The following is a 576,716-nucleotide window of genomic DNA, read 5'->3' as shown; positions in this document are numbered from 1 at the left end:
TGACCTAAAGCAGGCCATGTGCACAGCACCTATCCTCAAGAGTCCAGACTTCTCCAAACCATTCATTGTCCAAACAGATGCTTCTGAGTTGGGTGTGGGAGCTGTTCTATCTCAACTGAATTTTGATGGTCAAGACCAGCCCATTGCTTTTATAAGCAGAAGGCTGACCCCCAGAGAGAAGAATTGGTCAGCTATTGAGAGGGAGGCCTTTGCTGTGGTTTGGGCCCTCAAGAAGCTGAGGCCATACTTGTTTGGCACTCACTTCAAGATTCAGACCGACCATAAGCCCCTCTTATGGCTAAATCAGATGAAGGGTGAAAACCCCAAACTGCTTAGGTGGTCCATTTCCCTACAGGGGATGGACTTTACAGTGGAACATAGACCTGGTACTGATCATGGCAATGCCGATGGGCTCTCCAGATATTTCCACTTAGAACAAGAAGACTCACCTGGTCAAGGTTAGCTTATTGTCCCAAAGTTTGGGGGGGGGGTCATGTAGGATAGTAGGGTCTGCACTCCTATGATCACCCAGATTTTTTGCTTTTGTTTCACTGGTTTACGACTTTCTCTGGCTGTGGGCCTGCCAATCAGACCCACAGCCTGGCTGTTCTCTCTCTAAATTACAGCGTGTACCCTAGGTGCATTTACCAATTGGTACTGAGCCACCTTATCAGACCCTGTAACTCAGGGCATAGGTGTACCCAGGGCCTACTAGGGGCTGAAGCATGTATTATGCCACCCCTGGCTTGCCTCCTAAATTTGACACAACTGGCTGCATGACAGCTGGGGCAAAGTCGTGTAATCACCCTTTGCTGTAGATATAGTATACCTATATCTAACCCTAAAAATGGACACACAGATTCCTATCAGTCACTCCTATGGCAGGCCTTGACAATCCTGAAGGCAGAGTGCTTGGAATCGTGTGAAATGGTGCTCTGGCATGAGCTGAGCCCATTTGCAGCTGGCGGAACCAAGTCCTAATAGCTGTTCCATGATAACGCATACCATATACTCTCAAGTGCATTATAATCCTCGCGGTTAAATGCTATCTTTGGTATTGCTTTATCAAAACATGTCGAGTAAGGTGTCATACGAATTGGAATACTAACCCCTCGCCAATTCTGGCGACGGGGTTAGCATTCCACCCTTCTAGAGGGACACGACATGTATGTAACTGTGAACCCCGGTTAAAGTTAAACGAAGCCTCAGCTCCACAAAATGGATGCTGCCACCACAGACACGAGTCTGACCTCCTGCTGCTGGGAGTCCTTCCAGCGAGGAGAGCTTGGACAAAGGGTTTCCTGTCCGGGGCGGTGCTAGCACCATCCCAGACAGGGTTTTGTGTATCCTGGGTAGGCAGGGCTTTACAAGAAGGTGACTGCTGAGTGGCACCCCGGTGCTCACTACGCATAGGCCGGTCAGAACCAGTTCCAGGGGCACACCAGCCCCTGGCCTGGGGAAAGTCCGGCATGGGAGAGGGGTGTAACCACCCCCCTCCTAGTCCCACCCATAGGCAGGACCTAGTCACCGGGTCAGCCCCTTTTCTTAGTATAAAGATAGGAGCGGGCCCCCTGTTCAGATTAGATCATCTTTGGAATCAAGACACGACTTTCTGCGAAAGGACATCAAGATTTCTTCTTCAAGATTCTCCCTTGTGACTAAGGAGTAGTCACCCTGCATCCGCAGGCACCATCAAAGAACACTGCGGTCTGCTGCAAGTCCTTCCTCAGGAATCCGACGACACAGCTCGACGAGACCCGGCTTCCCTGGCACCTCTGACCTCTACTCACCTCTACAGCCAAGCTGAGAACCGTGAGTGCGACGAGACCTCGAGGGACCGGCTATCGCCAAGACTGCACGACTTCTTTACAGCAAGCCCGCCGAGCGACCCTCTAGTGAGTGCTTTGGGGTCCGAGAAGCCCCGACCCTGAGCAGCTCCAGCACTGAAGATCAGCCTCCCAGCATCTCCACGATCTGCGTGGGGCCCTTCTGCTTTTTGCTGCTCACCGCGTTGTTTGGCTACTAGCCCGCTGGCTTGTGGCCTTCTTAACGACGCCCGACGACATCACTGCTGCTGGTCTGGTTGCTCCAGACTGGCCCTTGCTCCCTTCCAAGAGAGGAGCACCCCGGACCCTCCTGGTCCACTCCAGACGCCATTTTAGGTCCACCGCGTGGGCTTGAATTAGCCAAGGCTTTGTTGCCCAATCCTGGGACCAGCGACGCCGACAGCTTCATCCATCGTGGGACAGCTCGCTCCTCCATCCTGGTCGCCGACAACGCCTCCTGGTTTGTGAGATCTGCAGAGCACAGCGTCGCCCACTCACCTAGTCGAGGTGACTACCATCTGGTGCCCTCCTGGTGCCTCCTGAAATCTGGCTAGTAGTCACGAACTTGGTCCCCTCTGCTTTCAGGTATCATCTGTCTTCAAGATCCAGGCTTGGATCACTTCGAACTCTCTTCACTGGTCGCCTGCCAGCATCTTTCTTCCAGGCTCCTGGTCCGTCTACGAGGATTCCCGACGTCTTTTGAGACCTATGCAGCTGCAGCCCCTGGGCTAGGTAACTTCGGCATTTCGGTGCCCCAGCATAGCCTCACTATCCAAGGGTCAGAATCCACTTTCGTTTTCCTCCTACCAGGTCGGGTTCGCCCGAGAACACTAACTTTGCCTTTACTAGCTACCATAGACTTTGTCCCGCATCACGCGTGAGAGTGCACACTCTGCACCCGAGTCCCCTGGGTCTCCTAGAAGTAATCTAACGATTCTATAGTCAAGTCCTAGCGATTCCAAAGCCTATTAGTACTGTACTTACCTGCTAGTAATTTCGCATTCCACTTTCAGAGTATATGGTTTTCCGTGCCCCTTGGGCATTTGTATATACTGTGCTAACTTAAGTATTTTCGTAAGAGTTTTGTGTTGTGCTTAGTACCCTGTCCTCATAAAGAGTACAGGGCTGTTGTGATTTTAATAAATACACTGTTTATTTTCATAACACTTGTGTGGTGTCCTTTCACTTGGTGTTCAAGGGGTATATGTGTGGTATAACAGCTGGCTTAACACGCCCTCTCGAGTCTTTAGCCTTAGACTGCTCGTATCCACGCTACTAGGATAGCTGGTCTATAAGGTTGACTTACAACCAATCATCAATAAGGGTTGCTGGACTGATACATAGTGTTCACTAGAATAGTGACCACTGCATATCAGGCCACCTTTTCACAGGCAACACCCCAGAGCATGAGCACTTCCTCCATAGAGTGGCACAATGATAACCCAGAAAGCACGAGTCCTCCAAAATTCAGTATGTCAGAATTTTCAGCGGGGAGAGAAGAGCTGATTAAACACCCCCGGAATGGCTAATCTCCATAGTCTCTCCCCTTGCCTCTGCTCATTCCTTCCTTAAGCCCAGCATCTGCCTTGGTTCACTGAGGAGAGTAGTAAATGAAACTAGTGCCTTTAGCTTGTCTCCTCCCTTTGAAGAGCATTCTTTACTACCCCTCCCCTTGGCTCGGGCGTTCCTATGCCCAGCAACCTTTCCTTCGCCAAGAGGCTTCCCAACCCCAGGGGTCATCTATCACCTCTTCAAAGCAGCCAAGCTCAATCACTTATCTCTGACCAATCAGGGCAGAGCACTACAGGGCTGGATTTTGCCTTACAGACAAGAGAGTTTCATAAGTTCTTGTCTCTACATTTTAGAAGAAATTCAACTATACCGTATTCTGCATTTATAATTACCATTCTACTGAGTCCTTTAATCCAAGTTTTATGGCTTTTCTTTTTCCATTTATTAACTAATAACCTTTTCTAATGTTCACCTGTGGGCCGGGATCTGCAATGGAAAAATGAACTGGACAATTTCTCCAATATCAGAGCCTATAGAACAATTTTTATAAGAACCCTGCTTAAACCTACAGGACCGCTGAAACACCCAGGAAAGGCTTTAGGGCTTCTGAATATATCAAAATATTGCAGATCCTCACTCCACAGAGCTCCTAGCACAAAAGTCGATTTTGGGAAGCACTTTACTACAATGTGGGGAGTGAAATGTGCTATTTCACAAATCCAAGGTCATATAAAAACCTTTTTTATAAGGATTATCCTTATAAGTACCTGATTCCCCCTCCCCCGCCCGGGACACCTAGGGGAGACCCTAGGGGTACCTACCATACCCAAACATTTTAGTTTATCTATTTTTAAGTGCAACAACCACCAAAGTCAAGTTTGGGCACAATTTGCATTTTAAAAGCAGTTCTGCAACTGACCTCGGGCTCCAGCAGTGCACACATGCACGTGCAGAATAGGCTGCTGGCCTCTAAACTGCCATGCCCTATTATACACTAGGGGCTTCAAGGTAGCTTCAATCCCCATGCCCTATTATGTACTAGGGCCTTATAGGGGAGGTCATGCCTATCACAGGGGTACCCTAACCTATAGGGTACCCTAGTCTATGTAGGTTTTTTACCTGTATTCTACTGTGTCTGATTCACCGTAGCACTGGCCCTGGGCCTGGTTAGGCAGAGGCCAGGGTCAGTCAGAGTCAGTTACCACCAGTACCAGTCCACAAAAGGTGGGGTGCCCAGGGCACAGGATGACTTTGCAACCCTTATAAAAAGCATCTGATGGAATATGCAGTTCAAGAGCCTGAGACAGAGTTAACCTGAGCATGACAGGTATGGTATGTGTAATGGTAGACGTACACCATGCATGTTTGTTGAACGTTTGGACTCTTGTAATAACAGTGTCTGTTCCCCGCAGATCACAGTATCCTGAGATCCTTGGCTGATGAGTGCACTCCAGTAAAGAGTCACCTGTGGGCACAACCTGTCGAGTCCAGAATCCAGTGGAGCAGAACCAAAGCCCAAGAAGTAATCGGCATTTCTTTCTCTTTCGACTCCAACCTCGCTTCCCCTTGGGGAAATAATGGGGGAAGTGTCCGTGCCATTGCTACCGGGGTTAGTCTTCTGGGGATTCAGAGATTATTGTCACCCCAACGGAACCACCTGGAGTTCAGGTGAGTGGCTCGCAAAAGAAGTCAAAGCCACGAAAACTCGTGTTCCTTTTGGGCGAGGACGTAATCCTCGCACAGGGCTTAGCGGGGGGCACCTCAGAGCCTGACCAGTTGACTACAGTTGTAAAGAACTTGCAATTGGAAATGAAAAGGCTTAGAGAAGAGAATTCAGACCTAAAAGAGGAATGGAATATGTGCTACAATCGGTTCTGTTGGGTTAAATCATTGCTTTTACAGCTGCATCAATAATAGTGATTTTGATTGGTTCAATCCAGGTGTGTTTCCTTCCTTTCTGTACATATATTGATGCACCCCCTCCCGCCAATTACGATCCTCCAACCAAGCCCTTGCCACTGTACCTCGCATCAACAAAACAACCATGGGAGGTAGATCCTTCTCCTACCTGGCAGCTAAAACCTGGAACTCACTTCCCACTCACCTTCGCCTTACTCAGAACCACCTAGCATTCAGAAAGCAACTTAAAACGTGGATATTTGACAAGTAATTCCCCACCCCTCTTCAAGCGCATTGAGACCCTCTGGGTATGTAACGCGCTATATAAATTTATTGACTTGACTTGACTTGACAACTGTAAAGCAATCATTTAAATCGACAGAACCGAATGTAGCACATATTCCAGACGCCCAGGTTCTGAGGGACACTGGGTCACCCCATTATACTTGATGTCTAAAAGGTGAATGAGCATGAAGCAAATCAGGTTTTACTCAGTGGACGGAGACAACATAGAGAGCAGCTCGTCTTATCCTAAGTCCACCGAAGTTCAGAGGAATTTACGATGACTCTCTCAGCATCACGTTCCGATCAGGGCCTACATGTAACCATCAAGACCCCAGTCTTGGGCCACTGGCCACCTGAGCGTTTCAATGGTGACAGTGTAAGGTTTGCTGTGTTTATGAGCCAATGCCAACTGCGCTTTCCATGCAAGCCAGAGGTTTTCACTTCAGACGCAGCCAGGGTTGCTTTTGTTATTTAATACTTGGGGAAGGGGGGCAGCTAATTGGTCTATTCCTTTGATTGAGACAAATGACCCCATCCTGTATAACTTTGCAGCTTTTAAGACTGCCATGACCTGGCTCTTTGCAAAATGTGTTTTTGTCCAGTCTAGTGACAATGAGTTGCTCAATCTCCATCAGGGCTCAAAAGATCTACTGACGTACATTACCACCTTTCATCGCCTTATTGCAGAAATGAATTGGCCAGAGGAGAAGCGTACTTCTCTATTCTACAGAGGGTTATAAGGTGGTTCCCAAGCTTTGACTCCTGAGGACCCCATTGAGTCACAACTAGAAGCCGGGGACCCCCAAGCAATTTGTATGATTTAAATCTCAAACATTAAAACTGTAATTCGAAGAAAATAAAACACACACATGTGCACATCAAACAAAGACTAGACGTGAATTACTACAGATTTTAGTATTTTTATATTAAAAATATTTGCAAAAATTGAAAAATCCAAACGAGAAGGTTGGTGCTGTATATCGTGACTACCTTTTCATTGTTTGGTTTTAATTCACAGCCCGAGGCTCCTGCTCAGGCTGGACTGGAAACCTAAAGCTGCTCTGGCAAATGTTGTCACACCTGCCCCCGTACAGTGAAACCAAGTGCAGTGAGTGAGCCTGACCACCAGAAAAGGGGCTTTGGGAGCTCTCCCCCAAGAACATTTGGAGGAAAATGGGGCATTTTACAACACATTTGTCATTATACAGTAAATTGTATTAGCTTTTAAAGCATAGTAAACAATGACCCTACTATGCACCAGGATACAACAATCTTTTTTCAATGATTGACAATCTTCAATGGTTCCCTCACTACTACCCTCCAACAGTGCCTCTCATCTCTCCATAGCCCCACTGTTACATGTATTTAATTTGTTTTATAGCACCTCTCATACCACTGTAGGGTGTCAGCGCACTTCACATCACACACATGGAGAGAGAATGAATCATATGGGTGTGAATCAATTGAATAGAAAATGTCACATAAGGCAAAGGGGACTACAAGGTGTAGGATTCCCATGTCATCCATACTGGTGGGCATTTTCTAAGAGTGCTTGGTCTAGAGAAGCACACACTCAAGATTCAGAACATAACATGGGGGTTAGCGATGACTTTAATAATAAGGATTTATTTCTACCCAACCAAACCTTTTTAGCAGCATCGGAATAATGAAAGACTGGGATTAAGCGTAACTCACTAACCTGGACCATGCAGTTTGCAAGCAGCTCTTTGATGGCAGTTCATAGCTCACTCTGCTAGACTACGATTGGAACTTGTGAACTGCACAATAACAAAAGAATCTCTGTGGCAAAAGCAGGAACCCACTGAGCTATGCACAAAACAAAATACAGGTTTTTAAAAAATGCGAGGTAGACATTCTTTACAGCAGGCATATTAACCAGCAGCGCTTCCTAAGATGAGTCAAAGCTGCCACTCGACAAAACCTCCATCTCTCTACAGCAGGTACATTAATCATCAGAGTTATCTTGACACTTTTATTACTGCCCCAAAACTGCTATTTATACAAGGAACTTTGCAGTGCTTTTAAAACTGCTGCCTGCGGACCCCCTAGGAATGTGTCCCAGACCCCTGGGGGTTCGCGTACCCCAGTTTGGGAACCAATGACCTAAAGGACTCATTATCACATATAGTGGGTTTACCAGAAGACAGGTCAGAGTTCATGGACTTGTCTGTCAAATCGGACCATAGGCTTGGGGGACGCAGGAGTGAATGACACAAGAGTAGTAGTTCTAAAGACTGTGAAAAGGGAAATGGAAACCTTGAGTCCAGACTCAGGCAAATTGACAACCTTTGTCAGCAGAAGAAAAGGATAGCTGGCATAAAGCCAATTTATGCCTTTATTGTGGCATGGCTAGACATTTAGCTCAGGATCGCACAGTTAAACACAAAAATAAAAAGATCATGGCTAGTATTGATAGTTCAGACAAGGTACAGGAACCTGAAGCTCTTGGCAAGTAAGGAGATTACCTTTCCAAGAGTATCTGACTAATATTGTTAATCACGTCCCATGACACAGGACTATTAGACTGACAGTCACACTATCACCACGAAAGAGAAAGATACTTCTCGTGCTAATTGACTCAGGGGCGACGGGGAACCTTTTTGATTTATCTCTAGTGGAGACGCTAGGTGTCCCACGGGTGGCTAAGGATAAACCAGAGCCAGTCTGAGTCGTTGACTGCTCTCCACTATCCTCGGGCTCATACGATTCAAAACTACTCCGCTCACCAAAGTTTGTGACAACTGGCATACTGAGCAAGTGACCTTTGACTTAATTGATGCCCCAACTTTCTGAGTCATTCTGGGCATACCATGGTTGGAATAGCATAACTCAAAAATCCATTGAGTCCTGAGAACTACAACCTTAGACTCTCCAGTGTGCATGACAACCTGTTATCAGACGTCTCAACATCCAGTTGCACCATTACACTGTGCAGTTACACAAGGCAGTTACCTGATGTTCTGCCTAAGGAGAATCATGACTTCCAGGACATCTTTGACCTAGTAAAAGCAACCCAATTGCCCCCACATCAGGCCTTTGACTGTCTGCCTCATTGACGTCATCCCTGGAGCAACACTCCCTTAAAGCAGGTGAGTAGCGCGCTTCACAATTGCCTGATTGATTGATTGATTATACGCTCTTCAAGGCCTGACACAGGACTAATGAAGCTACTGAGTCAAACTCCTGGAACAGGGTTTAAAACAACACTCCACCTCGCTCATATCCTCACCTCTCTTCTTCGACCTAAAGAAGAATGGGGAATTACCGGCCTACATTGACTACAGGACAGTCAATAAGGCTACCATTACGAAACTGTACCCTTTACCTCTGATTCCTGTTCTCTTAGACCAGGTTTGAGATTTCACCATCTAACCAAGTTAGGCTTAGACGGTGCCGATCACCTTATGCACATAAAGGAAGGAAGGAAGGAGATGAGTGGAAAACAGCTATTAGAACTGAGGGGTAAATTTACAAGCCCCTTGTGCCACCCATGCATCACTTTTCGTGATGCACCAGCGGCGCATTTCGCTGCCCCATATTTACAAGACCAGGAAAAGCCAACCTGCGTGACTTTTCCTGTCCTTGTAAATATGGCCCCTTTACATGCAGCACTTTGCGTGAAAGGGGCATTCCGTGGGGGCTGCTGTGGGTGTTCCCATGCAACACCAATGGAACCTGACACATTTCCAGATTTATGGGGAATCTTAATCCTGGAAATGCCTCAGTATCCTACGCCACCCTAAGGGTGGTGTAGCGAGGCACAACGAGGAGAAATGTTTTTATTTCTCCTCATTGTTTTCCTCTTTTAATGCGTGCTGCATTATACAGCACGTATTGAAAGAGGAAAATGCCTGTAGTGATTGTTTTTGTGCAGGAAGGGAACCTTTCCTGCACAAAAACTATCTCCCCTTGACTCAGGCATCCTTGCATAGATATAAGGAGCGCCCCTCTGTGGATCAAGTGAAGTGAGCAGATACTAGGAGCGCCCCTCGGTGAATCATGTGAACCACGCAGATCTGTGGAGCGCCCCTCTGTGGACCATTTGAAGTGCGCAGATACGAGGTGTGTCCCCCTGTGGATCATGTAAAGCACGCAGATACAAGGAGTGCCCCTCTGTGGATCATGTGACGCGTGCAGATCTGTGGAGCGCCCCTCTGTGGACCATTTGAAGTGCGCAGATACGAGGTACGCCTCCCTGTGGATCATGTAAAGCGCGCAGATACAAGGACCACCCATCTGTGGATCATGTGACGCGTGCAGATATGAGGAGCGCCCCTCTGAGGATCATGTGAAGTACGCAGATATGAGGAGCGCTCCTTTGTGGATCATGTGAAGTGCAGAGACACGAGGCGCGCCCTTCTGTGGATCATGTGAAGCACGCAGATTTGAGGAGCGCCCCTCTGTGGATCATGTGAAGCATGCAGATGTGAGTGCGCCCCTCTGTAGATCATGTGAAGCACGCAGATATGAGGAGCGCCCCTCTATGGATCATGTGAAGCGTGCAGGGATGAGGAGCGCCCCTTTGTAGATCATGTGAAGCATGCAGATGTGAGTAGCGCCCCTCTGCAGATCATGTGAAATGTGCAGATACGAGGAGCGCCCCTCTGTGGATCATGTGAAGCTCGCAGATACGAGGAGAGCCCCAACGTAGATCATGTGAAGGGTGCAGGTATGAGGAGCGCCCCTCTCTAGATCATGTGAAACGTACAGATATGAGGAGCGCTCCCCTGTGGATGATGTGATGGGTGCAGATATGAGGATTGCCCCTCTGTGGATCATGTGAAGCGCGCAGATGTGATGAGCATCCCATGTGGATCATGTGAAATACAGAGATATGAGGAGGGCTCCCCTGTGGATGATGTGATGGGTGCAGATATGAGGAGTGCCCCTCTGTGGATCATGTGAAGCATGCAGATATGAGGAGCGCCCCTCTTTGGATCATGTGAAGCGTGCAGATAGGAGGAGCGCGACCGTCTGTTGATCATGTGAAGCATGCAGATACGAGGAGCACCCCTCTGTGGATCATGTGATGGGTTCATATACGAGGACTGCCCCTCTGTGGATCATGTGAAGCATGCAGATGTGAGGAGCGCCCCTCTGTGGATCATGTGAAGCTCACCGATACGAGGAGGGACCAGGAACGAATCAGGGGCGATGTTACAGAGAGCTCCTAGTTGTGTTAGCGATGGGCCGCAGTCCCTTGTCTGGCCCTTCTGTAATACGGATGGTGCTGGTCTAAAATCTGATTAAATGTGAGCTGATGCAAACCACAGGTAGGGTCCCCCCCTGAAATGAGAGTGTCCCTCAGCTTTACATCTGCATCGTATTACTGCAGCAGGCACAGAGCCAAGAAGCTGCCAGGAGATGCACCGATTATGGACCACATGAGGTGATACACTGTTGTAAACGAATCTAAGCCCCTAGTGTAATTTTCCCGATTCATGCCCTTATATAGGTATACTTTATCATATCTTTATATAGGCATAGAAATCCCTACCCTATTTGGCCTAAGCCATACAGCCCAAATACGGCATGGCTACTTCCACTAGGCTCCGAGAATTAACGACGATTTCTTGGAAAAACCTGCCTTCAACAGCTAGGAACTTCCCCCTGCTTGAATATTAAGTTTTTCAAGAACTCCTGGGGTTTTCCAAGAATTTAGCCTTTGAATGACGATATTAAGTCCAAACATGCGTCAAACTCGGCACCTTCAAAGTAAAAATATGCCCAGGTTTGCCCAGTTAAACACACGTTGGTTTGGAGCAGATCGACTATCTACTTGCCCGACGCCCTGCAGCAGCAAGTGCAGAAGGAAGCCGACCCTCCAACTGACACACTGAAAGAGGTGATGTATTTTCTCTTGCCGAGAAATCCAGCTCCAGTGTTTCCGGCTTACCCTTGCGGGTATGTAGGAAATTGAGTCCTGAGAGAGAGATACAAGACCTTCTTCATTCTAAAACCAAGGTACGAGGCTGATGAGACCTCTTAGAGAATTCTTGGAATAGATTCCTGGCAGAGAACTACTAAACTTAGGCTACTCCTCACTTACTTCTTCCCTCATACTAGACTCAGGTTAGGTACACCTGGGTAGGCGTATTTTAGAAGCACCAGTTGAGTACTTTTATTCATTATTTATCACTGTATGTATTTTATACATTTTATGCACTTTTATGGCTTAGAAACCATATCATGCTTTTACAGTACTACTTTATAATACTGTTTGTATTATATGCATTGTACCTTATAACCAGTATTACAATTGTAGCAGTTCATTTCCAATGCTTGAGAAAGAAGACTGTTCAATAAATACTTTATTGAAAACGTCCGTCTCTCTATTTCTCTGCATCTCTGGTGAAACGAAGCATGCACGATTAACTGAGTAAAATAGTTATCTATTGTTTCCGCGACTCTAGAGATTTGATTTCTTATTCTTGGGAAACAAAGTAGTCATGTTTATGGGGTTGTCAGAAACAAATCCCTTCTTTTGAATTCGAGAAAGTTTCTAGTGACCTCTGAGCTAGCTGGCACTCACTATTAAGTTTAATATATTCGGTAGAGACCTAGTCGACTTTAGTTCTATGTCTAAACTACAGTATATATTATTCCAATGCGCAGAGCCTATTGGGAATATAGGAACTACACTGCAGGGCGCCCAACGTTTGGTAAGGCAATAATTTACCGCTAGATACTAGAGTAACTCGGTCGTGCTTTTCACACAGACCCCTTTTTCCCGTAAAATACTCCAATAGACGTCTGGAGTGGGTAAAAGGTTAATATCCGCCAGAACTGAGTATGACGAAAATCCTATGTATTAGTTTTTGGTTTATTCAACGTTGAAGGATACAGTGTTCCAAAATATGTGTACCTAATGTTTGTTTCCTTGAAACCTGTTCTGCAAACTGTTCAGTCAGTAAAATAATAATGTTTGACGACGAGGTAGCTGCACCAGCAGCTCAAGCTTTCTTTGATGACACAAACCTCCTACAAAATGTCCCGGAAGCTGTAATCATCCCGGCAAATGTAAGGAAAACCATAACTATAAAACTTATAGAAAATGGGGTATCAGCAAGAGGTGGTAAAGTAATCTTTGTTATAGAGGCAAATGAATATCGGCAGACAGAGGTATTCTATTCATGGATTTTGTTTCCTGCAGCAAATGCAGTAACACCAGAGTTCCACTACTACAAGTTAGAGGAACCTCCAGCGGAATACGTTCCTTTCGAGGACGTTGAAATGCCATTAACTTACCAAGAGCATCAGCTCTGGTTTAAAGGCGCCCTACAACATCGAAATCACATTACCAGGCTCGGTCCACTAGGTAGACCAGGAGCTACATGGCCGGTACTAGCGAGCTATACACCACATCCTGACATTAACGGAATGACAGGTCCAGAACTGTTAGCTCAGCTGAAACAGTTCATTAAAATGAGGTAATATGATTTTTTATGGTCAATTGTGTCCCCTAACGTAGACCCCAACGGCTCCATGTACGTGCTTCAAGTACATGTATGTTCCCTCCACAACCAGCTATGAAGACGCAAATACATTTGCGTCCAACGTTAACATGTCCTCTTTCAGATCCACCATGAATGGATCGAATATTCAGTTCCTAAGTATGCCGTGCCACCGTCTTTACATGGTGCACTTTCACGTTTTCCTGGCTCTGGCGAGCTAGGCCCCGATTTCTGCCATCGAGCCCTTTCTGCCTTCTGCCTCTGAAAGCTGCAGCCTGGATCTGCATCCATGACCCTTGCCTTACTCCCTGTGCGGCAAGCGGTGCCCGGCTCGGCCTGCTTGCCTGCCAAAACTGTATTTTGCCTTCAAGTTATCTGCTCCGCTCCTCGAAAATACATTCCTGTCTAGTGATTTAGGAAAACATCTCCCCAGCTGCAGAGCAAAGGGCCCGGCCTTTCTGTCTCTGTGCAAGTAATTCATTGCTCCCGTTACCATGGTAGGCCCATGGCCCCCTCGCATTACACGTAGACACGTAGTCACATATGCACGCACTAGCAGTCAGTATAGAATAGCCTCTGCCCGAAGAGACCTTTCCTTCTAGATAATACAGTTCCTCAAACACAAGATATTAGATATGATTTGGGTTTAGGTTGTTCTGACACGCCAGACTTCTGTCTCCGCGTATAGTGCTAAAATGTCAAGTCCCCTTCACCCTCCAGTTCCACGTCAATCACACGTCATGCTGCTGCGCGCGCATCTCTGCCATATATTTCTGCTGACACTGCAGGATTCCTTTATGGATCCACCCACCTGTGACACTCTCATGTGACGTTGTCTAGCACACAACTCCGTGTACACCCTCGTACACGCCTTCTGTTACGTACATGTGTTCTTATCTCCTTTCTCTCAGCTGTTACGCCTTCTGTATCCATCACCATTGTATGCATTTACTATATATATTGTACTCTGTTAATAAAGCATTGTCTATCCCTTCCGGAACCTTCGTGGTGATGGAACATGATACCTGGTTCGAACCAATTCCATTTTATAGAATAAAACCCTTATAAACTCAGATGCCACGGACTCTGCCTCTCATTTTTGATTGAGTTATTCTTATTGAACTTTACCGCATAGAAATTCCGCATAGGTAAACTTTATTTACCACATAATTTGGCGCCCGAACAGAGACCCCTACCCCACCTTACGCGCCGGCGGTGCGTTGCAGGCCTAGCCCCCTGCCACAGCCGTGACGGACAACTACGCGTACCCGCAGGATTTCCTGTATCTCCCTCAGGCCAACGGAGGTGACTGAGGCTGCGATCGACACCCAGACGAGGCGGTGAGGAGTGCGGAGGATCCCGACCAGAGCCCAGCCGAGAGAGCAAGGTCCGAGGTGTTCAGAGGCCCACCAGTTCCGAAGTTCCGAAGTACCTACGTCACGAGTCGAGTCGAGTCCGGTCCAGTCCAGTGTCGAGTTTCCGAGGCCTTCCGTTCCGTGCTTCCCGGTGAGTACCGTTGCTGGGGACGCATCTAGACGGGTGCATTAATTTGTGTCCGGTCAAGACGGGTTTGGGTACACAGACCCGGTCTGCACTGTTTAGCAGTGTATCTGTACTGTTTAGCAGTATATCAAGTATCCAGTTATCAAGTTATTATCTGTTTCCGAAATGTTTTAATGTGTTTTAATGTCGTGGTATGAGTGATTGTTTGATTTTCGTTCCTGTGTTTATTGTATTAATTGCATCCAAGTCCGAGCAAGTATTAAGTATCAAGTATCAAGGTTCAGAATGCCGCTGTTTTCCAAACTGAGACAGATAGGAACTAGAAAAGGGATACTCGAGGAAGCTGTTCCCATCCCACCCAGGGACACTCCCGGTTATTTTATGTACCACAAGCACGGCTTAGACGCTGTATTATATCTCGACTTGTGGGTGGATTACACTAAGGATTTAGCAGAGAATCAGAGATGGCCCGTCACAGGGACATGGGATGCCGAGTGCATCATGAGAGTAGAGGAAGCATTATGGAAAAAGAAAGCCAGACAGTCACAGAAAGATGCCATTGAACAGACGGACAGAGAAAGCACTCAGAAAAGCAGAGAAAAGTAGAGAGGATTCTGAAAAAGCCAAAGAAAAGGAACTACTAGAAGAAGGAGAACGAGTTAGAATGGAACAACACGATAGACGGAGTAATGCCATTATGACAGGATTGTATCCAGTCCTGGCCGAGGGCCTGCCCAAGGCGACCCCGGAAACACCGAAAAATCTGCCCCCTCCATTGGTTCCGACTAAATTACGTCACAAGACCGCAGCAGATATTTTCCTTTCTTCCTATTTAGACGACGTAGCTCCCGAATATACCAATGTTCCGCCTGTACCTATACCACCCGCCGATCGTCTCCCAGGTCCGCAAGCGCAGACCCCCCCTGCGCCACTTCCTGCACCCCCTATTAATCTGCTTAATCCTTTTGGGCCTGACACGGCCCTACAGACAGGTGATGCTCAAGCCTCCGCCTCAGGAGGTGCATCAGGAGGTTACCATACCCCGCCACCAGTACAGCGATTAACTATTAGAGAACTAGCAATGCAACGTACCCCGAGAGCAGTCCCAATTGAAAAGCTTAAAGAGTATCTTACAGACTGTAGATATGATCCAGTACCAGGCAAGGACGGTTGCATGATATTAGCCTCAATACGTATAAGACGTGCTGCAAACTTTTTAGTTCTATTTCCAGGAATGAAAAATTATCTAGACAGGATATATTGTTTTGTTCAGACTGGGGAAGGTCAGGAATGTATTCACGAGGCCATGGCACATCAGAAAGTAGACATCCAAAGTATGATTTTAAGATTCCTCATAAACTGTTTCATAAGAGAACGAGACCGGCCTGGTGTAAATAAAGACGAGATGGAGGTACTAACTAGATGGGGTCAGAATATTGCAGACGGAAAACATGATAAACAGAAATGTATAGAGGCCATTTACAGAAAAATCCGTAAAGAAATAATAGTATTTCATGAAAGAGAGAATGCTGAAAATGAAGCAGACAGTGACAAGCCTAAATCCTCAGAGGAGGATGAGCTAGAAGAAGACATAGGTACGGTAGCATATGTTGGAAAGGGTAGACCCTTTAATAAAACGTTACATCCAGAAAGCAATAGACTTTTTCACTCTGCTATGTCAAATCCGAAGACTCCTGAACATCTATTTCAGGCTACCGATAGAATACTTCAAGAACGAATGGGGTACCATGTACTCAATTCCATGGATGAACAAGAATTAGCCAGGTCAGCAGTACAATGGGCTGACAATTCTGATAAATATAATGATGACGCATTAGCACAAACGTTTTTGAATCTTTCCCCAGACGAACAGCGACTAGCTGGTATGTACATGATACAACACCTCCTTATATTGTATAAGAGCCAACATTCTGATCCAGGTCCCCTACCTGATGTACTAGTAGAGTTACTCATGAATAAATGGAAAGGCCTGGGTACCGATTTAATTAAAGTAATTTTAGAACATCGACACAGATATAGTGCTTTCCTGAATCCACAGTTTGTTTCAGCTCCAACTCCAGAAAGAAAAATGTTTTACATAGACAGACAAAATCCCTTGCGAGAAGTACATCCAGTCAGGAATAATGATAACACCCTTACACGTGTGTATGTATACACGCCCATAACTAAAATGGAATTATTGGAAATGAAGAAATTAGTGCCCAGTCATGATAAAGACCCTGCAGGTTTTCACCGTGAAATAAAAGACATGTTACTAATGGGAGATTACACCTATCCCGACATTATGAAAATATTGAAAGTGTTATTGCCTGCCGGTATTTACGAGAAACTCAAAGAAAAAAAATGGGAGGTGGGAGACACAAAGATAGATTGGGCTGCATTAGAAACTGAAGAAGCGACCCGAACCCCAGGGTTGGGTCTTGGGGACAAAACTAAAGCATTACCAGGATTGTTAGTACAGGTCTTGCCACGATTATTAGCCACTAAAAAGGAGGACTGGGATGCAATCTCAGCCTGCAAACAGAAACCCGATGAAGACACTAGTGATTTTTATTCCCGATTTGAGAAATGTTTTATTATTAACAGTGGCCTGAAAGCAAGTAGCGAGTCATACCCACACCTTTTTGTATCTAAATTAGTCGAGAATTCTCTGCCCCAAGTTAAGAATCGTGTACTGAAAGTCGAGAGCACGTGGCAAGCAAACACGCCTTCACAAATGTTACAGATGTTACAGTACCACCAGAACAGAATTAGGGAAGAACATGATCACGAACAAAGACGTATGAAAGACACGAAAATGAAAATGCTCGTTGCTCAGTCAGTTCCAGCTGACGGTCAGAAAAAGGGCATGACACCGTCCAATAATTCAGCAGCTCCTGTTAAAGGGACATGCAACTATTGTAAACAGCCAGGTCACTATGTAAACGATTGTGCAGTCTTGAAACACAATATATCTACAGGTAAAACTAAGGAAAGACCACGTCAGCCTAGACAAGACCAGGTCCAACAACACGTCCCACAGAATGTACAGCCTATGCATGCTCCACAACAGACAGTACAGACCGTAGCGGTACCACAGCCACAACCGATTGCCGCAACACAACATGCAACACAGCAGATGTACCAGTATGCACAAACTGATTATCCCGATTACCAGCGATACTCATGAAACAGCCTAGAGAGGGAGGTTGGCTTGCCTCTTATTGAGGTCCCTGTAGATCAAGAAGGTCCTTATGTACATAGTCAAGTATTAGGAAAAGATAGAAAGTTTTTGATTGACACAGGGGCAAGCAGAACAACAATCAGTCACGATGAGGTTCCAGGGGCACCCCTCTCAGGCTCACAGAATGTTTCCCTTGGTTTTTCAGGAAAGCCTATTGTAAATGAAGTATCGAAACCAGTTCCCATTTTAGTTGGTCCGTTGTCTCGCACTACAGATTTATTGCTCACGAAATCATGTCCAGAAAACTTATTAGGTATCAAGACACTGAAAGCTCTAGGAGCTGTAATTTGTTGTTCTCCGGAAGGAGTAAGATTGGTTTTGCGTGACTTTAAGGGTCACTATGTGTTGAGAGATATTGATCCCAGATTACAGAATGTTCCTGCACATTTATGGGCACAAGGCCCCACTGATGTAGGTTGTATGCACATTACACCATATCGAGTTACACTGAAACAAGGTGTTGTTTTACCACGCATCCGACAATACAAGTTACCCCCAGATGCTGTAGTGGCTTTACTGAAAATAATTGACGAGCTCATTGCACAAGGAGTGGTTGTAGAAACCGACTCGAATTTATGTAATTCCCCTATCATTCCGATTCTTAAACGTACTGATCCGAATGCTCCCCCAGTTTATCGATTAGTTATCGATTTACGAGAATTGAATAAATGCATTGTACCACAGTACCCTGTGGTTCCAGACATCTCTTCCTTATTGACAGCTATTGATTCAGAGGCAACGTTCTTTACTGTAATTGATCTGAAGAACGCCTTCTTTAGTGTTCCAATTGATCCGGAAAGCCAATATCTTTTCGGATTCTGTTTAAATGGCCGAAGCTTCAAATTTGCACGCGCACCTCAAAGATTCACAGAAAGCCCCAGCATCTACAACCAAGCATTGAAAAGACAACTTGACAGTATTCACATGCCTGACAACACTGCCCTACTTCAGTATGTCGATGATCTATTGATCACCGCCCGTAGTGAACCAGACTGTGAACAAGCTTCACTGACAGTTTTACATTTCCTGGCTGACAAGGGACACAAGGTGTCTCCTTCGAAGCTACAATTCTGTGTTCAGCAAGTGGTGTACCTTGGGCACTTGCTGTCCAAAGGGGGGAGACAGCTAACACCTGACCGTATCCAGTTAATTGTAAACATGTCACAACCCAAGACACAAAAGGAGGTACGGGCCTTTATAGGCCTCACTTCTTACTGTAGACAATGGATCCCTCAGTATGCATTTCTAGCCAAGCCACTCATACAGTTGACAACACAGGAGGCAGCGACATCGACTGTCCTCCCTTGGACTCAGGAACATACACATGCTTTTGACGATCTGAAGAAAGCCTTATGTCAAGCACCTGTTTTAGCGACACCATGTTACAGTAAGCCTTTTACACTTTTTGTCACAGAACGCGAAGGTACTGCATTGTCAGTACTCACCCAGGATCAAGCAGGTTCACATAAACCGTGTGCTTATTTCTCTAGTACATTAGATCCAGTAGCCCAGGCTCTGCCTGCCTGCTTGAAATCTGTGGCAGCAACAGCTCTAGCAATCAGACAAAGTGATTCCATAGTGTTAGGACACCAATTAATAGTACAAGTTCCACATTCCGTGGAAGTCCTTTTAAACCGAACACAGACTCAGCACTTGACTATAGCACGACTGACAGGTTATGAATTGACATTGTTTCAGCCACACATAGAAATCAGACGTTGCAATACATTGAACCCAGCTACACTTTTGCCACTAAGTGAGACAGACCCTTTGGCACATGATTGTGTTGAAGTCATTACCATTACGACGAAACCCCGACAAGACTTGACAGACACTGCATTACAAGATCCGGACCTGACACTTTATGTGGATGGTTCATGTATGAGAACAAGTACAGGAGAGTTAGTAGCCGCATATGCAGTCACGACAGAAACTGAAGTCATAGAAACACATCGTATTGACACCCTGTCAGCTCAAGCAGCAGAGCTCATCGCTCTGACTCAAGCCTGTATACGAGCAAAGAATAAGAAAGTTAACATATACACAGATTCCCGTTATGCATTCGGGGTCGTACACGACTTCGGTGTACTCTGGCGAGAGAGAGGTTTCTTGACCTCCCACGGAGCCAAGATCCAACACGGTCCCCTCATTCAAGCTCTGTTAGATGCAATACATTTGCCTACAGCGATATCCATCATGAAGTGCAAGGCACATACGAAAGTCACAGATACCATTTCCCAGGGTAACGACCTGGCAGACCGAACAGCCAAACATACAGCTCAGACTCAGGCTCACGTAACCGACCTGACAAAGACAGTAGTCCCGACACCGACACATTGCATGACAGTTAGGGATCCCGCCCTAGATGTAATTGACATACAGACACATGCTACATCAGACGAAATAAAGAAATGGATTGAACTAGGAGGGATCCAGACAGAACAGGGATGGATGACGAAGGGGAAAGCCACATGGTTTCTCCCCGACTCTATGGTTCAAGTTATCATTAATACAGTACATAGTCCTGCACATTTAGGAGAAAAAGCCATGTTAGACAGTATTCAAAACCTTTGGTTCAATAAGCATTTACGCGCAGCAGCAAAACAAAAAGTGCGTACTTGCATGATCTGTTGTCAGTTCAATCCAGGTAAAGGCATTCCCGTAGAGCAAGGTGGATTTCATCCTCCCGATCACCCTTTTGAAGTCCTCCAGATGGATTATATCCAGATGGAACGTTGCCGAGGATTCAAATATGTCCTCGTAGTTGTATGTGCACTTTCCCGTTGGACAGAAGCATATCCAGTCCCAGATTACACTGCTCCGACCACTGCCAAGCAGCTGGTACGTGAATTTTTCCCCAGGTATGGTTTGCCCCGTATCGTATACTCAGATAATGGTCAGCCATTCTCGTCCGAGCTCATGAAGCAGGTATCACTCCTGCTAGGTTATCAGTGGAAGTTCCACTGTGTCCGACATCCCGAGGCAGCAGGTCTCGTGGAACGTCACAATCAGACCCTGAAAATTCGCCTTGCCAAGATATGTAGAGAGAAAGGCGTTGACTGGATAGTAGCTTTACCAGTTGCACTCTTTTACATGAGAATGATAGCACATTCAAGAACAGGGCTATCCCCGTATGAGGTGGTCTTTGGTAGGCCACCGAATATGTGGGGGACGCCTCTGCCTCGTAAAATAACAGATGTTGACTGTAATATGCTGACAGATTACCTTGCCTCCTTGATGTCTGCACTACAATCATGTCGTTCACAGGTAGCTGCAGCCTTTCCCGACAACACCGAGGTGAAGCCACACGAGGTCGTCCCTGGAGAATACGTTTTTATCCGGAATTTCGACAGGAGGAGTCCGCTGGAGCCCCGTTGGTAGGCGCCGAAGCTTGTGTTATTAACAACAAGGACAGCAGTGAAAGTGGAGGGGCGCAAGGGCTGGCTCCACTCGAGTCACGTGAAAAGACACTATGGACTATAGCCAAAACCAGACTCCCAGCCTTGCTCCCTTCCAGAGACTGATACTAAACTCCCCCTGGTAGAGAAAACTTCTTCTCAAGAATTTCGTATGAAGTTGAGGTCTAGCAAGTCAGACAGTTTAATTGTTTAAGTCCTCCCCTAGGTGAAGCGGTTAGACAGGTTCCTGACATGTACAAGTTAGACCCCAATAGAGAGAGAGATAGACAGAAACAGATCAAGAAACATGAATATTGTAAATCTCTCCGTAGTCACTGCATTGTGACATTATTGATTATGTTTTTCCTGAGTCTTATGATTATTGCTGCAAGCATATTGCTACACATGTACTTTCCTATTTTTACACGTGCACATTCTTCTTCAAATAACACTGCCGAGCACACTTTCAGTGAATTGCCCCCGCACGAGTTATCTTACCGACTTGCGCTGCGCAACAATACATTCATCAGTATGTTACATCATTCCCATCAGACCAGCAATGCTACCAATTGTTGGATATGTGGCCGACTCCCTCCCTATCAGAAATACAAGGGAGTTCTGCCCCTCTTTCCGTACCCGTTCACACATAATGGTTCCTGTGGTGCATGGTTTAGTTTAATAAATTCTTTAGATTCTGATTCCGTAGTTTACCAGGGCAATTGGGTATGGGGAAATCTGAATACAGTTTTGCATAAAGTATGTTTCCCTGACAAGGAGGGTCTTCCACAAAGGACAGGGACTGATCTAGAAAACGAAGTATATGGATTAGGTAATTTTACACTTAACCTCATGATTCTGAATGTCCAGTCCGAAGCCGAACCAGTCTTGCCCGCTATGTCAGTATTACCAGTCAAAGGTGAATTATGTGTCAGAAAGAATGGTTCAGTACACCTAGGTCATAGTAGATGTAGTACTGTGATCGAATTCAGTGATAAAGGCAAGTCTACATTCAAAGCTTCCCGTCATTCCTATTTCATTTGTGGTCATACAGCATATATACGCTTACCTCTAGATTGGGATGGTACTTGTTACATTGCATTCCTTCTGCCACCTGTTTTCCTAGCCCCTCCTGATTATCATAGGGACTCCCATCTAGTACACAATAGACCCCAGAGAGATCTCCCGATTGTCGACTATACTGAAACGGCATGGGAGCAGCATACAGACTTCAATAAAGGTTTCTTTCCCTATTTAGGTGCTGTCTTTAATAGTAAACTGATACGTAAATTAACAAGAACCCTCGAAGCAATAGTGAATGAAACTACTTCCGCCCTAGGCAACTGTTATGGCAGAGTTTTTGGCTCTATTTAGCAGTGATATAGACCTTAGTCTTGCTCACATCTAGTATAGGTATTCTTAGCCTGTGTTGGCCCTTTTAAGCCCTTTCTTCCAGACCTAGAAGAGGATAGCTGCTTAATATGATGATAGATCCTTTATTCTTGACTTTAACCTGTCTATTGCCTATTGGCTTTGACATATTTGACACATTGGTATGGTTTATGTAGGTATTCTGGCAGAGCTAAGGGGCATTTCATCCCTTTCAGGCCTACAGGCCTAGAGCTAGAGGGACTCCATCTTGATGGAGCTGAGAGGCTTTTCAGGGTAAAGGTAATGTTTATAGTTAAGGCTGTTGTGTGCTAGAGGAAAATCCAGTTAGGACTGCTTCTTATCCGAGAAATGTGTTTTTCTCTTGGGCCCAGACGTAACAAGCAGATGGCCACTGCGGTTGCGTGGAAGCCTGGGAGCTGGCACAGGAATTCGGTAGGAGGCAGCCCTCTGGTGGAAATTTCCATGAGGGGAGAGGAATCCATATTAGTGAGCTACAGGAGAGGAGGAGTGTTCAGTTCAGTTTGGAGTTCAGTTCAGCGTGGTGTTCATTCCAGCTTGTGTTCAGTTCAGCCTGGAGCTCAGAACAGCTTGGAGCTCAGAACAGCTGGGAGCTCAGTTCAGCTTGGAGCTCAGAACAGCTTGGAGAGAGAGAGAGAGAATATCTGCTGGAGCTGCAGAATAGAGTGCAGTTCTTGAATGGAGAAAGAAGGCAGACGATTGCTGAAGATGAGGAGAGAGAGAGCAGTGCAGAGGGCATCAAAGAAGGCTGTCAGCTGGAGCAACTGAACCAGAGGCGTGGTGATGTGGTGAAGGAGGGAGAGACAGAGAGAGCCCTAATCCCACCAGAGGCAGAGAGAACCCTGATCCCACCAGAGGCAGAGAGAGAGAAATCTTCCTTCTAATAGGTGAGGTAGTCTGAATTAGTTACACTTACACTTACACTTTAACCTTGTTCTTATTCCCTAGGCTATTGTATGTCTAATCTTTTCCCTTTCAGCGGTGTGTTCCTGTTACCCCGCAGATAAATTGTATGTCTAATTCTTTTCTTTCAGCGGTGTGTTAAAGTTACTGCTAGTTATAGAGACCCCATAGTTTTGTATATGTATACTTTATTATTGTTACAATAAACATCCCCATTAATAGTGTGCATGAGTTTTTTTATGATAAAGCTAACCTGGCTTCTAGCCAGTTGCCCTTGAGCCACTGATGGATCAGAAGGGAGTAGGAGCGCTTAAATCAAGAAATAACTCAATCACATAGTGTGTATATCTTTGTCCCCATACAGTGAGGGTAATCTTCTGTCCTGGTAGGTATTACTGTTTGAACAGATGCTACCCCTGATCAGGTAAGTAATAGTGAGGGAGAGAGGAGACCTGCAACTAAGGGACCACGGTAATACACCCTCCCATAATCCTGTAAACAGCGTCTTCTGTTCCAAAGCATAGGTAACCTTTTTCTCCTAGTCAGATGTTATAGCCAGAACAGATGCTGCCCCTGATCCGGTAAGTCTGAATGAATAGAGAGAACAGGGAGCCCTTGAGCTAGGGAATTGTTGACACTAAGTAATTCGGCTATCCCATAATATTATTGTAGTAGCAGACCCTTAGTGAAGAGACATATATCTGGAGGTGTTCATAGGAATGTGGTCGTCGTTGATATACGGCGTTAGTGAGAGCGCTGGGGTGGATGACCAGCGTGGATACCCACAGGATTGTGGCTTGCGTAAGTGAGAGCGTCAGGGGGGATACTGGCGTTTAGGTTTGCCGGATTGCGAACCGTTTGGAAATAAGGGAGAGCACTGGGGCTGCAGACCCACGTGTGTAGACGCACCGGATTGTGTGTCATGTCTGCCCTAGGGTAGATCAGTCTGGGTCTGAATGGCCGCGAGACTAACTGATGTATGAGTGAGGAGTAGGGTATGGATATCCCTAGTAATCAGTGAGTATTCTTAGTATCCCTATAGATTTAGTGGTGTTTTTAATAATATGAGCTTGTATATTGCGAGTTCCCCATCCTCAGGTAGGTACCCAGGTGCCTGGATAGATGGTCCTGAGGAGGGATGTGATTACGTTCTGGCTGGGTTGGAGGGGCCCCTAGGGGCTGATCCCATCTAATCAGAAAATCCAGCCATAACATCTGGCGTCTACGAACAGTTTACGAAACCTGTGTGATCTGGCCATGTGCTTAGAGAGTTTCCCATGTGTTGTGAGGGAGTGCCCTGAACGCCGGTTCCATCTGGCGTAATGTTGCAGTTTTTGTAGCCTGTGTGACCTATGGGCTTGAACAGTTGCAGCGTGAGGAGATTGCATTACATCATGACATTTGGTTTATTCAGGGTGGAAGGAATGGTTTTCATCTTGGTGTTTAAACTGTCAGGGTTGAAGGATGGCATTACATGAGGGAGCCAGTTACATCTTTGTGATGGCCCAATTGTATAAATGTGTGTAAAAAATGCTTTTAAATTGCCCATTAAATTGCTTGCTGCATCTGCTTATGCTGTGCAATGTGAAATGTGTTCATTGTAATATGATCTGTGGAGTTCTTTGCATATAGCTCCTTGTAAATATGGCTTATGAATAGCGCCATATTAATGTGGCTTGTGCGGTGCATGTTCTCATGTTGATCTGCTGTGTTCCTTGTGCATTGCGCCTTGGATATATTGTTTGTGAAAAGCTTGTCTTGTAAATATGGCTTGTGAATAGCGCCATGTTAATGTGGCTTGTGAGGTGCATGTTCTTATGTTGACCTGCTGTGTTCTTTGTGAATTGCGCCTTGGATATATTGTTTGTGAAGAGTTTGTCTTGTAAATATGGCTTGTGAATAGCGCCATGTGGTAATGGCTTGGACAGGGCATGTTATCATTACGTTAGGCAGGAGAGAGCTGGATCTCTCTCGGGTGCTTGGGGATAACGTTTTGAAAATGTGTGTACGTGTTATCTGTATACGTGAAGAGATGTGCTCATGACTTTCCCATGTATCCATGGACATTGGGGAATGATTGTGCTTGAGCTGCCAAAGGGTTAATATCTTGAATTGAGATGGCAGTCTGTATTTTTAAACATGCTGTTTTACCTTGCATGGTTATCTGAACTGACTATAAAAGTCAGTGTATTATTTTAATGATTGATGGTTTTGATTTTGACTTTTATTGATTCCTTGGTCTGCCTACGTGCTTTGTCAGCTTCTTGACGGAAAGGTAACATCTTGTGCTTTGCAAAGGGTTCTGTTCATTTCACATTCTTTTTGAAATGAGTCTTCGAATTTGTGTGGTTTTGCCTTGGAACTGATGATTTCATGTGTCTGGCTCGTAGGGGTCGCTAGGTTATAAATCAACCAGTCCGATTGAGATAAGGGTTTGCACGGAGAGAGCTGTGTTCTTTTAAATACGCTTCTTAATATGCATCCACTGACGTGTGGAGAATTATTTTTGAATGCATGATTTAAAATGAGTGAAATGTTAAAAAGATGGCCCAGTTAGAGTGCACGCTACGGAGCTGTTTTCATTAATTATTTCTTTGAGGGTTTTCCATCTAGAAAGGAATGTGTTGGCCGATGCTTTGTAGTGATCACAGGTTGAGAATAATCAATCTTGCCCGACAGTGCATGGTAACATGTGCTTTTAATTAGTGAAAGGCAACCGTGTGCTTTTGAAAAAAAAAATGTGTGTGTTCTTATTATTATTTTCCCAAATGCAAATTGAACCTTTTTTTTTTTGTGTGACTGTATGCAGCAAAACCGGCATTGGTAAGTTAACCAACTCAGTTAGAAAATAATTGGCTGTTTATTAATATATGAATGTGGCCCTTTTATTAGGTTGGATTAAATAGCTTGCATGTTTAATTACACTGTAATGCAAAATTACATGATGCCCCTGGTTGAACAAAATCTGCATTTTTATGTTGTTTTAAAATTATTTCTCTTTCAACAGCTGACAATGGTCCATGATAATTCGTTTTTTTTTTTAAATGCAGACTGTATAATCTTGTGTGCAGAACTGAGTTGCCCCTTACTAAATCAATGCCCATATTTTAATGTCTTGCCTTTAGCTGAATTAGTTAGACAAAAGTCTTTTTAGAAAGTGGAGCTTTTAAGTAGCAGTACATTGTAACAGAATTGTTTTTTTTTTAAATGCTAGCTTTCGTTAGTTAGAGCAATCAGGCCTGGGAACAAGCTTACAAGGAATTTGTTTGTCGACCTTGGCAGACCAGCTGGTTTGTGAAGACGGGTTTTTTTTTCCTCTGCAGGCTTCGACTGCAGCCTGTCCTGTTTTGATTGGCTATAATCCAATTTTGTTCCGCGGACGGCATGTTTATGTAAGGGTGGGGTGAACTCGCTCTTCCTAGCTGTCAGCGCGGGCAGCTTCATTGCCTGCCGATAAGGGATTCTTGCACACTCTTGGCCCTTGGAGTTAGTTAGATACAGTAGGCTTAGGCGGCCTTCTCTGATCAGGGAATTGGAGGCTTGCAGCGCCCTGCTCCTGCTGTGAGATCATCATTTGGCAGTGATTCAAATTACTTCATACTGTAGCCTGGCTCCTGCTCTGAAGGGAGGGGCTGTCTCAGACAGGATTAGGGTATGTTAGGCCCTTCTAAATTTACTTAAAAATTAGATTTTGAATGTTTTTAATTAATTAGGATATTTTCTTTTCAATAATGAAAGGCACCCGGGGTGCTTTTTAAATGGAAAATTTTGTCATGCAAGATTAATGATACTTGTTTTCTTGTCCTAGGATTGCTGGGTTGTGGTGTTGGTGCGTGGGTCGCCCCCCCCCCCCCACTTCCTTTATTATTTTAGTTTTTTACTTTCATGTTTTTATGTTAGTTTATTATTTTTGGAGGATGAATCCAGACCAGACCAGACCGGAAGGGTGGTGGATGGCCGCATCGGAGGAAGTGTCCGGATACCGAAGATGCCGGGTGGTGACCTACACTGATGTCCCAAAATTGACATTGGACTCTTTTTTTTTTTTGATGAAAAATATACCAAGCAAAAGGATTTTCTTACATGATTCCTTGGCCTGCATTGTTCCCATGTTTTTCTTTGCAATTGCTATGAGCAGGCCCCACTTTAAAAAAAAAAAAAAACACAAACATGTTTTATTTGTGACAGAATCACAAAAGGATTTGGTTATGTAATTCCTTGGCCTGCATTATTCCCATGTTTTTTCTTTGCAATCACTATGAGCAGGCCCCACTTTTTAAAAAAAACAACAAACATGTCACCTATTATAGTTTTCCTGTTTTCTTCAAAACAGTTTTTGCCAATGAAGGACTTCTTTTTTTGAATGGTGGTGCACACATGTGTTCCACAGTGTGAAGAAACTAAGTGATATATATATACACCAGCTATATTGTAGAAATGGGGTTGTCTTTTACTGTTATTACATTTTCACCTTGATTGATCAAAGGGTGGTTACCCTAGACTTTGGATTGTCCTGGGAGGTGTGTCTTTTAGTATGATTATGTATTGATGTTTGCCCAGACCTTGAGAACAATTTGTCATGTTTCCTTCTCAGATTTCACTAAAATGTTTCCTTAAATTGACCATAGTAGGTAGGCCTTATTTAGGCCCATTGTTGTTTTTATTACACATTTAAGTCCCTACACCAATAGATTTCATGTGTCATCATTAGCTTAAGTTGACCATAGTAGGTAGGCCTCATTTAGGCCCATTGTTATTTTCATCCCACAAACAAGCCCCTACACCACTAAATTTCATGAGCCATCATTAGCTTAAGTTGACCATAGTAGGTAGGCCTCATTTAGGCCCTTTGTTGTTTTTTCATTACAAGTTGAAACACATCTAGTTCTTAAGTTGTCCGAAGTAGGTAGGCCCCATTTAGGCCCCTTGCTGTTTTCATTCAACACATACGTCCCTACATCACTAGATTTCACCAGTTATCACTAGAAGTTGAGGCACATTTAGTTTGAGGATGCTTTGGTTAGTTTCTGTTGTTATCAGCATTCAAGTCAAGGGTGCTTTGATTTGTTTTCAGTTGGTTGTTAGGTTTGTATTCCCTACAATTGAGTTTCAGGTGGAATTTCCTTAAGTTGTCATTCTTTTTAGAGAGTTTTTTAGTTTTTGATTTGTTGATAGATTGTGTTGATGTTTGTTTATATGGATGTTGTTGTTTATTGATGTTCGCAAGATAAGGATCTAAGGGTGGAATGTTATGGCAGAGTTTTTGGCTCTATTTAGCAGTGATATAGACCTTAGTCTTGCTCACATCTAGTATAGGTATTCTTAGCCTGTGTTGGCCCTTTTAAGCCCTTTCTTCCAGACCTAGAAGAGGATAGCTGCTTAATATGATGATAGATCCTTTATTCTTGACTTTAACCTGTCTATTGCCTATTGGCTTTGACATATTTGACACATTGGTATGGTTTATGTAGGTATTCTGGCAGAGCTAAGGGGCATTTCATCCCTTTCAGGCCTACAGGCCTAGAGCTAGAGGGACTCCATCTTGATGGAGCTGAGAGGCTTTTCAGGGTAAAGGTAATGTTTATAGTTAAGGCTGTTGTGTGCTAGAGGAAAATCCAGTTAGGACTGCTTCTTATCCGAGAAATGTGTTTTTCTCTTGGGCCCAGACGTAACAAGCAGATGGCCACTGCAGTTGCGTGGAAGCCTGGGAGCTGGCACAGGAATTCAGTAGGAGGCAGCCCTCTGGTGGAAATTTCCATGAGGGGAGAGGAATCCATATTAGTGAGCTACAGGAGAGCAGGAGTGGTCAGTTCAGTTTGGAGTTCAGTTCAGCGTGGTGTTCATTCCAGCTTGTGTTCAGTTCAGCCTGGAGCTCAGAACAGCTTGGAGCTCTGAACAGCTGGGAGCTCAGTTCAGCTTGGAGCTCAGAACAGCTTGGAGAGAGAGAGAGAGAATATCTGCTGGAGCTGCAGAATAGAGTGCAGTTCTTGAATGGAGAAAGAAGGCAGACGATTGCTGAAGATGAAGAGAGAGAGAGCAGTGCAGAGGGCATCAAAGAAGGCTGTCAGCTGGAGCAACTGAACCAGAGGCGTGGTGATGTGGTGAAGGAGGGAGAGACAGAGAGAGCCCTAATCCCACCAGAGGCAGAGAGAGAGAAATCTTCCTTCTAATAGGTGAGGTAGTCTGAATTAGTTACACTTACACTTACACTTTAACCTTGTTCTTATTCCCTAGGCTATTGTATGTCTAATCTTTTCCCTTTCAGCGGTGTGTTCCTGTTACCCCGCAGATAAATTGTATGTCTAATTCTTTTCTTTCAGCGGTGTGTTAAAGTTACTGCTAGTTATAGAGACCCCATAGTTTTGTATATGTATACTTTATTATTGTTACAATAAACATCCCCATTAATAGTGTGCATGAGTTTTTTTATGATAAAGCTAACCTGGCTTCTAGCCAGTTGCCGTTGAGCCACTGATGGATCAGAAGGGAGTAGGAGCGCTTAAATCAAGAAATAACTCAATCACATAGTGTGTATATCTTTGTCCCCATACAGTGAGGGTAATCTTCTGTCCTGGTAGGTATTACTGTTTGAACAGATGCTACCCCTGATCAGGTAAGTAATAGTGAGGGAGAGAGGAGACCTGCAACTAAGGGACCACGGTAATACACCCTCCCATAATCCTGTAAACAGCGTCTTCTGTTCCAAAGCATAGGTAACCTTTTTCTCCTAGTCAGATGTTATAGCCAGAACAGATGCTGCCCCTGATCCGGTAAGTCTGAATGAATAGAGAGAACAGGGAGCCCTTGAGCTAGGGAATTGTTGACACTAAGTAATTCGGCTATCCCATAATATTATTGTAGTAGCAGACCCTTAGTGAAGAGACATATATCTGGAGGTGTTCATAGGAATGTGGTCGTCGTTGATATACGGCGTTAGTGAGAGCGCTGGGGTGGATGACCAGCGTGGATACCCACAGGATTGTGGCTTGCGTAAGTGAGAGCGTCAGGGGGGATACTGGCGTTTAGGTTTGCCGGATTGCGAACCGTTTGGAAATAAGGGAGAGCACTGGGGCTGCAGACCCACGTGTGTAGACGCACCGGATTGTGTGTCATGTCTGCCCTAGGGTAGATCAGTCTGGGTCTGAGTGGCCGCGAGACTAACTGATGCATGAGTGAGGTGTAGGGTATGGATATCCCTAGTAATCAGTGAGTATTCTTAGTATCCCTATAGATTTAGTGGTGTTTTTAATAATATGAGCTTGTATATTGCGAGTTCCCCATCCTCAGGTAGGTACCCAGGTGCCTGGATAGATGGTCCTGAGGAGGGATGTGATTACGTTCTGGCTGGGTTGGAGGGGCCCCTAGGGGCTGATCCCATCTAATCAGAAAATCCAGCCATAACAGCAACTTAACAGAGGAGCAGTCTGCTATGCGGATTGTTGTTCTTCAAAATCGTCTTGTTCTTGACGTCATCCTGGCCGATAGGGGCGGAGCTTGTAGAGTCATCGGATCGAGTTGCTGTGTTTTCATTCCAGAAAACGCACCATCAGTATATAGAGCCATAACCCGTCTCCACAAGATTGCAAGTCAGATACACCAGAATCCAGGCACCTGGACTTGGTCCGGTTGGTTCTGGAGCGTGTTATCAGCCTGGGGATGGAAAGTCCTATCCTTCCTCTGAATAGCCCTTCTCATAGTGTTCAGCTGTTGCCTATGTTTACAGTGTGGGCCGGCGATTTGCGGCTTGTGCGCCACATCATGTATTCCCCATTCAAGTTCACGTTCTAAATCCCGCCAGAAAAAGGAAGAGCAAATGATGTTATATGAACAAATTGATGGACTAATGAAGATCGATATATCATGAAGGGTCCGTAGGGGACAAGGAGGGAATGAGGTAATATGAATTTTTATGGTCAATTGTGTCCCCTAACGTAGACCCCAACGGCTCCATGTACGTGCTTCAAGTACATGTATGTTCCCTCCACAACCAGCTATGAAGACGCAAATACATTTGCGTCCAACGTTAACATGTCCTCTTTCAGATCCACCATGAATGGATCGAATATTCAGTTCCTAAGTATGCCGTGCCACCGTCTTTACATGGTGCACTTTCACGTTTTCCTGGCTCTGGCGAGCTAGGCCCCGATTTCTGCCATCGAGCCCTTTCTGCCTTCTGCCTCTGAAAGCTGCAGCCTGGATCTGCATCCATGACCCTTGCCTTACTCCCTGTGCGGCGAGCGGTGCCCGGCTCGGCCTGCTTGCCTGCCAAAACTGTATTTTGCCTTCAAGTTATCTGCTCCGCTCCTCGAAAATACATTCCTGTCTAGTGATTTAGGAAAACATCTCCCCAGCTGCAGAGCAAAGGGCCCGGCCTTTCTGTCTCTGTGCAAGTAATTCATTGCTCCCGTTACCATGGTAGGCCCATGGCCCCCTCGCATTACACGTAGACACGTAGTCACATATGCACGCACTAGCAGTCAGTATAGAATAGCCTCTGCCCGAAGAGACCTTTCCTTCTAGATAATACAGTTCCTCAAACACAAGATATTAGATATGATTTGGGTTTAGGTTGTTCTGACACGCCAGACTTCTGTCTCCGCGTACAGTGCTAAAATGTCAAGTCCCCTTCTACCCTCCAGTTCCACGTCAATCACACGTCATGCTGCTGCGCGCGCATCTCTGCCATATATTTCTGCTGACACTGCAGGATTCCTTTATGGATCCACCCACCTGTGACACTCTCATGTGACGTTGTCTAGCACACACCTCCGTGTACACCCTCGTACACACCTTCTGTTACGTACATGTGTTCTTATCTCCTTTCTCTCAGCTGTTACGCCTTCTGTATCCATCACCATTGTATGCATTTACTATATATATTGTACTCTGTTAATAAAGCATTGTCTATCCCTTCCTGAACCTTCGTGGTGATGGAACATGATACCTGGTTCGAACCAATTCCATTTTATGGAATAAAACCCTTATAAACTCAGATGCCACGGACTCTGCCTCTCATTTTTGATTGAGTTATTCTTATTGAACTTTACCGCATAGAAATTCCGCATAGGTAAACTTTATTTACCACAAAAATACACAGACAATTGGTTCAATATGTCATGCAGACTTTAACAGTCCAACCAGCTATAAAAATTCCACAGCACACCCCGTATCAGGGGAACACAAATAAAATAACAACACAGACTATCCAATCAGTCATTGGTAAATTACCCGCAAAGTGGGAACATATTTCGTTCTGGTTATCTCAAAATATTACTCAGATAGAGGCAGTATTCCCTGATAGTACACCTCAGTACAAAAACAGAATTCTGACAATCTGTTTACCAATGGGGATAGCACCACATGTGGAGGACTGTGACACTTGGGTTACAGTCTTTGCTTCAATCTACACAAAAACATATGGTGTACCGTCTATGGCGGTAATACCAGACGTTCTGAGGCAGATTCAAAATGAATACTGTCCAGAACTGGCCTTAAATCTAGGTATGAAATTACTGAAAGATTTCAAACATGTTTCAGCTATATTATTAGCTAACATTAAGGGTGAAGCAGCATCCGTGGCAATCCGCCAAAAGTTAAAAGAAACCGATATAACAGATCAACCATATGAGCTTGCTAGAATTTTTAAAAAATCTTATGAAGAATTAGGAATATAAAGTTTGGGTGGGAAACCAGTAAAACCTGAATTAACAGAAAATCCTGAAAAGGTGTTTATTAAAAACAATCTCACTACTCCTAAAAAGAAATGGGAAAAGACTAAACAGACTCTTCCTAGAGAAAAACATTCTCAGTCCTGGGGTAGGTCTCCCCAACGGGAGCCCTCTGAAAAAAGGTATAACCTTAGGAATAGGGATAATTTGAAAAATCCTGACAACTATCAAGATAATGATACACGCCCCTCTCGATCTTTTCAGACTTCCTCACAGAAATCGGAAAGAAGAGCACAGTCAGAACACAAGGAGGAACGCGTCAAGTCCAAAGACAAAGAACCCGTTCACCAAAATAAAAAAGCTCAATTTCCCAAAAAGAAGGTAGCAAGCATAAAAATCAGAAATGCCGAGGATCTTGAGGACACAACTCAAGAACGGGGAGTGGGCTCAAACAATGCTTGACAGTGCAGCATAAGTCACCATAGTTTGCAGGATCCTGAAGGATCATCTGGAGACAGTGGACTTCAATGAATGCATTTAGGTTGAAACTGCTGATACCAGGGTTAGTGTACCCCACAAGTTAAATGAAGTAACACTCCGGATGGAGGGGACATAACTAGAAAAATAAGAGCACTCTTTTGGGAAAAGCTCTCTAAGGGCTATGACATACTTCTAGCTGAACAAGACTGGCCACCTGAATTTGTTAGGGAGTGCCCACATGGCGAAGAGATAATTATGCCAGCCTTCTCAAATCAGATTACAATTCATAAAAAATACACTTATCCCGGAAAATGGGCAGTAGCTCAGGCTCCAGCATTATATAAAAATCATGTGGGATGGGATGAGGATTCTCCTCACCACAAAATCCAGTTAAAAAATCAACCTACTGCACAGTATCCAGTTAAGCAAGAAGCTAAAAAATAAGTCAGGGAGATTTTAAATCAACTTGAATATCAAGGGGCGATTGAAACATGCACCTCGTCAATGAACAATCTTTTGTTTCCTGTCTCCAAACCAGACAATTCATAACGTCGGGTATTGGATTACAGACACTTAAACTCTTGTTGCAAAACTTTTGCAGTACAAAATGATAGCTTGAAAATTGAGAAATCTAAATGCAAAGCGCTTGAACGCAAATGGCGAAAAAACTACGCCCCTGATGCCAAAATAAACTATCATGAAGCCAGGAACCTTTACCACACGGCCTGCGCTAAAGCACGAGCCACTTTCGCTTCAAAAACCATCATGGAAGCCACTAATATGCCAAAAACTCTTTTTAACAAAGTGAAAGAATTGGCTGGCGCTCACACTATAGCTGAAGCACCCCCATTAAACACTCAACAATGCCAGGCTTTAGCATGCTTTTTTACAGAAAAAATTGATAAAATTATCCTAGACATTAATGCCAATAACAAAGAACCATCCTCTTACTCTGACTCAGAACTGACTCCCTCATGTGCCAATACATTGGAATCCTGGCCTGCCTTTTCAGTAGACCAACTGAAATTGATTCTCAAGACCATTAAATCCGGCTCTCCTAGAGACCCTATTCCAGTCAAAATCATTAAGCAACTGGATGACAGTGCCTTGAAAATCATTGTAAACCTTCTGAACTCCTCTCTTGACCTTGCCACTGTCCCAGCCCTATGGTAACATGCCATGGTTACGCCTCTTTTAAAAAAACCCACAGCAAATCCGGATATCCTTGCTAACTACAGGCCTATATCCCTGCTTCCTGCCTTCTCCAAATGTATGGAGCGACATGTGCACTCAGCTCTATCAAATTTTGCAGAAGAAAATTCACTTCTACACCCCTCTCAGTCAGGTTTTAGGGCAGGCTTCTCCACAGAAACCGCCCTGCTTGGAGTTACTGAACAGATTCGAAAGCTTCTTGATCAAGGTCAGACGGTCGCGCTCGTGCTGTTAGATCTGAGCGCGGCCTTCGACACCATTTCCCATGAAACTCTCATCAAGGAACTGCATAAAAATGGTGTACGCGGAAAGGCCCTTGATTGGATCCGTTCTTTCCTGACGGAACGAACCTTCCAAATTACTTCTTCAAGAGCCTCTTCGGATACCCTGCGAGCACCCCATGGAGTGCCTCAGGGATCTATTCTGAGCCCGCTATTCTTTAATTTATATCTCAGACCCCTGGCCGACCTTGCTGAAAAATCTGGTCTCACCCTGATGACTTACGCTGACGACTCCCAAATCATCTTTTCCCTATCCGAATCCTGTCCAAACTCCCCCTCTCTACTCAAAGCAGGACTCCAAAACATCCTGAATTGGATGACGAGAAACCAGCTAAAACTCAACGGGGAAAAGACAGAGATCTTGGTCATGGGAAAGCATCAAGAACTGTGGAATCCTCTTCATTGGCCTGATCAGATGGGCGCCTTTCCTACCTGGTGACCCATGTTCGAAACCTGGGTTTTATTCTGGACAACTCCTTGTCCATGAATCAACAGGCCAGTAAAGTTACTGGTCTATGCCTCACCATAGTTAAATGGTTGAGGAAAATCCTCTGGATGCTGCCTCTTGCCACACAAAAGACCGTAGTCAACGCCCTTATAACATCTCAGCTTGACTACGGCAATATTCTGTACCTAGGCGCTAACAAAGCAGTAGTCGGCCGACTACAATTGGTCCAGAATGCAGCAATCCGCCTACTGTGCAATATTCCAAAAAATATTGGAGTCTCAAGTCATCGCCGGGAACTTCATTGGCTCAGGGTTGAAAACAGAATCCGCTTTAAGGCCCTGAACTACATGTTCAGAATTAAAGCAGGCACTGCACCTAAATACCTCCTAGCTCTAGCCCACCCTTACACTCCCAAGCGTAACCTTCGGTCGCAATCAGCGGCCAATTTTTGTGTGCCGAGATTCAAACTGGCAAGAGTAGGTGGCAGATCTTTTGCACACCTGGGACCTTCCCTCTGGAACACCCTCCCTCCCTTTATCCGAAAGGAGGAAAATTACGCCAGGTTTAGAAGGCATGTCAAGACCTGGCTATTTGATCAATAACTCTCAAATAGGCTCCTTCCTTTTCCTGTCTTTCTACAAGCTGAATCTAGGTGCCGGGAAACCCTTTTTGGGTAGCTGTTGCGCCCTACAAGTTGAATAAATAAATAAATAAATAAATGCACATAGTGCAGCACTGATGAATAACATTGTGCGCAAAAATATAAAACCACATTAGATATTTCAAATGGGTTTTTCTGGCAAAACATTGCACCCGAAAGCAGGCATCTGACCGCTTTCTCAATTATGGGGACACAGCGACAATTTTGCCGTCTCCCCCAAGGATTCAAGAATAGTCCAGGGTTATTTTCAGCCAGGGTAACAGAGTTACTACAAACGTATGATGATGAGGCATTATCTTATGTTGATGACATCTGTCTTACAGATGACGACTTGGACAGACACTTGGAAAGAGTGAACACCATAATACTTGGGTTCGCCTCTGAAGGGTATAAATTCAATTTTAAGAAATCACGAATTGCCCACCTCAATGTCCTATTTCTAGGATACGAGTTATCAAGAGAAGGCAAGAGCCTGGCAGCAAACTTTCTAGAAAATTATGCGCTGCTCCAAACTCCAAGAATGCTGAAAAACGTACAGTCCATTCTAGGTTTCCTGAATTTTGGAAGAACTTACGTTCTAAATTACGCAGAAAGGGTTAAACCTCTCTACGAACTAATCAAACCTGATTTCAAACCAACTAATAGGACTCAAGCACACACAGAAATACTGCATTCAGTCCAAACAGACATGTTAACAAAAACACAGTTACACACAAGCGAAAACGTTTGCAATCTTGTGATCTGAATCATCCCAGGGAGATGCGGATTCACGTACCTGACCTTTAATGAGGGAGAAACTGTACCAATTGCATACAAATCACACTTGTACACACAAGCTGAAATGAAGTTCACTACTACTGAGAAAATTCTGACAGCGGTTCAAACTGCAGTAGCAAAAGAGAGCTCTCGCGCAGGGTAGATGCATAATGATCGTTACACCTGTACCTGCCTTAGAGGCAGTGAAAAAAGCAAGCATCCCAAATGCTAAAGCTTTACATCCGAGATGGATACAATGGGTTAACTCTCCTGCTGCCATAGACATTGAATATGTTTTTGACCCCAGCTTGAAAAGACAAGATTTCCTACAATACGAACAAAAATGTCCTCTGCCGACCAAAGTTCTGCCTCTTGAACATTACGGATGTATAATATATACAGACGGATCAGCGCAGCCCGCAATTGGGGGTAAACAAGCCTATAGTGCTGCGTGCGCGATTGTTAAAGGTCGCTGGCGCGAAGGCAAATTCAGACCTATGGTCACAAAAACTCAATCTCTAGGAGACTGTACAGCTCAGCGAGCTGAACTACAGGCTTTCAAGATGGCGCTTGAAAATACTGATCGCCAATTCCCCACACTCATAGTGTGTGATTCGTATTTCTGCGTTGAATCTTACAACAACAATTTGAAGAACTGGGTTAAAAACGGGTTCAAAATTCAAAAGGTGGCACAATTAAGCATAAAAAGCTTTGGGAACTGATAGTTTTTTTGCAGAAAGAACTACAAAAGACTCACGTGATTCATACACTGAGTCATCAGCGTGATGGCGTTCACGTTGCAGGGAATTCATTCGCTGGTGAATCCGCGAAGGCAGCTGTGCAAACGGCTTCCGTAGCTACAATCGCTCGCGCAAAAAGAGTTATAGATGGTGAAACGCTATTAGTAGTAAAAACCCCAATTGATGGAAATCATGCAGCATTACCTCTAAACTATCCACTCACTTATACATACATAATTGATTCAAACTCCGTTCCTTTTGCTCGAATCCCTGGAGTGAGGGACAGAGTAATTCCAAACAGTAAGCGGAGAGCTTACTTGGTTCAATAAGCACACATGGGAGAGGGTCCGACACATCAAGGGATCTTGAAATCTCTTATAGAGTTAGATGAGATGTACTGGTGGCCATGAATGAGCATCCAAGTTTATGAATTTGGAATGAATTGTGATACCTGTTACAGATATCATAGCTTTGACAACCACCATATACCTGAATACAGTGTAGCCAGCCCAGTTCAAATACCACTGTTAGACAGCATTCGGCTATCTACATGCAGACGTCCCTACAGACAGATGCAGTCCCACAACTACTAGGACAAGATTTATTTGGTTATGGCCCCAGCGCTCGGCTGACACCAGAACTGTTATAAAGGATTTGCGAGTCTTTATCGGCACATACGCAATCGGCACGCTACATTCTGACCAGGGTCCTGCGTTTAGCTCTCGAGCTTACAAGGAGGCTATGGTTAGCTTGGGCGTTGTATTGCGGTATTCTAGTCCCTTCCATCCTGAGGGTAATGCGGTAGTGGAAAGAAAAAACCGTGACATAAAGCAATCCATAACAGCGAACGTATTAGGTTTGGGTGATGGGTGGGTCAAACATTTAATAAGTGTCCAACGTAGTCTTAACAATCTGCCAAGAAATTCTCTGGGGGGAATCACTCCTTATGAATTACTGTTTGGTACTAGAATGATAATCAAAGACCTCGATTGTCAAACTTCAGTGGTGGAAAAAAAACCTTTGAGGTCAAAGATCGTTTGGCTGTTTTACAGGACTTAAATGAAACAAGAAGAAGTCTGAGTAACACAACACAAAAGCCAACAGCCACTGAAGAAAAACCACCTGTCCCAGCAAGACCTGTCTGGATTCCAAAGATTGGGGATCTAGTCAGGGAAAAGAATAGCGGTAAAAAAGGAATTTGAGCCTTCTTACAGAAAAGCAGTACCTGTCTTAGCAATCCAAGGAACAAGATCAGTAGGACTACCGCCCCTTGCTGGCAAAAAGGAGAACCAAGTTGTGTCCATCAATCTGGTCAACCCACAACAGTAGTAGGCCCAGTCGACTCCCAAGTTGTAGCAGAAGACCAAATCTTGCTACTATCCAAGAGGCTCAGACTGAAAGACTTATCACGTTTGATAAACCTGCAGTAAAAAAGGAAGGACTATGTAACAAAGCCATGGAGCTCGTGCCTCTTGAGACCCAAATAACAGTTTGTCAAGAAACACCTGTCTACAATAATGTAGCTTCTGACTATACCAATATGACAAAGGAAGAAGCAATTCGAAAGATTAATAACAATCCTGATGTAATTCCAACAATTGACAGAACTGCCTCTGGCTATTTTATCAACTTTGATACATTCTCTGCGGATCCCAGTGAACCCGAAGAAAGGCCAGCAAAGACAACTCTCAAAGAAAAAACAACAGAACTCTTTCGTCAACTTTAGAAAATATATCTGGTTTCACCATGGATTGAATTTTGGATTGGTTTAGGTGTATTTTTTCACCTGCTCTGCCGGATATTAGTTTTAAGCTTGGGGCAAATGATAGATGGAAAATACAGTACAAAGGACACAGCAAGTCAGAAAATCAACTTGGTCCTAAAACCTCACAAGTCATCCCATCGTTAAAAGAGAGACCTGTCATCAGTAAACATCACAGCCGTTCCTATTCCTGGTGGTATAGCATGGGACAGAACTGATTATGACATCTATGGCCCGGTGGAGCAGCTGAAGATTCTACACCAGTTCAAGGTTTCTTTAAGTGACTTTCTATCACCCAGCACATTTTCTGATGATTGGGACTTTGAGACTGTTAATAATATGATCTCTGATTTAGAAATGTCTGCAAAATTTACTGAACATGACTATTTAAAAGGGTCATCAGATTATGAACAAATGTATTGTTTTAATCACTATGCTCACCACTATTTGCACACATCTGCACGTCCTAGGAATGTTTTTACATATAATCAATGGGAACATTGCCCCATGCCACCAAAAGGCAGCTCAAAAACATTTCATGAAAAGTTTCCATACTTCTCAGGGTTTAATGTTACAAATCCAGAAACGCTTTATTTCAAAAATGTAAATAAGACAGGAATGAAAACAATTTTGACCAACACTAAACAAATTTATTCTGCAAACTTTTATGCTCAGCTGTCTTCATTAGGTTTCGACTTTTGGAAAGACAACATTGAGACAAAAACTGTCTGGGGCACGAAAGACTGGCAGATGCAATTATTATCAACAAACTGCCCAGTACATTTTGCAGAAATGTTAAGTCAAATCTTAAACATGTCTGATACCAGTGGCATAGCTAATGTATTTAAGACGATTTTTTCGGAACTGTTAACACCATTCGAAGCAGTCCTTTGTGCACTCTGTGTTCGGTGGCCTGCCTCTCATCTTGGGACTCGTAGCAGGAATTCTATTTCTATTCCTTCTGCTCCGATATGGCAAGTCCAGCAACCAACATGGAAGGGGCCCTCCATCCCATGAGGTATCGTGAGAGGATTTCACAGATTCTTGGCTTGGTTCGTTTGAGAGATCTGAACACAACCTGGTTTCTATCGTTCAGACCAATCTGGCAAGATTGCATCTTACCTGTTCTAGGATGCCTGCTTTGCGGAGAGGAATGCGTGTTGGACATCTGTTTTACACTTCCATCAGTCTTGCCATCGGATGTCGATGTCTTGCTAGGTCCTGTAACGGCTCATGCATCGTGTAGTCCCCAACGGCTACCAATCCTGATGACGGCATTCATTGAGTCAAGTCAAGTCAAGTCATAAAATTTGTATAGCGCACTACATACCCAGAGGGTTTCAAGGCGCTTAGGAAGGGGAGGAGGATTATTTGTCAAATATCCACGTTTTAAGTTGCTTTCTGAACGCTAGGTGATTCTGGGTGAGGCGAAGGTAAGCGGGGAGTGAGTTCCATGTTTTGGCAGCCAGGTAAGAAAAGGATCTGCCTCCCATGGTGGTTTCGTTGATGCGAGGTACAGTGGCGAAGGCTTGGCTGGAAGAGCGAAGTTGGCGGGAGGGGGTGTAGAAGGACATTCGAGAATTAAGGCAATCTGGTCCGATGTCGTAGAGTGATTTGTGTGCGTGGGTAAGCAGTCGGAAAGTGATCCTCTTATTGACGGGTAGCCAGTGGAGGTCTTTAAGGTGACCAGAGATGTGTTCATTGCGTGGGATGTCTAATATGAGCCTGGCTGAGGCGTTTTGGATTTGTTGTAGTTTCTTCTGGAGTTTAGCGGTGGTACCTGCGTAGAGGGTGTTTCCGTAGTCCAGTCTGCTCGTGACTAGAGCGTGGGTGACTGTTTTCCTTGTTTCGGAGGGGATCCAGCGAAATGTTTTTCTGAGCATGCGAAGAATGTTGAAGCAGGAAGAGGATACGGCGCTGACTTGTCTGTTCATTGAGAGTGAAGAATCCAGGATGATGCCAAGGTTCCGTGCGTGGTCTGTCGGGATGGGTGCTTTTCCGAGGGCTTCCGGCCACCAGGAGTCGTCCCATGCAGAGGGGGAAGTACCTAAGATGAGGACTTCTGTTTTATCTGAGTTCAGTTTCAGACGGCTTTGTTTCATCCATTCGGCGACTTCTTTCATTCCTTCGTGTAGGTTAGTTTTGGCGGTGCTGGGGTCCTTGGTGAGAGAAAGGATCAGTTGAGTGTCATCCGCGTAAGAGATGATGTTGAGGTTGTGTTGGCGGGCGATGGCCGCGAGGGGGCTCATATATACGTTGAAGAGGGTGGGACTGAGTGAGGATCCTTGAGGTACGCCGCAGATGATTTCAGAGGCCTCGGACTTGAATGGTGGGAGGCGGACTCTCTGGGTTCTTCCGGTGAGGAACGAGGTGATCCATTCCAGTGCTTTTCCTTGGATTCCGATGTTTCTGAGGCGTTGTAAAAGGGTGCTGTGGCAGACTGTGTCGAAGGCTGCAGAGAGGTCGAGGAGGATGAGGGCGACTGTGTCTCCATTGTCCAGTAGAGTTCGAATGTCGTCTGTTGCTGCGATGAGGGCGGTCTCAGTGCTGTGTTTGGCTCGGAAGCCAGATTGTGAGGGGTCGAGTGATTTGTTGGCTTCGAGGAAGGCGGCGAGCTGGTTGTTGACGGCTTTCTCGATGACTTTGGCCGGGAATGGAAGAAGCGAGATGGGGCGGTAGTTTTTGAGTTCGGTGGGGTCCGCTGTGGGTTTTTTCAGAAGGGCGGTGAGTTCAGCGTGTTTCCAGTCTTCTGGGAAGGTAGCGGAGTTGAAGGAGCAGTTGATGACGTCTCGGAGGTGCGGAGCTATGACGGAATCTGCTTTGTTGAAGATGTGGTGAGGGCATGGGTCTGTGGGGGATCCAGAGTGGATGGAATTCATCAGGCGGATGGTGTCCTCGGTGGAGATTGGGTTCCAGGCGTTAAGGGTATTTACGGGGGGTAGATGGTCAGCAGATGGTAGGGTGGGTTGGCTTCCGGGTTGGTTGTCAAAGCTGTTGTGGATGTCAGCAATCTTGTTGTGGAAAAAAGAGGCTAGGGAGTCGCAGAGGGTTTGAGAGGGGGTGATGTCGTTGGAGTTGGCCGAGGGGTTGGAAAATTCCTTGACGATGTTGAAAAGTTCCTTGCTGTTGTGGGCGTTGTTGTCAAGTCGATCCTTGAATGTTGTTTTCTTGGCTTTTCGGATCAGTTGGTGGTGAGTACGGGTGGCGCTTTTGAAGGCGTCCTTGTTGCTGGTGGATGGGTCTTTTTTCCAGGCCTTTTCAAGGGAGCGGCACAGCTTCTTGGACTTCTTGAGATCATCGTTGAACCATGAGGCCTCACCAGTAAGTCTAACTGAGGGTGAGATACGAGAACCAACAGACACACAGGTACTATCTGATTTGAACACTGCTAATGTGGCACCTGGCGCTGACGGCAATGCTTCTCATTTGTGCACATTTGATCTGCTTGATCAAGTGGTTCCTCTTTCACCTACTGTGGTAGACAGTTTCTTTGCCAGCCTTGATGATCTGATGTTTTCTTCTGACACCGAGAATAACTTTTGATTCATGCACACAGCGTTCCATGAACTCGTAATTCAGCCTTCAATTTTTGAAAACAAAGACTGCTAACTTTGGAACTCTATTTTTTCACAACCAATTGAATTTTTCTCTCCAAAAACATTTGAACTTTTTGGCACAGACTAATCTGCTTAAAGTAGAACTATTCTTATAGAACAAGAAATTATTTTCCTTTTTGAACACTGCTGAGAGAAAATATTTGGCCTTGTGCTCATATAACCATTGACATGATATGTTATGTTATGAAATGGTCTCGACCTTTCTTTCTGTATTTAAGAGCTATTTTCATAAATGTAAATTCATGATTCATTCAGTTTGCATATTTAGATGCCATACTATATGCTTAGAATGTCATCCCTTCCTTACAATGTGTACTGTAGAAATGCTCAATATTTTTCTTATGTACAACCATTTCGAAGTACATTTTTTTGGGGATTTTGGATTTTGGGGTGGGATTGTAAACACTAGCTTTAGATAAGTTCAGTGCTTATTAGGTTAGCTTAATTGAACTTAAGATCGTGGAGTGGGTGTTGTAAACGAATCTAGGCCCGAGTGTAATTTTCCCGATTCATGCCCTTATATAGGTATACTTTATCATATCCTTATATAGGCATAGAAATCCCTACCCTATTTGGCCTAAGCCATACAGTCCAAATACGGCATGGTTACTTCCAGTAGGTTCCGAGAATTAACAACGATTTCTTTGAAACACCTGCCTTCAGCAGCTAGGAACTTCCCCCTGCTTGAATATTAAGTTCTCCAAGAACTCCTGGCGTTTTCCAAGAATTTAGCATTTGAGTGACGATATTAAGTCTAAACATGCGGTGGTTTGGGGTAGATCGACTATCAACTTGCCTGACGCCCTGCAGCAGCAAGTGCCGAAGGAAGCTGACCCTCCAACTGACGCACTGAGAGAGATGCTGTCTTTTCTCTTGCCGAGAAATCCAGCTCCTGTGTTTCCGGCTTACCCTTGCGGGTATCTGTGAAATCGAGTCCTGAGAGAGAGATACAAGACCTCCTTCATTCTAAAACCAAGGTACGGAGCTGATTAGACCTCTTAGAGAATTCTTGGAATAGATTCCTGGCAGAGAACTACTAAACTTAAGTTACTCCGCACTTACTTCTTCCCTCGTACTAGACTCAGCTTAGGTACACCGGGGTAGATGTATTTTAGAATACCAGCTCAGAGGTCACTAGAAACGTTTTCGAATAAACAAGAAGGGATTCGTTTCTGACAACCGCATAAACATGACAACTTTGTTTCCGCTAAATAAAACTGATCTTCAGAGACGTGGAAACAATAGATAGATATTTCACTCAGTCATTCATGCATGCCTCATTTCACCAGAGGTGCCGAGGAAATAGATAGATGGGCGTTTTCAATGAAAGGATTTATTGAACAGTCTTCTTTCTCAGGCATAAGAAATGAACCGCTACAATCGTAAAACTGGTTGCAAAATATAATGCATACAGTAGAGAGAGTAGAATAAAATAATACTGTAAGAGCATTGTATGGTTCCTAAACCATAAATAAATACATATATCAAATCAAATCAAATCAAATAAGCTTTATTCGATTTATCAAAAAATCATAAAAGCGTGCAAGTACAATTTATACAGAAAATTAAGAACAGTTTTCACATGAACAAAGTTACAAAAATAGATAAAACATTTCTCCAAAATTTAAAATCTACAGCAGTCATTTGGATGAAGGGCCTCGTGTTACACTGATCAGTCACTATTGACATGTGTTACTTAACTCATTGAGTTTCTAAATTTCATCACTGACATTAAAAAGCGAGAAACAGCAAAGATAACATCCACATCTTCTAAAAGCAATAATTTCGAATATGCAGGTTTACATGTTCTTATCCCCCAGCGTTTAAGTAAGGGTAGAAGGAATAGTTTCCTCGGGCTGGTATACAGATTACAGAAGAACATGATATGAATGTTACTTTGTGTTGAATGGTCATCGCATGGACATATTAATTTCAATGAGGCCCAGTCATTCTGTTTCGGCAAAGTGACCATGCGGAAGAAAATCCCTAGGCGCAGCCTAGTCAAAAGCATGCGAGGGTAGGGTGCTATTTCAATCCCGAGGTAAAATTGTAGGCCTTCAGTAGGGGTAATTTGCTGATAGCTCAGGATTGTGCCTTTAAGTTTCTCTATATCCCATCTTGCACTTTCTAGGTGTGTAATTAATAGTTTTTTAAGGGCCGGCCTAGTCAAGGTTTGTAGAGTCTCTGGTTCATCGTAAAATTCAGAGTATCCAATGTTAGAAAACATCGTTTGTACATATCGCAGCCACTTGACTTTTGCTGCACCATCCAAAGCCATGCAGTCTTTAATGAGGTTTCTATTCAATTTGCACTCCTCTGTAGTCCAGATCTTATGCCAAAGCAAACAGGGTGATATTTTTATGATGTCACTAAGGTATTTAACGCCGGTCTCAATGTGAGTCATGAAAGTCGACGTGGTTTTGGACACACCTAGTAAGTAACAAATGAAAATGTTCTCGCAAGTTTGTAATGAGGACACATTCTCGAAACCCCAAAGACCTGCGCCATATGTGGCCGTGGCTATACACTTTGCCCGGTAGATCTGTAACATTTCTCGAATGGGTTTACCCCCAATTTTGCCTGCAAAGGTTCATAGAGCACCTATGGCACGGCTGAAGGCGAGTTTCCTTGCTGACACTGCATGTTTCCACCTTCCCCACCTATCAAACACAATGCCCAAGTAGCAAAATGTGTTTGTAATGGCAATCTTTTGCTGGTCCAGATATATTGAGCATGGGGGTCTGTTGTTCTTTTGGGAGCAGGACATAGAGAAAGTTTTAGAAATATTCACCTTCAAGTTTCTTTTACCCATATAGGATGAAAATTAATTTACTGCTCTCTGCAAGCCTACTTTTGTCCAAGACATGATTGCCGCGTCATCGGCATATAAAAGAATGGGTACAGGCCTACCATTGACAGCCGGGTAATCGCTTGACAGAGTTATTAAACTCTCAGCGATAGAATTTATGTAAAATGTGAAGAGCAAGGGCGCAAGTATGCAGCCTTGCCTCACCCCTCTGTTTATGGCGAATTTTTGTGAACATTGCCCCTGGGTCCCAAATCTTACTCTAGCCCCTGCATCTCTGTATAGTTCTTTAATAAATGTGAGAATAGTTGAGTCCACCCCAATGTCTTCCAATGTCGACCAGAGCAGCGCGTGGTCCACGCAATCGAATGCGGAGCTGAGGTCGACAAAGGTAACAAATAGGTCCCCTTTTTTGGCCTGCGTGTATTTAGAGACTAATAGGGACAAGTTTAGACATTGCTCCAGTGTCCCTAGTCCCTTTCGGAACCCATATTGGAACTCCGAAATAACCTTTTTCTCTTCTTCCCAGTGTTGTATCCTCTTAAGGACATTCCTTCCTGCAACTTTCATGAGTCCGTCCAATAGCGATATTGGACGGTAACAAGCAGGATCGTCCCTGTTCCCTTTTTTAAATATGGGGACTACAATCGCGTCCGACCAGGTGGTAATGAAACCGCATTTATTTCCCATATTCAATACATTGGTTAACAAAGGAACCCAGAAATCCGGTTCTGATTTATAGACATCCACTGGGGTGTGGTCAGGGCCGGGGGCTTTGCCTAACGGACTTTCCCTAAGGGCATCTTCCACTTCTAGGGTGGTAAATACCAGTTCAATCGGGTAAGGGGGTGCTGGAGAGACAGTTATCTGGTTATCCTGAATTATACTATCTGTAGGTGAAGTCACCCTGCATGGGTTCGGGGCATTACCCTGGGTATTGTTAGAATTAAGATTACCATAGTGTTCTACCCAGAGCTCGCCCGTTATGGCTACTTCTACAGAATTATCTCTATCTTTTAAATTATAAACAGATCTTATGACTTTCCAGAAGGCATTACTGTCCTTATTCCTGGCGGCTTCCTCCAGAGCTTCCCAGGCCTCCTTCTTCAGTGTCGCCCTCCGCTGTTTGATTGCCAGCTTATAATCTTGTCTCGCCTGACGAATTTGAACCCTATCTTTTGGGTCAGCGGACAAAGCTTTCTTTAAGTTTTTCAGTGTGGATGTACATCTAGAGTCAAACCACCCACGAGTATGCCTCCCATTGTCCTTGCAGTTCCTAGTCAGTGCATTTTTTATGTGACGCTGAATGTTAGAAAATGCAGCCATGATGCTCTTTGGGTCAATATCTTCCTCTAAGCAGGCAAGAATGTCCGTGGAGCAAGAGGATAGGAAGTTTTGAAAGAAGGATGTTGGGTTCATTTTCTCCCATTTAATTACATACCCGTTAGTCTTAGTTAGGGTAACCTCATATGGGTATAAAACCCTACTAGGTTCCTTTACTTTGCCCTCCATAAGTTTTACCCCGAAGGTGATGGGATAATGATCGCTCATAGGGTCATCCCCAATTTCCCAGAAGGTTATAAAGTCAGGATGAGTGGGTGATATCAAGGCAAAATCAATTATGGATTTACAACCTCTTCCATTATACGTTGGGGCAAAGGGAACCGGGGGGAGCATGCCTGGTTGATAAAAGTGAGGTCAAAGGTGAATATAACGTTGTTAAGAAGAGACCCCATGTTGGTGTGGGAGAAGTGCAGAGGACCGTCCTCCCCGAGATCTGACAGGCCGCACAAACCTAGCTCAGAAGACGGACAGATGGTACAATTGAAGTCACCCACCCACAGCATTATGTGATCCCCCGTACCTTGATCTCTCAGTTTATGGATATGATGGATCATAATGTTCAAATTTGATTCCAGTTCACTAATTGGCAAGTTATTATAAAAATTTACAAGAATCACCTTTTGCGAAGTGCCCCATTTAAGTAGTATAATTTGGAAATACTGATTGGATTGGAAATTGCAAACTTTTACATCCCCTACATTCGAGATGTATATGCACAAGCCCCCCTTGTTGCGACCCTGGGCTGATGGGACAGCAGGAGAATGAAAGGTTCGGTAGCCCAACATGTGGGCTTCCTCTATAAGCCAGGTTTCTTGAAGACACAGGATGCCATACTTCTGCACAATCTCCAACCAAGGTTTGTGGGTGATCTTACTACCGAGGCCTGCTACAATCCAGGAAAGGAGAGAGTGCATTGGGTTTCTAATTTCCTGTGGATGATGCCCTTCATTCCCCGTTGTGCCTTTCAGATCTTGCGAGTGTGCAAGCTCTGCCTGTCGTGTAACCTGTGCAGTAAGAGCGTGCTGTTCAGGGGGGTTTAAGTCTATCCCAATGTGACTTGGAACTTGGGGTATAGGCATTAATTTTTCACTCGAAACAGTCTCCATTGGGGGATTATGGGCATTGGTAGGGATTGAAGCAACACTAATTCCCAGTCAATCCACCTGATCCAGACACTCAAACCTGTTTGTAGTGGGCGCTCCTTCCCACCAGTTATTAATGGGTTGCCAGCCATCCCCATGTCCTTTCCATCTGCGATTGTGGGCTATTGACCAAGCCCCAGATGGCTCAACAGTCTGTTTTGGAAGATAGAAAAAAGTGAGGGGTCTGGTGACGATAGATTGGTCAGTATCACATGAATCCCATATAGTGATATGTTGGGCTGTGTGGGGGTCTGCGAATGAAACCACTATGCAGTCTCCAGGGATGGATTTATGGGTACGACCCACCCATGGCACTCTCCTAACCATTAGAACCCTACTCCTAACAGTATTAGGAAGCTGCCTATTGACGTTAAGCCAGTGAATCACCTTATTCTTTAGGGACCACTGGGTCTCCATAGAATGCGGGTCAAGTGGTGGTACACCAGCCAGTATAACGACATAGGGCCCGGCGTCAGGAGGGAGATCAATATAGCCCCCCCGAAAGTTCTGGCGACCATGGTACTGGTTGGTTATGCGCGCAGTAGTGGCGATATTATTCTTATTGGGCTTGTGGGCAGCCTTAGGGATAGGTTTGGGTAAGGTCAGGTTCTCGGGGCCTTTTGTCACTGGTATTGGGAGTTTTGGTATGAGGGGAACGGGAACATTTGGCTTAGACCGGGGTTTGGGTATTGGAGTCGGTTTTGGTGGGGGTAGGAGCAAGACCGGGGGCAACATTTCAGGGGCAGGGGAACTAACGTTAGTTTCTGGAGCCGGATGGATACCATCATCACCATCCTGGGGAGTACCCTCAGCGATACGAGGATAACTTGCTTCCAGTTGTTTTAGGCTAAGAGTGCCCAGAGAGACTAAGGTCTTATCCTTCTCGAGAAGATTATTCTCGATACGTGAAAGTCTGAGTTCCAGAGGTGACAGTAACTGTTTTAATGTGACCCAGACTGTCTTAAGAAAATCTTCGTGGTCACCCCCCTTGTCTCTATCCCTCCCTGGCTCACTTTGCCCTCCCTCTTTGAGTTTTTGCCGTATGTGGGGAAAGGCCCTGAAATAGGGTCAAGGACCACGTTATGGTTGCTGTGTTCCCTGTCCCCCCCTATTAGGTGGTTATCCAAGTTTGGCACTTGTATGGTCTCCCCCGTAGTGGGTAGTGTTCGCCTATTGTTAAAAAACTGCAACCTTGCAATTTTTGCTTTTTTGCGGGCGTAGGCAGATCTTGCGTTACTTTTCTTTTTTAGAGTTGGGCCATCTTTATTTTTATTTTTTACTACAGGGGGAGGGGGGTCAGGACTGTCCGGCAAAATAATGGCAGTTCCAGGTCCAATGGGCACGATTCCCTTGAAAGTTTTAGGGGGCACAGTAGTTAAGGTGGATATAGGCTCTAATGGAAGGGAAAGAGATGGGGGAACATGGTGAACATCGGCATGAATTATCAGTGGAGGAGGGCAAGAAGCGTGTTGTGGAGATGCAGCAGATGCGATTTTCCCTAGAGAAGATTTTTTAGAATGGGCAAAGGTCTGAGAAAGCCTACGTGCAGCGTCAAGCTCAACTGACACCCTCTTCTGCATTTTGGTAATTTCAGCGTCAATTGCCAGGTTAGTCTTCACAAGGAAATCATCCAATGTCCCGCTGGGCTTACTCAGCCCCATTGCAGTTTTACTGCGACTGCCCCGTGTACTCATGATATATTTGAATTACAGTTCCAACAATGTGCTTACTGGTAGCAATGGGCAGGCCAGGTAACACGAACCAAGGGGGGTGGGCCAGGCCAGTCCTCTTTGTCCTCGAACGGCCTCAAACGGCCCGCTCTTAGCCCGGTCTTCGCCCGCTTCTTCGTCCGCGCGCGTCCCGCGTTCGCGTTCGGGGCGGAGTTGAAATAGAGGAGGGAGGAGGGGGCGGGAAGAGGAACCAGGTGCGCGCGGTGGACGGCGCAAGCACTTCTGGACCTCGCAGTCCCGCTCCCTAGGCAGGTAACGTTTGTGGCTCTCCCCCAGCAGTGAGACAGCGATGGTGACCGAGCCGGTGTGCTCCCAGGTCACTGAAAGGGCTCCAGAGGGTGCTCCGCAATGTAAAGTGCCCCAGATGCTGCTATAACAAAGTCCACACTATGCCTCAGGTCATGAGCGGCACCCGCGCCAGCGGGGGCCGTGAGCAGTCTTTGTAGCCTGCAGGAAGGTCGGAGGGAGGAGGAGGCGGGAAGAGGAACCAGGTGCGCGCGGTGGACGGCGCAAGCACTTCTGGACCTCGCAGTCCCGCTCCCTAGGCAGGTAACGTTTGTGGCTCTCCCCCAGCAGTGAGACAGCGATGGTGACCGAGCCGGTGAGCTCCCAGGTCACTGAAAGGGCTCCAGAGGGTGCTCCGCAATGTAAAGTGCCCCAGATGCTGCTATAACAAAGTCCACACTATGCCTCAGGTCATGAGCGGCACCCGCGCCAGCGGGGGCCGTGAGCAGTCTTTGTAGCCTGCAGGAAGGTCGGAGGGAGGAGGGGGCGGGAAGAGGAACCAGGTGCGTGCGGTGGACGGCGCAAGCACTTCTGGACCTCGCAGTCCCGCTCCCTAGGCAGGTAACGTTTGTGGCTCTCCCCCAGCAGTGAGACAGCGATGGTGACCGAGCCGGTGTGCTCCCAGGTCACTGAAAGGGCTCCAGAGGGTGCTCCGCAATGTAAAGTGCCCCAGATGCTGCTATAACAAAGTCCACACTATGCCTCAGGTCATGAGCGGCTCCCGCGCCAGCGGGGGCCGCGAGCAGTCTTTGTAGCCTGCAGGAAGGTCGGAGGGAGGAGGGGGCGGGAAGAGGAACCAGGTGCGCGCGGTGGACGGCGCAAGCACTTCTGGACCTCGCAGTCCCGCTCCCTAGGCAGGTAACGTTTGTGGCTCTCCCCCAGCAGTGAGACAGCGATGGTGACCGAGCCGGTGTGCTCCCAGGTCACTGAAAGGGCTCCAGAGGGTGCTCCGCAATGTAAAGTGCCCCAGATGCTGCTATAACAAAGTCCACACTATGCCTCAGGTCATGGGCAGCACCCGCGCCAGCGGGGGCCGTGAGCAGTCTTTGTAGCCTGCAGGAAGGTCGGAGGGAGGAGGGGGCGGGAAGAGGAACCAGGTGCGCGCGGTGGACGGCGCAAGCACTTCTGGACCTCGCAGTCCCGCTCCCTAGGCAGGTAACGTTTGTGGCTCTCCCCCAGCAGTGAGACAGCGATGGGGACCGAGCCGGTGTGCTCCCAGGTCACTGAAAGGGCTCCAGAGGGTGCTCCGCAATGTAAAGTGCCCCAGATGCTGCTATAACAAAGTCCACACTATGCCTCAGGTCATGAGCGGCTCCCGCGCCAGCGGGGGCCGCGAGCAGTCTTTGTAGCCTGCAGGAAGGTCAGAGGGAGGAGGGGGCGGGAAGAGGAACCAGGTCCGCGCGGTGGACGGCGCAAGCACTTCTGGACCTCGCAGTCCCGCTCCCTAGGCAGGTAACGTTTGTGGCTCTCCCCCAGCAGTGAGACAGCGATGGTGACCGAGCCGGTGTGCTCCCAGGTCACTGAAAGGGCTCCAGAGGGTGCTCCGAAATGTAAAGTGCCCCTGATGCTGCTATAACAAAGTCCACACTATGCCTCAGGTCACGAGCGGCTCCCGCGCCAGCGGGGGCCGCGAGCAGTCTTTGTAGCCTGCAGGAAGGTCGGGGGGAGGAGGGGGCGGGAAGAGGAACCAGGTGCACGCGGTGGACGGTGCAAGCACTTCTGGACCTCGCAGTCCCGCTCCTTAGGCAGGTAACGTTTGTGGCTCTCCCCCAGCAGTGAGACAGCGATGGTGACCGAGCCGGTGTGCTCCCAGGTCACTGAAAGGGCTCCAGAGGGTGCTCCGCAATGTAAAGTGCCCCAGATGCTGCTATAACAAAGTCCACACTATGCCTCAGGTCATGAGCGGCACCCGCGCCAGCGGGGGCCGCGAGCAGTCTTTGTAGCCTGCAGGAAGGTCGGAGGGAGGAGGGGGCGGGAAGAGGAACCAGGTGCGCGCGGTGGACGGCGCAAGCACTTCTGGACCTCGCAGTCCCGCTCCCTAGGCAGGTAACGTTTGTGGCTCTCCCCCAGCAGTGAGACAGCGATGGTGACCGAGCCGGTGTGCTCCCAGGTCACTGAAAGGGCTCCAGAGGGTGCTCCGCAATGTAAAGTGCCCCAGATGCTGCTATAACAAAGTCCACACTATGCCTCAGGTCATGAGCGGCACCCGCGCCAGCGGGGGCCGCGAGCAGTCTTTGTAGCCTGCAGGAAGGTCGGAGGGAGGAGGGGGCGGGAAGAGGAACCAGGTGCGCGCGGTGGACGGCGCAAGCACTTCTGGACCTCGCAGTCCCGCTCCCTAGGCAGGTAACGTTTGTGGCTCTCCCCCAGCAGTGAGACAGCGATGGTGACCGAGCCGGTGTGCTCCCAGGTCACTGAAAGGGCTCCAGAGGGTGCTCCGCAATGTAAAGTGCCCCAGATGCTGCTATAACAAAGTCCACACTATGCCTCAGGTCATGAGCGGCACCCGCGCCAGCGGGGGCCGTGAGCAGTCTTTGTAGCCTGCAGGAAGGTCGGAGGGAGGAGGGGGCGGGAAGAGGAACCAGGTGCGTGCGGTGGACGGCGCAAGCACTTCTGGACCTCGCAGTCCCGCTCCCTAGGCAGGTAACGTTTGTGGCTCTCCCCCAGCAGTGAGACAGCGATGGTGACCGAGCCGGTGTGCTCCCAGGTCACTGAAAGGGCTCCAGAGGGTGCTCCGCAATGTAAAGTGCCCCAGATGCTGCTATAACAAAGTCCACACTATGCCTCAGGTCATGAGCGGCTCCCGCGCCAGCGGGGGCCGCGAGCAGTCTTTGTAGCCTGCAGGAAGGTCGGAGGGAGGAGGGGGCGGGAAGAGGAACCAGGTGCGCGCGGTGGACGGCGCAAGCACTTCTGGACCTCGCAGTCCCGCTCCCTAGGCAGGTAACGTTTGTGGCTCTCCCCCAGCAGTGAGACAGCGATGGTGACCGAGCCGGTGTGCTCCCAGGTCACTGAAAGGGCTCCAGAGGGTGCTCCGCAATGTAAAGTGCCCCAGATGCTGCTATAACAAAGTCCACACTATGCCTCAGGTCATGAGCAGCACCCGCGCCAGCGGGGGCCGTGAGCAGTCTTTGTAGCCTGCAGGAAGGTCGGAGGGAGGAGGGGGCGGGAAGAGGAACCAGGTGCGCGCGGTGGACGGCGCAAGCACTTCTGGACCTCGCAGTCCCGCTCCCTAGGCAGGTAACGTTTGTGGCTCTCCCCCAGCAGTGAGACAGCGATGGGGACCGAGCCGGTGTGCTCCCAGGTCACTGAAAGGGCTCCAGAGGGTGCTCCGCAATGTAAAGTGCCCCAGATGCTGCTATAACAAAGTCCACACTATGCCTCAGGTCACGAGCGGCTCCCGCGCCAGCGGGGGCCGCGAGCAGTCTTTGTAGCCTGCAGGAAGGTCAGAGGGAGGAGGGGGCGGGAAGAGGAACCAGGTCCGCGCGGTGGACGGCGCAAGCACTTCTGGACCTCGCAGTCCCGCTCCCTAGGCAGGTAACGTTTGTGGCTCTCCCCCAGCAGTGAGACAGCGATGGTGACCGAGCCGGTGTGCTCCCAGGTCACTGAAAGGGCTCCAGAGGGTGCTCCGCAATGTAAAGTGCCCCTGATGCTGCTATAACAAAGTCCACACTATGCCTCAGGTCACGAGCGGCTCCCGCGCCAGCGGGGGCCGCGAGCAGTCTTTGTAGCCTGCAGGAAGGTCGGAGGGAGGAGGGGGCGGGAAGAGGAACCAGGTGCGCGCGGTGGACGGCGCAAGCACTTCTGGACCTCGCAGTCCCGCTCCCTAGGCAGGTAACGTTTGTGGCTCTCCCCCAGCAGTGAGACAGCGATGGTGACCGAGCCGGTGTGCTCCCAGGTCACTGAAAGGGCTCCAGAGGGTGCTCCGCAATGTAAAGTGCCCCAGATGGTGCTATAACAAAGTCCACACTATGCCTCAGGTCATGAGCGGCACCTGCGCCAGCGGGGGCCGGGAGCAGTCTTTGTAGCCTGCAGGAAGGTCGGAGGGAGGAGGGGGCGGGAAGAGGAACCAGGTGCGCGCGGTGGACGGCGCAAGCACTTCTGGACCTCGCAGTCCCGCTCCCTAGGCAGGTAACGTTTGTGGCTCTCCCCCAGCAGTGAGACAGCGATGGTGACCGAGCCGGTGTGCTCCCAGGTCACTGAAAGGGCTCCAGAGGGTGCTCCGCAATGTAAAGTGCCCCAGATGCTGCTATAACAAAGTCCACACTATGCCTCAGGTCATGAGCGGCACCCCATATATCAATAACAGCGGCTAAAAGTACTCAACTGGTGCTTCTAAAATACGCCTACCCCGATGTTCCTAACCTAAGCTTAGTTCAAGTGAAGGAGTAAGAGAGGTGTACCATAAATCTAGTATTCTTTTGCCAAGAATCTATCCAAGATTTCTCTTAGGGTCTAATCAGCTCCGTACGTTGGTTAGAAGAAGAAGGTCAGGCTCAGGACTTGATTTCCCAACAACCCGCAAGGGTAGCTTAGAAACACTGGAGCTGGATTTTTCAGCAAGAGAAAAGGCAGCGTCTTTCTCAGTGCATCTGCTGGAGGGTCGGCTTCCTTCTGCACTTGCTGTAGCAGGTTGCGTATGGCAAGTAGATAGTCGAACGGCTCCAAAATACCGTGTGTTTCCTAAGGCAAGTGTAGGTATATTTATACCTTGAAATTGTCAAGTTTGACGTAAAGGTGGAATAACTATGTCATCAAAAAATTGTAAAAAGAATTTGTAAATTGATACTTGAATAGCGCACTACTCACCCGCAAGGGTCTCAAGGCGCTTGTACGAATACCGCTGTGGAACCCATCCTGGCTTTCCCTGTGAGGCGTCCACTCCTGGGCACCCCCAAAGTGGAGGCCAGGCATGCTTAGCGTTGTGGGGGCCATTGTGGAGATTAAGCAAGCTATTGCCCAGAGTTGCAGAGTGGGACTCCATGATTGGAATAGGCACGAGGCGAGAATTATCAGGTCCGTGGAATTTTGAGCCCAAGACCTGCCGAGGCGGGGAATTGAACCCTGGTCCCGGGCTTTACCTCTGCATAAGGGTCTGCCGCTCTAACAATTGAGCCACACTTCTTAGTTCTTTGAAAATTCCATGAGTTCTTGGACAAGTCAATTCTCGAGCAAGGGGTAGTCCCTAGCTGCTGAAGCCGAGTTTTCCAAGAAATCGTTGTAGATTTTTGAAACTAGTGGAAGTATCCCTGCCGTATTTGGACTGCATGAGCTAAGGCCAAATATGATTATGATTTCTATGACTATATAAGAGCATGAATCTGGAAAATTACAATAGGGTCCCAAAATCGTACACAACACCCACTCCACGTTATCATGTTCATCTAAGATCAAGCACTAAAACATATATTCTAGAGCATGTGTTTACAATACCACCCAAAAATACATATAAAATGCATTTGAAATGGTTGCACACTAAAAAATGCGCATTCGCATAGTACGCATTGAAAAGAAAATGATGTCATTGTAAGCATATAATATAATATGGGAAATGCTAACCGAATGAATCACAAAATTACATTTATGAAATGGCTCTTAGTTACAGAAAAAATAAATTAGAGACCATTCCATAGCAGAGTATATACACTGTTTTGGTTTGTAGTTAAGGTCAATATTGTTTCAAGGAAGTATTCAAAGAATTCTTGTTCTCTAAGAATAGTTCTACTTTAAGCAGATTACTATGTGCCAATAATTAAAAAAAAACAGTTTTGGAAAAAGTCAATTTGAATCATTGCAAAATAGAGTTCCAAACTTAGAAGATTTGTTTTGAAAAAGCGAAGGTCGAATTCAGAGTTCATAGAATGCTGTGTGCTAATTTCAAAAGTCATTCTCGGTGTCAGGAGAAAACATTAATTCGTCTAGGCTGGCAAAGAAATCATCTACCACAGTAGATGAAAGTTGAACCACTTCATTAAGAAGATCAATTGTACACAGATGTGAAACATTGCCGTCAGTGTCAGCCGCGTTAGCAATGTTCATAGCAGATGGTACCTGTGTGCCTGTTGGTCCGCATATCTCACATCGAGCTGGATTTGCCGGTGAGATCTCATTGAATGCTGTCATCAGGATTGGTAGCCAATGGGGGGCAAGACAGCACATGAGCCATTACAGGACCCAGTAATGCGTCAACGTCCGTTGGCATTGCCAATGGTAGTGTTAGACAGATATCTAACGCGCATTCCTCTCCACAAAGCTCACATCGTAGAACAGGTAAGATGCAATCTTTCCAGATTGTTCTGAACGAAAGGAACCATGTGGTATTCAGATCTCTTAAACGAGCCAAGCCAAGGATCTGTGTTATGGGTTCACGATACTGCATCGCCAGAAGAGCATTTTCCATGGTAATCTGGTTATTGTTGGTGACTGGACTTGCCATATCGGAGCAGAAGGAACAAAAATAGTATCCCTGCTACGAGTCCCAATATGAGAGGCAAGCCGCCAAACACAGAGTGCACAAAGTTAGGAAAAACGCCCAGGACTGCTTCAAAGGGTGCTAACAGTCCCGAAAAAATAGTCTTAAATACATGTACTATACCACTGGTATCAGACATGTTTAAGATACGACCTAACATTTCTGCGAAATGTACTTGACAATTTGTTGATAATAGGGCATGTAACTCTGCAGATCATACGTCTCTTTGGACGAGGTCAGTGGTACAGTTTTTTGTAAAAGAATGGCTTTCATTCTGCCTAAAGTATCAATTCGTATAGAAAAGATGTTCAGTGAAGGCCATAGCGGCGACTCCCCGTCTGTCTTACTTTTTAGAAACAATACTTGCATACAACAAGTGACCCTGGCTGACACACTAAGGAGATAGGCTATTCCTGGCATCATTCCACAACAGCTGTGATCATTCAACATTATGTAGCTACCATTGGAAAGCTGCCTAGAAACTAGATCTATCACTGCTGTCGGGGAACCCTGGAGGTGGCAAGAAAGGTTATTTGAAGAACTCTTGCAGGCACCGTGTAAATTAATACCTTGACACAAAAGTGTGCCGCTTAGTGGCTTAGTGAGTTTTTACAATTTTTACCACTAAGAAATACCTCCTTTCCCCCACTCCAACATTTGTGTGTTTATGATAAATTTTGAACAGAATTTTGGGAGAGACCCCTTGAAACCAGGGGAATAGGGTACTGTTCCACAGTATGATCAACGTTTTCCCTTGGCTGAGTTAAATGAGAACTGAAGCCCAAATACTAGTCTTGGACACAAGCAAATAGAAGTACAAACATAAACATAAACAACTTTCTTGTATAAAACTATATAGTATTTTATTTACAACAATTATTAATTCAGGGCCACATACACAGAATTTAAAAATAGAGTTTTAATAAGTTAAGGCGGGTGTCTCTCACCTCAATTGTTGTTGTCCTGTGCGTGGTTCTTGCGTTACACTCCGCTAACCCCTCGCTGTATAATGAAGTTCCAGCTCCCACGTTGTGGTCTAGTGGTAGCTGTTAGCGGATCTTGGGATGGGGTGGTTTAAAAACAGGCGCCGTGTTCATTCACCGAATTCAACCAAATTCAACTGGCGTTCCTAGAGCCCGGCTGTTCTTTTAGTTCCACCCGTCCGTGTTACATCCGTCCTTCTCGCAGCCTTCCGAAAAGGTCCGCTAACAGCTACCACTAGACCACAACGTGGGAGCTGGAACTTCATTATACAGCGAGGGGTTAGCGGAGTGTAACGCAAGAACCACGCACAGGACAACAACAATTGAGGTGAGAGACATCCGCCTTAACTTATTAGACTACATGTTTGTCAACCATCATCGGGGGAGATACAATTGCCAGACCAGGCAAAAGACTGAGTGAAGAATATGAGCAAAACTTTGCAAATCAAGATGGCCAACGCAGTGAACTATAAAATAATCATGTTCTAAGGATTTCTGTACAAAGGCAACCATCCAGTGCCAACATAGGAGAGGACAATATATAGAGGTCTTGACAAAGATGGCACACATCTAACGAGTCCATCGAAATGCGTCAACGCATACTTGTGCACAATTAAATAACCAAACTCGCCCCAAGAACAACAAAAACAAGTCGAGTCTGGGTTTGAGTTAAATGCGGGTATTATTGTGCAATATTGAATGACAAATTGTGAATGTCTGTGTTTGTTTCTCTTCTCTCCCCCATTTCTCATTTCTGTATTAATTTGAGTAGGTCTTCCTTTAATGAAAAATTGTTTTATTAATGCTGTTTATATATGTTTTGTGCATGAATTTTAGTACAATTATGTGGTGATGTTTTTATGAGTTATGTGAAGAGTTCTTTCAAAACTCTATTTTTAAATTCTGTGTACGTGGCCCTGAATTAATAATTGTTTTAAATAAAATACTATATAGTTTTATACAAGAAAGTTGTTTATGCTTATGTTTGTACTTCTATTTGCTTGAGTCCAAGACTAGTATTTGGGCTTCAGTTCTCATTTAACTCAGCCAAGGGAAAACGTTGATCATACTGTGTATGATAAATCCCAGGTCCACTTAATGTATTCTTTACCCAACCTTTCATACAGGCCTGCTGGTATGTGTATTAAGCAATACTGAAACTGGAAAATCGTCACTGGTATCGAAATGGTGCCATGTATTATCCATTCAACGGCTGGTTTCTCAGAAACGGTCAATGGTAATCTCTCAAGTTTTTCTATGCGCAGCACCGTATAGTCTGCTCCCCTTTGTGCCAAAGAGATTTGTTTATCTGTAAGGTTAAACTCAGTGAACAATGACGTTCTGTTGATTAGATGCCAAGGCACATATCCAGAACGAAGGTTTTGTAACGTCCAGCCTTGCATCATTACGGAACGTAATTGAGACTGGCCGTGTTGTAACATTAGCAAGTCTTGTTCCATTATGACTATGGCAGATGATACAATGCTGTCCAAAGAATAAATTCTGGATGACAGAGTTGTTAAACCATTGTCAACTACAGAGAGAGCTTTCTCTAGATTAATATGATCAATCTCTTGTATTCGTTCAGCTGTTTCCATTTGAGTGACTTTCCATGCTTCATTATAAGCAGCGTATATACCGGCGTATATGAAACGTTTATGATGTGGCCTATGAGCTCCACGTAAGTCAAGTCAAGTTAAGTTTAAATTTGTATAGCGCGCTACTCACCCAGAGGGTTTCAAGGCGCTCGAGGGAGGGGGGAGCTTTACTTATCAAATATCCAAGTTTTTAGTTGTTTTCTGAAGGAGAGGTGGTTCTGTGTGAGGTGGAGGTGGGTGGGGAGGGAATTCCAGGTCTTGGCTGCTAAGTAGGAGAAGGATCTTCCTCCCATGGTGGATCTTTGGTTGCGTGGAATTGCGGCGAGGGCTTGATTGGACGATCGAAGTTGGCGGGTGGGGGTGTAGAAGGACAGGCGCGTGTTGAGGTATTCGGGTCCTAGGTCGTAGAGGGCTTTGTGTGCATGGGTGAGGAGGCGGAACGTTATTCTCTTGTTGACGGGGAGCCAGTGGAGGTCTTTCAGGTGACCGGAAATGTGAGCTTGGCGGGGGATGTTTAGGATGAGTGTGGCTGAGGCGTTTTGGATGCGTTGGAGTTTTTTCTGTAGTTTGGCTGTGGTTCCGGCGTAAAGGGTGTTTCCTAGTCTAGTCGGCTTGTGACCAGTGCATGGGTGACCGTCTTTCTTGTTTCGGTAGGGATCCAACGGAAGATTTTGTTGAGCATACGTAGGATGTTGAAGCATGATGATGAGACGGCGTTGACTTGTCTGGTCATCGAGAGGGAGGAGTCCAGGATGAAGCCCAGGTTGCGTGCGTGGCCCGTTGGTATGGGTGCGGTTCCCAGGGCCGGTGGCCACCATGAGTCGTCCCAGGCAGAGGGGGATGATCCTAAGATGAGGACTTCTGTTTTGTCCGAGTTTAGTTTTAAACGGCTGTTCTTCATCCACTCGGCTACTTCTTTCATCCCTTCGTGTAGGTTGGTTTTGGCGGTGTTTGGGTCTTTGGTGAGGGATAGGATCAGCTGAGTGTCATCTGCGTAGGAGATAATGTTGAGGTTGTGTTGGCGCGCAATGGATGCGAGGGGACTCATGTATATGTTGAAGAGGGTGGGACTGAGTGAAGATCCTAGGGCTACGCCGCAGATGACTTCGGTGGCCTCTGATCTAAAAGGGGGGAGGCGGTCTCTCTGGGTTCTTCCGGCGAGGAACGAGATTATCCAGTCCAATGCTTTTCCTTGTATTCCGACGTTGCTGAGGCGTTGTATAAGGGTGTTATGACAGACTGTGTCGAAGGCTGCGGAGAGGTCGAGTAGGATGAGGGCAGCAGTTTCTCCGTTGTCCAGTAGAGTTCGAATGTTGTCTGTTGCTGCGATGAGGGCGGTCTCGGTGCTATGTTTGGCTCGGAAGCCAGACTGTGAAGGGTCGAGGGATTTGTTGGATTCGAGGAAGGCGGCGAGTTGACTGTTGATGGCTTTCTCAATGACTTTGGCAGGGAATGGGAGGAGCGAAATGGGACGATAGTTCTTAAGTTCAGTGGGGTCTGCTGTAGGATTTTTCAAGAGGGCGCTGAGTTCGAGTGTTTCCAGCTTTCCGGGAAGGTGGCGGAGTTGAGGGAGCAGTTGATGACGTCTCAGAGATGGGGTGCAATAATGGAGTCTGCTTTGTTGAAAATGTGGTGGGGACATGGGTCGGCTGGCGATCCTGTGTGAATGGTGTTCATCAGGCGGATGGTGTCTTCTGTGGTGATTGGGTTCCAGGCGTAAAGGCTGTTGGAGGGGGTTTTAGTTCGGAGGTAGGTGGGGTGGGCTGGTCTCCAAAGCTGTTATGTATGTCAGCGATTTTGTTGTGGAAGAACAAGGCTAGAGAGTCGCAGAGGTCTTGGGATGGAGTGATGTCGGTGCAGGCGCTGGGGTTGGTAAACTCTTTGACGATGTTGAATAGTTCTTTGCTGTTGTGGGCGTTGTTGTCGAGTCGATCCTTGAATGCTGATTTCTTGGTGGATCGGATCAGTTGGTGGTGTTTGCGGGTGGCGTTCTTGAAGGTGGTCAGGTTGTCAGTGGTTGGGTTTTTATTCCAGGCATTCTCGAGGGTGCGACAGATCTTCTTGGATTTCTTAAGGTCATCATTAAACCAGGGGGCTTTTTTGCTGCCTTGCTTGATTTGATGGTTTTTCAAGGGTGCTAATTCATCAGCGCTGTGGGTGATCCATTGTGTGAAGTTGGTGGCTGCTTGGTTTGGGTCCGATGATTTTGCAGGAGGGTTTGGTGAAGCGATGTGAAGAGCTGGTCGGTGGTAATTTTATTCCAGTTTCTCCGCGGAATTGGTTGTGGGTCGTAGTCTTTTTGTAGTTGAAGTGAACGCAGCTGTGGTCCGTCTAATGGAGAGCTGTGGTGTGATTAAAGGAGAAGTGCTTGCTGCAGGTGAAGATTGGGTCGAGCGTGTGCCCGGCAAAGTGGGTGGGGGTGTCAACAAGTTGTTTGAGTCCGAGATTGGCGAGGTTGTCCAGAAGGGTGGTGGTGTTGCTGTCGTTGTTCTTTTCCAAGTGGAAGTTGGGGTCTCCCAGTAGGATGTAGTCCTCGGAGGGGAGGGCGTGAGGGCTGATGAAATCAGTGATGTCTTCGCTGAATTGTGTGCGGGGTCCGGGTGGTCTATAGATGATGGTGCCTCTGAAGTAAATATAAGCGTTGTTTTATTTCTGGAAGTGTAGATTTCTGTAGCCACTCAAGGCATAGTTTTCCTACACTGTAAGTTGTTATTATCCCTGGAGGTTGTCTCTGGACATATCTTGGGTCTGGCCTAGTTACTGTAAACCCTTGTGTCCTGTTCAGGAATCTATCTTCACAGTTATTCGTGTCTGTCGGCCAGATTAACCATTTTTTCCATTCAAGTTTAGTTCTGTTTTGTTGTAAAATATAATTTACGTCTACCTCCTCATCTGTAGTTCTATTAGTATCAGGTGTGGGCTGAGGTATGGACGGTTTGTTTAAATCTTTAATCCTAGCCAGGCCAAGACAAGATGTCTGTTGAACAGTCTCATTTAACCCCTTCGATGCTGATGACGAGCTCAGCTCGTCATCAGCCACGGGTGGCGTGTGCTGATGACGAGCTGAGCTCGTCATGTAACATTGCTTTTTTAATGGTGCAGCACAGCACAAAAATCACCGCAGCAGCGATGCGGTTAAGAACAACATTTGTTCCCGGATGATGCAGGCTCTGAATAATGCTTCCAAACCTTGTACCTGCCAGTCTCTTTGTAGCCCAAACAGTTTTTGTCTCAATGTTGTCTTTCTAAAAGTTAAAGCCTAATGTGGACAACTGAGCATAAAAGGCCGCGGAATAGATCTCTTTAGTATTAGTCAACATACATTTCATGCCTGTCTTATTAACATTTCTAAAGTAAAATGTTTCTGGATCTGTGGTATTGAAACCTGGCAAGTATGGAAATTTTCTGTAGAATGTTTTAGAGCTACCCTTTGGTGGCGTTGGACAATGTTCCCATTGATTATAAGTTAAAACATTTCTAGGATTTGCAGATTTGTGCAAATAATGGTGACCAAAATGATTAAAACAATACATTTGTTCATAATCTGATGAACCTTCTAAGTAATCATGATTTGTAAATTTTGCTGACATTTCTAAGTCTGCCATCATGTTATTAACAGTCTCAAAGTCCCAACCATCAGAAAATGTGCTGGGTGAAACAAAATCACTCAAGGAAACCTTAAATTGGTGTAGAATCTTCAGCAGCTCGACCGGACCATAAATGTCATAATCAGTTCTGTCCCAGGCTATTCTACCAAGTAGAGGAACGTCTGTGATGTTCACTGATGACAGATCTCGTTGTTCACGATGAGATCATTTGTGTGACTTCAGAAGCAAGTTGATGTTCTTACTTGCTGCATCCTTTTTACTATATTTTCCAACCGTCAGCTGTTCCAAACTTAAAACAAAAATGAGCCATAGTAGGAGAAAAAGTACACCTAACACCATCCAAAATTCAACCTATGGTGAAACTAGATATATATTTGCAAGCTGGTGACAGAGTTCCGTTACTTGTTCCTTGAAAGTTTTATTTGCTGGCATTGTTTCGGGCTCACTGGGATCCTCAGAAAAGTCATTAAAGTTGATGAAATAGCCAGACGCAGTTCTATCAATTGTTGGTATTGCATCTGTATTACTTGAAATCGCTGGAGCTGCTTGGTCCCTTGACATGCTAGTATAGTCAGATGTTACATCATTGTAGACGGGAGTGTCTTGACGAACTGTTATTTGGGTTTCAAGAGGCACAAGTTCCATTGCTTTTTTACATAGTCCTTCATTTCTCACTGCAGATTCTTCAAAGGTGATGAGTCTCTCAGTTTGTACCTCTTGGATTGCAGCCAGATTTGGTCTTCTGCTACATCTTTGTAGTCCACTGGGCCCACTACTTATTATCGGCCACATGATGTAGTTTTACCAGGTCGATTGATACTGACCGGTTCTCTTTCCTTCCAGCAAGGGGCGGCAGTAGCACTGTTCTTGACCTGAGGACTGCTGGTACAGATACTGGTTTTCTGTAAGAAGGCCCAAATTCCTTCTTGTCCGCCATCCCCAATCTTTGAAATCCAGACAGGCCTTGCTGGGACAGGTGGTTTTTGTTCAGTGGTCGTTGGCTTCTGTATTGTGTTGCTTAGACTTCGTCTTGTTTCATTTAAGTCCTGCAAAACAGCCAATTGGTCTTTGATATCAATGGGTTTTTGTTCCACCACTGAAGTTTGACGATCAAGATCCTGGACAAGCATTCTAGTACCAAAAAGGATTTCATATGGAGTGATTCCACCCAGAGAATTTCTTGGCAGGTTATTAAGGCTACGTTGGACACTTATTAGATGTTTGGTGCACCTGTCACCCGAACTTAATACCCTAGCTGTTATAGATTGCTTTATGTCACGTTTTTTTCTTTCCACAACCGAATTTCCCTCAGGATGGAATGGACTCGAAAATCGCAATGCAACGCCCAAATTGGCCATTGCCTCCTTATAAGCTTTTGAGCTAAATGCAGGACCCTGGTCAGAATGTAGCGTGCTGATTGCGTATGTGCCGATAAAGACTCGCAAATCTTTTATAACAGTTTGGGCGTCAGCCAAAGCGCTGAGGCCACATCCAAATGAATCTGTTCTAGTAGTAATGGGACAGCATTTGTCTTTAGCAACGTCTGCGTGTAGACAGTCTAATGCTGTCTAATAATACTATCTGCACAGGGCAGGCTACACTGTAGTCTGGCATCTGGCGGCTTTCTCTGCTGCGATCTCTGTTGCAGTCAGGGAAATTAATAGCAAATTTGTGAATGTGGGCATTCATACCTGGCCACCAGTATGTCTCTTTTAATTCTAGTATAGATTTAGAGATCCCTTGATGTATCAGACCCTCTCCCATATGTGCTTCTTCTATCAAAGCACCTCTCCGCCTCCTGTTTGGAATTACCTTATCCCCCACTCGCGGGATTTGAGCAAAAGGAACGGAGTTGGCATCAATTATGTATGTATACTCGAGTGGATAATTTAGAGGTAACACAGCTCCGCTGCCTTTGCTTGTGGTATTGACAGCTAGCATTGTTTTGCTGTGTATTTGTGTTGTTGAACGAGTGATTGCAGCTACAGAAGCCGTTTGCCCAGCTGCCTTCGCGGCCTCATTAGCCAATGAATTCCCTGCAACATGAACGCCATCACGCTGATGACTCAGTGTATGTATCACATGAGTCTTTTGTAGTTCTTTCTGTAATAGAACTACTTGCTCCCAAAGCACTTTATGCTTGATTGTGCCAACTTTTGCGTCTTTGAAACTGTTATGAACCCAGTTCTGCAAATATTCATTGTAAGACTGGACGCAGTAATATGAATCGCACACTATTAGTGCGGGGAATTCGCGATCTGTATTTTCAAGCGCCAAGCTGTACAGTCCCCGAGGGATTGAGTTTTTGTGACCATGGGTCGGAATTTAGCATCGCGCCAGCGACCTTTAACAATCGCGCAAGCACTATAAGCTTGTTTGCCCCCAATTGCGGGCTGTGCTGATCCGTCTGTATAGATTACACATCCGTAATATTCAAGAGGCAGAATCTCGGTGGGCATAGGACATTCTTGTTCGTATTGGAGACATTTTTGAGTTTTCAAGTATGGATCAAAAACGTATTCAACGTCTGTTGCAGCAAGAGAGTTTACCCATTGTATCCCTGTTGGATGTAAAGCTTTTGTATTCGGAATGCTTGCTTTTATCACTACCGCTAAGGCAGGTACAGGCGTAACGACCATTATGCGTTTTACCTGTGCCAGGGCTCTCTTTTTTGCTACTGCAGTTTGAACCGCTGTCAGAATTTTTTCTGTTGAATTGAATTTCATTTCAGCTTGTGTGTACAAGTGTGATTTATACGCAATTGGTACCTTTTCACCTTCATTAAAGGTTAGGTATGTCCCCTGGGATGATTCGGATTACAAGGTTGCGTATATTGTCGCATGTTTGTAAATGTTTTGTTGCTAACATGTCTGTTTGCAATGAACGCAAAATTTCTGTGTGTTTTTGTGTCCAATTAGTTTGTTTGAAATCAGGTTTGGTTAATTCGTAGAGAGCTTTTACTCTTTCTGCGTAATTTAGAATGTAAGTTCTTCCGAAATTCAGGAAACCTAGAATTGACTGTAAGTTTTTCAGCGTTTTTGGAGGTTGGAGCAGCGCACACTTTTCTAAAAAGTTGGCCGCCAGGCTTTTTTTGTTCCTTCACTTGAAAGTTTGTATCCTAAGAATAGGAACTTGAGCTGGGCAATTCTTGATTTCCTTAAATTAAACTTGTACCCTTCAGAGGCGAAACCAAGTATTATGGTGTTCACACTGTTCAAGTGTCTGTCCAAATAACCATCTGTAAGATAGATGTCATTGACATAAGATAATGCCTCATCATCATACATTTGTAGTAACTCTGTTACTCTGGCTGAAAATAACCCTGAACTATTCTTGAATCCCTGGGGGAGACGGCAAAATTGACTCTGTGTCCCCATTATTGAGAAAGCGGTCAAATACCTGCTTTCTGGTGCGATATTTTGACAGAAGAAACCGTTTCAACTATCTAATATTGTTTTATATTTTTTCCGCACAATGTTATTCATCAGTTCTGCACTGGGTGCATTTTGTACTGCAAATGTTTTGCAGCAGGAATTTAAATGTCTGGTTTGGAGACAGGAAACAAAGGATTGTTCATTGACGAGGTGCATGTTTCAATCACCCCCTGGTATTCAAGTTGAACTAAGATCTCCCTGACTTGTTTTTTTGCTTCCTGCTTTACTGGATACTGCCTCTGAGCAGTAGGTTGATTTTTTAACTGTATTTTATGGCGAGGAGAGTCCTCATACCATCCCACATGATTTTTATATAATGCTGGAGCCTGGGCCACATCCCATTTTCTGGCATAGATGATTTTTTTATGAATAGGAATATGATTGGAGAAGGCTGGCATAATCATTTCTTCGCCATGTGGGCACTCCCTGACAAATTCTGGTGGCCAGTCTTGTTCAGCCAGAAGGATGTCATAACCCTTCAATAGTTTTTCCCAAAAGAGTGCTTTTATTTTTCTCATTATGTCCCCCTCTATCTGGAGTGTTACTTCGTATAACTTATGGGGTACACTAACCCTGGTGTCGGCAGTTTCAACCTGAATGCATTAATTCAGATCCACTGTCTCAAGATGATCTTTCAGGATCCTGCGAGCTATGGTGACCTCTGCTGCGCTTTCCAGCATTGTGTCGGCCCACTCCCTGTCCTTGAGTTGTGTCCTCAAGATCCTCAGCGTGTCTTATTTTAATACTTGCTACCTTCTTTTTGGAGAATTGAGTTTTCTTCTTTTTTGGAACGTGCTGATCGTCTTTGGACTTCATGCATTCTTCTTTATGTTCTGATCGTCATCTACTTTCGGATTTCTGCGAGGAAGTCTGAAAGGTACGAGAGGAACGTGTATCAGTATCTTGATATCTGTCAGGTTTTTTCAAGTTATCCCTATTTCTGAGGTTATATCTCTTTTAAGAGTGCTCCTTTTGAAGAGACCTACCTCTGGATTGAGAACGTTTCTCTTTAGGAAGTGACTGTGTCCTATTTTCCCATTTCTTTTTAGGAGTAGTTAGATTATTTTTGATTAAAACTTTTTCAGGATTTTTTGTTAGTTCGGGCTTTACAGGTTTCCCTCCCAAACTATCTCTTCCTAGTTCTGCAAAGGATTTCTCAATAATTCTGGCAAGTTCATATGGTTGCTCAGTAATATCAAGTTCTTTTAATTTTTGGCGGATTGCCATTGATGCTGCTTCACCTTTAATCTTAGCTAATAATATAGCAGAGACCTGTTTGAAATCTTTCAGTAATTTCATACCATGATTCAAGGCAGGTTCTGGTCCGTATTCATTTTGAATCTGTCTTAGGACGTCTGTTATTACCGCCATAGATGGAACACCATGTGTTTTTGTGTAGATTGAAGCAAAGACTATACCCCAAGTGTCACAGTCCTCCACGTGTGGTGCGATCCCCATTGGTAAATAGATTGTTAGAATACTGTGTTACTCATGAGGTGTACTATCAGGAAATACTGCCTCTCTCTGAGTAATTTCTTGAGCTAACCAGAATGGAATTTGTTCCCTTTTAGCGGGCAAATTACTAATGACTGATTGTATAGTCTGTGGTGTGATTTTGTTTGTGTTCCCCTGATAAGGGGTGTGCTGTGGAATTCTTATTGCAGGTTGGACTGTTAGAGTCCGCATGACATATTGTACCAATGGTCTATGTATTTTATTAATTGTTTTAGCTGAGCTAACAGTTCTGGACCTGTTATTCTTTCAATGTCAGGATGTGGTGTATAGCTGGCTAGTACCAGCCATGTAGCTCCTGGTCTACCTAGTGGACCGAGCCTGGTAATGTGATTTTGATGTTGTAGGGCGCCTTTAAACCAGAGCTGATGCTCTTGGAAAGTTAGAGTAATTTCAACGTCCTCGAAAGGAACGTATTCCGCTGGATGTTCCTCTATTTTATAGAAGTGGAACACATGTGTTGTTGGATTTGCTTGTGGAAAAGTAATCCATGAATAGAATACCTCTGTTTGCCGATATTCATGTGCCTCTATAACAAATATGACTCTACCACCTCTTGGTATCGTCAAGGAGTTCTCCAACCCCAGCTCCGGCAACAACGACATCACCCCTTCACAAGATCTCTGCGACTCCCTCGCCTCGTTCTTCCACCGCAAGATTGCCGGCATCCACAACAGCTTCGGCACACCATCCTCGCACCCAACCGCCGAACCAACGCACCCCACCGCCACCCTCCGCTCCTGGACCGCAGTGACCACCGAAGACACAGCCCGCACAATGAACACCATCCACTCCGGATCCTCGACTGACCCCTGCCCCCACCACGTCTTCAACAAGGCCCACTCCACCATTGCACCCCAACTCCGAGATGTCATCAACACCTCCTTCGACACCGCCACCTTCCCGGAGAGCTGGAACCATGCAGAGCTCAGCGCCCTATTGAAGAAACCAACAGCGGACCCCACCGACCTCAAAAACTTCTGCCCCATCTTGCTCCTCCCTTTTCCTGCCAAAGTCATCGAGAAGATCGCCAACAGACAGCTGGCTGCGAATGGATCCCTCGACCCCTCGCAGTCTGGTTTCAGAGCCAACCACAGCACCGAGACCGCCCTCATCGCAGCCACCAACGACATCCGAGCCCTTCTCGACAGCGGGGAAACAGCGGCACTCATCCTCCTGGACCTCTCCGCCGCGTTCGACACTGTCTGCCACCGCACCCTAATCCAACGCCTCAGCAACACCGGCATACAAGAGAAGGCACTGAAGTGGATCATCTCGTTCCTCGCTGGGAGAACACAGAGAGTCCGCCTCCCCCCGTTTCGTTCCGAGGCCACCGAAGTCATCTGCGACGTCCCGCAAGGATCTTCACTCGGCCCCACCCTCTTCAACGTCTACATGAGACCTCTCGCAGCCATCGCAGGCCAACACAACCTCAACATCATCTCCTACGCCGACGACACCCAGCTGATCTTCTCCCTCACCAGAGACCCCGACACCGCCAAAACCAGCCTCCACGAAGGGATGAAAGACGTCGCCGAATGGATGAAGAACAGCTGCTTGTAACTGAACTCAGACAAGACGGAAGTCCTCATCCTTGGACCATCACCCTCCGCCTGGGACGACTCCTGGTGGCCCCCAGCCCTGGGCACCGCCCCAAAGCCGACAGACCACGCACGCAACCTGGGCTTCATCCTGGACTCCTCCCTCTTGATGACCTGACAAGTCAACGCCGTCTCCTCTTCATGCTTTCACACCCTCCGCATGCTCCGCAAGATCTTCCTATGGATCCCGATCGAAACCAGGAAGACGGTCACCCAGGCCCTCGTCACCAGCCGGCTGGACTACAGAAACACGCTCTACGCCGGAACCACAGCCAAGCTACAGAAAAGACTACAACGCATCCAGAACGCCTCCGCCCGACTCATCCTGGACATCCCCCGACGCAGCCACATCTCCGGCCACCTGAGGAACTTACACTGGCTCCCCGTCAACAAGAGGATCACGTTCAGGCTCCTCACCAACGCACACAAGTCTCTCCACGACCTGGGCCCCAAGTACCTCAACGACCGCCTGACCTTCCACACGCCCACCTGCCAGCTATGATCCGCCAGTCTCGCCCTCGCCGCCGTACCATGCATCCGAAGAGCCACCGCCGGAAGCAAATCCTTCTCCTACCTGGCTGCCAAGACATGGAATTCCCTCCCCATCCACCTTTGGCTGACCCAGGACCACCTCGCCTTCAGGAGACAACACAAGACCTGGCTGTTCGAGCAGTAGCGGCCCCCTCCCCCCAAGCGCCTTGAGACCCTTCCGGGTGAGTAGCGCGCTATACAAGTGTTATGATTGATTGAGTGATTGATTGGTGATAGGCCATTTTCTATAAGCTTTATAGCTATGGTTTTCCTTATGTTTTCCAGGATGATTATAGCATCATAGTCGTCTTCATTAAACCCTGTGGTGTCAAAATCTGGTTGGTTTGCATTTACTGCAGCTCCACCGGTTGCATTATTGTCACCATTAACCGACATTGTTTAATGAAAGTTGCAGAGCAAGTCTCAAGGAAACACAGGTAAGGTGCACAATATTTTGGAACACTGTATCCTTGCACGTTGAACAAAACCAAAAACTAATACATAGGATTTTTCGTCCTTCTTAGTTATGGTGGATATTTTATCCTTTTACCCACTCCAGACGTCTATTAGAGTATTTTTACGGGAAAAAGGGGTCTCTGTGAAAAGCACAACTGAGTTACTCTAGTATCTAGCATTAAATTAGTGCCTTACCAAATGTTGGGCGCCATGTAGTGTAGTTCCTATATTCCCAATAGGCTCTGCACATTGAATAATATATCCCATAGATAGACCTTTGACCCTGTCTTCAGGCAGGTCGCCCCCCCAACCGCCACACTGTCCTCCTGTATTGCCGCTCCCGCCTGTGAGATCATCTTGCTCCTGCCGCTGATTGCCGCCTCGTGAGTCCCCCTGCCCCTGCTCTTGTCCCTCGCTCACCTGTTGCCTGTGGTTTTGCTTTTTGTATCTTCCACCCCCTTTGCCTTCTGTGCCCCCGCATTGCCTCGCTGCATTTTGTTTTTGGTGTACTTTTCTCCCTTTTGATTTCTGTGCCCCCCTCCCCCTGTATTGCCTCAGTGTCTTCTGCCCGTGTCCCTCTGTTCCTCCTCTCCCGCTGCTGCGTCCCTGCAGCCCCGACCCCGCTGCTCACATTCGCCGCCCCGCTCCCGCCTCCCAGCTGCTCCTCCCTCCCACAGCCCTTTATATGGAGGCCTTGCATCGGCCGTGCAGTGGACGCGCGCAGCGGGCAAGCCCGTCTGCGCCCGTCCGTGCCTGGACTGCGCCCAGCGCCAGTTTTCCTGACCCCCGCCGGAACCTGGGAACTCGACTGAGTTACGACTCCTCTGCCCTCAATGCACTTAACACCGGTCGGCAACCCGCCTGCTACAGAGCGACCCCGAAGCGAACCCAGGGACCTTTCACCTGTCAAGCCTGCAAATTCACTTGCCTCCGAACTTGCAGACCACCCACCGGACTCAACATCAACAACAACCACCTCAAGTGCATCCTCCTTAACACAATCTCTGTCCACGAGCACGCCGTCGAACTCTGGGACCTCCTTGACACAACAGCACCAGACATCGCCTTCCTCACAGAGACATGGATGAACGCTTCCTCGGCCCCCGACATCACCATAGCCATCCCAGAAGGCCACAAGATCACCCAGAAGGACCGCATCAACCAAACCAGAGGAGGAATCGCCATCATCTACAGGGACACCATCAACATCAACATCACGACCAACGCCTAAGACACACTCTCCACTGCGGAACACCTACACTTCCAGATCAACACCGACCCCAAGACCACCCTCAGAGGAACACTCATCTACAGACCCCCGGGTCCGCACACACAATTCAGCGAAACCATCGCCGACTTTATCAGCCCACTCGCCCTGGCCTCACCTGAATACATCCTCCTAGGGGACCTGAACTTCCACCTGGAGAACAACATCGACAACAACACCACCATCCTGCTCGAAAACCTTGCCACCCTCGGACTCAAACAACTGGTGAACACCCCCACCCACCTCGCGGGTCACACGCTCAACCCCATCTTCTCCGCCAGCAACCATGTCTCCTTCAGCCACTCCACCGGACTACACTGGACCGACCACAGATGCCTCCACTTCACCTTCAAAAAGAATACATCACACCACCACCCGCAACAAATCCCCCGTAGATGCTGGATCAAAATCACCACAGACAAGCTTCTCTCATCACTAAGCCAGAACCAGCCAGCCGACACCGCTGACACCAACGACGCAGCCCACAACCTCGCACAGTGGATCACCAACTGCGCCAACGACCTCGCTCCACTGAAGAACCCCCCACGCAAGACCAGCAACAGGAAAACCCTTATGGTTCACAGACACCCTCAAAGACAAAAGAAATCCTGCCGAACCCTCGAAAAAACCTGGTGCCACAAACGGACAACAGAAAACCTGACAGCCCTCAAGAACGCAACTCGCGAACACCACCAGCTGATCCGCACCACCAAAAGAGCATCCTTCAAAGAGCGGCTAGATAACAACACCCACAACAGCAAAGAACTCTTCAGCATCGTCAAAGAGCTCTCCAACCCCAGCGCCTGCAACAACATCACCCCATCGCAAGAACACCTGCAACTCCCTCGCTACATTCTTCCACCGCAAGATCGCAGATATACACAACAGCTTCGGACCCCAGACTCTGCCTCCAGCCACCGAAGCATCGACCCCCACCACCCTCAGCACCTGGACCCCCATCAGCACGGAAGACACCACCCACGTCATGAACACCATCCACTCTGAGTCCCCTTCCGACCCTTGCCCCCATCATATCTTCAACAAAGCCAACATCCTCATTGCACCCCTCCTCCGGAACATCATAAACAACTCCTTCACATCAGCCACCTTCCCTGAGTGCTGGAAGCACGCAGAAATCAACGCCCTTCTGAAGAAACCCACAGATGACCCCAAAGAATTCAAGAACTTCCGCCCCATCTCTCTCCTTCCCTTCCCGGCTACAGTCATCGAGAAGACCATCAATAAACAGCTGACAGCTTTCATCGAGGCAAACAACTCGCTCAACCCGTCCCAGTCCGGATTTCGAGCCAACCACAGCCCCGAGACCGCTCTCATCGCAGCCACCGACGACATCAGGACCCTGATGGACAACGGAGAAACAACCGCCCTCATCCTCCTAGACCTCTCGGCAGCCTTTGACACCGTCTGCCACTGCACCCTAACAACCCGCCTCCACAACACTGGGATCCAAGGAAAGGCCCTGGACTGGATAACCTCGTTCCTCTCCGACAGAACCCAGAGAGTCCGCCTCCCTCCCTTCCGATCAGCGGCCACCGAGATAATCTGCGGAGTACCCCAAGGCTCCTCGCTCAGCCCTACCCTCTTCAATATCTACATGAGCCCCCTCGCCGCCATCGTACGCAAACACAACATCAACATCATCTCCTACCCCGATGACACCCAACTGATACTCTCCCTCACCAAAGACCCAGACACCGCCAAAACCAACCTACATAAAGGAATGAAAGACGTCGCAGAATGGATGAAGATCTGTCGCCTGAAGCTGAACTCAGACAAAATGGAGGTCCTCATCCTCGGACAATCCACATCCGCCTAGGATGACTCCTGGTGGCCCAAAGCACTGGGCTCAGAGCCAACACCCACGAACCACGCACGCAACCTGGGATTCATCCTGGACTCCTCCCTCACGATGACCAAACAAGTCAACGCCGTCTCGTCGTCTTGCTTCAACACCCTGCGCATGCTCCGAAAAATCTTCTGATGGATCCCCACCGAAACCAGAAAAACCGTCACCCAGGCCCTCGTCACGAGCCGACTGGACTACGGAAACGCCCTATATGCAGGAACTACAGCCGAACTTCAGACACAAATTCAAAGCATACGGGAAGCCTCCTCACGACTCATCCTCGCCATCCCTCGCCACAGCCACATATCCGCCCACCTGAAAAACCTGCACTGGCTCCCCGTCTGCAAGAGGATCACATTCAGGCTCCTCACCCATGCACACAAAGTGCTACACGACAAGGGCCCTGAATACCTCAATAACCGCCTCTCGTTCTACAACCCCGCCCGCCAGCTCCACTCCGCCAGGATTTCCCTCCCCGCGCACCTACGACTGACCCAGGACCATCTCACCTTCAGAAAACACCTCAAGACCTGGCTCTTCGAGCAGCAGTGACACCCCCCCTCCCTTCAGCGCCTTGAGACCCTCACAGGCCAGTAGCTCGCTCTATAAATGTATTGATTGATTGATTGATAGATGTGACATAGGACTGGTGTCTACTAGGTCTCTATTGAATATATTAGACTTAATTGTGAGTGCCAGCTAGCTCAAAAAGGTCACTAGAAACATTCTAGAATAAACAAGAAGGGATTAGTTTCTGACAACTGCATAAACATGACAACTTTGTTTCCCGAAGATAATACTGATATTCAGAGTCGTGGAAACAATAGATAGATATTTCACTCAGTCATTCGTGCATGCTTCGTTTCACCAGAGGTGCCAAGAAAATAGATAGACAGGCGTTTTCAATAAAAGGATTTAATGAACAGTCTTCTTTGTCAGGCATAAGAAATGAACTGCTACAATCGTTAAACTAGTTGCAAAATATAATGCATACAGTATAAAGAGTAGAATAAAGTAATACTGTAAGAGCATTGTATGGTTCCTAAACCATAAATAAATACATACATAAATAACAGAGGCTAAAAGTACTCAACTGGTGCTTCTAAAATACGCCTACCCTGATGTACCTAACCTAAGCTTAGTACGAGGGAATGAGTAAGGGAGGTGTAACATAAATCTAGTATTCTTTTGCCAAGAATCTATCCAAGATTTCTCTTAGGGTCTAATCAGCTCCGTACGTTGGTTAGAAGAAGACGGTCAGGCTCAGGACTCGATTTCCCAACAACCCGCAAGGGTAGCTTGGAAACACTGGAGCTGGATTTCTCAGCAAGAGAAAAGGCAGCGTCTTTCTCAGTGCGTCGGCTGGAGGGTCGGCTTCCTTTAGCACTTGCTGTAGCAGGTTGCGTCGGGCAAGTAGATAGTCAAACTGCTCCAAACCACCGTGTGTTTGCTAAGGCAAGTGTGGGTATATTTATACCTTTAAGTTGCTGAGTTTGAGGTAAAGGTGGGCATAATAACGTCATCAAAGAGGCTTAGTTCTTTGAAAACTCCATGAATTCTTGGACAGGTCAGTTCTCGAGCAAGGAGAAGTCCCTAGCTGCCCTGGTCAGCCTCTCACCAATGCACTGAGCTTCAAGCACTGGTCAGCCTTTCATTAATGCACTGAGCTTGAAACACTGGTCAGCCTCTCATTAATACACTGAGCTTCAAGCACTGGTCAGCCTTTCACTACTTGCACTGAGCTTCAAACCCTGGTCAGCCTTTCACTATTGCACTGAGCTTCAAGCCCTGGTCAGCCTTTTACTAATGCACTGAGCTTCAAGCAGTGGTCAGCCTCTCATTAATGCACCGAGCTCCAAGCACTGGTGAGCCTCTCACTATTGCACTGAGCTTCAAGCACTGTTCAGCCTTTCACTAATGCACTGAGCTTCAAACACTGGTCAGCCTTTCACTAATGCACTGAGCTTCGAGCACTGGTTAGCCTCTCACTAATACACTGAGCTTCAAGCACTGTTCAGCCTTTCACTAATGCACTAAGCTTCGAGCACTGGTCAGCCTTTCACTAACGCACTGAGCTTCAAGCACTGGTCAGCCTTTCACTAATGCACTGAGCTTCAAACCCTGGTCAGCCTTTCACTAATGCACTGAGCTTCAAGCCCTGGTCAGCCTTTCACTAATGCACTGAGCTTCAAACCCTAGTCAGCCTTTCACAAATGCACTGAGCTTCAAGCACTGGTCAGCCTTTTACTAATGCACTGGGCTTCAAACCTGGTCAGCCTCTCACTAATGCACTGAGTTTCAATCACTGGTCAGGCTTTCAATAATGCACTGAGCTTCAATCACTGGTGAGGCTTTCACTAATGCACTGAGCTTCAAGCACTGGTCAGGCTTTCACTAATGCACTGAGCTTCAAGCACTGGTCAGCCTCTCACTAATGAACTCAGCTTCAAACCTGGTTAGCCTCTCACTAATGCACTGAGCTTCAATCACTGGTCAAGCTTTCATTAATGCACTGAGCTTCAATCACTGGTCAGGCTTTCACTAATGCAATGAGCTTCAAGCACTGGTCAGCCTCTCACTAATGCACTGAGCTTCAAGCACTGGTCAGCCTCTCACTAATGCACTGAGCTTCAAGCAGTGGTCAGCCTTTCACTAATGCACTGAGCTTCAAGCACTGGACAGCCTTTCATTAATGCACTGAGCTTCAATCACTGGTCAGGCTTTCACTAATGCACTGAGCTTCAAACACTGGTAAGCCTCCCACTAATGCACTGAGCCTCAAGCACTGGTCAGCCTTTCACTAACCCACTGAGCTTCAAACCCTGATGAGCCTTTCACTAATGCACTGAGCTTAAAGCACTGTTCAGCCTTTCACCAATTCACTGAGCTTCGAACCCAGGTGAGCCTCTCACTAATACACTGGCCGTCAAACCTGGTCAGCCTCTCACTAATGCACTGAGCTTCAAGCCCTGATCAGCCTTTCACTAATGCACTGAGCTTCAAGCAGAGGTCAGCCCTTCACTAATGCACTGAGCTTCAAGCACTGGTCAGTCTCTCACTAATGCACTGATCTTCAAGCACTGGTCAGCCTCTCGCTAATGCACTGAGCTTCAAAGACTGGTCAGCCTCTCACTAATGCACTGAGCTTCAAAGACTGGTCAGCCTCTCACTAATGCACTGAGCTTCAGGCACTGGTCAGCCTCTCACTAATGCACTGAGCTTCAAGCCCTGGTCAGCCTCTCACTAATGCACTGAGCTTCAAGCACTGGTGAGCCTCTCACTAATGCACTGAGCTTCAAGCACTGGTCAGCCTCTCACTAATGCACTGAGCTTCAAGCAGTGTCAGCCTTTCACTAATGCACTGAGCTTCAAGCACTGGTCAGCATCTCACTAATGCTCTGAGCTTCAAGCACTGGTCAGCCTCTCACATATGCACTGAGCTTCACGCACTGGTCAGCCTCTCACTAATGCACTGAGCTTCAAACCCAGGTGAGCCTCTCACTAATACACTGGCCTTCAAACACTGGTCAGCCTCTCACTAATGCACTGAGCTTCAAACACTGGTCAGCCTCTCACTAATGCACTGAGCTTCACGCACTGGTCAGCCTCTCACTAATGCACTGAACTTCAAGCACTGGCCAGCCTTTCACTAATGCACTGAGCTTCAAGCACTGGTCAGCCTCTCACTAATGCACTGAGCTTTAAGCACTGGTCAGCATCTCACCAATGCACTGAGCTTCAAGCACTGGTCAGCCTTTCACTAATGCACTGAGCTTCAAAGACTGGTCATCCTCTCACTAATGCACTGAGCTTCAAACCCTGGTCAGCCTCTCACTAATGCACTGTGCTTCAAAGACTGTTCAGCCTTTCACTAATGCACTGCGCTTCAAGCACTGGTCAGCCTCTCACAAAATGCACTGAGCTTCAAACCCTGGCCAGCCTCTCACTAATGCACTGAGCTTCAAACACTGGTCAGCCTCTAACTAATGCACTGAGCTTCAAGCACTGGTCAGCCTTTCACTAATGCACTGAGCTTCAAACACTGGTCAGCCTCTCACTAATGCACTGAGCTTCAAACACTGGTCAGCCTCACACTAATGCACTGAGCTTCAAGCAGGGGTCACCCTCTCACTAATGCACTGTGCTTCAAGCACTGGTCAGCCTTTCACTAATGCACTGAGCTTCAATCACTGCTTAGCCTATCACTAATGCACTGAGCTTCAAGCCCTGGTCAGTCTTTCACTAATGCACTGAGCTTCAAGCACTGGTCAGCCTTTCATTAATGCACTGAGCTTCAATCACTGGTTAGGCTTTCAATAATGCACTGAGCTTCAAACACTGGTAAGCCTCCCACTAATGCACTGAGCCTCAAGTAAGTATGTGCGGAAAATCCGTTCCGCTCGCGGATTTTGTGGATTTTTGGTAAATTCGCAATCCGCGAGATTTGCGAATTTCCCTCAAAATCCGCAAATCCGCGAGCAGCGGATTTTATGGCTTGCTCGCACTGTTCGCGTGAGTTCGCGGCTTCCCAGTTCAACTTCGCGCCCCGCGAATAAGCGCTAAATTGCAGAAATACGATCTTAGCAAAACTGAAACTACTTACCAGGTTGAAAAGTTCAAGCTCATCATTAGTAGCCATTTCCTGTAGTGCTTCCTGAGGGGCCCCTCCAGAGTTCAGTTGCCTACTTGCAACTATTATGTGACCCTGCTCTGACCCTCAGAATAGTTACACATATGCCACAAAGGTCCTGAATTACAGCTAAGGGAGACAAGCAGGAGCCAGGCTGGAAGTTCAAATCCAGTGACACATTAATCAGCCCCTAATTCATTATTGTCAGTTGGGGCAGGGCAGGTGTTGTAACTAATTTTGCAACAATGAAAGCACTTAGCAAGTGCAAAAGATCACTAATCAGGAAGCACTAAGGAAGCAGGTGCCAGCTAAAAAAATATTCTGTGACACATTAATCCGCCCCAAATTAATTCAGGTCACTTGAGGCAGGGAAGGTGTGCTTTGCTTTGCCACAATAATGTACTCTGGACAACCAGAGGGTGCTGTGATGAAACAGAGGGTGGCATGGGTGGGCCAGAGGGTGGCATGAGTAGTCAGAGAGTGGCAGTGGTGACAGAGGGTGGCAGTGATGAAGAAGAGTGTCCCAAACAGGCTGGACACGTAGAAACAACAAGTTCGCAAAACTTGCGACCCGACAGGTAAGTTCGCGTTTGCGAAATTGTACAAAACCCTCGCGAACTTGCAGAAACCCGCGCAAACACACAAAAAAAATCCGCAAATTCGCGAGAATTCGCGGATTTTGCGGATTGCGAGTTTGCAAATCCGCAAAATTCGCGAACGCGAGATTCGCAAAATTCGCCCATGCTTAGCCTCAAGCACTGGTCAGCCTTTCACTAACGCACTGAGCTTCAAACCCTGATGAGCCTTTCACTAATGCACTGAGCTTAAAGCACTGTTCAGCCTTTCACCAATTCACTGAGCTTCAAACCCAGGTGAGCCTCTCACTAATACACTGAGCTTCAAGCTCTGATCAGCCTTTCACTAATGCACTGAGCTTCAAGCAGAGGTCAGCCCTTCACTAATGCACTGAGCTTCAAGCACTGGTCAGTCTCTCACTAATGCACTGATCTTCAAGCACTGGTCAGCCTCTCACTAATGCACTGAGCTTCAAAGACTGGTCAGCCTCTCACTAATGGACTGAGCTTCAAAGACTGGTCAGCCTCTCACTAATGCACTGAGCTTCAGGCACTGGTCAGCCTCTCACTAATGCACTGAGCTTCAGGCACTGGTCAGCCTCTCACTAATGCACTGAGCTTCAAGCACTGGTGAGCCTCTCACTAATGCACTGAGCTTCAAGCACTGGTCAGCCTCTCACTAATGCACTGAGCTTCAAGCAGTGTCAGCCTTTCACTAATGCACTGAGCTTCAAGCACTGGTCAGCATCTCACTAATGCTCTGAGCTTCAAGCACAGGTCAGCCTCTCACAAATGCACTGAGCTTCAAGCACTGGTCAGCCTTTCACTAATGCACTGAGCTTCAGGCACTGGTCAGCCTCTCACTAATGCACTGAACTTCAAGCACTGGTCAGCCTCTCACTAATGCACTGAGCTTCACGCACTGGTCAGCCTCTCACTAATGCACGGAACTTCAAGCACTGGCCAGCCTTTCACTAATGCACTGAGCTTCAAGCACTGGTCAGCCTCTCACTAATGCACTGAGCTTTAAGCACTGGTCAACATCTCACCAATGCACTGAGCTTCAAGCACTGGTCAGCCTTTCACTAATGCACTGAGCTTCAAAGACTGGTCATCCTCTCACTAATGCACTGAGCCTCAAACCCTGGTCAGCCTCTCACTAATGCACTGTGCTTCAAAGACTGGTCAGCCTTTCACTAATGCACTGCGCTTCAAGCACTGGTCAGCCTCTCACAAAATGCACTGAGCTTCAAACCCTGGCCAGCCTCTCACTAATGCACTGAGCTTCAAACACTGGTCAGCCTCTCACTAATGCACTGAGCTTCAGGCACTGGTCAGCCTCTCACTAATGCACTGAACGTCAAGCAATGGTCAGCCTTTCACTAATGCACTGAGCTTCAAGCACTGGTCAGCCTCCCACTAATGCACTGAGCTTTAAGTACTGGTCAGCCTCTCACTAATGCACTGAGCTTCAAGCACTGGTCAGCCTTTCACTAATGCACTGAGCTTCAAACACTGGTCAGCCTTTCACTAATGCACTGAGCTTCAAGCACTGCTTAGCCTATCACTAATGCACTGAGCTTCAAGCCTTGGTCAGTCTTTCACTAATGCACTGAGCTTCAAGCACTGGTCAGCCTTTCACTAATGCACTAAGCTTCGAAGACTGGTCAGCCTCTCACTAATGCACTGAGCTTCAAACACTGGTCAGTCTTTCACTAATGCACTGAGCTTCAAGCACTGGTCAGCCTCTCACCAATGCACTAAGCTTCAAGCACTGGTCAGCCTTCACTAATGCACCGAGCTTCAAGCACTGGTCAGCCTTTCACTAATGCACTGAGCTTCAGGCACTGGTCAGCCTCTCACTAATGCACTGAGCTTCAGGCACTGGTCAGCCTTTCACTAATGCACTGAGCTCAAGCACTGCCCAGCCTCTCACTAATGCACTGAGCTTGAAAGACTGGTCAGCCTTTCACTAATGCACTGAGCTTCAAGCAGTGGTCAGCCTTTTACTAATGCACAGAGCTTAAAGCAGTGGCCAGCCTTTCACTAATGCACTGAGCTTCAAGCACTGGTCAGCCTCTCACTAAAGCACTGAGCTTCAAGCCCTGGTCAGCCTTTCACTAATGCACTGAGCTTCAAGCACGGGTCAGCCTCTCATTAATGCACTGAGCTTCAAAGACTGGTCAGCCTCTCACTAATGCAAGGAGCTTCAAGCAGTGGTCAGCCTTTCACTTATGCACTGAGCTTCAAACTCTGGTCAGCCTCTCACTAATGCACTGAGCTTCAAAGACTGGTGAGCCTCTCACTAATGCACTGAGCTTCAAAGACTGGTGAGCCTCTCACTAATGCACTGAGCTTCAAGCACTGGTCAGCCTCTCACTAATGCACTGAGCTTCAAAGACCGGTGAGCCTCTCACTAACGCACTGAGCTTCAATCACTGGTCAGCCTCTAACTAATGCACTGAGCTTCAAGCACGGGTCAGCCTCTCACTAATTCACTGAGCTTCAAAGACTGGTCAGCCTTTCACGAATGCACTGAGCTTCAAAGACTGGTCAGCCTTTCACTAATGCACTGAGCTTCAAGCACGGGTCAGCCTCTCACTAATTCACTGAGCTTCAAAGACTGGTCAGCCTTTCACGAATGCACTGAGCTTCAAAGACTGGTCAGCCTTTCACTAATGCACTGAGCTTCAAGCACCGGTCAGCCTCTCACTAATGCACAGAGCTTCAAGCACTGGTCACCCTTTCACTAATGCACCAAGCTTCAAGCAGTGGTCAGCCTCTCACTAATGCACTGAGCTTCAAAGACTGGTCAGCCTCTCACTAATGCACTGAGCTTCAAGCACTGGTCAGCCTCTCACTAATGCACTAAGCTTCAAACCCTTGTCAGCCTCTCACTAATGCACTGAGCTTCAAACCCTTGCGAGCCTCTCACTAATGCACTGAGCTTCAAACCCTTGCGAGCCTCTCACTAATGCACTGCTCCCAGTTCAGACATGAGTTTGCCGCTGCAGAGAGAACTGAACATTTATTTGGAAACAACGCACAATCCCAGTCAGTGCAGTGTGCACCAGTGGCACACATCAGACATGTATGTTAATATGTTAAATAGTCATGTGTTTCAGGTGTGTGGGAAAGGGGTGTTTCACATAATCTCAAGTCAGAAGGTTAACAGTAACACAAGGAACCATCCTGTGGGGTAGGGGTGGCACGGCATACTTAGGAACTGAATTATTGATCCATTCATGGCGGATCTGAAAGAGGACATGTTAACGTTGGACGCAAATGTATTTGCGTCTTCATAGCTGGCACAGGAGGGAAGTTACATGCACTTTAACTCGTACATGGAGACGTTGGGGTCTACGATAGGGAACATAACTTGACCATAAAATTTATATTTCCTCACCGGGAAGCGCAGAAAACGGAAGGCCTCAGAAACTGGACTGGACTGGACTGAACCCTGGACTGGACTGGACTCGCGACGTAGATACTTCGGAACTTCGGAACTGGTGGGCCTCAAGACACCTCGGACCTTGCACTCTCGGCTGGACTCGGGTTGGGATCCTCCGCACTCCTCACCGCCTCGTCTGGGTGTCGATCGCAGTCTCAGTCACCTCCGTTGGCCTGAGGGAGATACAGGAAATCCTGCGGATGCGCATGAGTGTCCGTCCGGCTGTGGCAGGGGACTAGGCCTGCAACGCACCGCCGGCGCGTAAGGTGGGGGAGGGTCCCATCTGGGGTGCCAATTTATGTGGTAAATAAAATTACCTGGTACTTAATTTCTATGCAGTAAAGTTCAATAAAATAGCTTAATCGAAATAAGAGACACAGAGTCCGTGGCATCTGAGTTTTAAGGGGTTTTATTCCATAAAATGGAATTGTATGGTCCGGACCAGGATATCATGTTATAAATTGGCACCCCAGATGGGACCCTCCCCCACCTTACGCGCCGGCGGTGCGTTGCAGGCCTAGTCCCCTGCCACAGCCGGACGGACACTCATGCGCATCCGCAGGATTTCCTGTATCTCCCTCAGGCCAACGGAGGTGACTGAGACTGCGATCGACACCCAGACGAGGCGGTGAGGAGTGCGGAGGATCCCAACCCGAGTCCAGCCGAGAGTGCAAGGTCCGAGGTGTCTTGAGGCCCACCAGTTCCGAAGTTCCGAAGTATCTACGTCGCGAGTCCAGTCCAGTCCAGGGTTCAGTCCAGTCCAGTCCAGTTTCTGAGGCATTGCTCTGTCCCTTCCTGAACCCCAGTGGTGAAAGGAACATGATATCCTGGTCCGGACCATACAATTCCATTTTATGGAATAAAACCCCTTAAAACTCAGATGCCACGGACTCTGTGTCTCTTATTTCGATTAAGCTATTTTATTGAACTTTACTGCATAGAAATTAAGTACCAGGTAATTTTATTTACCACATAAATTGGCACCCCAGATGGGACCCTCCCCCACCTTACGCGCCGGCGGTGCGTTGCAGGCCTAGTCCCCTGCCACAGCCGGACGGATGTCGATCGCAGTCTCAGTCACCTCCGTTGGCCTGAGGGAGATACAGGAAATCCTGCGGATGCGCATGAGTGTCCGTCCGGCTGTGGCAGGGGACTAGGCCTGCAACGCACCGCCGGCGCGTAAGGTGGGGGAGGGTCCCATCTGGGGTGCCAATTTATGTGGTAAATAAAATTACCTGGTACTTAATTTCTATGCAGTAAAGTTCAATAAAATAGCTTAATCGAAATAAGAGACACAGAGTCCGTGGCATCTGAGTTTTAAGGGGTTTTATTCCATAAAATGGAATTGTATGGTCCGGACCAGGATATCATGTTATAAATTGGCACCCCAGATGGGACCCTCCCCCACCTTACGCGCCGGCGGTGCGTTGCAGGCCTAGTCCCCTGCCACAGCCGGACGGACACTCATGCGCATCCGCAGGATTTCCTGTATCTCCCTCAGGCCAACGGAGGTGACTGAGACTGCGATCGACACCCAGACGAGGCGGTGAGGAGTGCGGAGGATCCCAACCCGAGTCCAGCCGAGAGTGCAAGGTCCGAGGTGTCTTGAGGCCCACCAGTTCCGAAGTTCCGAAGTATCTACGTCGCGAGTCCAGTCCAGTCCAGGGTTCAGTCCAGTCCAGTCCAGTTTCTGAGGCATTGCTCTGTCCCTTCCTGAACCCCAGTGGTGAAAGGAACATGATATCCTGGTCCGGACCATACAATTCCATTTTATGGAATAAAACCCCTTAAAACTCAGATGCCACGGACTCTGTGTCTCTTATTTCGATTAAGCTATTTTATTGAACTTTACTGCATAGAAATTAAGTACCAGGTAATTTTATTTACCACATAAATTGGCACCCCAGATGGGACCCTCCCCCACCTTACGCGCCGGCGGTGCGTTGCAGGCCTAGTCCCCTGCCACAGCCGGACGGACACTCATGCGCATCCGCAGGATTTCCTGTATCTCCCTCAGGCCAACGGAGGTGACTGAGACTGCGATCGACACCCAGACGAGGCGGTGAGGAGTGCGGAGGATCCCAACCCGAGTCCAGCCGAGAGTGCAAGGTCCGAGGTGTCTTGAGGCCCACCAGTTCCGAAGTTCCGAAGTATCTACGTCGCGAGTCCAGTCCAGTCCAGGGTTCAGTCCAGTCCAGTCCAGTTTCTGAGGCCTTCCGTTTTCTGTGCTTCCCGGTGAGGAAATATAAATTTTATGGTCAAGTTATGTTCCCTATCGTAGACCCCAACGTCTCCATGTACGAGTTAAAGTGCATGTAACTTCCCTCCTGTGCCAGCTATGAAGACGCAAATACATTTGCGTCCAACGTTAACATGTCCTCTTTCAGATCCGCCATGAATGGATCAATAATTCAGTTCCTAAGTATGCCGTGCCACCGTCTTTACATGGTGCACTTTCATGTTTTCATGGCTCTGGCGAAGGCCTGCCATCGAGCCTTTTCCTGATTTCTGCCATCAAGCTCATTTCTGTTTTCTGCCTCTGAAAACGGCAGCCCCCACCTGCATCTCTGAACTCTGCCTTCCTTCCTGCCAAGCAGCGCGGGGCCTGGCTCAGTCCGGCCTGCCTGCCAAGATGGTATTTTGCCTTTATGTTATCAGTTCTGCTCCGTGAATCCACATTCCTAGCTAACGAGTAGGATAAACATATCCTGCCTGCAATAGATACAGTCCAGTCTTTCCGTCTCCATGCAAGTGTATTACTGTACCAATTTCCATAGAAAACTCCAGTTACTTAAAGAAATATATGCATCTCCTAGCCTTAGTGACAAGTAACCTCTGTCCCGATAGCCTTTAGTTTCCAGCAACATGTACTCCAAACACAAGATACCAGATATGATTTAGGAACAAGTTGATCTGACCCACCAGACTTCTGTCTCTCCCCTCTAAGGCTAAATGTCAAGTCCCCTGCACCCTCCTGTTTACGTTAGTCACACGTCATGCTGCTGCGCACGCATCCTTGCTACAGATTCCTGCTGACACTGCAAGATTTCATTATGTATCCACCCACTTGTGACACTTTATGTGACGTTTCTAGTACCCACCCCCGTGTACGCCCTAGTGCACGCCTTCTGATTACGTATTGCTACGCACATGTTTCCTATCTCGCTTCTCTCAGCTGTTACGCCTTCTGCATGAATGAACTATAAATATTGTACCTTGTTAATAAAGCATTGCTCTGTCCCTTCCTGAACCCCAGTGGTGAAAGGAACATGATATCCTGGTCCGGACCATACAATTCCATTTTATGGAATAAAACCCCTTAAAACTCAGATGCCACGGACTCTGTGTCTCTTATTTCGATTAAGCTATTTTATTGAACTTTACTGCATAGAAATTAAGTACCAGGTAATTTTATTTACCACATAAATTGGCACCCCAGATGGGACCCTCCCCCACCTTACGCGCCGGCGGTGCGTTGCAGGCCTAGTCCCCTGCCACAGCCGGACGGACACTCATGCGCATCCGCAGGATTTCCTGTATCTCCCTCAGGCCAACGGAGGTGACTGAGACTGCGATCGACACCCAGACGAGGCGGTGAGGAGTGCGGAGGATCCCAACCCGAGTCCAGCCGAGAGTGCAAGGTCCGAGGTGTCTTGAGGCCCACCAGTTCCGAAGTTCCGAAGTATCTACGTCGCGAGTCCAGTCCAGTCCAGGGTTCAGTCCAGTCCAGTCCAGTTTCTGAGGCCTTCCGTTTTCTGTGCTTCCCGGTGAGTACCGTTGCTGGGGGAGTATCTAGACGGGTGTGTTACTATGCATCCGGTAAAGATGGGTTTGGGTACACAGATCCAGTCTGCACTGTTTAGCAGTGTATCTGTACTGTTTAGCAGTGCATCAAGAATTCCAGTCTGCACTGTTTTAGCAGTGTATCTGCACTGTTTAGCAGTGTATCTGTACTGTTTAGCAGTATATCAAGAAGTTTTTTAGTGAGTATTTTCGTTATAGAAATCAAGTATAGTCAATATATGTATAGGATTTTTGTGATTAATGTCGTGGTATGAGTGACTGTTTGATATATGTTACTGTGTTCTTTTATGTAATAATTGTGTTCAAAATTCAAGTAAAAGTCTAGTCAAAAATATTACGATGCCACTGTTCAGTAAATTAAGACAGATAGGAACTAGAAAAGGAATTCTAGAAGAAGCAGTGCCTGTTCCTCCTAGGGACACTCCAGGGCACTTTATGTACCACAAACATGGCTTAGATGCCATACTGTACTTAGACTTGTGGGTGGACTACACCAAGGAGTTAGAAGAGAAATATAGATGGCCTGTTTCAGGAACATGGGATGCCGAGTGCATCATGAGAGTAGAAGAAGCTCTATGGAAAAAGAAATCAAGACCCTCACAGAAAGATGCCATTGAGTTATGGCGCAAAGAGTCACATAGGAGAACAGAGAAAGAAATTCATCAAACAGAGAGAACTAGACAAGGTCAAGGCAGAACAGGCTGATAGAGAAAAATGCCGTTGTTACTGGTCCTCTCAGAAGAACTAGCTAAAGTGACCCCCTCAGAAACACCCCGTAAGTCGCGAATGGCACCTGTACCTTTAGAGTATGTAGAAAGAAGCAATTCCCCACTGTATATACGATCCAGAACCAGGAAAGGGCTCAATGCTCGTGATTTCACTAAGACTAGGAAGATTTGTGTAGTTTCTTGTAAATAGCTCCTTGTAAATATGGCTTGTGAGGAGCATATTCTCATTTAGACTTGTTGTGTTCCTTGTGCAATTTCGCCTTGTAAATATGCCTTGTGAAGAGCATGTCATTTTTGGACTTGTTGACTTTCTTGTAAATATGGCTTGTGAATAGCGCCATGTGGATATGGCTTGTACAGAGCATGTTATCATTGCGTTAGTCAGGAGAGAGCTGGATCTCTTTCAAGTGCTTGGAGAAAATGTTTTGAATAAGGGTTAATTTCTTGGATTGAGAAGGCAGTATTTGTTTTGACAAGGTGTTAAGGAATTATAGCGTTTTTTGGTGTTTGCGGGGGGGGGGGGCGTGTTTTTGAGCGGAAATTCGTACCCGTTCCAGTGGAGGGATTTGGTTGCTTTTTGGTGAGGATTTAGGGAATAGCTTGAACTACTGTGATGCAAAGTTTGAAAAGGATCCGAGCTGTGGAAGTGGTGGAAAAAGCATGTTTTGTGCGGGGGTGCGATTTGCCATGTTATCCAATGGGCGTATTCAGTTTGCAGATTGAATGGTAAAATGTTGCATGGAGGGTAAGGGAGTGTTTTTGTGAAGGGTTTTGTCTTGGAATACTTGATTTAATGTGTTTAGCTCAGAAGACGGTAAAGTTGTAAATAGACCAGTCGAATTGAGATAAGGGTTTTGCACAGAGGGTGCTTAGATGTTTTCAGGGTTTACAGGATAATATAAATCAGACCCTTCATAGAATGCGTTTTTATTAGTGTAAATGAACAGTGTGTTTTTTAAATAGGAATGTTTCTACAGAATATTTTTTTTTCCCAATGTCTCCCCTACATTAGTTTAATTTGCATTTAGTTTTAAGACTGACCTATGTACTTTGACAGGCTGCTTCAATTGATGTGTGCAGAGAACAGTCCCCACTAAAATTAGAAAACATGGCCTTTTGAAAAAGTATGAATCTGGCCCTCCTAATAGGTAGAATAGAAAAGTTTGCACACTTACTTATGAAAATATTGGTTATGCAATGCAGAATTAAGGAGTTCGACATGTTATTTTCAAAAAAAAAAAAGAGAGTAAAATATGGTGTGTTTCCATGCCATGAATGTTTTGTTTCCCTTGCAGCTAGTAGCAGTACAGAATTATTTTTAAAATGCTAGCATGTCACTCAGTTACAGAAAAATATATGTCTTTATTAATTTACTTTTTAACACGTTTTAAAGGTTTGCTTCAGTTAAAGTTAGAAAAGCTCTGGCCTGGGAAGAGATATGTTATGACGTACAAGGAATGTGTTTTTAACCTTGAGACAGTCCGTCCCCTGGTTCCCAGTAAATGATGTTTATATAAAGGGAGGGCTACTCCCTCTTGAAGCAAGCAGTGCCTGTCTTGTTGGCCATCCTCCAATTCTTTTCCGCGGACAATTATTGGCTGTTCTCCAGCTGAGCCAGGCAGCATTTTTTCTCTATGTTTATATAAGGGAGGGGTCAAGTTGCTCTCCCTCACAGTCAGTACTAAAAGCTTCATTGACTCCAGATAAGAGCATGCTTGCAAATGAATAGTTTTTCCCTCAGCAGGAAGCTTTGCTCCTGCGATGAGATCAACATTTGGCAGTCATTCAATTTTAGATCGCAATGAAGCTCGGCTTCTACTTGATAATGCTTGGATCAGATTCAAGCTCTGAGCGCGAACATAATTCTAGAGGGAGGGGCTGTTTCTCAAAGGAGTATCGAGGCTCCAGCCTTCTGTCTATGACAAGTTTAGTTTGGGTTTATTCAAATACATTACCCAAGATCTAGAGTAGGATTTATTGTAAATTTGCAGAGGTTTTGGAAAGAGGTTCCCCAATATAAAATAGTGCTTTTGAATTGAGAAGTCATTTTTATTTATTTATTTATGTTAACATAATTATTTTTGCTGGATTTATGACAGTGATCCCTAGCATTTACAGTCAGACACTACAGACAGCTAGACGGTGTTTACATGCCTACCAACATAAACGTCATTCTAATTACAGCAGGATCAGAACCAGACTGTGACATTGCATCTCTGACAGTCTTGCACTTTCTGTGTAAAGCAAGTGGTGTACAACACTTGGTTTCCAAGGAGGGTATACAGCTAACACGGTAGACAGCTAACACAAGAATCATACAGCTCATTACTAGCCTGTCACAGCCCAGAACACAGAAGGAGGTACAAGCTTTTATAGGCCTCACTTCTTATTGCAGACAATGGATCCGTCAGTATGCATTTCTAGCTAAGCCACTTATACAGTTGACAACACAGGAGGCAGCGTCATCGACTGTCCTCCCTTGGACTCAGGAACATACACAGGCTTTTGACGAATTAAGGAAAGCTTTATGTCAAGGACCAGTTTTAGCGACACCATGTTACAGCAAACCTTTTACACTTTTTGTCACAGAACGTGAGGGAACTGCATTATCAGTCCTCACTCAAGACCAAGCAGGGTCACACAAACCGTGTGCCTATTTTTCCAGCACTTGACTATAGCACGACTGACAGGTTATGAATTGACATTATTCCAGCCACACATAGAAATCAGACGCTGTAACACATTGAATCCAGCTACACTTTTGCCATTAAATATGACAGACCCTTTGGCACATGATTGTGTCGAAGTCATTACCATCACGACAAAACCCAGACAAGACTTGACAGACACCGCATTACCAGATCCAGACCTGACACTTTATGTGGATGGTTCATGTATGAGAACAAGTACAGGAGAGTTAGTGGCTGCATATGCAGTAACAACAGAAACTGATGTCATAGAAACACATCATATTGACACCCTGTCAGCCCAAGCGGCAGAGCTCATTGCTCTGACCCAAGCCTGTATTCTAGCCAAGAACAAGAAAGTTAACATATACACAGATTCCCGTTATGCATTCGGAGTTGTACACGACTTCGGAGTCCTCTGGCAAGAACAAGGTTTTTTAACTTCACATGGTGCCAAGATCCAGCACGGTCCCCTTATTCAAGCTCTGTTAGAAGCAATACATTTGCCTACAGCAATAGCCATCATGAAGTGTAAAGCACATATTAAAGTCACTGACAACATTTCCCAGGGCAACGACCTGGCAGACCGAACAGCCAAGCTTACAGCACAGACTCACACACCTGACTTGACAAAGACAATAGTCCCGACGCCAACTCATTGCATGACAGTTAAGGATCCTGCCCTAGATGTAATTGACATACAGACACATGCTACACCAGACGAAATCAAGAAATGGACTGAACTAGGAGGGATCCAGACAGAACAGGGATGGATGACGAAGGGAAAAGCCACATGGTTTCTCCCCGACTCTATGGTTCAAGTTATCATTAACACAGCACATAGTCCTGCACATTTAGGAGAAAAACCCATGATAGACAGTATTCAAAACCTTTGGTTCAATAAACATTTACGAGCAGCAGCAAAACAGAAAGTGCGTACTTGCATGATCTGTTGTCAGTTCAACCCAGGTAAAGGCATTCCCGTAGAGCAAGGTGGATTTCATCCTCCTGACCATCATTTTGAAGTCCTCCAGATGGATTATATCCAAATGGACAGATGTAAATGTTATAAGTATGTTTTAGTAGTGTGTGCACTAACCAGACGGACAGAAGCGTACCCAGTCCCAGATTATACTACAGCAAGCCTTGTAGAAAGCCATAATCAGACACTTAAAACGAAATTAGGGGTACGCCTATGCCTAAAATAAAATATCTGATGTTGACAATAACATGCTGACAGATTACCTAGCTTCCTTGATATCTGCACTACTCTCTCTTCATTCACAGGTTGCCACCGCCTTCCCTGACAACACCCAAGTCCAGGAGCCTGCCATAGTCCCTGGAGATGTTATCTATGAGCGGAACTTTTGACCGATCAAGCCCCCTTAAGCCGCATTGGAGGACGCCGAAGCCTGTGCTACACACCACAAGGACTGCTATCCGGCTCGAAGGACGAAAAGGAAATTCTATGGACAATTTGGAACTTTCTCTTTGCCCAAATCTTTGATAACACCCAAAAGACTGCCTTGAAACTAGTGACTCAAAACCCCCTTTTCGAGAAAAACTCTGCATCAGGAGTATTAATCCAAATTACGGTCTAGCAAGTCAGACAGTTTAATTGTTTAAGTCCTCCCCTAGGTGAATCGGTTAAACCTGATTCTGACATGTACCCGTTAGACCCCAATAGAGAGAGAGATAGAAAGAAAGAGTTCAAGAAACGTACATACTGCAAATCACTGCGTAGTCACTGTATAGTGACATTGTTAATAATGTTTTTCCTAAGTCTTCTGATAATAGTTGCAAGTGTACTTCTCCCTATATATTACCCTATTTTCAAGCGTGAACAATCTGCTTACAATGTTTCTGCTGAACACACTTTTAGCGAGTTACCTCCACATGAACTCTCATACAGACTTGCGCTGCGCAACAACACTTTCATTAGTATGCTTCATCATTCCCATCAGACTAATAATGCTACAAACTGCTGGATATGTGGCCGACTCCCTCCCTACCTGAATTACAAGGGAGCTCTGCCCCTCTTTCCGTACCCGTTCACTCACAATGGCTCCTGTGGTGCATGGTTTAAAATAATTAACTCCTTAGATCCTGACATTGCTGTTTTCGATGGGGGCTGGGTTTGGGGAAACCTGAACTTGGTCCTGCTCGACGTCTGTTATCCTGATAAAGAGGGACTACCCACTAGAATAGGAACCGGTAATTACACAATTAACCTCATGATTCTCAGTGTTGAATCCAAAGTAGAACTAGTCCTGCCCTTTATGTCAGTATTACCAGTTAAGGGTGAATTATGTGTCAGAAAGAATGGTTCAGTACACCTAGGACATAGTGAATGTACTACTGTGATCGAATTCAGTGATAAGGGCAAGTCTACCTTTAAAGCTTCACGTCATTCCTACTTCATTTGTGGTCATACTGCATATATACGCTTGCCTCTAGATTGGGATGGCACCTGTTACATTGCATTCCTTCTGCCACCTGTTTTTCTAGCCCCACCTGATTATCATAGGAACTCCCACCTAGTATATACTAGACACAAGAGAGAACTCCTGATTATACTGAAACGGCATGGGAGCAATATACAGATTTCAATAAAGGTTTCTTTCCTTACTTAGGTACTGTCTCGAATAGTAAACTGATACGTAGATTGACCAGAACTCTTGAAGCTGTAGTGAATGAAACTACCTCTGCCCTAGGTAACGTAACAGAGGAACAGTCTGCTATGAGACTCGTAGTTCTTCAAAATTGTTTTGTCCTTGACGTCATCCTGGCCGATAGGGGCGGGGCTTGTGCCGTCATCCACTCGAGCTGTTGCGTTTTCATTCCAGACAACGCACCATCGGTTTACAAAGCCATCACTAGGCTTCACGAAATAGTTCATCTGATACATCAGAATCCAGGCTCCTGGACATGGTCCGGTTGGTTCTGAAATGTAATGTCTGCATGGGGATGGAAAGTACTGTCATTTCTAGGTATCATATTGCTCATAGTATTCAGTAGTTGCCTATGTTTACAATGTGGGCCATCGATTTGCGGCTTGTGCGCCACATCATGTATTCCCCATTCAAGTTCAAGTTCAAATTCCCGTCAGAAAAAGGAAGAGCAAATGATGTTATATGAACAAATAGATGGATTAATGAACATTGATATATCATGAAGGGTCCCGTAGGGAACAAGGAGGGAATGAGGAAATATAAATTTTATGGTCAAGTTATGTTCCCTATCGTAGACCCCAACGTCTCCATGTACGAGTTAAAGTGCATGTAACTTCCCTCCTGTGCCAGCTATGAAGACGCAAATACATTTGCGTCCAACGTTAACATGTCCTCTTTCAGATCCGCCATGAATGGATCAATAATTCAGTTCCTAAGTATGCCGTGCCACCGTCTTTACATGGTGCACTTTCATGTTTTCATGGCTCTGGCGAAGGCCTGCCATCGAGCCTTTTCCTGATTTCTGCCATCAAGCTCATTTCTGTTTTCTGCCTCTGAAAACGGCAGCCCCCACCTGCATCTCTGAACTCTGCCTTCCTTCCTGCCAAGCAGCGCGGGGCCTGGCTCAGTCCGGCCTGCCTGCCAAGATGGTATTTTGCCTTTATGTTATCAGTTCTGCTCCGTGAATCCACATTCCTAGCTAACGAGTAGGATAAACATATCCTGCCTGCAATAGATACAGTCCAGTCTTTCCGTCTCCATGCAAGTGTATTACTGTACCAATTTCCATAGAAAACTCCAGTTACTTAAAGAAATATATGCATCTCCTAGCCTTAGTGACAAGTAACCTCTGTCCCGATAGCCTTTAGTTTCCAGCAACATGTACTCCAAACACAAGATACCAGATATGATTTAGGAACAAGTTGATCTGACCCACCAGACTTCTGTCTCTCCCCTCTAAGGCTAAATGTCAAGTCCCCTGCACCCTCCTGTTTACGTTAGTCACACGTCATGCTGCTGCGCACGCATCCTTGCTACAGATTCCTGCTGACACTGCAAGATTTCATTATGTATCCACCCACTTGTGACACTTTATGTGACGTTTCTAGTACCCACCCCCGTGTACGCCCTAGTGCACGCCTTCTGATTACGTATTGCTACGCACATGTTTCCTATCTCGCTTCTCTCAGCTGTTACGCCTTCTGCATGAATGAACTATAAATATTGTACCTTGTTAATAAAGCATTGCTCTGTCCCTTCCTGAACCCCAGTGGTGAAAGGAACATGATATCCTGGTCCGGACCATACAATTCCATTTTATGGAATAAAACCCCTTAAAACTCAGATGCCACGGACTCTGTGTCTCTTATTTCGATTAAGCTATTTTATTGAACTTTACTGCATAGAAATTAAGTACCAGGTAATTTTATTTACCACAGTGGGGGTGACCACGCTTCCAAAGTTTGCACTGTTGAGCATTGGATGACTGACCGGTGCTCACCCTTTAGGTTTTAAACAACAGACAAAGATGACAATCTATGGAGTCCTTAAATGATTGAATCTAGCCAGAGTCCAGAGGGTGAGAGAGTGAGAGGCAATGCAGATGTGGGAGAGTCCATGAAAGAGAGTGAGGGGCTGCGAGTACAAAAGAGAGAGAGAGCAACTGAGTGATTGTTAGACTGAGTGTGACAGATCAAAGCAAAACAGAAAAAGACTGACTTCTAGAGTCCATCAGAAGCTTTTCGAATGGGCCCCTCTTTCGATCTCAAGCCAACACAACTCAGCCAGCGAACCTGCCTCGGATCTGGATAAAAACAGTCCATCAGAAGCTACTGCAAACATTACAGTGGAGAGGACAATATGAATCATGCAAAATTAACACTTTAAATGAATATGTATGAAGTGCAAACAACAGGCATATTATCAAGCTGCAGCGATAATTATCGCTGGACGCGCTTAGCGTGAATTTTTTTATCGCTGGCTATCGCTGGAAATTATTGCCATGCTAGCTCTGTATTAACAACGCATGTAAGTAAGTTTATTTTATTTGTTGATTAATTAAAATCATTACAAACAGCAGGAAACAAATTCAGTTTACAAACTAGTTAAGACAGACCGATAGAAAAAAATACAAAACCAGCACATTATTACATCCGAGATGAGTTCGACAGTAACACATATACATAATTGGCTCAAGTTGGAGTAAATTAGTTTTTTATTAGGCAATTTGACAGCAAAAGGAATAAAGTGCAATGTGCAATCTTGATCAACATAAGCAGCAAAGATTTATGATAAAACCATTTTAGATTAAAAATAAGCATAATACACTGCCCACCGGCCAAATTTGGAGAACTTTGTATGAAAGTAACATATACGAGTGGGACAGGTACCTCGACTTGTACTTACAAAAGCAAATACTGTTACTATTAGTCTGAGGATTAAATTAAAGTGCCAAGTGCTAGCAATCGATATTATCCATAAAGAAGATATAATCCAGGAAACATTAAAATAAGGTGGAACAATAGTAAAAATGATGCTTAAAACGTGCTTTAAAATAGCCCAGCTGTCCCTAAAAATGTTTAAAAATATTATGTCATTCGCCTTTTAGTTAACTTTCATATCAGAGATGTCTTCCTGACATAATTTTGTTTCAGCTATAATGATAAACTTAACAAACTGATGAATTAAAGTAGCTGTAATACCTCTTAAACATACAATAATTGCAGTTCTGTGAGTTCTTACTCCCAATTCCCAAAAAATCGGCTTTAAAATCATCTTTTGTTCTGCAAGCAGTTTTGGACTCAAAGTTCATATATACTGTTAGGTTTCTTCATTCTTGCCACATTATCTACAGACATTAGATTGCCACTTTTTTCCAATGTTGTGGTTACATCCTTGGTTGGGTATCTCCCAAACCTTAACAACATAAATTTGTTCTTAATTAGAGGTTTTAAATGAAATGCGGTACAAAAGGGGCTGGTGATGGATGGAGCATCTGAATCAATCAAACACTCACACCCAGTCAAAAGAAATGGGTTTAATCCGTTACCGTTCTTGAGCCCACTCTGCCACCCCAGTTCAGACATGGCTATATGCAAATCAGTCTGACCCTGTGCCTCATGGGAACAGTCCAGCCCGAACTGCCAAGCCATGTCTTCCCTGGACCGGAAACAAGCTTCCGAGGACCGGTTTCTGTCATTCCAGCCGTCTTCAACACGTCTTGCTTGAATCTAGTGGCAAAGTGAGCAAGGGACTCACGTCTGAGCATACCCTGCCACACTTATGGCGGCCAAAAGCGGTACAAAAGGGGGTGGTGATGGACGGAGCATCTGAATCAATCAAACACTCACACCCAGTCAAAATATCTGGGTTTAATCCATCACCGTTCTTAAGCCCACTCTGCCACCCCAGTTCAGACATGGCTATATGCAAATCAGTCTGACCCTGTGCCTCATGGGAACAGTCCAGCCCGAACTGCCAAGCCATGTCTTCCCTGGACCGGAAACAAGCTTCCGAGGACCGGTTTCTCGCATTCCAGCTGTCTTCAACACGTCTTGCTTGAATCTAGTGGCAAAGTGAGCAAGGGACTCACGTCTGAGCATACCCTGCCACACTTATGGCGGCCAAAAGCGGTACAAAAGGGGGTGGTGATGGACGGAGCATCTGAATCAATCAAACACTCACACCCAGTCAAATGAAATACCACAAAAAGTTGGAGATACAGTTTAATAAAAGAATTAGCAATTGACCAAAGATGTTTTTTACCCTTAGTTCATCTTTGTCCATATACAAAACAAAAGGGCTGCTGATTGATTAATTGCTTTTTTGTAAACCATTTTACTCCTTGTTTCATCCACTAATTTCGGGCATTCAAAGGTGTGTAAACAATCACCTAGATAGGATTGCCAGCTTTTCGAATGGGCCCCTCTTTCGATCTCAAGCCAACACAACTCAGCCAGCGAACCTGCCTCGGATCTGGATAAAAACAGTCTATCAGAAGCTACTGCAAACATTACAATGGAGAGGACAATATGAATCATGCAAAATTAACACTTTAAATGAATATGTATGAAGTGAAAACAGCGGGCATATTATCAAGCTGTAGCGATAATTATCGCTGGATGCGCTTAGCGTGAAATTTTTTATCGCCGGCTATCGCTGGAAATTATTGCCATGCTAGCGCTGAATTAACAACGCATAGCACAATGGCAATAATTATTCGAGCGATAGCGGTGTTTTCCATGGAACATTGCTGGTTTTCCTGCGATGTTCCATGGAAAATGGCGATAACCTTGCTGATACGACCCTGTGGTCATATCAGCATAATCCACCCCAATGTAATGTATAGGTAAGTCAGCATCAGTTAGTTTTTGGCGTAAACCACGGTTTTCGCCCAAAACTAACATCTGCTAAAATGCCTGGGCCTCCTTGTAAATATCGCAATGTGCGCATCAGCGATGATTTACTGCCCAGTGACGCCCACTTTGCATCCCATTAGAGATCCAAAGCGAGGCGTCGGGAAAACGGGTGCTAACATGCGCTAATGCATCTTAGCACCCACTTGTAAATAGGGCAATAGTTTTATCTCCACTTTTTTGGCTTTTGAAGCCAAAAAAGCAGAGATGAGGCCCTTGTTGATACGACCCGACATGATTTATAAAAGCTGGAAAAACACCCGAACCAGGAGCGGAAAATATACACACTTCAGCCCTGATTCAGATCTTGGCGGACAGATTACTCCGTCACAACGGGGACTGATAACCCTACCGCCAAAATCTAAACCCAGAATAACCTATGGGATGTATACGTTGGCGAATGGATATCCGTCACCTTCATGATGGAGTCACCCGTCCACCAAGATCTAAGCTAAAGAAATCTGCATCAGAGATAAGAGCCCCAAATGAGATCCAAGTTCTTCAGACATCTCAGGCCAGTGCTCCCAGAGACATGTGAGACAGCTGCATTCATCACAGGTGAACAAGACCCCCTCAATTCAAGCACTCATCCTGTGGTGGCCATGGAGGCAGCAGCCAGCATGGGCTTGCCTCAAGGGCATCCCCCTCACTGAGGAGGCGGGGGAAGAGATTGCTTCTCTCCATCAGCTGCGAAGACCCTTCAGGTCTTTGCAATATGTAGTGGCCAACGAGTTTCAAAAAGAAATAAATAACTGGCCTCCTAACTGGGCACAACATTTGGTAGGTGTGATGGGCGATACACACCCAACCGAGGGCATATCCTTTGGGACATCAAACTCTCCCTGGTGGTGGGGCCTCTGGAGGGAGTCCTGGAGGGGTCTCTGGAGGGGGCTCTGGAGGGGTCTCTGGAGGAGTCTCTAGAGGGGGGCTCTGGTGGGGGCTCTGGAGGGGGCTCCTGAGGGGGCTCTGGGAAGGCTCTGGAGGAGGTCTGGGGGAGCTCTGGAGGGGGCTCTAGAGGGGGCTCTGGGGACTCTGGTGGGGGCTCTAGAGGGGGCTCCATAAAGGGCTCTGGAAGGGGCTCTGGAGGGGGCTCTGGGGGTGCTCTGGAGGGGGCTCTGGAGGGGGTTCTGGAGGGGGCTCTGGAGAGGGCTCTGGTGGGGGCTCTGGAGGGGGCTCTAGAGGGGGCTATGGCGGGGGCTCTGGAGGGGGCTCTGGAGGGGGCTCTTGTGGGGGCTCTGTAAGGGGCTCTGGAGGGGTCTCTGGAGGGGTCTCTGGGAGGCTCTGTTCGGGCTCTGGTGGGCTCTGGCTGGTGCTCAGGAAGGGGCTCTAGAGGGGGGCCCTGGAAGGGGCTCTGGAGGGGGCTCTGGTGGGGGCTCTGGAGGGGGTTCTAGAGAGGGCTCTGGAGGGGGCTCTGGGGGGGCACTGGGGCTCTGGGGGGGCTCTGGCTGGGGCTCTGGGGGGGCTCTAGAGGTGTCTCTGGGGGGTCTGGGGGCTCTTGTGGGGGCTCTGGAGGGGGCTCTTGGGGGGCTCTGGAGGGGGATCTTGTGGGGGCTATGGATGGAGCTCTGGGGGGCTCTGGAGGAGGCTCTAGAGGGGGCTCTGGAAGGGGCTCTAGAGGGGGGCTCTGGAAGGGGCTCTGGAGGGGGTTCTGGGGGGTCTGAGGGGGCTCTGGAGGGGGCTCTAGAGGGGGCTCTGGAAGGGGCTCTAGAGGGGGGCTCTGGAAGGGGCTCTGGAGGGGGTTCTGGGGGGTCTGAGGGGGCTCTGGAGGGGGCTCTAGAGGGGGCTCTGGAGAGGGCTCTGGTGGGGGCTTTGGAGGGGGTTCTAGAGGGGGCTCTGGAAGGGGCTCTGGAGGGGGCTCCGGGGGGGGGCTCTGGAGGGGGCTCTGAAAGGGCCTCTGGAGGGGGCTCTGGAGCGGGCTCTGGGGGGTTCTGGGGGGGCTTTAGAGGGGGCTCTAGAGGGGTATCTGTAAGGGGCTCTGGAGGGAGCTCTGGTGGGGGCTCTGGAGGGGGCTCTAGAGGGGGCTCTGGAGGGGGCACTGGGAGGGCTCTGGGGGGTTCTGGAGGGGGCTCTTGGGGGCTCTTGTGGGGGATCTGGAAGGGGCTCTGGAGGGGGTCTGGAGGGGGCTCTTGTGGGGGCTATGGAAGGGGATCTGGGGGTTCTAGAGCGGGCTCTGGGGGGCTCTAGTGGGGGGCTCTGGAAGGGGCTCTGGCAGGGGGCTCTAGGGTGGGTCGGGGGGGCTCTAGAGGGGTCTCTGGGGGCTCTGGAGGGGTCTCTGGAGGTGGGTCTGGGGGGCTCTGGAGGGGTCTCTGGTGGGGGCTCTTGAGGGGGCTCTGGAAGGGGCTTTGGAGGGGGTTCTGGAGGGGGCTCTGGGGGGCTCTGGAGGGTGCTCTGGGGGGCTCTAGAGGGGTGCTCTGGAGGGGGCTCTGGGGGAGGCTCTGGAGGGGCCTCTTGAAGGGGCTCTGGAGGGGGCTCTAGAGGGGGCTCTGGGGGGCTCTGGAGGGGGCTCTGGGGGGGCTCTGGAGGGGGCTCTGGTGGGGGCTCTGGAGGGGGCTCTGAAAGTGTCTCTGGAGCGGGCTCTGGGGGGGTCTGGGGTGGCTTTAGAGGGGGCTCATGAGGGGGGCTCTGGAAGGGGCTCTGGAGGGAGCTCTGGTGGGGGCTCTGGAGGGGGCTCTAAAGGGGGCTCTGGAGGGGGCACTGGAAGGGCTCTGGGTGGCTCTGACTGGGGCTCTGGAGGGGTCTCTGGAGGGGGCTCTGTAGGGGGCTCTGGAAGGGCCTCTGGAGGGGGCTCCGGGGGGGGCTCTAAAGGGGGCTCTGGAGGGGGCTCTGGGGGGCTCTTGTGGGGGCTCTGGAGGGGGCTCTGGAGGGGGATCTGGAGGGGGCTCTAGAGGGGGCTCTGGAAGGGGCTCTGGAGGGGGTCTGGAGGGGGCTCTTGTGGGGGCTATGGAAGGGGATCTGGGGTTCTGGAGGGGGCTCTGGGGGACACTGGAGGGGGCTCTAGTGGGGGGCTCTGGAAGGGGCTCTGGCAGGGGCTCTGGAGGGGGCTCTAGGGGGGCTCTGGGGGGCTCTGGAGGGTCTCTGGATGGGGCTCTGGAGGGGTCTCTGGGGGTCTCTGGGGGGGCTCTGGAGGGGGGTCTGTTGGGGGCTCTTGAGGGGGTTCTGGAAGGGGCTCTGGGTGGGGTTCTGGAGGGGGCTCGGTGGGCTCTGGAGGGGGCTCTAGAGGGGCTCTGGGGGTACTCTGGAGAAGGCTCTGGGGGAGGCTCTGGAGGGGGCTCTGGAGGGGGGCTCTGGAAGGGGCTCCGGGGGGGCTCTGGAGGTGGCTCTGGGGGGCTCTTGCGGGGGCTCTAGAGGGAGGCTCTGGAAAGGGCGCTGGAGGGGGCTCTGGTGGGGGCTCAGGAGGGGACTCTAGAGGGGGCTCTGGAGGGGCTCTGTGGGGGCTCTGGGGGGCTCTGGCTGGAGCTCTGGCTGGGGCTCTGGAGGGGGCTCTGGAGGGGGCTCTGGAGGGCTGCTACTGTCAGGATAAGCAGCGAGTTTCAGGTCAACAGGAGATGAAGCCAACCTCTAAATTATAGGGCCAAATGTTCCGCAGCCTATGAATGCCGCAGGTCACGGGAACGTCTGTTTCAAGTAAGGTCTTCTATCTGGCTCTGAACATCAAAGCTGCAGTACAAAGTAGGTGATGGTTAGCCCATGTTACTATTGAAAACTCAATGCTCACTTGAGAATTTGGTTGATGGGCATGAAATATGTTTCCAGATGTTTCTATGTTGTCATGATTACAAGGTTATTGATAACTATATACATAGGTATACAATACATCTTTGTTTTTTCTCCCTAGATGTATGTGATAGAATCTGGATGCACCGCAAACACATCTGACGCTGCAGAGATGCTTCTCTTGGGATTTCAGCAGAGTCCCCAAATGACATTTGTCCTGTTCCTGATGCTTTTGTTCCTCTACACTCTGACCATAGCTGGGAACAACCTGGTGGTATTTATTGTGAGAGCGGACGCGTGCCTTCACGTGCCCATGTACTTCTTCCTGGGAAACTTGGCGCTGTTGGAACTCTGCTACTCCACCACCATTGTGCCCAACATGTTGAAGGGATTACTCACAGGGGACAACACCATTTCTTTCGCCGGCTGCATGGCCCAGATGTATGTTTACGGGTGGCTGGTGGACTTCGAATGCGTCCTGCTGACACTGATGGCTTATGACCGCTATCTGGCCATATGCCATCCCTTGCATTACTCCACGCGTATGACCCGCCCCATTTGCCTTCTAATGATTATAACATCTTGGGTGGCAAGCGCTATTCCTTCTTGTATCAACGTATATTTAATGTGTATGGTTAAGTTTTATGGGAGGAATGTTCTTGACCATTTTTTCTGTGATATTTATCCCCTGGTAAGTGTAGCCTGTTCAGACACCTCCATGGTTACCACCAACGTTATTATCTTGAGCACCATCCTCTTACTAACCACGTTCCTGTCAATCATCATATCCTACATTTACATCATCCGCGCCATCCTGCGAATCCCTTCAAGCTCTGGGCGACACAAGACCTTCATCACCTGCAGCTCTCACCTCACCGTGGTTTGCATCTACTTCGGGACACTGATAATAATATATATGTTTCCAACAGAAGGCAAAGCGCATGATGTAAACAAAGGATTAGCCATGCTGTACACCATGGCGACCCCGCTACTCAACCCCCTCATTTACACATTCAGGAACAAGGATATCAGGGAGGCCTTCAGAAAACTTTCTGATAAAATGTGTAGTTAAAATGAACTCTGTAGCAACATCTTAACAAACATGCTTCCCAATGTATCGCGATGCATGAATTTCTAGGGCTTTGTAAACGATGCCACCTGCACATGGTTGACTTTTCCTGGTCCTGATAAAAAGTGTCCCATCAATGCTTCCACATGTTGCTCCTCAAAATTATGCTCCATAAACCCAGCAACCACTGTGACAGTCACAATGTTAAATTTCCACCAATGTTTTATCTTACTTAAACAGGAAAATTCTGATATATCTTCTCTCAAAAAAGAATTTCCTGGATAAAAAAATGTGAAATGCTTAATGGGCGTCTAAAAGCAGGCTCCATGCAAGGGTAGTGTCACTCCTCAATCTTCCAAATGCAAATGTCTTCACTTGCTGCATAGAGCCTCAATGAACCTCGCATTCCTCTGTCAGAGTCACTGGCGGTGCAAGAGTCCAGCTTGTAGTGTTTCAAGGTAGGAGCTTTCCCTGTCCTACTTCGGATATTCCTCAATGCTCCTCACTCCAGTCAAAATGTGTCCCCGAGCCTCCTCCTTGGAGTTATGGACTTTTTGGTTCCGTCCAGAGGTGTCAGGGTACAACACCCAAAGACCCCGGAGTTCCACCTGCCTTGGTGCATAAATGAACAGAAACACGGGCTTCTCGATGGTGGCGTCAAAGACCAAAGGTTTATTACTGCAGGGACACAGAAGTCATAGATACTACACACGGGCAGTAACCAGGAGCCTGTTCGATTTGTACAAAGAGGGCTGCTCCTTATATACTGTTTTTTATGCTAGGGGCAAATTCTTTACATGTAATACATTCCCAAAACCTTTGTGTCTAAAACAATAAATATTTGGCGTTACACAGGAACCGTCGATAATATCTGAGGCCAAACATTGCGAAGAGAGGGGTTCCCACTAGTTTGTCACAATTCCCTGTCAATATTGCATTCAGGACCCGGACCGCCTCATCGTAAAGTTCGTTACCTCCCCCTAATAAAGATTCAGAAAGAAAGAAACAGAGCCAGGTGTGGAAGATAGAAAAGTGGGATAAGGGATGTTTGTGGGTTGTAAATGGGCAAGGCTACCGGCTTCGGCCGCCTAATCATGATCAGGTACAATGGACACGAAGACCAGTTTGGCAGGGCTGGCCTCGGGCAGAGGAGGCAGCCTTTGTCGAGTCATGCAGCCACAGCGTGATCTGGTTTAAGGTGTACGTGTCATGTAAAAGGTGAATCTCTGGCTAAGGCTACGTGTCCTTAATCAAAGTGGAGTGATCAGAGGCTATTGCATATGTGAGGGCAAGGAAACACAAAATGGCGGCCATGATCTAAGATGGATGCCGTGGGTAGATCAGAAATATGTCAATGGAAGGAGTGCTCTTGCTCGTAGCGTAGCGAAAACACCAGGATATACTAAATGGATCATTTGCGGTTCGCTGATACCAATATTATGTATTTCCGACAAACTTGAAAACACGGGTTCAAATTGTCACGGAACCGTCACGGAACCTCAGACCCTCCTTTTGCCCTTACATAGGCAATTACTCAGTCTATGTCAGAATCTAGTTCTATGCTCATCAGGTCAGTGACATGCTGTTGTATCATCATCCTTTCTCGTGTTTTTTCTCCAAACGCAGGTGGTTTTCTGAGACAAGTCGCAGCACAAAGACTACACAGAGCAGGACCACACTGGATAATCAGACAACATGAGAATAGGAATACTAGGATGACACCAATGACCATTAGAACCTTCCATCCCCACGCTGAGATCAGAGTCCAAAACCACTCCATGAAGGACCAGTTTCCCTTGTCTACATGTATGGAGTCTGAAATCTTGTGCAACTTAGAGATCGCCTTATAGACTGTTGGAGCATTATTAGGAATAAAGACACAGCAGCTCGATTGGATCATTCTGCATACCCCACCTCGATCTGCAAGTATAACGTCTAGAACCATACGGTTCTGCAACGTCATGAGCCTATCCGCCTGAAGCTCAGCTGTTAGATTGCTAAGGGCACCAGCAGTTTCGGTAATAGTAGATTCAACTACCCGTGTTAGCTGACGTATGTTTCTACTATTGGCCATAGGCCCCCAGAATGGAAGGAAGCCTTTGAAGAAGTCTCCAGCTTCCTGACCAGCGGTATCTTCCTTGCTGAAGACACCTCTCGCTACTCTTGTTCTGTGGTAATCAGGTGAAGCAGTGTATGTCGGAGGCAATAGTCGAGCAATATAACATGATCCTGAGAAATCGGCAGGCAACCATGTATAAGCTCTGTCTCGACAAATGAAATAGGTACCCCTAGCAGTGAGAAAGGCAGGGGAAGAGTTAGCCGGAAACACATAAGTCTCTACGCACTCACTCCTCCCTAGCTGAGCTCTTGGATTTCTCCCATTACCTTGCAAACAGACCTGACCTCGGTGAGGTACGACCTAGATTGGAGTTGAGCTTTTACGCTTGCTTTCTCCTAAACTAAGGCGATACTCTGAAGTATTCCAACTTAAATATACTCGCAATTCGTCTCTAGGGTAAGATGGAGTATTATTGACGTCCTTGACCATGTCAATAATTCCCTGGACTAAGGCTTTGTTGGCAGAGTTATATTTAGTGGAACGCGGTGGACGTGGAGGATAGGTTTCAAGGGCATAAGCAAAGATGGTTTGGAAGGCCTGAAATGATCCATTATAGCTGTAAGGCAAAACCAGATATGGAATACCTTTATCCATAGTGTGAGGTATCAAGCCACACACCCAGCAGTCTGTAGTGTTAACTACCAGTTGGTGTTGGTGCAAGAGCTGTACAAAAGTGTTGTTGGTAAATTCTGAGCGTCGGGCTTGCTCATGTTCTGGAAACGAGTGAAAAGAGTGTATAGAAGAAACAGTAGAAATAGCAGGATCAAGGGGAGGTACTGTAGAAACTGGCACAAAAATCAAATTTATGCTAAAGACGATTCCACCCACCAATGTTGCTAAAACAATCAAAAATGTAATGGCACATTGCATCAGAAAACATTTGCTATGAAGAATTCTGTAAAGTCTGTTTCTGCGAACATAAATCAAATTTTCTCGTTGCAGCGCAGGAAGCTCCATCTTCTACAATCCGCTCGCGACCACTGATGATGTGTACGTAGATGAAAATGCCTCTATCAGCCCTGGGAGTTCCCAGAACCAACAGAAAGATCGACCTTGTGTCAGACCCCTGCAAATTCAAACTAGGCACACAGCCACGACCCTACGGCTACCCAGACGGCAAGGCAATTTTAAAAACAATAAACAATAGCAAACTTCCTGGCTGAAGGCAAAAGTTCAATATATAAAAATCACAATATGCAGTTGCCTGCTTTATTTGTCCATTTTATGGCTTCTAAGGTTGTATCTCTGCTTCGCTGGTACTGTCTGATCGGAAAATAGTGTATCACTAGCAGCTGTTGCAGAGTTTAAGTTCGCAGATAGCAAAGTTTCTTCTGATGCTGGAGACAAATGTTCAATGTTCAAAGGAGTTTTTTCAGGAGGAGAGTCAGGTTTCAAAGTGTCAGTAATCAATTCGGCATCGCTGAAAGAGATGAACTTCGGTGTGATTTCAGATTCGGAGGCACCAATTCCCTTTTTCACCCAGTTGTCGTAAGGGAGCGGCAACGGAACACGCTTTACGTGAGAAGCGTGAATCCAGTGTTTACGGCCAGCGACACGTACGGCTGTCCTCGTTGCCAGTAAGATCTGATAAGGCCCCACAAATCTTGGTTGAAGGTTCTTCGTCCTCGCGAAGTTCTTTATTACAATGAAGTCACCCGGTTTCAGCTGGTGCCCTGGACTCTCCGGAGGTTTTGGCAAGGCATCGAAAACCTGTTGATGAATAAGACTCAATTTAGCAGTCAAGTTGTAAAGGTAGTCTATCAACATAGGATATTCAATGGAGCAAAATTGCTTAGGCCTTGGCACACCCCAGATATTTGCCGGGCGGCCAAACACAATCTCGTATGGACTAAGCCCTATTCTAGAATGTACTGTTGCTCTCGTTGATAACAGGGCCAAAGGAAGTGCGTCTGGCCAGGCTAAACCTGTGGATGCTTGTATTTTGGCTATTTTTAGCTTGAGGGTGCCATTGTAACCCTCGACTAAACCAGCAGACTGGGGATGGTTTGCACTGTGAAATTTCTGTTTCAATCCTAAACCGGCACACACACTCTGCATAACTTTCCCTATAAACTCACTTCCGTTATCTGACCATACAATCCGTGGCATTCCATATCTAGGGAAAAATTCCTTGAGAAGAATTTTGGCAGTCGATAGGGCAGTGTTGTCCTTTAGTGGGTATGCTTCTATCCACCTGGAAAAAGCACAAACTACCACCAGGACGTACTTTAAATTGTTGCAGCGTTCCATGTGAATGAAATCTAACTGAATTACTTCAAAGGGACAGGAAGGAGGAGCGAAGTGACCAGCAGGAGTTGGAGTTCTCTTGCCAGGATTATGCATCAAGCACACCATACAATTTTTCACCACTCTTTCTGCACACTTACTGATTCCCTCATTCTTCCAGACCGGAGCCAACATCTTACATATCCCTTTAGAACTTATATGCGCTACTCCATGCGCCATCGTCACTACCGCAAGCACATACGCATCGGGCAACATCCAACGCTGCTGTTCTGTCAAATCAATCCAACATCCATTCGAGTCCAACTTGCCCGTACTTTCTCTCCATACACGTTTCTCTTCCTCAGTCGCTTCTTTCTGAATCTCTTTCACACTTTCCATAGTGTCCTCACACATTCCAGACTCAGCAATCCATCTTGCAGACGTAGCAACATACATTCTACTCATCGTGTCTCTAGCTGTCTGTTTAGCAATTTCATCAGCAAAAGCATTCCCACGACCAACATCATCTGTGATTGCTTTATGAGCACTGCACTTCACAATCGCAACTTCAGTCGGTAAGGTTAGAGATTCCAACAAGTCGTTAACTAGCTGACCATGCTGGATCTTAGTCCCATGGGACGTAATGAAACCTCTTTCTCTCCACAACCGGCCAAAACTATGGGCCACGCCAAATGCGTACTGACTATCTGTAAACACATTCACTCTCTTTCCCTCGGCTAAAACACACGCTCTTGTTAGGGCTATTAATTCTGCAGCTTGGGCAGAATTCTGACTCACTCTTGCAGTCTCCACAATCGTCTTCAAAGTTGTTACCGCGTAAGCAGCAGTCACATCACCATTCTCCAATTTAAAACATGACCCGTCCACATACAGCGTACCATCTGGGTCGGATAGGGGAGTATCCTTCAAATCGATGCGTCCTTTTGTCTCTTCCTCCGTTTTGAAATAGCAGTCATGTGGCTCGGAATCACTCGACTCTTGATCAGTCGGCAACAATGTTGCTGGATTCAATACATTGCATCTCTTGATCTGAATATGACTCGCTAGTAATGTCAGCTCGTAACCAGACAATCTCGCACTAGTAAGGTGTTGTGTCTTCGTTCGGTTCATGAGTGTATCCACTGCATGAGGAACCATGACCACTAGCATATTGTTCATCACCAAACCAGCAGATTGTCGAATGGAAGCTGCAGCTGCCGCTGTAGCTCTCAAACAACTAGGTAACGCTCTGGCTACCGGATCTAATGTTGATGAAAAATACGCACAAGGGCGTTGTTTATCACCAAACTTCTGTGTCAGAACACTCAACGCGCAACCTTCTCTTTCGTGAACGTAGAGCGTGAATGGCTTACTGTAATCAGGTGTACCTAATACAGGAGCTGAACACAATGCTTTTCGTAATTCAGTAAAACTCTCTTGACATTCATCAGACCATGGCACCGGACTCGGAACATTTTTCCCAGTCAAAGCTACCAATGGTTTCGCTAAAAGAGAAAAATTTAGAATCCACTGCCTACAGTAAGAGGTAATACCTAGGAAGGCACGTACTTCTCTCTGTGTGCGTGGAACACTCATTTGCGTAATTGCTTTTATTCTTTCTGGGGTCAACTTCCTTCCCTCCTTTGACAAGAGATGACCTAGGTAGGTCACTTCTTGGCAGCAGTATTGCATTTTCGAAGGAGACACCTTGTGATTCAAATTAGACAAATGATGCAATAGGGAAATTGTAGCTGCTTTGCAAGTTTCCTTGTCATCGGCAGCCACTAAAAGATCGTCTACGTACTGTACTAGGGCAGAACCTGGAGGAAGGACAAAAGAATCTAACTGACTTTTTAATGCTTGACTATAGATGGATGGACTTTCACAATAGCCTTGTGGAGCGCGTTTAAATCTGAAACTGCGACCTCCTAGACAGAAGCCGAAAATATCCCTACTTTCTTCGGCTATCGGAATGCTGAAAAAGGCATTCTTTAGGTCAATAACTGAGAACCATGTGGCTGTGGCAGGAATCAATGTTAACAAGGCAGTAATGTCTGGCACTACAGGAAACTGCGGGATTACAATCTTATTAACTTCTCTAAGGTCTATGACAAACCTATATACTGGAGGTTTTGTAGGGTCAGTTCGTTTCAGAATCGGTAATACAGGACTGTTACAGACATTTCCTCTAGTTTCTTCAACCACACCCTTCTTAATCAAATCTTGCACAATCAATAAAAGTGCACGCTCACCTTCACTCGATATTTTATATTGGGGAATTCTTGGAAATTTCACATTCGCTTTCAAAGTTACTACATACGGTGGAATTTCTAGGAGACCTACATCATTAGGACCAGTCGCCCAAAGAGAATCAGGGAGTGAACGTAGCTCCGGCGGGAGTGTGTCCATTGACAAATACATCGGAGAAGTGATATTTTTACCCAACGTAAGCTGTACTCCTTCCGGAGAACAGTACAATGTCGCATATAGTCTTTTTAACAAATCTAAACCAAGCAGGTTTTCATTACAACCTGTCGTCAAAATCAGGGGTGCTTTCAATTGGCACGGTCCAACAGAAATAGACAAAGGACCAGATATCGGGTTGTAAACAGGGGCGCCTGAAAAACCTACGGAAACATTTGTTGAGCCAGACAAAGGTGCGCCAGGGAGTTTCGCATGAATGATAGAACTTTTTGCGGCACCAGTATCCAACAGAAACGGTTCGACTACACCTGATGTTGCTACTGTGACATAAGGCCCACTCTGATCCACTGGAACTGATACTACTCCCTCTCTCTGTCCATGGCTGTCCTAGTACCCATTTTGTTGATAACCCTCATCTACTTCATTATAGTCCTCAACAAGATATTGTTGAGATCTATTTTGCTGAGCAGATTGTCCATTTCGTTGATCAAAGTGATTGGAGGGACGATCATTTGTTTGTGGAGGCATAGCACCTCGCCCTCGACCTCTAGAATTCTGCACAAAACCACCACGACCTCTCTGAGCTGCTGCTGCATTATTTTGCGCTAAGATCGGACATTCATTTTTATAGTGACCCTCTTTCTTACAGTACGCACACTGATTCCACTGATATTGAGGTCTTGATGAACCATAATCTGTCCTTTGGTATGAGTTTTGCTGCGTATTAGTTTGATTCGCGCGAGGCGGATACGCCTGCTGCAAAAGAACTTTAGTTTTTAAATCTTTCGTTTTCTTCTCTGATTTTTCCTTTTCCTCTTTATCCCTATTTTCGTAGTACTGTGCAGTTGCAAGTATTTGCGCTGTCGTAGATACAGCCCACGCACTTTCTGAGTCTTTTAATTTATTGCATAATTCAGGTAACAAATTATGCACAAATTTATCGACAAACAATCTCTGTCCTCCTTCTGTACTCATGTCCTGACCACTATGATCCACAAAAGTCTCTTCGAACCTCGTGAAGAAGTCAGAGACACTTTCGTCTTTCTTCTGTCTGCATGCTGACAACTTGTCCCAATTTACACGTAGTGCTGGCATCAGAGTCTTCATTAGATCAATTATTCTACCTGGCAGATTAGCAATTAAAGGTTCGGGTTTCGCACCACCTATTTGTTGACCATCTGCTGCAGTGATAGCTGCCCAATCACCACCTAAAGCAGCTTGATGATCCTCTCTACGAATTTTAGCCCACACTGGTTGCGGAACTACGTTACCAAACAACATATCGATGTCGGCTAGGTTCATTATACAAGCCTCAACTGTCTGTGTTAATTCCTTGTAATATCCGGCTGGATTCTTACGTGGATCTGGCAAGGCCTGTTTCACCGCTAACACTTCTGCTCGCTTCCATGGAATGTGTATCCACACTCGTTGGAACTGTGCTGGAGCAGCTGCAATTCCTGCATTATCATCACGTTGTATTGCTTCGCGCCAAATTGGAGGAACCTCCCTCATAGGATATTGGCGACTTAGCTTCATTTTAACTTTTTCTAAATCTCTCGGTGAACGAAGAGATGGATCATTCCTAAAACTTAAAATGAGTTCCATCGCTTCCTTTATTTTCTCACCCACTATCATTCCAGCAGCAAACTCCTTTTGAACCCTAATTAAATCTTCCAAATCTGATTCAACATCGTCTTCTTCTATCTCTTCACGTAACAACGAGCACATCTCATCAAAGACGTACCGTTGTGTTGGTTCCCCCCACTGCATAAATGTGTCTAGCACATCTCTCGTAGTATATCTTCTACCCTTCGAAATCCATCTGAGAGCCGTGGAATCTAAAACTCCCCGTTCCTCAGCACTTGGAAGCTGACTCCGTCTCTGTACAGAGTCAGGAGTAGGAGTCTTAATCAAAGTTTTATATATAGGAGACAGCATATTAGTAACAGAATCAGTGATTCTTCGACGAACAGAAAGCGGAGTTAGTACACTCGCAGACGTAGAGAACGCCGTAGAGGTAGGAATAGATAACGGAACAGTAGGAGTATCGAGAAAAATAGTTTGAGGAACAGTGGGTACAGAAGTAGGTATAGAGGCTGGCAGTGTAGGAAGAGGAGGAGCTGTAGGAACATTTACATTCACCACAGGAAGTACAGGAACTTGATTCTGAGGGACAGGAGCAGGAGCACCAGATTGTCCAGCAACCGGCAATTGAACATTCGGGACGAGTGGAGCCGCAGCACCTTGTGCATACGGTGGTGGTGACCGTAACAGATAAGATAACAGAGGATCGTTTTCGGAATCCTCCAATATCTTAGCCATTTTCGATGGCAAGGCAGGATAGCACTTGTCAATCGCTAGATTATGTTCTCTAATGGCTACATCTATAGCCTTCTCACACTCGTTAGCCTGCAACTGTTTAGTCGCTTGCTCTAGAGTTAACTCTTCTTGTTCTTTCTGTTCTTTCTTCAACCTTCTCATTTCTCTCTGTTTGGATTCTTTTCGCCAATAACGGAAAGAATCAAACATTGCCGGCCGGGCTTTCTTCTTAAACAATTTCGCTTCCAAGTTGTCGAGAATCTCGGGTTCAAAACTACCATGCAGTGGCCAACTAAGGACACCATCCTTCTTACAATAACGGACCCATATCTCATTATAAGATATAGGACCCACGCCATACTTGCAATATAAATCATATAGGGGAGTCCCAATCGGAGGAACCAGACAAGAGTCCTCCAATCGTGAGTCACTGTTGCAACTAAAACAAGACAACATTTTCCGACTTACCATTTTCAGTCCGGAACACAAAACAAACAAACACGGAACAAATATGTGCACTCGAACCAAGAACTTAGGCCTACCAAAACGAACTGATGTATCGATACCCAAACTAAACCAAATAGATTATCGTGACTAGAACAACCAATGATAATCTAACAAAACCAAACCAAACCAAGAACCGATCAAGGATTTTTAACAATCCTCACAAAAGTAACCAGCTAGCTATCACTAAATACTTAACTGAGTCACTGAAGACGTCACCAAGGAGAAACCCGTCACGTTTCGCCGTACTAAGGACTGCACCTCTTCGGGTCCAAGACAGGGCGACGGTCAAGGCAACGGCCCACTGCAGCCGTCCTGAACGGGAAACCCTCGTGGAAGAGAACTTCGGGCCACTTTTGCGATATGCCGGGATCGATGAAGTGGGGCGCCTCCCTCAGGAATCTTCACACGAAGCTTCTCGAACTCTTCAGGCTTTTGGACCGGTACCGAATGACGTCGCCCCACGTGGGGCGCCAATTGGAGTTCTGGACTTTTTGGTTCCGTCCAGAGGTGTCAGGGTACAACACCCAAAGACCCCGGAGTTCCACCTGCCTTGGTGCATAAATGAACAGAAACACGGGCTTCTCGATGGTGGCGTCAAAGACCAAAGGTTTATTACTGCAGGGACACAGAAGTCATAGATACTACACACGGGCAGTAACCAGGAGCCTGTTCGATTTGTACAAAGAGGGCTGCTCCTTATATACTGTTTTTTATGCTAGGGGCAAATTCTTTACATGTAATACATTCCCAAAACCTTTGTGTCTAAAACAATAAATATTTGGCGTTACACAGGAACCGTCGATAATATCTGAGGCCAAACATTGCGAAGAGAGGGGTTCCCACTAGTTTGTCACAATTCTCTGTCAATATTGCATTCAGGACCCGGACCGCCTCATCGTAAAGTTCGTTACCTCCCCCTAATAAAGATTCAGAAAGAAAGAAACAGAGCCAGGTGTGGAAGATAGAAAAGTGGGATAAGGGATGTTTGTGGGTTGTAAATGGGCAAGGCTACCGGCTTCGGCCGCCTAATCATGATCAGGTACAATGGACACGAAGACCAGTTTGGCAGGGCTGGCCTCGGGCAGAGGAGGCAGCCTTTGTCGAGTCATGCAGCCACAGCGTGATCTGGTTTAAGGTGTACGTGTCATGTAAAAGGTGAATCTCTGGCTAAGGCTACGTGTCCTTAATCAAAGTGGAGTGATCAGAGGCTATTGCATATGTGAGGGCAAGGAAACACAAAATGGCGGCCATGATCTAAGATGGATGCCGTGGGTAGATCAGAAATATGTCAATGGAAGGAGTGCTCTTGCTCGTAGCGTAGCGAAAACACCAGGATATACTAAATGGATCATTTGCGGTTCGCTGATACCAATATTATGTATTTCCGACAAACTTGAAAACACGGGTTCAAATTGTCACGGAACCGTCACGGAACCTCATCCTTTGTTCTATAAGATCCGACAGTTCTTTACCAAACTTCAAGCGTTATCCTGTCAAACCCAGGAATGATCCATCTTTTTGTCTAACACTACCAATGTGATTATATGTCTCAAAATGTAAATCTCCCCCACTAACGTGACAGGGGGTTTGGATTCCATTAAAGACTCGAAGGCGAAGATTATGACTGAACTTCTTTACTTATAGCTCTAGCAGCAAAGTGAAACATAACATAACATGGAAGAAAATTATAAGCAAAGGTGTGAAGGAGGTCAGCTGTCTAGATCAGCTGTGACCTCATGTGTGATCCACCAATCAGTGAACAGTCTCTGGTATAATCATCCCTGCTGAGCAGCAACTCTCCTCTTCTTTGCCATAATCGCAGAGCAATCCATGCCTCGACTGGTAACATAAACGATAAACTTGAAACAATCCAAAGCAGAAAGATATCCATTCAAAAAGGGCACTGTTAGAGGGGGAAAGGTCTCTTGGGGGACAGGGGTAAGTACTCCTGGCCACCCTTGGACCTTCCTCGTCGTGGAACGTTACCGAGCACTAGAGTCAGGCCTCCGTGAAAGGAGGATTACACATTTATGGTCATGCACACAGAGACACCAGCCCACTGCAAAGGGACACCACACCAAGGGAGGTACAAGTAACAAGTTCTTTATATAAGGTTTTGCATCAGATCAGTAACGTATACATTGGGGTTAGGTGTTAGCTTCCTGTCTTCGAGGGTTGATGTTCGTGGGTGGGATGCTGTTCCCCCTTGAGTTACTTACAGTCGACTGTAGTCCGTCTTTTCTCCCAGCTATCAATCCTCGAGCTATGGGGTAAGGATGGTGGATTCACAGTGGGGGGCGGGGGAGATCTCACGCGTAAGGCTCACAATCTTCGAGCTGCGCGTGCGTGGGTCTCTCCTGGGGGCAATTGTCAAGGTCTCCACTGTTCCCTGACTGAAGAGGGGGTTCCGCTGGTCCGCCGCAGGTTTATCACCTGCCAGATCTCTGTAGTGCGCAGAGCCACGTCTTCCGTCTGGGGGCACTCCCAGAGTGCGGTGACCTCTCTGCGGTGTTCAGTCCGAAGCACACAGTCAGGCTGCGGTGCGTACCTTGGAGCGCGACTGCCCTCAAGCACTCTCAGGGAAGATGCGTTCAGTGATGGGAAGGATGCGTACAGCAGTAAGTACGCTTCGTACCCTGGAGCCAGACGTCCCTCAAGCACTCTCAGGGAAGATGCGCATGGCTGTGAATACGCTGCGTACCCTGGAGCGCGACTTCCCTCAAGCGCTCCCAGGGATGCGGCGTTCAGTGATGGGAAGGATGCGTACAGCAGTGGGTACGCTTCGTACCTTGGAGCGCGACTGCCCTCAAGCACTCTCAGGGAAGATGCGCATGGCTGTGAATACGCTGCGTACCCTGGAGTGCGACTGCCCTCAAGCACCCCCAGGGAAGATGCGTTCAGTGATGGGAAGGATGCGTACAGCAGTGGGTACGCTTCGTACCCTGGAACGTGACGTCCCTCGAGCGCTCCCAGGGAAGATGCGATCAGCAATGGCAAGGATGCTTACGACTGTCAGCACAGCCTGAAGCTCGAGCCGCGACCACGTCTGCAGGGCTTGAGTCTGGGGTGCCAGGGGTGATCCTCACGGTGACCAGGGCATCCTAGAGAGCCGCGATTCAATCTGCAGGGCTCCTAGGTCTCTTGTTGGTGGGCACGGCGTTCCTTATCTCCGATGGCCGCGACCATGTCAGCAGGGCCTTTCTTCTCCGATCCAACTAACTTTCCCGCTTCTCCGGCTGTCCTCATCTCCGCTTGCTCCTCCCTTCTCAAGTTTCCACCCCCTCCAGATGGCTCCGTGGGGTCCGGGGGCCGAGTGCTGGGCCTCTGGCCATTTGGCAGTTCTCCTTTGAAGTCCGAAGGTGGGGGGGGGGGGGGTTCTCTGCTGCTCGGCCGGGATCGGCCCGTCCTGGCGGGAGGTGTTATCGAAACTCCGCCCCATCCTGCTGGTCAAAGGCTCTCTTCTCAGGCTGGCCAGGGGGTTAAGGGGCTCTGGTTTCTTTGTGGTTGGTGCTCTGGGGGGCAGGGCGCTGGCTGGCCTCACTTCCTATCGGCGGCCCTGGGCCCTAAGCTTTCTGTTCTTGGGGAGAAGGGTGGGTGTTGTACTGGGGTGGCTAACGCTATTGGGGGACATAGGACAGGATGACGCTGGTGGGGGGCCCCGCTGAGGTGTATGCAGGGCCATGCCGAGGAGGTCAGGTCTAACAGGCACCATCTATGACCATGAGAGATCCGCCAACTGCATCAAAGCTGGAAGATAAAAGTATTGATAACTATTCGAGAGGCTAGGGTGGAATCATCTTCGCCTCCATGTCTTTAATAGAATCCAAACCTCCTGTCATATTAGTAAGTAAAGTTTATTGCACAGTTAATTAAAACTCACAATTTCAAATACATTGTTCAAAAGAAAGGGTGGTTACTAACAAGACTAAAACAATAAATATCAAAATTTAAAATGTTTCAGTGGTTCAACTTCTTCTGCAGTCTGACCAAAAGTTCGAAAGATACCCCAGAACATGTTTCCGGCTATTGGGCAGTTGCTTCTTTTTGTGCCTCCTTGATTCTCTTTGCCACTGCATCAAGACATTTTGTGGTTCTGCAGTTTAGTTGGATCTCGCTTGGGTTGAAGCACAGTTTAACTGCCTGACGGCATGACCTGACCCCCTCCTGGTTCCATTTTGCACGTAATAGTGTTCTCCTTATGTCCATTAAACTGGGACAAATGCATATTATGTGGGTTATGTCTTCAGGTCCTGCCCCACAAAGACGGCAGTTTAGATCTTTATGGTTCCTTTCCCATGGCGCCAGATGGGGGAGGATCGGTAGTACGCCTAGTCGGAATTTTAAGAATTTTTCCTTTGTCTTCTGCTTGAAGCCTTGGTCTAAGTATGCTTTTGGTTTGAGGGTTTTATAGTCATTTAGTACTATCCAGCCGTGGGCTCTTTTCGCCAGGGTTACTTTATCTTCAAGTAGCGATACTATTTTCGTTGTTTTAGTTACTTGCTTTTTAAAGCTTTTATGATCTACTGAGCTATTCCAGAGGCCAGTCAGTTCTAGGCTTTCTAGCGATTGCATCAGGTACTCTCTAGCATGTGATCGTTCACGTCTTTGCAGTTCAATCCAGAGGTGTGTGTTTAGGGTGCCTGGCTCTCCGTTTCTGATCTTGTGCCAGCATTTTATGAAGCTGCCCCTTCTTTCCACCGTTTGCTTTTGTATCCCAAATTCCAGACGAATTTGTGCTGGTGATACGTATCTAGGAAGCTGAAAAATTGACCTGTAGGTTTTGCCGATCACATTGTCTAGTGTCTGTGCATCCTTTCCTAGGGTTGATTCACTCCCTTATGTTAGTCTTGGTTGGAGACGAGCTCTCAGTACTTGTAGAAAGGGATCGAGCGTATGGTCTGGCAGTATCTTTTTGAGGGGTTTCATTGCCAGGTAGCTCATGGTTCCTTTTTGGTAAAGTGTCTCCAGTTGGGGTTTGAATGACCCTCTGCTGTCCACCAGCACACCCAGGTACTTATAGCACGTCGCTTGGTCCAGTTTGTTACCATTCAAGAACCAGCTGTTCTTCCTGGTCTTATTATTGTTCACTGCCATGGTTCTTGTTTTTTTCAGGTTGATGGTTAGGCCGTTACGATGTGAAAATGAGCTGGTGGTGTTTATGAGATGTTGAAGGCCTGTTGGAGTGCGGCTTATTAGAACAAGGTCGTCGGCGTAAAGGAGGTTGGTCAGCGTGATATCACCCAACCGGGGCGCGTGCGAGTTGGTTTTGTCCAATTCCTCTGGGAGGTCTGCCAGGTAAAGGTTGAATAAGGTGGGGGCTAAGATGCACCCTTGTTTCAGGCCATTATAGGTGTTAATTTGCCTTGAGAGGTGCGTCCCTTTGCCCAGCTTGATCCGGACCCAGGTGTTGGTGTGGAGTAGGATAAGTTGTTTCAACAGCAGTTCTGGAATCCCCCATTTTTTAAGCTTTTGCCATAGTTTTCCCCGGTCCACATGGTCAAACGCTGAACTGTAGTCGATGAAACATAGGAACAGTGGGGTTTTTCCTAGTTTTGCAGCGTCTGTTAATAACGATAGAGCCATGATATTGGTGGTTGTTCCCTGCCCTCTACAGAATCCTGTTTGGGTGGAGGGAATTATGTGCTCTGTCTCTGCCCACTGTGTCAATTCTTCTAGTATTATGCCAGCATAGTACTTTGCCTCTATGTCTAAGAGGGCTATCAGCCGATAGTTGCCTGGGTTGCTCCTGTCTCCTTGCTTGTAAATTGGACTTATTATAGAGCCTTTCCAGGATTCCGGGCATGCTTCTAGTTCCAATATGCTTGTAAAAAGTGGAACTAGTGTGTTGCTCCAGAACTCGATATCGTGCTTAAATATTGACGGTGGAATCCCGTTAGGACCCGGGGCTCCCTCCATTTTCCCCTTCTTTATTTGAGTTTTTATCCGATTTGCGGTTATTTTGATGTCATATTCGGTGTTGAATATTGGGGTGCTGTTATCCTTCTCTTCGTTGACTAATGCTCTTTTGCCTTCTACTACGTTGCAGAGCCCTTTTTCTGCTTTTGTTACTGATCCGTCCTCTTTGCTATTGTCTCTTTTATTTGCTGACGAGCCTGTGGCTGTGTCTTCGTTTGGTTTGTTGAAATGATTGTGCAGGTAGTCTGCCCAGGCTGGCTCTGCTATGTATGAGCTTATCCCTTGGTGCCCTGGGTGTTGCAAGCTATAAATTGTTTTCCAAAAGTTGGCGCTGTTCTTTAGTTTGGAATCATGTTTTATTTTTGCCCATAGTTCGTCGTTCGCCTTCCTTTTGTTTTCCCAAATTGCTTTTTTTAAGCTTGTTTTTAGACCATGAAGGATGTGTTGTAGTGGTTCTTTTACAGGCTGTATTCGCAGTTGTTTCAGGGTGTGCTTTATGTCCCTTTTAAGGCTTTTTATCTCCGGTGTGGGTGTCTTTCTTAGTGGGTTCTTCGTGGGTTTGCCTTTTAATGTCCTTGATTTGGTTGCGTATTTTGTCCCAAGGGCCTTGGTGAACCCTTCCCAGGCCTCTATTTCGTTTACGGCCATATGGCCTTGCTGTAATGTCTCCTGCACATCGGTGAACAGAGCTTCGATATTATTTTGTTTAAGTCTGATGCATTTGAAGTCTGTTGTGTACTCATTGCCTATAGTTACACAGGGTTCGTTGGGGTTCTCACTGGAGGTTTTTAAGACAATTTCTTGCGGCAGATGGTCTCTTTGATCACTGGCGCCTAGTTGGAACGATCGGATGCTATTGAAGAAAGAGAGGGTTACGAATGTATAGTCTAGGTAGGTGGAGGTTGTGGAGGTGTGGTAGGTCGATGCTGGGGGGGTATCTTCTTTAAATCGGCCATTCAATGCCCTCAGGTTTAGTTGCTCTAAGTCTTTTAATAATCGCTTTGAGCACTTTGTTTGTTTGGTCGCTTGCACTTGTGATTGGGGTGGGATTCCCCAGGCTCTATTGAGTTCTTGTGCGAGTTCCTCGTCCTCTGTGCTCCCAAATAGTCATATTAGTAGGGGAGATTTAAATTTGATTACAAGACCGGAGACTCAATTATGACAAGTTTGAAGCTGTGTAATAACATACGAAGAAACATGATCAATTGGTTTATAATAGTATGTTCCCAAAGTTTGCTCTCTCGACCAATCTGCTGCTTTAATGATCTCTTCCAGACGCTGCTGAAATAAAGGCTTTAGAGGCCACAGCTTCTCTGACTGAATGGGCGCCGAACGAGGTAATGCCTATGCCCGACTCGAGCATAATCCCTCTAACCCACCTGGCCAAAGTAGAGGAGACACAGGGGCATCAGGTGTCTTGAAAGATATCAGCAGTTGGGATACTGCTGAAGGCCGAGTGGGACGGGTATGGCCAGACGTGGGTCCCGTGATCTCCATGCCAGTGGAGTCAAGCTATCTTGGCTGATGAGGATCACAGCAAAGGGCGAAAAGCAGCAGTTTGGGATTCATAACAACAAAGGCAAGAGACCACACATAAATTCTCACATTCATGGAAAGCCGGGTAGAAATTGAGGATGAATTTGCTTTGTACGTCTAGGTATATAAAATGTTACCTCCTGTGGAGAAAATGATTTATTATCCACATCAAGTGCTTTAACATCAGAAACTCTTCTAAATGATAACAAACACAAGAGCATTGCTCATTTTTTAGTCAAATTTACAAAGAAATGAATTCATTAGGACACCCAGAAAGAAAGAGATCAAGTACTACCTTTATATCCCAGAGAGATGAATATTTCGGTTTTGGGGGAATTCTGATTCTGATTGATTTTAGAGCTCTAAATACTTAAAAATGTTGACCTACCTGTTCTCCTTTCACAAGGACGTGTCCTGCAGAAATAGCTGAGCGGTAATAATTGATTGTCCTTTAGGCTTTTCCAGCCACAAAAAGGGTAACAAGGAAATTGACAATGTCTAGAGGAGATGCAGATATGGGATTCATCTCTCTCTGAAAACACCAGGTAACCCAGGAAGCCCAGGCGCGTTTATAAGTGGATTGAGTGGAAGGAGCCAGGAATCATCGATAACTGACAATGCGTCCCGAGACCTGCCAGGCTGACCTGACGTCTTCCAGGTCATCAGATGCAATTGTCCTTTGATGATAAAATCGTAGAATGACATTGAGTGTTCAAGAGTAAAGTGGGAAACAAGGGAATTATTCCTGGAAAGTCCACTGAGAGTTCTAGAAGCTGAGGGACCCACACTTGTGATTGCCAGAAGGGAGTTACTATTATTGTTGTGGCCTAGTCCCTTTTGACATGGAGAGTTCGATGAATCATTGAAAAAGGAGGAAAGGTGTATGCTTGGAGAGAGTGCCAGGGTTGGAGAAAAGCAGCCGCCGCTTCTGCTGCTGGATCTGGTCTCCAGCTGAAGAATCGAGGAAGCTCGTGGTTGAGGCAGGAGGGAAATAGATCAACTTGTTGGGGCTCCAAAGTTGGCGAATTTTATAGAAAACCTGAGGATGAAGGGACTAATCACTGCCTGCTGGGAATCTGGAACCCCAATCTGAACTGAAATGTAAAGTCCTGGAATTAATTCTGCTTTGAGGGAAAGTTAGTTGTTTGCCCTATTTTCTGACCCATTCCTACTTTTTGTTGGTGTATTTTTTTCTCTTGCCATGTGCTAAGTTTGAAGATAAATAAGTGAAGGCCCAGTTAAAGTACTCCAGTGATGTTCTATGGCCAGAATAAATGAACTCTTCGGCAAACATTAAAACCCAGGGCAGAAGAAATTGTGCTTCCAGCAAACATAAAAACTGAAGGCCTGACTAAAAGGAACACTTCTTTTTAACATTTAACCTAAGTTCTGAAGCATTGTTTAAGAACTAATTAAAGACAGAAAAGCAGTCATCCTACTCCAGAAACCCCAGTTCAAGGCCCACTCCAGTCTCTTAACAGTGAGTTAATAGGAAGAAAGAGAAACCCAAATATTATGTAAATTAGGAATATAGAAATAAATACTTACCTTATCTTTCTTACTTTAAGGAATAGCAGGTTCAAGTGCAGATTGTACCTGAGAACGAAAAGAAAAGAGATTTGAGTGAAGACTTCTCATACAACCTAGCAAACAATACATGAGAAGTAGAAGAGAACTAAGCTTCAGTAAACATTCTGGTAAGATAAGTTATTATAAATCTTAGAAAAAACAGTAAGTTAAAAGGCACAGTAAATAAAGGTTTTTTAAATGTTACTATTGCAGTCCTGTAAGAAGAAGAAGAAGACGTAGCTGAACAGGCAGAATATTGGAGCAGAATCTTCTCTGTCCCAAAACCCTTTCCCCCCTTAGAACTTACCTGCAATGGAATACTAGAAGACCTAGCAGGGTTGGTTCTGAGAAGGGTATTGGGATCTAGCGTCATTCTGCACCTGTGTGGTTCAGACAGCAATAAGTATGTAGACCCTGACAGTTCTCATAGCTTAGTAGTTGCTATAGAACACTTGTGTGTCAGTTGCTGTTGGTTCCTTGTGGATTTGACGTTTCTGCCTGTAAATCTTATCTTCAGTAAACAAGAATCTGTGAACCTTGCCAGATAACTTCCTGAACGTTTTTACACTGGCGACGATCTGGGGGAACAGAGAAGAACCCAGATACTTCTACTCTCAAGAAACGTCCTAACACGGCCGATTACCAAACCAACAGATTCTCTACACATCTGGCCGACTTTAAAACTTTAAGGTACTTTTCATTTAAAGAAAGTTATTTCTTTAAAGAGACTTTTACTATTTTTTTATAAACTCTCCAGTCTACAGTTACCTCCTCGCTGCCGCTCCGTCTCGCGGCTAGCATTTGCTGGAGTCGTCATCGCTATCACGTTTCATAGACAACGGTGCAGCGTCATCTTCCTATCTGAAGGATAAAACTCGACTTCTTTCTCAGTTACCGGCATTAGACCTAATTATATAGTTGTTAGCATGATGTACCTATATATTTTCCGATATATGTCATATACGTGTATTGCTTTATATGCTTTCTATGTAAACACGAGTATTTTAGTGTGTCAGTACATTAGGCCTAGGGTCCGTGCAGACCCCATTTTCCCTGTTCTGTGTTGAGCTAAACTCACGTGTTCCTTTTTCTACAGACAGGACCCTTTTCTTCTGAGTTATAGAGTAGCAGCTGAAGGTGGACTGTCTCTCCCTCTGTCTGTAGGCCCAAGGTTACATCTGGGTTTGAATGTGATAAAGCACATTTCTGAAGGCGCCGTGCATATACTCCCGTGTGCTGGGGCCAGGGAAGTCAACCTCTTTGACCTTACTATAATGAATAGAGTTATTCTGAGCCAATTCTGTGTGCCTATTATGGTCTTTCCTTTAGGCCACTCAAAGCCTCCTGTAGTTTTCCATTTAGGGTGATTGCATGTGTATTCTAAAAGTATATATGATCTGTCTTGACTGTAAGCCAGCAGTCTTCTCTGAGTACCTCGAGGGATGAGGTTCGGGAGAGGCTCCTCTATATAGAGCATTCTGTTTATTAAACGGTTGAACTTTCTTCACTGCCAACTGAGTGAATATTTATTTGATTAATATATTAGACGAGCTGGGGTAAGTACAGCTCTATAGGTGATTTATTTTGTAATACGTCAGTTGGCGACTCTGGTGGAATTCTGTGTTGGGGTCGTCCTCCCGTAACCGGGGAACAGAGGACAACGAAAAAGGGTGTCCTCGGTCAAGGGGGTGGACTGACCGGAGATTTGGAGTTACTCTGCTCTTGCGATCTAGGAGCTTCTGCTGCTAGTGGCCCCTTGCCGGAGTCCTATGGGTGTAACCCAGGAAGCTGACCGTGTTGGTCGGCGGAAGTTGGTAGTGGAGAAATCGCAATCATACCTGAGCGCGCCAGGTGAGTGAATCGTCTTGTTTTTGGTTCGATCAGTATTTGTCGAAACAGCTGTTTTTTTGCATTTGGTGGTCTGTGGACCACGGAGAACTTTCGGAGGTCTGACGGGGCAGAGTTGTGGCTGCGCATGTGGATGCTCCCTGGACTTGTTTGGTGAAAAATTGAGATTTTGACAGGACGCCTTAGTGTGTCCTGCGTGATTCGCACTCGGCCGGGCTGCTCTCGGAAACTCCTGTAGTCTCACCTGGGTCGCCCCTGGACGTATCTGGAGCAACTCTAAGGTAGCGGGCTTAGTCAGAATAGTCCAAAGGGTGAACCAGGGGGGCTGCAGGATAGTCCGTAGGTTGGTCTGTGGTTAAATCCTGTGCGGCGATCTCTTGGTAGTCTTTGGACTGCCTGACTTTGGTATCTGTTGGTCTGGAAATTGGATTGATTGAAGTTCTCCACGAACGGGAGTCGACGGGCTCCTTTCTTTTGGTTTTGAAAAGACATGTCAATTTGAAAATATTTCGTTGTTTGTTTTTCGTTTGTATTGCCTTGTATTGTCTTGTTTGTACCTTTGAATGAATTGGACCGAAAGTGTGAACATGGCCATGTTTGAGTGATGAGTTTTCTTGAATGAAATTTGATGGTGAGTGAGTACGACAAAAATGCTGTGTTTCAGTAAATTGTGCTTTGGATGTGGCTGCCGAAAAGGCACGCGATTGGATGAAAGTCAGCCTGCACCTCCGGAGGGAAGTCCGAGTCATGATATGTATTGTAAGCATAGTATCACACCCCTTTTGTTTAATACATTGTGGCATAAGTATACCAAAGATAATGTGGAATTACAATGGCCCCTAACAGGGTCTTTCGATGAGAAAAAGATACAGTTTTTGCAGGATCGATTGCTTTCTAAACGTAGCCGTCGGGCAATGTTCGACACCCTAAACCTGTGGCAGAAGGAAGCAAAGCCTAGATGCATTAGGGAAGAGAAATTATGTAAGGCCAAAGCAGGACAAACAATTACGCAGAAAGCTATTGCATACAATAAAAGTCAGACCGAACAGAATATTGAGTGCGCCAACAGGCAGTTTAGGCTACAAGTAGATAAAAGTTATGTTACTCGGAAACAACCGGAGGATGAAGTGGAAGATTTACTTGACACTAGGCCCCCTCCTCCGTATGCCCCTCAGCGCGTGTATCCTGCTGTCCCTTTAATTTCAGATGCAGTTCCGTTGGCCCGAGCTTCTGCGGTAACCCTTCCCTCCGCCCCTACGGGAACTTCTTTTGTTCCATCTACCTCAGCGGGGGAAACGGCTACTCTGATTCCTGATGTATTATCCCCACCTATCAGGTCCTCTCCCTCATCTTATCCCCTCCAACTCCAGTTCTAACTTCCAAATCTGCAAGTACAACGCCTGCTTTGACAGACTTTACTCCTGTCCGAGCTCCAGGGGATCTTGGCGCCCGAAAACTATATATACACGGGCATCAGTGGGGTATGGAGAGAAAGAAATGGTTGCGAATCAGGCGTCCCAGTGGATGTGGAATTCTATATACAGTTATTGATATATGGAGTACTATGAGAGACTATGAGCCTGTGATGCAGCAATATGCATTAGAACATATGTCTAATCGACTTATTTTCCAGTGGGAACAATGTTTCCCGGCTGGACAAGCCCCTCAGGTGATATATGATATTTTAGATCGTTCTCATAAGTTTGAACTAAGCCCGAAGGATGTGTATAGGAATTTTGAGACTTTAGTGAAATATCGAGGGCGAATGTTTTTGAAATGTCCAAATCGGCATTCCCAGCATCCAATGCGGGAAGTACATCCCATTTGCCATCCTGAAATACCTGAACTACGAAATGACCAGAATGTGGTTACAAGAGCTCGTGTGGAAGTACGATTCCAGGAAGAGTGGGTCTATACCCCATGGAAAAGAAGTGAGGCTCTTTCCTTAAAATCACAGCTTCCCGACCCTTGAAAAAATCCTACGGCTTATTATAAAGTGCTGACGGAGGCTGCTTCTTTAGCTGTCATGACCCTAGACGATATAGAATTATTTTTTGGACTTCTGGTACCAATAGATGTATGGCGTCAAGTGCATGACCAGGATCATGCTGCCGAGTTGGGAGGGACTTGGGAACAGTTCAAGGATTGGGACAAGGACCGAAAACCGGGTGATAAACCCCCAGTTGAAATAACAGATCTGCCGGCTAAAATAATTACTTACATGCATTCTCTGATTCCGCCTCGGAAAGTAGATTGGGATAAGTTGACGGCATGTAAGCAGAAAAAGAAAGAGAGTGTTTCAGATATTTTTACTAGATTCGAAGGCGTGTTTATCGACTTCAGTGGTCAGGATCTATCAACAGAAGGCGGCATTCGATTGTTTGTCAATCGGTTTCTGACTAACTTATTGCCTGAGGTCTCTGCCCGATTGCAGGCTGCCGAAAGCACTTGGACTACCTCTACGCCGTCGGTCATACTGAGCATGGCTCAGTATTACGAGCATAGGGAGAATGAGAGTAAGGATAAAATAGAGAAGAAAGCTAAAGATCTAAAAACGAGAGTACTGATGCAGCAAGTCGTTAGAGGACGAGATGGAGAGAGAGGCGGTAGAGGATTCACCCCAAGGGGGATGGGAAATGGACGAGGCGGAGGTCCGGCTGTTACTTTAGGAATAAACCAAGGCGCTTATTGTAAACAGGAAGGACATTGGCGGACTCAGTGTCCAATGTTATTGGCTCAGAATGGGGCTGTAAAAGGGAGGGGAAGAGGTTGAGGTGGAACAGATCGGAGCGACATGAGACGGGAAGAAGTGGCCCGTGGTAACTCTGAGAAACATTGTTTCAACAACCAAAAAGGTGGGCAATATTACAATGAAGACTGTATGTTTGGGGGAACAGATGGGTATACCTATGCATAGGACAGCCATGGACAGAGTGGGGACCAAGTGTCTGTACCCGTCAATCAGCAAGGACCTTATGTGAAGGGGCATTTGATGGGAACTTCTGGGGACCTCTTGATTGATACGGGTGCGATGAATAGTTCCATTGCTCATTCGCTGGTCCCAGGGGCTGCTCTGTCAGGGCGAAATAATGTTTCAGTATGATTCTCTGGAGTCCCGGTGGTGAGCCCCATTTCGAAACCTATCCCGTTTACCATAGGTCCAATGACAGTGGACTCTCCGTTTCTGCTAACCTCGCAGTGCGGGGAGAATGTATTAGGACTGGACCTGTTGAAAAGATTGAATGCTAACATTAATTGTTCTCCTGATGATGTATATTTAACAATAAACTCTCCTGACAGACAGAGTCGACAGTGTTTTGCTAAAAATGAACCACTCCCTCCGGAGTTGGCCGCTGTTCCTTCCACGTTATGGGCAACTGGGGATGCGGATGTTGGTCTTTTGAATATTCCACCTGTTTCCATTACCTTGAAACCATATGCAAAGTTGCCCCGGATACCACACTATAAAATATCACCGGCTGGTGAACAAGCTTCACTTTCTATTATACAAGATTTGATTGACAAAGGTGTAGTAGAGGAAACTGCTGCCAATGTTTGTAATAGCCCCATTTTACCGATTTAAAAAAAGGCTCCAGCTGCAAATGATTCTGAAGATATCGATAAGTATCGTTTTGTGATTGACCTGCGGGAGGTCAACAAGATTGTAGTGTCCCAGTACCCTGTTGTGTCAGATATTACTACTATACACACAATGATTCCTCCAACTGCTAAATATTTCTCAGTTATTGATTTAAAGAATGCTTTCTTCAGCATTCCTATTCATCCAGATAGTCGAAAAATTATCGGCTTCTCATTATCTGGTCGCAGCTTCAGATTTTGCCGCACCCCTCAAGGATATACAGAGAGTCCCAGTATATATAGTCAAGTTCTTAACCCCTTCGCTGCTGATGACGAGCTCAGCTCGTCATCAGCCACGGTGGTCGTGTGCGGATGACGAGCTGAGCTCGTCATGTAACGCAGCTTTTTAAAAATTGCCACACACAGCAGGAAAAGCCGCCGCAGCGATGCGGTTAAAGCTGTATTAGATAAATTGACCTTGCCCCCAGGAAATGTACTCCTTCTATATGTTGATGACCTATTAGTGGCTTCTGACACTGAGGAAGGTTGCAAGGCAGTCACCGTAAAACTGTTGTGCAATTTGGCAGCTAACGGCAATAAAGTATCCCTCTCCAAAATCCAATATTGTCGACAGGAAGGGACATATCTTGGTCATCTACTGTCGAAAGCGGGGAGGAGATTAACCCCTGAGCGTGTTACTACCATTTCTAACATGTCTGTACCTCGTACTCAACGTGATGTTCGTGCTTTTCTTGGCATAACCTCTTACTGTCGCCAATGGATTCCTAATTTCTCTCTTCTGGCCAAACCTCTGCTGCATTTAACCACTAAAGATGTGCATGAACCTCTCTCTTGGACTGATGAATGTCAGCAAGATTTAAATTCTTTGAAATCTGCGCTTTGTTCTGCACCCATCTTGGGTACTCCTGACTACCGAAAGCCTTTTGTGCTCTATGTATATGAAGTGGACGGTTGTTCGCTGTCTTAGTTAACACAAGGATTTGGAGGTAAGCAGAGACCTTGTGCTTATTTTTCAGCAGTATTGGATAATGTCGCACGAGCACTTCCCAGCTGTCTGAGGGCCACGGCTGCGGTAGCGGTGGCCATCCAACAATCGGAAGGGCTGGTTCTAAATTCTGACCTCACAGTGATGGTACCCCACGCTGTGGATGTGTTATTGAATAAGACGAAGACCCAGCACCTTACGAGTGCACGTCTTACTGGATACAAATTGACTTTGTTTGCTCCCCATATTACAATTAAACGATGTGCTACTCTGAACCCTGCCACGTTACTACCCCTCCCTTCTGACGAAGAAAATAATGATGTGCATAATTGCATATTTCGGACTGAAGAAGAGACGAAGGGACGGGTGGACCTCACAGACATTCCTCTATCTGACCCCCAAGGGGAATTGTATGTGGATGGCTCTTGTTTCAAGTTAGCAGATGGCACCACAACAACTGCATATGCCATTACAACCCTTCGCACAGTAGTTGAGACTTCTCGAGTGTCCTATCAATCAGCACAGGCTGCTGAGTTACTGGCACTATTACGGGCCTGTGAATTGAGTCAAGGATTAAGGGTGAACATTTACACAGACAGCCAATACGCATTTGGTATGGTCCATAGTTTTGGGCTGCTGTGGGCCTTACTTCCCATGGGCAACGAATACAACATGGCCCGTTGATCTCGCGATTGCTGACCGCCTTAACATTACCTAAGATGGTAGCAGTGGTGAAGTGTAGCGCTCATAAAGCGGTGGTAGATGAAGTTGGTGAGGGCAACGCCTTTGCTGATCAAATAGCCAAAGAAACAGCACAGTCTAAAATGACACCGATGTTTGTGACTACAACTGCTAGTTGGGTGGCGGACTCAGAAATGTTTGATAACACTATGGAAAGTGTCCGGGAAATACAGAAAGAAGCTGCCCCTGCTGAGTTGGCCTACTGGGAGAAGGAAGTGGGAAGGTTGGATGAGAATAACTGTTGGGTTTATTTGACTGACAAGCAAAGATGGTTATTACCCAATGCATTAGTGAATGCTGTAGTGACTATGGGCCATGGCCCGGCGTACATTGGTGCATAGGGGATCTGTGCATTATTGGATCCTGTTTGGAATAACCCGAATATAGCAAAGACAGCTGCACATTTGGTCCGATATTGCATGATCTGTTTACAGCATAATCCAGGAGGCAGGGAACCTGTTCTTAGCGGGAATTTTGCACCACCTACACTCCCTTTTGAAGTTCTTCAGATGGATTACATACATATGGAGCGTGTTAATAATTTTAAGTATGTTTTGGTTGTGGTATGTGCTTTGAGTAAATGAGTGGAAGCCTATCCGACCAAGGAAAACACTGCTCTGGCCACAGCAAAAGCTCTAATTAAGGAGTTTTTTCCCCGCTTTGGATTGCCTCGGGTGATCTGGACCGATAACGGGGGTATTTTAACGCAGAACTCGTAAAACATGTCTGTAATCGGCTGCAGATTAAGAAGAAATTCCATGCAGCTCGAAATCCAAAATCTGCAGGGTTAGTGGAAAAGTACAATCGAATACTAAAACTGAAAATGGCTAAAATCCAGGAAACAACGAAATTAAAGTGGCCTGACACTTTGCCCTTAGCTCTGATGTCAGTAAGAGTTACTCCTCATTCCCGATCAGGACTGTCACCTTAAGAGGTTGTCTTTGGACGACCCGCAATTGTCTGGGGGAGTGCCAAGACATAGGTCATTTAGAGACATTGATTATCCTATGTTGACAGATTATTTGTATGCATTGACTAAAAATCTTCGTTCCATTCATCAGCAGGTATCAGCAGTATTGCAGCCTCTGCTGGAGGGTCCGGGACATCACTTGGAACCTGGCCAGTGGGTACTGGTCAAGAATTATCAGCGAGACTCCAGCCTGGCTCCCAGATGGTCTAAGCCACACCAAGTTCTCCTGGCCGCACGTACAGCGGTAAAGGTGGATGGTAAGAGGCATTGGATACATGTCTCCCACGTGAAAATGATACCGCTGCCACTTCCTGGTGATTAGCAGGCCCCAGAAGGAATCTTGACCCTGGAGAGTGAGCGAGCCACTTGCTTTGTTCCTTTCTCTGATGCCCAGGAAGTTGAAGAAGGGCTAGAAAGAGGAGTTCCAGAAGTCGACGGGGTATTGCTAACTGCCTCGGCAATTGCCCAGAGATCTGTTGTTTCTGCAAGTGGTCAACAAGCTCTTGGTATTCCAAAGGTGGCAGATGCATCTTCTCCTGTTTTGTTTGATGATCAGGAAACACCTGGCCATGTTCGCTACAACCTGCGGCCCAGAAAACGACACAGTACCCCAGATGAAGCTGGTAGGAGATAGGGAAAGACTTGAGTAACAGGGTCTGTTAGAACCCGCTCTGGGGTACTGAGCGAGACACTGGACTGAACTAGTTGAGAGCTGAGAACATTGGTATTGCTCTGTTCAGAAAGAAAGACTCAGAAGCAGTTAAGCGGCCCAGGTTGTATTTATCCTTCAAGGGTTGTGTATGGGCATAACCCCAACGAGAGGATCTGTTTGGATTGCTTTGAGATGAACGATAGGAGCCTGCCTGTGAGGCTCTAGACAGACACAGGAAAGAAGCACCCTCTGGCAGGTTGGACTGCATTGCCCGAGTTTAGTTTTGGACTTTTAGCAAGCATGTATCCCTTTGCCTGATTTGTCCCTGAAGAAGAACGACCTTTTGTACCCCGTCATTACCCTGCTTATATATCAGTTTTCTCTAGTTGGACCACTCGTGTAAAAATTGCTTTTGTGATTACTATTATGATTTTGTTTATAACAATGATGAGTGTTTTTATATATTTGGAATTTCTTCACCCAATGCATACTGCATTATGAACTACTCCCTCACCTCCAGAACATATGTTTTTCACTTTGGCCCCTCACAAGGAACGACATCGTCAAACCTATGCTAAGAATGTATTTGTTGAAATGCTTCATCAAACTCATAGTGCAACCAATACTACGAATTGTTGGGTATGTGGTCTCTTACCATCAGTAATGCATAAGCATGATTTATTCATATCATTGCCTTTATCTTAATTAGGGAGATGTGAGGCCTGGTTCAAGTTATTGTCTGCCATGTACATGCATTATACCGTAGACCCCAAACGATATTCTGAAAAAGATTATGCCATGATTTTAGCATATATAGATGTACATCAAGGTTTTGACCCAGAAGGTGGGGAGGGAGACGGAGCACTAGACCCTAATGCTTGTATGAATTGGTATACTACTTATGAGAATGTTACTTGGCTCCAGAATGAAATTCTGGATTTTGTTGAGTTTAACCATACCCAGTATTTTCAGCAATTTATTGAAAGAAATGTTACTGATGATAGAACATTGCCTATACCTATTTTGAATAGCACCTCTGCGTTTTGTGTGCTGGGAGCAGGACATGTCCTGGTAGGAGAAAGTAGGTGTAATTACACTTAGTGTCTGAAAATATTTAGTAGTCCCCCACTTTTATGTCCCCCTAATGTATATTTTGTGTGCGCAGAAAATGTGTATACGTGGCTCCCACGTGGATGGTCAAGACGATGTTATTTGTCATTTCTGTCCCCCCGTATATATTGCTCCCGCTAATTATCATAAAGATCATCGTTTAGATGATCCAAGTCAGTCGATTATCAGAAATAGGAGACAAATAGATACTTCTGATGTAGATCAAACAGATACTCCCCTGCAACTGTTCTCTGATATTGCAAAGGGAATATTTCCTATATGGGGCCCAATCCTAACGAGTAGAGAAGTACGACAGTTGTCTAGAGTAGTTGAGCGAGTCATTAATATTACTAGGGATATCTTCACTAACATGACAGTGGAGCTTCAGGCGACGAGACTTGTCTCGCTTCCAAATCGGATGGTATTAGATGTTATCTTGGCTGATCGAGGAGGAGCCTGTCGCGTGATTGGCAGCTCCTGCTATGTGTATATTCCTGATTCGGCCCCCACTGTCCATTTGGCCATCCAGAAATTGCATTGTTTGGCTTCAGAAATTCACGCAGAAACGGCACCTGGTCTCTCTCTGGGTGGTTCTGGGGATTGCTGTCCACCTGTGGTTGGAAGCTATTAATCATTCTTCTAGGGATAATTGGGGTTATATTTATGTGTTGTCTTTGCATACACTGTGGGCCAGCTTGCTGTTCCTATTGTGCCACTAGACTCTCATCTGCAATAGTTCCTTCTCATTCCGCGATAAATAAACAGATGGTTCAGCAAGACATAAACGACCTAATGAAGATTGATGAAGGTATGTTTAGGGATTAAGTTACAGTTAGTTAGCTACATCATGCTACCAGGGTGTCTTTGAAGGATAAAACTCGACTTCTTTCTCAGTTACCGGCATTAGACATAATTATATAGTTGTCAGCATGATGTACCTATATATTTTCCGATATATGTCATATACATGTATTATTTTATATGCTTTCTATGTAAACACAAGTATTTTAGTGTGTCAGTACATTAGGCCTAGGGTCCGTGCAGACGCCATTTTGTTGGCCCTGTTCTGTGTTGAGCCAAAGTCATGTGTTCCTTTCTCTACAGACACGACCCTTTTCTCTCTGAGTTATAGAGTAGCAGCTGAAGGTGGACTGTCTCTCCCTCTGTCTGTAGGCCCAAGGTTACATCTGGGTTTGAATGCGATAAAGCACATTCCTGAAGGCGCCGTGCCTATACTCCCGTGTGCTGGGGCGAGGGGAGTCAACCTCTTTGACCTTACTATAATGAATAGAGTTATTCTGAGCCAAATTCTGTGTGCCTAATATGGTCTTTCCTTGAGGCCACTAGAAGCCTCCTGTAGTTTTCCATTTAAGGTGATTGCATGTGTATTCGAAACGTATATATGATCTGTCTTAACTGTAAGCCAGCAGTCTTCTCTGAGCACCTCGAGGGATGAGGTTCGGGAGAGGCTCCTCTATATAGAGCATTATGTTTATTAAACGGTTGAACTTTCTTCACTGCCAACTGACTGATTATTTATTCGATTAATATATTAGACGAGCTGGGGTAAGTACAGCTCTATAGTTGATTTATTTTGTAATACGTCATATCAGCCCCGCTGCGCTCATCACGTTTCCTTGGCAACCTTTGACGCTTCCTGGAAACAGCGTGTCATCTTCGCTGTGAGCTGCTGTGCTCATCACGTTGCCTCTGTTCTTCACCTTGGCAACTTTCGACGCTTTTTAATGAACAGCATGTCACCTTTGCCTTAGCGCCGCTGCGCTTATTGCGTTGCAGATATCTTTCCCTTGGCAACCTACTTTCCTCCATGCTTACCAGCACGACTGCTCTCAGATGAAAGCGATTTGATTACTCTGTTCATGTCCCTCTACCAAAGACTGCCGACGCTCAAAAGAGACTCGCACAAGCACCTCTGAAGAGTACCTTCTTTGCTGATGGGCACAGCAATATTTACAGTGAAACAGTGAATTTCAAAATACATCTGGTTAAAATAAATTACATGATATATAGCTATTTTAAAAGTGTTCAACAATTCGTTTTCTAACAGTGATAGTCACTCCATTAATTGCACAAATGTTCAATTTGCTCATCTTTCATAGTGATTAGCTTACTACAAATGAAAGTGCCTCCACTACATTACTACGGAGACTTTACTTGTTTTCTTCAAGTTAAATCTTCAATTTATTTCTACGGTGATAGGCACACCTATTTCCACTGCAAGTGCCTTCACTACTTTATTATAGACGATTTGCTTGTTTGTTCAACTCACTTTCTGCGGTGATAGGCACACCATTTATGAAATTACTGAGAACTTAATTAACCTTCAACAAAGACAGGCACTTTATCAACAGTGATAGGTACATATTTTCATCATTTCTAAGTTCTCATTTCATCGCTACTTAGATCGATAAGTTTTAGTCAACAATACAATGCAAAACGTTACTCCTCCTCCATTTTTTCTCTCTAATCCAGGTGAACCATCCATTTGCTGGTCTAAGTGGAATTTCTTTTCTTAATTACCGAAGAGTATGTGGAGTTTCATTAAGTGCCAAGAGAAAGTCTGCTTTGCTCCTACACTGTTAGGACTCTGAGGGACAAGATGTGTATGAACACTTACCTGATCTGAGTGATGGTGAGTCAGATTACCTGAATGAGTTTGAGATATGCTTAAGGAAACTGGATAAACATTACCTTCCTAAAGTGAGCACCATTTTAGAGAGATATCACTTTGGGAAGCGTATACAAAAGTCTTTAGGAATCGGTTGAAGTGTATGTTAAACATTTACGAAAAGTAGCTTCAACATGTAAATTTGAGGGTTCTCATGACGAAGGTATTCACGATCAGTTTATGTTGGGTTGCAACATAGAGAAGGTTAAGGATGAATTGTGGCAGAAACATTAACCTAAATTAGATGAGGTTATCTTATCACCTCCTTTAGGAAAAATTTAAAAACTTTCCTGTTCAATAAATAAGTAACCTCTCCTGGACTCAGCCCTATGGGCAACACCTGTTAGTTTTTCAGCGCTAGGACGCCTCCGGGCAGCTATTTTGCGCTTTATAAAACCCATTTTCATTTCATTCATTCATTCAATTGCAAAACGCATTGAAAACTCTCTTGCCTGTGTTAAGGTTATAAAGGAAGAGAATGGATCTACTGAAGAAAAAGTACAAAGTGTTACGAAGTCAAAACCTGTTAAACAATCTGAACCTCTGTCTCTTAATAGTAAGAAGAGTTTTATTGGGAATGCTTTCGCTGCAACATGGTCCATTAGCTAATGATAAGTCATGTCCTGCCGTAACTTCAAAATGCCATAATTGTGGGAAGGTAGGTCATGTCGCAAAAGCTTGTAGAGCTCAGAAATATGAAAGAAATAAGGGTGTGAAAGAAGTTTGTATACAAAATGAAACCAATTCAGTTTCTGATTAACTACACTGTCGTGAGATTTTAGTTCAAGTTGGTCAGCACAGGAGTAAGAGTTCTGTTGACAACATTCAAGTGAATGGTCACTATATTAAGATACTCTTTGATTCAGGAGAAAAGATTACTTTAGTCCCAAAACGTTTTTATGACAAAACTTTGTTTGAGAAAGTGAAGGTTTATAAACCTGATATTAAACCACTTGCATATGGTGGGCAACCCAAAAAATATTTGGTTACTTTTTGGGGGATATATAATACAAAGGGAGGCTTACTGCTGAAAAGATCTATATCTCTAAGAGAGGGGGAAGTATTGTGAGCTGGATTCATCGGCTGATCGTGGATTCATCAGGCTGATCCTGGATTCATCAGGCTGATTCTGGATTCATCGGGCTGATCCTGGATTCATCAGGCTGATCCTGGATCCTGGATTCATCAGGCTGATTCTGGATTCATCAGGCTGATCCTGGATCCTGGATTCATTAGGCTGATCCTGGATTCATTAGGCTGATCCTGGATTCATCAGGATGATCCTGGATTCATCAGGCTGATCTTGGATTCATCAGGCTGAACTTGGATTAATCAGGATGATCCTGGATTCATCGGGCTGATCCTGGATTCGTCAGGCTGATCCTGGATCCTGGATTCATCAGGCTGATCCTGGATTAATCAGGATGATCCTGGATTCATCGGGCTGATCCTGGATTCGTCAGGCTGATCCTGGATCCTGGATTCATCAGGCTGATCCTGGATTCATCAGGATGATCCTGGATTCATTAGGCTGATCTTGGATTCATCAGGCTGATCCTGGATTCATCAGGCTGATTCTGGATTCATGGGGCTGATCCTGGAATCATCAGGCTGATCTTGGATTCATCAGGCTGATCCTGGATTCATTAGGCTGATCCTGGATTTATCAGGATGATCCTGGATTCATCGGGCTGATTCTGGATTCATCAGGATGAATCTGGATCCTGGATTCATCAGGCTGATTCTGGATTCATCAGGCTGATCCTGGATTCATCAGGCTGATCCTGGATTTGTCAGTCTGATTCTGGATTCATCAGGCTGATCCTGGATTCACCAGGCTGATTCTGGATTCATCAGGCTGATCCTGGATCCATTAGGCTGATCCTGGATTCATCAGGATGATCCTGGATTCATTAGGCTGATCTTGGATTCATCAGGCTGATCTTGGATTCATCAGGCTGAACTTGGATTAATCAGGATGATCCTGGATTCATCGGGCTGATCCTGGATTCGTCAGGCTGATCCTGGATCCTGGATTCATCAGGCTGATCCTGGATTAATCAGGATGATCCTGGATTCATCGGGCTGATCCTGGATTCGTCAGGCTGATCCTGGATCCTGGATTCATCAGGCTGATCCTGGAATCATCAGGGTGATCCTGGATTCATTAGGCTGATCTTGGATTCATCAGGCTGATCCTGGATTCATCAGGCTGATTCTGGATTCATGGGGCTGATCCTGGATTCATCAGGCTGATCTTGGATTCATCAGGCTGATCCTGGATCCTGGATTCACCAGTAAGCATGGACAAATTTTTTGAATCTGGCGTTCGCGAATTTGCGTATTTGCCACCTCGCAATCCGCAAAATCTGCGAATTCTCGCGAATTTGCGGATTTTTTTTGTGTTCGCAAGGGTTTCTGCCAGTTCGCGAGGGTTTTGTACCAGTTCACAATTGCGAACTTACTTATGGGCTCGCAACGGTCGCGACTTTGTTGTTTCTACGTCTGGTTCATCATCACAGGTTCACAGTACCCTCTGTTTCACCACTGCCACCCTTTGATTCACCCATGCCACCCTCTGGTGCATCACTGCCACCCTCTGATTCATCACTGTAGATTATGGGGGGGGAAAGCAAGCACACTTGCCCTGCTTCAACTGACATGAATTAATTTGGGGTTGATTAATGTGTCACTGAATTTAAACTTCCTGTCTGGCACCTGCTTCCTTATCTGTAATTTGCTTTCTGTTGCAGTGCAATTTTTTTTCCAGGACCTTTGTGGCCTACTTGTAGCTATTCTATGAGCCTGCTGTGAGGGTCAGAGCAGGGTCATAGAATAGTTGCAAGTAGGCAACTGAACTCTGGAGGGGCCCCTCAGGAAGCACTACAGGGAATGGTTACTAATGATGAGTGAACTTTTGCACCTGCTGAGTGCTTTCAGTTTGCAAAACTCGTTTTTCTTCAGAACAGCAACTGTAATGCCCCAAACAAACTTACTTGTGAAAGTTGATTTCTAATCCAAAAGTGATCCAAAGAAAGTCAAAAAGGCCTCAAATCCAAAAAAGTGCAGGCAAATGTCAACCTGAGGAGTTATTCTGATAAAAATCATCATTTTCAGAAGGTTTATGCTGCTTGCTGGTGGATTTCTTGTGCAGAATTGCAAATTTTGTAATTTCGCGAGTTCGAGATTGTTGCTGCCCGCCGCATCTACATGTTCGCAATTGCGAACTCTCGCGATGCGTCGCCAAACTCCAGCGGGATCCCGCAGCAAGATCCAAAATGGCGCAGCACTCGCAAAATATTGAGAAAAACAACTCGGCAAACGCTGAATGACGGTAAGTGAACGCTGCACGCCGCAATATTGTATCACCAAGCAAAAAAATCCGCTGCGTGCGAATTTGTGGATTTTCGGTAAATTCGCGACAGTTCGCGGATTGCGAATTTACCGAAAATCCGCAAAATCCGCAAGCGGTACGGATTTTCCGCCCATGCTTATTCACCAGCTGATCCTGGATTCATCAGGATGATCCTGGATTCATCAGGCTGATTCTGGATTCATCAGGCTGATCCTGGATCCTGGATTCATCAGGATGATCCTGGATTCATTAGGCTGATCTTGGATTCATCAGGCTGATCTTGGATTCATCAGGCTGATCTTGGATTCATCAGGCTGATCCTGGATTTATCAGGCTGATCCCGGATTCATCAGGCTGTTCCTGGATTCTACCCTCTGGACCTTCCTCTGCTCAACCCTCTGGACCCTCCTCAGCTCCACCCTCTGGGCCCTCCACCTGGACCTTCCTCCGATCCACCCTCTGGATCCTCCACTGCTCCACCCTCTGGACCCTTCACAGCTCCCCCACCTGGACCTTCCTCCACTGCTCCACCCTCTGGGCCCTCCACTGCTCCACCCTCTGGAACTTCCACTGCTCCCCCACCAGGACCTTCCTCCTCTGCTCGACCCTCTGGGCCCTCCACTGCTCCCCCCTCTGGACCCTCCACTGCTCCACCCTCTGGACCCTCCACTGCTCCACGCTCTGGACCTTCCTCTGCTCCACCCTTTGGACCTTCCTCCGCTCCACCCTCTGAACCCTCCACTGCTCTCCCACCTGGACCTTCCTCCGCTCCACCCTCAGGACCCTACACTGCTCCACCCTCAGGACCCTCCACTGCTCCACCATCTGGACCCTCCTCTGCTCCCCCACCTGGACCCACCACTGCTTGTCGACCTGGACCTTCCTCTGATCCACCCTCTGGACCCTCCACTGCTCCAACCTCTGGACCTTCCTTTGCTCCAACCTCTGGACCCTCCACTGCTCCCCCACCTGGACCCTCTACTGCTCCACCCTCTGGACCCTCCACTACTCCACCCTCTGGACCCTCCACTGCTCCCCCAGCTGGACCTTCCTCAGCTCCTCCCTCTGGACCCTCCACTGCTCCACCCTCTGGACCTTCCTCCGCTCCACCCTCTGGACCCTCCACTGCTCCCCCACCTGGACCTCCCTCCACTCCACCCTCTGGACCCTCCACCGCTCAACCCTCTGGACTCTCCTACGCTCCACCCTCTGGGCCCTACACTGCTCCTCCACCTGGACCCTCCACTGCTCCACCCTCGGGACCCTCCACTGCTCCCCACCTGGACCTTCCTCCGATCCACCCTCTGGACCCTCCACTGATTCCCCCACCTGGACCTTCCTCCGCTCCCCCCTCTGGGCCCTCCACTGTTCCCCTCTCAGGACCCTCCACAGCTCCACCCTCTGGACCCTCCTCTGCTCCACCCTCGGACCCTCCTCCGCTCCACCCTCTGGACCCTCCTCCACTCTACCCTCTGACCCTCCTCTGCTCCACCCTCTGGACCCTCCTCCGCTCCACCCTCTGGACCCTCCACTGCTCCACACACTGGACCCTCCTCAGCTCCACCCTCTGGATCCTCCACTGCTCCACCCTCTGGACCCTCCACTGCTCCACTCTCTGGACCCTCCACTGCTCCACCGTCTGGACCCTCCACCACTCCACCCTCTGGATCCTCCACTGCTCCACCCTCTGGACCCTCCACTGCTTCACCCTCTAGACCCTCCACCGCTCCACCCTCTGGACCCTCCACTGCTCCACCCTCTGGACCCTCCACCACTCCACCCTCTGGACCCTCCTCAGCTCCCCCGCCTGGACCCTCCACTGCTCCACCCTATGGACCCTCCACTGCTCCACCCACTGGACCCTCGACTACTCCCCCACCTGGACCTTCCTCAGCTCCACCCTCTGGACCCTCCACTGCTCCACCCTCTGGACCCTCCTCCGCTCCACCCTCTGGACCCTTCACTGCTCCCCCACCTGGACCCGTCACTGCTCCACCCTTAGGACACTCCACTGCTCCCTCACCTGGATCCCCCACTCCACCCTCTGGACCCTCCACTGCTCCACCCACTGGACCCTCCACAGCTCTTGCCTCTGACCCTCCACTGCTCCCCCACTTGGACCTTCCTCCGCTCCACATTCTGTCCCTCCACTGCTCCACCCTCTGGACCCTCCACTGCTCCACCATCTGGACCCTCCTCTGTTCCACCCTATGGACCCTCCACTGCTCCACCCACTGGACCCTCCTCAGCTCCACCTGATGGATCCTCCACTGCTCCACCCTCTGGACCCTCCACCACTTCACCCTCTGGACCCTCCACTACTCCACCCTCTGGATGCTCCACCCCCTGGACCCTCCACTGCTCCGCCTTCTGGACCCTCCACTGCTCCACCCTTTGGACTCTCCTCAGTTCCATCCTCTGGACCCTCCACTGCTCCACCCTCTGGACCCTCCACTGCTCCACCCTCTGGACCCTCCATTGCTCCATCTTCTGGACCCTTCCTCCCTCTGGACCCTGCACTGCTCCACCCTCTGGACCCTGCACTGCTCCACCCTCTGGACCCTCCACTGCTCCACCCTCTGGACCCTCCTCAGCTCCCCCACCTGGACCATCCACAGCTCCACCCTCTGGACTCTCCTCAGTTCCATCCTCTGGACCCTCCACTGCTCCACCCTCTGGACCCTCCACTGCTCCCCCACCTGGACCTTCCTCAGCTCCCCCCTCTGGACCCTCCACTGCTCCACCCTCTGGACCTTCCTCCACTCCACCCTCTGGACCCTCCACTGCTCCCTCATCTGGACCTCCCTCCGCTCCACCCTCTGGACCCTCCATCGCTCAACCCTCTGGACCCTCCTCCACTCCACCCTCTGGGCCTTCCACTGCTCCTCCGCCTGGACCCGCCACTGCTCCACCATCTGGACCCTCCTCTGTTCCACCCTATGGACCCTCCACTGCTCCACCCACTGGACCCTCCTCAGCTCCACCTGATGGATCCTCCACTGCTCCACCCTCTGGACCCTCCACCGCTTCACCCTCTGGACCCTCCACTACTCCACCCTCTGGATGCTCCACCCCCTGGACCCTCCACTGCTCCGCCTTCTGGACCCTCCACTGCTCCACCCTTTGGACTCTCCTCAGTTCCATCCTCTGGACCCTCCACTGCTCCACCCTCTGGACCCTCCACTGCTCCACCCTCTGGACCCTCCACTGCTCCACCCTCTGGAACCTCCACTGCTCCACCCTCTGGACCCTCCACTGCTTCACCCTCTAGACCCTCCACCGCTCCACCCTCTGGACCCTCCACTGCTCCACCCTCTGGACCCTCCACCGCTTCACCCTCTGGACCCTCCACTACTCCACCCTCTGGATGCTCCACCCCCTGGACCCTCCACTGCTCCGCCTTCTGGACCCTCCACTGCTCCACCCTTTGGACTCTCCTCAGTTCCATCCTCTGGACCCTCCACTGCTCCACCCTCTGGACCCTCCACTGCTCCACCCTCTGGACCCTCCACTGCTCCACCCTCTGGACCCTCCTCAGCTCCCCCACCTGGACCCTCCACAGCTCCACCCTCTGGACCCGCTGCTCCACCCTCAGACATTGTCCTACCTCAACTTTTGACCAAGGTTGAAGAACTTGAAGAGGGCCCGCAGGACCTGAGCCTCAAGCTGGCAGGGTTAATTTGCAGCTGGGTACCCTATGAAGGACGGCAGCGTCCTTACAGGAAACTCTCCAAAAAATGGAGGTTGTAGGCCCCCCCACCATGATTTCCAACGGTTGTATTTTAAGTGCTCATTTAACAAATATCTAGTTTAATAGTAGTTTTACAAAGCTGTGAGTATTAGTGTAGTAATATCTGTTATCCGTTAGTGTAGTTTTAGTGCGTACTATTAGTTGTAGGATGAGTCGTTAAGTTATAAGTAAGGGGTGGGAGGGATCTTTAGAAATTGTTTAATGTATTTTAGGTCAAACTTTTTTTAAACTAAAATGATATCTTTGTTTTGTAAACTAGGTTTGTTAGCCTGTGTTTAGATATAGTGTACGTGTGTCTGACGTTCCATTGTTGCAGAAGGGGGTGTGGTTGTGATGCATGTGTAAGGAAGTATGAGGATTAATTATTTAGTAGAAGGTGCCCGGAACCAGAAATTCCGGAGCATGAGCGTCTTCGTGAAGCTATGCCACAAATTCCGCGCATCTGAGCCAGGATCAGTAAACAACACGTGCTGGAAAGAAATCAAAATCCAGATGGACCAAGACACTCCGGATTCATGGGGAGCAAATCCATAGTAGAACTTGAAATACAAACAATACGGGACAGCCAGTGGGTAGATTGGTAAATAAAGCATCAAAGAAGAAGTCTTTTCTGGAAGACAAAATAACAACTTCGAATCGCAGACATGGGTGGACCGCGATTAATTCTTACTCATCAATAAAGCCTCAAGCATACTTATTAACACACTTCAGTACCGAGCTAAAAAAGAGCTTCACAAAATACCGCTTGGGCATGCATGATTCGAAAGATCTGCAACCGCCATGGCAAAGTAATCCTCGAGATGCACACTGCGACTATGCGATTTCCGCAACGAAACATTGACACATCTGCTGTGTGCTTGCCCAGCAGTCAAAGACATAGGAGGGGCCTTTTAAAACCAATTTTTAACGAATTGAATATACGCACTTGCAGGCAAGCAGTAATAAGTTGGCTGGAAGGATCCTCGATCATCTTGGTTTGCGGGGGTGTCAAATTTTTTGTAAAAGTAAGGAACCTTTTAAGGCAAGCGGACCTACAGGCCACGAAAATAGCATAATGCAGGACGGCAGGCGCACAGTATATATGACCAAGATATACTCAACGGTATGACGGAACAACATAGAAAAATGGTCCAGTTGGGAACTTAAAATGGACATCCTTATCACGAACAGGAACTACATGAAAGTTATCCTGGACCTTTCCTTTTTAGATTACTTTTACGGGCATTATAATGTTATGCAGATTTAAAATGTTGTTAAACATGAAATTGAGTATTTAATGGACGTTTAAGTACAATACTTTCCCTTTATCCATTTTTTTAAATATTGTAACGATTTTAAATAATCATATACAATAACATTTCTGACTTTGACTTTGACTTTGTATAAGGTGTTAGGATGTTACTGTAGTTGATTTAGTTTAGTGTAGAGTATGAGTTCGCATTTTAGGTATTTATAGTGTCACTGGTGTTCAGAATAGCGTTTGTTTTAAATAAAGCATCGTTTGTTTTCCTCAAAGTTACGACTTGCTGTAGGTGTCGTGAGTGGGGACACCTGCTTAGGGTGGGTCTTACACATGACTGTCAATGTGGATCATATGTCTACCAATAGATTGATGGTACAAGGAGTCAAATAGGGTCATTGCCGAGCAGCACAGTATCTGAGACCTGAGAACACACCCTGTAGACCACAAGGATGCACCATTCCTGAGTTTATTTGACCTTTGACATTTATGGTCCACTATTCTGCAATAGTCTGTGTGACAGGCCTGGTCCAATGTTGTTATTGTGGGTGTGTGCATGCTACATCCATGCCCTCTTACACATTTCCAAATTTACAAAGTGCCTTAAACATGGTAATGCGTCCGATTACACTTCTCTCCAGGAAACGTGTAACACAGAGTAAGGCATTCTGGGGTGTCTATTGGTACTCGCTCTATCATATTTTCAAATGTCTGCTGCATGATGAGTTATGCCATGTCAGCAAAGTTATGTATCAGTGGCTCATTCTTAGCCCATTGTGCCGCTGCAGCGTCTCCTTCGATATGTGGCAAAATGTCCTTCCAGCGCCACAAAAGTACAGGTAGAGCCTCATCCGTGGGGACCCTGTTGAGCAGTGTAGCATGTGTGTGCAGGCACACTGGTGGGACGGACGTATACACTTCACAAACGCGCAAAGTGCTATGACAGCAATATTGCTCACATTATGATGTGCCTTTGATATCAGCCACCTGGACATCATACACACATATCCATGCCATGGGGGTGTTAAAGATTGTGCATTCCCTCAGGAATGCCACCCGGGGGTCCAAGATTCCAATCAGATTTGCTTTTACCATTTACACACTCTTACCAATTTTGGACCTGGCTGTCATACCAGCAAGGGACATCATGTGCTATCTTTGCCATTGCGATTGCTGCCGTCCACACTGTACTACTCACTCATTTAATGTGGACAGCAGCGCTATGCATGCTGAACAAGAAACCAAGGAGCAAGGTATGACGGCAGGCCAAAAACCAAGAGGCACTTACAGTGAGGATGAGGATGTCACAGTCCAGGCTAAATAGATGTCGAGGATGTCCTGGCACAGAGGAGGTTAAATAAAGGTCATGGGACACATAGGTGAGTAAGTGTAGGAGAGTAGGGTCTGCTTTCTATGGTCACACCCACTTTTTTCTGTGATTTACTGGCTTTTCGACTTTAGTGTGGCTCTGGGCCTGCTAATCAGACCCACAGCCCAGCTGTTCTCTCTCTAAATTGATACCATGTACTTTAGGTACATACCTGATTGGGTATTGGGTCACCTCTGTGAGCCCCTGTATAGTGTACCATAGGTACCCAGGGCATAGGTGCATCCAAGGCCTACCAGGGGCTGCAGCAGGTATTATGCCACCCCTGGCTGGCCATCCAAACTGACACCACAGGCTGAACACTCAGCTTGGGCAAGGTGGTGTAATCACCCCTTGCTTAGATATAGTATACCTATATCTAGCCTTATATATAGACACATATATACCTAGAAGTCACTCCTATGGCAGGCCTTGACAATCCTGAAGGCAGAGTTCTTGGTTTTATGTGAGAGGGTACCCTAGCATGAGCTGAGCCTGTCTGCAGCTTTTGGAACCATCTCCTTATAGCTGTTCTATGATATAGCCATACCATATACTCTTAAATACATTATAATCCTCGCGGTTAATGCTAACTTTGGTTTGGCTTTATCAAAACATGTCGTGTAAGGTGTCAAACACTTTGGAATACTACCCCCTGCCAGTCCTGGTGGCGGGGGTAGCATTCCACCCTTCTAGAGGGAGAAGACATGTAGTTACTGCTTTACCCGGTTAAAGATAAACAGAGCCTCAGCATCACAAAATGGATGCTGCTGCCACAGACACGAGCCTGACCTCCTGCAGCTGGGGGAAACTCCAGCAAGGGAGGCTTGGACAATAGGTTTCCTGTCGAGGGAGGTGCTAGCACCTCCCCAGGCAGCCTGTAGTGTATTGGGGTTGGGTGGGTTGAATGGAAAGATGCTTTTCCAGACACTGCTTGGGGCACACAAGGTGCTCCATGCATAGCCCGGTTCAAACCAGTTGCTGGGGCACTCCAGCCCCGCTCTGGTGCGAAACTGGACAAAGGGAAAGGGGTGTAACCACCCCCTTCTCAGGGTCCACCCACAGGAGGGACCTAGCAGTTAATCCAGCCCCTAAAATCAGTATAAAGAAAGGAGATGTGTCTAGAGACTTTAGATTAATCCTGGAAGAAACTTTGATACGAACTCTTGGACCTTCGACATTCTAGAAGACTGAAGACATCTCCCTTGTGGTCAAGGAGTGACCACCCTGTGCAAACAGGCACCACCAGTAACTTGCCAGTCTGCTTTTTTTACGCTCCCGACGGATCCCAAAGACTCAGCGACTCAGGAACTTTACTCTCAGACTACTCTGACTCCGACCCGCATCCACAGCAAAGCTGATACCCGTGGTGGACATGAGAGATGTGGGACTGGACACCCTGGACATCCTTCATTTTGCTAACAGTGCAACTACCTAGGCACACTCACAATTGTGCATAGGTCTCAAAAAAGGTTTCAAAAGCCCCAGACCTGAGCGCCATTTGCACCAAAGCTCAGTCCTCCACACTCCACGAGTGCTGCATGGGGCCTGCTCCTGCATTTCAGCTCAATGCATCCTCCCGGTTGTTAGCCCACTGGCTAGTGAGCCCCCTGAAGACTTTTGTTTGAATTTACACCACTGGCCTGGTTGCTCCAGGCTTGCTCCAGCTTCCCTCCAAAGGAAAAGCTCCCCAGACCTTGCTGGTCTGACTCGAAGCCAATCTTCCCTTCCTGCGTGGATTGCAGTTACCAAGGCTTGTTGGGTCCAGTCAGGATACCAACACAGCAGTCAACTAGATCGTTTGTGGGACAGCTCGAATCCAGCTCCTGGTTGTCGTCGACGCCGCCTGGTCCTCGTGGCTGCAGAGACAAGCTTCACCTCTTCATCTGAATCAATCGCCTGGTTCCTTCCTGGTTCCTTCCTGGTCACTGGCTAGTGACCCAGACTCTGTCCCCCCTGCTTTCAGGTTCTTCTTATCTCCGATCCACCCTTGGATCCACCCAGATACTTTTCCTCTGGTCGACTCTGGTCGACTGCAGCACTTCTTTGCCGATCTCCATAGAAAACATTGACGAAACCAGACACGAAAAGACACCTATGCACCCGCCTTCCCTGGGTGAGGTAACTCGAGTACTCCAGAGCTTCTGTGGATGTTGACTCTCAAAGTGTCCTAGTTTAAAGGGGTTTTACCGTAGTCCATCCGGAAGTGTCCTTAATCAGTAACTTTGTAACTTCTTCGTTCTCCATTATAAGTCAATGGTAACTCGCGACTGAGTGACTGCACGTGTCTCCCATGGGTCTCCTACTTCCTAACCTTTGGTTGTCTAGTGTAGCCCCAGCGATTCCCTAGGCCCTAGGCCTATTCACTATTCCTGAAGTGGTTCTTATACCACTTACTTAGTATATGGTTTGTGAGGCCCCTAGGGAAGAACTGTATTTGTGCAACTTATAGTATGCTTAATAAGTAACTTGTGATGTACTTCGATCTCTGACCTCATAAAGAGTTCAGAGCGGTTGTGTTAGTAATAAATACATCTATATTTGATATATACCTGCTGTGGTGTCCTTTCATTTGGTACTCAAGGGATTATAATTGGTAAAACAGCTCGCTTTACATGCTCTCTGAAGTCTTAGCCTGAGGACTGCTGGTCCATGCTACCACTAGGATAGCTTGTCTATAAGGTTGACTTTACAACCACCATCAATAAGGGTCGATTAGACTGGTGCAAGGTGCCCACTAGAATAGTGGACATCATATGTCAGGCTAACTTCTCACAGTAAGTGCGGATAAAGGAGCAATTGCCATCATACTTGTACATCACAGAGACCGGCCGCAGATATGTGAGAGGCAAACCAGCGATATTGAGAATAGGGACTGTGGCATTTTCGGGGTACACGAGCAATACAATAAGCACAGGACATTGTCGATTGTGGGTCATGTGGCAATGGCCAATGTTAATGGGAACTTTTCCTAACTAGTGGAGTAGTATCAACATCTTCTTCCTCTGATGTGTGTGTTGGCTCAACTGATAGTGTTTTCAAGGGTGTTTTCAAGGGTCCCGTAGACAAAGGAGGCATGTACACATCAGGACGGAAGATGTGGAAGGCAGGTTTCCAGAAGCATTTCCCTGAGCCAACCGGTAAGGCAGCAATGCACTGAGTAGGAACTGCTGGTGTGGCGAGCACTGCATCCACATCGCGTTGGTAGGCAGCGGAGGCGGTGAGGTGTGTATCCTGTTTCGCACCAAGACTTCAAAAATGTTATGGATGTCCCCCTGCCTGTTGGCAACCTCAATGGTGGCACTTGTGCTGGGCGTTTGCTCGTGCCTCTGCTGCATGACAACGGATATGTCATCCAGGGCCCTAAAGAAGCCACGGGGTGGAGAGTTGTGCCTCTTCCATGCTCTGCACTGCCACAATGTGAGCTTAGACAACGGAGGTCTCCCTCTAGGGTGGCTGGCATGCTCTCCATCCCTTTCCGCACCTCCTGTACCAACTGACTCTGCACTTCAACAACACGTTGTCCAAATACATTTAGCGAGTCCTGTGACTGTGGAGGTTCAGATGTTGTGGAGGTGGTGTATGATGGGTTCCAGACCCCGCAATGCAGCTCTACCTTCTTGTGATGGGTGAGGGTGTTCGAATAGATTGGAACAGCTCCCGGCGGAGGTATTGGTACAGGCGTGATACGCTGTCACCCTCCACCAAGACAGGTGGCTGCTCAGGACTATGTGTTGCTTTCTCTGAAATGTGACACAATGTAGATTGATGCTCATGTTTGACATCTGTTCTCAAGAATCTACTTTATTTAACTTGCTGTCATCAATGTGTAACCAAGATGTGGGTCAACAGAGCAAAGTTCATGCAACACATCATCAGATGTGAATTTCGTATGATGATTGCAACATATCCAAGTAGAGTTTGAAAAGTGTTTCCTTTACCATGGCACATGCACAGACAGGCCAGCACTCGAGCAGCGCATGCACTCGTGCAGTGTACAGTACACATAGAGGATACACAAGAAGAAATATAGATATTTGTCCTCGTTGCGCCTCCCTTACGCCGCCCCTGGTGAGGCGTACTTTTTTTGCACTGCCTCAGAGTTACAAATTCTCATTCATCTGAGGCATTGTCAAAAGAGACATGTATGCTGCCGGAAACACCCCCAGCAACACCCATGGAATGCCCCTTTCACGCAGTTTCCTGCATGAAAGAAACACTTATTTTCCATGGAAAACCACACAACGTGACTTACATGCCCTTACTAATATGCCAGTGGCAGTATGTCATACAAGTGACGTCCTTGCTGCACAATAGTGCAGATACGGCATCCTAACTGTGCCCATCTATGTTTGTTGCAGTGGGTTGTGGGGTTTGTAGTTCTAATGGGTTCTGTAATGTATACACCTACATGTAGCCTCCAGCTCCTCCTGGTGTGCTGGGCTCCCTCCCCCGGCCTGCATCGCTGCCGCCCGCTCCTCCAGGGCCTCCAGCTCCTCCTGGTGTGCTGGGCTCCCTCCCCCGGCCTGCATCGCTGCCGCCCGCTCCTCCAGGGCCTCCAGCTCCTCCTGGTGTGCTGGGCTCCCTCCCCCGGCCTGCATCGCTGCCGCCCGCTCCTCCAGGGCCTCCAGCTCCTCCGGGTGGGCTGGGCTCCCTCCTCCGGCCTGCGTCGCTGCTGCCCGCTCCTGCAGGGCCTCCAGCTCCTCCTGGTGTGCTGGGCTCCCTCCTCCGGGCTGCATCGCGGCTGCCTTCTCCTCCAGGGCATCCAGCTCCTCCTGGTGTGCTGGGCTCCCTCCTCCATCCTGCATCGCTGCTGCCCGCTCCTCCCGCTCCTCCAGCTCCTCCTGGTGTGCTGGGCTCCCTCCTCCGGGTTGCATCGCTACCGCCCGCTCCTCCAGGGCCTCCAGCTCCTCCTGGTGTGCTGGGCTCCCTCCTCTGGGCTGCATTGCTCCCGCACGCTCATCCAGCTCCTCCTGGTGTGCTGGCCTCCCTCCTCCGGCTTGCATCGCCGCTGCCCGCTCCTCCAGGGCCTCCAGCTCCTCCTGGTGTGCCGGGCATCGCCGCCACCCGTTCCTCCAGGGCATCCAGCTCCTGCTGGTGTGCTGGGCTCCCTTCTCCGTCCTGCATCGCTGCTGCCCACTCCTCCAGGGCCTCCAGCTCCTCCTGGTGTGCTGGGCTCCCTCCTCCGGCTTGCATCGCTGCCGCCCGCTCCTCCAGGGCATCCAGCTCCTCCTGGTGTGCTGGGCTCCCTCCTCTGGGCTGCGTCGCTGCTGCCCGTTCCTCCAGGGCCTCCAGCTCCTCCTGGTGTGCTGGGCTCCCTCGCCCGGCCTGCATCGCTGCTGCCCTCTCCTCCAGGGCCTCCAGCTCCTCCTGGTGTGCCGGCCTCCCTCCTCCAGCCTGCATCGCCTCTGCCCTCTCCTCCAGCTCATCCAGCTCCTCCTGGTGTGCTGGGCTCCCTCCTCCGGCCTGCGTCGCTGCTGCCCGCTCCTCCAGGGCATCCAGCTCCTCCTGGTGTGCTGGGCTCCCTCCGGTCTGCATCGCTGCCACCCGCTCCTCCAGGGCATCCAGCTCCTCTTGGTGTGCCGGGCTCCCTCCTCCACCCTGCATCGCTGCTGCCCGCTCCTCCAGCTCCTGCTGGTGTGCTGGGCTACCTCCTCTGGGCTGAATCGCTGCTGCCCGCTCCTCCAGGGCCTCCAGCTCCTCCTGGTGTGCTGGGCTCCCTCCCCCGGCCTGCATCGCTGCCGCCCGCTCCTCCAGGGCCTCCAGCTCCTCCTGGTGTGCTGGGCTCCCTCCTCTGGGCTGCGTCGCTGCTGCCCGTTCCTCCAGGGCCTCCAGCTCCTCCTGGTGTGCTGGGCTCCCTCCCCCGGCCTGCATCGCTGCTGCCTGCTCCTCCAGCTCCTCCTGGTGTGCTGGGCTCCCTCCTCCGGCCTGCGTCGCTGCTGCCCGCTCCTCCAGGGCATCCAGCTCCTCCTGGTGTGCCGGGCTCCCTCCTCCATCCTGCATCGCTGCTGCCCGCTCCTCCAGCTCCTGCTGGTGTGCTGGGCTACCTCCTCTGGGCTGCATCGCTGCTGCCCGCTCCTCCAGGGCCTCCAGCTCCTCCTGGTGTGCTGGGCTCCCTCGCCCGGCCTGCATTGCTGCTGCCCGCTCCTCCAGGGCCTCCAGCTCCTCCTGGTGTGCTGGGCTCCCTCCCCCGGCCTGCATCGCTGCTGCCCACTCCTCCAGGGCATCCAGCTCCTCCTGGTGTGCCGGGCTCCCTCGCCCGGCCTGCATCGCCGCAACCCGTTTCTCCAGGGCCTCCAGCTCCTCCTGGTGTGCTGGGCTCCCTCCTCCGGCCTGCATCGCTGCTGCCTTCTCCTCCAGGGCATCCAGCTCCTCCTGGTGTGCTGGGCTCCCTCGCCCGGCCTGCATCGCAGCTGCCCGCTCCTCCAGGGCCTCCAGCTCCTCCTGGTGTGCTGGGCTCCCTCCTCTGTCCTGCATCGCTGCCTGCTCCTCCAAGGCCTCCAGCTCCTCCTGGTGTGCAGTGCTCCCGCCTCCGGGCTGCATCTCTGCCGCCCGCTCCTCCAGGGCCTCCAGCTCCTCCTGGTGTGCTGGGCTCCCTCCTCCAGGCTGCATCGCTGCTGCCCGCTCCTCCAGGGCCTCCAGCTCCTCCTGGTGTGCTGGTCTCCCTCCTCCGGGCTGCGTCGCTGCTGCCCGCTCCTCCAGGGCCTCCAGCTCCTCCAGGTGTGCTGGGCTCCCTCCTCCGGGCTGCATCGCTGTCACCCGTTCCTCCAGGGCCTCCAGCTCCTCCTGGTGTGCTGGGCTCCCTCCTCCGGCCTGCATCGCTGCCGTCCGCTCATCCAGCTCCTCCTGGTGTGCTGGCCTCCCTCCTCCGGCTTGCATCGCCGCTACCCGCTCCTCCAGGGCCTCCAGCTCCTCCTGGTGTGCCGGGCTCCCTCGCCCGGCCTGCATTGCTGCTGCCCACTCCTCCAGGGCCTCCAGCTCCTCCTGGTGTGCTGGGCTCCCTCCTCCGGGCTGCGTCGCTGCTGCCCGCTCCTCCATCGCCTCCAGCTCCTCCTGGTGTGCTGGTCTCCCTCGCCCGGCCTGCATCGCTGCTGCCTGTTCCTCCAGGGCCTCCAGCTCCTCCTGGTGTGCTGGGCTCCCTCCTCCGGGCTGCATCGCTGTCACCCGTTCCTCCAGGGCCTCCAGCTCCTTCTGGTGTGCTGGTCTCCCTCCTCCGGGCTGCGTCGCTGCTGCCCGCTCCTCCAGGGCCTCCAGCTCCTGCTGGTGTGCTGGGCTCCCTCGTCCGGGCTGCATCGCTGCTGCCCGTTCCTCCAGGGCCTCCAGCTCCTCCTGGTGTGCTGGGCTCCCTCCTCCGGCCTGTGTTGCTGCCGCCCGCGCCTCCAGGGCCTCCAGCTCCTCCTGGTGTGCTGGTCTCCCTCCTCCGGGCTGCGTCGCTGCTGCCCGCTCCTCCAGGGCCTCCAGCTCCTCCTGGTGTGCTGGGCTCCCTCCCCCGGCCTGCATCGCTGCCGCCCGCTCCTCCAGGGCCTCCAGCTCCTCCTGGTGTGCTGGGCTCCCTCCTCCGGCCTGCATCGCCTCCGCCCGCTCCTCCAGGGCCTCCAGCTCCTCCTGGTGTGCAGGGCAACCCTCCTCCGGCCTACATCACTGCCGCCCGCTCCTCCAGGGCCTCCAGCTCCTCCTGGTGTGCTGGGCTCCCTCCTCCGGCCTGCATTGCTGCCGCCCGCTCCTTCAGGGCATCCAGCTCCTCCTGGTGTGCTGGGCTCCCTCCTCCAGCCTGCATTGCTGCCGCCCGCTCCTTCAGGGCATCCAGCTCCTCCTGGTGTGCTGGGCTCCCTCCTCCGGCCTGCGTTGCTGCCTTCAGATTTTGCCCCATTTTCTCTTTTGTCCTGCGCTTGATGCCATGCCAGTGTTTCTTCAAATCTGTCACTGTCCTCTTCGATTGAGCCACACAGTTGACCTCATCCATATGGACTGCCAGATGGCATCTTTTTTGGATAACGGCAACTTAGAGGTGACAAACAGCTGACGTTGGTGGTCTCTGACCTCATTGATTAGTATTTCATTCTCCTCCGCACTGAAATTTACTTTCCTCTTCCTCTTTCCCTGTGTTTCGGCCTGGACATCCTGACTGGCATGTGGGCGGTTGTCTTGACTGCTGGTGTCTCCTTCATGCTCCTTGGAACCTTTTTGTTTGCCTCCAAAATTGATTTTTGAGCTAGATGCGAGTTTTTCTTTGCCTATTTCCAAATTCTGACGCAACGAAAAAGTGGTGCAAGTCAGTTTTGTCTTGCACCGGAATACGCAATTCTGACTTGCGACACTTTTTCAGCAGTTGCGTCAGTTTTTGTTACGTCAAGACAGCAGCGTCAGCGTACATTTTTTAAAGTTTACTAGTCCCTTGCGACGTGGTGTGCCAAACCATAAATGTGATGCATCCATGCCGCAAAAAAGTGACGCATTGTATGGTAACTAATTGTGACGCGTCCCTGCGCCAGCGTAGAAACACGTCACTTTTCATAAATGAGGCCCTGTGGTTTTTGTGGAAGAACATAACTTCTGCCCAATCAAAACAAGAACTCCTGCCTACCAACAGATGGGCAGAGCCAAAGCCCCTGTCCTATTACGGCTTATAAAAGGTATCTTTTAAATTATTCAGAAGATGATATCTGGCTACAGCTGTGCCGTCTAGCCAGACCTAAACATCACAGAGGCCTCTGATTTCTAGAAAGTTATGGACTCTCTCCCATCACCTCTCCCCCTCCCCCCTCTCGCTCTGCCTCCATTCACCCGCTGGCCTCCTCCTCCCGTTCTCCCGTTGGGTCAGCGGGACAGTCATGCTCCGGTTCCCATGGTCACAGAAGTCCAAAACATTATGTACAGAAAGCGTACCCTTCCAGTACAAAACCTATGCTAGACATCAGCACACAGGGCTTGAACAATGGCGCAAAGATGGGTGCGTGGCGCTAGGCACGCGGATCTGCCCCAGACCTAAGGAGAAAAGAGGACAGCGCCATATGCAGATCTGGTGCGTTTCTACTCTCTCCGTCTCACGCAGCGCAGCAACTGTGAGTAACATCTTTGTAAATCTGGGACAGGTGTCGTTAAAGACTAGGATCCGCGAGCAAAGGGAGAGGCCATGTAATCGAGTACATTGGGAGTGTCTGCTCTGTATACATTGCTTTGCTCAAAGCTGTCGTACTGGTATCTCTGCTTTGCAGGTTGGCGCCTCCCTTCCAGGAAATATTCCAGGAGAGTGATTACTGGGTGGGTGACCCCTGTCTATTGGAATGGGCTGCCTGAGGTCAATTTAGTAACGATTAATCTCTAACAAAAGAATATTGGTCGTTGTTTCTTTCACACAATGGGGGTGAATTATTAACATTTTGCACCGACTTTGCATCATAAAAGAGATGCAAACTAACTCAGATTTTTTTTTTTTTTTTGGTGTAAGACATTTATTGTGAACAAATGAGGTAGAAGGTTCACACTGCGTCACGCCAACAACCCGGAGGCAGGCCGCTATCAGATGTAGAATGCACAAGGTACAAGAATACAGACTAGGGGCCGTCAGCTGGCCGGATCCAACCGTTCTAGGCAGACATTGAACACAATAACATCTTGATCATATGCAGTGCAACTTCAGCGAGTAAACGGTCTTACTTTTCTCACAGTGCGTTTGACATTTAGAGGCATCAGAAAACAATCAAGCTGCCTCTGGGCAGGCAGTGGTCAACAACCAGCTGCAGCGGCATGCATGTCCCACCAACAAACAAAGACCAAAAAAAACAACAGTCAAAGGTGCAAGTACGTGTTAATAGAGCCATACAACATCTCAGCTAACAATGAGGCCTCATGGTCCTGCGCTGAATTGCCTCGAAGAAGGGCCAGCCACAGCTAGGGCGGGTATGTGGCAATATCCATGGTGTGCACATATAGGTCATGGGGGCGGGGGGGGGGGAAGGGGTGGGAGGGTCAGAAGTGAGGTCACCAGAGGACTAGTGGGAGAGGGGGGTCAGTGACGCATCCGGGGGTAGAGGGGATCACAAGCACAGAGTGTGTGCCAGTGCAGAGTCGGTCAACGCCAGCGCGTGTCCATGGGACAGCAATCTCTCAACCACGCAGAGTGCATATCAACCCATATCATCTGAAACACTCGCAGCAGGTGACGTACCCGGGGTGTCCGAGCTCGCGCGTTCCCTAGTCCACTGAAGAAACGGTTCCCATATATCAGTAGGTCTGGAAGCGGAGGGCATAGTCTCCCAGTAGTGCGTCAGTTGTGAATGACCGTACGTCACATCCCTGATCCAGCCCTGGAATGAAGGGAGAGCCGACCTGCCCCAGTGTAATGCGATTTGTCTTTTGGCATACAAAAGAAGTAATGCATGCAGTTTCCTGTCGCAGGGGTCAGTGTCCTTAACGTATCCTAGCAGGCCCAGTAGCGGGGCCGGCGCGTCGGTTCTATGTATGATTTGATTGATGGCAGTGAAAATCTCCGACCAGTATGCACCCAGTTTGGGGCAACTCCAAGCCACATGTATAAAGGACGCACCCTCCCCTCCACATTTCCAGCAAGAGGTGTCCGCACGGACGCCCATCCGGTGTAAAAGTGTCGGCGTCCGATATTATCGGTGCAGGAATTTGAAGTGGATTAGCCGCAGCCGATAGTTCGGAGAAAGTGCCGTGAGCTGTTTACAGCAGTACTCCCATGTGTCGTCCGACAGCTGGTCTTCCAGGTCCTCAGCCCAAGCTTTCCTGGCTGTAGCCACCGTCAGTGGCGCCTGTTCCTGTATGCAATTATACAGTCTAGATACCAGCTTTTTGGGGGAAGGTCGCGAGAGCAGGTTTTGGAGGGCGGACAGCGTGCACGGTTCCTCCGGGAATCGTGGGCCTAGCTTCTTGCATGATTCCCTAAGGGAATGGTACAGGAGCATATCTGCAAAAGAGTCGGGCTGGTCATCCCCACTGGCGGCCATCTCAAAGAAAGTGCCGTCAGGATATAGGTCAGCAAAGGTGAGAAGTCGGTTTCCACGGATCGTGAGAACGTCCCCTCTGGCTGTCAGACAAGGTAACATAGGGTTACCCCTCAAGGGGATGGCCGGCGCGTAAAGTAAGGAGAGCCCGGCCTGTTTCTGAAGCTCGCGCCAGGCCCAGCGGACCATTTCCACTGTGTCCACCTCTCGCGACGGGCAAGTAACTTTCCCGTATAGTGCCACTCGTAATGGCAAGGGGGCGACCACAGCTAGTTCCACCGCCGCATGCGGCTGGAAGGGAGTGGGATAGGCCCAGAAATGTAGGAACTGTGCCTGTGCACAAAGAGAGTATAGCTTCAAGTCAGGGGCACCCAGGCCCCCCTGTCGGAGCGGAAGTGTGAGCAGATCCCAGGAGACTCTGGCCTGTCCACCGGCCCACACCAACTTTAGCAGCAGCGATCGGATGCGAGCGTGGAAGTGTGTCGTCATCGGCAGTGGTATGTTTACAAACAAATATAAAAACTTGGGGAGGACCACCATTTTTGCCAGTGCAATCCTAGCAACTAGGGACAGAGGTAATTTGTTCCAGACCTCAATCTTTCCTTCAAGCCAGTCCACCGCTCTCCCGAAATTTAGCGACCACAGCTCTTGTACATCCCGGCTGATCCAGACACCCAGATATTTGACCGCTTCCGACTCCCACTTGAGGGGGTAGTCCGGAGCAGGGCGAACAGTGCACTCCGTAAGGGGGAAGGCCACCGACTTTGACCAGTTGATGGACACCCCCGCCAGTCCCTCAAACCTCACAAATTCTCGGAGTAGCGGACTCATGTTGTCTTTGGGATTGATGACGTACAAAGTGACATCATCCGCGTATAGCGAAATTAGCAGGCTCCTAGCGCTAAAACTAATGCCCCTGGCAGTATGATGTTGCCGTATTCGAGCCGCAAGCGGCTCCATCGCGATCGCAAAAAGGAGCGGGGACAGAGGACATCCCTGCCTGGTACCCCTTGAGACAGTAAATGGCTTGGACACGAGCCCGTTAACACTCACCCTGGCTCTAGGTTCCGTATACAGGAGCCTGATCAGGGTAATGAAATTCTGGCTGAAGCCCATCCGCCTTAGAACACTAAAAAGGTAAGGCCATTCTAAGGAGTCGAAGGCTTTGGTGGCGTCTAGAAACACCACCGCTGCCTGTACTGATGGGTGCAAGTAGTGAAGGACAGAAAAAATAGTTCTGAGATTATGTGATGTCGCACGGCCAGGGATGAATCCCGATTGGTCAGGGAGCGCAATCATAGGCAGCATTGGTTGTAGTCTATCTGCAATCACCTTCGCGTAGATTTTAGCATCCACGTTTATAAGTGAAAGGGGTCTGTACGAGTCCAGTTGTTGTTCATCCTTGTCCGGTTTAAGTAGCGTGATAATCAGGGCTTCACGCATGGAGTCCGGAAGGGAATTTAATTCAAGAGCCTCGACAAACACGGAGTGCAGTCTCCGCGCCAGTTCATCGACATAAGTTTTATAGAAGGATGTAGTTAGGCCATCAGGGCCAGGGGCTTTGTTGGCCGGCATACTTTTAATCACCTGAGCGATATCTTGTACTGTGACGGTGAGGTCCATGTATTGTCTGTGATTGTTGTTAAACCATATGAGGGCAATCGAGTCAAGAAAATCACGCAGTGATGTGGGTGTCGTGGGTTGTTTTGAGGTGTAGAGGGTGGCATAAAAATCCGCGAACGCACCTAGCACGGCCTCTTGGCCTCTCACTAGGGTGCCGGAACTATCATATATGGTGTGGATATAGTTGGATTGTGAGCGAGGAGCTATAAGTCTGGCAAGGGTTCTGCTCGGTCTGTCTCCCTCTCCGTACCTGCGCGCCTCGGCCTGCTTCCCTAGGAATCGCACCTCCCGCTCCGCTTCCTGATTGAAGGCTAATAACTTTGTCTTCAGCTTACCAGCAATTTCTAACGACGGGTCAGAACTAAAGGCGAAATCAAGGTCTCTCAGTTCCCCCTCTAGTTTAGCCAACGTGTCTCTGATGGTGCGTAGGACCCCTGCTTTCCGTGCTATACATTGGCCTCTGATCACAGCTTTAAAGGCATCCCATACAACGGCCTCAGAGGAGACAGACCCAACATTCTCAGTGAAGTATTTAACAATGTCTTCCCTAATCTCCTCTACAAATACCGGGTCTGTGAGCGCGTGTGGTGGGAGGCGCCATTGGAACGCCCTGTTCACAGTGTCGGGGGGGCGCAGCTCTAACATACACGGAGCATGGTCCGACAGAGATCTAGCCAAGATATCAACATTCGTCACCCATGTCGCAACCTCAGGAGACACCAGCCAGAAGTCCAATCTGGACCAAGCGGCTTTATGACAAGTATAGCAGGTCCCCGCTTTGACCCCTGGATACCTGGCCCTCCAAACATCAGATAGCATACCCTCACTCATGACATCCAATATCGCCTGGCGCGCTCTAGCATGCTGTGGTCTGCTCACCCCACTTCGATCCACGTCATCATTCAGTACAGTGTTGAAATCACCCCCCATCACTATCGTCTGGCAGTCCAGCAACGCAATCTCCGCCCAAACACTCCTGAAAAAGCCGGGATCGTCTACATTGGGGCCATAGACTGCAGCCAGAACAACGGGTCGCCCCTGCAAAGAGCCATGCAGCAAGACATGCCTCCCTTCTGCATCTCGCACTTGAGAGTGCTCACGCCAATCCAACCCTCTGCGAATGAGTATGGCTACACCTCTCGCATAGTTGGAGTAAATAGAAGAGTAAACGTGCGCCCATCGGGAATTTTTCAAACGGGGTGAAGGGGTGACATGAAGATGTGTTTCTTGCAAAAAGCAAATGTCTACATTATGCCTAGATAATATACCATGCATCAAGCGGGCTTTCTTGAAATCCCCAAGGCCCCTAATATTCCAAGTCCAGAGCTTAATACCCCCCATTTAAAACGTCTGAAAGTGTCGAAGCCCTCCCCCGCGCCCCCATCCCCAACAGCTGGAAAGCCTTCGAGGCGTCATGGCTACAAGCAAAGGTCGCAAACAGATAAGCATGTATAGCAGTACAGTGCACCAGTTCAAAACTGAAACTCGCAACTTGCGAAACTCCCCCCACCACCCCCCTCCCTCAGCAACCCCCCAATCAGGTCGTGACATACCCCTAAAGCAGGCACGCAGCGCGTGAAAAAACCCCAACATCAATAACAAAGGGAGGCACCCCATGAGGCGTGGCGTGCTCAGCAAACACCCCCGTATGTACGGGGTGGCTACAGTCAAACTTTAAAGTTCCTGGGCACTAGCAGTACCCCCGTCCCGAGGTTCACAAAGTCAATAAGCAATCAAAGTCTCAAATAAAGCACAGATGCAGCAGCTACAGGTTGGCGCTCAAAAGCGTCCCAGTGACTTACCCGCAATGGGTCAGTCCGGAAGTACCATACCCGTGTCCAAGGCCGACTCGGGTTTCCCACCGTGAGTCAACAAGACAAATTTGCAGCTGTACCAGGTGGAAGCCGTAGGCGCCTCAGTCATTGTCACTGAGGTGGTCCGACGTTTCCTCAAGTCGTGGCGATTTCCTTCTGGCCCCAGCACAGATGTGTTTAGCAAACTTGAGTGCAGACTTGGCGTCCGTGAAGAAGTGAGAGGTGTTTTCGTGTTGAACCTTCAATTTCGCCGGGTAAAGGAGGGAATAGGGCACACCAGCTTGTAGCAGAATCCTCTTCGCTGGTAGGAATTCCTTGCGGGCAGCCTGCACAAGTGGGGTGAAGTCCGGGTAAAAGGAGATATGGTTACCCTGGTGCGTGACCTTACCCTTTTCTCTCGCCAAACGTAGGATGATGTCTCTATCCTGGTAGTTGAGCAATTTAGCCAGGATGGGTCGCGGAGGGGCGCCTGGCGGAGGCTTTTTCCCAAGGGATCTGTGCGCCCTTTCCACTGTGAAAACCGGGGACAGATCCGGGTCGAACAGTTCATGCAGGAGGTCCGATGTAGGAGAGTAGGGTCTGCAATCCTATGATCACCCAGATTTTTTGCTTTTGTTTCACTGGTTTACGACTTTCTCTGGCTGTGGGCCTGCTAATCAGACCCACAGCCTGGCTGTTCTCTTTCTAAATTACGACATGTACCCTAGGTGCATTTACCAATTGGTACTGGGCCACCTTATCAGACCCTGTAACTCAGGGCATAGGTGTACCCAGGGCCGCCAGGGGCTGCAGCATGTATTATGCCACCCCTGGCTGGCCTCCTAAATCTGACACAACTGGCTGCGTGACAGCTGGGGCGAAGTCGTGTAAACACACTTTGCTTTAGATATAGTAGCCCTATATCTAACCATACAATGGACACTCGAGTTCCTATCAGTCACTCCTATGGCAGGCCTTGACAATCCTGAAGGCAGAGTGCATGGGCTCGTGTGAACTAAGCTCTGGCCCGAGCCGAGCCCGGTTGCAGCTTGCGGAATCAAGACCCAATGGCTGTTCCATGATAACGCGTACCATATCGGTAACTTCGGTGTCGCGTTATCAAGACATGTCGAGTAAGGTGTCATACGAATCGGGATGCTGCCCTCTCACCAACTCTGGCGACGAGGTTAGCATTCCGCCCTTCTAGAGGGACACGACATGTACGTAACTGTGAACCCCGGTTAAAGTTAACTAAAGCCTCAGCTCCACAAAATGGATGTTACCACCACAGACACGAGTCTGACCTCCTGCTGCTGGGAGTCCTTCCAGCGAGGAGAGCTTGGACAAAGGGTTTCCTGTCGAGGGCGGTGTTCGCACCGTCCCAGACAGGGTTTGTGTATTCTGGGTAGGTAGGGCTTTTGCGAGAAGGTGACTGCGGAGTGGCACCCCGGTGCTCACTACGCATCTGCCGGTTAGAACCAGTTCCAGGGGCGACAGCCCTGGCCTGGGGAAAGTCCGGCAGGGGAGAGGGGTGTAACTACCCCCCTTCCTGGTCCCACCCTTAGGGCAGGACCTAGTCATGTACCCACCCCTTTCTTTAGGATAAAGGCCGGAGCGGGGACCCTTCCAAATTAGATCATCTTTGATTCAAGAACTACTTTCTACGAAAGGACATTCAAGACTCTTCTCAAGATTTCTCCCTTGTGACTAAGGAGTAGTCACCCTGCATCAGCGGGCACCATCTAAGAACTCTGCGGTTTGCTGTAAGTCCTTCCTCAAGGAATCCGACGGCCCAGCTCGACGAGAACCGGCTTCCCTGGCACCTCTGACCTCTACCCACGTCATCAGCTCAGCTGTGATCTGTGGGTGCGACGAGACCTCGAGGGACCGGCCATCATCAAAACCTGCACGCTTTCTTAACCAGCACGACCATCGAGGTAACTCTCTGGTGAGTGCTCTGGGGTCCGAGAAGCCCCGACCCTGAGCCGCTCCAGCACCGAAGTGCAGTCTCCCAGCATCTCCACGATCTGCGTGGGGCCCTTCTGCTCGCTGCTCAGCACGTTGTCTGGTCACTAGCCGCTGGCTTGTGCCCTTCTGTGACGACATCCGGAAATCAACACTGCTGGTCTGGTTGCTCCAGACTGGCCCTTGCTTCCATCTTTTCGAGAAGCACCCCGGACCCTCCTGGTCCACTCAAGACGCCATCTTAGGCCCACCACGTGGCCCTGAGATTTGCCAAGGCTTGTTGCCCCATCCTGAGCCCAGCGACGCCGACAGCATCATCCTTCGTGGGACAGCTCGCACCTCCACCGTGGTCGCCGACAACGCCTCCTGGTCCGTGAGACTGCAGAGCCTAGCGTCGCCCACTCACCTGGTCGAGGTGACGGCCAACCGGTGCCTTCCTGGTACCCTCTGACTACTGGCTAGTAGTACGAACTTGGTCCCCTCTGCTTTCAGGTATCATCAATCTCTGATCCAGGCTTGGATCTCTACGAACTATTCATCACTGGTCGCCGGCCAGCAACTCCTTTTCTTCCGGCTCCTGGCTCGTCAGCGAAGACCCCGACGCCTGTAAGACTTGTGCAGCCGCAGCCCTCGTGGCTAGGTAACTCGGCATTTCGGTGCCTGCATAGCCTCCTTACTCTAGGGTCCTGAGTCCCTCGCTTCCGACTTGCCTTATCGGGTCCACCCGAGACCTTAAACTTTCCGTGTCCTCGGACACTTGTTTTAATTGTGCACTTGAAGTATTTGCTAAAGAGATTTGGTTTGTGCTTAGTACCCTGTCCTCATAAAGAGTACAGGGCTGTTGTGATTCTTAATAAATATACTGTTTATTTTCATAACACTTGTGTGGTGTCCTTTCACTGGGTGTTCAAGGGGTACATGTGTGGTAAACAGCTGGCTTAACGCGCCCTCTCGAGTCTTTAGCCTTAGACTGCTCGTATCCACGCTACTAGGATAGCTGGTCTATAGGTTGACTTACAACCAAACACCATAAGGGTCGTTGGAACGATACATAGCGGTCGCTAGAATAGCGAACGTTGCATATCGGGCCAACTTCTCACATTGGTGAGCAGCGGTTGGGATTTGAGCTTGCTGTTGTTTTACCACACGTATCCTAAGAATATCTTGTTGAAAGATCACACAAGTACTGTTAGTACATATAACTAAAGCTTAGAATACTCTGAGTTCTACTGAACCAGCTGTTGTAGCTCCTCAAGGCTTAGCACACCTTGGCTGCAACTCTTAGCAAGGGAACAGTAGGTAAACACGTAGTGTAGGTAGGTGCATCACTTACACCACACTAGAAGCAGTATGTCGGACAAAGGAGGAAACTCTGAGTCTCCCCTTGTGTCAGTCGTCCCTCCACAGGTCATCTCCTCAAGATATACTGCGCTTAACTTCCATGAGTTACGACAAGTATGTACCTCTAGGAAGATTAAGCAAGGGGCTAACCCCACCACCTCCTTTCTGATTGGTCTCCTAGAGACTTATGATGCCAGAAAGGCTGAGAAGCTTCTTAGCCATTCTAATCCAGAAGGAGACATGCCTCCCCTCGAGGGAACCAGAGACGATCCTGACCTCATCCACCTCGCAACTGAGAACGAAGATGTGGAGGATGATGAGGATGAGGATCCCTCTGGGGATGAGGCAGAAAAGGGACAGGTAGAAGTCGTTAGACTAAGCAGGTCCAACTTAAGCAAACATGATAGTGGTACTGGGGCGCCCCCAGCGCTACTGTCAGGTCCGCTTAACATTGGGAATGGACGAGCCCGATCTCTGTCAAGAGACTCTGGCAGATCCCTTCAAACCAATGGCTCTCGCAACTCGTCTCAAAGAGGGATGACGTCCCCTCAGAGGAGAGTGTACGAAGCTAAGGAAAGGGCAGCTAATCTGAGGATCGAAAGGGAAGAACTTGCCCTGGCCAAAGAAAGGCTTGCCTTTGCTAGAGAGCAACAGTTAAGTGGGGTAGTCCCCACTGGTGGCAGCAATGTACCTAGCAATAGGGAAAAGAGTTTCAATACGAAACACCTTGGTAAGATAGTGCCCCCCTTTAAACAAGGGGATGACATCCACAAATGGATAACTGCTTTGGAGAGGGCCTGCACTGTGCAGGGTGTTCCCCAGAGTCAGTGGGCAGCTATCTTGTGGCTCTCCTTTGAAGGAAAAGGAAGAGACAAGCTCCTCACCACAAGGGTGGAGGACGCTAACGATTACCAAGTCTTGAAAAATACACTCGTTGAAGGGTTCGGCCTAACCACTGAACAGTACAGGGTGCTGTTCAGGGATACCCAGAAAACGCAGTCTCAAGATTGGTCTGACTTTGTCGATTGTGCCACTAAGGCTTTTGAGGGCTGGTTGCTGGGCAGTAAGGTTACTGATTACAAAGGATTGTATAATTTGATGATGAGAGAACAAATTTTAAACAATTGTCAGAACCAGTTGTTGCATCAGCATCTTGTCGACTCGGATCTGACCTCTCCCCAAGAATTGGGAAAGAAGGCAGACAGATGGGTTCGTACGAGAGTTAAACAGAACCAGGGCCAGAATCAAGGTGGTCAGAAGAAAGCAGACCAGAAGGGTAAAGATTCTAAGGGGGAACAAAATGACCAGAAGTCTTCGACAGGTCCCCAACAACCCAAAGAGGGTGGGGGTCAGGCTCCCCAAAAGAAGAAAGAAGGCCAATCCAAAAGATGGTGCCAGTACTGTAAAAGTAAATCTCACTGGTTTAGTGAGTGCACCAAGAAAGGAGGAGGGCAGACTCCTGCCACTGCAGCCCCTAAGGCACCTGTGCCCCCTAGTACAGTCAGCAGTGGTAGTGCGCCTCCCAAGGGTTTAGTAGGGTTAACCCTGGGTTCTGAGGGGCGTGACAACTTAGTTGGCACACTCACTCAGGCTGTCCTTGTCAGTACAGGGGACGCGGACGTGTCCCCTGACATAAGTCCCAATACCTTGGGCAAATACAGACAGACGCCTTTCATAAATGGAAAGATGGCTCAGGCCTATAGGGACACTTGTGCCAGCGTCACCATGGTGACGCCTAACTTCGTGGACCCTGGACAGATCATGCCAGGTACAGAATTCCTGGTGACCAATGCAAGCAATGTCACTACCAATCACAGTATGGCAATTGTAGCTTTCTCCTGGGGAGGGGTAACTGGCCAAAAGAAGGTTGTAGTTAGTCCAGACCTCCCAGTGGATTGTTTGTTGGGCAATGATTTGGAGTCATCACAATGGTCAGAAGTGGAGCACCGGACTCACATGGAAATGTTAGGTTTGCCAGCACATGTGTTCGCTGTGACCAGGTCACAGGTCAGGAAATGCCCCACTGAACAGGTGCTGGATCCTGGAACAATGGACCAGACACCTCCCAAGAAAAAGAGCAGTAGGGTTAAGGCTGCGCCTTCCCCCTTGCCCCAGGTCGTGGATCAAGTCTCAGAGGAGGCTGACCTACAGGAATTGAGGGAAACTGAGCCTAGGGAGTTCGAACTTGATCAAGTTGAATTCTTGGGTTCAGGGGGACCCTCAAGGGAAGACCTGGGGAAGGACCAGTTAGACTGCCCTTCTCTTGAACCCCTCAGACAGCAGGCTGCTGCTGAGGCTGCTGGGAACGCCACAGGTACCCACAAGGTATACTGGGAAGATGGACTCCTGTACACTGAGTCAAGAGACCCCAAGCCTGGCATGACCAGGAGGCTGGTTGTACCCTTGTCTCAGCGTGGTTTCCTACATACCTTGGCCCACGAGATTCCCTTAGCAGGTCACTTAGGCCAGACGAAAACGTGGGACAGGCTTGTCTCACACTTTCACTGGCCTCATATGAACGAAGATACCAAGGAGTTTTGCCGCTCCTGTGTCACTTGCCAAGCCAGTGGTAAGTCAGGTGGCACGACAAAGGCCCCCCTTATACCAATGCCTGTGGTGGGGGTGCCCTTTGAACGGGTGGGGATCGACATCGTCGGTCCCATGGAACCACCTACAGCATCAGGGCACAAGTTTATACTGGTGGTAGTGGATCATGCCACCAGGTATCCTGAAGCTATTCCCCTTAGGACCACTACAGCACCTGTTGTGGCAAGAGCCCTAGTTGGAGTATTCTCCAGAGTGGGCTTCCCTAAGGAGGTCGTCTCCGACAGAGGTGCAAACTTTATGTCGAGCTATTTAACTGCTATGTGGAAGGAATGTGGTGTCAACTACAAGTTCACTACACCCTATCACCCACAATGCAATGGGCTTGTTGAGAGATTCAACAGGACCCTAAAAGGGATGATTCATGGACTACCAGAAAATCTTCGGCGTAGATGGGACGTCCTGATCCCCTGCCTCTTGTTCGCCTACAGAGAAGTCCCACAGAAGGGGGTTGGCTACAGCCCTTTTGAACTTTTGTACGGACATCCTGTAAGGGGACCCCTGTGTTTGGTGAAGTAAGGATGGGAGAGACCTCTCAAAAAGCCTGCAGCCAACATAGTGGACTATGTGCTTGGCCTCCGCTCGCGGATGGCTGAATACATGGAGAAGGCATCTGAAAACCTTAAGGCCAGTCAAGAACTCCAAAAAGCTTGGCATGACCAAAAGGCTGTCTTGACTGTTTACCAGCCCGGACAGAAGGTGTGGGTGTTGGAGCCAGTGGCCCCAGCAGCACTCAAGGACAAATGGTCCGGGCCCCACACCATCCTGGAGAAAAAGGGAGAGGTCACCTACCTGGTCGACCTGGGAACTCCCCGGAGCCCCCACAGGGTGCTTCATGTCAACAGGCTCAAGGCATATGTCGACAGGAAGGACATGAGTTTGCTCATGGCCCTAGATGAGGGACAGGAAGAAGAGAGTGACCCTCTCCCCGACCTGCTCACTCAGAATCCTGACGATGGATCGGTAGATGGTGTTGTCTTTTGTGGCAGCCTCTCCGAACATCAACAGAACGACTGTAAACAGGTTCTTCAGGCGTTCAGACATATGTTTTCTCTAACACCCAGTCAGACCGATTGGTGCACCCATGAGGTTGACACTGGTGACAGCTTGCCCGTTAAGAGTAAAATCTACCGGCAGCCTGATCACGTTAGAGACTGCATCAAGAGTGAAGTGCAGAAAATGTTGGAGCTGGGAGTCATTGAACCCTCGGATAGCCCGTGGGCTAGTCCCGTAGTTCTAGTGCCGAAACCTCACACCCAGGGTGGTAAGAGAGAGATGAGGTTTTGCGTAGACTACAGGGGTCTCAATGCAGTCACTAAGACTGACGCCCACCCAATACCAAGGGCAGACGAGCTTATCGATAGATTGGCTTCGGCCAACTACTTAAGTACGTTTGACCTGACAGCTGGGTATTGGCAAATCAGGTTAGCTGAGGACGCCAAGCCTAAAACCGCATTTTCAACCCCTGGTGGGCATTATCAGTTCGTGGTGATGCCCTTTGGTCTGAAAAATGCACCTGCCACCTTCCAACGGTTGGTGAATCAAGTCCTTACTGGGCTGGATGACTTCTGTGCGGCGTATCTTGACGATATTGCTGTCTTTAGCTCCACCTGGGAGGATCACCTGGTCCACCTGCGGAAAGTGTTAGAGGCTCTGCAAGCGGCAGGCCTCACTATCAAGGCCACCAAGTGCCAGATAGGGCAGACACAGGTTGTATACCTGGGCCACCTTGTAGGTGGAGGCCAGGTTCAGCCACTGGAGAGCAAGATACAGTCAATCAGGGACTGGGCTCCTCCAACCACCCAGACTCAGGTTCGAGCTTTCTTGGGCCTGACTGGTTACTATAGGAAGTTTGTCAGGAACTATGGTTCAATTGTGACACCATTAAATGAACTGACAAGTAAGAAAATGCCAAAAAAGGTTCAGTGGACAGCGAGCTGTCAAAAAGCATTCGATGACCTAAAGCAGGCCATGTGCACGGCGCCTATCCTCAAGAGTCCGGACTACTCCAAACCATTCATTGTCCAAACAGATGCTTCTGAGTTGGGTGTGGGAGCTGTTCTTTCTCAACTGAATTTTGATGGTCAAGACCAGCCCATTGCTTTTATAAGCAGAAGGCTGACCCCTAGAGAGAAGAATTGGTCAGCTATTGAGAGGGAGGCCTTTGCTGTGGTTTGGGCCCTGAAGAAGCTGAGGCCATACTTGTTTGGCACTCACTTCAAGATTCAGACCGACCATAAGCCCCTCTTGTGGCTAAATCAGATGAAGGGTGAAAACCCCAAACTGCTTAGGTGGTCCATTTCCCTACAGGGGATGGACTTTACAGTGGAACATAGACCTGGTACTGATCATGGCAATGCCGATGGGCTCTCCAGATATTTCCACTTAGAACAAGAAGACTCACCTGGTCAAGGTTAGCTTATTGTTCCGACGTTTGGGGGGGGGTCATGTAGGAGAGTAGGGTCTGCAATCCTATGATCACCCAGATTTTTTGCTTTTGTTTCACTGGTTTACGACTTTCTCTGGCTGTGGGCCTGCTAATCAGACCCACAGCCTGGCTGTTCTCTTTCTAAATTACGACATGTACCCTAGGTGCATTTACCAATTGGTACTGGGCCACCTTATCAGACCCTGTAACTCAGGGCATAGGTGTACCCAGGGCCGCCAGGGGCTGCAGCATGTATTATGCCACCCCTGGCTGGCCTCCTAAATCTGACACAACTGGCTGCGTGACAGCTGGGGCGAAGTCGTGTAAACACACTTTGCTTTAGATATAGTAGCCCTATATCTAACCATACAATGGACACTCGAGTTCCTATCAGTCACTCCTATGGCAGGCCTTGACAATCCTGAAGGCAGAGTGCATGGGCTCGTGTGAACTAAGCTCTGGCCCGAGCCGAGCCCGGTTGCAGCTTGCGGAATCAAGACCCAATGGCTGTTCCATGATAACGCGTACCATATCGGTAACTTCGGTGTCGCGTTATCAAGACATGTCGAGTAAGGTGTCATACGAATCGGGATGCTGCCCTCTCACCAACTCTGGCGACGAGGTTAGCATTCCGCCCTTCTAGAGGGACACGACATGTACGTAACTGTGAACCCCGGTTAAAGTTAACTAAAGCCTCAGCTCCACAAAATGGATGCTGCCACCACAGACACGAGTCTGACCTCCTGCTGCTGGGAGTCCTTCCAGCGAGGAGAGCTTGGACAAAGGGTTTCCTGTCGAGGGCGGTGTTCGCACCGTCCCAGACAGGGTTTGTGTATTCTGGGTAGGTAGGGCTTTTGCGAGAAGGTGACTGCGGAGTGGCACCCCGGTGCTCACTACGCATCTGCCGGTTAGAACCAGTTCCAGGGGCGACAGCCCTGGCCTGGGGAAAGTCCGGCAGGGGAGAGGGGTGTAACTACCCCCCTTCCTGGTCCCACCCTTAGGGCAGGACCTAGTCATGTACCCACCCCTTTCTTTAGGATAAAGGCCGGAGCGGGGACCCTTCCAAATTAGATCATCTTTGATTCAAGAACTACTTTCTACGAAAGGACATTCAAGACTCTTCTCAAGATTTCTCCCTTGTGACTAAGGAGTAGTCACCCTGCATCAGCGGGCACCATCTAAGAACTCTGCGGTTTGCTGTAAGTCCTTCCTCAAGGAATCCGACGGCCCAGCTCGACGAGAACCGGCTTCCCTGGCACCTCTGACCTCTACCCACGTCATCAGCTCAGCTGTGATCTGTGGGTGCGACGAGACCTCGAGGGACCGGCCATCATCAAAACCTGCACGCTTTCTTAACCAGCACGACCATCGAGGTAACTCTCTGGTGAGTGCTCTGGGGTCCGAGAAGCCCCGACCCTGAGCCGCTCCAGCACCGAAGTGCAGTCTCCCAGCATCTCCACGATCTGCGTGGGGCCCTTCTGCTCGCTGCTCAGCACGTTGTCTGGTCACTAGCCGCTGGCTTGTGCCCTTCTGTGACGACATCCGGAAATCAACACTGCTGGTCTGGTTGCTCCAGACTGGCCCTTGCTTCCATCTTTTCGAGAAGCACCCCGGACCCTCCTGGTCCACTCAAGACGCCATCTTAGGCCCACCACGTGGCCCTGAGATTTGCCAAGGCTTGTTGCCCCATCCTGGGCCCAGCGACGCCGACAGCATCATCCTTCGTGGGACAGCTCGCACCTCCACCGTGGTCGCCGACAACGCCTCCTGGTCCGTGAGACTGCAGAGCCTAGCGTCGCCCACTCACCTGGTCGAGGTGACGGCCAACCGGTGCCTTCCTGGTACCCTCTGACTACTGGCTAGTAGTACGAACTTGGTCCCCTCTGCTTTCAGGTATCATCAATCTCTGATCCAGGCTTGGATCTCTACGAACTATTCATCACTGGTCGCCGGCCAGCAACTCCTTTTCTTCCGGCTCCTGGCTCGTCAGCGAAGACCCCGACGCCTGTAAGACTTGTGCAGCCGCAGCCCTCGTGGCTAGGTAACTCGGCATTTCGGTGCCTGCATAGCCTCCTTACTCTAGGGTCCTGAGTCCCTCGCTTCCGACTTGCCTTATCGGGTCCACCCGAGACCTTAAACTTTCCGTGTCCTCGGACACTTGTTTTAATTGTGCACTTGAAGTATTTGCTAAAGAGATTTGGTTTGTGCTTAGTACCCTGTCCTCATAAGGAGTACAGGGCTGTTGTGATTCTTAATAAATATACTGTTTATTTTCATAACACTTGTGTGGTGTCCTTTCACTGGGTGTTCAAGGGGTACATGTGTGGTAAACAGCTGGCTTAACGCGCCCTCTCGAGTCTTTAGCCTTAGACTGCTCGTATCCACGCTACTAGGATAGCTGGTCTATAGGTTGACTTACAACCAAACACCATAAGGGTCGTTGGAACGATACATAGCGGTCGCTAGAATAGCGAACGTTGCATATCGGGCCAACTTCTCACATCCGACACAAACGATTCCATCTTTCCTATGTTTGTCGTCTCCGGGATGCCTGTAATGCGGATGTTGGATCTCCTGGAACGTGCTTCCAAGTCGTCCGACTTGGCACGCAGATTATCAATTTCCCGCTCCAGCGACGTGATATGTTGCTTGGCCTGCTGTTGGAACTCGCAACATTCTGTTTGTCTATTTTCAAGGCAATCCAGTCTCGTCTCGTGGGTGTCCACCTTAGTTTTCACAGATTCAAGTTGTGAGGCCATATTATCAAGCTTGGCGTCGATGCTCTTTAGGCTGGATCTGACCTCCATAATGAGGGCCCCAAAGTCAATGTCCGGGGTAGCTCCTTGTGATGACGATGCGCCACTGTCCGACTCCGACGTCGGGTTCTTCGGGGGTTTCCTGTTGTCGAAGCTTATCTTTGTCTGCTTGGCATCATTCTTCCCCATGTCTGCAGACGGATGAATTTCACTGGTTGCGCAAAGGGGCAGCGCCCACCCAGTGTCGCGGTCAGGGAGTGCGCAGGCCACGTGTAGCAGGCCAAGTGGCGCCAGGTGTGCCAGGTGTATCTGTGGGATGGCAGTGCCTAGTCCAGCCGTGCGCGCGGTGAGCGCAGTTTCCCAGTGGCACCCCTTAACCACAGTGTACCATGCGGGCGGCGTCGGGTCCCAAAATGGCGGGCACTCGCACCGCAATGGTTAGTCCACGTCGCAGGCAGGAAATCAGCAGCATCCGAGATTGCGGGGATTGGGGCCGCAAAGCGTCCAATTAATTGAGCGGAGGTCCGCTCCGCGCGGTAGGTGATGGACGGTAAGCTCAGGTGAGGCGGCGAGGCTGGCGAAACACCAAGTCTCCAATTGAATGGCAGAGGGCAGGTCCCGGTGCGGTGGCGAAGCGGGTGGAACGCCAAGCAGCTCTCTGTCCCGCCGCTGCAGCGCCTCTCACCCCTCCGGACCCCGAAGCAAAGTAGCCAGTGCCTGCGCGTCCCTCACCTCAGCTCCCCAGGCTTCCCGCAACTCAGCGATCCCCAGGATGGGCGTCGGAGCTCCTTGTGACGTCTCAGGCCGCCTCGCCAAGCCTCGTCGGCCCCCGCAGCCCCTCACCTGGTCAGTCCCTCCACGGCTGCACTCGCGGCTTCTCGGGTCGAGTGGTGCGGCAGCACCCAGGCAGGTGATGTTCCCACGCAGAGACCGCCAAACCAGAAGAGGCCTCCGCAGCCACGGCCCACAGTGCCGCGCGACGCCCAGGAAGAGGCACTTCCGGCGAGGGACCGGGCGGGCGCACGGGTCGGTGTATTTGCCGGTCTCCGCCGCTCCGGAGGGGCGCCGCCTCCGCGCCCCGGAGTCAGGTCGAAGGATCCCCTGGGTGTGCTAAATCGAACCCGGGAAGAACAGGGGTCCGCAGGCACCAGGGACAGGATAACTGCAGGATTAATTAGAGTAGCCGGCGGAGCTCACTCAAAGAGCGGCCATCTCGCTGCTTGGCTAGCCACGCCCCCAACTCAGATTTTTTAAAATTATTTACTTTCCAGCGCAAAACTTGTTTAACACTGGAAATTACCTAAAAGTAATGCAAAGCTGCGCAAAGCGCGTATTTGCATTATTTCGCATCAAGAGGGTGTTACATGGGCGTTCCCATGCAACTGCCCACAATGTTTAATGCAAAAACCTATCTAATAAAAATGTGAGACAGGGTTTTGAGTAAAAAAATAACGCCTTTTGAAACCAGGCGTTAAAAGGAGAAATGTTATTATTTCTCCTTTCTTTTCCAACTTTGCAGGGGCGCTGCGCAGCGCAGCACACAGACAAAGTAAGAAACGTTTTAAATGTTATTCAGGTATAGTATTTTGTACTGGAAGGGAACCCTTTCAGTACCAGACCTATACTAGACTCCTGCACAGACCCTGGCACTATGGCGGTAAGGTGTGTGCATGGTGCACAGCGGCAAAGGTTTGCGTATGCGATGGCTGTCATTTACCCAGCTATTATGTTCTTTTACTTGATCATAGGGAGTGTGGACACAAGCCCAACCGGCCTTTGTGTTTCCCAGATGCTGGAAAGACCCACAAGGCAACAGAACCAGCGCCACAAACAGAAATGGACATTTCTCCTCAGGCCTAAGAGTGATACGGTCTGCTGCCGACGCTGCTGTGCACATGCGCAGAGGCGCGTTTGGAGTGCCTGCTCAGTACACCTAACATCCCATGCGCAGACCACCAGGTCTGCATGATCCCACTGGGGCAAGAGCGGCCATTCCGCAGAGAATCTCCAAAATCAGGTGTAGAGAAAACAGACATTCCAGGGGTTCATGGGGCAGAGGGGGCCCTCAAGGCCTGCACGAATCACAGCTACACTTGTACCGGTACGCAAGGAACGCATCACGCCTGTTTATTTGCAACTTGTTAAGGGTCAGATATATGACATGGTTAGTGTCACTCTTGCACCTCGCAATGTGGTGGAAGAGCGACGCAAACCTTCAATCAGATTCGTGAAGCCACAAAGACACTTTGCGCGACTTTGAGCGGCTCAAAAAATCTGGAGAAAGGCAACGAAGCGCAAATTGCTGCGTTGCGTTACTCTGCCCTAAGTAGGCGTTCCTAGGGATCTTGCGTGTCAAGGGCGTTGTGTGGGTGTTCCTACAAAATGCCCATGGTTCACAAGACCTTGTAAATGCGCCAAATGCGCCAAAAAGATACACCTCCCCAGGAGAGTCGTAACGAGGAGAAACATCTTTAGTTCTCCTTGTTCCTTCCTCTTTCTATGTGCCGCATGCTGCATGGTGCAAGGGCGCCTGCGTTGGCGCTAGGCTGCCAAAAGGCCACCATCCCAGGGGGAAAAGTGATGAGTGCTCCGTGAGCCTTATATACATCTCGTTCCTGCCTCTTCCCAGTGACGCAGTGTAGCGCAGCACGCTGATTTCTGGGGGACTTATTTATGAAGGCCTTGCGTCAGTTTTGCGCTGCCGGTGCGTCACTTTGTGTGACGCACCAGTGGTGTAAAAAATGCGCCTCGTTGCGCCATATTTAAAAAGTGACGCACGGGGGGCGTGGCCAACTGCCGAGCATGGCGGCAGCTTGAAGCGGGAGCTCCGTCAGGCAAACCGGCCTCGCTGAATATCCGCACTTCCATCCGCTTCATCGCCCGCCCGAAGGGGCTGCATCGGCTCAGGAACCCGAGCGGCATTGATTGCTGCAACCCCGGTGAAAAACGGCCGCCGGGAACGGCTCCTTTCGGGAACGCCGTAACGGGGCCTGCGCCAGCCTGACAACACCGACCTCGAGTGGACGGCGGACCCGGGCGGAAGTTTGCCCTCCCCGGCCCGGGCGCCCTGACACCAGCCGGCGGCTGCTCCGCATCAACACTAAGGTCACGCAGTCGCACTGCCCCACCAGCGCCCACACCTGAATGTACCGAGGGGTCCGGAGGTGCCGGAGATAGCGACGAGCACCCCAAGGTGAGGTGGGAAAACACAGCGGAGGCCACCCAGCACCAGGGACTGCGCCATACTTTGTGAACCCAAGTACCAGTGACGCCGATTGCGCACCAAGGTGAGGGGGACTACACTGAGACCTGACCGCCTCCCTACACGGCCACCGGTCCGGGATACACCCTGGCTCCGCGGGCGGGCTCATAGGGCCACCGGCGACCTGACGCAGAGGCGGCGTGGAGCGGGGCTATTCGCAGCACGACCGGCCCGGCGTGGGCGCCTGCCAGGTGCAGACGGTCCCACACGGTAGCCACTGTACCGGTGAACGAAGGGGGTTGGAAGCACTATAAAGAGGGGGATCCTCAGGAACGTCGTCGCGCTGGGTGGCGCCACACTGCACGAACCCTTCACACACAGCCCCGCTGTAAACCTCACAAACGCCCTCCGAAGAGCGGCGACCTGCCTATCACCTGCCTATCACCTCGGGCCCTGGGTGGACCTAGGGAACCCCTTAAACTCAACGGGACATAGCTTTGTCAGCCGGACACCCGCAGGCCTTGTGAAACCCAAAAGACGACAGTGTACCCAGACGCGGAGCACACATACCTCCGCCAGCAGCGCGACATCATGGCCGGAAAGGGTACACGGAGCACGACGACACAGGCGAAGCTCGACAAATTCGCATACGGCCAAAACGGACATTCCCAGAGTGGCGGCCGTCACTCCACTGGTACTCCTCCGGAAACGGGAGGCAAACCGAAAGTGACCCTTGAAGACGTAATGAAGACCCTCAATGAAGTCCGGACAACGGTGGGCTCCATCTCCTCTGAAGTCACGCTACTTCGAGCTGACTTTCACAAAATGGCGGAAAGGGTCTCGCAAGTGGAAGTAGTCGCGAAGTCTCTTGTCGAAGACACCTCAGACCTGCAGGTGGCCATGGAGCGCATGGAAAGGGTCACTAAACAGCTGCAGGAAAAACTCGACGATCAGGAAGGGCGCTCCAGACGGAACAACGTCCGCATCCTAGGCCTGCCGGAGTCGGAGGGTAAAGCTGCGATGGACTTATACGTTGAGGATCTGATCAAAACCCAGCTGAAACCTAAAGGCCTATCTCACTTCTTTTCTGTTGAAAGGGCGCACCGAGTCCCTGGTGGTGCAGCCAAACCGGGCGCCACCCCACGGCCAGTGCTGGCCAGGCTCTTCAATTTTAGGGACAGAGACGCAATCCTACAAGCGGCGCGGAACTCCCTGCCAGTGAAAATCCAAAACTCAACGCTGGCCTTCTTTCCAGACTACACGGCGGAGGTAGCCAGGCGCAGAAAATCTTTCATGGACGTTAAAAAAGCACTGCGGGACAGAGGCCTGCCATACTCCATGCTTTTCCCGCCAAATTGCGCATAGTAGCCGAAGGAAAGACGTGGTTCTTCGATACGCCGGAGGTGGCTCAAGAGTGGCTTGATGGATGGAGGCAGGTGGGACAGCCACAGCGCCAGCACAGAGACCGACAGCACCATCGCAACGGGGGACAGTCGACGCACTCATCAGGTGCACCCGCGAATGAAGGGGGTGCGACGGCAATAGATTCGGATCTTGAAAGAGACCCACTTGACTCTGGACAACCAGTCAGGGGCTAATCAGAGTGTTCTGCATTGGGGGCAACATGTTTGTGAACACTTGGGACCTTGATGCTGCTGGAGCCGAGTAGGGCGGGCATCGGCCGGTGCCTGTAGGGGTATCACCAACCCCACGAGCAAGTAAGATGGACGGGGATGGGATTAAGCACTCTGCCAAGTTGGGGATGCGGGCGGGTTCTCGTCCGTGGTGCAGGGGAGCAGGGAGGGGGAGGGGGGGGGGGAAAGTTGTATTGTTTTGGTTGATAATGTTCTCAGTCATCGCCGCTTCCATACGGATCATGGTCCCACTGCAGGCCATACACTCCTGGTTCTCTATCACAGATCTTCACACAAGCGCTATGCTCCGCCTTCACGCCTCAGTCACACTAGTCATACCTCCACATGGCCCGACGACATAGCAACGCACCCGCTGTAGGCGACACGCACCTAACAGCGGTACCCCCTTTAAAATTGCTCACCTGGAATGTTAGGGGCCTGGGGGACAAAATTAAGAGGGGGTTGGTTCTCCAAACTATTAAACGTCACGGGCCAGACTTGGTGATGTTGCAAGAAACGCACCTGGCCGGGTCCACCTGCAAAGCTCTTGACAGGCGCGGATATACCATGGCGGCGCATGCAGAGTTCACCACGGGGTCCAGGGGCACGGGGATACTTCTCAAGAAAAACTCCTCCTTTATGATTGACAGCCACAAAACAGACGACCAGGGCAGATTTGCGGCGCTGCACGGCCAATGGGAAGGGAAACCCCTCAACGTGGTGTCAGTATACATTCCCCCGGCGCTACACTCCACGGCACTGCCTGCACTGGGTCAATTTCTCATAGACCTCCCGGAGGGTGACATGATTATTGGCGGGGACTTTAACGCCATAACAGACCCGCTGCTAGACACCTTTCCCTTACGAGACCGGCAGCGAGGGGCCGCCGTGCTTCCTGGTTTCCTGTCCGCATTGGGCCTCACGGATGTTTGGCGTCATATGAACCCAACGACTAAACAGTACACGCACTATTCATCTGCACATTACAGTCTTTCGCGCATTGACTATCTTTTCTTCTTGGGGGTAGGGCTGGGTTCCGTGGACAAACTTGAGATCCTACCTAGGGGTATATCTGACCACTCCCCAGTGTCCCTCCACATCACATCCAAGGAGCAAAAACGTGCCAGGCTATACCCAATATACCCCAACTACTTACAGATCCCAGGTGTCCGGAGGAAGCTTAAACTGGCCTCATCGCACTACTTTACAGAAAATACAGGGACGGTCTCCTCACCCTCAATACATTGGGAGGCGTACAAAGCGGTCCTGCGCGGCGCAGCAATAGCGACTATCACAGGGCACAAGCGAGACTCCAGAAAAGAACTCGCTCAATTAGAACTGGCTCTCCACAACGCGAATGTCACCCACATGTCCGATCCCACCCCTGACACCGCGCATGCGCTCCATCTCCAACAGCAACAACACTTGGCCCACCTCACAACGGTGACCAAGGGACACTTGGCGAGCACTGCCAGCAGGATATACGATGTGGGGGACAAAGCCGGAAAAATGCTAGCGTGGTTGGACAGACGGGGTGGTAGCAACAGAGGCATTCAGAGGCTATACAATCAAGAGGGCCAGCTGCTGACACACCCTGAACAAATCGTACACACTTTAGCACGCCACTATCAGGAAATCTACACACCGATTAGGGCGGTCACAGAGCAGGAGGCATTAGCATCACTCGATCAAATCACTGTCCCCACACTTTCCCAGGAAGCACAACTGGAACTGGACACTGACCTAACCGAAACTGAAATCCAATTAGCAATACAGTCTTTGCAATCTGGCAAGGCACTTGGTCCGAATGGGATACCCATAGAGTGGTACAAAGTGGCAGCCCCCCTATTGAGCAAACCCTTACTGGATATGTATAAAGAAAGTCTTGTTAAGGCCGCACTCCCTCTGGATCTGCGCACGGCCACCGTAGTGGCTATCCCCAAACCCGACAAGCCACAGACACTATGCTCCTCGTACCGACCTATCTCCCTGCTCAATGTTGAAGCAAAGATACTTGCGAAACTCCTGGCTAGCCGCCTGACGGCGCACTTGCACACCCTGATACACCCAGACCAATCGGGCTTCATGCCGCATAGGAGCACAGCACTGAATTTGCGGAGGGTGCATGGGGTCCTGGCGAGAGCACATCTCCTTTCCAAACAGGCAGTCATCCTATCCCTGGACGCCAAAATGGCGTTTGATCTTGTGGAGTGGGAGTACTTATTTGCAGTCCTGGCCCGTATGGGCTTCGGACCGAAATACATGGCATGGGTCCGGTTGCTGTACAAGTCGCCAATGGCACAGGTGGTCGCGAATGGTCACATCTCACAGCCCTTTCCATTAGGTCGCGGAACGAGACAAGGGTGCCCGCTATCGCCCCTACTTTTTGCGCTGGTGCTTGAGCCGCTGGCCATCCTACTTAGGGCAACACCACTGTTTCGGGGACTCACGTGGGAGGACGGGTGGGAAGACAAAGTGTCACTATATGCAGATGACATGCTGATCTATATGACCGACCCCAACGAAGGTATACCTGCCCTGCTGACCCTATGCAACGAGCATGGGAAGGCATCTGGCTACACCCTTAACTGGTCCAAATCTATCATCTTCGTACTCAAGGGCCCGGAACCAACACTGCGAGATGACTGCCCCCTACAATTGGCGTCAGGCTCATTTAAGTACCTGGGCATTATTATCACCACTAATGCGACAGACTTTTATAACGCAAATCTGGTGCCGCCTCTGGCAAGTCTCCGTGCAGACGTTAAATACTGGGCCACCCTGCCATTAACCCTCCTTGGAAGAGCAGCACTATACAAAATGATGGCTCTCCCTAGATTTCTTTACGTGTTGGAGAATACTCCTTATGTGGTGGCCCCACGCTACTTCCAACAGGTCACTGCACTTGTATCTGCACTACTATGGAACAATGGCCCAGCTCGTATAGCTCACGATAAATTAGTTAAAAGCTGGTACGAGGGAGGGATTGCACTACCCAACCTTAAATTGTATTACTGGGCCTCCCAGCTTAAGATAATAAATCAATGGATCCACGTCCCGCGGGGGGACCCCGCATACCAAGCGGACTGGTCACAGTTGGGAACGGACGGCATGCTCGCGGTGCTATACAATCGCGCAAGGGCCCGTAAACTGATCGGTCCGACACTGCACACGGTGTCCCTGTGGCATGCAGCGCAGTCCCGACTTGGATGGCAGGGGAAAATTACGAATATGACGCCATTGTGGGACACGAAATCGCTAGGGAACTTAAGAGCCAGTAAGGGTTTCGCACAATGGGACCAAATAGGAATTTCGGTTGTAGGAGACCTTTGGGATAAGGGCTCAGTGGTCGCATTCTCACAATTGCGGCAACAGTATGATATGGGGCCCACTGAAACCTACAGGTATGTGCAAATCCGACACGCCCTACTGCACGCAATCCCTCCCGACACAGTACTCCCGGAATCCTCTCCACTGGAGGACAGGTTGCTAACTGACTTTATGGAACAGAAGGCAACCTCCCTTACATACAAAAAACTAGTTAATAACCTGCCGGATCCCACACAGAAGCTCCGAGAGCGATGGGCCGGGGAGCTCGGGGATATGGACGACACGGAATGGAATGAGGCGTTGGCCTCACCGAGCTAGGTTTAGGCTGGTACAACTCAAGATCCTACACCGCACCTACTATACCAGAACACTTTTGCACAGGATACAGAAGACACCACACCCTTTCTGTCTCAGGGGCTGCGGGGAGGAGGGGTCCCTGCTTCACACACTATGGGACTGCCCATTGCTTCAAGAGGTATGGAAACAGATTATGCGAACAGTCTCCCAGGCCCTTGAAATATCGCTCCTGCCTGAGCCCCGCAAATGTCTGTTAAACATTTGGGATCCTACTGATTTGAACAAGTATGAACAGTTGTGGGCCACATTAGCTATGACAGTGGCAAAAAGGGACATAGCACAAAAATGGGGTGCTCCGGACTTGCCGACAGTGTCGGGCTGGGTTAGAAATATGGACCTCCTCATGGTGAAGGAACGGGCAGTATATATGTTGCGGGCCTGTCCACGTAAATGGAATAAAGTATGGACACCTTGGAATAAATATAGGGGGGAACCATGTGACCCGTTGCCGGAGGATGAAGAGCTGGAGTCAGAGGAGGAGGATGATTAGAGGGGCGGAATGATGTGAGGATCTCTGATTTGTGTGGGGGTGGAGGGAGCAGCAACTGTGAACTATGAACCAATGTATGAGCTTTATGCAGTGGAGGACACCATTATATGAAAGAGCACAATTGTATGCAGTGGTGATGACATTAGTTACGTTCTTATGTAGAAATCATTTTCCTTCCATACGCAGAAGTCACTGAAAACTAACTGCAGTTTATAATAGGTGGACAAAATACGAACTGGAACAGACTATGGAATGTTGAACTATATGCTTCTATAAGGAATTCTATGTAACTCTTTCCGTTTTGTACATTGTGAACATTAACCTTGTACGCCGTTCTATCCTGTCGCTTAACCATCTACACAGCCATAATGAAACAATATGTACCGGATACAAACAATGAAAATGTTGAAAATAACTTCTGCGCCAATTTGTCAATAAAGTTTTTCAAAAAAAAAAAAGTGACGCACCACTCCCACCACCACCACATCCACCACCACATCCACCACAACCACCACCACATCCACCACAACCACCACCCCATCCACCACCACCACATCCACCATCACCTCCACATCCACCATGACATCCACCGCCACATCCACCACCACATTCACCACATCCACCACCATCACATACACCACTGCCACATCCACCACCACCACCACCACATCCACCACCACTTCCACCACCACCGCATCCACCACCGGATCCACCACCACCACCACCACCACCACTACATCCACCACCACATCCACCACAACCACCACCCCATCCACCACAACCACCACCCCATCCACCACCACCACCACCACCGCATCCACCACCACATCCACCGCATCCACCACCACCGCATCCACCACCACATCCACCATCACCACCACATCCACCACCACCACCACATCCACCATCACCTCCACCACCACCTCCACATCCACCATGACATCCACCACCACCACATCCACCACCACCGCATCCACCACATCCACATCCACCACTTCCACCGCATCCACCAACACATCCACCACCACATCCACCACCACCGCATCCACCACATCCACATCCACCACTTCCACCACATCCACCAACACATCCACCACCTCATCCACCACCTCATCCTCCACCTCATCCACCACCTCATCCACCACCTCATCCACCACCGCATCCACCACCACCACATCCACCAATACCACATCCACCATACCCACCACCATCACTTCCACCACCACATCCACCACCACTTTCACCACATCCACAACCACCACCACCACATCCACCACCACTTTCACCACCACTTTCACCACATCCACAACCACCACCACATCACCACATCCACCACATCCACCACCACCACATCCACCACATCACCACCACACCCACCACATCCACCACCACATCCACCCCCACATCCACCATCACCACCACCACCACATCCACCACCACATCCACCACCACCATATCCCCCAGATCCACCACCACCACATGTATATGTGTGTGGCTCTGTGTGTGTTTAGGTGCAAATGCAATGTTCTTGGATTTTCGTCACAATAATCTTCACAAAAGTTATTTACAAATGTTTAAGCTATTTCCATTATAAATTACAATAACTTTTATTTAAGTATTAAATATTTACAAAATTAAAAGCCATTGTTATTTGTAATATCAAGACATATAAGTCACGTAAATACAACACACATTGCATTACAAATGCTATAGGTGTCACATTTGCAAAAGTTAAAACTATTGACATTGTAACTGACAAAGCTATTAATTTTGCTACTTTCAAAACCAACACATAAATAGAAAAAGTGTCATTTACAATACTAATAGCTCAAACTTTTCTAATGCGAGACCTATTGCATTTCCAATGCTTGTTTTACTCTGACAGTGACTGACGCCTGATAGCCAGGCCTCAGTACCAGTGCTCTCCGCCTAAAACTGTTATGTGTATATTGGCAACCCCAGTGCTCTCTAACAAAGCTTCAGATATTGCAGAATGGCCGCCTTCGAAAAAGATGACAAAATCCACATCTGTCTTAGCTGCCCTGATGGCGCTACATTTGATTCCAAATAAAACAAGCATTGGTAATGCATCGGTGTCGCTGATGTAATAAGCTGTTATCAATCACCATCTGGGGACAAATGGATGAAGAAAGGAGCTCCCTGACAAGCATCACAGGAGTGGCGAGGGTGTGGCACAGTGACCAGAGCTGCTGATTCAAGTCCTGTGGATCCAGGTTAGAGTCTCGGCTGCACAACATCCTGTAATTCTAGGCAAATCATGTAATCTTACAGAGTGATAAGCTGCACTGTGTAAATCTTCTGTAAGAGGAAAAAATAGAAAGAGGCAAAACTTTATATAAAAATATTTCCTAGTTCCACCAAAGCGGATTTTAACAGTATTTTGGCTACGGGAAACTGATAAGAAAAGCAGAGGAGTAACAAGCATTGGTAAATGCAGGAAAAAATGCTACAGCCAAAAGAAATGGAGGAAAAGTGTGTGGCAAGCACAGGAACCAATAAAAAGCCAGGAAAGAGAGGGGGAGGGATGTGACCCCCTTTAAAATTGGTATTCTAAACAATATAATTCACAAGCACAGAACAGGCGCTGCGCAGGCGAAACTTAAAAAGGGTGGTTTTAAGGCTATGTTCTTTGCACATAAAGCCCTTCATGGGGAAGTACCTGACTATTTGAGAAGCCTGCTGCATTTGGCAGTTTCCAAATCAGTCAGAGTGTCACAAATCAAGAAAGCTTCTTGAAGCAGTAGAAGCTTTGTTCACCTAACTTTTCAACTCAGGAACCCAGGGGCACATGTACAAGACTGCAGCTAACTAGCATTAGGGGTAGTTTTCCTAACGCAGCCTATCGCCGAAAACTATCGCCCTGTTAATGATGTATTTACAATCTGTCGCTACACGGCAATAGTTTCAGGTAGCTGCGGTGAAAACTGCCGGTAATACCAGCATGAAGGCGATATAAATTCTGACGTTAGCGGCCGAAAATTTACGAAAGGCCCATTAGCGGCAAAAAAACATTTTGCCTCTAGAGGCACAAATAGCCTATTAGTCCACCTCCAATGAAAAATAGGAAATAAAACCAATGGAATGCAGAATGGAGCAGCCAGGGCCAAGTGCAGCACAGATTAACAACCCCCCCAAGCCCCTCAACAGCCAGGATGACCAGCCAGGGTCCCAGGGGAAGAGGAACTTCAGGGCTACAATCATGAAAAGAGGCCTCCCTGGGCCTGCGTCTGGGACCTGGAGTGGGATGCGGAGGTGATGTGGAGTCGATGAGCTGTGGTGATAGACATTGAGGAGTCGGCAATCAGCCTTACCTAGTGGTGAAGTCTGCCAGGTCACTTGGAGACACGTTGCTGACCTGTGTGAGAAGACCGCCTTGCGCCCCTTGGAGTTGTGAACGTTAGAGGCGCTCCTGCGTACCAATGTAGGGAGGTCTGCATCGCATACTACGATCCACCACTATACTGGTGTGCACGGAGGAGATTACCATTGGTGGGTGGGGCCTCTCTGCATCACACGCCGGATGATGTAGCACTGGCCAGACGCTGTGGATGGTGAGGCCCCTGAGCTTCGCCGAACTTGTGTGGCGGGAGCACTGCAACTTCACACCTAAGAGGGCCCTGTTGCATCACTTCCATCGGGAGGTTTCCCAGCGGACTTGGAGGCGACTGCTGTACCCAGGCTTGTGAAATCCCACCTGGCTGAGGCTCCTGCTGGCTGGGTCACAGATTTGGAGAGAGTGCAGTGGATTGCGCCACAGTGTCAATGTCCAGGTGAGGAGAAGGTGGGATGCGTAGCGGAAGAGGCCCGGGGGTCAAGTCGCCCAGGCCGATGCACCTCCAGTGGTGGCTCCTCCACTGTGGTGGAAGAGCGTCATCCCACTGCTTTCAAGCAGTGCAAGAAGAGGAAAAATAATAACATGATGATAACTTTCTGATGTACTCATGCTATGTTTCCTCTGCATGCGGGAGGGTGGGTGGAGCTGCTCTACTCATGGAGCAGGGCAGGGGCAGGTGGAATGCCCACTCAAGTGTGCAATGACTGTTTGGTCGGCCCTCTCATGCTGCCCAAAGCAGTCATGCACACTTTCCCTTTCGCAATGCAGGCTGCATTACATTACAGCCTGCATGGAGAACAGGCCCACCCCGCCAGCCCCTGGATGGACGCCTTGTCACGGCGCTAAAGAACAATCACAACGTCGCATTACAGCGTTGTGATTGGCTTAGGTGATGGAGCCTGGCTGCCTGCTTCCTGTTCCTGGAAGCAGACTCGGGAGAGCAGGAGCACAGAAGACGCGGGACCCGGCCTCAAGGTAAGAATTATTTAAAAAAATATTTACAAACCCCGCTCACCGCCCGCGTCCCCGCCCCTTCCATTGTCCTTTCCTGTGTTTCCCGCATCCAAGCTGTCCAGTCCCCCTGCAACACTACTCAATGGTGGCCACTCTGAGGCCATGCACAGCGGGCGTACCACTGGTGTGTCAAAGGCAAGCCTGTCTGTGTCAGTCCGCCCTTGGGCCGTGCCCAGCACCAAGGACCCTTCCTCTCGTACACTCCATCGCAATGACATCAGCACCCTTCTCGCCATCAACCCTGGATGCCACACCGCCTGCCATCTAGAAACATTGTAGAATTCTCTTGAACCTTGCGCCTGTCAAAACTACAAACACACCTTCTGCCACATCAGCACACTAGTGTCTCCTGCCGACCAACAGCGTACAGAACCGGCTCAACAGCATCCTCTTCAAAGAGTGGTCCCTGCACAAACATGCAACTGTAATCAGGGACCTCCTCGACGCCACCTCTTTAGACATCGCCTTCTTCACGGAAACCTGGACCAACCTCTGCTCCGAATTGGACATCACCATTGCCATCCCTGACAGCTACAAAATCACCCTCAAAGACCACCCCGAACACACAGGAGGGGGCATTGTCATCATCTACAAAAGCACACTCCGACTGACCACATACTCTACTGACCCAACGGTGACCATGGAACACCTCCACTTCCAGATCCGGACCAACCCCAATTACATCCTCTGCAGCACCCTCGTCTACAGGCCCCCGGGCCATGGACCCCCATTCACCGATGCCATTGTAGACCTCATTGCACCCCAGGCTCTCCCATCCACTGACTACGTCCTACTCGGAGACCTTAAGTTCCACCTGTACAACCCCAGTGACCGGAACACCAACCCCCTACTGGAGAACCTTGCCAACATTGGGCTCAAGCAGCTAGTCACCGCATCAACCCACATAGCCAGACACACGCTCGAGCACGCCTTCTTCACCCGCGGGAACTTCAACAACAGCCATACCACCGAACTCTCCTGTACCGACCATCATTGTATACATCACGTCTTCACCATGCCCACAGTACACCACCGCCATCATCACTCACCTCGCAGCTGGATCAAGGCCACCGAAGAACTTCTCGTCAACTCTCTCAGCACCACCCCTCCACCAACACTTGCAGACGCCAACACCACAGCGCGCAACCTCCACCGATGGATCTCCAACTGCGCCAACACCCTGGCACCCCTCAAGAAAAGACCAGGCAAACAACACTCCAAGAAGGCAAACTGGTTCACTCCCACCCCCCACTAGTCCAGCCCCACCTGCAGACGTCTCGAGAAGAGATGGAACCACAACATCAATCAACTACTCAACACAGTCACCACGGCGCAAGAGTGCCTGCATTGGCGTATGGCAGCCATTGTACATCAAGGTAGGGGAAAAAGACAGGGGGGTTTATTCATGAGCCCCTTCTGACAGTTTCACCCCGCCAGTGCGTCATTTTCTTGACGCACTTGCAGCGTGATGCTTGCACCACATTGCTCCGTATTTGCAAAATGACGCATCTAGGTATGTGTGTGACCTTATGAAGCCCTGTTCCACATTATACCTGTATCAGGTATGATGTAACCAGGGTGTGCATTCCCACTCGACAAGGCCTCATAGGAGTGGCGCAGTGAAAACCATCAGATTTCACTGCGACAATTCTAGGATGCCACTGCGTCAGTACCTTACCTCTGCCTCATGACAGGCGTAAGGGGGATGCAGTCCCACAGGGATAGGCTGGCCCCATGCATTGCTGGAGTTGTGTAATGCTTGTGACACAACTGCAGCAATGTGTGACTTTAGAGCTGACAGATACGTCAGGTTTCCTGACGTATCTGTCATTAAATGCGACATGGAGCGCTGTACAGTAAATACAGCGCATCCATGGTGTCGCAAGAAGGGTGTAGTGAAAAGTGTTGCAACACTGTCTTGTCACAGCGATACAAAACTTTTCATGAATGGGACCCAGGAATGTGCCCTAACTTATTGATGTTGCGCTGTCCTGCCCTGTAGTTTTGTCTCAGGGCAGCGCAGCAACATTGCTTGCAGCGCAGTCCAGCACCAAAACCTGCTGAAATGAGGCCCCAAGGGTTATCTCCATTTTTAAGACCAGCTATTTTCTGGTCTTAAAAAACTGCCTCTAACTGCAGTTAGAGGCTGTTTCATGGTTTTACACCATACAAGGAAGTCCTTGTAAATATCATGAAGTGGGGTTAACGGCAGTTTGTGCACTGGACGCCTTCCTTGCATCTCATTTTCGTTAACTCCTGCGAACAGAAGTGGCAATCTTAAAAATGCACGATTTCCCCAGAAAACTGCTGCTAACTGAGGTTAGCGGCAACTTGTACATAAGGCGAAAAATTGACGCTATGGCGACATTAAGTGCTTGTACATAAGCCCCTTAGATTCATTTAGTTCTACAACAATGTGGGCAATCTACGCTTAGCAAAGTTGGCTAAAACAAAGGGCCTCATTTACAAGTTTAAAAAATATATATATGTTTATTGAAATTTTTTCTGATTGCAAGACAATAACAGTGGGTATCAGTAGAATATGTAAACATGTTCACGTAGACGGCAGCAGCGTAGTCGATCAGCAGCAAAGGAGAGTCAAACAACGTTATTATGCAGCAGAGCATTATTGTGGGCCCCATCTTCCCCTTCCAACCACATACCCAACCGTATAGAATCATTGTGAATCAGAGAGTGAGAGTCCATAGTGCGCAAGCCAAGGCTTCCATACTTCCCAAAACCTTTTAGGGCAGCCCCGTGCTTTATAGGTTGTCGTCTCCCCTAGCATATACATGTCCATGCACTTCCTCCACTCAACAAGAGGTGGACTCGCCGCGGCCCCCCACACCCTAGCTATGTCTCGTTTCGCGACCACCAACCCTAGCTGCAGCAAGACCAACTTAGGTTTAGGGAGGTCAATGTCCGTGGATATTACCAGCCAAACAAACGAGGGCTGAGTGGAATCGTCTCCCCCAGGACACTCCCCATCCCCTCATCAGAGTTGTCCAGTAGCTTTGAATCTTAGAACATTCCCACACTGTATGATCAAACGTACCCTCTGACCCTAGGCAACGCAAACAGTTGGATGTTTCTGCCCTTCTTATGCGGTGCAGTCGCATTCTATCATAGTACGTCCCATGGAAGTATTTGCATTGAATCAGCCTGAGGCGCCATCGGATGTCTACTTCTCGAGGATGCATCAATGCCATTTCCCAATCCAGATCGTCCACCCCCCCCAGCTGTGATTCCCATTTCATCCGCAGTTTCTGCAGTGTATCTGGCTTACTGTTTATTATTGTTCTATACGTCCAAGAGACCGATTTTTCCGCTATTTCCCCCATCAAGAGTCGTCCCTCTAAAGGTGCGTATTCAGGGATGTCATCAGTGTCTAGGCCTTGCGCCCCCCAGGCGTGGGTCAACTGTATGTACTTGTAGTGTTGGGTTGTGTTCATTCATATCCCGTCTGAAGATCTGTAAAAGTGACTAACCCTTTGCGGTATAGTATGTCTTTAAGGTGTGAAATGCCCAACAGGTCCCATTTTCTGAAACCTTGCAACTTCCTAATTTCTGGTAGGCGGTTACCCACCCATAGAGGGGTCTCCCTAGTGACCCGGCCGCTCCATTTCATCTGTCTTTCCGCCCTTTTCCATGCTGCCAGAATGATCCAGGTTGCTATGAGGAATTGTGTAACCCCTCTCCGCCCATATATATATAAAGTGCGTATATGGGTGTTTAACAGAGCATATGTGGGTTGATCTCTCTCTCTATATGTTCCCATTCATTCACAACTATTCAATGGGCTGCCCAATAATACGCCCGAAGATCCGGCAGGGAGATGCTGCCATTATATTGATTATGTTGTAATGTCGCCAATGCTATTCTTGGCCGCCTTCCATCCCAGAGGAATGTCCGTAGTGCATCATCAATTCTATTGAACACCTCAACTTGTATTAACTGATAAGTGTTTTGTAACACGTAAAGAAATTTGGGGAGCACTATCATTTTGTACAGGGCTGCCATGCCCAGTAGGGTCAGTGGCAGGGACTTCCATCTCTCCACAACCTCGCAAGAATCCCAAAGCGCCCTATAAAGATTGTGATCCAGCTCTAATTTCGCATTCGTCGTTACATAAATACCTAGATATTTTATGCCATCTCGGGTCATCTGGAGCTGGCTTGGGCCTATGGTGCAACCATCGCTCTCATCCGACGGATATCAATAGGATTTCCACCAGTTAATCTTATAACCCGCGTGTGCGCTGTATGCTTCATGACTCTGCATAATGCTAGGGAGTTTTCTTACCGGGTTTGTCACATACATTAACATATCATCCGCATACAAGGATATGCGTTCGTCGAGCCCTGTCGTCCGCTCCGTTCGACATTTACAAGTTTTTGACACAGGGCAGAGCAGCGTGTCCCTTTGCTGCGCTGCGCTGTGTCAAAAGAAAGCATCAGGAATGCGCCCTGTCTATGGGATGCAGGGCGTTGCTGGCGTTTGTGCTGCCTTGTGTCAACGCAGGTACCCGTGCACCATCGTGAGGAAAAGCTTGTTTTTGTGCAGGGCGGGGCCCCTTCCTGCACCAAAACAATCAATGGAGGGGTTTTCCTCCATCTATGTGTGCTAATGAATGCAGCAAACTAGGAAAGAGGAAAAAAGATGTAGCTTTTTGACGCATTCCCAGGTCACAAGTCCTTGTAAATCTATCTGGAAATGCAGCCAAATCCATGGGAAAACCCACTCAACGCCCATGGAACGCCTCTTTGATGCAGAGTAAGGCAATGCAGCGACTTGCGCTCCTTCACCCTACTCCATATCTGAGAGGCATGAAAAGCCACGTAAAATAGCTTTGCGTGCCCTTGAAGACATCGGTCTGCACTCTGTGCTGCCGGTGTGTCAAAAACAGTAATGCTGCATTGGGCTTGTAAATAGGCCCCGTCCATCATCTCCTTGTGTTTGCTTTGTTCTCCCTAGGTTGGCAGGGTATGCCTAGACGTGGGTCCCTTGCTCACTTTGCCACTGGATTCAAGCAAGCCGGACTGAAGACGGCTGGAATGCCAGAAACCGGTCCTCGGAAGCTTGTTTCCGGTCCAGGGAAGACATGGCTTGGCAGTTCGGGCTGGACTGTTCCCATGAGGCACAGGGTCAGACTGATTTGCATATGGCCATGTTAAACTGGGGTGGTGGAGTGGGCTAAAGAACGGTGATGGATTAAACCCAGATCAGTTGACTGGGGGTGAGTGTCTGAAAAGTTTCCGCGCTCCGGCCATCATCTCTTTGCGTTGGATTTATTTATTCATTCCATTTATAGTGCACACTGTCACCATTTAGGTTTTCTGTCGCTAGGCCTAAATCTAGAAAAAAAGCAAGCTGCGATTGCCAGGGCAAGCTCGGGGATAATAGATTAAGCGGGAGAGAGCCGGGTCTTCGAGGGTTTCCGTAAGTGCGATGAGTGAGAGTGAGATCTCAGGGCAGCTGGTAAATCATTCCATAACTGAGCCGCTCTAAACATGGAGACCCCCTCCCCCCCGTCTTGTCTTTTAGGGTCTTTCAATGGAGATCAGTGAGTGGAAGGCATCTCTTTGGGGCACATCTGGGGCTCCAGCAGGCTTTGAGGCTGAGGAGGCTGTGAGGCTGAGGAGGCTGTGGAACTGTGGAGGCTGTGGAGGCTGAGGAGGCTGAGGAGGCTGTGGAGGCTGTGGATGCTGTGAGGCTGTGGAGGCTGTGATGCTGTGGAGGCAGAGGAGGCTGAGGAGGCTGAGGAGGCTGTGGAGGCTGTGGAGGCAGTGAGGCTGTGGAGGCTGTGATGCTGTGGAGGCTGAGGAGGCTGGGGAGGCTGTGGAGGCTGTGGAGGCTGTAAAGGCTGAGGAGGCTGTGGAGGCTGTGAGGCTGTGGAGGCTCTGAGGCTGTGGAGGCTGTGAGGCTGTGAGACTGTGGAGGCTGTGGAGGCGTTGAGGCTGTGAGGCTGTGGAGGCTGTGGAGGCTGTGAGGCTGTGGAGGCTGTGGAGGCTGAGGAGGCTGTGGAACTGTGGAGGCTGTGGAGGCTGAGGAGGCTGAGGAGGCTGTGGAGGCTGTGGAGGCTGTGAGGCTGTGGAGGCTGTGATGCTGTGGAGGCTGAGGAGGCTGGGGAGGCTGTGGAGGCTGTGGAGGCTGTGAAGGCTGAGGAGGCTGTGGAGGCTGTGAGGCTGTGGAGGCTCTGAGGCTGTGGAGGCTGTGAGGCTGTGAGACTGTGGAGGCTGTGGAGGCGTTGAGGCTGTGAGGCTGTGGAGGCTGTGGAGGGTGTGAGGCTGTGGAGGCTGTGGAGGCTGTGAGGCTGAGGAGGCTGTGGGGCTGTGGAGGCTTTGGAGGCTTAGGAGGCTGTGAGACTGAGGAGGCTGTGAGGCTGTGGAGGCTGTGAGGCTGTGGATGCTCTGAGGCTGAGGAGGCTGCGGAGGCTGAGGAGGCTGTGAGACTGAGGAGGCTGTGAGGCTGTGGAGGCTCTGAGGCTGAGGAGGCTGTGGAGGCTCTGAGGCTGAGGAGGCTGTGGAGGCTCTGAGGCTGAGGAGGCTGTGGAGGCTGAGGAGGCTCTGAGGCTGAGGAGGCTGAGGAGGCTCTGAGGCTGAGGAGGCTGTGAGGTTGTGAAGGCTGTGGAGGCTGTGAGGCTGAGGAGGCTGTGAGGCTGTCGAGGCTGTGGAGGCTGTGAGGCTTTGGAGGCTGTGAGGCTGCAGAGGCTGTGGAGGCTGTGAGGCTGTGGAAGCTGTGGAGGCTGTGGAGGCTGTGAGGCTGTGGAGGCTGTGGAGGCCGTGAGGCTGTGGAGGCTGTGGAGGCTGTGAGGCTGTGGAGGCTGTGGAGGCTGTGGGGCTGTAAAAGCTGTGGAGGCTGTGGAGGCTGTGAGGCTGTGAGGCTGTGGAGGCTGTGGAGGCTTTGGAGGCTGTGGAGGCTGTGAGGCTTTGGAGGCTGTGGAGGCTGTGAGGCTGTGGAGGCCGTGGAGGCTGTGGAGGCCGTGGAGGCTGTGAGGCTGTGGAGGCTGTGAGGCTGTGGAGGCTGGGGAGGCTGTGAGGATGTGGAGGCTGTGAGGCTGTGGAGGCTGTGGAGGCCGTGGAGGCTGTGAGGCTGAGGAGGATGTGAGGCTGTGGAGGCTGGGGAGGCTGTGAGGCTGTGGAGGCTGTGGAGGCCGTGGAGGCTGTGAGGCGTCCCGACCAGCCTGCCTGCTGCTTTAATTGACTGGGTCCGTTCTGCGCATCAGCATAGCTGACATGTTTCTCTTTGGGCGTTCATGAGTTTAATGAGTGGCCTCATAAAGATATTACAGGCACGTGGGTACTTCGCGGAACAGACAAGTTCACTCTAAACCAGTCCAGGAAGAGATATTGCTGTGTGTGTTAATGACAGAAACGGCCTATATCTGCCCACGATATCTAAGTGCGGCGGTTTCAGGGCGTCTTAGGGTGTCTTTAGCTAGTGACGTGTCTCCGGCTTCGTGAAAGCAGGGACCAGGGCCCCCGGTCCAAGGCTCACAGAGGGATGGGGAGGGCACTGCCAGGCCGAGCGGCGAGCGGCTGACACCACAGGCCGTGAGGGATTCACAGCTCGCACGGATTGTGGGATTCGCCCTTCTTGGCTTCAACTTCCAGGCGAAGCAACAGAAGCCGCCTCTGATGCCCGGATGGAAGCACCTCTCAGGCCTCCCCTTCGATAAACCTTTGCCTCGTCCAGAGCCGCGCTACCTCCGCACTTCAAGGGCTGACAGGTATTTACAGGGGTTGTTTTGTTCGGGCTCAGCGTAGAGTGTCTCCTTCTTGCATCTGTAGACATAAGAATGCATTCAACTTCGAGGCCCTCGTTGCCTGCTGTCTGACGCTGTCTGACGCCTGCTCAGGGATGTGGGGGCCTTAAATACCCTCCCCCCCCACACCCCCCTCCCCGCAGGCAGATACCCACCTGCTCCACTGCAAAGGGCTGTTTCAACACCATCTGGGAATCTGAACTGAATCTTTGTGGGGGTGGTTGCTAAAGCTGACGATGGACAGAGTGCGCTGTACACAGCACTGAAACAATGCATACATTACAGGAAGGGACGTAAACAATGCATACAATACAGGAAGGGACTGAAACAATGCATACATTACAGGAAGGGACGTAAACAATGCATACATCACAGGAGGGGACGTAAACAATGCATACAATACAGGAAAGGACGTAAACAATGCATACATTACAGGAAGGGATGTAAACAATGCATACAATACAGGAAGGGACTGAAACAATGCATACATTACAGGAGGGGACTGAAACAATGCATACAATACAGGAAAGGACTGAAACAATGCATACATTACAGGAAGGGACGTAAACAATGCATACATTACAGGAAGGGACGTAAACAATGCATACATTACAGGAAGGGATGTAAACAATGCATACAATACAGGAAGGGACTGAAACAATGCATACATTACAGGAGGGGACGTAAACAATGCATACAATACAGGAAGGGACTGAAACAATGCATACATTACAGGAAGGGACGTAAACAATGCATACATTACAGGAAGGGATGTAAACAATGCATACAATACAGGAAGGGACTGAAACAATGCATACATTACAGGAAGGACGTAAACAATGCATACAATACAGGAAAGGACTGAAACAATGCATACATTACAGGAAGGGACGTAAACAATGCATACATTACAGGAAGGGATGTAAACAATGCATACAATACAGGAAGGGACTGAAACAATGCATACATTACAGGAAGGGACGTAAACAATGCATACAATACAGGAAAGGACTGAAACAATGCATACATTACAGGAAGGGACTGAAACAATGCATACATTACAGGAGGGGACTGAAACAATGCATACATTACAGATAGGGACTGAAACAATGCATACATTACAGATAGGGACTGAAACAATGCATACATTACAGGAGGGGACTGAAACAATGCATACATTACAGGAGGAGACTGAAACAATGCATACATTACAGATAGGGACTGAAACAATGCATACATTACAGGAGGGGACTGAAACAATGCATACATTACAGGAGGGGACTGAAACAATGCATACATTACAGGTGGGGACTGAAACAATGCATACATTACAGATGGAGACTGAAACATTGCATACATTACAGGAGGGGACTGAAACAATGCATACATTACAGATGGAGACTGAAACAATGCATACATTACAGATGGAGACTGAAACAATGCATACATTACAGATAGGGACTGAAACAATGCATACATTACAGGAGGGGACTGAAACAATGCATACATTACAGGAGGGGACTGAAACAATGCATACATTACAGGAAGGGACGTAAACAATGCATACATTACAGGCGGAGACTGAAACATCATTGCATACATTACAGGAAAGGACTGAAACAATGCATACATTACAGGAGGGGACTGAAACAATGCATACATTAGAGATAGGGACTGAAACAATGCATACATTACAGGAGGGGACTGAAACAATGCATACATTACAGGAGGGGACTGAACCAATGCATACATTACAGGAGGGGACTGAAACAATGCATACATTACAGATAGGGACTGAAACAATGCATACATTACAGGAGGGGACTGAAACAATGCATACATTACAGATAGGGACTGAAACAATGCATACATTACAGGAGGGGACTGAAACAATGCATACATTACAGGAGGGGACTGAAACAATGCATACATTACAGGAGGGGACTGAAACAATGCATACATTACAGATAGGGACTGAAACAATGCATACATTACAGGAGGGGACTGAAACAATGCATACATTACAGGAGGGGACTGAAACAATGCATACATTACAGGAAGGGACGTAAACAATGCATACATTACAGGAGGGGACTGAAACATCATTGCATACATTACAGGAAGGGACTGAAACAATGCATACATTACAGGAGGGGACTGAAACAATGCATACATTACAGGAAGGGACGTGAACAATGCATACATTACAGGCGGGGACTGAAACATCATTGCATACATTACAGGAAGGGACTGAAACAATGTATACATTACAGATGGGGACGTAAACAATGCAAACATTACAGATGGAGACTGAAACATTGCATACATTACAGGAAGGGACTGAAACAATGCATACATTACAGGAGGGGACTGAAACAATGCATACATTACAGGAGGAGACTGAAACAATGCATACATTACAGGAAGGGACGTAAACAATGCATACATTACAGGGGGGGGCCTGAAACATCATTGCATACATTACAGGAAGGGACTGAAACAATGCATACATTACAGGAGGGGACTGAAACAATGCATACATTACAGATGGGGACTGAAACAATGCATACATTACAGGAGGGGACTGAAACAATGCATACATTACAGGAGGGGAATGAAACAATGAATACATTACAGATGGGGACTGAAACAATGCAAACATTACAGATGGAGACTGAAACAATGCATACATTACAGATAGGGACTGAAACAATGCATACATTACAGATGGAGACTGAAACAATGCATACATTATAGATAGAGACTGAAACAATGCATACATTACAGATGGGGACGTAAACAATGCAAACATTACAGATGGGGACTGAAACAATTCATACATTACAGATGGGGACGTAAACAATGCAAACATTACAGATGGGGACTGAAACAATGCAAACATTACAGATGGGGACTGAAACAATGCATACATTACAGGAGGGGACTGAAACAATGCATACATTACAGATGGAGACTGAAACAATGCATACATTACAGATGGAGACTGAAACATTGCATACATTACAGGAAGGGACTGAAACAATGCATACATTACAGGAGGGGACTGAAACAATGCATACATTACAGGAGGGGACTGAAACAATGCATACATTACAGATAGGGGCTGACACAATGCATACATTACAGGAGGGGACTGAAACAATGCATACATTACCGGAAGGGACGTAAACAATGCATACATTACAGGCGGGGACTGAAACATTATTGCATACATTCCAGGAAGAGACTGAAACAATGCATACATTACAGGAGGGGACTGAAACAATGCATACATTACAGATGGGGACTGAAACAATGCATACATTACAGGAGGGGACTGAAACAATGCATACATTACAGGAGGGGACTGAAACAATGAATACATTACAGATGGGGACTGAAACAATGCAAACATTACAGATGGAGACTGAAACAATGCATACATTACAGATGGGGGCGTAAACAATGCAAACATTACAGATGGGGACTGAAACAATTCATACATTACAGGAGGGGACTGAAACAATGCATACATTACAGATGGAGACTGAAACAATGCATACATTACAGATGGGGACTGAAACAATGCATACATTACAGGAGGGACTGAAACAATGCAAACATTACAGGAGGGGACGTAAACAATGCATACATTACAGATGAGGACTGAAACAATGCATACATTACAGATGGGACTGAAACAATGCATACATTACAGATGGGGACGTAAACAATGCAAACATTACAGATGGAGACTGAAACAATGCAAACATTACAGATGGGGACTGAAACAATGCATACATTACAGATGGAGACTGAACCAATGCATACATTACAGATGGAGACTGAAACAATGCATACATTACAGGAGGGACTGAAACAATGCAAACATTACAGGAGGGGACGTAAACAATGCATACATTACAGATGAGGACTGAAACAATGCATACATTACAGATGGGACTGAAACAATGCATACATTACAGATGAGGACTGAAACAATGCAAACATTACAGATGGGGACGTAAACAATGCATACATTACAGATGGAGACTGAAACAATGCAAACATTACAGATGGGGACTGAAACAATGCATACATTACAGATGGGGACATAAACAATGCAAACATTACAGATGGAGACTGAAACAATGCAAACATTACAGATGGGGACTGAAACAATGCATACATTACAGATGGGGACTGAAACAATGCATACATTACAGGAGGGGACTGAAACAATGCAAACATTACAGATGGGGACTGAAACAATGCAAACATTACAGATGGGGACTGAAACAATGCATACATTACAGATGGGGACGTAAACAATGCAAACATTACAGATGGAGACTGAAACAATGCAAACATTACAGATGGGGACGTAAACTATGAATACATTACAGATGGAGACTGAAACAATGCATACATTACAGGCGGGGACTTAAACAATGCATACATTACAGACGGGGACTGAAACAATGCATACATTACAGATGGAGACTGAAACAATGCATACATTACAGATGGGACTGAAACAATGCATACATTACAGATGGGGACTGAAACAATGCATACATTACAGGAGGGAACTGAAACAATGCAAACATTACAGGAGGGGATTGAAACAATGCAAACATTACAGATGGGGACTGAAACAATGCATACATTACAGATGGGGACTGAAACAATGCATACATTACAGATGGAACTGAAACAATGCATACATTACAGAAGGGGACTGAAACAATGCATACATTACAGATAGGGAATGAAACAATGCATACATTACAGATGGGGACTGAAACAATGCATACATTACAGGAGGGGATTGAAACAATGCAAACATTACAGGAGGGGACGTAAACAATGCATACATTACAGATGGGGACTGAAACAATGCATACATTACAGGAGGGGATTGAAACAATGCAAACATTACAGGAGGGGACGTAAACAATGCAAACATTACAGGAGGGGGTTGAAACAATGCAAACATTACAGGAGGGGACTGAAACAATGCAAACATTACAGGAGGGGACTGAAACAATGCATACATTACAGGAGGGGACTGAAACAATGCATACATTACAGAAGGGGACTGAAACAATGCATACATTACAGATAGGGAATGAAACAATGCATACATTACAGGCGGGGACTGAAACAATGCATACATTACAGGCGGGGACTGAAGCAATGTATACAGTCTGAAACAATGCATACATTACAGGCGGGGACTGAAACAATGCATACATTACAGGCGGGGACTGAAACAATGCATACAGTCTGAAACAATGCATACATTACAGGCGGGGACTGAAACAATGCATACATTACAGATGGGGACTGAAGCATGGTTTTAGGTCGAGCATTCGAGACGGCTTGTATATACTTTAGTATATACTTATATGTGTATGTACTTTGTGGACTCTGGAGATCAGCTCTAGGACTTGTCTGCTTTCACTTAGGGACTTTTTTTGTTTGTTTACCTGCCTCTATTGAACTTTCTTGATCGAACACGACCAGTAGAGGTCAGTAAAATGCCAGAATCACTTTAGCATTTTCTAGATTCCAGTCCATAGAAATGTCTTCCACGAGCACCCGTAGACAATATTTTTTTCAAATCTTGTATTTTCAGTGATATGACCACCGAAGGCCCTGATTTTATTTTAAAAACAGAGGTTTGGACCATACCATTTCCCGCTGTAAGGCAATATTTCTCTCCATGTGTTCCCATACCTGGCGTGACACGCAGTTTGATGCTTACTTTCCCTCCATGTTAAAGAACAGTAGATGGTTCAGCCCCCAGGCTAATGTGCTGCACAGCTAAATACATATAAGGTCCCAAAGGCGAGACCGATTGCATTGAAAATGCTTGTTTTTATAGATACCAAGGGATGACAGCATGCCAACTTTTAAGGTCGAGCACCAGTGCGCATGCGCTGTCTGCAAGACCTGCTGTCATCTCTCTAATATAGAGTGTAAACCCACCTTCTGCTTTAATTGGGTCACTCTTGCATCACTTGCATATTCTGGCTCCTCATTGGTGGCGCTCCGGACCCTCACTTCTGTTTTCTTTAGGTGAGGAGCACCAGCCAACTACAGTTACCTTACGCTGTAGTTGTTCATGAGGTTCTTTGGGGACTAGGGGGCATATGTACAATCCCCTATCACCACCATGTCACTTTTACCCACGTTGTGGTTGCGATAGGGGCTGCGCCTTATGTACAAAACAGCATTAAGCCACTTAACGTGGCTTAGCACTGCCTTGTACATAAGGCCCCCTTTCACTTTGTGATTAGCATAAAAGGGGTGGGGCAGTGGGTGTTGCGGTGGGCGTTCCACCGCAACACCCATTCATTTTGACGCTGCCCCTATGTGCAAGAATGGCGCACATAGGAGGCAGCGCCAAAAATAAGACCAGGAAAAAACTGGTCCTGAGTTGGCGAAATGAGGAGATATGCATTATTTCTCCTCATTTTTGCTTTTTCCATACTCTTGCTGGCCTCAAGCTTGCGGTTACGCGTGGATGCACGCGCACAGCCGCCATCTGCTCGTCATGGCTCATTAACTCTCTTGTCATGCACAACCCCCCCCCCCCTCTTCCTCATTAAGCATGAGATCACTTTCACTTTTGCGACCGCGTCACTTTCACGGCCAATGCTTGTTTATACGTGCTGCTTGAAGGATTTCTTTTAGCCGTTTAACCAATGGTTAAGTGATATGCATTTATAAGAACAGATTTACTGGAGTTAATTATTTTATTGTACCTTGTAAACCTGCCTGCGCCCAGAGTCCTAATGTACATGTTATGCAAATACATCTTGCTCAAATCGGCACCGCTGCGACACTCCATTTTGTAACTGTTGGTATGCTCTTGCAATCTTCTTAGAGGCTTTGATTCAACCAGGACTGTTTCGATCACTGTATTGCACAACAGCATAATATACTGGAGTGTGTTGTGTTTCTAACCTACTCGGCAGAGAATACCCGCGGCTGACTCAAGCCATCATTTAAAAACCTAGAACTTTGTTGACACGTTCTCAATTACATGATCAGAGGCGCACAGTAACGCGCATTCCTCGCATCGCTCGCGGGCCTCCAGAGCGCGTCTCGCGGCCGCGGGTCTTGTTTTTCAAGCTACCTGTAAACTCTTGATAGTCCCTGCAGTTTTGCTGGCATTGTTCTTCTTTGCCTGCCATCCCTATTTATTCAACACTGTTTTAAATTCAATATTAGTAGAATTACTGAACTCACAATTTTAGTGAGAGTAAAGTATTTCAGTTCTGGTTTGTTGAGCAGATGAAACTTTCGGCACCCCTCTGGCATTTGGTTCCGTGGCCTTCGGTACGGTGCCCCACCAATTACTTCTTGCCCGCCTCTCAAATATTGGCATCGCTAGCTCCGCCTGGGACTGGATGAAATCCTTTTTGGAAGAGCGAACCCAGCAGGTTAGGATGCCTCCTTTTTCATCGACTGGCAAGAATATGTCCACTGGAGTCCCTCAGGGCTCTACTTTGAGCCCTCTGCTCTTTAATATCTATTTGACTCCTCTGATTTTTCTGGCGGAGAAACTGGGTGCAAAAATAATCGCATATACTGGTGACACCCAGCTCCTATTTACCTGGAAGGACTCCGACCCGTCGACAGAAATTGCCCAGAATGGTCTCTCGTCAGTGTCTAAGTGGTTGGCCCATGCCCAACTGAAATGCAACGAGGACAAGTCCGAGGTCCTTCTATATGGTCAGTTTCCACCCACCTTCAGAGAAACTCTATGGCCTCCAGACTTCCCTCGGCCTACTTCAGAGGGTGCTCCAGCAAAGAACTTGGGGGTCTGGTTTTGTGAGGACCTGCGGTTTGGGGTGCAAATTAAGAAACTCACTGGAGTTTGCTTTGGCACCCTCAAGTCATTAAGAAGGTTCTTCCCCTTGCTTCCAAGGCCGGCCAACGAAAAGGTTGTTCGTGCTCCCATTCTCTCCTGTATCGATTATGCCATTGCTCTGTATATGGGTATTCCTGGATATTTACAAAAAAACTACTGACCATGCAGAATGCCGCGGCTAGACTTCTGTTCAACATCTCTGCAAGATCTAGCGTAAAACAGCATTTTCGCGATTTGCATTGGCTGCCTGTGGCTCAGAGAGCGCAATTTAAAACTCTTACTCTGGCACATAGAGCCCTACACGTCAATTAAGTTTGGAGGTGTCTTTGAAGGAGGCGAGCTTTGAGGTCAGTTTCGAAGGCCTGGGAGGAGGTGGTGGTCCGGAGCTGAGGCGGAAGTGACTTCCATATTCTCACTGCGTTGCCTGAAAAGGATTGGGCCATTGTTCTTTCCTTCTTGAAAGTGGGAGGTTCAAGCAGTAGATTTTCCGCATTTCGTGATGGTCTAGAGCTTTCGGAGAGTTTCAGTTTATTCGCCAGGTAGCGAGGAGAGGAGGAGTGCAAGGCTTTGTGGGTGATACAAGCGGTCTTGTAGATAGCTCTAGCCTCGATGGGAAGCCAGCGGAGGGTGGATAACATCGGTGTGATGTGGTCGCTTCTTTTGGCCCCATAAAAGCTGCTGAATGGAGAACAGACTTAAGGGGGGACAGGTGGGATTTGGGGAGGCCAGTAAGAAGAGAATTGCAGTAGTCCAGTCTGGAGAGAACCAGCGATTGGACCAGGGTTTTGAGGTCTTGCTCAGGGAAGAAGCGACGAATCCCCCAAAGAAGGCGCAGTTGGTATCGAGCAGGCTTTGCAATGGAATTGATATGGGAGAGTAGATTGAGTTTTGTGTCGAGTATGACACCAAGGGATTTTGCGCTGTCGACAATGATGGGTTTATTGTTAAGTAGATTCGACTGATCCATCCATGATTGAACCGGGGGAGGAGAAAGTGAGGAGGAGAGGAGGAGGAGTTCAGTTTTGGAGGGATTGAGAATCAGTTGATGAGTTGACATCCAGTTTTGAATGGAGTCGAGAGTAGAGCTTAGGAAGGAGAGATTGTGAGTGAAGGCAACCTTGAGGAAGATTTGAGTGTCGTCTGCGTAGAGATGATAGTTGACCCCAGATTTACTTACTTTCCCAATGGTTCTAAATAGATATTGAACAAAGTGGGTGCAAGGATTGAACATTGAGGGATTCCTTGACCTACCGCCAATGAAGACGAAAGACTGTTCTCTATTTTGATCATTTGGAATCTATCAGAGAGGAAGGAAGCAAACCATTTAAGCACAGTGGCTTTCATGCCCATTCTCTGTTGAAGAGTGTTGAGGAGGGTGTTGTGATTGACAGTGTCAAAGGCTGCAGAAAGGTCAAGGAGAATAAGAAGACAAGACCCCCCCCCCCCCCGGAATGGAGTATCCGCAGCGTGTCATCAATCACTTGCAGCAGGGCTGTTTCAGTGCTGCAGTTTTGAATGAAGCCGGACTGGATCCATGAACTTCTCCAGGGCTTGGGTAAGGAAAGCAGTCCACCAATATAACAATTCTTAACGGGGGAAAAGGGGGTGTGTTTGGGTGAATAGCGCTTGTGTTTTCAGATGATCCTCGTTAATTGCTTGCAAACTAACAAGGATCGGCTCAAAACACAAGCGCTGATCCTCGCCCCTCCCTTCTAGCCCCTCTCTCCTGGTTTACTTTATTTTGTAACTGTCACTCCTCACACTATAAAGTTTTCAATGTGCAGTACATTTGCGCGGGAACCAGAAATAAAGTTGCGTCTAGTATTTTCGTACTCACTACTTTAATTCCATCGCATTAATGCGATCGAGGAAAACATGTTGCATCTTTGGCGCTATTGCTTGGTTAGAGACAGACATTTACCGCAGAGCTGCGGCGATTTTTACCGCAAATAAACCTTGGTATTACCAAGGTTTATCGCAAATGCGATAAAAATCGGCCGCAATGCATGAATATCGCTGAAAAGTCTGCGATATTCATGCATTACCGAGCTAATGCTCTTAGCCATGTTATCCACCTCCCATTGGATAACATGGCTAAGAACTGCTCAGGGCAGGTGTTAGCTTTTGGAGATATTCGCGCTTAGCGCGAATATCTCCAAAAGTTGGTAATAGGAGATAGCGATGTTAGCGACTGTTTCCAGTCGCTAACATCTTGGCACGCCCACTTTGCATGTCATTAGTGATAAATATCACTGACATGCAAAGTGGGGCCCAAGATTTATTTTATTTTATTTATTTTATTTTGAAAGTTTTATATAGCGCGAACAAGATCTTTGCAGATATCAGAGCGCTTTACACGGCTGGGAATGCCAGCAAGAGAGTGGGGTTACACATAAGTAGAACAGCACATCAATAATACAAATATAACAGTTAAATGTGTGCATAGATAGTCAGTAGCGTCAATAATACAGGTGAGATACATAGTCATAAAGTTCGAACAAAGTAATACAGGTCGGAGTAGGGTCTGTCCAAATCCACGTTAATAGGTCAAGTGTATTTGGCCATAAAAATAGCTTTTACTTCTTTCTTAAAGAGTGTGCAGGAGGAGATGAGCCTGGTTTCAGGAGGGAGTGAGTTCCAGATCCTGGGTGCCATTCCTGAGAAAGAGCGTTTATAGGTTTTTACCTTCCGGAATCTTCGAGGTTTTAGCAGAAGATTGTCTGTGCCTCTAGTGTTTCTAGAGCCGCCAGAGATTGACAGCTTCTGAGTGAGGTATCTGGGGGAGCTCCGATGTAGAGCCTTGTGTGTCATGCAGGCGATTTTCAGATGTATTCTGGCTTCAAAAGGCAGCCAGTCCTGTGTTTTCAGATCAGGGGTGATGTGCGAGTGTTTTTTTGATCCAGTGATGAGTCTGGCTGCAGCGTCTAGAGAGGCTCTTAGGGGTGCAATGCTGGTTAACGGGAGACCGCAGAGGGCGGTGCTGCCGTATTCAATTCGCGGGATTACTAGAGCTTGAACTGCAGTTTGGAAGTCTTTGGCTGGTAGGAAGGGTTTAAGTTTCCTCAGTGTATTGATTTGGAAGTTCGCTCCCTTAGTAGCCTTGCTGATATGATGCTGCATGTTAAGGTTGGAGTCGAGGGTTATGCCTAAAGATTTCGCTGAGTCCACTATGATGGATTGGACATTGAGTGCAGTTAACTGTTTAAGCCAGGTTTGCATGATGGGGATCTTCGCGGGAGGTGTGATCAGCAGGAATTCTGTTTTCAGAGCATTGAGTTTGAGATGATTATCAGCAGGCCAGGATTGGGTGCTTCTGATCGTAGAGTTCAGTTGTAAAATGTCGTTGGGGGATTGTAATTTGAGATATAGTTGGGTGTCACCTGCGTACATGTGAAAAAGTACATTGGATGCTTGAAGCAAGGTGGTGAGAGGTTCCATAACTAGGTTGAACAGGGTTGGTGATAGGGAGGATCCTTGGGGGACGCCTAACGACACAGGTATTGGAGAGGACATCAGGTTGTTACTCTTGAATTTCTGCGACCTGTTGTGTAAAAAGGAGGTGCACTACTTGAGAACAGTCCCAGAAAGACCCATTCTTGTGCTCAAAAGATCGAGTAACTTCTCATATTTGACAGTGTCGAATGCCGAAGAGAGATCAAGCAGGATGAGGAGGCAGGTATCACCTTGATCTAGGATTTGAAGGGCGTCGTCAATTATGTGAGTCATAGCAGTTTCAGTGCTGTGTCCTGCTCGGAAGCCTGATTGATGCGGGTTGAGGAGATCAAACAGGTCGATATGTTTAGTCAGTTGTAGTTGAGCGCATTTTTCCAATAATTTGGCGAGAGTGGGAATATTGGTAATGGGACGGTAGTTGTTTAGGTCGGATGGGTCGGCAGTAGGTTTCTTTAGCAAAGGTGTGACTTGTCCAACTTTGAGGGAGTCAGGGATGGTTCCTTCTTGGAGCGAGCTGTTGATGATTTTAGTCCAGAGAGGAAGGAGCAGTGGGATGAAATCTTTGACAGCGTTAGCAGGGAGGGGATCCGTGAGGTGATTGGAAGGTTTCAAGGTGTTGAGCAGTTTGCCTATTTCTTCTTCGGAGTAGGTTTCAAAGGTTGACCATGTTGCATTGTTTTTAGGTTCGGTGGGTGTTATGCAGTTGAGTGTGTTGTGGAGTCTTGCGTCAGCGCGGAGATCATTCTTTATGTTGTCAGTTTTTTGAGTAAAGAAAGTGGCGAAGTCTTCACAGGAGGGTGCTTCGTGCATGGTACTGAGAGGTTGGGGTTGTTCCTTGGCTTGTGTTCTGATTAACTCAAACAGTTTTCTAGGGCGATTTTTTGCTTGGTCGAGCTGGAGACTGAAGAAGTTTGCTTTTGAGCGCTTTATTTTCCTGAAGTAGGCGTTTCTCTTTTTCTTCAGGGTTTTCAGGTGTAGTGCAGAGGGAGCTGTCCTCCAGGTGCGCTCGCCAATCTCATGGCTCGTCTATCTTCATTGAGACTCCCGTTGTACCATGGGTTGGAGATTTTAGCGGAGATCCTTTTTAGCTGCATGGGAGCAGCCTCATTAATTATTGAGGTCACGGCGCTAAAATAGTGGTCAGTCAGGGATTGGACATCTGTAACGCCCGTAGGGGGGAGTAGTTTGGTCGCGACTGTTCGGGGGTAAGGATAGTGGATTGAGTTTTTTCAGGTCTCTTTTCCAGACTTTAGGTCTGGTGGGTTGAACCGAATTGAGTTTGACTTTTTCATTGATGTGAAATGTAACAATATGATGGTCTGACCAGTCACAGGGATGAATAGTCTCAAGTTGAGTAGCGCCCTCTTTGGCGATGATAAGGTCGAGGATAGAGCCTTTCTCGTGGGTCGGGCTGTTGCATAATTGTGTGAGGTCCAGGGCGCTGAGGAAGCTTTTAAGACTATTTACCACCACATCGTTAAGATCGTTCCAATGGAGGTTGAAGTCACCCAGGTATATTTGGGTGATCTGTCGACCTGCGTTGGTTGAAATCAGGTCCATCAAGATGATCGCTATCTCCTTCTAGCTGTCGCTAACTGGTGTTAGCGACAGCTAGGTAATAGGGAGATAATTTTATCTCCGCTTTCTTGGCTTTTAAAGCAAAAAAAGCGGAGATAAACCCCCTTGATAATATGCCCCAAGCTTCCTCTGTGAGTTGCACTCATTCTCACGTTTGGTAAAAATGCAAAGTCCGCTGGGTGTCCACAATAAGTACGTCCTGGTGGACAGCCAAAGATATGTTCAGATAAGGACACAGTTGGTTTACTCATGAGGTCCAATCAACACTGAAATGAGTGGTCCTGTAGATATATCCTGCCTGAAGAAGACTCCAGGGTCACCAGAGAGGGCATATCTGGGGTCCTTTTCTATCGTAGACACAGCAGTAGAACGCCTTTCGCTACCCCTGGATTGCACCAGTGATCGGGGTGTCTTGTAATGCCATTCAGGCACACCATGCGGACTCCCGCCACCATTTACTAGAAACAACTTGACGCCATTGACAAGACTGCCCTGTTAACTGCAAAGAAAGTGAGTATTTTAAACACCAGTGCATAATTCCAGGCACATTACAAATACTGGCATACAGGTGTGATTAAACCCCTTTCTAATGATCTCTCTGCAGTAGGCAACGAGCAACCACCACACTTCCGCCATGGTGCCTCTCAGTAAAGAGCACTGCAGACATTACCACACTCAGAAGGGAGCCCTTTGTATGTTTCTTTGGAGATAACATCTATACACATTTAAATAAGGGTGACAAACTACGCGTCTCATCTATGTCTCTCAGTGAGGCCTTGCGAACAAAAATATTAGCAGTATTTCAAGTTATAGAGATATTTTTAGGTGTGTGTGCTAAATAACTACCTAACATCAGCATATTCTCAGACTCAAGAAGCTGATACTGCAAGCAAAACTTATTATGAGTCAAGAGTGACAGAAATACAAATAAAAGCACCAAACCAATAGAACGCAACATGGTGTGAGTGAAAGAAGACATATTTACAAGAATTTTAAGTGCTGAGCCTCCTTCGTGTACATACAGATTAAAAATAACAAATCTAAAAAAAATCTGGAGTGTAAAAAAAACTGGAAATGCCCAACTCTGGTAGAAAGGCAAAAAAAACAGTCATGGCTTGGCCCCATAACCAGCCACTTGACGTAACACAGTCTAAAAGCCACTCACTGCTTCCCCACGAATGTCTACAAATCCTGAAACACGTACAATATTATTAACGAAAATCCACGTTTAAATGTCTTGAAACCTCATGGGAATGTAGAAAAATGTGATAATCCCTGCACCATGTAGCGATGGCTGGAAATCCTTGTGTCTGGCGAGCAGTATTCAATCTTTTGATGTAAACCTATAAAAGTACACAAACCAACTGACTGAAACAATGGCTGAAAAGCAATGTGGCCTATTTATTTCAGGCATGAACGATTTTACAGAAACTATACAATAACCATCACAATTGTAATATTGGTACTTAATATGTGTTCACGATGTGGTGAAGGCTACTGTGTGTGGGGTCAGGCATAAGCCCCTTGCTCCCATTATGCAAAGAAAGGAGTTAGCATAGTAAATTATCTAATCACACCATATCAGAACCCTGCTGACAGATGTGAAAAATGTTTTTAATTTTTGCTCATGATTCATCGCTCTCTATCGACACAGGACACTTTTGCCGTCATCAACCTCTGCCGGAAGGATCTTGCAAGAGAGCCTAAATTCCACTAATTCCTCCACCTGTGTATTTTCCCCTTTTCGTTCAGAGTATTTTTTCTTTCCCTCTCTCTGGCTCCCCTCTCCTTCCCATTTCTTTATTGTTTCAACCCCCTATCTTGTCTTTTCCCTTGTCTCTACTCCACGCTATCTACTTTACCCGTCGATCCTTTCCCTAGCCGCCTTTCTCTCATCCTCTTATAACCCTCTCCCCTCCCGTGTTTAGGTCAAGCATACAGCGCATGCGCTGTCTGTAAGACCTTCTGTAATCAGCAAAACCACTTAAATCCCACCCATGGCTCACCATAGGCCCACTCCCCCATTGCTCTCCTTTACTGCTTCCTTACTGGTTCACTCAGCCAATTGCTCACTTCCGTTAAAGGTTGAGGAGCACCGGCCAAGTACAATTTTCTTCCGCTCACTTCTTTATCTGTTGTTTTTAAGAACTCTTTTCTTTAAATAGAGACTATTTTGTTAAATGTTGTGTTGATCTTGCCCCGACCCGCTTATGTTTGCTGTGCCTTTAAATCTGGGCTGCGGTGATCCGTGATGATTCTATTACAGGACCGAAGGCTTCAGATTATGCTTTCTCTTTCTTTACTGGAAATCAACAGCAGCAAAGAATTGAAAATTCTTGGCGCGAATGCTAGCAAATGCTTTATTCTTCAGCTTATGTTTCTGTGCCTAAAAATCTGGGCTGCGGTGATCGGCGATGATTCTTCGTCCTGGTGTATTTACTGCGCTCTCCCCCCTGCATGCCTGCAGGGGTACTTGATCTCCCCGTGGCAGCCCGTGAGGGCAACAGTCGGCCACTGGCCCAGCCGGTAGGAATTTACTTGTGTTGTGTTCGTAGTGGTCTGAAAACTCGTCTGTGTCAGTTTCTTTCAGCCGGTCTGCCGGTCTCAAGCCCCTCCTCCCCTAAAGTGGAGACAGTTTGTCAGATTACAGCGCTGCAGCAAGAATAAAGGGCCCTTTTCGATGCAAATGAGCTTTCTTCCATAGGTTTCTATAGTTTACGAATCGTGCTTTGTGCAAAAGGTAACCTGTATAGCAAGTTCGTAAAGTGCTTTTGCAAGCAATTTTTAGGTCTCGCCTAGCAATGCAGCACGAATGCGCTGCCATCGCTTTGCGAGCCATGCAGTATTCACCATAGTGTGGAAGCTTTGTGGAAGCTCCGCCCACTCTCCGGCCCATATTCTTGATTGGCTAAGGTTCTAAATGCTGTCTTCCGATTGGTTTTGAACTTGTTAGTCCCTTCCCATAACAGCCATGTCAGTCATTTGTGTCCTTCCACAGCTATTGGCCCTTTCACAGCACAGACTACTTTCTTTCCACTACTTTCCTCCCGTGCCCTCCTCCTGCAGTTCAATGCCTTCTCACCGCCGCCCCCCTCGTGCCTCGTCGCCCACAAGCATTGCTATTTGCAATGCAATAGGTCTCGCGTAAATGCGAGTTATTGCATTACCAATGCTTGTTTATTTTGATGATTAGAGTGCGCGCCGTTGTCCCTCATTTATGTCTCTGGCCCCTCTCTTTTGTTGCTATTACCGAGAGGTTCCCCGGCCTGCAGGGCATGGACTCTGCTCCTGCACCACTCGGAATGCCAGATGAATCTCAGAGGGCATCGTCTACAGGTGACAGCTCTTTAACGGAGGACACCCTGCGAGAAGTACCGCTGAAGCCTGGAGCCTGCCAGTGCTTTGCGCATGTTTGCGATCGTACCCAGCCCCGTGAATGCCTACCCAACCGGCTTGAGTGAGGTGCGTGGCACTATGTGAAACACGGTATTCTTGTCTGTTTCAGCATCCGATAAATTGCAAATTTTCATGCTCTTTTGTTGTCTCATAAAAGGTACTGTGGCCTGCAGCAGTCATCCCAAATGTAATGCTGGGCTCAGCGGGGAGCAGCCTATGGGGCTGCATGACAAGGGCAGCACGCGCTTCACGTGCCCCTGCTAAAGACGCTCTCTTAGGCGTGCGCCATCACGGAGGGCAGGCGAGCGAGGCCTGCTCGGCAGAGACTCCCCAGAAATAAATGTGCTACCAACAATGCTTTATGAGCGAAGGGAAAAAATGCGCCTCGGGGCAGATACAAGGGTACTGTGCACGTTTCCATATGTCAGTGTGCTCCCCAGCTAAGCATGGCTGCACCTGACTACCGAGAAAAACCATAATGATGGATTGTGGAATTAATCGTAGCCCCCGGGAACTTCTCTGCATAACATTACTTTCTGTTGTTTTTTGGTTCACCGTACCTCTACAGACCTTGACAAATCCAATGCACATCAGTTTTCACGCTGTTCTAGAAGGGAAAGCTCTCTGATACCCTCTTTGGGTAAAGTTTGCTCAATATAAATCCTTATATATAAAAGACCAGCCTCAACCCCAGGCGCGTCGTTCATCTTATGGAAATAGCAGTGACACAAGACATTTCCCTCAAGCTAACAAGACACACCTAAAACCCCTCCTATTGGGAGGTACTCACCTGTTCACTATCCAATCAACGGATAGAACATCCTCAAACCTGTGTCATCCTGACATCTGTCCACCTACAGGATCTGAGTGACGTTTTGTTTACAGTGCAGTAACAGTGGTGTGTGTGCCCTGTAGGTCTCAGATCCCAATACCAACAGCTTCACTTTGACTTTCATCTTTTTGAGGTTTGTGCAATGTTTGCAAAAGCTATTAACGTGGTCCTTATTGCTCCTATTATGAACACCTTTTAGAATGGCTTCAAAAACTACTAATTATTATAAGTCACTACAACAAATGTCTGCGCCCTCTGATAAATTATTTATTAACTATTAGACATTTGCACTCGCTGTAATCAGAAAATAGGTTGTTTCAAGTTTTAAAGGTTATTTGATTTTGTTTGATTAATTAAAATCTTACAAAAATAGCTAAAATATCAAGCAAAACTTTAAAATTGTAAACCAATCCATCATTCCAATTTGTATCCAAAGACTTGATTATATATCATACATGCTAAGTTATAAAACAATTGATCATTTAGCTTTTTTTTTTTAAGACTTGATTATATTTTATACATGGTGGGTCACTCCATACATCACTCAAGTAAAAGCCTGCAATTTAATTTCCACTGCTCGTAAGAATTTCACAAAAGCTGAATTCCTTGGTAAGACTTCAGGGTTTAAACATGCGATCAGTGCTTGCCTACAAGTCCTTACACCGCGTGTATTAAACAGTCTCTTCAGAGTAGTTTTTCTTTCGCTTTCCAGATCCGGGCAAAGACACAGTAAATGCATAATATTTTCTTGCCCTAATTTACAACGCCTCCATAGGTTTTCTTCTTCTGGTCTCTTCCATGGTGGTAAGTGACTATGGGCCCGATGTAGGTAGGGCGTTACCGATCGGTAACGGCCGAAAATACCAATTTTTGGCCCTTACCGATCGGTAAACAGCCATCGAGATGTAGGGAACCAAAAACAGAAAGAATCGGATAGAAAACCGATTCGGAATGAGTACCGAATGGGAAAGAATCCGATACGTACATACCGAAAATCGGATATGTAACGAATCGGAAAAACACCGAATCGGATGCAAAGACCGAATCGGTCCATGTACCGAATCGTTAGTGACACCGAATCGGAAAATCACCGAATCGGTCCAATTACCAATTCGTTAGTGACACCAAATCGGAAAATCACCGATTCGGTCCAATTACCGATTCGTTAGTGACACCGAATCGGAAAATCACCGATTCGGTCCAATTACCGATTCGTTAGTGACACCGAATCGGAAAATCACCGATTCGGTCCATTTACCGAATCGGTACAAATACCGATTCGGACATGAGCCAAATCGGAAAACATGCCGATTCGTATGAATCTCCGATCGGGAAATTCCCCGATTCCGACAGTTGGGGAGATGTAGGGAGGCACAGAAACACCGAAATCGGCTCAAAATCGGTAGAATTCACTCGGTATTTACCATGGATTGCAATCAGGTGGTAACCAACTCCAACCCATATAAACAGTCCCAAAATGCATTGCAACTTGCAGGATGGCAGCTTTCTATGTCATTGCGAGGCGGCTACGGCTACAGCAGGAAGGACAGAGGGAATGGCTAAGAAATGAACAGGTCTACAGACAGAGGATAACCCTGTTCATGCTCACTGAGGCTGAGATCCTACAGAGATACAGGCTGGACTCTGACACCATACTTGAGCTCATCAGGGACCTTAAGCCATTCTTGGACCACCACACCCCAAGGGCACACGCCATCCCTGCGCACGTCCAGGTGCTATGCAGCCTACACCTGCTAGCGTCTGGCAGCTATCAAAGTGGAGTAGCAGCAGCAGGAGGGGTGAGCCAGAGCAGCCTGTCAAGGTTCTTCCACATATTCCTTGACGCCATGATAGACAGGATGGACCAATACATCTCTTTCCCTGCAACCCACGCAGAACTGCTACAAACTAAAGCTGACTTCTACCAGATGGCACAATTTCCCCAAATCATCGGTTGCATAGATGGCACGCACATTCCGATTTGCCCACCAGCGGACACCGAATACATATACCGCAATCGGAAATCTACACACACCATCAACGTGCAGGTGATCTGCAATGCCAAGTGCACCATCACAGACCTGGTAGCAAAATTTCCAGGGAGTACCCATGACTCCTATATATTCCAACAGAGCGGCATATATGCACGGCTGATGGCTGGCGAATTTGGAGAAGGATACCTCCTAGGTGAGACACATCATCAGACCCCCATAACACATAGTAGGTAGGTGGAATACATGTATGCATGTGTCTAATGTGACCCCTTTCTCTTCCAGGCGACAATGCATATGCCCTCCGCTCATTCATACTCACCCCCTACCTCAACCCCTCCACATCCAGCCAAAGGAGGTATAACCGGGCCCACATACGCACAAGGAATGTTGTTGAACGGACCTTTGGCATCTGGAAAAGTAGATTCAGATGCCTGCACAAGAGTGGAGGTGCAAGGCAGTATACCCCCATCACCTGCTGCAAGATCATAGCTGTATGTGCAATGTTACACAACCTTGCGGTCAAGAAGGGCACTGAGGTGGAGTTGTCTGACTACGAGGACTATGACGACGACGAAGCTGTGCCACTGACACAGCCAGCTGGGGTGTGTACGCCAAGTGATGGCAGATACAGACGTGAGGAGATCACTGAGAACTATTTCTGACTGAGTACAGATGCAAAGACAGCTAAATGTTGCTTGCAAAAAACAAATTTTAATAGTGTTGCACCACAGTTACAGCACTGATGTGCATCAAAAAATGGAGTATGTAAAATCAAATAAAGTCCAGGGTTCTGGTTGCCTCATCCGCCCTTGCCAGGCTATTTTTTTGCCCGCTTGCCAGACCCACTGGGGTGTCCCTCAGCCCCCTCTGAATGCCCAGCAGCATCAGCGGATCGCCTGGTGCTCCTCCGTGGCTCAGACGCAGCGCTGGCCGGGCTGCTGCGGCTGCTGCTGTCTCCAGCATCACCCAGGTCCAGGGCAGGATTGGAGGCGGTGTTTGAAATTATCATGGCCTCCATAGCCGTGGTGCTCCTGGCCATCCCCCTAGTGAGCTCAGCCGTATGCTGACTAAGGACAGATTCCTGGTTGGAGCTGCGATGGCACAGTTGTGCCGTCGCCGCTGCAAGGCGGGCCATGGCCCGGTTCAGCACCCGGGCATCCCGCCTGCGCACCAGCTCATGCTCCTCCTGTCTGGCAGATGAGTGGGTGATAGCAGTGGTCAGCCTGCCTAACCCTGCTGCCACCTCCTTGTTGGTTTCCACAACAGCCTGGAATCCCTTCACCAACTCTCCCATCTGCATGTTGTGCTGCAGGAGCTGGCGTTGGCAGGCCATGGTGGATCTTGCCTGTTGCCTCTGGATTTTAACCATCTGTCCCTCCAGGCCCAGGAACACACTGCCCTCCCGTGCTGGTGCAGCAGTGGTGGTGATGGCACGGCGTCGGGCACTGCTGCTTCCGGCCTGCTGAGTGGGCTGGGGTGCTACTGGTGGGGGTGTGAAGCTGGCCGGTCCCTGAGCCCCTGCTCCCAGGACAGGTTGAACAGGTGGCAAGGCCACGGTTGTGGCAGGAGCTGGTGTAGGCGGAATGGTGTGCCTTGTAGGGGAGTTTTCTGGGGAGAATTGCAAGGGGGGTGTGCTGGGCAGTACTGGGGAGTGCACTGCATGGAAGTCAATGACCAGGACTCCCTCCATACCTAGCCCTGGGGTGTCTCCTTCCTCATCCTCCTCCTGGCCAGCCTGGCTGGTGCTCGGCCCTGCGACTGCAGTGTTGGACGGTGCTGCTCCCTCTGCTGTCACTGTTGTTCCGCCTGATGGGGCCCCTAGGTACAAAGAAGCATTTGTAAACTGAGTGCCGATGTATTACAGTCAGTACAATTATGGCATTCCACATGTCCTTGCATCTCCTTACACTGTGTCACACTGTTTCCTGTCTTGTGATTCTGCACTGACATATTTGGCTAACTTCTGCTGACTACATGTACCATGATGCTTGTCTCTTGTATGTTGGTGACAGTACAGTGCTGGGGTTTGCCTATGCATTGTGTCTAATGGGGAGGTGTCTGGTAGGGTGTGTCATGATGCGCATGCTTCTTACCTGTAGCTGTAGCTCTCGCAGAGCTGTCCAGGGTCCCGATTCCAACGACACTCTCCCTCTCAATGGTGCTGGAGACCAGTTCCTCCAGCTCGGTGAGGGGTGGCGCCGGGTTCGTGCCTCCTCCAGTGTGTCCAGCCTGCCTCTGGAACTCACCCATCTTCCTTTTAGTGAGGCTGCGGATGTCATAAAACCTCTTTTTCAGTTCTTCTATGGACCTGGGGGTGACACCCGCAGCATTCACCTTCTGGGCGATGTCGGCCCAGATTCTCCTCTTGGTGCTGTCTGGCACGTTGAGGGACAGCTTGCCAAACAGCTGGTGGTGCACCCTCACCACCTCCTCGACCAGCACCTGAAGTTCGGTGGTGGTGAACTTGGGCTTCCTCTTCTGGGAGGACTTCTGGCTTTCAGACTGCTCTGCCATGTTCTCCAGTTCAGTTGGCAACCTCCTTCTCCCACTGCTGCTAACTGTGAGTGTTGGGCTCAGGCAGGCTTTCCAGAAACTTCTTAATTAGCTGCACCTGCCAGGGTTGCCACTCCCTGTTTGGGTGGGGGAGGGGGAGCCACCTCATTGGCTGAATCGCCTATTGCCGAATCGGCTTTTACCGATTCGGTAATATCCGAATCGGTAAAATCCGATTCGGTATTATCCGAATCGGTAAAAGCCGATTCGGTTCATTCAATGCATTCCTATGGGCTTTTTCGCCATGGGTGTGTTTTCATGGCTACGAATCTATGATTGCCGAATCGGATTTTACCGAATCGGCTTTTACCGAATCGGTATTCGCCGAATCGGGAATATCCGATTCGGTGGTAGCCGATTCGGTGATTTCCGATTCGTTGTTGGCCGATTCGGTACTTTCCGATTCGGACCGAGCAGAATCGGAACGTACCGAATCTCATTACCGATGCCGACCGATTCGGTATTCATTCGTTTTTTTTTCCCTACATCTCGTTTTCCGATTTCAGAATACCGATTCGGCCCGCCTCGGTATTTTGAAATCGGAAAATCGCGTTTACCTACATCGGGCCCATAGTCCTGGCAAACAACCAAATCTAGCTTTGATAAAAATCTGTTTATTTTTCTTTGTCCACGATGTTTTAACATATTTTTGTACTTTTTTTACCTTGAATCCGTTTACGATTGGCCATGCGTGATTTCTTTTTACTAATATATCTTTCTCCTTTATCAAGGATAGGTGGTTGGTAAGCTTGTTTATCGTTTTTTTAAGCTTTCCTGTGTGATAGTAGTATTCCAAATTGATGTTAAACCAAATTCTTCTATCGATTTATTTAAATAGGAGCAAACATATAAATTTCTGTTATTTTTTACTTCGTGCCACAATAAACAAGACATTTGATTATCCTGATCATTTTTTATTCTGTTCCAAGCTTTCAGTAATTGTCCTTTCCTTGCATATAGTTGCTTATTTAGCCCGAATTCGATCCGGACCTGAGCTTGTGAGGCATTCTTTGGCAGAGAAAATAAAATTCTGTATACTTTAGCGACAGCAATGTTAATGATCTCAGCATCTTTTCCATTGATTGCCTCACTACCATATGTTAAGGTAGGGAGTAGTTTTGCAGCAATTATTTTTAGGAGAGGGTGATAAGAGACAGGTCTCCTATGGTTTTCTGAATGGTTCTAAATGCAGCAACAAGGGTATTTGCTTTCCTTGTAATGTATTGTTTTTGTGGCAGGAAGTTTCCATTATCATTAAAAATGACGCCAAGGTATTTGTAAATAGCAACTTGTTCCAATTCTTTGTCTTCCAAAAACCATTTATGCTTAAATTTGAGTCGCACATGCTTTGTAATAACCATTACCTTGGTTTTAGCTTCGTTTATTACCAACCCATTTGCTTTTGAATACTTAAAAATGCCATCAAATAATCGTTGCATTCCAATTTTGGTATGACTTAGGAGTATGACATCATCAGCATATAACAAATTGGATATCTGTTTGCATGCTAACCTTGGAGGGTGTGCATTGATTTTGTTCAACATAGTATATAGATCAGCTAAAAATAAATTAAAAAGTAAGGGGGCCAAAATGCACCCTTGTTTAAGACCACTTGTTGTCGGAATTTCATTAGTTAGTAAGCTTCCATCACCAATCCTTACCCGAACCCAGGTTTCAGAGTGCAGAAGCCTGATCATTTTTAGCAAATTATCCGGAATTCCTTGGTTTTTTAATTTAGCCCACAGAAGGTCTCTGTCAACACAATCAAAAGCAGATTTAAAATCTACGAAACAAAGATATAAGGGTTGTTTTCCTAATATTGCCTTTTCAATTACTACTGATAATATTAGTATATTTGTGGATGTTCCAAGGCCTTTGATAAAGCCTGTTTGATTTGGGGGCAATACCTGGTTCTCCTTTGCCCAATCAGTCAAAAGCACCAATAAAATCCCGGCAAACAATTTTGCATCCGTGTCTTGTAAGCAATTAGCCAATAATTTTCTGGCATTTGCCAATTTTCTTTCTTATAGATTGGGGTTATTAGCAATCCTTTCCATGATTTTGGAGTCAATCCACTCCGGACCACCTCACGAAAGACATTGGTCAAGTAAGTTGACCAAAATTCTGGTGCTTCCTTGTATAGTGCAAACGAAATACCGTTGGGACCAGGGGCCCCATCCTTCTGTTTCTTAATCCACTTGGCCACCGGTGAGTTGGTTATATGAATTTCGCAGTCGCCTTCCGGGTCATCTGTTATACTATTTTCCTGATTCGTACATTGCTTATTTGCGGAGGTTTCTGTATTTAAATCTTTTAAAAGAAACGTCACCCATTCTTCTTCAGTTAAAACAGACCCTACAGGCTGTTTGTTTGGTCTTGCTTGACTGTTAATCAATTTCCAGAACTTCTGTGAGTTTGTTAAAGAACTTGCATGGAAGATTTTTGTCCACAGATCTTGCCTGGCTTTATTTTTTTTCATTCCATATTAATATCCTCAGATTGTAGTTTGTGTTTTTTAATAGTACCTGTGGTTCCTCATTAAACTGAAACTTAATTAACTGTTTCCTAAGTCTATTTCGGGTACATCTGAGTTTTCTTACAGTATATGGGAGGTAGATGTTAGTTTCGCTTGTTTCCCTCTGGGACGTTTTTTTCTTTCTACGCACGATGTTTGTTCATTGTACCTCACTATCTTCTCTGTGAATTTTTCCCATTGGTCTGTTACTGCTCTCATCCATGTTTCTTTAAAACATTCTTCAACTAAACTTTTCGCTTTTGCCATAGTCTCCTCAGCCTTATGGGATTTCCATATAAGTTTCCTGTAATTGATAGTGCAGGTCTGGCCTTGCATTGTTTGATACTTTTGAGATTTTGTACAGGATAACTTTATCTCGATAGTGTGTTGACGATGATCGCTGTCCGGGACTTTATTCAGACGGTAGCTTTTCACTTTGTTGAAAGTACACAGCGATGTCAAGTGTGTAGTCAATACATGAATTACCGTTACATGAATGGAATGAGCAAGCGGGTGGGCTGTCCGTTGAGACTCTACCATTTATTATTCTGAGTCCCAGAGCTTCCATGTCCATCCCAAGATTTCTCCTCGTTCTAGTTTGTTTATTAGTTGTTCTCGGTTCCATTATTGGTTCCGGGATTTTCCATTGTTGATTTTGTGATTGAACAAAGTTGTCCCACATGAAGAATATTAACAAGTTTATATTAAAATCCCCTGTTACAATGTAATCCGCTAAGGGCTCTTCCAAGATTTGCTCCAGTAGGAAATTATTAAGAGCGATGCGCATTTCTTTCTTGGAGGTCTGTTTTGGAGGTACACATATGTTGACTAAGATTAGACTTTTGTATGACCTGTTTTTGCAGGCTTTATATCGTAGCTTTACCGCAAGCAGATTTGGGTTATTCATCTGAATTTGGTCATGTTTTACTTCTAGATCAATCCGTACAAATATTGCTAAACCACCACAGGGACGACCAAATTTACGATATTTGATTGCAGGCTCAAAGTATCCCTTGTTGTGTTTTAACATAAATGGTTCCATTGCCCATGTTTCCTGCAGTAGTACTATTTGGTTGTTATTTGATAGTCCTTGTATTTATGCATCAATTATTTTTTTACAAATACCATTTATATTCCATGACCAAATGTTTATAATCGAAGTGACCATGCTCTGTACCTGTTGGACTGCCTGTGATGAGGTTTGTCAATGCTCCTTACTACCGTGAAAAGCTGTCGTAATCCATTTTTCATTCACTCCATTTATGTTTTCTCTCTTCAATATATTAAACCATTTTCTTCCTTCCGGATTTACTTTGCCCAGGGGATTTTTTAATATGGAAAAACAGGATTATTTTTTTCAAGTTATAATTGTTTTGATGGACTTTCTCTAATTAATAATTGTGTTGGATAGACCTTAGGTAGCGGTGGGCTGATTAGTATCCCCCAACTATGGAAGGTTCCGTACTCTTTCAAGATTAAGTCTGCTATAGACCCGGTGGCTACTGTTACCAATGTTAATGGAAGTCTTCCTTCGGGATCTGGCTGAAAACCTACACATTCAATATCCTCAGATGATATCTTCTCAAGTGATGGTATAGTTTTCGGTAGTCGGAAGATAATTCCTCTATTTGGGATATCATGTGTTCCTCTTGATTCATAGAGAGGTTTAAAGATAATTTGAGCAGGATTGTTTTTTAGAAGCCTTGTTTGACTTTTTTATGTCCTCTGTTGTTCCGTTTTCCTTGTAGGTGGTCCACTTCTTTCAATTACTAGAGTATTTTGAGTTTTTTTATACATCGATTTGTCTGTCATTTCTTTTATATTCCAAGTATTAGTCATTGTTCTATCAACCCCCGGTTCATTTCTCACAGGAATATCTTTTTTTTGGTTTGTATTCATAGCAAGACTAGGTGATTTTTTTGATCTTGCCTTGTTTGACAGCGGGTTTGTGATTTTGCAAGGCCTTCTGATTATGCACTGTTGTTCTGAATTCCGGTATATTCCATGGCGTCATTTCTTTTGTTATACTTTTAGTTGGTTCACTTTGGATTTCGCAAGAAGTGAGATCTTTTATAACACAACCGTTTACGCTGGTTTTGCATTTTGCTTCTTCTTCATGTACCCTCTGTAATTCAACTCCGGAAGCAGACAGTGTTTGTTTGACTTTTTCAGCTACTGTACTTATATTTAATCTTACCAATTTTTGATCGCTTCGAGGGTTCATTGGTTTACAAAAATATCATAATACTTTTATTTTCCTTCCCTTGATACTTTGGTGTCTGAGGATTTCATCCCAGTAGCATTGCTATCTATTGATTTTTTCCTTAGGTGTCCTCCTACTTCTATTGAGTGTGGCTTTAAATCCATTTGGGTGTCTAATGTTGTTCCTCTTTCTTTTTTAGGTGTGTCCAATTTAATATCAATTTTTGACGAACTTTCCTTTTTTGCCTTATTTCTTGCTTTACGTAGCTTTTTTCTCTGTCTTTTTGTTATTTCAAAGGCTACTGAGTCGTCGTCATTTAAGCCTTGTGGAGAATCCAGCAATAATGTATTACCCTTTATGTTAAATCTGTCTTGGTTTAAATTCGGTTGCATTGCCATACTTGATATACTAGCATCCTTGGTATTAATTTTTTTCAGTTGCTCCGCTTTATCTAATAATGTAAGGTTGTTCATATTGGGATAATGACCGTCCTCCTTGTAGTGATCCTTTTTTCTTGTGCAAACAATATCTTTAACGTCCTCCAAGATTGTATTCACAACCTCTGGAATGGTTACTAGTTTGCTAAATATTGGAGCACATGTGCACTCAACGTAACTTGGCGCAACTTCTCTTTGTGCTTTTATTATGAGATTATTCAGCTCCACCAATGTATTCTCCATCACGGCAACTGCATTGGCCGTAACTCCAAGTATGTCTATTTTAATATCCATTTTATTTGATTGCGCTGTTAGCGCTTCAAGGGTCAATACTGATGTTTGGTAGAATATGTCCCATATGGTTCCTGAATCCTGATTTTCTGGTATTTTCGTTTTTTGTCCATATATATTTCTTTACAACTTGAGGTGATATTGATTTCATCTTGACTGCTTTCTTTATGTGTAGATTCAGGTAAGTATTTTAACGTTAAAACACTGGATTTTCCTTTTTTTTCCTAATATCTACTTCAACTTCTATTGGAAGCGGAACTCCTCCGTTGTATGTATTCTTGATGTTATGAATTTGGTCACAATCCTTTGCTATTACGACCGTCCTTGTCTTATCCAACTCTCTACATTTCATTTCTTGTGAGATTATTTGATTCAGAGGATTTACTAGCTGTAGTAAATCTGTTTCCTCTGTATGTACATTGCTTTGTCCTTCACGATCTGTCCCTTCCTGGTATTTAGTTTCGTCGAATCCCCAATCTACTTCAACTTCATCGAGTAAAATGGAGTTCTCTTTCGACTCATTTGTTAGCTTCATTGGGGTCAGTAGAGTTTTCGATTCTGGTTCAAGTTGCATTGACATGAGTACTGTTGTAGGATCTTTCATCAAATCAAATTTATGGGGAATTTTTGTGGATTTTTCAAACATCCTAGCTATTGGAGAGATTAGAGTCTGATTCACCCCCTTAATTTGAGCTTTAGATCTAGACTTTTTTAGCACTTTAGGTGCTTGATTTGTTTGAGCACATTTTTTTGGTGTACCCACAGTCCTCTCTTTTCCTGAGCGCATTTCTAGTGGCTACCTTGCTCAAACTAGTGAGGAGTACAGATTTTCGTGTATGGCACGGTATGCACAATGGTATGGAGGAGGCCTGTCCACCGGCATGTATACACAATGCGGAAAAGATTCACTGAATAGATTACAACTATAGTGTTATACAAACTGTTTCCCTTATTGTGAGGGTTTGATTTCAAGACTCATTAAGGTTAGGCTAATTGTTTTGATGGAATGAAGTGGCCTTCTACGCCTCCTTAGACTGTCTTTCTCAGCTGTAGTCAGAATAGTCAGAATAGTGCAGGCAAGGAAAGACAGCGGAGGCCTTAGCTTTCTTTTTAGGTTTCGACCTGGCGAAAAGCTGCGCAAGCAGCGATTTGCGCACGTGAAATCTTTTGTTTTGCAGTATGGGGGACTTGAATCCGCCCCTTCTTCCATTGGCTAGCTCCATAAATGGAGGCTAGCCATTGGAAGACAGAGGCGTCCGTCTTTCAGCAAGGCGATTGGTGGGCATTCCCGGCAATTTTTTCTCATCCCACCCCTTTCCCTACGTCATGCGGCGGTGGGCGGTGTTTTTTTGATTAGCCATGTTTTTGTCATTTGGTTGCCTGTGGTCTCCGTGTTATGTCGTGCTTGGCTCGTGGCTGTCGTCTCCGTCTTCAACAACCTATGTTTTATTGTAAAGCGCGCTAGCACCTGACGGTAATAGCCATGATGTATAGAAATGCACACATGAGAATCTTTACAGTAAAGGCTTCTTTAGAAATGCAGTGAAATGAGATTAAGTTGTGTTGCGCAGCACCTGTTTCAGGACAGTAGTTGTTAAATTCTCATTACAGTGCCTCCTGAGCAGAGGGAATCCTTCCTAGTAAGCGCGCTATAGATGAACTGTCAGGCGCAGTTTGTCGCTGTCCTGAAGACGCCGGGGCCCTTTAAGCACTGGGAATCCTGGCGGTAGGCGGGCCCTGACACAGTGACCTCACCCTGTCTCTTTAAATGGGGTTTAAAGGCCCGCTCAGATGTTTGCAGTGTGTGAGCGAGGCACTCTGGGAGGGCGTGTGTGGGGTGGAAGGGAGGGAGGGGGAGGAAGGGCTGAGTCATGAGGAGGAGTGCTGAGAACAAGAAGACTTGATAAGGGCCTGCCGGGGCTGGAGAGGGCGATCTCACAGGCAGACGAGAGCGCGAACGACAACACAGCACAGACACTTCACGCTATAAAACCACCGGCAGGGGAGGGAGAAAGCGTAGAGGAGACGGGAGGGACCGGGAGGCAGCCAGGGTGTGAGAGCCGTGACACAACGACCTGCAGGGAAGAGAGGAAACCGACAGAGCGGTGCGGCTGGAATAGTAAGAGACGGGCGGGGTGGGAACCAGACGAGAGGGAGGCGGAGGCGGGCCAGAGTGGGAGGAGGAGGAGGAGGAACAGACACAAGAGGAAGCTGAGCTCAGAACTTTGTCCTCAAAGCCAGCCCCGTAGGAGGTGCGAGTCCGCGGACCCCGGTAGAGCCAGCACCGGACCAGGCACAGCTCAGTGCAGAGGACACGGGCAGTGAGTGGAGCCATTACGTAGGCTGCCGCCCGTGATGCGAGCAGGAGGTAGTTGAATTTAGATTATTGGCTGCTGCCTCACCTGCAATGAGTTCGCACTGCAATGAATCCCTTGACCGACACCGAACCAATGCATCGGGCGGCAGGCAAGACAGTGACTGAACATGGTCTGGACTCACTGCAGTGGCTGTCATGGTGGTTCATTCGCAGTTCACCTGCCCAGAACACCGCCGGGCACCCTTACTGTGCAGCTAGCTGAGCCGGCCCAAGCAAGCCTGATGGCCGGCGGAGATAAGGCACAGAGATAGAGGCAAGCCAGGAAGCTGGGTTGTACGAAATAATAATTGCAGCTGCACTCGCTGGTCGCTGCTGCAAAAAAGTAAGTGTGCCTAGCCTTGGAATGAGGGGCTTCATTCAGTTGCTGACGGGCTAATGCTTAACTTAAGTGTCCCATATAATGTGCTTGCACGCACAAACAACTTGAGACAATGCATGCAGCACCTAGTGTGCTGCAGCTACTAACAGACACCATAGCCGACCTCTCCGGCGGTGCAGGAGTCAGTCGTCACCTTTGTTCTCTTCTGTCCGCTGACCCTGTGGGTTGGAGGGGAAACCCCATCTGCGGTGATCCCGTATTTTCTCACCTAACATCCTTTGTCTTCTGTGTCAGTCAGTAGATTGTTTTTCACACTGTACTGTAGATGCCCCGGCTTCAATGAGGCCGGATACAACTTTACAATGTGGTAACGAGGGGCGGTCAGCGTCACTCCACTGACCTTCATTAGCTCGGTGGGTTACTGGAGGGGCGCGCTGTGCGGGGTAGGGGGGTGCATGACAAGCTGCCGCCTGCTGTCTGACATATGGTTAAGAGACGCGCATGTGCGCACTGCTCCAGAGTGTGTGCGTGTGTGACTGCTCCAGTGTGTGCGTGCATGTGACTGCTCCAGAGTGTGTGTGTGTGACTGCTCCTGGGTGTGTGTGTGTGACTGTTCCAGGGTGTGTGTGTATGTGACTGCTCCAGAGTGTGTGTGTGTGTGTTTGACTGCTCCAGAGTGTATGTGTGTGTATGTGACTGCTCCAGTGTGTGTGTGTATGTGACTGCTCCAGTGTGTGTGTGTGTAGCTGCTCCAGTGTGTGTGTGTGTGTGTGTGACTGCTCCAGTGTGTGTGTGTATGTGACTGCTCCAGTGGGTGTGTGTATGTGACTGCTCTGGTTGTGTGTGTGTGTGGGGCTCTGTGTGTGTGTGTGTGGCTCTGGGTGTGGCTGGCACTGGGTGTGTGTGGCTGGCTCTGGGTGTGTGGGGCTGGCTCTGGGTGTGTATGGCTCTGGGTCTGTGTCTGTGGTAGTAATTGCTGTGTGCTGAGCTCGTCCGTAGGGTACAATAGTTCTCACATTTGCGAGAGATTAAGCTATTGGCAATGTAAATGACAATGCCATTTATTTATCTGTTTTCAAAACCAACACATAAATAGAAATTTTGTCATTTACAATGCCAATAGCTCTAACTTCTCCAAAGGCGAAACCGTTGCATTGTAAAGGCTTGTTTCTCTTTTTTGGGAAAAAAAGAAACCCTCCTCCTGCCTCACCCGGGCCCCAACACAACCTGCTGCGCCTTACCGCAGGCTGCCTGGGCCGGCGTTGGCACAGGAATCCACAGGAGCGCCCAGGCGCCCTCAGGCAGCACCAGCAGCAGCCTGGCTGATCACCTGCTCCTCGCCTGCTCCTTCCTCCTCGCAGTCCTCTAATCCTGTACTGCTAGCTAGTGTTCCAGCGTTAAGGGCGACCACACAGGCAGCTGCACACTCGAGACCCACACTGCTCCAAGCCCACTGCTCGCCTCGCAGCAGGACCGCAGCACCAGCAACCCGGACCAAATCCACAATCGGAGCAGGCAGAGGCGAAGGCGGCAGGAGGCGCGAGATGCAAGGCTGCAGACGGTGGCTCCAGGCGGCAGCACCAGGCTCCCAAGACCGAGCAGAACCACAAGACTACAAGAGGCACACCAGAATGCCCGAAGACCCAACAGCCAAGCCACGGACCGCGAAACAGCAGTGGCGGTGGTGGCGGCAACAGCAGCGGAATCCCTGGTGTCTGCGACTGTTCAAACAGAGTTAGGTTGTGCATACGCAAGGCCTGGTTATCCTGCCTCTAAAGTTTTGGGAAACCTGTATGTTTCTGCCTCTTCTCCATCCTTCCAACCCTTCTACACCTTTTCTCTTGGGGAGGGTGAGTGTGTCTCAACACCAGTGTGCTGTGAATGAGAGCTAGGTAAGGCTCAGACCAGGGTACATCAGGTTGCACAAGAGCACACTGGCCATCTGCAGCTTCCACACCCGGGTGTCTGTATTGAAATTGGCAGCAAACCCAACCGGAGGCACAGCACTGAGGGTGACACCTGGCCGGCTCCACGGGAGTGCGTGGGTGGTCACTGGTCGTTGTCAAAATAGTTTATTGGGCACGATGACGTTGACATGTCGAAGAGGAATGATATACAGCATGGCAGAAGTGGTGCACAGCATACAGTGGATGCAGTGTTTGATTAGGTCGAGCATTTGAGGCCTCTTGTATATACTCTAGTATATACTTATATGTGCATGTACTTTGTAGGCTCTGGAGATTACCCGTAGGACTTGTCTGCTTCCGCTTAGGGACTTTTTTCTGTTCAACTACCTCTATAGAACTTTGTTGATAGAAAACGACCAGCAGAGGTCAGTAAAAAATCCAGAATCACTTGAGAAATCTCTAGATTCCAGTCCATAGATATTGTCTTTTACGAGCACCCGTAGACAATATTTTTTTAAATCTTGTATTTTCAGTGATATGACCACCGAAGGCCCTGATTTTATACTAAAAACAGAGCTTTGGACTACACCATTTTAACGCTGAAAGGCAATGTTTCTCTCCGTGTGTTCCCATACCAGGCGTGTCACGCAGTTTGGTGCTTCCTTTCCCTCCATGTTAAAGAACAGTAGATGTTTCAGCACCCAGGCTAAATACATATAAGGTCCCAAAGGCGAGACCGATTGCATTGCAAATGCTTGTTTTTTTAACTTATCTATTGGGGCTGCTTACTGAGGGACGCTGCGGTTTACACCCCTGCACACTGGACACTTTCAATGCTGCATAAATGATTGCACTTTTGCCTGCTCAAATCACAAGGAAGAACGGCACATTATGTTCTATGAAGAAAATGGAGGCTTTAATGTTTCAATGCAGGAAGCCTTACCGTGTGTAGAAAGCAAGTGATTCCTTTTAAAAGCACATTTTTATGCTAGAAAAACAAAACGTTGTTGTATTACTAATCTGAATTCACTGGAGCAAGAATATAACTGTTTAGTATACCAACTCTACCCCCTCCATGAAGCCATTCCTAAAACCCCCCTTGCATACATGATTGACAATCTTCCAAAGAGTTTAGCGCTCATGTGCAATCTTCATTGGCGATTTAACTGGGAGTGAAAGAAGTCAAGAGCAGTGCGTTATATACAACGCATGTTTCCCCACCAGATATACCCCGAGAAGTCTCACAGTATACTGCACAAATGTCAAAATATTCAAAACGCCGAAGCTGGATTGATTACACGCCTGCATTCAAAGGAGCCCTGGGCGCGGGTGGTTCCTGTACTGCCCTTGAAGGAACTTTGCATTGTCCATAGAGCCATATGGGGGAACGGTCTGCGGTTCCTGTAGGCTATAGTTCAATGGTGCTCCAAGAACAGAAGGCTCCTCTCAAGTCTGGCACCTTGTATATCCCTCAAGTGTATGAGAAACAACGGCTGGTGGTTCAGCCTTCTCGAAGCAGCTGGCAAAGCCCTGGAGCGCTTCACCAGCCAGGTTCAGAAGCGCCCAGTACCACCTGAAGCCCAGGAAGGAAGGAAGGGAAAGAACTGGTTCTTCCTGAATCAAGGAGGCAAAAGCAATCTAAAGCCAAGATATCACAAAGCTGAACAAAATATGAAGCCAAAGCAGAGGACAGCAGTCAAGAGAGCTCAGGCGGCGTGGCATAGGTGCCGGACAAGTGGGCATCATTCCAAGCTCCTGCGAGTGCTGCATCCCATGACCTTACAATCCCGATGCAGCCTTACAATCCCGATACAGCCTTAAATCCCAATGCAGCCTTGAAATCCTGATGCAGCCTTAAACCCCGATACAGCCTTAAAACCCTGATGCAGCCTTAAAACCCTGATACAGCCTTGAAATCCCGATGCAGCCTTAAAACCTCGATGCAGCCTTAAAACCCCGATACAGCCTTAAAACATTGATACAGCCTTAAAACCCGATGCAGCCTTAAAATCTTAATGCAGCCTTAAAATCCTGGTACAGCCTAAAATTCCCGATACAGCCTTAAAATCCTGATTTAGCCTTAAAATCCCGATACAGCCTTAAAATCCCGATACAGCCTTAAAACCTCGATGCAGCCTTAAAACCCAGATACAACCTTAAAACCCTGATGCAGCCTTGAAATCCAGATGCAGCCTTGAAATCCAGATGTAGCCTTGAAATCCCGATGCAGCCTTGAAATCCTGATGCAGCCTTGAAATCCCGATGCAGCCTTGAAATCCCGATGCAGCCTTGAAATCCCGATGCAGCCTTAAAAACCCGATGCAACCTTAAAATCCCGATGCAGCCTTAAAATCCTGATACAGCCTAAAAATCCCGATGCAGCCTTAAAATCCTGATACAGCCTAAAAAACCCGATGCAACCTTAAAATCACGATGCAGCCTTAAAATCCAGATGCAGCCTTAAAATCCCGATGCAGCCTTGAAATCCCGATGTAGCCTTAAAATCCCGATGCAGGCTTGAAATCCCGATGCAGCCTTAAAATCCTGATGCAGCCTTGAAATCCCGATGCAGCCTTGAAATCCCAATGCAGCCTTAAAACCCTGATGCAGCCTTAAAATCCTGATTTAGCCTTAAAATCCCGATACAGCCTTAAAATCCCGATACAGCCTTAAAACCCTGATGCAGCCTTAAAACCCTGATACAGCCTTAAAACACTGATGAAGCCTTGAAATCCTGATGCAGCCTTGAAATCCAGATGCAGCCTTAAAAACCCGATACAGCCTTAAAATCCCAATGCAGCCTTAAAATCCTGATACAGCCTAAAAATCCCGATATAGCCTTAAAATCCTGATTTAGCCTTAAAATCCTGATACAGCCTTTAAATCCTGATTTAGCCTTAAAATCCCGATACAGCCTTAAAATCCCGATACAGCCTTAAAACCCTGATGCAGCCTTAAAACCCTGATACAGCCTTAAAATCCTGATACAGCCTTAAAATCCCGATGCAGCCTTAAAATCCTGATGCAGCCTTGAAATCCCGATGCAGCCTTAAAATCCCGATACAGCCTTAAAATCCTGATACAGCCTTGAAATCCCGATGCAGCCTTAAAACCCCGATGCAGCCTTAAAATCCCGATGCAGCCTTAAAAACCCGATACAGCCTTAAAATCCCAATGCAGCCTTAAAATCCTGATACAGCCTTAAAATCCCAATGCAGCCTTAAAATCCCGATGCAGCCTTAAAAACCCGATACAGCCTTAAAATCCCAATGCAGCCTTAAAATCCTGATACAGCCTAAAAATCCCGATACAGCCTTAAAATCCTGATTTAGCCTTAAAATCCAGATGCAGCCTTAAAACCCTGATGCAGCCTTATAATCCCGGTGCAGCCTTAAAATCCCGATGCAGCCTTAAAACCCAGATGCAGCCTTAAAATCCCGATGCAGCCTTAAAATCCCGATGCAGCCTTAAAACCCTGATGCAGCCTTAAAACACTGATGCAGCCTTAAAATCCCGGAGCAGCCTTAAAATCCCGGTGCAGCCTTAGAACCCCAATGCAGCTGTCTTTCAAACATGCTGAGTACTTGATGGTGTGCCGGAGACCCCCCCACAAAACAAGCATTTGCAATGCAATAGGTCTCCCATTCACGTGAGTTTAAGCTATTGGCATTGCAAGACTTGTTGCATTAGAAATGCTTGTTTTTCTCTGTGCACGTTTCTTCCGTCAGTGGTATTCTCTTTGAATGCGTTGTTCTCATACCTTCCGTTCGCAGGGACCCCAGAGGGGGGGTACCAGCCTCCGGCTCGCCCTTTCTGGGCACCGTTCATCAGTGCTTTAAATGGGCCGGTAATCACCGGTACTGAGTACCGGCACTTCTTCATTTTCTCCCCTTGAGTACCGGCACTTTTTTCTAGAAGAAAGAGAGTACCGGTACTCATGGGGATCTGACTTTAACCGAGGCAGCGCGCTCCCCTTATCCCTCAAGTTATACTACGGCAGCACCTTTCAAGCACTGCACGGAATCAATCAATGGAGCTCGTTGCTTATCCAAAGATCTTTCACAGTGGGCGCTAAGAGGGGGCTGTAAAATCTAATGGGTGGCGGTGGGAGGCACTATTCAGGACATAACAAAAGACCGTATGGGAAGGCTTTTACAGTCGCCACTTGCCACACATCTGAATTGCTTTCTTGCATACTTCCACTTCCACACTCGCTGATTCCTATTTCATCGACCTTGGACAGACCTTGAGACCAATCAAAAATGTGGAGATTGGCACCTGGGTCCCCAGTACAGACGTTGTCAGCTCTGGCCCTAACTCCGGTTTACAAATGTTCCAGGAGAGACTTGTTTATTTATTTTATGCGTTTCGATATAGCGCGGACTTTACCCGAAGGCGTCAGAGCGCTTCACAATAGGAACAGTAATGATACATGAGGAGAAAATTACAAGTGAACAAATTACAAAAGCAGACGTTAAGTTACATGAGGCAAAAGTGACAATTGTGAGCAAACAAAATACAAGAGGTAGCAATCGGTACATTACAGGAGGAAAAAGTGACATGTGTGCAAGTTACAAAAGCATACAAAGTACAAGTAGAGGTATAATACTGCAGTAAATGGCAGACACTCCAGCACAAGAACAAACGTTACATGAGGCAGTGGTGGCACTTGCGCAGGTATCTAAAGCAAACAAAATGTAAGAGGTAGCAAACAGTATGTTACAAGAGAAAAGTGACGTGTGCAAGTTACAAAAGAGTACCAGTACTGGACAGATGGCTCAGTGGGCTGTAGGCCACCGGATCGATTTAAGGCAGGCTGAAGCAGCATGTAATCCTTAGGCGGTTGATAAAATGCATGCAGATATCGTGCATACAACCTTGGCACGGTCAAAAAGCTAACCCCGCCCCTTGTTCCCCCTTAGCCCAGCCCTAAACTCCGCTCACTGCTCCTTTTGGTGAGTACCTGCACTTATTTTTTTCCATTTAAAGCACTGCCGTTCATTCACCTTCCCATAGTATTTATTCTCTTCTCCAAGGACGCGGGGGGGGGGGGGGACGGGGGAGGGGTACTCTAAAGTGCTAAAGTGCCGCCTTGCTGTACTTTGTTGTTATCTGGTTTCGCTCTCGCCTGGCAGAGGCTGGTAAAGCTGTGTTTGCTCAGGGGTGGGAGGGGGGGGGTGGGGGGGGGCAGCCTGCCCAGGGATGGTGTAGTGCCTGCGCTCCCTGCGTGGGAGGGGAGGGAGCGGGAATGGCACCTCTGTGCGCGCCCTGCTGCGGGGCCTGGTTTACGCCGATTGCGCAGACGCGCCCTCAGTGCCCGGAGACAGGGGGGGGTCACCTGAGCTCCGCCGCCAGGAGCCCAAATGTCACTAAGGTACTTGAATTCGAGTCAATATTTTGTTTTTCCTACTTACAGTGCTTAGAAGCGCTATGTAGAAAGAATACTTTCATTTAAATTCTGTGCTTTCAAACTGGAAATACTACTTGATTTGGCTTGGAGCATCTCTGTTAGCCTGGACTGGCCTTTCTAGAACCTGTGTGTGGGGCGTTTGGTCGCTACCTGCGTTGTAGGCGCTTTGCCCCCCACACGGAGCCGCCACTCCCTGGTGTGACACGAGCTGAGCTCACCTGCTTTGCCCCCAGATCAGCCCTCTAGGGTCTGACTGGAACATACCAGCGTTGCCCACTTCATAACATGTTCTACTTTTATTCGATTATCTGTCACTTGTACTTTTATTTATTTTTTAATACATGTATTAGCACCATCAACGGACGCTCCCAACGATCCCGTTTTTGGACAAGTTTGAGGCCGTCCTGGGAAATTCACTATCCCCGGACAGGCAGGTCTGGCACACCGAAATACAACAAGAACTCGTGGGCCGGTTCGGTTACATGCGGCCATTTGTGTAAACATGGCGGCTGTTGTCTGTGTCCCCCTCGACGGTGATAAAGGAAAGTTAGAAAGAACGAAGAAGATGGTCTTGTGCTGGGTCGGTCACACTATTTGAATGGGTTCGGGTCGGTTGGTCGGGTCTAGGTCTTTTCCACCTGCTGCGCGGGAGGGTGTGGTTGGCCTCGTGCTTGTCCCTCTATGGTGGTTTGTGTGAGGACAGGTAGTTGTCTAGTCTGAGCCACATTTCGCTCTTTGTGTGCGTTCCGGGTGAGTGGTTGGACGTTATCGTGTCAGCTCCTCGTAGGAAGGTTACCCAATTAAACCAGGCTTTGAAAGAGACTTTCCCTGTGCTTTTCCAGTTGGTCAGGACCGTCTTGACCGCCGCAGTGAGCAGGAGGTCTATGAGGTCCCTGTCTTCTCTAGTCTGGATTGTTGGTGTCATGAAGGCCGTGGCTAGGCTGTGGAAGTCTAGTTGTAAGGGGATGTCTAGTGTTCTGTTTATGAAGTCACTTATTCTGTTCCAGAATACTTTAACTCGGGGGCAGTGGAATATTAGGTGGGCTAGGTCTCCTTTCTGTTTATTACAATTCCAGCATGTGTGGCTGTCCCTTACTCCTATTGACGCTAGTCGCGAGGGGGTCCAGTATGCTTTATGTATGAGCCAGAATTTGGTTTGAGCTAGGAGGGTAGTTACTTTTTTACATGTTGTCGAAGTCCATAGGTTGGATCTCTCCCTCTCCGTTAGTCGTCTATCTAGGAGGGATTCCCAGTACTCTATTGCTTTATTGTTTATTTTGGACCTTCCTGCACTCAGTAGTTTGTAGAGGTGAGAGGTTTGGGGTCCTACTTTGTTTATATCGGCGGCATGTTGTAGTATTGACGGGGTCAGTTTGTTAAGTTCTGCCTTGGTGATTGCCACTTTGATCTTGAGGAAGTTATACAGCTCGACGTTGTCTAGTTTGTGTTTGTTCTTCAATGTGTCGAAAGTCTGCTGTGCACCTAGGGTGGTCATGTGGTTTGTTATAGAAATGCCGTGTTTATACCATGTGTGCATGTTAAGTGTTTTCCCTCAGTATTTGATCTTGAGGTTGATCCATATTGATTCCCATTCGGTGTTTTTAATGCTGACGTCCATCTTCTTATCAATCTTAAGGAGGGCAATCCTGGTGTTCTTGAGTACGGGATTGTTTGCGATCTCCGGGTGCTTGGGTGCAGTCAAGAGGGCTATGGGGTCTAGGCCTTTTAGGGTTCTTTTCTCCAGTGCTAGCCATGCTGGTGTGTATTCCTGTTCTGGGGTTAGAACACTAAGCTATTGCCCAAATGCCCTTTTGTGTGTCCTTCTCCACCTATCCGTTTTCCCTGTTGTCTAATTGTGTGATAAGCTGGGTACAGGCTTTTGCCCCGCCTTGTATACTGTTTGTGAATTTAGTTTTACATTAATTGAAAAGTAAATACTAGACCTCTGCCTGGCTGGGTATGTCAATTACAATATAGAAACGACTCCATCTATATTCATTGTTTTTTGTACTAATGCTTGTAAGGGACCACTGTTGCCCTAATAGTATCCACGCCTGATTACAGCACAGCAGGTATTGTGCCGTGAGTGTGTGGTGAAAGTTAATGGTGTGTGGATTAAAAAACTGCTAAGAGGGTCCCAGAACGCAAAAGACTATTTTAATGGTGGGCCCTTGGCAGTGATAAAAAACTGAGAAGTGGATAGTAGTGTAGATGATTAATGAATCCAATATCCAGTGTGGTCAACATGTTTCAGCCAGGTCTCAATGTTAAACTGGCTTTCATCAGGGCAATATGTGTGTGGTTTAAAATTGTGGTCTAAAAAGTGTATATTGAGACCAACTATGTGGCGCACGCGCTAAGGTGCATTATGTGGAAGAGGATGGTTTCCTCTAATGACTCAATTCTCTGAAACTTTCAGGAATTAAGCTCAATGAGTTCCGTGGGGGGCCCGACCTATTGTCACACATTCATCAAGGTCTGAGACCCTATGCCCATACCTACTGAAGCAGCATTGGAACTCCATCGATGAAGTTCCGATGTGGCTGCAGTAGATACGGGCAGACGCTGTGTTTAGCGTGAAAGGGGCTTGCGGTGGGTGTTGTGGTGGGCGTTCTACCGCAACACCCATTGATATTTACACTGCCCCCTAGTCACAAGGGCAGGGTAAATAGGAGCTAATGCCAAACTTAGGAACAGGAAAACCCTGGTCTTAACTTGGCGAAATGAGGAGAAATGCTTTATTTCTCCTCGTTCTTGCATTTTCCATGTGTGCTGCCTTGTGCAGCACACATGGAAAATGCAAAATGCCATGGTTTGTTTATGTACAGGAAGGTGGGGGAAAAGCAGGGCTGCTCCATGTCCTTGTGAATATGGTGCAGCCTTGCTTTTCCGAAGCGGTGGAGAGAGGCGTTAAGCCAAGAAGGCTAACGCCTCTCTCCGCCACTTCCTTGTTAATATGCCCCTATGTTTCTGTGCAATCTGTACTTTCAAAGCTGCTGTTTTACCACCCGTGACTGTTGATTTTCTCTCCTAGTTATCCCTGCACTGTGCTTAGGCCAGCAGGGGAAACCCCCAGTATCTCCCCCCTCCCTACCCTTTGTGTCTTTAAAAGTTAGAAAAGGGCAACTTACACCCTCAGAGGCTTCGCAAAGTATGCTTAAGAGACTGCTTAATCTGCTTCATGGTTTAAGCTCTGTTTGGAAAGTGTACATAGCACTCGTCTTTGGCTAGAAAAAGACATTTGTCCAGAGACCTGTTGATTCCCTCAGATTGTTGTCATGGAATGTGAGGGGTCTTAACGACCATCGTAAACTGCGCAAACTGCTGAATTACTTAACCAGGCATAATATAGATGTTGCTTTCCTGAAGGAGAAGCACCTACCACTGCATAGCCCAATGATGCGTTCCAGCGGTATTGTGGGAAATGTCAAGGCAGCAGGTTACACAACTCACACTAGAGGAGTAATTACAGGGGTGAATCCTAGAGCTGAATACACGTTGCGACAGCTGACAGCAGACACAGGCGGCAGGTTTGTGATCTCCAGATGTCAAGGTAGGGGGCTGGATCTGCTTTTGGTTAATGTCTACGGCCCTAACAACGACTGCCCGGAGTTCTTTACCACATTAGCTAACACTGTGAGAGGATGTGGGGCAACACAAATTCTTTGGGGTGGTGAATTCAACCTTGTCAGGAACCCAAGCTTAGACAGATCAGTAGGCCCGTTAAGGAGACTGACGACGGCATTCAGAGCTATAGAAAGAGTTATGATTAGCGCGGACCTCGTGGATGTCTGGCGAGAGCTGCACCCGTTGGAGGGGGGGTTTCACACACTACTCTGCTTACTATGACCTACACACATGCATTGATTACTGACTCGCATCTTCGTCTTTCATGTCCGAGATCCATTCTTGTCAGGTCCTGCCGCGCACTCTGTCAGATCACTTCCCTATTTTGTTGGTCTTGTCCACTCCTAAGAAAACAATCCCTCCGTTCACATGGCGTTTCCCACCTTACTCGTTGCTGGACCCCCACTTTAAAGAACAGATAGCTGAAGCGATAGACATTTTTTTCCCCACTAATATTGGGTCAGTGGACAGTTTCCAGACGGTATGGGAGGCCTTTAAAGTGTACATAAGGGGGGTGGCCATGTCTAAACATTCGGGGGTGCTCCGAGACATTCAACAGAGACTGTCAACTCTGGAGCGCAGATTGGGTGAATTGGAGAACTATCAGTTGTCCGGGATGGACAAGGAGACCACAGATACAATGAAGGCATTACTAGAGGAGTGTAAATCAACAAGAGCTAGCTACTTGGAGAGGTTATGTGTCTAATGGGTCGAAAAAAACTGTTTTTGGGGGTAACAAAACTATTTGTTTTTTAAGAAAGCCCTCACCAACCAACCTAGTTGGTGGCATGCTTCATCATCGGGCCCCACCCAAGGCACCGAGTGTGCCTCAGGTGTGCTACGACGCCTGATTACAGCAGAGCTGGTTTTGTCAAGTGAGTGTGCAGTGAAGTGTTTTGTGTGAGGTTAAGAAGCTGTCCTAGAGGTCCCAGTCGGTTAATTTATTAATGGGCCCTAGGCAGAATTAATAACAAGGCTTTTGGACGTGGTTGGAGAGACTTATGGTCTCCCACGTCCTGTGCGGTCAACTAGTTTTAGCCAGGCTAGCTCTTGTGGATTTACACATATCCCCTGGGGAAATGAACTAGCTACTCTAGTTCCTCACTCTCTACTTTGATTACAAACATTACTAGAGGAGTTTCAGGAGGTGGCGGACAGCGAAGTGCGGCATCTAGGTAAGTACGCCATAGCGCGCGCATACGGAGAGGGAGACAGGCCGAATCTGTGCTGGCTAAGATGCTGAAAGCCAGACGAGGCAGGACCACAATCACTATGATCCATTCAGAGGAGGGCGACCTGCTGACGTATGAAGCAGATATTTTGCCAAGAGATTTAAACAATACTACTTGGACCTGTACGCCTCACGTCTGTCGAATATGGATGGGGAAATACTAGACTACTTGGAGCACATTAAGTTACCCTTTCTATCGAAGACACACAGGGAGTTCCTATCTCTACCCATTGAAAAAGACGAGATTCTTGAAGCACTGACGGGAATGAGGGCGAATAGCGCCCCAGGGACAGACAGCCTCACAGTGAACTTTTACAAGACCTTCATAGATCTACTGCTCCCTCATATTGCAGTGTTATTTGATGATATGTGCGTAACGGAACAGATGCCACAATCAATGAGGGAAGCCATTCTGGTAGCTATTCCCAAACCAGGTAAATCCCCAGAGGACTGCGGATCTTACAGACCGCTTTCCCTACTTAACGTGGACACTAAGTTGTTCGCGAAAATCTTGGCTAACCGTCTGGCCCTTTTGACCCCAGAACTAGTTGCCCCGTAACAGGCAGGGTTTGTGCCTGACAGAAACCTCACTTACAACCTCCATACGGTTTTTGGCACAATGCAACATGTCCGGCAGGACACGAAGGCCGTTGCAGTCTTCTTGGAAATGGAGAAGGCCTTCGACTCTGTGGAGTGGCCCTTTATGCGACATGTGTTAACCAGAATGGGACTTGGCCCAGTCTTTTTGCAAATGATTGGGGTGTTATACAATGCCCTCTCTGCGCCATTAGCATCACCAGGGGAACCCGGCAGGGCTGCCCCTTGTCACGGACGCTATATGCATTAATTGCAGAGATCTTGGCTTGGGCGCTCCGGGAATATCACGGCCACAGGGGTGTCAGATTTCCTACCTACGAAATTGTGGTATCAATGTATGCGGATGATAACCTGCTGTACGTGAGGGACCCCGAAAACAACCTTTCCCCGGTCCTTCGAGAGGTGGTAAATTATAGGGCAATCTCGGGGTTAAAGGTCAATTGGTCTAAATCCATAGCCTTTCTGCTCACGCCGGACACTTCTCCCTTCGAGATCGAGTATCCACTGCTGTGGTCTGATGATTTGGTTAGGGACCTTGGCATTAGATTTCACACGGATTCGGAAATTGTCTTTCGGGAAAATTATGGTACAGCCGTAGTAAAAAGGACGACGTCCACACCTGGATTGGGCTGCCGCTATCATTAATTGGTAAGGTTTCCATCATGAAGATGGTGGTGCTGCCCAGATTCCTCTTTAGCCAGGCCTCTTCATGTGTGTAAATATACCGATAGTGCTACCACGCTCCTTCTTTGCCAGGCTTAATAAATCATTAGTGAAGCTAGCTTGGTCAGGCAAGCAGGCTCGTGTGCAATGGCGGGTTCTCACCTTGCCTTACCACCTGGGGGGGGTCTGGGGACTCCCGATCTGGAACTGTACTACTGAGCGGCGCAGGGTGCACAAGCACATAGTTGGATTCACGGCGCCGATAACATACCATACCTTAGGCTTGAGAGGCTGTTCGCAGACCCTCTCCCCCTCCCGGCTGTAATTTTCAAACCGGTGGATCGCAAAACTGGGATTCTGGATTCCCTGAACTCGACGCGACATGCCTGGCACTCCTTATTGCAGCAGTTATATTCTCCTGAAATGCCTGTTATATTCTGCTGAAATGCCTAAGGCTTGGGCGGTCTGGTTGACCCCCTGCAGCGATAAAGGGGTAGTACGAGCGCAACAGGCGCTGGCCATTCACAAAGTGGGAGATCTGTTTTCAGATGGCGTCGCTAAAACGTGGGAAGAAGCCACAGACTCCATTGAAACCCCCACTTTACTGCAGCGCTTCCAGTTCCACAGAGGGCACAGAGCGCTCAGTTAACAACTAGGGGACGATATGGACGAGCCCCCTGAGGTGCAAGAACTATCGTATCTCATTAAAACTAAATCTACCCGCAAACTAGTCTCCACTATCTATAAATTGGCAATGTCCCAGAGAGCTAATCAGTATACCAAAGCTAGGTTGGCCTGGCAACACGACTTGGACATAATAATTGACGATGACATGTGGTCCTACTACTGCACAAACACGAGACGCATATCACTGCATGGCAAACACGGACTGATACATTTCAAATACATTAATGGAGTGTACTACTCGCCAGAGAGACTGCACAGGTATGGATTGAGGGAGGACGCTACTTGTGACAGATGTCAGTCTCCGACGGCGGATTTTCTACACTTAGCGTGGGGTTGCCCAGGTGTTTTCCGATTCTGGGAAAACATATTTCGGGAGATAAGCACTATTGCAGAATTGGAGATCCTCCCTGACCCAGAGGTGGCGTTGCTGGGTTACTCCAAAAAGTTGCAGAAGGCAGCTGGTAGGTTGGTTGATTTAGGCTTGCTGTTGGCAAACCGTAGAGTGCCAATGCGTTGGCTAAGGGGACCCTGGCCTACAGTTCCGCAGTGGTCACATGATGTCCTTCACTGTTGCACAACAGTCAGAAAACTTCAGCGAGCTACTCCAGCGCGGAGCAGACCAAATAACTTTTGGGGGCTTTACACCACATACCTGAAAGGCGGGGGAGGGGGCACAGCAGCAGAGACTACGACAGGGGTAGGCGTAGGAAACCATACCCCAGCGGTATAGAGGACATCGCTATTTTATTGACCTGAATATGCATTGTATGCAGGGGAGGGTGCCGAGCTTTGCTTAAAAGGTGGGGCCGGAACAGTGGGTGAAAATCAGCAGAGGGAAACGCAGTTGGCAGGAGGTACCGGGACGGAATGCCGACAAATTCTATGCTTCTTTGTCGTGCTAGTATGCTACTGCTTGAGTCCAGACAGTGAATGGCAGAGCTGATACCTTTTTGTTTGTCTGACATAAAAATGTATTTTTGAGACTTATTTTAGCTTACTGAAGCGCAGCAAACACACTTTGTACATGGATCAGAACTGCAACTCTTAAAAACAACGCTGCCCGGCCTCCGGGATGTGGGCTAAGTAGCTGTGTGATGTGCCTTATGCTTCTACGCTGCCAGCCCCAAGGTTGTAGGCAAACTGCTGTGTTTGTCAGTGATACCTTTCATAATAAACAAGCATTTACAATGCAATGGTTTTGCCTTTGTTAAAGTTAGAGCGATTGGCATTGCTCTTGACATTATTTTTATTTATGTTTTTTTTTAACATAAATAAATGGCATTGTCATTTACAATGCCACTAGCTTTATCTCTCGCAAATGACACACACCAACACCCACAGAGAGCCCCCCCAACACACACAAACCCCCCCCCCACACACACACCCACACAGAGCCCCCCCACACACAGCCACACAAAGCCCCCCACACACACCCACACAGAGCCCCCCCCCACACACACACACACACAGTCAAAATAACGTATTTTTTGGGGGGGTTAGAAATTGGTAGACACCCGCCTGACTCGGGATATGCAAGCAGCTTCAACCATTTGTGAAATAAAATAGTAATGTTTCTCCTGGTATAAATGTTTGATTTTTACTCTTAATTCACTAACAGCAAAAAAGGGCACGAGTGCATGCTTCCTTCCAAACCCCCCCCCCCTTAGTCGGGATGAGTTGCTCACACTTCACATGGGACATGCTTCCTTCCAAACCCCCCCCCCCTTAGTCGGGATGAGTTGCTCACACTTCACATGGGACAACGTGAGACTTATCTAGCAATGCAGGGCGCTCGCATTCTGTTCATTGCCGGGTGCCCCCTTTGTGCATCTCCATGTGCTTCTTGCTTCATATCAGCCTGAATCCTCACAATGATGCCTCTAAATGCACAGAGACCTGTTCCCCTGAACTGCGCATCATTCTGCCCTCCTCTGGCGCTCATCACCCAATACTCTCCTGAGGTTCATCACTAGTGCTCTCAGGCAAACAGATCACCATGTGCCCCTGCTTGGTTTTAGCCTTTGCTCCGCTGGTGCACATCACCATTTGTCCCCTCTAGTGTTGGGTTATGCATGACTGTTGTCATCTGTGCACAAATGCCTATATTTGGTGGTCTGTGTGTATTACTGCATGCTGGTACTTGTGAGCATGGGTCTTTTAAGTTGTGCGTTCTCATACGTCCATATTGTATGCCTGGGCATGTGCAGTATACACAAGCCAATTCAATTGCCTTTGTCAAACGGCTTTCTTTTCTGTGCATCGTCTCCAAGGTGACACATCTCACCACTGCTGTTCCCGCTGGCAGAATGACCTAGGAGCTGCAAACAGTATATATACTATTTTAATTTCCTAGGCTGACAGATTCCTTGTCTCGTTAGCCACGTCCTTGTCGTAACCAGGTAATTGCAAAGAATAACATCAGACTGCATCCAGTCATTCCCTGTATCCTTAGCCGGGTTTGTAAAGCCTGTTTGTACTTTGCCTACTCTGTTCAAGATGTAGTTCATATAATATCTTCCAGAAATAAGGCTCCATGCCACAGAGGGCACTAGAGCGCCATACATAAAAATGTGTCCTAGATCTATACATCGTACATTCACTAAAATCCAGTTGATTTAATTCATCAGAAATTGAGAATGTATTTAGAATAGATATTGCATGGGTCTTTTAAGTTGTGCGTTCTCATACGTCCATATTGTATGCCTGGGCATGTGCAGTATACACAAGCCAATTCAATTGCCTCTGTCAAACGGCTTTCTTTTCTGTGCATCGTCTCCAAGGTGACACATCTCACCACTGCTGTTCCCGCTGGCAGAATGACCTAGGAGCTGCAAACAGTATATATACTATTTTAATTTCCTAGGCTGACAGATTCCTTGTCTCGTTAGCCACGTCCTTGTCGTAACCAGGTAATTGCAAAGAATAACATCAGACTGCATCCAGTCATTCCCTGTATCCTTAGCCGGGTTTGTAAAGCCTGTTTGTACTTTGCCTACTCTGTTCAAGATGTAGTTCATATAATATCTTCCAGAAATAAGGCTCCATGCCACAGAGGGCACTAGAGCGCCATACATAAAAATGTGTCCTAGATCTATACATCGTACATTCACTAAAATCCAGTTGATTTAATTCATCAGAAATTGAGAATGTATTTAGAATAGATATTATCTATGTTTCTAAATAGTGAAAAGCAGAAATGTTTATTGACTAAGAATAAACTGAAATGGCTGACACTCGTAGATCAAGGTTGCGTGCCCAGGTCCAGCAGTGAAGCGCTCTTGGCAGGCTGAGGGGTGGCAGGGGCCTTCTTCGGCGGTGGGGGTGACGGGGAGCGGGCGGCAGGGGGCTTCCGGGCCTGAGGGGGAGACTGGGAGCGGGCGGCGGGAGCCTTCCGCGCCGGGGGAGACTGCGAGCGGGCGGCAGGCGCCTTCCGGGCCTGCGGTGGGGACAGAGAGCGGGCGGCCGGTGCTCTGCGTGGCTGGGCGGGAGAAGGGGCGGGAACGGGGACGGGAGCACAAATCAACTCACCTGCACCTTGCGACGGCGGCACTTCTCCGGTCTCCCTCTTCGGCATGGGAGACCGGCAACGTCCTCCGCATCTCCCGGGGTTCCCTCCAGGCCACGGGAGCCCCGCGGGCGCCGCCATACTGCTTGCCGTCTTCCTTCTTGTTGCGGGGGGCGGGCACTTCCGGCCGGCCGCGCTAGGATTGGCCGGCCGGCCAGTCACGGGGCAGGAGAGACGCAGAAGTGCCGGCAATGCCGGACCAGACACGGGGGCGTTCCCGGCGTCGCGTGACGTCGGCAAAAGCCAAAGAATCTCGGGAACGCCCCCGTGTCTGGTCCGGCATTGACGGACAGGCCCTCTCGTCCAATGGCAAGGCTCCGTTTACGGAGCCAGCCAATGAATGACGAGGGCCGAACCAAAGCCACACTACTGTTCTCATCAGGTTTTCGCCTGCGCGAAAAAGCTGCGCAGAAAGCGCAGCTTTCGCCAGGCAAAACCTAAAAAGTAAAAAAAGAAAAAGACATTTGTTCAAGTGCTCGAAAAGCAGTATTTTCAGTGGTTTTAGATTTAGATTTGGGCCTTACCTGCTGGCTAAAACAGGACATGAAAAGTGTGGATTGAGCCTGTCTGTCTCCAAGGAGATCCTGACTACAGGAGCAACTCTCCCTGCCCCCTGCCATCAGCCTTATAAGTTTGATATTTTATGTTACATCTGTGCTCTGATTGGATGATGTAGCTGGTGTTTCCATGGGGCTTAGGATTACTGTTCTGATTGGCTGATAGGTCTAGGGTTCTGATTGGTCCCGGGGCTAGAGATTCTGTGGGACTTAAGGCTTAGGGTTAGTCTTCGGATTAGAGGATAGGTCAGGGTTTTTGAGTAGTTACTGGAGCTAGGGTTTACATTGAACCTAGGGCTTGGGGTTTTGTTACTGATTGGCTGCTTGGACTAGAGCTGTGATTGGCTGTAAGGGCCTGGACTCCTATTGGGCAAGAGATTCTGTCCAGTTTCCTATTTACCCCATCCACAACCAGATTACCACACTTGCAGCAATTGTACTCTACTCATTTACTACAAACAAACCCTACACGTATTTCAATGTCCCAGGCAACCACTACACAACCCCACAAACCACACCTTTACTCCCTTCAACCCCAACTACCACACATTTGCACCTTCAGTTACACAAACACTAACTCTATCACTCATCACAAACACAACCCAAATCCACACCATAAGTAAATATATCCCATCCGGACACACACTCCCTGCTCTAATTACTCCTAACAGACCCCTTCCTGTCACAAATAAACCTATACTCAGCCCTCCATCTTTTCATCCACCAACACCCTCCTCCTTTTACCCAAAAACACAATCACACAACCCTTACACTCCAATCCACACACATATTACCTCTTTTAGCAATCAAAACCAACACAAACACTCTTAACTCTTGTTCATCCCCTCTCATACACCACAAACACTCTTTTTCAAAACACATCACCACCCCCTTTGCCTTGCAGACTCCACTCACCAACAATACTTTACATGCAAATACTTCTCAGAAAACATTACCTACTCTCACTACACATCAAAAACACATCACACTCACACCAGCATAACAAAAGCTCACACACACAACACCTCATAATACTGTCCATCACAAACTAGAAACATACACCCACTCTCACCTTCCTGACTACACAAATAAAACACACGCTAAACCAACTCCGTTGCCAAGATTTCTCTCTTCCCCCACACCTAACACATATACAGCAACACACCAACTCTCTTTTAACCACCTCTCATTAATTAAACAATTTAGAACCTTACAACTTGACCCAAATGCTGCACCACCACCCCTAACTCATACACCTTCCTTCCTAAACAGACACAAACAATATAAGCAACATGCCACTCCTCACAACTTCGCATCTCCATGTCTACTGCACAACAAGGCTACTCTACGAAAACAACACAGCTCACCAACTCTTTCTCAACCACCATCTCCACCACCTACACACGCAGACCCGCAAAATGCACTCTTAGCCTGCTGGATGAGGAGCACGATACAGAACAGTGCAAGATTGCTATCCTCGTACAGCTAATACAAACACTAAGGACACACCTGATACAAGCCCACAAAGCACTGCTCCCACTTGGACAAAACCAAGTCACACCTTCACCAAAGCACATGATCTAAACTGCCTCCTAATACATACTTGATCACTCAAAAACAACAAGCATCATATCTATGACCTGTCTCACTGACACTCTACCTGCCTTACTCTTCATAACTGAAACATGGATGGGAGATGACATGGCTCCAGTGTTGCATGATGCTGTTCCTCTAGGCTATCAAACTATCACACAAAGTCGTTTAGCTGATGATGTCTCCCTAAAGGTTGCGAGGCCCTCTTCACCAGATGCAACTCTACACCATCTTCCTCCTGTAACTTTCGCTCCTTTACAGACCTCCACCTTGCAATGCAGCATTCCCAGGCACAATTCTATACACTATTTCAAATCTTGGAACACCACACTCAAACCTATGTGCTTTGGGTGATCTCATTTTTTGGTTTGACAAACCCAATAGGCCCCATCCAAAAATAATCATCACTGGCCTAGACGCACTGAACCTACATCAGAGCGTCCACAACCCACACACATCGCTGCACACATCCTAGATGCAATTTTTCCTACTACAGAACTAGTTACCTTCAAACCTTTCAAACAATGACTCCAGTCACACGGTCAGAACACAATTTGCTTGATTTCCGCCATAAAACAACACAAAGCAACACACCTAAAAGCACCGTACATGCATCCACCCATCGACAGTGGAACAAACCCAATTTTGAACACTTAGAAACACAACTAAGATCCAGTACAGATCTAGACACAATATAATTCTGTTAAAAAACTATATGAGTGGGTACAGGAAGCTTTTTATATTATAATACCACTGAGAACGACACAACAGAACAAAAGAAAACAGGCAACTTTGAGAAATACAGAGCTAAAAGAGAAAGAACAGCATATTAAGAAGCTGCAAAGTACTCGGCTCAAAATAAACACCAATAAAGAAATGTTTCAACACCAAAACGTAACCGATTATCAAGTTACCAATCAAAACAGCTAAGAAAAAAGTACTATTCCGACAGAATTCAAAACGCTAAATGTGCTAATAAAGAATTCCATAACATTCTCACCGAATTTCATAAACCAAATTGTATGGAAGGAGCTCATCCCATAACTCAAGATTTCACAAACTGGCAAATCATTACACCGCTAAAGCAGACACATTGGACTCCTATTTAAAACAAAAAAAATCATCAGCACCAACCCTTTTCCAAAAAAATCCTCCAAGAGTAGGCTAACCCAGCCTCTGAATTCCTTCCAACAAAAATCACATGATGAATTTATGGACCTGGTTAAAGTAAGCAGGCCTGCCGGCAGCCCTTCTACCCCGTGTCAACCATAAACCTTCAAGAAAATTCTTCTAACTACCTCTGCTGCCACACCAGTAATAATAATCATCAACATTTCCTTAACTACCAGAATATTTCCAGAAGAACGCAAAAAGTCAAAAATACGCCAATTACTGAAGTAAACAAACCTGGATCCGCATAACCCTGACAACTACAGAACAATTACAAACAGACTTTTCCTAGGCAAACTGGTAGAAAGAGCAGCGTTCGCTCAGATGTCACAAGTCATTGAAGAGAATGCCATACTTTCAGACTTCCAAACATGATTCTGCCCAGGAAGAAGCACAGAATCTGCCCTCATTGCCAGCTGGGATGACCTGAAGAACACAGTTGACCAGCTGCCTATGATACAGTTGACCATGACACTGTGATACAAAGACTCTACGAAGCCAGCTTAGAGGGGACTGCTCTTGGATGAATCACATTCTACCTTCGCAACATAACTAATGTCATTCATATCCCCCTATCTCGCCCAAACCGTACATCACAAAAGCAGGGGTCCCTCAAGGCTCAATCATCTCGCTCATGCTTTTTGACATTTACATGACGTTTTTACCGGCACTGATCAATACATTTCACCTCACATGCTATAACTATGCAGATGACACACAAATACTCCTTAAATTGGAAAGCCTCAAAGACTTTGGAAACTCACAAATTGTCATTTGCCTCAGAGTCGTTGATCAATAGATGGCATGGAGCCATCTCAAATTGAATGCTTTCAATCAAAAATACTCACATGTGGCAATTGGAAAAATGATGACCCACTGTCTAAGGAAGTAAGAAACCTCAGAATTACCATGGACTCCAAGCTATCACTGAATGCAGAAAGTAGATAACCTAGCAAGATCCTGCGTTGTCACTTCAAAAACTCTGTGATGCATCTTCCCTCACCTGGAATTTTCATAGAGACAGTCCAGGCTACCATCTCTCTTATTAGGTCTAAACTTGATTACGCCAACAGCCTCTACCACGGATCATCTTTAACAACTATGAAAGGACTACAACGGATTCAGAACTCGGCTGCCAGACTATACTTACACATAAAACCACAAGCCCACATCTCCCTGCCTTGAAGGCCCTATATTTGCTGCCAGAAGATCCAGATTCAAGATGCTTTGTATCACCCACAAAGAGATACATGGAACAGGACCGCTTTTCACCAGGAATAAAAATCACTAAATACATTCAACAAAAGAACCTACCCTCAAGATTGGCCCTATGCCTCATAATCCCATCCTACAAGAGATGAACATAGATAACACATCCTTCTCTGTTCAAGCAGCTAAACTATGGAACTCTTTACCCCCAACATAAGATCCACGGATGACCACCTTATCTTCAGAAAACTTCTCAACAGTTGGCTCTTCCCCACATAAGCACCATACGCAAACAGAAATATACAGCATATCCCAGTGTACATTTTCTTGGACCATATCTGTATACCTACATCTGTGTATTGCTTTGCATAAACATGTATAATATTTATGTTTATAAATATATAGGTATTCATTAGTTGTGATTAACAAATGTACATTTTACTCACGGTTATATTATTCTATGTTTAACATGTCTACAGGTGACGGCATAAATAAGTAAATCTTTATCATACCTATTTATCTACAATTGCTTTACTATTGAACCACAATTTTTTTAATAAAAACAAATCAATTAACTTAAAGTTACAACAACACTTAAAAGGCTGAGTTTATCAAATACAACTTAAATCTACATATATCACCTTCGTCATACATATAAACCTTTCGTGTGCTCATGTGTCTTTATTACTTTACTTCAAATTCAGCATCTCCACTGTACTGCCCTATATCTCACCACATTTTTTCCAATTTTAACTTCATGTTCTTTCTTGATTCACAATTGCAGTTGATTGTACACAGGCATGCTACCCTAATGTCCTGATGATGATCCCACCATTCATTTAAGGATCGAAACGCCCTTGACACAATCTACACCACATACGTTTACTGAATTGTTATGTTTAACATGTAATGGTGTCTCAACTATATTCTGTCTGTTCCATTTGTACGGTGCTCATAAACAGACACACTTTTTTTTGCCTGAACCCTTTACTTGATGTTGTTTGTCCGTTCGTATTAGTAGGACGTAGGCTATGTCCCACTTAGATTGTTTCCCCTATTTTCTGTTATACTTTAATTGCATATTAAGTGCCTGTCCGGCTGGACAGGGATTTATAGTACCGATTGAGTCTATATTATTTGTTTTGGACCAGATTATTGTCTAGGGCCCACTGTCTTTAGAAATAACTATATCTCACCCAAACCTCTCTCAAAATATCCTCTACCTCCACTCGCTGACCCAAGACCATTCTACTACTATGATCCCCCAAAAAACCTTTATACACTCTTCCCTGATCTACCCCTCCTTGCATCATCTCAAATTTCTTTTTCTATTCAGATCTCCCAAATAAGCCTCTCTAAAGCCTCCTCTCTGACTCTTCCCCCTCCACCTCCCCTTTGCTCATCCCAAACCTCCTCCTACTATTATGAGTTCCCAAAAAATACTTTCTAGACCCTTCCCTCTTCTATCGACCCATAGTCCTTTACAATCCAACTAACAGACTAACATGTGCACTGCTCAAATTAATTGCATATATCCCTATACAAATTCCCCGCTAATCCTGTTTGGGTTCCTGAGTAGTGCTACCTGCCAAAAAGCACTTCAACACCTCATCAGTGGTAGCAAGCGCTGTAAAAATGCAAACCCTTCCTTCTTCTAATCCTTCACTATCCTTTTTCAATCCAAATAAACTCATATGTCCTTCGCTCAAAGTAATTACATATCTCCCTATACTAATTCATCCATAATCCTCTTTGGGTGTCAGAGTAGCATGCTACTCACTGAAAAACTGCTTTGACGCCTCGTCAGGGGCAGTAAGCGCTATATAAATGCAGTTACAATTACCAGCCAAATCCTGCTATGGAATTTGCCGGCCGCCCGCAGTAGGCTGTGCTTCTGCCGTTCCAGTCCAGAAATGAGGCCTAAAAGGGCTACACATTCTCTGTCTGCCTTCCATGCCGTGAGGTAACTGCTGCCATACTGCTGTTAAAATTGCCATAATCTTGACATCTGATTTAAAAGTTGCCCTTTACTAAACTGATTTGCAGACAAACTGTGTTTGCACTTTATTGGGACAGAAGTCCAATTTCTTCCTTTGCTATTCAGTTAAATATTTTAACTTGTGTGTTTTATTTTTTACTTTTTACTCCACTTCTATGAAAAATTGAATTTGTGGGTCTGAATTTGGCAAAGTGAAGCATTGGAGCTTACAAAATCAATGGGGGCACAGTTGTACGAGTTATGTTATGTTATGTTAAAAGGTCACGGTCACCTATTGGTTTCATGGCGCTCAGAGACAAAGCAGGAAGAAAGGCATAGGGGTTTAATTGTAGGCTAGCTGGAAAAGATGGGTTTTGAGGAGTTTACGAAAGTATATATAGTCAGGACACAGTCGGATAGTAGAGGGAAGGGAGTTCCAGGTAGAAGGAGCAAGGAAAGAAAAACAGGAGCCACCATGTTTTTTCCGTTTGAACCTAGGAGTGGTTAAGAGGTTGTGAGCAGAGGATCGAAGATTCCTAGAGGGAATGTGGCGTTTAAGGCTGCGTGAAGTGAAAGCTGGAACAAGACCAGTGAGTGACTTGAAGACAGTGCATCCCAGTTTGAAAATGCATCGTGAGGCTACCGGGAGCCAGTGCAGTCTCCTCAGCAGGGGCGAGACATGTTGGTGCTTAGGCTGTTGAAAGACCAGTCTGGCCGCCTGATTTTGCACCAGCTGGAGCCGATGAAGATGGTAGGCAGGGATCCCAACATAAAGGGAGTTGGCATAGTCGATGCGGGAGGTGACAAGGGCCATGATCACAAGTATAAGAGCCTCTATGGTGAGGAACCTTCGGATTTTACCAATTCTGCGCAGATGGTAGAAGCATGCAGAAGTGACGGCGTTGATTTGAGGTCTCATAGACAAGTCACTAGAGATAATCACGCCAAGGCTCCTCACGGTATCGACGGGACAGGGTGGGGTGCCAAGAGATTGGGGCCAGAAACTGGAGTCTCAAGGGTTGGAGGACCCTCCTGTCAATACCAGCTCCGTCTTGCTGGGATTGAGCTTCAGCTGGCTGAAGTGCATCCACTCAGAGATGGTAAGCATAGTGGACTGAAAGTTGGTACGAGAGGCAGAAGAGGAATCGATGGGGAAATTAGCTGTAAGTCATCTGCATAGTTGAAGATGGTTACTGGAATATGATGGAGGGAAGCTAGAAGATGGTGCATATAGAGATTGAATAGAAGGGGGCGAAAGAGCAGAACCCTGAGGGACACCGCAGGAAAGTGAAGAGTAGGGAGCAGAGAAAGTGGATAGATGAACCGATTGAGAGCGTTGGTGTAAGAAAGAACTGATCCAAGTTAGGGCCAAGCCCTGGATGCCTGCATTTCTGACACGGTCGATCAAGATCGTGTGGTCGACCGTGTCAAAAGCTGCAGACAGATCTAATAAGACAAGGGCCTGGGTGAGGTTCCTATCGGCACCTTGTCTCAGCGCATCCATCACAGCCACGATGACAGCTTCGGTAGAATGGGCCGGTCCAAACCGAGCCTGCTGGTCATCAAGAAAGGAGGATTTTTCAATGAATGCGCTGAGGCATCGGGTGACATAAGTCTCCAAAACTTTCCCCAGATAGGGGAGGAGGGAGATAGGCCGATAATTGCTCAGAACAGATGGATCAGCACCGGGTTTTTTAAGAATGGGCACAACAACAGCTTGTTTGAAAGCATCGGGGACAGAGCCTGTAGCAAGTGAATCATTAAGGAGAGCCAGGGGGGGGCCTGGACAGGCCAGAAAAGCGGCTTTTAGAATTTGAGGGGGGCAGCAGTCATTTGGGGAGCCAGAGCTGACTGCGTGTAATAGGGAGGTGAATTCTGTCTGGGAGATGGGGGGAATTCGGACAGACAGCAGGGATTCAAGGGAGGTAAGGAGCAGACGCTGGAAGGAGAAGGGGAAGGAATATTGTTTTTGATGTTAGAGATTTTCTCAATAAAGAATGAATTGAGTGAATCGCAAAGAACTTGTGAAGGTTGAGGTTGCGCGGTGATACGGTCAGGCAAAGAGAGTTCTCCTATGATTGAGAAGATGTCCTTGGTTTTTGAAGCAGAACTGAGAATTTTCTGGGAGAAATAGGAAGTTTTGGCCGAAAGGATGGATTTTTTATACAATTTAATAGGTCAATGTAGGTGATTTTTAGTAGGGGATCGTAGTTGCGCCTCCATCTACGCTCAGCTTGTCTAAGGGCCAATTTGTTCTGATTGAGTTGGTCGGTATACCAATGCTGAGCGTCGTGCAGGCGTTTGGTTTTGATGACTCTCATCGGGGCGACCACGTTGCTTGCCTGCGTCAGCCATTTATCAAGAACGGCTGTTTGGGTGCTTGTTGGAGGAGAATCACTGGGGGTTGTGTTAAGCAAAATAGAATGAAACAGAGAAATATCAGCTTGCTTCCAATTGTGTGCCGTGAAATTAGCAATGGGAGGGGGGCGGATAGGTAAAGAAAGATTCAGTGAAAAAGAAATGAAGAGGTGGTCCGACCAAGTACAAGGATAAACTGAGGACGGAGAGATGTCAAGATTAGCCGTCCATACTTGGTCGAGAGTATGTTCTTTAATGTAGGTCGCAACTGAGATGTGCTGTTTGCAGTTCAAGCCATATAGCAGATCTGTGAAGTCGGCAGACAGACTGCTTTCCCGGGGGTCCTTTGGCCAATAGTTAAAATCGCCTATGATAAGGATTTTAGCAGAGTTAATGACTAATTGAGAAATAAGATTGCCAAAATGTAGGGGGAATAAAGGTATATTGTCAGGAGGACGATAAACAAGGACACAAATAAAAGAAAATTGAGGGGAGGTGAATTTTAACGTGAGAATATCAGTGTTAGGGATGGAGGTAGTTACTAAGTTGATGAAGTGGAATTGGGAGCGGATGATAGCAGCAACCCCGCCACCCATTCTGCCCGTCACCCTGTTAGACTGTAAGGTGTAATAGCCCGAGGGGATGGCCGCCAGGATATCGGGGGTGGAGTCGTCTGTTAGCCAGGTCTCGGAGAGAAGGAGAATGTCAATATTGCTGCTGTCGAGTAGTTGGAAAACCGCGAGTTGATGCTAGGTAAGCGATCCAGTGTTATGGTAGACAACAGAAATGAGGTGGGATGCTGAGGGAGCAGCCATAGGTGATGGGGGAATAGAGTTATTACAGGGGATGGGGGCAGACACATCAGGAGAAGTGGGGAGGGGGCAAGGAGAACCGAGAATGCCAGTAGATTGGGCAGTGCCGGCGGCGCGGGGGTTAAGGGGCCCAGGGAGTCGGAGGGAGTAAAGTTCCTGAGATGAATAGGTAAAGCGAGGGGCAGAATGCGTGGCTGCTGGGCGCGGGGGGCCGCGAACGGGCGCAGACGGGCTTGACTTTGGCGCAACTTCGGCGCGAAGTCGGCGCTCCCGCTGCGCTCGTCTGCTGCGCTTCCGCCAGACCACCATATTATACCAATAGGGAGGTGACCCACTAGACCGCTAACCTGCAAGATGGCGAGGCAGGGCGGAAGTGGTGTGAGGGCAGGAAGTGGTGCTCAGAACAGCAACCCTCCGCACAAACGGCACACTGCCGGGGCGGAACGGGGTCCAGAGCCAAGTAAACAAGTAAGACAAGCCCGAGCCCAATGCCCAGTAGTATACAGTAAAAAAATGCACTTTGCGCTACAGTTTTAGTTTTTAAAAGATAGCTTGTAACCAGCTAGTAAGAAGGTTAAAACAGCAGCAGCGCAATCCCACGACCGCAGCCTCAATCGCCACGTTTGTCAGAGTGCAAGGCAGCTGTCGCGGAAGATATATACAGAGTATTGTAGCCAATAGACCGCTAACCTGCAAGATGGCGAGGCAGGGCTGAAGTGGTGTGAGGGCAGGAAGTGGTGCTCAGAACAGCGACCTTCCGCACAAACGGCACACTGCCGGGGCGGAACGGGGTCCAGAGCCAAGTAAACAAGTAAGACAAGCCCGAGCCCAATGCCCAGTAGTATACAGTAAAAAAATGCACTTTGCGCTACAGTTTTAGTTTTTAAAAGAGAGCTTGTAACCAGCTAGTAAGAAGGTTAAAACAGCAGCAGTGCAATCCCACGCCCGCAGCAGCCTCAATCGCCGCGTTTGTCCGAGGTTTTTAACAATCCCAGGCAGACATTTTTTTATCTTTGGGAGAGTCACGCTATGTTAACTCAGGCGGCGCTCTAGTCATCGGCTATGGCCTGGCCTATTTAAAGCTGGACGCACGCACCGGAAGCACCAATGGCAAGCCTGTCTGCACCCAGCCACACCTGTCTGTGCCTGGCCATGCCTGACTGCGCCCAGCCACGCCTGACTGTGCCTGGCCATGCCTGACTGCACCCAGCCACGCCTGACTGTGACCACGCACGCCTGTCTGGGACTTGCTGTGCCTGTCTGTGGCTGGCCGCTCCTGACTGCGCCCAGCCAGGACCAGGGGCCAGCCAATATGCCCAAAAATACACTAACTCTTCAGAAGAAATCAGCGAGCTACCAATTAGACCTGTCACTTCAGCTGTAGCTGCAAAACCTAGGATTGATAAGCCTCAAAAGCCCCACATTTGCCCTGTTGGCTCTGTAGAATTTCTACTTGATAAAACGGCAGGGTTTTATAACAATATTGCTCAATGCTCTTATTTGGATTTGCTGTTATGTATTTTAACACTCGTTCCCTAGTAAAACACCAATTGGAAATGTTCCATCTTTTAGAATCTGATTCTCAAGATATTTTGTTTTTGGCTGAAACTTGGCTAACTGATAAATCCTCGCGTGATATCTTAGCCGCCCTCCCCGAGGAATATCATATCCTCCATTCTAACAGGTTGGGCGATAAAACAGAGGAAGAGGAACTGCATTAATTAAGAAAAATCTCATTTTTAAAAATTAACTTACATTTATATCACTGGTCTAGATAGTTTATTGCTCAAACTTGAGCCATATGTATCCTCACCTAAAGACCATCAGACCACATGCAGAGTTTTCCCCAGCATTTAAAAAAAATAATCTCTGCCCATTTATTGACCTCGCAAAGATTTTAACTACTGGGCAAATGACGAGAATGGTGGTCAAAAATCTTTGGACCTCTCAGATGACCGTAGCATCCTTAGCCTAGAACAACACGTGTTGGTGCCCACCCACATCAAAGGTCACACATTAGATCAAGTCTGGTCCACTAACTTACAATTGTCTAACTTAACGGTATAAGTCATGTGTATGGTCCAATCACTACTTTTTAAATTTTCATTGGCTGGGCTTTCTCCCCATAATCTGTTACCTCTCGCGGGAATACTGTCAAGGAACTAGTCTTGAGTTGACATGAATACTTCCTGCAACTCTCAACCTGTCTCTATACTTGATATAAACCATAGTATCCAGACACATCCTGGACCTCCCAAATGAACCCACATTACCCCCCACCTGAGAGACCTCCACTGGCTCCCCACCCAGGAAAGATGCCAGTACACGCTCCTCACGCACGCCTACAAAGCCCTCCATGACCTAGGACCTGTCTACCTCAACCATCGACTGAACTTTCAACAACCCCCAGACACCTGCAATCCTCTTCACTTGCACACACACCCGCATCCTTCGCACCCACAGCGGTGGACGCTCCTTCTCCTACATCACAACCAAGACCCAGAACGACCTTACCCTCCAGCTCCGTATAGCCCCCTCATTGGCATACTTGAGACGGAGACTCAAGACCTGGCTCTACAACGGAGACACAGCACCCAGATACTCCTAGGGGTGAGAGTTCTGTACTCTACAAATGCTGTTTGATTGATTGGTTTGAATATCAATGTATTCGGAAAGGAGTTATCTGCCTGGTTACTGGCAGCAAGTAATGTCCATGTTCCCTGATGCAAGGCCAAACTGGCCAGACGGCAAGATGCAGAAAAATGGTTTACTGATGATCTAAAATCAGCCAAGCTAGAACTGCACCGTCGCAAATGTAATTGGCGGAAAGACTATGATGTAATCGGAAAGAAGATGGATACTTCAAGGTAGATTATTCATGTTACTTTATTAAGATAAGTTGTTAAGATATAAAGATAAAAGATAGGAAACCCCATCAGGGGCAGCTGTCCTGCTGCTCAGCCATCACCCAACTGACATTCCCAACCCACTCACATTCCATTCATCCAACATTCCACATCTCATGCATTCTAGCTGAGCAGCAGGAAGATATAAGATACAACATATCTCCCTTCGTTGGGGAATTTACAAGAATCAAATAAAACATTGACAACATGTCTAGTACAATTGGTCAGTAGATTCAATAAATTTAAACACAGCACAAGTAAAATAAAATGTGCAATATAATCAATAAACGATAGATAACCACATACCTCACATCACAACCAATGACACAATCATCAAACTGACGCAAGAAGACACATCCTGTCCCTTTCCATACTGATACACGCACACAACAGTCTGAACAAGCATCACAGGCATCACATTACTTCCTGAAATAAACAACAATCCTACATCCTACATCCATATGCCACAAATCATACTAGTTGGCCAGACCAGTACAACAAGAAATACACACAGAAAGAAACCTTAACACCATATATATGCATCAGGAAATAACATGCACACCTCAGACCAAGAACAAGCACTCACATAACTCATTCATGGACCGGGAAACAACGTGCACACCTCAAACCAAGAACAAGCACTCACATAACTCATTCATGGACCGGGAAACAACGTGCACACCTCAAACCAAGAACAAGCACTCACATAACTCATTCATGGACCGGGAAACAACGTGCACGCCTCAGACCAAGAACAAGCACTCACATAACTCATTCATGTGCTGGGAAACAACGTGCACACCTCAGACCAAGAACAAGCACTCACATAACTCATTCATGTGCTGGGAAACAACGTGCACACCTCAGACCAAGAACAAGCACTCACATAAATCATTCATGTGCTGGGAAACAACGTGCACACCTCAAACCAAGAACAAGCACTCACATAACTCATTCATGGACCGGGAAACAACGTGCACACCTCAGACCAAGAACAAGCACTCACATAACTCATTCATGGACCGGGAAACAACGTGCACACCTCAAACCAAGAACAAGCACTCACATAACTCATTCATGGACCGGGAAACAACGTGCACACCTCAGACCAAGAACAAGCACTCACATAACTCATTCATGGACCGGGAAACAACGTGCACACCTCAAACCAAGAACAAGCACTCACATAACTCATTCATGCGCCGAACAAGCACTCACATAACTCATTCATGCGCCGGGTATCACACACCACACAATACTTAATAAAGACGGACCATATACAGCACAGTCATCTCATATACAGGGTGACCACATACAACATAGCCCCCACACACAGAAACTAATGAGTTGTCTAACAACTTGACACAACTCACACACAACATTTGTTGTGGAACATCTCTGGGTGACATAAACAACAACAACCAAATGACACTAACAAGGGGTGACCGCATACACATAACCCCCTCAAACACAAGCTAATGAGTTGCCTAACACCTTGACACAACTCACACACAACATTTGTCGTGGAACGGCTCTTGGTTACTTCATCAGTTCATCGTTGTTCAAAACGTTTGCTCTTAGACCACGTAATTTGACTTCCCGTTGTTGTAATACTTGAACGTTGTGCACAACATGGTCTCTCAGACCCGCTTCCATTACTGGGTCGTTTATCCTGTTACACCGACATCTGGGCTCACAGACTCTATTCCATTACTGGATCGTTTATACTGTTACACCTACTACTGGGCTCACAGACCCTCTTCCATTACTGGGTGAAATATCCCGCTAAATCTTTTTCTGGTATTGGAGGATTTACAGTGCTCTCATGAAAAACTCTGTCCCATTTAGTCTTCTTCCAGGTTCTTAAACTTAAAATACATTCTGATTGTACGAACTCTGAACCCACTCTGAACCCACTAGATATGTGGGTAACAACCTTTGGCGAGAACATCACATAGCAAGTCAGCACATTTGTGTTTGTCAACCACTGGCAAGAAGCAGACTCCACATCTTTTGCAACACTCAGTTAAATTAAAATCAGTGCCTGGACGCACCAGCGACAATCATTTCAAACCTCACCGAGACAACAACTACGTCAGAATCTTGCCTTGCCGATGTGCACCTATTGACTCATCTTCCAAAATGGCGGCACGCACATTGACGCAGAGTCGGCTGGTTCACGACAGATAGATGCATCAAATACTCCCACACCAGCATCAACGTACACGGAGTGTCATTTCATCACAGAGAGAAGATGCTGACGGTATCTTGTGCAGACTGCTTTTCAAAATTAAACTGAAATCGTTGACTCGCCTCACTTTCAGGTAACAGACAAAAAAAAAACGTCAAATAAAATATGGGAATGACACTTTTCTTCTTCTTTTTTTTTTAAAAGAACACTGTCTCCGCACTATATCACACAACATAGGTTCACATCTCTTCCATCATTAATTCGACTTTTCTTTTCTACAGAAGACAATGAAACAGGAGCTGGTAATAAATCCATACACCGAGGCACGATTTTTCCTTGCCCCTGACCCATAAATCCATACACCGAGGCACGATTTTTCCTTGCCCCTGACCCATAAACCCATACACCGAGGAACGATTTATCCTTGCCCCCGAGCTGCTAGCTTGTTTACGCAAACGAAAATGTCACTCCGGATTTACTCCGTGACTCGATCTTTGCTCCCAAGCAATTTTCACCATACACTGCAGCTGGCATTAATCATTTTAATTAGTGCTGACATATCACGCAGGTTAGGGTTAATTGTCATCAAATACTTTGCTCCGAGGCTCGAGTTACTGCCCTCGAACCACCAACCAATTTCAAATCTGCTGCTAATAAGCGCCTTTGGTTAATGCTCGATTTACTTTTACACCATAGAAAAGCTGATAAACACTTCACTGAGGCTTGATTTTATGCCCCCGAGCAACAACCAAACCAAACCACGGCTGGTAATACGCAGATGTATCTGGCAGACTTGTGTTTCAGGGCGACCGATGTCCGGGTCACTGAAGTCGTGAAATAAAGAGGAATAGTTAATGGTGTTCCCAAGCTGCGAACAATGTGGTTGATGTCATAGGACATGTGTTCAAGTATTGGATGCCGGTCCGTGAGTCAAGGAGTCAAGATGGAGTCATTATTGGAAAAGTTTTGGAAGCAGAATCTTCGACCTAGCAGACATTGTAACAAGTTAAAGGTCTCAAGAATAGTACTGGGTTGGCGAATGCAGAGGGAACTTTCAGTGTTTGTTGAAGACGTGGAGGAATGGCCAACATCGGAAATGAGTTGCAAAAACACTTGAGTGGTGTCATGTTGTTAGTCCACTTAAGGGTGGTGTACGAGTGGAGTCAGGATGTTTGGCCACTCTTTGGTCGGTGTTATATATGAGGAGTTTGCAGAATGGTCTGTTCTTTCATTAATAGTGAAGTTTGGTAGTAGGCGATTAAGTCACCAAGAGCTGTTTCACATCAAATGTTGTGTGCGAGTTGTGTCAAAGTGTTAGGCAACTCATTAGCTCGTGTTTTAGGGGGGGCTATGTGTATGTGGTCACCCCTTGTTAGTGTTGGTTGGTTGTAGGTGTTTTAGTCACTCAGAGCTGTTCCACAACTAATGTTGTGTGTATGTAAATGTATGTAAATGTATAGGCATTTATATAGCGCACTACTTACCCGGAGGGTCCCAAGGCGCTTCGACCGCTGCGAAACCCTTCCTGGCTTCCCTGAGAGATGGTCCCTTAATGGGTATCTCCAGGGTGAGACCAGGCATCCCGGGCGGTCTGGTGGGGCCGTTAGTGAAGATGAGGCAAGCTAATGCCCAGAGTTGCCGAGTGTGATCGCTGATCAGAGTGGGCACCGAGGCAAGAGAATTATCGAGTCCGCTGACCCTGGTCCAGAAACCTGCCGCGCCGGGAATCGAACCCTGGTCCCGGGCCGTCCTCTGCTCTCGGGTCTGCCGCCTCTAACCAGTGAGCCACACTACTTCACTTGTGTGTGAGTTGTGTCAAGTTGTTAGGCAACTCATTGGTTTCTGTGTGTGGGGGCTATGTTGTATGTGGTCATCCTGTATATGAGATGACTATGCTGTATATGGTCAGTCTTTTTTTTTAGGTATTGTGTGGTGTTTGATACCCGGCGCATGAATGAGTTATGTAAGTGCTTGTTCTTGGTCTGAGGTGTGCACGTTGTTTTGTGGCGCATGAATGAGTTATGTGAGTGCTTGTTCTTCGCATGAATGAGCTATGTGAGTGCTTGTTCTTCGTCTGAGGTGGGCATGTTGTTTCCTGATATGTATGGTGTTAAGGTTTGTTCTTGTGTGCCTTTCTTGTTATACTTGTCTGGCCAACTGTTATGATTTGTGGCACATGGACGTAGAATGTAGGTTAGTTGTTTATTTCAGGAAGTAATGTGATGCTCTCTTCAGACTGTAGTGTGCGAGATGAGTTAAAATGTATTGTATGCACTGTTTTAGATTTATTGACTAAATGTACTAGAGTGTATTGTTTTAAATGTCATCCTTTTTATTGCACAATGCAGTTGCTCCCCTAACGAAGGGAGATATGTTGTATCTTGAGTCTTCCTGCTGCTCAGCTAGTATGCATGTGATGTGGAATGTTGGATGAATGGAATGTTAGTGGTTTGTGAATGTCAGTTGGGTGAGGGCTGAGCAGCAGGACAGCTGCTCCTGATGGGGTTTATCTTTATATCTTAACAACTTATCTTAATAAAGTAACATGAAAAATCTACCTTGAAGTATCCATCATCTTTCCGATTACATCAGACTACTCACCCGGTAAGAAGGAATTCTACAAAATACATCTCAGAGATTACAAAGCCTGCCGCCTGCAAGCTAAGACCTCTTTATATTTTACAAATAAAATTCTCTCATCCACAAATAAATCCAAGTGGAATTTCCAAATTGGATCTGAACTCTCAAACCCCGATTGAATCATTCTCCCTATTTCCCCTTCTCATGACTTTTGTGATTCACATAATACTTTTTTTACTAACAAGATTCAGACAATTAAAGTAGTGTAGTTCCTAGTTTCCCACTAGGCCCTGCGCATTGGAATAACATAAACAGTAGTATCGACGTGGAACTGGCTATATTCCAGGCCTCCACTGACTATGCTAAACTTAATTGGGTTGTGTTACCAACTAGCTCAGAGGTCACTGGAAACTTTCTTCTCTGCATAGGAAGTGATCAGCTTCCTTGGCACAGACAAGAAGGGATTCAGCTTTCCAACAACCGTGCAACATGACAACTTTGCTCCTCAGATCAAGAGTCGATCTCTAGGGTCGTGTGAAACAATAGACACAGATTTCACTCAGTCAGTCTAGTGCAGTTTACTTTCACAGTATGTAGAGAATAGAGAGACGGGCGTGTATCAATAAAGGGTTAACATTTATTGAACAGTCTTTCTTCTCGTACAAGAGAAATGTATTGCCACAATTGCAATAACTGTTATTATAAAAAGTACGTACAGTAAGATAAGAATAGCGAAATAGAACTGTAAAAGCATTGATATGGTTTCTTAGCCATACAATGGTTTAAAAGTAATAAAACATTTATACAGTCATATATACATTAGGCTAACATACTCAACTGGTGCTTCTAACTAAGCCTACCCCAGTGTGCCTGACCTAGGCCTAACACGTGAGAAGGGGGAGTAAGTAAGTAGCTTAAGTTAAGTTGGTTTTGCCAAGGTTTGTTTCAAGAATTCTCGTTTAAGGGTTTAGTCAACACCATACCTCTGAATAGAATGATGGAGGATTGGTATCTCCTTCAGGGGTCTCTCTCGATATCCCAGTCACCTGCGAGGGTAAACTGGAAGCGCCGGGACTGGATTTCTCTGCACGAGAAAGGCAGCGGCTTCTCTCAGCGCGTCTGGAGGAAGGAGGGGTGACAGCGTCCGCGGGCAGCTGGGCTGGATGTCTTCGCAGAGGACGGCTGCACGGCTCCTCAAGCGTACTGCACCATAGGTCGCGCTGTAGCGGCGATAATGGTAATCAGTAGCTTCACCACCACAGGATAGCAGGCTGCAGCGACAGGCAACGCTCAACAGCAGTTTGCTTCGCTCTCACAGCTCACAGCTTCGCATTGCTTAAGGCAACGTTGGTAATATTTATACCTGACAGGTGCCGGGTTTGACGCAAGTTTGCTGGACATAAGACGTCAATTAAAGATGTCACTAGGAAGTGGCAGCTATCAGTTGCTCATTAGAGTTCTATTACTAATCAAAACATAGCAAGCGGGGATTTCCAGGTTTGCTAAGTTTTTATCTTGTTGAAGAACTCGGAGTGTTATCTAGGAATATCAGATAGTGACTGCTGCTCTGTCATTGCACTAATTGGTCGCAAAGGAAGTAGCAGAGAGTCATGCTGGAATGTGGCTCTGTGGCTCTGCTCGTGTGAGGCCAGAGATGACTTTACAGAAAATCGCACTTGAACGGTTATGCCAATATAGGGAACAAAGGGCTTTATAGCCGAATAGGGGCATAAGGTCACAGTATCGATCAGGAACCTAGATAAGCACATGACACCCACTCCACGAATTCATGTCCATCAAAATTACTAAAACTAAGCAATTAGATGCATGTGTAACATTGTGTAACATAGCCCACCCCAAAATACATAAATGCATTCGAAATAGGCGTACTTGTAATACATGGAATTTAGGTACTGTACGTTTTTTAAAGCATAGTAATCATTCAAAAGGTATTGCATATGAAGTCAATGAACGATTATGCAAAAAGAATTACACATGAAGTATCTCTGACAGAAGAAATGCGAGATAAATCATCACATAAAAATGCATTGTAATAACATGTGTGCTAGAGGCTGGTGTTATGTTGTTATGTCTCTAGATGTGTTTTTTAGAAATAGAAGTGTGAAGCTTCTGTTCTCTAAGAATAGTTTTTACGTTAAGCAAAGAATTGTTCGTGCCAAAAAGGAAAGGGTCAATATTAAAAAATTGTCCAATTCAAAGAAAAATCAGTTTACCAAAGCTCCTGGCAGTTTTATGTTGATCAAAACTGAAGGCCGAATTCAGAGTTCATGGGAACGCTGTGTGTCGGAAAGCTTCTCAAAAGTTATTGTTTCTCTGTGGGTGAGAACATCGTATCAGACAGGCTCGCAAAGAATTGGTCTACAAAATCAGGTGATAGTTCAACCAAATTAGATAGCGCTGAAACTTGGCAGGTGTGAGCATGATTGCTGTCATCGAATGCAGGATCAGCAATGCTCACAGAACGTTGTACCTGGATGATGTTGCTTTTGTCACTCGCTCCACTGTTACCACTTGGCTGTAGTACAGGAGTCTCCACGAATGCCGTCATCAGGATTGGTAGCCGCTGGGGACAACACAATGCGTGAGCCGTTATTGGACTTAGCAAAGTATCGACGTCCATTGGTACTGCTGATGGAAGTGAAAGACAGATGTCCAACACGCATTCCTCGCCGCAAAGCATACACCGTAGCACAGGTAAAATGCAATTTTGCCATATTGGTCTGAATGAAAGGAACCAGGTCATGTTTAGATCTCTCAGCCTGGCCAATCCGAGGACGTTAGTTATCCTGTCCCTGTAGCGCATTGCTAGGATTGTTTCTTCCATTCCCATGGGAGCTATGTCTGAGCCGAGGCTTGCCATAACGTAGCAGGAGGGTCAAAAATAGAATCCCTGCGATGAGTCCAAAAAATAGTGGAATACCACCAAAGATGGAGTGCACAAAATTAGGAAAGATTCCCAAAATTGCCTGGAAGGGTGATAGCAGTCCCGTAAAGACTGTCTTAAATATGCCTGGGATGCTCGTGGCACTAGACATGTTAAAGAGTTGGTCGAGCATTTGTACGAAATGCACGGGGCAATTTGTTGATAAAAGGTCATGGACCTCAGTAGCCGTCCTTGCGACTAGAAGATCATACGTCTCTTTAGATGACGTTATAGGCACTGTTGTCTGTAAAAGCACAGATTTCATTTTGCTTAATGTATCAATTCGTATAGAATAGAGATTCAGACGAGGCCAGAGGGGAGTCACTGTGTCTGGAGGCCCGCTCGGGAACAATGCTTGCATACAACATTTGACCATGGACGTTACTTCTACTAGATAACTTAGTCCGGGCGCGAGGCCACAGCACCTGTGATCCGTTCTTAGAATGCAACTCCCGTTTGCGAGTTGCAAAAAGAAGGGCTCTATCTGAGTTGCAGGTGTGACTAGCTGGTGGCATGAAAGGTTGTTTGAATTTCCATCGCATGCTCCGTGTAAATTAATACCCTGACACAAAAGTATACCGCTTAGTGAGTGTTTACAGTTGTCACCACTAAGAAATACATTTTTGTCGCTGTCACTATAGCAAGAATGAGTGTATGGTAATTTCCATTCGGATTTAACATATCCCTTACCCAATTGTTCATACTGGCCAGCAGGTATGTATTCAAGGCACTTTTTAAAGCGGAAAGTTGTTATCGGAATTGTGATAATTCCGTGTATTATCCATTCAATGACAGGGCTCTCTGACATTGTCAATGGTAATCTCTCGAGTTTCTCGATGCTCAAAATTGTATAGTCTGCTCCTTTCTGTGCCAAACTGATCTGTTTATCAGTAAGGTTAAAAATGGAAAATAATGACGTTGTGTTTATCAGACGCCAAGGCACATAGCCTGAACGAAGATTTTGCAGCGTCCAGCCTAGTTCTATAATAGAGCGTAGTTGAGACTGGCCATGTTGTAACATTAGCAAATCTCTGTCTATCACATCAAAGGCAGATGATACAATATTGTCCAAAGAATATATTCTGGAAGACAGAGTCATTAACCCATTGTCTACTACAGAAAGTGATTTTTCCAAATTAATACGATCAATTTCTCGTATTTTTTCAGCAGTTTCAATTTGCTTTACTTTCCAAGCCTCGTTGTAAGCAGCATAGATGCTGGTCGCTATGAAACGCTTTTGACGCTGTTTGCGTGGTCCAAGAATGAAATCGCGCAAATCAGCACCATCTTTTAATAAAGACAAGTGTTGCTTAATTTCAGCCAGTGTGGATGTAGTTAGCCATTCTAGGCAGAGTTTGCCTACACTGTATGTAGTTATAATTCCTGGATGTTGTCTCTGGGAATATCTTGAGTCTAATCTGGTCATTTTTAAACCCTGTGTTTTGTTCAGGAACCTATCTTGACAGCTATTTGTGTCTGTAGGCCAGATTAACCACTTTTTCCAATCAGGATGTGTTCTGTTGAAATGTAAAATGTGTGACACGTCTAATTCATTATCTGCAGTTGCATTCTCAGCTATTGGCTTTGGTATAGACGGTGTTTTCATTTCTTTGTTTTTGGCTAGGCCAAGACAAGATGTTTGGTGTACAGTGTCATTTAAAAATAACATTTGTTCTGGTATCATGCAGGTTCTAAATAGTGCTTCTATGCCTTGCACCTGCCAATCTTTTGTACCCCAAATTGATTTCGTTTCAATATTATTTTTCCAATAATCAAAACCAAATGTCATCATTTTGTCATAAAATGCTTCTGAATATATCAATTTAGAATTTGTCAGCATTGTTTTCATTCCTGTTTTATCTAACAGTTTATAATAAAACGTTTCTGCATCACTGGTGTTAAATCCTGAAAAATATTTGAATTTCTCAAAAAATGCTTTAGAACTGCTTTTAGGTGGTGTAGAACAATGTTCCCATTGGTTATACAAAAAAACATTTCTAGGCTGTGCAGATTTATGCAAGTAATGATCCCCATAGTGGGTGTAACAGAATAACTGCTCATAACTAGATGAACCTTGTAAATAATCATGATCTGTGAATCTAGCTGACATTACTAAATCAGACATCATGTCATTAATACTGTTAAAGTCCCAATTATCAGAGAATGTACTTGGTGTAACAAAGTCACTTAAGGAAACCTTTAGTTGATGAGGATACTTCAGGATTTCGACCGGACCATAGATCTCATAGTCTGTTTTCTCCCATACTACCCCACCAGGTATTGGAATTGCTGTGACATTTACTGTTGACAGTTCTCTTTTCTTCACGTGGGATGATCTGTGTGGTTTCAGGACTAGGTTGATGTTCTGACTTGCTGTGTCCATTGTAATATATTTTCCTTCAATGAATTTTCCCAAACACAGTACCATGATGAGCCAAAGCAGGAGGAAAAATACACCTAGACCAAACCAGAACTCTAGCCAAGGGGAAATAAGGTAGATTTCCTTCAGTTGATGAAAGAGTTCCGTTGCTTTTTCTTTAAAAGACTTTTCTGTTTCTGGCATCACTTCGGGATCGTTTTGATCTTCAGAGAAGTTGTCGAAGTTGATGAAATAACCAGAGGCAGTTCTGTCAATTGATGGGATTGTTCTTTCAATCTGTCTCTCGGTAGCACTTTCTGATGCCACATTATTGTAGACTGGTGTTGTTTCTTGACGAACTGTTTCAATCTGTGTTTCAAGAGGCACGAGTTCCATGGCATTATTGCATAGTCCTTCATTGTGCACTGCAGGCTGATCGAATGTGATTAGTCTTTCAGTTTGAACCTCTTGGATTGTTGCAAGTTTGGGTATTCTGTTGTTTCTTGGGAGTCCACTGGGCCTACTGTTGATTATAGGCCACATGCTTGTGGTTTTACCAGATCGATGGACACGACTCTGTTCTCCTTTTTACCAGCAAGGGGCGGTAGCACAACTGATCTTGTTCCGGTGACTGCTAAGACAGGTACTGCTTTTCTGTAAGAAGGCCCAAATTCCTTCTTAACCGCGATCTTTTCTCTGACTAGATCCCCAATCTTTGGAATCCAGACAGGCCTTGCTGGGGCTGTTGCGGGTGGTGCCTCGTCAGTGGTACTTGGCTGTTGCTTTAACTTTATGTTGCTTAATGATTTTCTTGTTTCATTCAGTTCCTGTAAAACAGCCAAACGGTCTTTTACTTCAAACTGCTTTGTTTCTTCTTGTACCACTGACATCTGACTATCGAGGTCCTGAACGCGCATTCTTATTCCGAACAATAGTTCGTATGGGCTGAAACCTTTTAGAGAATTTCTTGGCATGTTGTTAAGACTAGTCTGGACACTTATTAAATGTTTGACCCACCCAGCGCCTGAACCTAATACCTTCGCTGTTATAGATTGCTTTATGTCCCGGTTTTTTCTTTCTACCACACTATTCCCTTCGGGATGCGACGGACAAGAATACCGCAACCCAATTCCCATGCTGGCCATGGCCTCCCTATAAGCTCGAGAGCTGAAAGCAGGACCCTGGTCAGAATGGAACGTGGTAATTGCGTATGTGCCGATATGGACTCGCTAATCTTTTATAACAGTTCTAGGCGTCAGCCGAGTGCTGGTGGCCTCATTTTGTAAGTGCTTTTCGTCTTAAACGTTGTACACTGGGACGCGCTTCTCTTCTTTGATTGCGCAGATAGACCGCCTTATGCTGTCTAGCAGGGATCCTGAAACTACACTGGCCTGTTCATTACTGCGATCTCTGTTGCAGTCTTCACAATTTTGAGCAAAACATTGAATATCTATACTCATTCCTGGCCACCAGTACTCTGATTGCAATTCTTTCAGAGAGGCTTTGATTGTTTGGTGTTTCAGACCCAACCCCATGTGTGCTTCCAGTAGGAGGAAGCCCCTCCTGCTCCTGTTTGGAATTACTCTATCCCCCACTCCAGGGATTCGAGCAAAAGGAACGGAGTTTGCATCGATTATGTATGCATAATTGAGTGGATAGTTTACGGGTAGTGCTGCACAGTCGCCTTTTACGGTCGTTTTTACTGCTAGCATTGTTTCCCCGTCTATATACTTATCTGTACGCTTTTTTGTGGCTACGGAAGCCGGGTTAGTTGCTTCCGCTGTGGCTGTATTAGCCAATGAATTCCCTGCAACGTGAACGCCATCACGTTGAAGACTCTGTGCGTGAATCACGTGAGTCATTTGTAGTTCTTTGTGTAAAAGAGCTACCTGTTCCCAAAGCAATTTATGCTTTATTGTGGCACCTGTGTCATCTTTGTAGTCGTTTTCGATCCAACTCTGCAGTTTATTGTTGTAAGAGTTGACGCAAAAATGAGAATCGCACACGATAAGTGTGGGGAATTCGCGTTCTGCATTTTCGAGCGCCATCTTTAAAGATCTGATTTCAGTTCTCTGAACCGAACAGTTTCTTACAGATTCAGTTTTTGTTACTTTCGGTCTGAATTTACCGCACAGCCAACGACCTTTAATGATCGCACATGCTGCATTGTAGGATTTACTCTCTACGTTGAAATGCTGTACAAAGCTATCTGTATAGATTATACATGCGTATTGTGGGAGAGGCAGGATTTCGATTGGCAGAGGATATTCTTCTTCATATTCTAAATCATTCAGTTCTTCGTATTGCGGGGCGAAATAGTATTTCACATCTTCCGCTCCTAGAGAATCTATGCATTGTATCCATTTTGGATCCAGTGACACTGTAGGCAGGTTTACTGGGCTGAATAGCGCTTCGAAGGCGGATTCCGCTGTAAGGATATTAATCCGTTTGCCGTGTGCTAGTTCTCTTTCATTTGCTAATGCGATTTGCACTGCGTTCACAGTTTTTTCTGTGCGACTGAATGTTTTTTCTGCTTGTGTGTACAAGTGAGACTTAATTGAAATTGGTACCTTTTCTCCCTCATTAGAGGTTAGGTACGTGAATCCGCATCTTCCTGGGATGACTCGGATTACTAGATCGATCGTGTTGTCACGTGTATCTAATTTTGTTTTTGCTAACATGTCTGTTTGCAGTGATCTCAAAATTTCTGTGTGTTTTTGAGTCCAATTGATTTGTTTTAAATCAGGTTTAATTAGTTCGTAGAGAGGTTTAACCCTCTCTGCGTAATTTAGTATGTAAGTTCTTCCGAAATTCAGAAAACCTAGTATTGATTGTAAATTCTTCAGCGTTTTTGGAGCTTGGAGTACAGCGCACTTCTCTAAGAAGTTGTCCGCTAGGCTTTTCCCTTCACTTGATAATTCGTACCCTAAGAACAGTACTGTCAGATGGGCAATTCGGGACTTTTTAAAGTTGAATTTGTAACCCTCTGCTGCGAACCCAAGTATAATGGTGTTCACTCTTTTCAAGTGAGTATCCAAGTCGTCGTCTGTGAGATAAATATCATCTACGTAAGATAATGCTTCATCATCATAGATTTGTAGTAACTCTGTTACCCTAGCTGAGAATAGTCCTGGGCTGTTCTTGAACCCCTGTGGGAGTCGACAGAATTTTTTCTGCGACCCAAATGCGGAGAAAGCGGTCAAGTATCTGCTTTCTGGTGCAATGTTTTGACAAAAGAAACCATTAGAAATGTCTAATGTCGTTTTGTATTTTTTCCTAACTATGTTATTCATTAGGGCTGCACTATGCGAGTTTTGTACTGCAAAAGTTTTGCAACATGTATTAAGATGTCTGTAGTCCAAAACTAGACGATATGAATTGTCTGGCTTGGAGACAGGAAACAAAGGATTGTTCATTTGAGAGGTGCATGTTTCAATCACCCCCTGGTACTCAAGTTGATCTAAGATCTCCCTGACTTGTTTTTTAGCTTCTTGCTTTATGGGATACTGCCGTTGGGCAGTTGGTTCACTTTTTAGTTGGATTTTGTGAGGCGTTGAATCCTCCTCCCATCCTACATGATTTTTATACAATGCAGGTGCCTGGGCTACAGCCCATTTCCTTGCATATGTGTATTTTTTATGAATCGGTATGTGATTCGAGAAGGCAGGCATAATCACTTCTTCGCCACGAGGGCACTCCCTGACAAACTCCGGGGGCCAATCTTTTTCAGCTAACAGAATATCATAGCCTTTCGAGAGCTTATCCCAAAACAGACCCTTAATTTTCCTAGTCTTATCACCCTCTATACGCAATGTTATTTCGTATATTTTATGGGGCTCGCTAAGTCTGGCGTCGGCAGTTTCAACCTGAATGTATTCATTCGTGTCCACTGTCTCCAGATGACTCATCAAGTTCTTGCGCGCTATACTGATTTCTGCTGCACTGTCCAACATTGTCAATGCCCACTCCCCGTTTTTCAACTGTGTCCTCAGTATTCTCGGCATGGTTGATTACTCTAATACTGGCTACCTTCTTTTTAGGAAATTGAGATTTCTTATTTTGAGCAGGTTCCTTGTCTTTGGACTTGGTGTGCTCTCCTGGGTCTGACCGTCCTCTTCTTTCCGAATTCTGTGGAAGAGATCGAGAGGGACGTGTATCAATACTTTGATATCTATCAGGTTTTTTTATATTATCCCTATTTCTAAGGTTATATTTTTTCTCAGAGGGCTCCCGTTGGGGAGACTGGCGTTCTCGAGTCGGAGTTCTTTCCCTCCTTTTGGCCCATAGGAATGAATGGCAAGTTATTCCTTATTTGCGATTAGCAATTTGCTAATCGCAAATAAGGAATATGTAGGAATTGCATTTCTTTATGCAATTTCTACATGAATCCCGTTTTGCGAGTCCTTAATAGCGATTCGCTATGAATCGCTATTAGGGGCTTGCAAAACGGGAGAATGATGAATCAGGCTTCAAGTACTTTGCAGGAACCAGACTGGAGGAGCTAACATCATGGGCATCTGAAAACTCTGTAATCCCAACCAATCAAACTGGTTTCTGCCGGTGTCCAGGGACCACAACTAACATCATGGCACTGACCCTGCTGACGGATGCAGTAAAAGAGACAAATCTCCCCTAATCCTCTCCTTTATTGATTATACTGCTCCATTCGACCATGTGGATCGCAACAAACGCTGGCAGAAACTGGATAATTGGGGAATACCTAACATCTTCTAGACGTGTTGATATAACTCCATTCAAACCCCTGGATTAAGGTTAAACAAGGAGCAGGAACACACCTCTCTAACCCTATTCCGACAAAAAAAGGGTTAAAACAGGGTTGTGTGTTAGCTCTGCTTCTATTTAACCTTTTTCTCGCAGATTTTCCAGGGGAACTCGACAAATGCTTCTGTCATGCACCAAAATTAGGGAAAATTCCACTGTCCAATTTGCTATATGCGGACGACTTGGTGCTGATAAGTCGGACACTGATTGGCCTCCAGCACCTTCTAAATGTAGCCCACTCCTTTTCAGAAAAGAATGCCTTGCAAATAAATTTTAACAAATCCAAGGTTATGGCATTTAACTACAGGAAAAAAAGGAAAATCAATTGGTTCGTAAACGGGCAAGGGCTGGACATGGTAACCACCTATAAATACTTGGGAGTAATTCTGGACCATAAGAATTCGTTCAAACCCCAATTGGAGTCATTGCGAGGAAAGGGAACCGTGACTCACTTGGCGATAAAATCCTTAAAAGCCAAACTCCCCGACCTAACGCTCAACCATCTGCTTCAGGTTTTGCTCTCAAAGTTGCAGCCGACTCTCACATATGGGAGTGAACCCCTTCAAGGTAAGGATGCAGCATTACTGGACACAGTGATAGCTAACTCATATAGGGCTATCTTTAACCTGCCAAGATACGCCTCCCCTGCACAAATCCGATTAGAATTTGGTCTTCTGAAACAAACCCTAGAAAAGCGGAGTGCGAATGTTACCAGCTGGCACAAGATTCACAGCGCTAGGTTGGTTCTTTAAACTCTAACCTATGGGAAGTGCTGCTCCGACATCGCAAATCCTCAGCCAGAGATTATCTATTTGATTCACTCCAAGTCCTGGGACTGTCAGACCTTTGGGGCACTCCAGGAGATCTCTTGTATTTCAAAAAAGTCGCAAACAAATCAGCACAAATTATCTCCTCTATTGAGGACAAGGAGGCATTAACAAAAAGAGCGCACGCTTGGATCACGCTCAGCGACTACGGAAGAATGCAACCACAAGCATATCTTAACATTGGAAGGAACCTAAAGACGAAAGAAAAGTTTTAAAAATTACACCTTGGGGTAATCCCGGCTACCCCCCACTTACCACCCTGGGTAAGAAACAACTGCACGCAGCAGTGCCGCCTGTGCAAAGCAGACAAGGAAGACATTATCCATGCTATGTGTCCTAAAGTAAAGGACCTGAGGTACCTCTTATTACATCCTTCCTTCAAACTATATGACGTTCGGACATGCAGGCAGGCTGTCAAACTGTACTTTACCCCACTAAAACAAAACTATACTGTCGGGTCGTAAAGTTTTTTGAATTAGCAGATAAAAGACAAAAGAGCACGCTGGGAGCGGACCAACAAAAGCCAGACCTTTGATGACCGCTGAAATATTTTATTGACAACTAGCAGCCCGTCCCGACGTTGTCCGGGAGCAATCATGGCTCAGGGCCCCCGCCCGCCCTGACGTTGTGCTGTATTATGATGCCTCTATGTTTACTTTGTACGCTTTTGTAACCTGCCCACGTCACTGCCCACGTCACTTTTTCCTCCTGTAATGCCCCGTTTGGTACCTTCTCCCGATTGTCATTTTAGCTTTAAGCTGACCGCTCCACTTTGTACGCTTTTGTAACCTGCACACGTTTCTTTTTCCTCCTGTAATGCCCCGCTTGATACCTGCCCACGTCACTGCCACGTCACTTTTTCCTCCTGTAATGCCCCGTTTGCTACCTTCTCCCGATTGTCATTTTAGCTTTCAGCTGACCGCTCCACTTTGTACGCTTTTGTAACCTGCACACATTTCTTTTTCCGTTTGGTACCTGTGGCTCGCTCACCGCTCCTCTCCACCGCCGCTCCTCCCTCACGTTTGTTTTGCTCACTGCTTACTTGGCGCCCTACCTCATCCGCCGCTCCTCACTGCCTGCCCGCCGATCCTCACCGCCTGTCCCCGCTCATATCCGCTGCTCCTCCGCTCGTCACTGCTCCTCCCCGCGCTGATTTTCGCCGCTCCTCGTCACTGCTCCTCCGCTGTGGTTCCCGAGTTTACCCGCCTCAAAGGTGCAAAGTTCTTCCTTTATTATAGTAGTATAGATGTTGTCGAGACAAATGAAGTATGCTTTAGTATATTGCCCTCAGTTGCCCTCAGTTTCGTGCCCTTCTGCCCTCTGGGTCTCTCGTTTTTCGTGCCCTTCTGCGCTCTATTTTACTCGTTTTTCGTGCCCTTCTGCGCTCTGTTTCCCCCCTTCCCCGTGCTCTTGTGCCCTCTGTTGCCCCCGTATTTCGTGCCCTTCTGCCCTCTGAGCCTCTCGTTTTTCGTGCCCTGACACTGCAGTCACAGAAAAATAACTTTATCCGTGAAAAGCAACATCCATGAATTCCTGACTTCCTGATAATTAAAGGTGGCGAGCTGCACAGCTCCATCTGTGCACAGGCTGTGAGAGCGCATTGTGCCTGAGTGACAGACAGGCAGGATGGTTTGCTATGGGTGGCCTGCAACCCGGGAAAAACATTAACAATAACAGGATGATACAAAGAAGTAACACATTTGGCGATTTTATATAGCGTGAACTTTACCCGAAGGTGTCAGAGCGCTTTACATAAGAACCAGTTGCAAAACATAATGACTGTGGATTACATACGTTACATAATATTTAATTTTGAAGTATTTGGTATTAATGCAATGTTAATAAAATCATAAGTATTTGGTGTTAACGCAATGTCAAGACAATAATACGTATTTGGAATTAATGCAATGTAAGGAAAATAAAAAGGTTGAAACGTGTTCTTTTGTATGTGGCTTAATTTTAGCATGGGTCAAGGGTGATTTTCACAATGCATGTTCATCCATCCATCCACCCCCCACCCAGCACTCATCCATGCATCCATCCACCCATCCATTCATCCATCCGCCATCCATTCAGCCATCCATCCACCCACCCTAACACCACACACATATCACCCATACACCCATCCATCCATCCACCCACCCATACATCCATCCATTCATCCTTCCGCTATCCATCCATCCATCCATTCATCCACCTGCCATCCATTCATCCATCCACCCACCACACACATATCACCCATACACCCACCTATCCATCCATCCATCCATCCCCCAGGCCCCATACATGCATCCATCCATTATTCATTCATGCATCCATCCACCCATACATCCATCCATGCATCTGCCATCCATCCATCCAACCACCCACTCACCACACACACACACACACACACACACAGTCAGCCACCCAGCACTCATACATGCATCATTCATGCATCTATATAAAAGAATAACTACATATCCGCTGCATTTTTTAATGGCATGTGACGTGACAGACTGTGAGGTTTTTTTAATGCTTTTTTAATGGCATGTGACAGTCAGCATTTCGAATTTAGAATCTTGTTACGGTCATTTAGCTGCATTTTCGCTAGCCTCTTTTATTACAATCAGCCGTGTTCAGCGAAGCTTTTGTACAATAAAAGCCTCTTTTATTTCAATCAGCCGTGTTACGGACTCCTTAAAATGGTGTTACACTCATTTCCAAAAGCCTCTTTCATTACGCTAATTTCCAAAAGTAAATGTTCAGCGAAGCATTTCCGAAGCCCCTTACATCAGCCCTGTCATTTGTAGAATAAACGCTCATTTTCAAAAGCATCTTTCATTACAATCCCGTCGAAGTTAGCCAATAGGTCATTAACATCGCATGCGTTGAAATTGCATGCGATGTTAATGACATTGCGCCGTTGTACCATGCGATGTGAAGGACGATGCGATGTGAAAGTCACGGTGCGATAGCACCGCGATGTTTTGACCCCGGTGCGATGGGTGTTTCCCGCGCGCGGTCTAAGAGCTCTCACTCAGCCACACTTTCTCTTGCCCATTCACGCATCACTTATTGATCGCCTCACTTACTTGCTCATTCACCCACTCACCCAAGCCATTCCCTTATTGACTGACGCCCTGCTGCACACTTACTTACCAGTGGCGGCTGGTGACATTTGAACCTGGTGAGGCGGAAAATGATTTCCGCACTGTAGCTCGCAAGCGCGGCGCGCGTGCCCGAACACTCCCACCCAGAAAAATGTGAAAATCGAGTGGACAAATGGTGCATTTGCAAGCAAAGTTGGCAGCTCTAGCCTTTAGGCCACAACCTCTCGCATAATAACTAAAGCATTTTCAACATTATCTACAACAAAGCCATAGTTGTATGTATGCATGTAGTATATTTATTTTATGCAACTGACAACCTTAGACAAAGCCAATTGTCCGGGCGTGTTGTCAGTGTAATGTTACTTGTATTATATATGTGGGGGCAATAACCAGAAGCAGCAAAATACCAGTTGGGTGGCCAATTATGCTGAGCACAGATTTTTTTTAAATGCCTGTTTTAAGCCACGACCTTAATGATATAGGCCACGACCCCTTTGAGAGACCCCAGTTTTTTCATCCCACTTAAAGCCCTGCATGCAGGGCCCACCCTCGGACTCACTCACCTGCGCACTTCACTTGAGCACCAGTTTCGATACATATTTGACCCATTTATTTGTCATGCACGGGTGGGGGTTGAGTGAATTGCCCAGAATCACAGGTTGTTGTGCGTTCCTGCTGCGACTCGAACCTGGTTCCCTAGTGAGGTACTAACCCAGCCCAACACTGCTTGGCTTTCACCCAGCCATTGCATGTGCTTACCAACCCAGGTGACGCGCCCACCAAGATGCAAGACTCGCCCTGATATTGCCCACACCAAAATAGGCTGCTCCCGCCACCGCCAATGCTGCCCGACTGCCTCACTGAGGTAACAAGCTGAAAGAAACAAGCTGCAATGTGAACAGCCCGCTGCAGTTGTGAATAGGATTAATGCAAGTTACCACAAAATTTAGCAGAAATACAATCTAATAATCACCATAAAAAGGACCAACCAGGGCAACTACGAAGAAATGCCCCCAGCAGGCGTACTGTTCAATTGGCATTGTGGTCAATAACACATTTTACCAAATGTGCGCATATACGAAAGAGGCTGTGATGCATGTGTAATGCCCTGGGCTACAGTAGTTAATTAGAAACCCTTTGGTAGATGACATCAATAACCATGTACGTGCCTCCCGGTATTACTGATGTGAGGGCCATCTTAAAACTTTATGCCCACGACTAGGGGTAACAGATTTTGATAAGCAACATCTATAAATGTCCAGACATAAACATAGACTTACTTCTGTCCCGATTTTTGCGTTGCCTTGAAAAGCTGTGTATTCCCAGCTACGCGGCGGCGTACATAACATTACCTATGGCACGTCCTTCACCCTGAGCCCCCCTCTGTCTCCCCTCTGCTGCCGCGTGCACGCAGCTGGCGACCTCCTGGGCCCCTGAAACAGATACATTACTTAAAGAGAGTATACCTTTCAACTCTCATTTGCAGGACGACCTGGCCTTTGTTCCCAAAACCATGTATTTTAACAATTACAGAGAACACCGGGACAGTCCTCTGAACACCGTGAATGTCGAGGCAAATCCGTGAAATCTGGTCACCCTACCACGACTCGCTTGCAAACTAACCAGGACACCTTCCTAACGAAATAAAGGCTGACTCAAATCTGAGCAGAAGGTGCATGGACCTACTGAGCTCTCATTCCTACATGCAGCTCTGTACAATGGCGGAATTACACATCACACTCGGGTGAGGACTAACGGCCGCCAGGTTGCCCGCGGATGCATGCCGCAGATTCACAGACTCTTTCCCTCACTCACTCTCCTCCCGCCCCCCCTCAATTCCCTGCGCACTGTCATGACTTCAAGAGTGGCGGCAGTGGCACTAGTGAAAACATCAAACCGGCTGCCATAGGAGGCGCTGTATTTACAAAAAAATACTTACAGACCGAAACGATGCCGGATGGCCAAACCCGCCATGGCACTCTCAGGGGGGTACAGCTGTGGGATCATGGGTAATACGGAACGGGTGGGAGTTTGAAATAAAATTCAAAAGGGCGGTAATCATCACCACCATCACCATTGTGACTCACCTCAGTAGTTCTCCTTGTCGTGCCGATGTTGTTACGGTAGTAGTCCAGCTCAGGAGGCAGCAGGAAGAGTCACCATCAGGAGGACAGGAGGAGCACGCACACCACGTTTGAAGCGGGCAGCAGCACTGTGTGTGGAAGTGGCTGCGGGTGCGGGGTGAGAGTGACCAAGGAGGTGAGTGACGTCACGTCATCCCAGACGTCATCAAGCAGGTCAAGGGATGGATTGGTTAGAGCAGCCAAACTCCCCGCCCCATTAGGAGGCTGGGGGCTGTGGCATGAGGCAACCCCCGGTATGCAAAGGGGGGGGCTAGTGCGCATGCTCCGACCGGGCAGAAAAATGACCTGTCCGAAAGAGTACACGAGCACTAGCGCCCCTGCACAGCCCCACCCCCCCTTTTCCCGATGGTTTCTGGCCCGGCCCGGTGACTGTCCGGCCAGAAACTAGTTGCTGAATAATGCACAATGTTTTATTTTACTAGGCACACTGGCGGTCCCGGATGGCGGCAGTGCGCATTGGGGGGGCAACGCCCCAACGCCCCAATGGACGCACCGCCGCTGTTACTTACTCGATTACTGAGTTACCGCCGTTCGTCACTGCACGCCGCTCCTCCCTGCGCTCCTGATGTCACCACGCAGGTCGCGGCCGGCGCTACTTGCAAGGGACTACTTTATTTTTATTTGTAAATATTTTAAACAACGTTTTATTTTTATTTTTATGTAGCCTATGTCCTTCTGCTTGCCCTGAGGTTTTCTAAGATGTCTTGGGTGTTTAGATTGGTGGTGTAGTTTTCGAGTTTACCTGGCTCAAAGGTGCAAGTTCTCTCTTTATAATAGTAGTATAGATTATTAACTGATATTAAGTAAACTTGTAAAACTGAGGAAATCCCATACAATGAACTTTTAGCAATTTTGAGCAATGTTTTATTGTTTTGTAAAGATTTTAATTAATCATGTACAAATAAACAATTCCTTATCAGGCTGGCTTCCGCCCGCATATTCTACGGAATCAGTCTTGTATCTCTGGTGGGTGATATGTGCAGAGAACGTGACAAGGACTCCCCACAGGCATGAGCCCTTCTTGATTTCTCTGCGACTCCACACATGCATGAGTCCTGCTTGATCTCTCTGCGGCCTTTGACACGGTCAACCATCATCTTTTGGTGGTTCGTGTCGAGGCCAGAGGGTTGCGAGGCCTGACGCTCAACTGGGTTGTTTCATTCCTAAGGGAACTCTCCCAATCAGTGTGCCTCACTCCTTTTAGGATACCAAAAGTCCACTTGGACTGCCGAGTACCTCAGGACTATTACCTTTCACCACATCTCTTTAACATATACACACGCCCTCTAATTCATGCATTTATACACTTGAATTGCACAATTTACAACTATGCAGATGATATGTAATTACCTTTTAAAAGCTTGGTGACACCCATGTTTTAAAGAAAATCTTTCACAGTTCTCCTGTGTGATTCTTAACTCTCTGTTCTGTGTCTTCTGTGGGACAGCTCTGCACTCAGAACCAGTGGGTTGGTGTAACCCGTGGAGCAGTTCTGCTGTGCAATGCCCGACTCTCTGTTCTGTGCCTTCCGATGGATAGTTCTGTACTGTAGGAATGTTTGACTCTCTGCTCCTGTGCAATAGTTCCCCTGTGTGATGCTTCCATGTTCTGTGTCTTCTGATGAACAGTTCTGCACTCTAGGGTAAGTGGTCTGTGTAACCTGTGGAGCAGTTCTTCTGTGAGATGCCTGGCTCTCTGTTCTGTGCCTTCCGATGGATAGTTCTGCACTCTAGGGTAAGTGGTCTGTGTAACCTGTGGAGCAGTTCTTCTGTGAGATGCCTGGCCCTCTGTTCTGTGTCTTAGGATGGATAACTCTGCACTCCAAAGTCTCTGTGTCTATAACCTGTGGAGCAGTTCTCTTGTGACACTGTTCTGTGTACTCTGATGGATATTTCTGCATTCCAGGGCAAGTGAGTTTATGTAACTTGTAGAACAGTTCTCCTGTGTGATCCCGACCCTCTGTTCTGTGTCTTCTGATGGATAGCTCTGCAATGTAGGAATTTTCCTGTGGAATAGTTCTCCTGTGTGATGTGCGGCTCTTTGCTTTATCTTCTGATCGTTAGTTCTGCACTCCAGGGTCTGTGGGTTTGTGTAACCTGTGGAGTAGTTATCCTGTGTGATGCCTGACTCTGTTGTGTGTCTTCTGATGGATAGTTCTGTGCTGTAAGAATGTTTGACTCTCTGCGCCTCATTTACAAACTTTTGACGCATGGCAGTGCCGCAAGCCTCCCCGCTGCGCAGCTGTGCGTCCAACGAACATTGGAAGGAATGTGCTGTATCTGCAAGACATGGTGCATTTTTGTCTTTCTCTTGTGTGCTGACGCACAAACAGCAGTCGTGCGCCAACGCAGACACCCTTGCGTCATGTTTCAAGGGGGAGTGCGTTGCAGGGATAATTATTTTAGTGCAGGAAGGGACACCTTCCTGCACAAAAACAATAATTGATGGCATTTTTCTCTTTCTATGTGTGCTGAAAAATGCAAGACGCATAGAAAGAGGAACAAGAATTTGCAATGCAATAGTTCTCGCATTTATGCGAGTTTAAGCTATTGGCAATGTAAATGATAATGACCTTTATTTATGTTTTAAAAACCAAAACATAAATAAAAGCCATTGTCATTTACAATGCCAATAGCTCAAACTCACATAAATGCGAGACCTATTTCATTTCAAATGCTGGTTAAACTATTGGCATTGAAATAGTTTAAAAAAACAAAGAGTGTGGTGTCCCTGAAGCGGGTGTTGCGCTCAGTATTAAAGTAAAAAAATCTAAATAAACAGTGCTCAGTGTCCCTAAAGCGGGCGCCATGGTCCCCATTAGTTTAAATAAACAAAATATTGCTCACCCACTAGATAAAGCCGACGTGTTACGAGCCAAATAAAAGGTCTAGTCCGTCTGGGCAGTAACAAATGGAGGCAAGACGGTACCAAGGAGGGACTAAAAGCCTCATAATGAATCGGAAGCTAGCGTTTACAAAAGACAACGACGCAAGCCAATTAAAAATATGGGCGGAGAGTGGGCGGGGCTTCCAGTGTTGACGAAAGACAATGACACAAGCCAATTAAAAATATGGGCGGAGATTGGGCGGGGCTTCCGCTGCATACTCTAATATAGCATGCCTCACAGAGCGAACAGCGTGTGAGCGCTGCCACTAACCTCGACCTAAAAAAAGGGGAGAAATAAAAGTATTTTTCCTTGTTGCGCCGCTCCTACACATCCCTGAGGCGTAGGAATCTGACGCACTCCCAGGTGTACGATTCATAATAAATCTGGGAGTGCTTCAGATTCCATAGGTGTTGCGTGGGAACACCCACAGCAACACCCATGGAACGCCCCTTTCATGCAATGTTCTCCGTCAAAGGGGGACATATTTTCAAGACCATGGAAAGCCACGTAAAGTGGCTTTGCATGCCTTGTAAATATGCTGCAGCACATTGTGCCACCCGAGCATCAAAAAGTGATACTTTCGAGGCACAAAATGCTCCTTGGGCCTCGTAAATGAGGCCCTCTGTTCCTGAGGAAGTTATGCGGGGGAGGCCTGACTCTCTGTTCGGTGTCTTCTGGTGGATAGTTTTGTACTGTGGGAATGTTTGACTGTCTGTTCCTTTGGAGTAGATTTCCTGTGTGATGCCTCTGTTCTGTGTGTTTTGATAGATAGTAGTGCACTTCAGGGCCAGTGGTTTGCGCCACCTGTGGAGCAGCTCTTTTCTAAGATGCATGGCACTCTTCTGTGTCTTCTGATGGGTAGTTCTGCATGCCAGGGCCAGTGGGTTGGGGTAACCTGTGGAACGGTTCTCCTGCGCGATGCCTGCCTTTCTGTTCTCTGTCTTCTGATGGACAGCTCTGCACTGTAGGAACGTTTGAGTCTCTGCTCCTATGGAATAGTTTCCCTGTGTAATATTTGACTCTCTGTTCTGTGTCTACTGATGGGTAGCTATGCACTCCAGGACCAGTTGGTTTTCATAACCTGTGGAAGAGTTGGCCTGTGGGATGCATTACTCTGTTCTGTCGTCTGATGGACAGTTCTGTACTCAAGGGCTGGTGGGTTCTAATCTGTGTAACCCTTGTAACTGTTCTTCTGTGTGATGCCTGACTCTCTGTTTTATGTCTTCTTATGGATAGTTCTGTGCCGTAGGAAAGTTTGACTCTCTGTTCCTGTGGAATAGTTCTCTGTGTTATGCGTCCCTGTTCTGTGCCTTCTGATGGATAGTACTGAACTCCAGGGCCAGTGGGTTTCGATAACCTGTGGAACAGTTCTCCTGTGTGCTGCCTGACTCTCTGCTGTGTCTTCTGATGGAGAGCTTTGCACTCCAGGGCCAGCAGTTTGCGTAACCTGTGGAACAGTTCTCCTGTGTCCTGCCTGACTCTCTGCTGTGTCTTCTGATGGAGAGCTTTGCACTCCAGGGCCAGCAGTTTGCGTAACCTGTGGAACAGTTCTCCTGTGTGCTGCCTGACTCTCCGCTGTGTCTTCTGATGGAGAGCTTTGCACTCCAGGGCCACCAGTTTGCGTAACCTGTGGAACAGTTCTCCTGTGTGCTGCCTGACTCTCTGCTGTGTCTTCTGATGGAGAGCTTTGCACTCCAGGGCCAGCAGTTTGCGTAACCTGTGGAACAGTTCTCCTGTGTGCTGCCTGACTCTCTGCTGTGTCTTCTGATGGGGAGCTTTGCACTCCAGGGCCAGCAGTTTGCGTAACCTGTGGAACAGTTCTCCTGTGAGATGCCTGACTCTCTGTTGTGTGTCTTCTGATGGATAGTTCTGCAGTCCAGGGCCAGTGGATTTGGGCAACTTGTCTTGCAGTTCTCCTGTGTAGGCCTGGACGTGAAACTCTGATTCTCTCGCAGAGTTTTTCCCACTCTGCCCTCTCCATAGCACGTGGAGGTCAGAAAAACTGAGTTGGTGAGGGAGGAGAATGTTACTCTAGACCACCTCCCTGCGAGATTTCTCAACACGAGTGGTCGCAGATGGCTTCTGCCGCGCAAGTTGATTAAACTTCCATCCGCGTAGAGGAGGGTGCCCCACGAGTAGAACATCTACCCGAGTGACAGAAAGGAGCAGCTCGGTCCTGTGCGGTGCATGGTGTCGTGTGTGCTCATTTTCCAGCACAGGACAAACACCCGGTGCTGAAATTCAGCATGAGCAGCGTGACCTAACACACTCCGCCCCTCGCAGAAATCGCTGTGGAGTTTTTGGGTCACTCTGCAAACTACGCCCAGACCTACTCCTGCGTGCAGTCAGACCCTTTAAGTTAGGTTTTACCACACTGCAACAATTATCTGAATTGTTGGGCATATAAATCATGCTAATGGTTAATTTCTTCATAACATTAACAGCTTTTAAAAAATCCAGGACAATTGAGCTGGTAAAGGGAAGTAGGCGCTGACCTTACATAAGCATCTCAAGATAGTAGCTCTTTCGACTTCCTTCCTAGACCATCACCAAATGCTACTGCAGAACCCCGTCCAGGGGAGCGAAGGACGGTTTCATGCGAAAACACTCCAGGCCGTATTTAAGAGCCCTTTATGCCACGGTTGCGTCACTTTTTGTAAAATATGCGTCACACTGCGCCATATTTGCAAAGTGAAGCATCTAGGCAAATGCATCACTTTGTAATCCCCTGGGCAACATTATACCTGTGACAGGCGGGGCATTCCGGTGCAAAAAGGGCTCGTAGAAGTGTCGCAGTGAAATCTATGAGATGCTGTGAAATCTTTGAGATTCACTGCTCCACTTCTAGGATGCCACTTACGTCAAAACCTTATACCTGCTTAAAGCAGGCGTAGGGAGTGACACAGGCCCTTTCGCATGGGGCTTGCCGCAAGTGAAAGAACACATTGCTGGAGTTGAGTCTGTTTTCAGATGTACCCCAGCAATGCGCCACTTTTGCACCTACTGATACATCAGGAATACTGACGTATCTGTAAATCCTTGCAACATGGAGCGCTGTACATTAAATATGGGCATCCATCATACCTCAAGGAGGGCGCACTGATAAGTGTTGCATTGCTGCTTTCACGCCGCTGTGTCACACTTCTCATAAATGAGACCCTCGGGGTGCACGCTGTCAGGTATCGCAGGCTTTGCAGACATCGTGCTCACGAGGCAGGGATGTGGCACATGCTGGTTTACAGGCCGGGTGGCTCTCGGCAGTAGAGGTCATTTCCCATCTCCCTGTAAGCAGTGGGCCGTGATATGCGCCTGGCTGAAGCTGAGCCAGTTGACCACCTGTGTGTGTCATGGTCAGTGAGATAAATGTATAAAATAGGAAGCAAATGTTTTACTTCAACCAAGATCGAGAAAAGTATGCACAAGGACTATACAACTTGTCCAGATTTCAATAAAATAATTTGTTGTGGAAAGTACATGCTTGCCTAGATTGTAGTTCTAGGAAACATTTTGTTCATTTACGCAATGGTTTGTAAAGGACTCACTCCCTGTGAGTCAGAGCAGCTCACCTAGGAGTGATTGTCGTCTGACTTGGAGCACCCTGGGTGTGGTGTGACTTCACGATGCAGTAACACCCGCCTGGCACAGGCCCTGCCAAGACTCCACCTCTGTCACATGAATAATGTGGCACTTGGTGTTTCATGGAACTTCTCTTTCAACCCGATTGCTCACTGGAGATTTCACATTCCTAAACCTAGAAGACAGGAGGGTTATTCTGACATGTTTCCTGCGTGTGCCAGAGAGCTACACTGGAACAGTCAGGGGACGGTTGTTGGCATAGCTGAGGAGCAGTTTCGTGTTGGCACAGCATAGGCTTGCATGTTCAAGAAGGTCTCATGGCATGGCCCAAAGTGGGGTGTTGCATGACCGAGGGAATAGAGGCATGTTGGCACCAGTAAGGGAGTGGGCAGTGATATGCTGTGTTGAAAAGGACATGGGTAAGGGGTAATACATTACATGGTAGTACCTGGGTGTCCTACATAAAGAGGGAGTTTGAATCTGTCCCTCAGCCATGATGGTAGCAGCACATGTCCCTCTCTACAGGCTCAGCTGCTCTCCTTCTGGCCTAGAGGTTACAGTCCCTCCCCAATCCCTGCCACCCCCTCCGCCGACTCTCACATGGGCTTGACCAGTGGTCCCAGGAGGTCCCTCTGATGGGCCTGCCCTCACTAATGCCAGATAGTAATCAGGGGCAGATATGGGGGGGCATATCACTTATCCCTCATGTGGGCTGTAACAGCCCCTCCAGAACTGTCCTTCCCTGGCACAGGTGAGCCTGTGAAAGTATGGGTGGGTTCTGAATACTCCACTGCTTGGGACCTGTCCTACGGCATGTGCCCCTCCCCCAGCAGCCTCTTCTCCAGAGTCACCCTTAATGCTTGGGGGCTCCTTTCTACTCACACTACCATCCCACAGGTGTTAGGCTGCATTGCCCCTGTGCAGCCAAAGTGCAAATCTGTCAGCCAGATCAGCATCCCCATTATGGTAAAATGGTGTCTGATCAATGAGAAACATAATAGGACATGCTCTGGAAACAGCAAATGGACTAATAAAGCAAGCTCCCGGGCTTGAGTTCTGGAGCTTGCGTCATGGTGGCTCCATCTTGCGTTGGCTCCATCTTGCATCACTTGGGCTCCATAATACGTCATGTCCACTCCATCTTAAATCACGTGGGCTCCATCGTGCATCATGTCCGCTCCATCTTGCATCACATGGGCTCCATCGTGCGTCATGTGGGCTCCTTCTTGCGTTGGCTCAATCTTGAATCATGTGGGCTCCATCTTCCGTTGGCTTAGTTTTGAATCATGTGGGCTCCATCTTGCCTCATGTTCTCTCCATCTTGCATCATGCGGGCTACATCTTGCATCATGTCCGCTCCATGTTGCATCATGTCCACTCCATCTTGCGTTGGCTCAATCATGCATCACATGGGCTCCATCTTGCATCATGTGGGCTCCATCTTGCATCATGTGGGTTCCATCTTGCGTTGGCTCCATCGTGTGTCATGTGGGTTCCAGCTTTAAGGGGGATTGTAACTGCAGAAGAAAGAGCTTAAATGGACACAGAGCACCCCAATAAAGTTCAAATGTCAATTTCGAAGACTCTTCTAAGTCTTCAAAATACTGAATGAAAAAACAATAAAATGTACAAGAAATGTAACTTTTTTCTTTCTCAGTTCTACACCGTCACATAGTTGCCAAGTTTCCCAGGTCCAAGAGTTACTAGTTAGGTCAGTCCTGATTTTTTCTTAGACTTCTAGGACTTAAAGTCCTGGTTTTATAGTAAGTTAAATAGGACTACAAGTTCCAGCACTGTAAGATAAAAAAACTGGTCCGGCCTAACTAGTCCTGCATGGACCTGGGAAACGTGGCAGCAGTGGGTGGTCCATTAAAAAACTGGTATTTTCTAGACCTAATATCACTGCTAGTAAGGGTCCTGATAACACTGAAATAATGAAGGTCACACATTTTTGAGCTTCATACTGATAGCTCAGTTGCTTTCAGCAGCTGAACACTCCACATGAAAAACATAAATTTGCAATACTGAAGGATTTAATAACTCCTTTTACTTGGCCCACTGGAGTTAACAAGCCACTCATGATCAAGGCTTAATTACGAAGAGGCATATCTATGTAGGTCTAGAAAGAAAAACGAGCTGCCATTCTTCTGGCTTTATTTCGTTAAATGAATAAGAGAGTACTGTGTTTCATGAAAAAGTGAGTCTTTTGGGCAATGGGAGCGGTGGCTTTCATGCAGTCATCACAAAGACGGATATTTCTCTGGAGGTCGCCACTGGCCTCTTTGGAGGGCGTGGGAGGGCTCTAGCTGCCTGCAGTGGAAACCCTCTAGCCAGGTAAACTAACACACCGGAACCAAATGCCAATGGTGATACCGAATCTGCACCCTCTTGCCTCTTTCTGCACCTCTGCTGCTTCTTTCTGCACTTGTCTTGCTTCTTTCTGCACCTTTACTGCTTCTTTCTGCACCTCTATTGCTTCTCTGTGCACACCACTTACCTATTTCTACACTTCACTTGTCTCTTTCTGCACATCTCTTGTTTCTTCTGCAACTCTCTTGTCTCTTTCATCACTACTATTGCTTATTTCTATACCTCTGTTGCTTCTTTGCGTACTTCTCTTGCCCCTATCTGCACATCTGTAGCTTCTTTCTACACTTCTCTTGCTTCTTTCTGTACCTCTATTGCATCTTTTTGTACCTCTATTGCTTCTAGTGCACCCCTCTTGCCTCTTTCTGCACTCCTCTTCCCTCTTTCTGTATATCTCTTGCCTCTTTCCGCACCTCTGTCGCCTCTTCCTACACCTCTGTTTGTTCTTTCTGTACTGCTCTGGCTTCATTCTGTACCTATCTTGCCTCTTTCTGCACCCCCTTCCCTCTTTCTGCACCTCACTTGCCTCTTTCTGTACTTCTTTTGCTTTTTTCTGCACCTCTCTTGTTTCTTTCTGCAACTCTCTTGTCTCTTTTATCACTTCTATTCTTTCTATACATCTGTTGCTTCTTTCAGTACTTCTCTTGCCTCTTTCTGCACTTCTCTTGCCTCTTTCTGCATTTCTCCTGCCTTTTTCTTCACCCCACTTGCTCCTTTCTTCACCCCACTTGCTCCTTTCTTCACCCCTCTTGCTTCTTTCTGCACCTCTGTTCCCTCTTTCTGCACCTCACCTGCCTCTTTCTGCACATCTCTTGCCTCTTTCTGCAGTTCTCTTGCTCCTTTCTGCAGTTCTCTTGCCTCTTTCTGCAGCTCTGTTGCCTCTTTCTGCACTTCTGTTACTTCATTCTGCACCACTCTTGCCTTTTTCTGCACCCCTGTCAGTTCTTTCTGTACTTCTCTTGCTTTTTCTGCATCTCTATTGCCTCTTTCTGCACCCCTCTTTGCTCTTTGCTCTTTCTGCACCTCTCTTGCCTCTTTCTGCACCTCTCTTGCCTCTTTCTGCAGTTCTCTTGCCTCTTTCTGCACTTCTGTTGCCTCTTTCTGCACCCCTCATTCCTCTTTCTGCACCTCCGGTACTTCTTTCACCACTTCTCTTGGCTATTTCTGCCCCCTCTTGCCTTTTTTGCCTTTTTTTGTGCACCTCGCGTGCCTCTTTATGCACCTCTCTTGCCTCTTTCTGCACTTCTCCTTCCCCTTTCTGCACCTCATGTGCCTCTTTTTGCACTTCTGTTGTTTTTTTCTGTACCTCTCTTGTTTCTTTCTGGAGCTTCTGCAGCTCTGTTGCCTCTTTCTGCACCTCTATTGCCTCTTTCTGCAGTTCTCTTGCCTCTTTCTGCATCTCTGTTGCCTCTTTCGGCACTTCTGTTGCTTCGTTCTGCACCCCTCATTCCTCTTTCTGCACCTCCGGTACATCTTTCTGTACTTCTCTTGTTGTTTTTCTGTACCTCTCTTGTTTCTTTTTGCAGCTCTATTATCTCTTTCATCACTTCTATTGCTTCTTTCTATACCTCTGTTGCTTCTTTCAGTACTTCTTTTGCCCCTTTCTGCACTTCTGTTGCCTCTTTCTGCACTTCTTTTGCTTCTTTCTGCACCTCTCTTGCTTTTTTCTGCACCCCTCTTGCCTCATTCTGCACCCTCCTTCCAACAGCAGGAAGCAGGAAGCAACAGAGGTGCAGAAAGAAGCAAGAGAAATACAGAAAAGGCAACAGAAGTCTAGAAAGAGACGAAAGGAGCAGAAAAAAGCAAGAGAAGTACAGAAAGAAACAACAGAGGTGTAGAAAGAGGCAAGAGGGGTACAGAAAGAGACTAGAGAAGTGCAGTAAGAAGCACCAGAGATGCAGAAAGAGGCAAGAGGACTACAGAAAGAGGCAGGAGAAATGCAGACAGAGACAAGAGGGTGCAGACACAGGCAGGAGAGGTGCAGAAAGGGGGAACAGGGGTACAGAAAGAGGCAAGAGAGGCACAGAAAGAGGGAAGAGGTTACAGAAAGAGGCATGCAAAAAGAGGCAAGGGAACTATAGAAAGGGGCAACAGAGGTGCAGTAAAAAGCAGGAGAAGTGCAGAAAGAAGCAACAGAGGTGCAGAAAGAGGCAAGAGGGGTGCAGAAAGAGGAAACAGAAGTACAGAAATAAGTAACAGAGGTGCAAACAGAGGCAAGGGAAGTGCAGAAAGATGCAAGAGAGGCACAGAAAGAAGCAAGAAAAGTGCAGAAAGAAGCAACAGAGGATGTAGGGAGTCACACCCCCACACAGTCACTGGATGATGTCATCATACATGTGTATATATATATATATATATATATATATATATATATATATATATATATATATATATATATATATTCACTGAAAAAAACATAGGTTTGACACCAGTTATAGTTAGCTGGAAATTTTACTGACATAAAACCATTGAAATTCCCACGTTATAGTTAGTTGGACTCACTATAACTTGCGCGCCTGCAATGCACTGCTGATGACATCACATATTACATCACTCATGACATGGTCAGTGACATCACTCATGACATCACTGATGACACCATCCAGTGAATGTGTGTCTTTCTGTAAAATAAATATGTTTTATATATGTATTTGTAAAGGTCGATGGAAGAATACATTTTTAAATAAGTGTCTAAATGGATGTTTTTTTAAAAAATTGATTGGTTAACTGGCTTATTAAGTGTATCTTAGTGAATACATATACTAGTGAGTAATGTTTAAATATTTAAATATATGTATCAGTGTTTCACTTTGTGTATAAGTGGCTGCATGGGTTGGTGAGTAGCTACATGTATGTGTGTATGGGTTATTAGATGTTTTTTAAGTATCAGTATGAGTGTCTGTATGGTTTGGCGGGGTATTATAGATGCATCAATGACTGACTCACTGTTTCTATGTGTTTTGAAGACAGCATTTGTGCAGGACTGTGTATGGGTGGATGAGTGTGTATATGTGTGTGTTAGTGAGTGAATGACTGTCTCACTAGTGTCTTTATCAGTAACTACATATGTTTTAAACTAGTATATGTGAGTATTGATGTATATAAGTGTGTATATGTGAGAGTGAGAGACTGTAAGAGTTCCTGTTTAAATAAGTATGTATTTCTATAAGTGATTGTTTAAGAGAGTAAGTATGTGTAAGTTTCCTTAGAAGTAATGTGCTAGTGTGTGTATAGCTGTATATGCAAATAAATGGATGTTCAATAGTTTATTTGCATGTGTGAGTATGTGTGTGAGTAACATTTGGATGGCTGCCAGTGTGTAACAGGATGTATATGTGTATCACTACATATGATGAGTGAGTATATGTATGAGTGACTATATAGAACTGTTGCTGAATGAGTGGATGTGTATATAGATGGTGGAATTACTGAATTGGTTGTTGTAACTGGTATGGGTATCTCCATTTTTTGGAAAATGTTAGTTTCTATTTTTGAATATGTGTTTCAAGGGTTACCTTACAGTCTTTCACAAGGATGGTGTCATCAGTGATGTCATGAGTGATGTCACTGACCATGTCATGAGTGATGTAATATGTGACGTCATCAGCAGTGCATTGCAGGTGCGCAAGTTATAGTGAGTCCAACTAACTATAACGTGGGAATTTCAATGGTTTTATGTCAGTAAAATTTCCAGCTAACTATGCGCGTACCGGGCGCTCCCCCCGCGCAAATTGAAAAAAAATAAATATTTTTTTTGCCCCGCGGGGCCCTTTTATGGCCCCCACATCAAACCTAGGGGGTCTACCCTGCCCTCTTTTGGTCATTTCCCCCTTTGTTTTTGCCACATCTTGTGTCTCGATCCTACCGAGACACAAGATGGTGGCCGCTCCGGACTGTTTGGAATGTTGACAGACACCTGAGAGCCAATCAGCTTTCCGCTCGCGAACTCGTGTAGCGCGCTAGTACGCGCCCCGGTGTGTGTACCGGGGCGCGCTTATAGATATATATATATATTTTTGAAACTAAATTACTCAAAACCCACTTGAGCACTTATCTTGAGACATAGCAAAGACACATCGGGCTAGCAGTCCCTACAATTTTGCCAAGTTTGGTGGAAATCCATTCAGCCGTTCGGGCTAAAAGTGAGTCCAACCGCCCTAAGGAAATTAACATGGGGAAAACACGTTTTGGGACCCCCCTTTTATCTCGGTCCCCGCTTGACGAATCCCCCCAAACTTTCAGGAAATGTTCAGGCAGATTCCTCAACCGGCGCCAAAGTTATTCCCAATAGAATGTTGCGGATTCCCTATGGAAAACAATCCTAACTATTACTATAACTACCTACTGGCGACCGCCAGTAGGTAATATATATATATCTATACTAATATTATATTATAAAGCGAGAACTGGGAACCTTTGAGGCGGGTAAATTCCAGAAGTACACCACCAATCACGACACCCAATACAGCGTTGGAAAGGGGAGGTCCAGGAGATGGATATAGGCTATACATTTCTACAACATATACATTACGAAGGGCAAACAACATTCTGGATAAAGTAGCTCCTTGTGGGCGTTGTTCAGTGGGCGGTAACATTGCCAGAGGGACATGTCCCAAAATACATCACACTTCATTCGGTTACAGGAAACACAGCCCCTTCTAGCACTCAAGCACACACAAAACACAGCCCATTCAAGCACTCAAACACACACAAAACACAGCTTCAGCAAGCACACACAAGCACACACAAAACACAGCGACTTCAGCAAGAAAGGTGTAAGTGGGGGAGGAGCCAAGCTCGCGACCGTGATGGCAGCACTGTAGCTCGGCTCCGCCAACTTTCCTGCCTGAACGCATATCCTGACCTTCATCCTGCCCCGAGGTGACACACTCGGCAAGAAATGGAAAGGTGAAACACTGCTCGCACTTACCGTCTGTCCCAGGGGCTCCTGTGTGCCGCGGATCTGGAGTTGTGCCCTCGCTTGCTCCGGGGCCTCTGCGGCGTGCAGGCAAGGGGACTCGCTTGTGTCGGTCGGCTGGAGTGGGGTGTCGGCGCCGGCCCCTGGTGGAGGAGAGGGGTCGGCTGAAGAGGTCGTTGTGCGGTTGTGCCGTTGGCGACTGACCGGGCCCGGTCTGGCGGCCTGGGGGCCCTGTGGCAGGGCGCGGCTCGCCTGGGACGGGGGTAGACCGTGCAGGGGGCTTGTCCCCCCTCTGTTGCCTTGTCCGGCCATCTTGAAGCCCTTCACCCGGATTCGGCGGGCGGCGTCCGTGGGACGGTGGCGCCGGCGGCCCCCGTTTTTGGTGGCCCTTCTTTCTGCACCAAGATTGCCATTGCTGGGGCTCGAGGGGACTCAAGCGGTGGGTTTTGCTTGAGAGCCCACTCCAGAAGTTGAGGCGCGGAGAGTCACGGCTGCACTTGCAAGATGGCGGCCAGCGCCCTGAGTCTTAGATCTGCTCGGGGCGGCGAACCTGGGTTGCTGCAATACACGATGGCCGAGACCAGTGGACGTGAGCCCACGATTGGTGATGTCCTTGCCGCCCTATGTTCTTTACGTGCGGCCATGGCCTTCGACGCTGTTGTGCAAGATAGCGGTTCTGTCGTCATGCCTGTTGGACCGTCCCACATGAACGCGGCTTGACTCGTAGTGTGTGCTGCTTTGCCCCCCTCGGCTGCTGCGAAGAGTGCTGCCACCGTGCATTTGCAAGACTGTTTGTCTGAGGCCCCGAATCTCCAGGAAGCTTTGATTGTGGCGGGCATGGGCGGGGGCCCCACGTCGGGGCCCGTCCATGCCAGTCTGACTGGGGAGCTCGGAGGATGTTCGGTTCGAACTACTTTGGTGAGGTCCCGCTACTGCCTTGCGGGGGAGACCTCGCTTTTTTGGGCGGCGGGACCGCACCCAGACTGTTTGCTGCTCCTGATGTTGCTATTTGAAAGTCTGGTCTGCCGCAGCCATTGCTTACTTTGCCGTTTGAGACTGGGGTCCTCTGGTTTACACCCTTGGCCTGACTTGTGTCGATCCTGTGTACACTCCATGCCGAACTATTTGCTGCTTACTACTCTGTTACGCACTAAAGCTATGATCAGGAGAGGACAGGGGTGAGCCAGACTTGCCTCGGCGGACTATTGGTTAACGGATGGAGATGAGGACTGCCCGCAGATGCGGCAATATGACCGATTCCTTTTCCTGTTCCTGATATTTGAGGTTGTGTCGATCTCGCTTCGATGTGGGTTTCAGTTGTGTGAAGGCGGGGGGTAGGAGCCGAATGCCTGGATTGCAGATCTCCTCTCCCACTGGATCCCTTCCCCCCCCTTTTTTTTCTCTTGTCTGTTGTGCTTTCTTTTCTCACTTTCTGATCTCTCTATACTTTGGGTTCCAATTAGGGCGACAGGCACGCTGCTGGGGGGGGGGTAAGGCTGTAGCCTTCTGCAGGGGTGCAGGGTGGGGTGGGTGGGATGGGGTCTCTTTATTGTTCGTTTTTCCTTCAGTTCTATGGCTCTTTTGTATCCCTTTATCGGGACGCTGTGTCTGTGCGTGTCTTCCATGGAGTTTTAGCTGGTAGGGAAACGGATGACTTCCCTGCTTCCACGATATTGATTGCACATATATTATGTCTTACACGCCTTGACCCCGATAGCGGGTCTTTCAGTCCTGCGTGCTTTATTGGCCGTGGGGCGCGTGCAGTGGCGCTGCGTTCTTTCTTTCCCTTTTTTTAATATTCTTTTCTCTACCCCCCTTTTTTTCTCTTTATTTCGGTTAGTATAGTGGATGATTATCTTTACTTTGCTGTTCTGATTCCTCTGATATGTATCAACACGCATTTATGTGGTGACAGGTGTGTGATGGGCCGCGGTGGGAACTGTTCTGAAGCGGGGCGTATATAAGTTGCTTCCTGTCAATCGCTGCTGTTATTCCCTTTTCTCAATGCCCCTCTGTTTTCATGCTTTACAAGCTGCCCGCCACGGGAATTCAGATGTCAAAAGTTGCAACTGATCCTGCTATACTTCCTATTGTACTATAAAATTAACCTTCTTCAATCCTGCTTCCAGCGGTTATATTCAGCCCTTTAATGTTTGATCGCTTGCCTGTAAAACACTGGGCGATTGCCGGGGAACTTCAATATTGACTCATGTGCGTTCATACTGTGTCGTGGCCGGCCTGATTGGTTGTAGCCCCATATATGTATGCTTCCATTTGCACAATAAAGGTTTTCAAAAAAAAAAAGAAAGGTGTAAGTGAACACATAAACACCTTTTGAAAACATCGACTTCTGTAGCATTACAGTGGTGTCAAAAACAGCGTTTTTGACATGTGTGTAACTAAACATGTCTGTGCAATGGGCTCAGTACTCACTGACTACGCCATACATTCATCAGGGTTCGGAGCATAAACAAAGGGGCGCGGCTTCGGGAGGACAACAGATGCGGTAACACAAGTCACAGCCCACTTCACAAGGCGGTCACTGTTGGGCAAGCCTTGCACAAGCATCCAATGGCGCAAAATGAACGAAAACAAACACTGTTGGCCGCCCCATCCACCCAAACAACCAATGACGCGACTTAACATTAAAATACCACAGCAATTGAAACGAGAAATATGCTAAACCTTCAACCATTGCTCCAACACGCACGTGTTTAATACAAAAACAAAAGAAGGAATGTTTCACGCACTTGGTGTTGGACCATTATTGCTGTCAGAGGCATTAACGCGGTGAACAGAGAACTACATTTAATGCGCTACAATAAACACACTTTGAAAAAGACATTGTCAGAGGGCACGGAAACAAGAACAAGGCTAATTCAAGAAGCCTTGAGGCTGCTTTCAGTTCTCGCGGCAGGGAAAAAAAAACAGGGCGATTTAAACAAACCTTGAGCCCGCTTTCCCAAAAATTAAACACACGTCTAACGTTGATGCGCCGGCCGCAACGTGCGTGCTCACGTCAGGAGCGCGGGGAGGAGCGGCGTCCAGGAGCGCCACGAGGAGCGGCGGACATGGCGCGGGGGAGGAGCGGTAATGTGAGGAGCAGCGGACAGGCCAGCGGCGGTGCGAGCAGCGGACAGGCTGGAGGAGCGGCGGCTGAGGTAAGGGAACGGCGGACATGGCGCGGGGGAGGATCGGTGACGCGAGGAGCAGTGGACAGGCCAGCGGCGGTGCGAGCAGCAGACAGGCGGGAGGAGCGGCGGCTGAGGTAAGGGGACCCATGTCGGGGCAGGTGGGGGTCGGGGCAGGTGGGGGTTGGGGCAGACGGGGGTCGGGGCAGGCGGGGGACGGGCCTGGCGGGGGCCCGGGCTGCTGGACAATGTCGGGGCGGGCGGGGGTCTGGGAAGCCTGTTGCTCCCGGACAAGGTCGGGACGGGCTGCTTGTATATATATATATATATATATATATATATATATATATATATATATAAAACCTACTGGCGGTCGCCAGTAGGTAGTTATAGTTTGGATTATTTTCAATACAAAATCTCAACATTCTATTGTGAATAACTTTGGCGCCGGTTGAAGAATCTGCCTGAAAATTTCCTCAAATTTGCCTCGTGGCTCCCCGGTCCTTCCCTGAAAGTTTGGGGGGGGGGGGGATTTGTCAAGCGGGGGCCGAGATAAAAGGGGGATCCCAAAACGTGTTTTCCCCATGTTAATTTCCATAGGGCGGTCAACCTCACTTTTAGCCGGAACGGCTGAATGGATTTCCACCAAACTTGGCAAAACTGTAGGGACTGGTAGCCCGATGTGCCTTTGCTATGTCTCAAGATGTGTGCTCCAGTGGATTTTGAGTAATTTAGGTTAAAAAAATATATATATCTATAAGCGCTCCCCGGTACGCGCACCGGGGTGCTAACCAGCGCGCTACGCGAGTTCGCGCGCTGAAAGCTGATTGGCTCTCGGGTGTCTGTCAACATTCCAAACAGTCCGGAGCGGCCGCCATCTTGTGTCTCGGTAGGATCGAGACACAAGAGGTGGCAAAAACAAAGGGGGAAATGACCATAAAAGGGCAGAGTAGACCCCCCTTGACCCCCTAGGTTTGATGTGGGGGCTATAAAAGGGCCCCGGGGGTAAAAAAAAATATATTTTTTTTGATTTGCGCAGGGGGAGCGCCCGGTACGCGCACCGCGGAGCGTACCGGGAAGCGTTCCATGAGAAAAAAGAATGATAGAGTTTTTAAAAAATGTGGCCTTTTTTAAAAAATTGGAGGTAGTTGTAAAAAGAACTGTTTTTTTTCTTCTTTTTGTTGTTTTATATTTTTTTAATGTTTTTTGAACATTTTGTACTTTTTTGGGCTTTTATGAACTATTTTATATTTTTTTTGTTATTTTTATGGGGAGAAACAAAAAACAGGGAATTGAAAATGGCTCAATTGGAGCAAAAAAAAAATCAGGAAAAAATTAGGGTTTTTTCAGGCAATTGTGGTTGTCACCAGCAAGGAGGATGAGCTTTATGCTCTGCTCAGCATAGGAGATGGTCTTACCACAAAAAATACATGTGATCCTGAATTCCCCAAACCGTGGTTGTATGCAAGGGATCGTCTCCCTTGTCTCTGGTCCCGATGGAGTGGGTTGCTTTCTTTTGGAGGTGGTGGTTGAAGATTGGGGAGGGTTACTGGCCAGTTCTCTCACCTCTGCGGCAGCATAGTTGTTTGGATGCTTGCGCTGCATGTGTCTAATCATGGTATTATTACCAAATGAATATTTTTTGTTAGGGTTCCCCCTTGAAAGTTCCATGCCACAGATTTGGCAAGTCACCTTGGGCGCATTGACTTTCTTCTTGCTCTCTGGGATTGAAAAAAACTCCCATACAATGTGCTGCCTTGGGGTGTTGTCTTCTGGCAGCCACCTTCTCCCCTCCTCCTCCTCCTCCTCCTCCTCCTCCTCTTCTTGACCACCAATGTAATGTTGTGGTGGTCCTCTTGGTGGTGGTGGTGGTGGTGCAGATGCTCCAGCTGCTGCTACTACTGTAGCCATTTTAAAGTACAAAATATTTCTGTTAGATCTCCAAACAGGTCTTCCTCAGTCAAAGGACAAAGTCAGAACAAGGAAAAAAGGTGGGGTCTTTCATCATTTGGAGAAAAAAAACTGTCCTGAACCAATGAAAATTGTTATTTTCAAGTCACATGACCTTGGCTTTCATCATTTAGAAACCAAAACTGTTCTGCACCAATAAAAAGTGTTATTTTTAGGTCACATGACCCGACGCGCTTACGCAACGCGCCCCCGGGCTCGCCTGGGGGCGCGCCACGGGGTGCGGCGCGTAAACGCGTCAGATGATTACGTTGCGCGATCGTATTCGCTCGAGTATTTCCGGGTGCGCTTACGCCGTGCGTATCACGCGGACGCGGCTACGCGATACGTCATGATGTTTTCGTTCGCGGCAATAGCGCTAACGGGACGCTCACCGGTGCACGACCCGGGGCGCTCCGAAAAAATGCGCTTTCCAGTGCGCACACCGGGGCGCGCACCGGGAGCGCACCAGGGCAAAAAAAATATATATATTGTATTATATAAATATACAATATAGGATTCATTATAAAAAATATTACATTTCATAGGTTTGAGGCCCTATATATAGTTAGGAATTAGCATTCAAAAAACCTATGAAATTCACTGAAAAAACCATAGGTTTCACACCAGTTATAGTTAGGAATTAGCATTTAAAAAACCTATTAAATTCAATGAAAAAAAACACAGGTTTCACACCAGTTATAGTTAGCTGGAATTTTTACTGACATAAAACCATAGAAATTCGAACGTTATAGTTAGTTGGACTCACTATAACAAGCGCGCCTGCAATGCACTGCTGATGACGTCGCATATTACATCACTCATGACATCGTCAGTGACATCACTCATGTTGTTGCATGACCTTAAGATATTTATTGGCAGTCCCGCAAAGTACCTCAACGTACTTATGCCATAACGAGTTAGGAATACCCTATCCAACCGTTACTATTATAGCTCCGAATTTGGACGTCCCCCAAAACAAGTTTTACTGTAATGTCCTAAGCGACAGCCTCAAGCTTGACAAAGTACTAAAGATTTTTATTCATAAAACATTTCTGACAGACATAGGCCTATCTGAGTTTTATAAAAATCCCACACTGATTGGGTCAATTTCAAGAAAAACCTTCAAAAAGCAATGTATGACCCAAATGGAGGAGATCAGACTAGCCTCAGAGGCTCAAATGTCCATGGTGCAAAGAAACCAAATGATACGCTCAACATTTAGCATCCAAACATACTTAACCTATACATCAAGCAGGTACGATAGATTTGTACTAACTGGTCTTAGATTGGACATATTTCATCGTTTGGTAACCTTTCCGACAACGAATGACTGGGCAAAAATTCTACCCGATTGCCCCTGTGATGCAATCTTACCCCAAACATCAATGCATGTTTTATTGTTCTGTAAATGTTATAAAGAATATAGGAAAAAGTGGATTTTGCCAATTTTGAAATTTTGGGGGTTGACATAATGCCGCCCAGCGTATCTTGCTCTGCAGTTTATGGACTCAGATTGTGCTACGAGAAATATTGCGCAATTTTTGAAAAGTTCCATTAAACATGGAAAGCATCTTTGAATAATTGACTAAATAAGAGCACATTTCTAGGCTGATTGCTAATAACATTTTTTTTATATAACATCCTTGTAATTTAAAAAAAGTAATTTTATCAATCTTATTGTAAAATTGTGATGAATTAGAATACTCAATTATACTGATGCTTAAATTTACTGCTTTTATGATAATCAAATAACTTTTATGAGTTTTAAAAAGACTGTTATAAACCGTGCTTTTATGGTTTTTAATGAATCAAATGAAAACCGAATAAAGCTGATTTTGAATTTGAATTTGAATGTTGCATGAGCTGTTGCTATGGAAATTGGCTTTAAGCAGAAGGGGTGAAGAAGTCAGTTGAAAAGTGTTATTATGTATGACCAATGGAAATGTGTTTTTCAATTTGAAAATCTCTGGGAAGCAATGTGATTTGTTGCTTATGTGTATTTGTATGGAAAATAGAGGGAAATACGTTAATTGCAAGTACACATATATTATTTTTATAAATACTTTGGATGATCACTGATATGTACATTAAAGGTATATACATATAGTTTTAAAACATATATTTTTCTTTTTACGGACGTCGCGCACCTGGCTCGACCCGGCACATATATGACGTCACGCGGGTCCCAGCACTGCGCACACGTCGCATACGAGGCGCGCACATGACGCGAACCCATATGTATATGACGTTACGCCGGACCATGCACCGCGTACCTGTCGCATACCAATCGCGCACATGACGCGATCCCAAGCGTATATGACGTTACGCGGGCCACGTACCCGTCGCAAACCAAACGCGGCTCCTTCTCGACTTTTCAAATATGGCAGCATGAATTTGCGCACCCATCATGATAGGTGCACGATGGGTACGCAACTCCAATATTTTTGGGAGAAAAAAAAACATATTTTAAAAGACATAGGACATTACATAATTAAATTAACATAAAAGAAATAAAAGAAAATAATGATAGAATGTTACAGTTACAAAATATCTTTTTTTTTAAACTTGCAATTCTCTGAAAAACATAAAAGGTTGTATAAATAATACATTTACAAATTAGCAATTAAAATACCAGAAAAATTCACTGAAAAAACATTGGTTTAAACCTGTTATAGTTAGAAATTCGCATTTACAAAACCTTTTAAATTTACTGAAAGAAACATATGTTTCAGGCCTGTTATAGTTAGGAATTGGCATTTAAAAAACCTTAGAAATTCACTGAAAAAAACATAGGTTTCAGGGACGTTATAGTTAGTTGGACATTTCACTCCTACAAAGCCATAGAAATTTCGCCGTTAACTCGTGCCCCCTCAATTCACTGCTGATGATGTCACATATTACATAATTCATGACATGGTCAGTGACATCACTGATAACATCACTGGTGACATCTCAAATGATATCACTGATGACATCATCAATGTGATAATCTGACGCACCTCCTCACACCCTAATATAACCTTTGATGCACCTACTCCAAAATACAGAATACCATTTTCGAAACCATAGACACACCAATACCACTTACTACATATCTTCTAACTGGTTCTTAGGACTACACACACATCTACTCATTCACCCATACAATCACTCATCAATACAACACTATCATGAACACTCATACACCTACACAGACACTCACACACCAGCACTCATCCAGAGTTACTCACACACCTAGTCATTCATGCAAAGAATAAATCACACTTCCATTTAATGACATATAGAGTTATACACATAACAGATCTCTTATTCAAACAGAAACAAATGCATAATTATTCTCTTATACAATCAATGATACAAGTACGCACTCATCTATACAGCCACTCTCACAATCACTGACTCTCACATGTAGTAATTTATATACTCAACTCTCACATACGCTGCCTTTTACATATGTAGTTACTTGGACATGTACCACTGAGACATTTATTCACTCAGTATCACATCCATACACACACTGACCCATTCATGCAGCTGTTTCCACATGCACTCTTCAACCCATACAGCCAGTGAATCAATCACTCAAACATGTATGTACAGAGTCACACACCTCCCACGCACCCACACACACACACTCAGGCACCCATACACATATTATGGCAAGCAATCAATAACCCATATAGACATTCATGTAGCTACTAACCAACCCATGAGCAGCTTATACAACAGCAGACAGCATGATACAAAGATGCACACACTTTAGTCACTAACCCATGCATTCAATAAGACACATGTAATAACTCACTTAAATATTCAGTCATGCACCTACTAAATCCTCCATCCAGACACTTATACACCCACTCATTCTTCAATACACCTTGGCATATATATAATGCATATTTAAACTTTATAGAAACACACATTCATTGGATGATGTCATCAGTGATGTCATCGATGATGTCACTGACCATGTCATGAATGATGCAATATGTGACATCATCAGCAGTGCTTTGCGGGGGCGCGAGCTATAGTTAAGTGAACTAACTATAACGGTGAAATTTCTATGGTTTTGTGGGAATGAAATGTTCAACTAACTATAACGTCCCCAAAACCTATGGTTTTTTAAGTGAATATAATATATATATATATATATATATATATATATATATATATATATATATATATATATATATATATATATATATGTATATATATATATATATATATATATATATATATATATATATATATATATATATATATATATATATATATATATATATATATATATATATATATATAAATATATATATATACACACAATAGAAGCAGGAGTCCAGAGGTTCAGGGGCGGAATGGAGCTGCGGTCTGCGTAAGGCTGGGGTTGCTCAAAATACAGCAATCCACAAATTAAGGATATCACAGACACTCCTGGCTTTATAATGCTGGTTTATTCACAAAGTATGTCCACACCAACGTGTTTCGGCCATTGCCTTGATATATATGTACATATATTTTTAAAGCAATATATAACTGACTCATTGCGTTCACATTTTTCACCCTCAAAATGTAAAAATAAAGAGTCACAGATAGGCAGTTTAACGAAACCTTATACATTATAATATGTTTAAGTAATCAATATTATTAAAACATTTCTTTGGGTGTATTATTGAAGTATACATTTGATTACAATTATTGGTGATTTTTGGAGAAAGATGATACATCTGCTTTATTTATCGGGGTTTGCGTGCAGAGGGAGAGGAGGATGAGAGGGAGTTGGGTACTGAGGGTGGAAGAAGGGGTTTGCCCTTATGTACCGGCTGCAGTCCGGACCCTGCAGCCAAAGCCACGGCCGCACATGGCTAAAAGGCTGTGTGGCAGGCGGTGGGGGGAGGTTGGCTTTATGTATAGCAATAAAATATCACCCTGCATAAAAAAACTAGAAATTCACGGAAAACATTAAAACTAAGGTGAAAGTGAGCTATAGGTGGGTATAATAATTATGTCATATTTTGCATTACAAAACCTTACAAATTCACGAAAAAAAAAACAAAGATTAAAGGGATGCTATAGTTAGGTGAAAACGTGCAAAACCACTGATATTAACCAGTTACCAGTTATAGTTTTCTTAAGTAACCATAACTGGTGCCCTACGGTAACTATTATTTGTGCCCGTGCCATGCACGGCTGATTACCCCACATATCACATCTCTCATGACATCTTCTATGACATCATTGATGAATCAGTGCACCATTTACAATGAAATCATTGATGACAACAGTGTGCATGGCAGGGCCACAAGTTATAGTTACCTATACTATAGATTACCGAGTGTTTATATGTCTTCTACTAGGGTGAGTCAGACTATAAACTTAAAATCCAAAACAATACCATGCAAAACTAATGAAAGGTAATTAAATAAAGGGGCACAAAAATGTTGCTAAAAGCTTAATATTGTGCATCAAAATGTCCCATATTTGGCCACAAAATGTTCTTAGCAATGCCTCATTACCCTGGAAAATCGGCTGAAATGCATGAATATCGCTGAAAAGTCAGCGATATTCATGCATTACCGAGCAAATGCTCTTAGCCATGTTATCCACCTCCCATTGGATAACATGGCTAAGAACTGCTCAGGGCAGGTGTTAGCTTTTGGAGATAGCGATGTTAGCGACTGTTTCCAATCGCTAACATCTTGGCATAGCTACTTTGCATGTCATTAGTGATACATTTCTCTGACATGCAAAGTGGGGCCCAAGATGGTCGCTATCTCCTACTAGCTGTCGCTAACTGGTGTTAGCGACAGCTAGGTAATAGGGAGATAATTTTATCTCCGCTTTCTTGGCTTTTAAAGCCAAAAAGGCGGAGATAAACCCCCTTGATAATATGCCCCTTGGTGTTTAAGAATGCAATATAAATGGGAGGGTGGGGGGTACCCTGAGACCCTTACCCCCTGTAGGGGGGTCCCTGAGGATTTCCCTTGGTCCCAACATTTTAAAAAACTGAGGGGATCAGTGCAATCCCCTGGGAGTCTTGAGGGAGCCCCAGGGGACCAGAAATAAATTAGAAAAAAATGTGGGGCAGGTGAATGTGGGGTGTTGGTCACCAGCAGGAAGGCCGTGTGTGCCAGGTGGGGGGCCCCCTTCTAGGGCTTGAGGAATAACATCTTACTTTAAGTAAAAAATAAACCCTAGAAAATCACTGAAAAATCCCAAGATGAATGTGACATTATAGATCAGTTTGGCAATAATATCGCACTGTACATTAAAAAACACTATTAGGCTTGATGTAAGATGAGAAAAGACCTCCTTCCATTCTCTTTAATACTTTGTTCTTTGTTTTCTCCCACAGGGCACTAAGATGTTCCCACCAACAGCACTGACCTTAAAGAGGGGCATGTTCTTGGCAGTGTCTATAATATTTATTCTCAGCTTCGGCATTCATCGTAGGCTGCTGAAGGTAGGAGACATATGGTCACAGGACAATTTCAGACTGATTTTCTTTTGCCACAAGCCAGGTTTAAGCAGAGCATGAGGAGGGTGCTATGTGGAGAATTAAGGTGTGCACCTTGGTGTTCTCTTCCAGGAAGGGATAACGCCCCTCATCTGTCCAGAGGTGATGTCCAGTGAAGTGTCATGTGTGTATCCAAATGTTTTCATAACAAGGAGGCATCCAGAGTAAGTCTGCGCATGTGAAGGGTTTGACTTGTGTAAGTGACTCAGTGGTGACATTGGGGCAGGCAGATGTGCTGATGTAAGAGCCATCTCCTGCTCATTATTCTCCTGTGGTGGTGGCTTTTCAATATGGGTGGAGGAGCATTGCCCCTTCTGTTGCGTGCCCAGCAAACGTGAAAAATAGAATGGTGATACAATCACTTTGTTACTGTAAAATGTCTTCCTCTGGGAGAATTCACCGTCTGGAGGTCACCCGAGTGACGCAAGGGTTCGGAAATGTGAAGAGAGCCCACTACCTCTCTTGGGGGGGGGCGTAGCTATTTTGACAGACTCAGCGGCAAGCACTTTGTTGGGGATTCTTCTGATGTTCGTTGACCACCAACATGCGGGGGACTGGACCAACCAAGCCAAGGAAGTTCCTGGTCAAAGGCAGCCAGGCCTCCCGGGTTCTTGGAGAAAAGCTGCAGGATGAGATAACTTTGGTGCAGGGTTCGGAGTCAGCAGGAAGGCTGGGAGGTTTGGTTCAGGTCAGTCACACATCCTCTTTTCCTTGCTTTTTGCAGCTCCTCTGTGTCTTTTTTCTTTTTAGGTCAGCAGGATCTGATGTTGAGGTCTCAGGGTGCCACCTAAGTACACTGGGCAGATTTAAAAGCCCCTTGCGACACTTTTGTGACGCAGCGGTGGCGTAAATAATGCAACCAATTTACAACGTGACGCATCTAGGGAGATGCGTCACGTTGTAAAGCCCTGCGTCACATTATACCTGTGCCAGGTATAATGTATGCGGGGTGGGTGTTCCCATGCAAAAAGCCCCATAGAACTGGCGCAGTGAAATTTACAAGATTTCACTGCGTCATTCTACGCCTTCACTGCGTCAAAATCCCTACGTCTGCTCAGACCAGGTGTAATGCAGGGCTTTTTACATGGGACCTACCTATGTTTTCTGGCGCATTGCTGGAGTTGCGTCACTTTTGTGACCAACTCACACAAGCCATCACTTTTGCTCAAAGAGATGCATCAGAATTTCTGACGCTTCTGTAAATCCTTGCGCCATGGAGCGCTGTATTGTAAATACAGCGCATCCATGGTGGCGCAAGGACATGTGGAACTGACGCAAGGAAACTGACACATCTACGCAGAGGGGTCAGTTTCTTGTAAGTATGCCTCTGAGTTTCGGGGTGTTACATGGAGAGACAGGTAGCAGCCAATGGGCTACTTACCTTCAGGGTGTCTCCTCCATCTAGTGACCACTTGCTGTGGGAAGGAGCCGTACCCTACATCTGAAGATGGTGGAATTTCAGAAGAGGGGTTCACATCGCCTGCCTCACCCTAAAGGTGGTGCAGGCTAAGTGGGGACCATCTTCCTCATCTAACTAATTTTCCCACCAAAAGTGAAGCCGGAAAGAGGGTTTGGCTCCCCCCACTATCTGGAGGTTCATGGGCCGGATTTCAAAGGCAGAATTGCCTTTTAAGCTTCCACCTTAGGAAGGCCGGCCTGTCCTGGAGGAAGTGTGATGCAGCTTCGCCCAGAGCAGGCTTTGTCTCTGTTCTCTGAGAGCACTGGCCCTCACCTCAAGATGTCAGAAACATGTCTGGTAGTGGCAGGCGCATGAAATAAAGTCAGGAACCACACCAGTGCTTAATTGGTCTTCAGGGGATCTTCTGAAAGGGTCTGCTTTGTGAATGTATAAATGCAAGCATCCGGCCCATGCACTCTTCAAGGCTTCTCTTTGCACTTATAACATCTCAGTGTGTTCATTCATGCTGACATGGTCTCACATAGGATATAGTGCACCCTGCATTAGGGCCAAAGGCCTGCTGTAGTGGGGGCTTGCCTATATCTCCTGCAGTGTATGGATGGCATGGCGCTGTGTGCCATGCCGATTCCTTGGCACACAGCCTGCAATGGCCGTGGTGAGGGGTCCCTGTGGGGGTGCAATTAGTGCTGCAGCCCCAGAGGACCCGTTTCTATACCCTTTCCCTAGGTACCGGGGGTACTATTTTCTTTCGACTTACAGTGGTGCCTGGAGTTTTGCCAATTGGGGTATAGTTTTGGGGAAAGAACTCTGGTAATGGGAACCTGGACAGAAGGGAGCCAGCTTCCTACAGTTAAAGTTGCATCAAAAGCTAGGCACACAGTGTTGGGGGGGGGCACTGCAACAGAAAGCCACTTTCCTGCACTGTAAGAGCACTTCTAAAGTAGTCCTCAAATTCTAACTGTCTTACAACTGCCTACAGCCATTTTCAAATGCTGAGTTGTTATCTTTCCAGGTCTCGCCTTTGACAGAGTATGGGCTGCATAAGGTCTCACTTGCAAGAGATATTACAGATAAGAAGGCGCTTGCAGCCAGCCCATTGCTTATATTCATTGTCACTCTAATTTGCTGTCTTTTAATTGGCCAGTGTATCCTGGCATCACTTCCTCTTCTTTCAGCTGGAGCATAAACCAAGTACTGATTGTTTCAGGTTGATTGCTGTTCTTTTCACTGTGATTGAGGTACTATTTTAAGCTCTGTCACTGTGCCTTTTAAACCATTGCTTTAACTCTCATTTTATTCATATTTGCAGTTGACAACTGCTGCCTGAACTGTTTACATTATGCCTGCCTTGAAAACTAGGGCACCGTTAACAGCAGCTAGGTGTGTGCACGGGCATCATGTTTACAAAGACTCTGCAGTCTCAAAAAGAACAACCATACCCGCAGGATACCCTGCCTCAGGACATTCACAGTATCATGCCGCGTTAGTGTGATCTTCTGTAGGATTTATTACTCTTCTTCCAGATTCTCTGACCTCTTAATGACAGATCTAATAAGTTTTGAGGTTTGGCTAGCAATGTGCTTTTTTACAAGCCCCTTGACACCCCGGGGCGTCACTTTTTGTGATGAACTGCGGGGCATTTTGCTGCCCCATATTTTTAAGGACAGGAAAAGCCACCCTGTGTGATCTTCCCTGTCCTTGTAAATACTGCCCCTTTACACGCAGCACTTTGTGTAAAAAGTGCGTTCCTCAGGTGTTGCTGTGGTTGTTACCACGCAACACCTATGGAACATGACACATTTCCAGATTTACGAGAAATCGTGAATCTGGAAATGTGTCTGAATACTGCGACTCCACAGAGGAGGCTTAGGGGGGCGCAACAAGGAGAAATGTATTAATTTCTACTCTTTTTTCCCCTCTTCATATGGGTGCTGCATTCTGCACACGCATAGAATGAGGAAGTCACCTCTGGTGATTGTTTATATGCAGGAAGCAATCATTCCAGTGATACAAACATCCTTGCACCATGGGGCAATGGGGCCTGCGTCAGCACATGGCTTCAAATTGTGCACCAGCTCAGGGGAGAGCAAAAGGGTCTGTCATCTCTTCTATACTACTATTATAAAGAGAGAACACAAACCTTTTGGCAAGGTAAACTCGGGAACCACAGCGCCAATCCACACACCCGATACATTGTTGTAATCCTCAGGGTGTGTAGATGGACATAGGCTATATAAATGAAAAATAAATACGTTATTAAAAAATATAAGTTACAAAAAAAAGTAGTCCCTTCAAAGTAGCGCTGGCCGCGATGTGCGTGCTGACATCAGGAGCGGCGGAGACGCGAGGAGCGGCGTACAGGAGCGGCGGAGAACAGCGCGGGGAGGAGCGGCGGAGATCAGGGAAGCAACGGACATGACCGGCGGACAGGTGGTGAGGATCGGCGGGCAGACAGTGAGGAGCGGCGGCGGGGAGGAGCGGTCAGCGGCGGATGAGGTAGGGCGCCAAGTTACCAGTCAGCAAAGCAAACATGAGGGAGGAGCCGCGGCGGCGAGGAGCGGTGAGCGAGCCACAGGTACCGGAGGAAAAACAAACGTGTGCAGGAAAAAGTAACGTGGGCAGGTTAACACGAGGAAAAATAAACGTGTGCAGGTGACAAATGCGTACAAAGTGGAGCGGGGAGCAAACGGGCCATTACAGGATGAAAAAGTGAAACGGGGCATTACAGGGAGGAAAAAGTGACGTGGGCAGTGACGTGGGCAGGGTAACCGGAGGAAAAAGAAACGTGCAGGTGACAAAAGCGTACAAAGTGGAGTGGGTAGCAAACGGGCCATTACAGGACGAAAAAGTGACGTGGCCAGTGACGTGGGCAGGTACCAAACGGGGCATTAACGGGGCATTACAGCAGGAAAAAGTGATGTGAGCAGTGACGTGGGCAGGTTACACAATGTCAGGGTGGGCGGGGCCCTAAGCCATGATTGCTCCCGAACAACATCGGGACGGGCTGCTAGTTGTAGATATGACGCATCCCTTTGCCTCAGAATTAAAGCAGCACAGCCAATTGGCTTGCAGCACTGCTCTGCATTAATTCCATGTAAATGAGACCCCATGGGTTTTAGAACAATATTTTGTTTCTTAAAACAAATCCTAAAAACTGCCCCAAGCCTTCCTAATATTTCCTGTTGGTAGAAATCCTTATCACTCTAATTTTTGTAATTTCATTTGTCAGTGGGGGCAGCTTCACTTTTTCCTTCGTGTTGCATATATGTGGTTATCCCAGTTTGGAGCACGGACCAAGTAAAGACTGGTAGGTTTATTAGTGTCCTTCCGCTGCTCGTGCTCAGACTCCGGGGCCTATAAAAAAATTCTTGGTACCCCTTTGTTAGTTGCCTCTGCCATGTCCCCCCCATATTTCCTTGTTTTTGCAGATTTTATTTTTCGGTAGCACTCACAGAGTGCATATATTTTTACAGAAGTAGTGTCTGGTCTCTCAAAAATGGTGGGCATTCATAGGGTAAATGACATTTTCAATTTTTTTATATACCGGAAACATGTCGCAAGGCCATTAAAGGCATCATGCTGCTGATAATAAATGTTTTTTGCCAGTATTTACATAGTTCCAACTCAACGTCACAGTATGGGAGCACTTTACATGAGCACAAGTTATATTACATAGGACGTAATATTCTAAAAAATATTCACCTTATTGATACTGTTAGTACGTATCATGGGGGTATCAATTCGAGCAGGTTTTTTTTTGCGAAACCCTGCTCCATCAATTCCCCCCTCTGATGGCTTTTAGGAGCCATCATAAAATACCTACCATACGGAGTGGCATCTTTAAATATTTAAAACTCAGTATTCTTCTCTCTTTTTATGGCTCCCTCATCTAAATCTTTCATCAAGTCATAGTACTCTCCTTTCATATCTTCTAATTCTATCTCTTCCCTTTTTCTCTTTCTTGCTCTTCGTTGATTCTTTGCTTCTGTCACTTCTTTTCTTCCACTCTTATACTTACAATACTTATATGTCTTTATTATTACTAAAACTACTGTGTTTACTGAAACGATTGGCATTATTTTTGTTCCTAATAAACTACTTCCAAAGGTAGAAAACCATTTACCTATAGAGGAGAAACTCTTACCAAGTCTTTCCCAAACACCGTCAACCTCCAGTTGGGTCAAATCTTCATGTAATTTTGTACTATTCTTAATATATCCCTCAATTCCTTTACTCTTATCAGGGATATATGTGCAGCAATGTTCGACTTTCAACTTACTACAGACTACACCCTCTTTTGCCAATAGGATATCAAGGGCAAGTCGATTTTGTAAAACCATTGATTTGATTGCAACCATTTCCATGTCAATCATCAAAAACCCACCAGGGGTGTCTGTAGAAAAACGATCAACCACTGTGGACAATTTTCGAATTTTGTGTGAATTCAGAACGACTCCAACTGAGGGTATCAGTGCACCAAAAATATCACCTACTATTTCTGAGAAGCTTGCTCTTTTGTTACGTGCTAGTCCTTGCTTTACTTCATTTAGTGTGTGGTTGCTTCGGGCCATGTGGTAGACTTTCGGAAAGACAATCGCAAAATAACAACTACCATGCCAGTGTTCAGGCAATCTATAATAAGCCTTTCTACCACACACATAATAGACTCCTGGCAGGACAGGATCAGTTCCACCTTTCAATCCCCATCTTCCAGTAATTTGAAAGGTATGCTCACATACACTACTACCAATGAAGTAATTATTATAGTTAGCTTTTTGTTCTAAGCAAACATATTTCCCTTTCTGAACCCAGTCCAGGGACATTGCAGTGTATGTCTCGCCTTTCTCGTAATCTCCTTCTCTAAAAGCCCATGGTTGTACTCATGACTTTTGTTCAGCAGCTTCCTTTTGGAAAATCTCTCTTCTACTTTATACCATTGCTATAAAGATCTTTTCTTCAACCCGCAAACTACAAGTCAGGTTGTTTCTATAATCATATTCTATAAGTTTTAGTAATATGAAAACATTCTCCATTATATTATGCATTCTTTCTACTTAAAATGTTATTTAGTTCTTTATTAACAGGAATTTCGGAAAATACTAAATCTATAAATGGAAAAGTGGTACTCGAGCTTCCCTGTCACGTAAAACAGGCTTGTTAGTATACTGCAAGACACACCATAGGTTAAAGGTAGGTGTTGGCAAGTCACCCCCTCTGAGACAGATGAAGGTAATTGCTTGTACACATAACACTCATATTCAATGCATTAATGTACTCATAAAGTAATTTAGTAAAGGCATTATACAAGAAATCACTAATTGATTTATCACGATGGAGAACGCTTACATCAGATGGGACTTCATTAGTATTTGGGGTCTCATTAGTGACATCACTCATTCTTTCACTTGTTACTTCATTAGAATTGTTTCTTTTATCAGTTACCATTAGAATAGGTACAAGGACAGTTAATAATATCCACATAAATGTTAATAACAAAACACTACATAAGCAAGCTTTAATACACCTACGTTTTAGACTAGATTTTAGAAGTTCAGTCTCTTCTGCTTCAGCCATCTTGTTGTCTAAAAATAAAAATATATCTAAACCTATAAATTTAAGCTATTCAGATATCCTAAAAAATAGTAGTGTAATCCTACACTTCAAGGCTTTCGTCTTTCCCCCCTTTTTTTATTCTTTTTCATCAGTCTGCTCGGAGTCTTTATTTCGTTTTCTTTCAATCAGCAAGGTTGCACCTTATTTTGTCACAGTTCTTTTAAGGGGGTCTTAGTTTGCTTTCATCAACTTGCTCAGTGTCAGAATTGTCTTTTTCTTCAATTGGATCTGAGCTTTGAATTTCTTCCAGAATTACGTGGGTCCATTCAGGTGCTCTGTATTTCTTGCTAGGAATTCTTACTCTTCTTGTTTTTAGTACTAATTCTTTTCCTGACTTTTCTTGTTCTGTTTGACTTGAGATCTCATTACTTTGTTCTGGTCTTTTTCTTAACCTTCTCTTCACAAGAGTGTATTTTAGTCTTTTCTCTCCACTTGGCCAATTATCACCTTGTCTCGGTTTCCTTGCTCTAACCACTTTCTCACTTTCTACAACTGGTTCACAGGTTCTTTTATTTGCCCTTTATTCTGACTGTGCCTTTTCCTGAATTTCAGCTTCTTCTTGTTATTCTGATTTGACAATAACTTATCTTTCAACTGTGAACTCACTTCTTCTGGTTCAAAAACAGTCTCACTTGTTTCTGGTTCAGCTGGGATTTCACTTTCTTCTGGATCATCAGCGAACTCGCTTCTTTCTCGCTCAACGACAGTCCCTTGAATCCTAGAATCTTGTGCCCACTCTACTCGACTTGTGTTCGGCTGTTCACCATCTGTTTGTTCGTTAGAATCTGTCACTCTAGATTCATCAGCTTTACACACTTCAGCTACTGGTCTTTGATTTTGATTTACCAGTTGTTGCTCCTTTAGTCTTTCAGGTGGATCTAGGGTTCGTCTGTTATGGCTCGAATAAATCCAATTTGGCAAACCAGCACACTTCACTGCCGTTGTCTTCACCAGTATGATTTGATATGATCCGTGCCATCTGGTTTCTAAACACGATTTTCTTATGTGCTTCTTGATGAGAACCCATTCACCAGGACTCAGATTATGAGCTTGATTCCGATGTATTGTTGTGGCATCTTCTTCAACCTAGTGAGCCACGGAACGTACCAGTTCAGCCAATCCTCTGTAAAAGTCAAGCACTAGATCATCAGATATACTCATCAGTTAGTTTGCTGGTATATATGCTTGTCTCATTGCTCTTCCCATGAGAATTTCATGGGGACTCAATCCAGTTTTTTGTCAGGAATACTTAGACTCATCAGCACAAGGGGTAAAGCGTCAGGCCATTTCAGAGATGTGGATGTGCATACTTTCCCTAACCTGGATTTTATAGTGCCATTGATTTGCTCAACCACTCCAGAGGCTTCGGGTTGATAGGCACAATGCAGCTTCTGTTCAATCTTAAACGCTGCACAAATCAGCCAAATTATCTCATTATTGAAATGGGTTCTTCTATCTGTCTCTAAAGTGACTGGAATTCCAAATCTAGGAATCAGTTCTCTCAAAAGTAGTTTGGCTACAGTAAGGCTATTGTTCCTTCTCTTGGGATAAGCTTCCACCCAGTGAGAGAACAAGCAGACAATGACTTGCACATATTTCAGCCCATTACAAGGGGGAAGCTCAATAAATCAAGTTGGAGTCGGGTAAATGGACCTCCTGCTCTTCCAATTCGTCCCCAACTAACAACAGTCTTTCTTCCTGGATTTTGCTGCTGGCATGAAACACACCTCTGGCAAAGGCTCTCTGCAATGACCCTGAACTTTGGGTTACACCATGTCTGCTTGAATAGTCTAATCATTGCATCTCTTCCAATGTGTGCAATTCCTTGGTAAACCCTAGCCATGTCGGAAAGTAAAGCGCCTGAAAAACTGGTCTTTCATCGAGATAAACTGACAATTCATCCTCTGCTCTCTTTCTACAGCCTGAACTTCTCCAATTTTCCTTTTCCTCGTCACTTGCCTCTTCTTGCATCTGCCTAACTTCATCCCAAGTTTCAAATGTGGTTGTGAACATAAGATGACATTCGGTATTTCCCCTTTCAATTAACTAGTTCAAAGCCATTAAATTTTGTGCACAGTAACGCGCTGTTTGGTCAATGAATCTGTTGCCCTTCGTCACATAATCATCTCCTGATTTATATGTGGCACATTTGACCACGGCAATTCTTTTGGACAATTGCAAGGCATCCAATAGTTCTTTAACAGTTTTACAATTTGTAATAGGGGAATCTGAAGAAGTCAGAAATCCCCTTTGCATCCATAGGTGGCCGAAATCATGGATGATTCCAAATCCGTATCGACTATCAGTGAATATTGTTACTTTCAGGCTTTTGGCAATTTTGCACGCTCTAATCAGAGCTATTTACTCAGCAATTTGGGCAGAGTTTACTCCTTTTAAAAAGGATGCTTCAAGAACCCCTTCTATGGTACAAACAGCATAGGCAGTGCATAATTCACCTCTCTCTTTTAGCAAACATGATCCATCAACAAACATCTCACAATCTGATTCTTCCAACGGACTATCTTCAATGTCTGGCCTAGGTTTAGTGCATAATTCTGTTACATCCAAACAATCATGATCCGCTTCCTCTCTCACTTCCTCACAACAAGAATTAGGCAATAGAGTTGCTGGATTCACAGTAGTGCACCTTACCACTGCCACATTTTCAGCACCCAGAATCACTCTCTCGCACTAAGTCATCCGACTAGAGGTTAGATATTGTGTCCTGTTACGAGTCAAAAGAATCTCAACAGAATGTGGCACATAAACTTGACTGGGTGCCCCATCACAATCGGTTCACTTTGTTCCAGACTCTTGCAGGTGGCGACTGCTGCTTTCAAACAGCCTGGTAGTGCTGCAGCCACTGAATCCAAAGTGGCCGTCGTGCCATTCCATGTTTCTGAGTTAGGACTGAAAGTGCACATCCAGCTCTCTCACAACAGTACAATGAAAGTTCCTTTGTATAATCAGGCATTCCCAATACAGGTGCTCGGCAAGACTGCTTCTCAATTTTGTAAAAACATCCATACTTTCATCATCCAAAACAATCAGATCTTTCACATCTTTTCGAGTCAACCTCTGTAGAGGTTTTGCAATCAGTGAGAAACCACTGTCGACAGTCTCAAACTATTCTGTAAAAAGTAGTCCAATATCCAACAGGTTTTGAGGTAGATTTATTTTCAGTTTCAGCACAGCATTGTAAGTCCATCCATAAACAGCTCCAGATGCAACAGGGCAACAGAAAGGAATCCAGTATAAAACAAACCATGCAGAATCTGGAATATCAATGGAAATAAAATAAACATAGTGCATGCCAGGGCTGGCAAGGAACTAGATGATGTAACTGTGAGAAGTTGGCCTGGCATATGCTGTCCACTATTCTAGTGGGCACCTTGCACCAGTCCAAATGACCCTTATTGATGGTAGGTTTAAAGACAATCTATATAGAAAGCTATCCTAGTGGCAGCTATGGAGAGCAGCCTTCAGGGGAAGTCTTGGAGGAATGTAAAGCAGCTTGTTTTACCAGTCTATAATCTCATGAATGACCAAATGAAAGGAGAACCACACTAGGTATATATATATATATATAAAATATATGTATTTATTCTAAACACATCCCTATAGTCCCTTTATGAGGCTAGAGGCAAAAGTACATTCTGTAAACTTAATTAGCACAAAGTAAATTAGCACAATATACGTTGAACCGTAGGGGCGTACCAGACCATATATTAACCCCCTTCGATGCTCATGACAAGGTCAGCTCGTCATGGGTGTTACCTGCGCTGTGCTTATGACGAGCTGACCTTGTCATGAAACTATAGTATTTCGAGCTTTTCAGCGCAGGAGGGGAAAAGCCTTAGCACCCAAGGTGTTAAGAAAGTGGTATGAGGGAGGAGCTTCGCGGGCAACCAAGATGGCCGCGTAAGCTCGGAGCTCCGTGGACCGTCCGACCCACCGCAAATATCCTGTTCGATATCCTGATCCACGTTGGTGGAACCTCATTGCTGGTGGTCTACTGAGGCGGGGACTGCCTTCAGCTTCCAAATCGGTGGTTCCAGTGCAGAGATACGTCGAGCAGAACTCCGCGCCGGGACGGTGCCATTGTCCCTCCGGACTTCGCCACTTCGCATGATTGGAATGCGTAGCGGCTGCCTGCTGTCCCTACTAGCGGAGTGATAGTGTCTCCAGCCTGAGCCTTCTGCACCCTGGGTTCTGCCTCCTCGGCCCTGCCTGCCCGTCGACTGAGGACCCGGGCTTGAGTGGCGCCTTGCCTTTGTTCTTCGGACCCATCATGGCGGGCAGAGGCGACTCGGACAGGACAGCGACCAAAGGCGGTCGAGGCAAGTCGCAAACACAACTGAATCGCATTGAGCGCTATGTGAACCTAAAGTCGCCGCCTACATCGGGAGCCGTGTCTAAGGGCCCCCCTCCGACGAGCTCGCCGGATGGGTCAGAGCCTACCCTCGGCGACATCATGGGTGCCATCACGAGTCACCGGGCCGATATGCAACAACGGCTTGATACTCTGGATCACAAGGTCGATTCAATGGCCGTTGATATTACTCTTATAAGGGCCGACTTGGGCAAGACCAACGAGCGTGTGAAGGCGCTGGATATTAAGACCTCCAGCCTCACCTCTGATGTAACCGAGCTGCAGACCGAGGTCCGCAACCTGCGGATGACTGCGGACCTATTCTCGAGGCGGCTGGAGGACTTTGAAGGGCGAGCCAGGCGGCAGAACGTCCGCATAGTCGGCGTACCGGAGGGGTCCGAGGAGGCTGCTACGGATCTGTTTGTTGAGGAATTGATCAAAACCCACCTGGCACCCACTGGACTGAGTAACTTTTTCTCGGTGGAACGTGCCCACCGAGTGCCTGGTGGCCCGCCAAAGTCAGGAGTGGCACCGCGACCGATTGTGGCGCGCCTCCTCAACTTTAGAGACCGGGACGTGGTCCTGCAAGCTTCTAGATCGCAGGGGCCACTCCACTACCAGAATGCGGAGGTGCACTTCTACCCTGATTTCACTAGGACGGTACAGCGCCAACGTCAGAGCTATGCGGGAGTGAAGAAGCGACTCAGGGAAATGGGTTACAAGTACTCTATGATGTTCCCCGCTAACCTTCGTGTTGAACATAAGGGCCGTGCCCTTTTCTTTGACTTTCCCGACAACGTCAGTGAATGGTTGGACACAGTTTCTCCTCGGCGAGACGAACAGTATGATCAAGATGGAGGTGCCTCTGGTGGTGCGGAGCGGCGAGACTGAGCGTTGGGCTTGGGACATCCACGCCTTACATGACTGCCTAAGTTGGTATCTGCAACTCAACTTGACTCTCCTGTTGCTTACATGGTGGGTGGCGGGACGTGTCCATGGTGACTCCTTACTCCTCTGGGGTCTTTTCGTAGATAGTTAATGGGGCGACAGGCACACTGCTGGTTGGGAGGGCTTTCTAGTCTGATGCAGGGGTGCAGGGTGGGGGGTATGTTGGGACGAGTTACCTTGTTTGTTGGTTTTTTCTATCTTTCTATCTGGCAATGGGTCGATTATGCTCCTGAACTTTGTATGTTATCGGTGTCTTCTGGGACTGGGTGGGGCGGGCTGCGGGGTGATGGGGGGTAAAAAGCTAAGAATTCTCAGTTGGAATGTTAACGGGTTGGGTGACCGAGTTAAAAGAGGGGTGGTAATACAATTGATTAAACGTCACATGCCTGATGTCGTCCTCCTTCAAGAAACACATTTGGTGGGAAATTCATGTAAAGCTTTGAATCGTAAGGGCTATAAAATGGTGGCTCATTCGGGGTTCTCTTCCGGCTCCCGGGGGGCGGGTATCCTTGTGCGCACGTCCCTTCCCCTAGAGATAGATGTCACCTTGATTGATGATAGGGGGCGTTACGCCGCCGTGGTGGGCAGATGGGAAGGGCGTTCCCTTTCGTTGCTCTCTGTATATGTCCCCCCGGGGTTGCAATCCAGTACTTTTCAGGACCTTGGTGGTGCCATTTTGTCTATGCCGGTTGGCCTGTTAATAGTGGGGGGTGACCTCAATTCGGTTTGCTCTGGTTCCCTCGACCGCCAACCACCCCGTGACCTCCGCAGCTCGCAGATGTGGCTACCCTCCTTTCTCGAGTCCATGGGCCTTGTTGATGGCTGGCGTCTTCTCCACCCGACGGACCGCCATTTTTCCTTTCTTTCGGGCGTGCATGGGAGCCTCTCCCGCATTGACTATGTTCTCACACTGGCATCGCACGCGTCGGCCGTCTCTGAGGCCCGCTTTCTAGCGCGAGGCATCTCTGACCACTCCCCCCTGTGGGTCTCCTTCGACTTTGGCGTGGCCTTGTCGGAGCGACCGGCGGCGATTAACCCGTGGTACTTCCGCAACAACAAGACACGCTCCCTGTTGGCCAAGGCCATTGATCTTTATTTTGCCGAAAATGTGGGCTCGGTCGGGTCGGCCGTTACCCTGTGGGAGGCCTTTAAAACGGTGCTCAGGGGCGAGGCCCAGGCGCTCATTGCAGAGGCCCGACGGGCTAGGGATGCCGACTTGCTGAGTATTGAGGAAGAGGTCTTGCGTCTTGAGTCCCAACTGGGACCCGAGCCAGACCCCTCGATCTTGCATTCCCTCTCATTGAAGCAAGCGGAGTACCACGACCTGGCCACTAATGCCGCACTCACTCTGGCTAAAGAACAGCAGGGCCGTATTTACGATGTGGGAGACAAAGCCGGGAAGTTACTGGCTTGGTTGGACAGGAAGGAGATGGCCAGCCGAGTGGTGCCTGAACTGCTAGGGGACGATGGTGTAGTCCTCACGGACCCGAGCGCCATTGTCGAATCCTTTGCTGGCTACTTTCGAGAGGTCTATGACTCTAAGTCGGACTTTTCTGAGGCGGACTCGTCGGCTTTCCTTTCTGGCATAGAACTTCCCCGCCTTTCCGAGGAAGAAAGCGCGGATTTAGATAGGGAGGTTACCGCTGACGAGATTGCCTTGGCGATCCGGTCACTGCGCACTGGTAAGGCCTCGGGACCCAACGGCATTCCGGTTGAACTGTATAAAATTCGTCCGGAAGTGGTGTCCCCGCATCTGCGGAAAATGTTCTTGGAGTCCTTTGAAAAGGGCCGTCTCCCCCTGGATCAAAGGTTGGCCACCATCGTGGTCATCCACAAGGAGGGTAAACCACGGGACGTTTGCCGATCGTACCGTTCCATCTCTCTCCTTAATGTGGAACCCAAGGTCCTCGCCAAACTGCTCGCCAATCGACTGATAGGTGTCATCGGCGACCTCGTACATCCCGACCAGTCGGGCTTCATCCCCCACCGTAATACCGCCCTCAACCTGCGTCGCCTTCATGGGGTTATGGCTAGAGCCCACACTCTTGCGGAGCCAGCTATCCTTGCGTCCCTTGACGCCACGATGGCCTTTGACTCCCTCGAATGGCCGTATCTCTGGGCAGTGTTGTCCAAACTCGGGTTTGGGCCGGTCTTTGTGAGCTGGGTGAAGCTGCTATACGCCGAGCCGCTGGCTAACGTCACGGTCAATGGCCGCCTGTCGGCGTCATTCCCCCTACATCGGGGTACCAGGCAGGGTTGCCCCCTGTCGCCCCTACTGTTCGCCCTGGCCCTTGAGCCGCTCGCGGCCCTGCTGCGTACGCACCCGGACTTACACGGTATTAATTGGGCCCCTGGCTTTGAAGACAGGGTTTCCTTGTACGCGGATGACATCCTGCTTTATTTAACTTCTCCTTGTAAGTCCCTCATTGTGGCCTGTGACGTACTTAGGCTTTTCGGACGCTACTCTGGCCTGATTATAAATTGGGCCAAGTTGTCCTTGTACGTCCTTCAGGGGGATACTCCACGGCTTCCCAGGGGCTGCAATATCCAGATTGCCGGCCACGGCTTCAAGTACCTGGGCATTTACATCTCTGGTAATCCAAGGATGCGGTACGACCATAATTTGCTCCCTCCTCTCCAGCGTCTACGGCGTGATGTGGATAGCTGGCGTAAGCTCCCGCTCTCCCTTCTTGGCCGTGCGGCGTTGTTTAAGATGGTGTCCCTGCCCAGGTTCTTGTATGCCTTACAGAACGCCCAGGATCCGGTTCCGGCGCGCTATTTCCGTGAGCTTGAAGGTCTCCTGCGGACCCTTCTATGGGACGGGCGACCTCGTGTTGCTATTTACAAGCTCACACTCCCATGGTATGACGGCGGCATCGCTCTTCCGGATGTGCGCCGCTACTATTGGTCCTCGCAACTGGCCGCCCTTAACCATGGGTTCTACGGTCCTGCAGATAGCCCCGGCTACGCCATGGATAGATGGCTTTTGGGCGATGGCAACTATTATCGGGCCCTGTATTCGAGGTCTTTCGATCGACGGATGTCGGGTCCTACGTGGACGGCGGTTCACGTTTGGCGGGCGGTTACCAAGGCACAGGGCTGGCAGGGTAAGCTGACCAGATTCACCCCTCTGTTTGATTCGGACATTCTGGGTAGACTGTGGCACACCAAGGGTTTTGACAAATGGGATCTCATCGGCATCAGCAGAGTTGAGGACATGCTTTCCAGAGGCACTATTAAGACCTTCCCCCAGCTGCAAACCGAATACCAGCTGGGCACTGCGGAGTATTTCCGCTACGCCCAGCTGAGACATGCGCTACTCTCGGCCACACCGCCGGACGGCGTCATTCCTGAGAGCTCCCCCCTGGAGGATAGGATATTGGATGGGCACATGCCTGACAGCGCGATCTCCCTTTCATACAAGAAACTGATAAATGTGCGCACAGATCTTCTCCTTGGCTTGCGGGACCAGTGGGTGGCGGATGGTCTAGAACTTGATGACGAGGACTGGCAGTGCGCAGTTTCCTCCCCTAAGGAGGTTGCAATCTCCTCTCGCCTCCGCCTAGTGCAGTTCAAGATCTTGCACCCGGTGTATGTGACAGGTCCCCGATTGGTGCGCATGGGATACTCGCCTGACGGACTCTGCCGCAGAGGCTGCGGAGCCCCCGCCACCTTCCTCCACATCCTCTGGGAATGCCCCGTAATAGCCTCCTACTGGAGGAGGGTGCACCGTATTATGAACGAAGTTACTGGTGTGATCGCCCATGCGGAAGCCCGGAGGTGCCTCCTTAACGTGTGGGAGCCTTCCAACCACAACGTGGCGCAGACTAGGTGGGTGACCCTGGGGAGCATGGTGGCCAAACGGGACATTGCGCAGAAATGGGGTGCGTCCACGGCCCCCCTGGTGGTACAATGGAAAGCCAATATGGATAAGTGTATGTTTCGGGAGAAAACGGTCTATGTGGCAAGAGGGAGACCTCGCACCTGGAATAAAGTATGGGGGGCTTGGAACGCATATAGAGGAGACGTGTGTTTGCCACCTGAACCCGTCTCTCTGGATGAACACTTGTCGCCTTGACCTGCAACGTCAACTGAGCTTTAATATACTGTACACTCCTGTTGTTTCCCCCCCTCCTTTCCATTCTACATCCTCTCCTTGATGGTTGTTCCCCTGCCTTCCTCCCCTGCCCGTCCCTGACACCCTGACTCTCGCTGGACTCTATTGCCGTCTTTTCGCGCCCTCGGGCGCTCCTTTTGTTTCGTTCTCATTTAAATATAAAATTAACCTTCAATGATTATGTGCTGATCTTCTTGCACTAAATGCTCTCCTGTTACTCATGCTGCCTTGCCTCCGGGATGTCAGGCTAAATAGCTGTGTGCTCTGTTTTTAATAAAGGTTTTCAAAAATTAATAAAAAAAAAAAAAAAAGAAAGTGGTATAAGAACCATGACTTGCATAGATACAAGGCCTAGAGCCTTTAGAACTGTTGGGGCCACCAGGAACCACCCAAGGTGGACACACAGGGGACCCACGGGGGACGCGTGCAGTGTGTGAACACAGCCGCAAATCAAGCCTTAGCACCCAAGGTGTTAAGAAAGTGGTATAAGAACCATGACTTGCATAGATACAAGGCCTAGAGCCTTTAGAACTGTTGGGGCCACCAGGAACCACCCAAGGTGGACACACAGGGGACCCACGGGGGACGCGTGCAGTGTGTGAACACAGCCGCAAATCACAATTACCTTCTATGGGGAAAGTCGCAGTTGGAATTTTAAAGTTAAAGGACACTTAGAAGAGGACTTGGAGCAAACCCCTTCAGAACTAGGAGGTGATAGAGTCACCGGATTACTCGAGTTACCTCACCCAGGGAAGCCGGGTGCATAGGTGTCTTTTCGTGTCGGGTTTCATCGTTGTTATCAATGGCAACTGCTGCAAAGTGCTGCTGGCGTCCAAGTGGAAAGTGTCCGGGTGGATCCAAGGGTGGATCGGAGATGAGAAGAACCTGAAAGCAGAGGGGACAGAGTCTGGGTCACTTGCCAGTGACCCAGAAGGCAATGAGCGGATGCCCACCGATGTCGGGGGCTTGCAGGTGAAGAAGGTGAAGCTTGACTCTTCAGCCACGAGGGCCAGGAAGTGTCAACAACAACCAGGTTCTGGAATCGAGCTGTCCCACAAAGGATATCAAGTGCTGCTGTGTCGGCTTCCGATTGAACCCAACAGGCCTTGGCAACAGCAACCCATGCAGGAATCAGAGAAATGCTTCAGTGCAGACCAGCAAGGTCTGAGGGACTCCGCCCTTGGTAGGGAGTCAGGGCACATCTGGAGCAACCAGGAAAGCCCAAAGAAAATCGGAGTTACCTTCGAGGGGACCCACCAGTCGACAGACCAGGGATCGCAAAGGAGCCTCAAGCAGAAATGCAAGAAGCGGGCTCACGGAACACTCGTGGAGTGTAGGCCCACAATCTTTGGTGCAGATGGTACTCGGGGCTCGGGCTACAAGTAACTTGAAGCACAACTTCAGAAAAGATTGGAAAGTCAATGCACTTAGCAAATGTGCATGGTGTCCAGGGTTCCAGTTCCACGCCACTCGTGAGGGCTGCGGTTCTCAGCTTTGCTGGGGACTTGGGTCGGCCTTAGAGAAGTCTGGAAATCCTCTTTCTGGGCTGCAGGTACTTCGAAGTCCGGTGGGAGGTTCGAAGATGCAGACTGGCAAATGCTTTGTTGGTGCCTGTGTGAACAGGGGAGTCACTCCTTGACCCTAAGGGAGATTCTTTCATCCTCTAGTCTTTAGTAGAGCGTTAAAGTTCCTGGATTCAGTTTCAGAGTTTCGTCCAGGTGTAATCTAAAGTCCTGTTGCCAGGGGTCCCTTACTTATACTAAGAAAAGGGGGTTGGACATACTCTGGGGACTCACCTATGGGAGGGTCTGGAAAGGGGATGGCTACACCCATTTCCTTTGTCCAGTTTCGCGCCAGAGCAGTGGCAGGTAGACCCTGCAACCGGTTTGAACTGGGCTATGCACAGGGGCACCAAATGGGCCCCCAGTGTTGTCTGAAAAGCACTCTCCGAGTGCCCCCACCTAGCCCCAATACACTAAAGCCTGTCTGGGAGCATCCATTTTGTGATGCCAGGGCTCTTTTAAACTATTACCGGTTAGACCAGTGTGTACATGTCTCTCCCTCTAGAAGGGTGGAATTCTACCCCTGCCGCCAGGACTGATGGGGGGCAGGGGGGTAGGATTCCAAGGTGTTTGACACCAAACACAACATGTTTCCGTGCAGCCTTTCCATAGTTAGCATTTACCGCGAGGTTATAATGCACTTAAAAGTATATGGTTTGACTGCATCACAGAACAGCCTCAGAGAATAGGCTCCGAAAGCTGCAGAGGGGCCCAGCTCATGCCTGGGCACCCTCTCACTCAAAACCAAGCACTCTGCCTTCAGGATTGATAAGGCCTGCCATAGGAGTGACTGAAAGGTTTATATGTGTCAGTTATGTTATGTTATGTTATTTATTCTTTTGTATAGCGCACGGCTACTCAAAAAGAGTGTCCCGGCGCTTTTTTGGAAAAGAAAGGCTGCAACACAATAACATAACACCATTAAAAAAAATCAGTGATTAAAGGTAGATATAGGTAACCTATATCTTAGTAAGGGGTGCATGCACCACCTTACCCAGGCTGCAGTAGCAGTCCTGTGGTGTCATTTTCGAAGGGTTCCCGGGGGTGGCATAATACATGCTTCAGTCCCTGGTAGGCCTCTGGGGTACCTATGCCCTTGGTACCTAAGGCACCATATACTAGGGACTCACAAGGGTGCCCCCGTAACCAAACTGGAGAGTACCTATTGTACATGCAATCGTTTTAGAGAGGAAGCAGCTAGGCTGGGGTCCTGGATAGCAGGGCCCCAGCCAGACTAAAGTCGAAATACAGTGAAACACAGCAAAAAGTGGGGGTAACCATAGTAAGCAGATCCTACTCTCCTACAGTAACAAAGGAGGAAGGATGGGGAAGGAGAAAAAGGAAGGGAGGAGGAATGTAACACATCCCCCTTAATATTAATAACAAGATATAAGTATGACACAGTTAAATACAATCATTTAACCTTTTTGGCATTTGTCTCATGCGATCAGAGAATTTGTCTCTTGAGGCAACTGTCTCATTGTTTATTTCATCACATGTCTTTGTACTAAAATGATTGGTTTTCCTAGAGTTGTTGTGTTAATAATGTCATTACTGGAACACTTAGCTATTCTTCTTACATTCCAAACCTTACCGTCTTGAGTAAATACACTATTACTGAAAACCTTTTTGTTTTGAATAGGTATTCCAAATGTATTTGTACTTTTATTAATTATACTAGGTCTAAGAATTCTAACCCCGTCTCCAACTTGGAAGCTGTGTACCTTGGTTTTCCATCTATCATTGTACCATCTCATAGTTTGGCTTTGTTTTGTTTAAACTCTTTTTTCAGTATCATGCACACATTCCTTATCAGTAAATTTAGTTTGACACTTGTTCCTAAACCACCATGGACATACACAGGACGCAGGATCTCTTCCTTTGAGTAACTTGAACGGGTTGATTTCTGTAGTAAAATGGGGAGTAATAAGATAAACCCATATGGCCTCATTTATGAGAAGTGACGCATTGCGTGAAAGCAGCGATGCGTCACTTCTCAGTGCGCCCTACTTGCAACATGATTGATGCGTCATATTTACTGTATGACGTAGCATGTTGCAAGGAGTTACAGATACGTCTGTATTTCTGACGTATCTGTATGGCGCAAAAGTGACGCATTGCTGAGTGTGTCACAAAAGTGATGCAACTCCAGCAATGTGTCCTTTCACATAGGGCAAGCCCATGTGAAGGGACCTGCGTCAGTCTCACGCCTGCTGTGAGGCAGGCGTAGGATATTGACGCATCTGCGTCCTAGACACGACATATGCAACATTTATTTAACTGATGTTCCTCTGGCTTCCTTTGCTTTTAGGTGCACAAAGAGAACCACGAATCATCCTAATTGTTCATTATCAGTGCCAGGAAGTAGTCCTGCTGCTGTGTGTGCAGCACAATGTCATGTGACGTCACGTGTGGCCACAGACAAATCTGCAACTCGTGCAACTGCGGTCTGCTGTTCTGACATCTGAAGAAGATGGGCCCAAAGAAAGGTGGTGGTAGCTCCTCTACCATGAAAGTTGCCAGTGCCACTGCCAGTAAGAAGGAGCACAAGAAGCAAGTGGCGCCACTTACCAAGGAGACTGGTGTGCCCACCGACACCTTTTTTGAGAAAAAAAACTACACCTGCAGCAGAGGGGTCCGCCGGGGACCAAGCTGGGAGCAGCACCTCAGCTTTATTGGTCTCAGTGCCACCACGCCAAGTTAGTCCCAAGGCCATGAGTGCCGCAGAGGCAGCCACTTTAATTGCTCAATCACCATCGACCAGTGATGTTGGCGTTGACTCATCGCAAGAAAGTAGCATCCCATCAACGCAGGGCGTAACTCATCTGACGAGTGTTCAACCACAGCCGCAACGACAACCACAGGTGCAACAAGGAGAGGCGCAAGGAGTGGCGCAAGGAGAGGCGCGAGGAGAGGCGCAAGTGGAGGTGCAAGGAGAGGTGCAAGGAGAGGCGCATGGAGTGGCGCAAGGAGTGGTTACAAGTAGAGGCGCAAGTAGAGGTGCATGGAGAGGTGCATGGAGAGGCGCTTGGAGAGGCACAATTGTCCACAAGGCTTGTTCCTCCAGAAGTAGGGGCACATCAGGAAATCGAGATTCAAGCGGAGGTATCATCCGAGCAACCACTCCTCCTGATGATCCATTTACTTCCAGATCCCCAGCAAGAAAAAGGTCAAGGAGGGCTAGTACAAGTTCTTCTTCAAGCCCCCTTCCTTCTGATGATCTAGATATTGATTGGAACCCACCAATGCAGTCTGAGAGGGAGGCACGCCATGAGCCGACAAAGGTAGCTAAGCCTAAAAGGAAGGTTCCCGCAAGGCTTTCACTTATGGGTGATGACGACAAACAAGAAGTAGAAGTGGTGTATTCTGCTGCTGATGAACAGTCTGACGATGACGACCCAGTCATCACAGTCGTCACTCCAGCCCCAGCGGGCATGCAGCAGACAGACATTTTTACCCTATCCCGAATTGCTTCTGAGCGGGATGTGGGCGGCGTGGCACTGGTACCACCACCAACACAGGTAACTACTACACCAACACGACTACAGCTGCCATATTTTCTCTTCAGAAGGGCCGGCAGGAACCTCCATCCAGCTCGACCTCCGTTATCTCAAGTAGTGGTGCTGTAACTGTAAGGGCACACCAGAGTCAAATTCTGCCACGCCCATCCTCCACTTCATCTGGCATTGAAAGTAGCACCTCCACCACCACCACCAGAAATCTCAACTAACTTCGTTAGTATTAGCAAAAATGCAGGAAAACCTAGTTATTTGTTCGATTTGTAAAAATTTAGTTAGTCGGGGTAAGCTTGGTACCAACTTTGGTACCGGAGGCCAGAAAGGCCATCTCCAAAAACACCACACTATCCAGTGGGAGGCGCACCTAAGTAAGATCCGGGAAGCCAAAAGTACAACAAATCCAAATGTATCCATTGATATTGCATCTGATGATGATGAGGGGCTGAAGATCGTGCAGGGGGAGGTGAAGAAGCGACAGACATTTTTTCTGGTACACACAGTACCCCTGGCAGCAGCACTGCAGTGGTAGCGCCCACACCCTCTACCCCAGCAACATCTATGAGGCACACTAAGAGTCTGGGAGAGACACCAATGCGAAAAAGTACATCAATGAGCCTAACTGGGTTAAAGAAGTCTGGATCATCATCATCATGTATGAAAACGGTCCAGACCACCATTAAAAGCATGTTTTGGTTGGAGGCACCATTTGAACGCAACCACCAAACAGCACGTCTTTATAATGCAATGTTGGCTAAAATGTTAGCGCTGGACCTTCTCCCTTTTTCTTTCGTGGAAGGGGTGGATTTTCTAGAATTTGTGGCAACAGTCTGCCCTAAATGGAAGGTTCCTAGCTGGTCCTATTTTGCCAGAGTTGCGGTTCCAGCACTACATCAAGATGTGCTGGAGGTGATTGGGGCAGCTGTGCAGAAGAGTGCTGTTCACTCTATCCACCTGACAACAGACATGTGGACCAGTTGCCAAGCCGTTGATTACATGTGCATCACTGCTCACTGGGTCTCTTTTACAGGGGTTAGAGAAAATATGTCTGCAGGTGTTGACCCTGCCACAATTTTTCAAGCTAGTCAGAAACATGCAACAGTAGCCATGTTTGCCATGGAGAAATCTCATACTGCAGTAAACATTTTGGAGGAGTTTAACAGTAAGGTATTTAAATGGCTGCATCCAAGAAAGCACATGATTGGTTATGTTTCCACGGATAATGGCAGTAATATAGTTAGGGCCATGAATGATGGTGGCTATTTCAGAGTGCCGTGTTTGGCGTACAGTATTAACATTGTTGTTCAATATTGCTTGAAAAAAGAAAACAAAGTCAGCAAGTTACTGACCACCTGCCGAAGAATCTGCACACATTTCAGCCATTCTTTTAAGGCCCGGAAGCAGCTGAGGATCATTCAACATGACCGTAGAGTGCCAGTCAGAGGACTCATCCAGGAGGTGGCAACACTTTGGAACTCAACCTTCTACATGCTTGAGGGTCTGTTTGAGCAGTGCTTGGTAATCAATGAGTATGTCTTTGCACGGGGTTCTTCTATCAAAGACATGAGGCTGGAGGTGGCGGAATGGGACCTAGTTAAAAGCCTGACAGACATGCTTCCTCCTTTTGAGGTCTTCACGTGTGAAGTCAGCAGGGAGGGCTGTAAATTTGGGCAAAGCTATCCTATTGTTATGCATGCTAGAGCACCAACTAAAGGCGGTGTATTCAACGTTCAAAGGTGATACTGACAAGCAAGACGCATATCAGTTGGCGGAGAGCTTATTAACCCACCTAGTTGACAATGAAAGGCTTAAAAAAATACATACAGAACAACATTACATTTGTGCCACTATTCTGGATCCACGGTACAAAAAGGCACTGGCCAGCAATGCATTCATTCCTTTTACTGAAGCATATGTTTCAAAGTACAAACATTGGCTAGATCTGTCAGCCACTCGGTTCGAAAAAGAGCGGCAGGAAATTGAAGGAACCGGCAGAAGTACTACTGAATCAGCAGGCCATCCGGCGTCAAGGTCCACTTCAGTGGCCGAAGGCAGTCACTTTCCCTCACAGCAGTTACCGACACCAGCAACCGTATCATCATCCTCAGGGGCACCAGGCCCAGCCATAATATTGTCGGAAGCAGATTGGATAACTCATCAAGGGTTTGCTCATTCCAGTGTTGATGCAAAGGCCTCAGATGGTACGCAAAGTTCAGCACCCCTGGATGACCTTGAGTGGATGGTGCAGGCCTATCTGGATGACCCAACAGAGGTCTTCATTGATCACAACCCATTGCTGTATTGGTATGGTAAAAGGGTTCAATGGCCACTGATTACCAAGCTGGCTCTAAATTATTTGTCTTGCCCACTCGCAAGTGTGTCTTCTGAACGTGTTTTCAGTGCTGCTGGTGCCATTGAAACTTCAAAAAGGACCCGCCTCTCGCCCAAAAATGTGGAGAGGTTAACAATGATCAAGATGAATCAGCACTTCATACCACCAGATTGCAAAATACGTGAATCCACGCAGGAAGAACAGGACACCGACTTAGGTGACGGAAGTTCTTCTCTGTTAGCTGACCTACTCCCGTCTCAATTCACAGAGTTTGAGGACGAGCTCTACTTCCCTGATACCTAGGCCTGAAACTGACTTCCTTTTTATTCCGTCCTTATTCACTTTTTTTCCTGTGTGTCTTTCTTTGTTTTGCAACTTTTACCACAACAAAACTCTAATCACAACAAATCCATCAGCAGCACTGTCTGTGTCTTATTTCCTTATTGACGGTGCCGCTGTCTGCATTCCTGAAGTTCACAAGTTCACAACTCAGTCATGCTCCTCTATCCTCCTCCTCCAGACTCCCCCTATCCATTTCTCTCAAGGCAGATGGCTAGATTACGCAGAATCAAGAAACTGTCGCTTCGTGAATGACTCCCCTCAAAAGAAGTGGAACTAGAATTACTGACTATATGCTGATTGCTGACAGTTACTTCTGAAATTGACACGAGAGGCTGCCCTGTGGGCCTTCACTTTAAGAACAAGATGCGGACAAAAAGAGGAACAGGTAATGAACAATGAGATGGCATGCAGTGGACAGCACTGGCTGTCTGGCTCCGATGAAAGCAATTGCTGTTTGTTTGTTGTGCATGAAATGAATCATATGTCTTCTGTTATTATTTAATCTTTTACACAGTCTACTCTGTTTTTTTACCTTGTTTAATTCAAATTCTACTTCTACTGCAGGGGCCACTACGTTGCATTTTTTAATATGAACAACATTGAGTTTGCCAATATACCATGATGATGATGAGTCTTTTTTTATATAAACATTTTTATTTGCATTTTATTCATCCACAACATTACAATCATGCCATTCTTAATCATCAAGTCAGTCCCATCCACCCCCCGCCCACCATGCATCTTTCCTAGAATGAAAACACTCCCCTTTATCACAACCCATCCTTCCATGTTTAGTTTAGGGCCCTGTCAATCCTCTCGAAGGTACACTACTCTGTCAATCCTCTCGAAGGTACACTACTCACACACCCTTGAGGACCCTCGATTGCACCTCTCCTTCGTCCGGGGTCAGAGACTGCCATCCAGTCCATGGTATCGTCTCCATTTGCCCCATACCCTGCCAAATTGTTTTGGACAGCCCCTCGCCTTATAGGTGACTCTTTCGGCTGCCATGTACAGGTCCAACCCTCTCCTCCATTCCTCTAATTTTGGCAACTCTGCCTCCCCCCATTTCCGTGCCACATCTCTCTTGGCTACCACCAGGGCCAGGACCAAGAAGATCAACATTGGGCGTGCAAGATCCACATCGTTGGTCATTTCCAGCAATACCAGCTTAGGGTCCGGGGGCAGGGCAATCTCCAGTACTTCACTCAGCTCTCCCAATATCTCCCCCCAAGTAAGACTGGAGTACAGGGCATGACCAGATGGTTTGGTAAAAAATTCCCCACATTGTTGCCACATCTCAAACAGCCTGGGTCTGCCACCCTCCCAATCTTATAAAGTCGGTACCTATCAAAATAGGTCCTGTGTAGGATATTATATAGGATAAGTCTCAATCGGGATTTAATTGCTACCTCTCTCGGGTGCATCAGTACTGTGTCCCAGTCCACATCATCCATCTCCCCCACGTCTGTCTCCCACTTCCCTCTGAGTGTAACTAATCCATCTGGTATATTATTCATCAGTGTTCTGTATGTTAGGGAGACCGCCCTGCTTGGGATATGTTCCTGTAGGAGGCGGCCTTCCAGGGGTGCATACTCAGGGAGCGTCACCAGCTTTGTTCCCTCTGCTCTCCATGCGTGTCTCAGCTGTGCATACTTAAAATACTGAGTTTGGTACAGCCCGAATTCCGTCATTAACGCTGGAAATGGCTTTAGGGCCCCTCTTGCGAACACGTCTCCCAAAGTCGATATCCCTATATCATCCAACCTCTTAAACCCTTTAAGCTTATTCAATTCTGTCAACCAGGCACAGTGCCACAGTGGTGTCTGCCTAGTTGGTTTCTACACCCAGCCTATATGTTTAGTCGCCCGAGTCCATACAGACAGGGTAAGCCTGGTAGCCGGGAGCAGGGCTCCTTTCCCCTTGCCCCCGTATAAGTAGTAGGTGCACGTACGGGCCGCCATACCGCTTCTCTCCAGCGCGTACGTGGGACGCGCAGCGGGGGCTTGGAGCCAGTCATTAATCGGGACCAAGTGTTCCGTCCAGTAATAGGCTTCTAAGTTAGGTAGCGAAATCCCCCCACTATACTGATGTCTGTTGAGTGTCACCAACGCCACCCGTGGATGCCTTCCCAACCACAGGTAAGCTCTCAACTCTGCGTTTATTTCCCGAAATGCCTTGGGATGAGGGGATAGTACTCATTCTGGAAGGCGTAGAGAAACTGTGGTAGCGTTGCCATTTTGAACATGGCCGCCCGGCCCAGTATCGTTAGAGGGAGCAGCCGCCACCTATTTGCGTCCTCTACAAAGTTATGCATTATCCGCTTGACGTTTTTCTCGAATGAGAGCGCCCTGTTGTGCGTCATAACAATCCCTAAGTACTGAAAACCCTCGCTCGTCGTTTGAAGCCTTCCTGGCAACCCCGTCCAGTGCTTTTGGCCGCGAGGGTCATAGAGCACCGACTTGTGCCAGTTAATTCGGTATCCAGCAAACTGTCCATACCGTTCCAATTGTGAGAACAGCGCCTTTATGGTGGTGTTCGGACGGGTGATATATAGGAGGACATCATCCGCGTATAGGGATATTTCTTCCTCCGTTGAATCTGTCGGTCTCAATTGAAACCCCCTGATGTCCGCATTTTATCGTATCGCACTCGCCAGTACCTCTATAGTCAATGCAAAGAGCAGGGGCGACAGTGGGCACCCCTGTCTCGTGCCTCTCAGCACCGGGAAGTCCCATGATAGAATCCCATTGACTTTGACCTTTGCTCTGGGGTCCTGGTACATGAGCCGCACCCACTTCCGGAACCGCGGTCCAAAGCCAAACCTTATTAGCACTCCGTCGAGGAAGGGCCAATGGACTGCATTAAACGCCTTTTCGGCATCCAACGCCAGGAACCATTGGGGGTCCCGTCTCTCGCTCACCTCCTGGAGCCAATTATGAGTTCGCCTAAGATTCAGTCTAGTGGCCCTATCTGGGAGGAATCCCGTCTGGTCCAGATGAATCAGACCTGAAACCACCCCCCTCAGTCTAATGGCCAATACCGTCGCCAGGAGCTTCACCTCTATGTTTAAGAGAGAGATAGGGTGGTACGACGCACAGTCGTCCGCCGGCTTACTTTCCTTGTATATTGGTATTATCATGGCCATACAAAGGTCCGGCGGCAGTTCCCCCACCTGAGCTGCCTCCTCAAAGAGCCCCAAGACGTGGCGGGCTACTAAATCCGATGTGCGCTTAAAAAATTCAGCCGGAAATCCATTCGGACCCGGGGATTTCCCTGCTCTCAACTTGGATAGGGCTTCCTTAACGTCATCTAGCGTTATGTCCTTCTCTAGGGTTTGCTGGTCCTCTTCCGCTAAGCTTGTGAGGCCCAGGTGCGACATATATTGTAGTGCGTCTTCCGTCGTTCCGAGATCCCTAGCCTCATAGAATAGTTTTAAGTGATTAGCAAAAACCTCCGCTATGGACCCGTCCTCTCTTACTAGGACCCCCTGGGCATACCTGACCTGTTCTATCCACCGGGCATCTCTCTCCTTCCCACTGAGCCATGCTAGTAATTTTCTGGATTTGTCTCCCACATCGTACAGCCGGTGTAGCGTCGCGAACGCCTGAGTTTTGGCCTCCCCGTCATTATTTCCCTATAGTGGCGTTGCGCATCTGTCAACTTTCTAAGGGTCCCTGGTGTTTTGTGAAGTAGATGGTTCTTTTCTTGGTCCAGTATCTGGACTTCGAGCTCCTTGGCCTCGCTACTCACTTTCTGAGCCTCCTCCGCTAGCCTGTTCTGTGCTCTGTCTCTCAGGACCGCCTTAAATGCCTCCCAGGAGACTATCTTCGATTCAACTGAGCCCTCATTCTCTGATATGTAGGTCTTGATGTCCGCCTGATACCCTTCAGTATGGCCACATTCGGCAGATCCCAAGCTGTCAATCTCCAAGTCTTCCTTCTCCCTCCCCTCCACCCCCCACCGATGACAGGAACAGGGAGTGGTCCGAGATCCCTCTCGCTAAATATTCGGCCGTAGTCTCCGCCGTCAGAGTATGTCGAGCCACGAAGATATAGTCAAGTCAAGGGACGGCGCAGAACACGGTGCAGCGGGTCTCTCACTTGCTGCGCTGAGGAGTTCCCAATCCGGCCTCAGGTTGGTAGCCGGTCTTTTAGCGGTCACTGGTGCTCGAAATTTGAACTTTTGGGGTGAGATTGTAGGATGGATTGGGATCAGCTCTCTGGAGCTGCGGTGGAGTATGTATTATTCGGCCATGTTATTGGCCACGCCCCCGATAATGATGATGAGCCTTGATGTTCAAAGTTACATAATATCTTTTTTCTTTACAGTCACTCACTGGGATGGATGGATCATCATCGTCGGTTTACGGAAGAACTATGGCCATTTCGTGAGTGGCAAACAGGTAAACCAGTCAACAACAACTACAGCAGAACTACATGTCTGTCCAGTCGTGGTATGGAGTGGCCGAGCCAGTGTAGTGTTGTTGTACCAGAGTCCAGACAGCAGTTCATGTAAAATTGCGGCTATGTGGCTTGCTGCATACAATTAGATATGCTTTGTCTAGTCTGTTTCAAAGAGGTATGCTACATCAGGTTGCTTCACTCAGTGGTGCCTGCCTTGACCGTCTACATGGCCCTGGCCTGCTGTGTGCTAATTACTATCCTTGAAAAGGAGACTCAGAGTTCACACTTTAGAAATGATGCTTGTATGTAATACTGTCACCTCTGAAACTGAAAGTGTTATTTTTGCACTACACACCGTACCTTATATATTTTTCTCCATGGTGTTTTAATATCACTTCCCGTTTTTCCATCAACAATTACAGGCCGGCTTTTACCCTGTGCGAAGGGGAAAAACGATTAACTTAGGCTTACCATTAGCGATCCGCAATTCCACATCCGCCAGGCAGGCAGTGGACAGTGTGTTTGGTCACCAAGATTGATCGATGGAGCGTCAGATGGAATGGAGGAGTACCGCGAATAAGAGGAATGGCTGGATGCATGAAACTTCCCAAATTGAACAGGACAACTACAACATACAGTTACAGTATTCTCTTCACTTCTCCTTATCTTTTAAATAATGTTATTGTTGTGAACTTCTATGAGTGTGACTCTCTGCGTTTGTTTGCTTTCTGCTTCAAACTCATCCCTCCAGGTATTTGATAAGTTTCTTTGCTATTTTTAAAACTAATTTAATATACTAATAAGTGTTTATTCTCTCTGAGGGCAGATAGGCAAGTGAAATTGTGTAATTACTGCAGCCCTTTACTGTCAAATTGTTTCTTCATAGTTAGTAAGTTGTAGTAAGTACTACTTACAGTAACCTAACCATCCATTTAGCAAACAACTTCATGCATGCAGTAGTGCACTTCCTTTATGTCCCTTAAAAGATTTATGGATAGCTTCATATCCAAAGATTTGTTTTTCCTAATTTGGTGTTTGTCCATGCTGTGTTTTTTCCTCTCTCCACAAAAATTTCCCGAAAACCCCCATTCCCATCCAATTTGCAAACCCTAACCCGCTTCCCCCGGGCTGTGTGGTTTTCATTGAGGTGTGACTAAATGACAACAATAATTCCACACACTTGCTAGGGAGGATAAGGTCAAAGCAACAGAAAATCATTTTCAAGGCTGGTGAAGGAATCCGAGGATATATTCTTATTCTTATTCTGCTTGGCACACACCCATGAGTATTTGCAAATCAAATCAGAATTTCATGTGCGCCATCAAGTGGATTGATCATCAACAACATCCTCCTCCTACACGTGACAAATCGATACTTAGGCTGCTGTGTCCTTCACCTTCAGTACTATTTCTTGTAGTAGCGATACTCCACGCAACTAGTACTTATATTTTGAATACTTTAGCATTGCTTGGGCTACAATTTATGGCACTGTTCTTGTGGACTGTACTATCTATCGTACTGTTCTAATGCTCCGCTCAGGTAACTCAATGTTTCATTTCCTTTTTTTTCATATGCTGCTACTGCCAGTGTGTACCACCACTACTACTACCACCACAACAATACCATTTCATGCGCCCAGGATTCAATAGCCAACCTTAATCACCATTTGCCATGCAGCCAGCCCTGTGCCTAGCCCTATTCTCAAACACGAATCACAGGTAAGATAACCATTTTGGGGGAGGAAGAATAATGGAGTAGGAGGAGAGGAGAGACTGACGGTAGTACTAGTAAAGTAGTAGGACAATTGAATTCACTAACTCTGTCAGCGGCACTTTTGTACAAATTTGGGCGATTAGACAATTTGAATCAACCAGCCAGTTAAGTTTCAGGAAAACAAAGTACAGTTAAACCACCCCTGCCTCCCCCACAAAACAATAAAAAAAGGTGGATGCTATCTTTAAGTTGAATTAAATAATTATTTGAACCCTAACAAAAATAAACTATCCCACAAGAAGACCCGAGCCACCCCCCTCCCTAACCCCAACCAATGTCCATGAAATGAGTCCCCAAAAGTCCCAAAACCCCAACGCCCAATTCCCACCCTCCCAAAAGTCTTTAAAAAAGGGGCAAGGGACAGTCTCTCCTCTACTTCCGCCGGCGGTGTCCTTTGGCCAGGTGGTCACGCTGCTCTCTCCGGAGGTCCTTTCATCCTCGCCACCTCCAGCTCAAGGTTGGACACTCTGAGGGTCAAGCGGTGCACACGAGCCTTGCACTTGCATGTACTGTGGGGGGCAGCTGATGTTTTTGCTGCTCGGCAGCGGCGGGTGGCTGCCAGACCACAGCTCCGTACGGCTGAAGGCTTGCGCTGACTGTATGACCCAGGGTCAGCGGAGGAGGATGCAGCTGTCGTGGATGTTGTCGACTGCGAATGCGACTGCGTGTCTTCCTCCTCCTGGGCACCAGCCGCCGATATTTGGCGACAATTGCCTCCAGCTTCCGTTTCCGGGCCCGTCTAGCCAACTCCTTCCTTGTTAGTTTGGAAGGAGCATCTATATGAAGAAAGAAAAACATACTGTAACCAATGCTCTTTAAGATTAACACAAAATAATTCAGCAGAAAGTTGTGTCACAGTAGCACTATCAACTTGCAAGCACAGTACATAACATTTGTGGCACGTATCTATCTAACCTCCCACTTCGTCGCCCTCTGCTCTAACATTAGTGGGAGTTTCAGGAATTCTACTAGCACTATATGGACTCACTACATTAGACTCAGACAGTACACTAGTCTTCTTCTTCTCTCTTGTTTAGCGAAATTGGTACGTAAACTTGTGGAAGCCGGCATAATGCCAGTGCAGTCAACTTGCATACGCAAAAAACAGATGCACGCCATGATGACACAGACTTGCGTTACTGTTACCAGTCCAGTACATGCAGGTGGTGAAGCTCTTACTTTTCTATTAAGGGTGGCACTGGGCATAATCTGTTACAAGGGCTACTGTTTAATTAATTTAACTTTCACCCTGCCTGCACCTGACTACTGCAAAAGGAAAATGAAGAAGATAAATAATATGATCATCTATCCCTTCACAGGATATTTGCTTACACATGGGATGAAATGTTGGTGCTTTGTTTTTAATTGAGTGAACACCGATAGGCCACACATGAGTGACAGAGTTATAAAAAAATTATTAACAGAGGTAGTGAGTGAGTGGTCACCGTAATCGCCGGATATATTCTATGCTTGCAAACTACTGTTACTACTAGTCATGGTAGTATTCTGAAAAATTTCAACTTCTACTTTCCTCGGCTTTGCTACTCTGGCACGGACGTGCGGTGTTACATGCTCTTCAAAGTAACACTCTTCATCCAGTGACCGTCTACTCTGTCTACATACACCTATGCTAACTATGAGGAAGATACCATCCAGGCAGGCAGGAATCCATCCATTCAAAGTAAATGTCAATCATTCTTCTTAATGTCTGACTCTCAACTGGACAAACCTTACTTTTTCTCACCGAAAAAAAAACCTTTTTATTTTATTTTGTAAAACGCCAGCCATGCATCCGTGCTTGACTTGCATTTGAATTTGAACCAAAAGATATATTGCGCACACATACAGTTTCTGTTTCACCCATCCAAGCAGTCCTCTTTTCTTTCTCCTTCCACCCATCCTTGCTTCAGCCTTCAACCGGCCATGCATCAGATTCCAAGCCACCTCGGGCAGCATTAGAAAACAAGTATCATTCTTTGACAGTCATTAATTTTCATTTGCTCGTCCATCCTTACACCCTTCTTTCCCTTTTTGTTCATCCTATCCATCAAGTTCATCTCTGATCTGACTTGGCTTCTCGACAAAACTTTCACAGCTGAGTTGAAGTCAAATTTAGAGGAGGCCATTGGTTACTCGTCAACTCCCACCGCAATTGCTAATGAGAAGTCAAGGGTGACTGTCTTCTACCTGGTTGACAAAAACTTAGTTCTAAGTCTTAACAGTGAAGTTTGCTTGTACTGTACAACATATACACCCCTGCAGGGAGCCCACTCTGCAATCTCAATAAGTAAGGAATATAATAGCTTACCACTGCCCGTCACTACCGTGGCATCCCCCACAGCAGTTCCTGCTGGCTGTGGCACTGCATCCGACCCTGGAGTGCCCACCTCTGCGCTGGCCCCGGCACTGGTGGTTGGCTGTGCCGATGGTGTTATGCCTAGAAAAAATATTTAATTTTTTTAGATGCCATATACACCACTCCCTATTTTGTCTAGGAATGAAAAAAAGTTACTAGTACTACATAAACAAATTTAATAATTTGTGACTCTCTAGTCTAAACTAAAAATTTCCCTTTCTTCAGGGAAGGGTGTTTTTTATTTATGCTTAGCCATAAAATGTGATGCTACACCTTTTGACACAACTGATGAACCCTTACTTTTTAACTCGTACCATTTTTCTCATAACAGACAGAAGCTTCCCTTCTACGAGCAAGAGCAAGATCATGATGATTTGTCAGAGTCGTCAATGATTCATCCCCACCAAGACTTTAAGTTCCAACCAGGTGAGGGCTCTCCCAACAATTAATGTGTGAAATCAGCCACTTTTCAGTAGTTCACCGTTTGTTATATGACATTGATTTTAATAAATGTATTTATATAATGCACAATTTAAATTTTTACAGAGTACACACAGAGCTAATTGTTTTACTTTTAATAAAGCTTTAAAACTTACATAGACTCTGTGGTTTTTGGTCATGAGTGAGTGAGCGAAAGCGTTTGCAATTTGCAAGCATGAGTCCGTGACTCTGAGAGGTCGGGACTCTGACTCCATAGTCTTATGTTCTGGGTTGTCATTGGGGATCATCGCTGCATTCGGGAGCTAAATAATGACTCTGACACACTAGCTTGTCAGTAAGGAGAATGGGGGTTCAACTTCTGCTATGACTGAGGTATGTGGAAAGTCCAACTGCACCTATTATAATTTATAACCAATGCCCTATTTCTTGTCCATAGTTCTGTATGTGCAGAATAGTCCCTGCAACAGGAGTAGTATGTCCTTCTATCCAATCAAAAAGTAAACTTGTATATTATTCTTGGTGGCCATTGACATTTTATTGTTGAGAATTGTCAAAGCATAAACATTTAGAAGACTTCAATAGACCTTATGGACAACCCAGAGGACTGCACTCAGTGCCTAGAGCTATTGCTGAATAGTAGTTTTGTTTAACAGTACACCTTTTGCCAACTGTGCAAGCTTAGCTAGCTACTCAGACAGACTAATAATAATCTAGTAGTAGCACAGAGAGTCATAGTAGAGGCGGTCTACAAGAAGATCAAAGACGATTTAGGAAAAAATAGAATTATGAGGAACGTTTGGAATAAATAGGTGCTATAAAAGATAGGGAAGTATAATTAATAATATTAACAGGAAAACTTACTCGGGCCAGCAGAGGAGCCCTCAGCGGACCTATCCTGGCCTTCCTGTTCCTGGTCCGCCGGCGCCGCAACCTCCACCTCTGTCCTCTTGCCCCTGGAGGGGGGTGGGGGGGGGGAACTGATGTACATGAAAGAAAGACACAAACATGGATGATTGTTGTTAACCAAATCAAACATTTTAAAAAAAATAACAAATTATTTCGGGGAAATAGACAACAATTGCATTAAATGTATTGACCTATCTGCTGTGGTCTACTAGGATATTAGTATTGCTGGATTCACGGACCATCTACTTGGAAAAGGTTCTACTAGGACTGGCAGGCAGCCCTCCGCAGCAAGCGATGTGACAGACACAGTCCGCCATGAATGAATGAATGAATATAAATCTTTTAAAGCGCAAACTAAGCCCGAAGGCATCAAGGCACTGCAGACAGGGTCAGTATATCACAGTTCACAGATTACTAAAACTCAAGGATTAAGGGAGATGAGGGCTGGAGCAAGAGAAAAGCCAGGTCTTCAAAGATTTCCTAATGGCAGAATGTACTTCCAAATTGGAGATTGAGAGAGGAAGCAGATTCTACAAGTTGGCGCCCAACAGCGAGAAAGCCTCCCCCCCCCCCCATCTGGCTTTCCTAAACCCAGAAACTGTTACCCAATTCCTACTAGCAGATCTCAGGTTCTTGCTCTGAATGTATCTGTGAAACAGTTTATTAATGCCTTCAGCACCCCTGTTGTGCAGGGCCTTGTGTACCATACAAAGTGCTTTAAACACAATTCTCCTCCCAAGTGGGAGCCAGTGAAGGCTCCTAATGGTGGATGAGATAGCATGAAATTTAGGAAGACCCATCACCAGCCTAGCCGCTGCATTCTGCACTAGTTGGAGTTGATGCAGAAGTCCCCCATTTATTCCTAAATAAAGGGCATTGCAATAATCCAACCTAGATACCACCATGATTGCAGACCACTAAGTTTCCTACTAAATAACCAGTCATGATATACTCAAACTATCAATTCACCACCACTATCTCTTCTTAGTGGCAGGAGTAAGAGGAAGGACTGGACTTGAGTCTCTAGTGTCTAGCATTACGCAGTTCTGTAAAGTACACTCATACATAATGACTCAGGCCAAATGAGCACAAATTGAAAACAAGTAAGCATAGTAGCACCGCCAGCGAGCAGGCGAGCACCTGCAATCACAGAACCTTTTGATACATAATTTACCTGCAATGTAATCTCTAGTGTCTAGCATTACGCAGTTCTGTAAAGTACACTCATACATAATCAGTCACTCAGGCCAAATGAGCACAAAATTGAAAACAAGTAAGCATAGTAGCACTGCCAGTGAGCAGGCGAGCACCTGCAATCACAGAACCTTTTGAAACATAATTTACCTGCAATGTAATCAGCAGCATGCTTGCTCTTCGGAAAAAACACATATTTGCAATATCATAACACAGAGCTACTACTACTACTCAGTCACCAAGGCCCGGGATCTCGACTCCAAGCAGGTTGAGCAGATCTTGCTCCCGGTCCAGGATGTCGGACCACCGGTGCGTCGTCTGGTTGTAGGTGCGCCGGACCCCAGACTCCGATACATGGCCCGGCACACCTTCCCCCATAGCTGTTGACGCTCCTGGAGCCCGTACCCGGTGCCGGGCCTGCCGCCTGCTGCGAATGTCTTGGAGAGGTGGCGCTGGACAAAGAAAACCAGTGCGGCCACCTCCACCGCGCTGAAGATCTCCCGGGCAGTTACTTCCTCCCCCCTTAAGCGCCCGCAAGGGAGCCGGGTATGGGGTGCGGGACCCTTCCCCTTCATGTTCTTCCCGGCTCCCTTTGCCATGGTCCTGGACAGGAAAGGAAAATAAAATAGGAAAGAAAGAATAAGGAAAAAGTAAATAAAAGAAAAGAGTTAAAAAAAAGTAGTTTTAAAGAAACCAAAAGTAGAAAAAAACACAAAATATAGATGTAGAAAAATACATAGATAATGAGTAAAAAAAATTAAAACAAAGTTCAAAGAAACAAAGGATTGCAAAGATTAAGGGAGGATTGAAAAAGCATGCCCAGAACCATAGCAATGAATGAAAAACAAGATGGCCGCGCCCATTGCGCCCACGTGGGTAAGTTTGCGTGATATTTCCCCCACGAGCATGCAAAATTGGACGTGACCACGTAATTGGGGCCCGCACGGAGGAAATGCACAACGCGAGCATGCAACTGGCGCCCGGAAATGGAAATACGCAACCCGAACACTGAAAACAAGATGGCCGCGCACATGTATGATTGCATGGGTAACTTCGCAGTCGCCGCGCTGAAAAAAAACCCGCGAACACGCAAAGTGCCCCGCGAACCACAAAAATAAAAAAATCAGCAAATTCGCACAAATTCGCTGATTTTGCGGACTGCAGATTCGCATTTGCACGAATTTGCGTACCGCGAATTTGCAAATTTCGACCATACTTATTATGTATAACCTGTAATGTTCAACCGCCCACACACATGCAAGAAGTTCTCTTTCTATCACAGCATATTTCCGCTCACATTCATTCAAGGTGCGTGATACAAAGGTAACATTCCATTCCTCTGTGCCCTCTTTTTGTGAAAGTACTCCTCGTAAACCATAAAGGCTAGCATCTACAGTAATAATACATTCCTTCTTCTTTCGAAAAGGTTTCAAAGTGGGTGCATTCACAATATCTTTATTTATGCTCTCAAATACTTCCTGTTGTTCTTTTGTCCACTTATATTTTGCATTCTGTCTCAATAAAACTCTTAAAGGCTCCATTTTGGTTGCAAATCCCTTCATAAACTTGCTATAATAGTCGCACATCCCTGCGAATGATAACAGTTGTTCTTTGTTTGCTGGCGATGGAGCTTTAATTATGCCATCTACATTAGTTTTGTTTGGAACTACTCCATCTCCAGACAACGTATGCCCCATATACTCAATTGAACGTTTAAACAACTTGCATTTATGTGCCTTGCGTGTGAGACCATGGTTCACTAACCTCTTTCAAACTTCATTTAAATGTAACACATGCTCAGACTCATTCAACAAGAAGATTAAAATGTCATCTTGGAAGCACTTAACATAATCATCTACTTCCCTGAAGATGTGGAACATAACCCTCTGGAAGACTGATGCTGCTGACGCCAATCCAATAGGCATTCTCGTATATTGACACAACCCATATGGCGTGATAAAAGCTGTGTATTTCTTTGATTCTTCCATCAATTCTATCCGGTGGTACGCTGAACGTAAGTTTAATGTGGAAAATATTTGGGCACCCTCAAACATAGAAACTACTTCGTTGATATTCGGTAGTGGGTTATAGTCAACTACAATGTTTGAATTTTCGGAGTCTTCAAGTCCACGCAGACTCTCAATTTTTGGTCGGGTTTCCGAACAAGAACAATTGGTGAAATCTATTCAGAGGATTCAATAGCCTCAATAATGCCTTCATCACATATTCCTGTTCTGTTTCTTTCATGGGAAACATAGACTCTCCTTTACTAGCTGCTCCTTCCTTATTTTTGGTCCACCTATTTTTCCAGCTATCTACATCTCCCCATTTCTTCAAAATATTTATTATTTCCTTTATCTGCAACCTTTTTCCAGACGCATTCAAACTTTCTAAGTCCTTGTCAGTGAAAGCCAACCTGTACAATTTCTGTAACATCTTCAACTTCTCTATGTCTACCCTGTACTCACTAGCAGCTTCAGATATTTTCTCAAGTAAATTCTTTGCTCTCCAGGTAATACTTTTGCACAAAAACAACAACTCTTCATCTCGGTAGGTCCCTAATCCGTCTGGAATGATTGTACAAATAATCATTTCTTCCAAATCTACTTTTAATTGACTCACATTCATACTCTATGGTTATGGTTTCGGCTTAGTCATTTCTTTTATCCAATTATTTAATTCTTCTGGTAAAGGACCTGCTGAACTCCCTGGTATTGGAGTGACATTTGGACATATTCTCCTTGGGTCTAATTGTATACCTCTTGTGGGGGTCTCTGTTATCAACTCACAAACCGGAAGTTCTAACAATGTATTATTCGCACTTGCCTGTCCTTCTTCATTCACACCACTCCTGATACTACTTCCTTGTACAACCAATGCAGGCACTTTGGACACATTCTATCTATGTCCATGCAACGGGACTACATGACCAATTGTTATCTGTACCATCAATGCTTCTGCATTCGAACTCGACTGATTCAATTTCTGCGCCTGTTCCAACCTGGCCTTATTCAACAGTTTTGCTTCATTTTCCTTCACTACGTTTGCCATATCTGAGACTTGTGGAGTCAATGGGGTTCCCAATTGTGGTGCACCTAGAGTCACCACCCCTAGATTCAATCATTAGGCGGAGGTCTTTTGTTCATAATTATCTCTACCAATTCATAGTCATCAGAATCATTCATATCACCCCTTACACTTGGAGTTTGTATATGGTTCCTTTTCTCCTTACATTTGCCTCCAGTCTGCTCATCAACGGTTAAAACTGGGTACAAGCCTTCCGTTACCACAGCTCTCCTCCATCTTTTCAGCTTTTCTTCCCTACTCTCAAAAGGATATCTAAACATCATACTTTTGAAATCTCGGTTACCAATTCTATACATTTCTCTCTCAAATGCCTCAACTTCTTATTCTTCCAAGGCTTTGTATTGTGTCATTCTAGGATTCGGTTCTAATGAATTAATTTGATTGATCAGATTTGGCAAAATCCTTACGTTAAATGTACCATGCTGAGGAAAAGCTGTGACACCATCATCCTTTGTACACTTAACCCAATTCTCCAACCACATACACGTATGATATCCTTGCTCCTACATCATATAAGAAGCAGCCATTTTTGGGAGTGGAATCAGAATTCCCTCTCTAGTCACAATTGGTTCATCCTTTTTAAAGAAATTCTTTATTTTCTGCATCAACTTCATTTTCTGACTCCTTCCGCGAATGGGTTTTATCATAAATGAACAAAAACAACCTTTCCGTAATTTAACTTATTCTATTGGTCAACTTTTGTCCTATACTAGCGCGACTCACACCAACCGTCCAATCTCGGCTCTCTACATATCTGTTATTTCAACCAAATCCAGTGCGGCTTACACCAACCAACCAATCACGGCTCAGTACGCAACCACTGTCTGACCAATGCCAGCCCTGCTTTTCCTAAAGTCAGAATTACTCCTTCTACTGACCCTCCCTTTAACAATTGTTTCGGCAATATTTTTATAAGTTTTTCTCAAATCAAAATTCAGTTAGTAACAACACAAAAAAATGCTACCTTGTCTGCTCCACTAAATAAAGAGATAGTCTTCACTTTTTCAAAGAGATTTTCTTACACTGCAAGCAATGATAACAACCAGCGTTATCTCACTTCTCTAACAAGCTCCGGGAAGACCTTTTACTCCTCTAGGGATAAGGCCAAAATTTCACAGGAGGACTTTTTGGTGTGTAAAGAGGTCTTGTTACTCTCCTGGGGATATGGCTAGAGTTTCAGAAGTGGACGTTTCGCTATTCAAACACTCTACTTATATACGAACATTCCCTTATTATAACACCTACAGCCCTCCGTAGCTTTTAGATATTAATACAACAGACAAAGTACTTCTGCAGTAGGATTTCTTTATTATGCTCTTCTTCTGCATACTTCAGGCTAAATTCCATTCCCGTGATTCCTCAGGTATCTCCGTACCTGTACTTCTAGACAACATAGAACATGAAAATAACCTTTTGTGTTAAGAACATATAATCAATAATGAATAATCATTACCAAACTAATCAATATTTAAACCATCCTCTGCTACCAAGAAACTGATCCAGCACAACACCAATAATTGATCAGGGATCAATACTCAAAAACATCATACTACAATGGCCCATACACATTCACCCAGAATCCCTGATGTGCTGGGGTGAATTTGTTTGTGCGTTCAATTTTTCCTTTTCATAGTTTCAAATAAGACATCTTTTAACCACAACCCCAAAGGCACCCCAATTATACCCTAAAATTGACATGTCCATCCCACATTTGTTGCAAACTTTTACTGAACTCACAAGTGGATTGGTGGGTTTAGGAGGTGGAGTTGTCACACCACTGTGACTTCACCTTTACTTCAGCTAATTTAATATTTCACCTTCTTTCCTAGGGTTTAGTTCTTAGCTCGTTCTCACGTTTTCTAAACATGTTACAATTAGACAGTCTTTCATTCATGATTTTTAACATCATCTGCAGAACGTGTCTCCGGTCCCACGACTTGGACATCATCTAGCAGTCGATCATCAGACTGTCCTTAACTCAGTATCATTTTCTGCAGTGCACAGCACGTCTGTTTCATCTCTGACAGAGCGGACTCACTCCTCGAATCACCCCCCCACTTCAGCCAATTTAATGAGATGGCGCCTTTTTCAGCACACTAAAGCAAATGAAATATGAACATTTATTAATTATAGAAAAACGAAGAGAGGCAGGTCAGGGCAAGAGATTCCTGCACCAGTTGTTATACTTTATTGTGGCTGTGATTATAATTTAAAGGTAGGTGCAATGGACCTAGGACGTGACCTCCATACATCCCAAGAAAAGTGGTACGCAAACCACTAAACCACTATCAAGCCCTGAAGAAGTCCTTTTGAGGACGAAAAGCTTCGGCAGTCTTGAGTTTTAAGAAGTTTTCTGTGGAATTAAAGAAACTATTTTCTACAATCAACCATTGTTCTTTTCATTTGGAAAGACTTCAATGTTTGTTTCTAGCTTTTGATATGGACAATAAATTGCCTTTACTAAGAACCTACCTGTTTTTCTGAGTGCAGGGCCATTTGTGCTTAAATGTATTAATCATATGATAATTAAACCTTCACTGTTTACCACCCACCTTGCACTATTCCCTATTAATGTTACCTAGCATAAGCTTTGTGCAAAAGCAGCATTATTTATTATAGCAAAGCAGGATGCAACACGCAAATTACTGAAACAAATATGGCCCAGTCATTTAACGTTCCTCGTTTCTTTCAAACCGCAATATTATTACAATATTATTTTGGTTACGTGTTAGTTCAGGTATGTGCAAAGCAATTTCCCTTGTGTTCATGTTGGGTGTACATTAGTTTTCTACAACTACTTACTGATGGTACGTATTATGGGGGTATCAATTCGAGCAGGTTTCTTTTTGCGAAACCCTGCTCCATCACTATCATATCAGAGCACAGCCGGTTCAAGAAAAGATTTCAGGTCCACCTACTCAAATTATACTTTTCATCTGGACCACAATGCCTTATAGATACAATAGGGGTACATTACTAATAATAAATTAATCTTTGAGAAATATGTTAATGTGTATATCATATATGGTGTACTCTAAACTATAGTCTACATGCACATTAACAACAAACCTGAACCTTAAATGATAGACACCGAAAACAAAATGGTACCCCTGTGAAATACCAACACACCAGAATCATTTGCATGCAGACTACCTACTAAACGTCATGGGGAACACACCATAATGCCTAGGGAAAAACATCAAAAGAACACTACTGTTCACAAGTATTAGTGAAGGAGAAGGTTTGGAGCATCTTCAACCACATCCTTCATGTTCTTTGTAACTTCAGCTAAGGAAGGAGATGTACTGTAGAGAGCAAGTCAAACTGGGAAAGCAGCTTTGAAGCCAATATGGCAGTGTGATGCCAGCATAAGGGAGGATGTGGAGTAACAGCCAGAGGTGCCGAACCAGGTTTAAGTCTCTGCATCGGCTCAACATCTTGGTATTCTGGCCAATTCACCCAATCTTCTCACCTTCCCAAATTTAATTTTTTTAAATGAAGGTGTACTTATGTAATGAGGTTGGTGCTCATTCCAAGCTCTATTGCAGGGTCAAGTTTATGCTGTATACAACTGGAAAAAAGCATAATCTGTGATGCCAGCGAAGTGTGTGTGTAAGATAATGATTTAAGCTCTCACTTCATGTGTACAATGCATCATCATCTTCCATCGCTCCAGATAAGGTACAAGCTCTGTTCCACTCTAGCGAGGTCCGTGCCCTATGAATATTAACACATACATATTTTCACCTTGTGAACAGGTATCCCAGCATATCCACTCTCTTAATGCCCCTACCTTTTAAGCTCCTGGTGAATCCTCATGATTTTGAAATCCAGATGGAAGCCCTTATATAGTTTTCTTTAACCCAGTGCACGTTCTACCACTTTAAAGAAGTTGATACAAATCACTTCTTGATGTCTGTCAGAGCAGTTTCTTGTGCTCATTTTGAGATCCTCTCGCAAATATCTTGGGCCCGATTCACAGAACTAACTTAAGACAAAATCCTAAACTTACTACTTTTGGTATTCGCAGAAGTTAGGATTTTGTCTTAAGTTTGTCTTAAGACAGACTTAAGACAAAATCCTAACTTAAGTCTGTCTTAAGACAAACTTAAGACAGAATCCTAACTTCTGTGAATACCAAAAGTAGTAAGTTTAGGATTTTGTCTTAAGTTAGTTCTGTGAATCGGGCCCACAGTTCCCTGAAAAAGTGTATTTATTATGCTGCTTATCTTGCTTTTATTAAGAAAAGACACCTTTCCAATAATTCTTCCGTGCTTCCTTTTCTGTGAGTCAGACCTGTACATCTGGCACAAAGGTTGTTTGGGATCTGTCATCTTGCAGCCATCTCATGCTCGCAGGAGGGGTGGGCACACTTTTTATTGCAAAAACGGCCTGGGTCACTCCACTTTCAGTGAGATAAACCTCTAATAAATCCCTGTCCCCTACCGTCAAAGGTGACATCTTAAGGGTGGCTGGTAGGTCTTGCGCCGCGTCTGCCGTAACTCGCATCGATGCGGAATACAGCTCACCTAATGCACTGCGAAGGCGTCAGCTATGCCTTGCCCGTCCCGTACGGACACTCCTTTTGCCGTGACAATTTCAAACAGCCATTTCTATCCTGCTTCCCATTTTCTAGCCAGGCTAGTAGTCTACCCGTCCTGTCACAGACTTCATATAAGCTATGTAGAGGTGACCGATATCTGAGTATTACTGTGTCTTCTACTGCATCTCCAAGGGCCCGATTCACAGAACTAACTTAAGACAAAATCCCAAACTTACTACTTTTGATATTCACAGAAGTTAGGATTTTGTCTTAAATTTGTCTTAAGACAGACTTAAGACAAAATCCTAACTTAAGTCTGTCTTAAGTCTGTCTTAATTTTGTCTTAAGACAAACTTAAGACAAAATCCTAACTTCTGTGAATACCAAAAGTAGTAAGTTTAGGATTTTGTCTTAAGTTAGTTCTGTGAATTGGGCCCTATATTATTTCAGCTTAATGTTCAATTTATGTCTCACTGAATTGAGATCAGTTGCTATCAATTCTGTTTCTAGGATGACCTACACTCAACATGTGGAAAGACCGAGGTACGAAACCAACCGCGACACAAACCAAAATGGACCGGTTCACCACAAATGGGCCTGGACCTGCAGAGGGTGCCGCTGAGAAGCCGGCTCTCCCCAAGGGGAACCTTACTACGATCCTCCAGGCCATTTGCTCGTCACAGGCCTCAGTCGAGAACAAAATCGGCGAAGTCCGAGTGGACATGGCTCTTATACAGAAGGATCGCCCTAATGCCACGGCCCGCATCTTAGAAGCAGAATCTCGTCTCTTCATGGTTGAGGACGACGTCCATCATCTGAAAGAACAAGTAGCCCAACTGCGGACACACAAAAAAGAACTACATAGAAGGGCTGATGGTGCTGAAAACCAATCGAGGCGCAACAACCTCCGACTGGTGAGTTTCCCCAAAGAAGTTGAACATGGCCAAACAGCGACCCTCATGGAGAAATGGGCCAAATCAGGGATGCCTAAAAACTCACTATCGGCATGGTTCGCAATGGAGCGGGCACTCCGATTCCTGGCGCCTAAACCACCACCGGAAGCCCCGCACCGCACCATCATCACCGGGATCCTTAACTTCAAGGACAGGCACGCCACTTCACAGGACGCCCGCTCCCAGAACACCCTGACTTACCCAGGCCATAACATAATGATTTTCCCTAGTGGTAGCTGTGGATAGACTTAGAGGCGAGTTAAGCAAGTTGTTTTACCAATTATAATCTCTTGAATGATCAAATGAAAGCACACCACACAAGGGATATATCAAATATATATGTACTTATTCTAAACACAACCCCTCTGCACTCTTTATGGGGTCAGAGGTAAAAGTTCAATACAAGGAACGTAATTAGCATACGATAAGTTGCACAGTATACGTTATGCCCTAGGGGCCTCACAAATCATATACTAAAATAGTGGTATAAGAACCACGTAAGAAATAGAAAGCAGGCCTAGGGCCTGTAGAATCACTGGGACTACCTAGAAGAACCAAGGTCTCTTAACAATAAGGTCTCTTATAAATGCCCCATTCCTTGGAACTCACTCCCTCCCACTCTGAAACAAACTACGAATTTTCAGTCCTTCAGGAAGTTCTTAAAAACCCATTTATTTTCTACATCCTAAATATCAGTCACTCCACAGCGTATAAATTCTGATTAGGCTTCTCTGGTATAAGCGCAAGCGCGGAGATACCGCTACGGGGGTCGAGTCCTGCGCTATATAAGAATATACATAAAATAAATAAATAATAAAATAGGATGTAAGAGGCCCACGGGGGACGTGTGCAGTGTCTAAACACAGCCGCGGGTCACCATTGACTTTCTATGGAGAATGAACATGTTACAATTTGAAAGATTAAGGACACTTCTAGGTTAACTACGATGGAACCATTTTAGACTAGAACACTTCGAGAGTCAAGACCCACGGGAGCACTGGAGTACTCGTGTTACCTCACCCAGGGAAGCCGGGTGCATAGGTGTCTGCTGGTGTCGGGTTTCGTCGTCGATTCCAATGGAGAGCTGCGAAGAAGTGCTGCAGGCGACGAGAGGAAAAGTGTCTGGGTGGATCCAATGGTAGATTAGAGATATGAAGAACCTGAAAGCATAAGGGACAGAGTCTGGGTCACTAGCCAGTGATGGCGAGGAAAAGATGCCAGCCGATGTTGGTGATTTCAGGTGAAAGAGGTGAAGCTTGACTCTTCAGCCACGAGGACCAGGAGGCGTCGACGATGACCAGGAGCTGGATTCGAGCTGTGCCACAAAGGATCTAGCTGACTGCTGAGTCGAAATCCTGATTGGACTCAATAAGTCTTGGCAGCAGCAACCCACGCAAGATTGGCTTCGGTGCAGACCAGCAAGGTCTGAGAGACTCCTCCTTTGGAGAGGAGTGGGAGCACATCTGGAGCAACCAGGAAAGCTCAAGAAATCAAAGTTGGCCCACAGTGGGGGCTCGCTAGCCAACGAACTAGGAACCGCGAAGGGGCCTCGAGAGGAAATGCACAAAGCGGGCCCACGGGACCCTCGTGGAGTGTAGGCCTCTGAGCTTCAATGCAAAAGGTGCTCGGGGCAGGGGCTTCAAATATCCCAATGCACAACTTCAGGATACCTCTGGAAGTAGGTGCAGTTGCAAAAGAGCAGGATGTCCAGGAGTTCGGGTCCCACGTCTCTCGTGTCCGCTACAGGTCTCAGCTTTGCTGGGAGCGCAGGTCAGAGTCAGAGATGTCTGGAAGTCCATGTCCTATGTCAGAGATTCTTCGGGATCCGGCGGGAGCCTTGAAAATGTAGACCGGCAAAGATGCAGTTGGTGCCTGTTTGAACAGGGTGGTCACTCCTTGACCACAAGGGAGATTTCTTCCATCTTCCAGTCGATATGGAATGTCGAAGGTCCAAGATATATGTTACAGAGTGTCGTCCGGGGTAATCTAAAGTCTTAGGGACTGGCATCCTATTCTTATAGCAAAATTAGGGGTTGGACTAACTCTAGGGTCCTACCTATGGGAGGACCTGGGGTGGGGGTGGTTACACCCCTTCCCCTTTGTCCAGTTTCGCGCCAGAGCTGGGGCTGGGTGACTCAGCAACCGGTTTGAACTGGGAAATGCATGGAGCACCTAGCGTGCCCCAGACAGTGTCTGAAAAGCATTCACTGAATGCAACCCACCCTGCCCCAATACACTAAAGCCTATCTGGACAGGAAACCTATTGTCCAGGCCTCCCCTGACAGAGTTTTGTCCAGCAGCAGGAGGGCAGACTCGTGTCTGTGGCAGCAGCATTAATTTTGTGATGCTGAGGCTCTTTTAAACTTTAACCGGGTATACCAGTGTGTACATGTCTTTTCCCTCTAGAAGGGTGGAATGCTACCCCCGCCGGTAGGACTGGCGGGGGGGGGGTAGTATTCCAAAGTGTTTGACACCTTACTAGACATGTTTTGATAAAGCCAAACCAAAGTTAGCATTAACCGTGAGGATTATAATGCACTTAAGAGTATATGGTATGGCTATATCATAGAACAGCTATAAGGAGATGGTTCCGAAAGCTGCAGAGGGGCTCAGCTCATGCTAGGGCACCCTCTCACACAAAACCAAGCACTCTGCCTCCAGGATTGTCAAGGCCTGCCATAGGAATGACTTATAGGTTACTATTTGTCTATATAGATATTACCTTCTGGCGGTCGCCAGTAGGTAGTTATAGTTAGGATCTACTTTCCATAGGAAATCTGCAACATTCTATTGGGAATAACTTTGGCGCCGGTGGACGAATCTTTGCGAATTTCTCAAAGTTCGTGGTCCGCTCCTTCCCTGAAAATATGGGGGGGATTCGTCAAGCGGGGGCCGAGATAAAAGGGGGGTCCCAAAACGTGTTTTCCCCATGTTAATTTCCATAGGGCGGTCGGCCGCACTTTTAGCCCGAACGGCTGAATGGATTTTCACCAAATTTGGCAAAATTGTAGGGACTGGTAGCCCGATGTTCCTTTGCTATGTCTCAAGATATGTGCTACAGTGGATTTAGAGAATTTAAGTTCAAAAAAATATATATATCTATGGCAGCGACCCGGTACGCGCACCTGGGAGCGCACCGGGCGCGCCACGCGACTTGCGCACGGAAAGCTGATTGGGTCTCGGGTATCTGTAAACATTCCAAACAGTCCGGAGCCGGCACCATATTGTGTCTCGGTAAAATCGAGACACAAGAGGTGGCAAAAACAAAGGGGGAAATGACCATAAGGGGGGAGAGTAGACCCCCCCTGACCCCCTAGGTTTGATGTGGGGACCACCGGGGAGCGTACCGGGAAGCGTACTAAGGGGAAAACCCAGTGAAACAGTAAAATAATAATTTTATGTGCTTAGAGGTAGGGTAGCTCTGCATAGAGTTGTTGTGTTGTGTGGGTGATATAAGTACCAGCATGTAGGTACCAATGTAGAGTCTTAAATTCAATGTAGACTGTCTCCTCTGTAGATAATTTGCATGTTGTTACAGAAGTTATTGTGGTATATGGAATCCATACCATAGTCTGTCAGGAAAGCAGAAACAACATGGAGGCAGGAGATGAAAAAGAGATGTGAAATACACATTGGAGATAATGAAGTGGGAGAAAGGAAGTAACTATGAGCAAAATTACTATGTAACACAAAAAAGTTGCACAGTATACTATAAGTCTCACTTTATATTATAAACATTTTGGAACTACTTGATGAATTACATATAAAAATGAATAATGTTTCGAACAATTTTTGATTATTAAATATAAATGTATTTTTCTGATTCTTTTTCAAAATTTAATAAAACTTCTAACAATATATTGTCTGGAATGTCCTCATTTTCATTCTGTGATTCTATTGCTTCCACACACTGAACGAATTGGTGGTCCAGAGACTCATCCATAAAATCAAAGTTATCATTCTCAGCAATTTTTTCTTCAGGGTTGTTGTCCAAAACAATTTCGAAAGAAATATTCTGTTCTCCTTCCATTTTGTTGCTGTAAATTGCATAAAAAATAAATATATTAGTATCTTTTCCTTACTTTCCTACCACATTCAACTTCTTTCAGTGCCCCTGCTCACCCACACTCCCTCACTTACCTTTTTTTCCTGGTTCACTTAGTCCCTTTCTGACACTCCTTCCTTTACTCTCTCTGTTCTTTCTCTCTGTCACTCCCCATGTGTTACCCCTATTTATTTTTATCCACCCTCTTTCACTCCTCTTTACTTACACTCACTGCTCTTTTCTTTCCCTCCGTCACCGCTGTTCCTTTTCTCTGGTTATGTCACTACCCGTCATTCCTCATCCTTTACTCTCCTTCCTTTTACTTTCATCACCCATTCACATTCTCCCAGAACCTCTGCTTTAGTCTTCTTCCTCTTTCTTCTCTTCTTTTGCTCCCTTATTCCTTTTCCTTTTCTCAGTTACTTCCTCTTATACCTTTTCTCTGTTTTACTATCTGTTACACAGTCCCTCTGTGTTCCTCCCTCTAGCTCTCTTTCTCTTTACACCACTCTCTCTGTCCCCTTTCCTAGTGCTCAATCTTTCATTCTTTTTTTTTTTGGTGCGCTAACGGGACGCGCCACGGTACACGCACCGGGGCGCGCCGAAACACGGCGCTTACCGGTGCGCTCACCGGTACGCGCACCGGGAGCACTCCAGGGTGAAACATTAAATCACTGATGACACCATCCTTGTGACAGAGTGACAGACCTCCTTTCACTGTAATGTAACTCTTGAAACACATATTCAAAAATAGAAACTTACATTTTCAAAAAAATGGACATTCCCATATCAGTTACAACAACCAATTCAGTAATTCCACCATCTATATACACATCCACTCATTCACCAACAGTTCTATATAATCACTCATACGTATACTCACTCATCATATGTAGTGATACATCTATTCATCCTGTTACACACCGACAGTCATCCATAAGTTACTCACACACATACTCACACATGCAACTAAACTATTGAACATCCATTTATTTGCATATACAGCTGTACACACACTACCACCTTACTTCTATGGAAATTTACACATATTTATTCTCTTAAACAATCTCTTATTGAAACACATACTTATTTAAACAGGAACTCTTACAATCTCTTACTCTCACATATACTCACTTATATGCATCAATATTCACATATTCTAGATTAAAACATATGTAGATACTGATAAAGACACTAGTGAGACAGTCATTCACTCACTAACACACACATATACACACTATTCCACCATCCAGTCCTGCACAAATGCAGTCTTCAAAATACATACAAACAGAGAGTCAGTCACTCATGCATCAATATTGTAAGTAATACCCACACTAAACAATACAGACACTCAAACTGATACTAAAAAAACATCTAATAACCCATATACACACACATGTAGCTACTCACCAACCCATGCAGCTACTTATACACAAAGTGAAACACTAATACATATATTTAAATATTTAAACATTACTCACTAATATTTATTTTTCAGAAAGACACACATTCACTGGATGGTGTCATCAGTGATGTCATGAGTGAGGTCACTGACCATGTCATGAGTGATGTAATATATGACGTCATCAGCAGTGCATTGCACGCGCAAGTTATAGTGAGTCCAACTAACTATAACGTGGGAATTTCAATGTTTTTATGTCAGTAAAATTTCCAGCTAACTATAACTGGTGTGAAACCTATGGTTTTTTCAGTGAATATAGATATAGGTATACTATATCTAAGTAAGTGGTGATTACACCACCTTACCCAGGCTGCAGGTGCAGACCTGTGGAGTCAGTTTGCAAGGCTAACCAGGGGTGGCACAATACATGCTGCAGTCCTGGGAGGCCTAGGGTGCACCTATGCCCTGGGTACCTAAGGTACCATATACAGGGTCTCACAAGGGTGACCCAGTAACCAATCTGGCATGTACATAAAGTACATGATATCAATTTAGAGAGAGAACAGCTAGGCTGTGGGCCTGATTAGCAGGACCACAGCCATACTAAAAACGAAAATACCAGTGAATCACAGCAAAAAGTGGAGGTAATCATAGGAAGCAGACCCTGCTCTCCTGCAAAAGACTACCCCAACAAACTAAAGTACTTCGATAAGTTTCTGCCAATGCAACTGGCATATCCTGGATCAAGAAGGAGTCCGTCAAGCAACTTTCATGCTAAGAACAGCAGTTTAGCTTGTGAACCTTGAACTTAATAGGGCGATCCAAACCTTGTTCAATGAGCCTTTTTATGTGCTCGTGTTGGCTCATAACAGGGCAGCTTTTAAAGTCAATTTGTTTCAAGAGGGTGCGGCTCCTCTGCCTGTGTTTTGATCTCCATTTTTTCAAATATTCAAAAACTAGCAAGCCAGCAGACAGTAAAGAAGTTGTGGTAATAAGCACACTTCCCAGCCCATTGCAAATAGCGTCTTTTGTCTATCTTATGGCCCCCCGAGCCTGCACAGAAAACACATCTCTGTCATCCAGAAACCAGTCCACGCCCTGAAGAGAGTCCCATAAAAAATACTGGGAATCGAAACGCATTGGCACTTTACAGTGCAGGGACCCATTTTATGGAATTAAGTTTGCCCTAGTAGATATGTTGTCTAAATTCCTAACTACTAGGCACAATGATTTTTTCCCCATGTATAGTAGCACTGAATAGTTGGAAGACAATTTGAATACAAAGGATTGTCCTCTTGCTGCTTTTGTTCTATGAACTGTGACTGGTGTTGTATCATATTCACTAATTGTTTATTTGTTACAATAGTTTTGTTGCAAAGTTTATTTTAGTGCTCTTTCACTTTTATTTATATGGTTTGTTTCAATGTTCACTTATTGATGCGTATCCATGCTTGTCTGACTTATGATATAAATAGGATCAAATTTGTTTAAACAAAAGAACGACTTTGCAAATAAATGCATAAAGTCCATATTCATTAAGTTTATGGGCTCAAACGAACACAACGGTTAGGACAACCTTTTCTTCTAGTCTACTATTAAGGCCGTGTCCTTCAGATTAGGGCCAAACCCCTTCCTGATATGTACTTTTAGATATTTGGCACTTTCTTGCTTTTCCATTCTGTGCTTCTGCCTGCCTGTTGAATCAATGTCTTGTTTAGACTAACAGTTGAGCTGTTAGTGTATTCGCTCTAGACAGTCACACAAAGAGAGCTGGGATGTGCCCTGCATATCCTGATGGCCCATCGCAGGGCTGATGGGTCTCCTGGGCTAAAGTGCTGCGAGGAGTTGTCACTGACGCCTGAATAACTATGTGCCTGTTCTCACACAAAGCTGTCTCCATCCCTCTGTAGTGTGTCTGGAGCCAGGTCAGGGGAAGGCCGTGTCAGTGCACTACAAAGACTATCCTTTGAAGTATGCCTACTTCAAGGGTAGAAAGAGGTATAAGAATTGGACTTGTGACCCCACATTTTTAGAACAGTTCAGGATCAAGAGGTGATTCTGCCAAGAAGAGGAGTTGGAGAAGCCGTAGAAGGGGAACTGACACTGCATGTTGCTGTGTTGTGCTGGCCTACTGCTTGGTGCTTCTGTCTTGGACAGTGGATAGATTTGTCTTTGCTTTCTGATCCTGCTTGTCAAGGTTCTCTAAGAGCTTGTGTGTGTTTGCCTCCTGTTAAGAAGTTTCTGGGCCATACCTGCCAAGTGGTCCCAATTGCATTGTTGGGCCCTTGGAGGTGTTATCTGCAGCAAGAAGAGAAGAACATCCATTCACCAGTTTTCAGCACCTGTTTTTCTTGCCCCAAGCTTGCGGTGCGATTGAAAAACCAACGCACCACAGCCAAAGAACCGCTGCAGCTCCATTCCCAAGGACCGTGCCTCCCACGTCCGAAGCACCCACTCTGACTCAGAAGCAGGCCCTGCTGTGCGGCTATACTTTCTATGCATTACCTGCTCACGGCTGGGAGAATCGACACATCACCTGTTTCAACGCTATCGCATCTACCGATTTCGCCACATCGCACCTGTGCACCAAGTTCTTCATCGATGTAGCCCAGCAGTAAGAAACCGAGGCCACAGATGCATCACCTCCTCTCACAGTAATGAATCAACACATCATCTCCCATCACAGTAACGAACCGATGCATCACCTTCCCTGTAGTAAGGAACCGATGCATTGCTTTGATTTTCTGGTGCTTTGCCTCCACTGCATCTGTTTTTGCCTTTGATTTCGATGCGTCCCAGGTTCTTTGTGCTAAAACGTGATGCATCCAAGGTAATCACTGAGCAGTTTGAACCTTTTAAAGGTGATATCTTTGCTTGTGTGTATTTGAGTATAATCGCTTTGGTCTTCTTTTATTCAGATAAATATTGGTTATTTTCCTAAACTGGTGTGTATTCCTTTGGAAATGTTTTCACTGTGTTATTGTGTGTTTATGTACAAATGCTTTACATATTGCCTCTGAGATAAGCTACCAAGGGGATGAGCAGGGGTTATCTTGGGTGTGTAACTCCCTTACCCTGACTAGAAGGAAGGGTCCCTACTTGGACGGGGTGCAAGCCACTGCCACCTGGAGAGCCCCTTTCTAACAGCCATGAAGAACATGCTCCGTGATATCTGGAGGATCACATCACACTGGGACCACTCTGGAGCAATCCTTGGGATACTTTAAATCGGGCTCTAATCAGAGACTGCCTGTGTTTCGAGTATACTCCAAAATACCATGGTTCACTTACGTTAAGCAAAACTTTGGGAACACAGGTAGATCCTCTTTGTTTGAACATCCAACAACCATGTGCAGAAGGATGAGATGGATGTTAAGTTTGTGTGTTTGGCTTCTCAAGGCTTATTAAGGGAAACTGATTAATTTATAGAGCCATTGCAACAGCAATGTGCAATATTAAAGTCTAATTTCGGCATGGAGCCTTACTTCACCCTAGCAGCAGTGGCTGGGGGAGGTCCCTGCTGTTGGGGTTTAGTGCTGGGACAATTAGCTTTCTCTTATGTTTTCCTTTAGGACACTTTTGGAATTTACATGAAAGTGTATCTCTCAGTGATGGTGCTTCTGGCCAAACAACCTTGCATTTTATGATTTTTTGTGAATTATGTGATGTTTTTAGATATAATTTTCTGCTGCCTCTTTTAGGGGCTAAACATTCAGAGGTTTATTTATTAGCCTCTTTGCATCGCTTTTTCACCACAAAACATGGTGCAAAACCTTACATGTGGTTTATGAAGCCATGCAAAGCCGCTTTGTGTGGCCCTGAGTGGTTCCGTAAATCTGCAGGAGGACAACGCAGTGGAAATGGCTGCGTCGCCTTACTCTGCCCTGGGAGGCCTTCCTTGGGCGTTAGGTGGGTGCTCCCGTGCAACTCTCATTTTTTCTGATGCATTCATATATTTACCAGAACTGGTAGACCTGGGAATGCGGCAAAAAGATAGGCCTTCCCAGGAGAGGCGTGACAGGGAGAAATATCTTTATTTCTCCTCATTACTTTCTCTTCCTATGTGTGCTGCATTCTAAAGCACACATAGAAAGAGAAATAGGCTTCTCAGGATTGTGTTTGTGCAGGAAGGTGCACCTTGAATTATCAATTTCTACATGATTCTGTTTTTATTGTTTTTTGTATGTATGATTTTATGATCATCTCGGACATTCGACTAAATCATTGTCTTGAATTGACGTGTTTATTTGTTTATTTTTTTCTGGCAGTTCCCCAATGTAAGTCATTTTTGTCAAAGGATTTCAGTCTCAAAAACCCTGTCCGAGAACCTGGAAGATGACCTACAAGACAAAACAAAGTTCCCATTGATGAACTTTCCAAAGGTCCCCAGGAGGGCTGTAGATGGGCCCCAGTGGAAAGCTCAGTCAAAAGACACTGAACTACAAGTAAAAAGTATCATGAGAAAAATAGATAAACTGGTACCCAGTGTAAGCTTCACCCACCTGGATAACACAACATGTGCCTCAAAGAGCAAGGTGTCCTTCATAAACCCCAGGGACAGATACTGCATTGGGGACAATGTGACTCTTCAGCTTGACGTCTTCGATTACTTGGGCAAAAAGAAGAAATATGGAGGCGACTTCCTACGAGCGAGAATTTACTCACCAGATCTCGGGGCAGGAGCTTCTGGGAACATTGCAGACTTTCACAATGGAACATATCATGTGCAGTTTACCTTTTTCTGGGAAGGAAAAGTGAAAGTGTCCTTGTTTTTGATCCACCCTAGTGAAGCAGTGGCAGCTCTGTGGAGGGGGCGCAATGCGGGTTATAATTATATGGCTCATAAGGTGAAATATACCAATGCAACACATGTGATCGAAGCCATGTGCGGGTATGACCTGGACACTGAAGAGGAAGTGTGCAATATGATGGAGAACATGGATGAGTATCCGTTCTACTGCATCAAACCTGCTCACATGTCCTGCGGCTCCTTGACTCAGATGACCAGCGTCTTCACTGACAGATCCTCCTTCACTGTCTTGGAGCGGCCACTTATCGACAGGTAGGTGCTTCACCTTCAGCAATAGAATGCTTGCAGAATGTTTAAAATGTTAATTTTCTAGATCTGTTGGTAGCAGCTTCTGGGCGCTTCTGCATCATGGGTCCTGATTGTGCTCCACTCTGTTACCCGCTGAAAGGGACAAGTCTTGCATACAACGCGGATCAATGACGTAATCTTTTATATGTGTAGGTATGGTTTGGATTTATAGAGCGTACCCAAATCTACAAGGGAAGGCTTTACATTGAGGGTTCAAGAGAAACAGGGAAGGGTGGAAGGTATATAGGGTTGTAGCTAAATTAAGAGCGGCAAAAGAATGTGTACTGAAGAGAGGGTGAGTTTAGTACAGCCCAGACAAAACTCACGGGTGGCAGATAGCTTTTCATAGGATCAGTTACAATGCAAAAGTACTTTAGTTACATTGCATTACACATTTTTGTGGACGTTTCAAGATCCAACTTACAATCCAACTCACAGTAGCAGAGATCTCCGGACACATCAGTGCACTACTTTGAAGTAAATGTGGGAGGGGCAGGGAGGAGTGGTAGGAAAATAGGGAATGTTTACTGCAAAATAGGAGGGTTTAGAAACACTTAAAGAGGGGTTTGGGGGAGACATGCTAATACAAAACACATCCACAATGGAGCAAAGTCACTTTAGTTCATACAATAGACTTCTAAAGTTACTGCAGTTGAACAGTTACCAGTTAAAACAGTTAAAACAGGCTTCAATGTACTTCAGTCCAGCTTTGGAGTGAGTCAAGCACCACATATAGCCAATCACCACAGGGACTGATTCAAACTCCCATAAAAAGCAATAGAAGCAGGGGAAACCAACCCAAAATAATCAATGTTAAAGTAAGATGAATTTACTTGCATTAAAGAAGCACACACACACACACACACACACACACATATATATATATATATATATATCCACTAACAAACCAAAGGTTAGAGGGATGTTATAGTTAGGTTTATATTTTACACACCCAACAACCAGAGAAATTCAGCAGTTATAGTTATATACATCCCAAGAAACTATAACTTGTGCCCTTTTGTAACTATAAATCACGCCCCCTCCATGCACAGTTTTATCATCCCTAATTTTATTGCAAATGTTGCAGTTATATTATGAATTATTCATACAAGATGTCATTACTGATGTAATATGTGGGTAGGTAGCAGTGCATTGTGAGAAAGCGAGTTATAGTTACCTTAGGGCACAAGCTTTCGTTTTATGAGATACGTATAACTTAAACTGTTGCATTTCTACGGTTTTGTGCATGTAAAAACCAAATTTAACTATAACTTTTCTCAAACCTTGCATTTTTTAGTGAATTTCTAAAGGTTTTTTTAATGCTGTCTTCTAATTATACCATCTCTGTCACCTTTGTTTTTTTCAGTGAATTTCTAGGAGTTTTCAATGTTAATATTTAATTACCATATGTTAATCCAACCCCTGGCGCAAAGGGCCCTGCGGCCAACCCGTCATAGGCAACCGATTTTGTGTCAAGCACTGCTCTTTTGTCAGTCCAAATGATAAACAGAGTCCAGAGAGGATATCGTATGGCACATTTTGAGATAGTGTAGGTGTTTATGGATCCATAGTTTTTTGCTAATGCGCCATATAGGCTTTCTTTGTATTCTAATTCCAAAATAACTGCAGCAATGCGAGCATATTTTTATTGACCTATCAAAATAAAAAACATGACAACATCAGGACAGGTGTACATATAGATGCCCTATAGCATTCTAACGCGCAAAGACACACTGGAACGGATCAGTGGTGTGGGTGCCTGCAGGGTGTTGGTGTCCAGGCGCTACAGCCAACTCCCATCGCATACGGCCAAAGGGTGTGTGTGGCGCAAGGTTGTGTGCCTGAGAATGTTGTCCGAAGGCCCTGCGGCCAACCTACAATACACACGGCTGAAGGGCGTGCAGGGCACAGGATTGGGTGCCAATGGCGGGTTGGCCGCAACTCCTGGCCAGAGGCCATGCCAGGCCCTACAGACTTTTAGATTAACATGGTGTAATTTAATATTTCCTAGCATTAAATAAACCCGAAAAATTCACAGACAAAAATAAAGGTTACAGCATTGCTTGAATATGAATTTACCTTGCAAACATGAAAGACAAGAGGCGTGTGGCAAAACAGGAACAATTGGTTTAATTAAACGCAGTGGCTGAGAGAGCAGGTGATAGAGCCGGGGTCAGAAGACTGTCTCAAAGCACATTGGTTTCGGCCGTTATTTATACACAATGCATGAAGCGTCATAAAGTGATTCATGCATTCCTTTGGAGACAGAAATTTGGGATTAGTCATGGGGACATAAATCCGGTTGTTTGATAAGAAGCGCAGGTGGGTGTCGACCTTGCTTGGACGCAATGCAGGGTCAGTGGGTACAAGCCCGAAATGGGGAGCATGTGATCACTGCATGTAGTGCGCATGCTGTGTTCTGATGGGTTTGTGTGTTCCTATCTTAGTGTTGCATGTGACATTACAGTGTTTTTGGGAGCATGCACCCCTCCGGCCAAATGTGGTTTATGAGGCTAATCTCCTGAGACCATTGTAGTGTTGCTGCCTATCTGTGTGATCTACCTGGGTTTATTTGTTCACACATTTGTCTATGGGTTACACCTGTGATCTGTAAATCAGTTGCCTCATGCCTAGGTCGCAGAGAAGGCCTGACCATGTATTTTTTATTTGGGGTTGAGGGGGAGGTCATATCAGGTGAATTTGACAATGGAGATGCAAGGTAGTTATTATAAGTACAGATATCATCTACATCGACCTCACATTTTTCAATATTAACAAAAGGGACGTTATTATAGTTAGGGAACAGAATTAAAAAACCTTAAATAGGAGGAGGAGCTACGCCAGCAAGCAAGATGGCCGCATAAGCTCCCGGCTCCGTCGACCTCCACCAGCAGCTCGTATATCCTGCAAGTTATCCTGTTTTCACACCGGACTCCCGTGTACATGAGGAGTGACTGACTCTGAAGGTGCAATCCCAAACTTTTTATCACATTGGGTGACGGAGATACGCCGTGTTTCATTCTCGGCCTACCTCAGCGTGGAAGCCGGGGCCTCGATTTTCAACTCATCCGGGCTGGAATTGAACAACATCGGCTCTGAACTTTGGGCTTCGTCCAGTCGCCCGAACGGAGACATACTCTACCTGTTTTTAACGGCGATTTCGTATCCTGCCTGCAACGCACACGCTACGGCGTGACACATCGTTTGCTGCGGCCCTGTATCCGACGCCCGGAGACATCATAAGCTTGTCGGGGGGGGGTGCAGACGGGAGCCCTGATCAGCGGCGAAGGTGCAAAATCGTGAGGTGAGAGCGCCCGTTGTTGGTGTCCGCTCCGGATTTGCCTGCTACCCCGGAATAGTCGACCTTTGCCGGAGACCGGACGGCGGCTTTTCACCATCATCGCAGCCGTCCGGTCTCCGGCAAAGATCGTCCATTGTTACCGACAGTGCCTGGTAGTTGACGATGATCTGTGAGTGGAGCGCTCTAATGGCCGCCATTACGGCGTGCAGCGGTGGTGTGCCTTCTTTCCCCTCCATCTCCTCTCGCAAAGCGACAGACCAGGATGCGAACCCCGGAGGTCGACTACTCCGGGGTAGCAGGCAAATCCGTGTCAACCGCTGCATGGGAATTTTTTTTTCAAGTGCGACTCACCAATGTTAAGTTGCCACGCATGACTAAGAATTTACGTTCCCTAGAGTGATTTTTAAGCACTAGAACGCCCCCTGGTGATATTTCTCAACTCGGGTGGTCCCAGCAGGTCACTCACGTTTGCGTTGAGAAAGCAGCTGCTCAAGTAGAAAATTTTCTTGAGTGTCAGAAATTTGCAGCGCACCCTGGTGTGCCGAGTGGTGCTGTTAGCATTGATATTACTGCGCCGAACAAGCTTCCAGCGCTAAAAATCAACGCAAGCAGCGCAATATGCTGAATTGCGCCAGCTTGCGGATCTCCATGGAATCTCACTGAGTTTTTAGGTAACTTTGTGGAATTCAGCAGAGTGAAACGCGTTGAGTTCTGCCCACCCCTACGGGGCAGCCTCCCTTACAGAATGCAGGCACCAAGCGATGGATCCCTGGGGTCGACAGCGGCTGGAGGGGAGGGGCCCACTCCCCTTAAAATAATACACGAACTAAGGGGATGGGTTCCCAGGGCCATTTTTTTGTTCGGGGAGGGGCAAAAAGTCTGCCGGTGGAGCAGAATTTTTTGTTCACCCCTAGTGCCCTGGTGTACACTTAGGGATACCACCATATACTTTTTGGGAGCTGCGGCGGAGTCCCAATGCCCCTGAAGCCCCAGCCGGCTCCCTACATGCAGCAGGAGCAAGCATTGCTCCTGCCTGGAGGGAGCAGCTATCCATGACTGTTAGAAATGGGATCTCTGGTTGGCTAAAGCTTGCGCCAAAGCCAGGCAGAAACCACCACTCTAGTCAGGGCAAGGGAGTTACACGCCAAAGATAACCCCTGCTCACCCTCTAGGTAACGTGACACGAGCAGTAAGGCTTATCCCGGAGGCAATGTAAGTTAAGTATTTGCGCACGCATGCACCCACCAACAACAACATCCTAGGCCCCCCACAAAAGGAACTCCACACAAGGTTATATATAAAAATAGCCTTTGTACTATACCAAACACATTAGATAATAAATACACACTTTACAATGTGCCACGGGCAGAATTTACAGGGGATTATATATACATAGGACAGGGCCACATGGACCACTGTCAGGAATAGCACTTGGTAGAAATTAGCACTTTGTAGGAATAATTTTAGCACCAAATAACAAATGTAGCACACAACCAGTAACCACTGGTACAAGGTAGGTACACACTACGCAACCCTAACCGCCTTAGGCATATATCACGCAGGGCACCATGAACTCACTAGTATAACTATACTAGGTAAAACAATCTCCTAGGCACAAAAATACATTTAGAGGTATAGGCAAAAGCATTGCATTAATCACATTAGGCAGGTAATCACATTTGTGCCCAAAATCAATAAGGCATAAACATGTACCCCACCCTGTAGTGTAGTTCCTATTTTCCCTATAGGCCCTGCGCATTGGAATAACATAAACAGCAGTGTAGACGTAGGACTGCGGTCTTCTAGGTCTCTACTGACTATGTTAGACTTAATTGGGTTTGTACCAGCTAGCTCAGAGGTCACTGGAAACTTTCTTGACTGAATAGGAAGTGCTCAGCTTCCCTGTCTCAGACAAGAAGGGATTCAGTTTTCCAACAACCGCATACACATGACAACTTTGCTCCTCAGAATAAGAATCAATCTCTAGAGTTGTGTGAAACAATAGACAGCTATTTCACTCAGTCAGTTGTGCAGAATTACTTTCACCAGGATGCAGAGAATAGAGAGACAGGCGTTTTCAATAAAAGGTATTATTTATTGAACAGTCTTTCTTCTCATGCAAGAGAAATGAATTGCCACAATTGCAAGACTTGTTATTATAAAAAGTGCGTACAGTAAAATTAGTATTACTAAATAATACTGTAAAAGCATTGATATGGTTTCTTAGCCATAAGATGGTTAAAATGAATAAAATATATACATTCATATATACATTGGCTAACATCCTCAACTGGTGCTTCTAACTATGCCTACCCCAGTGTACCTGACCTAAGCCTAACACGTGGGAGGGAGTAAGTAACAGTTTTAGTTAAGTTGGTTTTGCCAAGGGTTTGCTACAAGAATTCTCTCTAAGGGTTTAGTCAGCACCATACCTCTGGAATAGAATGTTGGAGGTCTGGTATCTCCTCTAAGGACTCGATATTCCAGTCACCCGCAAGGGTAGGCTGGAAACGCCGGAGCTGGATTTTCTCAGCAGGAGAAAAGACAGCGTCTCTCTCAGTGCGTCAAAGAGGAGGGGCAGCGTTCGTGGGCTTCTCGCATCTGCTGGGCTCTCTGCAAGGGGACAGCTGTTCTGCTCTCATATTCACCACCACCGTGTGTTTGTTAAGGCAACGTTGGTATTATTTATACCTGAAAGGTGCCGAGTTTGACGTAAGTTTTTGGACATAAGACGTCAATAAAGATGTCACTAAGAACTGGTCGTTCTTGCAGTGCTCGCAGGAGTTCTATTACTAATCAAAACAAAGCAAGCGGGGCTTTCCCAGGTTGCTGGGGGTTTGGTGTGTCGAAAGAACTCGGTGTGCTATCTAGGAATCTAAGGAAGTGACTTCTGCTGTGTCATGGACTGTCATGGACTGCAGAGGCGACTTGCTGAAATGTGGCTCTGATTATTATGCCAGTATAGGGATATGTATTGATTATAGCCGAATAGGGGCATAAGGTCACAATATTGATCGGGTCCTAGATAAAACACATCACCCACTCCACGAATGTATGTCCATCAAATTACTAAAAACTAAAGCAATAAGATGCACGTGTATTCCTACCCACACCAAAATACATTTTGCATTTGAAATGGCGTATATGAAATACATGAAAATAGAGGTACTGTACGTCATAAGCAGATTAATCATTTCAAAAAAATCTTTGCATATATATCCAGTTGAACGATTATGCGAAATAACACATGAAATGTCTCTAAATACAAAAGAGAAGGGCGAGACTATTTCATTACATGTAAAAACAAAGTAGTAAAATGTGCTAGAAGCGGATGTCTCTAGACCTACTAAAAATAGAAGCTCTGTTCTTTATGAATAGTTCTACTTTAAGCAAAGTAATTGTGCCAGAAAAAAGGTAAATATTTTGAAACATTTTAGATTCCCCAAAAAAAAAAAATTTCATGGTGAGCGGGGAAATAGAGTTCCAAACGCTTTTCAGTAGCTTTTGTTTATCAAAGCTGAAGGTCCAATTCAGAGTTCATGGGAACGCTGTGCGCCGGATTGTTTTCCAAAATTCATTATTTCTGTTCAGGGGAGAACATCATGTCAGACAGGCTCTCAAAGAATAGGTCCACATATTCAGGTGACAGTTCGACCAGGTTTGATAGTGCAGTAACCTGGCAGTTGTGAGAATGATTGCTATCATCGATGTATGGATCAGCAATGCTCACAGAAGGCCGTACCTGGGTGATGTTGCTTTCATTCCTTGCTTCACTGCCACCACCTAATCGTAGCGCAGGAGTCTCAACGAATGCCGTCATCAGGATTGGTAGCCGCTGGGGACAACACGATGCATGGGCCATTACAGGACTTAGCAAAGTATCGATATCCATTGGTACTGCTGATGGTAGTACAAGACAGGTGTCTAACACGCATTCTTCACCGCATAGCATACATCGAAGCACAGGTAAGATGCAGGTCTGCCATATAGGTCTGAATGAAAGAAACCAGGTCATGTTTAGATCTCTCAGCCGGGCCAGTCCAAGGACCTTAGTTATGCGGTCCCAGTAGCGCATTGCTAGGATCGTTTCTTCCATCCTTGCCGGAGTCATGTCTGTGTTTTGGCTTGCCATACGGAGCAGAAGGGTCAAAATTAAAATGCCTGCTACGAGTCCCAAAAGTAATGGTAGGCCGCCAAAAATCGAATGGACAACATTTGGAAAAAGGCCCAGGACTGCTTCAAATGGTGTTAACAGTCCCTAAAAAATCGTCTTAAATACCCTCGAGATACCACTGGCATCTGACATATTTAGGATTTGGCTTAACATTTCTACGAAATGCACGGGGCAATTTGTTGATAAAAGTTCATGTATCTCCGATGTTGTCCTTGCAACTTGGAGATCATACGTCTCTTTTGATGACGTGATGGGCACTGTTGTCTTCAAAAGCACAGACTTCATTCTGCTTAAAGTATCAATTCGTATAGAAGAGATATTCAAAGGAGGCCAAATCAGAGCCACTGAGTCTTCAGGGCCGTTTGGAAACAATGCTTGCATACAGCAAGTGACCATGGAAGTCACGCTTACGAGATATGCTTTCCCTGGCATCAAGCCACTACAGCTGTGGTACGTTATTAGAATGTAACTCCCGTTAGAAAGCTGCCTAAAGAAAGGCTCTATCTGCGTTGCAGGTGTGACGTGCTGGTGGCATGAAAGGTTGTTTGAAGTCCCTTCACAGGCCCCATGTAAATTAATACCCTGGCACAAAAGTATACCGCTTAGTGAATGTTTGCAGTTTTCACCACTAAGAAATACATTTTTGTCGTTGTCACTGTAGCATGTGTGTGTATATGGTAATTTCCATGATGACTTAATGTACCCTTTACTCAACCTTTCATACTGGCCTGCCGCTATATACTCAAGGCAATTTTTAAACCAGAAAGCTGTTATCGGAATTGTGATAATCCCGTGTATTATCCATTCAATGACAGGTCTTTCTGACATTGTTAATGATAATCTCTCAAATTTTTCGATGCTCAGGATTGTATAGTCTGCTCCTTTCTGTGCCAAACTGATTTGTTTATCAGTGAGGTTAAAGATAGAAAACAATGACGTTGTGTTGATTAAATGCCATGGCACATAGCCTGAATGAAGATTTTGCAACGTCCAGCCTAGCTGTACAATAGAACGTAATTGGGACTGGCCATGTTGTAACATTAGCAAGTCTTGATCTATTATATCGATGGCAGATGATACAATACTGTCCAGCGAATATATTCTGGAGGACAGAGTCATTAACCCATTGTCCACAACAGAAAGTGATTTCTCCAAATGAATACGATCAATTTCTCGTATTTTTTCTGCTGTTTCAATTTGTATTACTTTCCATGCCTCGTTGTATGCCGCATATGTATGTATGTGTATGTATGTGCCGCTATGAAACGTTTTTGACGCTGTTTGCGTGGTCCCATGATGAAATCACGCAAGTCAGCACCGTCTTTAAGTAAAGATAAGTGTTGCTTAATTTCTGCCAATGTGGATGTTTCTAGCCATTCAAGGCACAGTTTCCCTACACTGTATGTTGTTACTATCCCTGGATGTTGTCTCTGGGAGTATCTAGGGTCTGGTCTGGTCATTTTTAACCCCTGTGTTTTGTTCAGGAATCTATCTTGGCAGTTATTAGTGTCTATTGGCCAGATTAACCACTTTTTCCAATCAGGATGTGTTCTGTTTTGATGTAAAATTTGGTATACGTCTATTTCAATATCTGTGGTAGCATTATCAGGTATTGGCTTTGGAATAGACGGTTTGTTTAGGTCCTTAATCTTAGCTAGGCCAAGACAGGTTGTCTGTTGAATTGTGTCATTTAAGAACATTATTTGTTCTGGGATCATGCAGGCTCGAAATAATGCTTCTAGGCTTTGTACCTGCCAATCTTTTGTACCCCAGATTGTTTTTGCTTCAATGTTATCTTTCCAGAAATCATAACCAAATGTATTAATTTTTTCATAAAATGTTTCTGAATATATCAATTTAGTATTTGTCAGCATGGTTTTTGTCCCTGTTTTATCCAACATTTTATAATAAAATGTTTCTGCATTACTTGTGTTAAACCCTGAGAAGTATTGGAATTTCTCATAGATTGTTTTTGAACTGCTTTTTGGTGGAGTAGCACAATGTTCCCATTGGTTATACTTAAAAACATTTCTAGGTTGAGCAGATTTATGCAAATAGTGGTCTGCGTAATGAGTGAAGCAGTACATTTGTTCATAGTTATATGAACCTTGTAAATAATCATGTTCTGTACACTTTGCTGGCAACACTAAATCTGACATCATATTGTTTATACTTTCAAAATCCCAATCATCAGAGAATGTACTTGATTTTACAAAGTCACTTAATGAAACCTTAAACTGATGTGGATATTTCAACAGTTCGACCGGGCCATAGATTGCGTAATCTGTTTTGTCCCAGACTACCCCGCCGGGTATTGGAATGGCTGTGACATTCACTGATGATAGTTCTCTTTTCTCAATGTGAGATGATTTGTGTGGCTTTAGAACTAAGTTGATGTTCTGACTTGCTGTGTCCATTGTACTGTATTTTCCCTCAATGAATTTTCCCAAACAAAGTACCATGATGAGCCAAAGCTGCAGGAAAAATACACCTAGCCCAAACCAAAACTCTAACCATGGACAAATAAGATAGGTTTCCTTGGGTTGATGAAAGAGTTCTGTTGCCTTTTCTTTGACAGTCTTTGTTTCTGGCGTCACTTCAGGGTCACTTTGGTCTTCAGAAAAGTTATCGAAATTGATGAAGTAGCCAGAAGCAGTTCTATCGATTGTAGGAATTGCATTTCCCATTTGATTCTCATTAGCACATTCTGATGCCACATCATTGTAGACTGGTGTTTCACGACGAACTGATTCAATTTGAGTTCCAAGAGGCACGAGTTCCATGGCATTATTGCATAGTCCTTCTTTGTGCACTGCAGGTTTATCAAATGTGATTAGTCTTTCAGTTTGAACCTCTTGGATTGTTGCAAATTTTGGGTATTCTGTTATTTCTTGGAAGTCCACTTGGCCTACTATTTATTATAGGCCACATGCTTGTGGTTTCACCAGGTCAATGGATACAACTCAGTTCTCCTTTTTACCAGCAAGGGGCGGTAGTACTACTGATCTTGTTCCGTTGATTGCCAAGACAGGTACTGCTTTTCTGTAAGAAGGCCCAAATTCCTTCTTCACCGCTATTTTCTCTCTGACTAGATCCCCAATCTTCGGAATCCAGACAGGTCTTGCTGGGACAGGTGGTGTGCCTTCAGTGGTTGTTGGCTGTTGTTTTAACTTTATGTTGCTTAAGGATTTTCTTGTTTCATTTAAGTCCTGTAAAACAGTCAAACGATCTTTGATTTCAAAGTCTTTATTTTCATCTTTTACCACTGAAGCCTGACTATCAAGGTCCTGAACATACATTCTAGTTACGAACAATAGTTTGTATGGGCTGAAACCTTTTAGAGAATTCCTAGGCAAGTTATTAAGACTACGTTGGACACTTATTAAATGTTTGACCCACCCGTCACCCGAACCTAATACCTTTGCTATTATAGATTGCTTTATGTCACAGTTTTTTCTTTCTACTACCCCATTACCCTCGGGATGGAAGGGACAAGAGAACCGCAATCCAATGCCCATGCTGGTCATGGCCTCCTTATAAGCTCGAGAGCTAAAAGCAGGACCCTGGTCAGAATGAAGCATGGCAATTGCGTATGTGCCGATAAAGACTCGCAAATCTTTTATAACAGTTTTGGCGTCAGCCGAGCGCTGGGGCCACATTTTTTTAAGTGAGTTTTAGTCTTAAACATTATGGGGCGCATTCTTGCGTATGAACAGCAGTACTCTGTCCATAAAGGGTATCTGGGCTACAGGTTGGGACGGTTCACAACTGCGATCTCTGGTGCAGTCTTGGCATTTTTTTGCAAATATTTGACGTTGCACGCTCATCCCTGGCCACCAGTACTCTGGTTGTAATTCAGTCAGAGATTCTTTGATCTTTTTGTGCCTCGGACCCAATCCCATGTGTGCGTCTGCTATTAAAAAGACTCTCCGATTCATGTTTGGAATTACCCTATCCCCCACTCCAGGGATTCGAGCAAAAGGAACGGAGTTTGCATCAATTACGTACGTATAATTGAGTGGATAGTTTACAGGTAGTGCTGCACAGTCGCCTTTCAAAGACGTTTTTACTGCCAGCATGGTTTCCCCGTCTATGTATTTTTCTGACCGCTTTTTTGTGGCTACGGAAGCCGGTTTAGTTGCTTCCGCTGTGGCTGTAATAGCCAATGAATTCCCTGCAACGTGAACGCCATCACGTTGATGACTCAGAGTGTGTATCACGTGAGTCTTTTGTAGTTCTTTCTGTAAAAGAACTACTTGTTTCCAAAGCATTTTATGCTTGATTGTGGCACCTGTGGCGCCTTTGTAATCATTTTGAACCCAGTTCTGCAACTCATTATTGTAAGAATTGACGCAAGAATTCGAATCGCACACGATTAGTGTCGGGAATTCTCGATCAGCATTTTCAAGCGCCAACTTCAAAGATCTGATTTCAGCTCGCTTTAACAATCGCGCAGGCTGCATTGTAGGTTTTATCTTCTACATTGTAATGCTGTACAAATCTGTCTGTATAGATTATACAAGAGTACTGTTGTAGAGGCAGAATTTCGAATGGCAGAGGATATTCATTTTCATATTTTAAATCATTCAGTTTTTTCATGTGCGGGGCGAAATAGTATTTCACGTCCTCTGCAGCAAGAGAATTTTCCCACTGTATCCATTTCGGATCTAGTGTTACCGTAGGCAGGTTTACTGGGCTGAATAGTGCCTCGAAGGCTGATTCTGCTGTGAGAACAGTGATTCTTTTCCCTTGAGCCAGTTCTCGTTCTCTTGCTATAGCAGTCTGAACTGCTTTCACAGTATTTTCTGTGAGACTGAATGTTTTCTCCGCTCTTGTGTCCAAATTTGATTTGTAAGCTATTGGTACCGTTTCTCCCTCATTAGGGGTCCGGTACGTGAATCCGCATCTTCCTGGGATGACCCGGATTACAAGGTTTTGTGTATTGTCACGTGTTTCTAATTTTGTTTTAGCTAACATGTCTGTTTGCAATGATCTCAAAATTTCAGTGTGTTTCTGTGTCCAGTTGATTGGTTTAAAATCAGGTTTTATTAATTCGTAGAGAGGTTTAACCCTCTCTGCATAGTTTAATAAGAAAGTTCTTCTGAAATTCAGGAAGCCTAGAATTGATTGTGAGCGTTTTTGGTGCTTGGAGTACAGCACACTTCTCTAAGAAGTTGTCTGCCAGGCTTTTGCCGTCACTTGACAATTCGTATCCCAAAAACAGGACTGTTAGATGGGCAATTTGTGACTTTTTAAAGTTGAATTTTTAACCCTCTGCTGCGAACCCAAGTATTATGGTGTTCACCCTTATCAAGTGAGTATCCAAGCCGTCGTCTGTACATACACATAGGGTAATGCCTCATCGTCATATATTTGTAGTAACTCTGTTACTCTGGCTAAGAATAATCCTGGGCTATTCTTGAACCCCTGTGGGAGCCTACAGAAATTTTTCTGTGACCCCATTATTGCGAAAGCGGTCAAGTACCTGCTTTCCGGTGCAATATTTTGACAAAAGAACAAATTAGATATGTCTACTGTCATTTTGTATTTTTTCCGAACTATGTTATTCATCAGTGATGCACTGTGCGAATTCTGTACCGCAAATGTTTTGCAACATGAGTTAAGGTGTCTGTAGTCCAAGACTAGACGATATGAATTGTCTGGTTTGGAGACAGGAAACAAAGGGTTGTTCATTTGAGAGGTGCATGTTTCAATCACCCCGTGGTATTCAAGTTGATCTAAAATCTCCCTGACCTGTTTCTTAGCTTCTTGATTAATTGGGTACTGTCTTTGTGCAGTAGGTTGATTTTTTAACTGGATTTTGTGAGGAGGAGAGTCCTCATCCCATCCTACATGATTCTTATATAATGCTGGTGCCTGGGCTACTGCCCATTTCCGTGCATATATATATTTAGTGTGAATTGGAATGTGATTTGAGAAGGCAGGCATAATCATTTCTTCGCCATGAGGGCACTCCCTGACAAACTCCGGGGGCCAATCTTTCTCAGCTAACAGGATGTCATAGCCTTTTGAGAGGTTGTCCCAAAATAGACCCCTTATTTTCCTAGTCTTATCTCCCTCTATACGCAGTGTTATTTCGTATATCTTATGAGGTTCGCTAACTTTGGTGTCTGCAGTTTCCACTTGAATGTATTCATTCGTGTCCACTGTCTCCAGATGACTCATCAGGATCTTGCGAGCTATGCTGATTTCTGCTGCACTGTCTAGCATTGTCTGTGCCCACTCTCCGTTTTTCAGCTGTGTCCTCAGTATTCTCAGCATGTTCGATTACTCTAATACTAGCTACCTTCTTTCTTGGAAATTGTGATTTTTTACTTTGAGCAGGTTCCTTGTCTTTGGACTTGGTGTGCTCTCCTGGGTCTGACCGTCCTCTTCTTTCTGATTTCTGCGAAAAAGATCGAGAGGGACGTGTATCAATACTTTGATATCTATCAGGCTTTTTCAAGTTATCCCTATTTCTAAGGTTATATCTTTTTTCAGAGTGCTCCCTCTGGGGAGACTGGTGTTCTCGATTCGGAGTTCTTTCCCTCCGCCGAGGAGACCTTCCTCTGGACTGGAAAACTTTTTCTTTGAGAGTGGATTGTTTATTTCCATCCCAGCTCTTTTTAGGAGTGTTTAGATTATTTTTAATAAATAATTTTTCAGGATTTTCGAGTAGTTGGGGTTTTACTGGTTTCCCTCCCAAGCTATCTCTACCTAATTCTTCATAACATTTTTCTATTATTCTGGCAAGCTCAATTGGTTGATCTGTTATAGCTGTTTCTTTCAATTTCTGGCGGAACGCCACAGATGCTGCTTCTCCTTTAATGTTGGCTAGTAATATAGCAGAGACCTGCTTGAAGTCTTTCAGTAATTTCATACCAAGAGTTAAAGCAGGTTCTGGACCGTATTCATTCTGAATCTGTTTCAGCACATCTGGTATTACCGCCATGGACGGAACACCATGTGTTTTTGTGTAAATGGAAGCAAAGACTGTACCCCAAGTGTCACAGTTCTCCACATGTGGTGCGATCCCCATTAGAAGGCAGATTGTCAGAATTCTGTGTTTCTCAATAGGGGTAGTATTCGGGAATACTGCATCTATTTGAGTAATTTTCTGTGCTAACCAGAAAGGAATTTGTTCCCGTTTTATGGGTATTTTTCCAAGACATGATTGTATGTTCTGTGGTGTAATTTTATTAGTGTTCCCCTGGTGGGGGGTTAACTGTGGAACATTAACAGCTGTTTGGACTGTTGCAGTCCGCATTACATATTGGACTAACTGTCTATGTATTTTAATCAGTATTTTTAGCTGTGCTAAAAGTTCTTCTTTTGACATTTTTTCAATGTCTGGATGTGGTGTGTAGCTGGCTAGAACCGGCCACGTTGCTCCTGGTCTACCTAGTGGACCGAGCCTAGTGATGTGATCATTATGTTTTAGGGCGCCTTTAAACCAGAGCAGGTGCTCTTGGTATTTTTATGGAATTTCAATCTCCTCAAAAGGAGTGTACTCTTTCGGTGGTTCCTCTATTTTGTAATAGTGGAACTCATGTGTTGTAGCGTTTGCCGCTGGAAAGTTTATCCATGAATAGAATACCTCTGTCTGCCGATATTCGTGTGCCTCTATCACGAAAATGACTGTACCCCCTCGTGAGGTCAGTCCGTTTTCTATAAGTTTTAAAGTTATAGTTTTTCTTATGTTTGCCAGGATGATATTTGCACCCGGTGGATAGATCCTGTTTCATCGGATTCCTGCTGAGTCGCATTTACTGCGGCTTCAGCGGTCACGTTGTCTTCTGGCATTTTACTGTCAGGAAGGTTTTTTGTTGCAGATCAGGTTTCAAGGAGACAAAGATTAGGTGCACAATATTTTGGAACACTGTATCCTTCAACGTTGAATAAACCAGAAACTCTACATAGGAATCTCTTCCTACTAAGTTCAGGCGGATTTTAACCTTTCACCCACTCCAGACGTCGATTGGAGTATGTACGGAAGAAAGGGTCTGTGTGAAAAAGCACGACTGAGTTACTCTAACGTCTTGCGTTAGTTTTATCGCCTTACCAAACGTTGGGCGCCATGTAGTGTAGTTCCTATTTTGCCTATAGGCCCTGCGCATTGGAATAACATAAACAGCAGTGTAGACGTAGGACTGCGGTCTTCTAGGTCTCTACTGACTATGTTAGCCTTCATTGGGTTTGTACCAGCTAGCTCAGAGGTCACTGGAAACTTTCTTGACTGAATAGGAAGTGATCAGCTTCCCTGTCTCAGACAAGAAGGGATTCAGTTTTCCAACAACCGCATAAACATGACAACTTTGCTCCTCAGAATAAGAGTCAATCTCTAGAGTCGTGTGTAACAATAGACTGCTATTTCACTCAGTCAGTTGTGCAGAATTACTTTCACCAGGATGCAGAGAATAGAGAGACGGGCGTTTTCAATAAAAGGTATTATTTATTGAACAGTCTTTCTTCTCATGCAAGAGAAATGAATTGCCACAATTGCAAGACTTGTTATTATAAAAAGTGCGTACAGTAAAAGTAGTATTACGAAATAATACTGTAAAAGCATTGATATGGTTTCTTAGCCATAAGATGGTTAAAATGAATAAAATATATACATTCATATATACATTGGCTAACGTCCTCAACTGGTGCTTCTAACTATGCCTACCCCAGTGTACCTGACCTAAGCCTAACACGTGGGAGGGAGTAAGTAACAGTTTTAGTTAAGTTGGTTTTGCCAGGGGTTTGCTACAAGAATTCTCTCCAAGGGTTTAGTCAGCACCATACCTCTGGAATAGAATGTTGGAGGTCTGGTATCTCCTCTCAGGACTCGATATTCCAGTCACCCGCAAGGGTAGGCTGGAAACGCCGGAGCTGGATTTTCTCGGAAAGAGAAAAGACAGCGTCTCTCTCAGCACGTCAAAGAGGAGGGGCAGCGTCCGTGGGCTTCTCGCATCTGCTGGGCTCTCTCCAAGGGGACAGCTGTTCTGCTCTCGTATTCACCACCACCGTGTGTTTGTTAAGGCAACATTGGTATTATTTATACCTGAAAGGTGCCGAGTTTGACGTAAGTTTTTGGACATAAGACGTCAATAAAGATGCCACTAAGAACTGGTCGTTCTTGCAGTGCTCGCAGGAGTTCTATTACTAATCAAAACAAAGCAAGCGGGGCTTTCCCAGGTTGCTGGGGTTTTGTGTGTCGAAAGAACTCGGTGTGCTATCTAGGAATCTAAGGAAGTGACTTCTGCTGTGTCATGGACTGTCATGGACTGCAGAGGCGACTTGCTGAAATATGGCTCTGATTATTATGCCAGTATAGGGATATGTATTGATTATAGCCGAATAGGGGCATAAGGTCATATATTGATCGTGGTCCTAGATAAAACACATCAACCCAAGGGAATTACACATGAACTGTCCCCAGACCAACCTGGCCTCTCAGGGGCTGGAACGCCCTGTGTCCAGCAAAGTCAGGGCAGGCTGCGCAGGCAGCAATAGAAGATTGCGCAAGGCCTAAACTATGCAGCTGCCCACTAAGTGCTGGCAGCTGGGGAACGGAGCCTGGCACCAGCGTGCCTCCTTGCTCTCTTCTGGGGCTCTGAAGAAACAATAGGGCCAGAACAACGGGGGAGCCTTGTGGGCTCTGATTAAATTGCTGCCAACTGGGGGAAGCGGCCCGCTGCCAGCCGGGGCCGCTCTACCTCCCGAAATGCCCCCAAAGATTCTGGAGCCAGAGGGCTCTAACTAAACAAATGTGCCCTTCGTTGAAGCCTCTCGGGTTTGAATAAACAAATATAGCCCCGGGGCTCTGCAAAAATGCTGCCCACTGGGGAAGCGGCCCGCTGACAACCGGGCCGCTCTACCCTCAGAAAGGCCCCCAAATGTGGAGATTAACGCTGGAGCGGCCCGCTGCCTCTCAGGGCCGCTCTGTCACCAAAGAAATGCCACCACAACACGTTGGAGTCCTAAAACAAACTATGCCCCTTGATGTCGGAGCGGCCCGCTATCAAGTGGGGCCGCTCAAGGAACCAGCCCGAACAACACCTAGACCCCTCCTTACCGGTCTCCTGTCTCCAGGCGTCCTGGGCTGCTGTTCCGGTCCTCTGTTTGTGAGGTCGGTGAGGCGCTGCTCGGCTTCCCCAGACCGGGGGAAGCGGAAGGAGGAATTGCCCAGTCCCGCCTGCGTCCGGGCGTCTTGTGCCTGGCTTCCGGTTTCCTGCTACTGAGGGCAGCCAATGGCAGCGCGGCCCTTGGTATGGAGGCGGGCACAGCGCCTTCCAGGCACCCTCAATAATTAAATATAAAGTCCCTGGCGGGGTGGGCACCTGCCAGGGGTACAACAAAGACTTGGCAAGATCGCTCGTGGCCCCCGCAGGGCTGGACATATAAAAATAGCGGCAATTCTGCAGGGTGGGCACCTGCTCCGAAAATCAAGGAAGGGGGGGATGCCTACGCTGGGAAATCCCTCGAGATAGGGTTTGCCGCACTAGCGGCACAATGCGCTATTTTGGAGGGGGAGGCCAGCACTCCCCAGGCGCTGGTGGGCCACAGCAGTCCCAAAAGTCCAGGGACAAGGCCTGATCAGGAATGAAGGCGGGGGGCAAAGGCTGGGCCCAGGGGCCAGCTCACAGGGCCCTCCAGGCAGGGAGGCAGTCCCCAGTGGCGGTCCTCCTGGAGCCCAGCAGCACCAGCAGGCCCCCCTCAAGTTAGGATCAGTAAGAACAACCTGCATGGGGACACAGCCCCTTTTTATCCACCTAAATCCTTTGTCTAGGCTGCAGGGTTAGGGATAAACCAGGCACAGCTGGTTTTGGAGCACTCTGTTGTGCTCAGCCCCTCCTCCCATTCACTGGACAAGCTAGGGTCATCAGACGCACCACAGGGGGTGGAGCCAGCATTGCGAGAGGAAATCCCAGCCCCATTCAGGACCCAGGTGCATCTCCTCCCTGTCATTAACACGCAGATCTCCCCATTTACCACCGGGGCAGACCCATCCTGACTCCTGGAGCCAGGCACACCAGCCAGCTCTAGCCAATCACAAGCCAGACAGTGATTTCACCTTTATTACACAGACATGCCAACTTCTAGAAGTGGCACTTCCATACTAGACACATGAACGCCGCACACATCATCGCGCAGCATTCACTCTCGCGAGTTCGCACATCCCAAACTCGAGTTTGCACTCCCCACGCATCAGGAACTACCGGAGACACATACATTCCCCATGCATTCCTATGGGGAGGGCAGGCCTATCTCACCACATGCACTCAGAGAGCGCACACACTTTACACTGGGACACAGTGGTAAAGTGCGCAGAAGCCAAAAACAACTAACACCTGGTCACCTATCAAAGCAAAAAGTTTAGGGATGAACCTACCAGAAGGGCCAAGTCCAACACAACCCCCTTCCAGCCAAAACACAAGGTAGACCAATCACCACCGTGATGGGCTTCCCTGCTTTGGGCGATATAACACGAACGCGGGCCCGCAACTGCAGGGACACCCTCCCGTTCTATTCCACGGTGAACCCATGGGGTTCCTTCTAAAAACTCATATGACTCATTTGTGTGTGACTGTCTGTGTGGCGCAGATCTCTCGTCCCCTGTCCATCTGACAGTGCGTGAAGACCCCCCAGAACAGAAGTGGTGTCACCCGGGTCCCCACTAAGATCAAGATGGCCGCTAGATAGGAGCTCTGTTCCAGAGCTCCCGGGTTAGGGATCACTGAAATCGGTATCTATCCCTGAAAAACCCTACCATCCACCCCAGCTGCAGCACCCCATGGAAGCACTGCATGCTGCGACTCCGGATCAACTAACATCGAGCCTTTGGCTTACCTGAACCGAAGGTCTCTGTGTGAGAGTCGCCTCTCTGCCCTTTCGCCCGTCGTCCTGATCGCTTCCCCTGGAGACACTGTGGCGCCCTGTAGTGAAGCGGGTCCTCGATCGGATTTGGCTGGGTGGATCCTCCAGCGAGACTTCGGTTGGACTCGTTGTGCCCCGGTGAGGAGCTGCCATTGCATCCCGTTATGTTCTCAGCTGTGCTTGTGCTGACTACGGCGACGCAGTCACCGAGGTTGGGATCGGCAGTATATACAGACTTCATGCCGGTAAAGACATTGTTGCATCTGCGGAGGGACCGAGTCTGTGAAGGTGAGGTGCATCAGAGCTCTAATATAATTAGTAAGTGAGTGAACGACGGGCAGCCAGACAGCTGCGCACGGTTGGGAGAACTCCGAGCACCTAGGAGACACGGCAGGGAGAGGGAGACGGCGACGCAGATGCTGCTGAGACACAGATGCGCATTTAGAAAGGAGAAGCATCTCGCAAGCAGTAAAGCACTCTTATAAGTCTAATTACTAAGCTTGGACAACGATGTAGGGCGTGATTTGTCAAAAGCGACGTACATGGTGAAATATTTAGAGTATTCAGAAAATCGTCCGGCCTGACTCCAAAATGGCGGCCGCAAAGGACATATGGTATTCAAAGATATTCGAATGCATGAAGCTGCTGCTAAAGAAACATGCATAAGCTGTATTATCAGCCAAGGCTCTAGATTGTTGCCCATTCAAATTTAATTTGAGACTCTCATCCTTCTTTTATATATAGTCATATATAAGGAAAAACTAAATCTCACCAAAACAACAAATAAATAACTGCAAGTGAGAGAGGACTAACAGGACAATCGAAATAGAGAAAGGCACTATGCAAGAGGGCAGTAAATAAGTAAAGGAAAGTAAAAATGGACACACAGAAGAGTAAATAAGTAAAGGAAAGTAAAAATGGACACACAGGACAGTTGAAAGAAAGATAGGCAGGATACAAATAAAGGAAAGGGAAAGAGGATATTCAAACCTACGAAAGAGAGAAGGCACTTCAACTTTCGGATATCCTGATTTACTGACGACCATCTTAAAAAAAAAAAAAAAAAACCTTTTAAATTAGAGTGATATAAAGAATATTATCACTTTTAACAATCAAAGAAGAATTATGAAACCATCTTTTAAGAAGCATCCTAGAGGAGTGCACGTCAAAACGTCACATTTTATTCATCACCAAAAACAATCATGGAGGATAATTACCTAGAACCAGTAAGTAGAAACGCTCATGTCATAAAATACCCAAACAAACTATCCAACACTGCAGTCAAAAAATTCAAACGCAACCTAATGAGAAAAAACCCTGATACGCTGATGTCGGACACGGCATGTTACACAGATAAAGGCCTTATAGTGAATGACATGATTTTCTTCACCAGAAAAACGGCCAAATGGCGCAATGCCATCACGAATATACTGAGCATAAAATCCATCACTAATATCCCACATGGTACAAAAATTTTGACCTCGGCATCCACAAGATACAAAGCTGAACTTTTTATAACCATCTTCAAGAACGGAATAGTGATGATACAAGTCTCTAACCACGAATTGGAAAGGTTTGACAATATGTTTTCAACACTAAAAAGAAGTGTAGAGAACTCGAGCTCGCAACGACAACAAAATCCACTAGGAATAACTCCTTATTTAACTGACAATACCGCCACTATCAGTATACTTTCTAGGGGCTCTCAGGTACCTGAACACACAAGGCAGCGAAGAGACACAACCGACACAGGAGATTCAACATCAGGATATGATAGAGAGATAACCTCGCCGTCACAACAGGCAAACAACAACAACATAGAGCTCTCTCAGAATGAAACATCGGAATCAGACAACACAATAACTAGAGAACCTCAGGAACCACTGCACTCAATGCATCTAGATGACACAATCGAATTAGGAGACCCTATGTCTGAGAATGATCGAGAGAGAACAGAAATGACTACAGGTTACACGAATAGCTTCTCAGAACCTTATCACAAGGAAGAATCAACGCCACCCCCCATAGAAGTTATAACTCGAACGAACAGAACAAGCAATGAACAACTAGGAAGAACTGATATAGAAAAGACTACCCTGTCTTCACAACAAAGTACCTCTACACAAAGCTCACTAAGACCCTCTCTAACATCACAGCCTGCAGACATGAATAAAGGAACACAAATCAAAGATATGACACCCAACAAGGCATTGAATGATAGAATAGACAACCAATCTAAATGTAGAGAGAAGAAGACCATGACGAAGAGTTCAAGACAGAAATATGGGAACAATAAACTTGAACTTCGAATTAAGAAGGCGAACAACTCCAATTGGACTCCCCAGACCTTGGGGAAATTGATAGAGCTCCAAACACAAATAGGATACATGTCGACTGACCTATTTAGCACCCTCCAGGACATAGACAAACTTCGGGATATCTCAAAGAACACACACACCAAAGTCGAACAAATATGTGAACTACTATATAATTCTCAAAGAAAGAACAATAACATGGCAATGCCGTTAATATATAGACAAAATTGACCCGACAGGAATCTGAAATACTTAACGGAAGAAGAAATCCTATCCCTACTATGGGAATATGAACCTGCTACCAGCATTAAAGAAAAAAAATTTAATACAGTACTGATAGATGCTAACAGAATATCTAGACCAAACAAGAATAAACCTAACCTTAACAATCTGCAACGAGTCCAAATGATCACAGATTCGCAAAATCGGAACACAAACAGAACAGTGACAACACTAAAATGCCTACTGCTCAATTGTCGTTCAGCAACAAAACATGCCTCTGACATAGCAGATCTCATCATTAACCAGGAAATAGATGTAACAATCCTTACAGAAACATGGCTGTCAGAATCCTCGTCCCCGGTTATGGACCTACTGGTGTCTCCTCATTACAATATTGTGAGACTTGATAGGCAAAAAAACCAGGAGGTGGCATGGCCTGCATTCACCGATCAGACCTAGAAGTTAGCCGTATACAATCCGACCCTCTACATACATGTGAATACCTAGGTCTCAGTATAAGATCGAACAACAATCAAAGATGCATCCTGCATGCCTTTTATCACCCGCCAGGCAATAATATGACCTTCATAGACCAATTAATGGAGATCATCACGGCGAATTTTAACAATGATATAAATAACATATATCTAGGAGACTTTAATCTTCATTAGAACGACAACAACGATAAACAGGTCAATGCTCTTAAAGACTTCTTATCGGAACTAAATCTCTCCCAAATATGCACACAACCAACTCACTCGAAAGGAGCTACTTTGGACTGGGTAATATCAAAAAAGGATAATACGTCAGTCCTCTCAATAGAGCCGTGTGATTGGTCTGATCATCATGCCATAACCTTCCTGATACCCAACTGGAGGAAGCTAAAACCTACACAACCTGTGAGAAGCACTCGATGGATGCGAGACTCCAGAGATGCAAATACGGAACTATTAATTGAAAGATGTGAAAAGAACTAAGCCTTCCCCACAACTTGCAGAAGGTGAGTGATCTAACTAATCACTATTCTACCACAGTAACAAAAATAGTCGATGACATCATGCCACTAAAACTGAAAAGAGTTACAGAAAAGGCTAAAAACCCTTGGTTTAATGGGACACTGAACGAGGACAGGCGAAAATTGAGATTGGCAGAAAGAAAATGGAGACAACACCCATCATCCTCGGAACTGAAATCCCTCGGAAAAATTAGAAATGAATACAACAAAAAGATCCTTAACTCCAAGAAGGAATTCATTAGATCCGAATTAGACAACGCCAAAAACAGACCATGGAAATTATTTGAGATTTTAAAACAGCAATCAAATAATCTGGCCAAAACTGCCCAAGAAATCACCAAAACGCAACTAAGCTGCGAAGAATTCTCAAACTTCTTCACCGACAAAGCTAACAATATGGAAAGGGAACTCAAGAATGCAGCAGACAACCTGGAACTCGATACACCATCATTAGACATTACCACAACAAAAAGGGTGGATAATTTGATAAAGAACAAGGCACAATGGGACACTTTCAAAATTCTGGGTCAGAAAAGCATTGCCAAAACGCTATCTGATATCAAACCCAATAATCACTACAATGACCCACTACCTTCAAAATCCCTGAAAGAAATCTGCCATACAGTGATTCCTGTATGGACAGAAATTGTAAACGCCTCCCTATCCCAGGGGAGCCTTCCAGAATGTCTAAAAACAGGACAAGTAGTACCGATTATCAAAAAACCTACAGCGAACCCAGCAGATCCAAATAACTACCGCCCAGTAACCAACATTCCTCTTCTTGCCAAGCTAATAGAGAAATGTGTGCAAAATCAATTGAGTCAACACATCGACAATTTCTCATTATTGGATGAATGTCAATCGGGATTTAGAGCGGGTCATAGCACGGAGACAGCGATCTTACACATAGTCGATGATGCACTTCAGGCATTAGATCACAATCAATCTTGTCTGCTTATCCTTCTTGATCTATCTTCGGCTTTCGACACCGTTAATCATGAAAAACTTTTGATCAGACTCCGGGAAAGGATGGGAATATCTGGCAAGGTGCTAAGATGGTTTGAATCCTTCCTACAGAATAGAACCCAAAGATTTCTGATCAACCAAGCTCTATCACCATCAAGCCTTAACACAATCAGAGTTCCACAAGGATCTACATTATCTCCTTCATTGTTTAACCTGTATATCGAACCCCTGACAGAGATTCTCCAAAATTCCAAAATATCATACCACATGTACCTGGATGATACGCAGATTTACCTAAAGATCACATCCCTGGATGACATCAATGTAATGAACGAGGCCCTTAAAATGACTCTAAAATGGCTAACTAGTAATCATCTCAAATTAAACGCAAATAAAACAGAATTTCTAGTTATCTCGCCACAAAAGGACCAATTAGAAGTGAAGGAATGGTCCAATTTGTTCACGGCACTTAATTGCACTCCCACCCTAGTCGATTCAGCGAAATCACTAGGGATCACAATGGATGAAAACCTCGACATGAAAGCCCACATCAAAACAATGGCAAAAAGCGCCCGTTTTCATCTGAACTACTTAAGAAAAATGAAACCATATGTAACTGACGCGGATCTAAAACAAGCTGTGCAAGCACTGATCATTTCGAGGATTGAATATGAAAGCTCAACATTAGCCGGGCTACCAAAAATATCCACAGCACCATTAAAAGCATGCCTCAATGCAGCAGCAAGACTTATCACAGGATCAAGGAAATTCGACCATATCACCCCTCACCTGAAAGCCTCAAACTGGCTACCATACGAAGCCAGGATACAGCTAAAGATGGCGTTTATCACCCATAAAGCACTTCATCGCAACACTCCTAGTTATCTTGCCAAAAAAATTGAAATATCTGGAGGTTGCAGACCAGCTAGGAGTGCCAAAGATCTGGTATTGAGACCACCCACTTTCAGGAAGAAAAAAACCTATGATAGAGCATTCTCAGGAGCAGCTCCTAGAATATGGAACTCACTTCCCCCGAAAATCAGAAAAATTCAGAACTTAGCTATTTTTAAGAAAGAGACCAAGATATTTCTAATGAGTAAGTTCCTTCCTTAATCATCTTATCTAGGCGCTAATTACTCAAAAAGGAGATGTCCAAGAGGTTCCAGTTAATGGAGACCAAAGAAGACAAAGGAAAAGACACTTAAACAAGCATATAGAGTAAGAGTGAATACTCCTTATAACTTTTAGATAACCTACCTAAAAGCCAACGTTGTATCGAATATCTTTGTAAACCTTATCAACAATTATGATATTATTTTTAACTATAACTGTCTTATGTTATCATGATCATGTAAATGTGAAGCGCTCTCATACCCAAGGGTCTTGTTCGCGCTATAGAAAACTGTATAATAAATAAATAATAAATAAATCTAGCCAAACTGGCTCATCCCTGGTCCACTGGTTCTTCCACTGGGGAACTCATCCCCCATTCACTCCTCACTTCGGACTACTGTGCCCTCCCAACTGGAGTAGCACTGCCGGACACTAGAACCACTGGAGCTCTATTTACAGATGCTCCAGGTCCTCTATGCACTAGGAGATCCTCCTCAAATGGACTAACAGGACAGCCTAGGTCCCCAAACTGGTGTTCCCTTGAGAAACCATCCAGGCTCTAAAACAGGGCTTCAGGCGACTGGGGACTCTCGGTCACACACTCACTCCCGCTCCACTGAGACAGGTCGTGAGCCCCTACACCCCCCTCACTACCCTGGGACCTAGCTGGGCTACTCTGAACCTCTTCCACCATGCTGGGCTGGAGGATACCTGAACCACTACTTTTGGAATCACTCACGAAGGACTCTTCAGAACCTCTAGCACTTTCCAAGCGGTCTGCCTCCCTTGCAAGAAGCTCTGGATCAGTAGACCCATATTCCAACAGGTGTTGGCGCAACCCTGGCAAACAACAACTGAGCAGGTGCTTCCTGAGAACCAGATTGAACAGAGTGAAAAAATCTGATTCTGTGTGAATCTGTACCCAATCAAACAGTGCATCCTCACATTCATCCACAAAATCCTCCCAAGACTGGTGAGTCAGTTTCCTACTGCCCCTGAATTTCAACCTATACTCCTCTTCTTGGGAAACAGGTACCATACTCTGGGAACTGGGAAAGGGACTTTCTGCACTGGAGTCTATATCGCTGCCACCACTGGACTCAACCCTCCCTGGGGAATCCAGAAAATTATAGCTGCGCGCAGGGGATAATCTACTCTCCAGAGCTAATTCTTCTCTGGTGAATTCCCTCTCAGCCTCCTCCATCCTCTCCTGCGCTAAGACCCTCTCAGTCTCTAGCTTTTGCTGTTCAAGGCCCAACGCCTTAAGACTCAACTCCTGAGCAAATAATGCCTTTTTCTCCTCAATGGCTAACTTCCTATTCTCCGTATGCTCATAGCTCTCCTTCTGGAGTTTCTCTAAAGCCAGCTGGTGCTCCTTTTCTTCCCTCCTATCTACCCACTCCTCTGGGGACAGGAAAAGGGACAGGGCGCTGCTCCCTACACTGGACCCAGCAAGTGACTCCCTATCTATGGGGTCTTCACTATCTACCGGCGTCCAGGCAGTGTAATTTTCTTCCTCCTCTTCAGATTTCTCAGGGCTCCCCTCAGACCCACCACCCTCATGGCGTGAGGCCCGGGCCCTCTCCTTCTCACTGCTCTCAATATCCCATTGATCCTTTTGCCATAGGATAAGGCTGTTCCTAAGTTCGGACAGGGTGTCTGACTCACCCACCTCTATGTCCCTCTCTTCACAGAACCTTACCAACTCCAGCATACTGTATCTAAACAGATCACAGAAATCAAAAGCAGGCTCCATTTTGGTGGACGTTCTCGAGAAAAGTTTAACACAAGGAACCTAGGGGTCTGAGCTAACACAGGAGTACACAATTCACAAAGTTTAACACAAGGAACCTAGGGTCTGAGCTAACACAGGAGTACACAATTCACAAAGTATTCAGCAAGCTCCCTATCCCAGAGAACTCACACTCATTTGTCCAGTGCAACACATCATTCATCCACACCCCCCCCCAGACCGGTGAGACAGTATCTACTGTCCCTGAATCTCAACCTGCACCCCTCTTACTGAGCACCAGGTACCAGACTCTGGGAACGGGACGGGGAACACATGCACTGGACACAATTACGCTGCTACCACTGGATCCCACCCACTGGTGAATCCAGAAAACTCTCACTAAGATTATTTCTTATGCGGACGACACCCAGCTGGTGGTCTCATTGGCGCAAGAGGTCGGCACGCCAACGTCAGGCGGACTCAGAGAGTGCCTAGTGGAGGTAAAGAGATTGATGTCTTCATCATCTCTCAAATTAAATGGAGATAAAACAGAGCTGATGCTCCTGTGCACCTCCGACCCAGTTTCTTCAACTCGCTGTGGCCCCCTTGTCTAGGCACCCCTCCCACACCAAAGGACAATATCAAGAGAGCCTCAGGTGTGGCTGGACAGATCCCTTTCATTCAACACCCAGGCCACAAAACTTTCGGCTACCTGTTTTGGCCTTCTTAGAATGTTAAAAAAAATTCTCCCCATTCTACCTTTGGAAGCTAAGCAGATAGTCATTCAAGGTCTGATACAGTCCCGCCTTGATTTTAACAACGTTCTTTATCTCGGTGCTCCAGATTACACCCTACGCAGACTTCAGACAGTGCAGAACTGTGCGGCCCGCACGCTGCTCCAGCTTCCTCGCAGGCAATCAGTGAGAGCTGGATTAATCAGCCTGCACTGGTTGCCAGTACGTCAGCGAATCCTCTTCAAGGCCATGTGCATCGCCCATCAGGCCTTCTGGGACACAGGTCCTATGATCACCCGCGATTTAGTCACCCACTACCATCCCAGCAGAAACCTCCGCTCAAGCCAGGCCTTTATGGCCTCGGCCCCAAGAATAAAAAAGACCAGGTCGGGTGGCAGGACGTTCACCTACAATGCATCCAAGACCTGGAACACCCTCCCCCTTCATCTCAGAGCCAACCCCAATCTCTCCTCTTTCCGCAAGCAGTTAAAAACATTCCCGTCAGTAATTTCTTTCTCCTGTTCAGCCATCCCACCAGGCCACCTCTGTTTGGTTCCTCAGCGCTTGGACGCCCCCGGGCAACAATTTGCGCTTTATAAATTTACCAAATACCAAAATACTGCACTTAGGGGATGATCTACCCTCCCGACCTAGTGACACCTAACTCACAGTGCACAAGAAACACATTTCCAAAGAAATGACATTTAGAACAAACTTAAAAACAATAACCCCTTTCATGTGACTATCTAAAATGCAGATTTTTGTAGTGAAGCATATTAGTCGCTGTGGTACTGCGCAAACACAAAGCCAGACCCCCTCCGCTGCCACCAATGTTAGAAATGGGATTTCCGGTTGGCTAAGGCTTGTGCCAAAGCCAGGCAGAAACCACCACTCTAGTCTGGGCAAGTGATTTTCACGCCAAAGACAACCCCTGCTTACCCTCTAGGTAACGTGGCACGAGCAGTAAGGCTTATCCTGGAGGCAATGTAAGTTAAGTATTTGCGCACGCACCAACCAACAACAACATCCCAGGCCCCCCACAAAAGGAACTCCACACAAGGTTATATATAAAAATAGCCTTTGTATTAAACCAAACACCTTAGATAATAAACACACAGTTTACAATGTGTCACAGGCACGGGCAGAATTTACAGGGGATTATATGTACATAGGACAGGGCCACATGGACCACTGTCAGGAATACCACTTGGTAGAAATTAGCACTTTGTAGGAATAATTGTAGCACCAAATAACAAATGTAGCACAAAACCAGTAACCACTGGTACAAGGTAGGTACACACTATGCAACCCTAACCACCTTAGGCATATATCACGCAGGGCACCATGAACTCACTATTATAACTACACTAGGTACAAAAAACTCCTAGGCATAAAAATACATTTAGAGGTATAGGCAAAAGCATTGCATTAATCACATTAGGCAGGTAATCACATTTGCGCCCAAAATCAATAAGGCATAAACATGTACCCCACGCAAGGGCACAACACATGAGCTGTCCCCAGGCCAACCTGGCCACTCAGGGGCTGGAACGCCCTGTGTCCAGCAAAGTCAGGGCAGGCTGCGCAGGCAGCAAAAGAAGATTGCGCAAGGCCTAAACGATGCAGCTGAACACTAAGTGCTGGGCAGCTGGGGAACGGAGCCTGGCACCAGCGTGCCTCCTGGCTCTCTTCTGGGGCTCTGAAGAAACAATAGGGCCAGAACAACGTGGAAGCCTCGTGGGCTCTGATTAAATTGCTGCCAACTGGGGGAGAAGCCCGCTGCCAGCCGGGGCCGCTCTACCTCCCGAAATGCCCCCAAAGATGCTGGAGCCACAGGGCTCTAACTACACAAATGTGCCCTTCGTTGAAGCCTCTCGGGCTCGAATAAACAATTATAGCCCCCTTGGACCCTCGGGGGCTCGACGAAAATGCTTCCCACTGGAGGAGCGGCCCGATGCCAACAAGGGCAGCTCTACCCTCAGAAATGCCCCCCAATGTGGAGATTAATGTTGGAGCGGCCCCCTGCCTCTCGGGGCCGCTCTATCACCAAAGAAATGCCCCCACACGTTGGAGTCCTAAAACAAACTGTGCCCCTTGACGTCCGAGCGGCCCGCTATCAAGTGGGGCCGCTCAAGGAACCAGCCCGAACAACACCGAGACCCCTCCTTACTGGTCTCCTGTCTCCGGGCGTCCTGGGCTGCTGTTCCGGTCCTCTGTTGGGGAGGTCGGTGAGGCGCTGCTCGGCTTCCCCAAACCGGGGGAAGCGGAATGAGGAATTGCCCGGTCCGGCCCACGTCCGCGCGTCTTGTGCCTGGCTTCCGGTTTCCTGCTACTGAGGGCAGCCAATGGCAGCGCGGCCCTTGGTATGGAAGTGGGCACAGCGCCTTCCAGGCGATCTCCGGGCCACGGCAGTGATTCTCTTGTCTTTCTTGGCGCAAACGAGGGGTAGGCACCCTCAGTAATTAAATATAAAGTCCCTGGCGGGGTGGGCACCTGCCAGGGGTACAACAAAAACTCGGCAAGAGTGGCACCCGCAGGGCTGGACATATAAAAATAGCGGCAATTCTGCAGGGTGGGCACCTGCTCCGAAAATCAAGGAAGTGGGTGGGATCCCCACGCCGGGGTATCCCTCGAGATAGGGATCACCGCACCAGCGGCGCAATGCACTATTTTGAAGGGGGAGGCCAGCGCTCCCCAGGCGCTGGTGGGCCACAGCAGTCCCAAAAGTCCAGGGACAAGGCCTGATCAGGAATGAAGGCAGGGGGGGGGGGCAAAGGCTTGGTCCAGGGGCCAGCTCACAGGGCCCTCCCCCTCCAGGCAGGGAGGCAGTCCCCAGTGGCGGTCCTCCTGGCGCCCAGCAGCAGTCAGCAGGCCCCCCTCAAGTTAGGATCAGCAAGAACAACCTGCATGGGGACACAGCCCCTTTTTATCCACCTAAATCCTTTGTCTAGGCTGCAGGGTTAGGGAAAAACCAGTCGCAGCTGGTTTTGGAGCACTCTGTTGTGCTCAGCCCCTCCTCCCATTCACTGGACAGGCTAGGGTCATCAGACGCACCACAGGGGGCGGAGCCAGCATTGCGAGAGGAAATCCCAGCCCTATTCAGGACCCAGGTGCAGCTCCTCCCTGTCATCAACACGCAGATCTCCCCATTCACCACCGGGGCAGACCCATCCTGACTCCTGGAGCCAGGCACACCAGCCATCTCCAGCCAATCACAAGCCAGACCGTCATTTCACCTTTATTACACAGACATGCCAACTTCTAGAAGTGGCACTTCAACAGTAGACACATGAACGCCGCACACATCATCGCGCAGCATTCACTCTCACGAGTTCACACATACCAAACTCGAGCTTGCACTCCCCACGCTTCAGGAACTACCAGAGACACATACATTTCCCATGCATTTCTATGGGGAGGGCAGGCCTATCTCACCACATGCACTCAGAGAGTTCACACACTTTACACTGGGACACAGTGGTAAAGTGCGCAGAAGCCAAAAACAACTAACACCAGGTCACCTATCAAAGCAAAAAGTTTAGGGGTGAACCTGCCAGAAGGGCCGTCCAACAATGATACTCCCTCCGGGGGCAATATTTTGATCTGTCTCACTGCCTACATTAGTGCAGACAAGGAAACAGATCCATGCAGCCACCCCCCCGTGTAAACACATTTGGCACTGGTTTGGGCTCACGGGCCCCTAACGACTCTGGGTGTAGCCGCCCTTCCGATTTTGTTACATTTCAGCTCCTGGTGTGGGCTTTCTAGGGCCTTTAGAGGCTCGGTAAGGGGGATCATGTGGTCCGCCTCTCCTTATAAACACATTTCGGCCTCAAGGGGGAACTCCCAGGGTCTCCGGGGGCTCGTTGGCCTCATGGCCCACCTCCCCACATAAACACATATCAGCTGTGGAGCGGGGTCCTTGGCGCCTTGGGGAGGGCAACCACAAAGCCCCCCTTCCCACATATTTGAATTCCAGCCCCCGGGTGGGCTTCCCGGGGTCTCTTGAGGCTCGGGAGGGGGGCCATGCAGTCCCCCGCCCTTTCATGAATATAGCCCTGTAGGTGGGCTCCCAGGGCATAAAACCAGTAAATATCACCCGGAGGACATTTTATTTTATGTTTTTTTTCATCCCACAGGAGTTTTGCAGGATTCTGGCATTTTTTGCTGACTTTTTTCCATTCTGGCCCCAGGAGGAGTTTACCCCACTGTCTTCAACCAATCATCCTGATCAGTCTATGGCCTAACTGTATTAACATCTTAACAAAAAATGTGCCCAAGAGAATAGTCTCTACTATCCACCAAATAAAATGAATGTTCTTGTTTCCTGTCTCCATCGATCTGTACCTTCTTCGCAAACCTTTCCTGGGATTAGTTGAGCCTTACTTCAGGTTACTGTTTGCTGGTAGCATTCTAAGCCAGTGATCTATTGGCATAAAAGGCATTTTTGCTCTTCTTCTGTGCAAGATTTTAAATATTCTTATCACAATCATAAACGAGACACTTACTCAGATAGTTCCTCATTGTCATTAGTTGAACAGCTTTTCATTCTCTTTATGGGTGGAACCAAGACCTCTTACAGTCCTTTCTTTTTGGGTGTGTCTGGTTGAAGACTACCTATTTTGTAGGCGTGGCAATTTTCATTTTTTTAAATTTACACAACAAAAATGGCATCAGCATTCCCTGAGGAACAGGAGGAGGATATGGAGGAGGTTTAGGAACCAGTGAGGAAGAGGAAAGAAAGTATTGTATGGGCCTTCTTCACTGTGCCTGAAGGAGAACAAAAAGTTGATGCGCAAAAGGCGACATGTACTATCTGTCACAAAGTGTTATCAAGAGGCTCGGAGAAGAAGTACTCTTGTGGTACTTCTTCCATGAGGAAACATCTCAACACAAGACATCCTGTTCGCCTGGCACGGGAGGCGGAGCACCGAAGATGGGAAGAAACAGCCAACAATGATGGAGCACAACAATCGACATCGGCAGGGGTTGTTTTGACCACTCCTCAACCCCCCATAGTTATGGAGTTGGCAGATGCTGCCATCGACTGCCGCAAATGCCTAACAACACTGTGTGTGGGAAGGCTGTCTATTGATGCCATCAAGAGCTCGCAAATTTTAATTTTTTTGTTTTATGTTTTGAGCATATGTTTGTACGTTAAACAGAAACAACGGAGTTGGACTGTTTTACTTTGATTTTTTGTTTGAAAAAAATGAAAAACACAAAAATTCTTTTTTTCCAGAAAATACAAAAGAAATTATACAATTGGTCTAAAAATAAGAAAAAGGTTCTAATGGAACCACTTAAACTGGTAAAAAATAGGAAAAATGTATGTAATGAAGGTGATTGATTGTATGAATGTGTGTGTGTGATTAATGTTAGAATTGTGTATAAGTAGTGTCTCAGTGAATGGATAAGTGTGTGGGTAATGTTTGAGGGAATGGATGAATTCAACAGTAGTGCCTGAGTGGTTGCATGAGTACATTGATAGTGCCTGGGTGATTGCATGAGAGCATGGGTACTGCCTGGGTGATTGGAGGAGTGCATGGGTAGTGCCTGAGTGAATGGATGAGTGCAATAGTAGTGCCTGAGTGATTGCATAAGTGCATGGCTAGTGCTTGGGTAATTGCATGAGTGCAGGGGTACTGCCTGGGTGATCGGAGGAGTGCATGGGTAGTTCCTGAGTGCATCGATGAGTGCATGGGTAGTGTTTGAGGGAATGGATGACTGCAACAGTAGTGCCTGAGTGATTGCATGGATAGTGCCTGGGTGATTGCATGAGTGCAGTGGTACTGTATGGGTGACGAGAGGAGTGCATGGGTAGTGCCTGAGTGAATGGATGAGTGCATGGGTAGTGTTTGAGGAAATGGATGAGTGCACCAGTAGTGCCCCAGTGACTGCATGAGTGCATGGAAAGCGCATGGGTGATTGCATGAGTGCAGGGGTAGTGTCTGGGTGATTGGATTAGTGTATGGGTACTGCCTGAGTAAAAGGATGGATGCAAGGATAATGCCTGGGTAATTGGATGAGTGCATCGGTAGGGCCTAAGTGAATGGATGAGTACATGGGAAGTGCCTGAGTGAATCTTTGAGTGCAAGATTAGTGCCTGAGTGATTACATGAGTGCATGGGCAGTGCCTGGGTGATTGCAAAAGTGCAGGGGTACTGCCTGTGTGATTGCATGAGTACACGGGTAGTGCCTGTAGGAAGGTGGATATCTGACTATGGTTACCCCCAAACTTTTTGCCTGGTGTTTAGCTGGTTTTTGACTTAGTTGGCCTGGGATCCTGCTATTCAGGGCCCCAGGCTGATTGCTCTCTCCTTAAAATGGACTCCATGTACCTTAGGTGCATAACACAATTAGAATTGGTTCACCTTATAGGCCCCTGTAACAGTGTACCATAGGTACCCAGGGCATAGGTGTATCCAAGGCCTACCAGGGGCTGCAGCATGTATTGTGCCACCCCTGGTCTGGCCTCCATATTTGACACAACTGGCTGATCACTCAGCTGGGGTAAGTTGGTGTAATCACCTCTTGCTTAGATATAGTATCCCTATATCTAACCCTAAACTGGACACATATGTTCCTATCAGCCACTCCTATGGAAGGCCTCATCAATCCTGGAGGCAGAGTGCTTGGAAATATGTGAGATGGTGCTCTAGCATGAGCTGAGCCTGTCTGCAGCGGTCGGGGACCACTCCCTAAGCTGTTCCGGGATATTGCCATACCATATACTCTTAAGTGCATTATAATCCTTGTGGTTATATGCTATCTTTGGTTTGGCTTTATCAAAACATGTCGAGTAAGGTGTCATACGAATTGGAATACTATCCCCTTGCCAGTTCTGGCGACGGGGATAGCATTCCACCCTTCTAGAGGGACACGACATGTGTGTAGCCTTAACCCCGGTTAAAGTTAACCAGAGCCTCAGCATCACAAAATGGATGCTGCCACCACAGACACGAGTCTGGCCTCCTGCTGCTGACCGAAACTCGGCAGATGGTGGCCTGGACAAAGGGTTTCCTGCCTTGGGAGGTGCGAGCACCACCCCAGCCAGGGTTTTGTGTATTGGGTAGGACAGGGCTGAATAGAATCAGACATGCCCGGGGCACACAAGGTGTCCCCGTGCATAGGCCAGTCCAAACCGGTCCTGGGACTTTCCAGACCCAGGCTTGGCGCGGAACTGGACAAAGGAAAGGGGGTGTAACCGCCCCCTTTCCTGGTTCCTCCCAGAGGAGGGACCTAGTAGGTGATCCACCCCTCAGATTGGGAATAAGAGTGGGAGCAGTGCCATTGCACGGCAGATCATCCTGAATCAACTTTACACGAAGAAGAAGACTGGACTTCGACATTCTGCTGCACAGAAGACTGAAGAGAATCTCCCTTGTGGCCTAGGAGTGGCCACCCTGTGAACACAGGCACCAACCAGCAACTCGACGTCTGCTTTGCCACCGCCTCCCGCTGGAGCCCGAGCCCAGAGCCCGACAAGAACCAGACTCCCAGACCTCTCAGAGCCCGATCCACAGTCCCTGCAAAGAAGGGACCCGTGGAGGCACCGAGTGACGTGGGACCGGACCTCTTGGAAGACACTCGAAAAGCTGACTGCGCAGCTTCTGAGGCATCCTCGACGTTGTGCTTTGGGGACTGAGAACCCCCACCACCGAGTGGCCCTTGCACCGAAGATCAGCCATCCAGCATCTCCACGATCTGCGTGGGGCCCTTTTGCATTGTGCCACTCGACGCGCCATCCCGGCCACTAGCCACGTGGTCAGCGGCCATCTTGGCGACGAAACCGACGATTTACACAGCAGGTCTGGTTGCCCCAGACCTACCCAAGCTCTGGAGTTCTGGACTTTTTGGTTCCGTCCAGAGGTGTCATGGATAACACCCGAAGACCCCGGAGTTCTACCTGTCTCGGTGCACAAATAAACAGAAACACGGGCTTCTCGATGGTGGCGTCAAAGACCAAAGGTTTATTACTGCAGGGACACAGAAGTCACAGAAACTACACACGGGCAGTATCTAGGAGCCTGTTCGATTTGCACATAATGGGTTGCTCCTTATATACTAATTTTTAGGCTTGGGGCAAATTCTTTACATGCTAGTACATTTCTAAACCTTTGTGTCCTAAACAATAAATATTTGGCGTTGCACAGGAATCGTCAACAATATCTGATGTCGGGGGGGGCGTGGCCAACAGCATGGCGGACTAGACGTGCCTCGCCGGAGCTCCGGCCGAGTTGCCCCAATATCCGACAAAAAAACCCTGAATACCGAGCGAAAACGCATTTCGCTGGAGACACGACCACTACGGATCCTGGTGAGCAAGTGGCCAGGGTGGCGGTGTGGTCTTTGCCGGTAATTCGGCGAGTCGAGAGGCGACATCGGGGTGAGGACGGCCATGATGGCGGCCGCGAGGTGAGGAGGACGGCGAGAGCGCTGACGCCAGCCCCGGCGGACTGCTGAAGATACGAACGCCGGACCCATCAGGGGACCCCCACAGTGACCGGGGACGGCGGCGCGCGACCGGGGGACCAGCCCAGCTCAGCGCGAACCGCACGGAGGAACACAATCCCATCCCAAGATGGCGGCCAGCGGGGAACACTGAGCGGCGCCTCGCGAGGGGGCTAGGGAACGAGCCAGCCCGGCAGACGGATCCGGAGACTGCTGTAACCGGCGGAGGTGGCGGCTGCCCCCGGCCCCCCCCCCCCCCCCCCACTCCACCCCCCCTCGTGGAGGACAGCGCAGCGGCATAGCGGTCAGTGGCAACCGGGCTCTGTGGCTGGAGGGCGGCAGCGAGAGAGCAGGCCTAGAACCAAGGCCCGTCTGGACTCCCCTGGCGGGGGCTGACCCGGACAGCGCGCCTGGCCGGCCAGCGGACAGCGGAGGGGATCGGGAGGGAACGCGGTGATCAGTGCGGTCCCCCTGGCACCCCAGTGACACGAGACATCCGCGGAGCGGCCGACCGGAGCCCCCCACCCCCGTGGAGGCCATGAGGGGGAAAAAGGAGACGACCGCCAGGAACACGAAGCAGGGCCCCATGGACCTTTTCGCTGCCCCGAGGAATGGGTCCGATCAGCCGGGTGCCCGTCCAGATATGGCCGTGCTGCTGGAGGCCATTCAAGCGTCCAGGACGGACATCCAGGCATCGAGGTCAGCCCTGGAAACTAAAATTGGAGAGGTCGGGGCGGAGGTAACGCTACTGCGCCAAGACTTTAGGAACCTAAACGAGAGGGTGACGGCCGCGGAGGACAGGCTGAAGGAGGACGGAGAGGCGATTACAACACTCAGGAGAGATATGGCGGAACTCCAGGCGGCACACCGTAACCTCCAATGGAAGGTGGATGATGCGGAAAACAGGTCCAGGCGCAACAACCTCCGCTTTGTGGGCTTTAGAGAAGGAATCGAGGGTAAGGACATGGCTGCCTTCTTGCTAACCTGGCTCAAGTCCACCTTCCCAACGGCGCAGTTTTCCACCTGCTTCATAATTGAGCGGGCACACAGAGCGCTCCTGGCCAAACCCCCGGAGGGTGCGAGACCCCGGCCGGTCATCGCACGCTTTCTGAACTTTGCAGACAGGGACTTGATCCTACGCGAAGCCAGGGAAATGGGGGAGATCCGACTGGAGAACGCAACGATAATGATTTTCCCGGACTATAGCCAGGAGGTGTCGAAACAACGCCGTTCCTATGACTCAGTCAAGGCTAAGCTGCGTGCCCTACAAATCAGGTACATGCTTCTCTTTCCCGCCAAGCTGAAAGTGATATACAAGGACAGAGCGATCTTCTTCAATCACCCAGAGGACGTGTGGCAGTGGCTTGAGGAGCGCCCCATCCTGAATAGCCGCGAGGCGGCCAGCCGGGAGGCAATGGACATCAGGGCGAGGAGTAGGTCACAAGGGGGGCTACCGAAACCTCAGAGGCAGAGGACACGGAAAACCCAACCAACGGACTCGGCGACACCGTATAGGACCCGGGGAGCGACAGGCAAGAGGGCCGGCAGGTCGGAGTCACCCGGCGCGGCGACGGGCGCCCGCCTCAGTGGACCCCGAAAGGGCGCACGCTCGGAGGGCGACGACGTGGAGGAGTCTGAGGGCCCGTCATCCGGCGAGGAGGACATGGAACACTTGAGTGCATCACTACACCCTTTGGCGCAGGAAATCCGCCACATGGAACAGGACCTCTCAGGCCACGACCTCACCACAGACACACAAGACTCTCACTCATGAACTAAGGGCGGAGTGGCTCGATGGAGATGGCAACTCGGCGCGAATGGAGCACGCAAGTTGGCACAGATCCCCCCTGTATACTCAACTCCATCCAGGGTTTGAGTTAGTTACTGTCTATACTGGGGAGGGATGTGCGGGAGGGCGACTGACCTGCCCCCACTGAAGGTTTGGTCCCCTGTTGGGATGCGGCTGGAAGGGGAGGGAGGTGGGGAGGGGGTGGGGGGGACATGCGGGTGTTGCAGTTACCCCACGTTGGGGTGTTGGGATGTTGGGGTGGGAGGGGTACGAATAAAGCAGCGAGTCCTAGGACAGTCACCCTTATTACCTTCCGGGCCCTGGGGTCCGACCCAGGATGAACCTCGTACAGTGCGATGGCAAGTACATTAGCTGCACAGTACGGTGAGGGCACCGGGATTAAAGTGTTAACCTGGAATGTAAACGGCCTGGGGTCCAAAATTAAGAGGAGCCTGGTTACTGCATACATCAAGCGCGCAGCCCCCGACATCATTCTCCTCCAGGAAACGCATTTGAGGGGAAACCGATGTGCGTTTCTAGCGCGCGGGCAATACATAGTCCTGGCACACGCGGGATACACCATGGGCTCGAGGGGCACGGCAATACTTATTAGGAAAACAAGGCCCTTCACAGTGACACGCACGTGGTTGGACCCGCAGGGCACATTTGCCGCGGTACAGGGGACATGGGAGAGGCGCAGGTACACCTTGATATCAGTCTATGCTCCACCCAAACTACAGACACGAACGATGCAGGAGATCACAGGAGTGTTACTAGACACGGCAGATACAGTACAGATTGTGGGAGGGGACTTTAATGATGTAATGTGCACGACACGGGATAGATCAGGGAACACTCGTACAGCGGGTACGGAAACTGCTCTGGCGCGCAGCATGGCCACGATCGGTCTCACTGATGTCTGGCGGTGGCTCCACCCTGAACAGGAGGCTTACTCGTTCTACTCTGGGGCACACAAAGTCTTCTCCAGACTTGATTATATATTCACCTCTAGGCAGGAACTGTCGGCAGGGGACTTGGCGGACTACAGGGCGAGGGGTATCTCGGACCATTCCCCACTGATTGTACACATAGGACATGGTCGGGGGAGAGGGCAGGCGCAATGGCATATGTCGGCGTGGGACATACAGACACCCGAAATTTTAGGGGGCATTCGTGCGGACATTAGAGTCTTTGTGGCGGAAAACGAAGGATCAGTACAGTCTAGGGTCACATTATGGGAAGCCATGAAAACTGTGTTGAGGGACCGCTTCCAATCCAGGGTGGGGGATGCCAGGAGGAAACGTACTGAAGCCATAGCGAGGGAGGAGGCTAACATTTCGACCCAGGAGGCCGAATACCACAGAACAAAGGAGGAGGTGACTCTTAGAAAACTGCTAGACTCCCAAAGGCTTTACAGGGAACTGACCACAGATGAGGCGCGTACTCAGGCACTGGCTACCCTACATCGCCTATACGATGTCGGCGACAAGTCGGGAAAGCTCATGGCATGGCTGAGCAGGCGGGAGCAGGCTACCAGGTGGGTGGACTGGGTAGAGGCCCCGGGACAGGCGAGGGCGTCCTCAGACCAGGCGATAGCAGAGGCCTTTGCGGCCCATTTTGAGGACTTCTACAGGGCTAGAGATCTGGGGGATCTTGAGGAGATGCAGACAATGCTGGGTAGTGTGGAGGTGCCGCAGCTGACCCCCGAAGATAGCACGTCTCTGGAGGCGGACCCCACCCTGGACGAGATCGGGGAGGCGATGGCTGCCCTGAAACCGGGGAAAGCCCCGGGGCCTAATGGATTCCCGGCGGAGTTCTTCAAGCGGACGGGGGACCTACTCTCACGTCACCTGAAGTCGTTATATGCGGAGGCGTTTGAATCTGGCGCGCTTCCGCCGGACCTGGCCTTAGCTACCATAATCCCGATTCACAAGGAGGGCAAACCCAGGGGGGAATGCTCCTCCTACCGCCCAATCTCCCTCCTGAACATCGAGACTAAACTCCTTGCCACCATCCTGGCGAGGCGGTTGAGGCATGTCATAACGGACCTAGTGCACCCAGATCAGTCCGGGTTCCTGCCGGACAGGGCCACTAAACTCAACCTGCGGCGCACGCACAACTGGCTCCAGGAAGTCTGCGACAGGAGCGAGCCCCACTGGTTCCTCTCACTGGATGCAGAGAAAGCATTCGATGCGGTTCACTGGCCCTTCCTGCTGGGGACACTGCAACGGTTCGGGTTTGGACCCAGGTTCCAGCGCTGGGTGCGGCTCCTCTACTCGAACCCCAGGGCCAGAGTACGGATTAATGGGCGGGTGTCCAGGGAGTTTGCGATAGAGCGGGGGACCCGCCAGGGGTGCCCGTTGTCCCCACTCCTCTTTACTCTCACAATAGAGATACTCGCAACCCGTATCCGGTCCAATGGCGACGTGACGGGCTTCTGCAGGGGAGACTCAGACACTAATCAGGAGAAGATCTCCTTGTATGCCGATGACGTGCTGTTATACGTTACAAATCCAGCTAGGACGATACCGGCCCTATTCAAAGAACTGCGAGACTTTGGGGCGGTGGCCGGGCACACCATCAACTGGCATAAGTCGATCCTCTACGACCCACAGGGTGCGCCGAGGGGAGAGGACCTGCCGGAGATGCTCATCCACACCACGGAAGGATTCCGCTACCTGGGGGTCTTTATCACCCGAGACAGGAGGCGATCCTACGCGGATAATGTTGACAGGGTAGTGGTGGCAGCGAAAGCAGAAATGGACAGGTGGCGAACACTCCCGCTCACCATTCTAGGCAGGGCCGCCCTGTATAAAATGATACTGCTACCGAAGTTTTTGTACGCTCTCCAAAACGAGTACTATCCCCTGCCGGCCACGACAGTGCAAAGAATTCACTCAGATCTCCGCTCCTTCTTGTGGCTGGGGAAGCAGGCCCGGGTGGCGCTTGCGACCTTGCAGCGACACCAATATAGTGGGGGAATCTCACTGCCTAACCTAGAGGCCTACTATTGGGCAGAACACCTTACCCCGGTCAACGACTGGATTCACGCCCCGGCTGATCACCCCACCTATGCGCTCGAGAGATCGCAATGGGACGATGTAACGGTGTTACACCTCCTGTATGGGGGGAGAGGGGGCCGCCACCTCCTTCCGGCGACTAAGATAACCCTAATGGCGTGGCGCAGAGCAACGGTAAGAATGGGCTGGCATGAACGGCCCACCCGGCAGACACCCCTGTGGTCGTGTAGGTGGCTGACCGAACTGAACAAGCTGCGGGGATTCCAAAGGTGGGATGATATTGGCATTTCAACGATTGGGGACGTCATAGCGAGGGGAGAACTTAAAACCTTCCAGGCGCTGCAGAAAGACTTTGGACTCCAGAGAACCCAGTACTTTAAATACCTTCAGCTGCGGCATGCATGGGGAGCACAGAACATATCCCTCACTGACATACCCCAGTTTGCACCACTCGAGGGCCGCCTACTCCAAGAACAGATTCAGAGGGGGGCGGTGTCCATGACATACAAAACACTGACAAATAACATGCTGGGAGACCTACAGACACTCAGGGGGAGATGGGAGGCAGATGTGGGCACGCTAGAAGATCTAGACTGGGAGCTCATACTCATGCACCCTCGGGAGGTGGCCATAAAATCAAGGCTCCGCCTCATTCAGTTCAAGGTCCTACACCGGGCCTACTTTGACAGGGTGAGGCTCTTTCGGATGGGGAGGGCAGGGGACACCGCCTGCCTGCGATGTCAACACCAGCCGGGCGACTTCTTCCATATCATTTGGGGATGTTCTGTTATACAAGAATTTTGGGGTGAAGTCTTCCATGAACTGACTGAGATACTGGAGGTGGAGATACCTAAGGACCCCAAATTGGCACTTCTGGGCATGTCAACGGAGGTTGACATCACACGATATCTCCTCATTTTCCTGCTGCTGGCCCTGGTGGTGGCAAAAAGAGACATTGCGAAAATGTGGGGGGCGCCTGGGAAGCCCACCATAGAGGAATGGAGAAGGGGCTTGGATATGTATATGGCAGCTGAACGAGTTACCTATAAAGCTAGAGGGTGCCCAAGGAAGTTCCGAAAGATATGGGCTAAGTGGCGACACTACCATGGATTGGAGTAGAGGGGCGTACCTGACCGGGGGGCTGTGGGGGAGTGGGGATGGACCGAAGGGATGGTACCTAAGTCGCAGGTTTTAGCTGAGTCACTGCTCGAGGGCCTGGGCCATGGGATGGCCTACATTCGATTGGGACACGACGCAGGGGGCTAGGTGTGTCACGGATGTCGGGGGGAGGAGGGGGGTGAGGGTGATATGCTGCTTGGGGGGGGGAAGTGGGGGGGGGGGGGAAGGGGGGCCTCGGACCGAGGTCCCCAAGTTGCTCACTTCCCTTGTTGTTGAGGGGGGGGGATGTTCGGGGTGAAAACGAAAAAGTAAGTTCGCCAAGATGTATGCCATGTAACGAAACATTTACAAAAGTTGCGTACTCTCGGGAAGAGCGGAATGTTGACGCTCCCCCGAGACAGTTGATGATCCGTGTGAGAGATTTGTCTGATGCAACAATAAAAAGAATTTCAAAAAAAAAAAAAACAATATCTGATGTCAAAACATTACGAACGAGGGGTTCCCACTGTTCCATCATAATCCCATGTCAACTTTTCATTCAAGAGCCGGACCGCCTCATCGTAAATTTCGTTACCTCCCCCTAATAAAGGCCCAGAAGGAAAGGAGCAGAGCCAGGTGTAGAAGATAGAAAAGCAGGATAAGAGATGTTTGTGGGTCGTAAATGGGCAAGGCTACCAGCTTCGGCCGCCTAATCATGATCAGGCCAACGAACACGAGAACCAGTATAGCAGGACTGGCCTCAGGCAGAAAAGGCAGCTTCTGTCGAGTCATGCGGCCATGGCATGTTCTGTTCTAAGGTGCACGTGTCACTAGCAAGGTGAATCGCCGGCTAAAGCTTACGTGTCCTTAAGTGAAAGAGGTCACTGCGTGTCCATTGACTATGTGAGGGCAAGAAATACAAAATGGCTGCCGTAATCTAAGATGGATGCCATGGGTAGATCAGAAATGCGTTTGTAACAGGAGTGCTCTTGCTCATAGCATAGCGAAAACACCAGGATATGCTAAATGGATCATTTGCGGTTCACTGATACCAAAATTATGTATTTACGACAATGTTGAAAACACGGGTTCAAATCGTCACGGTACCTCAGACCCTCCTTTTGCCCTTACATAGGCAATCACTCAGTCTATGTCAGAGTCTATCTCTATGCTCATCAGATCAGTGACATGTTGTTGTATCATCATCCTTTCTCGCACCTTTTCTCCAAACGCCGGTGGTTTTCTGAAACAGGTTGCAGCACAGTGTCAGGGCTCCAAGCATTACCTGATATGTATTTTCTTGACTCTCACTTGCGCAGGAGCAGAGATGGTTTCTGGCTCGGGAACTAGATGCTAATACCCAAATCCCAAGAGACGATGTCGGCAGGTCTAGTAGAACCTCCCTACATCATCCCACACCATTAGTTTCCCTACTCTCCTATCCTGACTCTGGTACTCACGGGATTCTTATTGTTAACTCACTTTTCTATTTCTGGACCTTGCTTCTCTTCTTAAGGGTTATTTGTGCTTTCCTCGTCTAGTCAGTTGTTACTGCATAGGAAGACAAGGACGAATGGGTTAGATGCCTACTAGTACTACTCTATTGTTAAACTAAGACTATTACCTTCTAGAGCATACTTACTTCACTAACTAGTCGATGTCGCTGTAATTGGATTCTGTAAAGTTTCAGTTATTTGAATACCTCTCAGCCAAGTCTTTTCCTTATTGATAAGTCTTTATCTTATTCCTTCAGGCGACAGCTTCAAGGTTATGCAAAGTTCATGTAATTGGTTCTTTCTTGTTCACTCAAAAAATACTTAAGAAATAGTTCTTTTCTCATTAGACGTACTAGTTCACTACTGTTGATAATCTTCAGTTTGGCCAAACACTGGTAATTGTTACTTAGCTTTCAGTTCGCTGACGGACACTCTCTTTTCCGTTGGGGCTTCTCTCCTCAGGAAATCATGAACTGCTCACTTCTCTCTTCGACGACGCTACGGAGTTTTCTTCACAACTGGAATCTCGAACTTGGAATGGGGAAAGAATTGCTACGCGTTTGAATTAATACGCCGTAACAACATTTCCTCGACACTCGCGCTAACCGCAAATGGAGTACTGCAACAAGGATAATTTAGAACTAAGGATTCAAGGAATTCACCAGAGCTACGAACACAGGTTCGTCTTCACTAACGGTTCAGGTGAAGTGCGTAGTTTCCAGAGCTCGCGCTCCGTTCGTACTCTCCGCATCAGAACGAGGTTAAACGACTAGAGCGTCAACCTCACAGCACCACGGCACTGTGGCAGCCATTTTGTCTCTCCAGACTCGGACCTTATCCGACCATGAAGAACATGCAGGGATCCTGGCATCATCTTGGGCTGATACTGAACCACATATTTGCGAGTCCAAATGACGGGTTCTGACAGTACCCCCCAACAAGGTAGGCTCCTTCCGTCTGGGTTTGGAAGGGTAACGTTGATGAAAGGAATGGATTAACCTGGGAGCGTGAACATCCTCCTCCAACTCCCACGATCGCTCCTCTGGTCCATAACCTTTCCAATCGATGAGGTAGTACAGTTTCCCTCTGGAGACCTTAGAATCCAGGATTTCTTTCACTTCAAACTCCGTTCCCGTCTCAAGGTGGATTGGCTTAGGAGGTGATTGAATTCTCAATCCTCCAGAAGCTCTTTTAAGTAAGGAGACATGAAAGACGGGATGAATTTTCATCTTAGGAGGTAGTGTCAATTGATAGGTAACTGGATTAATTTGCTTCTCCACTGGGTAGGGACCAATAAAGCGAGGTTGAAATTTTCGATTCCCTTTCAGTCTCAGATGTTTTGTGTTCAACCACACCTTATCTCCAACGGACAATGGAGGACTTGCACGTCTCTTCTTATCTGCATAAGTCTTGTATTTCTCCTTAGCTTTTCGCAGATTGTCTACTGCCTCCTGCTGGATTTGATTCAATTGGGAAACTAAGTCTTTGACAGCTGGGACCGCTACTTCCATTTGTCGAATTGATGCATTTGGGTGCCGTCCATAATTCAAGAAGAAGGAGGAGAAACCAGTTGAGCCATTTTTGGCATTGTTATGGGCAAATTCCGCCGACCACAAGTAGTCTGCCCACTGAATTTCCTCTTTCAGGAGGAATAATCGAAGGTATTGTTCCAGTTCTTGGTTCACCCTTTCTGTTTGTCCATCAGTTTCTGGATGATAGCTCGTAGAAAATCTGACTTCAGTACCTAGACCCTTCATAAAGGCTCTCCAAAAATGGGATATAAACTGGGAACCCCTATCCGAAATGACCACCTTGGGTATGCCATGGATCCTGACAATCTGGGAACTAAAATGGTCTGCTAGTTGTTTGGCTGATGGGGTTCCTTTTAAAGCTATGAAGTGGGCCATTTTAGAGAAGGCATCTACTACCACTAGAATGGTGTCAAAACCCCTGCTCAAAGGTAAATCAGTGATGAGATCTAGTGTTACTGTGTGCCAAGGATAAGGAGGGTTGGGTAGGGGTTGTAGGAAACCCTTTGGGGCTTGTCGTTCAGATTTTCCCTGCGCGCAGATCTCACAAGCCTTAACATAACTCTCAATATCAGTTGACATTCCAGGCCACCAATAGTGTCTCTTTATCAACTCTTCTGTCTTGTTTTCCCCCTTGTGTCCGGCTAACTTATCATCGTGACATTCACGCATCACTTGTTGCTGCAGTTCTGTCGTTGGCACATACAAGGCCTCCCCATGATATGGCAACTGATGAACGATTGTCCTGTTTGGATCTCCTTTAACCCAATCCTGCATAGCCTCTGAACTCATGTTTTCTGCGATGGCCTTTTGGATATTGATTGAGACTGTGGCTCCAATAAATTTGTTCTCAGGGATGATCGGTTGAACGTCTATAGCTGCTCTTTGAGACTCGGTGCCCAATCTGGAAAGTGCATCGGCCTTCCCATTTTGTGCTCCTGGACGAAAGGTAATTACAAAGTCGTAATCTGCAAAATACAAGGACCATCTAAGTTGTCTTGGCGTGAGCGTTCTGGCGGATTTCAAGAATTTCAAGTTACGATGATCCGTAAATACTGTAACTTGATGCTGTGTTCCCATCAGATAATGCCTCCACTCCTTGAAGGCGTCCTTGATAGCCAGTAGTTCTTTCTCGGTGATGGTATAATTGATTTCTGCCGGGGTCAGTTTCCTTGATCTGTAGGCTACGGGATGCAGTTGACCCGTGCTCTTGTGACGCTGAGACAGACCCCCCCCCAGAGCCTGATCCGACGCATCGGTCTCTACATAAAACGGTTCCGATGGATCAGCATGAAGCAGTACAGGTGCTGTGGTAAAGGCTTCTTTTAAGGCTTGGAAGGCCTCCTCTGATTCTTTCAACCACTCAAATTTTGTTCCTTTTCTCAACAATCTGGTAAGAGGTAAAATTTTTCCGGAGAACTCACTGATGAATCGTCTGTAAAAGTTGGCAAATCCAATGAAGCTTTGGACCTCTTTCACACTCGTCGGGGATTTCCAGGTGGTCACCGCCTCTACTTTTTTAGGATCCATCAAGATGCCGGACGGGGAAAGGACAAATCCTAAGAACTCAACCTGAGAGACATCGAATGCACATTTCTCTAATTTCACGAACAACTTGTTCTCTTGCAACCTTCTCAATACTCCTTTCACCTGCTCATGGTGTCTTGTCACATCGGAGGAGTAAATCAAGATGTCGTCAATGTACACAATGGCGCACTGATCGATGAACTCCTTCAAAATATCATTGATAAAGTGCTGGAAGGCAGCTGGGGCATTACACAGCCCATAAGGCATCACTTGGTATTCGAATAGCCCGAATCTAGTCTGAAAGGCCGTCTTCCATTCATCTCCTTCTCGCATTCGGACTAGATGGTAGGCCCCTCGCAGATCTAATTTTGTATAGATTTGGGCTCCTTTGACCTGATCCAATAAGACCGATATCAAGGGTAGAGGGTACCTGTTCTTTTTTGTTATTCTATTGATTGCTCTGTAATCGATGCACGTTCTCAATTCCCCTTCCTTTTTGGGCACAAAAAATAGGGGCGATGAGACAGGTGACTGTGATGGTCGGATGAAGCCATTCGCTAAATACTTATCCAGGTATTCCTTTAGATGTTGTGTTCTTTTTCTGTTAGTGCGTACACTCGACTGCATGGCAGATTGGCTCCAGGTTCTAAGTCTATCTTGCAGTCATAGACTCTATGTGGGGGTAAAAGTTCCGCTTCCACTTCATTGAACACGTTCTCGAACTCCTTATACTCTTCTGGAATCTGGTGTGTATCAATGGCACACATAGAATGCTCCACAAGACTCAAGGCATGAGCTGGGTTTATCTCCTCTCCGATAGTTCTTGAAACAAAACAATTCTCACAACAGTAATTTGAATCCATAATAACCGTTCTGGAGTTCCAGTTAATTGTAGGGTTATGCTCCGTGAGCCATGGCAATCCAAGAATTAATTGAAACTGTGGAGCGTCGATTAAATTAAATTGAATCTGCTCTCAATGGCCATCTGTGGTAATCAGTTCCATCACCTCTGTATGGCTCACAATAGGCCCCGATGATAAATTAGTTCCATCTACTGCTCGGACTGGTTCACTCCTCTCTTTCTTTATTGCTTGGATTCCCACCTTGTCCGCAAAACGCAAGTCGCAGAAATTTCCTGTCGCTCCTGAGTCTATCATAACTGAGACTTCGGTTAGGACCGTTGATCGGAATATCACTTTCATAGACAGAATCAAATGTGGAGCTGCCGCTTGCAAGGTGTTCGCCACATGATGTTCATTTGGAGTCTCTTCTGTAATTGCACCCACCCGTTCAACTCCAACTACGGGTGGTGCTGCTAGTTTTCCTTCGGCTTAAATGTTCCTTTGGGTTTCTTCGGACAGATTCGGAAAAAATGCCCACTCGAACCACAATACATGCACAGGTTATTGGTCCTTCTCTTTTCTTTTTCTTCTTTCGTTAGTGGTCCTCTGATGGTTCCGATTTGCATTGGTTCAATACCTGATGCCGTCTCGGAGGTTCTTGTTCCTTCAGAACGTGCTCTGTCGAACCTAGGAATGACCGCTCGGAAATCCTTCTTCTTTTCTCCTGTTCGCTCCCCTTGACGAAAATCTATTTCTAGAACTAAATCGATGAGGGCCGATATCCAGTTGGTCGGTTCGGAATTTGGGCTAACGTGTCTTTCAGCTCGTCTCTCAATCCACGGTAGAAAACTGCTGCTCGCTTACTTTCTGGCCAATCCGTCTCCACCACCAACTTGTTGAACTGCGCCAGATATGCTATTAAATCTCGATTGCCTTGTCGTAAATCAAGTAATTCATTGTCCACAACCTGTGAGATTCTCCTACGATCAAATATTCGAAGAAATTCTTGTTTGAAATTTTCGAAGTTCCTTAACAGCGGGTCTTCTCTTGTGACCAAGGGCATGGACCAGGCAGCTGCATCCCTGCTTAGATATGAGAGAATGAAGGCCACTTTAGACTGCGCGTCAGGGAAAATGGACGGACGACATAGGAAATGTAAAGAGCATTGTGAAAGGAATATCTGTGCCTTCTGTGGATCCCCATTAAACCTTTCAGGAGCGGCTAAAGGGATAACTGGAGACAGGGAGTGAATGACTTGTGTTGTTGACCTATTTGTCGCTTCTAACACTGGGTTCATGGCCTCTCGCTCTAAACTACTAGTCCGGTGTAACCTCAGGGCTAACTCAGCTGTCTCTTTTCGGGCATTAACTACTTCTTGTTTTAAATTTTGATTCTCCTCTCTTACTGCTCCCAGTTCCTTGTGGATTGCGTCTAAGATTGTTCCTAACGATTGGACATCTATTCCTTCTGCCATCTCTGCTCGGGTGCAAAATGAAACTTGGGCACTTCACTCTGTCAGGGCTCTAAGCATTACCTGATATGTATTTTCTTGACTCTCACTTGCGCAGGAGCAGAGATGGTTTCTGGCTCGGGAACTAGATGCTAATACCCAAATCCCAAGAGACGATGTCGGCAGGTCTAATAGAACCTCCCTACATCATCCTCCGGGAAGGGGGTGTGGATAAAATAATAAACATAGAAGAGACTGGTCCGGAAAGTTTCTTCAGACAACTTCCTTCTGGGTGTCTGCGAGTTAGAAACCTGAAATAGGAGCACACCATTAGTTTCCCTACTCTCCTATCCTGACTCTGGTACTCACGGGATTCTTATTGTTAACTCACTTTTCTATTTCTGGACCTTGCTTTTCTTCTTAAGGGTTATTTGTGCTTTCCTCGTCTAGTCAGTTGTTACTGCATAGGAAGACAAGGACGAATGGGTTAGATGCCTACTAGTACTACTCTATTGTTAAACTAAGACTATTACCTTCTAGAGCATACTTACTTCACTAACTAGTCGATGTCGCTGTAATTGGATTCTGTAAAGTTTCAGTTATTTGAATACCTCTCAGCCAAGTCTTTTCCTTATTGATAAGTCTTTATCTTATTCCTTCAGGCGACAGCTTCAAGGTTATGCAAAGTTCATGTAATTGTTTCTTTCTTGTTCACTCAAAAAATACTTAAGAAATAGTTCTTTTCTCATTAGACGTACTAGTTCACTACTGTTGATAATCTTCAGTTTGGCCAAACACTGGTAATTGTTACTTAGCTTTCAGTTCGCTGACGGACACTCTCTTTTCCGTTGGGGCTTCTCTCCTCAGGAAATCATGAACTGCTCACTTCTCTCTTCGACGACGCTACGGAGTTTTCTTCACAACTGGAATCTCGAACTTGGAATGGGGAAAGAATTGCTACGCGTTTGAATTAATACGCCGTAACAACATTTCCTCGACACTCGCGCTAACCGCAAATGGAGTACTGCAACAAGGATAATTTAGAACTAAGGATTCAAGGAATTCACCAGAGCTACGCATACAGGTTCGTCTTCGCTAACGGTTCAGGCGAAGTGCGTAGTTTCCAGAGCTCGCGCTCCGTTCGTACTCTCCGCATCAGAACGAGGTTAAACGACTAGAGCGTCAACCTCACAGCAACACAGCACTGTGGCAGCCATTTTGTCTCTCCAGACTCGGACCTTATCCGACCATGAAGAACATGCAGGGATCCTGGCATCATCTTGGGCTGATACTGAACCACATATTTGCGAGTCCAAATGACGGGTTCTGACACACAGAGACTACACAAAGCGGGACCACATTGGATAATAAGGCAGCACGAGAACAGGAATACTAGGATGATACCAATGACCATCAGAACCTTCCATCCCCACGCTGATAACAGAGTCCAAAGCCATTCCATTAAGGACCAGTTTCCCTTGTCTACGTGAATATACTCGGAAATCTTGTGTAGCTTAGAGATCGCCTCATAGACAGTCGGAGCATTATTGGGAATAAAAACACAGCAGCTCGATTGGATCATTCTGCATACCCCACCTCGATCTGCAAGTATTACGTCTAGAACCATACGGTTCTGCAACGTCATGAGACGATCCGCCTGAAGCTCAGCTGTTAAGTTACTAAGGGCACCAGCAGTTTCTGTAATAGTAGATTCAACTACCCGTGTTAGCTGACGTAGATTTCTACTATTGGCCATAGGCCCCCAGAACGGAAGGAAACTTTTGAAGAAGTCTCCAGCTTCCTGACCAGCAGTTTCTTACTTGCTGAAAACACCTCTTGCTACTCTGGTCTTGTGATAATCTGAAGAAGCAGTGTATGTTGGAGGCAACAGTCGAGCAATATAACATGAGCCTGAAAAGTCAGCAGGCAACCATGTATACGCTCTGTCTTGACAGATGAAGTAGGTACCCCTAGCAGTAAGAAAGGCAGGGGAAGAGTTAGACGGAAACACGTAAGTCTCAACGCACTCACTCTTCCCTAGCTGAGCTCTCGGATTTCTCCCATTTCCTTGCAAACAGACTTGACCTCGGTGAGGCACGACCCAGACTGGAGTGGAGCTCTTACGCTTGCTTTCTCCCAAACTAAGGCGATACTCTGTAGAATTCCAACTCAAATATACCCGTAATTCATCTCTAGGGTAAGATGGAGTATTATTGACGTCTTTAATCATGTCAATAATTCCCTGGACTAAAGCTTTATTGGCAGAGTTGTATTTAGTGGAACGTGGTGGACGCGGAGGATAGGCAAAAATGGTCTGAAAGGCCTGAAATGACCCATTATAGCTAAAAGGCAAGACTAGATAGGGAATGCCTTTATCCATAGTGTGGGGTATCAGGCCACACACCCAGCAGTCTGTTGTGTTAACTACCAGTTGGTGTTGATGCAAGAGCTGTACAAAAGTGTTATTAATGAATTCTGAGCGTCGAGCTTATTCATGTTCAGGAAACGAGTGAAAAGAATGGTAAGAAGCAACAGTAGAAGAAACAGGATCAAGGGGAGGTACTGCAGTTGTTATCGGTGTAAAAATTAAATGCATACCAAAGACGATTCCACCCACCAACGTTATTAAAACAATCAAAAACGTAATTGCACATTGCATCAGAAAGCATTTGCTATGAAGAATCTTGTAAAGTCTATTTCTGCGAACATAAATTATATTTTCTCAGTGCAGCTCAGGAAGCTCCATCTTCCGCTCGCGACCACTGATGATGTGTACGTAGATGAAAATGCCTCTATCAGCCCTGGGAGTTCCCAGAACTAACAGAAAGATTGACCTTGTGTCTGACCCCCGCAGATTCAACTAGGTACACAGCCACGACCCTACGGCTACCCAGACGGCAAGGCAATTTAAAACAACAAAACAATACAAAGTATTAGCAAACTTCCTGGCTGGAGGCAATGTATCAAAATTAAATGTGAAAAATAGGCAGTTTCCTGCTTTATTTGTCCATATTGCGAGATCGTAAGTTGTATCTCAATTTTCTAGGAGCTGTTTGATCTGGAAACAGTGTATTTTCAGCAGGTGTTGCAATGTTCAAGTTCGCAGATGGCCAATGTTCTTTTGATGCAGAGGACAAATGTTCGGAGTTCAAAGGAGCAGTTTCAGAAGGGGAGTCAGAGTTCGGTGAATCAGTGATCAGTTCTGCATCGCTGAAAGGGATGAACCTGGGGACTTGTTCAGTTTCAGAGGCACCGATTCCTTTCTTCACCCAGTTATCATAAGGAAGCGGCAGAGGTATACGCTTGACATGCGTTGCATGGATCCAGTTCTTTCGGCCAGCCACACGAATAGCAGTTCTGGTTGCTAACAACACTTGAAATGGTCCGACGAATCTGGGTTGGAGATTTCTTGTCCGTGCAAAATTTCGTATGACCACTTGGTCACCTGGTTTCAGCTGATGACCTGGACTCTCCGGTGGCTTTGGCAATGCATCGAAAACCTGTTGGTGAATAAGACTCAATTTAGCAGTCAAGTCGAAAAGGTAATCAATTAACATTGGGTATTCCAGCTGTTTAAATTCCTTCGGTCTAGGTACCCCCCCAAACATTTGCAGGACGACCAAAAACAATTTCATATGGACTAAGCCCTACTCTAGAATGCACGGTCGCTACTTTTTAATGCCTGGCTGTAAATGGACGGACTCTCACAATAGCCTTGTGGAGCACGTTTAAACCTGAAGCTTCGACCTCCTAGAGAGAAGCCGAAAATATCTCTGCTCTCCTCGGCTATCGGAATGCTGAAAAAGGCATTCTTCAAGTCAATAACTGAAAACCATGTGGCTGTAGCAGGAATCAACGTTAACAATGCAGTAATGTCTGGAACCACAGGAAACTGCGGAATCACAATTTTGTTAACTTCTCTAAGATCGATAACAAACCTATAGACTGGAGGTTTTGAAGGATCAGTGCGTTTCAGAATTGGTAATACAGGACTGTTACAGACATTTCCTCTAGTTTCTTCTACTACGTCTTTCTTGATCAAATCTTGCACAATCAATAAAAGCGCACGTTCACCTTCACTAGAGATCTTGTATTGTGGGATTCGTGGAAATTTGACATTCGCTTTCAAAGTGACTACATATGGTGGAATTTCTAAAAGACCTACATCGTTAGGACCAGTCGCCCAAAGAGAATCAGGGAGAGAACGCAGCTCTGGTGGGAGCGCATCCATCGACAAGTACATCAGAGAGATGATTCTTTTACCCAATGTAAGCTGTACTCCTGCCGGAGAACAGTACAATGTCGCGTACAAGCGTTTTAACAAGTCTAAACCAAGCAGATTTTCATTACAACCGGTCGTCAAAATCAAGGGAGCTTTCAATTGACGGGGTCCAACAGAAATAGACAACGGACCAGATACGGGGTTGTAAACAGGGGCGCCTGAAAAACCTACTGAAACATTTGTTAAGCCAGACAAAGGTGCGCCAGGGAGTTTCGCATGAATGATAGAACTTTTTGCTGCACCAGTATCCAACAGAAACGGTTCGACTACACCTGATGTTGCTACTGCGACATAAGGCCCACTCTGATCTACTGGAACTGATACTACTCCCTCTCTTTGTCCATGGCTGTCCTAGTACTCACTTTGCTGAAATTCCTCACTAGCTTCACAGTAGTCTTCAACGTGATACTGTTGAGACCTATTTTGTTGGGCAGACTGTCCATTTCGCTGATCAAAATAATTAGAAGGGCGGTCATTCGTTTGTGGAGGCATAGCACCTCGTCCTCGACCTCTAGAATTTTGCATAAAACCACCACGACCTCTCTGAGCTGCTGCAGCATTATTTTGCGCTAAGACTGGACACTCATTTTTATAATGACCTTCCTTCTTACAATAAGCACACTGATTCCACTGATATTGCGGTCTCGGAGAACCATAATCTGTCCTCTGATATGATCCTTGCTGTGTGTTAGTCTGATTCGTGCGGGGCGGATATGCTTGCTGCAAAAGAACTTTCGTTTTTAAATCTTTCGTTTTCTTATCTGACTTTTCCTTCTCCTCTTTATCCCTATTTTCATAGTACTGGGCAGTTGCAAGTATTTGCGCAGTCGCAGAGACAGCCCACGCACTTTCAGAATCTTTTCATTTATTACTAAGCTCTGGCAACAGATTGTGCACAAATTTATCAACAAATAGTCTCTGTCCTCCTTCCGTGCTCATATCCTGACCACTGTGATCTACGAAGTCTCTTCAAACCTTGTGAAAAAGTCGGTGACACTTTCGTCTTTCTTCTGCCTGCATGCGGACAACTTGTCCCAGTTAACGCGCAATGCTGGCATCAGAGTCTTCATTAAGTCGATTATTCTACCCGGTAAATCAGCAATTAGAGGTTCGGGTTTGGAACCACCTACTTGCTGACCATCGGCTGCTATTATAGCTGCCCAATCACCACCTAGGGCAACTGGATGATTCTCTTTACGAATTTTAGCCCAAATTGGCTGCGGTACTACATTACCAAATAACATGTCAATGTCCGCTAAATTCATCACACAAGCTTCAACTGTCTGCGCTAACTCTTTGTAATATCCGGCTGGATTCTTACGCGGATCAGGCAAGGCCTGTTTCACTGCTAACACTTCGGCTCGCTTCCACGGAATGTGTATCCACACTCTCTGGAATTGCCCCGGAGCGGCAACAATACCACGTACTGCATCAGCTTGTACAGCTTCGCGCCAAATTGGAGGAACCTCCCTCATAGGATATTGGCGACCTTGTTTCGTGTTACGTTTCTCTAACTCCCTCGGTGAACGAAGGGATGGATCATTCCTATAACTTAAAATCAATTCCATCGCTTCCTTTATACTTTGACCAACTATCATACCTGCAGCAAATTCTTTCTGGACTTGAATTAATTCTTCTAGATTTGATTCAGAGTCATCCTCTTCCAATTCCTCACGCAAAAGGGAGCACATTTCATCAAATACATATCACTGTGTCGGTTCATTCCATTGCATAAATGTATCTAACACATCTCTAGTACTATATCTTCCACTTTTTGAAATCCATCTAAGAGCTGTGGAATCTAATATTCCCCGTTCTTCAGTACTGGGAAGCTGACTTCGTCTCTGCACAGAATCAGAGGCAGGAGTCTTAATTAAAGTTTTATAGAACGGAGATAGAATATTAGAGACAAAATCAGTGATTCTCCGACGAACAGAAAGCGGAGTCATAATGCTAGCAGAAGCCGTAAGTAAAGTAGCAGTAGGAACAGATAAAACAGGAACAGTAGGAGTAGCAGGCAAAGTAGCTTGTGAAACAACAGGTGTAAGCGGTACAGGCATAGGCAAAGAAACCGGCAACCCTGGAAGAGGGGGTGCCGGAGGAACAATAACATTGACCACAGAAGGTACAGGAGCTTGATTCAGGGGAGCAGGAGCAGGAATACCAGGCTGTCCAGCAGCCGGTAATTGAACATTCGGTAAAGGTGGAGCCGTAGCACCCTGTGCATACGGTGGGGGTGACCTTAACAAGTAAGACAACAGGGGATCCTTTTCGGGGTCCTCTATTATCTTAGCTGTACTCGATAGCAAGGCAGGATAGCACTTGTCTATCGCTAAATTACGCTCTCTATTGGCCACCTCCATTGCTTTCTCAGACTCGTTGAGTTGCAGCTGCTTAGCAGACTGTTCTAAAGTCAACTCTTGCTCTTTCTGTTCTTTCTTCAACTTTTTAATTTCTCTCTGTTTAGATTCTTTTCGCCAATAACGGAAAGAATCAAACATTGCCGGCCGGGCTTTCTTCTTAAACAATTTCATTTCCAAATTATCAAGAACTTCGGGTTCAAAACTACCATGCAGTGGCCAACTAAGGACACCGTCTTTCTCTGTATATCGGATCCACACCTCATTATAAGATATAGTGAGGTTCCGTGACGATTTGAACCCGTGTTTTCAATATTGTCGGAAATACATAATATTGGTATCAGCGAACCGCAAATGATCCATTTAGCATATCCTGGTGTTTTCGCTATGCTACGAGCAAGAGTACTCCTGTTACAAACACATTTACGATCTACCCATGGCATCCATCTTAGATCATGGCAGCCATTTTGTGTTTCTTGCCCTCACATACGCAATAACCTCTGATCACTTCATTTCAATTAAGGACACGTAGCCTTAGCCGGCGATTCACCTCTTTAGTGACACGTGCACCTTGAAACAGAACACGCTGTAGCTGCATGACTCGACAAAGGCTGCCTCCTCTGCCCGAGGCTAGTCCTGCTATACTGGTTCTCGTGGTCGTTGGCCCGATCATGATTAGGCGGCCGAAGCTGGTAGCCTTGCCCATTTACAACCCACAAACATCCCTTATCCTGCTTTTCTATCTTCTGCACCTGGCTCTGCTCCTTTCCTTCTGGGCCTTTATTAGGGGGAGGTAACGAAATTTACGATGAGGCGGTCCGGGTCTTGAATGAAAAGTTGACATGAGATTATGATGGAAAAGTGGGAACCCCTCGTTCGTAATGTTTTGACATCAGATATTGTCGACGATTCCTGTGCAACGCCAAATATTTATTGTTTAGGACACAAAGGTTTGGGAATGTACTAACATGTAAAGAATTTGCCCGAAGCCTAATATTTAGTATATAAGGAGCAACCCACTTTGTACAAATCGAACAGGCTCCTAGACACTGCCCATGCGTAGTTTCTGTGACTTCTGTGTCCCTGCAGTAATAAACCTTTGGTCTTTGACGCCACCATCGAGAAGCCCGTGTTTCTGTTTATTTGTGCACCAAAACAGGTGGAACTCCTGGGTCTTTGGGTGTTGTTCCCTGACACCTCTGGACGGAACCAAAAAGTCCAGAACTCCAATTGGCGCCCAACGTGGGGCGACGTCATTCGGTACCGGTCCAAAAGCCTGAAGAGTTCGAGAAGCTTCGTGTGAAGATTCCTGAGGGAGGCGCCCCACTTCATCGATCCCGGCATATCGCAAAAGTGGCCCGAAGTTCTCTTCCACGAGGGTTCCCGTTCGGATGGCTGCAGTGGGCCGTTGCCTTGACCGTCGCCCTGTCTTGGACCAAAGGTGCAGTCCTTAGTACGGCGAAACGTGGCGGGTTTCTCCTTGGTGACGTCTTCAGTACCTCAGTTAAGTATTTAGTGGTTGCTCGTTGGTTACTTCGTGAGGGTTGTTAAAATCCTTTTTGGTTCTTGGTTTGGTTTGGTTTCGTAAGATTATCACTGGTTGTCCTGGTTACGATAATCTATTGGTTTAGTTTGGGTATCGATACATCAGTTCGCTTTTGGTAGGCCTAAGTTCTTGGTTCAAGTGCACATATCTGTTTCTTGTTTTGTTTGTTCTGTGTTCCGGATTACAAAATGGTAAGTCGGAAAAATTGTATGTTGTCTTGTTTTGGTTGCAACAGTGATTCACGATTGGAGGACTCATGTCTGGTTCCTCCGATTGGGACTCCTCTATATGATTTGTATTGTAAGTTTGGTGTGGGTCCTATATCTTATAATGAGGTGTGGGTCCGCTATACGGAAAAGGATGGTGTCCTTAGTTGGCCACTGCATGGTAGTTTTGAACCCGAAATCCTTGATAATTTGGAAGCGAAATTGTTTAGGAAGAAAGCCCGGCCGGCAATGTTTGATTCTTTCCGTTACTGGCGAAAAGAATCCAAACAGAGAGAAATTAAAAGGTTGAAGAAAGAACAAAAAGAGCAAGAGTTGACTCTAGAGCAGGCTGTTAAGCAGCTGCAAGTCAACGAGTCTGAGAAGGCCGTAGAGGTGGCCATTAGAGAGCATAATTTAGCGATCGACAAGTGCTATCCTGCCTTGCCATCGAAAACAACTAAGACCGTAGAGGACTCCGAAAACGATCCTCTGTTGTCTTACTTGTTACAGTCACCTCCACTGTATGCACAAGGTGCTACGGCTCCGCCTGTACCGAATGTTCAATTGCCGGTTGCTGGACAGCCTGGCATTCCTGCTCCTGCACCCCAGAATCAAGCTCCTGTACCTCCTACAATTAATGTGAATATTCCTTCGGCACCTCCACTCCCTGGGTTGCCGGCTTCTTTACCTATACCTGTATCGCTTACACCTCCTGTTTTACAAGCTGTCTTACCTGATACTCCTACTGTTCCGCTATCTATTCCTACTGCCTCTGTGTTCTCTACATCTGCTAGTATTATGACTCCGCTTACTGTTCGTCGAAGAATCACTGATTCCGTCTCTAATATTCTGTCTCCTTTCTATAAAACCTTAATTAAGACTCCTGCCTCTGACTCTGTACAGAGACGCAGTCAGCTTCCAAGCACTGAGGAACGGGGAATCTTGGATTCCATGGCTCTTAGATGGATTTCGAAGAGTAGGAGATATAGTACGAGAGATGTACTAGATACTTTTATGCAGTGGAAGGAACCAACGCAACGATATGTTTTTGACGAAATGTGCTCCCTGTTGCGTGATGAATTAGAAGAAGATGATTCTGAATCGAACCTAGAAGAATTAATTAATGTTCAAAAAGAGTTTGCTGCAGGTATGATAGTGGGTCAAGATATAAAAGAAGCGATGGAACTGATTTTAAGTTTTAGAAATGATCCATCTCTTCGTTCACCGAGAGACTTAGAGAAAAGTAGTACGAAGCGGACTGGCCAATATCCAATGAGGGAGGTCCCTCCTATTTGGCGCGAAGCTGTGCAAGCTGATGCGGCCCATGGTATTGCAGCCGCTCCGGCGCAATTCCAGAGAGTGTGGATACACATTCCTTGGAAGCGAGCCGAAGTTTTGGCAGTAAAACAGGCCTTGCCAGATCCGCGTAAGAATCCTGCCGGATATTATAAGGAGTTAGCACAAACAGTTGAGGCTTGTGTTATGAATCTAGCGGACATCGACATGTTATTTGGGAATGTAGTTCCGCAACCAATTTGGGCTAAAATTCGTAGGGAGAATCATCCAGTTGCCCTAGGTGGTGATTGGGCAGCTATCATTGCAGCAGATGGTCAGCAAATAGGTGGTTCCAAACCCGAACCTCTAATTGCTAATCTTCCAGGTAGGATAATTGACTTAATGAAGACTCTGATGCCAGCACTGCGTGTTAACTGGGATAAGTTGTCCGCATGCAGGCAGAAGAAAGACGAAAGTGTCTCCGACTTCTTCACGAGGTTCGAAGAGACTTTTGTAGATCATAGTGGTCAGGATATGAGCACAGAAGGAGGACAGAGATTATTTGTCGATAAATTTGTACACAATTTGCTACCGGAGCTCTGCAACAAATTGAAAGATTCCGAGAGTGCGTGGGCTGTCTCTACAACTGCGCAAATACTTGCAACTGCACAGTATTATGAAAATAGGGATAAAGAGGAAAAAGAGAAATCAGATAAGAAAATGAAAGATTTAAAAACTAAAGTTCTTTTGCAACAGGCGTATCTGCCTCGCACGAATCAGACTAATACGCAGCAAGGGTCATGTCAGAGACCAGATTATAGTTCACCGAGGCCACAATATCAATGGAATCAGTGTGCATACTGTAAGAAAGAGGGTCACTATAAGAATGAGTGTCCAGTCTTAGCGCAAAATAATACAGCAGCAGCTCAGAGAGGTCGTGGTGGTTTTGTGCAGAATTCTAGAGGTCGAGGACGAGGTGCTATGCCTCCACAGACGAATGATCGCCCTTCCAATCACTTTGATCAACGAAATGGACAGTCTGCCCAGCAAAATAGATCTCAGCAGTATCATGTTGAAGACTATTGTGAAGTGGATGAGGGATTTCAGCAAAATGGGTACTAGGACAGCCATGGACAGAGAGAGGGAGTAGTATCAGTTCCAGTGGATCAGAGTGGGCCTTATGTCTCAGTAGCAACATCAGGTGTAGTCGAACCGTTTCTGTTGGATACTGGTGCCGCAAAAAGTTCTATCATTCATGCGAAACTCCCTGGCGCACCTTTGTCCGGCTTAACAAATGTTTCTGTAGGTTTTTCAGGCGCCCCTGTTTACAACCCTGTATCTGGTCCTTTGTCTATTTCTGTTTGACCGTGTCAATTGAAAGCACCCTTGATTTTGACGACAGGCTGTAATGAAAATCTACTTGGTTTAGACTTATTAAAACGCCTATATGCGACATTGCACTGTTCTCCGGAAAAAGAATCACCTCTCTGATGTACTTGTCAATGGATGCACTCCCGCCAGAGCTACGTTCACTCCCTGATACTCTTTGGGCGACTGGTCCTAATGATGTAGGCCTTTTGGAAATACCACCGTATGTAGTCACTTTGAAAGCAAATGTAAAATTTCCACGAATTCCCCAATACAAAATTTCTAGTGAAGGTGAACGTGCACTTTTATTGATCGTACAAGATTTGATTAAGAAAGGCGTGGTCGAAGAAACTAGAGGAAATGTTTGTAACAGTCCTGTATTACCGATTTTGAAACGAACGGATCCTACAAAGCCTCCAGTATATAGATTTGTTATCGATCTCAGAGAGGTTAATAAAATCGTGATTCCACAGTTTCCTGTGGTACCAGACATCACTGCCCTGTTAACTTTGATTCCTGCTACAGCTACATGGTTTTCAGTCATCGACTTGAAGAATGCCTTTTTCAGCATTCCGATAGCCGAGGAAAGCAGGGATATTTTCGGCTTCTGTCTAGGAGGTCGAAGCTTCAGGTTCAAACGCACTCCACAAGGCTATTGTGAGAGTCCGTCCATTTACAGTCAGGCATTAAAAAGTCAGTTAGATTCTTTTGTACTTCCTCAAGGTTCTGCCCTAGTGCAGTATGTAGACGATCTTGCAGCTTCCATTCGACAATCTGCTGGGTTGGTGATGAACAACATGCTAGTGGTTATGGTTCCTCATGCTGTGGATACACTCATGAACAGAACCAAGACACAACACCTTACCAGTGCTAGATTATCTGGCTACGAGCTGACACTGCTAGCAAGTCATATTCAGATCAAAAGATGCAACGTATTGAATCCAGCAACCTTGTTGCCGACTAATCAAGAGTCGAGTGATTCCGAGCCCCATGATTGCTGTTTTAGAACTGAGGAAGAGACAAAAGGACGAATTGATTTAAAAGACACTCCGTTGTCAGATCCAGATGGCACGTTGTATGTGGATGGGTCATGTTTTAAATTGGAGAATGGTGATGTGACCGCTGCTTATGCAGTAACAACTTTGAGTACGATTGTGGAGACTGCGAGAGTGAGTCAGAATTCTGCCCAAGCTGCAGAATTAATCGCTCTAACAAGAGCGTGTGTGTTAGCAAAGGGAAAGAGAGTGAATGTGTTCACAGATAGTCAGTACGCGTTTGGCGTGGCCCATAGTTTTGGCCGTTTGTGGAAAGAAAGAGGTTTCATTACGTCCCATGGGACTAAGATTCAACATGGTCAGCTAGTTAACGACTTGTTGGAATCTCTAACCTTGCCGATTGAAGTTGCAATTGTGAAATGCAGTGCTCATAAAGCAATCACGGATGATGTTGGTCGTGGGAATGCTTTTGCTGATGAAACCGCTAAACAGACAGCTAGAAATATGATGAGTCGAATGTATCATGCTACGTCTGCAAGATGGATTTCCGAGTCTGGAATGTGTGAGGATACAGTGGAAAGTGTGAAAGAGATACAGAAAGAAGCAACTGAGGAGGAAAAGCGTGCATGGAGAGAAAGTACGGGTAAGTTGGATTCAAGTGGGTGTTGGATTGATTTGTCGGAACAACAGCGTTGGATGTTGCCTGATGCGTATGTGCTTGCAGTGGTGACAATGGCGCATGGAGTAGCGCATATAAGCTCTAAAGGAATCTGTAAGATGTTGGCTCCAGTTTGGAAAAATGATGGGATCAGTAAATGCGCAGAAAGAGTGGTGAAAAATTGTATGGTATGCCTGATGCATAATCCTGGCAAGGGAACTCCTACTCCTGCTGGTCACTTCGCTCCTCCTTCTTGCCCCTTTGAAGTAATTCAGCTAGATTTCATACACATGGATCGTTGTAACAATTTAAAATACGTCCTAGTGGTAGTCTGTGCATTTTCCAGATGGATCGAAGCATATCCACTGAAGGACAATACTGCCCTATCAACTGCCAAAATTCTTCTCAAAGAATATTTCCCTAGGTATGGAATGCCACGGATTGTATGGTCAGATAACGGAAGTGAGTTTATAGGGAAAGTTATGCAGAGTGTGTGTGCCAGTTTGAACATTAAACAAAAGTTCCACAGTGCAAACCATCCCCAGTCTGCTGGTTTAGTTGAGGGATACAATGGCACCCTCAAACTAAAACTAGCTAAAATACAGGCATCCACGGGTTTATCCTGGCCAGACGCATTACCCTTGGCTTTGTTATCCACGAGAGCAACTGTGCATTCTAGAGTAGGGCTTAGTCCATACGAAATTGTCTTTGGCCGTCCCGCTAATATTTGGGGAGTGCCAAGGCCAAAGGAGTTTTGTTCTCTAGAATATCCAATGTTGATTGATTACCTTTACGACTTGACTGCTAAATTGAGTCTTATTCACCAACAGGTTTTCGATGCATTGCCAAAGCCTCCGGAGAGTCCAGGCCATCAACTGAAACCAGGTGACCACGTTGTGGTACGAAATTTCGCGAGGACGAAGAACCTTCAACCCAGATTTGTTGGCCCCTTCCAGGTGCTGCTTGCAACGAGAACTGCTGTTCGTGTGGCTGGTCGCAAGCATTGGATCCATGCGACACATGTCAAACGTGTACCTCTGCCACTTCCTTACGACGACTGGGTTAAGAAGGGAATTGGTGCCTCTGAATGCGAGCAAATACCAAAGTTTGTCCCTTTTAGCGATGCCGAAGTGATAACTGACACTACGAACTCTGATTCTCCTCTTGAAAATACTTCTCTGACTCCTGAACACTTGCCCTCCGCATCAGAAGAAACTCTGCCATCTGCGAACTTGAACATTGCGAACTTTACCAACACTACACTGTTTCCTGATCAAACGATTCCTGCAAAACTAAGATACAACTTACGACCTCGTAATATGGACAAATAAAGCAGGAAACTGCCAATTTTCTACACATTTGAAATTTTAACACTTTGCCTTCAGCCAGGAAGTTTGCTATTGTTTTATTGTTTTCAATTACCTTGCCGTCTGGGTAGCCGTAGGGTCGTGGCTGTGTGCCTAGTTGAATCTGCAGGGATCAGACACAAGGTCGATCTTTCTGTTAGTTCTGGGAACTCCCAGGGCTGATAGAGGCATTTTCATCTACGTACACATCATCAGTGGTCGCGAGCGGATTGTAGAAGATGGAGCTTCCTGCGCTGCAACGAGAAAATGTGATTTATGTCCGCAGAAACAGACTTTACAGAATTCTTCATAGCAAATGCTTTTTGATGCAATGTGCCATTACATTTTTGATTGTTTTAATAACGTTGGTGGGTGGAATTGTCTTTGGTATAAATTTGATCTTTATGCCAGTAACTACAGTACCTTCCCCTGATCCTGCTACTTCTACTGTTTCTTCTATACACTCTTTTCACTCGTTTCATGAACATGAGCAAGCTCGACGCTCAGAATTTATCAATAACACTTTTGTACAGCTCTTGCACCAACACCAACTGGTAGTTAACACTACAGACTGCTGGGTGTGTGGCTTGATACCCCACACTATGGATAAAGGCATTCCCTATCTGGTTTTGCCTTTTAGCTATAATGGATCATTTCAGGCTTTTCAAACCATCTTTGCTTATGCCCTTGAAACCTATCCTCCGCGTCCACCACGTTCCACTAAATATAACTCTGTCAACAAAGCTTTAGTCCAGGGTATTATTGATATGATCAAGGATGTCAATAACACTCCATCTTACCCTAGAGACGAATTACAAGTATATTTGAGTTGGAATTCTTCAGAGTATCGCCTTAGTTTGGGAGAAAGCAAGCGTAAAAGCTCAACTCCAATCTGGGTTGTACCTCACCGAGGTCAGGTCTGTTTGCAAGGTAATGGGAGAAATCCAAGAGCTCAGCTAGGGAGGAGTGAGTGCGTCGAAACTTACGTATTTCCGTCTAACTCCTCCCCTGCTTTACTCACTGCTAGGGGTACCTACTTCATCTGTCAAGACAGAGCGTATACATGGTTGCCTGCTGACTTTTCAGGGTCATTTTATATTGCTCGGTTATTTCCTCCAACATACACTGCTTCATCTGATTATCACAAAACCAGAGTAGCAAGAGGTGTCTTCAGCAAGGAAGATACTGCTGGTCAGGAAGCTGGAGACTTCTTCAAAGGTTTCCTTCCGTTCTGGGGGCCTATGGCCAATAGTAGAAACATACGTCAGCTAACACGGGTAGTTGAATCTACTATTACCGAAACTGCTGGGGCCCTTAGCAACTTGACAGCTGAGCTTCAGGCGGATAGACTCATGACGTTGCAGAACCGTATGGTTTTAGACGTAATACTTGCAGATCGAGGTGGGGTATGCAGAATGATCCAATCGAGTTGCTGTGTCTTTATTCCCAATAATGCTCCAACAGTTTATGAGGCGATCTCTAAGCTACACAAGATTTCCGACTCTATTCATGTAGACAAGGGGAACTGGTCCTTCATAGAGTGGTTTTGGACTCTGATATCAGCGTGGGGATGGAAGGTTCTGATGGTCATTGGTGTCATCTTAGTATTCCTATTCTCATGTTGCCTGATTATCCAGTGTGGTCCAGCTCTATGTAGTCTTTGTGCTGCAACCTGTTTTAGAAAACCACCTGCGTTTGGGGAAAAGGCACGAGAAAGGATGATGATACAACATGTCATTGACCTGATGAGCATAGAACTAGATTCTGACATAGACTGAGTAATTGCCTATGTAAGGGCAAAAGGAGGGTCTGAGGTTCCGTGACGATTTGAACCCGTGTTTTCAATATTGTCGGAAATACATAATATTGGTATCAGCGAACCGCAAATGATCCATTTAGCATATCCTGGTGTTTTCGCTATGCTACGAGCAAGAGTACTCCTGTTACAAACACATTTCCGATCTACCCATGGCATCCATCTTAGATCATGGCAGCCATTTTGTGTTTCTTGCCCTCACATACGCAATAACCTCTGATCACTTCATTTCAATTAAGGACACGTAGCCTTAGCCGGCGATTCACCTCTTTAGTGACACGTGCACCTTGAAACAGAACACGCTGTAGCTGCATGACTCGACAAAGGCTGCCTCCTCTGCCCGAGGCTAGTCCTGCTATACTGGTTCTCGTGGTCGTTGGCCTGATCATGATTAGGCGGCCGAAGCTGGTAGCCTTGCCCATTTACAACCCACAAACATCCCTTATCCTGCTTTTCTATCTTCTGCACCTGGCTCTGCTCCTTTCCTTCTGGGCCTTTATTAGGGGCAGGTAACGAAATTTACGATGAGGCGGTCCGGGTCTTGAATGAAAAGTTGACATGAGATTATGATGGAAAAGTGGGAACCCCTCGTTCGTAATGTTTTGACATCAGATATTGTCGACGATTCCTGTGCAACGCCAAATATTTATTGTTTAGGACACAAAGGTTTGGGAATGTACTAACATGTAAAGAATTTGCCCGAAGCCTAATATTTAGTATATAAGGAGCAACCCACTTTGTACAAATCGAACAGGCTCCTAGACACTGCCCATGCGTAGTTTCTGTGACTTCTGTGTCCCTGCAGTAATAAACCTTTGGTCTTTGACCCCACCATCGAGAAGCCCGTGTTTCTGTTTATTTGTGCACCAAGACAGGTGGAACTCCGGGGTCTTTGGGTGTTGTTCCCTGACACCTCTGGACGGAACCAAAAAGTCCAGAACTCCAATAGGACCCACACCAAACTTACGATACAGATCATAAAGAGGAGTTCCAATCGGAGGAACCAGACATGAGTCCTCCAACCGGGAATCACTGTTGCAACCAAAACACGACAACATACAATTTTTCCGACTTACCATTTTATAATCCGGAACACAGAACAAACAAAAACACAAACAAAAGGTGCGCACTCGAACCAAGAACTTAGGCCTACCAAAGCGAACAAATGTATCGATACCCAAACTAAACCAAAAGATTATCGTAACTAGAACAACCAGTGATAATCTTACGAAACCAAACCAAACCAAGAACTAAAAGGATTATCCAAACAGGAGCAACCCTTACGAAATAACCAACTAGCAACCACTTAATACTTAACGGAGGCACTGAAGACGTCCCCAAGGAGAAACCCGTCTACGTCTCGCCGTACTAAGGTCTGCACCTCGGGCCCAAGACAGGGCGACGGTCAAGGCAACGGACCACTGCAGCCGTCCGAACGGGAACCCTCGTGGAAGAGAACGTCGGGCCACTTTTGCGATATGCCGGGATCGATGAAGTGGGGCGCCTCCCTCAAGAATCTTCACACGAAGCTTCTCGAACTCTTCAGGCTTTTGGACCGGTACCGAATGATGTCGCCCGAATGGGGGCACCAATTGGAGTTCTGGACTTTTTGGTTCCGTCCAGAGGTGTCAGGGATAACACCCGAAGACCCCGGAGTTCTACCTGTCTCGGTGCACAAATAAACAGAAACACGGGCTTCTCGATGGTGGCGTCAAAGACCAAAGGTTTATTACTGCAGGGACACAGAAGTCACAGAAACTACACACGGGCAGTATCTAGGAGCCTGTTCGATTTGTACATAATGGGTTGCTCCTTATATACTAATTTTTAGGCTTGGGGCAAATTCTTTACATGTTAGTACATTTCTAAACCTTTGTGTCCTAAACAATAAATATTTGGCGTTGCACAGGAATCGTCAACAATATCTGATGTCAAAACATTACGAACGAGGGGTTCCCACTGTTCCATCATAATCCCATGTCAACTTTTCATTCAAGAGCCGGACCGCCTCATCGTAAATTTCGTTACCTCCCCCTAATAAAGGCCCAGAAGGAAAGGAGCAGAGCCAGGTGTAGAAGATAGAAAAGCAGGATAGGAGATGTTTGTGGGTCGTAAATGGGCAAGGCTACCAGCTTGGGCCGCCTAATCATGATCAGGCCAACGAACACGAGAACCAGTATAGCAGGACTGGCCTCAGGCAGAAAAGGCAGCTTCTGTCGAGTCATGCGGCCATGGCATGTTCTGTTCTAAGGTGCACGTGTCACTAGCAAGGTGAATTGTCGGCTAAAGCTTACGTGTCCTTAAGTGAAAGAGGTCACTGCGTTTCCATTGACTATGTGAGGGCAAGAAATACAAAATGGCTGCCGTAATCTAAGATGGATGCCATGGGTAGATCAGAAATGCGTTTGTAACAGGAGTGCTCTTGCTCATAGCATAGCGAAAACACCAGGATATGCTAAATGGATCATTTGCGGTTCACTGATACCAAAATTATGTATTTACGACAATGTTGAAAACACGGGTTCAAATCGTCACGGAACCTCAGCTCCTGTAAAAAGGAGCACCCGCTCTGACCTTGCTGGTCCGAGTGTTAAGCATCTTTCAACTTCTGCCTGGCTTGCCTTTGCCAAGGCCTGTTTGCTCCGATCAAGTTGCCGACACCGCCAACAGCGAGAAGCCTGCGTGGGACAGCTTGTGACCGACTCCTGGACGTCCTCGACCCCGGGTATCCACGTGGCTGCAGAAAGAAGCTACCCGACAACGCCTGTTTGCACCCGACATCGCCTGGTCCCAATCTGGTTCCACGGTAGTCACTGGCTAGTGACTTTGAACACTGTCCCCTCTGCTTTCAGGTCTTCACATCTTCAGATCCACCCTTGGATCCACCGGAACTCTTCACATCGAGCCGCCTGCAGCATCTTCAGCTCCAAGCACCATCGACCAGCGTGACGAAACCCGACACTACTTAGACCCTGTGCACCCGCTTCCTGTGGGTGAGGTAACTCAGCTCCGCCGGTGCTCCTGCACTGGTACACATCTCAAGGGCCTGTGTCTTAAGTTTCAGCTCCGTAGGTCACTCGGAAGGTTCCTAACTTTCTAACTTTGTACTTTTTACGCACCATAGACTTTGCATTGGAAAGTGCGTGCACTTTGAACACTGCACCCGAGTCCCGCGGGCCTTTCCCGACTTAGTCACTGCTAGTCTCGAATAGCTCCAGCGATTCCCAAGGCCCTAGGCCTGTTCCCTTTCCTATTGGTATCTCTTATACCACTTTCTTAGTATATGGTTTAGGTGGCCCCTAGGGCTCATCCATATTGTGCAACTTTTGTGTATTTTAAACTGTCTTGTGATTTAACGCTTGTGCTTCTGTGCTCATAAAGAGTCCAGGGGATTTTATAGTTAATAAATCAATATATATTTTCAATATATATCTGTGTGGTGTCCCTTTCATTTGGTATTCAAGGGGGTTGTGTATGGTATAACAGCTGGCTTCACATGCCTTTCAGATTTTAGCCTAAGACTGCTTTGTCCACGTTACCACTAGGATAACTGGTCTACAAGGTTGAATTACAACCATCATCATAAGGGTTGCTTGGCATGTTACAAAGTGATCACTAAGAATTAGTGAGCATTATATACCAGGCCAACTTCTCACATTGGTGAGCAGCGGATTGGGATCTGAGCTTGCTGTTGTTTTACCATTACAATCTTTGAGATTATCATTTGAAAGATCATACAGGTACCTGCTAGGTACATATAAAACAAGACTAGTATACTTAAGTTCTACTGAACTTAGTTGTGTAGAGCAAAGGGAGTAGCACACCCTAGCTACAACTACTAGATAGGTTTAGTAGGTAAACACCAGTGTAGGTAGATTGCAACACATCCACCCACACTTGAGCAATGTCTGGAGCAGAGGGTTCCACTGGGAATGTCTCTGTTGAGAGTGACCCTCCAAGGGCACCATCCAAATTTGCTATTTTTTCCTTTAAGGAATTAAGACAGTTTGTGTCTTAAGGGGTCTGAAGACAGGGCCTTCCCCTACTACAGACCACCTAAGAGAGCTCTTAGACCAGTCTGAGACTCTAAAGCCCTCTAAGGCAAACCCCACAGGGAATGCTGAAGGAGGCCATCCTTCAGAGGATGACACTGTAGACACCCCTGGTCCTATCATCCTGGTAGATGAGGAAGCCTCCACCACTGGAGCTCCTCAGGTAGATGAGGAGGAAGAGGAAGAGGAAGAGGAGGAGGTGGAAAGCAGTGAGTCAGATGATGACAGAAATAGTCAGGTGCTGGTCAGTAGACTGAACCAGGCTAACTTAAGTGTGTTTGGGACTGAAGCAAGGCTGACCTTGCCCAGCCACCCAAATGGACTTAACCAGGGGCATAGGAGGAGGAGGAATCACTCAGGTGAATCCAATACCTCCCATGTCTCTAGAGGCTCTCATGGTCACTCCAGAAGGGAGATGACTAGCCCTCAGAGAAGGGAACATGAGACCAAATTGAGAGAATCTCAAATTAGAGAGGCTGAATTGAGAGTCCAGAGACAAGAGTTAGAAATTGCCCTGGCCCAAGAGAAACTTGCTAGAGCAAGACAGCCTAGAGAGAGTGGATTAGGATCCACTGGTGGCAGCACTATCCAGAAGGATAAAGACAGGTCCTTTGATACAAGAAACCTGAGTAAGATTGTGCCCCCCTACAAAGCTGGGGATGATATCCACAAATGGATGACTGCACTTGAGAGAGCCTGCATGGTACAGCAGATCCCTCAGGAGCAGTGGGCAGCAATCTTGTGGCTCTCCTTTGAAGGTAGAGGCAGAGACAGACTCCTCACAGTTAGTGATGAGGATTCTAGAAACTACATGGTCCTGAAGAGTGCTCTGATTGATGGGTTAGGCTTAACCACTGAACAGTACAGGTTAATGTTCAGAGATACCCAGAAGACACAGACTCAGGACTGGTCTGAATTTGTTGAGTGTGCCACTAAGGCTCTGGAGGGCTGGTTGCTGGGAAGTAAGGTTACTGACTATACAGGATTGTATAATTTAATTATGAGAGAGCAAATCTTAAGTAATTGTCAAAATCAGCTTCTACATCAGCACCTGGTTGACTCTGATCTGACCTCCCCACAAGAATTGGGTAGGAGGGCAGACAAATGGGTCAGAACCAGGAACAGGCCTAAGAACCAAGGTGGTGACCAAAAGAAAGAGACTACCAAGCCTCAAGAGAAGGGTGGGGATAAAAGTAAGGAAAAGACTTCCCCAGGGCCCCAAAACTCCAAGAATGGGGGTGGGTCCCAAGACACTTCTACAACCCAGAAAAAGCCTTATTGTCATGCCTGTAAACAGGTGGGACATTACAAAACAGATAGCTGTTGTCCCAAGAATGGCAATAAAGAGAATATACCTCCAGGAAAGGCTCCAACACCTCCTGTCACTGTTAGCAGTGGTCCCCCAGGTGGTGGGAGCACCCCCAAGAATTTGGGTGGGTTTACTTTTGGAGGACAGGTGGACTCTGGCCTATCCAGGTCCCCTAACTCAGATACTCTTGTCTATGAGACTGGCATGGGGTTTGCCAATTTCACTGCTTGCCCAAACACTTTGAGCAAGTATAGACAGGAGCCCCTCATCAATGGCTTGAAAGTTGAGGCCTTCAGAGACACAGGGGCTAGCATCACCATGGTGGCTGAATGTCTAGTCCCCTCAAGGCAACTTTTACCTGATGCCAAATATCAGGTGACAAACATTGATGGCATAGAAACCAGTCATCCCATGGCAGTAGTCAATCTTAGCTGGGGAGGTGTCACTGGCCCAAAAAGAGTGGCAGTGTCAGCCAACTTGCCTGTAGATTGCCTACTGGGTAATGATTTGGAAATCTCAGCCTGGGCTGAGGTTAAACAGCAAACCCATTCTAGAATGGTAAATCTCCATGGAAAGGTTAGTGGGGCTGTAATGGCTACAGCCCCAATTCAAGATGTCCTTCCTGAAAAGGTTGGGAGGGCTGAGCAAACCTCAGCCCCATCTTTAGATAACTTCCCTCCTGGAAAGAGTAGCAGGGCTGTACTAGTAACAGCCCATACCCAAACTGAGTCTCCTCCTGAAAAGGTTGGTGGGGCTGTGATGGCCACAGCCCAAACTCAAACTGATACATGGGTAGTGAAGCCTGAAATGATGGATCACTCCACCCAAACAGAGAGCATTGAGGAGGAAGAGAAATCTCACTCCCACCAGACTTTAGGAAAGGATCAGCCTCCTCCGGGAACTGATCTTACCCCTGATGAAGGAACTGTCCCAGAGGTTGTTAGGCCTGGCCTAACAGAGCCTCTGATGGTAGTGGACCCTTCTCAGGTGGGACCCAGTCTGGAGCAGGTAACCTGCCCCTCTCTACCTTGCCTTACTCAGCCCAGGGCTGCAGAGGACAAGAAGGACAGTGAGACCCAAAGGGCCCCCTGTCAAATAAAGCACCCCCATCAACAGATTAGGGGCACCGAAACTAGTAGCCCTAGTGAGGTGCAAACTTTAAAAACTCCTGAGGGATCCCCCTTAAAAGTAGTTAGGGACCTCCCCCAGATGGATATTGTTGGGCACAGCCAAACCTGGGACCCTAAGGGCCCAAACCTGAACTGTCCCTCCAGTAAGCCAAACAGAGGGACTCAGCCTCCAGCTTTAGGTAGCCAGAGGTTGACCCTGAGAGCACAGTGCAACTCAGTCAAAGAAAGAAAGGCACACATGGTGGAGAGTGATTGGAGGAAGCTGAGCCCTACAGAGGAGACTCACTTCAGTACTCCATCTCAACACCAGCCTTTGACTTTGCAAAGACACACCACAGGTAGAGATTCCCTATGGTGGAGACCCTCAGATACCCTTAGGGTGAGGGATTGCTTAGTGGACCATGAGACAGGGGGTTACCAAGCCAGAGCTGGTACTTCCTTATATGGCCACTTAGGCAATATAGGCTTACCTGGTCAAGGATAGCCTTATCTCCTTTCGTTTGGGGGGGGTTATGTAGGAAGGTGGATATCTGACTATGGTTACCCCCAAACTTTTTGCCTGGTGTTTAGCTGGTTTTTGACTTAGTTGGCCTGGGATCCTGCTATTCAGGGCCCCAGGCTGATTGCTCTCTCCTTAAAATGGACTCCATGTACCTTAGGTGCATAACACAATTGGAATTGGTTCACCTTATAGGCCCCTGTAACAGTGTACCATAGGTACCCAGGGCATAGGTGTATCCAAGGCCTACCAGGGGCTGCAGCATGTATTGTGCCACCCCTGGCCTGGCCTCCATATTTGACACAACTGGCTGATCACTCAGCTGGGGTAAGTTGGTGTAATCACCTCTTGCTTAGATATAGTATCCCTATATCTAACCCTAAACTGGACACATATGTTCCTATCAGCCACTCCTATGGAAGGCCTCATCAATCCTGGAGGCAGAGTGCTTGGAAATATGTGAGATGGTGCTCTAGCATGAGCTGAGCCTGTCTGCAGTGGTCGGGAACCACTCCCTAAGCTGTTCCGGGATATTGCCATACCATATACTCTTAAGTGCATTATAATCCTCGCGGTTATATGCTATCTTTGGTTTGGCTTTATCAAAACATGTCGAGTAAGGTGTCATACGAATTGGAATACTATCCCCTCGCCAGTTCTGGCGACGGGGATAGCATTCCACCCTTCTAGAGGGACACGACATGTGTGTAGCCTTAACCCCGGTTAAAGTTAACCAGAGCCTCAGCATCACAAAATGGATGCTGCCACCACAGACACGAGTCTGGCCTCCTGCTGCTGACCGAAACTCGGCAGATGGTGGCCTGGACAAAGGGTTTCCTGCCTTGGGAGGTGCGAGCACCACCCCAGCCAGGGTTTTGTGTATTGGGTAGGACAGGGCTGAATAGAATCAGACATGCCCGGGGCACACAAGGTGTCCCCGTGCATAGGCCAGTCCAAACCGGTCCTGGGACTTCCCAGACCCAGGCTTGGTGCGGAACTGGACAAAGGAAAGGGGGTGTAACCGCCCCCCTTCCTGGTTCCTCCCAGAGGAGGGACCTAGTAGGTGATCCACCCCTCAGATTGGGAATAAGAGTGGGAGCAGTGCCATTGCACGGCAGATCATCCTGAATCAACTTTACACGAAGAAGAAGACTGGACTTCGACATTCTGCTGCACAGAAGACTGAAGAGAATCTCCCTTGTGGCCTAGGAGTGGCCACCCTGTGAACACAGGCACCAACCAGCAACTCGATGTCTGCTTTGCCGCCGCCTCCCGCTGGAGCCCCAGCCCAGAGCCCGACAAGAACCAGACTCCCAGACCTCTCAGAGCCCGATCCACAGTCCCTGCAAAGAAGGGACCCGTGGAGGCACCGAGTGACGTGGGACCAGACCTCTTGGAAGACACTCGAAAAGCTGACTGCGCAGCTTCTGAGGCATCCTCGACGTTGTGCTTTGGGGACTGAGAACCCCCACCACCAAGCGGCCCTTGCACCGAAGATCAGCCCTCCAGCATCTCCACGATCTGCGTGGGGCCCTTTTGCATTGTGCCACTCGACGCGCCATCCTGGCCACTAGCCACGTGGTCAGCGGCCATCTTGGCGACGAAACCGACAATTTACACAGCAGGTCTGGTTGCCCCAGACCTACCCAAGCTCCTGTAAAAAGGAGCACCCGCTCTGACCTTGCTGGTCCGAGTGTTAAGCATCTTTCAACTTCTGCCTGGCTTGCCTTTGCCAAGGCCTGTTTGCTCCGATCAAGTTGCCGACACCCCCAACAGCGAGAAGCCTGCGTGGGACAGCTCGTGACCGACTCCTGGACGTCCTCGACCCCGGGTATCCACGTGGCTGCAGAAAGAAGCTACCCGACAACGCCTGTTTGCACCCGACATCGCCTGGTTCCAATCTGGTTCCACGGTAGTCACTGGCTAGTGACTTTGAACACTGTCCCCTCTGCTTTCAGGTCTTCACATCTTCAGATCCACCCTTGGATCCACCGGAACTCTTCACATCGTGCTGCCTGCAGCATCTTCAGCTCCAAGCACCATCGACCAGCGTGACGAAACCCGACACTACTTCGACCCTGTGCACCCGCTTCCTGTGGGTGAGGTAACTCAGCTCCGCCGGTGCTCCTGCACTGGTACACATCTCAAGGGCCTGTGTCTTAAGTTTCAGCTCCGTAGGTCACTCGGAAGGTTCCTAACTTTCTAACTTTGTACTTTTTACGCACCATAGACTTTGCATTGGAAAGTGCGTGCACTTTGAACACTGCACCCGAGTCCCGCAGGCCTTTCCCGACTTAGTCACTGCTAGTCTCGAATAGCTCCAGCGATTCCCAAGGCCCTAGGCCTGTTCCCTTTCCTATTGGTATCTCTTATACCACTTTCTTAGTATATTGTTTAGGTGGCCCCTAGGGCTCATCCATATTGTGCAACTTTTGTGTATTTTAAACTGTCTTGTGATTTAACGCTTGTGCTTCTGTGCTCATAAAGAGTCCAGGGGATTTTATAGTTAATAAATCAATATATATTTTCAATATATATCTGTGTGGTGTCCCTTTCATTTGGTATTCAAGGGGGTTGTGTATGGTATAACAGCTGGCTTCACATGCCTTTCAGAGTTTAGCCTAAGACTGCTTTGTCCACGTTACCACTAGGATAACTGGTCTACAAGGTTGAATTACAACCATCATCATAAGGGTTGCTTGGCATGGTACAAAGTGATCACTAAGAATTAGTGAGCATTATATACCAGGCCAACTTCTCACATTGAGAGACTTCATGAGTGCAAGAGAAACATCTGGGTGATTATATCAGTGCATGGGTACTGCATGAGTAAAAGGGTGACTGCAAGAGTAATGTCTGGGTCATTTGAAGAGTGCATGGGTAGTGCCTGAGGGAATGGATGGGTGCATGGTAACTGCCTGAGTGAATGGTTGAGGCGCAAGAGTAGTGTTCGAGGAAATGGATGAGTACAACAGTAGTGCCCGAGTGATTGCATGAGTGCATGGATAGTGCGTGGGTGATTGCATGAGTGCTGGGGTAGTGTCTGGGTGATTGGATTAGTGTATGGGTACTGCCTGAGTAAAAGGATGGATGCAAGGATATGGCCTGGGTAATTGGATATCTACATATTTAGGGCCGAAGTGAATGGATGAGTGCATGGGAGGTGACTGAGTAAATCGCTGAGTGCAAGATTAGTGCCTGACTGATTGCATGAGTGCATGGGCAGTGCCTGGGTGATTGCAAAAGTGCAGGGGTACCGCCTGTGTGATTGCATGAGTGCACTGGTAGTGCCTGAGGGACTGCATGAGTGCAAGAGAAACATCTGGGTGTTTAGATCAGTGCATGGGTACTGCATGAGTAAAAGGATGACTGCAAGAGTAATGCCTGGGTCATTTGAAGAGTGCATGGGTAGTGCCTGAGGGAATGGATGGGTGCATGGTTACTGCCTGAGTGAATGGTTGAGTGGTTGAGGGATTGCATAACTGCATGGGTAGTGCCTAAGTGATTGCATGCGTGCATGGGTAGTGCCTCAGTGTCTGCATGAGGGCAGGAGAAGTGCGTGAGTGAATGGATGACTGCATGGTAAAGCCTGAAGGAATGGTTGAATGCAAAAATAGTGCCTGGGTGATTTGATGACTGCTTGGGTAGTGTCTAAGTGATTGCATAATTGCAGGGGTACTGCCTGAGTGATTGGATGAGTACATGGGTAGTACCTATGTGAAAGAAAGAAAGCAAGGGTAATGACTGTGTCTTCCTATTAGTGCAAGACTTGTGCTTCAGAGAATGGATACGTGCATGGGTAGTGCCTGGGTGATTGCATAACTGGAGAAGTAGTGCCTAGGTGATTCGATGAGTGTATGAATAGTGACTGAGTGGAAGAATAAGTGCAATGGTAATGCCTGGGTCATTGGAGGAGTGTATAGCCAGTGCCTGAGTGAATGGATGAGTGCATGGACAGTGCCTAAGTGAATGTTTGAGTGATGCAAGAGTAGTGCCTGAGTGATTACATAAGTACAGGGGTACTGCCTGGGTGATTGGAAGAGTGCATGGGTAGTGCCTGAGTGCAAATGTAATAACTGGGTACTTAGATCAGTGCTAGGGTAGTGCCTGAGTACAAAAATGGATGCTAGAGTAATCCCTGGGTCATTGGATGGATGCATAGGTGACAGCTTGAGCCGCACACGCCTCCTGTAAATGGAACTCCTCCCACTGAGCCTACGACAGACCCAAGACCTGCTGACCTTCAGGAGGATACTCAAGACCAGGCTGTTCGATCAGTAGCGCCCCCCCCCCCAGCGCCTTGAGACCCTCGTGGGTATGTAGTGCGCTTTACAAATGATTAATTGATTGATTGAGTGCATGGTTAGTGCTTGAGTGAATAGATGAGTACATAAGGTAGTGTTTTAGGGAATGGATGAGTGCAACAGTTGTGCCTGAGTGACTGGATGAGTGCATGGATAGTGCCTGGGTGATTGCATGAGTGCAGGGGTAGATGTTGGAATAATATAATATACTATTCCAACTCTAGCCTGTTCAACAGTAGGGAAGGTGTTGGATTTTAAATCCAACACCTTCTGCCCCCTACAGCAAGTCGTTGTAACGACTTGCGTTGTAATGGGTTGCGATGTACCAACGTGATCGTTGTAACGACCGCATTGTAATGGCATGAGATATATCACATGCGATGTATCGGATATCTCCGCTGAGAAAATGGATGAGTACATGAGTAGTGCCTGAGTGAATTGTTGAATGCATAATAAATAACCATTGCCCCCGGGACCTGGCCCACCCAGGGTCTTAAAAGAAACAAAGTGTGGGAGACCATAATTTTTTTTTTTTATTGTCAGCGAGATTTGTGGAGCCTACGCGAATCCCACCAAATCTTTTTTTAAATAATGCTTTTTGGGCCCTTTGGGACACCTTGATAAGGCCTGGGGGTCAGAGTGTTTCTTAACTTTTAACCTTTTTTCTTGTGACTCGGTTCAACCAAGTCACAAGATGGCTGGTAACACTTCCTGGTTTGAAGTGTTGGCGGCCTATCAGAGTCAAGCTTGTGATCGGGAGGGTTCGCGGATCCACCGGGGTCACCAGATACTAATTTTCTCAGGAACTACTCAATGGATTTACACAATTTAAAGCAAAGAGTGCATCCGGACCAAGAGCTACCTCTCTGCCAAATTTGGTGTAATTCTGCTCAGCTGTTGGGGCTGGAGCTGCGAGAAATACTTCCTGTGGAAATGAACATGGTGAAACTGTGTCTTAGGACCCCCTTTTTTCTCAACCCCGCTTGACAAATCACTGCAAACTTTTAAGACAGGAGTTGCCCGAGCGGGCCATTAGTTTTGAAAATTTCATGAAAATTCCTCAAATGGCGCCAAAGATAATGGCAAAAGAAAAAACGCTTTTTGAATAGAAACAAGGTCCCAACTATAAGAAGTACCTACTGGTGACTGCCAGTAGGTCATTTTTTTAAATATACAAATTACATATTTATTACAATGCTGAATAACTATCCTAAATTTAAATAAATATTATTAAAATCCCAAACTATTATTCTCATAACAATCACAATCAAAAAATCCAGAGTTACATACAGTTAAAAAGCACAACACAATTAACACATACAATATCATACTACATAAATGAAAAACGTAACTATTTTTAAATGTGTTATTACTCAAATAACTTTCCACCCTATAAGTCTACAAACCACATAAAGCTTATCTTTACACATTTTCCATAATTGATTATCAATTAAATTATTGATAATAATGAATTAATATTAAAATAATTGTTATTTACCTTACCACCCCTTATCCATATAAAAACAAACCCTGCATCTAATATAAAAATGTTAGTTACATAATTCACATAATTAATTATCAACTAAACAATTAATACAACTATTTAGCTTATATTAAAAAAATGTTTACTTCGCACACTTTACCTCTACAAATGTAAGAACTCAGACTTAATATATAACTTATACAATATCTCAATTACACAATTTACATAATGAATCTTTCAATTCAATAATAATAAATTGACAATAATGATTAATTATTAAACTGAATTTCCCACTCACCATTTACCCATACAAAACCACACACCCACAAAACCAAGTATTTAATATATTACATATTTTGCATTATTAATTATGAATTAAATAATTGATTATAATAAGAAATATTTACAATGTATTTACTTCCGACCCTATACCCCAACAAAACCTACAACCCACATCTGAAATATACCTTAAAAAGCAATTAATTATCAATTAATATAAATAATTATCAGTTAAATAATTAACATTCATTACAAATTATTTATTAATTAATTCTAATTTACTTCCTACCTTATAACCCTATAAAACCCACAACCCTCTCCTGAAACTAAACTTAAGAAAGGTAACTGTACAATTAACATAGATAATTTTAAATCTATACTACTATTATAAAGAGAGAACTTGCACCTTTTGGCCAGGTAAATTCGGGAACCACAGCGCCAATCTACACACCCGATACATCTATGAAAATGTCAGGGTGTGTAGATGGACATAGGCTATATAAATTTTGAAAAAAAAGTAACTTAAAAAAATTAAGTTTATAAACAAAGTAGTCCCCTGAAAGTAGCGCCGGCCGGGACGGGACGTGGTGATGACGATGAAGGAGGAGGGCGGTGCAGTGACGAGCGGCTGTGATGTGAGCCCCAGCCCCTTTCTGAAAATTATGCAATCAGTAGCGCTTTCTGGTAGTAGCCCGCTATTGCGGAACCCACGGCTACATGCAAATAGGTAGTAGATTAGTAATTTGTGATTCCTTCTCCTTCGCAAGTTTATTAAACTTTGGCTCTTGCGATCTGATGCTTTTACTTTCTAACTGAACATGGTATTACTAGAGTCAGCGCGTGGACACGCCTGTGCTGACCATACATGAATACTTACTTCAATCAGAAGTGGAATTAGTGCACACGGGCGGTGTAGAGTGCACTTTCACGCCCGGTTGCTCGCTTGGCCCCTTTCCAAACAGCATAGCAATTTATTTTTGGCGCCTGACAGCGCCTGACCCGCCGCGTCCTCCCAACGGAGCCGGAGAGCTGGGTGAATCTCAGCAGACCTCGCGCCTCACGCGTTCTTTACCCGGACATAACCTCACATTTGAGTTCACGAAAAATGGATTTTGGGGCTGCTTTCCTGAAGATTCCTCCAAAGGAATGGTGAGTGGCGTGCTGCACCGAATGTCTGTTGTAACTTTAAATTAGTGTATTGATACCTTTAAGTAGGGCCAATTGTGACTTCAGTTTAATGAGCAACATATGTACGTTGAACAGGGAAAGGCTTTTCAGGAGCATCCAAGGACATTTTCATGCACGAGCGCCTCTGTGTGTTAGATAAGCACAGCGCGCTGTGCCTCAAAGCACGCGCCCTGTGTGCAGAGGTGCTGCTGAACTGTGTGTGTGTATGTGCCTTAGGACTTCACTGCGGTGTCTACTGGTGACAGCCACCCAAGGCAGACAGAACCGGATGCACTGCAGACTCCGTGCCCTTCAAACGAGAAAGACCGCATGCTTAGATCTCTGTATTGCGAAACAACTAACAGAAAGGGCTTTGACAGACTCCAGCAGTCAATTAAATTCAAACTTTATTTCGCGTTTGTTTAAAATGCATAAAAGTACATCCATAATACAACTCATAGAGTGCAAGCTGCAGACCGCAAGGTAAAGTTACAGTACAGATCTAAAATGAAAAGAAATAATTTAAACATTTTGCGACGAGGGAATAAAACATTTGGAATGTCTCATGTGCTAGATCAAGATACTATAAAACGAGAGATGACAGTAAAACGTGAGTAAAAACACAGTTAAGGCCAACATTCATTTAATATCTATATCTATACTCTATATCTATACTACTATTATAAAGAGAGAACTTGCACCTTTTGGCCAGGTAAACTCCGGAACCACAGCGCCAATCTACACACCCGATACATCTATGAAAACGTCAGGGTGTGTAGATGGACATAGGCTATATAAATAAAAATAAAAAAGTAAATAAAAAAAATTACGTTTGTAAACAAAGTAGTCCCCTGAAAGTAGCGCCGGCCGGGACCTAGCGCTGGCCGCGACGCGACGTGTGTGATGACGACGAAGGAGGAGGGCGGTGCAGTGACGAGCGGCTGTGCAGTGAGGAGCGGCGGCACAGGTAAGGAAAGGGAAAGTGAGACTGTGTGATGCAGGGGGAGGCAAGAAGGAGGCAGCAGTAAATGAAAATGTCGGAGCGCCCAATTAGTCGGGGCGGGAGGGGGGATCGAGTGAGTCGGGGTGGGAGGTGGGCGCGAGTGAGTCTGGGCGGGAGGGAGTCGGTGCGGGAGGGGGTCGGGGCGGGAGCGGGTGTACTGCCCCAGGCAACGCTGGGGCGGGCTGCTAGTTAAATATATATTATTCATTAAAAATTAATTATTAATTCATTTACTTTCCATCCAGCACCACTACAAAACTCACAACCTGCATCTAAAACAGAAGATTAGAAAATGTATACAATTAAAATAAATTATTATCAAATAAATGATAATTATTATTAAAAACTCCTTATTAATTAATTATAATTAATTTACTTCCCACCCTGTAACCCTATAAATCCTACATCCCGCTACTGTACTAAATATTATTTAGAAAATCTATGAAATTACATTTAGAAACGACTAATAATTAATAAACTATATTAAACAACATTAACAATACTTGCATATACATATATACAAATAAAATACATACTAAAATACATACAAATAATAAAAAAAATGATATTAACAACATTTTTAAGATTGACATTAACAAAATTAGATATTTTTGAAATCGATATTTATATTTTTACTACATTAAAATCAATATATTAGTCAATGATATTCTTGCTGACGAAATTTCTGTATTATTATATTTCCAACACAATATTTCTGTATGTCGATATTAAAATTCCCATATTTTGTCTGAATGTATGTAATGGAGAAGTTAAGGAGCGAGAAGGGTGGAGAATTAGTCAATAGTGAGCTAGAGAGAAATGAGGTACACAATAGGGATGCAGAAAGATAGGAAAAGTGAGGTAGTAAGAAAGGGGAGTGTAAAAGAAAGAGCTCGAGTAGACAGAGGTAGGTGGAGTTAAGGAGTCAGAGATAGGCAGAGAAGTAGAAAGCGCGATCAAGAGAGGTGAGGTCGTGTAAGGAGGGAGAGATGTTAAAGCAAGAGGCGGGCAAAGTCGCGAAAAGGAGAGAAAAAGGTCGAGAGTGGTGATTTAGGGATGGGTAGAGACAAAGTCAGAGAGAGGGAGAAATGATGAGCTAAAGAGGCAAAGGTGAAAAAAAGAAAGAGATGGGTTATACAGGGGTCCCATGGAAGGTGGGGGCCGGGGCAATTGCCCACTTTGCTTGTGGCTTAAAATTGCTCTTCACTCTGTTTCTAAAAGCTGTTACCAAGATGCGCACTGGTGCCACCATTGAACATTGAGCTGGTGCCACCATTGAACATTGAACTGGTGCCACCAATGAACATTGAGCTGGTGCCACCAATGAACATTGAACTGGTGCCACCAATGAACATTGAACTGGTGCCACCAATGAACATTGATTTGGTGTCACCAATGAACATTGAACTGGTGCCAACAAAACTGGTGTCACCAATGAACATTGATTTGGTGTCACCAATGAACATTGAACTGGTGTCACCAATGAACATTGCACTGGTGCCACCATTGAACATTGAACTGGTGCCACCATTGAACATTGAACTGGTGCCACCAATGAACATTGAACTGGTGCCACCAATGAACATTGAACTGGTGTCACCAATGAACATTGATTTGGTGTCACCAATGAACATTGCACTGGTGTCACCAATGAACATTGAACTGGTGTCACCAATGAACATTGCACTGGTGTCACCAATGAACATTGAACTGGTGTCACCAATGAACATTGAACTGGTGCCACCAATGAACATTGAACTGGTGTCACCAATGAACATTGAACTGGTGTCACCAATGAACATTGAACTGGTGCCACCAATGAACATTGAACTGGTGCCACCAATGAACATTGAACTGGTGCCACCAATGAACATTGAACTGGTGCCACCAATGAACATTGAATTGATGTCACCAATGAACGTTGAACTGGTGTCACCAATGTACATTGAACTGGTGTCACCAATGAACATTGAACTGGTGCCACCAATGAACATTGAACTGGTGCCACCAATGAACATTGAACTGGTGCCACCAATGAACATTGATTTGGTGTCACCAATGAACATTGAACTGGTGCCAACAAAACTGGTGTCACCAATGAACATTGATTTGGTGTCACCAATGAACATTGAACTGGTGTCACCAATGAACATTGCACTGGTGTCACCAATGAACATTGAACTGGTGTCACCAATGAACTTTGAACTGGTGCCACCAATGAACACTGAACTGGTCCCAACAATGAATATTGAACTGGTGTCACCAATGAACATTGCACTGGTGCCACCATTGAACATTGAACTGGTGCCACCATTGAACATTGAACTGGTGCCACCAATGAACATTGAACTGGTGCCACCAATGAATATTGAACTGGTGCCACCAATGAACATTGAACTGGTGCCACCAATGAACATTGAACTGGTGTCACCAATGAACATTGATTTGGTGTCACCAATGAACGTTGAACTGGTGGCACCAATGAACATTGAACTGGTGTCACCAATGAACATTGATTTGGTGTCACCAATGAACGTTGAACTGGTGTCACCAATGAACATTGATTTGGTGTCACCAATGAACGTTGAACTGGTGCCACCAATGAACATTGAACTGGTGTCACCAATGAACATTGATTTGGTGTCACCAATGAACGTTGAACTGGTGTCACCAATGAACATTGAACTGGTGTCACCAATGAACGTTGAACTGGTGCCACCAATGAACTTTGAACTGGTGCCACCATTGAACATTGATTTGGTGTCACCAATGAACGTTGAACTGGTGTCACCAATGAACATTGAACTGGTGTCACCAATGAACATTGATTTGGTGTCACCAATGAACGTTGAACTGGTGTCACCAATGAACATTGATTTGGTGTCACCAATGAACGTTGAACTGGTGCCACCAATGAACATTGAACTGGTGTCACCAATGAACATTGATTTGGTGTCACCAATGAACGTTGAACTGGTGTCACCAATGAACATTGATTTGGTGTCACCAATGAACGTTGAACTGGTGTCACCAATGAACATTGTTATGTTATGTTATGTTATGTTACTGTTTATTTTATAGAGCGCTCAGCTGCTCCAAAGAGCGTCCCGGCGCTAAAGATCATCACACCTAATACCAGCAGCAAACAAACAGCCATAACGGGAAAAAAAATAACCAGAATTAACCATAGCAGCATTACAAAGCAAACAGATGAGTTTTAAGTCCCTTCCTAAAAACCGAGAGATTGGTGCACGTCCGCAACGTCAAGGGCAGTGTGTTCCAAAGACGGGGTGCAAGGTAACTAAAAGAGCGACCTCCACAGCGAGCACGCTTCACTGTTGGGACGATAGCCTTGGCCTGGGCAGCAGATCTCAGAGGTCTAGATGGGAAATAGAAATTGACCCTTCTCTGCAGATATTCAGCGCCGAAATTGTGAAGCGCCCTAAAAGCTGTAGTTAGGGTCTTGAAGAAGATGCGCTTACGAATCGGCAACCAATGCAGAGAGACAAGGAGATTGCTGGCCCTAGATCTTCTAGTTAGACCGAAGATTGCCCTGGCTGCAGAATTTTGAACTATCTGCAGACGAGTCAGCAGATATTCAGGAAGACCTAAGTAAAGGATGTTGGCGTAGTCTAGGCGCGAGCCTATTAGTGCTTGCACCGTTGATTTGGTGTCACCAATGAACGTTGAACTGGTGTCACCAATGAACATTGAACTGGTGTCACTGATGGAGCGGTAATTTCTTCTGGTAATTTCTCAATGCAAAACCCTCATGCTACCTCTAATTTACCGCTCAAAAGGTGTTGGGCCCTTCACACCATGTAATACCTTCAGGACACTTTAAATAAAGATGAACAGTCAAAAATGCAATTATTATTTTAAGCCAATAAAGAGAGTTGTTGAGTATTTAAAGGGTTTTATTTTCTAGTAAAAAGTTAATTTTCTCTGACCCTTTATTCATTAATACAATATCAATCAGGTTACAGAATTTGAAAACCAGGAAAAATAGCATTAATACAGAACACATTACAGTCTGCATATAGGCATAACATGTAGGAATGTGGCGCAAAATGTCATTCAAGACTCAAAGAGTTTCTAAGAAAAATAGTCTTGCAAGGCTAATCAAAAATCAAATAGTTTGCAAAAATCTCCCATTAAGAGAAATAAATGCATAAGCCAAAAAAAATCTTTTCAGACCTAATTAATTAGTCAAAGCATAACTGAAGTTTAGCATCTAATTCTATTTAATCAGCTGCACTCTCTGTCTGTCTGTCTGTGTCTAAAGAGCAAGCAGGGAGTGAGATAGCCCCTCCTTCACCAGACCTCAAAGGAATGCGGCCTCAAGTGCCAAGATATGATGTGGAAGCAAGAAACCTCCCCCTGATTCTCCTCGGACGCCCCTGCAGCACCCGTGACGATCTCGTACCTAACCCATAGGCTGTCTGGCCTAATCTGTTCCTTCTCTTCAAGAGCTCACACACCCCCTAATGAGCCTAGAAGCCAGCTGAGCTGAGAAAAGCCAGCCCCTGTCAGTTTTTATACACAAAATTATGGCAGACTACACAAAATGTTGTATTTCAGGAAAACCTGTATGTTGATTGGTTAGTCATGGTGGCATGAGTTCTCATCACCCTGACGCATTCTAAAAACCTGACCATGCCAGTTTTTAACAAATGAAGCATACATAATAAATACATTTTATAAGTTTGCAACAATTGCTAGGGAAAATTTTCAATAGTCTTCCTTCCTTCCTGCCAAAGCGCAGTCAGATGGACACTTTTAACTAACACTGGTACATTTGGCAGAATCACAAGGATGTACAGTTCAAGGTGTTCTTGACTTCTTGGCATGAGGAAAGCTGCCACAGTCTGCGCATGCTCCCTTCTCATTCAAAGCAAGCCATAGCTTTTGATGGTTTCACAGGCAGCCATTTAATGGTAGGCCCGAAAATAAAACAAACAAAAAGATAATATTAATGTCATGTGAATCAGCACATTATGTTTCCAAACTCCATACTAATACTCATTATAAATGTTTTCCTAGCCAAGCTACTAGTGTAAAGCAGCTTTTCTATTATTTATGTACAACATGTAAAATAAATGTGCAATGTGCAGCAAAGAAAAAGAGATGTTATTAACTGAAAATATTTATCAAAATATGCAACAAGTCAAAGTCTTTTAAGACAGGAATAGTGGATTTAGATTACATGGGATGCGCTGGGAAGAGAGAAACACATTCTATTAATCTTCAAAGCTAAAAAGGCCACTTTTCTCTACATTGCAAAAACACATGTTAATTCAGCAAAAGCATGTCAGACTGAATTGGCCTCACTTTCATATTTTTTTATGTGCCATGTTTTTAACTTGCACCAAAATGTGCGTGGCAATTTAAATGCAGTCTGTCTGAAGCACAAAAAATAAAACAATGCCTGACTGCAGAGGAAATCTGCTCCATCATCACCAATGAACATTGAACTGGTGCCACCAATGAACATTGAACTGGTGCCACCAATGAACATTGAACTGGTGCCACCAATGAACATTGAACTGGTGCCACCAATGAACATTGAACTGGTGCCACCAATGAACATTGAATTGATGCCACCAATGAACGTTGAACTGGTGTCACCAATGAACATTGAACTTGTGCCACCAATGAACATTGAACTGGTGCCACCAATGAACATTGAACTGGTGCCACCAATGAACATTGAACTGGTGCCACCAATGAACATTGAATTGATGCCACCAATGAACGTTGAACTGGTGTCACCAATGAACATTGAACTTGTGCCACCAATGAACATTGAACTGGTGCCACCAATGAACATTGAACTGGTACCACCAATGAACATTGAATTGATGCCACCAATGAACTTTGAACTGGTGCCACCAATGAACATTGAACTGGTGCCACCAATGAACATTGAATTGATGCCACCAATAAACTTTGAACTGGTGGAGCCATCTTTTCCAGGGTCTGAGTTTATCTGTTTGCAGATGAGTAATTTCTTGCTTGTTCTTATTTTCCAGATCTCATATCCGAGTTGCGATCCCTCATGCCTTACAAGACCTTGCTGTTTTCAACTGTGCAGGTGAGTCTTCTATCTAATAACTTGTTCGGTGGTTGAGTATTTGAGAGATAGATCACTCTCACCACTGGTGTCAGAGAGGGAATGAGAGAGCCAGCAGATGGATGAGTTAAGCGACTGACTATTTTGTATGAGTGTTAGGTAAACCTAAAGAGTTATTTAGAGACTTTAAAATGTATTGACATTTAATTCAGAGGTTCAAGGCATGTCGCAATATGTGGCATCGGAAGACAGAAGACCACGGCAGGGATCTTTCTCTGGTTTGTACCAGTTGCACAGCTCACCGAGTCTCCATGGATTTGCTTCAACACTGAACCAGACACAGCTCCTGGGATCACCAAAGATCAACTGCAGTTCTGCATCAATTGCACCCCTCTTGTGAGATACAGGAATCTACCCAAGTGTGCACTGGTTACTGAGCCCCAACAGACCCCATGTACTGCCCCCTTCAGTGCCCCTGCCAGAGATCAGCCCCCTGTCCGGATCATGTGCACAGCCTCTGTGAATTATTACAGATATTCACCTCAGGAAAGCACTCTTCACACAGCTCACACGGGACAATACAAAACCAATATGACCTATGGCTCAGTTTGTTGGAGATAGGAGCCCTCCCAAAGTAATGTAAGGGCCTGATTAAAGGATTTGGCAGCAAAGGATCTGGCCCACACGCCGGCGTCCTGCTCCCACACCACCATACTCGACGGCTGGCCACCTGCCAGATTTCAAGTTATCTCGTGGCCCAGCGGACGATCCTTTGGCATTCCCACGGCGGGGCCTGCAACAGAGGTGCTAGAGCCCCTTCCTGCACGGCATGGTCTGTGCAGAAAATGGGGTGCATGCAGACAGAGGGGTACCCCATGTGCCCCCTTGCATGCATCCCATGGCCCTGAGGTAACAGGGGGCCCTGTAAGGCGCTTTTTGTTTCCTCACCGCAACTCCTTTCAATGGCGGGCTCACCTGCATAAAAAGTGAGGTGGTCCGGAAACTCACAATATTGGCAGCCAGCTCATCACACACATCACAGGGCAGTCATGCCCGGTGGACCAACACTGTCTGCTAAACCTTGAGCTGGACATATCATTATAAAATGATAACGCTATAATCTCAGGCTCTCATGGAGAGTGAACCCCTGAGAGCAGCAGTTACCACCACATGGAAATTAATAGATCCACCGGAACACCACTGACCCCTTTGAGAGTTCGGCTACAAAAAGCGGCCAAAATACCTGGCTAAAAGTCGGGCCCAAAATGAGGAATTACTGGGGAATCAGAGCCGTGATTGCTGATTTCACTGCTAATTCTCCATTTCTGAGTTGGCCTTTATTGTGCACCTGTCGTGGCCCAGGTTCGTCCACTCTCTGAGTATCAGTCACTCTGGTTGGTGTCATTCCAGCTCATTCCCAGAACCCACGTCCGATGTCATTCAGTTCTACAGAGTGTGGTGACCACAACCCACGGTTCAATTGTGTTGTTGTTTGCTGCACCGTGAATAGGGCTCACGGAGACATGGGGCATTGGATACCTCTACCCTGAGGTGGCTCAGATGGGGCGGCGTAAAGCTTGAGGACTTGCAGTCAATTAGGGTGACCAACCGTCTGTAAATTTCATGGACTGCCGGTAACGTGGGCCTCTTGTCCGTTGTCCGGGAGGGTTTCTTCCACAAATGCCTTTTGTCTGTAATTTCAAACATTGCTGGGAGCTGCCCCCTGCAAGCAGCCTGAGGGTACTGCAGCTCTCACTGCAGGGCCAGCTCGCCCTCCTGCTGTGATCAGTGGCCTGCAGCAGCCCCTCCCTGACATGGCACAACCTGCTATCCGCCCATTATCATCTGGACATCGGAGCACGCTGCCCCCTGCAAGCAGCCTGAGGGTACTGCAGCTCTCACTGCAGGGCCAGCTCGCTCTCCTGCTGTGATCAGTGGCCTGCAGCCTCCCAGCTGGGGTTGGCATGCCAAAATGCATGACACATGAACACACAAACACGCACATGCACACACGCACCACCTTAAAGACCATGGAGCGCATATTGGCCTTAGTAAATATAAGTGGTTAGCACGATTGAAACATTTCTGTCCATCTCTTGCCCTTTCTCACAATTTCTATAGTCACTTCAGTTCAGATTGTGCTCTGTACAACTCTCACGAACACATATTTACCTGAACAAATCAGCCTCAGGTCAGGTGCAAAAGTGATGCAGGACAAACATCCCTAAAAGCGGTCCGGGTTGGCGGAGGTTTGGATACTGCCTGGACAGAGGAGACTGAGGGGGTGAGGGAGCCTCAGGAGATGAGTGTTTGCCACGTGGTCCTTGCCATGTCTGGCACGAGAGACGTCTGCAGCAGGACGGCGCGTTGATGTTGGCGTTCATACTCTTGAGATCCTGTTACAGCTGGGAGTGGCTGTAACTGTCTGGAGAGTCATCCACAGACCTCCAAGGGGCTTCTGTGGCGTACTGATAGCTGATAATGCTCTGTATAAAATCCAAACACTGACACAATGAACAAACACTGGGCTCTAGAGTCAACCGGCCTCCTCTCATGACACTTAAAGACTCACACCAACTCTAAGCAAAATGAAACTACATGTCCCAGCATGCTTCACTGCTGGCCGAGACACAGGACTGGCTGGAAGTCACTGTCACAATCTGAACAAAATGGAGAGCTGCAGCGGCCTCTCTGCAGAAAAAGACTGACCAGGCCGCTTGTGCAGACCGCTGCAGCTGTCTCTTACCACAAGACTTGTGTGTAATGCCAAAACTTAGAGTGGCTTCAGGTCAGCCCCTGGCTTAATATTGGTGGGCTTGTTTATCCAACTCATTTCCTTGCTTCTTATTCAATTGTTTTCTTTCCTTTTTTGTGCATCTCCTTCCCCTGGAGCACAGGTTTGTACAGTCTTTCTGATTGGATTATATCCTGCGATTTCTTACAATCAGGAATCCACTTTTTTCTTTATCTTTGAACACTCTTTTGAATGCGCGCGTTGTTTCTTCTCTCTTGTGCGCTTGTTTTACTCTTTCTGCTGTGTCTTCTACTTCTTTTGCACTCCATGGAGTGCAATTCGCCAAAAACCCAATCAGGGGTAGAAAGCACTAGTAAGTAAGTAAGTAATACATTTATTGTTTTTGATTAATTAAAACCATTACAAAAATACACTCAAATGAAACATTTTTGGTTAGTTCGCCTTTTCAGTCAGTGCTACTTTAAAATTCTTATCTATTATAAAAATGCAGGAATGTTCGAGAAGAGCAGATTTCCCGGTTTGACACATTTTTCTCTGAGCCTCCGGAGTCTGTGCAGAGATTACAGTTCGGAAAGGTTTACGTTTTTGTTGTTTTTGTACTTACACAGGATGACACTGGGCCTTGCTTGGATGCCACTAGTTTCAAGAGCTTGACTAGCTTCCCATTTAACTGTGAGTCACTTGGGTTAAAGCAGGCAAGCACTGCTTGTCTCCGAGTCCGTATGCCTCGTTCATGAAAGTGTCTTTTTAGGAGATCTGCCCTTTCCTCTCTTAGCTTAATGCAGGAGCATATTAAATGTCCGATATCTTTCTTTCCAACTCCGCAGAACCTGCATAATTTCCCGCAATTCTCTCTCAGCCACGGTGGAAGATGTGGTGTAGCTGGAAGGATTCCTAACCTATATTTTAAAAAGGATTCTTTTGACCTCCTGGAATACCCCAAATCGAAGTAATCCTGTGGCCCAAATAGTTTGTAGCTGCTCAGAGTCATCCAGGGGTGGCTCCTGTGTGATAAGGTGACTTTGTCTTCTGTGAAGGAAAGTCACTTGATAACCTTATTTACAAGAAGCGCTATATAAATGCAAACCTTTTTCCGTCTTCTATCCCTTCACTATCCTTCGCTATCCAAATAACTGACTAACATATCTAGCACTCAAATCACTTTCATATTTCACTATACTGATTCACTAAACCATTTTGGGGGGATCTGAAGTAGGCTGCTCGCCGAAAAAGCGCTTCAACGCCTCGTCAGGGGTAGTAACTTGAACTTGAACTAGTAAGCGCTATATAAATGCAATTACAATACAATGTTACCCAGGTTCATCCATTGTTAGCCTCTTACACTGTCGCACAAACAGCAACAATGGTACAAGCACAATTGTTCTTTAATATTTATTTATTTAGCTCCAATAGTGCAAAGTTTCAGCATTTGTGCTGTTATTATTTTCAGGTTTACCCTGCACCCCCCCAACCCCGGTCCCCTTAGCTTTTACACATCACATCCCCCTGGGATGACTGACTGGAGCCAGTGTATTTTTAATGGAGAAGAGGGGGCATGTAAGATCTGAGCAGCATTCAGCTTTGATTTTTTTTTTTTTTTTAATATGCAAACAAAGGTGTTTAGGTTTCACTCGTGCACACAACAGATGCAGTGCAATGTTGTCCCAACCTAATAGAAAGTTTTTCCGACTTGTACTTGTGTTGGTTGTCTATTTACTTATGTAGTATTGCGCAACCTCCTCTGATGTGTCTGAATAACGTACCCTTTGTCCTGAATTCTGACCTTCTGTCCTGAATTTTTGTCCTGATTTTTGACCCTTTTTCCTGAACTTTTACACTCACTGTCCTGAATTTGCACCCATGCCAGTTGGACGCCCTGCTGTCAATAGTTTTTAAGATATTCTGGCCCCTTCATTTTTTACTTGGATGAAAATATTGTGTTTCCTGGTATTGCCCTAACTATGCTTTGTATAACCCCAGTATACCCCAGCATACCCATGGGGGTATACTGGGGTTATGCTTATTTAACATGGAAAATAATATGTTATTCCAGGCGCACCTCTTGCCTCAACAGGGAAGCTTGTCCAGGAAGGACTAGCAAGAACATATTCTTGAAGCTGATGATACAAAAAAGCATAGCAGAGCTTATAGAAAGCCGTCTGTAACTTAAAGTGATTTACAGACAATGTCGGAGTAGGGTCTAAAAAGGGTCAACATCAAACTCCTGTATTAGCATCACAGAGAGGGGGGTACAGATTACTTTCTGGAATATGCAGATTTCTTCTTGTATTACCAGCCTGCAGGTCATCACAGGAGCCTGGGGAGATGACAGCGTCTGTAGAAACACACAGACCCCCCGCAGCGGCAGTGCCAGAGCCAGATACCCTCTGTGGGCAGAGCCTGTCAAGCCGGAGCCTTTGATGGCAAAGCAGTACAAAAGGGGGTGGTGATGGACGGAGCATCTGAATCAATCAAACACTCACACCCAGTCAAAAGATCTGGGTTTAATCCATCACCGTTCTTTAGCCCACTCGGCCACCCCAGTTCAGACATGGCTATATGCAAAGCAGTCTGACCCTGTGCCTCATGGGAACAGTCCAGCCCGAACTGCCAAGCCATGTCTTCCCTGGACCGGAAACAAGCTTCCGAGGACCGGTTTCTGGCATTCCAGCCATCTTCAGGCCGGCTTGCTTGAATCCAGTGGCAAAGTGAGCAAGGGACTCACGTCTGAGCATACCCTGCCACCCTGCTGGGCAGCTGAGGACAGGGACAGAACAGGGCCTAAACGCTGCAGCTGGCACTAAGTACTGCCCAGCTGGGGAAGGCCAGGGTAGGGATGAAGGAGTGCGACTCACTTCTAAGTCCAAGCAAGTCCCCTAGAAAGAAAAACCTAAACTGTGCAGCTGCCCACTAATTGCTGGACAGCTGGGACTCAGCAAAACTGCGACAGGACCCTCCTTGGCCCTAGGACAAAAACTGCCACACGTGGGAGCCTTCTAGGCCCTAGGAATCAATACTGTGCAGAACGGTGGAGCTCTCTGGCTCTAGAAATGCATATTGCGTGTTTTGGAGCCCTCCAGGCTCTGGAAGCAAATATGTCCCCTCAACACTGAAGCCTGGGCCCCTCTGGGCCCGGTTGAACTATTGGGTTCAAATTGTTTGGAGCAAACTGGGTTCTCAAAATAATGTGTCACAAGGAGCCCTCTAGGCTCTAAAAATAATGGTGATGGCTTCGTTGGAGCCCTCGGGCTCTAGACAATCATGGGGGGCGGGGGAGCCACCTAGGCTCTTGAAGAAAACATGCCCCCTGTCGTGGGAGCCCCTCCCAGGCTCTAGGTGACCAGGGGCCCCCGGGACCTCCATGGGGCCCCTGGTAGAGATGTCCAATCATTGGAGCGGCCCACTGAGCACACAGGGCCGCTCTGACTCTGTGCCTGCACTGGCACAGCCAACACTTGGTCTCACGGAGCTTCCCCCCCCAGCCCTTCCTCACTCACCGGGCTTCTCGGGGGGACTCCTCTTCATCCGGTGCGGCTGCTCGTCTGAAGCGGCAGGCTTGCGGGGCTCTCCCACCTTCCGGGAGCTCCGCCTTACCTCGGCATCAGTCTTCACCCGGTCCCCCATCTCGGGACCGGGTCTTTTGCAGATGGAGCCGGCGAGGCTCCGGGACTTCCTTCTTCCCGCTCTCCTCGAATCAGCACGCGGCAGCGGGCGGGACTTCCTTTCACAGCCAGAAGTCCCGCCCCGGATCTGGCACTATGGTGCCTGACTTCCTGTGGGCAGCGCGAGGGCCACGGCGGTGATTTCACGGGGGCAAAATGAGGGGTGGGCACCCTCGGTAGTCTATAAAAATGCAGAAGCGAGGTGGGCACTCGCTAAGGCTTCTGCAACTGGCAAAATAAGCGAGGTGGGCACTCGCGCCAAAAATGAACCAAGCAGGGATCCCCACACCGGGGAATCCCTCTGGGGAAAAAGGGCAGGATCACGCTGCCAATAATCATTGCAGCAAGGAGGGGTAGGCTCCCTCCATGACAGAGTATTTTAAAAATAAAGCACTGCCAGAGGTGCTGAGAAGAAAGGGACAGCCAAAGAGGGGTCCAGCCACAAAGTCCTCATAGGTGAGAGGGCACAGGGCAGGAGGGTCCCAGGGATAAGTCCTCCAGCATTCCAGGGGCTGGGCAGGGCCCAAGGAGGAAAGCCTTCCCCTGGGCCCCAGCAGCAGCATGCCCCTGGTCGATTCCAGTCAGAAACAAAAACATTTGACAAGAGGTCACAGCCTCCTTTTATACAGAGAAATCCTTTGTCTAAGGTGCAGGGTGGGGGGAGAACCAGTCGCAGCTGGTCTGGGAGCACCCTTGATATGCTCAGCCCCTCACTCTATTCATTGCCAGGGCTAAGGACATTAGACACACCACAGGGGGCGGAGCCAGCATTGTGTGGGGAAAGCCCAGCCCTATTCAGGGCCCAGGTGCACTCCTCCCCAGCCATCAGCATGCTAATCTCCACACTCACCACCGGGCAGACCCATCCAGACTCCTGGAGCCAGGCTCACCAGCCAGCTCAGGCCAATCACACGCCAGCACACTCACTGCACAGACAGGCACACTTCTAGAAGTGGCACTTCCATATTAGACACAAACACGCTGCATGCATCATTGCGCAGCATTCAATCACACGAGTCCGCACATACCAGACTCGAGCCTGCACACGCCACGCATCAGGAACTACCAGGGACACAGACATTTCCCATGCATTCCTATGGGAGGTCAGGCCAACCTTACTCCACGCACTTAGAGTGCGCACGCACTTTACCCTGGGACACAGTGGTAAAGTGCGCAGAAACCAAAAATCACTAACACCATGTCACAAATAAAAGCAAAAAGTTCAGGGGTGAACCTGCCAGAAGGGCCAGGTCCAACACCCGGCCTCTCTCAGAAGCAAGAGCACAGCTCCCGTCAAGGGCAGGCAGTTATGCACACTGCACACCCCGCGCTTACCCTTCGGTAGCTTTGCACTGAGCAGCCCGGCGTCTCTCAGTAGCAAGAGTGCAGCTCGCGTCAAGGGCAGGTGGTTATACTCACTGCACACCCCGCGCTCACCCTTGGGTAGTTTTGCACTGAGCAGCCCGGCGTCTCTCAGAAGCAAGAGCGCAGCACGCCCACACAATAAATGTCCTGCACAACACAAAAGAAAGACTTCACAAGTTGAAAAATACTGTTTATATTCAACAATGCAACATTAATATCACGGAATCGGGGCATAACTCACACTTGGAAATCTTACTAGCAGTACTCGGTCCAGTTGGTGTTGATCAGATCTCGATAATATGCACACATGGGAAAAGTCCTATTCTAATCCCCACACAGCACCCTGATGAGGTGTGACTTGCTGTCAGCCCCTGGCTCACCCTCACAATCATTATATTTCAATTTCACGTGCTGTAGGGTGCTCCCTGGGCTACAGCAGTATCAGTAGCATGTTCATACCCAGAATTATAACACTTTTAGCAACACCGTGGGAAAAGGCCACGCGGGTAAACTCACTGTTGAGAGATAAAGTGATTTTGGCCTGAGAACACAGTATAAACCAACACCCCGACCAGTGTGATTAAGTGTAGGCTGTCCACTGCACACTCATGCTCACTTTGCACTGCCACGCAACGCGACAGGTACCAGCCTGGTCTGTATGGGCACTTTCACACACATTTGTACCCAGCATCCTAAGACAGTGCCACTGATACCAAACAAGTCAATAGATAACATTGCACAGACCCCTTGGCTCCGAACCACCCGCCACCCTCCAGTTCACTCCCACTGTCCCAGATACCCTGAAATAAAATTTACCAGCCCCTCCCTCCGGACACAAGGCCACTCATGGCTGAGGTCATATCTTGTCCAGGTCCCCGGAAACCAAGTGGGGATAGACAGTAAGCATAAACAAGAAGTAGACGTGAACAAAGGGGTTCTTGGTGCCACTCAGGAATTTCACCAACAAGTTGCAAAGCAGAAACGGGCTTAGAGTATCAATTCATTACAAACAGGGGTACAGCACAGCCTTCTGTCACCAGCTCAGTTCTGCGAGTCACAAGGGTGTCACGCAGTCTGTTGACCTGCTCCCGAGCCTTCTCGGGAATGGGCTTTCGGCCTAGTCAATTCCTCTGACTTTTACTTGGTGCCACAAAGTCTTTGGAGGGGCTAGATGGAGACAGGGAAGTGGGTCCACCATGATGGGACTAGTGAGGGAGCAAGCAATAAATGGGAAACAACACCCAGGGGAACCTCTCGGCTTGCATAGGCACCCCGTCAGTTACACGTTGATGCGTCTGTGCCCTGGCAATCGGGGCACAATGACTGGTGCATGACGAGATGAGTCACACCAGACACCTCAAGTTACACAAAGTAGAGTTCCAATTATGGTTCTCCTGGGAAATGAGGCGCTATGTCCTGCTCACCCTTATATGGGTTGCACCAGGTGATTCCAGTCACGCACACAGGCGCAAGTTCCTCAAAACCTCACAAGGTGGAATAAGACTTTGCAATGGGTGCATCACCCTCCTCCGAGGGTCGCAATCTGTGAATTGAACACTGCACGCAATGAGCATGCAGTCAGCAAGGCGCACAAGAGAAATGCGGCAGTCGACGAAGCGGGCCACTTTGGATCCCTCAATCCTTGAATCACCACCAAGACGTTTTTGCGTGTAGCGGTCCCTGCAGTACTGGAACCACTTTGCCACCGATGCGGGCAACTTCTTGAGCTCCGCACTAGGCACTCGGTTTTCAGACACAATTCTGTAGTTTAAAGCTCACGCTGCGCTGTGCAGGTTTCAGCAGGTGTTGTGGGCACTTGAAGGGCACTGCTCTCCAGATGTCACCGATAGATGGGGTGGGCCCTTTGTAGGAGATCTCTGTTATCGCTGAGACCTCTGAGATACCAGGAGACACGCCAATGTGTCCTTGTGAGCCCACGTAAGGGTGCCACATGTCAGCAGGTCATCTTCCAAGGCAAGCTACTATTCAGGAAGACACAAGGTCCTTTCTGCAGGCCGCTATCCTCCACGTGCACAACAGAGTCCTCTGGCAATGTGCACCCCGCATACAAGGTTCACCGGTCCTGCATCCCCACACGTGGATCTCTCCCCTCTGTAGGTTGGCACTGGGTATTTATACCCTATTGGATGTTTGAAGTTTGAGGGAGGTTCACAGGGTGTTCCTTTGAACCATAGATGTGACTCCTACATTTCCGACCTGTCTGCCACGAGGCCACGGAAGGCAGATCTCTATCTTTTTTAGGGCCGTGATCTGCCCCCAGAAGCCAGGTGTCAATGACTGCCCTTCATATATTCCACCAGACCCTCAAATGGCAGATGTTGACTATCTCAATTGCCTGCCCAATGGTTTATGGCTGTCGCTGGGGAATGCCCAGATGTGCTTCCCAGGCATACACTGTTGACCGGGGCCTAACACCAAAGCACACAAAGAGTTTGATGCATAGAAATGTCAACTTCCCATAAGTAGCATTACCACGCAGGATTGCCAAGTCCACTGTTACCATTGGAATGGGTTTGGCCTTGTGAATCCATTGGGTCTCAATCAATCAATTAATCAGGGATTCGTATTGGGTAACACACAAGATGATGGACGGAATGTTGCACAATGGCAAAACATTCACCCCCAGTCACAGATCTGGGTTTAATCCTTCGTTATTTTGCTCATCACGCCACCCCAGCTCAGACATGGCCATATGCAAATCCGTCTTGACCCTGTACCTCATGTGAACAGTCCTGACCGAACTTGTATAGCGTGGCTACTCACCTGTGAGGGTCTCAAGGCGCTGTCAGAACCTCTAGGCACTGTGAATGTCTCAAGGCGCTGTGAGGGTCTCAAGGCGCTGTGAGGGCCTCAAGGCACTGTGAGGGTCTCAAGGCGCAGGGAGGGTCTCAAGGTGCTGTGAGGGCCTCAAGGCGCTGTGAGGGTCTCAAGGCACTGGGAGGGTCTCAAGGCGATGTTAAGGTCTCATAGCGCTGTGAGGGTCTCCAGGCACAGTGAGGGCCTCAAGGCGCTGTGAGGGTCTCAAGGGGCTGTAAAGGCTTCAAAGCGCTGTCAGGGTCTCAAGGTGCGGTGAGGGTCTCAAGATGCTGTGAGGATCTCAAGGCTCTGTGAATGTCTCAAGGTGCTGTGAGGGTCTCAAGGCGCAGTGAGGGCCTCAAGGAGCTGTGAGGGTCTCAAGGCGCAGTGAGGGTCTCAAGGTGCTGTGAGGGTCTCAAGGGGGTGTGAGGGCTTCAAGGCGCTGTCAGGGTCTCAAGGCATCGTGAGGGTCTCAAGGCCCCATGAGGGTGGTCTCAAGGTGCTGTGAGGGTCTCAAGGCGCTGTGAGGGCCTCAGGGTCTCAAGGCACTGTGAGGATCTCAAGGCGCCGTGAGAGTCTCAAGGCGCTGTGAGGGTCTCAAGGTGCTGTGAGGGTCTCAAGGTGCCGTGAAAGTCTTAAGGCGCTGTGAGAGTCTCCAGGTGCTGTGAGGGTCTCCAGGTGCTGTGAGGGCCTCAAGGCACTGTGAGGGTCTCCAGGCGCTGTGAGGGTCTCCAGGCGCTGTGAGGGCCCCAACGCGCTATGAGGATCTCAAGGCGCTGTGAGGGTCTCTAGGTGCTGTGAGGGTCTCAAGGCGCCGTGAGGGTCTCAAGGTGCCGTGAGGGTCTCAAGGTGCTGTGAGGGTCTCAAGGTGCTGTGAGGGTCTCAAGGCGCCGTGAAAGTCTCAAGGCGCTGTGAGAGTCTCTAGGCGCTGAGAGGGTCTCCAGGCGCTGTGAGGGCCTCAAGGCGCTGTGAAGGTCTCCAGGCACTGTGAGGGTCTCCAGGCGCTGTGAGGGCCCCAACGCGCTATGAGGATCTCAAGGCCCTGTGAGGGTCTCTAGGTGCTGTGAGGGTCTCAAGGCGCCGTGAGGGTCTCAAGGCGCTGTGAGGGTCTCTAGGTGCTGTGAGGGTCTCAAGGCGCCGTGAGGGTCTCAAGGCGCCGTGAGGGTCTCAAGGTGCTGTGAGGGTCTCAAGGTGCTGTGAGAGTCTCAAGGTGCTGTGAGGGCCTCAAGCGCTCTGAGGGTCTCAGGGCGCTGTGAGGGTCTCAAGGTGCTGTGAGGGTCTCAAGGTGCCGTGAAAGTCTCAAGGCGCTGTGAGAGTCTCTAGGCGCTGAGAGGGTCTCCAGGCGCTGTGAGGGCCTCAAGGCGCTGTGAAGGTCTCCAGGCACTGTGAGGGTCTCCAGGCGCTGTGAGGGCCCCAACGCGCTATGAGGATCTCAAGGCGCTGTGAGGGTCTCTAGGTGCTGTGAGGGTCTCAAGGCGCCGTGAGGGTCTCAAGGCGCTGTGAGGGTCTGTAGGTGCTGTGAGGGTCTCAAGGCGCCGTGAGGGTCTCAAGGCGCCGTGAGGGTCTCAAGGTGCTGTGAGGGTCTCAAGGTGCTGTGAGAGTCTCAAGGTGCTGTGAGGGCCTCAAGCGCTCTGAGGGTCTCAGGGCGCTGTGAGGGTCTCAAGGCGCTGCAGTCCATTTGTGATAAAACACTACAAACACCTCCCTGGGCCACCTCCATTCCCCCTCAGTGGAACAAAGAAGGCAGATCTGCGCCCTGAAGTCACTGACTCAATTTCAATTTCAAAGCTTTTATTCGATTTGTGAATACAAATCATACAAGCAACACATGTAAAACAATTCATTATATTAAAATTATTATAAAATCAAGGTTATACAAGGGAAATCCGGAATATTTCATATGGGCAAAAGACATATACTAACAAGCGCAAGACATCGAATCATGATTGAAGATATAAATAACTAGAAGTCACTGACTCAATGAATGCATTGAGAAGTCCCCACATTAGGACACAATAAGAAGAAATTCCAGGATGAGAGGAGGGGGGTGAAAAATAGGTTTTCAAGGATTCTGCTGGCTTGAGCTCTCCCTGGAGCTACACCTGATGCTTTCGCTGCCACATCATGGAGGCGGCCCTCTCCACATCACATCCTCAGGTGCTGCAGGCTCTGCCTGTTGCAGGTACCCCTCATCTGAAGCCAGGTAAGAACTAAACTGTAGCTGTCCCAAACAACTATCCTACAGCTGCTCTTTCCACACTCCCCTTCGCCACACCTACACTGTTTTGCAGAGTTCACATATCTCTCTGGCAAACCCTTCAACGCACAACCTTTCACTAAGTTGATGTTAATAATATTTATTTTCATGCTTTGTTCCTCTCTTACAGTCAGTGTACAAAATAAGTCGGCTGCTACATCAGGGGAGGAGTCGTTGGTGGCACAGCAGGCACCGTGCCAGGCCGGTCTTTAAATAGAACACAGCACCACTCCCAGACATGTCTGTATGCTGCCAACATCACTAGAACAGCAATTATGCAGCATTACAGTAACTTTCCTGGGCTCGCCTCCAATTTATGATAATTGATGTCTGAGGCCGGATATTAGCTCTGGCAGCTGATAGATTTGTTTTCTCATTAAAGGCTCTGTGTTATCCCAGCCATCCTTTACCGCAGCAGCGTGTCCTGCTGCCAGCGCTGCACCAAAACCAGGACTTGCTACGTGGTGTTGGGAAGTGATTACGCTAAATGTACTCCTTTCCTTCCCTACTAAAATCAGTACTGATGGTCTTTTATTTCCCTGCTAAAAGTGTTAGAGGGGATAAAAACGATTCAAGATTATACTTACAAATTAGTCAGCTCTAAAGGACCACAGACTCTGGACTTCGTTTTGATGAATTTATTATAATGCCAAAAATAATTGAATATAAACACAACTTAATATCAGAGAATATACATAAAAATCAATACAGAACCGAGTTTACGAATATAATTCATTCGGTACAAAATGCACAATGTGTTGAACTCCAAAATCAAAATGCAACCCAGAATAGAAGCTGAGTCCAATTCCCTTTTCATTGAGAAAATGAAAGGTATCTTTCCCTACACTGCCCTAAATGAGGGGCCTGCCTATCTCCTTTAAATCATACCCCGAAGGTGTCCGCACGTGTTGACTTCCTAAGAAGTACTCATGTCAAAGTGGGTCTGATAGCTCAAGGCTATGGAGCTCGTTCTAAGATGCTCCTTCTTCTCCGAAAAAGCAGAAGTCTATTGTATCTGTCCCTGCGCATCTTACAAAAAGACATTGTTTGGCTCACAATACGTCACATAATAAAACTTCTCATTGCAACATTTTAGTAACTTTCCACAGGAACCTTAGTTTGTTCAGCTCCTCTCCCGTGGCCTTGGCTCCCAGAGCGGCCAGACACGAAAGGCATCGTCCCTTTTCGCCTTCCAGCCTTCTTCAAAGTCATTCCGGGTATATAATTAATCTAAGAATAATGAGGTCAAATTCCTGCACCTGCAGTAGGATGAGAACATATTATCTTGGAATACAAAAAGGATTCATTTAATTATTTCTTGAGCAACCAAGGAGAATCGAAACTAACAACAACCTGCAATTTGGGCCTACAATGCAGGCCACTTGAACTACACACAGGTACATTATACAAATATCATTTCATCCTGCACATTATATATACAGGAAGAAACTTTTCTAATACATACAAAGTCCAATTTAAATGTGCACACTACATTACAAATGCTTATGTGAATTGAATAAATGCATTTTAGTAATCATGAAACACTGCAAACGACAAATTATATGTAAGTGCATTTGAACCATGAGTATAAAGCTCCCATACAATGTAGAGGGCTGTAAGCGCTTTATCAGAAGTAAAGACAGATGGGTATAATTTCTGCCCTAGTTGGTTTGATTTTAACCTATCCTTCTTTATGTAAGTGTCATAATAGTGTACGTGTAACGTATATCATCCCTATATAGCCACCTTTGTGCATAACTATTGTAAGTGGTCATTATGATTGCCTTTGTGATTTATATGCACCCTTAAACTTGACATGGTAATGACAGCATTATAATATTGATGGAAGGCCTTATGTTAAATAGAAGGATAGGCACTTATGTGTTAAAATAAAACTAAAACATGTCAACATCACATATGGCTTTGTACAGTCTATTCTTCTTTATGTGTCTGGCTCTCCTGTCCGTTATAGTCAGACTACAGCGCCTGGTGTCAACACTGCGCCCAACACCACAGATGACATCATACGACATTCTGGCAGCAACCATAAGGACATCTACCATACGTCGATCAGGTAAGTCTGGGAGAATCTGAGCTTTACTTGTATATCTCATCACCTTTCCTTTCACAATATATATACTTCATGACACTTCAAATATTATTTTTAATTTAAATGTTATTTAAGTATGTTCTATTGCTTATATTTCATTAATGTGGCTCTACATTGCCAGATACACTTTTAAAAGGTTTAAAGAATTTATTAATGAACAATAGACATTATTCTCTACAGCTGTTGGATCAGGAGATACTGCCACTTCTAGGACACTGGTTCAGGAGCTGATATCAATGGGGTTAATCCAGAAAGCAAACATACTTGGCTGAAGTGAGTGAGTTTATAATGTATACGGGTTACAATGGTCTGCAATCAACAATCCCTAGCTTCAGATGTTTTTCTTTGAGTAATGTTACTTATATAAATAAGAATGTTCATTTTACAATTTTTATTAAAGTAGTTTGTAGACGCACATTGAGGTATGTTACATTGAGGTTCTTCAACAGGTTTCAACTTCTTGCAGGTACTGGGAACAGTGAGCCAGACATGATGCGGAACCATCTACAAACAGGACTGCAGGAAGGAGGAAGTCCGATCCTCCTCCAAGCAGCTGTCAGAAACCAACTCTGCTCAAGGAGAAGAAGAAGACGACAGATGGTCGAGGAGGAGGAAGGGAATGAGGTGGAGGACATTGTTGCCCCAGACTGAAAATATCAAATAAGCCCTCTTCAAGGCCGAGAAGCAGTCTTCCCCCAAATTAATTTTTAGGGTTGCCGTTCTCCAGCCATTAGCGATGCAGCCACTGATGCTTGGTATGCACATGCACAACTCACCTCGACACAGTCCTTTGTAGAGTGCCCTACACACTCCTCCCACGCAGGTCCAGCTCCTGTCCTCTCTGCGTCTTATGAAGGAGAGAGCGCCACTGGTGAAGAACAGCTCCCCGCTTCATAAATCCCGCCACCCCCACTAAAATCTCACTAAATGGAGACCCTCTCTGGGATGGACAACCTGCTGGCCAAGGTCAATGGCAAGATAGGTAGTGGGGGGAGCCACCTACAGAAGGGGGTTGACCTGCCCTCCGGTAGAATTTGTTTCTCCAGCAGCAGTCCAGTGTGTTAGGGGAAATGGATGCACTAGGGCCAACTCTACAGGGGATAGTGGACCACATATAACAAAACAGCAACAAATCCTGCCCTCAATCCCCTTACACCACCCACAAGCCCACCTCTCCACCGCAGTCATCTGTACCACCGGTTCTACCCCATCCAGCTGGACCTCAGCCAATACCAACACAAAATGACTCACAACCACTATGGTGTAGGCAAAGTTTGTAGACTAAATTACAAGTATTTTTTTAACTTTGCTATATGCTTGTATTTTCTTCATGTGTGTAAATGTGAAGCCAGTTGAGAGTGAGGGCATCTTCAGATTAATGACAGCTCATACTGCAGTCTATTCAGCTGAATGACCCCTGACCTGACGCTCAAAACACTGGTACCTTTCCATCACATTGACCACAATGTCAGGTACCAGACAAATGCAACAAAATGATCATTGCAAATGAGTGCTTATAGTAGGAATTTTGTCTACGGAAACACAATGCAGATAGGCTATGACCCCAGTAGGAATCATACTAGACGCGTCTTGAAGGACCGTTGGCAGCTTTGGGGTAAACTGGACCGGATCTGATACACCTTTTTCTTCAGTGGGAAATGCTGAGAATCGTAACTAAAGTAAGGAGTAAAATTTAAAAATAAATAGTAAGATGTGCTTTTATTTAGTCTGCATTTTAGTAGGAACTCCCCCAAATAGTGTGTCAGTGACCTCTGTTAGCCAAAAAGCCTTTCTTAAATATTTTCATTTTCCGTTTAACCTTTGAATGCATTCTCTGTGTGCGTCTACTAGTATGACTGGACTGTCCCTGCTGTTTACTGCTCGATGTGGCTATAGAACCCAGACGGTAGAAGCATAAGTCTCATATCTGTGTCATAGCTGGACTGGGAAGTCTCACACATAAGTCAGAAATTAGCAGCCAAGCTACACTGAGACCATGGCAGAAGAGGCGCAAAGGCCAGGAAGGAAACGCACTAAAGCGAAACAACCTTTGCCCAAATCTTCTATCAAATCTAAATCTGATATTTCCGTGTCAATGGAAACAATACTTAAGACATTGGAGGAAGTTTACCACCAGACTAAAAGTCTGATTTAGATCTTGAAAGGACTGGTCCTGCAGTCGCTTTTTTGGGGATCTTCCCACCCGCCGCCTTGGTGGTCCTCTCGCTCGATTTGATGTTGGCGGGTCACTGAAAGTAAGAATGCCGCAGTCCTGCCACCTATGCCAGAATCTTTCTCCCGCTTCGACAGCACCAGAGGCAGAAGTTTATTGGGGGGAGTCCTGCCATGATTTCCGCTGTCCAGATTACGATGTGCCTTTCCGTCAAGGCAATTATGGCAGGCAACCTCCAAGCACAAGTTGGCGGAATTGAAGAAAAAAAGGTGATAAATCACCTTTTTTCTGGCTTCCAACACCAATTACGTCTTAAACACTATTGTTGAGATCCTTCCTGTGCTGCTGCTGCTACTTGACCACGATGCTCAGCCACTCCGTTGACGCTGTAATCTAAGGTAGGCTTTTGTGGTGTGTGTGGGTATACAACTTTGGGAAAAGAGGTGATGCACCGGGTTCAGTGCTAAATATTTTTTGTAAAAGCTCGTAACTTATAAACCACTGTTCAATCAAAATGTACAAAACAACATGTGTAGAAAAATATATATTCTTAATTTATTTTTTCTCATCATATTCTTATTTTTTTCAAAAACAGTAAATTAGATATAAAACATTAATAGACATTCGATATCAGACATAATTAATTATCCATAAATGCTGAAAATACACAACATGATAATAAATGTTCATACCACCGATTGACATATATTGTGAACAACCCTATATTTACCTATATCTTCAATTGTTATGTTCTAATAAACTTGGCATACAGAGAAAAAAGAACGAAGGCAGCAATTATGATATTTGTTTGCCCATTCTCTATATAGGTTTTCGTTGTTGATTACAACAAGGAAAAAACACAATTATGATATTTGTTTGCCCATTATTAAAGCATAGGTTTTAGTTGTTGGCTACCAACGCGTTTCGGCAGAGCCTTCATCAGGGTTTTCTTTACCAGTGGTTACTACAAAAGAAAAAATTACAATAAACATTTTAACCCTTTTCTACATTTCCATTGTGGTCTAGAGCTTATGACTATCTTACCAACTTTATAAATCTGCAAAAATTCATCTTACTACTAATATCTTGGTAAAAAAGGTCCTAGAGCTTTAAATTGGACCCCTACTGTGACCACCAACATTTAACACTATACAACAAATATGACCAGTTACTCATACCACACAATCTCTCTCATAGACACGGACAGTTGATATGAATACATAATGGACTGGTCACTAAGTTATAGCCTTATCAATATGGATACATGCTGAACCATTATCATTACAGAGACTTGATTGTCTCGGACAAAATTTTGTGGTTTACTAAGACACTCACCCAATATTGTATGTTCCTGTTGTATTTTTTCTGCTAAAGCGATTTCTGCTTACGCCTTTGTCTCAGTACATTATCTACATTCAAAGATTAAGGGACACAAATATGTGGGTGTCTTATCTAACTTAACTTATTTCAATTGCCATAATACATGCCCTATAATACGTACGTTCCCTCTTATTCTACTACAATTGTTAATAGGGTTATATCATCTCATCACCACCTATGATGTTGACTGGAACATATGGTAGAACAGTGACACGTATCAACTATAAATATAAGAGTTACTTAAATGTATCTGTAAAAGGTACAAAGGGCCCATAAAGCATGCAAGTTTGTACGTGGCAGGGCCAAGTTATACATGTATTAGAAGTAATTTTCTATCTGTTCTGTTTATCTGAATTGGACTGTTGCCTCCTGCCATGCAGGTTAACTACCTAAAGGTAAAGAAAGACCAAGGGTGCATCATATCCTAACTAGTCTGCTTCGCCAATCCTCTACATTCCACAGATTCATAGAATAGATAGGAGTATGGGTACCTTTAAAAATGTGATGTTTTCTCCCTATGGAGGATGTTCAATCTATTGACTACAGACGGATGTTGAATCGATTGCTTTATTGGAAATCTGCAATATGAAGTTGTACTGATTGTAGTGTGTGGGTATACATTCATCAGTTCATTTATATTATTGGTGTTCAATGCAATATATAAAAAAATGGGCAGTACACATTACCTACGTATACATATTGAGAGATTCACAACATATATTTATATTTAGATAAAAATGATTTGTACTTACCTCTCTCCACAGCTCCATGGCCTCACTCCACCAAGACTCGGCCACCAGGACACCGCCACCAGGACACCTCCAGCACAACTGGGACATCTAAATCGGCTCAGTGCAATCCCACCAGACTGACGGTGGCGAAGTACTGCTGGCCAGCACCGAACACTGCCGCCACGGCAGTCTTCTGTCTGTAGCTGCAACATCTAAATACATCAGGCAGACCACTGTCAGCTTGACGGAGTATTTAGGACTGCCGCAAAGACGGTACAGCAGTAGTACTGCCACGATCTAAATCAGGCCGTAAATCGATTAAGCTTAATACTGATACAATCAAAGTGACATAAGTGCAATAAGAATGGCGCTTCAACATATAAACTGTAGGCTTACAGAAATAGAAAACAGAACCAGTAACCTGGAAGACCTAGAATTTCCTAATGTTAAAAAACTCTCTTCAATTATGGCCAGGACACACTTGCAATAAAGGGAAGTCTCTGATTTGGAGGACCGCAACAGACGAGGTAATCTGAGAATATATGGGATGCTTAAAGGTTAAGATTGCAATGGATATATGTATATGCATGTATATGTTTTTTGGAAATCTGGATTCCCAAAATGATTGACATATCCTTTAAGACAAAAAGCTGAAAGGAAGCACATGCTGCCATCTTATTCATTGCCTCATAGGAAATCTTTAAGACATATAGCTTGAAAAACACTTACATTTCAACGCATGGAATCTATCATTCAATATATGAGATAAACAACCAAATCTCTTGGAAAGAAATCTTTTTTTTCTAATAGGATTGCCCAAACACACGGTTAACCAGGGGAAGAGTTTTCTGGCCCAGAAACCCAGGCTAATATCTAGTCACCTTGAAGTTTCATTTGCATGTCCTTCACACTTCAGTGCCTAATTAACTGGTTTGGCGCATGCTTTCCAATCTGACACTGAACTCAAAACATTTTTAGACAACTGGATTGGATGCCAACTTCAAAAGGAAATTTTCTTAAAAATAGTCAGCATAGCACTATTCAGGTGCCTTGAAGAGTGGGTAATATCTATATACCCATTTAACCTAAATGTGATATTCTATATCTAATATGCTACTATTATTCTGTGAAGTGTTGTGTACTATTGTTCTATATTCCAGGGAAATTACCCTTTTTGCATAGTTACATACCACTGTATGAACACAAATACAGACTACACACAGTCTTGTCATGCTTTCGAATGTCTCATGTTCTAAATGCTAGTTGGTGTTACTCCTACTTAAGTTTTGTTATGTTTATAGTTCTGCATGCACATAACGATGCACATCCTACGGTTTCACACCATTTTGAAACATATTCTATTGCTGTAGTATTTGGGTTTGTAATTCATGAATAGAGTCTCATCTCTTTCTTTCTCAACGCCACTGGCACATAAAAGGGTGATGAATGGGAGGGGAGGGGGGCTGGAAAGTGCCAGGTTTGTTACTTTGGATCATTTTCTTTTCGGGTGATTTTAAGATTGCCTATTTAGACTACTCGAGGTCTTCTTATCTTGATTTCTCCTTCTATACTGTTTTCTCATCTGTTTCGTTAACTGTGTCTTCTTTTACTTCTTTCTAAATCAAGCAATCTTATAGGCAGTTGATATAATGTCAATTTGGGTATAATTACTTTATATGTTTTTCTATGCCATTTATGCAATGCAAAATATGATTGTTCTATGTATTCATTTATTATTTTTTTTATGTTTCAAGTTGATAATCCTCTACGTCGCATATGACTCCTGCTATAAATAGTCTGAAAATTGTATCCTTCAACAACAAGTACTTAAATCACCCAGTGAAGAGATGCAAAGTTCCAGATTATACATATAAACTAAAAAGAGACTTCGGGCCTCATTAGGATGGCGGGCGGGCTTTGCCCGCCCGCCACCCTATCGGAAAATGGGACCGCCCGCCTTAAGGGCGGGGGTCCCGGGGGTGCCATTAGGATGTGCCCGCCACACTGGCGGGCACATCCTGTATTCTCAGCATTGTGGCGGTCAGTGCTCTCTGCACCCCCGCCACAATGCTGACAATACATCACAGCATTTTCATTTGCAAAGCGGCAGGCACCGCACAGTGCCTGCTGCTTTAGAAATGAAAATGAAGGGGGTACCACAGGTACCCCCCGTGTGCACCCCCCCACTCACCTTCACTCTGGGGGCCCGCAGAGGGCCCCCAGAGTGAAGACCGCCTGCCCAATGCCGCCACGGAAAGGAATTGCACTCTTGCCATTGTAATATGGCTGGCGGTGTCTAATAGACACCGTCACCATATTAAACATTTTCCGCCCCGGCCGCAAGGCGACCGGGGTGGAAAAGTGGCGGGCGGTGTTTTCTTCCGCCGTGGTCCCCCCGCCATACTAATATGGCGGGGGGAATACAGGGAAGGATGGCGGGTGGATTGCCCCCGCCAGGCTGGCGGGGGAAATCCGCCCACCATCCTAATGGACCCCATAGTTCTCATAGAAGAATGGAAAATTGGTCATTAGAAAAGACTATCTAAGCATACTAAATGGGTTGGAAATATTGTCTGCTCTGCTGCTGATGGCAAGTGAAATGGTGTAGTAATATTAATTGCAAGAAAAACTAACATTCTATGCCGTCTGCTATCACAGACAGGGTATATTTTAAAATTAAACAAGGAGGGAATAGATTTTTATGTAATAAATATATATTTCCTGAATGGGGATGTTCTTGAATTTTAGTGTAATCTTCTAGTCTAATTTGGCTCAAAATATGAGCTCTAGCCCAGATACTGCAATTATCTTCCTAAACTGTAACTTCAATTTACCTATGGGCTGTACTTTGGACGGATCCTCGCATTGTAATCATTGGCCTCCAAGATCACATAAGAACATGTGCAATCTGCGCCAGAGACTGCACTTAAAAAATGTTTTTAGACTACAACACCCAGATACGCTAGACTAGGATGTTCTCTCTCCATCACACAGTTCTTTTTCTTGAACAGATTATATTTTAACACCTGGTAATCTTCTGCAATCCATAATAGACAAGTCTATAGAACTGAGGAATATTTCAGACTACTCATGTATAACATTGTCATGTTCGTTGGGTTCTTTCTCTATATCACAGACTTTATGGAGGCATAATGATGAGATTTTGCCGGGCCAGGCTTACCTAATTAAATTGCAGAAGGATGTTGATAATTTCCTTAAAGAAACATTTGCAGAAGGCACTTTACCTGACGGGAAGCCATAAAAGATACAGCTAATTACTATAAGATCAAAATAAATTTAGAAGTAAGAAATTGAATTATTAGAATGTTAACATTGACAATCCAAAGACTTGCATGGTCTAAATGATCCTAATAAGAAGAAATACGGATATAACAAAATCCAAAAACAGATAAGTGCAAATAAGTGCAACAGACAGAAAAGTATAAGACTTTGTGAAATTATTAAAGCTGGTAAAATGTTGGCCTTAGTGAACTGAATACAAATGTCATTCCAATAATCAAAGACAAGAAGGATAACATACATCTACAATCTGACCATTTAAAGGAAAATATAAGGGAATTTGTGCAACATTAAAGATGATACCTCTCAAGTGGACTCCCAGACATGCTAAAAATTGTTAGAGGAACTTGACCTCCCCTTCAATTCTGTTGCGGACAGAAGAAAACCTAACTCACCAAAAACTGTTAATGAAGGTACTAAAGTTGTCAACAAGTTAAAAAAAATAATGTCCTGGGACCAGATGGAAACACAGCAAAAAATGTTTTTAATTGTCTGGTCCAGTCTATAAATCTTGTTACTGGAACCTTTCCACAGTTTTTCGGGCACTGGAAGGCACCCCAGAAGAATCAGTCAAACTAGTTATCCTTACCCAGGCAAAGAACTATAGGTCAATCATGATTGACTGAACCCCTTCCACACACTTGGACACCAACCTCATGGAACACTTCCACTTCGAAATCTTAATGAACTACAATACCAACCTTAAGGGAATCCTCACCTACCATCCCCCAGGCCCTTGGTAGACTTCTGCGTAGTTTCTTGATAAGAGGACTAAAGTGATCTTTGTGCACCATATTGCATGTGATGACTTTTCCATCGCCCATGACCTTTTTCTATGTGCACACTGTCAGGTCTGCCCAGCTCTGCTAACAGATCACTATCTCTATGCTTCTGCCTTCTATCTGTGTCGTGTCTTGCCTCTATCCTCCCATCTGCAGAAATCATATTCTCTCTACTAGTTTGTGAAGTATTCTCTCTTTATCCTTCCGTCACTAAATCTTTTTCTTTGAATCCAGGTGTCCTTATAGTTCCATGCATTTATTTTTAAATAGTTTAAAGTTTTAATATGTATTCGATTATATTCACTGAAAAAACAGAGGTTTCAGGGACGTTATAGTTAGGCTGACATTTAGCTCGTACAAAACCAGAGAAATTCAGCTGTTATAGTTAGCTGAGCTAAGTATAACTCTTGTCCCCGCAATGCACTGCTGATGATGTCACATATTACATCACTCATGACATGGTCAGTGACATCACTGATGACATCTCAAATGACATCCCTGATGACATCATCCTGTGAGTGTGTGTGTTTCTAAAAAGTTTAAGAATGTTATATGTATAAACTTCAAGTTTTATTGAAGAATGAGTGGGTGTATGAGTGTCTGTATAGAGGATTTAGTGGGTGCCTGAGTGACTGTATAAGTGAGTGATTAAATGAGTCTTAGTTAATGCATGGATGAATGACTAATCTATGTGAATGTCTGTATCGGTCTGTCAGTTGGTGTGTAAATGGCTGCATGTGTTGGTGAGTAGCTACATGAGTGTCAATATGGGTTAATGATTGGTTGTCTGAGTACCTGTAAGGGTGCCTGAGTGTCTGTGTGCGTGGGTGGGGGTGTGACTCCCTGCATAGATGTGTGAGTGGGTGATTCACTGGGTGTATGAGTTCATGAAAGGTTCTCCAAGGGGCTGTATGGGTGAGTGAGTGTGTATATGGCTGTGTTGGTTGGTGAATGGATGTCTCTGTGGTATATGTGTGAGTAACTATATATGTGAAAGGCAGTATATGTTAGTGTTGGAGTATATAAGTGCCTATATGTGAGAGTGATTCATTGTGAGAGTGGCTGTATGGATGAGTTTGTGTTGTGTCAGTGATTGTAGGAGAGTAAGTATGTGCTACTATCTGTATGAATAAGTGAGGTGGTGTGTATAACTGTATAGGTGAGTAAATGGTAGTGTGATTGATTCTTTTGGTGACTGACCAAATTTCTCTGGTTTTGTAAGAGTGAAATGTTAGCCTAACTATAACGTGCCTGAAACCTGTGTTTTTGTCAGTGAAGTTCAAAGGTTTTTAAAATGCTAGTTCCTAACTATAACGTCCCTGAAACTGTGGTTATTTTAGTGAATTTCTCTGTTGTATTACTAGCAATCATGTTTGCAGAGCAGTAGAGGAAGGGGACTCGGCCCCCAACTAGCGCTCAAGAATTCTGCTGTGTAGGACTTGCAGGAGTTACCAGCAGGGCTTCTTGGCCCCCAAAGACCCTCAGGAGTAAAGTGAACCTCATCCCCCAACCCGTAGTGTGCCAGGAGGTGCGTTTGCAGAGTGGTGGAGAAAGGGGGCGTGGCCTTCGAAGACCTCTTAGCAATCCCACTGTGTTGGACTTACTGGAGGTAACAGGAGGGGTAGTTGGCACGAAGGACAACCTTGGGGACCATAACCTATTACCTCCAGTAAGTCCGACACAGTCGAATTGGTAAATTCTCATAGCAGGCCACGCCCCCTTTGCCTACCAGTCTCTAAGCATGTCCCTGGCATGCTCTAGGGTGAGGATTGAAATCCCCATGCTTCCTGAGGGGGGTCCTTAAGGGCCAACTAGTCCACCTGATAACTTCAGTAAGTCCCACACAATGGGATTGCTGAGAGGTGGACACAGGCCATGCCCCCTTTCTCCAATACTCTGCAAACGCGCTTCCTGGTGCACCCTTGATTGGGTGATGAAGTTTCCTTGCCCCCTGAGGGTCCCTGGGGGCAAGCTAGCCCTCCTGTTATCTCTAGTAAGCCTCAACCAGCTGGATTGCTGAGAGTGAACTGAGGCAATGCACCCTTTTTATACCACTCTGCAAACATGCCTCTTGGTGCATTGCTGCTCGGGGGATGAAGTCTACTGTAGTCCTGAGGTCCTCAGGACACAAGAGGACCTCATCACCCCACCAGCAGCGTGCCAAGAGGCATGTTAGCAGAGTGGTTTCAAAAGGACGTGGCCTCAAACCACCTCTCAGCAATCCCACTGTATGGGGCTTACTAGAGGTACCTGGTGGGCTAGTTGGCCCCTGGGGACCCTTAGGATTCATGGGGACTTAATCCCCCAATCCAGAACATGCCAGGAGGCGCATTTGCAAAGTGGTGCAGGGAGAGTTCGGGGCTGCGGCAAGATGCTGGCTTCTCTTTTCTTTTTTTTTCTTTTTTTAGAAGGGGTGCTGTGTGGCCCCCTTCCTTAAATATTTTTGGGACCCTGGGACCCATCCCCTAGAGCCAGGGCCACTGTTTTATTTAAATGTTTTATTTTAAACGAGAAGGGGGCTGCACAGCCCCCCTCCCGAGGCTTTTTTTGGCCTCATCCCCCGGGGCATGGCCACTTATTTTCAGTTTAAACCCTATCCCCGGAGCTATGGCTCTTTATTATTTTTTTTGTTTAATATTTATTTACGAGAGGGCGGCCTCGTGGCCCTCTTCCCTTGGCCACTTTTGACCCCAGGGACTTCATCCCCTGGAGCATGGCCACACTTTGGGGATGCGGGTGGAGCCCCAATGCTCCGCGGTCCCTGCCGGCTCCCTGCCTCCTGCGGGAGCCGGCATTGCTTTTGGACAAAGGAAGCTGCAATCATGCAGCTCCCTTTGCCCAAAAGCAATTCTGCTTCGCTTGATGGAAGTGATAGTAGGCTTCCATGAAACGAAACAGAAGTTTGCAATGGCAGGGCGGGAGCATTGCTCCCGTCCTTCCATTGCAATCTGCGCACCCGGGATGTTGCTGGAGCCGGCCCTGGGGGGTGGCAGTCCCAGAGTCATGGAGGTCTCCAGGAGGGGGGCTGCATGGCCCCCCTCCAACATATGTTTGAAGCCCCAGGGAGGTGGTGGTCCCCGTGGCCAGGGGTCCACAACAGATACCCGTATTTGAATAATTAGAGCGTTTGGGACCATCCTTTTTTTTCGGCCTCGCTTGATGAATCACCCCGAAACTTTCAAGACAGATGCTGACTGGAGCTCCTCATTAGTTTTGAACATTTCGGGAAGATTCGTTAACCGGCGCCAAAGATATCGGCAACTCAAGAAACGTCTTTCCTATGGAAAATAGGTTTGAACTATAACTACCTACTGGCGGTCGCCAATAGGTAGTTACAGTTAGAACCTAGTTTCCATAGGAAAAGCGTTTCTTAATTTGCTAATAACTTTGGTGTTTCCCAAAAAAAGTCTATCCAGGTCAGCTCCTATTCTGAAAGTTTGGGGGTGATTTGTCAAGTGGGGGCTGAGAAAAAAGGGGGTCCCAAAACACGTTTTCCCCATGTTAATTTCCTTAGGAAACTTTGAGATGGGCTACAGCCCAAACTGCTGAACGGAATAACCCCAAATTTGGCAAAAAGGTAGAGCTTGGTTCAGAAAGCGACCTTTATTTTAAAATGGTGTAAATCCGTTCAGCAGTTTTTGAGAACTTCAAAAAAATTTAAGTTTTGATATCTTTGCAGAGCCTAACTCCTGAGCATGAGCTTCAACAAACACATCATTTGATGGGGATGCTGCAACCAAGTCAGTGAACCACAAACTTTTACAAGAGCTCAAAAAAAACCTTTCACCTGAAGAATGTCAATTCGAAAAGTTGTCCTTGACCTGTTCTCAGGCCAAGACGCTCCCCCGCCGCCCCAGCGCTCCCTGCTGGTGCCCTGCCCCTAGGCTGCTGCCGCCCGTGAGTTCGAGGCCTTCCTCCAGCCGCAGGCTCCCGCCTGCGCCTCATCCCTGGGGGCCCAGTGGTCTGCAGTAAGTATTGGTCTGTTGTTGTGTGCCTTGTAACTTTTTTTCTTCCCCCTGTGCCTGTATTTTGCTGCCTTTCTCTCCGTGTTTTTCCTCTCCTCTGTTCCCTCTGTTTTTCTCCAGTTTTTCACTACTGTATATCGCTGCCTGCTTTTTTCATTACTTTGCCTCTGTTTCCTCTGTCTTTGCGCCTCTGTTTCCCCCCTTTTTTTTCCCTGCCTCGCCCCCTCCCTCTCCCCGCTCGCCACTTCTGTGCCCGTTTCCCGATGCTGCGTCCCCGCGGCCCTGCCCCCCTCCCTCCCATTCGCTCACTGCCACCCGTCTCCCAGCTGCTCCTCCCTCCCTCCACCCCTTCTTATGCAGGTCGCTGCGCGACTGCGTCCGGCGCGCCAGAGGCAAGCCCGTCTGCGCCCGTCCGCGCCTGGACCGCGCCCAGCGCCAGAACCCCTGGACCACGCGCACCCCACCACATCAAACCCAGCCTCAGCTACGACGCCGACTCCCTCCACGCACTCAACACCGGCCGAAACCAACACTGCAATCAAGCCGCCCTGAAGCACACCCACTGACCCTTCTCCTGCCGCAACTGTCACTTCACCTGCGACCGAACCACCAAGCCTAAAAGGCCAGACCCAACCACCTCCGCTGCATACTCCTCAACGCCCGCTCCACACGCAAACACACCATCGAGCTCTGGGACCTGCTCGACACCATCGCCCCGACGTAACCTTCCTGACCGAGACATGGTGGAACAACTCCTCCACGCCAGACATCGCCATCGCCATCCCAGACGGCTACAAGATCTCCCGCAGGGACCGCACCAACGGCATCGGAGGAGGAATCGCCTTCATCTACAAGTCCACCCTCAAGGTCACCGCCCACGCAGATGACCACCTCAACGCCGCCGAGCACCTGCACTTCCGGATCCACACCGACCCCAACACCACCCTCAGAGGAACGCTCGTCTACAGACCCCCCGGACCACGGGCCCAGTTCAGCGACGCCATTGCCGACCTCGCCAGCACCCACGCACTCGCATCCACGGACTACATCCTCCTCGGGGACCTGAACTTTCAACTCGAGAACAACAATGACGCTAACTCCACCACGCTGATCGGCATCCTCGCGAACCTCGGCCTCAGACAACTCGTCACCACACCGACCCACGCCGCCGGCCACACGCTGGACGCCATCTTCTCCACAAGCAACCACGTCATTTTCAACTACACCACTGAACCCTACTGGACCGACCACCGCTGCATCCACTTCACCTACAGAAAAAACACCTTACACCACCACACCCTCCAGCTCCCCCGCCGCGGTTGGAGCAAAGTCACCGAAGAACAGCTACTCACCACCATTTCCCAGAGCCCTCCAACCGAACCCACTGATCCAGACTCCTCAGCCTGCAAACTCAGACAATGGATCAACGACTGCGCCAATATCCTCGCCCCACTGAAGAAACCCTCCAACAACCACACCAGCAAGAAAACCAACTGGTTCACCGACGAGCTCCTGGCCTCCAAACACGCTTGCCGGAATCTGGAAAGGAAATGGCTCCACGAACGCACACTGAACACCCACGCAGCCCTCAAGGACGCCACCCGCAGACACCACCACCTCATCAGGTCAGCCAAGAGGTCCTCCTTCAAAGACCGCCTGGACAGCAACCCACACGACAGCAAAGAGCTCTTCCGCATCATGAAAGAATTATCCAGCCCCAGTGCCAACATCAACGACATCCCGCCCTCACAGGAACTATGCGACTCACTGGCCACCTTCTTCCACCGCAAGATCGCTGACATTCACGACAGCTTCGACACCACGACCACGCCAGTCCCCACCGCCCCAGCGAACACAAGCAACATCAACCACCTCACCTCCTGGTCCAACGTCAACGACAACGAGACGCGCAAGGGCATGAACTCCATTCACTCAGGATCTCTGACAGACCCCTGCCCCCACCACATTTTCAACAAAGCAGACACACTCATCGTCCCCCAACTACGCAAGATCATCAACGTCTCCTTCAAAACAGCTACATTCCCAGAAAACTGGAAACACGCAGAAATCAACACCCTTCTCAAGAAACCCAAGGCCGACCCCAAGGATCTCAAAAACTTCCGTCCAATCTCCCTCCTCCCGTTCCCGGCAAAGGTCGCAGAGAAAATCGTCAACATACAACTGACACGCCACCTCAAAGACAACAACATCCTGGATCCATCCCAAACCGGATTCAGACAAAACCACAGCACCGAGACCGCCCTCATCGCCGCCACAACCGACATCAGGCGCCAACTCGACAATGGCGAAACTTCTGCCCTCATCATCCTGAATCTCTCAGCAGCCTTTGACACGGTATGCCACCGCACCCTAATGACACGCCTCCAAGAAGCCGGAATTCAAGATAAAGCCCTAGCATGGACCACATCCTTCCTCTCTGGCAGAACCCAGAGCGTCCGCCTCCCTCCATTCCGCTCAGAAGCCACCGACATCATCTGCGGCGTCCCCCAGGGCCCCTCCCTGAGACCAACGCTATTTAACATCTACATGGCCCCCCTCGCACAAGTGGCCCGCCGTCACGACCTCAACATCATCTCCTACGCCGACGACACCCAGCTCCTCCTCTCCCTCACCAAGGACCCCATCACCGCCAAATCCAATCTCCACGAGGGAATGAAGGCCGTCGTCGACTGGATGAGGAACAGCTGCCTGAAACTGAACTCCGACAAGATGGAAGTCCTCATCCTCGGACCTTCCCCCTCAGCCTGGGACGACTCCTGGTGGCCTACCATCCTAGGAACGGCACCAACCACCACCGACCACGCTCGCAACCTGGGATTCATCCTCAACTCTTCCCTCTCCATGGCCAAACAAGTCAAAGGCATCTCCTCCTCCTGCTACAACACCCTCCGCACTCTCCGCAGGATCTACAAGTGGATCCCAACCGGAACCAGAAAAACTGTGACACAGGCCCTCGTCAGCAGTAGACTGGACTACGGCAACGCACTCTACGCAGGAATCCCAGCCAAACACCTATGACGACTGCAACGCATACAAAACGACTCTGCCGCAGCCACATCACCCCCCATCTGAGAGAGCTCCACTGGCTCCCCGTCAACAAGAGGATCACCTTCAAACTCTTCACCCAAGCACACAAAGCACTCCACAACGCCGGACCAGCCTACCTAAACAGCAGACTCAACTTCTACACTCCCACCCGCCAGCTCCGCTCCGCCAGCCTCGCTCTCGCCACGTTCCCGCATCCAACGAACCACCTCTGGCGGCAGATCCTTCTCCTACCTCACCGCCAAGACCTGGAACACCCTCCCTACCCACATACGGCAGACCCAAGACCTACTCGTCTTCAGAAGACTCCTCAAGACCTGGCTCTTCGAGCAGTAGCAGCCCCCCAACCCCGCGCCTTGAAACCCTTGCGGGTAAGTAGCGCGCTTTACAAATTTGGTTGATTGATTGATTGGTTGAACCAACCCGTTGTGCACGCCGCAATGTCTAAAAGAAACTCGAGTGCTGAGCGTGTACACATAATATAGACTCCCTAATCTAGATACCATGAGAGTCAAGTTTACAAGTTATGAAACAGCCCGCGCTTACCTGTCCGTCGGTACCTCCGGACGTCCTTCTGGGCTGTCTGTGGGGAGGTACCGAAACGGAGCGGCGGCAGCCATTATATCGATCAACTTCCTCTAAGATTTGACGCATAGTGTGACGTCATACACTAGTGCCCTGGAAAGATGGGATTTGTAGTTTATACCAGCTAAAACATGGTTTGATGGATACGTTCCGCTTTTACTCATGACACAAAGGTGTCTAAGGCGATCACATGATTTATTAGACACAATTAATTGTTAACTGTAGACATTAACATTCTTTTAAAGCAGTTGGTATCAACTTATGAGTGTTATGTATATGGAAACCGATTACAGTATGGATACCCATTGTATTCACAGAGAGAACTGTAGCCTTCCAGAACTAGAAACCATAACTAAATAGTAAATTGCCATATAGATCATAGTAGTTCAGGTGTTGTAATGACATCCAAGGGATATCTTCGTTTAGTCCAATTTTATCTGACTGCAGTCTATAGACCCATTTCTGTTTGCGTCTAAAGAGGAAAGCACTTACATCAGTTATGGTATACACCCGTTACAACTAAACTTTTACAACGCACTACCATTACAACGCGGGCATTACAACGCAAACCATTACAACGCATTGCGCTGGGGGGCGCTCTAGGATAGGGAATAAGTTTAAGTGTCTGAGAGGCTGGGAGGTCACAAATATATCGTAAATCCAGTATTATCGACACCATCGATTGGTCCAAACAGGAACAGAGCTCGGAGGACAGGACGCGCTGCACGCCATCTCAGAGTCTCACACGGCCTGGGGTTTTCGTCGTTTTCGAGCCACATCCGGCATGAAAACGTGGATTGAAACATTTGAATAGCACCCTGTTCGATGGTGTCGATAATACTGGATTTACGATATATTTGTGACCTCCGAGCCTCTCAGACACTGCTACACTGCAGATATTTACAGAATCAAGAATTGTAACCTTCGTCGCATACACTCATACCGAGTGCCATCGGTCACGGGCCCGGCTGGGTCGGAATTATCACCAGCTGAGCGACCTTCTGACGTTTACACGGACATCTAGCCCTGTGCGATGAAACACGTGTCGGCTGGCTGTATACTTCATTAAAGACTCCACGATTTACTCTTCAACTGGAGTTCTGTCGAAATACTTCTGTCATTTATTGTGCTAAATTGTTGTGGTATTGTTACTTAACAATCTATATACTATATTTTGAGTGCATCAGCAACCCAGTCATTTAGATAAGTGGTAGTTCTTCCTACTCAATCCGAGTGGTTAAAGGTTTGTCCACTCGCCGATTTGCACCTATGATAAAATTGTTCTGAAACCTGTGTGCGTATGAACTGGCAGTGCACCCAGAGCTTTAACTGATTCAAAAGCCTTCAGAATCCACAAAAAGAGTCCCTGGGCCTGTGTACAATATCCTGCCATTCCTTAAAGGAACATTCTTGCTCAAATTCGGACTCCCATCTACGCTGTGCTGGGGATTTGGTGTGGTGTGAGGAGGAAAGAATACATATCGGAGAGCAGGCATTTGTCTGAGTGGCAGGTTATGAACCATTTTTCAAAGTTTGTTAGAGGGAGGCCATTGTGTATGTGGCTGTGGGGCATGTGAGACCCAGTGCCTCCGGGCAATATATTGCCATTAAGCCTCACTAGGGAAACTATAACCAGTCCATCACCCCTTCGGCATCAAAGAAGTCTCCAATTTTCTTACAATTAGCTTCCGGACACTTAATGTAGCAATCGCCGTCTTTAGCCGGTGGGAAGTCCGGGTGGCCTATAAAAGAGGTGAAAGGGGATGTGTGAGTGGAGAGGTGTCGGGACTCCTGCACCGTGTTCCATATTCCCACCGTAGCCTTAAGAATTGGCGAGATATATACCACAGCAGGTCGATGTTTTTTTAAGTACCCAGGGCACCTTCCAGATATTATTATTATTATTTAAAATCTTATATAGCGCGCAGCTACCCTTGGGCATCCCGGCGCGATATGGGTTCCTGTGACTACTCAGTCAATGAAACACTAAGGTTTCCCAGAAGTGAGCCTGTACCATTCAATCATTTAACGCAGCTGGACAGCTTGGTGGTATCTCTCTAGGTGTGGGATTCCCAGATCTCCGTCCTTCTGCTGAAAGTCAAATACCAGTTTTTGGCAAAACACGAACCCAGTGAAAGTGTATGCGATAGGGACATGCAGCATTAATTAAATCCCATGGGCCATCAGGCTGTGAAAGCATCTCGGTTGCTTTAGTTTTTTGCAGGGCGTGGGTTCCCTGGCTCCTCCATCTTGGGGGCCTACCACTCGCTGTACCCAAACTATTACCCGAAGTTCCTTGTTGTTGGGGCAGAATGCAAAGACTAATTACCTTTTCACCCCAGACCGTCAACAACTCAATGCTCATCCAGCAAGAGTAATAACAATGATTTTGGTGTAGGGCTGTAAATACCTTCTTTTGATAAAAATACAATCTCTGAATGGGCACTATTCACAAGATCCAAGCTAAAGAAGATATACTATTGTCGGCGTCTCATTCAGAACCACGCAGTCTCAACAATCACAAATCACAGTCTTCGATTAAAAAAACCTCCGTTCGGAAAAGTGCACCTTGAAGTCCATTTGGACACCAACTGCCATGCACACACAGACACCACCACTGCCATGCACACACGGACACCACCACTGCCATGCACACACAGACACCGCCACATCACTCTGGGGGCACCACCACATCACTCTGGGGGCACCACCACATCACTCAGGGACACCACCACATCACTCGGGGACACCACCACATCGCTCGGGGACACCAATACATCACTCGGGAACACCACCACATCACTCGGGGACACCACCACATCGCTCGGGGACACCAATACATCACTCGGGAACACCACCACATCACTCGGGGACACGACCCACTTCACCCTTCCACCAACTCAGTTACAATAACTTTTATTTAAGTATTAAAAAAATGAAAAGCCATTGTTATTTGTAATATCAATACATCTAAGTCATGTAAATACAACTCATATTGCATTACAAATGCTATAGGTGTCACATTTGCAAATGTTATAGCTATTGGCATTGTCATACACAATGCCAATAACTCAAACTTTAATGCTGCGAGACCTATTGCATTGCAAATGCTTGTATTATCTTGGGAGTGAATAGGTACTCATGAAAAAAAATTCACCTCTTCACTACCCATTTTATGTGGTTTTACATTAGTCACTTATTATTTTCACTTGTTCAGCACTGCTAGTCAAATTACCACTTGACACGGAGATACATCACACTTGCATAGGGACAAACCTGTGAGATTAGGCTGAGGTTTGCCAAATCTACCGAGGGTACAACTTTCTACCTTCATGGTGAAGGATCCCATATGATGCAGGGTGGTAAAGGTCGGAAATCTGATGGGAATTTTTTCTTAATGAGAAAGTACCCTAGGCTCGATTTAGCTGTTTTACATTCACAGTTGAGGTCACGTCCTTACAGATACTTAGTCAGTTAGTCGTTTCTTTGTGACCCATTGCTACTTGTTGTTGATGGCCTGGTAAAACCTACAAAATTTCCAAAGCCTCTACCCACTGAACCTACACGTACATGTACTTGCAAAACCTGTCTTACAAAAAGATGTCCCTGTCGATATGCTCCTCTCAAATGTTCAAGATTCTGCAAATGTACCACGAGTGAGCGCGGAAACAAATAAATAAAGTTAACTATAAAAATGTGTCTAAACAGGAGTGATAAACATCATTGTTTTCATATTCATATCATAAATATTGTTTGGTGTATACTTACAAGGATTAAAAACACTTATTATTTGTTCAATATCTATTTACATCTCTTTTTCATCTATTATAGCACCCATTTTGAAAAATGGCAGAAGGGTTGCTATGAAGAGTTATTTTCTGTCTCTATAAGACTAATTTGCACTAAAACCTATGTTTTGACACCAACATTAACTATATATGTCTCATGGTTCCTGAAATATTACAGCATCACTGCAACACATCTGCCATTTTTTTAAATTTCATCCAGAAAACTTAAGCCCGATCAGCAGTCTACCCAAACTAAATTACTTCTCTAATGATACAAAAGCACAAATCAAAAATGAAAATCTCTGAATGACAATTTTTAAACTGAGCTATATCAGGGGGCCAGGATCAGGACTTTCTGTATAGTTTCACATCTTCTTTCTCCCACCTGTAATGTTTAAGGTCTCAGGGGCATATTACCTAGAAGTGCGTTAGAAAACGCACAACGCACATTCCCATATCGCCGGCTATCGCCAGATTTTTTCGCTGTGACAGCGCGCAGTTATCAATGCGCATCACGTAGGCGAAATAAAATCCGGCGATAGTCGGTGATATGGCACATTAGCGCATGAAAAGAAACGTTGTTTTCAGGCGCTAATGTGTGCATTGATAATATGGGGGGTGGAATCAGTGTTATGATCCACACCCCCATGTTATCAATGCCCTAAAACCTGGTCAGAGCAGGCGTTGGGAGACCTGCGATAAACAAGTTTATCGCAGGTCTGCCTCTCCCAACGCCTGCCTTGGTAATAGGGTGTTCCCCCCTCCAACCACATTTTACATGTGGTTGGACGTGGGAACACCCACTTTGTATGTCATTAGCGATGTTTGTCGCCGACATGCATAGTGGGCTTGAGCCAGGCATTAAAATGCCCTTGTGGATAGGGCTCTAGAAGTATCGCCGCTTTCTCTGCACAATTCGCTGAAAAAGCGGCGATACTTCCCCTTGCTAATATGCCCCTTAATGTGTTATCTCTGTGGTTGAAGTCTTTACTTTGCTGCCTAGCTGAGGGCATGGCACTTTCACAACAACTGTAGTTTTCTAACATTATCATTTTGTCTGTACAGTTTTGCATCTATACTTAGGGCCCAATTATGATCTTGGTCAGAAGGGCTCCTGACGGGATCCAGAACGACCAAATCTAATTTGTAGCCACTTTTTCTGTCTGAATCTTACTCCATTTTGGACGACCAAGTACGATGCGTTGATCGTGTCCGCGGCAACCGAATTGTTTTCGAACCCGAATCTGTCCATACGACTCGTCCGGAGCCGAATCATGGAGCGCAATGGACCCGGCTCCCGAACGAGCGAGTACGATGCATGATTCGGACAGCTGTATTGACCCGATCCAAGCATGCACAGTGTGGCGGGCAACATCTTTAGTCTTGACCAGAGGTGGTTGCAGTCCCTGGTCCCCTTCTCACTGGCCCTCCTTCCTTGGTGTTCCCCCGCTCCCAGTTCCTAAGGTCAAGACCCTTGGCATCTTCCTGGATCCCTCACTTTCCGTTCACTCTCAGGTCAATTCAGTTGTTTCCTCCTGTTTCTTTTCCCTTCGAACCATCAGGAAGATTTCTAGTTTTTTTTCTTTATCCGCCCTAAAAATTATAGTGATGGCCATGGTGCTTTCGCGCCTCGATTATGGGAACATCATTTACAATGGCGCTCCAGCTTACGCCATTCGCCGTTTGCAGCTAGTGCAGAATCAGGCTGCCCGCCTGATTCACGGCCTGCCTAAATACCATAGAGCTACTCCCCTATTGCAGGCCTTGCACTGGCTGCCGGTGAAAGAGCGTGCTCTGTTCAAGCTTGGCTGCACCACTTTCCAGGCTAAAACAGGCACTGCCCCGGAATTTATCTGTTCCGCCATCACCCCCTACATACCTGGACGAGAGCTTAGGTCCACTCATCAGGCTTTGTTAACCATCCCCCGTTTCAGTAAGAAAAAGACTGGCGGTACGAAATTCGCAGTGCTTGCTCCTGCGTTTTGGAACTCCCTCCCCCCGGAACTCCGTATGTCTTCTTCCTATATTGAGTTCCGGAAGGGGCTTAAAACTTTTCTTTTTTTCTGAGCCTACAATGCTTAATCCCCCTCTGCTCCTGCCTGCTTCTCACAATCTAACAGCGCCAAGAAACCGCATGGTAAAAGTGCGCTATAGAAATGATTTTAAATTCAAATTTTTAAATTCAAACATGGGGTGCCCGCCAGAGGGTGCCCTGATTTTCACATCCACCCCTTTCTTCAAGGGAAGCCTTGTCATTCGGTTGGGACATAGGCTCCCATTGAAGTCACTGGGAGTCCGACCGAATCGCATCTGGAAGCATCGGTCAGTTGGACTATCCCGAACAGAGTCGGTCGGAAGCCATTCCTGGACCGATTCAGTCGGAATTATTTCCGAACCGCATCGTAATCAAGCCCTTTGTCTGAACAGTCCTTTATCGATCTGATACTGTGTGTAAATGTTTAGGTCATTTCTCTTTGTTTAAAGATCTATCTATCTGTCCTCTTCATTTGGCCTTTATATTGACACCCTTTGAATTTTCAGATAGAAGTGAACCTGCGAAGCAGAAGTGCAAGACAGGGATGAAGCATCATATGCCCAGTGGGTACTACCTCCAAAACATCTGGCACCCGGTCTCCTGCAGCATGAATAGGTTCAATTCACCGGATGAGATTAACAGCTGTCTAAAGGGGAAATTCCTCCACCTCATCGGGGACTCCACCATGGTGCAGTGGAATGCTTACTTCACCAACACTCTTAAAAGTAAGTCACCCTCACAGCATCAGCTGCATGCACCACATCTGCCTGTACTATACGATCAGCAGCTGTACATCAGCTGTACATCCCATGTCAATCTGTACCAGATCATAAGCGTCTTTGTGTTCCATGTAAACCTTTACTGGCCTGCGATTATCTGAATGTCACGTGTCAGACTGTACTAGACTATCAGCTGCTCTATGTCAGCTTACACTAAATTACTTAAACCAGCATATCTCATGCATCCTGCACTAGGCTATCAGCAGGTGGGTGCAACATGTTATGCGTACTAGACAACTAGCAGCTGTAGAGCTCCTGTCTGCCTGTACTGGACTACCAGCCACTGTGTGTCCCATGTCAGCCTGTACCTGATACCAGCAGCTGTATTTCACACTTTCAAGTACAGGAGAGAATGCAAAAGGAAGTGACAACACAAGGACAGGATGTAGGAACAGAGGGTTCAAGTGTATCTGTGGAAAGATTTTGTGGGGAGGCAGACCCGTTGACACAGTGTATTGTGAGTCTCAGAAAGCAGAGTCTGTGATCTGCAGGTGTTACTGGTTTTCTCCCACATGGTCATCTGAGGTGGTGGTCTATCTCCCAATGCAGTGCCCAAAAATGCTGTGCTGCGTTGTGTGACAGAGAGGAAGGAGAGCACTATATATACAGAGATATGGTCCTCTCCTCACCCTAGTGGCGGTGCAGAATTTTGCAGTCAAGCACCATGCAAACACCTTTTCATTACAGTGTAAGGTTGTGCACGGGAGTCTAGTAAAGGTTTTGTAGTGGAAGAAATCCTTTCCAGCACAAGATAATATGTCTAGGAAACTTTTGAAACTTTTCCTATTTTGTATTTATGCTACACAGTGCAGTACACATGCAAAGTTGGGAAAGAAAAGAGGAATGAAAACATTTCCACGTTTAACACCTGCTTTCAAGTGGTATTAATTTTGAACGCAAAGCCCTTCCTACCATTGTTAGTAGATAGAATTTTGTGTCAAAAAGCATGGGTGTTTGCATGGGAATGCTCATTTACCGCCTCCTTGAGGGTAAGTAACTCAAAGTAGTGCTTTGTATTACTTTTAGCGGTACAAAAGGGTGTGGTGATGGACGGAGCATCCGAATCAATCAAACACTCACACCCAGGCAAAAGATCTGGGTTTAATCCATCACCGTTCTTTAGCCCACTCTGCCACCCCAGTTCAGACATTGCTATATGCAAATCAGTCTGACCCTGTGCCTCATGGGAACAGTCCAGCCCGAACTGCCAAGCCATGTCTTCCCTGGACCGGAAACAAGCTTCCGATGACCAGTTTCTGGCACCACCCCCTTTTTTATAACTTTTAGGAAACTTTCCATCCCAAAAAAAGATTTGCACTAGTAAATAACAAAAAAACGCATTTTGCAGTGGTTTGCATCATTTTTCCTATGAAAACAAAGCCCAAAATATTTGTAAATCTGGTCCAAAGGTTTAAAGAGATTAAATCTTCTTCCCTAGACTCATGAAATGGCATGGTCTGGTGAGTCCACATTGGTCTGGGAGGGGGTGTACAGTGGTCACACTCATCACTCCCTGGGACATAAGAAAGTATGACCTAGTGAGTTCATGATAGAGTATGTAAGGGTAGGAAGGGGTCAAAGCTTCTCCCTCCCGGGGTATTGAGAGGACGTGGAAAATGTACATTGATGGGAGACAAGAAATTATGAGATCTCCTTCATCTCTCTAGGGCCTGGTTAGTGTAAAGTGCTGGGAAACAAGGGGGCCGATTCACGGAACTAACTTAAGACAAAATCCTAAAGTAACTACTTTTGGTATTCACAGAAGGCATTTAGTAGTAGTTAAGTTAGGATTTTGTCTTAAGTTTTACTTAAGACAAACTTAAGACAGGCTTAAGACAGACTTAAGACAAAATCCTAACTTAAGTCTGTCTTAAGTCTGGACGTTTGTCTTAAGTCTGTCTTAAGTTTGTCCTAAGTCTGTCTTAAGTCTGTCTGAAGTCTGTCTGAAGTCTGTCTTAAGTTTGTCTTAAGTCAAGCTTAAGACAAAATCCTAACTTTACTACTACTAAATGCCTTCTGTGAATACCAAAAGGAGTAATTTTAGGATTTTGTCTTTAGTTAGTTATGTGAATCGGGCCCAAGATATATGAAGAGGTCTCCGTCATCTCTCCTGGGTCTTGAGAGCAGGTGGGCGACAGAGTCTGAAAAGTTCACCTTCATCTCTCCTAGAGCCTGGTTAGGGTACAATTATGGGAGAAAAGAGTTACAAAGGGTCTGTTTCATAAAGGTAAACTTAGACCTGAAGCCTAACTTTAGACCTGAAGTCTAAGGGCTCGATTTATAAAGGTAAACGTAGACCAAAAGTCAAAATTTAGACCTGAAGTCAAAGTTTAGACCTAAAGTCTATCTTAGACCAAAAGTCTAACTTAACTACTAGTAAAGTCAGACTTTAAGTTACATTTTTGGTCAAAACCTACACCAAAGTCTAAATTTACTACTAGTAAAGTTAGACTTCATGTCAAAAACATAGACTTTTGATCTAAGTTTACCTTTTTGAATCATGCCCTAAGTTTAGGCATAAAGTCTATCTTTAGATATGAAGTCTATAATTAGATATGAAGTCTATCTTTAGATATGAAGTCTATAATTAGATATGAAGTCTATCTTTAGATATGAAGCCTATCTTTAGATATGAAGCCTATCTTTAGATATGAAGTCTATAATTAGATATGAAGTCTATCTTTAGATATGAAGTCTATAATTAGATATGAAGTCTATCTTTAGATATGAAGCCTATCTTTAGATATGAAGCCTATCTTTAGATATGAAGTCTATAATTAGATATGAAGTCTATCTTTAGATATGAAGTCTATAATTAGATATGAAGTCTATAATTAGATATGAAGTCTATCTTTAGATATGAAGTCTATCTTTAGATATGAAGTCTATAATTAGATATGAAGTCTATCTTTAGATATGAAGTCTATAATTAGATATGAAGTCTATCTTTAGATATGAAGTCTATCTTTAGATATGAAGTCTATAATTAGATATGAAGTCTATCTTTAGATATGAAGCCTATCTTTAGATATGAAGTCTAACTTTAGATATGAAGTCTATCTTTAGATATGAAGTCTAACTTTAGATATGAAGTCTAACTTTAGGTATGGTCTAACTTTAGATATGAAGTCTATCTTTAGATATGAAGTCTAACTTTAGATATGAAGTCTATCTTTAGATATGAAGTCTAACTTTAGATATGAAGTCTAACTTTAGGTATGGTCTAACTTTAGATATGTAGTCTAACTTTAGGTATGGACTAACTTTAGTTATGAAGTCTATCTTTAGATACAAAGTCTAACTTTAGATATGAAGTCTATCTTTAGATATGAAGTCTAACTTTAGAAATGAAGCCTATCTATAGATATGAAATCTATCTTTAGCAGGGGCGTAGCTAGAGCTTGTGGCGCCCGGGGCTATCCCTCAGAATGCCACCCCTTGGGGGGGGGGGGAGTGCAGGGGAAAAAGGACGGTGAGCACTGGAAAGAGGTCCGAGAGACACATAGTATCGCCGCTAATACTTCTTCGTCATACGCGCTGTCGGGCTCTCATATCACCATTGATCAGTGAAATCTCAGGCTGTGCAACTCCTTTAAACCTATCAGCCACTCATGGCTTTAAGCAGAGCAGCTCCTAAAACCGACTTTGCAATGGATCACTAATGGGCACTACAATCAACTGCTTAAATTTAAAGGCAAAAGCATGGATCCATATCTCAATAATGCTTAAAGTGTGAACGAAAATATATATACCTTTCTCAATAATGGCCATAAAAAACCCTATAGATAATCCATGTCAGCAATGCAGTTCCTGTTTACAGCACAGAACACTGTGTCAACGACTCAGATGTTTACAGTTCATCTTCATTACATCTTTCATTACATGAGAGTATTTTCTATTTTTCGATGTATGAGCTATATCGTTCCTAGACAGCAAATTAACTTCTATTCAAATAAGAAGGCGTCCTGTACTTTTCTTCTGTCTAATAGCATTGAGTCTACACACATTTGCTTTAAAATAAGATTGAAGTAGAACATAAATAAGTCCCACAGGACTATTGATGGAATATAATACAATTACCCTGCATCTCGTTCAATCAAGGCTAAGTTATGCTGCGCAATGCACTTTGGCTGCCAATTATGATTTAGTGTCAGTGTCGTGTTGATTCCGATACTACTGAGGCATAGCTGCCAAGGTTTCAGATTGCTAAGTGTGACATTTTTAGAATTTCAGTGAAATTATGAGTGACATTTCAACAACTATGAGTGACATATCTCCGTCACTACTGACCAGAGTCACCCCACCGTCACCAGCGAGTTAAGTGCGACTTCAACTATGCTGCATGGCTGAGGGCTCCTGAAAAGTACTGTGCACTAGTAATGTACAATAAAGTAAGTTCTAATGAAATATGCATCTGTCTACTGATGTGAACTCATCAGCTGAGCCTAAACCCTTTTGCCAGAGCTAAGGTGGGCCCCACTCTCCACGGCTTTTATTTATAACCCAGCACAATTTGAAGGGGGCCTAGCCTTATCGAAAGATTACTTGAATACACTGACACATAGAAAGGGTGGGGTGGGGTGTGATCTCTGATAACCAAAGTTCAGTAAAATGTTGAGCAGTGGTCTAGGGAGTCAGGATTTTGTTTCAGTGCAGTTTTTACTTGTACACTAGATGTGTCATTCTTTTGTACCACAAACACACTATATTACCATAAGAATTTTCGGGGCCATTGCTCTCAACCTGTCAAAGTTGTGATAGTCCCCTGAAGAGGAAATCACAGGCCAACTCAAAATTAAGACTACTATGTTACTGCCAGCGCAATTAGCTTTTAGGAACTTGAAATTGTTTTAATGGAGCCAGCCAGGCCCTTAAATGAAGTGGTCGTGTGATTTAAGACCTACACAGACAAACGGGCGCAGGTGCAGGGTATCGCCGTTCACTCAGGAGAAATACAGCTTCAATCAGTCCACAAAAGCACCTCCATTCCCACACAGCAGAGTTCTCTCTGGCGCCGTTAAACACACTGTGTCGTCCTCCTGCAGTATTTACGGTGGTGCAAGGGACACGCTCAGTGTGAACTAGTCCCGATGCTCTATGCAAAATAGATGCTGTAAACAGTATGTACCCGGCACTGGATTTGGGCAAGATAGCTTGAAAGGCAGCTGAGGTACACAAAAGTCACAGCTGCCCGCCAACACTAGCATCAGTGACTAGGGCAAAAATACACTGACCAGCAGGCTGCTGATCGCGCACTAACACTCATCTAAAAGTAAATTAGGTTAACAATAAAACGCTGAGTCTGGCCCTCTCTGTGACTACTTACAAACGTGTGCCAGCCGCCTGGCCGTGACGTCAAACTCTCTCTCACTCAGACTGAGTCAGCTGCAGGGACAGCTAAGTTGCACAGAATTGTTCTTCATGCGCTCGCTGGGTCAGTGGATTGGATCCCGAGGTCTCGGGGTCATTTATTACAATTACCGGCCGAGCAGCGCCAGCACTGCTAACATTTACCGGCCACCAGCCACAAGCTTAACTGCAGCCAGCGACAGCGTGTCAGTAAGAGATGACGTGACGTCCTGTGGCGCGCAGCGCACTTATTGGCCACAGTACTGCCTCGTGACCTGACATCAGTCACAATAAATGCAGCACAGGGAAATCTGAGTGAGTTAGCAGCTACTAACTCGGCTCGGTCACTGTCAGCCCCCAAGCCTGCCAGGAGCAGCCTAATGACACAGCGCGCTGCCACTCTTTTAGATTAATCGGCACAATCAGCGAGGATGCGTGACAATGCATTTTATACTTTTGACTGGGCTGCTGAGGTGCCGCCCGGCCACCCCCAAAATAGTGCCGCCTGGGGCGGACCGCCCCCCTCGCCCCCCCATAGCTACGCGGCTGATCTTTAGATATGAAGTTTAACTTTAGATATGAAGTCTATCTTTAGATATGAAGTTTAACTTTAGATATGAAGTCTATCTTTAGATATGAAGTCTATCTTTAGATATGAAGCCTATCTTTAGATATGAAGTCTAACTTTAGATATGAAGTCCATCTTTAGACATGAAGTCTATCTTTGGATATGAAGCCTATCTTTTGATATGAAGTCTAACTTTAGAAATTAAGTCTAACTTTAGATATGAAGTTTAACTTTAGATTTTAAGCCTATCTATAGATATGAAGTCTATCTTTAGATATGAAGTTTAACTTTAGATATGAAGTCTATCTTTAGATATGTTGTCTATCTTTAGATATGAAGTTTAACTTTAGATATGAAGCCTATCTTTAGATATGAAGTCTATCTTTAGATATAAAGTCCATCTTTAGACATGAAGTCTATCTTTAGATATGAAGCCTATCTTTTGATATGAAGTCTAACTTTAGAAATTAAGTCTAACTTTAGATATGAAGTTTAACTTTAGATTTGAAGCCTATCTATAGATATGAAGTCTATCTTTAGATATGAAGTTTAACTTTAGATATGAAGTCTATCTTTAGATATGTTGTCTATCTTTAGATATGAAGTTTAACTTTAGATATGAAGCCTATCTTTAGATATGAAGTCTATCTTTAGATATGAAGCCTATCTTTAGATATGAAGCCTATCTTTAGATATGAAGTCGATCTTTAAATATGAAGCCTATCTTTAGATATGAAGCCTATCTTTAGATATGAAGTTTAACTTTAGATATGAAGCTTATCTTTAGATATGAAGTCTATCTTTAGATATGAAGCCTATCTTTAGATATGAAGTCTAACTTTAGATATGAAGTCTAACTTTAGATATGAAGTCTATCTTTAGATATGAAGCCTATCTTTAGATATGAAGTCTAACTTTAGATATGAAGCTTATCTTTAGATATGAAGCCTATCTTTAGATATGAAGCCTATCTTTAGATATAAAGTCTATCTTTAGATATGAAGTCTAACTTTAGATATGAAGTTTATCTTTAGATATGAAGTCTATCTTTAGATATGAAGTCTATAATTAGATATGAAGTCTATCTTTAGATATGAAGCCTATCTTTAGATATGAAGTCTATCTTTAGATATGAAGCCTATCTTTAGATATGAAGCCTATCTTTAGATATGAAGTCTATAATTAGATATGAAGTCTATCTTTAGATATGAAGCCTATCTTTAGATATGAAGTCTATCTTTAGATATGAAGTCTATAATTAGATATGAAGTCTATCTTTAGATATGAAGCCTATCTTTAGATATGAAGTCTATCTTTAGATATGAAGCCTATCTTAAGATATGAAGTCTATCTTTAGATATGAAGGCTATCTTTAGATATGTAGTCTATCTTTAGATATGAAGCCTATCTTTAGATATGAAGTCTATCTTTAGATATGAAGCCTATCTTTTGACATGTAGTCTATCTTTAGATATGAAGCCTATCTTTAGATATGAAGTCTATCTTTAGATATAAAGCCTATCTTTAGATATGAAGTCTAACTTTAGATATGAAGTCTATCTTTAGATATGAAGTCTAACTTTAGATATGAAGTCTAACTTTAGGTATGGTCTAACTTTAGATATGAAGTCTATCTTTAGATATGAAGTCTAACTTTAGATATGAAGTCTATCTTTAGATATGAAGTCTAACTTTAGAAATGAAGTCTATCTTTAGATATGAAGTCTAACTTTAGGTATGGTCTAACTTTAGATATGTAGTCTAACTTTAGGTATGGACTAACTTTAGTTATGAAGTCTATATTTAGATACAAAGTCTAACTTTAGATATGAAGTCTATCTTTAGATATGAAGTCTAACTTTAGAAATGAAGCCTATCTATAGGTATGAAGTCTATCTTTAGATATGAAGTTTAACTTTAGATATGAAGTCTATCTTTAGATATGAAGTCTATCTTTAGATATGAAGCCTATCTTTAGATATGAAGTCTATCTTTAGATATGAAGCCTATCTTTAGATATGAAGTCTAACTTTAGATATGAAGTCCATCTTTAGATATGAAGTATATCTTTAGATATGAAGCCTATCTTTTGATATGAAGTCTAACTTTAGATATGAAGCTTATCTTTAGATATGAAGTCTATCTTTAGAAATGAAGCCTATCTATAGGTATGAAGTCTATCTTTAGATATGAAGTTTAACTTTAGATATGAAGTCTATCTTTAGATATGAAGTCTATCTTTAGATATGAAGCCTATCTTTAGATATGAAGTCTATCTTTAGATATGAAGCCTATCTTTAGATATGAAGTCTAACTTTAGATATGAAGTCCATCTTTAGATATGAAGTCTAACTTTAGAAATGAAGCCTATCTATAGGTATGAAGTCTATCTTTAGATATGAAGTTTAACTTTAGATATGAAGTCTATCTTTAGATATGAAGTCTATCTTTAGATATGAAGCCTATCTTTAGATATGAAGTCTATCTTTAGATATGAAGCCTATCTTTAGATATGAAGTCTAACTTTAGATATGAAGTCCATCTTTAGATATGAAGTATATCTTTAGATATGAAGCCTATCTTTAGATATGAAGTTTAACTTTAGATATGAAGCTTATCTTTAGATATGAAGTCTATCTTTAGATATGAAGCCTATCTTTAGATATGAAGTCTAACTTTAGATATGAAGTCTAACTTTAGATATGAAGTCTATCTTTAGATATGAAGCCTATCTTTAGATATGAAGTCTAACTTTAGATATGAAGCTTATCTTTAGATATGAAGCCTATCTTTAGATATGAAGCCTATCTTTAGATATAAAGTCTATCTTTAGATATGAAGTCTAACTTTAGATATGAAGTTTATCTTTAGATATGAAGTCTATCTTTAGATATGAAGTCTATAATTAGATATGAAGTCTATCTTTAGATATGAAGCCTATCTTTAGATATGAAGTCTATCTTTAGATATGAAGCCTATCTTTAGATATGAAGCCTATCTTTAGATATGAAGTCTATAATTAGATATGAAGTCTATCTTTAGATATGAAGCCTATCTTTAGATATGAAGTCTATCTTTAGATATGAAGTCTATAATTAGATATGAAGTCTATCTTTAGATATGAAGCCTATCTTTAGATATGAAGTCTATCTTTAGATATGAAGCCTATCTTAAGATATGAAGTCTATCTTTAGATATGAAGGCTATCTTTAGATATGTAGTCTATCTTTAGATATGAAGCCTATCTTTAGATATGAAGTCTATCTTTAGATATGAAGCCTATCTTTTGACATGTAGTCTATCTTTAGATATGAAGCCTATCTTTAGATATGAAGTCTATCTTTAGATATGAAGCCTATCTTTAGATATGAAGTCTAACTTTAGATATGAAGTCTATCTTTAGATATGAAGTCTAACTTTAGATATGAAGTCTAACTTTAGGTATGGTCTAACTTTAGATATGAAGTCTATCTTTAGATATGAAGTCTAACTTTAGATATGAAGTCTATCTTTAGATATGAAGTCTAACTTTAGAAATGAAGTCTATCTTTAGATATGAAGTCTAACTTTAGGTATGGTCTAACTTTAGATATGTAGTCTAACTTTAGGTATGGACTAACTTTAGTTATGAAGTCTATATTTAGATACAAAGTCTAACTTTAGATATGAAGTCTATCTTTAGATATGAAGTCTAACTTTAGAAATGAAGCCTATCTATAGGTATGAAGTCTATCTTTAGATATGAAGTTTAACTTTAGATATGAAGTCTATCTTTAGATATGAAGTCTATCTTTAGATATGAAGCCTATCTTTAGATATGAAGTCTATCTTTAGATATGAAGCCTATCTTTAGATATGAAGTCTAACTTTAGATATGAAGTCCATCTTTAGATATGAAGTATATCTTTAGATATGAAGCCTATCTTTTGATATGAAGTCTAACTTTAGATATGAAGTTTAACTTTAGATTTGAAGCCTATCTATAGATATGAAGTCTATCTTTAGATATGAAGTTTAACTTTAGATATGAAGTCTATCTTTAGATAGGTTGTCTATCTTTAGATACGAAGTTTAAATTTAGATTTGAAGTCTATCTTTAGATATGAAGCCTATCTTTAGATATGAAGTCTATCTTTAGATATGAAGCCTATCTTTAGATATGAAGCCTATCTTTAGATATGAAGTCGATCTTTAAATATGAAGCCTATCTTTAGATATGAAGTCTATCTTTAGATATGAAGCCTATCTTTAGATATGAAGTCTATAATTAGATATGAAGTCTATCTTTAGATATGAAGCCTATCTTTAGATATGAAGTCTATCTTTAGATATGAAGTCTATAATTAGATATGAAGTCTATCTTTAGATATGAAGCCTATCTTTAGATATGAAGTCTATCTTTAGATATGAAGCCTATCTTAAGATATGAAGTCTATCTTTAGATATGAAGCCTATCTTTAGATATGTAGTCTATCTTTAGATATGAAGCCTATCTTTAGATATGAAGTCTATCTTTAGATATGAAGCCTATCTTTTGACATGTAGTCTATCTTTAGATATGAAGCCTATCTTTAGATATGAAGTCTATCTTTAGATATGAAGCCTATCTTTAGATATGAAGTCTAACTTTAGATATGAAGTCTATCTTTAGATATGAAGTCTAACTTTAGATATGAAGTCTAACTTTAGGTATGGTCTAACTTTAGATATGAAGTCTATCTTTAGATATGAAGTCTAACTTTAGATATGAAGTCTATCTTTAGATATGAAGTCTAACTTTAGAAATGAAGTCTATCTTTAGATATGAAGTCTAACTTTAGGTATGGTCTAACTTTAGATATGTATTCTAACTTTAGGTATGGACTAACTTTAGTTATGAAGTCTATCTTTAGATACAAAGTCTAACTTTAGATATGAAGTCTATCTTTAGATATGAAGTCTAACTTTAGAAATGAAGCCTATCTATAGGTATGAAGTCTATCTTTAGATATGAAGTTTAACTTTAGATATGAAGTCTATCTTTAGATATGAAGTCTATCTTTAGATATGAAGCCTATCTTTAGATATGAAGTCTATCTTTAGATATGAAGCCTATCTTTAGATATGAAGTCTAACTTTAGATATGAAGTCCATCTTTAGATATGAAGTATATCTTTAGATATGAAGCCTATCTTTTGATATGAAGTCTAACTTTAGATATGAAGTTTAACTTTAGATTTGAAGCCTATCTATAGATATGAAGTCTATCTTTAGATATGAAGTTTAACTTTAGATATGAAGTCTATCTTTAGATAGGTTGTCTATCTTTAGATACGAAGTTTAAATTTAGATTTGAAGTCTATCTTTAGATATGAAGCCTATCTTTAGATATGAAGTCTATCTTTAGATATGAAGCCTATCTTTAGATATGAAGCCTATCTTTAGATATGAAGTCGATCTTTAAATATGAAGCCTATCTTTAGATATGAAGTCTATCTTTAGATATGAAGCCTATCTATAGATATGAAGTCTATCTTTAGATATGAAGTTTAACTTTAGATATGAAGTCTATCTTTAGATATGAAGCCTATCTTTAGATATGAAGTCTAACTTTAGATATGAAGTCTAACTTTAGATATGAAGTCTATCTTTAGATATGTAGTCTATCTTTAGATATGAAGCCTATCTTTAGATATGAAGTCTATCTTTAGATATGAAGCCTATCTTTTGACATGTAGTCTATCTTTAGATATGAAGCCTATCTTTAGATATGAAGTCTATCTTTAGATATGAAGCCTATCTTTAGATATGAAGTCTAACTTTAGATATGAAGTCTATCTTTAGATATGAAGTCTAACTTTAGATATGAAGTCTAACTTTAGGTATGGTCTAACTTTAGATATGAAGTCTATCTTTAGATATGAAGTCTAACTTTAGATATGAAGTCTATCTTTAGATATGAAGCTTATCTTTAGATATGAAGTCTAACTTTAGATATGAAGCTTATCTTTAGATATGAAGCCTATCTTTAGATATGAAGCCTATCTTTAGATATAAAGTCTATCTTTAGATATGAAGTCTAACTTTAGATATGAAGTTTATCTTTAGATATGAAGTCTATCTTTAGATATGAAGTCTATAATTAGATATGAAGTCTATCTTTAGATATGAAGCCTATCTTTAGATATGAAGTCTATCTTTAGATATGAAGCCTATCTTTAGATATGAAGTCTATCTTTAGATATGAAGCCTATCTTTAGATATGAAGTCTATAATTAGATATGAAGTCTATCTTTAGATATGAAGCCTATCTTTAGATATGAAGTCTATCTTTAGATATGAAGTCTATAATTAGATATGAAGTCTATCTTTAGATATGAAGCCTATCTTTAGATATGAAGTCTATCTTTAGATATGAAGCCTATCTTAAGATATGAAGCCTATCTTTAGATATGAAGCCTATCTTTAGATATGTAGTCTATCTTTAGATATGAAGCCTATCTTTAGATATGAAGTCTATCTTTAGATATGAAGCCTATCTTTTGACATGTAGTCTATCTTTAGATATGAAGCCTATCTTTAGATATGAAGTCTATCTTTAGATATGAAGCCTATCTTTAGATATGAAGTCTAACTTTAGATATGAAGTCTATCTTTAGATATGAAGTCTAACTTTAGATATGAAGTCTAACTTTAGGTATGGTCTAACTTTAGATATGAAGTCTATCTTTAGATATGAAGTTTAACTTTAGATATGAAGTCTATCTTTAGATATGAAGTCTAACTTTAGAAATGAAGTCTATCTTTAGATATGAAGTCTATCTTTAGATATGAAGCCTATCTTTAGATATGAAGTCTAACTTTAGATATGAAGTCCATCTTTAGACATGAAGTCTATCTTTGGATATGAAGCCTATCTTTTGATATGAAGTCTAACTTTAGAAATTAAGTCTAACTTTAGATATGAAGTTTAACTTTAGATTTGAAGCCTATCTATAGATATGAAGTCTATCTTTAGATATGAAGTTTAACTTTAGATATGAAGTCTATCTTTAGATATGTTGTCTATCTTTAGATATGAAGTTTAACTTTAGATATGAAGCCTATCTTTAGATATGAAGTCTATCTTTAGATATAAAGTCCATCTTTAGACATGAAGTCTATCTTTAGATATGAAGCCTATCTTTTGATATGAAGTCTAACTTTAGAAATTAAGTCTAACTTTAGATATGAAGTTTAACTTTAGATTTGAAGCCTATCTATAGATATGAAGTCTATCTTTAGATATGAAGTTTAACTTTAGATATGAAGTCTATCTTTAGATATGTTGTCTATCTTTAGATATGAAGTTTAACTTTAGATATGAAGCCTATCTTTAGATATGAAGTCTATCTTTAGATATGAAGCCTATCTTTAGATATGAAGCCTATCTTTAGATATGAAGTCGATCTTTAAATATGAAGCCTATCTTTAGATATGAAGCCTATCTTTAGATATGAAGTTTAACTTTAGATATGAAGCTTATCTTTAGATATGAAGTCTATCTTTAGATATGAAGCCTATCTTTAGATATGAAGTCTAACTTTAGATATGAAGTCTAACTTTAGATATGAAGTCTATCTTTAGATATGAAGCCTATCTTTAGATATGAAGTCTAACTTTAGATATGAAGTTTATCTTTAGATATGAAGTCTATCTTTAGATATGAAGTCTATAATTAGATATGAAGTCTATCTTTAGATATGAAGCCTATCTTTAGATATGAAGTCTATCTTTAGATATGAAGCCTATCTTTAGATATGAAGTCTATCTTTAGATATGAAGCCTATCTTTAGATATGAAGTCTATAATTAGATATGAAGTCTATCTTTAGATATGAAGCCTATCTTTAGATATGAAGTCTATCTTTAGATATGAAGTCTATAATTAGATATGAAGTCTATCTTTAGATATGAAGCCTATCTTTAGATATGAAGTCTATCTTTAGATATGAAGCCTATCTTAAGATATGAAGTCTATCTTTAGATATGAAGCCTATCTTTAGATATGTAGTCTATCTTTAGATATGAAGCCTATCTTTAGATATGAAGTCTATCTTTAGATATGAAGCCTATCTTTTGACATGTAGTCTATCTTTAGATATGAAGCCTATCTTTAGATATGAAGTCTATCTTTAGATATGAAGCCTATCTTTAGATATGAAGTCTAACTTTAGATATGAAGTCTATCTTTAGATATGAAGTCTAACTTTAGATATGAAGTCTAACTTTAGGTATGGTCTAACTTTAGATATGAAGTCTATCTTTAGATATGAAGTCTAACTTTAGATATGAAGTCTATCTTTAGATATGAAGTCTAACTTTAGAAATGAAGTCTATCTTTAGATATGAAGTCTAACTTTAGGTATGGTCTAACTTTAGATATGTAGTCTAACTTTAGGTATGGACTAACTTTAGTTATGAAGTCTATCTTTAGATACAAAGTCTAACTTTAGATATGAAGTCTATCTTTAGATATGAAGTCTAACTTTAGAAATGAAGCCTATCTATAGGTATGAAGTCTATCTTTAGATATGAAGTTTAACTTTAGATATGAAGTCTATCTTTAGATATGAAGTCTATCTTTAGATATGAAGCCTATCTTTAGATATGAAGTCTATCTTTAGATATGAAGCCTATCTTTAGATATGAAGTCTAACTTTAGATATGAAGTCCATCTTTAGATATGAAGTATATCTTTAGATATGAAGCCTATCTTTTGATATGAAGTCTAACTTTAGATATGAAGTTTAACTTTAGATTTGAAGCCTATCTATAGATATGAAGTCTATCTTTAGATATGAAGTTTAACTTTAGATATGAAGTCTATCTTTAGATAGGTTGTCTATCTTTAGATACGAAGTTTAAATTTAGATTTGAAGTCTATCTTTAGATATGAAGCCTATCTTTAGATATGAAGTCTATCTTTAGATATGAAGCCTATCTTTAGATATGAAGCCTATCTTTAGATATGAAGTCGATCTTTAAATATGAAGCCTATCTTTAGATATGAAGTCTATCTTTAGATATGAAGCCTATCTATAGATATGAAGTCTATCTTTAGATATGAAGTTTAACTTTAGATATGAAGTCTATCTTTAGATATGAAGCCTATCTTTAGATATGAAGTCTAACTTTAGATATGAAGTCTAACTTTAGATATGAAGTCTATCTTTAGATATGTAGTCTATCTTTAGATATGAAGCCTATCTTTAGATATGAAGTCTATCTTTAGATATGAAGCCTATCTTTTGACATGTAGTCTATCTTTAGATATGAAGCCTATCTTTAGATATGAAGTCTATCTTTAGATATGAAGCCTATCTTTAGATATGAAGTCTAACTTTAGATATGAAGTCTATCTTTAGATATGAAGTCTAACTTTAGATATGAAGTCTAACTTTAGGTATGGTCTAACTTTAGATATGAAGTCTATCTTTAGATATGAAGTCTAACTTTAGATATGAAGTCTATCTTTAGATATGAAGCCTATCTTTAGATATGAAGTCTAACTTTAGATATGAAGCTTATCTTTAGATATGAAGCCTATCTTTAGATATGAAGCCTATCTTTAGATATAAAGTCTATCTTTAGATATGAAGTCTAACTTTAGATATGAAGTTTATCTTTAGATATGAAGTCTATCTTTAGATATGAAGTCTATAATTAGATATGAAGTCTATCTTTAGATATGAAGCCTATCTTTAGATATGAAGTCTATCTTTAGATATGAAGCCTATCTTTAGATATGAAGTCTATCTTTAGATATGAAGCCTATCTTTAGATATGAAGTCTATAATTAGATATGAAGTCTATCTTTAGATATGAAGCCTATCTTTAGATATGAAGTCTATCTTTAGATATGAAGTCTATAATTAGATATGAAGTCTATCTTTAGATATGAAGCCTATCTTTAGATATGAAGTCTATCTTTAGATATGAAGCCTATCTTAAGATATGAAGTCTATCTTTAGATATGAAGCCTATCTTTAGATATGTAGTCTATCTTTAGATATGAAGCCTATCTTTAGATATGAAGTCTATCTTTAGATATGAAGCCTATCTTTTGACATGTAGTCTATCTTTAGATATGAAGCCTATCTTTAGATATGAAGTCTATCTTTAGATATGAAGCCTATCTTTAGATATGAAGTCTAACTTTAGATATGAAGTCTAACTTTAGATATGAAGTCTAACTTTAGGTATGGTCTAACTTTAGATATGAAGTCTATCTTTAGATATGAAGTCTAACTTTAGATATGAAGTCTATCTTTAGATATGAAGTCTAACTTTAGAAATGAAGTCTATCTTTAGATATGAAGTCTAACTTTAGGTATGGTCTAACTTTAGATATGTAGTCTAACTTTAGGTATGGACTAACTTTAGTTATGAAGTCTATCTTTAGATACAAAGTCTAACTTTAGATATGAAGTCTATCTTTAGATATGAAGTCTAACTTTAGAAATGAAGCCTATCTTTAGATATGAAGTCTATCTTTAGATATGAAGCCTATCTTTAGATATGAAGTCTATAATTAGATATGAAGTCTATCTTTAGATATGAAGCCTATCTTTAGATATGAAGTCTATCTTTAGATATGAAGTCTATAATTAGATATGAAGTCTATCTTTAGATATGAAGCCTATCTTTAGATATGAAGTCTATCTTTAGATATGAAGCCTATCTTAAGATGTGAAGTCTATCTTTAGATATGAAGCCTATCTTTAGATATGTAGTCTATCTTTAGATATGAAGCCTATCTTTAGATATGAAGTCTATCTTTAGATATGAAGCCTATCTTTTGACATGTAGTCTATCTTTAGATATGAAGCCTATCTTTAGATTTGAAGCCTATCTATAGATATGAAGTCTATCTTTAGATATGAAGTTTAACTTTAGATATGAAGTCTATCTTTAGATATGTTGTCTATCTTTAGATATGAAGTTTAACTTTAGATATGAAGCCTATCTTTAGATATGAAGTCTATCTTTAGATATGAAGCCTATCTTTAGATATGAAGCCTATCTTTAGATATGAAGTCGATCTTTAAATATGAAGCCTATCTTTAGATATGAAGCCTATCTTTAGATATGAAGTTTAACTTTAGATATGAAGCTTATCTTTAGATATGAAGTCTATCTTTAGATATGAAGCCTATCTTTAGATATGAAGTCTAACTTTAGATATGAAGTCTAACTTTAGATATGAAGTCTATCTTTAGATATGAAGCCTATCTTTAGATATGAAGTCTAACTTTAGATATGAAGTTTATCTTTAGATATGAAGTCTATCTTTAGATATGAAGTCTATAATTAGATATGAAGTCTATCTTTAGATATGAAGCCTATCTTTAGATATGAAGTCTATCTTTAGATATGAAGCCTATCTTTAGATATGAAGTCTATCTTTAGATATGAAGCCTATCTTTAGATATGAAGTCTATAATTAGATATGAAGTCTATCTTTAGATATGAAGCCTATCTTTAGATATGAAGTCTATCTTTAGATATGAAGTCTATAATTAGATATGAAGTCTATCTTTAGATATGAAGCCTATCTTTAGATATGAAGTCTATCTTTAGATATGAAGCCTATCTTAAGATATGAAGTCTATCTTTAGATATGAAGCCTATCTTTAGATATGTAGTCTATCTTTAGATATGAAGCCTATCTTTAGATATGAAGTCTATCTTTAGATATGAAGCCTATCTTTTGACATGTAGTCTATCTTTAGATATGAAGCCTATCTTTAGATATGAAGTCTATCTTTAGATATGAAGCCTATCTTTAGATATGAAGTCTAACTTTAGATATGAAGTCTATCTTTAGATATGAAGTCTAACTTTAGATATGAAGTCTAACTTTAGGTATGGTCTAACTTTAGATATGAAGTCTATCTTTAGATATGAAGTCTAACTTTAGATATGAAGTCTATCTTTAGATATGAAGTCTAACTTTAGAAATGAAGTCTATCTTTAGATATGAAGTCTAACTTTAGGTATGGTCTAACTTTAGATATGTAGTCTAACTTTAGGTATGGACTAACTTTAGTTATGAAGTCTATCTTTAGATACAAAGTCTAACTTTAGATATGAAGTCTATCTTTAGATATGAAGTCTAACTTTAGAAATGAAGCCTATCTATAGGTATGAAGTCTATCTTTAGATATGAAGTTTAACTTTAGATATGAAGTCTATCTTTAGATATGAAGTCTATCTTTAGATATGAAGCCTATCTTTAGATATGAAGTCTATCTTTAGATATGAAGCCTATCTTTAGATATGAAGTCTAACTTTAGATATGAAGTCCATCTTTAGATATGAAGTATATCTTTAGATATGAAGCCTATCTTTTGATATGAAGTCTAACTTTAGATATGAAGTTTAACTTTAGATTTGAAGCCTATCTATAGATATGAAGTCTATCTTTAGATATGAAGTTTAACTTTAGATATGAAGTCTATCTTTAGATAGGTTGTCTATCTTTAGATACGAAGTTTAAATTTAGATTTGAAGTCTATCTTTAGATATGAAGCCTATCTTTAGATATGAAGTCTATCTTTAGATATGAAGCCTATCTTTAGATATGAAGCCTATCTTTAGATATGAAGTCGATCTTTAAATATGAAGCCTATCTTTAGATATGAAGTCTATCTTTAGATATGAAGCCTATCTATAGATATGAAGTCTATCTTTAGATATGAAGTTTAACTTTAGATATGAAGTCTATCTTTAGATATGAAGCCTATCTTTAGATATGAAGTCTAACTTTAGATATGAAGTCTAACTTTAGATATGAAGTCTATCTTTAGATATGTAGTCTATCTTTAGATATGAAGCCTATCTTTAGATATGAAGTCTATCTTTCGATATGAAGCCTATCTTTAGATATGAAGTCTATCTTTAGATATGAAGCCTATCTTTTGACATGTAGTCTATCTTTAGATATGAAGCCTATCTTTAGATATGAAGTCTATCTTTAGATATGAAGCCTATCTTTAGATATGAAGTCTAACTTTAGATATGAAGTATATCTTTAGATATGAAGTCTAACTTTAGATATGAAGTCTAACTTTAGGTATGGTCTAACTTTAGATATGAAGTCTATCTTTAGATATGAAGTCTAACTTTAGATATGAAGTCTATCTTTAGATATGAAGTCTAACTTTAGAAATGAAGTCTATCTTTAGATATGAAGTCTAACTTTAGGTATGGTCTAACTTTAGATATGTAGTCTAACTTTAGGTATGGACTAACTTTAGTTATGAAGTCTATCTTTAGATACAAAGTCTAACTTTAGATATGAAGTCTATCTTTAGATATGAAGTCTAACTTTAGAAATGAAGCCTATCTTTAGATATGAAGTCTATCTTTAGATATGAAGCCTATCTTTAGATATGAAGTCTATAATTAGATATGAAGTCTATCTTTAGATATGAAGCCTATCTTTAGATATGAAGTCTATCTTTAGATATGAAGTCTATAATTAGATATGAAGTCTATCTTTAGATATGAAGCCTATCTTTAGATATGAAGTCTATCTTTAGATATGAAGCCTATCTTAAGATATGAAGTCTATCTTTAGATATGAAGCCTATCTTTAGATATGTAGTCTATCTTTAGATATGAAGCCTATCTTTAGATATGAAGTCTATCTTTAGATATGAAGCCTATCTTTTGACATGTAGTCTATCTTTAGATATGAAGCCTATCTTTAGATTTGAAGCCTATCTATAGATATGAAGTCTATCTTTAGATATGAAGTTTAACTTTAGATATGAAGTCTATCTTTAGATATGTTGTCTATCTTTAGATATGAAGTTTAACTTTAGATATGAAGCCTATCTTTAGATATGAAGTCTATCTTTAGATATGAAGCCTATCTTTAGATATGAAGCCTATCTTTAGATATGAAGTCGATCTTTAAATATGAAGCCTATCTTTAGATATGAAGCCTATCTTTAGATATGAAGTTTAACTTTAGATATGAAGCTTATCTTTAGATATGAAGTCTATCTTTAGATATGAAGCCTATCTTTAGATATGAAGTCTAACTTTAGATATGAAGTCTAACTTTAGATATGAAGTCTATCTTTAGATATGAAGCCTATCTTTAGATATGAAGTCTAACTTTAGATATGAAGTTTATCTTTAGATATGAAGTCTATCTTTAGATATGAAGTCTATAATTAGATATGAAGTCTATCTTTAGATATGAAGCCTATCTTTAGATATGAAGTCTATCTTTAGATATGAAGCCTATCTTTAGATATGAAGTCTATCTTTAGATATGAAGCCTATCTTTAGATATGAAGTCTATAATTAGATATGAAGTCTATCTTTAGATATGAAGCCTATCTTTAGATATGAAGTCTATCTTTAGATATGAAGTCTATAATTAGATATGAAGTCTATCTTTAGATATGAAGCCTATCTTTAGATATGAAGTCTATCTTTAGATATGAAGCCTATCTTAAGATATGAAGTCTATCTTTAGATATGAAGCCTATCTTTAGATATGTAGTCTATCTTTAGATATGAAGCCTATCTTTAGATATGAAGTCTATCTTTAGATATGAAGCCTATCTTTTGACATGTAGTCTATCTTTAGATATGAAGCCTATCTTTAGATATGAAGTCTATCTTTAGATATGAAGCCTATCTTTAGATATGAAGTCTAACTTTAGATATGAAGTCTATCTTTAGATATGAAGTCTAACTTTAGATATGAAGTCTAACTTTAGGTATGGTCTAACTTTAGATATGAAGTCTATCTTTAGATATGAAGTCTAACTTTAGATATGAAGTCTATCTTTAGATATGAAGTCTAACTTTAGAAATGAAGTCTATCTTTAGATATGAAGTCTAACTTTAGGTATGGTCTAACTTTAGATATGTAGTCTAACTTTAGGTATGGACTAACTTTAGTTATGAAGTCTATCTTTAGATACAAAGTCTAACTTTAGATATGAAGTCTATCTTTAGATATGAAGTCTAACTTTAGAAATGAAGCCTATCTATAGGTATGAAGTCTATCTTTAGATATGAAGTTTAACTTTAGATATGAAGTCTATCTTTAGATATGAAGTCTATCTTTAGATATGAAGCCTATCTTTACATATGAAGTCTATCTTTAGATATGAAGCCTATCTTTAGATATGAAGTCTAACTTTAGATATGAAGTCCATCTTTAGATATGAAGTATATCTTTAGATATGAAGCCTATCTTTTGATATGAAGTCTAACTTTAGATATGAAGTTTAACTTTAGATTTGAAGCCTATCTATAGATATGAAGTCTATCTTTAGATATGAAGTTTAACTTTAGATATGAAGTCTATCTTTAGATAGGTTGTCTATCTTTAGATACGAAGTTTAAATTTAGATTTGAAGTCTATCTTTAGATATGAAGCCTATCTTTAGATATGAAGTCTATCTTTAGATATGAAGCCTATCTTTAGATATGAAGCCTATCTTTAGATATGAAGTCGATCTTTAAATATGAAGCCTATCTTTAGATATGAAGTCTATCTTTAGATATGAAGCCTATCTATAGATATGAAGTCTATCTTTAGATATGAAGTTTAACTTTAGATATGAAGTCTATCTTTAGATATGAAGCCTATCTTTAGATATGAAGTCTAACTTTAGATATGAAGTCTAACTTTAGATATGAAGTCTATCTTTAGATATGTAGTCTATCTTTAGATATGAAGCCTATCTTTAGATATGAAGTCTATCTTTAGATATGAAGCCTATCTTTTGACATGTAGTCTATCTTTAGATATGAAGCCTATCTTTAGATATGAAGTCTATCTTTAGATACGAAGCCTATCTTTAGATATGAAGTCTAACTTTAGATATGAAGTCTATCTTTAGATATGAAGTCTAACTTTAGATATGAAGTCTAACTTTAGGTATGGTCTAACTTTAGATATGAAGTCTATCTTTAGATATGAAGTCTAACTTTAGATATGAAGTCTATCTTTAGATATGAAGCCTATCTTTAGATATGAAGTCTAACTTTAGATATGAAGCTTATCTTTAGATATGAAGCCTATCTTTAGATATGAAGCCTATCTTTAGATATAAAGTCTATCTTTAGATATGAAGTCTAACTTTAGATATGAAGTTTATCTTTAGATATGAAGTCTATCTTTAGATATGAAGTCTATAATTAGATATGAAGTCTATCTTTAGATATGAAGCCTATCTTTAGATATGAAGTCTATCTTTAGATATGAAGCCTATCTTTAGATATGAAGTCTATCTTTAGATATGAAGCCTATCTTTAGATATGAAGTCTATAATTAGATATGAAGTCTATCTTTAGATATGAAGCCTATCTTTAGATATGAAGTCTATCTTTAGATATGAAGTCTATAATTAGATATGAAGTCTATCTTTAGATATGAAGCCTATCTTTAGATATGAAGTCTATCTTTAGATATGAAGCCTATCTTAAGATATGAAGTCTATCTTTAGATATGAAGCCTATCTTTAGATATGTAGTCTATCTTTAGATATGAAGCCTATCTTTAGATATGAAGTCTATCTTTAGATATGAAGCCTATCTTTTGACATGTAGTCTATCTTTAGATATGAAGCCTATCTTTAGATATGAAGTCTATCTTTAGATATGAAGCCTATCTTTAGATATGAAGTCTAACTTTAGATATGAAGTCTATCTTTAGATATGAAGTCTAACTTTAGATATGAAGTCTAACTTTAGGTATGGTCTAACTTTAGATATGAAGTCTATCTTTAGATATGAAGTTTAACTTTAGATATGAAGTCTATCTTTAGATATGAAGTCTAACTTTAGAAATGAAGTCTATCTTTAGATATGAAGTCTATCTTTAGATATGAAGCCTATCTTTAGATATGAAGTCTAACTTTAGATATGAAGTCCATCTTTAGACATGAAGTCTATCTTTGGATATGAAGCCTATCTTTTGATATGAAGTCTAACTTTAGAAATTAAGTCTAACTTTAGATATGAAGTTTAACTTTAGATTTGAAGCCTATCTATAGATATGAAGTCTATCTTTAGATATGAAGTTTAACTTTAGATATGAAGTCTATCTTTAGATATGTTGTCTATCTTTAGATATGAAGTTTAACTTTAGATATGAAGCCTATCTTTAGATATGAAGTCTATCTTTAGATATAAAGTCCATCTTTAGACATGAAGTCTATCTTTAGATATGAAGCCTATCTTTTGATATGAAGTCTAACTTTAGAAATTAAGTCTAACTTTAGATATGAAGTTTAACTTTAGATTTGAAGCCTATCTATAGATATGAAGTCTATCTTTAGATATGAAGTTTAACTTTAGATATGAAGTCTATCTTTAGATATGTTGTCTATCTTTAGATATGAAGTTTAACTTTAGATATGAAGCCTATCTTTAGATATGAAGTCTATCTTTAGATATGAAGCCTATCTTTAGATATGAAGCCTATCTTTAGATATGAAGTCGATCTTTAAATATGAAGCCTATCTTTAGATATGAAGCCTATCTTTAGATATGAAGTTTAACTTTAGATATGAAGCTTATCTTTAGATATGAAGTCTATCTTTAGATATGAAGCCTATCTTTAGATATGAAGTCTAACTTTAGATATGAAGTCTAACTTTAGATATGAAGTCTATCTTTAGATATGAAGCCTATCTTTAGATATGAAGTCTAACTTTAGATATGAAGCTTATCTTTAGATATGAAGCCTATCTTTAGATATGAAGCCTATCTTTAGATATAAAGTCTATCTTTAGATATGAAGTCTAACTTTAGATATGAAGTTTATCTTTAGATATGAAGTCTATCTTTAGATATGAAGTCTATAATTAGATATGAAGTCTATCTTTAGATATGAAGCCTATCTTTAGATATGAAGTCTATCTTTAGATATGAAGCCTATCTTTAGATATGAAGTCTATCTTTAGATATGAAGCCTATCTTTAGATATGAAGTCTATAATTAGATATGAAGTCTATCTTTAGATATGAAGCCTATCTTTAGATATGAAGTCTATCTTTAGATATGAAGTCTATAATTAGATATGAAGTCTATCTTTAGATATGAAGCCTATCTTTAGATATGAAGTCTATCTTTAGATATGAAGCCTATCTTAAGATATGAAGTCTATCTTTAGATATGAAGCCTATCTTTAGATATGTAGTCTATCTTTAGATATGAAGCCTATCTTTAGATATGAAGTCTATCTTTAGATATGAAGCCTATCTTTTGACATGTAGTCTATCTTTAGATATGAAGCCTATCTTTAGATATGAAGTCTATCTTTAGATATGAAGCCTATCTTTAGATATGAAGTCTAACTTTAGATATGAAGTCTATCTTTAGATATGAAGTCTAACTTTAGATATGAAGTCTAACTTTAGGTATGGTCTAACTTTAGATATGAAGTCTATCTTTAGATATGAAGTCTAACTTTAGATATGAAGTCTATCTTTAGATATGAAGTCTAACTTTAGAAATGAAGTCTATCTTTAGATATGAAGTCTAACTTTAGGTATGGTCTAACTTTAGATATGTAGTCTAACTTTAGGTATGGACTAACTTTAGTTATGAAGTCTATCTTTAGATACAAAGTCTAACTTTAGATATGAAGTCTATCTTTAGATATGAAGTCTAACTTTAGAAATGAAGCCTATCTATAGGTATGAAGTCTATCTTTAGATATGAAGTTTAACTTTAGATATGAAGTCTATCTTTAGATATGAAGTCTATCTTTAGATATGAAGCCTATCTTTAGATATGAAGTCTATCTTTAGATATGAAGCCTATCTTTAGATATGAAGTCTAACTTTAGATATGAAGTCCATCTTTAGATATGAAGTATATCTTTAGATATGAAGCCTATCTTTTGATATGAAGTCTAACTTTAGATATGAAGTTTAACTTTAGATTTGAAGCCTATCTATAGATATGAAGTCTATCTTTAGATATGAAGTTTAACTTTAGATATGAAGTCTATCTTTAGATAGGTTGTCTATCTTTAGATACGAAGTTTAAATTTAGATTTGAAGTCTATCTTTAGATATGAAGCCTATCTTTAGATATGAAGTCTATCTTTAGATATGAAGCCTATCTTTAGATATGAAGCCTATCTTTAGATATGAAGTCGATCTTTAAATATGAAGCCTATCTTTAGATATGAAGTCTATCTTTAGATATGAAGCCTATCTATAGATATGAAGTCTATCTTTAGATATGAAGTTTAACTTTAGATATGAAGTCTATCTTTAGATATGAAGCCTATCTTTAGATATGAAGTCTAACTTTAGATATGAAGTCTAACTTTAGATATGAAGTCTATCTTTAGATATGTAGTCTATCTTTAGATATGAAGCCTATCTTTAGATATGAAGTCTATCTTTAGATATGAAGCCTATCTTTTGACATGTAGTCTATCTTTAGATATGAAGCCTATCTTTAGATATGAAGTCTATCTTTAGATATGAAGCCTATCTTTAGATATGAAGTCTAACTTTAGATATGAAGTCTATCTTTAGATATGAAGTCTAACTTTAGATATGAAGTCTAACTTTAGGTATGGTCTAACTTTAGATATGAAGTCTATCTTTAGATATGAAGTCTAACTTTAGATATGAAGTCTATCTTTAGATATGAAGCCTATCTTTAGATATGAAGTCTAACTTTAGATATGAAGCTTATCTTTAGATATGAAGCCTATCTTTAGATATGAAACCTATCTTTAGATATAAAGTCTATCTTTAGATATGAAGTCTAACTTTAGATATGAAGTTTATCTTTAGATATGAAGTCTATCTTTAGATATGAAGTCTATAATTAGATATGAAGTCTATCTTTAGATATGAAGCCTATCTTTAGATATGAAGTCTATCTTTAGATATGAAGCCTATCTTTAGATATGAAGTCTATCTTTAGATATGAAGCCTATCTTTAGATATGAAGTCTATAATTAGATATGAAGTCTATCTTTAGATATGAAGCCTATCTTTAGATATGAAGTCTATCTTTAGATATGAAGTCTATAATTAGATATGAAGTCTATCTTTAGATATGAAGCCTATCTTTAGATATGAAGTCTATCTTTAGATATGAAGCCTATCTTAAGATATGAAGTCTATCTTTAGATATGAAGCCTATCTTTAGATATGTAGTCTATCTTTAGATATGAAGCCTATCTTTAGGTATGAAGTCTATCTTTAGATATGAAGCCTATCTTTTGACATGTAGTCTATCTTTAGATATGAAGCCTATCTTTAGATATGAAGTCTATCTTTAGATATGAAGCCTATCTTTAGATATGAAGTCTAACTTTAGATATGAAGTCTATCTTTAGATATGAAGTCTAACTTTAGATATGAAGTCTAACTTTAGGTATGGTCTAACTTTAGATATGAAGTCTATCTTTAGATATGAAGTCTAACTTTAGATATGAAGTCTATCTTTAGATATGAAGTCTAACTTTAGAAATGAAGTCTATCTTTAGATATGAAGTCTAACTTTAGGTATGGTCTAACTTTAGATATGTAGTCTAACTTTAGGTATGGACTAACTTTAGTTATGAAGTCTATCTTTAGATACAAAGTCTAACTTTAGATATGAAGTCTATCTTTAGATATGAAGTCTAACTTTAGAAATGAAGCCTATCTTTAGATATGAAGTCTATCTTTAGATATGAAGCCTATCTTTAGATATGAAGTCTATAATTAGATATGAAGTCTATCTTTAGATATGAAGCCTATCTTTAGATATGAAGTCTATCTTTAGATATGAAGTCTATAATTAGATATGAAGTCTATCTTTAGATATGAAGCCTATCTTTAGATATGAAGTCTATCTTTAGATATGAAGCCTATCTTAAGATATGAAGTCTATCTTTAGATATGAAGCCTATCTTTAGATATGTAGTCTATCTTTAGATATGAAGCCTATCTTTAGATATGAAGTCTATCTTTAGATATGAAGCCTATCTTTTGACATGTAGTCTATCTTTAGATATGAAGCCTATCTTTAGATATGAAGTCTATCTTTAGATATGAAGCCTATCTTTAGATATGAAGTCTAACTTTAGATATGAAGTCTATCTTTAGATATGAAGTCTAACTTTAGATATGAAGTCTAACTTTAGGTATGGTCTAACTTTAGATATGAAGTCTATCTTTAGATATGAAGTTTAACTTTAGATATGAAGTCTATCTTTAGATATGAAGTCTAACTTTAGAAATGAAGTCTATCTTTAGATATGAAGTCTATCTTTAGATATGAAGCCTATCTTTAGATATGAAGTCTAACTTTAGATATGAAGTCCATCTTTAGACATGAAGTCTATCTTTGGATATGAAGCCTATCTTTTGATATGAAGTCTAACTTTAGGTATGGTCTAACTTTAGATATGTAGTCTAACTTTAGGTATGGACTAACTTTAGTTATGAAGTCTATCTTTAGATACAAAGTCTAACTTTAGATATGAAGCCTATCTTTAGATATGAAGTCTATCTTTAGATATGAAGCCTATCTTTAGATATGAAGCCTATCTTTAGATATGAAGTCGATCTTTAAATATGAAGCCTATCTTTAGATATGAAGTCTATCTTTAGATATGAAGCCTATCTATAGATATGAAGTCTATCTTTAGATATGAAGTTTAACTTTAGATATGAAGTCTATCTTTAGATATGAAGCCTATCTTTAGATATGAAGTCTAACTTTAGATATGAAGTCTAACTTTAGATATGAAGTCTATCTTTAGATATGTAGTCTATCTTTAGATATGAAGCCTATCTTTAGATATGAAGTCTATCTTTAGATATGAAGCCTATCTTTTGACATGTAGTCTATCTTTAGATATGAAGCCTATCTTTAGATATGAAGTCTATCTTTAGATATGAAGCCTATCTTTAGATATGAAGTCTAACTTTAGATATGAAGTCTATCTTTAGATATGAAGTCTAACTTTAGATATGAAGTCTAACTTTAGGTATGGTCTAACTTTAGATATGAAGTCTATCTTTAGATATGAAGTCTAACTTTAGATATGAAGTCTATCTTTAGATATGAAGCCTATCTTTAGATATGAAGTCTAACTTTAGATATGAAGCTTATCTTTAGATATGAAGCCTATCTTTAGATATGAAGCCTATCTTTAGATATAAAGTCTATCTTTAGATATGAAGTCTAACTTTAGATATGAAGTTTATCTTTAGATATGAAGTCTATCTTTAGATATGAAGTCTATAATTAGATATGAAGTCTATCTTTAGATATGAAGCATATCTTTAGATATGAAGTCTATCTTTAGATATGAAGCCTATCTTTAGATATGAAGTCTATCTTTAGATATGAAGCCTATCTTTAGATATGAAGTCTATAATTAGATATGAAGTCTATCTTTAGATATGAAGCCTATCTTTAGATATGAAGTCTATCTTTAGATATGAAGTCTATAATTAGATATGAAGTCTATCTTTAGATACGAAGCCTATCTTTAGATATGAAGTCTATCTTTAGATATGAAGCCTATCTTAAGATATGAAGTCTATCTTTAGATATGAAGCCTATCTTTAGATATGTAGTCTATCTTTAGATATGAAGCCTATCTTTAGATATGAAGTCTATCTTTAGATATGAAGCCTATCTTTTGACATGTAGTCTATCTTTAGATATGAATCCTATCTTTAGATATGAAGTCTATCTTTAGATATGAAGCCTATCTTTAGATATGAAGTCTAACTTTAGATATGAAGTCTATCTTTAGATATGAAGTCTAACTTTAGATATGAAGTCTAACTTTAGGTATGGTCTAACTTTAGATATGAAGTCTATCTTTAGATATGAAGTCTAACTTTAGATATGAAGTCTATCTTTAGATATGAAGTCTAACTTTAGAAATGAAGTCTATCTTTAGATATGAAGTCTAACTTTAGGTATGGTCTAACTTTAGATATGTAGTCTAACTTTAGGTATGGACTAACTTTAGTTATGAAGTCTATCTTTAGATACAAAGTCTAACTTTAGATATGAAGTCTATCTTTAGATATGAAGTCTAACTTTAGAAATGAAGCCTATCTTTAGATATGAAGTCTATCTTTAGATATGAAGCCTATCTTTAGATATGAAGTCTATAATTAGATATGAAGTCTATCTTTAGATATGAAGCCTATCTTTAGATATGAAGTCTATCTTTAGATATGAAGTCTATAATTAGATATGAAGTCTATCTTTAGATATGAAGCCTATCTTTAGATATGAAGTCTATCTTTAGATATGAAGCCTATCTTAAGATATGAAGTCTATCTTTAGATATGAAGCCTATCTTTAGATATGTAGTCTATCTTTAGATATGAAGCCTATCTTTAGATATGAAGTCTATCTTTAGATATGAAGCCTATCTTTTGACATGTAGTCTATCTTTAGATATGAAGCCTATCTTTAGATATGAAGTCTATCTTTAGATATGAAGCCTATCTTTAGATATGAAGTCTAACTTTAGATATGAAGTCTATCTTTAGATATGAAGTCTAACTTTAGATATGAAGTCTAACTTTAGGTATGGTCTAACTTTAGATATGAAGTCTATCTTTAGATATGAAGTTTAACTTTAGATATGAAGTCTATCTTTAGATATGAAGTCTAACTTTAGAAATGAAGTCTATCTTTAGATATGAAGTCTATCTTTAGATATGAAGCCTATCTTTAGATATGAAGTCTAACTTTAGATATGAAGTCCATCTTTAGACATGAAGTCTATCTTTGGATATGAAGCCTATCTTTTGATATGAAGTCTAACTTTAGAAATTAAGTCTAACTTTAGATATGAAGTTTAACTTTAGATTTGAAGCCTATCTATAGATATGAAGTCTATCTTTAGATATGAAGTTTAACTTTAGATATGAAGTCTATCTTTAGATATGTTGTCTATCTTTAGATATGAAGTTTAACTTTAGATATGAAGCCTATCTTTAGATATGAAGTCTATCTTTAGATATAAAGTCCATCTTTAGACATGAAGTCTATCTTTAGATATGAAGCCTATCTTTTGATATGAAGTCTAACTTTAGAAATTAAGTCTAACTTTAGATATGAAGTTTAACTTTAGATTTGAAGCCTATCTATAGATATGAAGTCTATCTTTAGATATGAAGTTTAACTTTAGATATGAAGTCTATCTTTAGATATGTTGTCTATCTTTAGATATGAAGTTTAACTTTAGATATGAAGCCTATCTTTAGATATGAAGTCTATCTTTAGATATGAAGCCTATCTTTAGATATGAAGCCTATCTTTAGATATGAAGTCGATCTTTAAATATGAAGCCTATCTTTAGATATGAAGCCTATCTTTAGATATGAAGTTTAACTTTAGATATGAAGCTTATCTTTAGATATGAAGTCTATCTTTAGATATGAAGCCTATCTTTAGATATGAAGTCTAACTTTAGATATGAAGTCTAACTTTAGATATGAAGTCTATCTTTAGATATGAAGTCTATCTTTAGATATGAAGCCTATCTTTAGATATGTAGTCTATCTTTAGATATGAAGCCTATCTTTAGATATGAAGTCTATCTTTAGATATGAAGCCTATCTTTTGACATGTAGTCTATCTTTAGATATGAAGCCTATCTTTAGATATGAAGTCTATCTTTAGATATGAAGCCTATCTTTAGATATGAAGTCTAACTTTAGATATGAAGTCTATCTTTAGATATGAAGTCTAACTTTAGATATGAAGTCTAACTTTAGGTATGGTCTAACTTTAGATATGAAGTCTATCTTTAGATATGAAGTCTAACTTTAGATATGAAGTCTATCTTTAGATATGAAGTCTAACTTTAGAAATGAAGTCTATCTTTAGATATGAAGTCTAACTTTAGGTATGGTCTAACTTTAGATATGTAGTCTAACTTTAGGTATGGACTAACTTTAGTTATGAAGTCTATCTTTAGATACAAAGTCTAACTTTAGATATGAAGTCTATCTTTAGATATGAAGTCTAACTTTAGAAATGAAGCCTATCTATAGGTATGAAGTCTATCTTTAGAGATGAAGTTTAACTTTAGATATGAAGTCTATCTTTAGATATGAAGTCTATCTTTAGATATGAAGCCTATCTTTAGATATGAAGTCTATCTTTAGATATGAAGCCTATCTTTAGATATGAAGTCTAACTTTAGATATGAAGTCCATCTTTAGATATGAAGTATATCTTTAGATATGAAGCCTATCTTTTGATATGAAGTCTAACTTTAGATATGAAGTTTAACTTTAGATTTGAAGCCTATCTATAGATATGAAGTCTATCTTTAGATATGAAGTTTAACTTTAGATATGAAGTCTATCTTTAGATAGGTTGTCTATCTTTAGATACGAAGTTTAAATTTAGATTTGAAGTCTATCTTTAGATTTGAAGCCTATCTTTAGATATGAAGTCTATCTTTAGATATGAAGCCTATCTTTAGATATGAAGCCTATCTTTAGATATGAAGTCGATCTTTAAATATGAAGCCTATCTTTAGATATGAAGTCTATCTTTAGATATGAAGCCTATCTATAGATATGAAGTCTATCTTTAGATATGAAGTTTAACTTTAGATATGAAGTCTATCTTTAGATATGAAGCCTATCTTTAGATATGAAGTCTAACTTTAGATATGAAGTCTAACTTTAGATATTAAGTCTATCTTTAGATATGTAGTCTATCTTTAGATATGAAGCCTAACTTTAGATATGAAGTCTATCTTTAGATATGAAGTCTAACTTTAGAAATGAAGCCTATCTATAGGTATGAAGTCTATCTTTAGAGATGAAGTTTAACTTTAGATATGAAGTCTATCTTTAGATATGAAGTCTATCTTTAGATATGAAGCCTATCTTTAGATATGAAGTCTATCTTTAGATATGAAGCCTATCTTTAGATATGAAGTCTAACTTTAGATATGAAGTCCATCTTTAGATATGAAGTATATCTTTAGATATGAAGCCTATCTTTTGATATGAAGTCTAACTTTAGATATGAAGTTTAACTTTAGATTTGAAGCCTATCTATAGATATGAAGTCTATCTTTAGATATGAAGTTTAACTTTAGATATGAAGTCTATCTTTAGATAGGTTGTCTATCTTTAGATACGAAGTTTAAATTTAGATTTGAAGTCTATCTTTAGATTTGAAGCCTATCTTTAGATATGAAGTCTATCTTTAGATATGAAGCCTATCTTTAGATATGAAGCCTATCTTTAGATATGAAGTCGATCTTTAAATATGAAGCCTATCTTTAGATATGAAGTCTATCTTTAGATATGAAGCCTATCTATAGATATGAAGTCTATCTTTAGATATGAAGTTTAACTTTAGATATGAAGTCTATCTTTAGATATGAAGCCTATCTTTAGATATGAAGTCTAACTTTAGATATGAAGTCTAACTTTAGATATTAAGTCTATCTTTAGATATGTAGTCTATCTTTAGATATGAAGCCTATCTTTAGATATGAAGTCTATCTTTAGATATGAAGCCTATCTTTTGACATGTAGTCTATCTTTAGATATGAAGCCTATCTTTAGATATGAAGTCTATCTTTAGATATGAAGCCTATCTTTAGATATGAAGTCTAACTTTAGATATGAAGTCTATCTTTAGATATGAAGTCTAACTTTAGATATGAAGTCTAACTTTAGGTATGGTCTAACTTTAGATATGAAGTCTATCTTTAGATATGAAGTCTAACTTTAGATATGAAGTCTATCTTTAGATATGAAGCCTATCTTTAGATATGAAGTCTAACTTTAGATATGAAGCTTATCTTTAGATATGAAGCCTATCTTTAGATATGAAGCCTATCTTTAGATATAAAGTCTATCTTTAGATATGAAGTCTAACTTTAGATATGAAGTTTATCTTTAGATATGAAGTCTATCTTTAGATATGAAGTCTATAATTAGATATGAAGTTTATCTTTAGATATGAAGCCTATCTTTAGATATGAAGTCTATCTTTAGATATGAAGCCTATCTTTAGATATGAAGTCTATCTTTAGATATGAAGCCTATCTTTAGATATGAAGTCTATAATTAGATATGAAGTCTATCTTTAGATATGAAGCCTATCTTTAGATATGAAGTCTATCTTTAGATATGAAGTCTATAATTAGATATGAAGTCTATCTTTAGATATGAAGCATATCTTTAGATATGAAGTCTATCTTTAGATATGAAGCCTATCTTAAGATATGAAGTCTATCTTTAGATATGAAGCCTATCTTTAGATATGTAGTCTATCTTTAGATATGAAGCCTATCTTTAGATATGAAGTCTATCTTTAGATATGAAGCCTATCTTTTGACATGTAGTCTATCTTTAGATATGAAGCCTATCTTTAGATATGAAGTCTATCTTTAGATATGAAGCCTATCTTTAGATATGAAGTCTAACTTTAGATATGAAGTCTATCTTTAGATATGAAGTCTAACTTTAGATATGAAGTCTAACTTTAGGTATGGTCTAACTTTAGATATGAAGTCTATCTTTAGATATGAAGTCTAACTTTAGATATGAAGTCTATCTTTAGATATGAAGTCTAACTTTAGAAATGAAGTCTATCTTTAGATATGAAGTCTAACTTTAGGTATGGTCTAACTTTAGATATGTAGTCTAACTTTAGGTATGGACTAACTTTAGTTATGAAGTCTATCTTTAGATACAAAGTCTAACTTTAGATATGAAGTCTATCTTTAGATATGAAGTCTAACTTTAGAAATGAAGCCTATCTATAGATATGAAGTCTATCTTTAGATATGAAGTTTAACTTTAGATATGAAGTCTATCTTTAGATATGAAGTTTAACTTTAGATATGAAGTCTATCTTTAGATATGAAGCCTATCTATAGATATGAAGTCTATCTTTAGATATGAAGTTTAACTTTAGATATGAAGTCTATCTTTAGATATGAAGCCTATCTTTAGATATAAAGTCTATCTTTAGATATGAAGTCTAACTTTAGATATGAAGTTTATCTTTAGATATGAAGTCTATCTTTAGATATGAAGTTTAACTTTAGATATGAAGTCTATCTTTAGATATGAAGTTTAACTTTAGATATGAAGTCTATCTTTAGATATGAAGCCTATCTATAGATATGAAGTCTAACTTTAGATATGAAGCTTATCTTTAGATATGAAGCCTATCTTTAGATATGAAGCCTATCTTTAGATATAAAGTCTATCTTTAGATATGAAGTCTAACTTTAGATATGAAGTTTATCTTTAGATATAAAGTCTATCTTTAGATATGAAGTCTATAATTAGATATGAAGTCTATCTTTAGATATGAAGCCTATCTTTAGATATGAAGTCTATCTTTAGATATGAAGCCTATCTTTAGATATGAAGTCTATCTTTAGATATGAAGCCTATCTTTAGATATGAAGTCTATAATTAGATATGAAGTCTATCTTTAGATATGAAGCCTATCTTTAGATATGAAGTCTATCTTTAGATATGGAGTCTATAATTAGATATGAAGTCTATCTTTAGATATGAAGCCTATCTTTAGATATGAAGTCTATCTTTAGATATGAAGCCTATCTTAAGATATGAAGTCTATCTTTAGATATGAAGCCTATCTTTAGATATGTAGTCTATCTTTAGATATGAAGCCTATCTTTAGATATGAAGTCTATCTTTAGATATGAAGCCTATCTTTTGACATGTAGTCTATCTTTAGATATGAAGCCTATCTTTAGATATGAAGTCTATCTTTAGATATGAAGCCTATCTTTAGATATGAAGTCTAACTTTAGATATGAAGTCTATCTTTAGATATGAAGTTTAACTTTAGATATGAAGTCTAACTTTAGGTATGGTCTAACTTTAGATATGAAGTCTATCTTTAGATATGAAGTCTAACTTTAGATATGAAGTCTATCTTTAGATATGAAGTCTAACTTTAGAAATGAAGTCTATCTTTAGATATGAAGTCTAACTTTAGGTATGGTCTAACTTTAGATATGTAGTCTAACTTTAGGTATGGACTAACTTTAGTTATGAAGTCTATCTTTAGATACAAGGTCTAACTTTAGATATGAAGTCTATCTTTAGATATGAAGTCTAACTTTAGAAATGAAGCCTATCTATAGATATGAAGTCTATCTTTAGATATGAAGTTTAACTTTAGATATGAAGTCTATCTTTAGATATGAAGTTTAACTTTAGATATGAAGTCTATCTTTAGATATGAAGTCTATTTTTAGATATGAAGCCTATCTTTAGATATGAAGTCTATCTTTAGATATGAAGCCTATCTTTAGATATGAAGTCTAACTTTAGATATGAAGTCCATCTTTAGATATGAAGTATATCTTTAGATATGAAGCCTATCTTTTGATATGAAGTCTAACTTTAGATATGAAGTTTAACTTTAGATTTGAAGCCTATCTATAGATATGAAGTCTATCTTTAGATATGAAGTTTAACTTTAGATATGAAGTCTATCTTTAGATATGTTGTCTATCTTTAGATACGAAGTTTAAATTTAGATTTGAAGTCTATCTTTAGATATGAAGCCTATCTTTAGATATGAAGTCTATCTTTAGATATGAAGCCTATCTTTAGATATGAAGCCTATCTTTAGATATGAAGTTGATCTTTAAATATGAAGCCTATCTTTAGATATGAAGTCTATCTTTAGATTTGAAGTCTATCTTTAGATATGAAGCCTATCTTTAGATATGAAGTCTATCTTTAGATATGAAGCCTATCTTTAGATATGAAGCCTATCTTTAGATATGAAGTCGATCTTTAAATATGAAGCCTATCTTTAGATATGAAGTCTATCTTTAGATATGAAGCCTATCTATAGATATGAAGTCTATCTTTAGATATGAAGTTTAACTTTAGATATGAAGTCTATCTTTAGATATGAAGCCTATCTTTAGATATGAAGTCTAACTTTAGATATGAAGTCTAACTTTAGATATGAAGTCTATCTTTAGATATGAAGCCTATCTTTAGATATGAAGTCTAACTTTAGATATGAAGCTTATCTTTAGATATGAAGCCTATCTTTAGATATGAAGCCTATCTTTAGATATAAAGTCTATCTTTAGATATGAAGTCTAACTTTAGATATGAAGTTTATCTTTAGATATGAAGTCTATCTTTAGATATGAAGTCTATAATTAGATATGAAGTCTATCTTTAGATATGAAGCCTATCTTTAGATATGAATTCTATCTTTAGATATGAAGCCTATCTTTAGATATGAAGTCTATCTTTAGATATGAAGCCTATCTTTAGATATGAAGTCTATAATTAGATATGAAGTCTATCTTTAGATATGAAGCCTATCTTTAGATATGAAGTCTATCTTTAGATATGAAGTCTATAATTAGATATGAAGTCTATCTTTAGATATGAAGCCTATCTTTAGATATGAAGTCTATCTTTAGATATGAAGCCTATCTTAAGATATGAAGTCTATCTTTGGATATGAAGCCTATCTTTAGATATGTAGTCTATCTTTAGATATGAAGCCTATCTTTAGATATGAAGTCTATCTTTAGATATGAAGCCTATCTTTTGACATGTAGTCTATCTTTAGATATGAAGCCTATCTTTAGATATGAAGTCTATCTTTAGATATGAAGCCTATCTTTAGATATGAAGTCTAACTTTAGATATGAAGTCTATCTTTAGATATGAAGTCTAACTTTAGATATGAAGTCTAACTAGTCTAACTTTAGATATGAAGTCTATCTTTAGATATGAAGTCTAACTTTAGAAATGAAGTCTATCTTTAGATATGAAGTCTAACTTTAGGTATCGTCTAACTTTAGATATGTAGTCTAACTTTAGGTATGGACTAACTTTAGTTATGAAGTCTATCTTTAGATACAAAGTCTAACTTTAGATATGAAGTCTATCTTTAGATATGAAGTCTAACTTTAGAAATGAAGCCTATCTATAGATATGAAGTCTATCTTTAGATATGAAGTTTAACTTTAGATATGAAGTCTATCTTTAGATATGAAGTTTAACTTTAGATATGAAGTCTATCTTTAGATATGAAGTCTATCTTTAGATATGAAGCCTATCTTTAGATATGAAGTCTATCTTTAGATATGAAGCCTATCTTTAGATATGAAGTCTAACTTTAGATATGAAGTCCATCTTTAGATATGAAGTATATCTTTAGATATGAAGCCTATCTTTTGATATGAAGTCTAACTTTAGATATGAAGTTTAACTTTAGATTTGAAGCCTATCTATAGATATGAAGTCTATCTTTAGATATGAAGTTTAACTTTAGATATGAAGTCTATCTTTAGATATGTTGTCTATCTTTAGATACGAAGTTTAAATTTAGATTTGAAGTCTATCTTTAGATATGAAGCCTATCTTTAGATATGAAGTCTATCTTTAGATATGAAGCCTATCTTTAGATATGAAGCCTATCTTTAGATATGAAGTCGATCTTTAAATATGAAGCCTATCTTTAGATATGAAGTCTATCTTTAGATATGAAGCCTATCTATAGATATGAAGTCTATCTTTAGATATGAAGTTTAACTTTAGATATGAAGTCTATCTTTAGATATGAAGCCTATCTTTAGATATGAAGTCTAACTTTAGATATGAAGTCTAACTTTAGATATGAAGTCTATCTTTAGATATGAAGCCTATCTTTAGATATGAAGTCTTTCTTTATATATGAAGCATATCTTTAGATATGAAGCCTATCTTTAGATATGAAGCCTATCTTTAGATATGAAGCCTATCTTTAGATATGAAGTCTAACTTTAGATATGAAGTTTATCTTTAGATATGAAGTCTATCTTTAGATATGAAGTTTATCTTTAGATATGAAGTCTATCTTTAGATATGAAGTAGAACTTTAGATATGAAGTCTATCTTTAGATATGAAGTCTAACTTTAGATATGAAGTCCATCTTTAGATATGAAGTCTATCTTTAGATACGAAGCCTATCTTTAGATATGAAGTCTAACTTTAGATATGAAGCCTATCTATAGTTATGAAGTCTATCTTTAGATATGAAGTTTAACTTTAGATATGAAGTCTATCTTTAGATATGAAGCCTATCTTTAGATATGAAGCTTATCTTTAGATATGAAGCCTATCTTTAGATATAAAGCCTATCTTTAGATATGAAGCCTATCTTTAGATATAAAGTCTATCTTTAGATATGAAGTCTAACTTTAGATATGAAGTTTATCTTTAGATATGAAGTCTATCTTTAGATATGAAGTCTATAATTAGATATGAAGTCTATCTTTAGATATAAAGCCTATCTTTAGATATGAAGTCTATCTTTAGATATGAAGCCTATCTTTAGATATGAAGTCTATCTTTAGATATGAAGCCTATCTTTAGATATGAAGTCTATAATTAGATATGAAGTCTATCTTTAGATATGAAGCCTATCTTTAGATATGAAGTCTATCTTTAGATATGAAGTCTATAATTAGATATGAAGTCTATCTTTAGATATGAAGCCTATCTTTAGATATGAAGTCTATCTTTAGATATGAAGCCTATCTTAAGATATGAAGTCTATCTTTAGATATGAAGCCTATCTTTAGATATGTAGTCTATCTTTAGATATGAAGTTTAACTTTAGATATGAAGTCTATCTTTAGATTTGTTGTCTATCTTTAGATACGAAGTTTAAATTTAGATTTGAAGTCTATCTTTAGATATGAAGCCTATCTTTAGATATGAAGTCTATCTTTAGATATGAAGCCTATCTTTAGATATGAAGCCTATCTTTAGATATGAAGTTGATCTTTAAATATGAAGCCTATCTTTAGATATGAAGTCTATCTTTAGATTTGAAGTCTATCTTTAGATATGAAGCCTATCTTTAGATATGAAGTCTATCTTTAGATATGAAGCCGATCTTTAGATATGAAGCCTATCTTTAGATATGAAGTCGATCTTTAAATATGAAGCCTATCTTTAGATATGAAGTCTATCTTTAGATATGAAGCCTATCTATAGATATGAAGTCTATCTTTAGATATGAAGTTTAACTTTAGATATGAAGTCTATCTTTAGATATGAAGCCTATCTTTGGATATGAAGTCTAACTTTAGATATGAAGTCTAACTTTAGATATGAAGTCTATCTTTAGATATGAAGCCTATCTTTAGATATGAAGTCTAACTTTAGATATGAAGCTTATCTTTAGATATGAAGCCTATCTTTAGATATGAAGCCTATCTTTAGATATAAAGTCTATCTTTAGATATGAAGTCTAACTTTAGATATGAAGTTTATCTTTAGATATGAAGTCTATCTTTAGATATGAAGTCTATAATTAGATATGAAGTCTATCTTTAGATATGAAGCCTATCTTTAGATATGAATTCTATCTTTAGATATGAAGCCTATCTTTAGATATGAAGTCTATCTTTAGATATGAAGCCTATCTTTAGATATGAAGTCTATAATTAGATATGAAGTCTATCTTTAGATATGAAGCCTATCTTTAGATATGAAGTCTATCTTTAGATATGAAGTCTATAATTAGATATGAAGTCTATCTTTAGATATGAAGCCTATCTTTAGATATGAAGTCTATCTTTAGATATGAAGCCTATCTTAAGATATGAAGTCTATCTTTAGATATGAAGCCTATCTTTAGATATGTAGTCTATCTTTAGATATGAAGCCTATCTTTAGATATGAAGTCTATCTTTAGATATGAAGCCTATCTTTTGACATGTAGTCTATCTTTAGATATGAAGCCTATCTTTAGATATGAAGTCTATCTTTAGATATGAAGCCTATCTTTAGATATGAAGTCTAACTTTAGATATGAAGTCTATCTTTAGATATGAAGTCTAACTTTAGATATGAAGTCTAACTTTAGGTATGGTCTAACTTTAGATATGAAGTCTATCTTTAGATATGAAGTCTAACTTTAGATATGAAGTCTATCTTTAGATATGAAGTCTAACTTTAGAAATGAAGTCTATCTTTAGATATGAAGTCTAACTTTAGGTATCGTCTAACTTTAGATATGTAGTCTAACTTTAGGTATGGACTAACTTTAGTTATGAAGTCTATCTTTAGATACAAAGTCTAACTTTAGATATGAAGTCTATCTTTAGATATGAAGTCTAACTTTAGAAATGAAGCCTATCTATAGATATGAAGTCTATCTTTAGATATGAAGTTTAACTTTAGATATGAAGTCTATCTTTAGATATGAAGTTTAACTTTAGATATGAAGTCTATCTTTAGATATGAAGTCTATCTTTAGATATGAAGCCTATCTTTAGATATGAAGTCTATCTTTAGATATGAAGCCTATCTTTAGATATGAAGTCTAACTTTAGATATGAAGTCCATCTTTAGATATGAAGTATATCTTTAGATATGAAGCCTATCTTTTGATATGAAGTCTAACTTTAGATATGAAGTTTAACTTTAGATTTGAAGCCTATCTATAGATATGAAGTCTATCTTTAGATATGAAGTCTATCTTTAGATAAGAAGCCTATCTATAGATATGAAGTCTATCTTTAGATATGAAGTTTAACTTTAGATATGAAGTCTATCCTTAGATATGAAGCCTATCTTTAGATATGAAGTCTAACTTTAGATATGAAGTCTAACTTTAGATATGAAGTCTATCTTTAGATATGAAGCCTATCTTTAGATATGAAGTCTTTCTTTATATATGAAGTCTAACTTTAGGTATGGTCTAACTTTAGATATGAAGCATATCTTTAGATATGAAGCCTATCTTTAGATATGAAGCCTATCTTTAGATATAAAGTCTATCTTTAGATATGAAGTCTAACTTTAGATATGAAGTTTATCTTTAGATATGAAGTCTATCTTTAGATATGAAGTAGAACTTTAGATATGAAGTCTATCTTTAGATATGAAGTCTAACTTTAGATATGAAGTCCATCTTTAGATATGAAGTCTATCTTTAGATATGAAGTCTATCTTTAGATACGAAGCCTATCTTTAGATATGAAGTCTAACTTTAGATATGAAGCCTATCTATAGTTATGAAGTCTATCTTTAGATATGAAGTTTAACTTTAGATATGAAGTCTATCTTTAGATATGAAGCCTATCTTTAGATATGAAGTCTATCTTTAGATATGAAGTCTAACTTTAGATATGAAGCTTATCTTTAGATATGAAGCCTATCTTTAGATATGAAGCCTATCTTTAGATATAAAGTCTATCTTTAGATATGAAGTCTAACTTTAGATATGAAGTTTATCTTTAGATATGAAGTCTATCTTTAGATATGAAGTCTATAATTAGATATGAAGTCTATCTTTAGATATAAAGCCTATCTTTAGATATGAAGTCTATCTTTAGATATGAAGCCTATCTTTAGATATGAAGTCTATCTTTAGATATGAAGCCTATCTTTAGATATGAAGTCTATAATTAGATATGAAGTCTATCTTTAGATATGAAGCCTATCTTTAGATATGAAGTCTATCTTTAGATATGAAGTCTATAATTAGATATGAAGTCTATCTTTAGATATGAAGCCTATCTTTAGATATGAAGTCTATCTTTAGATATGAAGCCTATCTTAAGATATGAAGTCTATCTTTAGATATGAAGCCTATCTTTAGATATGTAGTCTATCTTTAGATATGAAGCCTATCTTTAGATATGAAGTCTATCTTTAGATATGAAGCCTATCTTTTGACATGTAGTCTATCTTTAGATATGAAGCCTATCTTTAGATATGAAGTCTATCTTTAGATATGAAGCCTATCTTTAGATATGAAGTCTAACTTTAGATATGAAGTCTATCTTTAGATATGAAGTCTAACTTTAGATATGAAGTCTAACTTTAGGTATGGTCTAACTTTAGATATGAAGTCTATCTTTAGATATGAAGTCTAACTTTAGATATGAAGTCTATCTTTAGATATGAAGTCTAACTTTAGATATGAAGTCTATCTTTAGATATGAAGCCTATCTTTTGACATGTAGTCTATCTTTAGATATGAAGCCTATCTTTAGATATGAAGTCTATCTTTAGATATGAAGCCTATCTTTTGACATGTAGTCTATCTTTAGATATGAAGCCTATCTTTAGATATGAAGTCTATCTTTAGATATGAAGCCTATCTTTAGATATGAAGTCTAACTTTAGATATGAAGTCTATCTTTAGATATGAAGTCTAACTTTAGATATGAAGTCTAACTTTAGGTATGGTCTAACTTTAGATATGAAGTCTATCTTTAGATATGAAGTCTAACTTTAGAAATGAAGCCTATCTATAGATATGAAGTCTATCTTTAGATATGAAGTTTAACTTTAGATATGAAGTCTATCTTTAGATATGAAGTTTAACTTTAGATATGAAGTCTATCTTTAGATATGAAGTCTATCTTTAGATATGAAGCCTATCTTTAGATATGAAGTCTATCTTTAGATATGAAGCCTATCTTTAGATATGAAGTCTAACTTTAGATATGAAGTCCATCTTTAGATATGAAGTATATCTTTAGATATGAAGCCTATCTTTTGATATGAAGTCTAACTTTAGATATGAAGTTTAACTTTAGATTTGAAGCCTATCTATAGATATGAAGTCTATCTTTAGATATGAAGTTTAACTTTAGATATGAAGTCTATCTTTAGATATGTTGTCTATCTTTAGATACGAAGTTTAAATTTAGATTTGAAGTCTATCTTTAGATATGAAGCCTATCTTTAGATATGAAGTCTATCTTTAGATATGAAGCCTATCTTTAGATATGAAGCCTATCTTTAGATATGAAGTCGATCTTTAAATATGAAGCCTATCTTTAGATATGAAGTCTATATTTAGATTTGAAGTCTATCTTTAGATATGAAGCCTATCTTTAGATATGAAGTCTATCTTTAGATATGAAGCCTATCTTTAGATATGAAGCCTATCTTTAGATATGAAGTCGACCTTTAAATATGAAGCCTATCTTTAGATATGAAGTCTATCTTTAGATATGAAGCCTATCTATAGATATGAAGTCTATCTTTAGATATGAAGTTTAACTTTAGATATGAAGTCTATCTTTAGATATGAAGCCTATCTTTAGATATGAAGTCTAACTTTAGATATGAAGTCTAACTTTAGATATGAAGTCTATCTTTAGATATGAAGCCTATCTTTAGATATGAAGTCTAACTTTAGATATGAAGCTTATCTTTAGATATGAAGCCTATCTTTAGATATGAAGCCTATCTTTTTTTTTTTTTGTGAAATATATTTTTATTGCAGGAATCAGCAAAATGTTACATATATGACCAGCATCATAAATCCAATAAAATCAATGAACTGCATCCCACCCACCCCCCGCAGCATGTTTTCATATACAATCATTCAGCCCACAGTCCAAAGGTCGGGCGACAAAATCCAGTGGGGGCTCAGCAGGAGAGCAAAGCTGGTCCGGATGATCCACTGTCCGTCATCTGCTTTTCTAAACAAGCCCGCAAAACCCAAAAGAAAGTCCCACCCACAAAACACTAAATTACAAAGAAATCCCTCCCCAACCCAACCCCGCCATCAGTGTATGGTAGCAGCCGCAGTAGGATTCATGAGAGGACCCAAGAGGAGCGTATCAGAAACAGAAAACGCAATCGCCTATCGGGACTCGGGGCGCGCTGCATTCTCGCTATCAGAGTCGCTGGGGGCGCAATAGTCCCTGAGGGCCTGCACTAGTGTCTCCCATTCTAGCGCTGCCTCCTGTGCTTTTTCGTTACGCTGTCTCCCAGCTAGTTGGTATCTCAGCGTGCTTTCTCCCGCCACCCACTTCAAGAGTTCGCTGTGCCACCTGCTCCCAGTCGGACAAGCTCGTGCCTTCCAGTTCCTGGTCACCTCTCGTTTGGCCAAGAGAAGCCCCAAATCAATAAATTTACTGGAAATTTTGTTTTTGGGGGTATGTGGAAACCAATGCAAAAGTCCCACCGCAGCATCGACCGATAGAGGTCTCCCCGTCACCTCCATCAGGGTCTTCCCTACTTCCACCCAGTAGGAGGACAAACCCGGGCAGGCCCACAACATATGGAGGAGGTCTGCCTCCGGCGCCGGGCATCTGGGGCAGGTTGCCGAGCCCGTGGCGAAGTACTGTTGGATTTTCGCCGGGGTCAGGTATGCTCGATGGAGTATATAATAGTGGACCAACTGAAAACGGGCGTGGCGCATCCCCTTCCAAGCTCGCCGCACGAGTTGAGACCAGGTCGCTTCCGGGATCTCCTTGCCTATGTCTGCCTCCCAACGGGCCCTCAGGGTCGTAAGGGGGGTCAGCCCTTCATTGATCAATCTACCGTAGAGGCAAGTGACCGCCTTCACCGTGCCCGCAGACATCATGACGTATTGGCACACCGGAGACGTAGGAGGTTCCTCCTGTCCGCCTTTCCAGTGCGCCTGGATCGCTCGGACCAGGGCCGAGTGCAATAGGAAGTCTCCGCGGGGAATCTCGAAGCGGTCAATGAGCTCCTGAAAGGGCAAGAATACCCCAGCCTCATAAAGATCCCCCACCAACTGCAACCCCGCGTCCTCCCAGTCCGCCAATCGTGACCAATCACCGCCATGGGGCAAGGCCGTCAACATCCCTAATGGTATTTCAGGCGCATACGGTATTCGCAATTGGCCCCGGGCGTGGGCCCGGTTCCAACACAGGCGAATGGTCTTCTCCTCCAGCGTCAGGTCTTGCAAGGTCAAACGTTGGCGTAGAGCTATGAAGGATAGGACATGCCTGGCCATCCCTATACCTCTCCTGTCCTCCGGGCCTCGGAATTCCCTGGCAATCTCCTGGGTGAGGGTCTGGAGCTGCGCCGCCAGATAGTATTTCTCAAAATCCGGCACCGCGAGCCCACCCTCGGCTTTCGGCCTCATCAGGGTTTTAAGGGCCACTCTTCGGCGGCCCGAGCCCCAGAGGAATCCGACTATCATCGACCGTAGGAGCCTAAATGTGGCTGGCGGGATCCAAACCGGTAGCGCCCGGAAATAATACAGCAGCCGGGGAAGAGCCACCATTTTGAGGAGAGCGACCCGTCCCGCCAACGAAAGCGGTAGCGTAGCCCAGAAGTCCATATTACCCCGTAGCGCTCGACTGCATCTGGTAATGTTTCCGTCCAGGAGGTCAGATGGGTCATGATAGATATACACTCCCAGGTACCTGAAGCAGTCAGGTTCCCATCTAATCTCTCTATTGAGGACTGGACTAGGGGTGCCTCTGCGAACCGGGAAAAGGCATGTCTTAGCCCAATTCACCCGTAGGCCCGAGACCTCCTCAAACGCCGTGAGCGCCGTCTCAGCTCCATGTAGGGCCACGACTGGGTCCTCAAGGAAGAGCAACAGGTCGTCGGCATATAACGAAATGTGGTGCGGGCCCGAAGGTGTCCAGAAGCCATTGTAATGAGCCCCCGATCGGAGTAGCAGTGCGAGAGGCTCCACCGCCAGCGCGAAGAGAAGTGGGGATAACGAGCAGCCCTGTCTCGTGCCTCTTTCTACCGGGTACTGCGAGGAAATTAACGGACCCGCCCGAACCCTGGCCGATACGGAGGTATATAAGACCGCGGTCCACCTGATGAAACCCTCGCCGAGGCCGAACCGCCGCAACACAGTGTGCAGGTAGTCCCATTCCAGGCTATCAAACGCCTTCTCTAAGTCCACCGATAGGACCACCGGGCACGGAGCATCCACAAGCGGTTCACCCAGCAAGCGGAACAACCTACGGATGTTCATTGTCGTGTTGCGCTTGGGGATGAACCCAGCCTGGTCTTCATGTACCAGGGAGCTCATGTGGCCCAGCAGTCTCGAGGCCAAGATGCTGCTCAGAATCTTATAATCGACCGTCAGCATCGATAAGGGACGGTAGGACGCCGGATTGGTCGAGTCCCGACCCGGCTTGAGGAGGGGAACCACCAGGGCCTCGCGCATCGAGCCGGGTAGTCGGCCAAGCCTCTTCGCCTCTCTATATACAATCACCAGTCTCGGAGCTAGGAGGTCGGCATAGGCCGCGTAAAATTCCACAGGAAGACCGTCTAGACCTGGGGTCTTATTCCGCGCCATCTTTTTAATGGCGCTGCGGATCTTCCCCAGTTCAATATCTGACCCCAGGGCTTTCGCCACGTCAGGCTCCACCGCTGGGAGCTCCAGGGGCCTCAGATAGTCCTCGAGAAGGTCAGGGTCTTTGGCAGCACGACTGCGATATAACTGATCATAGTAGTGTCGGTAGCAGCCTAAAATCTCCGGTTGAGTGTGCACCATGGTCCCGTCCGCCATGCGCATAGACGTCGTCAGTGAGGTCTGGCGCGTAGGGTTAGCCAGCCATGCCAGCAATGCGCTCGATCTATCCCCTTCTGCGAGGGACCGAACCGTATAGGCTTTGTAGTCGAAGCAGCGCAGCCGCTCGACCTCTGCCGCCACCGCCTCCTTCGCCTCTGCCGTGCGTCCCTGGAGTTCAGGGTGCCCGGGGCGGCGGAGTTCCAACTCACGAAGCCTCCGATCAGCCACGTCCAAGTCATCGAGGATAACCCGCCTCATACCTACCTTCTTGGTGATGCAATAACCCCTCACCACCACCTTAAAAGCGTCCCATTCCAGCGCTCTCGAGCTCGCAGAGCCCCTGTTGGACGCGAAATACTCCTCGATCTTATCACCTAAGTCCGCTCTGAATACAGTGTCCTCGAGGATCTCAGGGCGTAACTTCCAGGTGGGCACCGCCGGCGCCCCCGGAAACCAGCGAAGGGCCAACAGGAGGGGGTTATGGTCCGAGATGGTCCTAGTCAAGTATTCGGAACGGATCGCCGCTGAAACCAGTTCAGTCGAGCCAAGAAACCCGTCCAGCCTAACGTGCAACTCGTGTAGGCCCGAAAAGTAGGAGTAGTCTCTAGCGTCGGGGTGTTGCGCTCTCCAAATATCCGTCAGACCCCAACGTGTCTGCCAGTCCCTACGACCTTTAGCCACACGGCGGACCGGAGAATCAGGGAGGGGCGGATGTGAGCGATCGGTCTCCACATCTACTACCGAATTGAAGTCCCCACCGAGCAGGAGGGGCCCCGTAAAAAAGTGGGCCAACGAGCCCGATAACCTAGAAAGGAAGGCAATCTGGTCCATGTTAGGTGCGTATACACAGCAAACGTTCAGGTCCCTCCCCCCCAGAGTGCCCGAGATGGCCACGTAGCGCCTCTCTGGATCTACCACTGAGTTTGTGACCTGGAAGGGAACCCCAGCCCTAATCCAGATTAGCGCCCCCCTGGCATACGCGGAGTACGACGTGTAGAAGACCTGCCCCCTCCACCTACGCTGTAGCGCCGCCCCTTCCGCCTTGTTCAGATGGGTCTCCTGCAGCAGCGCCATTTGTATTCCCCTACGCACTAAATAAGCGTGGACTTTGTGCCGCCTAGACATGGTATGAAGCCCCCGCACGTTCCAAGTAATACACTTCACATTAGCAACGTCAGCCATTGTCCCATACTGTCCGTGCAAAGTCTCCCCATCTGGGTCCCAACAAAGAGCGAACAACAATCACCCCAGCACTGATGGCGGCCATTTCCCCCAACCAAAAATTCAACAACTCTTATGTTAACCAAACCCCTGCCCACCCTCCCCAGAACAGGACCCAAATAACTCCATCTAGTTCCCATCCAAACCATGCCCTCAGAAAACCCTTCGTCCCCAACTAATCCTACGGTCGCCACCGTAGGAAGGCCTTAAGGGCCAGGTGCGGGCTGAGTGGTGGCAGTGGGCCCTCGATGCCCTGGCTACCGGGACTAAAGCAAGCCCAAAACAGTAACGGAAACCCTCGGGGCAAAGGCAAGGCACCCCACCCCCCGCTTCTCCAGAGATCATGCTGAACCATCGGCTCCCGCCACCCCCGCTACGGGCCCCCACCCAAAAGGATGCAGCTCACCCCGTCAACCCTGTCCATCAAGAAGGTCCTCAACCGATTTCGGCGTGATCACCGGTGTGCTGATGCTATCTGTCACCGAGTTCTCCGAGTCCGTCGATGCCCCCTCGTCACCAGGGTTCTCTTCTTCCGCAATGGTATCATCTCGTGAACCAGATAGTGCAGACAACACCTCCAGTACTCCTTTCCGCTCCGTCGATGTCTCCGCAGTAGAAGGGCCGCCCGACCGGCCCCGGCGACTCCGCACCCTCGTAGATCGCCGTCGCTGTCCCGGCTCCGCCGTTGGCTGAGATGCGGAGGCGAAACCATCTTTCCCAGCTCTATAGAGTTCAAGCCAGTTACAGGCATCCTCCGGGGTATCAAAAAATTGAGTCTTGTCATCGACAATGACGCGGAGCTTTGCAGGAAATAGGAGCGAGTATTGGATGCCCTCGCTCCGGAGCTCGCGCTTGACCGCCAAGAATGAAAACCGCCTGCGTTGGGTTTCATAGGTGTAGTCCGGGAAGATGTTCACCTGGCTGTTCTCCACCTTGAAGGGGCCATTATGTCTAGCGGCATTGAGGATGAGGTCCCTGTCGCGAAAATGCAGGAGGCGCGCCACCACTGGACGCGGTGCACGGCCCTGTTGCGGTGGCCTTGCTGGGACTCTATGAGCTCGTTCAAGGGTGTAGAAAGAGGATAGGCCCTCCGGGGCCACCGTGTCTCGGAGCCAGGCTTCCAAGTAGGCCACCATGTCGCCGTCTTCGATCTTCTCCGGCAGGCCTACCACTCGGATGTTGTTGCGCCTGTTACGGCCTTCCGCATCCTCCGCTCGCTGCTCCAGGGCAGAAATCCGGGTTAGGGCATCTTTCATTGTCGCGGCCAAGGATCGCTGCACCGGCTCCAAGGTTTTCACCGAGCCTTCCACTTCTTTGACCCTGTCCGACAGCTTGCCGTGATCCGCCCTAAGGAGGCTCAGGCTCGTCGCCACCTGGGCAATGTCCTGCTGAAGGGCCGAGCGTGTGGTCGCAATCGCCTCCAGGACGCGGTCAAACTGTTGCTGCAGCGGCGCGCCACCAGCACTTCCCGGGTTTCCATGGCCCTCCTTGTCCGGGGTCTCCGAGTCAGAGGCGGCCGGGGTAGTCCCCTCAGCCCCTCTCGGCTTCCCCATGTCGCGGGAAGCGCACAGTGTGGACTCAGATGAAGGTGCCACCGAATGCGGGCGTCGGCTATAACTCTCCCGAATGCTGGCCCTCGGGGTGAGGGCCGGTGATCCTCTTCTCCAGGGCCAGGTGGATCTCCACAGTTTCGGCTCGCGCCACCACCGTGTCGTCTGAGAGCGCTGAGGAGGAGGCGGAGACACTCGGCGCCAGGCCGGGCAGGCCGGGCAGGCCCGTCTGGTTGACGAGGATCCGGAGCGAGGGTCACCCACACCACCAGAGACTTTGTGGCGCCAGGGGGTTGTGCTTCCCATGGGATCGGGTCGATCGGGGGATGCAGCCAAGCGCCGCGTCGGGGGTCGGCATCACCGTCAGGACCTCCAGGCGTCCGTGTGCCGGGGTTCACTATGGTAGGGGCATCCGACCGTCCAGGCGCAATCACCAATATCAGAGTCTCAGCAGGGCAAAGTCCAGCTCCTCACTTTCCAGGAGGACAAAAGAGCGGAGGGCACGCTGTGACCAGCGACGTTCTTCCAGGCTAATGGTCCCGTCCAAGGGGACAAAGGGGTCCGGGCGCCATGTTGGGTCGCTCTCCTCGGGACCACAAACTTCGAGTTTCGGGCGGATCACCACCCGTCCAGGTTGTACCAGGTGCCTCAGTAGGGTCCAGTCGGGCCGAACAACGATTTGCGGGGGCTAGGGTGCCCCGCGGCCTCCGATTAACAGGATAATCCCGGGCTCAGTCCCGGAGCCGAGCTCTCAGGCGACCATCGCCATCGGCGCCCAAGCCACGCCCCATATATGAAGCCTATCTTTAGATATAAAGTCTATCTTTAGATATGAAGCCTATCTTTTGACATGTAGTCTATCTTTAGATATGAAGCCTATCTTTAGATATGAAGCCTATCTTTAGATATAAAGTCTATCTTTAGATATGAAGTCTAACTTTAGATATGAAGTTTATCTTTAGATATGAAGTCTATCTTTAGATATGAAGTCTATAATTAGATATGAAGTCTTTCTTTAGATATGAAGCCTATCTTTAGATATGAAGTCTATCTTTAGATATGAAGCCTATCTTTAGATATGAAGTCTATCTTTAGATATGAAGCCTATCTTTAGATATGAAGTCTATAATTAGATATGAAGTCTATCTTTAGATATGAAGCCTATCTTTAGATATGAAGTCTATCTTTAGATATTGTAGGAAGGGGGAGGCCCTAGTTGGCGCAGTGCAACACTAGCGACAAGCAGGGACTCTCTCTTCCTCGTCAGGGCTGAGGGTTACCTTCCAGACAACCTCTGCTTACCCTCTAGGTAGTGTGGCTTAAGCAGTCGCAGGCTAATCTTTGGGGCACATAGGGTTAAACACTTGCAACAGTACACCTTCACAACCAACCCACCACACAACGAGACCAGACTGTATTCTGTAAAAATATATATCTTTATATAGGTTTTAAGCAGGCTTGTGAATACAGTCGATATGCTTTATGAAAACGGTTGCAGGATACTTGATTCAGGTTACCACAGTTCTTATAGCAGTTCTCTTGAGGCCCGTAGGCCGGGGTTAACCAAAGTTCTTTGTGGAGCCGGCGGCTTCCAGGGGATCTGTCCCACGTCGCGTTGCCTTCCCGGGGTCGCTGATCGTTGCGGCTCTTCTGCCGAGCAGGTCACTGGTCGTCCGGGGCAGCGGTGCTCTGTGGCGGCACGGTCCTCTCCTCGTCGTCCGCTCCGACCTTGGAGACGGCGGCTGTGCGGCGGTGACAAGTGGCAGTACGGTCCCCAAGTGCAGGACGTACCCAGCCAAATGTCGATGCAGCTGTGGGCTCACAGCTGGGCTGTCGGGCAGGCTACAGACCTTGTGGATTCTCGTAGGGCAACTGCCCGTCCTTGCAGGTGAGTGACTACTCGCTGTGCAGTCTCCTCGAGAGCTCAGACCGGACGGGTCCTCCTTCCCTTTGCTCTCGGGTTCCCTGTGCAGTTGCGGTCACGGTGTTCGGGCCAGCGGCGGCTGGTCCTTGCTTTGCTTCCGCTGTTGCTGTGGGCCCCGGTCACGGTGGTCGGGATGACGTTGATGCCTTAGAGGAGATTCCTCTTTGTCGATACTGCGGCGATGGTCAGCACCCGCAGTCGCTTTCTTCCACTGGTCCTGGGACGCTGGTCAGGGGGCAAGTTCAGTTGCAAGCCCTTGGAGATCTCTTCAGCAGAGTTTGGCACAAAGTAAAGCAAAAGTCTTCTCGTAGTCTTTTCTCTAGTCTCTCCTTCAGCAGCAAGGCACCAGACACAGGCAAGAGTCAGCACCCCTCCTTGTCTCTCGCGGTCCTTCTCGTCGGGCAGAGTCTTTCTGTGGCCCAAACCGGATCTAATTTTCAAGGAGCAGGGCTCCGTCTTTTATAGGCCAATTCTTTTGTTCTCTCAGGCCAGGGGGGCCTTTGCATAGCCACTCTCAGTTCTGGAGTACCCCGGCGGGTGTGCTCCGGCTTCTGCTTTCAGTGTGAGGGGCAGGCGCATCAGACGCCCCGCAGGAGGTGGAGCCAGCATTGTGGTGGCCCAGCACAGTGACAGTTCGAGTCAAGAGGCACTCCTACCTCCCACTAAGGTGTAATCTGCGCATTCACCACCTGTCATCCCTCCAGCCCTGTCACTCACACATCCCAGACAGTCGGATACACATACTGGCAGAGGCAACTGAAATGGTTAGGCAAGCAAATGCTAACTTTCTAAAAGTAGCATTTGCAAACCCAGGATATTGAAATAAACTTGCCTACAAGAAATATCTCATCATCCGGAGTTCAGGCATACTAAACATGACTCACTACCATGCTCCTTGAGCCTGCGGGGATTATAGGGGGTAATAATCCTCGCAGCTCAGTCTGGCCTAACGGAGCAGGTAGCCTTCAGCAGTGAAATACGGTCTTCGTTGTAAGTCACTACCAGGACATGCCACGCACATCAGGGCTTGTCCTACCTTACACCTACAACGCACCCTGCCCGCAGGCCTACCATAGGGGTGACTAATATGCAGTCAAGGGAAGGGTCGGTGCGGGCAAGTGGGGACACTTGCCCAGCTAGCGTGACAGTACGAGACCGCACGCGGGTTCTGCGGTCGCAGTTCCCAGACACATCTTTACGGCTGCTTCGGTGGGTGGCGCAACCAGCGCTGCAGGCCCACCAGCAGTATTGGCATTTACAAGCCCCGGCACTCTCTCGTGCACTCTACTAGGGACTGACAGCAAATCCAATGCACCAATCAGGAATACCAATCGTATATACAATTTACAGTAGGGAGCACTTGCACTGCGGCACGGATCAGCCGTGGCGCAGTGCCCTGAGTATCGGAAAACCAGCAAAACATCGGAGGCACATCAGCAAAAAGTGGAAGGGAGACTCACGCCAAGGTGCCAGGTCTAACATGTGTCCCCTCCAGCTGAAATGTGGGGGGAACTACCCTTCCCCAGGGAGTTCCACATCACTAAGGCGGAAAAATCTGGACAGACCGTCAGCGTTGGCGTGATCGGTGCCAGGGCGGTGTTCCACCGTAAAGTCCATACTCTGTAGAGAAATGGACCACCTCAACAGTTTCGGGTTCTCACCCCTCATTTGCATCAACCATCTGATGGGCCTGTGGTCCGTCTGAACTCGGAAGTGAGACCCAAACAAGTAGGGTCTTAGCTTCTTCAGCGCCCAGACCACAGCAAATGCTTCACGCTCTATTGCACTCCACCTAATTTCCCGTGGAAGTAACCTCCGACTTATGAAGGCTACGGGTTGGTCAAAGCCCTCCTCAGTCATCTGTGAAAGAACAGCCCCTACACCATGCTCTGAAGCGTCTGTTTGCACAATGAACTCCTTGGAGAAATCTGGGGCCAGGAGCACGGGCGCCGTGCACATGGCAGTCTTCAGGGTGTCGAAAGCTTTCTGACATGTGTCAGTCCAAATCACATTCCTGGGCTGCTTCTTCGAAGTCAGCTCTGTCAAGGGGGTCACGATCGTGCCATAGCCCTTGACAAACCTCCTGTAATACCCAGTAAGCCCCAGGAAGGCTCTCACTGCAGTCTGGGTCTTGGGGGGTTCCCAAGCCAGGATGGTTTCGATTTTGGGCTGCAAGGGGGCTACCTTGCCACTCCCAACTTGGTGTCCCAAGTACACCACTGAACCCTGCCCAATCTGGCACTTGCTTGCCTTGATTGTGAGGCCTGCTCTGCGCAGGGCCATCAACACTTCCCAGAGGTGTCGCAGGTGTTCGGGCCAGGTGCCGCTGAACACCGCGATGTCATCCAGGTAGGCGGCACTGAACTCGTCCAGTCCAGCCAACACCTGGTTGACCAATCTCTGAAAGGTGGCAGGGGCATTCTTCATTCCAAATGGCATAACCCGGAACTGGAAATGCCCATCTGGTGTAGAGAATGCCGACCTCTCCTTTGCCCCATCGGTCAAGGCGATCTGCCAGTACCCAGACGTCAAATCAAACGTGCTGAGAAACCGGGCAGCCCCCAGCCGATCAATGAGCTCGTCAGCTCTGGGGATGGGGTGCGCGTCAGTCTTCGTGACTGAATTGAGTCCTCTGTAGTCCACACAGAACCGGAGTTCGGGTGTGGCTCCCGGCGCAGCAGCCTTCGGTACCAAGACCACGGGGCTGGACCAAGGACTGCTGGAAGACTCAACCACCCCGAGGGCAAGCATCTTGGAGACCTCCTCCTTGATGCAGGCCCGTACCCTGTCAGTTACCCGGTAAGCCTTATGCTTCACCGGTAAGCTGTCTCCAGTGTCCACATCATGGACTCACCAATCTGTGACACTCGGAACCAGGGAGAACAGGTCTGGAAACTGCCCCAGCAACTGGCGGCAGTCCTCCTGTTGTTCGGCGGTCAGGGAGGGTGAGAGGTTAACTCCATCCACTGACCCATCCTTCTCACAGGCCACCAAGAGGTCCGGTAGAGGCTCTGACTCCTCTTCCATTCCGTCATCGGTTGCCAACAACATGCCCACTTCGGACCTTCGCAAGTGGGGCTTGAGGCGGTTGACATGTAGGACCCGCAAAGGGTTCCTGGGTGTCTTCATGTCCACCAAGTATGTCACGGGGCTCTTCCGCTCCACAACCTCAAATGGACCTGTCCACTTATCTTGAAGGGCACAGGGCTCCACTGGGGCCAAGACATACACCTCTTGTCCAGGCTGAAGCTCGACCAGAGTGGCATTCTGATCGTACCACCGCTTCATTTCCTCCTGGCTCGCTTCCAGATTTGCCTCGGCAAGTTGTCTGAAGCGCCTGGTTTGGTTTCTGAAGGCCAGCATGTAGCTATATACATTCTGGGGAGGTTTCCTGGGAGATTGCTCCCAGCCTTCCTTTACCAAACTCAGTGGTCCTCTCACGGGGTGACCGTACAGCAGTTCAAAGGGGCTGAACCCTAGGGACTTCTGTGGTACCTCGCGATATGCAAACAGCAGGCATGGTAAGAGGACGTCCCACTTACGCCTCATCGGGCCTTCCAGGCCCATGATCATGCCTTTAAGGGTTCGGTTGAATCTTTCAACCAACCCGTTACCTTGGGGATGGTAGGGTGTGGTGAACTTGTACGTTACGCCACACTCTTGCCAAAGGGACTTCATATACTTCGATATGAAATTGGTCCCCCTGTCGCTCACTACCTCTAGAGGGAATCCTACTCGTGAGAAAATTCCCATCAGTGCACGCCCCACCACGGGAGCCGTCACTGTCCTCAGAGGAATGGCTTCAGGGTACCGGGTGGCATGGTCCACCAAGACCAGGATGAACCTGTTGCCCATGGCTGTCTTGGGGTCCAGAGGCCCAACGATGTCAATACCCACTCGCTGGAATGGCGTACCGACCACAGGGAAGGGTTGGAGGGGAGCCTTGTTCTTCCCTCCCGTCTTCCCACTTGCCTGGCAAGTCGGACAGGTTCTGCAATAAGCATCTGAACTCTTATGCATTTGGGGCCAGTAAAAGTGGGTGACAAGCCTGTCATAGGTCTTGTCCATCCCCAAATGTCCTGCTAAAGGCACATCATGAGCCAGACCCAGTAGGAAGGCTCTGAACTTCTGGGGTACCACCAGCACACGGGCTGACCCAGGTTCAGCAGCCTTAGGCTCCGAATACAGGAGGTCGTTCTCCCAGTACACGTAATGTGTTTTGGCCTGAACACCATTGGCCTGGTCTGCAGCCTGCTGCCGCATACCTACGAGAGAAGGGCATTCTTTCTGCTCCCTGCAGAATTCCTCCCTGGAGGGTCCTCCTTCTTGCTGCCAATGGGTCAGCTCAGGCAGGTCCCCCAGTTCAGCGATCTGTTCCCCTGTAGGCTCCAGGGCATCCCCCTCAAGGTCTGCCTCCTCCTGGACCGTAGGAACTTCCGGGGCCGGTTTCCCGCGCCCCCTGCGCCTTCTCCCTAAGGCCGGTTCCTGGGCCTCTCCTTCAGGCCCCAGGACCTCTCGATCACCCCTACTGGCTGCCATAGACCGGGTGGTCACGCACGCCCAGTCAGGCAGACCCACCATCCGCAGGTGAGTCGTTTTCTCCACCTTTTCCCAAGGAGAGTGCTCCAAGTCGTTTCCTAGCAAACAGTCAACAGGCATGGTTTTTCTCACACAGACCTGCAGAGTACCAGAGACCCCCCCCCACTCGAAGGGAACTTGAGCCATCGGACACTGGCTCTCGGAATTATCAGCATTGATAACCCTACAGTAGGCATGGGGTACAACCTGCTCTTGAGACACCAGGTGCTGCCTCACTGCAGTCACACTGGCTCCTGTGTCTCTAAGAGCCTCGGCTTCCTTACCATTGATGATCACCACCTGCCCATATTTTTTAGTGTTAGAGGGCAGGTAGTTCGTAGGGATCATCTTGCTGTCTCCTAACGAGACCAGGGTCATGTGAACGGGATCTCCACCCCCCGGGACCATCATTTCTTCTCCCAGGTGAACGCTAGTCACTTGTCGGGGCGGAGCACCAGTGGGTGCGGGTTTTCCAAATAGGCGACACTTGGGGTCACTGGATATGTGCCCAGGCTCGCCACATTTGAAACAATTGAAGGGCCCCTTTGGAACAGGTTTACCTGTCGGGGCCCCATTCTGCTTCGGGGGTGGGGGAGGCTGAGAACCCTGCTGCGGATTCCCTTGGGAACTACTTTGGGGGCCTTTTTGGAACCCTTTCTGTTTTCCCCCTTTGTCCCCCCCACTCTTCTGCTGGGGACCCTGCCCACTCTTGGCGGAATCTCCCACGGGACCCTTGTGGACCCTTGTGGACCCTGGTGCTGAGCCAGCGGTCCGCCTCCTCAGTAAGCTTCCTCGGGTTGGACAGCTTGCTATCGATCAGGTGTTGGCGTAACTCAGGAAAACAGTGATCAGACAAGTGCTCCCATGCAATTAAATCAAAGAGACCTTGAAAATCATTAACTTTGTTACCTTTCACCCAACCATCCAGCGCTCTGCAAAAGTAAGTCACATACTCCACATACGTATTCCCAGGCCGCTTAGTACACCCCCTAAACTTCTGTCTATACATTTCAGGGGTAAGCCCGTACCTGTTCAACAAAGCTTCTTTCATGTGGATATAGGACCTCTGATTCTCAACGGGCAAATCTAGCAAGGTATCTCTCCCTTCGCTAAGGAACCTTCCCCACAACCCCGCTCCCCAATCCTTGTCAGGGACCCGGTGGGAGGACATGGCTACCTCGTATGCCCTAAACCATTGTCCTATGTCATCCCCCTTAAAGAACTCCTTGACTACGTCCTTCGGGATATGCACTCTTGACTCTACCTGCACTGGCGATGTGCTGCCACCAGAGGGAGGACGATCCAAGTCTCTCTCCTTGAGACTTATCTCCCTCATTTTCACCTCATAATCCATCTGGTGCTTTCGCTCTTCCAGCGCCATTCTTTTCGTTTCAAGCTCCAGCTGGATTTTCAATTCTGCCAACTTTCTTTCGTGATTCCGGGTTTCCTTCCTGTCCGCCAGCTCCTCTGGCGACAGGCCTTTTCCCAAGCTGTGTTCGCTGTCTTGCCGCTCGAGATCGATCAGATCCCCAAGCGCATTCTGCTCCTCCGTTGCATTCTGCTCGGCGAGGTCGTCTTGCTCTTCCGGGGTCTTTCGGGACTCCACCCAGGCTTTCAGGGCCTTGTAGAGCTCCGGCTTGTTCTTGCAGCCAGCGTGCGGAACTTTGAGTTTCCTACAGAAAAACTTCAGCTCCATCTTTGAGTATTTGTCCAGCTTTGCGGCGTCCCACTCTACCTCCAACACCTCGGAGGTCGTGGACTCTGCTCCATCCAGGCTCTTTGTGCCCGGCATGGCTCCTGCACTCGGAATCTTCTTTCGGCAAAATTCAAAAAGCAAAGTCTGTGGCTAAGTATCTGGACCGTAGTCCTTGTGTAGTGGTCAGAAGCTCAGGTATAGATATCGCAAGTGTAAATTCGAAATCCTCACCGCTGCGTCCAATGTAGGAAGGGGGAGGCTCTAGTTGGCGCAGTGCAACACTAGCGACAAGCAGGGACTCTCTCTTCCTCGTCAGGGCTGAGGGTTACCTTCCAGACAACCTCTGCTTACCCTCTAGGTAGTGTGGCTTAAGCAGTCGCAGGCTAATCTTTGGGGCACATAGGGTTAAACACTTGCAACAGTACACCTTCACAACCAACCCACCACACAACGAGACCAGACTGTATTCTGTAAAAATATATATCTTTATATAGGTTTTAAGCAGGCTTGTGAAAACAGTCGATATGCTTTATGAAAACGGTTGCAGGATACTTGATTCAGGTTACCACAGTTCTTATAGCAGTTCTCTTGAGGCCCGTAGGCCGGGGTTAACCAAAGTTCTTTGTGGAGCCGGCGGCTTCCAGGGGATCTGTCCCACGTCGCGTTGCCTTCCCGGGGTCGCTGATCGTTGCGGCTCTTCTGCCGAGCAGGTCACTGGTCGTCCGGGGCAGCGGTGCTCTGTGGCGGCACGGTCCTCTCCTCGTCGTCCGCTCCGACCTTGGAGACGGCGGCTGTGCGGCGGTGACAAGTGGCAGTACGGTCCCCAAGTGCAGGACCCAGCCAAATGTCGATGCAGCTGTGGGCTCACAGCTGGGCTGTCGGGCAGGCTACCGACCTTGTGGATTCTCGTAGGGCAACTGCCCGTCCTTGCAGGTGAGTGACTACTCGCTGTGCAGTCTCCTCGAGAGCTCAGACCGGACGGGTCCTCCTTCCCTTTGCTCTCGGGTTCCCTGTGCAGTTGCGGTCACGGTGTTCGGGCCAGCGGCGGCTGGTCCTTGCTTTGCTTCCGCTGTTGCTGTGGGCCCCGGTCACGGTGGTCGGGATGACGTTGATGCCTTAGAGGAGATTCCTCTTTGTCGATACTGCGGCGATGGTCAGCACCCGCAGTCGCTTTCTTCCAAGGGGGTAGCGTCCACTGGTCCTGGGACGCTGGTCAGGGGGCAAGTTCAGTTGCAAGCCCTTGGAGATCTCTTCAGCAGAGTTTGGCACAAAGTAAAGCAAAAGTCTTCTCGTAGTCTTTTCTCTAGTCTCTCCTTCAGCAGCAAGGCACCAGACACAGGCAAGAGTCAGCACCCCTCCTTGTCTCTCGCGGTCCTTCTCGTCGGGCAGAGTCTTTCTGTGGCCCAAACCGGATCTAATTTTCAAGGAGCAGGGCTCCGTCTTTTATAGGCCAATTCTTTTGTTCTCTCAGGCCAGGGGGGCCTTTGCATAGCCACTCTCAGTTCTGGAGTACCCCGGCGGGTGTGCTCCGGCTTCTGCTTTCAGTGTGAGGGGCAGGCGCATCAGACGCCCCACAGGAGGTGGAGCCAGCATTGTGGTGGCCGAGCACAGTGACAGTTCGAGTCAAGAGGCACTCCTACCTCCCACTAAGGTGTAATCTGCGCATTCACCACCTGTCATCCCTCCAGCCCTGTCACTCACACATCCCAGACAGTCGGATACACATACTGGCAGAGGCAACTGAAATGGTTAGGCAAGCAAATGCTAACTTTCTAAAAGTAGCATTTGCAAACCCAGGATATTGAAATAAACTTGCCTACAAGAAATATCTCATCATCCGGAGTTCAGGCATACTAAACATGACTCACTACCATGCTCCTTGAGCCTGCGGGGATTATAGGGGGTAATAATCCTCGCAGCTCAGTCTGGCCTAACGGAGCAGGTAGCCTTCAGCAGTGAAATACGGTCTTCGTTGTAAGTCACTACCAGGACATGCCACGCACATCAGGGCTTGTCCTACCTTACACCTACAACGCACCCTGCCCGCAGGCCTACCATAGGGGTGACTAATATGCAGTCAAGGGAAGGGTCGGTGCGGGCAAGTGGGGACACTTGCCCAGCTAGCGTGACAGTACGAGACCGCACGCGGGTTCTGCGGTCGCAGTTCCCAGACACATCTTTACGGCTGCTTCGGTGGGTGGCGCAACCAGCGCTGCAGGCCCACCAGCAGTATTGGCATTTACAAGCCCCGGCACTCTCTCGTGCACTCTACTAGGGACTGACAGCAAATCCAATGCACCAATCAGGAATACCAATCGTATATACAATTTACAGTAGGGAGCACTTGCACTGCGGCACGGATCAGCCGTGGCGCAGTGCCCTGAGTATCGGAAAACCAGCAAAACATCGGAGGCACATCAGCAAAAAGTGGAAGGGAGACTCACGCCAAGGTGCCAGGTCTAACAGATATGAAGTCTATAATTAGATATGAAGTCTATCTTTAGATATGAAGCCTTTCTTTAGATATGAAGTCTATCTTTAGATATGAAGCCTATCTTAAGATATGAAGTCTATCTTTAGATATGAAGCCTATCTTTAGATATGTAGTCTATCTTTAGATATGAAGCCTATCTTTAGATATGAAGTCTATCTTTAGATATGAAGCCTATCTTTTGACATGTAGTCTATCTTTAGATATGAAGCCTATCTTTAGATATGACGTCTATCTTTAGATATGAAGCCTATCTTTAGATATGAAGTCTAACTTTAGATATGAAGTCTATCTTTAGATATGAAGTCTAACTTTAGATATGAAGTCTAACTTTAGGTATGGTCTAACTTTAGATATGAAGTCTATCTTTAGATATGAAGTCTAACTTTAGATATGAAGTCTATCTTTAGATATGAAGTCTAACTTTAGAAATGAAGTCTATCTTTAGATATGAAGTCTAACTTTAGGTATGGTCTAACTTGAGATATGTAGTCTAACTTTAGGTATGGACTAACTTTAGTTATGAAGTCTATCTTTAGATACAAAGTCTAACTTTAGATATGAAGTCTATCTTTAGATATGAAGTCTAACTTTAGAAATGAAGCCTATCTTTAGATATGAAGTTTAACTTTAGATATGAAGTCTATCTTTAGATATGAAGTCTATCTTTAGATATGAAGCCTATCTTTAGATATGAAGTCTATCTTTAGATATGAAGCCTATCTTTAGATATGAAGTCTAATTTTAGATATGAAGTCCATCTTTAGATATGAAGTATATCTTTAGATATGAAGCCTATCTTTTGATATGAAGTCTAACTTTAGATATGAAGTTTAACTTTAGATTTGAAGCCTATCTATAGATATGAAGTCTATCTTTAGATATGAAGTTTAACTTTAGATATGAAGTCTATCTTTAGATATGTTGTCTATCTTTAGATACGAAGTTTAAATTTAGATTTGAAGTCTATCTTTAGATATGAAGCCTATCTTTAGATATGAAGTCTATCTTTAGATATGAAGCCTATCTTTAGATATGAAGCCTATCTTTAGATATGAAGTCGATCTTTAAATATGAAGCCTATCTTTAGATATGAAGTCTATCTTTAGATTTGAAGTCTATCTTTAGATATGAAGCCTATCTTTAGATATGAAGTCTATCTTTAGATATGAAGCCTATCTTTAGATATGAAGCCTATCTTTAGATATGAAGTCGACCTTTAAATATGAAGCCTGTCTTTAGATATGAAGTCTATCTTTAGATATGAAGCCTATCTATAGATATGAAGTCTATCTTTAGATATGAAGTTTAACTTTAGATATGAAGTCTATCTTTAGATATGAAGCCTATCTTTAGATATGAAGTCTAACTTTAGATATGAAGTCTAACTTTAGATATGAAGTCTATCTTTAAATATGAAGCCTATCTTTAGATATGAAGTCTATCTTTATATATGAAGTCTAACTTTAGGTATGGTCTAACTTTAGATATGAAGCATATCTTTACATATGAAGCCTATCTTTAGATATGAAGCCTATCTTTAGATATAAAGTCTATCTTTAGATATGAAGTCTAACTTTAGATATGAAGTTTATCTTTAGATATGAAGTCTATCTTTAGATATGAAGTAGAACTTTAGATATGAAGTCTATCTTTATATATGAAGTCTAACTTTAGATATGAAGTCCATCTTTAGATATGAAGTCTATCTTTAGATATGAAGTCTATCTTTAGATATGAAGCCTATCTGTAGATATGAAGCCTATCTTTAGATATGAAGTCGATCTTTAGATATGAAGCCTATCTTTAGATATGAAGTCTATCTTTAGATATGAAGCCTATCTATAGATATGACGTCTATCTTTAGATATGAAGTTTAACCTTAGATATGAAGTCTATCTTTAGATATGAAGCCTATCTTTAGATATGAAGTCTAACTTTAGATATGAAGTCTAACTTTAGATATGAAGTCTATCTTTAGATATGAAGCCTATCTTTAGATATGAAGCCTATCTTTAGATATGAAGTCTAACTTTAGATATGAAGTCTATCTTTAGATATGAAGCCTATCTGTAGATATGAAGCCTATCTTTAGATATGAAGTCGATCTTTAGATATGAAGCCTATCTTTAGATATGAAGTCTATCTTTAGATATGAAGCCTATCTATAGATATGACGTCTATCTTTAGATATGAAGTTTAACCTTAGATATGAAGTCTATCTTTAGATATGAAGCCTATCTTTAGATATGAAGTCTAACTTTAGATATGAAGTCTAACTTTAGATATGAAGTCTATCTTTAGATATGAAGCCTATCTTTAGATATGAAGTCTATCTTTAGATATGAAGTCTAACTTTAAGTATGGTCTAACTTTAGATATGAAGCCTATCTTTAGATATGAAGTCTATCTTTAGATATGAAGTCGAACTTTAGATATGAAGTCTATCTTTAGATATGAAGTCTAACTTTAGGTATGGTCTAACTTTAGATATGAAGCCTATCTTCAGATATGAAGTCTAACTTTAGATATGAAGTTTATCTTTAGATATGAAGTCTATCTTTAGATATGAAGTCGAACTTTAGATATGAAGTCTATCTTTAGATATGAAGTCTATCTTTAGATATGAAGTCTAACTTTAGATATGAAGTCCATCTTTAGATATGAAGTCTATCTTTAGATATGAAGTCTATCTTTCGATATGAAGTCTAACTTTAGATATGAAGTCTAACTTTAGGTATGGTCTAACTTTAGATATGAAGTCTATCTTTAGATATGAAGTCTAACTTTAGATATGAGGTCTATCTTTAGATATGAAGCCTATCTTTAGATATGAAGCCTATCTTTAGATATGAAGTCTATCTTTAGATATGAAGTCTATCTTTCGATATGAAGTCTATCTTTAGATATGAAGTCTAACTTTAGATATGAAGTCTAACTTTAGACCTGAAGTCTAAAATTAGACTGAGGGTCTGAACTTAGACTTCAGGTCTATACTTAGGGCCTCCTTTATGGCATTTTGGCGGAGGGCATCGCAGCGAGGTAGCTTGCTGCACTGCTATATGCCAAAATGAAAGGTGAGGAATGCAACATATTTAAGCAATACTGTGTGTTCAAGTCTTTCCTGCTGGCACTGAAGCCGTTTCCCCAGCCTAGCGCCAATGTAGGCACCCTTACGCCATGGTGCAAAGGCTTCATTTTCTTAGCTCAAAATGCATCCTTGTGCCCAATGGTGCATTTTTCACCAAGGAAATAGCGTTAAATGCTGGATAACGCTTCTAACGTAATTACACTTAATTACACATAATTCTGCTGTTATCATAAATTATTACACTGGAGAGAATTTGGCAGTTACATCAACCCCCAGTTTTATTCCTGCCTCTATGTACCTGACTTACAATTTAGGGGCTTAGTTTGATGTCAAGTATTTTTTTGTTCCCCAAGTGCCACCCTTGGTGAAGTCAACACATTTCCACCTGTATGCCTCATCCAAAGGCAGATTATTTTTTGCCCTTCAAGCACTGTTAGCTATTAGCTTCAGCAGTGATACAATCTAGAACACAGTATTGCATGCTGGCCTACCCAAATTCTCCCTGCAAATGAGGTCTGCAGACTGCAAAGGGTACAAAACATAACAGCTTGCATTGTCTTCTGACTTAAAAACACACCCAAATGCCTGAGAAGAGACCAAAATGTGGAATACACACAATTAAACGCCACTTTCAATGTAGTGTGCTTTGCTTAGTCTGAAAAGTACCTTAGGGATCTTCTTGCATTACAGCAAATGGTCTATGCTTTCTGAGAATCCCCTAATTCAACAAAGAGCAAAACACATATCCCAGGAATATGAGAGGGTACAGAGGTGGTATGACTTTTCTGCTCTGAACCTGAGAGGGTATAGAGGTGTCATGACTCTTTTCTCCTATGAGCATGAGATGGCATAGAGGCATCATACATTTTTTCTCTGATGGATATGAGAGGGTTTAGAGTTGTCATGACTCTTCTCCCATGGGCACGAGAGGGTATTGAGGTGCATTGGCTCCTTTCTCCTATGAACCTGAGAGGGTATAGAGGTACCATTACATTTCTTCCGTAGACATGAGAGGGTCAAAGGGCACCATTATTGTTCCTGGTGTGAGTTGCAGAACCAAATAGGTGCTGCCGCGGGCCATGATCCTTGATAACTATTTGGCTACATGACTGCCCCCATTGCTTTGCACTCGTGGGACATGCGATGTCCGCCTGAACTGGACGAACTTATGAGCGAACGCCACATCAAGGATAAGTATATCCATACGGCGTTATTTTGGATAAAACTGTTTTTAATTGAATTTTTCTACTCTGTTGATATTTCCAGGGAAAGATTTATTGATGTGGTTTGCCCTGGAGAAAGCTATGGACCCATAGGGCCGTTCACAGGCTGAAACATGTTGGCAATGGATTAAGGGTCATAGGCCCACTGTATCCGGGGAATACTCTACCTTTTAGTTTTAATATCCACTATTTATCCATATTAAAGGGATACCTGGAGTTTGTGGTGGATTTTTAATCTTTAACCCCCTGGCCTTTTCTCAAAAGCGCTCCCTGAAATACGGTAGGAGCCAGTTTGAACCCAATGTTGAAGCATTACACTATTAGAGTGTGTGAGGGTTACTATACAAAGAGGTATTGCTCCCAGTGTTGGTAGTAGCATATGATCGCCCCTTTGATAGAGAACTGTGCCTATATCCAATATTTCAGTTTCTTTTGGGCAGGGATACTTCTTGATATTGAGTATTATTTGGGAGGAAGTATCCCTTCCCCTGGTCCTACTTCCTCTGTGTGGAAGTACCTCTCCACCCTCCAGGCCTTAGGCAGGTATTGTGTACATGGATGCGAATAGCCTGCTGATGGCACATGGACATGCAATAGGTACTGCTTATCTCTCACATGGACTACAGTGGACAGTGCTCTGAGAGGGCACAATGGTGTGATGGGTGTAGGATCGTGGGCTCCAGAGCTATTCCACTTGATCTCACAGTTGCTTCAGTGGAACTTAACAGGTAGGTAATGATTTTGAAATTAATGATTTGTGCTTTTAGAATTTATCCAGTGTGACATATATACAATCATGCAGGGAAGATAGTTATCACATCCTTCTGGGCTACATTTCCTGGCCTCTGCCCTATGTTATACACACTAGCCTCAGTGTATCACACACATATATCAAGTATAGTTACATAATAACTTAAAACAGAGAGCATAACGATGTTGCAATCAGCAAGATAGTTTACTGAGTTAACAATTGCTGATGACAAAAAGCTGCTTGCCATAAGCCATGAATTCAATCTCCAAAGAAAAAAAGTATCAGCTCATTCCTTGCGTGGGTCGATAAATAAAATCCCATAACTTGAGTAATGATACCATCTACAATTTACAGCACTTAGAAAAGACAGAAATCTGGCATGAAGCACTACATTAAAAGGTAAATATTACTTATTAATAAACAGGCCTTTCAGAGGACCTTTGATTCCACATGGTTTATAGATTGAAACAATGTGTTTTAACCATTTAACAATCTTTCTTTCTAAAAGTCTAACACCTTGTTTCCCATCCCAGGCGGCCATTTAATCTACAGAAGTTATACTGTAAGAATGTTTTGTTTTCACATTTCAGATCTCAAGGATCTTGACCTCCACGGCTATGACTGGGAAAAACCTCGTCTAAACGTGGACACTGAGAGAAACATCAAAATCTGGTTCCGGAAACATGGGATTCCATTCATATTCCGTGATTTCTACACATTGGCATCGATAGGTGACAAGACTCTCCCTGAACAGATTGCTCATATAGGAGGGAATAAGCATACAGTCATTGCTTTTACAGCTGGGGCACATTTCAGACCATTCCCTCTGCACATCTACATTCGACGAGTGATCAACATCCGCAGAGCCATACAGCAACTTCTTCTAAGAAGCCCAGGGACGAAAGTCATTGTCAAAACTGAGAATACTTCTTTTGAACATGAAAATTTGGAACCTATGAATGACTTCAATGCTTACGTTCATTATCAAATCATGAACACCCTGCTGCAGGATCTGGACATTGGCATCGTGGATGCGTGGGACATGACTGTGGCCGCTGCTACAAGTGTCCTTCACCCACCACACTTTATCATCCAAAATGAAATCAACCTCTTCCTCACATACATCTGCTGAAAGAAAGGCAGTAGCCCCTGGTCTTGCACATCTGCTCACTGTTTGCTTAAGATGGAAACTAGCCCACCAAGAAAACCACAAGATCAAAAACAGTGGTTCACCAGAAGGCAAATGATTTGTATTTATTATACATATTTAAAGAGGACTTTTGACCCATTCGAGTGTCAGTATATCACTGTACTATGGATAAACAACACGCTGCAGCAGGGTCCCAACGGTTCCATTTTAATAAACTGAGAGCCTGTTTGGTCTCCAGGAATATGACGTGTAGATCATTATTCTTTGAAAGTTGAAGGCTCAGCAGCTGGGCCTTAGATGATCTTATGTTCTCATCCGTTAGCACTTTTTAGTCCCAGACTACTTGTACTTGGCCTTTTTAAACTGTTACCCCGTGAGTGTCTTTCATCCATGGATGAGCTTGTTGTTTAAACTGCACGTTTTCCCGTGGATGGCAATATCTGGGATGCTGTTGTGTGTCCACCATTGATTTAGCCTCCAATGGCTTGCTCGGCTTTGCACCACGTTATTATGGAATATGAGTTGTTACTTCACCAACTAGTACATCAGGAGTAATTACATCATGTCAAGCACATCAAGTCATGTTCACCTCTCTCTCTATATATTTATTACCTACTGGGGATCGCCATTAGGTAGTTATAGTTAAGACCTAGTTTCCATAGGAAAGGCATTTTTTGATTTGCCAATATCTGGCACGGTTTGACGAATCTTCGCGAAATTTTCAAAACGAATGGTTCACTCCGGTCAGTTCCTGTCTTGAAAGTTTTGAGGTGATTCGTTAAGCAGGGACCGAGAAAAAAGGGGGGGTCCCAAAACACGTTTTCCCCATGTTAACTTTAGACAAAGCTACAGCCCGAACTGCTGAACGAAATTACACCAAATTTGGCAAAAAGGTAGCTCTTGGTTCAGAAAGCATTCTTTTTTTAAATGGTGTAAATCCGATCAGTAGTTCCTGATAAATTCAAAAATGTAAAAATATCGATATCTGTTGACCGTGGTGGATCCGCGAACCCTCCCGATCACAAGCTTTATTCTGATTGGCTGCCGACACTCCAAACCAAAAATTGTTAGTAGCCATCTTGAACCGAGTCACAAGAAAAAAGGTTGAAAAACAAGATAACGGGCAGGGTATAAACACCTGGAGACTCCCAGGCCAAAAAAAGCTTTTTTTTTAATTTTTGGGCTGGATTTGCGTACGGTACGCAGATCAGGACAAAAATATAAATAAAAACTGAAGTGCTGACTCCCGCGCTTCATTTGTTTTAAGCCCCTGGGTGGGCCTGGGCCCTGGGGCAATCCAAAATTTGTGTAGCGGGGGCCCACTGTGGCCCCCACAGCCCTGGGGCCCATCAACTCCCCGTGGCTTTGCTAATCTTGGCAAGCAGCCCCCTGCAGCCTGAGGACTGCCACCTGCCTGGGCTTTTTTAAAGAAATGCATAGGGGCTCCTTCACCTCCCACGCTTCCCCAGGGACCACCACCTCCCCAGGGCTTTAAATAATATAGGGCGGGGGCCTTGTGACCCCCCGAGCCCCGGGTACCGCAATCTCCCTGGGGCTACTTTAAAAAACTATGTTTGGGGGGGCTCGTGCCCCTAAACACTGCCCTAGAGACCACCACCTCCCTGAGGCAATTTAAATATGATGGGTTATTGTGGACACCCTGCCCCAGGGACCACCACCTCCTCGGGGCTTTAAACCAGTTAGGAGGGGGCCCACATGGCCCCCGTACAGGAGCCCTCCTTGGCTCTGGGGACCGCCACCCCTAGGGCTGGCTCCAGCAATGTCCCTGCATGCCCTCCTCGGGGACATTGCAGTTTGTAATGGCAGGGCGAGAGCATTGCAAACTTCTGCTTCTCTTCATGGAAGTATCCATGAACCAAAGCAAATTTGCTTTTGGTCAAAGGCAGCTGCATGTTAGCAGTTCTCTTTGACCAAAAGCAATGCTGGTTCCCTCAGGAGGTGGGGAGCCAGCAGGGACAGCAGTGTCATTGGGGCTCTGGGGGATGCATGCCCCCCTCCCGTACAAATATAACTAAAAAAAGAGGCAAATCCCCGGGGAATGGGTTCCCTGGGGTTGAAAAAGGCCTCATAAGGGGGCCGCACGGCCCTCCTCCTTTAAATGTAGTTTTCATTTTATTTTTTTAAGTGGTCTTGCTCCGGGGGATGAGGTCTCCGGGGCCTAAATCAGCCTCGGGAAGGGGGCCGCGCGGCCCCATTTCCAGTTTAAAAAAAAAAATGGCTCATGCCCTGGGGGGTGGGATCCCCAGGGACCCAAAAAATTAAGAGAAGGGGGCCACAAAGCCACCCTTTTAAACATATAGAAATAAAAGAGAACCCGGCATCTCGCCGGAAGCCCAACCCCTCCCTGCCCCACTCTGCAAACACACCTCCTGTAGCTTTCTGGGTTGGGGAATTAGGTCCCCTTAAATCCTGAGGGTCCTTAGGGACCAAATAGCCCATCAGGTACCTCCAGTAAGCCCCACTAAGTAGTATTGCTGCGAGGTGGTCAGAGGCCTTGCCCCTTTTTACACCACTCTGCAAACACCCCTCTTGGCGCACTATTGATGGGGCGATGAGGTCCTTTTGTGTCCTGAGGACCTCAGGACTAAAGTGCACTTCATTCCCCAAGCAGCAGTGCGCCAGGATGCGCGTTTGCAGAGTGGTGTAAAGTGGGGGCGTGGCCTTCGACCACTCTCAGCAATACAGTTTTGTGGGGTTTACTAGAGATAGCAGGAGGGCTAGTTGGCCCCCAGGGACCCTCAGGAGGCAAGGGGACTTCATTCCCCAACCAAGAGTGCACCAGCAGGTGCATTTGCACAGTGCTGGAGAAAGGGGTCGTGGCCTGTGTCTACCTCTCAGCAATCCCACTATCTGGGGAATACTGGAGGTATCAGGTAGGCTAATTGGCCCCTAAGGAACCCCTCCAATGAAGGGAATTTGAATCCCCATCCAAGAGTGCGCCAGAGAGCGTGTTTGCAAAGGGGGTGTGGCTTACTTAACTTACCAATCCTGCTGTGTGGGACCTACTGGAGGTAATAGGAGGGGTAGTTGGCCCCCAAGGTTGTCGTTGGGGGCCAACTACCCCTCATGTTACCTCCAGTAAGTCCCACACAGTGAGATTGCTAAGAGGTCTTCGGAGGCCACGCTCACCTTTCTCCACCACTCTGCCAACGCTCCTCCTGGCACAGTTCTGGTTGGGGAATAAAGTCTACTTTACTCCTGAGGGACTTTGGGGGCCAAGTAGCCCTCCTGGTACCTCCTGTAAGTCTTAGGCAGTAGAATTCCTGAGTGCTGGTCACAGGCCCCGACCCCTTTCTGCATCATTCTGCAAACGCGACTACTATTTTATAGTTAGAAACTAGCATTTAAAAGACCTTGGAAATTCACTGAAATAAACATAGGTTTCAGGGGCGTTATAGTTAGAAATTAGCATTTAAAAATCCTTAGAAATTTACTGAAAAAACCATAGGTTTCAGGGATGTTATAGTTAGTTTGACATTTCACTCATACAAAACCAGAGAAATTCAGCAGTTATAGTTAGTTGAGCTAACTATAACTCCCGCCCCTGCAATGCACTGCTGATGACGTCACATATTACATCACTCATGACATAGTCAGTGACATCACTGATGACATCTCAAATGACATCACTGATGACATCATCAGGCGACAGTATGTTTATATATATATATATATATATATATATATATATATATATATATATATATATATATATATATATATATATATATATATATATATATATATATATATATATATATATATATATATATGCCAAGGTGTATTGAAGAATGAGTGGGTGTATGAGTGTTTGAATAGCTGATTTAGTAGGTTTGTGACTGACTGTATAAGCGAGTGATTAAACGTGTCTTACTGAATGCATGAGTGAGTGACTAATCTGTGTGAATGTCTCTCTGTCAGCTGGTGTGTAAGTGGCTGCATGGTGAGTAGCTACATGAGTGTCTATATGAGTCAATTATTTGTGGTGTGTGTAGAACTGTGTAATGAGTAAATGGCAGTGTGATTGATCCTTTGGGTGACTGACTAGGTGTGTGCATAACTCTATGTGTGAATGGTGGTGTGTGAGTATCAGTATAGGTGTATGAGTGCTCATATCAGTGGCTAGGACTCCTAACTGTACTACTGCTACATCCCTTTCGTAAACACCAAAAGTCCTAAAGTTAGGATTTTGTCTCAGTTTAGTAGTATTAAAGTTAGGAATCCTAACTTTACTACTACTAAATGCCTTCTGTGAATACCAAAAGTAGTACGTCTAGGATTTTGTCTCAGATTAGTTCTGTGATTCAGCCCCAAGGAGGGTAACTGATTTGCCCAGAATCACAGGATGATAAGTGTAATTGCAGAGCACGAACCCGGTTCCCCAGATTTAAGATCAACCGCCCTAACCTTTATGCGACATCCTCTCCCTTAAGGTCCTATGGGATTGTGAGTGGGTGCGTTATTTATTTTGTGGGCGATATCGTCTGTGATGCCATTTGAGTCATCAGTGATATCATTTACCATGTCATGAGTGATATAATATGTGAAGTCAAAAGAAGTGCATTGTGGAACGCACATTATTGTTAGCACAGCTAACTATGACTGCTGAATTTCACTGGTTTTGTACGAGTGAAACCTGAACCTAACTATAACGTCCCTATAACATTTGTTTTTTTCAGTGAATTTCTAAGGTTTTTTAAATGCTAATTCCTAACCATAATGTCCTGTAACCTTTATTTTTCAATTGAATTTCCATTTTTTTAAAGTAGTAACCGCATTTGCAGAGTAGTGCTCTGCAAACGCAGGGTGGAAGCAGGCTCTGACCAGCTCTTGGGAATCCCCCTGTGCAGGACTTACAGAAAATACCAGGAGGGATTCTTGGCCTCTGAAGACCTCTCATCAATCCTACTGTGTGGGATTTACTTTAGGTAACAGGAGGGGTAGTTGGCCCCCAAAAACCCGCTGGCGCCAAGGGTAATTCATCCCTCAACCAGAAGTGCACCAGGAGACGTGTTTGCAAAGTGGTGGAGAAAGGGGTGTGGCTTCTGCACACCCCTTAGCAATCCTGTTATGTGGCTCTAGAGGGTCCTTCGGGGCCAACAAGCCATCCTGTTACCTCCAGTAAGGCCCACTCAGTAGGATTGCTGAGAGGTCTTAGGAAGCTACGCCCCCTTTCTCCACCACTTTGCAAACTTGCCTCCTGGTGCACTGCTGTCTGGGGGATGAAGTCCCCTTGGCGCCAGAGGGTTTTTGGGGGCCAACCACCCTTCCTGTTACCTCAAGTAAATACCACACGGTGGGATTCCTGAGAGTACTTTGTAGGCCATGCTCCCTTTTTCCACCACTCTGCAAACGCACCTCCGGGCGCTATGCTGGTTGGGGATGAAGTCCACTTTACTCCTGATGGTTTTGGAGGCCAACTACTCCACCTGTTGCCTCAGGTAAGTCCCAAACAGCTTGATTGCTAATAGGCTGTTGGAGGCCAGCCCTTATCCCCACCACTCTACAAATGCCCCTCCTGGCGCACTACTGGATGAGGAATAAAGTCCACTCCAGTTCTGTGGCCCTCAGGAGCCAAGGAGACTTAATCCCCCAACCAGTAGTGTGCCAGAAGGCGCAACTGCAATGTGGTGCAGAAAGAAGGCGAGACCTCAGGCATCTTGCTGGTAGCCTTTTCCTTTTTTTATGATAAGGGAAGGGGGGGCACACCCCCTGCGTGCCAGGTACTTTTAGAATGGAGATGTGGGCCACACTACCCCCCGGCCGAATATGGCCCTGTGGACCCCATCTCTTTTTTCATTTAAAAAAATGAAGATAAAGGAAGAGAGGCCGCGTGACTCCCTACCCTGGGAGAATTTTAGCCTTGGGAACCCCATCCCCCAGGGCCTGCCTTTTATTATTCTTAATTTTTCTTTTTTTAACATGGAAGGGGGGCTGCATGGCCCTCCTCCCAGGCCAATTGTGGGCCTAGGGACCAGATACCCCGGGACCTGGCCACAATTGTGGGTGCCCTGGTACCACAGAGGGCACCTAGTGGTACCTAGAACGTGGTAGGAGCCTGAAGGTCCCGTCGGTCACAGCCCGCTCCCCACATCCTGTGGGATCTGGCATTGCTTTTGACAGCGGGAGCTGCTAACATGCAGCTGCCGCTGTCCAAAAGCAATTCTGCTCTGCTTTGTGCAAATGAGAGCCTAGGGGTCATGGCGTTTCTCAACTGCCTGTTTTTCTTTTTTTTACAGTTTTTGTGAGACTTAGTTTAACCAAGCCCCAAGATGGCTGTTAACACTTTCTGATTGAAGTGTTGGCATCCAATCAAATTTCAGTATGATTTTGGGCTCCCAGATATCTATATTTTTAACTAAAATATCTCTGAAACTACTGAAAGGATTTACACCAAATCACATACGCTTCCTGGAACAACATGTAGTTTTCTGCCAAATTTGGTGTAATTCTGTTCAGCGGGTTGGGCTTTAGTCATGGTTAAAGAAAACCGTCATAGGCATAACATGGGGAAACCGCGTTTTAGATCCCCCCTTTTTTCTTGCCTTCGCCTCATGGATCAACTCAAAAACTATCAACACAGCAGCTAAATAAAAAAGGGGAAGCTTTTTGAAAATTGTGTGAATATTCGTCCAGCAGCGCCAAAGTTACTGGCAGCACAAAAAAACGTTTTCCTATGGAAACTTTGGTCCTAACTATAACTACCTACTGCCGACCGATATATACTGTAAAAAGAGGTCAAAGTTATGTTATAGTTAGTTGAATTTGTCACTGACAACATTACTGTTTTGAACAAAAAAAAACACAGAAATTGACCAGTTACATTTAGCAGCACTAATTATAATTTGTCGGCATGCACTGCTTATGACCTCACATATGACATCACTCATGACATGTTTTGTGACATCATTTATAACATCCCTGATGAGATCTCAAATGACATCATTGCTGACATCACTGATGACTTCATCCAAGCTTAGTTTCCCAGCACAGTGCTCTATAAATTATAATGGCAGTGGAGGGTTTACAGTAATTACTGAATAGCTCAGGATAATATTAGGTGTCATTACTGCCATCAAAGACACAACTCCCTTGGGTGTAGAAGGTATGAATTATGTGCAACATTGATCTTATACCGATAAATTTACACCTGGCATAGTTCACATTAACAATCAACCACCATACACATAACCCTCATTGTGTATGGTGGTCAATCTGTGTACAACTGTTCACAGAAAGCCAAGTTCCTAAAATAGTGACTGTCAGTCCCAAAAGAAACGCGGTACTGCAGACAGTTTTTGTCTATATGAAACCCCTGACACACACCAAACCTACATTGATAAAAGAAGTCGATATTAGTAGAGCATTGTTTACTGTGAACAGTGTTTACTCCCTGGAGAAAGTCCATTCTATACCACACTATTTGCAAACACTGCAACTTTCTTGAGAAATACACCACAGAGTATCAATAATTATCTAGGAAGGACGGTGTACACTCTATACAACAGTTGCCAAAAATACAGTCTGTGAATTGAGGGCTGCAGTGAAAGGCGACCCTATAGATTTATGGAGTAAAACCATCATGGTACCCATCTATAAGAAAGGGAACCGCAATTGCCCTGCCTGTTATCGCCCAATCTCGTTGATTGATTCCACTGTAAACATCATGGGAGGGTAATCCTGAGCAAATTGGAGGACTGGGCAGAGGCTAGCTCTTTTTCTACTCTGCCCAGTATGGCTTTCTACAAGGTCTAGGGACTGTAGAAAAAACCCTTAATCTAACTGTAGGAGAGTAGGGTCTGCTTCCTATGGTCACCCCCACTTTTTCTGTGATTTTCTGTTTTTTTTTACTTTAGTCTGGCTGTGGCCCTGCTAATCATGCCCACAGCCCAGCTGTTCTCTCTCTAAATTGATACCATGTACTTTAGGTACATACCTAATTGGGTATTGGGTCACCTTTGTGAGCCCCTGTATAGTGTACCCTAGGTACCCAGGGCATAGGTGCATCCACGGCCTACCAGGGGCAGCAGCATGTAATATGCCACCCCAGGCTGGCCATCCAAACTGACACCACAGGCTTATCACTCAGCTTGGGTAAGGTGGTATAATCACCCCTTAATTAGATATAGTATATCTATATCTACCTATACATATAGACACATATGCACCTATAAATCACTCCTATGGTAGGCCTCGACAATCCTGGAGGCAGAGTGCTTGGTTTTATGTGGGAGGGTGCCCTATCATGAGCTGAGCCCCTCTTCAGCTTTCGTAACCATATCCTTATAGCTGTTCTATGATATAGCCATACCATATACTTGTAAGTGCATTATAATCCTCGTGGTTAATGCTAACTTTGGTTTGGCTTTATCAAAACATGTTGTGTAAGGTGTCAAACACTTCGGAATACTACCCCCCGCCAATTCTGGTGGCGGGGGATGCATTCCACCCTTCTAGAGGGAAAAGACATGTATGTTACTGCTTTACCCGGTTAAAGTTAAACAGAGCTCAAGCATCACAAAATGGATTCTGCTGCTACAGACACGAGTCTGACCTCCTACTGCTGGGGGAAACTCCGGCAGGGGAGGCCTGGACAATAGGTTTCCTGTCAAGAGAGGTGCCAGTACCTCCCCAGACAGGCAGATGTGTATTCGGACAGGGGGGGCTGCATCAGCAGATGCTTTATGAGACACTGCTGGGGCACTCCAGCCCCGCTCTGGCGCAAAACTGGACAAAGGGAAAGGGGTGTAACCCCCCCTTCCCAGGTCCACCCATTGCAGGGACTTAGCAGGTGATCCAGCCCCTTTTTCTAGTATAAGTATCGGAGTTGTGTCCTCAGGACTTTAGATTATCCTGGAAAGAAACTTTGATGCAGAACCCTTGGACCTTCGACATTCTATTCTGACTAGAAGATGGAAGACATCTCCCTTGTGGTCAAGGAGTGACCACCCTGTGCAAACAGGCACCACCAGTAACTTGCGGGTCTGCTTTGTCGATGCTCCCGCCGGAACCCAAAGACTCAGTGACACAGCAACTGCACTCTCAGACTTCTCTAACTCCGACCCACATCCACAGCAAAGCTGAGACCTGTGGCAGACACGAGAGACATGGGACCGGACACCCTGGACATCCTGCATTTTGCTAACAGCTCAACTACCGAGGTACTCTCGCAGTTGTGCATTGGGGTACGAGAAGCCCTAGATCCAAGCACTATTTGCACCAAAGCTCAGCCCTCCACACTCCACGAGTGCTGCATGGGGCCCGCTCTTGCATTTCAGCTCGACGTGTCTTCCCGGTTCCTTGCCCATTGGCTAGTGAGCCCCCTGATGACTTTCCTTTTGAACTAAACTACTTTCCTGATTGCTCCAAGCTTGCTCCAGCTTCCTTTCAAAGGAGAAGTGCCACAGACCTTGCTGTTTTGCAACAGAGCCAATCTTGACATCCTGCGTGGGTTGCGGTTGCCAGGGCTTGTTGGGTCCAATCCGGAAACCCACACCTAAGTCAACTAGATCCTTTGTGGGACAGCTCAAATCCAGCTCCTGGTCATCGCCGATGCCTCCTGGACCTCGTGGCTGAAGAGACAAGCTCACCTTCTTCACCTTCAAGCACGCAACATCACCTGGTTCCTTCCTGGTTCCTTTCTGGTCACTGGCTAGTGACCCAGACTCTGTCCACTCTGCTTTCAGATTCTTCACATTGTCTATCCATCCTTGGATCTGGAGTTCTGGACTTTTTGGTTCCGTCCAGAGGTGTCAGGGAACAACACCCAAAGACCCCGGAGTTCCACCTGCCTTGGTGCACAAATGAACAGAAACACGGGCTTCTCGATGGTGGCGTCAAAGACCAAAGGTTTATTACTGCAGGGACACAGAAGTCACAGATACTACACACGGGCAGTAACCAGGAGCCTGTTCAATTTGTACAAAGCGGGTTGCTCCTTATATACTAAATTTTAAGCTGGGGGCGAATTCTTTACATGTAATACATTCCCAAAACCTTTGTGTCTAAAACAATAAATATTTGGCGTTACACAGGAACCGTCGATGATATCTGAGGCCAAACATTGCGAAGTGAGGGGTTCCCACTAGTTTGTCACAATTCCCTGTCAATATTGTATTCAGGACCCGGACCGCCTCATCGTAAAGTTCGTTACCTCCCCCTAATAAAGATTCAGAAAGAAAGAAACAGAGCCAGGTGTGGAAGATAGAAAAGTGGGATAAGGGATGTTTGTAGGTTGTAAATGGGCAAGGCTACCGGCTTCGGCCGCCTAATCATGATCAGGACAATGGACACGAAGACCAGTTTGGCAGGACTGGCCTCGGGCAGAGGAGGTAGCCTTTGTCGAGTCATGCAGCTACAGCGTGATCTGGTTTAAGGTGCACGTGTCATGAAAGAGGTGAATCTCCGGCTAAGGTTACGTGTCCTTAATCGAAATGAGGTGATCAGAGGCTATTGCGTATGTGAGGGCAAGAAACACAAAATGGCGGCTATGATCTAAGATGGATGCCGTGGGTAGATCAGAAATGTGTTTATAAAAGGAGTGCTCTTGCTCGTAGCGTAGCGAAAACACCAGGATATACTAAATGGATCATTTGCGGTTCGCTGATACCAATATTATGTATTTCCGACAAACTTGAAAACACGGGTTCAAATCGTCACGGAACCTCAGACCCTCCTTTTGCCCTTACATAGGCAATTACTCAGTCTATGTCAGAATCTAGTTCTATGCTCATCAGGTCAGTGACATGCTGTTGTACCATCATCCTTTCTCGTGTCTTTTCTCCAAACGCAGGTGGTTTTCTGAGACAAGTTGCAGCACAAAGACTACACAGAGCAGGACCACACTGGATAATCAGACAACATGAGAATAGGAATACTAAGATGACACCAATGACCATTAGAACCTTCCATCCCCACGCTGAGATCAGAGTCCAAAACCACTCCATGAAGGACCAGTTTCCCTTATCTACATGTATGGAGTCTGAAATCTTGTGCAACTTAGAGATCGCCTCATAGACTGTTGGAGCATTATTAGGAATAAAGACACAGCAGCTCGATTGGATCATTCTGCATACCCCACCTCGATCTGCAAGTATAACGTCTAGAACCATACGGTTCTGCAACGTCATGAGCCTATCCGCCTGAAGCTCAGCTGTCAGATTGCTAAGGGCACCAGCAGTTTCGGTGATAGTAGATTCAACTACCCGTGTTAGCTGACGTATGTTTCTACTATTGGCCATAGGCCCCCAGAACGGAAGGAAGCCTTTGAAGAAGTCTCCAGCTTCCTGACCAGCGGTATCTTCCTTGCTGAAGACACCTCTCGCTATTCTGGTTCTGTGGTAATCAGATGAAGCAGTGTATGTCGGAGGCAACAATCGAGCAATGTAACATGATCCTGAAAAGTCGGCAGGCAACCATGTATAAGCTCTGTCTCGACAAATGAAGTAGGTACCCCTAGCAGTAAGAAAGGCAGGGGAAGAGTTAGCCGGAAACACGTAAGTCTCTACGCACTCACTCCTCCCTAGCTGAGCTCTCGGATTTCTCCCATTACCTTGCAAACAGACCTGACCTCGGTGAGGTACGACCCAGATTGGAGTTGAGCTTTTTCGCTTGCTTTCTCCTAAACTAAGGCGATACTCTGAAGTATTCCAACTTAAATATACTCGCAATTCGTCTCTAGGGTAAGATGGAGTATTATTGACGTCCTTGACCATGTCAATAATTCCCTGTACTAAGGCTTTGTTGGCAGAGTTATATTTAGTGGAACGCGGTGGACGTGGAGGATAGGTTTCAAGGGCATAGGCAAAGATGGTTTGGAAGGCCTGAAATGATCCATTATAGCTGTAAGGCAAAACCAGATAGGGAATACCTTTATCCATAGTGTGGGGTATCAAACCACACACCCAGCAGTTTGTAGTGTTAACTACCAGTTGGTGTTGGTGCAAGAGCTGTACAAATGTGTTGTTGGTGAACTCTGAGCGTCTGGCTTGCTCATGTTCCGGAAACGAGTGAAAAGAGTGTATAGAAGAAACAGTAGAAATAGCAGGATCAAGGGGAGGTACTGTAGTAACTGGCACAAAAATCAAATTTATACTAAAGACGATTCCACCCACCAATGTTGCTAAAACAATCAAAAATGTAATGGCACATTGCATCAAAAAGCATTTGCTATGAAGAATTCTATTAAGTCTGTTTCTGCGAACATGAATCACATTTTCTCGTTGCAGCGCAGGAAGCTCCATCTTCTACAATCCGCTCGCGACCACTGATGATGTGTACGTAGATGAAAATGCCTCTATCAGCCCTGGGAGTTCCCAGAACCAACAGAAAGATCGACCTTGTGTCAGACCTCTGCAAATTCAAACCAGGCACACAGCCACGACCCTACGGCTACCCAGACGGCAAGGCAATTTTAAAAACAATAAACAATAGCAAACTTCCTGGCTGAAGGCAAAAGTTCAACATATATCAAAATCACAATATGCAGTTGCCTGCTTTATTTGTCCATTTTACGGCTTCTTAGGTTGTATCTCTGCTTTGCTGGTACTGTCTGATCAGAAAATAGTGTATCACTGGCAGCTGTTGCAGAGTTTAAGTTCGCAGATAGCAAAGTTTCTTCTGATGCTGGAGTCAAATGTTCAGTGTTCAAAGGAGTCTTTTCAGAAGGAGAGTCGGATTTTGAAGTGTCAGTAATCAATTCGGCATCGCTGAAAGAGATGAACTTCGGTGTGTTTTCAGATTCGGAGGCACCAATTCCCTTTTTCACCCAGTCGTCGTAAGGGAGCGGCAAAGGAACACGCTTAACATGAGAGGCGTGTATCCAGTGCTTACGGCCAGCTACACGAACTGCTGTCCTCGTTGCCAGTAAGATCTGAAAAGGCCCCACAAATCTCGGTTGAAGGTTCTTCGTCCTCGCGAAGTTCTTGATGACAACCAGATCTCCTGGTTTCAGCTGATGCCCTGGACTCTCCGGAGGTTTTGGCAAAGCATCGAAAACCTGTTGATGAATAAGACTCAATTTAGCAGTCAAGTCGTAAAGGTAGTCTATCAACATAGGGTATTCTATGGAGCAAAATTCTTTAGGCCTTGGTACACCCCAGATATTTGCCGGGCGACCAAAGACTATCTCGTAAGGACTAAGCCCTATTCTAGAATGTACTGTTGCTCTCGTTGATAACAAGGCCAAAGGAAGTGCGTCTGGCCAGGCTAAACCTGTGGATGCTTGTATTTTGGCTATTTTCAGCTTGAGAGTGCCATTGTAACCCTCCACTAAACCAGCAGACTGGGGATGGTTTGCACTGTGAAATTTCTGTTTCAATCCTAGGCCGGCACACACACTCTGCATAACTTTCCCTATAAACTCACTTCCGTTATCTGACCATACAATCCGTGGCATTCCAAATCTAGGGAAAAATTCTTTGAGAAGAATTTTGGCAGTAGATAGGGCAGTGTTGTCCTTTAGTGGGTATGCTTCTATCCACCTGGAAAAAGCACAAACTACCACCAGGACATACTTCAAATTATTGCAGCGCTCCATGTGAATGAAGTCTAACTGAATCACTTCAAAGGGGCAGGAAGGAGGAGCGAAATGACCAGCTGGAGTTGGAGTTCCCTTGCCAGGATTATGCATCAAACATACCATACAATTTTTCACCACTCTCTCTGCACACTTACTGATTCCCTCATTCTTCCAGACCGGAGCTAACATCTTACATATCCCTTTAGAACTTATATGCGCTACTCCATGCGCCATTGTCACTACTGCAAGCACATACGCATCAGGCAACATCCAACGCTGCTGTTCTGTCAAATCAATCCAACATCCATTCGAGTCCAATTTGCCCGTACTTTCTCTCCATACACGTTTCTCTTCCTCAGTTGCTTCTTTCTGAATTTCTTTCACACTTTCCATAGTATCCTCACACATTCCAGACTCAGCAATCCATCTTGCAGACGTAGCAACATACATTCTGCTCATCGTGTCTCCAGCTGTCTGTTTAGCAATTTCGTCAGCAAAAGCATTCCCACGACCAACATCATCCGTGATTGCTTTATGAGCACTGCACTTCACAATCGCAACTTCAGTCGGCAAGGTTAGAGATTCCAACAAGTCGTTAACTAGCTGACCATGTTGGATCTTAGTCCCATGGGACGTAATAAAACCCCTTTCTCTCCACAACCGGCCAAAACTATGGGCCACGCCAAATGCGTACTGACTATCTGTAAACACATTCACTCTCTTTCCCTCGGCTAAAACACACGCTCTCGTTAGAGCTATCAATTCTGCAGCTTGGGCAGAATTCTGACTCACTCTTGCAGTCTCCACAATCGTCTTCAAAGTCGTTACTGCGTAAGCAGCAGTCACATCACCATTCTCCAATTTAAAACATGACCCGTCCACATACAGCGTACCATCCGGATCTGATAGCGGAGTATCTTTTAAATCAATGCGTCCTTTTGTCTCTTCCTCCGTTTTGAAATAGCAATCATGTGGCTCGGAATCACTCGACTCTTGATCAGTCGGCAACAATGTTGCTGGATTCAATACATTGCATCTTTTGATCTGAATATGACTCGCTAGTAATGTCAGCTCGTAACCAGATAATCTCGCACTAGTAAGGTGTTGAGTCTTTGTTCGGTTCATGAGTGTATCCACTGCATGAGGAACCATGACCACTAGCATATTGTTCATCACCAAACCAGCAGATTGTCGGATGGAAGCTGCAGCTGCCGCTGTAGCTCTCAAACAACTAGGCAACGCTCTGGCTACCGGATCTAATGTTGATGAGAAATACGCACAAGGGCGTTGTTTATCACCAAACTTCTGTGTCAGAACACTCAACGCGCAACCTTCTCTCTCGTGAACGTAGAGCGTGAACGGTTTACTGTAATCAGGTGTACCCAATACAGGAGCTGAACACAATGCTTTTCGTAATTCAGTAAAACTCTCTTGACATTCATCAGACCATGGCACCGGACTCGGAACATTTTTCCCAGTCAAAGCTACCAATGGTTTCGCTAAAAGAGAAAAATTTGGAATCCACTGCCTACAGTAAGAGGTAATACCTAGGAAGGCACGTACCTCTCTCTGTGTGCGTGGAACACTCATCTGTGTAATTGCTTTTATTCTCTCTGGGGTCAACTTCCTTCCCTCCTTTGACAAGAGATGACCTAGGTAGGTCACTTCTTGGCAACAATATTGCATTTTGGAAGGAGACACCTTGTGATTCAAATTAGACAAATGATGCAATAACGAAATTGTAGCTGCTTTGCAAGTTTCCTTGTCATCGGCAGCCACTAAAAGATCGTCTACATACTGTACTAGGGCAGAACCTTGAGGAAGGACAAAAGAATCTAACTGGCTTTTTAACGCTTGACTGTAAATGGATGGACTTTCACAATAGCCTTGTGGAGCTCGTTTAAATCTGAAACTGCGACCTCCTAGACAGAAGCCGAAAATATCTCTACTTTCTTCGGCTATCGGAATGCTGAAAAAGGCATTCTTTAGGTCAATAACTGAGAACCATGTAGCTGTGGCAGGAATCAATGTTAACAAGGCAGTAATATCTGGCACTACAGGAAACTGTGGGACTACAATCTTATTAACTTCTCTAAGGTCTATGACAAACCTGTACACTGGAGGTTTTGTAGGATCAGTTCGTTTCAGAATCGGCAATACAGGACTATTACAGACATTTCCTCTAGTTTCTTCAACCACACCTTTCATAATCAAATCTTGCACAATCAATAAAAGTGCACGCTCACCTTCACTCGATATTTTATATTGGGGAATTCTTGGAAATTTTACATTCGCTTTCAAAGTTACCACATACGGTGGAATTTCTAGGAGACCTACATCATTAGGACCAGTCGCCCAAAGAGAATCAGGGAGTGAACGTAGCTCTGGCGGGAGTGCATCCATTGACAAGTACATCGGAGAGGTGATATTTTTACCCAATGTAAGTTGTACTCCTTCCGGAGAACAGTACAATGTCGCATATAGTCGTTTTAACAAATCTAAGCCAAGCAGATTTTCATTACAACCTGTCGTCAAAATCAGGGGTGCTTTCAATTGGCACGGTCCAACAGAAATAGACAAAGGACCAGATATCGGGTTGTAAACAGGGGCGCCTGAAAAACCTACGGAAACATTTGTTGAGCCGGACAAAGGTGCGCCAGGGAGTTTCGCATGAATGATAGAACTTTTTGCGGGACCAGTATCCAACAGAAACGGTTCGACTACACCTGATGTTGCTACTGCGACATAAGGCCCACTCTGATCCACTGGAACTGATACTACTCCCTCTCTCTGTCCATGGCTGTCCTAGTACCCATTTTGCTGAAAACCCTCATCTGCTTCATTATAGTCCTCAACAAGATACTGTTGAGATCTATTTTGCTGAGCAGATTGTCCATTTCGTTGATCGAAGTGATTGGTGGGACGATCATTCGTTTGTGGAGGCATAGCACCTCGTCCTCTAGAATTCTGTACAAAACCACCACGACCTCTCTGAGCTGCTGCTGCATTATTTTGCGCTAAGATCGGACATTCATTTTTATAGTGACCCTCTTTCTTACAGTACGCACACTAATTCCACTGATATTGAGGTCTTGATGAACCATAATCTGTCCTTTGGTACGAACCTTGCTGCGTATTAGTCTGATTCGTGCGAGGCGGATACGCCTGCTGCAAAAGAACTTTAGTTTTTAAATCTTTCGTTTTCTTCTCTGATTTTTCCTTTTCCTCTTTATCCCTATTTTCGTAGTACTGTGCAGTCGCAAGTATTTGCGCTGTTGTAGATACAGCCCACGCACTTTCTGAATCCTTTAATTTATTGCATAATTCTGGTAACAAATTATGCACAAATTTATCTACAAACAGTCTTTGCCCTCCTTCTGTACTCATGTCCTGACCACTATGATCTACAAAAGTCTCTTCAAACCTCGTGAAGAAGTCGGAGACACTTTCGTCTTTCTTCTGCCTGCATGCTGACAGCTTGTCCCAATTTACACGCAATGCTGGCATCAGAGTCTTCATTAGCTCAATTATTCTACCTGGAAGATTAGCAATTAGAGGTTCGGGTTTTGCACCACCTATTTGCTGACCATCTGCTGCAGTGATAGCTGCCCAATCACCACCTAAGGCAGCTTGATGATCCTCTCTACGAATTTTAGCCCACACTGGTTGCGGAACTACATTACCAAACAACATATCGATGTCGGCTAAGTTCATTATACAAGCCTCAACTGTCTGTGTTAATTCCTTGTAATAGCCAGCTGGATTTTTACGTGGATCTGGCAAGGCCTGTTTCACCGCTAACACTTCAGCTCGTTTCCATGGAATGTGTATCCACACTCGTTGGAACTGTGCTGGAGCAGCTGCAATTCCTGCATTATCATCACGTTGTATTGCTTCGCGCCAGATTGGAGGAACCTCCCTCATAGGATATTGGCGACTTAGCTTCACTTTACCTTTTTCTAAGTCTCTCGGTGAACGAAGAGATGGATCATTCCTAAAACTTAAAATAAGTTCCATCGCTTCCTTTATATTCTCACCCACTATCATTCCAGCAGCGAACTCTCTCTGAACTTTAATTAAATCTTCCAAATCTGATTCGACATCATCTTCTTCTATTTCTTCACGTAACAACGAGCACATCTCATCAAAGACGTACCGTTGCGTTGGTTCCCCCCACTGCATAAATGTGACTAGTACATCTCTCGTACTATATCTTCTACTCTTCGAAATCCATCTGAGAGCCGTGGAATCTAAAATTCCCCGTTCCTCAGAACTTGGAAGCTGACTACGTCTCTGAACAGAGTCAGGAGTAGGAGTCTTAATTAAAGTTTTATATAAAGGAGACAGCATATTAGTAACAGAATCAGTGATTCTTCGACGAACAGAAAGTGGAGTTAGCACACTCGCAGACGTAGAGAACGCAGTAGAGGTAGGAATAGATAACGGAACAGTAGGAGTATCGAGGAAAATAGTTTCTGGAGCAGTAGGTACAGAGGTAGGTATGGAAGCTGGCAGTGCAGGAAGAGGAGGAGCTGTAGGAACATTCACATTCATCACAGGAGGTACGGGAACTTGATTCTGAGGGACAGGAGCAGGAACACCAGGTTGTCCAGCAACCGGCAATTGAACATTCGGGACAAGTGGAGCCGTAGCACCTTGTGCATACGGTGGAGGTGACCTTAACAGATAAGATAGCAGAGGATCGTTTTCGGAATCCTCCAGTATCTTAGCCATTTTCGATGGCAAGGCAGGATAGCACTTGTCAATCGCTAGATTATGCTCTCTAATGGCCACATCTATGGCCTTCTCACACTCGTTAGCCTGCAACTGCTTAGCCGCTTGCTCTAGAGTTAACTCTTCTTGTTCTTTCTGTTCTTTCTTCAACCTTTTCATTTCTCTCTGTTTGGATTCTTTTCGCCAGTAACGGAAAGAATCAAACATTGCCGGCCGGGCTTTCTTCTTGAACAATTTCGCTTCTAAGTTGTCGAGAATCTCGGGTTCAAAACTACCATGCAGTGGCCAACTAAGGACACCATCCTTCTTACAATAACGGACCCATACCTCATTGTAAGATATAGGACCCACGCCATGCTTACAATATAAATCATATAGGGGAGTCCCAATCGGAGGAACCAGACAAGAGTCCTCCAATCGTGAGTCACGGTTGCAACCAAAACAAGACAACATTTTCCGACTTACCATTTTCAGTCCGGAACACAAAACAAACAAACACGAAACAAATAAGCGCCCTCGAACCAAGAACTTAGGCCTACCAAAAACGAACTGATGTATCGATACCCAAACTAAACCAAATAGATTATCGTAACTAGAACAACCAGCGATAATCTGACAAAACCAAACCAAACCAAGAACCGATCAAGGATTTTAACAATCCTCACAAAAGTAACCAGCTAGCTATCACTAAATACTTAACTGAGTCACTGAAGACGTCACCAAGGAGAAACCCGTCACGTTTCGCCGTACTAAGGACTGCACCTCGGGTCCAAGACAGGGCGACGGTCAAGGCAACGGCCCACTGCAGCCGTCCTGAACGGGAAACCCTCGTGGAAGAGAACTTCGGGCCACTTTTGCGATATGCCGGGATCGATGAAGTGGGGCGCCTCCCTCAGGAATCTTCACACGAAGCCTCTCGAACTCTTCAGGCTTTTGGACCGGTACCGAATGACGTCGCCCCACGTTGGGCGCCAATTGGAGTTCTGGACTTTTTGGTTCCGTCCAGAGGTGTCAGGGAACAACACCCAAAGACCCCGGAGTTCCACCTGCCTTGGTGCACAAATGAACAGAAACACGGGCTTCTCGATGGTGGCGTCAAAGACCAAAGGTTTATTACTGCAGGGACACAGAAGTCACAGATACTACACACGGGCAGTAACCAGGAGCCTGTTCAATTTGTACAAAGCGGGTTGCTCCTTATATACTAAATTTTAAGCTGGGGGCGAATTCTTTACATGTAATACATTCCCAAAACCTTTGTGTCTAAAACAATAAATATTTGGCGTTACACAGGAACCGTCGATGATATCTGAGGCCAAACATTGCGAAGTGAGGGGTTCCCACTAGTTTGTCACAATTCCCTGTCAATATTGTATTCAGGACCCGGACCGCCTCATCGTAAAGTTCGTTACCTCCCCCTAATAAAGATTCAGAAAGAAAGAAACAGAGCCAGGTGTGGAAGATAGAAAAGTGGGATAAGGGATGTTTGTAGGTTGTAAATGGGCAAGGCTACCGGCTTCGGCCGCCTAATCATGATCAGGACAATGGACACGAAGACCAGTTTGGCAGGACTGGCCTCGGGCAGAGGAGGTAGCCTTTGTCGAGTCATGCAGCTACAGCGTGATCTGGTTTAAGGTGCACGTGTCATGAAAGAGGTGAATCTCCGGCTAAGGTTACGTGTCCTTAATCGAAATGAGGTGATCAGAGGCTATTGCGTATGTGAGGGCAAGAAACACAAAATGGCGGCTATGATCTAAGATGGATGCCGTGGGTAGATCAGAAATGTGTTTATAAAAGGAGTGCTCTTGCTCGTAGCGTAGCGAAAACACCAGGATATACTAAATGGATCATTTGCGGTTCGCTGATACCAATATTATGTATTTCCGACAAACTTGAAAACACGGGTTCAAATCGTCACGGAACCTCAGATCCACCCGGACACTTTTCCTCCGATCACCTGTAGCACTTCTTTGCAGATCTTCATAGAAAACGACTACGAAACCCGACACCGACAGGCACCTATGCACTTGGCCTCCCTGGGTGAGGTAACACGAGTACTCCGGTGCTCCCATGGGTCTTGACTCTCAAAGTGTCCGAGTCTAAAGGGGTTTTATCGTAGTCCATCCGGAAGTGTCCTAAAACAGTAACTTTGTAACTTCTTTGTTTCCCATTATAAGTAAATGGTAACTCGCAACTGTGTTCAGACACTGCACGCGTCTCCTGTGTGACTCCTACTTCTTAACCTTTGGTCGTTTAATGTAGTCCCAGCGATTCTACAGGCCCTAGGCCTGCTGTCTAACTCTCACATGGTTCTATACCACTTCTTTAGTATTTGGTTTGTGAGGCCCCTAGGGCATAACTGTATTTGTGCAACTTTTCGTATGCTAATTGAGTAACTTGTGATGTACTTTTACCTCTGACCTCATAAAGAGTGCAGCGGGGTTGTGTTTAGAATAAATACATATATATTTGATATATACCTTGTGTGATGTGCTTTCATTTGGTATTCAAGGGATTATAATTGGTAAAACAAACAGCTTCACATGCTCTCGGAAGTCTTAGCCTAAGACTGCTGGTCCATGCTACCACTAGGATAGCTTGTCTATAAGGTTGACTTTACAACCACCATCAATAAGGGTCGTTTAGACTGGTGCAAGGTGCCCACTAGAATAGTGGACATCATACTTCTCACACTAACTCTCATCATAGGCAAATATGCCCAAGGTAGGAGAAGGGCCATACATGTGGCATTCATAGGCTCCTCCTGTGCTTTTGACCTTGTAAATAGGAGCATATGATGGGGCCTGATGAAGCAGGCGGGTATTGAGTCCCATCTGGTGGTCTGATAAAACACATGCATCGGGACTCCACAAAGAGGGTGCGCTTTCGACGGAACTGGGATTGTACAGCCCAAATAAATATGACTAGAGTGGTGACACAGGGTTGCATATTGACACCTTTTCATTTTTTATACATTAATTCCCTAGACACGGCTTTTAGGGCTGCTGTGACGGTGTTCCCAGGGTTGGAAGGCAGCCAGTCCCTGTGCTGCTCAATGCGGATGACGCGGTTCTCTTAGGTCTGACCGCAAATGCCCTTCAAAAGCTTCCCAACGAGTTTAGTGATTTTATGCTGAGATTAAAACTTAAGGTAAATCAGTTAAAATATTTTATTATGACCTGTAGTTCAAAACACATCATTCAAAAACTTTTTATTATTGCGGGGCCACAAATTGAAAAAGTTCCTTTTTTGGACTAGTTTAGTATTTTATTGGAGGCAGATGGATCATGGGATGGGCTACTTATCCAAAGGGCCCAAAAGATGTGTGCAGCTGAAGATGCAATATTTAGATTTGCTAAAGGGTTCGGCCACAAGCCGGTATACGAAATGGTTCGACTTTATAAAAGCAAGTGCCTAGCAGTGGGCACTTATGGAGCCGGAGTCCGGGACTGTACTGCCTGCACAAAACTTCAAGTAGATGAAAGTAGGGTTTTGCGCAGGCTTCTGGCATTTCTAAATCCTCCTCAAGCCTTATGGCACATTTGGAATTCGGTGAAGGGTTGACGGAGGACCGGATCACCATGGCACCCCTTCGATTATGGATAAAGCTACGGAGCTCCCCGAATGCAGACTTCGTGCAGAAGGTATTGCTATATTGTTTAAAATTAGATAACATGACTGCTATCCCATGGTTGGCTTATGTGCGAAACACCTTCTATAGCCCGGGGTATAGTGATAGTCATCTCTTTGAGTCACAGCAAAGTATAACACCTGAGCTTAAAATGGGAAGTCGAGGGGAGCTATGAAACTTACAAAGAGGGAGCTAGACTAGAAAGATCCCTTGATCTGCCTACAGTTCCAAGACATATGCAGATATTCACATCATCCGATATGGAGCCTTATCTGAACTGGATAGTAAATCCAGAGCACAGATTTTATCTCGCTAGATTTAGACGAAATATAGTTAATTACCATCTGGCTTTCCCAGTAGTGGGCTCCTGGGGCCTCATTTATGAAAAGTGACGCATCGCTGCGTGAAAACAGCGATGCGTCACTTTTCACTGCGCACTCCTTGCGACACCAATGATGCGTCATATTTAATGTAGGACGCATCATGTCGCAAGGACTTACAGATACGTCAGTATTTCTGATGCATCTATAAACGCAAAAGTGACGCATTGCTGGAGTGTGTCACAAAAGTGACGCAACTCCAGCAATGCGTCCTTTCACATGGGGAAAGCCCCATGTGAAAGGGCTTGCATCAGTCTTATGCCTACTGTGAGGCAGGCGCAAGATTTTGACGCAACAGCATCCTTAAAGTGACGCAGTGAAATCTCATAGATTTCACTGCGTCATTATTACGAGGCTTTTTGCGGGGGAACGCCCCCTCTGTATACATTATACCTGACGCAGGTATAATGTGGCGCAGGGGTTTAAAAAGTGACGCATCTACCTAGATGCGTCACTTTTTAAATATGGCGCAACAGGGCGCATTTTTTACGCCGCTTGTGCGTCACAAAAAGTGACGCACCGGCGGCGCAAAACTGACGCAAGGCCTCATAAATAAGGGCCCTGGTCTCTCTCCTTCCAACATTGCCCCTTTGACTGTGTAACTGTTCTATCAACTGTTAATGTTATATTGTTTTGTACTTTATTTGACTCTTTTAGATTGCACCTTTTACGCCCTGCCCTACTATATAGCCCACTGCTTCCGGCATTGTCCAAGCAGCGCCCGGTGAGACGCGTCTCCAGCGAGATTCGCGTCTATAATCCTACATTGTTGGAAAGCCACGTGCATGGCCATTGTTGCCTGCATTACCCAAGCCACTCCGCGTTTACAGCAACATCGGAGCATGAACTGCCAATTATGCAGTTTTAAACGGACCCTCATAATCATTCATTGAATTGATTAATTCTCGACTGGACCCCCGTTAAGACCTCCTTGACGTAAGAGCTACGTGTACCCATACTGTAACCTGAGCAATAGGACCATCCCTCCTCCACTCCCTCGTGTGAGGTCCGTTTCGCCACACTGAGGCTTTTTCATTCAGGCATGTTGTATCAAAATGTCCTGATGATGATCCCATATGTATAGTCGAGCTTAAGGGATCGAAACGTCGACACTAATAAGTGGAGTTACACTAACAATATTGGTAAATGTGAATGTGTATACTTCACTTCAGGCGATACTGTCATTACTATTTTCTGATTTGCTCACAGTACCCTGTCTTAGCTCTCTTCCTTTGCCTGAAAGACACCCCTTTCACCCTAACTCTATTTCTTCTTTTTCGTGATATGTATGGCACAGGCTTGTGTCAAACTATTTTGTGTATATTCTAAAGATTGAACATTGTTTCCAGAAAATAAACTCCTTTCCCGGCTGGGTTTGGAAATCTTAAATCGTATAGCTTTCCATTGTGTTTCTATACTGCATTATGTTGATTCTTCAAATTAGCTAAGGACCGCTGTTGTTTGATAACTTAGTTATACCCATGGTACTTAGCTATCCGTTGGGTCCCCCTTGTATTAAATAAAGAAACTGCCCTACTATATAAGCACTTTAATTCTTACAAAGAGGGCTTGATCTATCTGCAAAGCTTAGACTCACTCAGTGTTTGTACTTCTCTTCTCAGTTATATCATTTCTGCTATCAAATTGAGAAGAGTCTATGCATTTTAATGATTATCTGTTTTATGATGCTTTTAGAGTGTTATTTATATTTTATGAAGATGTAAATGTTTCCTCTTGTGCTTTTATGGTCCTACAGTGACCAAATAAAGATGATATATTTATTTTATTGATTGCTACGCTATTTGTTAAAAATAGCCACGATCTGAAGGTGCTAAACATGATACTGCATGCACCCTTCATACTGTGCTTAAAATATTACAAATAGCAAATTTCCCATGCAAAACAAGCACATACATAGGTTAGGACCTAATGCACATTGTCTAATATGCTATGTAGAAACTCAGGCAGACACCATTCTGTCTAATAACTAAAGGCTGCTTACAAAAGCGAGTATCTACTATGTAGAATCCTACTCCAGATGAAAACTTTTTCTGCAAAGCCAAAAAATGTGTGTAGAACACACTACACACAATCAAACTGTCACCTGCACACAGAGTTACTCTTGAATACAAAAATGTATACATTTTCATTACCTCTATGAGTGATGTAATATACAGGGCATGGCGGGGGCTCTAGTTATAGGTAGTGTTGTTAACTAACTTAAGGAAGAGGTGTGGTGCCGCGGCTAGTGCGACTGAATCCGGAATCTGGGGGTCACGGTTCGATTGGCGGCAGATTAGCCCAGCACCATGAGACTCTGGGCAATAGCGTGCTTAATCTTCCCGACAGCCCCCAGTGCCTAGAGACCCTTACGGGGTGATTGTGTGCTTTACAAATGTGGAATATTATATTATAGCTGGTAAATTTCAGTCTTTTTAGTTCAAAACATTAATGTAATCATTGACAAATTCACCTAACTATAACATTGCATTAACCTTTGGTTCTTTCAGTGAATATATTTATATAGAGGGTGGGAGCATACTGCCTCACATCCCAGCACTCAGTTTGTCCGAATGCATCATGGTAAACGCAGTGCATGAAAACACTTGCTTCAGTAGTAGTCTTTAATTTTTCTCTGTTGCTGTTACAGCCTGCAATGTGCAACTCTAGACCCCTGTGTCTGCAGTAGAGGGCAGCAAGGCGCATTGGAGCTGCTGGAAATGCTGCCAAAATTAGGCCTCTGTAAATATCTACTTATCCATCTGTCTATATATCTGTCTGTCTATCTATCTATCTATCTATCTATCTATCTATCTATCTATCTATCTATCTATCTATCTATCTATCTATCTATCTTTCGATCTATAAAAATAAATATCTATTTATTAAAATAAATATAATGTTTTATATTAAAACAAACACGGAAAATCACCAGTTATTGTTATCTTAACAAACTATAAATCGTGCCTTACAGTAACTATAAATTGCTCTTCCAACATGCGCACTGTTGCCATCAATAACACTACCTGGCAAAGGAGTGATGAATAGTTACTTTGGAGCCTTCGGCTGTCTGCGGCGTGGGGAGGCTGCAGCGCAGGGACCTGAGTCCAACCCCTTGTGAGCAGCCAAGCTCACGTTTCCATGGGATTAGGAAAACTCCCTCTAGTTCCCGTGGAACAAACCCTAGGCCAATCAGAATGCTTACTTTTTTAATTGTGTTTACGCACAGAGTTATTTAATCCCAACCCTCCATATATATAAAAAATGTTCATCTCTAATTTCTCAAAAACTACTGAATGAACCAAATAACAAAAACCATGTTCTCTGGACCAAGATCACGCTTACTGACAAATTCTGTGTAAATCTGTTTGGCAATTTTTGCCCTATTCAAAAAAAGTGTAAGGAAATGCATGGTAATTTTGCATTTTGGGTCCCCTTTTTCTCTGACCCTGCTTGCCAGATCACCCTGAAACTTTCCATGAAGAAACCAGTCAAAAAAGCTCTTTTTTGGAAAGTTTTGTGAATTTCAGTCAAACAGCGTCCAGGTTATTAGCAAACCAAAAAAGGTTTTTCCTATGGAACGTCAGACCTAACTGTAACTACCCAGTGGTGACCATGCCCAAGACCACATCATACACGGCTGAAGTCTTTTTGTGCTGGGGGATGGCCACCCACAGGGGTTTGAGCACCTGCAAGGGTTCAGCTTAGGGTCCGGCCACAGGTCAGGCCTTGCCACCAACCCCTTGTCATGCACAGATAAAGTTCTTTTGTAGAGTAGTTCCTATTTTCCCAATAGGCTCTGCGCATTGGAATAACATAACCAGCAGTGTAGACGTAGGACTGAGGTCATCTAGGTCTCTACTGACTATGTTAGACTTAATTTAGGTTTGCGCCAGCTAGCTCAGAGGTCACTGGAAACTTTCTTGAATGAATAGGAAGGGATCAGCTTCCCTGGCTCAGACAAGTAGGGATTCAGCTTCCGACAACCACATAAACATGACAACTTTGCTCCTTCAGAATAAGAGTAAATCTCTAGAGTTGTGTGAAAACAATAGACAGTTATTTCACTCAGTAAGATGTGCGTTCTTAGTTTCACCAGAGTGCAGAGAAGAGAGAGACGGGCGTTTTCAATAAAAGGTATTATTTATTGAGCAGTCTTCCTTCTCATGCAAGAGAAATGAATTGCCACAATTGCAATACTTAATATAAAGTAAAGTACGTACAGTAAAAGGAGTATTATGAAATAATACTGTAAAAGCATTGATATGGTTTCTTAGCCATAAGATACTTTAAAATGGATAAAATATATACATACATATATACATTGGCTAACGTGCTCAACTGGTGCTTCTAAAATACGCCTACCCCGGTGTACCTGACATAAGCCTAATACGTGGGAAGGAGTAAGTAAGTAGCAGTTTAAGTTAAGTTGGTTTTGCCAAGAATCTGACTCAAGAATTCTCTCTAAGGGTTTAGTCAGCACTGTACCTTGGGAATAGAATGTAGGAGGTCTGGTATCTCTCTCTCAGGACTCGATATCCCAGTCACCCGCAAGGGTAGGCTGGAAACGCCGGAGCTGGATTTTCTCGGCAGGAGAAAAGACAGCGTCTTTCTCAGCGCGTCATAGAGGAGGGGCAGCATGCGGGGGCTTTTCGCGTCTGCTGGGCTCTCTGCAAGTAGATAGCTGCTCTGCTCCAAAACCACCACCGTGTGTTTGCTTAAGGCAACGTTGGTATATTTATACCTGAAAGGTGCCGAGTTTGACGTAAGGTTTGGACATAAGACGTCAATAAAGATGTCACTAAGAACTGGCCATTCTTACAGTGCTCGCAGGAGTTCTATTACAAATCAAAACAAAGCACATGGGGATTTTCCAGGTTGCTGGAGGTTTGGTGTGTTGAAAGAACTCGTTGTGCTTTCTAGGAATCCAAGGAAGTAGCTTTTGCCGTGCCTTGGACTGCAAGGATGATTTACTGAAATATGGATCTGATTCTTATGCCATTATATGGATATTATTGATTATAGCCGTACAAGGGCATAAAATGGTAATATTGATTCTGGTTCCTAGATAAAAACACAATACGTTCACTGCGGCTATTGGCATAGGGCCCGATTCACAGAACTAACTTAAGACAAAATCCTAAACTTACTACTTTTGGTATTCACAGAGGATTTTGTCTTGAGTTTGCCTTAAGACAAACTTAAGACAGACTTAAGTTAGGATTTTGTCTTGAGTCTGTTTTAAGACAAACTTAAGACAAAATCCTAACTTCTGTGAATACCAAAAGTAGTAAGTTTATTATTTTGTCTTAAGTTAGTTCTGTGAATCGGCCCCATAGTGAGGTTCGGTAATAAAACTTAACTTCACAAAAGTTAACGGAAAAAAACAAAGGTTTGTGTGTTGTTATAGTTAGGTATAGGTTAAAAAAACATTGAAATTCAGTATTAAAGTGATGCTATAGGTAGGTGAAAATGTCAGTTAAAAATGACATTAAAAAACCCACTGAAATTCATCAGGCATACTTAAATGAAGTAACTGTAACTTGCAGACTTGTTATGCAGTGCTTATGACCTCACATATTACATCACTCATGACATGTTCAATGGCATCATTGATGAAACTATATTATTAATGATACGACTGTTCATGGTGAAAATGCACAGGTCTTTAAATGTTGAGAGGCAGACAAATTTGGCACTCAATATCTGCTGTGCTCCCCTAAACAGCCATGACTTTTTGCTCTCCATTTGAAAAACCTCAGGCCATATTATCAAGAACAGGCGATAACATTATCGCTGCTTTAGCTGCAGGAAACTGCCGCTAAAGCGACGATAAGGGGCTTAATGATATGCCCTAGCAATTCCAATAGAAGGCCAGGTTTGATGTCCTTCACACCAGAACCTGGGCTCCTATTGGAATTCTCTAGGGCATATTATCAAGCCCCTTATCGCCACTTTAGCGGCAGTTTCCTGCCGCTAAAGCGGCGATAATGTTATCGCCGTTCTTGATCATAAGGCCCCTCAACTTTGCAAAGATGGATGACATTGACCAGAGCGCGTTGGGATTTCTACAGACTCTGGTTTCACCTGAAACTCAAAGCTGAAGGCTGTCGGTGAGTGTCGGTCCTTTATTGACTGCGACCACATGGAGGTTGTTTTGTATAAAATGCTCTCCTGGGCCAAAGGCTCACACTAGCGGGGGACGAGCCCTGCAGTAAAATGCTCTTTGTTGGACAGTTAAGAAGGCAATGGTCAACGAATGTTAAGAGGCAAACAAGTTTGGCCCTGAGTTACTGCTGTGTCCCACTGAAGAACTCATGGAGAGTCAAATGTGTTTAGGGCTGAGTATGATTAAATATTTGAAGTAAGTTAAGAGTCATCAATCTTTGCTCCATTGAAAGAACTTCAACCTAGGAAAAGCATTTTTTGGTTCTCTGATAGATTTGGCACCATTTGACAACTCTTTGCAAAACTTTAAAAAAAAGTTCACCCACCTCAGCTCCTCTCTGGAACTTTTGAGGTAACCCATCAAGCAGTGGCCAAGATCAATTGGGGATGTCCGAAAATGCCTTTCCCCGTGCAATTTGTCAAGAGAAAATTAGACACAACTACAGCCAAAACAGCCGAACGGAATTACGGATAATTTAGTAGAAAGCTGGATCTAGGTCCAGAACTTCTTCTTTTTGTGGTTTCAATGGTTTTGGAGCATTTAGGTTGACAATGTAGGTATAAATAGCACCACAGAGAATCACTGTGTCCTATTGTGCTGTGATTGGTTGGCTTTGAATAACCACAGTGGATACCCGGATCTGCAAGATCAACTGTGCATTGTGATTGGCTGGCTGCAACCTAAATGAAAAAGTTGCAGCCAGTGTGAGTGTTCTGTGAGGAATGTTGGTGTGATGGACATGAGTGGAATGCTTGGGTGCCTGGTGTGAGTGTTCTGTATGGAATGTTGGTGTGATGGACATGAGTGGAATGCTTGGGTGCCTGGTGTGAGTGTTCTGTATGGAATGTTGGTGTGATGGACCTGAGTGGAATGCTTGGGTGCCTGGTGTGAGTGTTCTGTATGGAATGTTGGTGTGATGGACATGAGTGGAATGCTTGGGTGCCTGGTGTGAGTGTTCTGTATGGAATGTTGGTGTGATGGACATGAGTGGAATGCTTGGGTGCCTGGTGTGAGTGTTCTGTATGGAATGTTGGTGTGATGGACCTGAGTGGAATGCTTGGGTGCCTGGTGTTAGTGTTGACAGTTGGAAGATGGGCTGAGCAGCTAGGAGGCTGGCCCTGTTGGGGCTGTAACCACAGATCTTATGGACTTAATAAATATCCTTCAAAGACACTACTTGGCTATGTCTACTATGTCACCTCTATGCATGGGACAACACCACTAAACATTATTTAATTCGGGAGAGGATATTCTTGTTTGTATTGCAGAAATGCTTGTTTTTTCAGATTTGGATCGTACCTATATTCTACATCTGATGCACTGAGAGAATTAGCCCACTGGATCCATCTTGGATGAAACTCTTTAGTGTTAGGAACGCTAGACTTTGTTGCAGCCTCTAAGGCTGGTACTGGAGTCATGACTATTATTCGTTTTCCCTGAGCCAGTGCTCTTTCACTCACTACAGCAGTCAGTACTGCTGTCAGAATTAATTCTGTGGCTGTGAAAAGTATCTCAGCATTTGTGTACAAGTGTGATTTGTAAGCAATAGGTACTGTTTCGCCTTCATTGTATTTGAGGTATGTGTACCCAGATTGACCAGCAACTCTATGGATTACCAGATTGCGGACATTTACACGTGTCTGTAAGTGTTTTGACACTATCATGTCAGCCTGGAGTGAACAAAGTCTATCTATATGTTCTTGTGTCCGTTGACTAACTGAGAAATCAGGTCTTATGAGGTTGTAGAAAGGTTTAACCCTTTCTGCATAGTCCAAAAGGTATGTTCTGCTGAAATTCAAGAACTCCAGTATGGATTGTAAATTTTCTGTGATTTTGGAGGTTGGGGCAGCGCACATTTTTCTAAAAAAGGTAGCTGCCAGGCTCTTCCCTTCACTTGAAAGCTCATATCCCACAAATAGGACGCTGAGGTGGTCTATTTTTTATTTGTTTAACTTAAATTTGTAGCCCTCGGAGGCGAATCCCCAAATTATGGTGCTTACCCTCATCAAGTGTTCCTCCAGGTCATCATCCGTCAGATAAATGTCATTTATATAGGACAATGCCTCCTCATCCAGATTCTGCAGTAATTCAGTTACTTTGGTGGAAAACAGCCCTGGGCTGTTTTTATACCCCTGGGTTAGTCAATAAAACTGTTGTTGTGACCCCAGCACTGAGAATGCTGTCAAGTATCTGCTCTCAGGCGCTAATTTCTTCACAGAAAAATCTAGTGTTTTTATATTTTTTCCACACAATGTTATTCATTAATGCAGCACTGTGTGCTTTTTGTACTGCACATGTTTTTGTGCATGAATTTAGATATCTGTAATCCAAAACAAGACGATATGTATTGTCAGGTTTCAATACCGGAAACAAAGGGTTAGTCATTGAAGAGGTGCAAGTTTCAATCACCCCCTGGTATTCAAGTTGATCTAAGATCTCCCTGACCTCTTTTTTAGCTTGTTGCTTTATGGGATAATGTCTCCGTGGAGTTCGAGTAGATTTTAATGGTATTATGTGGTGGGCTGACTCTTCATCCCATCGACATGGTTTTGATATAGTGCTAGAGCAAGGGCTACTGCCCACACCCGTGCATATGTATGTTTTAAATATTGGGGAGCAAGCTGGCATCATTACTGTTACTCCTTTTGGGCAATCCATAACAATATCAGGGGGCCAATCTTTTTCGGCTAATAAAATGTCACAGCCAAAGGTTAGGTTCTCCCAAAAGAGACCTTTAATTTTCCTGAGTTTGTCCCCCTCCATCCTGAGTGTTATCTCCTGTAGCCTATGTGGGACTCTTACCCTAGTATCAGGCGTTTCCACCGTGAGATATTCACTCAACTCTACTCTCACCAGAAATTCCATCAGGTTCTGGCGAGCTATTGGTACTTCTGCTGCGCTGCCTAGCATCGTCAGAGTCCATTCCCCGTTCAGTAGTTGAGTCCTCAGAATCCTTGGCATGTCTGATCTTGAGACCTGCTACTTTCTCCTTTTTGAATTGAGGTTTAGGTTTTTGTTTTTCTTCTTTCTTAGGTGCGTTGTCTGCAGCGCGTTGCGTGTCTCTGGACTTTGTACGCTCCTTGTGTCTGTGTTCCAACCATCCTTCTCTCTCATTGTTTTTCGAAGAGCCCTGAAAGAAATGAGAGGAACATGTATCAGTGTCCTGATACCTGTCAGGTTTTCTAATATTGTCTCTATTCCTGAGGTTATACCTCCTTTCGGAGAGCTCCTGTTGAGGAGACCCACCTCTGGATTTACATCTATTGTCTTTATTCTTTTGTTGTTTGTTATTGTCCCATTTCTTCTTTGAAATAGTAGGTACTTGCTTTAAGGTATCCTTTTCAGGAGTCCCCATTATTTGAGGTTCTACTGGTCTAGCTCCCAAACTATCTCTATCGAATTCTGCATATGCAGTTTCAATTATTTTAGGTAGTTCTGTCTCCTGTTGTAAAAGAGTGAAATCTCTCAGGTGTTGCCATTGATGCTGCCTCCCCTTTAATGTTTGCTAATATTATAGCTGATACCTGGGCAAAGTTATTTAATAGCTTCATCCCTAAGTTGAGAGCAGGTTCTGTATCTGGCTCAATATGTCTGGTATTACTGCTAATGAAGGGACACCATGAGCCCTGGTATATATTGCATCGAAGACTGTACCCCAAGAAGTACAACCCTCTATTGAGGAGCTATCACCATTGGCAAGCAAATTGTTAGCATTCTATGCTTTTCGTGTGGACCAGTGTGTGAAAATACTGCCTCTAGCTGTGTTATTTTTTGAGCTATCCAGAAAAGCATTTACTCATGTTTAGTGGGCAATTTAACCATCAGTGTGTGTAATGTTTGTGGTGTAATTTTTGTTGTACAACCTTGGACAAGTCCTGCTTGTGTAGCTGGTGGCGGCTGAATTGTGAGCGTTCTCATCACAAACTGTGTCATGTTTCTGTAAAAATGTATTAATTCTTTATGTTGTGTAAGCAAATCTCCTCCTGGCATTGTATCAATGTCAGGGTGTGGTGTGTAGGCCGCTAGTACTGGCCATGTTGCTCCGTCTCTTCCGAGCGGACCGAATCTTACTCTATTTCTTGCATGGTAGGGTGCCTTTAAACGAGTATAAATGTTTGCGGTAAGTGAGTAGGATTTCAATGTCCTTGTACGGACAATATTTGTTCAGTATTTCATCTTCTGTGTATTAATGAAATGTCTTTGTTAATGCATTCGCCTTTTGGAATGTAACCCATGAATAGAAGACCTCTATTGTACATGATTTGTGTGCCTCAATCCCGAATGTTACTTGCCCACCCCTATATGTTAAACCGTATGCGGCTGGCTTTAGAGGGATGGCAGTTCCAACATTTTCTGAAATGTGTATTGCATCTGCATCTTCTTCTTCTCCTGAGGGATTTAATTGAACCACCGTATCTTCCTGTACAGACATTGTTTTTAGTAAGAAGAGGGGAACTTTGATAAGGTGTTAGCACAATAGGAACAAAGTGACCTTCAAGCTTGATTAAATCAACAGCCAATACATAGGAATTTGCCTACTCAGCTGTGGCGGAGTTTGTACCCTCCCACTCCATACTTCGCTGGATCGGGAGTGCTCTCACAATACTTCACACAGGAGCAGTAGACTCTGGTCCCAGCGGAATCATTGACAGAATATAGACGTTGAAAATATCGACATAAAAAACATCGGAGGCGCAATATCGACATCAAGAATATCGAAGTCCTATCTACATTAAGGTAATTACAAAAATATTGAGAAAAAAATATTGTTCTAAAAAATATCGTTGTGAAAAATATTGTTTGTTTTAATGTTTACAAATAATATAAAATTAAATAAATAATACATGCAATGAGAATGAGAACTTCTTGCATGCAGAGAGCAGACAGTTTCAAAGTTAACATCAACTATACATAAGGACCACTTTAACCGATGTTGGTGCAGAGCCCGAGTATTAGGCATGCTTAACTAGGTCACAGCTTATAGCGTAGAACGGGAGAAACTATAGTCCCTATGCCAAGTGACGCACTTTCACAATAGCTGTCAACACTGCAATAAGAATTGTTGTTAAGCGTGTTTTAGCTGGTGAATACAAATGTGATTTGTAAGCAATAAGATTTGTCTGCTCCTCATTATAAACTATGTAAGTGTAGCCTGAGGTGCTGGAAACAATTGTAATAACTAGGTTACTTTTTTGATCCACAATCTAAAAATATTTTGTCTCTAACTTGGCTGTTTGGAGTACATGCAATATAGCTGCGTGCTTTTCAGTCCATTGTTTTTCAGAAAATATATTAAAAAATGAATGCGTACCAGGGCTTAATTTACTCAGCATAAACATAATGTGGCAAGTAAGTCCTTCCAGAGTTAAACAAGCATTGGAAATGCAATAGGTCTCGCAGCATTAGAGTTAGTGCTTTTAGAATTGTTTATGGTTTTTTTTTAAAATCTTTAGCATTTTTGTTTCCTGTAGCCAATGCTAAAGAATAAAAAAAAAAAGCCATAAACATTTCTAAAAGCTCTAACTCAAATGCTCCGAGACCTATTGCACTGTGTGAGGGTGAGGGGTTGAGGGTGAGTGAGGGTGAGTGAGGGTGAGGGTGGGTGAGGGTGAGTGAGGGTGAGTGAGGGGTTGAGGGTGAGTGAGGGTGAGGGGTTGAGGGTGAGTGAGAGTGAGGGTGAGTGAGGGTGAGTGAGGGTGAGAGTGAGGGTGAGTGAGGGTGAGGGTGAGTGAGGGTGAGGGTGAGTGAGGGTGAGGGGTTGAGGGAGGGTGAGTGTGGGTGAGGGTGAGTGAGGGTGAGTGAGGGTGAGGAGTTGAGGGTGAGTGAGGGTGAGGGTGAGTGAGGGTGAGGCTGAGGTGTTGAGGGTGAGTGAGGGTGAGTGAGAGGTTGAGGGTGAAGGGTTGAGGGTGTGAGGGTGAGGGGTTGAGGGTGAGTGAGGGTGGAGGGTGAGGGGGTGAGGGTGGGGGGGTGAGGGGGTGAGGGTGAGGGGGTGAGGGGTGAGGGTGAGGGGGTGAGGGTGTGGGGTGAGAGTGAGGGGGTGAGGGTTAGGGGGTGACTGCATAGTCACATCATCTCAAAAAAGCAAATCCCCTTAAGAAATGCAGAATGAATTAGAACGTGAAGCATCCATGTGCCCGTGCTGCTAAAATGGCGGCACCCCGCAGATTGCTCTCCTGAAGCTGGCTGCCTGATGGAGTGGAGAGCGGGCGGGCACGGAACGTGAAGCATATAAACTTCAAAGAAAAAGACTCATCAATTACCTAAATAAATGTCAACCGTGTTATTTCGGGAGACTCAAGCCATTTCAGACAGCTACCACGTATCTACAAAGAGAACGCGGTATTGAATGTAAAGTCCCCAAGTGCTCTACTCACATTGCCAATAAATAAAAAGAGAAAGAAAAGAAGAAACCTCGGGACATGGTGTTCATTATATGTCCATAAGGCCACTATACGTGGTATTAGTTATGCGTCCCCATGTGTACAACTTGCAGTGCAGATTAGAAGAGATTAGTAGCTCGAGAGTCAAACTCAGGGACGCGTTGACACATACACGTTCCCTTTATACGGCTGATAATGCCGACTTAGACCTAGTATCCCGGGACACTGTCTAAATTTACGCGTTCCCGATTCTGTTGCTCGCTATATGATAAACAGCGAGACAGCGGGACAGCTACCACGTATCTACAAAGAGAACGCGGTATTGAATGTAAAGTCCCCAAGTGCTCTACTCACATTGCCAATAAATAAAAAGAGAAAGAAAAGAAGAAACCTCGGGACATGGTGTTCATTATATGTCCATAAGGCCACTATACGTGGTATTAGTTATGCGTCCCCATGTGTACAACTTGCAGTGCAGATTAGAAGAGATTAGTAGCTCGAGAGTGAAACTCAGGGACGCGTTGACACATACACGTTCCCTTTATACGGCTGATAATGCCGACTTAGACCTAGTATCCCGGGACACTGTCTAAATTTACGCGTTCCCGATTCTGTTGCTCGCTATATGATAAACAGCGAGACAGCGGGACAGCTACCACGTATCTACAAAGAGAACGCGGTATTGAATGTAAAGTCCCCAAGTGCTCTACTCACATTGCCAATAAATAAAAAGAGAAAGAAAAGAAGAAACCTCGGGACATGGTGTTCATTATATGTCCATAAGGCCACTATACGTGGTATTAGTTATGCGTCCCCATGTGTACAACTTGCAGTGCAGATTAGAAGAGATTAGTAGCTCGAGAGTGAAACTCAGGGACGCGTTGACACATACACGTTCCCTTTATACGGCTGATAATGCCGACTTAGACCTAGTATCCCGGGACACTGTCTAAATTTACGCGTTCCCGATTCTGTTGCTCGCCATATGATAAACAGCGAGACAGCGGGAGACCAAACCGGTGCTTACCCAATTCGTAGTGCGGACGACAGAGGATTTCCCCTTCCTTTCACAGGACTCGCAACTCGCCCAGCAGTCCTAACTTTATTTAGGCGCTCTCGCGTTAGCTCATCCCGAGCAGACACAAATGTAGGACCAACACTGGTCTCATGATAAAAATAAAAGCAGGACTAACATTGATTTTGCAACCAAACATTACGCACTACAGACCGAGAATGGTTATAGCAGAATTCAAAACGTATTAACTGCCTACACCCATTCAGGCTATCTTTTCACGGAAATAATTTAAACAATTATAAGTAAAATTACGGAGTGGTTTCAAGTCCTATTTAAAGAGCCCACCTCTTTATTTCCATACAACTAGCGATTGGTTAGGTTTCACAGTAGGGGCGAGCGGGCGGGCAGAGAGAGGGAGGGGGCGGAGCGGGGGTGTGGGAGGAGTGCGGCTGGCTGCCTGATAGAGTGGAGAGCGGGCGGGCAGAGAGAGTGAGGGGGCGGAGCGGGGGTGTGGGAGGAGTGCGGGAACAGACGGGAGGGGAGGAGAGTAGGAGGAGGAGTAGGGGAGGCACGGCCTAGCGGCCGTGCAATCAAGAAGTGAGGGGGCGGGAGAGTAGGCAAGGCAGGTGGCTGGGGCCATGTGCACGCGCTTTTAAGCTCAATGTGCATGCGCATTGAGCTTAAAAGTCACGGGCACTGCAAGGAATCGCCACGATTCCTTGCAAGTTGGATAAAGAGTGGATGAGCCCCCATAGTCTCGCTTGCTCGATGCGCATGCGCATCGACAGGCGAGACCTAAAAGTCCCATCAGGGCTTGTGATTTCCTGAACATATTTGGAGGCTGCAACATGGCACACTGCTGCAGGAAGCCCAGGGCTCGACCCTTCCCCTTGCTGAATAGTCCAAACTTGAGCAAAATCACATTCAAGGAAGCGATTTCAGATTTTTCAATGTTAATAGTCTAACAGTGTGTGCTTAGCATTAGTATCTAGTCCACGCTAGTCCGGTGTGTGTTCAAATCATCATCTGTGATGTACATGTACATGTACATGTCGTCAGTGTAAGATAGCGCCAAGATCTGGTTGTAAGATCTCCGTTATGCTTGATGCAAATAACTTGGGGCTATTCTTATATCCCATGAGCACTCGATTAAATGAGAATTAATGCCAGTTAAAGGAGAAGCAGTTAAATACTGGCTCATTCTGTTCTGACTGATAAAGCCATGGGACATTCCATGGTCGTTTTATATTTTGTCCGCGCCAGGTTTGTCATGCATCCTATGTTATGGACATTTTGTGCAACATACGTGCATGTATGTGAGTTGTAATTCTTATAGAACAACACAATTCCATAGGGTCCATCATGTTTTAAAATGGGGCAACGACGGGCATTCATTGTTGGGCAATAAAGGCCCGATATTGTAGCTGATCTGAAGTAGCTTTCATGTTGGCTTTGCTTCTGGCTTCATAGCATATTGAGCCTCTATTTGGAGCTCACTCCGTAAAGAAATGACAAATGAAAGTTAATTGTTATCCCGCCCCTCTTCATTTCTGTAC

The 576,716-nt window shown here is 45.5% G+C and overlaps 1 protein-coding gene across 2 annotated transcripts; it reads left to right on the top strand.

The window, feature by feature from the left end:
* The first annotated feature begins 188,861 nt into the window (after positions 1–188,861).
* On the top strand, positions 188,862–539,552 carry LOC147693175 (NXPE family member 1-like). 2 transcript variants are annotated; one of them, XM_086939422.1, is made up of 6 exons: positions 188,862–189,242; positions 295,482–295,589; positions 349,239–350,032; positions 435,821–435,882; positions 473,139–473,357; positions 538,752–539,552. In XM_086939422.1, exons 2-6 carry the CDS (start codon positions 295,491–295,493, stop codon positions 539,291–539,293), a joined length of 1,716 nt encoding a protein of 571 aa, XP_086795548.1. In that variant the 5' UTR covers positions 188,862–189,242; positions 295,482–295,490; the 3' UTR covers positions 539,294–539,552. The 2 variants fall into 2 exon arrangements, with proteins under 2 accessions (XP_086795548.1, XP_086795547.1); XM_086939421.1 differs by lacking the exon at positions 188,862–189,242 and adding an exon at positions 226,200–226,392.
* The last annotated feature ends 37,164 nt before the right edge of the window (positions 539,553–576,716 follow it).

This window comes from Lissotriton vulgaris, chromosome 9 (genome assembly GCF_964263255.1).
Source record: "Lissotriton vulgaris chromosome 9, aLisVul1.2, whole genome shotgun sequence".
Lineage (NCBI taxonomy): Eukaryota > Metazoa > Chordata > Amphibia > Caudata > Salamandridae > Lissotriton > Lissotriton vulgaris.
The sequence above is the reverse complement of the archived record's forward strand: the minus strand, read 5'-3'. Positions and strand labels throughout refer to the sequence as shown.

Bases quoted from the DNA above. Each gene is read 5' to 3' on its own strand.
- LOC147693175 (XM_086939421.1), top strand. From the start codon at position 226,267: ATGGCACCTCTGTGCGCGCCCTGCTGCGGGGCCTGGTTTACGCCGATT. The intron at 295,590-349,238 runs GTAGGAGACATA...TTTTTCTGGCAG, and splicing joins TTCATCGTAGGCTGCTGAAG to TTCCCCAATGTAAGTCATTT. The intron at 435,883-473,138 runs GTGAGTCTTCTA...TTGAATTTTCAG, and splicing joins TGCTGTTTTCAACTGTGCAG to ATAGAAGTGAACCTGCGAAG.